This window comes from Zonotrichia leucophrys, chromosome Z, assembly GCF_028769735.1.
Source record: "Zonotrichia leucophrys gambelii isolate GWCS_2022_RI chromosome Z, RI_Zleu_2.0, whole genome shotgun sequence".
Taxonomy (NCBI): domain Eukaryota; kingdom Metazoa; phylum Chordata; class Aves; order Passeriformes; family Passerellidae; genus Zonotrichia; species Zonotrichia leucophrys.
Genome location: NC_088200.1, coordinates 54,852,563 through 55,429,278, shown reverse-complemented (window position 1 = coordinate 55,429,278; position 576,716 = coordinate 54,852,563). Strand labels below are relative to the sequence as shown.

General features: G+C 41.5%; 6 protein-coding genes and 1 long non-coding RNA gene across 22 annotated transcripts in view; 3 read left to right on the top strand and 4 right to left on the bottom strand.

Moving 5' to 3' along the window:
- The window catches only part of LOC135460020 (uncharacterized), a 5,705-nt gene extending 1,122 nt beyond the window's left edge, over positions 1-4,583 (bottom strand). Inside the window, exon 1 of the long non-coding RNA XR_010443138.1 lies at positions 4,458-4,583. This is a non-coding gene — a long non-coding RNA (uncharacterized LOC135460020). The remainder of the gene's footprint in view (positions 1-4,457) is intronic.
- A 46,497-nt stretch (positions 4,584-51,080) lies between these two features.
- On the bottom strand, positions 51,081-66,817 carry LPL (lipoprotein lipase). The gene is made up of 10 exons (XM_064736398.1): positions 66,607-66,817; positions 59,741-59,907; positions 59,441-59,620; positions 58,713-58,824; positions 56,648-56,881; positions 56,164-56,406; positions 54,979-55,099; positions 54,080-54,262; positions 52,791-52,895; positions 51,081-51,895 (listed from the first exon to the last, which is right to left on the bottom strand). Exons 1-10 carry the CDS (start codon positions 66,668-66,670, stop codon positions 51,850-51,852), a joined length of 1,455 nt encoding a protein of 484 aa, XP_064592468.1. The 5' UTR covers positions 66,671-66,817; the 3' UTR covers positions 51,081-51,849.
- Positions 66,818-100,066: 33,249 nt separating this feature from the next.
- Positions 100,067-238,481, bottom strand: PSD3 (pleckstrin and Sec7 domain containing 3). 10 transcript variants are annotated; one of them, XM_064735400.1, is made up of 17 exons: positions 238,451-238,481; positions 220,028-220,095; positions 203,824-203,932; positions 189,989-191,057; positions 188,141-188,521; positions 174,997-175,203; positions 174,810-174,890; positions 165,606-165,718; positions 162,815-162,873; positions 159,124-159,213; positions 136,531-136,574; positions 128,549-128,742; positions 126,071-126,141; positions 120,059-120,216; positions 119,079-119,223; positions 115,816-115,959; positions 100,067-109,470 (listed from the first exon to the last, which is right to left on the bottom strand). In XM_064735400.1, the coding sequence occupies exons 2-17, from the start codon at positions 220,028-220,030 to the stop codon at positions 109,258-109,260; spliced, it is 3,081 nt and encodes a 1,026-aa protein (XP_064591470.1). In that variant the 5' UTR covers positions 220,031-220,095; positions 238,451-238,481; the 3' UTR covers positions 100,067-109,257. The 10 variants fall into 10 exon arrangements, with proteins under 10 accessions (XP_064591470.1, XP_064591468.1, XP_064591469.1 ...); XM_064735398.1 differs by lacking the exons at positions 220,028-220,095; positions 238,451-238,481 and adding an exon at positions 216,052-216,239; XM_064735399.1 differs by lacking the exons at positions 220,028-220,095; positions 238,451-238,481 and adding an exon at positions 216,052-216,239 and having other exon boundaries at positions 174,997-175,200.
- NIPSNAP3A (nipsnap homolog 3A) lies at positions 194,213-247,326 on the top strand. Of its 2 annotated transcripts, none has more exons than XM_064735409.1 (6): positions 194,213-194,356; positions 240,689-240,890; positions 243,879-244,040; positions 245,591-245,740; positions 246,139-246,225; positions 246,336-247,311. In XM_064735409.1, exons 1-6 carry the CDS (start codon positions 194,237-194,239, stop codon positions 246,410-246,412), a joined length of 798 nt encoding a protein of 265 aa, XP_064591479.1. In that variant the 5' UTR covers positions 194,213-194,236; the 3' UTR covers positions 246,413-247,311. The 2 variants fall into 2 exon arrangements, with proteins under 2 accessions (XP_064591479.1, XP_064591480.1); XM_064735410.1 differs by lacking the exon at positions 194,213-194,356 and adding an exon at positions 238,618-238,743 and having other exon boundaries at positions 246,336-247,326.
- A 2,649-nt stretch (positions 247,327-249,975) lies between these two features.
- ABCA1 (ATP binding cassette subfamily A member 1) lies at positions 249,976-340,089 on the bottom strand. 2 transcript variants are annotated; one of them, XM_064735163.1, is made up of 50 exons: positions 339,996-340,089; positions 323,763-323,906; positions 318,302-318,395; positions 314,842-314,983; positions 313,853-313,974; positions 295,510-295,631; positions 291,357-291,548; positions 286,002-286,088; positions 281,348-281,588; positions 280,648-280,787; positions 280,293-280,409; positions 277,898-278,086; positions 276,882-277,087; positions 276,613-276,789; positions 275,794-276,016; positions 275,218-275,439; positions 274,420-274,624; positions 273,800-273,913; positions 273,164-273,335; positions 272,508-272,639; positions 271,850-271,989; positions 270,707-270,844; positions 269,940-270,160; positions 269,439-269,511; positions 268,718-268,920; positions 267,693-267,741; positions 266,902-267,015; positions 266,410-266,561; positions 265,844-265,968; positions 265,377-265,475; positions 264,033-264,222; positions 263,784-263,878; positions 263,383-263,415; positions 262,719-262,824; positions 261,935-262,009; positions 261,375-261,544; positions 260,262-260,439; positions 259,607-259,722; positions 259,375-259,519; positions 257,956-258,079; positions 257,275-257,404; positions 257,017-257,137; positions 256,780-256,842; positions 256,217-256,323; positions 255,670-255,811; positions 254,337-254,471; positions 254,002-254,105; positions 253,782-253,874; positions 253,359-253,602; positions 249,976-253,154 (listed from the first exon to the last, which is right to left on the bottom strand). In XM_064735163.1, the coding sequence occupies exons 2-50, from the start codon at positions 323,826-323,828 to the stop codon at positions 253,014-253,016; spliced, it is 6,789 nt and encodes a 2,262-aa protein (XP_064591233.1). In that variant the 5' UTR covers positions 323,829-323,906; positions 339,996-340,089; the 3' UTR covers positions 249,976-253,013. The 2 variants fall into 2 exon arrangements, with proteins under 2 accessions (XP_064591233.1, XP_064591234.1); XM_064735164.1 differs by having other exon boundaries at positions 266,410-266,558.
- An 84,771-nt stretch (positions 340,090-424,860) lies between these two features.
- SLC44A1 (solute carrier family 44 member 1) lies at positions 424,861-497,704 on the top strand. Of its 4 annotated transcripts, none has more exons than XM_064736871.1 (16): positions 424,861-425,107; positions 441,624-441,713; positions 443,797-443,939; positions 451,393-451,529; positions 465,930-466,023; positions 470,825-470,994; positions 472,794-472,883; positions 475,011-475,138; positions 476,166-476,352; positions 478,285-478,450; positions 482,667-482,823; positions 483,271-483,354; positions 484,456-484,593; positions 486,301-486,537; positions 488,082-488,162; positions 497,574-497,704. In XM_064736871.1, the coding sequence occupies exons 1-16, from the start codon at positions 425,081-425,083 to the stop codon at positions 497,607-497,609; spliced, it is 1,965 nt and encodes a 654-aa protein (XP_064592941.1). In that variant the 5' UTR covers positions 424,861-425,080; the 3' UTR covers positions 497,610-497,704. The 4 variants fall into 4 exon arrangements, with proteins under 4 accessions (XP_064592941.1, XP_064592940.1, XP_064592942.1 ...); XM_064736870.1 differs by lacking the exon at positions 497,574-497,704 and adding an exon at positions 494,381-497,018; XM_064736872.1 differs by lacking the exon at positions 497,574-497,704 and adding an exon at positions 490,347-491,482.
- SLC27A6 (solute carrier family 27 member 6) lies at positions 497,651-573,961 on the top strand. 2 transcript variants are annotated; one of them, XM_064736874.1, is made up of 11 exons: positions 497,651-497,757; positions 497,947-498,165; positions 541,498-541,704; positions 543,784-543,942; positions 544,992-545,116; positions 555,298-555,492; positions 562,533-562,623; positions 564,420-564,618; positions 565,184-565,281; positions 567,322-567,452; positions 573,004-573,961. In XM_064736874.1, the coding sequence occupies exons 2-11, from the start codon at positions 498,012-498,014 to the stop codon at positions 573,178-573,180; spliced, it is 1,536 nt and encodes a 511-aa protein (XP_064592944.1). In that variant the 5' UTR covers positions 497,651-497,757; positions 497,947-498,011; the 3' UTR covers positions 573,181-573,961. The 2 variants fall into 2 exon arrangements, with proteins under 2 accessions (XP_064592944.1, XP_064592943.1); XM_064736873.1 differs by lacking the exons at positions 497,651-497,757; positions 497,947-498,165 and adding an exon at positions 532,625-533,652.
- The last annotated feature ends 2,755 nt before the right edge of the window (positions 573,962-576,716 follow it).

Sequence of the window (576,716 nt, the reverse complement as noted above, 5' to 3'; positions counted from 1 at the left end):
TTTGCTTCTTGTGTCAGAAACTCTGCCAACCAAATATCATAGAATCATAGAACCATAAAATTATTTGAGTTGGAAGAGATCTTAAAGATCACCTAGTTTCAACTCCACTGCCACAAGCAGGAACATCTTCTACTACACAAGGTTTCTCAATATTCCTGGCCTTGAACACTGGCAGAGATGGGGCATCCACAGATTCCTGAAGCAATCTGTTACAGTACCTCACTTCCCCCACAGTAAAGGATTTTTGTCCTAATATCTACTCTTAAACTACACTCTTTCTGTTTAAAGCCGCTCACCGTTGTGAAAGGTCCTTCTATTTTCCTGCTGGCCCGCTTCACATACTGGAAGGCGGCTCTAAAGTGTCCCTGGACCCTTCTGTTCACAGGCTGAACAACCCCAACCCTCTCAGCCTGTCTTTGTAGGAGAGAATATGTGCTCCAGCCTTCTGATTGTCTTCAAGGCCTCCTCTGGACTCACTCCAGCAGTTCCATGTCCTCCCTGTGCTGGGAGCCCAGAGCTGGATGCAGGTTCCAGGTGGGCTCTCCCCAGAGCAGAGCAGAGGGGCAGAATCCCCTCCCTGCCCTGCTGCCCACACTGCTCTGGATGCAGCCCAGGGCACGTTTGGCTCTCTGGGCTGGGAGTGCCCATGGCTGGCTCATGTCCAGCCTCTCACCAACCAGCACCCCCAAGTTGTCACAGGGCTGCTCTCCCTCTGCTCATCCCTAAGCCTGGAATATAAAAATGTGAAACAGGGATCATCTCCTTTTACAAATGAAACTGATGAGACAGTAAGTGTCCTGGTCGAGTTGTCAGAGAAAGCTTGAGGTCAAGTAGGAGCTCCAGCCATCTAAATCTTTATCCAGCCAACTAAATCTAAATAGTTCTTAAGTCCTTAAAACATGGATACATTTCTATCAAAGTGTTTGCTTTCTTAAGGTCTGCGATGTAGAAGAGTGAACTGTTTGGGGTTTTTTTTTGTTTTTTTCTGAGTACCTAAAGACATTATGTACATGAGTCTGTCAAGAGATGTTATTTTACATTGTGGCCTGTTTTCAGTAATGTCTACTGTCAACTACAGCAGCAACTGAGTATCATTACCTATTACATCTACAGAAGAAAGTTTTATTTTTCTAATCTGTGTGCTATTTTAATTCATGTGCTATTGCAAACACATAAGAAAATAGACTCCGACTTTTTTTTATAAATATGCATGTATGACAAGTAATAGGTTACTTGGAAATAGAGGAATAACTACTTGCAGAAGCATGTTTGTATTCTGTCATCCACAATATCTCATCTTTTGAGAAACAAACAAAATTATCATAATTGTTCATTCCTTTCATACCTTACCCTTTTCCATTACCATCACTGTCACTATTCACCTAATGTTAACGCTCTCTTCTGGTTTTGGCTCATTGCAAGCCTCCTCTGGCTGAAAAACAAAATCTACTCTTCAGAATGTTTCAAATACTTCTGCCTGAAATGTCATTTTCTGCTGCTCAACATCATGCAAATTATATTGGAGATCTTCTCATATAGTGGATAATGCAGGCTTGTCACATTGCAAGAGTCTCAGTGAGAGGGAAGGTTTGCCTTAAGAACAAGGAGAAAATATTTATCTTGATAGAAGCTGACAAAAGGACGGTTTGTTTGAGAAAAGCTTTGTTGGAAAGATTTCTTAATGAAGCTAGTTTTGTGCAAATGAAGGCAGAATAAAAATAAAGTATAACAGTTTGGAATAAAAATAAAATAATAATAAAGTAAAAAAGATATCCTTTTCACCATCCTTGATTAATATTATCACAGCTTTCATTTGGGCAATTCATGAATCATGGTCTAAGTGAATATCCTTGCATGTTATTCATCATGTTTTCCTTCTGAATAAAACCAGTTTAAAATATCCTGGGACTTCTTCAACAGCATGACACGTTCTCTTAAGAATGTGACATTAGAGTCAGCCAGAGTGCATCTTTTTGTTTATTTTGCTTTTACTGGTAATCAGGAGTTCCATTCTTGCATGTTTGCTATTTTAAGAGGTCTGGCGGGCCCTGCTGAGCTGCCTTTGAAGCAAGGGGGAATGCTACAAGAACCTTGCATTCCTTGAGGAATATACCATGGTATCTCTACAGAACAGAGGCTGCCAGTAACGGAAGCTGGAGCTGATACTGATACAAAAACTGCAACCATATGTCCCAGAGAACATGTCCAGGTTACAGAGAAAAGGGGTTGGGGCTTTTCAGGCCCTTTAATTTCATACCACCTTAATCATTGGTGGGGACAGAATTTCATCAGAAAGAACCAAGTGCCAGAAATTCACCTTCTTGCCTGACTCTCTCCAGAGAGAAGGCGTTGGGATCAGCTGGTGGCCCCAGCCTCCCCTCTGCCCCCAGGCCTCCCTCCCCTTCAAGCCCAGCAGAGTGTGTGCCCCCAGCACTGAGTCACGCTGGGTGAGCACTGCTGAGCTCACCCAAGCACACTGGTCCAGAGAAACAGCAGGCAGCCCGACACAGGTGATCTAGCTACTAAGGGGGTCGTTTTGTCCCAGTTCATTGTAGTTTGTTTTGGGGTTTTTTCAGACTTGGTGTCCAGAAAGGACTTTAAGCCATGAGAGCTCTTTCAATGTATTGCCTTTGTCTGGAAACCACGTGAGCAGCACTGCTTTTGGAAGCCTCTTTTTCTGTTCCCAATGGTGAATAACTTTTTGTGGGCACCTCTCTCTTTTATAAACTTTTTGCCATTAATACTGCACCACCTATCACAAATTTAGTAAATTGTTATTCCAATTTATATTTTCTCCTCATTGTTCCTCCAATATTGGAATGGGTGGGGCAAAAGGGTGGGGCTTGTTTGAAATTTACTTCCCTGCTAGTTGTTAAAACCGGCACACCATAGCAAGTGCTGCAAGGAAATTAAAGGCAAATCCAGCACCTCACTTTACACAAATACCATCTGCTAAGACTGGGACATCTTCAAAACAGCATTATTGTCAACCTCTCTGAACATACCATGGCTATCAATAACAACTTGCAATTTAACTGATCTGGTGTGGATGTTAAGATGGCAACATGGAACTGCCTTAAGAATGTCATTCTGGCTTGCCTTATTAAAAAGTTTAAATATCAAGTTTGATCCTGGTGACATTTTTTCCTTCTTATCCCCTTACATGTCGCAAGTTGGTTTAATGAATTGGATGAAGGTTGATGTCACTATGATACGTTGTTAATATCACCTTGTTGAAATACACAGACCACAGAAAGGCTTGGCAGGCAAGAAATAATTCTATTTTCTTGAGTTACAGGCATTTCCTAAAAGATCACCAAGTAATCAGTCAGAAGCAAGTGAGCTGCTCTAACATGAGGGACTACTAGGGGATAGACACAATGCAAAAAGATCAAAAGACAGAAACTAAACTTCCAAGAGAACTGCAAGTTTAACCACAAAATTTCAAATAACACTTTAATGCATAAATTCTTTCTTCCAAATGAGTCTCATTTCAAGTTATTACACAGTCTATTGAGGGGAAAGTGTTGACCTGCTGTTCTCAGCTCATTTTCCTAACAGTCAAAGAAGTTGAGAAATGTTTGCACTGAGTCATCAAGATTCTGACCACCCCTGTTTCTGAGGCTTTGCTCTGCATTTTAAGGACTACATCATACTGAACCATGATACACAAGAGGTGAGAAATCACAGCAGGGAAGATATTATCTGCTACAATACTTCAATATAACATTAAGAACAGTGACTTGACTTCTGTGCTTTACATTTCCCTGACAAGACACATTTAGTGAAAGGAGATCTGCTGCTTTTATGGTACAAATTATTCCTGGTGTACAGATTGTTAGAGCTGGTCAATCTCTCTTGATAGCATCAGCTTTGAGTGGACACCACAGTTAGGTCTGTACCTAAGTGTGATATGGAAGTCACTTCCATTAGCCAATGTGTGGGAAATCAAGTCTGTGATTTAAAAGAAATTAATATTTTTGCTTCATTCCCTAACTCAGCTGGCAGATGATCACCTGGTTTGACAGATAAAGGCGCTGAGGTGCAGCTTGATTATTAGCACCTCTTCCAGCAGGGGCACATTGTTAGGTGAGCTTGGCTGAAGTACAAAGCCATGCTTTCCAGCTGTAGGTAAAGCCTTTTGCCTCATTGTCCTGCTTTTGGCCAGGAGACAGAGTTTACTCTATACCACCTCAGGTCATTGCAGTGGCAGAGAGAAGGGATTCTTTGGACTTCTGTGTGGGTTTTGGTCAAACAAACTTGGCGGGTTGAGGGAAGACATCTGCCAGTTTCATTGTCTTGGGATCTCCAGTGAGCATTTTTGCCTGTGAAATCACCCTCTCTTTTGTATACTTTTAAAATTTATTTTATTTCAGTTACTTTTTGCTTTCTTATCTCATTGCTGTTTCCAGTAAATTGTTCTTACCTCAACCTGTGATCTTCACCTTTTTACTTACAATTCTCATCTCCATTCTGCTGGAGCAGGAAATGGGAGGAGAAGCAAGTGATAAGTGTGTGAATCCTTCTTGAAGATGCCATAGTTCAGAAGGGAAGTTCTGCCCATCTGTTGAGGTTTCCATGCTGGAGCTACGATTTCCAGGGGTAAGGAGAGAGGACACAACAGGAGGATGAAAACAGAATGAGTCTAAACAAATACAAAATTATTTTTGTAAAGGATTCTCCTCTTTCAAAATATTGCAACTGTTCAGCAATTAAATCACAGAATCATAGAATATGTTGACTTGGAAGGGGCCATCAATGATCATCAACTCCAGCCCTGCAGAGCACCATCCCCAAGAATCACATTGTGTGCCCAGGAGTATTGTTCAAATGCTTCTTGAACTCTGTCAGACAAACAGAACAGACAAACAGAACTTGAAGTCTGTCAGGTACCCCTGTCATGGTCTGACACTGGCGCAATGCCAGTGCCCCCATGAAAATATATGCTCCCTGGTGTCTGCTGTGAGATGTGACCAGCAATAAGCAAAACAGGCCTCCACTTAGAAATAAAGAAAACTTTATTAACTAAACTACAACTCTAAGTAACAAGAAACACACATGGAAATGAAAACTTTCCAGAAACATTTCCTCCTCCCGCCACCAAATTTCCAATACCTCCATCCCCTAAATCACCAACTCTTGGTTCATCACCACCCTTTAGATAATCAATTCTCAGTTCATCAAGGAGTGAGGAGTCCCTCTTGTGCCATAAGCTTCCCCTGGAAACACAGTTGAGACTCTTAGGTTTCCATGTCACTCGTGGCACTGCTCGGAGAACATCTGCCATTGTGACATCTTCCTTCCATGTCCAGTGCTCTCATCACTGCACATGGACCAGAGCTGCTTCTAGGGTTGTCCTTTTAAGGATGCTTTGTCCTGATCCAAAGGGCACAGTCTCTCCTTTGGGATACCTGTCCCCACTAAATTTCACCCCATGGGGCCGAGGAGCACCAACACTGAACCCTCTTGGCTCTGAGGCTTTGCCTCCCCTTGGATGCAGTCTCTGTGTCACAGGAAACATGGTTCTGTCCATGGCTATAACAAGAAGAGTCCAGCTAAGGCCACTCCATCCTCTCTTCCCACCTAAGATTCTTCTCTACTCTCCCGACGTCTTTCACTTGCCCAGACCTTCACACTTGCACATTTCCTTCTTCCATTTCATCTCTATCTCTCTTCTAGGAAAGGCTAATGTTCTGCAAAGTTTACATTGTCCAAAAAAAAGGGTTAAAAGCTCGGGCTCTGCCCGCCCAAACCTCCCACAGGCGGCCGGACACCTTCTCGCTGCACCCCCCCCTTCGCCGGCCGGGCTGTGCTGCCAGCACATTATATCAAATTTCAAGGCGGCACAGGCTCTCTCTCTCTCTGTCTCCTGGCGGGGAGGGCTGCCCTCTTCCACTCTTCCACCCTTCCACCCTCGGGCCAGGCCCACCTCACCCGGGGCCAGGCCCACCTCACCCGGCCGCATGGCTGCCCCTCCCCCGCCCAGCCAGCAGCTGGGCAGGGGGGTCTGACCTGTTTCCCTCGCCCAAACCCAAGTGATCTTCCCCCGGTGTTGTGTTGTGTAAGTTGGACCGTTCCGTTCCCCCCTGTTCTGTAATGGTTCTGCTCTGTTTCTCCCTCCCCTTCCTGCTGTTGTCAGTTACCTCAACTCCTCCCCTGTTTCCCTGGAAATCAATGTATCTTTTTCTAAACCCCTCCCCAGTGCCCTGCCAGTTGCTCTCTGCCACCACCTTTTTCTCTGGAAACTTTTGTCTAGGGCACAGAGTGATTGGTTCAGGGGCCGGGGCCCCTCCTTAAAGTTGTTTTCATTGGTCTTTACTTTATGTCACTCCTCTGTATCCCACGCCTCTCTGGATTCCCATTCGCCCAAGGACGGGCTCCTCCTTTGTACCCCTCTCTCTTTGTAAGTGCATGCCGTCCCCCCCCCATCCGCCTCGCATGCTTCCGTTGCAGGCTTACCTGCGGTCTGCATTAAACCTGGACTTGCCCCGACTGGGGAGCACTCTATTTATTTCCTGCTAGCTGAAGTCTTAACGCGGCCACGTCTTTCTGCAAGGAAGCATCGCTGCTATAACGCAGGGTGCTTTCCTTAGGCGCTGTCCCAAACACCGAGAGTTGGACAGTGCCCCCCAGGCTGCAAGCGGTGCTGGCCAGCTTGGCGGGACGTCTCGAGAAGGTCGACCCTTCTCCTCTCTCGGCGTGCCACTTCACCCCGGGAGTGCTCTGCTTTTTAACCCGTGTTCTCAGAGGCGTATCCAATGTCCCCAGTAGCCACACCAGGTGCCAATATTAAAATTTGAACACCTGTTGATGACCACAGCATATCCCAGAAAACTTACTTCCTCTGAAACCACAACAGCCCCCCGGACCAACTTCCCTGGCGGGCCCATTACAGTACCCAACCACTCCCTGGGCGAAAAACCTTTAAACCTTTTTCTAATATCCAGCCTACACTTGCCCTGTTGCCTCAGGTCCTGTCACTGGTCACCACAGAGAAGAAATCAGTGCCTGCTCCTCCTCTTCCCTTCACGAGGAAGTTGTAACTACAACGAGGTCTCCTCTCAGTCTCCTTTTCTCCAGCCTGAATAGCCAAGTGACCTCAACTATTCCTCATACTGCTTCTCCTTAAGTCCCTACTCCATCTTGGTTGCCCTCCTTTGGATGCTCTCTAATAGCTTAATGTCTTTGTCATAAAACTGCCCCCAGCACTCCAGGTGAGGCTGCCCCAGTGCAGAGCAGAGTGGGACAATTCCCTCCCTTGCCTGGCTGTGATGCTGAGCCTGATGCACCCCAGGACAGAGTTGGCCGTCCTGGCTGCCAGGGCACTGCTCACTCATGTTCAAACTTGCCCTTGACCAGGACCCCAGGTCTCTTTCCATGGCACTGCTCTCCATTTTATCATTCCCAGATGGTCCATACACCCAGGGTTGTCCCATCTGAGATGCAGAATCCAGCACTTTCCCTTGTTGAACTTCATACAGGTGGCGATTGCTGTTCTGGGTTGACTATATGATGCTTTTATCCCCAGTCATCTCATTCTGTTAATGCTGAATAATAAGTTTTGCACCTTTAAGATGTGTTCCAGAGAGTGAAGGGGGGAGAGAAGAAGCAGCAGTTTGTTTTCAGACACTGCCCTCACTCATCTACATTCCTGCTCCTGACTGTTGCCTGCGGAGGGACAGACAGTGGGACAGAGCTCTCCTTTGTTTTAGTTAGTTTTAACTAGCTGAGGCAAAGAAGTTCCCTGGACTGTGAGGCTTTTTCCCTCTTTCTTGGACCTGTTTAAGCCTGCTCTGGCCTGAACACCCAGGGGAGCACCGGCAGCTGCACCTGTGGCCCACCGGCCGGGCCTGGGCCGTGGCATTTCCAGCACCTGAAGGACTGATCAGAGACTGAGTGAGCTCAGCTGCAACCTGGGGAGGGACTTTCTGAGTTTGTCATCTCTTTTGGAGCGGCAAGGGGTTTTATTGCTTAATATTGTTTAGGTTTTATTGTTTAATAAACAGGTTTTTCCAATGTTCTCCGAGGAGGTATTTCCTCCCAGACTGGTTGGGGGGAGGGGCCGACTGAATCTCTTTTCCTACAGGAACCCCACTGGGGATCCGCTCCCAAATAGACTCTGAACCAGGACAATTGCCCAGTCCCATAATTTGTCAAGGTTTCTCTGTAGGGCCTAGTTCTGTATCATCTGCAAACTTGCTTAGTAACCCCTCCAGTCCTGTGCCCAAGTAATTTATGAAGATGTTGAAAAGCACAGGGCTAAGGATGAAGCCCTGTGGAACCCCACCAGTGACAGGTCACACCAGTCTGATGTCACCCCATTCACTGCAGCCCTTTGTGCCTGACCATGAGCCAGCTGCTCACCCACCACATGATGTGCTTATCCAGCTGTGGGCTAGACATTTTCTGCAGGAGGATCCTGTGACAGAGAATACCAAAAGCTTTCCTAAAATTCAAAAAGATCACATCGAATTCCTGGTTTCCCTTGGTCAGCTGAGTGGATCATTCTTCCTAAAGGGAAATCATTTTGCTAAGAGGAACTTTCTACTCATGAAGCCATGCTGGTTGTGGCCAATGACTGTGTTGTCTTTCAGGTGTTTTTCACTATCTACCAGAATAATCTCTGTAATTTTACCAGGCCCTGAAGTGATGGTACTGAACTACTGGCAGGCCTGTAGTTTCTGGGCTCCTCTTTACTGCCCTTCTTGAAAATTGTGACAACATTCATCAGCTTCCAGTCAGCTAAGATTTTCCAGATTGCCAAGATCTTTCAAAAATCAACGAGAGAGGTTTTGTGGTGACGTCAACCAGCTCTTTGAGGATTTTGGGATGGATCCCCTCAGGCACTCTAGATTGGTAGGGATCCAGCCGGAGCAGCAGATCCTGCACAATGTCAGGGTCAGCTGAGTTGATCATTCTCACAGTAACGGTCTCCCAGCTGAGACCCTCTTGGATATTGAGGACAGACACGAAAACCACATTAAACACCTCTGCTTTGTCTATGTCCCTGTTTGTGAGATGACCATCCTCCTCCTGTAAGAGGACAATGTTCTTTTCATACTGCCTTTTGTTATTAATATATTTGAAAAAACTCTTTTTATTGTCCCCCACAGTTCTGGCTACCTTCAACACCAGCTGAGTCTTGGCCACACAAATTTTTGCCCTACAATGATGAGCAGCATCTCTGTATTCTTCCCATGTCACCTGACCTTGCTTCCACTGGGCATGCACCTTTCTTTTTGCCTTATCCAAGACAGCAGATCACTTTTCATTATGAAGAAAATAATTTAGAGCTCTGAATCTTAGTCTCAGGAACATCAGCTTCTCCTGTTGGTGTTTTACACAAACTTCCTCATTATGCAATGAAGACCAAAAGATTTTTTTTTTCATTCAAGGCAGCATCTAATTCTGTTTACAGTTTTTGATACTGTCTTTAACACATCCAAGAAAACTGTTCTATTTACTGACAGTAAGAGAGACTTTTATCCAAGCAACATTTCTGTAATTAATACAAAAGGTGCGCCCAAACTTTTAGTCCAGTATCATTAAAAAGCAGCTTGCAAATGTGATAGCTGCCATTTAAAGATGCTTAACTGGATATTGGTATTATTTTTCTCTGTGCTGTTCTTATGTTTGTCTCCTTTGGGCTCAGTGTGTGTATGTAAGCGTTTGTCTTTCCAAAAGAAAGAATTCAAAAATATAAACAACAGGGCCTAAGGATATTTATGTTTAGAATAAATGGGTTCGTGGCACAGTTTATTCTTATGTAACTCAGCAGCTGGCAGGAGTTCAGCAACAAGATTATTTTCCAGTTTTCTTGAAATCACTTGATTTTTCAGGCAATTGGACCTAAATCAAATAACCACACCATATGATTTTGCCATAAAGATCTATCAATGTTTAATAATATGCGGCAAGGTGTATCTGGCCTTAGAGGTCAGTGTCTGGCTAGCTGAGGAAGGCCGACACCCAGCTGCAATCCTGCCAGCACCCCTCGGCATCTAATGGCCTCGGGCTGTGCTGGCTGCGGACGGGTCTCGCTTTTGCCAAGACGAGTAAAAGAGCTAGACACTCTCTGGGGGTAAAGTTGGGTTTATTGGAGGTCCCAAGAAGCCAACCAGGGAGTAACCAACCAGGGAGTGACCCAGAGAGGGGGGAGAAGCAAGGTTTTAAAGAGGGGAGGCATCTCAGAGAGGGGTTTACAGAAGACCAATAGGGAAGGGAAAGGGAGTGGACTTAACATAATGGACATTAGGGAAAAACCACTAGATACAAAGTAAGGGAGGGGCCCCAGGACCACAGCCAATCATCACCCCGGGTGAGTAGAAGCTTCTGGAAAATAGGGAGGAGTGGGGGTGATTGACTGGGCCCAGGGAGGAAAAGCCAGGATACATACATGGGAATAAGGGGAGGAGGAATTACATAACATCGGGGAATGACAGAACCAATGGCGGGAGTAACTATGGCAACAACATGAGTGGCAGGGCTATGGCGGGAAAACCGGGGAGGGCAGAACCATTTACATAAAAATAGGGGGAAAAATACAGCAAATGGGGGAACAATAAAATGAACTTAACAAACACACCGCAACAATAATAAAACACATAAAGATTACATTGTTTTACCCAGGATCTCATTAATCTGATTGGGAGCTTTGTATTTAAATATCTTTGAACCTCTGAATCTAGAACATCAGCCTCAGTCATAATATGTTGTTACAAGTGTTGAGTCACAGCGAGATGGCTGCATTTCGGTAAATCATGTTCTCCAGGGCATGTTAAAATCAATTACAGTTCCTCTGACGAACTTCAGGTTCCATTCAATACCTCTAAAGCAAACAAAAGCTATGTGAAGCATGTGACTGGTTAGGCATCATTTTTACACTATAGGGAAAACAAACTGCCACCTTCAAGGACTGTATAGGAGAAAGATCTAACTACAGCAATTTTCTGGCAAGAGCGTAGCACCATCAGCCCACCTCCTAAGCATCTCACCAAACTATAGGACATACATAGCCATCAGTCCTTTGGATGAGGTAAATATGGTGATATAGGGACTTTCCTTATTCTGTCCAGGAGATTGGACAACCATTTCTTAAAATGAGAAAGTATTGACCTCTCTCAGAAGGAGCACAGTGTCTGTTTGAGCTCCATTATGTGGGGACCCAAGTTCTTGTTTCCCACCTGGAAAAGAAGCTGATGGTGCATGATTACCATTTGAATACAGATGCCTGAAAAGGGGAGGTTAAGCAAAAATACAGTGAACAGCCAGGACTGCTCCTCTGACAGCTTCAGTGACTCTGTTCTTGTTCTGCCAACTTTTCTGGAGGCTGGCAGGAAGGACTGGACCTCGTTCCCCAGCAGTGCCATCAGGGTTTGGTAGCTGGCCTGCTGGTGGCATGCTTTCCTCATGATCCAGGAGAGGTCCCACCTGGCTGTGCAGGAATGACATGCCTTAAATCCAGGTATAACAAGTCCAGCAAGGATCTCTGAAGCTTTTTAATGGAAACAGAGACATAGTTGATAAATAGAGGTCCTGGAATTCTAACAAAGCTGTAGTGTTGCAGTTCAACAAATTATGTTACCTGAACTGTTGAACTGGAACTGTCTGCACTTCTGGTGGCACAAAAGGCGGTTAAAATAAGCTAAATGATATCAAGTGTGCAGAGGGCATGCTTACCCCTTCACTAAGCATGGCCTAGTGCTTCTTGCACCATTGTCATTTACAGTTGCATCACTGTAGACTTTAGCACTTAGGAACACAGCTGTCTTCAGAAGGATTGTCTGTGAGATTTTAGGAAGAGCTCCTGACTCTTCTTCTGGGTGCACAGTACTTTCCCAGGTGCAGGATAGCAGCGGATAACTTGGGAGAAGCAGGGATGCTTCTGGAATCTGTGCCACCATCAGTTTGAAATATATGTGTAAGAGAGCATCTGGGCTTAGAAGCAACCAGAAAGACGAAAACAAGCCAGCAAACCACACATGGAAAAGCTCTTGCACAGAATGAAAGGGATGAAAACCACTGGATTGAAGACCAAAATAAATATTACAGATTTCAGTGGTTGTAGTTCATTAATATAATACAACAGCAAACCTGCCATGAAATGAAGTCGTATTTTGGCAGTGAACCAGCCTCTCACACACTGTATCATATGCTGTGAGTACAGAAATAAGTACTCTGAGTCAAAGGGCTAATTGCAGGCAAAACCTGACAAGAGAAAGGACAGGGTAGCAGTGAGCAGTAGATTTCAGGCTGCAAGAAGACAAGTTATGATATCCTCTTCTTCACCCTTTTTCAACAGAAAGGAACTGGAATGCCTTGAAGAGAAAAGAAAGGCAGCTGGTCTAAAAATGATGGGAAAGAGCTGTCTCCCCATACTGCACTTCATCAGCCTGTGGAATTAGCTGCTGAAACATCTATCTCAGGCTGACCAGAAAGACAGAATAAATATAATTAAAAATCTGAAATATTTCTACATCTAAATAAAAAAAATTAAAGAAAAACCCACATATAAATACATGAGAGAGGACAAAAATTATTTATGAAAATAATAAAAGCACTTCTGCCTTGGCATATAAACTGACATTCTAAGTAGGATACAAAAATTTCTTTTTATGTTTGGTCATTGAGAAACTATGAGGTTTCCCGCACCTTTAGCTGAACCAACATCTCTAGTCACAGTCAGACATTAAATTTTGAGCTAAAAATAATATTAATACCAGCAATTCCATCTGATCTTCATCTGTTTCACTGAATTTATCCTCCAGCATAAAAATTCTAAAAAAAGTAAAAATACTACTCACAATTTCCTTGGGATGAAATATTGCTTCCTAAGAGAACAAACAAGCATAGTCAGCTCAAGTCAGCATTGGGGCAGTAGGTGCTTTTTTAATTTATAGTCACATTAAATTTGCTAGAAGAAGGGAAGAGAATGGTACTTTATAGTTTCCTTAAAAGACATACGTAGTCCTAAAATAAAGATCTTAGGCTCAGTGTCTGTATGAAAAGTTGAAGTCATTTAACTCAGTAAGTTTGAGCTTGCTATATCTGTACCAGTTCTTATTGTGCTTGAAAAGGCCTTCAATCAGCTGAACTGTCTAAATAAACAAGAAAAATTAATATGATTACAAACCTAACACTAAATTACTTTTGGTTACCTATTGATATTAACAACTGCAGAGTGGTATCTTCTCAGCTGAGATGTTGTTGAACTGGGTCAGCCAACTTATAAGTTCTTCACCTTTTGAACTTTGAAGTAGCACGTCAGTTTATGACTGAATGTTTATTTCAATCATAAAGTGAGAAGCACATGGCTCAGCCAAAATACAATTTCTGGGCTTCAGGTTTCTGAACTGCTAATTCTTTCAATTAAATGCTAATTTTTCAGATATCTCCGTCTAACAGGGAAATAACATTTTCCTGTGATACATTGATAAACACCTATAGCATAAGATGGAGATGAATGTTTTCTTCCTTAGGATGAGAAAATTGTGGAAAAGTTGCATGCCTTAATCTGCTAGCTATTCTCTTTCAAGGCAGCCTCAGCACACAGCCTCCTTGTTGCAAGGGCACACAGGAGGCTCATGTCCAGCTCACTGTTCACCTGCACCTGCTTGTGCTAAGTCTGCTTGGTAAGCATGAGTGTATTATTCTAAACTGTTAGTGCTAAACATTCTTACCCATAGTCCCATTCAGGCAACTAAAATGGCAATCATCTGTGTCACTAAAAAAAAAGAGAAATTGAGGACAGTAGGAAAAATGAAAAGGTGATACACTGAAATAGCTGGCAAATTCAGTCAGTAATTCTACAACATGGAGTTGGAGTTGGAGTTTGGACAGACCGATGACAGTTTAGACATCTGCTATGCACGTTCTTATCCTTGGACAAATTGTAGAGATTTCCTTCTTATTCTGGAAAGCAGAGTGGATATGTGGGAGGATGTATTTCATTTCAGCCCAATTGCAAGAGAACTACCACAAGATGTGAAAGCACCACAGGAAATACAGTACAATCTCCTGCTAGCCTGGAATGTCATGTTGCAGAACAGCTAAATTGGTCAGAGGAATTGTGTCCTGTTTCTATTCAGAAAGGAAGTCTAGACAAATAGATTGAGGCAGAGTTTTTGTTCTTCCTGACTTGTTTTTCTTGGGATACTTTGAACACAACTAGGTGAGGTGGAACTGCTGGCCCAGTCCAACTGGAAGCATCTCAAAAGCTGCCCTGAGATTTTCTGGTACCCTTTATAAAGGTCTGAAATATTTCCTCTTCCTTCTTCTTCTCCAGCACACCTGAAGATGCTTCAGCAGTTGTATATTCAGCTCACTCCCTGCTGTTGGCAGGACTGCTATCCCTGTCCCTTTTCCTGCAGTATCCCTGAGCTGTGGAAAGGGAGACAAAATAATATTTAACATTTAGAAACAAATTTGAATGAGCATAAATGACTGCATACTACATTTGGGCCACCTTCTATGTGGCAGTAAACTTCCATATGGGAAAAACAACAGGTTTGTACTATCCATTGGGTCACTGCTGTGGATGAAAAAGCAAAGCCTGCTCTTCTTCCCAGTCCAGATTCCAGTGGTTCACTGCTTAAAAGATAACAAGATACCTGTCACAACATAGTCTTAATTCCCTTCATGCTAGTCATACCCATGAACACATCTAATTTATCTAATTTTTCTTTTATCTTATGTAGATTTCATGTGTGATTTTTGATTGCACTGCAAAATCTTTATAGTCTAGACATTACATTAGATTTTACCAGTTTTCCTTACAGCATTCCAGATGTGCTTCACCAGGGCTGAGTAAAGGATCAGTATCATCTCCCTCAACCTGCTGGCAATGCTCTCCCTAACGCACCCCAGGATCCCACTAGCCTTCTTGGCCCCCAGGACACACTGCTGGCTCATGGACAGCTTGTTGTCCACCATGAACATGAAGGACCCCCAGGTGCTTCTGCACAGAGCTGCCTCCCAGCAGGTCACCCCCAGCCTGTGCTGGTTGTTCCTTCCCAGGTGCAGGACCCTACGCTTGCCTCTGTTGAATTTCAGATGTTCCTTCTCTCTCTGCCCAGCTCTCCAGCCTGTCCAGCTCTCACTGAATGGCAGCCCAGCCCTCTGGGGTGTTGGTCACTCCTCCTGGCTCTGTGCTGTCAGGGAACTCGCTGAGGGTACGCTCTGTCCCTGCCTCCAGGTCACTGATGAATAAGTTGAACAAGACTGGACCCAGAACTGACCCCTGAGGAGCCCCACCAGCTACAGGCCTCCAGCCACCTCCTGTGGCACTGGTCACAAGCTCTCTGAGCCCAGTCATTCAGCCAGGTCCCAATCCACCCCGCTGTTCTCTCAGCTAGCCAACACTTCCTGAGCTACCATGAGCATGTTGGGGAAACAGTGTCAAAAGCCTTGCTGAAGTCAAGATGTCCCCACAATTCACTTCTCCCCGTCCATGCAAACCATATGTGTGGCTTTGACAAAGCTTTCATTCAGAGACTTCTTCCTGAGTTGAAACCAAATTAGAAAAAAACTCAGGAGAAGGATTTGGAATTGTTTGATAGCTGGTTTTGTATTGCACATTTCTATTCCTGTCCAGCTCTGTTGTGCTCCAAAGAATTTCTCATGCCTTGATCTGTGCAGATATTCAGGTCACAAGCTATGTCCTCCTTTTGCCATTCACTGTTGTGAAATACTTCTCTTTCCTGGAGAAAATGATATTCGATGGTGCCACAGTGCCTATTTTAGTGGAATTAATGTATCAATTTGTTGTTGTTGTTATTGTTATGACTAATGATTTATAATTCTTACAATTATAATTAATAACAATAACTAATTGCTACTAACAGCTGCTTACCAAGTTGCTTCACTTTGGATTTGCATGGAAGGGAGATCTTAACCCACACCTTGTCCCCAATTACAGATTTGCACTCCAGTAACTGTAGCATGATAAGCCACCATTTGGAAGGTGGAAATTTCTTGGCTAGCAAGTGAAAAACTGCGCTAGAAGGATGTGTACACTTTTGAGAGGAATACACAGGCTGCTCACATAAAAGCAACCAAAACCTCATGAGTTCAAAATGAATTAGTGCATGGAGAGTTGTTGATTTCTGCCCCCAGACTACAGCTTACCTAGGGTTTCCACAATCCCAAATTGCATCCCAGAGTAAAAAAACCTGCACATGGTGCCTATGTCTGGGGGGCAGTGTTAGGCAGAGTGCTATATGTCTGCAGCACTTACACAATCTGAAATGTGAAAGCAGGAATTTGCAAACCCACTGGTTTTTCTATTCTTCATAAGAGGAAAAGAAAAAATACATGATCATTTCAAACAGCTTAATATTTTTAGACAATCAAGTTGTTCTTTCAAGGTTCACTTGGAATTCTACTCCTATACATTATAGCAGCTTTTTCCTGACACTTCTGTTAAAATCCAAAGACAGCTCCTATCCAAGAATAATTTCAGTTTCTGAGTTACAGACATTTTCTCTACACAGTAGAGCAATGAATCAAAGTATTTAAATTCAGACTGCTGTAATATTTCACAGTCCTGCCGGAGACAGAAGCACAGTAGCCAAACTGTAAACAGCTCTGTCTCCATGCAGTCCCGTTAAACATCACACAAGCACTTACATCTCTCTAACATTGGAGCCCATAGAACAAACAACAGATGTAAACCTAAGTTGTGCATAAGCATTTTCAGGACTGAAATTTGGTGATTTAACTTTAGAAGTGTATGTATTTTAGGTGAGTTCTTGAGCATCATGGGGAAGCAATTCTTTGAATGTATTTTTCCTTCAAAGGAAAATAAAGGTTTACTTTATTTTTCCTTTTTACTCCCCTTTCTTAAGTTACCAAGCAAAGAAGGTATAGCAACACCAGACTATTTGGAAATCTAGGCCAGGAAAATCTACTGGACAGCTTAGCTGCTTTCTGAATTCTACTTCTTCCTATTATTATTATTATTACTATTACTATTTACTCTGGGCAAGTAGCCAAATAGGGATCTTCAAAAGTTAAATTTCAACAGATAGCTCATGGAATATTTTTGTCCTGGAAATGAAAACTCTTACTGATCAATTTTACTTCACTGTAGCATAATTTACTAAAAAAATATGACACAAAACTTTGCCTGACAAATTTAATTATAGTCTTTTTTCTGAGAAGATATTTTTTATATCACCTACCTGAAGTTTTGCTACTGCACATAGGAAGGACCACCCCAGTGTGCCTTACCCATGGATAGAAACAAATCTCTGTGTAACAGAATATGGCTTGATTGAACTCTATTTACCTGCAGCTAAGTAGTGTATGTATTCCTACAAGTCATCTTCAATCTCTGGGTTAATATCTGCATGGAAAAAACCCAGCATTATTCTTCCTCTCATCTGTGCCTTCAAAGACCGTAGCCTCTTACTACTTTCAGCACTGTTCATCTCTGCAACAAGTAACTTCCCTATTCCAGTCTCAGGTTTTGTCTGAATCACACATTTACTTACCTCCAGATGTTTGCAGTGTCATGAGCACCATGTCAAATTTGAGTTCTGCACTACAGACCAGCCAGAAATTATTTAGGTTTTGCCCACTCTTCAATGTTTAATCAGTTGCATTATCAGTCACACCCACGTCATTATGACTCAAAAGTGTCTCCCACTCAGAACCAAAACTCCTTTAGAAGGAACCCAGGAAAACAAACATGATCCAAACAAATCTGAACAAGTATCTCTCTGCATGTATTAGGGAAATCCATGAAGAAAAGGTATGTCACACTTCCATGTGAAAGCTGAGCAAAACATCTTCTAGCAAAACCTCCAGCATGGAGCCACAGCATATGTTAGGAAGCCTTTTCATCTCAACAAAACAGGCTGATTTTGCAGGTAATGTTTTCAGCTGACATTTTTCCCACTCAAGATGTAAAAAAAGCTACATTATTTTGCTACAGTAGCTGTCAACATCAGAACATTTTCTCATTTTTGCTTTGATTTCTCCTGAAATTTTGACTGTTTTTAACTAGATAAAGTACAGATCCTTTTAAAACTATATGCTGGTACTTCTCATTCTCTAAATAGACCTTATCATGGAATTTTGCAGTACTATAGTGAAAATGACATAAGAGCTTGACAGGTCAGTATAATTAGTTTATGTGGATCAGCTTAAATTGGATTTCCACATTGCCATTGTTGGTCCAGTAACACTCATGGGAGAAGATACTTTGAACTAGACTCAATTCAGGCTAACCAGCATCCTGAGCACTGTGGCTGCATTCAAACATCTTAAAGAAAGGCGTTAACATTAAATTAAGAGTGAAGTCTCTGTAGCTACTTCCAAAGTGGCATGATTAGAGGGCCACCTTTCTTTTGTGGTTTTTCTCAAATCCCTTAAAGCCCCATGAATGGAACACAGTACAAAAGCACCCCAGGCAGATATCTACCCATGCCTGTTTCATCATGGTCCCATGCTCACATGGCCCTGCTGTTTGGAGAGCTTTAGGGCTATGAATTAGTGCGTCTGCTCTGTTTATCCCCTTTGAGGAGCTGACATGATGGAAGAGCACAGCCCTGGTGCGCTCTGGAGGTATGTCTCTGCCAAGGGACCACCCCTCATGTCAAGAAGCATGGAACAGATTAAGTGACCACATTTTCACCCTCAAATACTCTTTGTAGGAGCTGGGATCATAGAATCACAAAATTATATGGATTGGAAGGGTCCTTAAAGATCATATAGTTCCACACCCCTGCCAGGGCCAGGGCCAGCTTCCATCCAGTGGCAAAATGGTTTGACCAAAGCTCAGACTAACCTGTCATGAAGAGCAGATTGCTAGCATCAGGTCTATGTGGAAACAGGTGGAAAGGAGTGCATTTTTTGGAGAGCATAAAAGGAAATTATTAAACAACACAGCTCTTGAATGTAATAGGAGATGCAGGAAAGAAAAGTTCATTGGCATAATGAAGGAGAACGCTTTTGTCCTCAAGAGCTCTACAAATGAAGGAAACAGCTTGGACCTAGATTCATCATGAGCAGGACAGCAGACATAATAATTTTATTGCTTAATAGCTTTAAAAGTTCAATTTAATCTTGTTTTCACATGATTTTCTGCTCATGATCCTACTATCAGTTAGGTACACCTCTGACTCAGTAAAATGATGTTGCCATTGCAGACAAATTTAAGAAACATCATTCTTTCCCTTCAGTCTTGGACTGATTGTTAAAATTGCCTCTAAGCAAAATGTAAATGTACAGTCTGCAGTCTTCGCCAGGAGATTTGGTCTGTTTAGTAAAATACAGATTCTTATCACGCTGTTTAAGAGTGGATAAGCTGCATTCTCTCTGCAAAAATCCCAGTTCCTGCTAGGAGCTAGGATTTGTTCCCCTCCCTGTGGACAGTGACGGACACTGCACCTATTATTTTTGCAGGGCAGAAATGTGCCTTTTGGTGAATAACAAACCCAAAAAGAATCCCATCTGTTCATTTTTTTTTGAATCCATCACTCTATTAATAGCGCTAAAGGAAACATTTTCCTGGTGGTTACGAAAAGAGGTTTTAAGCTTTACAGGGAACACAAAATAGCTCCATTTCATTTTCCAGTGAACAGAAAGCATTTCAAATTCTAAGTTCACTGGGATTGTCAGTCATGTCTTCTCTTCTCTTCTCTTCTCTTTGAGTCTGCATGCATTAACATGGACAGCAGTATCTTCCTGTTATTCCCCTCTTCCTTGTCTCCCTGTGTGCCAAGGGTTGACAGGAGCCAGAAAACAGGGCTCAAGAATGAAACCTGGTCCTTTGATGCCAGCAAGGCTCTGAAAATACAAAAGACCCTGATACAAGTGTCTTAATCTGTGTAGCATGTGTATTGCCAAGGAAACAGTCAAGTCTCGTGGGAATAACTATGAACAAGAACAGAGTCTGGCCTAATTTATGTCAATCTGTGCATGAATGCTTTGCTCCAAGAATAACAAGAGCAAAACAGCAGCAAATCTTTCAAGCAGTTACATCGATTCCTGCAATAATCTGAAGATCTGAATGCTGTGGTTACGACATAAGAGCCCAACAGCAAACTGCTAGACCCACCCCCCGTTAAGAAACAGGCTGTCTTGACAACTACACATCTCTCTGGGGCAAGGTAAAGAGAGGCAGCACCTTTCATTCGCTGGTCAGCTACCCCCTTGGAAACATTGGAACACACTAGTGTCACAGATAGAAGACTCATCCTGCAAATGCAGGATGAAGACATTGGTGCTCTCTGCTGCTGCAATGTGTGAATGTACGAGCTCAGTTCCAAGAAAATCCTTATCACCATGAAAATCCTCAGCCACATCTCTTGCTGCAGCCCACTGCAATTCAGCAGATTTTCTTTGTGCTAGGTGAAGGACATACGCTGATTTACAATAACTCAAGCCTGACAGGTTTTAAGTATGTTTTTTAAGGATGCCTTTCAGCTGATATGTTCTTAGGCCTGGCTGACTGTTTCATTGCATAAATGTTTATATGAGCAGAAGATTGGGAACTGGAATACTAGGGTGGGAGTTTCCCTTTGAGCACCAATATGAGCATACACCATTTTAAAGTGACAGAAAACCACTGTGGTGTTTTTTTGTTTTTTTTAGGGAAAGCAACACATAGAAAAGAAGACATCCTCGTACTATATATAACTTTGAAAATCAGATCATGTCCCTGAGGTTCCTCAATGAAAACTAAGTTCTTCAGAAAACCACTTCCCTTTTCTTTTCCATTCTCTTCCCTTTAGTAAGCATAACAACAAAACAAAGTAAGATCAAAGCTGAGTCATTGGCAGTTGGGCAATATTACAACAGAACACAAAACTAAGTAATACAAGTTCCAGCCTTGTTGCCTCTGTGACTGCGATCCTTGTTTGTGGCTTAAGAATCTGGATGCCAGATTTCTGAGAGTTTTAAAGATAAACAATGAAGAGCAGCAAGGAAGTAAACATGCAATAAGGAAAAGCTGTTATGAGTGAAACCTTACTGGATGAATTAGTATAACTAAGAAAATTTCTCTCTACCCCTCCTGAAAATACATTTATATAGATATACAATTATTCTCTGTTGCTGCCTGTCAAAAAATGTCAGGATTGAATGTCAAAAAATGACAGGAAATGCCTCTCAAAAAAGGCAGCTGGGATGTGGCTTCCTAAGGGAAAGAAATTTTAATGTAAATCTTTCTTTCTTCTTTGGGTGATTGCAGAGTATGTTTTTTCCTGTAAGATGCTAATATGACTTTGCAAGCTCATTCCCCCAAATCCTTAAGCAAAAATTTGAGTTTATGATTCCAAGATTCCTTACTCAACAGTGCCTGTGAGCAGTTGTTGCTGGCAATGAGGCCTGTGTGGGGAAAAAAACCCTTTCAATAAAAAGTTCATTAAGTGCTTTTTGGATAGAGATGGATTGATGGACTGAGACTCCAAAGGTGAGTACAGATAAAACAGATCCTACATTTAGCAAGTCTTATAAATAAATTCTCACAATTTTCCCTTTGGGTGCCATCCATCTTTTAGGTGCAGGAGAAAGTGATTACATGTACTTGTTGAGATTCTCATTCTTCAAGTCCCCCAGACCTCAGCTTTGCTCTTTGCTGGAGTACCAATCTAGTTCAGCCTTTCCAGAAAGCTTCATCCGCCCATGAATCTCAGTGCAGACCTCTGCCGTTCCTGACCCATCAGAATCAAACCGCTCCCAATCCACTTACCAATATATTGTTACCTTTTGTTTCTTGATAGAAGTGTTTGATACAGTCAGAAAATACTAAAAAGTGGCAAAAACTCTATCTTCTGGAATATAGAGAAAAATGAGTTTATCTGTAAATGCATCTGTGAACTATTCTTCCCTTTCCATTGCTCGCACACATTTTGTATAAAACCTACAGGTCTATGCTTTGTCACATGGATACAAGCACACTGGGCTTTTCAGGTTTTGTGGGGGTTATTTTTTGGACTCCACAGTGTGACTATTGTGTTTAATGCACAGCCTCTGGATTCTTCATAGCAAGTGGAAAATACCAGCTTTCCATCCACCTTAAAATATTTACAAACCCTGAGAGAAGAGAGCTTGAGATCATCAGATAGTAACATCCTTGTATGAAGGCTTGACCATCCCAACTGCTGATGACAGAAATCTGCAAATCAGAGACAGCCTTAGACATCATTACATATATTTTCTTTCTCCCTTTTTCTTTTTCTTTACTAAGTCCAGAGGGCTTTTTGAACCAGTCTGAAAACTGACTCGACTCAGGGGAAGCTTCCTGTTATTTTCAAGAGATTTTTTTCCCCCATGATGAAACAGACATGTCCAAAGATGCTCTTCCCATTTCCAGTATTTTTGTATCTGTTCAGTTGAGTTATCCTGAGCTGCCCTTCTGTCCTTCTGTACACATTTGGGGAAATAATTACATTTTCAGCACCTTCAGTTGTCAAAATTTGTTTAGGTTTTCTTTAATTCTGCTATGAGAAGCTGACTTTGTTTGAATGCCACCAGACTTATTTTGAGATCAACAACCACTTGTATATGGATTTCCTCTCCAGTCATTTCTTTTTCTTGAACAAAACAATTCTAAGACTGGAATATAAAGCACATAAGAAGAGTCAAACTGGATCGCAACAAAGACCCATGTCTTGTCCTGATTTCCACCCATGTGCAAAGCCACATACTTCAGAGTCTGTGCAAGGTCAGAACAGACCTACAATTAAACTGCTCCAGAATATTATCACAGTTGTTTTGTTGCTCTGGGAACATCATAAGCCACAAGCATTTCTCTGTGAATTAACCACCCTCCAGGTGGAACAGGATGAATTGTTTTCCATTAATTTGTCCTGTCTCCTTCTGAATCCAGGAAAATTAAGCCTGCAAAGTTTTTGGAGGAAGGAGGCCCACAGCTCATCCCTACATATTATGTGAAGAGCCATGTCTTTTCCTTTGTTATGAACGTGTTACGCCTTGGTCTAATTTGGGTTTCCTTAATTCTTGTAGCGTGAGAAACATTAATTTCCTTTTTTACTTTCTCTGTTCCTCTCAGGATAGACCTCAGTTTTATTCCTTTCAGTAACCTCTCTACTTAAACAATCCTGCTTTGTTCCACAGCATCAAAATCCCAGTGTTAATGCATGTACAAATAACCACAGGGCCCTAATACCTGTTGGAGATTCTAAAAGCTGCAATAGCACAAATATTACAGATGGAAAAACTGACAAAAATCAAAAGGAAATCTGACTAAATAAAATCAAACGCTGTTCAAAAATAACATTACAAATAACTGAAGGAAGCAAAAATCATGGAGAGCATGCCTTTCTACAACCTTCCCTTCAATGCAAGGCAAAGATCACTCAGTTTCCATTTGCATTTCAAAGATCTATAATCAGAAGAAAATGTGTGGGGATGGCTACAGATCAGAGAAGACATTGATGTTTTTCTACTTTACCAAAATGTCTGGTCATTGTGACAAAAAATCACCTATGTACAGCTAAGCTTCAGTAGAAAAGGTGACACTGTTCTAGGCTGAATGCATCAGCCTTAAGTGTCCCACTTTTCTCACATAGTGCACTATGTGGGATTTGAAGCACCTTGGAAACAGCAAAAAGTGAATCTCATTAATCATAAAATCCTCTTATGACTGGACTGACAGCTACTGTGAGAAATGTCAGCTTCACGCGACACAGACACAGAGAAGAAGCTTGTAATGGAAAATCTGCCTCATCTGTAGCTAGAACATCGTGAATTAGAGGCAGTAATTGGCCTTACAAGCAGAGAATAATGCCATCATTATTCTTAGTACTTGTCACTTTAAATCATGGTATTAGATGATGGCTCTAAGATGTTCACAGCTAAAAATTTCTGGCTTCAGTCCATGTGAAAAAGTTATCCCCTGTCTATTTGAAGAGGAAACTGCAAACAGCCACCTCTATATAGGATCTCTATCTGGAGTGCAATTTCACGTGAGAAACTGGCATGCTCTAACTTTGGCTAAGCATACTATGAAATCAACATGAAACCCTGTGCACTATGAGTTTTTGATCTTTTACAGGATGATAACCTGAATTTTCCAGTTGGATTTTTACACACTGAGAATAGGCCCTATTGCCTGGAAGAACAGAAAATCTGTTATCCAATCGTAGAAAGTTTTCTTTGTACAAGACCAAGACTTCAAATAATTCAAATTCTTAACCTGACAAAAGGAAAAGTGAAGTGCTTAAATTAAACTTTGTTAGCATCTCCAGTATTTCTACTGTATGAAGCCTTCTACGTCTGTGGCACCTGAGCTGCTCCAAACTCTGTAAACTGTAAAAGCTCGTGTTATATTTTTTTATTTCATTAGAACATACACTAGTGATACAGAAACTGTTGAGTGAACTCACAAGGCCTGTTTACAGCAGCATTCATATTAAATGAGCATACATTTCTTCTTGCATAGGAATCTACTCTCTGATTTGGTGCAGCAAAGACTTCTGCATAGATACAAAAAAACAGAAAATGTCTACTTTAGGCAGATGTATGCAGCAAATGGCAGGACCTCTAGAGTAAACATAACTCACTTCTGCCAAAAGTGGCTTAAACTCCTGATATTAACTAAGAATTTAGCTACAGAAATCAATCTAATGTTGGCCTCTTGTACAATACTGGACATCGAGCTGATATTATCCTCGCTTTAAAGCTAACTTCTAAACTCTCTGGGCATGCATCTCAAATTAGTGTATTTTTTTCCTTGTTTTTCTCTGATGCTCCTCATTAAGCTGGGTCTGGACAAACTAAACAAATACAATTGTTCATCCTGAAAAGAGTCCAGATCCACACAGATACAGCCAGGATGCATTTAAATTTGCCTGAAAAAAAATTAGTGGCAATTAAAAATATAATTGGACCAGGATAGTGGAAAGCTAATTTAAAATAAATTTAGGTGGTCAGGACTAGGGTATCACTTACCAAAAGTTTCCTGTGATGCTTGGATAAATCTTATTTGTCCAGTGGGTGCAAACTTTTTTATCTCTATTCTCCTTACCATCTTTTGTTTGGCCTGGCGCAAAGCACTTCAGTTCTGGGTTGCTGGTGGTTTTTTTCTTTAACCATTTCCTGCCCTGTTAGTTTTCAAGTACTTTGGAAATAGATGTCATCTCTTATTAAGAGGACTGCGTATGCCATCTTCCTTAGAATCTAAAGCCAGTGAACTGAATCATCATGGTTTTCCTGGAATTGCCAGGTACAGAAGATATAGATAATTCCTTGAACTACCTGCAGGAAACTTGCTGTGTAAATTTTCAAACCAAGATGATGAGAAACATATTACTACTCTCTAGTCTCATCCGACTAGCCATAATAAATTAAGATAATATAGAAAACTATCTTCCACTACTATCTTCTGATAGCATCATTTTTTTTTTTCTGATAGGAAATAATACCTATTTATTACCAAATGGACTATTACCTGACAATCTTTGCTCATTTAGTTCAGATGAAGTTTTCCTATGTCCTGAACAAGGCCAAACAGCTTTTCAAATTAAGTGATCTTCTTTCAGTAGTGAAGTAGCTGAAATCCATGCAAATCTGTACATAAAGAACTGAGAATATAACATAAAAGTGGATGAGAGGATTTAATAACAGTCAGCATCACAGTTACCAAATAATGAGTTCCTTTAAAATCTAATTATGTTCCATGAATAATAGGGAATCAAAAATGGGTTTGTGTAACTTCCTTGCTTTTGTACTTTAATGGTTTTCCTCGCTGAAATAAAAGGACTCCCCATTTGATGAAATGTAATTAACTACAAGGAAAATACGGTTTTTTTGAAATTCCAGAGAGTTGCCACTTAAGAGAAAATGAAGAAGACTTCTGGCTACCTTCATTCTTATAATGAATTTCATTAAAATCAAAGCAAGATAGAGCTGCGCTGCACTGTGCTAGAGACCTCATCTCCAAGGCGGGCCCTGGCCTAGCCAACAAGAAATACAATTAAGAGGTTTTTGCTGGAATAAAGAGAAAATGTCACTGGCCAGGCAGGCTTGTTAAAGCAATGTAAGAGGAAACAGTGGCAGGACAGGCAGCACTGTGGTGCTTTCAGTCTGCTCAGCTCTGTGACTTCTCTTAAGCACTTACAAAACAGCGACTTAAATGTACGGCACATCTTCCCATAGAGATGATTGGTGTGTACTCCAGAAAAGAGACAAAAAGGTATTAATGAAGTCATTTTTTTATTGCATTTCCTTTTATCTGAACAATGTCTACAGTGGGTCACTATCTAAATTAGGCCTGCAAACATACAATATTTCTTTCACTTTGGGAGAATTTGTGGTATGATAAGAAGGTGAGAGTTGGAGCACCCAGTTACTGTAGGCTCCTTTGGAAGCCAAGATTGCCAAACCTGAATTCCTGAGATAGCATTACTATCTATATAGTTGAAAGAAGAGTAATTTGTCACATTTCTGAAAGTCTTGCCTTTTGAGATTGCATAGCTGCAAACTGGAAAAATAAATCTATTTCCCAGATGACAAGGCATTCTCCAAATTCCTTACTGAATGCATTTCCAGCAATGAAAGTGTATTTTACAGCTGAAGTATAAACATTGTTTCAAATAGAGGAGACAAAGTTGGAAGGTTAGGTCCCTGTAGTGTAAGGAACCAAGGAAATGCCAAAACCCAGTCCACCTCAGCATCTTAAGGAAACAGTCCACCTGGAAAAAAATTACTCTTCAGGATCTAGAGTGAGAGGTGAGGAAGCTGAAATACAGACTCACAGCATGAGTTAAATGTAGCCATGGACAGAGGCATAGTTCCAGTTCAACATCAGAGAATTTTCCTTCTATGAGCTTTTGCGTGTTTTTCTCACCTGAAAATGTTCCAACTAAGGGGACAGGTAACATAAGTAAAAGAGATGCCTTTTATAATGGCTGCCTTCACGTTATGCTGCTTTGCTGGTGATTTTGTAAAAGGCTGAGGATATTCTGCTATAATGCCCTTGTCAGAAAAACTATGGGAAATCCCATCATGGACAGAACAGGGGTTTGTGGAAAAAAGAGCTCTTTGCTAGCATTCTTGAAAGAACATGCCCATTACTGTCACTGAAAATAGTTTACCCTTCTTTTCATCTTCCTCTGTGGGCTCCCATCTCTTTGTAAAGCTAAATATAAACTGCCTAGCTGTGCTCTTGCACTCTTCTCAAAGCCTGCTCATGTCCTACTATTTACCTCATGAAGTACCTTGGGAGCTGTGGAAGCACCTTGGGAGCTGTGGCAGCTTCTCAGAACCCTTCAAAATTTCATTGTAGGAGGATTTCTAAGGATTGTTGAGACTGAGACTAGTCAGATGAGGACATTCATCCCATCTGCAATTATTAACATCTACATAAATACCACACTGTTCTCAGATCTCCCTTTTGCTGCAGTTCTTCCCAAGTCAAGCTGCTGGGATAACACAGCAATACTTGCCACACTAATGAAGTTGTCCCCTTCTTTTATGTCATCTTCTGACTTGTCTGTCTGTCCCTTGTGCTTAACACTCAAACTGGATGCCCTCTGGAGCATGATGCTTTATTTTGGTCTGTCCATAGACAGCTATGCAGCAGCAACATAGACAAGTTTCTTAACCACAACATCCAGCAACTTTTTAATAGCAGGTCTGAATTTCAGTCATGGTTGGTGGTTGATCTGATTCTCTTTAATCTTGAGATCGAATGGGTTGTGGAAATGTGTTAAAGGGGTCTTGAAAAAGCACATGTGTGTGTGCACACACACACATACACACACACATACACACACAAACAAATATATCTATATATTGATGATATGCTAAAGGTAGATAGCTAATAACCCTATATAGGCAGTAGGTGTTTCCTGTCTCACTTTTCCATAACCCAGCACATATACCCCTGTGAGACTCTGGGTAAATATTTCTAATCCAACACTCCCCTTCTGTGACGGTGTTCACAGGGGTCTTATGTTGAGGAAAGAGGCTAGGATCTGACTCCATGTTTCAGAAGGCTTGATTTATTATTTTATTATATATATTACATTAAAACTATACTAAAAGAATAGAAGAAAAGGTTGCATCAGAAGGCTAGCTAAGAATAGAAAGGATTGATAACAAAGGTTTGTGGCTCAGGCTCTGTGTCCAGGCCAGCTGGGCTGTGATTGGCCATTAATTACAAACAACCACATGAGACCAATTACAGATCCTCCTGTTGCATTCCACAGCAGCAGATAATCATTGTTTATGTTTTGTTCCTGAGGCCTCTCAGCTTCTCAGGAGGAAAAATCCTAAGGAAAGGATTTTTCATGAAAAGATGTCTGCAACACCCTTCCCTTATCCTTTTCTCTGAGCTTGGCTAGCGGTCTGAACCACTATGCCCAGGTGCTGCCAGAGCACAAGTTTGCCTGCAGCTGGAGAGCGGTGAGCAGGCACAGCTGGCTTGGGGCAGCACACCCTGCTTTCTCCTCCCTTGCCTAACAGCAGGGATGCATCCTGCTGTTTGCAAGGAGAGACATGGCAGCAGGTAGGGAATTGTCCATTTCTGTGCCCCACAAACAGGGTAGGGAGGATATACTGCAGGCTATGGGCTTCCATTGGTTTTGCAGTTCTGTTTGTGATCAGTGTGGAGACAGCCACAGGCAGGGATTGATGGTGAGGCAAAAGGACCATTTTGCTCTGGGTGCACTAGCTCTGAGAACCAAAGTAATAGCCACAAGGGGAGACACCATCCCTTAAGTCAGCTGCAACTTCTGAAGTAGCTGGAGCATGGTCAGCAGGTCAGAGAGGGCTGTAGGAAATTCTTACAAATCCCCAAGACCTATGGAAAGTTCATATGACCAGGAATAAGGACGCCAGATCTATGGATTGCAAGTGTTTTGTAACATGAATGAGGGAGAGAAGACCTCGATGGTGGCCAAGCCTCCCCGCTGTTAGAAGTCAGGCAAGGCAGGCTTGACCCAGGCTTTCAGCCCCAGCCACACTGGATTTTTTAGTGTTGTTTTAAGTGTCCTTTCTACTCTGGAGACAAAAGGGCAAGGAAGAATCAGATGTATATGATGCACTTGGATGATTTAAAAACCCTTGAGAAGAACTGAAGAACAAAAATTAAATTTTTCTAATTTGGACAAAACATTCAGCAATCTAACATTGTCTCTTAGCAGTCTGTGGAAGTCAATCAAGATCTTCACAGTTCTCATAAAAGTTGAAGCCACTTAATATGGGCTCAGAATTGTTTTGGTTTGTGGGTTGACTTGCAGTTATTTGCCTTTTTTCTGGTTTTCTATGTGTATGGTGTGCTCAGCCTACTCTGCTGAGCCAGACATAGTCTTACATCTGTGGCAAAGATCTTTTCACTAGAAAAGGTTCTAGTTAACCTTTCTCATGGTATGAGGCTAAACTCTGTAGGCTCCATTGTGTTCTGAAAAGCTACTTCAAATTACTGTGGCTATTTTCCAATTTCTGGCTTTTCTCCAGAAGCATGATTGAGTTTTGATTTTTAAGACTTCTGAATTCCTCTCAAAGGCATGCTCTGATATTAAAAAAAAAAGTATAAAAACTGTAATAATTGCCAGTGATGAAGGGAAGTGCTTGAATTAGCACAGAAAGTCAAACTGGTGTTTTTAACATATAAGTCATTCTGCAGTCAAGAGCAGACTTCCTGCTTTGTCTTTGTTAATTTTGATAGAGGTTATACCTGAGGGTGTAATTAATAGAGTTCCACAAGTGCAATCAGAATTCCTGCTGTAGTTAGAGAACACTTGGGTTTTCATTAGCTATAATACAAATGCAGAACAAAAAAGAGAGAGATTCTGCTATAGAAAATATTGATGACTATGCAAAGTCTGCATTTAAAAGATTAAAGATACAAATTTATTAATAATTTGGGGGATTTATTTTCGTGCAACTGTTCCTTGAATTAGAGATAAATTATAAGCAGTCTGCATTTTTCCTGATTTGCCTTACTAAACAAGCAGCAGTTATTTTCTGGACTCATAGATATTGCTTATTTAATAATGCATAGTTAAACAGACATTTCTTAACACTGTCAAGACAGTGCTGCAGTAAGAGAAAGTTTATTAGTAATATATTTGTGTTGTAAATACAGAGTATGTTTTCTTTACCAGAGTAAATTCCTTCGGGTGTACAGCAGCATATGATGAGTTCAGCATCAGAAAAATTTGTAGGAAAAATATTCTGGGGCCTTTACCATCCTTCACAAAGCTGGTTATGATTCTACATTACGTTTGCCTAGTATCTTTGCTTACAGAGCAACAGAGCTGGTGGAGTGGTTAGACCAATACCAGAGGCCCATGGTTTGGCTTTCTGCATGTTGCTAGGTAGTTGTTAGGGATGTAACACTGCCTAGATACAGTGCAGATGCCATTTCAAGTGGAATCTGTGCATTCGTGAAAGAGGAAGTTAAGCAATGAAAGAATGAAGAACAGAAAGATGGTATGTGAGCTCAAAATTTGGAGATGCAAAGCAAGCAGAATGCATTGGACTTCTGCATGGTAATATTAGGGCGTATCACTATGCCCTAAACATAGTAAGAATGACTACAGGCTAGCTGGAAACTTACCCAGTAGCCTATGCCACCTAGTAGAAGCAAAATGGCAAAGCTAACAAAAAAAGCTTACAGACTTAGGACACATGAAATAATTTTGTTGAATGGTAGCTCTCATTTAAGAAACAAAACAGTGAAGCTATGGATAACAAAAACCTGAACTTTAGCTGGTGTAACAAATTGTTTCTTATTTCCAAGTCTTAAAGAAACATCTTTAAACACCAATAATTTTATATTGGATTAGAATTTTCTAGGATGTAACAAAAACCCTGTTCATAGAGAAAAACATAACATAATCAAGCAGTTCCAACTTAAAAGTTTAAAACAAAGGGAAACCCTGTAAAGTGCTACTTGACATAAGCAGTAAAAAGTTGAAAGATTTGTGAGTTTAAAAGGAGAGAAATAGGAGCACTTTATTGCTGTAGTCCAGCATGCAAAGACCTGCGTGTTGTTGCAGAGAATGTTTTTTGTGATGGAAGTAACTTCCCAAAGTGTATCATTAGACAAGTGAGGTTTTGGAGCTAGCCTGTAGAGCTGGCACTGCTGGAGTGGTTAGACCATTATCAGAATATTTGCTCCATGGCTCACTACATTCATCATTGAGCGCTATGTAGGAGAGGTCCATGGGCCAAGAAAATGCCAACACCTGGAAGATGTCCTCCTGTTCCACCTCCACCCAAGAGGGAGGAAGGTGACTGCTTTGGGGGCCTCTGCCTACGGAGGACCTGCAGGGACAGCTGGGACCAAACTCTCATGGCCAGAGACACCACATTCAGCTCCTCTTGCTTGCTGAGAGCTCCGCTCCTTCCTGTCCACAGGAAAGGTGAGGCACAGGCAACTGCTTTTACCTGATTTGAAGTGTTCTTTGCAGCGTTAGCTACTGTTTCACAGAGGCAGTAAACACACAATCTGTTCTTCCAGTAATGGAGTAGTAATGACATTGTGCACTTTATCCATCCTATCCATGACACTGCATTTGAAACGTCTTATACAGGAGCAGCACCTCACCACAGATAAAACTCTGCTACTGCATAGAACTACATCAAGTGTAGGACACTGCTCAATGTTATCATTTACAATGCACTTCCCATAAAATTTATAATTTCTGGACTTTTTTTCTTGGGTGGTTTTTTCAGGTTGGTTTTTTGGGTTTTTTACATTTTGGATTTACATGGCCTCAGCTCAATCTGAGAAGCATGCAGAACAGTCAAGTGAGGTGAATATTTACAACCTTATCTTTTAGCTCTAGTTTTGAAGGCCAAAGTTGTTCAAGTGATTTATCCAGGGTCACAGAGACAGTCTATGAAACTGACGCTGAATCTCCCGAAACATTGGGCTGATTCCTAGGTTGCCTCTGAATCTTCTTTTTTTCACTTGCTTCATGTTCCATCTTCTTGCAAAGAAATGTTTCATGAAGCTATCACATAAACAAAACAGTCTAGTTGGGGCAGGATCTGTCACTGCTCTAACATCTTAACTTGCAGATTATTCATCTCAACTCAACTTTCAAAGCCAAAACAAATGTCAGACATTAAACCTACACTGACCTTTTGGACCTTTGTGTTTAACAGAGCAACTAGCATGCAGACTGTTGTGGCTCTCATATGTATTATTGTTTCTGTTGCCTTGAAAAGATATGTGCATGTTCTTTCACAAATATCTGGAAAGGTCATTTAGACAATGCAGACCTCTGCATCTTCTGTTCATAAGCTGTCCTTAACTTCCTCAGACCACTTTCCTCTACAAATAATTGCATATTTAATAATATGGGACGGTAATTTAAATATATCTCTAGGTATTTTTATATGCATGTCTGACAGATATACCAAAATCTAGTATTGTCTCTCCATCCTCATGTGTAAAATGACATCAACAATCTTCATGTACATTTTTGAAGGAATCCCATTCCCTTGGAATGAAAAATACAAGCAAACACAAAGTGGCATTATGGTTAAACCCATCTATGGAGAAGGCTAAAGCGCAACATGCTTTAATTGCAGCAGGAAGCAAGTGGAAGCTGCATGCCTATCACCTCTGGTCTCTTTTGAAGAGCCCAGCCTAAAAGGTTCTATCTGAACCAGTCTGCTGTAATGCAAAACCCTTCCAAGAATATTTCTTCTTTTCCCAGCTAGGCATTTATTTTCTTCTTTCCCTGTGCAAGTTTACTGATCGTTTCTCCCTTCACATGTGTTTGATTTGGAAATCAGACAACTTAATTCCTTGGCTTTTCCCATCAAGATTACTGGACAGATATTGCTGAGACAAGAAACCTTAATTCTTCACAGCTGGTCCTCCCAGTGCTCCTGCTGTGGAGTCCCAGACAAAAAGTAGCAAATGAAGTTACATCTCACATATAAATTGTACAGCCTTTCCACAATGCTGAATACTTCTTAAGAAAGAAAGCATCCTGCAATATTCAGAGAATAAGAAATAAAATATTTCCCAAAATGCAGTTCCTCAAAATCAATAGTAATGAAAAAATAGTGAGTAATGAGACCTGGAGACAAAATTACTTCATACAAATAAATTCTGTTCAGGTGACTGTTCTTCTGTTTGACTTTGACCACAACTTAATGGCTTTTCTCTGTCTTGATTTCCTTTTCTCTCTCATGTTTAGCTGCTGAGCCCTGCAGTGGAGGGGTGCACAGTATTTAAGCACAATGGGGTCAGGATCACTCTCTGACATTCTCACAGTTTTTGCAATAATAGTGTTATCTGCTTTTCTAGTGGCAGACTTGTGTAAACTGTGGCTTTATTAAACTTGAAGCTTTAGGGTTTTGCTGCCTGTTGCCATTGATAATCCTCAGAAGGACCTGCTGGCTTTTTTCTGTGTAGCTGACACTGTTTCATTTTTATTGCATATAGAATTCATAATTGGATTTATCCCACTGTCAGCCTGTATCTGTAAAGAAAATGGAGCCTGGACTCTAGCAGAAGATACATGTGTACATTATTGCTTCACTCCTCTAGAGGGAACTCTTACTTTAAATCTCTTCATGCATTTCTCTGTAAATGCAGTGGGCTGACCAAGATGAGGGAAGACCTACAACCTCTTTTGCCGGAATGAAACTTGGCAGAAACCAGCAGTGGTTGTCTTCAGGTACAATGATATTCAGTTTTGACAGAGCTCCTTTCTTAGCATGGCCTGGCACTTCCATCTCCAAGAAACATGCAGGACAGTCTTAAGGATGTCCCAGAGAGCTGAGTTTGGATCTTTTCCAGTCCTGACACTGCATGTGCTACATCAGTTCTTCAGGCTGACAGGAGAAACTTGAATTCTGGCTTCAGACAACAGAAAACTTTGTCCTGAGGGTTTAATGTAAGAGATTGCCTGGGGGAGTGGGGAGAGGACTGGAGAGAAGTGCAGTGTACAGCAACTCTTCTGCAAACACTTCTAACCCACACCATCCATTTGTGAAGCTGCCCTGTTAGCTGCAAAGGCTGAGGCCCATTTTCAGACCTGAGTAGGTTTCAAGATCCATGGCTGGCAAATAAAAAGAAGAGGATTTCTCTGTGGGAGGAATGACTTCTGCATTCAGAGGAGTGTGGAGAGTAGTCTTGTGGATATCATGAGGTCTCTGTTTTGGGCTGAGCTGCTCACATTGGATGAGTGCAGTCCTGTCACAGGATCTCAGAAGAGCGACTGGATAACAGGCCAGGCTTCCTCCCACTACCTGCTCCAATTCTGCGCCTTCCCCAAAGACCAGTGTCAATCTGCCAGCTTCTCTGATTACCCTTATATGGAAAAGTAATAAATCACCACTTCTGTTCACATTGCCTTGGTGCAGTGCCAGCCTTCCTACACTCCCCAGATGTCTTTATAGGGAATAAGCCGTGACAGAGTGCAGATGCAAACCCATCAGTGCAACATTGACTAGCTTACTTCTAGGAAAAGGGACAGCCATGGATATAGAACTACGTTCTGACTCAGCATCCTCAACAGCTGGATATTATAAGAAACAAGATGGAGAAAAGTGAATAGCTAAGTCTGTTGGCACTTAATACATTGTCTGCATTTTGCAGAATTCTCCAGTCCACTAACTTAGCTTTCTGGTGTGAACTGCTTCCAAAGTTCTCTAGGAAATAAAGTACAAGCCTGCTCATAAGTTCAGTTATGAGCAGTTTGCAGCACTCCTCACCCCCACTGGATAGATCAGTTGTGCTGAACCCAGAAAGGAGAATAACAGTAAAACCACAGCATTTTGTTCTTTTCAAATATTTAGGTTAAAAAAGTTTTGCTATAGATAGGAATTTCTAGTTTACCAGCATTGGTTCATTAGGGAATGGCATCAAAACAAGTTAGCCAGGCAAGAAAAATATGACAGATCAGAGAAAAATTGCCCATGTTCCCTGTTGTTAGCTAGCCGTGAGGACTGTGATTCATGCCAATACTGCCAAGGGGTCTAGATATGTGATAAATTCAATTGTAACAACAAAAGTAATCTGGAACAGGAACTAATCTGATTCTATGAACCCTTCAGCTGAATAAAGTGAATGATCAAGGAGTGGGTAGGGTAAGAGTTATTCTAAGCCTTATATATAAACCATATAAACCATGCCTAACAGCTCATATTTTCTTCCTTCTGATTCCCAGCTTCTGTCTCATTTGTTTCTTCTATATGGGTCTCCTGAAGATCTTGTGCATGTACCAGAGGGTGCTCAGTTCTCTCTTAGTGCTGAAACCACCATTCTTCTACTCTGCTTCATTGCTCTGAGATAATTCATGACAGATAAATAAATGCCAGAGGAGTATGCTCTTTTCAGGGAGCAAAAATGGATTAACAGAACAAAGGTGTACCAGAAAATTGACAGTCCAGGGGAAAAGTTGCTTTGTCTACTTCCCTTCTTCTGCTTTAAACTGGTTCTGTTCATACTGCCTTTACAAACAAGGATAAGATATGAACCCCAAACCAGTCCCTAGCTGGTGTAGATTCAGTATTTTCTGCATGGAATAGTTTCATTCACAACATATATTGAGACCTTATCCTCAGGGCTTCTCAAGCAATTGTTTCATTATTTCTACTGTATTTGCTCTGGGACAGCCATTCCTTTTTATGTGCCAAGAAGGCCCTTTTTGCAGATCATCGTGACAATGCCATACTGTCAGGTAAGTACACTTGTGGGGGAGCAAGAGGCATTTGGGCATGCAAGTCTGCTGAGACAAAGCTGAACGACCCTCGGGTATGTGCAGTACAGTGCAGTGCAGTATACACAATTTAGAACAGACTGTGATCTCAATAGCTTATTTTGAGAGAGAAGTGCAGAAGCTCCATCAAATGTATGGCATGTTCAGTGAGGGCTTGAGCCCAGAAGTGAAATGGGAGAGAGCAGAGCAGTCGAGTATATGCAAGCTGCTAAACCGGCACTAGCATACATTTGCTTCTCCATGTCAGAGGGCAGCTGGCTTGTCTTTTTGCAATTGCAGTTTCTCTGGAAAGCCTTGCATAAGCAGGTGACACAGTGAAGTACATGTTTTGCAGCAGCATACACAGCAGCCATACATGCCACTTGTGGTTTGGTGCAATTAACTAGTCCTGGCCGTGCTTGCATGGATGTGCTTTCCTGAAGTTTGCAGCCTACCTCTAGCCATGGTCCTTTAATGAGGACTTCTGATGGTAAACATGGCTGGCTGCTGTCCTTGCCTAATTGGGAGAGAAACGGAGGGGGGAAAGTCCTGTCATTTTTCTGTTTGGACAACCCCATTTGGACAAATGCAATTGCAGATTGGAAGAAATTCATGTTCTTCAGGACTTTTGTTCTTCTGACACAACGTCTTATCCATCATCAGAGCACCTTCCTTCTCTAGCACAGGGGCAAAAGAAACCGGAAAAACAGAATAATCTGCGAAACCTAAGGAAATAGAAATATGCTGGATTACGAATCCCAGGTTATCATGTGGCCTGCTTCTAGGCTGCTGTACAGGATATTATCCCTACACCTTTGCGGGGCCCAGCAGCTCTGCCTGCTGGAATTAGAGGGGAAGAGGGGATCTCTCCCATGGTAGCACCTGTTACTTGGCACTAAGGAGAAGTCTAAATGTACAGCCTTTGGGATGTAATGACTCCAGAAAAACAGTGCCATTACCTCAGGAGAAATATTCTTTCAGCATGGAACAAATGAGAAAATTTTTCATGGGCTGAGAAACCATTAAGCCAAAACCCACCAAGTGTGAAGACTGAACAGCCAATTAGCCTCTGTCAGTCTCATCACTGTCTTGAAATCTGAGATCCTTGAAATCCTTGTTTACCCAGAAAGATCCTTGGGCTGTGTCTACACTGTAAGACAGAGTGGCTCTCACAGGGAATCTCGGTACACTGAATTGCACTGTAGGGCCAAGAGAGAGAAAACCAGTTAAGATTCATTAAAAAGCCTTAGCTTAAAATCTAACTCGCTCAACATGTTAACAAATGAACATTCAAGGACTGTGTACCTTGGCCTTCAGTATAAACAGTTTAGCAATAGATGGTATCATTTAACATACTTTGTACCTGCATACAGTTGATGTATACCCTTAGATACAAAAAATTTACTTCACAGTTTATCCAGAACTCTTCAATTTTTCAAACTGAAATCTTCACTGTCATTACTGAAAATTTTTAATTTCTATTTAAGCAAAAAGTATTTAACTTGTTAGAACAGAAAAATCAAAGTTGTTGTGTATCTACCCTCTAGCAAATCTCAGGTTTTCAACAAAGAAAAGAAAAAAGTATCAAAGGGCTCACCTACCGCCCTCTTCTAAGCCCAATGAGCAGAGAAAATTTACACACTTACAATTGATTTTAACCAACTCCTTAGGGTAAACCTGAGGACCAAGACATTAAATAAACCTTGTTTATGTGTACTGGAATTGCTCTAATTTGAAAGGTGAATAATATGTAAATAGGACTATTGGCTAGAATATGTGAGAATGTCTAGACCAGGCTAGAATTTTACCAGCTGGTAATCCTTCTCTGACAGTGATTAGATTAAGCACCTGCAGAAGAAAGCAAATGTAGCAGGGATTCTAGAAGATGATTTCCCAGCCCCCAGTCATATGATGCTCAGTTATTTCCAGTACTACAGGCAGTGTTGCTGTGCATGACAGGCCTAGACAGGCTTTTCTTCAGAAGTGATATCTGATCATTTCTGAGCCACATAATCTTGTGTCAAGGTTTCCCGCCTTTAAACTATATTTTTTTGTGAAATACATCCCTTATTTTGTCTTCAGATTTTGGTTATATCACAGATACATTGCTGTCACCATCTGGACTGTAGCTGTAAGGAGGGAAAGTTTCCACAGCTATCTTCAGCACACCAGGCTACATTCCAGACTGCTCCTTGGTGAACCTGCTACGTTTGTTGGCCACATGGCATGGATATTGTGTATTATAGAGAGTAGGATCAGAAAAATATGTCCATTTTTCCTGAGAGTGTGCTGAAACGTTTTCCAGGCAGGAGCTGCTCACATAGTAGCAGCATGCCTGGGAATGACATTGTGAAAAGGCACATATAAGGAACTTGCAGATCCTTTTCTTTACCCCCTAGGACTGCAGTCCTGTGACAGTCTTGAGATCCAAGGTCTCGCTGCAGAGCTGTTGACCTGAAACAGTGGAGCAAGGACCAGGAAGAAATAGGAAGACCCCCTGTCTAACAGTGAGATTACCAAAGAACCTGCTCAAGTGTTAAGCCTAAATTTCATTCAGAAATTACCTCAGGCTCTGTAGATGTGCTATTCTGCTCTCCTCAACACTGCAGGGTTCAGACTTTCAGACCCTGGTTGATGGCTTTAGGAAATTATGGAGTCACACGGAGTGAGAAAAATGGGAAAGACAGATCTGTCAAACAAGAGTGTTCCCTGCTCTGTCCCCTTCTCTTCTCTTTCCTAGGACTTGCTCTTGAAAATAAGAGCATTGTACCTTCCTACAGTGATCCCTGGTTTTGACACACTTGGATCTGAGGTGACTGCAAAATTCTTTTCTCCTCTTAATTACATTTGAAGAGTGAGACAAGAGAGAGGCTAATGAATTAAAGTTTATGAACACCAAGAAAGCTGCTTACAATTTCTGAACTGTCCATGGTCTGTGTAGGTGAGTTATTTAATCTACCCCACTATCTCTGTTCTGCATTTCTTAAATGTACCTATTGAGAATAAAACTTATTAATGATTGTTGGACATGAAAGATTCAGGAGGGTGTGAGCCCACAAGAACCTAGATAACAAAGTGGAGGGGAAAAAAATGGAAATAATATACCAGTCAAAACTCATCTTAACTAGCAGTATCTTAGAAAAAAAGGTAGTTTTTAAGCTCTGTCAAAAGTTTTTCTCTCAGCCTGCCTGTGTCCATGGCCAAGAAAATCCTTTCAGAAATGTTACTCCTGAAGTCAAGTGCTCAAAACAGCCTAGCATCTTCCTTCAGCATCAAACCTTGTGTTCCCTCCTGCACAAGGAGCTGTCACACGCAAATAGCCATCCTGGCCCTGCAGCAGGAGTTTGTCCAAAACTCACCTTTCTCCATTGTTTAATTCCCTTCTCATGTTAGTCTCATGGTGGGCTGCTTTACAGTGGCCGTCAGGCAGCAGCTGTAACAAGGGAAAAGCTAAGCAGGAAAAGAAGTTTAGACAAGTTATTATGCAAATATATATAAATATGTATATGTACATTCTTATGGATTACATGTATATGTTGAGGTTTTAAATGGGGTAGTACTGCAGGCTGCTGATCTCAGAGACTTGAAGCCTTGCTTTCCCCTGGAAGCAAAGAAAGGTTTTATTTCCATGTGGGAAGAGATTGTCATAGGTGCTTTGACAGGTATTTGTACATCTTACTCTTTACTCCTCTCTGTTTTTCCCCATGTGCCTCATCCTGGGAAAGCTTCTGCAGAAAAGAAACAGATAGCCTGAAGATGAAAGTGGGTTGGATTGAGATCAAAAAGGAGAGAGAGGTCAGGAAGGCACTGGAAAGACCTAAGCATTTATTTGTATGCTAGGCACAGGGGACAAGATATATTTGGGAAGGTGGGTAACATGACAGGGATACAGTGAGTAACTCCTCTCCACCCACACATTCCATTTGCATACCATTTTTGCCTAGCCTATATTGATTTCAAGTTGCTGTCTCTTCCAAAGCCATAGGTTGCCCAGTCTGCCTGCTGATGCTTGCTGCTCCATGCCTATCCACACCAGAAGGGGAAGGGAATATCTGCAGAGGCTGTGGTTTCCCCAGGGTTGGCAGGTACCACTGCCACTGTTAAAAAGAGCAACTGGCATTTTAGCTGCTTTTACACCTCTCAGACAGCTCTAGATCCGTTCTTTGAGAATTTCCCCTCCTTCTAGCTCTCACCAGCTTATCTTCTCACCGTGGGGCCTCTGAAAGAGACAAACAAGTCTCCCAGGAACTGATAATGTGTAAGGGCCATTTTCAACATATGGTCAGAGGGAGACATGAAGCCTACCCACAGCTTTGTAGAAATACCCCAGGCTCAGAGCCTCTTTTCTTCCTGTGGGAAATGTACAAAGGAGGTCTTCTAGGGAGCTGTAATCAAGGATTCATCTCTCCAGGAGAAGTAAAGACTTCAAAACCTGTCCACCTTATTCTGCCACTTACCAAGAGAGCAGAAATTACTCAAAATATCTGAAGCAACCCACTAGCAGTTCTGTACAGCTTGAAGAGCTGTACAAAGCTGTCAGGAAATGGATGTACATGTGTGTGTACATTACCATATATGCATTGTATAGTAGTATAGTAATTGAGCAGAGATGTGATGAGAAGTCCAGCAAAGAAGACTGGCAATCCATTCTTCTCATGTCAGCAGGACCTTACACATTCATAGGGATGTTACAATGCCAGGCTACTGGCCCACCTCCAAGGCTGTCTATGCATATCCCTGGAAGCATTCTTGGTGATGCTGTAGAAGGACATTTTCACCCCCAGTTTTATTCTGAGGCATTTTTCAGTCAAAGATAAATGCCCTCTGATCCTAGAAACACTGCCTGTCAATTGAAATTCGTGAAAAATGAAAACAAGAAAAGGATCAGGTTCCTGAGTTTACTGTTACGTTGTTCATGCTTTTAAAGAAAATTAGGTTTTCCCCATGCTTCCTGAGGGGGAAGAGGAAGATCTGGGGTTAGCAGCAGTCCAATACAATATGTCTGGTAAGGGATTTGGTAAGAAGTTGAGGAACTCTGACGTAGCTGTTCTGTGACTGAGTAAGAAGGACGCTGCCTCTGCTTCGCAAGGCTGGGAGGGTGAGTATGCATGGTATCCCTGTACTGCACAGCAGTGACTTGCTTATCTTCAGCATTCAGTCTTCAGGGTACTGACTTACTAGGAAAGCTTTCTTGGCCACCCCCCGCCCCTCTTCCTCTCTCTTTCCCTCACTGTTTTTCAACAAATGTGAAAGGTGCTGATAAATACTGCAAGTGAATGATACAGTATTTACTTGTTTACGCTCCCCTTCATTCGTGAATTTGTCTCATCATTGTTAAAGAGCAAGGATCATTCTTTTTCACACAACCATGCCTGAAGCCCTAATATTGATCAGGATCATCTTCTCCTCTCCGTTAATTCTTGTTGCTTCAGCTGCTCAGAGTTTTACACTGGACTTTCATTTGTTTATGGAAGATTTATTCTGAGATTTGTACTCTGTGGTTAATTCAGCGGAGGTAGCAGGGACACAGCCATGTCTCTAGTCAGCGTCCATATACTAAAGAGCTATCTGCCTGGCTACTCTGCTTCACTATGCTTCACACCTCTCTACCTGGTGACAGTAGTATTGGCAGGTTTTCTTCTACAGGAGGAGATGGCATGGAATTGAAGTTACAAAATCAATGAAAATGCTTAGGTAAAGACAACAGAAATATTGTTAACAGGAATTTCCTTGTGATGTGTTTCACTGTGTCAATCCTTAACAGAAATATGTGGTTACACTTGGTCCTGGATCCAAGCTATTCCCTTCTAAGTTTTGCATCCACTAAATGTTTTCTGAGATAGCTACTGTCAGTTTGCAGTCACCTTTCCTTGAGGCAGAGAGCTGTACAATGTTTTCCCCAAAGCAGCCCCTGAAATCCCTGTGTTGAGTGCTATATCTGTGATTTAGGTGCTCCCAGATGTCAAGATCACTTGCTTTTGACTGGCTGAAGATGTGAAGGTTGGGTACAGCCTTGGCTTCAGTGACATGGTGGAATTTAGGATCCTGCATGGAAGAAGCAAAGCAGCAATCAGGACTAAATTTCTGGAGAGCTTAACTTTGGCCTCTTCAAGAACCTGTTTGGAGGGATCACATCAGCTACAGATCTAGAGGAGAATGGGGCCAAGAGAACTGGGCGATGTTCAAGCATCACTTCCTCCAAGCTCATGGTGAATCCCCATGAACAAGAAATCAAGCAAAGGAGGCAGGAGACCTGCATGGATGAGCAGGGAGCTCCCAGCAAATTTCAAATGGAAGAAAGAAATTTATAGGATGTGGAGAAAGGGACAGGCCATGTGGAAGGACTGTAGGTACATCTTCAGAGTACACAGGGATGTGACAAGGAAGGCCAAGGCCTGCTTGGAATTGAGTCAGGCAAGGAATATCAAGGACAACAGGAAGGGTTTCTTAAGTATATCAACTGCAAAAGGAAGGATAGAGAAAATGTGGGTGCTGCTGCTGTATCATATGGGTGTCCAGGTGTTGGAAGACGCAGAGAAGGCCGAATTATTGAATGCCTTCTTTGCTTCAGTGTTCACTGCTGAGAACAACCCTCAGGAATCCCAGACCTCAGAGGTAAGAGGAAAAGGTTGGAGAATGGAAGACTTGTTTGTAGAGGGTTGGGTTAGAGATCAGCTAGATAGATTAAACACCCATAAATCTACAGACCTGATGGGATGCACCCATGTCTGCTGTGGGAGCTAGCAGATATTGCTAAGCCAGTCTCCATTATCTTTGAAAAATCATGGACTGGGAAAGATGCCTAATAACTGGAGGAAAGCCAGTGCTACTCCCATCTTCAAAAGGGCAAAAGGGCAAGAGGAAGGACCTGGGAAGCTACCAGTCAGTCAGGCTCACCTCTCTCCCTGGAAAGGTGATGGAGCAGATCATTCTGGAGGTCATCACCAAGCATGTAAAAGAAATTTAGTTCATCCTTACTCAGCTTGTTTATCAACACCTTGAATGAAGGGATAGAATGAACCCTAAGCCAGTTTGCAGATGATACAGAACTGGGGGGAGTGGCTGGCACACCTGAAGGCTTTGCTGCCCCTCAGAGGGACATTCATGGGCTGGGGAGCTGGGCACAGAGACACCTAATGGGGCTCAACAGGGGCAAGTTTAGAGTCCTGCACTGGGGAGGAACAGCCCCAGGCACCAGCACAGGCTGGGGGTGACCTGCTGGAGGGCAGCTCTGTGCAGAAGGAGCTGGGGGTCCTGGTGGACAACAAGCTGTCCATGAGCCAGCAGTGCCCTGGTAGCCAGGAGGGCCAGTGGGATCCTGGGGACATCAGGAAGAGTGTGGCCAGCAGGTCAGGGGAGGTGATTGTGCCCCTCTTCTCCACTCTAGTGAGGCACATCTGGAGTGCTGTGTCCAGTTCTGGGCTCCTCAGTGCAATAAAGACAAGGAGCTACTGGAGAGGGTCCTGTGGAGAGCTGCCAAGAGGATTTGGGGCCTGGAGCATCTCTCTTATCAGGAAAGACTGAAAGAGCTGGGCCTGTTAAGTCTAGAGAAGACAGAGAGGGGATCTCAGCAGTACATGTAAATATCTCCAAGGTGGTTGCCCAGAGGATGGGGCTAGACTTCTTTCAGTGGTGCCTTGGCCGGGGGCTTGGACTCAATAATCTCCAGAGGTCCTTTCCAACCCTAACTATTCTTTGATTCAGTGATATATATTAACCATGAGATTGGAGTAAGGGATCTTAACTCTCTCTGCTTTCATGTGATGGCCCCTCGCTGCTTGCTTTTATTGATTCTTTCAAAGTCAAAATGCATAGAAAGTCTCAACAGGACTTGCATCATATAAAAAAAAGTGTTCAGGAAAAGTATTGTTGGAGTTGTACTCAGCTCAAATGCATCACTCTCCGAGCTTGACCTGTAGGGAGCTCACAGGTAATACTCTTCTCCTACAGCCAAACAGGTTTTAATATAGTTCTGTGGATTTATTAATAAAATTCCCATTCCATATCTTCAAGCATTTCTTCTACAAACAGTTAAGTTTATTTCCACTCACCATTAATTTATGTAATGTAAGAAAGTCTAGTCTGGTGAAATGGTAGGAAACTTGAATTCAATACAATGTTTATTCTGTGGACTGTCCTTCCTGCCATCCAATACAGAGTATGCTACTTAATTGAATGAGAAAAGTGTTATTCTTCAAGGATTTAATGTTCTTTGTGCCATCTCTGGAAAAATAAAATACAGAATTCAAATACATCTATGTAAAATATATTTTTTGGGATTTTTTTTTTCTGACTAGCAGTAGGCAAGCTTGTAGAACTGAATCCTCCCAGCAAAACTTTGTAGAGAGAATTGTGTTAGTGCTTAACAGCACTGTGTGTACATCAGCACTGTGTGTACATCAGCAACGAATACTATAGAAAACAGGATGTGGAATAAAGATGATTATTTTTACAGGATGCAGATCCAAATCCTCAAGATGTTATCGTGGTACAGAGGAAAGTCCAAACAGGATATTTCTACTATTTCTTTAAATGGACATACACTGCAGTTGAGAAGACAATTCCACAGCTAGGTCCATGTATGCTGATCAACTTACGGAGCAGTTTTGTTATCCTGATACAGTACCTTTTTCTCCCCATCTGTGGGGGCTATTAGACCACATAGTGGGGTTAAATGAAACCCAATAGAATAGGCAAAAAAAAAAAAAAGTTGTAGGATCCTTAGAGAAGCAGCTGATGCAGGCTGGTCTCTATCTGGGTGGAGGCAGGGCAGCGTTGCAGAGCAGCACAGATTCACCCGAGTCCTCTGCAGTCATGGGACAGGGAGTACAGGGGTGTTGGTAGGAGGAAGGATGCCGAGTTCTGCAAACTTTGCCAAAAGAGAAATGAAAGGAGAAATGGAAAACAGGATTCAGCAGCAAGCTAGGATAAGTTTGGAGAGAAGGTCATAGAGACTTAGTCATACCTACACAAAGATGTCCAAGCATCTGGTCTAAGCTTGGTAAGAAAATACAAGTTTTCCTCCCTGGTTATGTAAAAGATACTTGTCAGAGCTCTTTGCCAACTTAGCTACACTTTGTCTGGAAGAAAATGCTCCCATGTAACTGCACTTATCCCTACCCCTAAGATGCCCAAGGAATCCCTGAAGGCAATAGGAGTATTACCTTGACAGGAAAAGGGGTGCCTTCATAGGGATCCTGTCAGAAAATTACTAAAAATGGAATGATGGTCAGGGACTAGTCAATCAGAGGAGGCACCACGGAATAACTAAAATGTCTCACAGAGGGTTGTTATAACACTGACAAGAAGACCCAAATAAACTAATATAGAAGTTCTGCCCTATTTCCCTCCCTGATGCCTCCCATGCAAATTCAAAATTATGTTCTCAAATTCAGGGGTGAAAGAGGGACATGATACCCAATTTTGAACATGACTGAGTGCTTCAGCCTTTCATGAAAAAATATCCAGCCACGAAAATGCAACTTTTTTTAGTTTTACACAAAGTATGCAAGTAAAATTACGGTCAAAAGAATGTTCCCCAGCATTTCCCTGATTTCTCCCCAGGGTCCTTAAATTCGCTGATGTTAAAAGAAAAACAAAGAACTACCAAAAGGCACACCTAGCTCTATAAATAAAAAAAGGAGGGAAGAATGAAAGCATTTTTTTGTATTTTGAACCAGCCATTGTGTAGGCATTTGCTTACTCCATCACTGCTCTATGCTCAGGACATTAAGAGAAGACTGATAGTAGAAGGAGTCTTTTTACTGCATTGAGTCTGACCTGAATTTCCTTTCTAAGGCCTGGGAAATAAAATCAGAGAGATTAAGATCTACTTTTTACCCTTGTACTGGAAAACTTCACTAGCAAAGGGCAAATTTTTTTCCAAGATAAACAAAAAATTTGGCTTAATTTTGTGTCTGGGTTATAAATACATTAGAAAGGGGGAAAATTAGTCATATGAGCATATAAATAATAGCTCAATTACATTCAAGAATATGTGGGTGGGTGTCCTGGGTGGAATAATTTGCTAAAGCAGAGTTCTTCTTCCTTGCTTTTCCTCTTCCTCTTAATTTATTCCTCTTTCTGAATATGTGCTTCTTCTTTTTAACCTTTATTTATATCTTGCTTTTTGTTCTTTAATCTTGGTGATCTTTCTATAATGGATCTATACACATTTTTCTTTAGGATTGGTATTTTCAATGGATACCAACACTGTGTAAAGCGCTGAAGTGTGTGCCTAGTCTCTGGTACACATTTCTATTTTCCTGATGTCGAGAAAATATATGTGTATAAATAAATGTGTATTTAAAATCAAAGGAATGCTTAACAGTTCTGCTGTACAAGTCTGGGTATGGCTGTTTTCACCATATTAAAGTGCAGTACTGTACAACCTGCTGCAACATCAAAGACCCCTCCTTCCTTCTTGCTTTTTCTTAGACATTCCTGCTCTTGCTTTTCGCTGCTTGTTTTGATTTTGGTCTGATTTCACTCGAAACTGATGCTGACACGTAATAAAATTCTCCAACATTTAGATTTTTGTCAAGCCTCCTGGCTGATCAAGGCTGTCAAGCTGATCTGCCTATTGATTCAGATCCAGGAACCAACCACTCCAGCTACGCTGTTTCTTTTTGTGCAGCTTGGCAGCAGTGAGGAATCTAAGCATCAGTGTAACCATGCCTGGCTTCAGAGCAAGGCTCAGCAAGGATCTGGAAGGACCAAACCACCTGAGACATGTGGTTACTGCACCAAACAGACCAGTGAGCTGGAGGTGTGTGAGAGCATTCCCGAGGTGTTCCCACTGCCCATGCTTGCCTGCAAGGGAAACACTGGAGTTTGCTCAGGATTGTGCTGGTCTCATACCTCCATAGGTGATAAATGAGGTACTGTGTGCTGTGCATGCCTTTCTCTCAATTCGTTTTTTCTGTTAGTTGATTTGTGTTAATTTTTATTGGGTGCTAATTACATCACTGCACTCATGCGGTTTGTTCTGGTCTCCCATAAATAACAAATATTTTTACTGCCAAGAGATGCTGGCAATATCTGTGAGAAGACATCCAGAGCCAATATTTAACTGAGTGCCTGAGTGGATCATGACCTGACATTTATATGCACTCAGTCTGAAAACACTGAGTAACAGTATCAAAAACAAGAAAGTTGTAGCTGTGCTTTCGTTTTAAATCTGGGATCTTGTGCTAGGTGTTAGGAAAACATTCAAAATTTTCCAAAATGTCAACAAAAAGATTTTTCCCAGCCTCAGTGGAGTTTTGATTGTGTCTCTCACTGAAGGCAGGGTTGGCCCTTTCACCAGAAGCGCAGGACTGGCAGCCCTCTCCTTACACACACAGTTATGCATGGAGAGGTTTCTAATCCAGAAGATTAGAAGTGACTCCAAAGGTAGTTTTGCACAGCAGCAATTACTCAGGCCCTGGGAGCAAGCCTCAAAAGCTCCTGAATTAAGCCTGTCAGAGGAAAAAAAGCAGGGGCTGACCAAAGCCTGAGGACCTAGCAAGCAAAACTTCAGAAGTCTTTTTTTTTTCAAAGTTTCTTTTGAAAAAGTGTGAATATTCTTAGCATCTTTTCAACCTGTTCTGACATAGGAATCTGTTCCTACTGCTTCTAATTTCCATATTTTGTGTCCTTTCACTATTTAGAACATTCCAGGTTCACAGCTAATTGTGGGTTAAAAAATCCTTTGGTAGATGGAAAAGCATGAGATACGCTCTCACTTCCTGGCTCTTTTGAGGACAGTGACCCATGGCCAGGCAGGCTGTCTCACTTCTCACTGAATGGTTCTACATGGTGGGGTGATGCAGAGCAGCAAATCCTCTCCAGTGTCATTGGCAAAAAGTGGGACTGATGATATTGGGTCACTTCCCACAGGAAGGGCCTACAATTAAGGACATGGTGTTTATCTGACATGAATGGCTGGGAGATGATGTCATTGAAAATGCACTGCACCACCACACTAACACCTGCTATATCCAAGGTGGTCCCCATTTGGCATCTGCATTTCTGATGTGGATGCATTGTTCTATCTGAGTTAACTTGAGCTGTTTTAGGAAAGCATTCTGAGTGTTGCTGAGCAGAGATAGCACCACACACGGATATAAAAGCATTGTTAAGACAAGCTTTATATGGGATGTTCTGCCAAATGGTTCCCTTCCCTTCCTCTTCTCATTTCCTTGTTCTCCTTTAGCCGCTGCAGAATGGTAATCCCTTTATTCACTTATGCGTAAACTGGTGACTTTCCAGACCTGCCACAAAAGACATTTGACTAGATGACTTCTCTGGAAAGATGCAGCAGTAGGAGATGGAAATATCTTCCCTGAGGATTTTAATACAGCTCTGTTTGCACTGACAGTCAGAATACGGAGAACTTTGCACTGACACCTGTAAATAAAAAGGAAAATACTACAGCTGGTTTCATTCTTCCCTCTAACATAAACTTTTTTTTCAATATCTGTTTTTGACCTTTAGAAACAACACATGCACAATGTCTTGCTCATCCCAAGCAGCAAGCTTTGACATTTTGTTCTTAACACACAAAAGAGCAGGCACACAACTTTATCTAAATGGAGAAAGCGTGGAGACACTTATGGAGAGCAAAGTCACTGCTGGTTCCAAAAATTTCAGAGAGTTAAATATGAAAATTAAAATCTAAGCATTAGAAACCTGAGTCATTATTTCCTCATCTTGCAGATACACTGGCTAAAATCCTTTTTCTTCAGTCTTTCCTTCCAGCCAAGAATATCTCTGTCTGTCTGTCTGGTTGACTGCTGGACAGCCTATCCCTGCAGCCCATTCCAGAGACTGTTGGCAGGGTGAGCAGGGATCATCACCTTTTCTGATGTGGCTAGGCATTGCAGAGCAACATGCAAGAGTAAAGGAGCCCAGGGGTAGCTCTAAAGATGGCTCTAAATACTCACAGGAGACACCTGGATTCTTGTCCCTCCACCACAAACTATTTCTCTGCTTTACCTAAGAACACAATTAGTATATTGAGGCTGCTGTGATGTTAAAAGAATAGTTGTACCATGGTGTTTTTAGGAGATGTGACCCCAAGCCCTGTCTTGTACAAGGCAAGTAGGAGTCCTTCTAGTTCCCTAACCCGGACACTGACACAGGGGATGAGCAGTGGCCCTAGAACACCCAGTTTCAAAGCATTCCAGTCTGCAGATCTGGTTCTTCCCTCTTCCAGTGGAAGGATTCCCTTCCCTTCCCCTCCCTTCCCTCTCCAGTTCTTCTTTCATCCCTCCCTCCACTCAGGCTCTCCAACCATCCATTTTCCACAGCATAGCTTCCCTCTGCTTTCTCAAGGAATGAAGCTCTGCTCTTGCCAAAGCGCAGTCATCTTTCACCAAGGAAGGCTGTTGGAAGCAGAGTTCCCCGGGTCACCTGGAAGCTGCTCTAATTACCCCTAATGTGATCCCCCAGGTGCATGTCACTACAATTCTCCTCCTTTCCAGCAACCCCTCTCCATTGCCTGGGTGGAGCCTTGCTGTACATGACAAACTGTTCTGGTGACAACCACTCTTGAGCTCAGCTGCACTCATAACAGATGGCTGAAAGTGATTTTTCAGTTACTTCCTTAAGCAATAGTGGTGGCAAGAGTCTGGTGCTTTCCTCCTGCACCCACAGGGTCAGAACATCTCCATTTTGGTAAAATGTGAAGCAGAAGCATAGTTCTGACACCTGCCAGAAAAAAAAAGAAAAAAAAAAAACTTGGACTGTTCTTAAAAGGGCCTGAAACTCGAAAACCACAAACTGCAGGTGAAAAGCTACTTCTTTTATGATGTGGGATACTTTGTTCCACACAGTGATTCCTTGGGGTCTTAATACATGACTTTTGCATTTCCCAAAATTATGTGGGGGAGAGTGGTGCAGAAATCACACATTCCTTTTTTTTTTTCCAGTGTCTCATTCCATCTTTTCAGCCCAGAATTCAAGGATAGGCTCTGGCCTTCACATAAAAGGTATACAGCAGATGGTTTCATCAAAAGGAAAGTAGTGACTTCATATTCAGTTTGAGAATTTTATTAAAACCATAGGTTTCTGTTCTATACAAAACTGAGGAGATTTCAAAAAAAAAAAAAAAAGTATTAACGACATTGGAAACAGTGCAATGTAAGTGGCTTGTTGATAAAAAGCTCTGAAAGCTATATACAGGATTAATACTACACAACTGTATTAATGTAGAGACTGTCAGCAACTTTAGCAATATATACAAACTACCTTTACACTCATAAATATCTTATTTACAGCTAATAAATAACATTCAAAGCTAAATCATGTTTCCTTATGAAAAGAACCTTCACTATTTTGTATCCAAATTTTAAATGTGTTTGTATTTGATCCTGTATTAAGAGCTGTCCAGATATTTTGCTTCTGAAGAATTTGACTTTCAAGAGAAAATTGCAACAAAATGTGGAATCTATAGGGAATAAATCACTGTATTTATTTTTAGAGGTCTCAAATGCAGTGGCTCAATACTCAACCCCACCCTCAGTGACTCATCACATCTCTGCTGCAGTTTAATCAAATGTGAAATCAAATGTGAGCAAATTCAGAGCTATTAATATTCCAACATATTGCACTGTTTAAGACTTTTATCCCCAAATATGCTAGCAGCTACAGTTGGAAATAAGAAACAAATTGTGCACATAAACACATACATATTTTTTCTTTGCTTTTGAGATGGGATGATATTGAAGAAGTCACCATCTCCATGCTGTCTTGCACATGCAGGAAAAGACTACAACACCCAGCATCAACAGCTAACATTACCTTAAAGCCCTTGTGCCTCCCCAGCATTTTGCTTACTCTTTAGAAAGTCAAAAGAGGGCTACTGCACCTTTCAGCACGCTAGAAAAACTACGTATTACTTAAAAATGAGGAAGCAGACTGCCTCCAATATACCTATTTTTTTAAACTTGCAGCACAGCTAATTTGAGAGTTTTTCAAAGCACTCCTTCTTGTGGAGCACAACCAGGCTGCTTTTAATTGGCTCAGCTCCTGCTTCCTGCTGAATTCCATCTCATGGCAGAAAACTGTGCAGCTCCTAGCACTGCGCCACAGCCAAGAAACAAACTGAGGTGGATCACTGGCAGTCACAATTCCAGTACAGGGAAGTATGAGCATCCTTGTCAGCTGTCAAGGGGATTCACTTGCACTGAAAAGTGCACACAGCAGCCACGCAGCTGCATGACTGACACTTGGTGCCAAAGAGCAGAGAAACTGTGACAGCTTCGGCAAACGTGACGCAAGCAAGCAGGGAGAGGGTGGAGGGTGGGGGGAAATATCTGTTTCCTGCATTTTCTGGTAGCTCAGTTCCTCTGCAGTTCCATTTTCACAGTGTTGAAGGCTAGACAGTTTCATTTGCAATAACTGAAAGCATAGATAAAATATTAAATGTCTAGATAAGACACTGGCATTGCTGCCTTCTTCTAGAGCTGTTATTTATTCCAGAGTAAGTGGCATAGAAGTATACAGCTTAACAGATCATACCTATTGCTAAGCAGCACTGGCATCTACCCCCAATTAAATACATTCATAACCACAAACTAAAAAATTCATCCCCATATTAAGTCAGTCCCTGACATCTTCTAGTATTACACACAGCAAAGGTGATTTTTTTCACATGTGAAACCTACTTATTTGCTAAACACACACTTGAAAAACAATGAACTCTCTCCACTGAACTGCCTGAAAATTCAATTTGCCAAGATACAAAAAAAATAGTTTCAAATGACTCATGAAAAGAACAAAAAAACCCACTAATCAAAAGAACAAAAACAAAAAAAAAACCCAAAACAAACAAAATAAAAACAGCACGATAAAATAAAACCAAGTACAGGGCTTTGTTTCTTTTCAATAAATATTAAAAATTTGCTATATAGGATCTGATGTCAAGAAACCTTGTCACAAGGCACCATGATTAAGCAAAATTACCTATATCTTTTCAGCACTTCAAACTTTGGCAAGTAGTTTTGCAGGTTTCTTTTGTTTTTAACTATTTGGATAATGTATCTTTATGGTTAGTAACTTCATATGCTGAGACTTTTTTTACAAAAAGTCTCTAAAATAGCTAGGAATAGCAGGCAAAAATCCAGCAGCAGATAAATATTTCTATATATTTGGTTCTGAACATCCAGTCCACAGGGATGAACAGACTCTTCTCCTCCCCAGTGTGAAAAATCCTTGTCACTTAAGCAGATTCATGAGCAGAATTTTCTTTCGAAGCTCTCTTGGTACTGTGGAGAAAAAAATAAAATATAAAGGTGATGAGGAAGATACTTGTTCCCTCTTGTCTTATTTTTGAGAATTAAGGTTTTAAAACCCCCTATTTAACAGGAAGACAAATAACATGCTTAGGCTTCTCCTGGCTTCTGCTTGATTTTATGTCAGATACACACACAGAGCTCTCAAGGCCTGTGCAGGTCATTGCCCCAGCCTAATGCCCGGCACATGTGCATTTTTATGCAGAGCTGGATCTCAGTCCAGAAGCGTCCCATGAGACCATTCACACACAGTAATTGAACTAAAATAAATATAACCACTTCTCTATCTCAAACTTTAGTGGGTAAAGTCCAAAGACTGTCTCCACATCTAATCTGGGTCAGGAAAATTATTGATAGAAATATTAAAGTGCACCAAAGGGCTATTAAACAAAGGCAGAATCTCTGACCCATAGAGATGAAACTCTCAGGAATTCACCCACCTGATGGCTGCCATCAGAAAGCAGTGTGCTAAGAAGAGCACCTCCACACACATGCCTGCTCCATTCCTGAACCAGCCCCATGTTCTGCAGCCAAGGGAAGTGCTGAGACAGAGACACGCTTTCTCTGTGTGCTAGTGCCTCGTCTGTAACCCTCCACAACATTCCCTCACACCTGGCCGAGTGACCGTGGGAGGCAGTGACCAGAGCTTGCTCCTCAGACATGCCAACAGCCACGCAAGGATGGCTACCAGAGGAGCAAGCCAAGAGCTTTCAAGCTGCCAAAGTGGCCATAAGCAAACTCTCATTAGTCTGAGCTGTGATGCTTTTGAAGCCCTGAGAAGACTAGTGCAAAAGTCAATTAAAGAACAAGTTTAATTACCACTCAAGTGGTAATAAAGCAGTCTAAAACCAATAGTGATTACTCGTACCCTCCTCTCTTCCTGCTGACGGGCTGCTGGGAGCATTTCACAAATATTGCTGCCTCTTCTCCCTTACTGAGATGTGAGGTGCCATCTCGAGAACAGAACACCACTCTGTGGAATAAATATTGGAAAAGTCACAAGACTGAGCCAAACATCCCTTTTTAATCTTAGAAAGAAGACTGGTGCTTGGAAACAGTCTTTATACTTTGTCACGTGGGGCACTGCTACTTTGCAGGCCTGTGAGAAAGTTATTTTTAAAAGAGAATTCTGTAACAAAAGAAACACTGTGCAAGAACTGGTAAATGAATTATACATGGGCATCAAAGCATAGCCATAACTTTCACTGATCCTTTGCAAAAAAAACCTTCTTGTGGCTAAGATAGCAGAAGTTCTATCCCAAAGTCTCTTGGATCTTTATTTACACCAGTCTTTACGTGAGATTTTGTCAGGTGAATGAACTTGGAAGAAAGCCATACTCCCTCACATGTGCAAACAAAGTAGGTTGCAATTTCCAGAAAACATGAGCACTCACTTTTCTATTTATCAGTACTTTCCCCACCCCTATATTTGTTCAGCTCTGATAACTGTTCTTTGATCAAGTGACTGACCTGTTTATTCAAAGGAGGAACTTATTATTATTTACTATACTATACATAGGACACACATACTCTGTTCTGGGCCCATGTTCTGCAAACAGATCTCATGTTTAGTGAATATGAGTATTTCAAAAGATTAATGTCGAAGCACTTCTGTTCAGGCCTTGACGTTTCAACATTCACGCATTAGCAATGTCCTGCAACAGTCACGTGTTTCAGTTTTCAACCACCATTCAGGTATTCAACCCCCAAGGAAATCCAACTTGACTAAGCAATAAATTCTTCTGCAAACACACTTTTGGAAGGATCTCTAAAAATCTCCATCTAAGCACGCTCTTTGTGACAAAAGCTATGCAAGAACCCAGCATGAAAAAGAAGGACAGAAATTACGAACACAATCACTGATGCTGGTTCATGGAGATACTCTCCTGCATATTATAACTAACCTTAAGTAGGTACAACAGTTGGATACAAATTAATTACATGGGAGGAAGACTACAAACTGCAGATCCCAGTGGAAGTAAATGGCTGAACCTGGCTGATAGAAATGGTGGTTTGATACCACTGGAGCCCTGATTATCATTAATACTGTACCCACTTGTAACTGCTTAACATGTTTGTCCCAGTCTGAGATACCAGAAATCAGGGAGCACTGTCAATTAGAATTAATACAGCTTATAACAAATCAAAACAAGTTACTTTTTCTGAGTTTCCCCTGACTTCATTCTGATTCTCTGGATGTCAAATGAAAAGGGAGTCCACCAATCAGACCAGCTAAAGAAGGTGTCTTTTTCCCACTGCAGCTTCACCATAAACAGGTCTCCAATATCCACTTCTGTGTAAATCAGGAAGGAGAAGGTCTTGTTTGAGGAGATTTCAGGCCTGTGGGGAGGAGAATAAGAAAAAGAAAAAACAAACAAAAAAACCACCTTAAATTCTTGGACAGACAAAGAAAATTGAGAAATAGAACCTGGAATTTTGGTACTCCAGAGAAGGAAGCAAAAACACTTCTACCTTTTGTAGAGGCAAAAGGAAACATCCTTCTCTACCAAGGCTGTTAAAATTCTGGGACAGTCTGCCAGGCAAGGGCTGTCCTCACCTGTGCTCTCAGAAAACCCAGACACCACCACCCATAACCAGTTTACATTTGTCAGAGCAGGAAACAACTCCATTCCCTGGCAGCCTGTGTCTAGGGACGTACACACAAATTTCTGCTTATTTGCAGAGCTGTGAAAGCAAATCCCAAGTGTCCCTCAGCTTCTGCACTGAGACCTTCAGATGCATAAGTCCACTTTTAAGAAGATTTAACATGGTATAAAGATACTGAGAAAAAAATAAGAAAGCACTGGAAACACTCTTATTAAGCTGTGTCACAGGTCAGACTTCATGTTTCCATATTTCAGATGTCTTATCAAGAAGAGCTCCTGTAGGATTTGGTTCATTAATTTCCAAAGCAAACGCAACTCCTTGATCAAGGACAAGAGCAGATTCTGGGACCCTGTAAGATTAGTGCAGCTGAAGCCAGAACAAGTTTTTCAGTTGAGACTTTAACAAACTAGGCAAAACAGTACTTTGCAGTTGTTTTTGTAGCTACTCACAGTGTGAAAGCAATGTTCTCACTCTTGTCTAGAGTGCCATAGAGAGAGATCAGGAATGGCTGGTTTGTCTTGGTCATGTTAGTCTTTGCAAAGAAATGAATCTTGACCTGATAATGAAAGACTGAAAGAATACAACAGAAAATGCCATTAGGAAAACTCAATCTCCTAAGAGACAGCTGGTGACAAAACCACCCTGCCTCACCTCTGAAAATTCCAGGCTGGAATTTCCCAGCTTCACTAAAATTAATATATTTCCCTGTAGGTGTCCAGGGTACTATTTTTTTGCAAGAATGTAAATATTAGCAAGCAAGGCAATTGCCATTAAAGAACACCTTTGCAGCTCTTGCAGCTAAACTTTGCAGCAAAGCTGCCACTATAATACTCCCAGAGTGTGCAGTATCATCTTCAAACCTGCTATTGAACATATAAGGCTTGCTATACTTGACTTGAAACAAGTGAGCTGTGCCCTTCTCTTACAGGAGGCTTGGTAAATGGAAAAAAACCCTAAAAAACAAAAAACAAAAACAACCCACTGACACTGCAGGTCAGGAATGAGCCTTTTTGATTGCTGGTCCATCACACAATGCACACTATAAGAATACCATGGAGTACAGGCAAAGCTAAGGAGGAAAATAAAGTAGTAAAATCCAACATTATTTTCCTAGCGGTAAGGAAAATATTCTCCTCCCAGTTTTCTTGGGCTTTGTCATTCTCAGACCTCCCACAGCAGCAATTAGAATCAAGAAGTGCTGTGATGCTTTAATGAGGGCTGGTCCTCCTCTAGCAAGTGCACTACCAAAGGCATAAATCTGATGCTTCCATATCTTTAATTAAGATGCTCAGCAGACTGAGTTCTGTGGATTATTTCCCCAGCAGAAAGAAGTAATCATTCAGATGAAAAACACTGAAAAAGTTCCCAGTTTTGGATTGGGCAGCAGAAGTTGTCTAACTTTTGCTACTGAGAAACTTGTTACAAAATACCTTTCTTTTTGCACTCTACCCTACACCTCGAGTAGGACAACACTCTTCTCTGAGACTTGGATTCAATGGCAAACCACAGGCCAGCTTCACCCCTGCTCACCACAGGCACCAAAGCAGCAATAGTCTCACCAGCAGCACATGCCCATCATGACACAGCTGGGCACTAGTACCAGTCTTGCTCACCAGTAAGCAAGGAGCACCTACCTTTATAGGGCATCTGAGCACGGGTTTTCAGATACATTTTAGTGTTTCTCTTTGTTCTCACTCTGTTGACCTTGTAACCCAAGTTGTTGCAGCGGTTCTTGCGGCAGCTCAGGCAGAGGCCCTTCTCAAAGGCCTCCTTTGTGTTGCAGCGGTAGGCCATGCTTGGCTTTTCTTCATTGAGGAGAGAGTCGATGAAGAGGTGGATGGATCGTTCATGGGAGCATTTCACCAGCTGATCCACATCTTGAAAGAATGAAAATGTGTAACATGTATACACATGTGCATATAATGATATTAATCCCTAAGCAATGCTGTCAACAGGCATGATCCACTATGGCAGAACTGAGCTTTACAGCATGACTTTTAAAAGCATTTGAAAGAATAGATTCCTGCGCCTCTCAGAGCTCTTTCCTTGCAAGACACCTTGCAGGGCTATTCAGGTTTCCCTCAGAATGTTATACTGTTTGTTTCAGAGCAACCTCACCTCCGAGCCCTTTCTCAGCAATCAGACGCAGTGCTTCTCCCAAATTGCAGCCCGGCTGGAAACCTCCACCGTTGGGATAAATATCAATGTGTCCAACAGGCTTCTGGATCCCAATGCTGCGGTCTGGAGAGCCTCGGGTGTAGGTGTGTAGGACATCCACAAACTCAGCATCATCCGGGGAGAGGCGAGTGAGTTCATCAGCATACTCAAAGGTAGGACCGGCAGGATCCAGCCCTTTGTGGGGCGAACCACAAAGAAAAATTGATATTATTATCTGCCAAAGATACTGACATTGATAACAAATGCCAAACTCAGCTGCCACATTGGTCTAAAATACTGAGTTTTTCTGCAGACATTAGAGATGGATCACCACTTAAATATCATGAATGTATACCGGAGAATCAAATGCACTACCTTGAAAATTGTCACTGTTTAAAAAAATAAAAGTGTATGCAAACACATGGAAGGAAGCCCAGCTAACTTCCTCAGAGCTTTAGCATTTCCAGTGGATGGGAGAAACAAGCTCTTAAGTATTTTCTCTATGTCTTTCTTTCTTGTCAAGAACTGTACAAGTTGTATCTGAAGTGTCTGAAGTATGGAAAAGTCTTGCTGACAACTCCATGCCAGAGGAAAAGTGGGAAACATAAGTGAGGGCTTCACTGTCTACACACCTAAGGGGAAGGGGATTACTAGGGTAAACTGTCAAGCTGCAGCAACACTAACATCAAAAAAGCCCAGAGCTACTCTCCCAGTGAACAAGTACCATCTGCTGTTCAGAGAGCCCCTGAGAGCTGGCTGAGGGGACACATCCTTTCTGCAGCCCTCAGCTGGGGACAGGCACCTGTGCTGCTCACCCACTGTTAGCTCCACACAGTCTGAGCTGCCTCCCTCTCAGCTGTGAGGGCTTCAGGGGCCACATTACATTGTTCCCTGTGCTTTTTCCAGGGAACAGTTCATCCTCAGCACCAAGAGCAACCATGGAGGAATAACAGAGGGCTACTGACATGTCAGTGATTTGGCAGACTCAGTGAAAGCAGCAAAGCTGCAGCTTAGAGAAAGGAAGGGCAGGAGGGACTAGCACGTTGGCCTCCTGACTTTAATCTGCCACCTCTCAGGACTTGACCTTTCCAGATGTGGCTGCTGCCTGGCCCACCTCCCAGCATGCCTGTGGATCTGGGATCACAGCCAGGCTCAGGTGAAAGTGCCAGGAGCTAGGCTCCCTTCTGAATGGTGCTCCCAAGCTCTCTCAGCAGCAGAGACACCACAGATGAGCAATTTTCTTGGCTTCATTTGCTCATGAAGGCAATTCCTTTGTCAATGAGATCAGTGCTAGTGGCTCAGCTCCAAGGTGCTGGGTTGTAAACCAGCCTCAGAGTGGCCACGCACTCTGCCTTGCCTAGCAGATTTCTCAGGCTCCAAAATTCACCTTAAGCAGACATAGCAACAGGGAAAATACATGTCTTCCCCAAATTCTCACAGTATTATTTCCAGACTAGAATATTTCTTGAGACTGTTATGATAAACTTTGTAATAATCCACATTGGATCTCTTCTGGTTATCTGTCCAGTCTCCCTTTGAGCCCATATAAACTTCTTTCATCTACATCACCCCATGGCAAAGAGTTCTGCAGGTACTAAACTTGCTGCAGCAGAATTTACTTCCTGTTCTGTCTCAAGGGCTCCCATCAGCTGCAAGGAATGACTGCCTAGATAAAGACAATCCACTGAATTTCTTATGCTGCAAGAGATACTGTGACCTTTGCCAAGCCATGGTTTGGTCAGTCCCCACCACAAGCCCCCAGACCGCTTCTTTATCAGGGCCTACTCACTCATTTCTTGTAAAAAAGCAAATAAAGGCTTTTCACTCACCACCTTTGTTGTTATTTTCTGAATATTTTTCCAGTTCTACCCCAGAAATATTGGGCCCTGCTGTTTCATTAAATAATGAATACATAACCAAAGTACTGCCAGCAAGCAACAATTATTCTGGTGATTTTTCAGTAGAACATAATATTTCAGTATGGAAGAGATGCAACTCTCCACTCTACAGTCACAGGTGTTCTTACCAGTAATTCTGTTCACCTTCTTTTTGGTCAGATTCCCAGCAATCCCAGCAGCATGGGCACCTAGACTATACCCCAGCAAGTGGAGATTGGTGAGAGGATAATTAAATTGCTCCTGCAGAAGAGAACAATTTGTTCAAAGTTCAAAACCAAACACAAAAAAAACATAAGAAGACACAAAATAAAATGTTTTGTTAACACTGGAATTTTTGTTGGAGGCATGAATAACAGAAGAGACACTAAACAGTTATCATAATTTTGTGCCATTGTAAATTTCTTGATCTAATCTATTTATGGCCAAAATCAAAACTGAGAGGAATGCAAAATAAAGAACAGAACACAGGGCTGTTTATTTCATAAAGGTTTTTAGCCACCCTCTCCCCACCAGTTTCTGAATCTCCTAAGGCAGGGCACATTTGCAATTCCCAAGGACTGGCTTCTGTATATAGGAACCTGTCTTTCATAGCTACCTTTCACAGAGTCCTCAGAAATACTCCAGGCACACAGGACCCCACAGACCACAAGGTAAAGTCTCAGGAATGCAGTGCAAAAGGCCTCTGAGTAGGAGACAGCCAGTACACCAAAGCTGGGCTTTTACCAGTCCAGCAAAACTTCTCTCTGCAACAGTTTAACTCCATCTACCCAACACGAGATGATTAACATAGCTGCATCATTGCTGTTTTGTCTCCTGTGACATCACATAGAATATGAGATGCGTCTCCATGTCTTACCTCCATCCAGTCAATAAACATAGCAACATCCTTTCCCACCAGCCTGGTGTAGGCAGCCGACACCGGGTAGTGCTGCTGAGCTCGGTCTAGCCAGTCCACCACAATGACGTTTGAGTCAGGCTCCCTCTTGTACAGAGCATCCACCAGCTTTGGGACCCAACTTTCATACATCCCTGTCACCTGTTTGGTTTTGGTGATTTTAATTAAAAACGGAGATATATATTAATATTTCTGTGAGACGCTTCTGCTCAGTTTATCTTAAGTGTGGATAAAAGGGAGATTCCTCCCACTTTGTCTTACCGTCCACCCGTGGATCACCACAAAGGTTTTACTGGTATGATTGAAGTTGCACTGTGCCAGGCTGTTCACCTGCCCAGGAACCAGGTAGCAGACATCCTCATCGGGCTCTGCAGGCGTCCGTAAGGAAAACTTGCTCTCGATTCCCTCAAAATTGTTTTCGCCTTCCTCTATAAGAGCACAAAAAACATAGCAGTGTTTTAGGGGTACTAGGACAAAGTCAGAAGGCACAGGTGCAATATTGGAGAGATATGTGGAACAGTCAGGAGATATCTGGGACGGGTGTTTTTCATTTCCTACAGCACTCAGTGGACACACAGCAGCTGTGTAAAGAGGAAATCAAAGGATGAAAACTGCTCCCCTTCCAAGGTCCTGATAAACCAGTAAGAATCTGCTGAGCTGTCAGAGAGGTATGAACACATTTTGAGAGACAGTATTTTTCCCATTACATTAAGCAGGAAACCTCTTAAGTATCACAAGAGTACAGAAAAGGGCGCACGACAGTCACAGACAGTCATCCAGGAGAGCAGAGAGTTACTACCGTACTATTACATATTTTGGTGGTGTATCTTCCACATCACGTCACCAATAATCACTGCTTAACAAGGCCTTTTATAACTCTGTGTAGTTGCAGTGCATTAAAACCTGTGAAGTCACCACTGTTTTACAAAATACTAGTTTTAAGTTTTGACCAACAAGCAGCAGGTGAGGAGATCAGACACCCATCAGAGAAACTGAGCTAGCAAACCAGAAGTCTATTTTGGAGTACATTTTCAGGTCATCTGATAACCTACAGAAAAATAAGCTGCCAAAAAATATCTTCCTCTGCCTGAAGCAGAGGGAAGGAGGATGGGGAAGGAGATGCCAATCTTGTACTGGAGGTAACAATGTCGTGGTCTGCAAAGACCACTCCCACCAACTTCCAGCTTCAAAATTGAAGTACTCCTTTTCCTGCCAAGTGACTTTAGACTTCATATTCACCATTTCTTTTGGGAAGAAATTTAAATGTCTCCTCTTTTTATGTCTGATTCAACTCCTAAATGCCTCTATGTACAGCACACCCTGTAATTAGCTTTTCAAAACCCAGCCCCCAGTTTGGCAACTTGAGTAAGGCAAATATTGATTGCCTGTTTTTCAAGTGCAGCTGAAGTTAGGCCAGCTCTGTCCTGCTCCATTAATGAATGGCTCCATACCACCATAGGGAACACAAATGGACAAGATAAGGACCTTATGCTAGGCATGCAAAACAGATTTCCACTCCCTTTTCCCACTGCAGAAGAGGTTTTCTATAATTGGCAGATTTGCATTTCCTGCCTGAAGTCGTGCTGCATTGCTCAGGTGATAAATAACTAACAATTCATTTTTTTCCAAAAGTTTTTCTGGTCTTCTCACTCAAGCTTCCATACATAACAGAGCACTGACTAACTAACCTCAGGGAGCTCTAAAAATCCTGGAAAGTTCTTGCTGTGCTTGGAGGATCACAAGAAATCAGGGTCTAACCTCCCTCATCACGTCTAAAACCAGCACAGAGCCTTGCAACAAATGCTTACACAGCAGTCTCAGAGAAACTTGTCAGCCATAATCAATGGCTTAAAATTGCCCAAGTTCAGCAGGATTTCTCACCTGTCAAAGCACATGCAGGAAAGCAAGAACCATTCACTGAATAGAGGCAGTACTCAGCTTTAGGTTTCAACCTTGACTGTGCTAGGCTGGCTAGCTAATCCAGGATAATTACCCTGAGGGCCCCCTTCCTGCCTCCTTCCTCCTAAAGAAAGGTGTTTTTCATGGACCTTACCCGCCCTTCTACCAGTACAAGCATCCACATAATGGTAAATATAACATTTTACCCACAAATGAAAGCTAAATTTACCAAACTAACCAAATGTCTGCACTTTTTCTCTATTTCTGCATATTCAAAACTTTGTCACCAACTGACAGTATAAAACATTTTTTTGGAAAAAATCCTTAGACCTGCATTATTTACTTTTTAGCCAGAGAAAGAAAAGTCCCAAAGGCAGGTTGGTTAAATATCAGCTATAACTTTTCACTTGGCTATGAATCACTAAAACCTTGAAAGGAACAAGAACAGCTTTCAATTGTAAGGCACACAATGCCAGGACTTTCAATTATGTATATTCCCTCCTAGTACAGGAAGGCGAAAAAGAATTGTCCACCTGCTCACTAGTTAATAGTGCTTCCTTTCATACCTAGATATCATTTCCCTTCTGGATTAAACTTATCTGATAATCATCCAAAATCTAAATTACATTGATATCCTGTCTTGTAGTGTGTTTTCAATTACAAACACATGCTAGAATTTGCATGTAAGTTCAGACCACAGCTCTTTTGAAAAGAAGCTCATAGGAAATTTGCAATTCAAAGTGTACCATACTTAAGGGTACACTTGGAAAAGTGCACAAAGCTTAGAAAGATTGCAGTACAGTGGCACCTGCCACTGAAGATGTGTTAAGTGCTTCACACGTATTTGCGTGTTTCAATCTAATAATCTTTGATGGGGATTTGAGAACAGAAAATCACTGAGATACAGTCAGCACCAAGAAAGAAGCAGCTGCAAAGCAACAGCCCATGAGTTAGGGAAATGGCAGGCAGCCACTTTTCTCATTTAACTACGTTGTATGAGGATTAGAAAGTCAGAAGAAATTACTGTTATCATCTTATACCCACAAAAAGCGTCATGTTATCTTATGTCCACATATGGTCAGTTCCCAGCAGGAAGATACCCTTTGTATGAGGGTAGTGTGTGTGTAGTGGAGTTTATTACAGACTTCTTCACGGTGGGCTCATCAAGAAGATTTCCTCAATTTGCCTGAGTTTGGCTTTGCAAATTCTATACAGCTCTGAGCACACACTCACCATAGTTTAGTTAATAAGATGTTTTAATTTAATTAAACCATGGAAACCCCCAGCTCTGAGCAGAAGATATCTTGTCTACACCTAACGTTGTGCTGCACACAAGCTGCAGTACCACCTCACATCCCAGCCCCTGCAGAACACAGGAACACAGTCTGTACACACTCACCACAGAGATCAACACCTACATGTACCATGGCCTTAAACCTGAAGCAGAGAAGTTCAGCAGATCACTTCAGAAAACAAGCATTTCCTACTTCTCCTTTCATACCTCATTGTATTTCTTGGCTTATTAAACAAATTATTCAGAACCAAACTTTGTCATTCATAGATTTTTGCCACAGACCTTTTCCTCAGAGATTTAAAGGGAGAAGTCTCCTTGAATCATGTCCTGAGCCAGTGAACCATAGGGCCTCATTCCTACAGTCTTACACAAAAAAGTGCAAAGACAGCCAATGTAAACACTCACCATAGTTTAGTTAATAATATGTTTTAACTCAAGTTATTTAAACCATGGAAAACCCCAATATAGGTAGTTCTCAGCATGTTTCTGAAAGGTGGACAGAAATTTATCTGAATTAAGATTGCATTTTTCATAATGTAAATACAGAAATTAGATATCAAGAAATATACATACGGATATTGAGATACTGAAGTAGGTTTTCATGACAAGAATGCAAGTCCCATTTCTAAACAAGGCTTTTGAATAAAACAGACTGGAAGTAAAAAAAAAAAGAAATCCACACTTTTACTGAAAACTACTTTCCCAGCTATAGTTCAGCAAAGGTACAAAGGCATGTGTTGAGTATTGCCAAAGCTTCCAGGCACATAGTTACAAACACAACCACCTGTTGCAAAATAAAGTTTTCTGTCTATGCTATGTGCTCACAGTTAGCATGACCTAGAAAGGGATTATTTAGGGAACTGAAGCAGAATTAAATTACCAATTCCAGATGGAGCTGGCGTTTCAGGCTGCATCGCCAAAACTTCACCGTTTTATCATGCTATACAAAGTTTTCTGATGCTTTTCTTACACCCCTACTTGCACAATATGAATTTCCATTTTTAAAAAGAAATAAAAAGCTGTCATGTGAAGCAAGGTATAAAACCTCACAGAACTCAAAGAAAGTGAGGGTGGGGGGGAAGCTTACAAACTGGAAGTCAGTAGTTTTGTTTTTCTTGTCCAAAGTTTGTGACACTTTGGACTTGCAACTTGTGAAATTCCGTTCAGTTAGGGACTCCTGTCAATTATCAATTTTGAAAGCATCCCACTGACTTTAGGCATTCTGACAGACCAATCAAGAAGATTCAGTCTCAAGTTTCTTTCACAGGAAGCCCAGGACAACTTGCCTTGACTGTGAAACTGTTTACCACTGGTCAGCTGGGTGGAGAATGTGAGTCTTGAGGAAGTAACAACATCTGGAATATTAATCAAAAGTTAAACTGCCCACATCACACAGATTGCCAAAATATGATAACAATGCATTTGCCAGAATGAGTGCACCTAAGCTGTGGTTTTAAAAATGGAATCTTTGATAAACAACAATTTCCTAGCATTATGCACTCAGAAATGGAAATAGCATTAGCTAGGTGCAAAGATCCTTAGAAAGTATACTGCTAGACTGTGTCTTCTACGGCCCACAGAGACACGCATGCACACACATGCACAACAGCAAACATCTGCACATATCAAACATTTACCAGGTGTAGTTAACTGGGCTAAATCTTCCATCAGCCAACACTCAGCATTAGGAACACCCATCAATCAGTCATACTGAATTCCTAAGAGTTCTGAAGCAAACTCACAGCCAGCTGTAGCAAAAGGCCTATATCACAGAAATGGTTATCATTTAATTTGATCTACACTATAAACTGAAAGCATACTACTGTGTGCTGCAATCCCAGGAAACCTACCTCACGAGTCAAGTTATTGTTTAACCTTGCTGCAAAAATATTACAACTTCATGTTTATTTATGTATTCCTCAATGGCAGAGCCCTGAGAGTACATTCTGCTTCACTTCGCAGGTAGGGCCAGTGGAAAAAGCAATACCTTTGGAAAGCTACTGGGCACAAGTTCAGAAGCTAAGCAAGAACCTCCCAGCTCAAGTTTTGCAACTGGCAAACTGCTGTTCTCTCACTGTACACAGGGATGCCCACCCTTCTCCGTGGTACTCCCTCACAAATCTTTACTCAGCTGCAGCTGGGACACTTGCAATTCATAGATATCTAGCCACCCATCAGTCCCTCTGGAATTGCTGCAATTAGCTGAAGAAGAAAATGCAACCACTGTCAGACTTTGCAGTAATACAGAGGTAAGGATGCATGAGAAACTCCTACCATGCAAGTACTTCTGCACAGAGGAGATTCCAGCAAACTTTTAGGAGCGCTAGTGATCATGCCAATCTCCAGCACAACTTGAGGCCTGAGAGCCTCACCTCTGTGCCCTGTCAGAAATGCATTGTTTCTCAAAAGGCCATGCCACAGCTGCCCTGGTATGTCTATCCCAAACACAAACCATAGAAAAAGCCAGCAGCTCACATCACACAACAGGGTAAATATGCTGACTCTGGATTTACACTGGTAAATAAGGATCTGAATGTATTTCTAGCAATGCTTTTATCTTTTTCAGGACCAGCATCTTTTTCACCTAGAAAGTCCTTTTCTATGTTGTTTTTTAAATACTCTGGATTCTTGGAGGGCTGGATCACATATTTGCTGTGGTTTCAAAAAACTTTTTACTGTGTTGTGCATGGAAAAGTGTGGAACTAAAGGCTTGAATTGCTTTAGGATGAGCACACAACCTGCTTTCATACAACCTTTTTCTAAGAAGAAATAATGAAATTATTGGTAAGTCTGTGTCAAATCAGTTCCTGCAGGGATGAAAGCTTTCTCTGAGAAGACAGTTATTTTACTGTATAGAACTTGGATACTGTGATGAAAATTGGTTTTGATTGTCTCTGATGGCACAAGATTGGATTCAAAGCTAGAATACATTCCTTTCACTGTACCCTAGCACCCCATCCTCTTACTTTTGAATAGTTCCCTTCAACTTCCCTGTACACAAAGAAGTAACAAAGGGACGCACAGCAGAAAAAACCAGAAGTTTATATATTCCAGTTTAGGATCACAGAGCAGCTCTAGGAGCTACAGCCACCCTTTCTTCTAGGGCCAGAAACTTTTAAAGACAGATACTATGTGTGGGAGATCAGTGTAAAAAAGTAAGCCTGAGACAGGGCACTGCTAACAATATTTTAAAGCTTTTTTTGAGTAGTAGTGGTCTCCTAAAGCTAGTCAATTTGTTCATAACAGCTTCAGTTACGTTGTGATTAATTGAGATTAGTAAAAATCTAGCACCATTTGCACATCTTCCACTTCCCATAGCTTGGGCAGGATGTCTATGCACGAGTGCAGGTACAACAGGCAGAGTGCGGACACAGCCGTAAGCGAACGGGAGTAAATCACTCAGTTCACTTTTCCCCTAGTGGATCCTGCTCATTACAGGCTTAACTACATCTCGAACACATTACCACGATAGCGATGAAACTCAGCCTTGCCTTGTCTGGGATCAAGAACTGTACGAAGCTGGGATGCTGGGATAGATGAGCCCCACAGAAGAGGAAGCCAAGGGACCTTACCGTGGTGTTACTGCTGTGCAAATCCCTTGCTGGGGCAAGGAACTCTCGGAAGCCACCTTGTCTCTGGGAAAAAAACACATCCCAAACCTCAACAGGTCGCGCCACCAGCCCAGCAGGTTTGCCTGAGTTTCGGCTGGAGAACAGGCTCCAGGTCTCTCCTAACAGGATGGAGGTTCCCCCCGGTGTCGCTCTCCAGCGCCTTCCAAGCCCACTCCGCGACACCCGGGTCCCGCAGCACCCCAAGCTCCCCGGGATAGCTTCACAAAGGAAAGACTGCAAACTCCCCTTTCCCGCCACGCTTCCCCCAAGCCCCGTTTCCCAGGAGCAACAGGCGGGCCAGCAGCCCGCTGTCCCGGACTCACCGCCGAGAGCAGCGCCCCAGCGCAGGCAGAGGCACACGGCGGCCAGCAACGCCTTCCTCCACATCTCGCCTCCTCCGCGGGCACGAAAGTTTCGGCGCGAAAAGAAAAAAAAAATTTAAAAGTAAGTAAGTTAGTTTTTTTTTTCTCTGAAAACTTACGATAATTAAAACAGAAGCGCGGCGCCAGCCCGCGGAGCGCCGAGCACCACCAACGCCGCGCCCGCCCGCCCTTATGTCCCGGGCAATATGCAAATATGTAAATAAATATGCAAACATGCAAACGACCCTGCGCGCCCATTGGGCGAGTGCCGAGGGACGGGGCGGGGCCGGCGGGGCGTGTTCGGGCCCCACCGGGCGCGGGATGGAGCGGCGCGGGCCCGGCTGGGCACGGTGCGCTCCCTTGGCTCCGAGCCCTCCCTGGGCCTGGCTCCCACCGCCTTCCCAGAGCCCTCTGGCCAGCCCTGTCCCCGCAGCCAGGACGCGGCCCCCGTTTCACCCCCGAGGTCCTTCCTGCCTGTGGCGACCTAGCTCTGCTATGCCTCTGGAGGGGTCTTCCTTCCCATTCCTGCTTTTGCACCAGTAAGCGGCAGCTAACTGCATTTTCTGTGCAGTGCTTGCAAGGGGCCTTCTGCTGTTGCCTTGAAAAATCTTTGCCAAGACCTTGTTTTGCCAGCACTCGAGGGGATACAAGTTTGGAGAAAAAAATTAATTCGCTGGAGATTGCATCTGTGCTCCTGAGAAATAAAAAATTGCTTCCTTGAGCTCTTCACCTCTCTCTGCGCTCCTCTCAGAAATGTGGTTTGCGCTGAGATCTGTGTTGGCAGCCACTGGGTGAAAGATCAGTTATGTAAGGACATTAATTTAATAACAGTACCGGTTTTCATTTCATTGTGCAGTTTGTTGCCAAAGGCGCAGCTTCATAAAGAAGCTTATTACACAGGGAATGAGGACTCCCTGGGTTTTGCAATGTGAAGTAAATGGGATTCACTTTAAGGGTAACAGATCTTTCTCATACCAGACACTTTAGGAGACTAAAACATGTCTGGTTATATTAGTGAGATTGTTCAATAAGAGATTGCTGAAGTGTAGAAGTAGTACTGGGTCACCTTTCCAACTTTAGGTTCCACTAAAAGACCAGTAAGATCTATAAGTGAGAGTACATTTTCCCTCAAGACACTAGAGTTTCCTCCATCAGCAATCCCTATTTATAGCCAGAAGGCATCAGAAGAATTTAGCGAAGGTACAAACTGTTCATGCTGAGACTTTTTGAGACAACTGAGTGGCAGGAAGAGGAGGGGGCTAACACAGTGGTGAGGCAGGGAGACAGGCTGGGAGTCCAAACAGGTGATTGGAGATGAAGAGGCAGGAGAGACCAGCCTTCCTCCCCAGAGGATGGTGGTGATGTGAGAAGGGAAAAATGTGATTTGTGCTGCAGCTTGCTGTGTACTGAGCATATCCTCTGACAGTGTTTGAGACCCTCTTGTCAAAACAATAGCAAGAACTTTTTCATGTCTTTCTTTTCCCCAAGTGTGGACTAAACAATGCATTTCTCTTGATCTAATTTGGTTGAAACTGTATAGGACAATTTCCTCCAGAAATTACCCTGACTCTATCTCAGGTCAGACATCCTTCCTAGAAAATTTCATTCCCTGATGGCAGCATAAGGCAAACTAAAAGAACAAACACTTTGAGGCAGGCTGCTGTTAGGAAGACTGTCAGGTCATCGTAATCACAGGTGATGCTACCTACCCATCAGAGCAAAACCATGTATGAAGTCTTCTGATTTGTACAACTACATTCATGCCTACTGCAGGGGGAAAAAATAAAGAAAAGAAAAAAAAAGCTTACAATATTATTTATTACATTAATTTTGTGGGAAAATAAGTAGTGTCATTTTAACTGCTTATAGGACCAGGTAGAAAGGAGCAGTGGCAATGCTTGACACACGCCCTGGACAAATTGCTGAGTTGCTGGCTCTGTCTGTAAATCCACGGGCTGTAATCAGACTCAGACTAACAGTTAATTCCCCATATAGTTTGTGAAACCCATCAATAGCAAGGGCAGGCAGATTTACACAGAATGAAATCTAATTTGTTACACTGAAAAGGCTTGTTTGCATAATTTTTTCTTCATGGCCGTGCCTCACTTTAAGACATAGGTACATATTTAAGAAAGGGCTATGCAAAGTGTCCAACAAATAAAAAAAAAAAAAAGGAAATATTAAAAACAAAATGCTAGAAAAGCCCTTTCAAGTGATGAAAGATGGGGAAGAGGACAATTCTAGTTTCTTGGATCTTGAACAAAATTGCCTATGTCTGTTGTAAATGCAGATGTAAAATAATCTGAAATAGATGGGACACAGCACATTTTCCAACATTTAATAACCTTTTCCCTTGCAGATAATTGTGATTAGATGGAAAAGAAGCTTCATGGCATCAACTCAAGGTGCTTCAGTGCAATCATTAACTGAACTCGAGTTCCTCTTCCTCTGTGAAATACATAATCCCAGATGGGAAAGCAAGGCTCTGTAACACAGAGCCTGATTTATAGTGTTCATGGACTCCGAAGTGGGTAGAAGGTACTATAGTGAGAGCTGAAATACATTGCTTCTAATAAGGACTGGGGAAAGCCTGGACAGTGAAGAGAGAAGTTGCATAATGAGATTGGTGCTTGCACCCACAGACCATGTAGAAGGCTAAGGCAGAGACAAGCCCAGAAGTGTCTCCAACACAACGTGGGCGGCATTGCGGTGCAGCTGTGCCAAAGCCCCAGCAAATCCACTGGCCTCACACAGCAAGGAGAGAACAACCAGAAAATTTCATTTCCACAACAATGCTCCAAAGACAGCTTGAAGCACAAGGAGAAGGGAAGGGGGCTGACACAATGTGACACTTTGAATGTTTTTGTACTGCTTTAACATAAAAGATTTTATAACTGAGGGTGAGAAGTCTTCCAACAAAAGTATCTGCTTAGAAACAAGCAGAAAACATTCTGGTCTCCTTCTGACTAGGAAATACGAGTAAGAAGACTTCTCTTTTTTTTCTTTCTGTAAATATTTGAATTTTTTCTTTCCCCACCCAGAAGAAAAATAGTGAAAATAAAGCCAAAACCTCAGCATAAACTTCCAGATTATTTCTGTGCTAATAAATTCAAAGAAACAAACAAAAAATGATCCTTTTATCCTACTTCTATTTTGTTCAAAGATATCAGTGAAATGCGTTTTTTCAAATGTGTTTTTTCTGAAAATCAGCCATTTTCTCTCCAGTTTGAGAATAAAAAATTCCTCTTCCCTTCTTGTTTCAATAACCACTAACTGGGCTACAGTTACTTTACGTGCAGCAAGTCCTCTTATCCTAAGCCTCTTTGCTTCAAGTGAGGAGCAGCACTACATCAGGACACCCAGGTGCCTGAGGGTGACTATTGAGCCTGTCCCACCTGCGCTCATCAGCAGGCCCTTTGTGCGGCTCACTATCGGCCCGCTTTTCCGCACTGGCAGTGAGCGAGGACCACTGGTACCTTTCAGAAGGGGAGGGACAGCCCAGTGACAGGCAGGAGCCAGGCAGGTGAGAGCTACAGCTGCACCAAAGCCTGTGTGTGGTGGTTATCCTGAATCTCCCTAAATGGGCAGATGGGAAAGGTGGCAGCAGGAACAACCTGGGTGTCTGCTTAGGAACATAATATGTGTGCCTTCACTAGCACCTGTCAGTACGTGGAAGAGCCCAGCTGAAGGCATGGAAATACAGGGAGCTATGCAGCAGCTGCAGCTCTGACTGCAGTAGACAGGGCACCTCTTCCTCCTGATAACTTTTCTGTTCTGCAGAGAGGTTCTTCCAGTCTTTGGTGTCATAGGAAACAAGAGGAGGCTTGTGTAAAACAGTCTTTAGCTGTTATGTCTTGCCATATTTTTCCATTCTATTGCTGTGATATCACTTGCTGTTCTGTTCCCAGATTGTCTTATCTTACAGACAAGGTCCTCTTACTGATTAGCACAAGGATTCATTCCTCTTCATCCCACTCCAGTGCACTATGAAAGCTACTAATTCCTTTTAAAAAAATAGAGATATGGAAGCATGCCTTGCTCTGATAGTGAGTTGTGGATCTGGTTGTGATGCAACCTCGTGCTGTGATTTTCTCAACTGCTCTTTAATTAATTATAACACTAATTGCAGTGCCTGCCAAAGTCAGCTAGCTGTCTTGCCAGACACATCTTTCAAAATGCAATGCCAAGGGAGAGGCATTCCAGCACCCTGTTTGGGGTGGTGTGTAGGGGAGTGTAGTCCAAGTCCCCCATTCATTGGCCGTGGGGCTGGTGTTCTGACCAGCTGTGGTCTCTCCTCGCTGTTCCTCACGTGGCTCCCAAGTCCTGCCTGCAGTAGGTTAAAGATGACGTGGTCTGAAACTTTTGTGAGGTTACGAAAATGTGCAAGGGCATGGGGGAGAAGGAGAGAGAGAAGAGATTTTGCCTGGCTAAAAATGCTCAGTACTAGCAGTGCTCAGGTGTCTGTAAGGGCAAGTTCCTGCATTTTGCTAGCAGTTTGCGTAGTGGAGAGACTTCAGCATCCCCTCTTCTCTCATGTTCTTCTCCTGCAATTTGCTACATCTATATCTCTAACCCTGGGAAGAGAGCCTTCTCACTCAGGTCCCAGCCTGGCAGTCTGTGCTCCTGCTTGCCAAGGGGACCGTGAGTAGGATTAGAGAGCAATGCACAGCAACACCACCACAGGAAAATGAATCCGTCATTTCCATCGCAAGGAATGTATCAGGGAAGAGAATCCACTTCTCTAGCCTCTGGGCTATCCAACGAGGGAGAGAATAATTGCAGGCTCTCTGCTCTTCCTTTATTTTACTCTACAAGGGTGACAGATGGTGTGTGGTGCAGCCAAGGCTGGATTCCAACTTGTATCTCCTTTAGTAGCTTGCAACTTTCTGAGAACAGATTCATCCTTGGGCTGACATTTCCATCTCATCCCAAAGGGGATTTGTTTTAATTTTCATTTAAAGTTTCAGCTGACTTAGCATTGCTTCTCTGGAATTTTGCAAGTGGTAAGTAAAAACGCCCCCTTGGCCCAACACTCCTGCTGTGGACATCCAAGCCCAGTGCTCATGGAGTGAGGGGTGCTCCCCAAAGGACAGCTCAGCCTGCTTGCAGTCAAAGCACACTCTCTCAGTGCCTCCAGGAACTGCAGAGAAATCCTGCAATGATTTTGTGTCTTTGCCTTTATAAGTATCGATTTTGCTTCTCATGGAGGTTTAAAAGATTCCAAGCAGAGCCTGAACTCAGTTAGCAATCTGCTTTCAAACTATGACCAGAAAACAGGCTGAGTTTACATACACACAGTAAAATGTCCCTGTCTGATCTATTCTATTTGCCATAAGTAAGCAAACGAGAAATAGTATTTATTTCCACCTACTTCTTTCATTGCATTATTTCACTATCTTGACAAGTAGGCTAACATTTTCAGGAACACATATAGCTGTGGTCACTGCCCCAGAGATACTCCTGCCAGAACTAAGACATGGCAACAAAAAGGAGACACAAAGAAGAGGAGAAGGGGAGAGGAAGGACAAGGGCCACAGCAATAAGATCTCACTATTCATCCATCAAGTCCAAACACAATGCAAACTATGGGAGAAACTTGCAAAATGGCAAACCTGAGTCCCTGGTCATGGAAGTCTTCAGATCCCACAGACAGGATTCTCCAGACTGGAAAACCACATTTTTCCTAGGGACCTTTTTTTCAAGACAGTTTGTGAGGGAAGTGGGAAGTACATCAACTTGGCCTTCAGGGCTCCAAATGATGCCATGATTGTCATCTACAGCCACAAACCTGGCAAAGCTTTTTTCAGTTTTTAAAATTGCAAAGTGCTCAGTTTGTCACATTTACTGCACAAGTCACGTGCCTGTCATTGAAGGCATTGCTACATAACACACCACAGAAAAGGCACGTTTCCAGCTCCTGCTGGAGTCCAGGGGCACCAGCTCTGTGTACCAAGGGCAGCCTTGGAAGCAGGAAGTACAGCCAGTCCACTTCAGGGTCCTCTCCACCAGCCAGAGCAGACACAGAGCAGATGGAAACTTGGCTGATCTGATGGTCTCTGACACCACCTTCCTCCTGACTCACTGTGGCTGTGCCTCAGCACTCCCGTGGGATGCTAGCAGGCAGCAGAGGGGATTCAGATGAGAGTAAGCCACCCTCTGCAGCCCCTAAGGCCATTTACAGGAGAGTGAGAAGCTGAGGCACCAAAGACTGAAAAGGCTTGTGCCAAGGCTGTGTACAAAGTGAGATGTGTAAAGAAACCCAAAGCACAGGCTGCCCTCAGCAGGGCAAGCCCTCCACTTATGTCCTTCCTAAGGGATATAAAACCAGGAAAAGAAAACAACAGAAAAGAAGGAAAAGTATTTTCTGCCTCCATCTCCTCTGGAAGTCACAGATATCAGACTCCACCACTACCTTCATCTCCTCCACACTCCCATCACCCAGAGAGTCTTGGGTAATTTTTGTTTTCACATATAGTGGTGAAAAAGTAGTCATCTGTGTTTATGCACAAGTCTGCAGTTGTGCAGATGGTGGGACATCAAACAAAAATGGTTATTCTTATACACCTTCCTGTTTTCCTGCTATGGCAGCCACCTGACAAAATGTCCCTGTGTTTAAAGTTATAAAGAGGCCATTCAAGGGATCACTAAAAGGCCTAGAAATCTCCAAGGATCAGACTCCCGGCATGAATTAGGTAATGGTCACATTAGCAGAGCTGTTTTTCCAAGGCAGCTGATAACATTGTAACTACCAAACTGTGACATAAATTTGCCCCAGGAAACAAGCAAAATAGCTCTGTGGGTTGTTTCAAATTACTTATCCTGCGGGAATTTTAAGAATTCCTGTTAAATAATAAGGGACATGTGAACTTGATTTTTGATCTGTCTGATGCCATGAGAACTCTGAGAGTGCAGCTCTTTTACTTTATTGGTTCCTTTGTTATTGTTATTATTTCTTCCTCAGATTTTACAGCGTTAGGATTTAAAGTTGTTCACATCCTTAGGTATTATTTTATATTGGTGTAAGAACTGAGGCTTCCAGTCCATTGCACGCAGGAACATGAAATGCATTTTTCAACCTAAGGCAAACAAAAAGAATTTTTTTTACCTAAAACTCATGGGTAAATAAAATCACATGAAGTGCCCATTGAATACAGTGAGGGGACTCAGACAACTGAGGTGGGTTTTCCCAACAAAGCAGTGAAAACTCACTTTGGCTCAGTAGGAAGGTTCCAGGAATGTGTCTGCTTTGCTGTTGGAAGTGGACCCTCGCACGAGCCACTCACCAGTCCTCTCAGACCAAAGCTGAGCTTTGGCAGGGCACACCCAACAGAGGCTGGGTGCTGCCCCAGCCAGCACAGCCATGGTGCACCCAGGCCTGTGTGCAGGAGCTAGGCTTTTCCTCTCCAGTGAAAAAAATTATTAACTCTCCACTGCTGATTTATATATTCCTCCAAGCACTTCCCTGAGGCTTTCCTGAAGCCACTTTGATGCAAACCTGACAAAATTTTCTTTTGGACAAAATTTCCCATATAGTGCCAAACAGCCTCAGCCTTCTTGGTGCTCAGTCTTACTGCTCAGCTCCTGTTGGATGCCTTAACTTGCCTCCAGTCCAGGACCAAACAAGCACTTTCCCATCCAGGAGCTGTAACACAGACTCTTATGCAAAACGCACTTTCTATCTCTTCCACATGCTCACATTGCTCCTAACAGAGATGGCTTTTTCCAAGGAAATCTGCATTTACCAGTCACTCTGGAGATGCTTGGCTGCTTGATGCTTGAAGGCCGAAATGAGGACTCTCTTCAGTAGCAGTCTTGACCTAGATGTGACCCTGAGTTCAGCTCTTGGAAATGTCACTAAACCTACACTAAGTGCTGCTGCAGAAAACGTGATGAGAGGCTGGGAATGGGATGACACCGCTCCTTCCCACTGGAGAGGCTGGCTGTGCAGGGACCCAGCCCATGCATGCCTTGTGGTGATCCACCCCGAAGAGAAGCAGAGGGGCATGCAACTGTAGGCACATCCTGTGGTTTTCTAGAAGTCCTATGGTTGAAGTATGGGGTTGAACTGACAGGCCGGAGGAGAAACTGCAGAAACTACAAATAGCAGAAACAATGAATACTACTGAGTCTAGCTTAAAAACTGCTAGGCTTTCTTTGTTTTGTTTCAAAAGGACAAATGCTAGGGCATTTTTTATTTGCCTTCCGGTCTTTAAGGTTTAACATTCTCAGCATCAAACCCTCCTTTGTGGCCATGAAGGCTAAATATTTACTCATCTGTAATGCAAGCTCTGAGTTGTAAGCAATTGCGGGACTGAAAGGAGGGTCTTACATAAACTACTTGCTTCTATAAAATATGTCCTCATTCCTGAAAGATTCGACTCCTTTTAGGACTAGTGAACAGTTCATTAGCTGCCACTGATTTTCTCTTGTTTGCTAATCTCCGTCTTTTATCATTTATTTATGTTGATGAACAAATTAGTGGAAAGCCACTCTCGAACTCCTTCAGTAGTTCATATCTGAGTATTGTGGCTTGTCATCTCAGCCAAGCATGGTTGGATTTTGTAAAATTGTTGCATTTATGCCTGTATTTCTTTTCCTTAACTGTCTTGAGAGAAAAGAATAAAAAGAAAAAAAGAAGAAAAAAAAAAGTCTGAAAGGAGCTTCCATTAGTGAACATGATAAAACCAGTTCCTGTATAAAGTTTATAAAGTTTTCCTTTCACAAGGGAGATCTTAAAAAATTCTTTCCTTGTGTTTTAGGGGCATTACAGGACTTTGATTAGAGGGAAAAACTACCCTGTGAGTTGCTTTGCAAGCAATTGAAGAGGACAGTCCTCCACTGTTTGGTTCTGGGCTGTCACCTTTATTCCTTCCCAAGATAAAGAAGAGACAGACAACAGAGCAAACAAAGCTAATGGATTAAGGCAAATTTGGGGCTGATTAGGCATGGTAAAGGAAGGACTCAGTGCTCCATGGATAATTCCCAATGAAACAGCTGCAGGCTTCTCTTTTGAGGCAGAAGTAGAGCTCAGCAAAGTATTTTCAGCCTAAATAGTTCTTGGCTTTGAAAAGTTAGGCTATGACTCAATCACAGTATTTTGCACTTTTGGGCTGAATTAACTAAATTGCTCAAGATTAAAAAGTAATTCCATCCAACCTTTTCGTTTTGACACTTTTAAAGCAAAACAGACCTTTTTAAAATTTTCTGATTTATAATCTTCTTTTAAAATTGTTTTTAAAGAGTAAAAATGGAAATGATCACCCAACCCTTGAAATTAAATTTGAATAGAGAATTCTTTTTACTTAATTGGATTTTATTCTATTTTGGTTTATTTTATTTTATAATTTTATTTATCACTGGTGGTTTTAAGAAGTATTTGTACTTGGTATAAGGCAGGAATATAAATTTTTTTCCTTTCCAATTGTCATTTTTCTGAAGGAAAATAAAATGGTAGCATTTTAAAATATTTTATCAAAATTGAAACATATATACCCAAAAAGTAATTTCTACAGTTTTATAATATCAGCATAAATTTCAAAGTTTTGGAAACCAAATCTGAAAATGCCAATACATGAAAAATATAAATGATAACTTATAAATTGGCATCTGTGTAATTGTTTCATTTACTCTCTGTGAAAAAGTATTTTCTTCTGGAATAAAACACTAAATACCATTTAAGTCAGCTCTAATTAGCTACTAGTAACTTTGCAATATGTGGCAAAGAAGGTTTCCTTACAGTGAAACAAGACCTTTTGCTATATGGCTTTTTTCCTGGCCAGATTGCCCTCCTTCTACAATTACAGCTTTACATGTGTGTCTTTACTAAGTCTGGTGTCTCCTTGAAGAGGAATTACTGATTATCCCAATAGAGTTTGCGAGGGAGCAGGCTCACTCCTCCCAGCCCAGCCTGTGGATAGTTTTGGTACTGTTGAAGCACAGGGCTGGAAGCATGGATGGACTTGAGCAGGGAACAGTATTCGTTTCCTACTGGGGGCCTGCTGAAATATGTCAGTGTGTGTATCTGTGCCTGGTGACTCTTTCTGCTGCTCTTGCTGATGCTCAGTGGGAAATGCCTTTCCCCAGTTTTTTTTTATCATGGCTGGATGCAGGCATAGAGAACAAGAGACTTACAGCAATGATATATTTCCTCACTACCTGCATCCACAGCGTGCATTGTGGAAGCTAAGTTTCTAGAACCTCTGCAGGCTAGGTTGCCCCAGGAACAGGAAAAAGGAAACAGTCTGGAGGAAGAGACTCTTGCATCCTGGAACTGCAAGTGAAGTTTATAAGGACAATTCCCTTGGAGATTACAGCCTCCAGGATCACATGAAGTGTGTAAGAAGCTGATTAATCCCGTGTGTCTAGAGGCATGTATTCCCTTGTGTCAGCCAGCTAACTAGTGTTAGTCAAGTAGAGGGATGTATCTGCCAGACTCCCCCATTGCACCTGTTCTGGACGCAAAATTTTGGACTGTACGGAGGGCGGTATAGCCTGGTCCATCCCTCAGCCCTGCTGTTTACAGCACTCCTGTAACATCCAACCCAAAATTCAAAGTCCTGAGATGCATATGCCAACCCTTGTGAAATGTGCCATGAAAAAGAGATTCCAAAGTTCCAGTAACTCTAATCCCTCAAAAGATTCATGACATGGTTGCCACTTGCTATGACAAATAATCCTTACAACATCTGTGTACCACAAAAGCAATTCACTAGTTTTGTATGTAATGGCTGCACAAGGTGGAAAGATGTCTCATCTTTTAAAACACTCCAGATACGTGGTCAAACCAGGGGACATGAAAAAAGATTTGTTTCTTGCTAATTTTAAAATCCTGCTGAGAATAAAAATATATACATTGTAAATTCAGTTTTTGAGTTCTTCCTCATGTGACAGCCTTTTTTAATCTGTTCTCATAGAGGTCTGTATTGCAGGAATACACCCCTTTTTTTAATCTTTTCTTGTGCTGATCACTTTTTTCCTGCCTCACTCTCACTTAAGAACATCCTTCTCTTTCAACGCAGTAAAGCCAAACTTGTGCTTAAGGGTCTTTGCACTTGGGTAAACCATCTCAGTACATAACTGCATAACAACCCAAGAGGAGAATCAGGCCTTTTCCCCTCTAGCCTTGAACTTACTTAAACCCCAGCCTGATGTTTTGTTCCAAGACCTTACACCATCCTTTCTCTATCTACACCCACATTCATTGGAAAATCAACCTCTTCCCCAAGGATAGAGAAGGGCTATCTTAGTCCCTTGGGAGTCCAGTCATGAGCTTTTTAAAAGTTAGAGGCCTTTCCTGCATGACACAATACCCTGGAGAGAGTACACAGTTGGAATTGCAAGAACTGTGCTTGCACTGCAGCCAGCCTTGCCAAGTGATTGCTAAATGTAACTCAACATCCACCGCAGATGATTATCTACATCCTGCAAACACCATCTCTCCATGGTGAATCTGGGAACTGGTGCGGCTTTGGAGACAAGTATCTGAGGCAAGGCTGATGAAGATGCACAGACTGAAAACACTCCATTGTAAAACTGCTCCTTGAATACAGCTGCAGCATGTCCTCACCACCTTCTGAGACTTCTCATTAATTTCTTGGGTCAGGGCATTTTGATTATCACAAGTGTTTGTATCTGTTTCCACATAGGCTTATGGGGACAACTCACTTGGTTATCAGATACCTTACCTGTGAAAGAAACCTCATCATGTGTTTCAAGGAGGGCCTTCACAGTGCTTCATGCCCTTACTTCATGCCCTGATCCAGCACAGACTTACTACAGCAAAGCATTTCTGTGTATCCTGACTGGAAACACATCAACCTTGTAAGACTTTGGTTGACTAAAGACCACCCAGTGAAGTCTGCTGAGACTTAAGAAGAAAAACTGTCTGAGTATCCTGTCTTGCATGTTTTTATCCCTCTTTCCCCACAGAGGGCCAGTACTGACCACTTTAAGCCCCTCCAAGCCCCAAAATGTCATGGCAAGCAACCAGCACTGCAGCCCTTCCCACTCACATGGTCAGCCCTGCAAATCCCGAGAGAGTCAACTGGAACAACACTCTGGGAGAAAGATGACTCTGCTGCTATCCCTCCACCTACTCAAGCCCCTACCACCAACTTTTGGCAGTTGCCTTCTAAATTTTTCCCTTGCTTCTTGTCCCCCAGGAATAAAACTCAACCCCCAGAAAGTCAAACACAAGCTCTAATTCAGCGAGAGGAAAGTTCCAGTTGTTTTTCTTAGATTACGGACAGGATTTGATTAATTGGAAAACAAAGCAATTTTAGGGCCTCATCCAAATCAGAGAGTTCTCCCACTGTACTCTTCTGTGTGAAATTGGATGTCAAGACACAGATGTCATACTGAGAGACGAGAGGTTTCACAGTTTCTTAGGGAAGCCCTTGACATATATTTATTTCTAAGCTGGGCACCTAAATCCATCAGCTATTATGGATGAACTCCACATCACTAGACAATATCAAAAGCAAACAGGCCATTAAGGAAGGAACTGTCTGCAGAAAAAGCACAGAAGCTCCTGTATATTCCAGTCTGGGTGTTCCAACATGAGTGTTTAAAGGACATACAGCTCTGGAAAATCTGTTACTGACTTTCCATACCCTCGACAAGGAGCTCAAGAGCATTTCTGTTATACCAGGTGAGAGCAGTGGCAATACAGAGAAATTTAAAAATAGTGTGCAGCCCCAATACATCATTAGCTACAAAAGATAAAGGAGGAACCTTCTTGGCAGCTACTGACAAGACAGCACGTTAAAGGCAAAGGGGTGCAGGCATTCCCATAAGTCTGTGTCATAAGAAGTGAAATGTGAAATGTGAAAGAAGAAACAAAAATCTTCAGACAGAAGACCATCATTGTGCTACAGAAGTATCTAGACTGTTGTGAAAATTCAGGAAAGAACAGCATGAATTGGTTAATTTTGCAATAGGACATAAACTCCTACCATTCATCCCTAGTGTACAGTTAGGAAAACGACATTATTACACAAATTACGAAACATATTGCTAGTCCTGATCTTTTTTAAATTTTCTTAAGTATTACTTAGATTAAGTGCAAGCTAAGAAGTTCAGAAATATTTCTTAATATGTTTTTGCCTCAGGAAGGTCATCTGCTGCAGGAGAATGTATTCCAATGGGGTTGATCGGTACCTGACACACATAGTATTAGAACAATTTACCATTTTACATCCTGTAGTTCTCTTTCAGCCATCAGGTTCTCACTATAACCAAATTGAGCCTAGATAACCTACTATATGTGGATAGAACAAAGGTTAAATTTTAAAGCTACTTGAAGAAAGAAATCCCTATCCAGAGCAAGCAATCCCAAATCCTACCTTCAGTTCAGGTATCATGTTCAATATTGAACATGATATTAAACATGAATTAAAACATGAATTAAAATTCTCTGGAGTTACTCAATCTCATATCTTTTCTCAGAGGCATCCCCTGTAGGCCTTGGTTATGGGCATTTCAGGCCTGCAGGAAGAACAGATGTGGCTTTTCAGTGAATACTGGGTATTATTTTTGTGGTGATCTGTTGAGGAATTTGTGGCCCTCAGGAACCAAAATACATTTGTACAGTCCTAAAGAGGTGCTGAAAGACTATATGACATGACCGTGGAAGGAGAAAGGTTAGCATAGGGCAAATCTTAATTTCAAACTTAATATGAAAGACCTTGCTAAAACTGCTGACATGACACACGTGCTGAGACATAATGTTCCTTATAGACAAAAGATCTTGTACCACTTTCTCCCACTCTGGGGCCACAAACAACACCAAAGGAGGTTAAATACTTCACTATGCCTCAGTTTCCTCCCTTGGGTCTTTCATCTGCCAAACTCTGTGGGAGTCACATTGAGATCCACAGCACTACACAGCTGAGGTTCTTGGCCAACTGGAATCTCTAGGAGAAGAGTAATCACAGGCATATTCAATGTGCATCATTGCATTGCTCTGAAAACACACAGTTCCTTGCCAAACACAGCCATGGCAACCTCTTACCAATAGCTAACATGGCCTTAGAAGGACTTCCTCCTGAACTGGAGGAGAAAACCCTTGAAAACCAGTTCAAAGAAACTCCATTGCTCATGTCATGATTTGATAAGTGGTTGGGTCTCTGGTTTTGTGGTCAAGAAAACTAGACCTCATGGACATTGAAAAGCTGTTCCACTATGTGTCTAACATGTGAAAATAGTAGAAAGAGGACTCTGGTCTCAGATAGCGCCTCCAAGTTCCTGCATGGCATAACCAGCAGCATCTGACACAACTCAGGTCAATGCCAGTGTGTGGTAACAGGCTATAAATGGAAGAAAAGGTTTCTGGAATTCATTGACTAGAGGTACAAAAAAACCCAAAGGCCCTTCCCTGTGGTATATCCTGACCAGTGTCTTCTTTCTTCTAATGAAGAAATACCCATTGGCTGCACATGCAATAGTCACACATTCTTTCAGAGACACACAAAATGTTAGAACAATTTGTCATTTCATATCCTTTTCTGCTGCTGGGTGGGTTTTTTTTTTACCTTTCAGGACTCAAGAGAGGTCCTGAGGAGCTGTGTATCCTGGACACATCAAGCAGCAGAACAGGCTCCCAGCCAAGTCTGAGGAGGAAATCTCATGTGTTTTGTGCTGCTGCTGCCTCAGAAGGACTCTCTTAAGCAAAGGAATAGGCCTGTCCACAGCAGACTGACCAGTGAGATTTGCAGCCTAGACCATTATGGCCACAGATGGAGGAGCTGGATTCCCTAACTGCAGACAAAAAAAAATGGGCATGACATAGAATATGGAAATGATGAGCCATGGGGGCTAATTTCCTTATAAGTCCTCCAATGTCAGAGGGAAATATGCAAGAAAATATATATATATATATATTAAATGTCTAGCTACCAAAGCTGTATCCTGCAGTCAAAAGTCTGTGAATACTGCGGACTCACAGGTGCCACACCAGATCTACCTATTTTGGGAGGAGAGTTTGGACATCCTAGGAACATCTAAAATGTTGCTGGGTACATGTGTTTAGGAATCTGAATCACTCTCAAATTTTCTTTGAGAGTCTGCAACCAAAAATGGAAAAGTAACTACGTAAGAAGACAGTCTGAATCCACTCAGGAGAACATCCCACAGCTTGTCATACATCACTTTCTGAGAAGAATAGACTCCAGTGCTTTGCCACAATTTAAAAATAATCATGAAAATGTAATGTAAGTAGGCTCCTTAGAAATTATATACAATGGATTCAAAAATCTTTTTAATTCACAGTGAACATCACCTGATGCTAATGATATTCGTCACTCAGGAATCTTCATTCTGGAACAAAGGAATATTTGATAGGGTATTAAATAATGGTCATCTGATACGGAAAGGTATTCTGCATGCTTTGCTCTTGCTGCACAGCTGATGTTCAGAGGCCAAAATCATCACCTCTAGTCAGCAATTTGAGGCAAGAGGTAGAACATATAACCTTTCAGGTATGTGTGAAGAGAAAAAGGTCCTAAAGTCACTGTATGTGTCCTCAGGAGCTCCTGATGGGGTGCTTCCCACACAGCTTAGGTTCCAATGCCAGATAAGCCACACTCCTCCTCTATCAAGACCAAGAGTGGAGTTCTCACTGGGATAGATCAAGGATCCCAGTGTCACAGGAGAGACGACACAAGGCCTGGTCCATTAGAGCTATTTGAACTCCTGAAAGAGCATTCATGCACCCCAACAAGCCATTCCCAATCAGAAAATAGGGACAGCATGTAGTAGGAGAAGATCACTGTAGAGCCAGGAATGGCCTGTTTGCCTTTGCCATGGGCAGATTGCATGATATGCAATCAATATTCCATATTTTCCCAACATTCCATATTTGTGTCAGATTCCATGCATAGTTCAGAAAATAGTGGTCTACCTGCTGTGCAAACAAAGGCAGAGTCATCCTGGGTACTAGAGCTAGAGCACTGGCATATGGTGCTGTGCAGTGCTCCAGAGCCAAGCTGCTCAACATTTCTGTCACTGTCCTCTGGCAGCAGGTGAACCACACAGCCTCCCCTCAGTGTGCTCAGAGCATAACACATGAGCAGGTGCAATGTGCACATCCCAATCTGCCATGTGATGACACAGAAATGGTTGGATAAAGGTTGTTCCTAGACCTCCACTTCCCTGAGCCAGCATGAACAGCAAGATGATTAGTCCCTTGCTTGAGACACGTGTCTAGGGTGATCTTGGGCATGTCACATGTACTATCCATTTCAGCAGTCTTCTCATGAACAGAACAAGAATATGTCTTCTGCTCATAAATCTAATCTGGTGGTGCTGAGCATGCTGAGTCCTCAAGGAGATTCCTTGCCCACAAAGAGATAAGAGATGCTGAAGTTTACCCTGGAGTCATGTATGTGTCTGTGTAATTTTTTTCTGGATGCAAGACAACATTGAAAGCAGTTTGTATTTAGACTTCCAATTGCCTTTGTGCTGCTTGCCCTTCTCCTCATACACCACCCCTCTCCCAGGAGGCTGTAGGGAGTCATCTTCTGTGATGACACCACAGCCATTCCCAGCCTACCAAGCTGTCTTTCCTGGAGTGCTAGTTCTCAGCAAACCTGCATTTGTAGTGCCAGGAATTTTCAACATCCACTTGGGAAAATCTCTCCAGACTTATTATGACAAAGAGATGATGTCCCATGTGATATATTTTCAAGACAGGAAATGGTTATCCATTGGGAGAAAGATGGCAAGGCCACATCTTTGTCAATCTGTGCCACAGAGTGACACAACATGATTGCAATCAGGGTTACAACCCAGCACAAGATGGAGCTGTAATTGCCAGTGGCATGGCTCCATTGAGCAGACTGCATCAGCGCACCACTGTAGAAGTGCCAAGATCATGGACTAATGTTCTATCATTCCATAGGTAATCTTACCATGCTACCTTAAATTTAACATGGTGTGGCATAAAACTATCTAGTTCTTCTGCTCCTGTAATTTCACCAGGGAAGCACTAACACAACTTCATTCCTCTTGGGGCTACAAACCAGACTGATTTCCAGCTAAAATTTAGATGCTGGATTTGGAAGCTGTTGCACTGTTGGGAAAGGCCATGACTTTCCAACTAGGTGCTACTTCTAAAGGCTTGGCCAAATGTTTTGCTTAACTTTTGGGCATTTAAGAGAGTAAGCAATGCCACCTACTGGCATCAAAAAGGAAAACTTAACTACTCCAGTGGGTTGGTGCAATGGGAAGATCATAAAGGAGAAGGCTGTCAGTGTTCTTCAGACAGTCTTTTGCTGCTGAAAGTGAGGCAGAGAACAACAGGAGCTTTTCTCCTCACCAGTGTTACTTGGTTAAGCTCAGTAGGAAACATTTGAGTTGAGTCACTTGCTTTCACCATTTCAGAATGAATAACAAGCAAAGTAGCAACTAGACCTAGTGTTGATGTGGAGCCTGCATGCCAAGGCAGTTCCTGAACTTCCCCAGAAGGTGAACATGCAACGATTAGGTGAAATTACACACTTGCCTAGCAATATTTGTGGATGAGTGCAAACTCAATATTTGTGGATGAGTGCAAACTGGGTGTAAGCAAGCCTCTGAGGAAGGCAAGAATCTCATACAGTTTCAGGGACTGAAGGATCAGGACTTCATTTCAGAAGGGGAAGTCATAAATGGAAATTTTAGGCTATGTCTCAAACACTTAATGGCTTAGTGGATGGGCAGGTGAGTAATTCCACTCTCATAATAGCATGGGTGCAAAGAGATTTGCAAATAATAGGCTTAGAACACATGAAGAGAAATAACAAAGCCTGTAACTAAACTACAGGATATCCTTGAGGCAACCACCACTGTTTGTGTGGGTTCCCCCATCCTGTATCCAGCTGTAAGGTGTACTGAGGTAAGCACTTACACAAGAGTTAATGCGTCAGTGGAGAACACTTCCAAGGTGTTGATCATTTCCCAGTCCTGCTCGCTTTGTCATCCAAGGAGCAGAGGATGCAAAAACCCAAGAGACTACTGGCAGGAGCCAAGCCAGAGAAGGTCAGCTGGGTCCTCTGGCAAGGCAAAGGAGAGCGCCACAACTGAAGAAGCCTTGGGAGGGCAGACTCGCTACTTTTCCCTCAGCAGTGGCCATCTTGCTTTTACCGGACTGTGTTAAAGGTAGCTCTGATCATTTTGTCAACTCCTGCTCTTGCAAGCACAAGTTGTGCCACAGACCCAATGGCACCACTGGCACCCGAGCCAGTCCTATGCCCCTGACTGCACCCAAGAAGAACTTTTCCCCTGGTTTGCCAAAATTTCCTTTCCCCATCCTCCTTTATGCCCATGGCATGGATAGTCAACTTATAGCAGGCATATACACAAAGCCAGTATGTGAGCACAGGACAAGAATGGCTTCTGCATTCCTACCTCTGACTCACTGGCTGAGTGAAAGCACACAAATATTTGTCCAGTTTCTGATGAAAAAAAATTAGTGTCAGGTCTAGAAAAGGGTGTTCTTCTTTGCCTATCTCCCATCTTCCAGGAGATGTTGCTCTCTGTCTCCTTAGTACATTATCATAAAACAGGGCTTTTGGTGGGTGTATTAAAACAAAGGATGCTGGTGCTGCACAACCATCCCCTCTCACTATGCTCCATGCTCAAACAGAGACAGGCAGTACCATGCAGTTTGCAAAGATCAGAACAACTGGAGTCACACGGGGAAAGGGGCTGCAGTGACTGCAGGGCTATGACCAGACTGCTGCAGAGGTGACACACAGAGCACAGCAGTGCCTGGACTCAGTGATCCTAGAACTCAGTGATTGTAGAGGCCATTTCCAATCCTAATGATCTTTTGATTCTATGACTGCTTCGAAAAAGATGTACCTGCTTTTGTCCCTCTCAGCCACAGGCTAGAGAGCACTGGCCACAGCATGCCAGAATTCCTTACTCCCCAGAAGTCCTGGGTGGCCACCATTCTTCAAGCGCCTTCAGGTCCCCCTGCATTCTGTTACTGTCACCAGACGGATGACATTGTCAGAGCTACCTAGAACATCTGGACTAAAGCAGCAGCCAACAATGATGTACTACCACCAAGAGGTAAATGGTTTCCTTATGGTGAGCACTGGGAGTTCACAGCCTGAACAGCACTGCTTATGAAATCTATGATCATGAACCTGTAATCCATCCTCTGTGTTGGCTCCTCGGCCCCATACTCTCCTTGTCCACTTCGCTGGCCTGGCCAATTGTACAGCTAGAACAATCAGTAAAAGTGCTGCTAGGTCTATGGAAAATCCTTCTTGCTGCATTTTAGACATACAGAAGATCAAGGCTTACAGCATCTTGCTAATGGTTGCTGGCATTCAACATGCAACAGGAGAAAGCCCTGAGCTGTTGCAAGTAGCAAACTCAGAAGCACATAGAGCAAAATAAAGTACTCAGCTGTGACAATGAGGTGGTGCCATGGAAGCAAAGCAGAGCAGCATGTGGTGCATGAGACCCTACTAGCTGTTGTCAGTCCCTCCAGCCGGTGTATCTTTAGCTGCGGCTCTGTCCTGAAAAAATAATGATAGAATTAAAACACCAATACTTCATAAGTACAGGTTTTCTTCTCCAGTACCCTGGCTGGATCCTGTCCTATGCTTTTTCATAATTTTTCTGCCTGTCCTTAATAGGAGAAATGATAACATGAGCACTGAAGTAAAACTGGCCCCAAGGAAAAACAGAGAAACACTGAGAGATCCCAGTGACTAAAAAGACAGAGTAACACATATGACGTTACATCATTTTACACAGTGCAGTGTCTACCACAACTATAATTTAATAAACTGAACTCGCAGTTGAGTGCATACAGATGGTTTGTTGTTGCTGAATTCCCTTTTCAGCTCTTGTTAATATTTTGTGATACTAGATCCTACACAAGTTAATAATAAATTAGAAGAGACTACAATTAATTGCTGTTTAAATGGCTGAGATTGAAGACATCTCTATAGAAGCATTCACCTTCTTCCCTGCCACCTGTTCCTGAAATAATTAGCTGCAATGAGAAAAAAATTAACAAGCAAACAAAAAATACAAAATCTGAAAGAATACAAGTCACAGCTTTGTTAAGACTGCTTTATTTTCATGCCAGCTTCAGTTCAAATTCATTTAAGCACAGGCTAAAATTACAAGCAAAAGGAGTTGAAGTCATTCAGAATCAGCAGCCAGAATCATTGTAATAAAATAATTTATCCATGACATGAAGTGGATATAAGCAGTGGTTTAGAAGAGATGGATTAATTTTCCTTCTCTGCCATACTATTTCCTGCATGGGCTAATATTCCTGGATATATTAGGATGTATATATAACAGTCTAGTTGTTTCAATGCTACATCAAGTCATTGGTGGTGCAAGATGAACTGTGCCTAAATGTACTGCTTCATTTCCAGTACAGTAACACCTTCCCAGGAGGTGGACTGGGCATCTGACTACAGTAATGTCATAAGTCACCTAAACCTAAACTAAGACAATATCATACAGAGAGTGCAGGTTAACAAGTGTTTGCATACTGCCAGGACAAGAAATAAAGTAGTACAGTAGTAGAGAAAACCCAGACTAAGACCCTCGTGAGCAATGGAGACAGCATGCCATCAGAGAAAGCACAAAAAGCTCTCCCTGGATGCAGGGGGAAGAGGAGCAGAAAGATCCCCCTTTTTCTTGCCCACAAGACAACCTGGCAGACCTGTGGCTCACTGGAGCTGCAGCAGAGCCCTCCACTCAGCATCGCCATCCAGGCTGTGGATGATGCACCTGACACACACCAGTCTTCAGTGAAGGCACTGACTCTCAACTGTATTCAGGCACAGGCTCCACACATTTAAACAACTGTCTCTTTCATGATAGCATGTCATGGGATAACCCAAAATGTTGTTGGATTCCATACCTATCTGTGCCCAAAATTTTTAGTCTCTCTAAGACATTGTAGCCAGGAAATGGAACAGGCAGAATGGTTGGAACTGAGTGGGGAGAGGGGGCTGGTATTGCAGGCACTTTAAAAGTCTGCTCAGGCAGGCAGTTCAGCTTCTTGTGCCACATTATTTTTGCTTTTTCACTTATATTTACTCATATTTGCTTCTATTGGTGAAAGGGATTGGCTGAACCTATAAACGGAGGCAGCTCATTTGAGAGCGTTCTCCTTTAAGTTGCCTAAAACCAAGACATAGCATTATGGGCATGAAAGCCCAGGCTATTCCTCCAGTATTACCTCTGCCCAGCTGTTGTGCTCAACAGTCCACCAGTTCACCTGTGAGGCTTGCCAGTGTACTGCCTTGTCGGACTCATGTTTATGGATGCACTGAGCTGCTGACAGACTGAGCACAGCACCTACTGCACTTCAGGAACTCACTTATGATCTGGCAACACCTAATTAATTCCAGGAGATGGGAGATGGCATCAGCTGCAAGCTATCAAGTATACATTGCCAATGTAGAGACTGAAAATCATGCATATATGACACCAAAAATCGTGCATGCAGAGATGTCTCCAGACCAAACTGACAGGCCATCCAGCCTTTACAAACAGCCAAGCATGCATTTATGCTGATTGTTTCACCACCACATATTTTTCCTGAATTTGGGAAAATAGTTATGACGCAAGAACAAGATCTGCATACCTCAGTTCTTTGGAAAAAAACAAGGGATAATTAATTCAACACAGTGCCAGCAGAAATAATATCACCCACTATTTTCATTGCTGAGGGCAAGAAGAATCTCAGGGTCATCCCTCTGGAGCAAATTCACCCAAAGGCCACCATAGAGCCCAGAAAAAAAAATGCAATGTTCTGTTCTGGCTATCAGCACCAACTATTAAGAGCAGGTTTTTTTGCCTCTGCAAAGCTCTGCAGAGAGGCAAGGAGCATGATAAGAATTGTGCTTCTGGACCCCATGTGAAGGAAACCAAAGATGCAATAACTGTGTCTGAGAACACTGTCCTTTAATGCCCATGAGTAGGAACATCAAGAAAACTAGAATAGGCATTTGAGGCTAAAATCAGAGCAGATGCCTGGTACTGAGAAAGGGTGAGAGCTCAATCTGTTTAGCTCTTCAAGAAACTAAATAGGCCATGACTGCACTGCAAAAGCACCTCTGCAGGACAGAAAATTCTGGATCCTGACAGGCTGTTTATTCAAGCAGAGAAAGTTACAATAGAAACCAATGGCTGGAAACTGAAGTCCAATATTTACAATGGGTTTAAAAATATTCATAAAATTAAGGTGAAACTAACCATTTGTGGGAGGCAACAAGAGCAGCACATTTAGACCCCTTCTTGGGAGTGCAAAGCTTGCTTGGCTTACCCATTGTGCTGACATGCACACTATTGAGGCAATGCAGGCAATTGTAGTGCAAGTCTAAAAGGTATCACAGTACCTCCATTGCACCTTCTCCACCTTTGATTTCCTTCACATTAGGCACCACAGGAAGTGAGTGAGGCTGGACTGTTCAGTAGCACCATTACCAGCAAGCTTCCCTTTAGCCATTACAGCCCACTGTCGCAGTTTTCAGTTATAGCATGGTATCTTCCTTATGGGAATTTCTTGATTTCTCTTCTTGCCTCCTTTTTAAAAAGGATAGAATACCTCCTGGAGCCCTGGAATCTTACCCATGTGTTTTTTCCTCATGGCTCTTGCTACGCTTTCCACACTTCTGCTCTTAGGAGAGCAAACCTTCATTCCCAGTTCAGCCCTAACAAGTGAGAGAAGGACACCTTCAGCTAATTTACATCTAAGTGAGCATTTGTCAGAGTAAAGAATAAAGGTCTTACTGTGCAAAATGGTTCCTGTGGCAGCACTAATCAATAGTTGCTTGATGGATTGCCTGCCAGGAGTCTTTCAGGCACATCATCTCAGCTGCTAGACTTTCTGCTTGCTCACTGCTTAACAAAATAAATAGACATGAATCATGGTATTTAACATAAAGCTCCAGCTCAGAATCAAAGCTGTTTAAAATGCACAGTGGTTTGCCCCACTCCATCCCTCCATTCCTTTGCTCACAAACAATGTTAAGTCCCAGTTTTTCTGGAACAGGCAGGAAGCTTGAATGATAATCTCTTCACCAAGGACTGCCTTTTCTTCTGCAATCAGTGGCTGCATTCCCTAAACAGCATTCCATTCCTCATTGCCTCCTGAAACAGGAGCCATTTGGAGAGAAAAGAATGGAGATGTATGTCTGTGTGGCTGATGGGAGGCTGATATTTCCCATATGGCTTTCTTAGCTGCTGTGATGCAATGGCACAAACTGTTCCCTCTGCTCCTGCACCCATTGTGCTGCAAATCTGAAAGCTCCCACCACTGAACTGTCCCCACGTGCAACTGCATCAGATTTCAAAATATAAGAAGCAGCAAGGAGTCCAATTTTTCAGAAGCAAATAGCTTCTCAGTAATAATGAATAAGTGTTTGGCTCTCTAGAAGTTCTTATTTCTATTCAGAAACATAGTTTGTTTCAGATTTTTCTTAATCTGACTTTTAAATGGATAATGCTTTTCTTGAAACCCTGTACGCCTACAGACTACTAATAGCCTCAGAAAGGGTGAATAATCATAGCATCAACTTTTTTTTGGCCAAAGAGCAACATCCAGCTCCATCTAGCAAGTTCTGCCCCCTCTTCTATCTTGCCAACCCCATCAACACCCTCTGGCACAGCTTGATCAGGTGGGAAGCTTGAAGTGATGTAGGATGCATATTCAGGCTCTGAGTAATGACTCATGTCTTGCTGGCACCAACACCAACAAAAGACTTCCAGGCCAAGGCTTGAGGCAATGGATGGAGATGCCACCGTTCCTCCCATCTACCTCCTGCTTGACCTTGCCCCTGCAGTCCTTGTAAACCTCCCCTCCCGCTCCCTTGTCCTCTGACAGCCAAAAAAACTTGTCACATTCCTCTGACCCAGATTTCTTCACAGCACTGAGTTTTGATTCTTGCCCACTGCTCAGTCTTTCAGCCCATTCTGCCTTTCAAGCCCTCTAATGGCAGATTTCCCTTGCCACTCTCTCACAGCACCACCATCCCTTGGACTGTGACCAGGGTTTTTGTATTCTGTCAGGACATTTTGAGCTGTGCTCTGGCCCATTTAAGGGGCTCCTGCCTTTTCCCCTCCCTCCCCATGGGCATCCATGGCTGTAGTCACTAATTCCTCAAGCCAAACAGAACCATGCAGCCACTCAGATGAGAGGTCAGCGCTTCATCTACCTCTGGAGAGTATTGCTCACAACTGCTCTGATCCTTGTGACTCTTCCAGCAGCATTAGCAGAGCAGCACAGGCAAGTGCCAGGCAGGGTACTTATTCTGTGAATGGTACAGATCATACAGTCCTCTCCCTGGCAGCTGAGCATGGGGGAGATTTCCCAGTTCTATGCAACTCAGGGCACCCAGGAGGGTGCCACTAGTGGGAGAGCTAGGACGGAGAAATTTTGGGTGCTGAATGCTGGAGCGTCAACAAGGATAAATCCCAATAATCTGGGCTCAGATGAGACCAGATGTCTAAGCGAGGCAGCATTGCAGCTGTGTACCCACAGAGAGAGTCCAGGTAGCTGGGAAATCCACAGGAGAATGATGAAGAGTGAGTTTGATAGAAAAGAGGTGCTGCACCCTGTTGCAGCTCAGTATTTTGGAGCACAGCACTACATGCTGGCATGCTGTGAGGCAGCAGAAGCACAAAAAACCTGGACGTTCCTGGGACCATGCATGCTTAGTGCCATGGGCAATGTCACTTTGGAAAGTCAGAAGGGAAATCTGACTTGGAAAAGTTGTTGAGTTACAGACATAGTTCAATTCCATGAAGAAGCAAGAGGGACTTTCAGCTTGAAAGCTCTTCCTCTGCAACCCCACTTCACCATCCTCCACTTACAAGGGAGGAAGTCTGGGAAAGCACATGGAAAGCCAGTAAGAGCATAGCACTGGGAGATACTGGAACTATGCACTGTCATCCGGCTGGACGTAGTTCTTGTCTTACTTTAGACAATGGTACACATACCTTGAGGCTACACAGCGCATGAAGAGCACAGCATGGCACCTCTTTTTCAGGTGAAAAGCAGTTTAACTAGGCACAAGATGGGTCCCTTGAGAAATTTCCATTGGGGCTTTCCAAGATCAAATGTGTAGGAACTACAGGGTGATGCTTTCAGGAGCAGCCTTTGCAAAAGCTGTGACTGCACTAAAGCACACAGTGCAGTCAGTCAACTAATCTGTTGTCATCATGCGATGACAGATAAGTGCCAGTAATAATAACCCCATCGAGTGCCTTGCAGACTGAGGAGTGCTGGCTCTATCACATTATCAACAAGGTCATTCCTAGCCATAGTATTAGGAATTATTTCTTATTTGCATCACCCAAGGAAAAATCTTGCATTCAAAACATTTTGTTATGGTTTTGGAAAATCCTTCAATTTCCAGTATCCATGTCCCTCTTCTTCAGCTTAGTTGTCATCTAATGTATTCAAGTTTAATAATTTCTGTGTTAAAATCTTTAAATTATACATAAGAATTCAAAAACAAACAGAGAAGAACTTGAATATTTCATGTTAAAACTAAATGCTTTACGATTGCTTATAGAGTGAAATTAATAAGGAAACTGTGCCAATGCTGTATAATTTACACTGTGCTTAAGCAGAAAAACAGGAAGGCTCTAGGGCTTAGCTCTCTTTGAAGTTGTGCTTTCATTTTCTTACCTGGTAGGATGGAAGTGCTTGGACAGCACTGCTAGGGCAGAGCTAACCTCTACCCTCAATCAAAAGAGCTCCTATTTTTGTTTATTGTGAGTAAAGTCAGCTTTAAGAACAGTTAACAGTAACAATCATCTGATCAGAGGCAAATAGTCACAGTGTTTCTTCGTCTTTGTTTTTCTCTCTTTCCTAACTATTTTGTCTGCTAATCTTCATGCTCTGCAGCCAGTGCACCCTGACCTTACTAAAATTTAATGGCAAAAAGTCCAATAAACCTCCACCCCTGAATTCAGTTTGGGCATAAATCTTTGGAACAAATCCACAGTCTGGAAGTATGGGAGGCCTACACATTGCTTAGCATAGCAGAACTCTGAACTCAGATGATGACTGCAGCACAGGTGACCACAAATACATCTATTGAGTTCTACTGCTTGCTCCAAAAATGGGGTTCTGCACTGAGCTAAGATAGCTGCACATATAATAGAGGTGTTAGTCAGAATTGCAGAGATTCAGCCAGTGGCTGAAGTCTTCCCTGATGACAACTCATAACTAAACAAGCTGAGAGCAATAATGAAGGATAAGACTAAGGATGATCTTCATAAAGGAGGTAAAGCTGTCAAAGTACTGGAGGCAGCCAGAAAAGGAGTGTGACACAAAGTAATTCACCGCTTTTTCTGGAAAAGGGGAATTCACCATCCAGATGTGTTCATAAATTCCTGTGTGACCCAGTTACTTAGGCTTTATGTGCTTTGTTTTCCCTGTAGAGGACATAGAGACAACAGCTCACCGAGAAGATACAACTTCATGTGGTCAATTAGAACAACAATAAAAGCACTAAGGGGCACAGATAAGCAAAGAATTACATATTCCAGTGACACCAGTAATACTAGCAGGCAGAACAGTAACAGCAAGAACCACAGTAGCATTACACCATTCAAGATGAGACAGTGCAAGCACTACAGAAATTTATCAGGCCTCAAGGCATACATGCTGAGGAAATATGGAATAAAAGTTGTACTTCAAGAGGAGGTACCTGAACAGAAAAGAAGGGGGCATGGGCGGTTTTTGTCCCTTCTCATTTTAGCGCCCTGTGGCAAAATCAGGGTTCCCTGGAGCTGAATGAGAAACCATGAAAATCCCACTACTTGGTGCAGGAATTGGTTTCCTTCATTCATTTCTGTCTTTTTAAAGCCATTTAGATGAGAGACAGATTGGAGCAAATTAAAAGGGGAAGTTTTTGGGGTTTGGCACCCCAATGAATCAAGTTTTTTTCCCAAAATGCTCAATTTTCAGTTGATGGAAGCTAGTACATATTCTCTCTCCTTAGCACCCAAGTGATTTTTCCTTGAATTTCTGGAAGCTGGGGTCAGTTGCTCCAATTGTGATTCCAGCAGCTAGAATTTTTAAGTCAAACTCCTTAAATGCTTGAATCAAGTGGATATTTATACGCCTCAAATTCAAGGAATCAGCCTTGGTGAGTCACAGGGAAAAGACTGCTCCTGTGATTGATCACATTAGTGACTCAAAGCCCAAGTACATTTGAAGAAAACTAAACTGTCCCCAGGGCTCATAAAACACTGTGCCAGGTATTTTGCATTAAAGTCATACCAATCTCTGAAAGCCAAGCTGTTTGCAAAATATTAGGATTAATGTTTATTGGTATTGAATACACATAGCCAAAGCCCCTGCCCTGAAGAGTTTGCAGTTTAAATAGTATAGGCAGAACTGGCAGAACACATGCAGCTCTGGCCCTGGTCTGCTCCTGGGGAGGCTGAGGGAGCTGGGGAGCCTCTCAGGCTCTTGGGCACAGAGGCAGATCACAGTGCAGCTGTGCTGGAGCTGATAGCCCACACCAGGAGCACCGGGCTCTCCTCTGTAATCATGAGAGGTTAGGCCCCAGACTGCACCATCAGCACATAGGAACCCCTGCAGGACTTTTGCAGCTCCTAGCATTTGGCAAAAGAGGCCCTGTCAGTCATGCTGCACACTGAACTAAGCATCAAGATATGTTTGATGATTCACAAGTGCAGCAAGAACTCAGAGGGCTGCAATTTTGCAGCCTCCAGAGACTTGTTTGTGCCAAATTTCTTAAGAAGTTTGAATTAGCTAAAGATGTGAATCGAATTGCTGTGGAATTTGAAAATGAGATTGAGCTTCTATGTCTATATTTTGAAAAGGGAATAATCTTGTCTTGCCCTGGCAGCTACATGGAGGCCACCCTGCCTCTGAACTGGGAGGTCCACACCAGTCATCAGTGCAGTGCATTTCATCCACTTTAAAAGCAGAATTACCTCACTTGAGAAGCAACTATTCAGTACAACCCTTTGTGGTGACATCAGACATGGGAGTGGGGTAACCTTGACTCACAGTGGAGCTCAGCCATTATGTTCATGAAAATTGTCTCCACTGAATGCCATTGTGGGTTCAAAGGTTGGACAACTCATCATACCTTCCTGACTGAGTTTAGTCGAGCCCTAATAGAAACAAGGAGAAACCAAAAAAAAAGTGAGCAAGGAGGTCAGTGTAAACCAAAGGTGCCCACCATGACAGACAGATACACATATCCTAGGAACACTGCAACAGTCCCCAGTGTTCACACACATGGCAGTGTAAATGCTACAGCTGTGAGATCTAAGCACCACATTCATTAGAAATGTGATGTCTCAAAATCCCCAGTTCCAATGCTTGTCAGGTGGATGGAGCCCACTGCCCCAGGACGGAGAAAGGGCAGAGCAGCACACTGAAGTAAAGCCATACTGTCATAGATGAAGTTCCCAGAAAGGCTGAAGCTGGACCAGAAGCATGTCTTACTGACTGACTGGATCCTTCAGAAGAGGTATCCCATCTCCATGCAAAAATTCCCTTTATATTGCTGAAACCCAACATTTTGGTCTCTCAACCCCTTCACTCAGAGGGCTATGTGCTCACGTGCAAGGGAACAAGCAGCTAGGGATTCTGTACCTTGAGCAGCTACCTCTGTGGCTTCATGCCTCTTTTCAGTTCCCCAAGCTGGATGTTCAGACCCCAAAAAGGATCTAGCGAAGGACAGCCAAAAAACTAGCCTGAAAGGAGTTTGGAGAGAGAAATAAAGCAGAGAAAAGGAAAACACAGCTCTGTAAGGTTTCAATGTACCAAGTCCCCATCATCTGCCTACATTTTGCCCACACACCATTTAATCAGAGTGCCAGGGAGCCTGGCTCCCTGCCAGCGGGAATGCAGATTCTGACAATTTGTCCAAAGTGCAGTCAGAAATTGCAGCTAAAACGAAAGAGCACTTCATTTTTTAATTCTGCGTGTGTATGTATATGGGATTTTTTCCCCCATGAAACAATTACAACCTCTGACTGCCGCCCACACTGCAGTTGCCTGAGAAACGCAGTGTGGGTATGGCTGTGGTAACAGGACTTGGGTTTTACACCATTCTTGCTATCACTGGCTGGCTGCAAGGCACCCACCAAACTGTGCCAGTAGCTAGACATGGAAAGTATTCCTGTCCCAGGCACAGACCACTGCAAATTTCTGCCAAGGTGAGCATCTCTATTGTCTTTATTACTTAGGTAATTATGCTGCTAATGGCATTGGCTCCATCCACCCCCGTCTCAGTACTTGTACTTGCAGAGTGCTTAGGACAGTTCAGCCCAAGATGGGATGGAACAGGAAGCAGAGAACACCAAGACCTACGCACCCACTCTCACAGCAGCATCCCCACCACCACCTCAATCAAAATAATTTCTTCTCAAAGGACAGGGCATATGTCTGTGCTGAAGACTGCACTCACAGTAAGTGTTCAGTGATGCACGTCTTGGTTTACAAGTCCTGACTGGAATTACCCTGAAAAGAAGAAGTGTACTTATTTTACACTGGACATTTGGGCAGAGGAGAGGATTACCCGAGCTGACTAAAAATATTCACCTTCCAAAGAGTTGATGGGGCATATCTACACTTCCCTTTTGAGGTAGAGCAGAAAGATGATTTCTGGCTGAAAAAAAGGATTTTTTTGGAGAGGAAGAAAGCAAAACATACCCACCCCCCTAAACCACTTATTTTGAAAAATCTTAGTATAGTAACAGTGGAAAACAGGCTTCAGATGTGTTTTAGGTTTTCTTTCTGTCCCTTCTGCAAAGACACGCCACATCCAGCAGACAGTGTGCAGGACCAGGCATGCTGCTGTCTTTCAAGCTATCAGGTGCAGGAAGGAATATCTACCTTGGCTAATTCTGAGAATTTCACCCCTGAAAGCCAGTGCACAGCATGCTTTCCTGACCCTGTGGCAAGCCCTGGCAGCATTCAAAATGTCTCTCTCTGCAAACAGTGGGGGAATAAGAACTTTTCACCAAAGAGCATGCTGGTGAAGGGAGTGGTTAGGGAGCCTTCACAAGAGGCTGGTCTTTTTTTATTAATGGATTGTCTTTTACAAGTGGTAAATTAATCTGCCTACTGTTCAGTTGCCTCCCATGCTTTTTCTTTATAGTCTTGTTCAGTTTTTGTCTTACCTCTGGTTTTCAAACAAATGCTCTCCCTCTGGGCAAACCCTCCTTGAAATCTTCTTGTCCACAGAGTTTCCAGTCTTTGATGCTATACTCTGCTCTCTTCCACAAATTTTTAGCCATCTGTCCATTTCCCCTACATTTTAAGACTGCATTATCATAAAGGCCCTTCAGTACCTTTACACATGCAGACAAGCAGTATTAGCTGAGAAAACAGTGCTTGTACACTATGAAAGTCTTTCCCTGAGATTTTAACTCACAGACCTCACTTTCCCAATATGTCATTTCTACGCTGTTTGCATTCTTGAGATTTGTGGCCTGGGTCAGTGGCGTAATTCAAATATTTACAAACATTCCTGCAAGCGTCCTTGCAATGGTCAATGTGTTGTGGCTGAAGCAAGTTAAGACTAGGTAGGAAATGTTCTTTCCCTCAATATAACTGCTACTTCAGGAAGAACCTCCTCCATTTAGATTGCAAGGTCAAGATGTAAGTGTTATAACAAAATTACAGGCTTTAGTGATTAGGCAACACGCTACTAAGGAACTGGTCAATCTATCAAGTAATCAATATACTGATTATCAAACAAACACACCACTACTGCTAATATGCAATTATACTATTTTCCGCCCTATTACACACAATTACAAAAAGTGCTTATTTCACACTCTTAAATCTTATGAATCACATACATCAACTTACACTTCAACACAATGTTCACTTACAAATCCATCAGTTTACCTCTTTATATGACATATCACCACAGTGGAAATCTGTCTCTCTGAAGCCCACCCTCTCAAAGCAAGTTTTTCAGATACAGTCCTCCAGAAAAAAAGGACTTCCTGGCAGATCAGGCTGCATATCAGCAACATATCTGTAGGTGCCTGCACTCCTCCTTTCAAAAGGTTGCCTCATCTTTTGTTCTTTATCTGATTTTTTTGCTTTATTCATTGCTGTTTCTATTTCCTGGAACAACTTTTTTGCCACTCTTCTGCCTCCCCTTCTTTGCCCAGGTTCCTCCCTAAGACACACCCGTTGTTAGTTTATCCTCACAAGCCAAATTCAACAAACAAGCCCCAAAGTCTGAACTTCCCAATGTTGTTTTTGGGGCAAACTCAGCCCTTCATTACACCCCTACTGGGAGGAGGGGACAAAACCATACCCACAAACTTCCAGTTCATAATAGCAACACATTACCTCCCCATTCTTCAAGGCAAGTAAGTCTACTTAGTCTTGATTCCTTCACCTGATCCCAGTTTAGCTCTTTGTCTTTGCATCTTATTGTGAGGACCAAGCCATCAAAACAAAAAACCTGCATCATTTATGTATTGATCTATCCAAAAGCTAGCTGTGGAATGGGACCAGAAAAAAATGTCCTAAAATGAATGTGACCATGACACAGAAAACCTGGCAAGGTGAATAGCTGTTTTGCAGTAACTCATGTTTTCTAGGATGACCCTTTTTCTGGGAGAAATAGTTAGCATAGTGGCTGACATAATTTGAGAACCACCGATTTAGTAGCAAACATGGAAACAAACAGATGCGATGTGCAATGACCTGAAAAATGAAAACCTGGGTTATCATCACGTGATTTCTCTTCCAGCTCTACCTTAAAAGCCACTGGGTATTTCTGCCCTTACCTTGTAGATTAGGAGGCCACTGCAGTACATCAGTGCTCTGATGGGTAAGAACTTTCTTCTTATTTCCAATCTAGAGATAATCACGACAATTTCAGACCAAACTGTGCATTACTTTGGGCTAAGTCTCTTTCTCATGCCACATTATTTATGAATACCCAAAGAAATGCGTAGCTGCTGTAGACTGTGGAGGTTTCTCCTGCATACACAAACTAGCCTTTTTAGTCTTACTTGATAATTATATTCTGTACTTGGAAATTTGAACTGAAAACGGACAATGAAGAGAATATAAATGCATTTGTCTTTCAGTTTGCACTTGTTCTGTCATTTTGTTCTAGCTCACTGCATTGTGAGCAACGTGATGTGACTAATGATTCCAGGTAGAAAAACCATCAGAAAATGCTCAGCGTTGACTCTGTCAGCTAGGAAGAAACAGTAAGAAAAGATGTGGTGAGCAGTATTGACATTAACATTCAGACACAGTTCAAACATTCATTTGGGCTTAGAGGAGGCTTTTAATACATCTTTGTAAAATGCTCCCACCCATCCTTACCACCACTTTGTTTAGTCTTTTCATTAAAAACATATTAATCCAGAAGTCTGCATTGGAATAAAAAATCCCCAAGTCCTTTGAAGAAATGCAGGATGGTGGAACAATGAAAAAATCTGATACTCCAAGGCATAGTGTGAAAAAACAAACAAGCAAACAAACAAACACACACACACACAGAGAGTTAACTCAAGTGTGAAAGTCTTACCATTCATCTAAAAGCAACATGCTGAGGAAAAATATAAAGAAACAGTCACCTCAAGATAGTCAAACAGTCACAGAAATCTTGGTAAGAAAAAACATGTCTTCCTTTCTATTGTTCCAAGTACAAGCTGCTAGCCCTGTTGTAAATCTTGGGCATGCCCCATCTGTGTTGGACACATCCTCTCCATCTGCCCTGTGACCCACCCTCCACAAAGCATACTAACTTCCCATGTTGAGCTATGTCCAGCCCAAGAACTGCAAGCACAGTGCTGTTTGCTGTGTGTTGTACAGAGTGTTTCTCTTTACTTTGGATAGGCACAGTTTCTTAACCACACCCACCTCTGCCTTTTTATACTCCATCTTTTTCTTTAGGGTCAGACTCTTCTGCCTGACATGGCTCCTTTCTTCCCATACACCACGTCAACAGCAATTCCCAACCTCAACAGTGACCTCCTCATGTAAATGTTGAGATCAACTCCCATTCATTTCTGAGCAGCTGTTTGCTGCAGCTTTGCTCCTTTAATCCACGTGCTGGTAAACCCATTTTAAATCAGTTAATGCTCTTTTTGCTGTCTCTTCACAGCAAGCAGTGGTAGCTCTGCAGGCTATACACTCTGACGAAACTGGAATGGGTGCCACCTCTTGTACAGGTGCAGAAGGAAGAGAGATGTGCTCCAGCTGCCCTCACATAGGACTGGTGTGCACAAATTGCCACTGGCTCCATTGGTTGCGCCAACTGCGGGTAAGATCCAGACTGTAAGGCAGACAGTACACATGTGCTTCAGCTCAGGAAACCCTGAAACTACTGACTGCCAAGAGTCATTCACTGTAAAGCCACTTTCATGTTCTTAATTGTAGGAGCAACTGTTAGGGTTCCAATAAAAAACATTCAGCTGCAGAACGCGAAATACATTTGGTTTATTTCTTTCTAAAGTTTGTACATATACATATATCATTATACATATGTGAGATCCTTCAATAGGGTTGCTTGAGTTCAATGACAAAAATTATTGGGAAGCTTGCAGGCTCTTTGTTGCCCGTAAGCAACATTTATTCCAACTTATAAAAACACAGAGGAACAGAGTTATAGTCAGGAACATGGACACAAGAGAGAAGTCTACTTTTTATCTCACAGTTTCAATACATCAAAGGCAAATTATTTGTCTGTATACTGTAGGCTTACTTTATCAGCAATGATAAAATAGAGGAAAATATTTATATACAGTCACCTCAAGTGAAAAATAAAGCAATGTAAACTTAAATTCCAAAATATTATTTTAAATGATATAACAATATCCCCAAAAGTCCTTCTTCCAAGGGGAAGAGGACTGATTAAGTGCCTTCATTTATCAGGAAATGATCATTCTAGTACCAGATACATGAAGCAGAATAAGGGAGGGCATCCTGTGATACCTGTAGAAAAGAGTGACAACTCTGCTTCAGGAAAGCATCTCTGTGTAAGCAAGTATATGTTTGAGTCCTTATGGATATCAGCAGCACATGGAAAAATCTTCCCTGAACCAGGGCTTGATTTAAGTCTGCACAGCTCTGACTCTAACCACCAAGTACGCCTTTCTGGCCATGCCTATTCCCAGGGACAAAACAGGGTATCCTGGTGGTAGGATAGTGTCAAACCTGAGATAATGACCTCCCCAGAGTCAGAACAGCAAGTTCCATGCTGCTGGAAAAGATTTAATGGCTACCTCAACATTGTTGCTTCACAGCAGACCAAGAAGTTACCACAAAGCAGTGAGAATGGGACTGTCTCTAGTGTATTACATGAAAAACACTCCAGCAATTCAGTGATGACAGTAAACTGAATTCAAGGTTACCAGAAAGAAGGTTCCTACACATCACAGAAGCGATTGGAGACCACCCAGACGAAAGGTCTTGCAAGGACTGTTGTCAAGTCCTGTAAGGTTAGTTCTGCACACAAGAGATGTATAAGGTGTATGTACATGCATGTGCAAAATGTTTTTCTGCATCACCACTGCTGAGATGCTTCCCATTGGCTATCAAGCAACATTGACTGAAAATTCAGTCCACTTTCTCAGCCTAAGGGAAAACAACATAGCAACAGCTCAGGTGGAGGGTAAATGACACTTAACTGTGACTCTGAAACTGACAGTGCTCACCCACATCTTCCCACCACCATGGAGGGCAGGAAACCCAAGGGAGAAGCCCAGTACCTGAAAAAAGATTAGGACTGCAGCTTGCCCAAAGCAAGGTGACACGGTGGTCTTCTTAATTTCATTCTGAGCTCCAGTTCGCTCATGTCTCAGTTCTGCAAGGTGCAATCACTCTGGCTGTGGTCCAGTGAAGTGCAAAGGTATAGTTTCACTATTGAAGTTGCTCAAGTGCTTCAACCTGATTGCATGCTAAAGAGTTTTATGACTCCATGTAATAATCACACCCTCAGCTTTTGCTCTCTCTTTGCAAGAATAATGCAGATCGTGCTACTGTTTCCCTTACTAGAATGCAATAGGAAAACTCACTGGGTTTCCCTATGTCTTTTGCCTCAGACCAGCAACTTGTTAAAAGGTTGTTCAATGCTCTCAAAACAAACCTCTGGGAGGCATAAGAGATGCCCAAGATAGATATCTCAGCCCTGCTGCTCTTCTCTTCCCTGCTGATGAGCCACTCTTCTGGAAATTTGAACAGCTGTAGAAAAATAAACCCCTCACTACTGCCGTACTGCTATATCTGCAGGAGACATCACAGGCACCTGTCCTTCTTGGACACTTTGGACATGATGTCCCTTTGCTGAATTTTCACAGAACAAGGTCAACATTTTCAGAAGTAAAGCTGTGTATTAGATCCCCAGAGCATGATTTTCAGAAGAAGTCAGCATGGATGCTCCTTGTACAGGCATCGGTTGATATAAACTGGGAGAAAGTCAGCCCAGTGTTAAGCAAGCAGAAAATTCCACCCACTAGCTCTTGCTTAGACTCTCAAATATATGCCTTGCTTTCAACATGCAAAACAACAGGCAGCCCCTGGTGGACAACGCATGAAGATCAAAGCAGCTCAAAGTATACCTTAAATCTGCAAAAACTCTGATAACTGTTTAACCTCACTTGAGAACAATTAGAACAACAAGCATCCTAACAATGTTTGCAGCTGCTGAATGCTTTGACCAAACAAGCCCCAGAAAAGAACAGCAGGCTCTGCAGTGCTGAGCCATAGAAGCCATACTATACTTAGGAAATACACACATTTATAGGCATCAATTAAACATGTTCACCAAGTAATGTAAGTCTCAGAGTGTACCTCACAGAGAGGAGTGATTTAAAAGTTTTTCAACAGCCAAAAAAACTCTGTCCTTTTAGCCAAATTATAATTCTAGACTCAAGTAAGAGGACACAGTTGTCATGAATATGTACAAATTTAAAAAAAACCCCAACCACAACCCACCCCTGTTCTCATCCTACAGTCTTTCAGAATCTGACAGCTCTGAGTATGAGAATTTCGTAAGTGTGTGAGTTAAGACTTATATTACCAGTAGAGTTTGCATTGCGTGGTGACACAGACTTGATACCATTTATCTCCCTCTTCCACCAAGAGGCTAAGGGGAGTTGGAGGATTTTGTGTTAAACAGGTCTTCATGGCAGCTTAGCTAGCTGCTCTGTCACTACACCATGGTATCAATTGGCCCAAGCTGAAACTTTGCCTGTGTAAACAAAAATTGTCTTCTTGTGCTAGTCTCATCTGTGAGGTACAGACAGGATGACTGCCAGAGTGGCTACGAATTACAGTGGTTTCTGTCAGAGAAAAATCCTGCCCTTGTAGCTTGTTGCACTTTCAATGCTTGCATTGCTAAGTGATGTACCTTTGTTGGTGCAGATAAACCTCTGGCCTGCACTCCAGCTGGTTTCTGGCTCGTTTTAAAAGCATATGCCGTGGGAGGTCCCTCATTGATTAAACATCTATAATTTTTATAGAATAATTAAGCACTCAAAGGCAGGCAAGAAAGAACACATTGGACTAGTCTAAATTTGCTCCTTCAGACCACAAGGGCAAAGTCAGGTCAATGGTCTAACCTTTGTGAAAGTTCTTGCTTGCATTTGGTAAGGGATGGGCTCGAATAAATAACTAAAACACAACCTTAATTCAGCTAACAAAATATTTGAGCAAGGGACATTCTCTCAGGCAAGGCCAGGCCTTTCAACGTTCAACTCTATGCTGCCATCAGCAGAGCAGATACTCCCAGATGGCATTCAGACTTTTTCCAAAGACCTCTCCTCCTTGCTCTCATGTTAACCAATCTTCTCACAAAGGAACTGTGGTATCCCTGGATAGGGGTGCTCCTGTCACAAGGGAGAAAAGCAGCGGGTGGTAAAGACAGTTCCTCAAGCAGCACAGACTAGAAAAAAAAGGAAGCCAGCATTTCTCATTACCTCCAACACTGAGGGCAATGTTAGAGCTCACAGTCTCCAGCAGGTGACCAGCCATGGAGGGTGGCACTGGCTTCTTCACACAGCATCACTGTGCTGTGCACTGACGCTCAGCTGGTAGCATTTCTCTGAAGGCTGACAAAGCCTCTTCTTCCTGGAGCCCAGGTCTCCACAGAGAAGCTCCAAGTGAAGCAACCCACTATGCTATACCTATGCTGCTGGGAGAGCTCTGGGAGGACAGGAGAGGCCAGACGTACTGCTTCTATATGCACTAAAAATATCCTGTAAAAAGCACAAGCTGCAGACTAGCTTTTTCTGAGACAGCTTCTATGGTTCATCCCTCTAGGAAGCCTAGATACCAGATGCTGAGAACACATGCTGAGGAGCAATGATTGTGCTCTGACAAGAAATGTGGACTTCTTAACTGCCCCCTCAGAGCAGATGTGATGTCCCAGAGCCTGGGGAGAGCAATACTGGAGAAAATTTAAACAAGCAGCAAGCTGCAAGATTTCTCGGCATAATACGAGTATACTGCCTTAGACCCCGCAGAAGCAGCCAGTGTTTCCAACAGCCTGGATACTAGAAGAGTAAGAATGTTGCAAGTGTCTGGTCTAAGTGTGGGAAGGGCGACTTTGCATCCCTGCAGCATAGAACTAGAGGATCACAGCAGTCTAAAACTCGGTCTCGCACCTCCCAGCTATAACTGTGGCTAGAAACACAGGCTACCAACAAGCAGAGTGAAAAAGCTGTTCACAGGGTTATCCACTCAATGCAGCACTGCTTCAGAGCAGGTTTTCTCAATGCAAGATGGGAGAGTCAAATTTTCTGGATTTCTGCAAGCAGGGAAGGAAACAGACCTGTTATACAGAAGCAGCTGAGGTGCTAAGATGACAGACAAGAGCAGCTTGTCAGAAAAGGAGGAGGAGCTGTCAGACTAACTGTAATAAGACCAAAATTAATTTTAAAATGGAGAATGCAGACACAGTAAGCAGTAAGCCATCTGCAGAGAAGAGCATTTCTCGCTTTCAAGGAGAACAATGCCATACAATGCTTCCAGGAAGCCTGATGATAATCATCTCTGACTTCTTCCACTGCCATAGCCACATCTTCACTGAATGGCCTACTCCAGTCAAGCAATAACCTTATTTCCTCACTGGAGAAAGGCAAAAGTTTTGGCTTTTTCAAGCCAGAAAAGCAACCAATCTTGTTATCCAAAGGCAGAGCTGTGAAAAGTCACTGAACAGTCCCTGTAGGTCTGTTGGGCCAAATTCCTCCACAAAGCAGGGCTGTGCAGGGCACAGCTGTCCATGAGAGCCCCTTAACACGGACAGACTGCAACCTGGGAGCAGGCAGGATCAGAGGGGAAGTATTTTAGTGAGGAGCTGTTACTAATCATTAGAAAGTTTCTGGTAACCATTTACAAGTGACTGGCTACAGATGAAAAACTGAGCTGGCAACACAGCTGAACAGCATTCCCGCACAACTCTGCTGCATTAATCACTCTGCTGGCTGACTTACCTCCCTACATCAACTGAAGACACAACATAAATACTGGATTTAGAAGCTGTAGTCATGTTCACTGGTTCATGCGTAATTTATCTGCAAGATGCAGACAAACACACAACTAGTCCAGGGAGTCCCTTTAGCAGCCGCTGATGAAAAAAAAAAAACATTTCAAACAGTCCCCTGCATCCTGCTGAATCATAGAGGAGAGTATGGTTTTGGTTTCAGGAGAGTATTTCACCCACTTTGGTTGCTGGGTGGGGAGACGGGAAGGCAGTTTTCCCCTTCTCCATCAGCCCTCTGCTGTCAGGTGCAGACTAGTGGGGCCCTTTCCTGTCTCTCCTCCCTTAGTAGGGGATAGCAGACGGTTCAGCCCCTGGAGCCAGCAACGCTTCAGAGCCAGGTGAGTCCCCCCAGAACCAGTATCTGCACCATAAGGGGAAGTAAGGAGGGTTAGCCTTAGCCTGCTCCCTCTCTTTGTATCCCCACTCTCTACATGCAGGCAGAGGCCTCGCCTGAGCAATGGTAGCACACTGGAGCAGGAAGGGTGACCAGGAAGGATGGCACCTCCCTGCGTCACCAATGCAAAGGCTCTCCCACATGCACACATGCTCATGGCAGCCAGCCAGTAGCTCCTTACACTGAGTACACCCAGGAAACTGCAGGCTGCTCCAGTGATTTGTAGCTCATGTCCCAGAGGCAGGCTGGAAACCAGCAGAATATTCTTACATACTGCAACCAGAGCTCCTGAGTCGCTGCAGTCAAGCACTGATCTTCCCTAGAGGGAAACATCTTTCCGCAAAGAAAGGCAGGGTGCAGGGTACCATGCAAACCTCCCTGGTCAGATTCTTAATGGTGCTACTCAAGGAGATGCACCACTTAGACCACCTGAGAATCTGCCCTATCCTATATAGTGTGATCAGGAGGGAAAAAACTAATTACAATACTGATTGGTAGATGAACCTATTCCCAAGGAAGGGCAGGAGTCTTAGACTTTTGCAACAGGATCACATTTTTTTCTTGTTCTCCAAAGTGTGCATTTCTACACAGGTGCCTGGCATGCTTATACATTGTAAAGCAACAAAGGAAAACGGCATTATGTAAAACTGGAGCAGAAACTATAAATTCTGGGTAAACTGATCTGCACGCCTCAACAGCCTCAGCAAGACTGCTCTAAGCTCAACAAATGTTTAATGACTAAAAAATGCAAAAATTAAAATCTGCATTTGATACATTCAGATGAGACCTAAAAAAAATACCCTATCTGTTTACAAGTACACACAGAATTAGATAATAAATAATGAAAAAAACATCCTTTTTGCAGTTCACTTTTTGATTTTTCCTATTGCTTCAAATCATCTTTTCTGCAATGACTTTGAAGAGGAATTACCCAGTTTCTGTGTCAAAGCTGGAAAATGCATTTAACAGGAGTAATTTCTTCTTGAGCTCAGCAATTTAACTGGAATTTTCAGCAACGGAAATATGTTTAAAGCCAGGGAAGAAGAAAGTAAAATGTCACCTCTTTGCCTTTGGAGCACTGCACTCCATAAATACAAGAGGTTTGCCAAGCATGTTCTAGCCTGCCTTCAAAAAGACCATCTACTCAACCCAACCCTGACAGCCAAGCAGGGCCATTTATAGATCTGCACCTTTTTTTGGGTTTTGCTTCTGCTGCATGTATCCTATGGTAATATAAAATAATTCACAGAATGATGTACTGGTTCTGGCCAGGACAGGGTTAATTTATGCAGTAGCCCGGCAGGATCATGGCTTGGACTTGAAAGTTATTCTATACCACTTCATGTCATTTTCCAGGAACAGGAGAAGATGTCCCTCCTGGGTCGGAGTATTGGGAAGCAAACGGTTGGGTATAGTTGGGTTCTGCGTGGTGAGTATTCTTGAGCACTGTGTTATTAATACTGCTGTTGTTTACCATTCATTTTCTTATCTCATTGCCATTTCCAGTAAATTTTGTTATCTCAACCTGTGGTCTTTGCCCTTTATCCTTCCAATTCTCCTCTCCAGCCCACTGCAAGGATGGGAGGAGGAGGGAGTGAGCAAGGGCCATGTAGTTTGGACAGTCTCAGTGGGAACACTAAATACCACTCCTTAATCATAAAAGGGAGGTCAAGTTTTCTTCCCAGAGGTGTATTCCACATTTCTCAACTGTGGCAGATGCCAGATGGATGCACATCTCAACATCACTCATGAGAATAGTCTCATCTGGCTTCGCTACCAGGCTGCAGCTGCAAGGATCAATTTGCCCCAAAACCTCACATCTGAGAATGCAACATCACTGTTACAGCCAACAGACAGCACAACACTACAAAAGCTGTTGCATGGTGGTACTCAGTAGGGAAGGCAAGTCATGCAGTGGCTGTTAAGGGCGTTTTCTCTTTGATCACTCTTAGTTCTGTCCACTGGACTGGGAGCTCAGTAAAACTAGATGAATTGACTTGGACCCTTGGGAAGCCTGACAGAACACACATCCACTCAGATAGCAATTTTTTTGATGTACAGCTCTTTGACTACTTGGGCTGAAAACACCAGTGCATTTCTAAACAGTCCTTGCATTGATCTTGACATTTCTATATGCACCAAGAATTGCAATCAACAAGAAGGCTGTCCTGTGCCAGGCACAACAGAACAAACAGCAAGGAGCAGTTTTCAACTGGCCCTCAACATTATCTCCCAAGGCGCTCTGTGGGAAAGGCCAGTTTGGTAGTACTACTTCATATAGGGAAAGGGTGAGAGACCTGTCAAAATGGGAGAGACCTGTCCAAGCTCACCCTGTAGGCCAGTATAAAAACTGAGATTAAAACTCAGGCAACAAGTTGGGTAACAGGAGAGCCAGCACTCTCTGCAGATCCATGACACTGCCCACACAAGAGGGGCTGGGAAGTAGGAAAATTATTTCTATGGCATCTTTCTGCTCTCTGTGCCTGAAAAACTGCTGGCCACCCCAAGGGTCTATGGCACAAACAGGGTGTAGAGTGTACCTTTCAGGTATGGAAAGACCTACCCATGGTGGTCTCTCCCAGATCTGTGCTCCCTTGGAAAGTCTGGCACAGGGTATGCAGGAACTGTGAGGAGGCACCAGCCTCTTCCACCTATATTTGAGCTAAAGAAGGAAAATGGAGAACTGAGGAGAATCCCGTTCTGAAGAAAAAAGGCAAAGTGCTTTGTCACTATGAGAGGAATTGAAAGCAGCTCTCTTTGCACACCAACAAGGAAACCCCCGGAAGGGGAAGCGACAGGACACAATATATCATAAGGCTCTATATAGCAGCTAAGTGAGAGCGTATAGTTAAAAACTACACAGAGGCCCTTTGTCTTTAATATATATAATTAATATATAATGCTAATGGCTGACATCTACAGCAGCCTTCTCTGCAAATAAATGTGAAGCCCAGATAGCCATTCCAACTGGGTAATCCCTAATCTTCCTGACTGCAGAGACAGCATGGGTTTGGATGCCTTCCAGACTGCAAACTCAGGAGAAGGCTCCCTGCTTGGGAGGAAGCAAACAAATTATTCCAATGCCATCATCTCAGCATTGCCAGAGGTTTCCAGGTTCATTCCTTCACACAGGCAAAGTGTCCAGGGTCAATGCAGTAACAATAAGCAACAGTGACTATTTACTGTACCACCTGCTGCTCAGTACCAGTACCAACATGCCTTACATTGTCAGGAAACTAGTGCTTCCAGCACCCTACCCTATAGTCAGCCTCCTGCAGCTGCATGTTTGCACAGCTTTTCTCACAGCTACAGCTCACATTCACAGCACTGCAGCACTTGTCCAGTTATTTTTCCCACCCACCACGTAAATAAAGTGACAAGTGACTTGAGAGATGAAAGCCACATGCCGATGGGAGGAGATAAATGGGGAGGAGATAGAATAAACGTCACAGCTCTCTACCCCTTCCCCAGCTCCTTCAGAAACAGAATAACACAAAAAAGTCCCGATGCTTCAATTGCTAAATGATAAATTAACAAAGCAAAGCAAAGCAGGAGCAAAGACATCTCCCACAATCTGCACAGAAACAGCAAAATATACAATAGAAAATGTCACTAACACCCCATTCAGGCAGATGCACTTATTTTTTGTGAATGACAGCTTATTAAATGAAAAAATTTTGACCACCAATACTTTGCTGCATGGCTGTTCCCCTAGTTGTCATTTGCACCCTAAGTGACCTTCTGCTTAATGCTGGGTGTTTCTGGCCTGTAGTCCTTCCTCTCTGACACATTGCGTTTCACCTTGGCACTAACTGGAGACTCCTGATTCAAAGAAGGACTTGAGTGGGATTTCTTCAGTCCTGGCGCATCGTTCTCTCCTCCACTCAGCAGCTCCTTCACCCCTTCTTTCAGTAGGCCAACGTAAATCTCATAGCGATTTTTCTGGGAAATGAAAAGAAAGGCCCAAATTAGTCTCAAAGAAATTCTGCAGGGGCACATGAGAGACCACCTCAGTAACTTAATGCTTTCTGCTGGCCTTGAAAACCAGGAGCTCAGCATGTATGCGAACAATGGTGCCTAATGTGGATATGGACAACAGTGGCTAATGTAAATTAAACAAAGAGGATTTCAGGCAGACTGAGGCCTGTGTAATTAGAGGCACTCAGTTCTGTAGCACACAAATCCTGATGCTCCAATGAGTGTTGGCTCCCATTCCAAGTAACACCATCAAATGAAAGCTTGCTACTTTAGTCATGCTGAGACCAAAGCTGTGCTCACACATTCTGAGATCCTATGTGCTCAGGCACGCATGGAGATAAAGTGCACTAAACTAAGGACAACAAAAATCCTGCTCTGCTGCAATCCTCCACTCCCACCAGCAGGTCCTGCTTTTCTTATCCACAGGGGAGAAACTAAAGCAGGTTCTAAGTTCAGACTGCACCATCACGGCCACCACTAGGCATGTGGGAAAATCTTCTAAAAGGCCAGACCTTAACAAAAAGGAGCAGATGAGAAGGCTATGACAGCAGCAAGGCATGTTTCCCTGCTATGTCACTCACAGGGAATGATGAAGGTTGCTATCTGTCCAGACATTTCTTTTTCAACTGGAAAAAGTTCACTTTACTGTGCCCCATGCCCATTTGTTCTATCCCTCATCTGGACCAGAGTTTTCCCTCTCCAACAGGAAGGTTTCATTCTGTTTGCTCCGATTGCATCATTTTCCACAAAACAATTCGGCAAGGAAGAAAATGAGGGTATGGTAACAGAAGACCCCTGAAAGGTCTCAGAAACAGATGTTGGGGCAGGAGGTCCTGAGAACATTCACAGAATTTATTTAGTAGCTTGCCCCTGATATATCCACTTAAAGACATGGTGCAGGCATTGTGATTACAGCGATCTCAGTGTGCTGGGAGTCAGGGAAGGTGGATGTAAATATCTGTACTGATTGTTAACTTGTATTTGAAAGTGGCAAAACAGCAGCCAAGCTATTATGTTCCTGACAGAGGAAAAAAGTATTTAAGAAAATATTTTACATTTTCTAACAAAATAATAAAGTTCTGGTAAAAACATTTATTTAAGGGCAGGAAGTCAAAAAGCTTTGAAGTATGGAATATAAAGGGGGAAATAAAGAAGAGAATGTGACTGGCTTTTGAGAATCCTTTGAATAAACAAACCCTCACAGAGGAGAATCATAACAGAATCCTCCTACAAATTAAATAAATAAGCATTCCTATGACTTCCATATCTGGAGATGGAGCTCCACAACGTGAGAGACAAACACATGAAGCAGGTAAGATGTGTCATTTAATAAAAATGGAAATGGAGAAACAGCAAGAACTCTGACGATGATGCACTGAGCTGATGGATGATTCACCACAAAATGAACCAGACGCTTCTGCAAAAGGCCAGCCAGTGCTCTTAGCTGGGAACAGCATAATATCATGAAATTGAGAGGGGGGCTTTACTTGTATGGATTTATGCTTTTACAGGTCCAGTAAACACCACCAAAGTCTCAAGACTCAGCAATCAGAATGGAAATCCAGGACCTGCATGTGTGCAAAAGGCCATTTTCCCCTGAACTTTGTGGGCCCTTGATTTCTATTACAATTAATCAACACACTTCTACTTTGATTTCAACCACAACAAAGTTGGTCTTTCAGTGACCTGACATTTGAAGTTAGATAAATGCTACTGGAAATTTTGCTTTAAAAGAAATCAATTTGGCAATTTCTGTCAAGAAATAAAACCACAGAAGTCAAAACCATTCAAAAGCTTCTGCAACATTATCTCTGAAGAATGAATGCACATAATAATGAAGTATGAAGTAGCCGCACATCGGTATTCTGGCTTCACCTCTCATCTGACAGCACTCAAAAGGTACTTCTCTAACTATAAATTTTCTGCAAGAAGCAACTAATTTTTTTCAATCTTATGCAGTACTTCCTCAGAGAAAAGGCAATGAAAGCCGTTCCTTCCATGCTGGGTGTAAGTAAAGACACCATCAAAAACAAATGCGACTGGCTGCATACCTGAACAAGGACCAGTTACCTCATGCTTCACCTCCCCTCCATCTCACATGTCTTTTGCTAGGAACAAGAATGAAGGCATCACCAGTGCATGAACAAAAAGAAATTGTAAGGACCTACAGAAAAGGAAACTGGCATCTTCCTTCCAAACGGTACTATGCTGCTACCTTAGGGACTCACAGGACCTTTTGGTGTGTTTCCCAAGATGTATTAGCATAGCCACCTGTACACAGACACTAGATTTAGCCTGCTGTCTCAGCCTGAAAGAGACAGTTACAAAATCCTACCTCTCCTGCCCCTTGCCCTTTGCATTTAATCTCATACAGTAAGCTCTTTCACCACTCCTGCCAACCCTGACAGGACATTGTTCTAAAGGGAAGCTTTCCATTCACAAAGTTTCCATTCACAATTTTCATACAGCTCAACATTTAGGTTTGGTTTGGGATTTTTACTGCCTCACAGAATAATAGAATTAACTGAGTTGGAAGGGGTCCACAGGGATAATCTAGTCCAATTCCTAGCCCTGCTCAGGACCATCCACAAGAATCACACCATGTACCTGAGAGCATTGTCCAAATGATTCTTGAACTCTGTCAGGCTGGTGCTGTGATCATTGCCCTGGGGAGCCAGTTCCAGTGCCCAACCAGCCTCTGGGTGAAGAAGAACTTCTCTCCAATGTCCAGCCTAAACCTTCCCTAACATAGCTGCAGGCCATTCCCACACATTGTCACAGATATATCAGTGCCTGTCCCTCCTCTTCCCCTCACAAGAAAGTTGTTGACTGCAATGAAGTCTCCCCTCAGCTCCTCCCTCTCCTCCAGGCTGAACAAACCGAGAGACCTCAGCTACTCATCATGATTTCCCCTTAAGGCTTTCATAATCTTCACTGCCCTCCTTTGGCAGCTTTGAGGCTTCATATCTTTCTTATACTGAGGACCCAAAACTGGCCCCAGCACTCAAGGTGAGGCTGCTCCAGTGCAGAGCAGAGTGCCTCTCTTGCCTGGCTGCTGATGCTGAGCCTGATGCACCCCAGGACAGAGTTGGCCCTCCTGGCTGCCGGGGCACTGCTCACTCATGTTCAACTTGCCCTTGACCAGGACCCCAGGTCTCTTTCCAAGGCACTGCTCTCCATTTTCTCATTCCCAGGTGCTCCATACACCCAGGGTTGTCCCATCTGAGATGCAGAATCCAGCACTTTCCCTTGTTGAACTTCATACAGGTGGTGATTGCCCAGTCCCATAATTGGTCAAGGTGTCTCTGTAGGGCCTCCTAGCCTTCAAGGGAGTCAGCACCTTCTCCCAGTTCTGTATCATCAGCAAACTTGCTTAGTATGCCCTCCAGTCCCATGTCCAAGTAATTTATGAAGACGTTGAAAAGCACTGGGCTAAGGATGAAGCCCTGTGGAACCCCACCAGTGACAGGTCACACCAGTCTGATGTCACACCAGTCTGATGTCACCCCATTCACTGCAGCCCTTTGTGCCTGACCCCTGAGCCAGCTGCTCACCCACCACATGATGTGTTTATCCAGCTGTGGGCTGGACATTTTCTGCAGGAGGGTCCTCAGAGAGACAGTATCAAAAGCTTTATGAAATAAAAAAAAAGATTGCATTAACTGGCTTCTGTTGATCAAGTAAGTGGGTTATCCTGTCATAAAAGAAAACCAGGTTGGACAAGCCTGACTTTCCTCTCATGAAGCTGTGCTGGCTGTAATGATGGTTCTAGTGTCCTCCAGATGTTTTCCAGTACTTCCCAGAACCATTTTCTCTGTAAATTTACCAGACACTGAAATGAGATTGACAGACCTGTGGTTTCTGGTTTCCCAGTGTCATCCTTTTTGCCCTTCTTGAAAACTGGGACAGTTTCCAGCCAACTGGGATCTCTCCAGACTGTTCAAATATCATCGAGACAAGTTTTGTGACGACATCAGAAAACTGTTGGAGGTATCCTGGATGAATTTCATTAGGCCCCATATATTTGCAGGGATCCAGCTTAAAAAGCTGATCCTACACAACTTCAAGTTTAAAGGGGAGCAGTCTCAAAGTCATGGTCCTCCATCTCAGGGCACTGAGATCCCCGTGGTCTGCCATCCATATTGAAGACAGAGGCAAAGACTGCATTAAACACTCTGCCTTGTCCATGTCCCCGTTTGTGAGATGACCATCCTGATCCTGTAAGACGTTGATGTTATTTCTACACTGCCTTTTGCCATTAATATATTTTAAAACACTGTTTTTATTGATACTCTTTTTATTCCCCATAGTTCTGGCCAGATGCAACTCCAATTGAGATTTGGCCACGTGAATTTTCTTGTTACAATGGTGAGCAGCATCTCTCACTGAATTGTTCCCATGCCACATGACCTTGCTTCCACTCAGCATAAACCTTACTTTTTTGACTTAGCTCCAGAAGAAGATCCCAAGTTAGCCTTCTGCCTCATTTGTTTGATTTCCAACATTTTGGAATTGCCTGCTCTCATGACCCTTGGAATGGTGTCTTGATAGTTCAACATGGCCAGTGAAATCTGTGCTTAGTGTGAAGGTAACTTAGCACAGCAAATCAGCGCCTTGAATTACCATTTCTCCCACACAACTGAAGCTGTTGCCACAACTTGCCTGCTTAGATGAGCACTTGTGCAGAGCTGAACTTCACAGCTCAAATGCTGTTTGAGACTCTCACTAGTGAAGAGGACATTTTTGTTTCCTGGGCTATAGTGGTTCTGATTTGTACTGAGGTACCTGAGGAATATCCTCAAAAGATAAAGGATATAAATTTTATCCCTGATAAAATTCACAGGAAACAGAGAAAAACCCCACAACAATCTACTCCCTCATCAATCTTTCTATAAACGTTTAACACTCCAGCCCACATTTCATCCTAACTCACCAAGCTTCTATAAGTGACAGAAAATAAACTTTGTGTCAAGAATGCAAAGCTAAGAAAATGCTTTATCTTCCAAGTTTTACAAGATGCCCTCCAGAGAGAAAGTGTGAGGCTTACTCTGTACATCTGAGTGCTCTCTTCAAAACTAACTGACACTGTGCCATGGATCACAACTCTTTGATCTCGTTTGTTCACTGTCAACTTCGTAATCCACTTCATCAGCTTGACTACAAGGTTGTTAGAGGTGACAGTGTTAGAATTCTTGTCAAAGTGAAGAACAAACAATATCCACTGCTCTCCCCTTGTCCATCACACCAAACATCACATCAAAAAAGACTATCATGTTGGTCAAGTTACGATTCCTCCTTCATAAAGCCATGCTGATGGACATTACTACAGCAAAGTGAAACTCAACACAGTGGCTACACAGTGGTTAACCTTCTGCAAAAGCAAAAGCATGCAATGATTTAAGTTCGGGAGTAAAAAGAGTCCCTCTAACAGAAACTGATCGCACAGGGCAGAAGGCTTACTTCAGTTCTAGAGGCTTGTGCTGTGCTGCCTCCAGCATCAGCTCTAGTGGTCTTATCTGTCTTATCTGCTCTTCCTCTTTGTCAGACTATACATTTTCCTTGCCAAGCACTGCCTGTTTAGAGTAGGATCCTTTCAGACCCAAGGCAACATTGACTCGTAGTCCTGGGGGAAAAAGCTCAAAGGTGTAGTATAACAAATGTCAGACATCCGCTGGGTTGCCGATTCATTCCCACATAGTCCTAAAATGTGGCAGACACCATTACAGATAAAAGCTGATTTCAGATACTCAAAACAATCTTCTTATGCATCTGCCTAAGTTGCATCATTCAATCTGTGATCTTTAAGTCTACCATTTTCCTTCTCATCCTGATATCCATATAAGTGGTATACAACACAATGGCTCTGAGGAGGGAGGCAAGCCTATGACAGTAACTTCAGCATATCAGTTCCTTCAGAACCTACCAATGGAAGACAATTACCATGATCTGCATTCCTGCAGAACGCAGTCATTCTTTAGAGACTGAGGTTCCAATACACTAGGCAACACAGTTTTACAACACAAGACACTTAATGCATTAAGATCTTAAAATTTCTTCAAACAGGTACATGAGGAAGGACAGGAGTCTTGTTTCTATCCTCCATGTTACAGGCTGGGAGCTAAATCACTAAGGACATTTTCACCAGAAAGAAGAGCCACATCCCAGCATCTGCAATTGCAGCTGACTTTTCTGCCTAGCAAGAACACACTTCCTAGGGAAATAAAGTGAAAAATGAAGAACTTCAGGACTGTACTCCAAATATAAGACCATCCACACCCAAGAAGTAAAAGTAATGTTTTCCATATATACCTCAAACTCCAGATAGTGGTCCTTCAGTTTGTAATCATCTACTTCCTTGCCTTTGAGCTTCTTGTCAGGAGGATAGGAGCGATGTTCAGCAAGCTCAGTGGAGATCTGCTTCAGCTTAGCTTCATGGGACTTCAGCTGTTCATCCTTCAGAAACATATTAGGCACTTAAGTGACAGAATCCAAAATATCCAATAAGCAAAGAAAAATAGAGAGGTTCCTGTACAATAATACCTCATAGTTTCTTTTTCTTAGATTGATAAAGTCTGTCATCCCAAAGCGCTGCCACCAACAGCTCTCTCAAAGGCACCCAAAGTGGCCAAGCTTGCAGAAAAACTCAGCAGCTAGCAGATGCCACTGGGAAAGAGAGCAAACCTGTCATCCATTGCCTTGCTGTGAGCAATGGAAGCAGCTTGCTGCCGAGCAATACTGACAACATGACACTTTTGCTCTAACACATTTTTTTGCAAATTAATTAAGACTGTTGTGTATGCAGACAAACCAAGGGCAAAATGAGACAGGTGAAGACTCTGCCTCAGGTTATTGATTGTTAATGGTGTTCCTTCCAGGATAGAAAAGACACAGAGTCAGGGCCCCTCCTTCTGTTTCTGCACTGCCAAAAGCTCTCTAGTGTGTGGTTTCTATTTGTTTAGAACAATACAATGCATTCAGAAGAGGAAGGGCTGTCCAGTCCCCAAAAAGTATCTCATTTTGCTAAGCTGCTACCGGTTTTTATCCCACTGTGCAGTTGGAGAAAGTGAGGAGCTGCTACTCCCACTTTCTAGGCAATTTCCTTTATCATAAACCCAGGCCCACTCACTTCCTCCAGTCCATCTGTCAGCTAACCTTCCCTCATCTCAGAAGGTTTTCATCTCCTGCAGGATGGCCTTCTGTCCATTTCTAGGCTTGGATCTGAAATTATGTTTGAATTAGGTAAGTCCAAAATAGACACATGATCATGCAGATATTGGTGAATTAGCCAAGAGGTAGTACCCAGGTCAGCTCCTATGTAGGCACCTCACCTCAGAGGAGGCAACAGCTGCAGCTGCCAGTGTTGTCCCTCTGTGGTATGTATGGTTCTGAGCACAGCCCACAGCTCAGATGAAGCCCATAGCTTCAAATCTAGCTCAGATATGCCTGCACTGCACTGAATCACACTGTGGACTGAGCCTCTTGGCTCGCTGGAGCTGTGGAAAACAGCAGAAAGGGGAAAACTTCTATAGATGATGATAGCTAAGACCCAGCTAATCTTGTGTTTCAATTCTTTTGGAGAAGAACTGAAGAGAGAAATATGTGGGATAATTTGCCTCTGCCTAAACATGGTAGGGCTGAAACCACTTGCTACTAATTGCCAAAAAATTCTTGTTGCTGTTAGTTACTACTCTAAACGTGCATGCTCTCTCATTAGTGCCCAATCACTCTTTACATTGTGCTGATTCCCTGGTCCCAGGGACATCCTATGGTAGTGAGTTCTACAGCCTGATGACAGGAGGTCTTTGAGCAGCTATTAACACAGCACCTGTCATTTCCAGGGCACCATCTCTGAAGCTTTTGTGTGTGCTGTGCATTCTCAGAAAAAAAGAAAAAGCCTAACACCCTAGTAGGTCTTTTCTAGATTGGTTGTTCCTTTATATATAGTTTTGTCACACACCTCCTTGGTTGGACTAACCAAGATCATACACTGTTCTGCTTTTGAAGGAAAATCTGGTACAATCATCTTGCACAACCTGTTATCATGTCCAGCCTCTCTTCCTTATCCATGCTAAGCCCTCACTGCACCTTGACTTCTGGCTGACCAGGAACAGACCCTTTGAAGAAGTAGTGTCCATCATGACTCATTCAATAAAATCCCAAACATCCACCACAGGGATCTGACAATTTGTGGGGGTTTTTTTTCATGAGAAACAGCCTGCTGGCAGCTTTTCCACACTGACAGATGAAAGCAGACATGTTTCAGCTTGCCTTTGAATTTATCTATTTTGAACACTTAACATTCTTCTCCTTATCTAAAACAGCTTATCTTATTCCACTTTTCATGTCTCTCCTTCTTCAGGATACAAACCACAGGGTCGTGATCTATCTTTTCCCTTTCCAGATTAAATGGAAACAATGAGACTAGGAAACAACATGCTAAATGGAACAATCATACAGAATGAGTAAAAAAGCTTCCCTTGGTGACTGGGGGTAAATTATGGAAGCACCATACTGTATTTTTAAAAGGTATGCATCACCAAAAACTAAAACCAAAAGGATGAGACCAGTTTATAATTTTTTTACATAACATGATTTAAACTTTAACCCAGAACAAAAAACGGTAAGTCAGTCACCACAATGTAAGAAGAAAGGCTGCTGTCATGGAGAGAGAAAAAAGCACAGGCAACATAAAAACCCCATATCCTTACAGAAACACAGGTTTTGAGACAGTGGTTTCTAAGGACAGTTGCTAAGCTATGAAGACAATAAAAAAAACCCCCAACAAATGCATTTAAGAAACAATCCAGCATGGGCACATCACTTCAAAAGCTATAGGAAGATGTCATGAAGTATAACCTCTGTCACTCTGTCAATCTGATCATATCATGTTCTTGCCAATGCAGGATGAATTCCAGGCAGGCATTGCATCTCCCAAAAAGTTATGGGCACAAGCATCTGACACAGGCAGCCTGAGACAAGCAGAAATACGTGTAATTGTGCAAGAACCAGTAGAGCTGTGAAACTCCTTGCCACGGGATGCTAAGCTTGTGTGATCACAAGGGAGACTGAAGAGATTCATTTAAGACACAGTTTATAAATATATATTATACAGGAAATCCCTGAGCTAATAAATGGAGTCTGGAAAATCTAGTGGGAGAAATATAATTGATGCTTGTCTGATGCATCAGCTTTCACCTTTTATCAATTCAAAAAGCCAAAGACCAGGAGTATGTCCACCTCTTCTGAAATAAGTGGCTTTCATAAACACTCAAACCCAAAATAACTCCACCAATCAGTATCTGAAATGTACTCTGCAGGGTCATAAGCACAAGAAGAAAATTCTTTATCTGGTACTATTTTCTTCAAAACCATAAATCAATTGTATTTGAGTCTGTTCCTTTTCTCCCCCCACTTCAAATCTTGCACGAGGAAATGAGCAGAGATTTACTATGCAAGCCTTCTCCTCCTAGGACTGCTAGCAGCAACAGCTAAACGGTGACAAAGACGACCATCCAGTGTCTGGACAGAAAGAGAAATCATTACCACCTACCCACTATATAAAAACGTCTCACCTGAGATAGCTTTGTTGTGGTGGCTGGCAGGAGTGGGCGACTGAACTTCTTCTGAGAACCAATGGCCGCTGGAAATGGTGGTGCAGAGAAGACAGCAGCCACACAGTTAATCTTGTTGATCCAGGTCTGCATTTCTTCTTGGCTCCTGAGGAAGCAACACATATTAAGCACTTGCTGACTCAGCATTGTCTACCTCTTTCCATCCCTTCTATGGTATTTTAAAAGTCCGAATAGCCAAAACTGGACAAGTCTTAAGAGTCTGCTCTGTCTTCCTGCCTATGTCTGCAAGCAGCTAGTGCTAAGTAACTCAGTCACAGGCTGGCTTGTGCTTAGGTCCATACCTCACCCTAGCACACATCTTTCCCTAATCCAATCCCAGTAATACAGCTGACAGAGCCAACTAATGCCCTGATTCAGACATATGTCCTAAGGTCTTGGTTGTGCTGGTAACCACAGATCTCTAGGAGGTTTAATATGGATCTCAGTAGAAAAGGGCTCAGAAGCAAAAGGCAGGTCATCTGTTATGTCTGGATATCACATCATGAAAAACTTTATCAAATCATCCTTGTATTAACTAGTAACTTTGTCTCTAACCACAGCATATCTTCTAGAAAGACATCTGGCTAGGACTTGATGACATCAGGAGACAGACAATCCAAGACTGCCTTTGGTCATTTGCTTCAATGATTAATCACCCTGACTGTTATCTTGCTTCCAAATTGGATTTCCTGGAGCTTCAGCTTCTAGCTCCTGCATCTTGTTATGCCTCTCTCAGCTAGATTAAAAAGCCTCTTAAAACCTGATGTTTCTTTCTCATGCACTATTTGTGCACTCTAATCACATCACTACTTAATCTTATTTCTGATCAAATAAACAGATTGAACCTCTTAAGCCTCTGTTTTAACCTGTCCAGGCAAAAATTTATTCCTCCTTCAGCACTGCTTTCTTTCCTCAATGAGTGGCATGAGGAGAGCACTTACTGGGCTTGGAAAAGCAGGACTCTCCAATCTGCTGTTTTAAGCTTGAGGACATTGGGTTTCTTCTCATAGTCTGTTGCCTTGGATGCCAGCGCATGGTGCACACTAACCGCATTCTTCAGATCTTCCTCCGACAAAGCCTTTTCTGGCTTATATTCATCCTGCAGAAGATAGCAGGGGGGAAATTTATGGCATTTAATTTCTGCATGTACTAATCCTTCTTCCTTAGCCTAAGGAAAAAACCTTATTCCAGAGTTGAGAAATAGTAACAGAGTATATGAACTAAGTGCAACCTGACTTGTGGTTTCCACTACCTTTAACATGTTTTCCTTTCTCTCTCTTTTTTCTTTTTTTCTCTGTTTTGATGTCTTTCCAAAGGAGAGAAGTAGTTCTACTGTCTGCTTGACAGGAAGAGATGTAAGCAGGAAGTATTTGACTATGACAACAGCTGTGGATTATTTGTCTTCAATTCAACAATCCCTCATAATCAGCTCCCCAACTCCACTGCTCAGCTATTTAGGTTCTCAGTCTCTACTGCCTGCTTTTAATTTTTCTCAACCAATTTCCTTTGTAGGTGCTCCTAGGCAAGTCCTCACACACTACAGAAGCCTCCTCACAAAGTCCACAAAGAAAATTACAGCAAACTCCCTTACCTCTCTCTGATGAGGGTCTACAAATGGCAAGCACAACTCTATCTGGGTTTCTGACACAGAAACGGTACCATTCCTAACACCAGATGACAAAACCAGGGACTCTTGTTTTGCAAGCAGCAGCCTGGAAGCAGTCTTTGATCTTCTGAGTGACGGAAGCTGGACAAGGACATAATGTAGCCATAGGTTCCATCCAAAGCCCACAAGACTATAAATGGCTTGGGAAAGCCAGGAGCTTTTTGAAAGAGAAGTGATTTTTCAGCAAGGCTGCATCACTTTGTTTCTGCAGAGCAGGCCAAAGCAGTCTGTAATTGACTCCATTTCTCCCTCTTAGTGTATCACAGAAATCAGTTTCACCTGGAATATGCACCAAGTGTGACAGCTGCAAAGCAGTGAAATAACTCCCTGCAGGCATGGTAACTATTGATGCTGCACTTGAACACAATTTATGAGATAAGGTTTAGCAGGAAACACAGTGCAGGATGCAGAGTATGTGCAGGGATAGCACTAGCTTCCACAGCCAGGGAGACACCCGCCTGAGAGAAGAGCTGGTTAATGTGCATGAATTCATTTACAGAACTTCTCTGGCAGCACACCAAACAGGACTGCAGCCAGAGGAATCTATGCCACTGCCAAAGGCATCTGAGCTTTCAGCCAGGCTGGGCTGGGGCTCTCCAGGTTGAGGCTCTCCAGGATAGGAAGTCACCAGCTGTGGTGACCACCTCTTAGAAGGTGGGAGAAAACATCTTGCTCCTCTGTCATTTCTCATCCCTTCTGATGGGCTGGTGCAGGCCCACAACTTCCCACACTGCTGCTCAGACACTTAACCTGAGAAGAGCAGCTATCCAGCAGTCCTGCCACACCACCACCTCTGTCTGGAGCTAGGCAAGGGCACCACCATAAGTCTGGCAGGCCCAGCAGAAAGGCAGAGCATTACTACACAGGTGACCAAAGGGCAGACGCAAACCTAAACATCTGTGATATAAGGGGTTTACAAGGGCTGGCAGTGAGCAAAGTCAAATGTCCTCCATCTCTCATAATTTGAGACTCAGCAAGATTTGAAGACATCTGTCAGTCTTGAAGGATTTTGCCTATGCCCACTTAGGGCATTTCTTTAAACCTTTTTCAAGGAAGTCTGGCAAACCCTGCCTTGAAGATGGAGGAGGCAAGACCTCAGGTCAAGCCCCCTCCTGTAAGGGCTCACAAGCTGATTTATTTGGTGGTAGTTTTGGGGGAAATGACTGGCTCTGTTGTCCAGGAAGACTGGGAAAACCTCAGAGCCAGGAAATGAACTTACAGAGGCCTCAGACATATGATATTCTATCTTACCTTGTACTACTGCCTAGAGACAGTGTCAGCTATCACTTAGCTTGTTGCCTTCTAGCTTCCTCTGTGAGCTGCATCCAATGTCTACAACTTGCTCTGGTGACTAAATCCATTTCAGAAGAAGTCCACATTTGGGCAGCCCCAGAAGCAGCCCTGGTTGATAAACCCTCCTTTCCAACAGAAAGTATTTGTGGTAATCCCTGCTAATCCCACCAGATCAGTTGGCTGCAATCCACCTTGACAGCTGGGGCTCTGCCAGCTTCTCCAAAGGCACTGATCAGCATACCGGAAATGTCTCCACATAGTTTGCCAGCCTCAGAGAAAGCTGTAAGGACATGAATGTGCTGCCAAAATTCCTTCTCCAAGGCCTTCAACTCTTTTTGACTGGTAGGGAATGCTAGGGGAGTAGGAACATCCATTTTTGCCTAAGCCGTCAAGGACAGCATGTGCTATGTTGTGCTGGTGTCAGCGTTCAGGTTGAGCTGAAATGGAAGGCAGCTCTCTAAAGTTAGACCTCGATAGTGGCAAGAAATACATATGGAGCCAGAAAGAAACTATGATCTGTCTGTCAGCTGAAGGCTGATGTGAGTGCTGCGTACAATGCAATGGCATGCTGAATTCATCTTTCTCAAACTCCTGGAGAATGACTTTCCCACATCTTGATGACCCAGAGTCAGCATATTTTTAAATACATTTTTGGTAAACCCGAGAATGACATTTGTCTTTTCTTATCAGTCACTGCACCATGGATGGATATCTCCATGCAGCTGCAAGATTCTCTTTCAGAAAGTCTCACCACCAAACACTTTACCTGAGTCTGGCCTTTCTCAATTTTTTTTTTTAATTTTTAACAGAGGAAATTTGAGAAAATTTATATAAAAAGACCCGAAGCCTGCAAAATTATAAAGTGCCACATCAAACAGCAAAGATATTGCGAACCTTACAGAAGAGTTCTGGGCACTTTTTGCCCAGAAGCAATTTCTAGCAAGGAAGCGAGGTCAGCCTTATGTCCTCTCCTTATAAGCTTCTCTTGCACATGCACATCACATCCCATGTCAGTCTAGTGAACAGACATTCTGTCAAGCTGCTACTTTGCAACTTCCTCTTGTTATGAACAGAGGGCAGGAAATTAACCTTGGCCTGAGGATGCCCAGAGACATAGCCAATGTCCCAAACATGTCAAATTTCTTATTTTATATAATACTGCACAGGCATGTTTAGTTGGCTAATTGTGAACATTTCCACTGAGCACCTCCAGTGCTCTCTGTGCTCACTAATTCAGAAACTGTTTCTCCTAAATCACTTATTTAAGAACAAAACAATATGCACCACAGGAATTAGCACTGGTATAATTCCAAAGGGGGAAAAAAGGTGGGCAGGGAGACAAGGCTGTCCAGAAGAATCCTCAGTAAATCTCAAGTGATCACCATTTACAAAACACTCTCATACATTGCCTTTGACAGCAAAACAAGGAGAACAGCAGTGCAAACAGAGAGACGGCAGAATTGGGATCACACTGCCCACTTGGGGACTCACAGCTGCTATGAAAAATTAATATTTATATTACAACAGTGTCTTGAGGGAACAGCTGAGTTACAGATGAACACAGAATGCAATACTGCAGAGTTTTGTACATGTGTTTGTGTGTACACAGCACTTGTACAGTGAGATTTCTCTCTATCCTGCTTGAATAGTGCAATGAAACCACCATCACAGATGTCATCTCCACAGGTATATGGGGAATGAGAAAAAGAGGACATGCTTGTGAATGCACTCCGCCGTACTGCACCACATCAGCTTCACCTTCTCTATAATCAGGAGAGAACTGAGGTGAACTGAGGCAAGGCAATCCTTTGACCCAGACTATTGCCAGCACTATTTCCAGAACTATGAACTTCTGCAAAGAAATCAAACTTTTCTAAAATGCTTCAGTACTCCCTAAAATTAGAATAATTTCAGTCCCTACAGAGGGAAACAGCAGCTCAGCAATCTTTACTATAACTACTTGGTCTAGCTGTGTATTTTTTAACTCTGGCACCTTCACCTTCTATAATACTACATCTCTAACAGAGTAAAGTTTATTTGAGTGCTGAAGGAAAGCCCTGGTGGTGAAATCACAGGCTTTTTCACAGCTGCAGCATGTGGCTGAGCAGGGGCCAGAGGCACTGTGGAGAGGCTCACAGCTGCCCCATCACTCTTGGAATGAGTTACCTCCCATCATAACCTTCTGTCAACCTTTCACAGCACAAAGGCAAAAGCCTTACTTGGCAGTGTGCTACAGTAAGATGCCTTCAACACAACGGATGGCTCCCATGCAAATAGGAGAATGCAGCTCTGCAGAGTAGTGCCCAGTAACTACTGAATTCAAGTGCTCTGAGAAGAGCAAAATACACAACTAACAAACAAATAAGAAAAAGAATTCCAACAATGCATTTCATTCTGATGAAATGCAGTCATATGTGAAATTACTCCCTGCTCCTGAAAACATGGAGGGTAACAGGGGGAAGGGCAGCATTCTGTAGAAAACTTGCATGCTACATCAGCATCTCTGCATTATATTAAACAGAAAGCATTTTAAACTAATATGCCAGCAATGGCCATGAAATATGTAATTAAGGTGCTAAAATAGACAGTATACTCAGTTCTTTCCCTTGAATATCAAATAAGGAATTAAATAGTGTATTTCAAAAAAGAAGTCTTCTTATTTCTCACAGAACCATGCAGTTTTTTCAGGTGAACATTAGAGATTATTTATTTCAGGAACTGAAGCAGATGAATCCATTTTGTTCAGAAAAGGGCAAGTACAAGCCTGCCATGAAGGCATTTTAGTAATACCTGAATGTGTTCCCAGCAAAAGGACTTTGGATTCAGCTGACTTAGTTTTAGTCTCTTGCACTGGCTCTGAGCATATCACACCCAACTTACAGCCTAAATCTTCTATCCTGACTGCAGATTGTTTTGTCTGTTTCAGGATTTCAGCCCCCTCCAAAAGGTACTGCACCCCAAGCATTCACCTTGTAAACCTCATGCTATAATAATCTGATTCAAATCACTGTTTCTTCTCAAGAGACTATTCAGGTTGGCTCCAGTGAAACCAACAACTTCAGAAAGCCACAGTGGGGGAGGAGGAAACAGCAGTATGTACTCACACTCCTGATAGTTGCAAAACTATCTGTTTTTGAGTGAAAATGTAAAACAGCTTTCAAAGAAGCATACTTCTGCAATATAGGGCAGTCTGGACAAGCAGTATCTATTCCATGAATATTTCATCTGAATTGGAGGGCAAAAAGCCTTAACAACCTACTTAGCTGCTGCCATTTATTTGATTTTGACAGTTCTCACTCATATGTTGCATTTTATGTTCTAACAGTGTAGTTAAAAATGTACTATAATACATTTAAGCTTGCAACAAAAAGCTAGAAGGGTTTCATCTGACTATCTTTTTAGACACCTTGCTGTCAGGAAGCACATTTTGTTAGAAACCAGCCCTTTCTTGCTTTGTGGAAAAAAAGTATCCTTTTATCCTTCAATTTCACAAAGGAACAGAAGCTGCAGATTCCTACCAAAGCCAAGCTGTTGTTCAATTGTTTTGCAGCTGGTCTTGCAGGCACTGCAGAAAAGTGTGCCATGAAAAGGTGGGAAAGGAGGACAACCTTACAGAAGGGGAAGTCATACGTATGAAATGCAAAGTTAAAAGCAGCTTAGAGGACGCATGCATGACGCTGAGAGATGGCACTGTCTTTGCTGGTGAAGCTAGCTGTTTTTACAGATGTGTGAGGCAGCAGTGGCATACATTGGAACTTACAGGGTGCACATGTGGATGCAGGCAGTGGAACTGAACTTGAAATAGTGAAAAGGGAGAGGGTGTCAACAAGAGGATTCATGCCTGAATGTGTGTGTTAATAGGTGGGGATAGGGAGATCAGCCATGCTGTGCATCCGAGGAAAAGGAGCCTGGAGGTACACTGAGAGAGTAGAGGAGATTGCGTGCTGCTTTATCCCTCTTTAATTAGTTTTCAAAAGACAGTGGTTTCCCCTACCTTCTGCAAGTACAGGACCGTTCCCTTCAGCACAGCATAAAAGGTTTTCCAGCCTCGCTTTCCCCGGGGAGCTGGAAAGAAAACAAACGAAAACCCATTTAAATCAGATCAATTTTTACACTTTGTACACACTACAGGAGAGCTACATTAGTCCTGTGTTAAACCTCCTTCAAACTATCTTTTTCAAAGGACAATGCAACTTAGCACAGTGCCTGCATGTACCTGCTCTGAGAGAAAGCAATACAACAACGCTGATGATAGCCCTGGACTGGATCAGAAAGAACAGCAGCAATGCAGAAAGCAGGCCATAAAAAGCCACAGAGATCCAGTCTTTGTGCTCTTGAAGACAGGCAGACATTGCCCCTACACAACTACGTCTGAGCTTTGCATCATAGCAGTTTTCAGAAAGAAACAGTCTTTCTACATGCCACAGCAGGCTGGCAGGAACTGCTCAGAACTAGTGGGATACTACACAGAAAGCAGTGTCTCCCCAGAGCCTCGTTCCCTTTTACTGCTGCTGCACACCCAAGTTGGCATTGAGAAAGGAGAAAGATGCCAAGCAACATCATATGTAAAATAGCCAACTCCACAAGAAAGCCAAAGTCAGTTAGAGGTTGAAGAACATAACAGAAATATATCTAGCCCATAAATTCCTACAGACAAGCAGTGGTGGGGCAGGGGGAAGTAAATTCAGCACGAAGGCTGAAGGATCCAGTCTGAAATTCAGGTGCAACAGAGGGAGAGAATTAGGCACGGCTGTACAGTCACAGCATCAGAGACCAGAAGCCTGCATCTAAGCTCACTCCCCACCAAGAACACATCACTGACCAGCATCCATATAGTGTATCACTGACACTATAACAAAATTAATACACACACAACTGAAGAATGACACTCAAAAAGGCATCCCATTCTGATCTGAAGACAGAAAGTAAAGATGAAGAGGTTATAAGTCCCTGGTACCAGAAGTTAATCATTCTTATCTTGCAAAACAGGCCTTACTTCTAAGTGGCATTTGTTCAGTTCAGTTTCCAGTCACTGGACCCTGTTACATCCTTCTCCTCCAAGTGCTAAGTGCTTTAGCCCTCAGAACTAGGTTCCTGAGAAAATAGAGATGAGCATTCTAGCATATCACTTCATTAGAAATCCCATACAAGCTAATCTCTGCCCTACAAGGACTCCGTTAGAAAATGAAATATTAAAAGGTCTAACAAGCAAACAAATAAAAAAAGTCTTATTCGCACCTGAAAAGCCAGAATGCAACTTTTTTCAGAAAGACAGACCTTTAAATTGTACAGGAACTTCTGAAAACATGGCCCTAATTACATTACTCATAAGAGAGTTATCTCCAGAATGCCAATGTGGTAAATAAAATGCAATTCTGGTATGTATAATTAAATAAATAATTTAATAAAGGCAACTAGATACAATTACTTATTAAGGCTGAATAAGATGATGTTTAATAAAGACGAGCCTATTTAGAGTATCCAGTCACCACAAAGAATTAGGTCAGCTTGATTTTGACACCTCTGTCTGAATCCAGTTGTCCCGCTGTTACCTTCCATCTTGAAAATATGACCTCTAATCGTACCTTCTAAAATAGATGAGCAAAACATGTGAACACCAAAGAGCTTAGCCTAGGAGAAACTAGCTGTTACTGGAAACCCATCATGAAGCCAGACTTTGTCTTTGGGATTTAGCCCACCAATGTGAATCATGAATAGGCAATCATCAACAGTTATGGGGAAAACACAGATGCTCTGACTAACCTCAGCTTTTTCCAAGATCTATAGACAAGAAATGAAGATATCCAAACAACAAAACACACACAGGTGCATCAGAGGCCCTTGATAAATAGTACATCGCAAACAGAAGCAGGACAAGAAGGGAAGAAGATAATTAAAGTAAGTAAGAGACATAGCAGGATTAGTACAAGAAAGGGGCAGGGAGGAACTGCATAGTAAAAAGCTGGCTGGTGCCAAAAGCTGCCACCCTTCATTGGATATGTAACCCAAGGCTGGGAAAGTATGGAAGGGAACACTACCTTCTAAACAGAGGTAAAGAACAGTCTTTCTTTAAAGACAGACCCAGAGAGGAGGGGAGATCCAAAACAATCTGGTGTCACATAAGGAAAAGGAGAATTCTCAAATTACTGCAGAACAGCTACTGTAATTCACTTGAAATTATTTTCTATCTGTAAACCATTATATTTATCTTCTTTCAGACCAAAAATTCACAAGGCTTTGCTGTATCACCTTACTTCTTATGCATTAGAGCTGCTGCAAATGGCACTGAGCATTGTAAATTCTGGCCTAACAGCGAGAGTGTGATAATCCAGTTGTTGTGTTGCCTGTTAGGGCTGCTATTTCCCCTAATGAAGCAGCAGTATTCACCTTGAGAAGTACATGGGCTCACTGGCAAGTGGCATTGTGAAAACATAACAAGAAAATAACACATTAGGATTGAAAAATTACTCACTTTTCTTTCCATCCATATCTGCATGGATTTTCCGAGCCAGAAATCCAGTTTTATACACGGCAGCATTGGGGTCATGAGGGATGTCCAGGAATGGGTTATTTGAATTGCCAATTCGACTGACAGCCTTTGTCTGGTTCCCATTATCCTTTTCATCTGTACCATCCGAGTGAGATTTTTTTTTCTCTTCTTCATCCCTTAAAAAGCAGTGAAAATCATGCATGAAGGATGGACTCACCAGCAAAGTTTCATTTCAGCAATTTTTGAACACTCCTTGTCAAAATATACCTCTCTCTTTTATAGGGTGCCATACTTAGGGAGAAATCTAGAAATATATCAAAATATAGACATATTATAGCAGTTTCAGTTCACCTACTTCACCAGCACAGGACACAGATTTTCAAAAAGGCCAAGTTTTCATTATTGTCTCAGAAGATTAGACTTCAAAAGTGTTCTGTGTCCTCCAGTTTTGGCTATTTTTAATTCCATGTATTTGAGTGTTAAAATGGGAAACATTTGCCTGCTGGGTTCAGCTGAAAAATCCCCAATTTCTTCATGAGCTCACATGTAGATGAAGAGAATTAGAATACTACACATAACTGTGGCTTACCCCTTAACTTAGCTTCTGAAACACAGACTCTACCTATTTTTCTTTATTTTCCTCTGCTGACTAGCATAAAATCAGTAATTTAAAAATAAAAACCAAACTAGGTGAATTATGTCATCTTTACTTTGGAAATAAAATGTTTGCTGCTGAAAATGTTACTTATTAGGGCAATGTATTCCACAGAGCTCTTGGGGACAACAATGCAAGTCATAAACATTACCTGACTAATAAATACCTTTTTGCTTGTTACAGGCAAAGGCTAAAAAGGACTAGGCAACCTAGAAGTAAACGGTGTCCATCACAACAGCAGGACAACAGTTTTCAGCGAACAGGCCAGATTACACAGTAGCCCTTCATCCTTTGAAATCCGCATACATTCCCCTCAAGGTGACTAAGAAAGGTGTGTCAGGGAGTATGAAGGCTGTCATTGGAAGGTCATGGTAGCAACACCTGCTGAGACTAGCATCTGATTTTAAAAAAAAATCTTTTGAGCATAATGATGGCTAATATTGCTAACCCACTGGGGGTGGACCTCAACTTGATGCATCTCACTGGACCCAGATGACTGACAGAGAGAGAGCAAGCTCAAGCAGATCTTCCAAACACATCCATACATTCAAAAGTATGTCTTATGTGGCAATTAGCAAGGCACATATCAATCCAGAAGCTCCTTTAGGAACACACTGCTACCATGGCTGCTTGTGGGAATGCCCATTCAAAAAAATGTCTTCCAAGAACTGCAGGCTACAGCAACAAATCTATCTTATCCTCAGCTCTGCTGTGAAGGAGGCTCATTATCACCTTCTACAACTGCCTGAAAGGAGGTTGTAGCCAGGTGGGGGTAGGCGTTTTTTCCCAGGCAACCAGTGAATGATGAGAGGACTAGCCGGTTGAACATCAGGAGAAATTTCATCACTGAAAGGTGGCTGAGCATTGGAACAAACTTCCCAAGGAGATGGTGGAGTCACCATCCCTGCAAGCATTCAAGAAACAAATTGATGTGGCACTTGGTGCAATGACCTAGTTGAAAGGGTGATGTTCAGTCATAGATGATCATTTAATGATCTTGGAAATCTTTTCCAAACTAGATGATGATTCTATGATTCTATGATTCTATGAAATGGTCTTTGGGGAATAACTTAGTTTAAGGAGAAAAAAGGCTAAGAGACTGGTTTGACAACAAGGAAAACAAACCCAGAAACACGAGGGTTGTGTTAGTGAACTCTGTAGTAGCAGGGAATATTCCCAAGCATTTGACTTTGGTCACATCATATAAATTATAGAAATATAGTCAGGAGGTGCACCATACCTTCATGATGTTGTCTTGCAAGGTCTCCTAATTAAGAAGAACAAAACTTTTACTTCAAGACCTGATTCCTGCAAGGAAGAGCAGTCCTTGCATCTTTAGCCTACTGATGTGTGCTTTCCCACTCCAGCACAGAAAGTTGTACAAAACTTTTTTATTAGTCAAAGCAAATATGCTTAAGTTGAATCACTCTCCCAATTGAAAAGGTGTAGGCATTTCTGACAATTTCACTTGTCCCTACCCTACACTGGTGTACTTGCTAGCTGCTGGTAAGTCGGAACCACTGTGTGTTATGTGTTTCTTAGATATATGTCCATTCCAGAAGCAAATTCTCTCAACATGAGTCTGAGGCACTTAATCCAGACAAAAATCTCTCAAAGGGCATAAGCACACAGGCTGATTTGTCACACAGAAGTGCCTTGTGAATTCTGGGATTTCAGCCAAGGACACAGCAGATTTCTCCTTGTCAGCAGAGACCAACTGCAGTAAAAGGCTTAACACTTTCCTGGAATAAGCTATCTCCTTTGGAGTTATGGGAATGAATTACTGTATACTGATCAATTGTCCTGTGGGAATATACTAGTACCCTTAATCAAGCAGCCTCAGTGGTGGATGAGCAATCCTGTGGGGGATCCTGGACACCACTAAGAGCTGGGGGCAGTGCTCTTAAACTCAGTACTTCTAGTTACAGCAATTCTGTTAAAACTGGAATTCCTCAAAAGACATGGTGGAAAGGACAAAATAGCATCAGCTGTCACAGCTGCTGGCAGCACTGAACAAACCTTGAACTGGTCTTTTGTTCTACCATGAAAATGGGACTTCTTTGAGACTCAGAAGCTTCAGGCATTTCTGAGAGCTGAGCGCTCTGATAAGATGCATGAGGGCAAGATGCACAAATCAGTCTGCAAGAGGCAATGACGGGAGACAAAGAGGCAGGAAGGACTCATTACAAGCAATAAGTGGATGAAAACCAGAGGATCTGAGACTCATTTGCCCAAATACTCCATGTTACTTCAGTGGTCAAACATAAGAAGAAAGCAAGATGATTCGGAGGAATGTCAAAGTAGCAAAAAAAGTTCAGGTATTAATTTTCCCTCAGGTATCTTCCAAAGCTGGCTGAATAGATAGGTTCCCAAATACTGTTTATCAGGGATTTAAAAATCTGAGCTTACTTCTAACAAGCCTTTAGGGTACTTCTGTAAGAAAGAATTGCAGAAAATTCAGGGAAGCCTCTGGATACATAAACCTGAAAACTGATCTTTGTTTGAAACCCTAAACTGTGGGGAGTGTGACTACCTGCCCATCCTCAGATGGCTCTCACAGATCATCCAGGTGCTGCAACGTCCCCAGCATGAAGGCCTCCAGTGATGTGGGTAAGAGTCAGTGGCGATCTCTGTGCAGGTATGTTCAGAGTCATGGATGTGGCGTCACACAGGCATTAGCTCAGATCCTTTTGGAGGGCAGGACCATTGCCTCTGGTTTAGATTTCATACAGGAAGTAACACAACCCTTGTGCATTTAGGGGGAAAAAACCCACAATGGTTCCAAAACACCTTTCAGTAGGCAAAACATCATCATGAAGGCTGAATTAGGCTTGCAGAAGTCTTATGAGATTTTTCTGCCCCTGATCAGCAGAGGAAAATCATTCCCTACTTGGGTCTGAAAGCAATTCCTCTGGTGACTCCTCCTTGATGACTGAAAAGGGTTGATGGCTACAAAACTTCTCTTAAGTCCCACTTTCCATTCATAGGAAATGCGACCTACAGTGTCTCTTCTCTGCAGGGTACTGGTGACAGGAAAAGATTACCATCTGTAGAGTTTCTCTAAGATTCTGCTTATGGCACATGATGTTTGCAAGGCTTCCCAAAACAAGAAGCTTCAGTTCACTTCTGTAAGCCTGTCTCTTTGGAAAAGGAGCTAAAGAAAGAGCAGTAACCACCCTCTGGCTGCCCATGAGAACCAGCACACCAAACCCAGAACCTGCTTGTGCTATCAACTTGCAGTCACAGCATTGAAATAGCAATGTTTTCCTTCCCAAATATATGATAACGGACAACTAGAAAGAGTTTGCCCCTTATTCTTAAACACATAAATGTGAAAAAAATAAAAATCCAGATGTTGCCATTTTGGTGAAGAAAAGCATTTCTTCCTCTCCCAAGAAGACCCTATACAGGAAAGCCCCATTTCTGTCTTCTGGGAGAAAAGCATCATCTGATTCTCTCAGTAATAAAATTATTTCTTTACAATCTATGGTCCAATTTGAGGCTCTGCCTTGGAAAATTCTGAAATCACTGATCTGGAACCATGTAGTCAAGCCCTTCATTTTTAAAACTCTGCTTCATCTCTTCTGCATTTGTTCAAATAGCAACCTTATATGACACAGCAGAAAGTTGAGTTCATCTATTTAAACATTGCAATTGAAAAAAAAAAATTCAGGTTTGTAATATGCATCCATGAAACTAGCAGCACCTGTATTAGGAAATTGACTTGAGAGAAGTTTAGGCATCTTTCCCAGTGGGAGGGAAGGAAGAGAACCAGGTTGAATACCATGTGACCCCCACACTAAAACCAATCAAGAAGTTGCAAACCAGAAGCATCCTAGAACTTGGGAGACAAAAGTTAATTATAACAGGGAGAGATTTCTCAGTTTGACCTAGAAAAAGGTGAGCTTCAGCACAGATGTCTTTATAACTACCCTGATCTCAGCATCACAGTTTGATTTGGCAGCACCTCTTTCCCACCATCACTAACTGAATGACCTGTTTTGGTTTGGCTGAAAGGAGATAATTTATCAGTGTAGTTCGGATGAACAAAAAAAAGAATATACCATGTCCCTGTAAACACCTCTGGTTAGAGAAGTATATCATTGGCTAGTTAAAAACCAAATGATTCTCCTGAAAAAAAACTACACTGTTCTGCTGAGAGAAGGCTTTTGGGACACAACTGACTCAAATGCAGCCATTTGGCTTTAGCAATTTTGTAAGCAGTGCTTTGGGAGTTCATAAATTAATTCTAGATCACCTGTTTTAAGATGATGATTTTTTTCCTCCAATTACTTTCAACAGTAAACAGACACAGTATTGCAAACAAAGGAAAACAGTAATGGCCACCATGACATTTCCATGCAGACATCAGGCAAATAAAACATATTTAGCTCTGGCAACTTTGTAATCAAATGGATTTTTCTTTTTCAGCTTAAAGTTGACAGTGATCAGTGTGAAAGTAAAAGAATGAGAAACACCTAAAAACCTTGGGAGGATATAGTATTATAGACAACGAAGGGATGTTAGGAGGCCAGGCAATCTATCTCTTTGCCTCTGTGGCTGGATCTTCCTAACCCATTACGGACAAAACAACCAGTTCACAAAAACCTCCACTGAAAGCACTTCTGTACTTTATCCAGGCAAACCTATGCGTTGGTTTAAATCCATAAAAAACCTTTTTAAAGGTTGATTTCAAATTTTCAATGTTTCAAATTTAAGGCCATCCACAACAGACATGAAGAACAGTTCACACCTTTGAGGCTTGCAGTGAGGAGCAGAAGTGTGCTCTCAGGATCCCACATTCACCAGTTCAGTATAAATTCCAGGTCAGATCTCTTTATTTTACAGATTATTCACTTTTAACTTTGTGGAGAACTTGAACCAGGCACTACTGCAGAACAAGAACTATAACGCAATTCTCTTTTCAGAGCTGTACCCATGCTTTCCTGTTCAAAAAGGATAAATGAACACTCCTACTGAAAGTCTCTGGTGAATATCTGCTGATTAAGGTGTCACTTCTCATGATTACAAAATTGAAGTCAATAGTAGCCCTTTCTTTGTGTGGGCTTTGGATCAGACTGTAATTCTACTGGAAATGTATTCTTTAAGATGTGCAAACTCTTTAAGATAATAACACACCTAGCTCACAACTAGTAAGATAAGGATTGGATAGCAGCCCTTCCCCATCTTATGTTTCACCATTACCCTTTCCTGTCTATGGACTTACTGATAGCCATTAACCCACTAAATAATGTACTTCCAGAGCAGCTCTTAAACCTTTGGTTAGTTGATGAGCGCCTTAGATCCTCAAAGGATTTCTGGCTGGTGGAAAGGCATTCCTTCAAAATGCCAGCATTGCAGGAGAGCTTATACAGAGGTTTGGAGTCCTATCTTCACCTTTGCCTTACCTCCCTCTTCTTATGCTGCCAACTGCATCAGGGAAGCAAAAGAATCATCTCTGGAAGGGAGACAGGATTTTCTTTGGTCCCACCAGAACAAAACCGACCATGCTTCCTTCCCATTCAGCTTTCTCTGCAGATCACAACAGCAGAGCAAGAGATATATATGTGCCTCCTCCCTCGAGCTCAGGCAGCCCCAGGGCTTCTTGGGGTTATTACTTTACACCAACCACACATCTCTATAAAAATGAAGAGAAACATCTTCACACTTCCTTTTCCAGCCAGTACTCTCAGCTCTAAAGGTACTGACTATGCCCAGAATGAGCTTTGTTTTTCATCACAGAAATTAATTGTAACATCAGTCCTAGCTATGTGTCAGTCTCAGATTGGAGCCAACAACCGGCACTTTTGAGCATTCTCCTGCAAAAAAGTAGCTTTACATCCACCCAAAGCCTTATTTAAGAAAGAGTCTGAATTATGACTTTTCCAGCCTGTTTAGAATTTTCCCCCAAACCAAGGGCATGGACTAGACTATGTAAATGCCAAAGCAGTTACCACCTATACAGCAGCAAGATCTCATAAATCACCTTGACTGAGGTTCACAGGAGCAGAGCCAGTCATGAGCCAGTTGCCACCTGGAGGCTGCCCAAGTGTATTAGGCACGGTATAGTTTCTTGGCGAGAACTGGAGGAAAATTCTGACATTGAGAAAGTCACATAATGGATTCTGCTGGTTCTAAAGTACCTGTGACAGTGTCTGGCAAACAGCTTTGGTGTGACATATAAGATTCACACAGGGTGTTCCAGGTCCAAGACACAGGCTGTGAAAATGTCTCCCACCATGACTTTTAATGCTCATCAGAGATGGTACTTCTTGCTGATTCCCATTAAAAGCACACCTTTACTACTACTACCTAGCACATTTCTGAACTGGGACAGCAATCCCACTTGGAACCAGTTGCTCTTGTGAGGCTGCACATCCTAACAAGAAATTGGTTTGCAGATCATGAACTTAAAACAATGAAGATCAAAAAAGCCACTGGGCCTGCAAGACCTATAGCACTTGCTAGAAATTCTAGCATAAGAGGTGCAGGAGCATGCATTCCAGACATACCTTGCTCCCAAGAAGGTGAAGTTTCACATATGTAAATATGCACAGGGAAATACCCTTGTCTAGCCAAAATATATGTAAGAAATCATTTTCCTATTTTATAGGAACAAAATCCACTGTTCTGCAAGTGGCAAAATCAAAAGTAGACACTTCTGCCCTTTCCTGTCATAATTAGACTACACAAAGCCTAAGCACAGGGAAATGTCATTTTAATCAGAAATCTGAAACTGAAGTTTTTTCTCATCTGCGGCATTTACATAGTTAAGTGTTATCCTGTCAAAATCAACTAAGGATTTGGAGGGAGTGATATCAGACTTTGTCCATTTATCATCTTTCACATTAGGTTGTTGTCAAGTTATCCATACTTAATCAGGAGACAAACCAAGACAATAAACCAACAGCAGGAAACTCAATCCAAGAAGTGTGTTTCTATTCAGTGGCTCTGACACAATGAACAGAAAGATAAAGGGAGACGTCAACTTCTGTTTTATTTATGCAGACATAGAACAACAGAGGATTTAATTTCTCTCTTTTCAGGCTGAAGTTTCCTACTAAATGAAATGTCCTCTTTCCTTACAAATGGAGTTGGCTCCTATCATTAACAATTCCCCTTGCTGGAGAAACAGATGAGGCTGTATATTGCCAGGTCATTCATTAGCAAAAAAGCAAACTCATTATGTACACTGGCTATCTTCTGCAGGTTTTGGAGCCCACACAGATGGTGACATAGGATGTATAAACAGATTACTACGCAGGTACTACTGTTAAACTTCTAATTTCTACAACAGAAGCATACTTACACTGCCCATTCCAACTTTTCATTCTTGATTGAATTGTAGAGGGCCTGCAAAGGGAGAGAAATAAGATGGAATTATTGTCTGACCCCTCCTACACATACATTAATATCCTGAGTAAAGACACCCAGCTACTATCAGCAAGCAAGCAGTCTCTGATCAAGAAAGTCCTGTATCTGCTAATGATAATGTGAGAATCTTCAGCAGAAATTCCACCTAAGAAAAAAATACTGAATGTGTATTTTAAGATTACAGTCATTTTCTCAAGCAATTTTTGTAGTTTTTGTGCCTTTTTAAGAACACAGAATCATGAAATAGCCATGGAAGGGACCTAAAGTTCCACCCATGGCAACTCCTTCAATGGGCAGAAACACCTTTCACTAGGCCAGGTTGCTCAGAGCCCCATCCAGCCTGTCCTTGAACGCTTCCAGGGACAGGTATCTACAGCTTCTGTGGGCAACCTGTTCCAGTGCTCCTCACAGTAAAGAATTTCTTCCTAACATATAGTCTAAAGCTATTCTCTTTCAGTTTGAAACCACTGACAATTGTCCTTTCCTTATATGCACTTGTAAAAACAACTTGTAGGCTGCCTTCAGGGACTGGAAGGCCATAATTAGGTCACCTTTACACCTTCTCTTTTCCAGGCTGGAAAAACCCAGTTCTCTCAACCAGTCTTCATAGGAAATGTGGTCCATCCACATAATCACTTTGGTGTCCCTATTATAGACTCACTCCAGCAGTTCCACGTCCTCCCTGTGCTGGGAGCCCAGAGCTGGATGCAGGTTCCAGGTGGGCTCTCCCCAGAGCAGAGCAGAGGGGCAGAATCCCCTCCCTGCCCTGCTGCCCACGCTGCTCTGGATGCAGCCCAGGACACGTTTGGCTCTCTGGGCTGGGAGTGCCCATGGCTGGCTCATGTCCAGCCTCTCACCCACCAGCACCCCCAAGTCCTTCTCACAGGGCTGCTCTCCATCTGCTCATCCCCAGCCTGTGCTGATACATGGGTTGCTCTGACCCAGGTGCAGCACCCTGAACCTGGTCTTGTTACACTTGGTCTTGAGGTGTCCAGGTCGCTCTGGATGCCATCTCATCCTTCAGCTGGGTGTCACCTGCAGATTTCCTGAGAGTGCCTTCATCCATGTCATTAATGGAGACATTAAATAGTACTGATCCCTGAGGGACACCACTAGTCACTGATGTCTATCAGGACACTGTGCCATTGACCACTACCTTCTGGATGTGACCATCCAACCACTTTCTTTCCATCTAACAGTCCATGCATAAAATTCATCTCTCTGCAATTAAGAGACAGGCATGTTGTGAGGAACTCTGTCTGAGGCTTTACAGAAGTTCAGATAAATGACATTTATAGCCCTTCCCTTGTCCACTAACACGGTCATTCCATCATTCAGGGCCATTTGGTTGGTCAGGAAGGACTTGCCCTTGGTGAAGCTGCACAGGCTGTCTCAAATCATCTCTCTGTTCTCCATGTGCCAGAGCACAGCTTCTAGGAGGATCTGCTCCATGATATTCCCAGGCAGGTGATGAGGTTGGGAAGTCCCTGGTTGCCAGGGTTTTCCTTTCCACCCTTTTAAAAGATGGGTACAATGTTTTCCCTTTTCCAGTCACTGGGACTTCACCAATACAATGGTGAAATCATGATTACAGTGACTTTACAAATACCACAGAGAGTGGCTTGACAATTCCCTCAGGACTCTGGGATACATCTCACTGGTTCCAATAGACTTAGGTACATTCTAGCTCCTCGGGTGGTAAAAAACCTGAACTTTACTTCCAGTTAGCAAAAGCCACAAGACTTTGAAATTCGAGGTTCAGTCTAATTCCTGACACTCAATGAAAACTTTTGGTCAATGACTTTAATGGGGACTTTAAGATTTCATCATATAGGCCAATCTGTGAAAATTTGCCAGAATAGCTACCCAAAGTCCCTGAGCCTCACAGACACCTGAATGCTTTCCCAGTCACACACCTAAACATAAACATGTTCAATTTCTAAGTGCAAAACATCAAATTAATGTTAAGCAACTTTTCTGCTTCAAGATCACTGTCTTGGACTGCTGTCCACTAACACCATTCCTCTTTCAATTCATAGGAAAGGTGCCCAGTAGGTTTGACATCAAAGGTAACATTTCTGGTTTTGATACAAGCCTGCAGAGAAAAGGGTCTGAAACCTGACTTAAGATTGGGTGAGTATCAGACAGCTGGGATGGATTTTTTTTTTTGAGAGAAAGTACATATATCAGTTGGATAAGAATGTCTTATTTCAGCCCCCCATGAGCTGATGCATACAATGGATAAACCTCTGGTATTACCAAGCTAATGGAGTTCTTCAAAAAGGTCACTTAACTCAAGTGAAGTATTTTGGTATGGAATGTCCCTGATTCTCACACGTATAATCTGCATTTGTAATTCACCTTATATACATAGCTAGATTTACTCCCTCTGGCACATAACTCCTACACAGCCTCAAAATATGTTAACGTGTAGAAGAACTGTTGATGCACATGATTAGCAAAAAGTAGCACATCAAGTATGAACAAGCCTGAAAATCACATACTATAATAGGTATGACATGATGCTCAACAAAAACAGTAACATTTAGATAGCCTTAATGCTGACCCAAACCAAAAATAATTTGGAAACTGAAGAGTTGAAATTAGTCTTGTGCATATGCCACAGCTGAATTCGCATGAGCAATACCATGAGCATATCCCACTCTTCATTCTGTCATCCACCGTCTCTTTTTCGAATCTGGAAGTCTTATTTGAAGATCCTTAATATTCAGCTCTCTGGAAATCTGACTTTACCAAACAATACACAAGCAGGTCAAACATTATGGTACAATTCACTTCATGTTGATGCTACACAGGTAGCTACCCTAGGTCACAATGTTCCAAGAAAGTAAGTTTCTCAGAGCAATACAACAGATATGAACACAAACAATAGTCATGCCTCATCCTACTGACACTGAGCTGGCAAAGAGAGGTCCTCACCACTAACTTGAGCTTCACTGTGCCATTCAGAGAGATATGATTAAGTATTTCCAAGTTTGGAGTTTTCACTATTTCTAAAAACATATCTTCTCTGAAGTGTATAGGCGCTCTGAACCAAAGGCAGACAGCCAAAGGTGAACAGATGGGCATTTCTGGCAATTTGGAGGCACTTGCTAATTTTTAGGTGAGAGTTATCAAGAGATTTCAAGACCACTCTGCAGAAAGAAAGCAAAAGAAAGAGTGAATATTTCTCCTCCCTGTTCAGCAGAATTAGACACAACTCCACTTTTGTACACAAACGAATGCTGATACTGGTTCCTGCAGTCACCAAGCACTTCTTATATGATTTGGGCAAAGCCCCTGTCTTATTCTTTGACTTGTTCTTTTCTTCCTGCTATGAATAAAATATTCTCTTACATTTTGAGCCAGAAAATGACTCCAAATACAATGCGAAGAGGCTGCATACTTCCTGCAGCCGCCTCCCCAGTTTTTCAGAAGTAATATTTTTTTCCTCATCTAGCTCAATGTGTTTCAGAAACAGCAAAAACCTGGCTTGAGGAAACACATTTGTTGCTCCCTGGCCCAAATGCCAACAAGATTGGGTCAAAACCTCTGAAAATTAACACCTGCCCTGTGCAGGTTTTTATGAGATTTCACTGCTAAGCACATCTCTAGGGATCATTGCAGCCAAAGAGCAGAACACACAAAAGCAGCAGTCCAGATTGGGGCAGGGATAACAAATGCCCCAGGCTTTTGCCTTGTGAAAAGAGAGCTATGTTTGTCCTAACCTTTACTAATGAGCCAGACATCATCTTCCTTCTTTAGGGAGTAACAGACACCAACCCAGTCATACAGCATACATCTGACCAAGGACATGCTGCCCCACACAGACCCTCAAACATAGCCTGTCAAAAGTATTTCTGGTATTTACAAAACAGGAAGAAAACTGTAGAGAGTATGCACAGCCTAGGCAGCTGTGTTCTGTGAACCTGTGTATGTTCTATGTGTCTACCAGGCATGTTCACTGACACCTCAGCAAGCAGACCTCTGCAAATACATGAGTTCTCATGCCTGCCCCAACTCACCTCTCTGGCAGATACTGCTGGCAAGGCTGCTGCTGGATTCACCAGCCTTTCAGAGCTGCTTTATGTCACTTCTCCAAAACAACTTCTACTTTAACATTTTCCTGATATCTTCCTGGGCTCTCATATGTTCCAGAGAAGCAAAATTTCCTCCTGCCATGTTTTGCAACCGTAACCATACGTGCACAGCACAGCACCCTGATTTACCTCATGGCTATTTCCCAAGGCCCTGATATACAGAGTAGCTTCTTTCAATAGGCATTTCTCCAGAGTATGACTAAATCAAACGAACTTGCAGACAAGCACTTAAATGCTTCGTTAAATTGCAACAAAAGTCATCAGAGATTACAGCATGGTCATGGCTCTCACTGTACTTAGCTAGCTGCAAGGACAGGTTTTTTTAACTCATGTTTTCTCTCTGGGAAATGAAAAAAGAAAAAAAGCTCTCATTTACAGCACTCTTACAGATTGACAATAATCACTACTTCCTACCTGCTGGCCGGGGAAGCATTTGGCAAATTTGCTATGTAAGCCAGAAAATAGGAGGTTGAACTAGAGCAGTGAATGATAGAATGAATATTGCATAGGTGTCATCTTCCAAGCTGGACTGATACCAGTCAGAAAGTGGAAAGACTTTCTATCTCTTTTGTCACCCAAGGCTACTCTGAATAGGATCCAAACCCCCAGATACCAACTACTCAGCAGTGTCTGACTTCAATCCTTTGACTTTTTATCCCTATTATCCAGAACACAAAGACCTACTTCTTATAGCTTACAGCTTTCCCCTTTCTGATTAGTGTTCATCTCTAGGTACATCACACCTCAGGCTCTGCATGGCTATAAACTCCTTGAAGAAACAGGTGCAATTTTGAAGGCAGAATAAAAGAAATTGACTGCTGCATGAAGGAGAACAGTAGGCAAAATCATAGGCACTTCCTCGTTTTAACTGCAATGCAACAGCTCCTACAGCTCCAATTTGACCCTTAGAAGACTGAAGTGTAAAAAAAAAGAGATTCATTATGTGTTTGTGGGATTTGTTTGTATTTGTTCATAAACTAGGCAAGAAACACTTTCCCTTTTAAGTGGAAGGCTGTAGCTCTAAAAAACTGCTGAATTCCACCCCCATTTCCCTTTTGTAAGCAAGTAGGTCCACAAAAACCCCAGATTTCCACAAGCTCTCACTACTACTAAAATTGGTACTTTTATTTCAATTGGAAAGAAAAGCAAAACTATGGAGAGAATGCTCCTGAAAACTCCAGTTTATTTTACAAAGCTACCAAAGGAAAAAAGGTCACTCACCACCCTCACCTTCCTCAAAATCCTGTCACATGCATGAACCACTGGACCCATTTGAATAGGCTGCTCTTGTCACCTGCTAGCTGCCAGTGATGCTGTGAATCAGCCTCTGCATGCAGAAGCAGTGCACAAAAGAAAGGCACAACCAGGTGTGTACACAGGGACAAAGACACAGCAAATTATGCAGATACTGAGAGAGGTAAATCATCTAAGTTATGAGTAGACGCAGGGCCCCCAAAACCTGGCCAGCAGGGTACAAGATGCTTGAAGAGATCCCAGAGCACTGTACAATTCCTCCCCTCAAAAAGCAACATAGAAGAAAGCTACTAACTTTCTGTTTGCACTAGCTCATGCAGCAAAGCCTAGGAAGAGGGAAAGAAATATACTACACATTTTTTACACCTACTCCATGCACAGAAGAGGAGCTGGAAACACCTGCTGTGAGCCAGTAAATAGGCAAAACTAAAACTAAGTTAATAGAAACACCAGGGATGACCCAGACCGTCTTTTCTAGTTCGCATCTCTCACAGTCTTTTCTTGCATCCAGCTCCTCCCTGATTTCTGGAGTCATTGTTGGAGGAATGATCATCTGATCATTGCAGAGGATAGCCTGGCTGGCTTTTGATGTCCCCAGAACAGGAATGCATGTGTGTTCTGAGCCAGGCCCTTGTCATACTTCCCCGCTGCCACTTCCAGAGGCAGCCCTGCCTGAATACATTTCTTCTTCACCTCCAGCTGATAATGGCATAGCTGACTTCAAGCAGCAAGGAAGCCCCATAAACACCTGAGGGCAAAGACATGCTCAGTCTTTGCAGTCACAGCACCTCCCCAGTCACTCAGCACCTGTCCAGCGGCTTTGCCCTTTGGAGCTGAGCAGTCAGACAGGCATCAGCTCCAGCTCCTGCCATATGTGCTTTACTGGAGGAAGAAAAAACAACCAAAGCAGCAGAACTCTACAAAAATAAAACAGGTTACAGAGGCAACAGATACTAGACATCACAATGTCCACACGGAGTCCTAATAGCTGTTAATGTGCTCATCCTTTGGACCAGGGCATAGCTCTGTATCATTGCCTTCTGCCAAGTCTGGATGTGGAGCTATGTTGCTCGCTATATACCACTCGTCACTTGCTGTTTAGATCACTATCTGAAGGCTGGCCCTCACTTGGAACACAGATCTATACTACTCCACCACCTGCTATTTGCCACCCTCCCTTAAAACCCAGATCTTGACATTTTCTCCTGTCCTCATGCACGGATCTGTAACACCTGGCAAACGGAGGATAAGGATTCTGATCATTGAGTGCCTGTAGCTCGTTGCCAGATTCAAAGCCCACACACCCTCTATTTCTCATGCATTTTCCCCCCTTCAGATGGGGATGCAGCAAGGGTGCCAAAATAGTACCCCAAGAAGCCTGTGCATTAGTGCATGGCATCACGTCTGCTGATATTGCTCTCAATTTTAAATTCCACTGGTTTGTACAACAAACGTTCTTCTAACAAGCCAACATACATTATTCATAAAACAGCACAGAGCTGTTCAGCAGCATATGGAACTGATGAATACTGTTTTGGTGTAGGAGGAGATAGGGTTGATAGGAATGTTTTAGAAGGAAGGAAAGGAGATCATTTCACCCAGGGAATTTCAAGTGCGTCACCAACTGGAGAACATTTCGAAGAGAAACTCCTCTGTTAAAAATCTGGTTTGTATATGGAGAAGGAAGGGGAGGGGGAGAAAAAAAAGGAAAGAAAGATCGTGCCAGATATACCATCATAAAACAGAAAAGGATGGTTAGCTGTGGCTCCTGAGACACAGGAAATTAATGCCACAGAAGAAATACATCCTCTGTATTAATACACATGGCTTGTTTGAAAAGATTTTTTTTCTGTACTTGCTGAAGTGCTTCATCAGTGTTATTGTAAAGGCAGCATACTGAATTATTACAGAAAAATAGAGAAAAGGCTAGAGAAGTACTTCTTGATAGTGGAGCACCTCCACAGCCTATTCCTACACAGCCTATTTCAAACTGTTTTATTGGCCCTGTGCATTTGCAGTCAGGACAGGCACAAGTACTTAGCAATTCAGTCCCTGGCTGCAGAAAAAAAGTCTGTCAGAAAAAGAGACTACTGAGCATGCTGGGTCACACAGATGATCCTAAGATACATAGACTCTCATTGCATGGAGTCTGGACTTGAGCCTGCCTTCCACAGAACAATGGTACAAAATTCACAGCACCATTTCACAGGTTCTTCTGCCGGCCTAAAGCTGTGGTACCTCCTATAATACACACTTGGGATGCATCCCCCTAGTGAAGCCTGTCCACACAGAGGCAAGACCTGATGTGTGTCAAGGAGATAAAAGATACTTGGGCTACCTAGCTTCTCCGACACTGACATCAGGGAGACCTTTTCTGCAGGCACCATGCTGGCGCTTTTTTCATACTACTAAAGCATGAAGATACATAATACACTCTAGCTTACCAAAATAGGCTGAGTCATATAAGTGAAAAGTAAAAGAGGAGAATGTTTCTGAGGCACAAATGGTTTAAATCTATCTCCTTCCCAAAGTCAGCTGCAGCAGTCACAGAAACAGGTCTTGAGCATTGTACTCACTTTATATAGGGAGCAGATAAAATACAAGGCAGTCCAGACACAAAGAGGGAGACACACCCACAGAAATATGAAGTCCACAAACCAAACCTTACTTAAGACTGAGGAGATCTATATGGCATTGGTGTCCAGAAAAGCTCAGCCTAGAACCGAAGACATTTCCTGAGAAGTGATGCACAAACATATACACACAGTTACACTAATAAAAAGAGCTCCTTTGCCACACTACAGATTAACCTCCAGGTTCTTCCACCAACACAACAGTATCAAAGAGCCAAAGCTCAATTATAAATCGGTTCTCTAAACCAACGACGTCAGCAAAAAAATGGGCAGGCAAAGATCAGAAAGGGGAACAGAGAGATGGAAAGGACTGTCCAAAATCACAACACCAATCACTTGCAGAGCCATTTGTCATCTTATCAACCAGGCAAGCACCACTGAAGAGAATACACGGATCTTCTCAGCCCTCCATAACACAGCTTTTATGCATCTCAGATGCCCTACAGATACAAAAATCTTTGTTTGAAATAAGGAAACAGTACAAAAAACTGAAACAAAGCTGCAGTGTTCTTTCCAGCATATTGAGGTAGGCAGGAAAAGAAGTGGATATCTCTCAAATAACAACCTACAGCACTTAGAAGGAAGAAAAGTGAATTCCATGGAGGAATGAACACAGAGCTTTCATTATTGCAGTAGTTAACAAATCATGTCAGACACCATCCCTGGGAGAAAGCCCTGCCCTGAGAACGCTACACCATGTACACACAGTGGACACAAAACCTGGGAGAGGAAGATATATACATTAAGTAATTCATCCAGTGTCAAAAGACTTGAGTTTTTACCATATGCAAGAGAGTTTTCATGCATAAATCCTCCCACCAAATACCGTGCAATTACTCCCATGCTTAGGGTGAAAGTGATCATGAGAGCAGGGTCCCAGAGCACCTGCAAGATGCAGCCTTTACTTTGATATTTGTTGGAAAAGCACATACTGCATCAGCAACAGCCTGAAAATGATGGATATGCTATTTCTCTACCCTAACTCAGCAATACACTATTTCTTAGTTATGGTTTATAAGGTCCTGAAAACAGAGGCTTATTTAATTGAATTGAAAAAAATACTTAACATTTATTTCTGGTTGCAGTACCCTGTGATTTAAGTTACACAGCTCAGGCTGAAATGCTACACAACCTGTGAGCTAGCAGAGAGTGTTTTGCTAGGAACTACTGTGCAGTGCTGGGGTCTTTTCACCACTGGCAGAGGAGGTTTCTCACAGAACAGACAGGAGATTTAGGGAAGGGACAGCACAGGAAGATCCATGCATGGTGCCTGCTTTGCATGCACATGGACCCCAAGACATAGTTAAATGCTTAGCTGATGCGCCCCTTTGCAAGAGGTCGTATCTTTTAATCCCAAGGTCAGAATCAGCTGGCAATAATAATGAAATTAGAGGCATATTTTTGTCACTGCATAAAATTCATCTAACCCTTGGAGATATGGAGCACCTTTGAGAGGCAGACAGCTCTTAAAGCACTTGCCAGGAGTTCCTGGGTGCCTCTCCATTATTATGTGGGAGAGAGGGATGAGGAAAAAAAGAGATGTTGCATTGTGTGGGGGTTGTTTGCTTAGGAACTGAATAACTGGGCTGGGCTGGGTGAGGAGATGCTGCACACAGTCACTGTAGCAGCTGGGAATAGCCTGTGCTACCAACCATTACAGTACTCTAATGTATTCCTATAAATGCACAAGCAATGCCTTCCTAATAAATACTTGGCAGCAGTATTTAATCATGCATGCAACTGAGAAAATATTTTCACCTAGCATTCATACCTACTAAACCACAGAGCTGTAGGTAAGGACTAAAAATTATTTTTATATAGAAAACAATTCTGATTAAACAAATAATCTGAAGGACATCACCTGCCAACTCTGGCACATTTCCTAAGAGTAGAGCTCCAACCAGCACTGTCACTAGCAAGTTTTTCCTGTTTACTACTATACCAAGATCTGTGACAGGGCATTCCCTGTCTAAGACCTGATCATTATAACACCAGACCAGAGCTCTTTCACCTTCAGGTCTCTCCTCAAATGCAGAGATTTTTTTTCATGACCTGACAGCAATTCTGTGATCACTGCAGATCATTCAGAGCTCTTAACTCCTGCAAAGCATAACCTTTTCCCAACACCAATCCCGAGCCTAACCAAGCAAAACAATACTAATATTTAGTCATTTACCTTGCTTTCTTTAGTAGAAAACTCAGAAGAGTTGGAGATTTTCATAGATTTTGACCGATGGGACTGCCGCCAGAGAGATTCTTCTCGGGAGTATTTCACCGAACCTGTGGCTCTCACCCGGACTTTGCTGGTGCTCTGAACACTGTTAACTCCAATCATTTCCGAAAGGGAGTGGATGGGATGGGAAAGAAGAAAGCTAATGAAACTTCCCAATCCCCTGCAGAGGAACTGGAAAAGGTTACAGCTGGAGAGCCCAGGCTCAAGCAATCAGTGTTTGCTTAAAGCACACTAGGCTGTTTTCTCCAGCATCTTCAGGCACAGTGTTTGGAGCCAGCCTGATTGTTCCAGGCATTGCTCACGTCACTGGATGGGAGAAAAAAAAAGAAAAAGAAAAGGAAGACGCTGATAGAAACTCCTCCCCTGCTCTGCTCCTCTCTCCAGCATCAACTCCCCCTTCACACACACACCAACAGCAAGAGGAAGAGAGGTGGAGAGAAAGATGCTGGAACAAATGCCAGCAGATCAAGCAAGATATCATTTTCAGTTCACGCAGCCACACTTCCCTGCCTGCAACAGCCTGCCATGCTCATTACTGCCTGCAATAACAAAGAACACTGCAAAAAGAGTCTTCAATCAACTGCCAGAAGCTACAGGCTTCTGGATGTGAGAAATACTGATGGATTCCCAGAACACTGGAGAAATTAGTGAAAACCTACAGCACCATTACAAAGTACTGGCAAGCCCCAGAGAGACAAATCGGCAAATTTCCACAACTCCAAGTATTTGCACTCACTAGCCTGAGTCCTTGGGGTGCCTTCCAAAAGTGCAAGAGAGAGCAAGAGGGGCTTAGAGGGGCCTAGGGGAAAAGAGATGATTTTCCCAAGGTAATCAGTGCAAACCAGTGGCAGAGTCGTGAACAAGCACCTAGGGACTCATCTCCCCACTCAGCAGCCAGGAGAGCTGTAGCCACACCCCCACACAAGCAAACTGCATGCTCCAGTGGCTGACCCCACCAATGATGCAGCTGCCGAGCAGCACCCCTCATGGCAAACCCATACATAGCAAACCCATGCAGCCTAGTACCACTGCCAGAGGTACCACTCAAACCCACACAAGCCTCGCTCCAGAGGCTAGGCATGTTCTCTGTGCCTAGAGCTACCTGCCCTCATGCAGGGGACAAGGAGAGGCCAACGCCAAAAGGAGCTGGTACTCTTACCGAGGGGTGGATGTGCTAAATACAGGAAAAGAGGGATGTTTACCTCAGTGTTGCAAAAGCACCATCATTTCTGGCTCCTGGAGACCCAGAGTGCAGCAGACTGTGCATTGCCATGGCAACGTGCTCCAGTGTGAGAGAAGAGATTGCTCTGCTCTACTCTGCTCAGCACAGGACCGTGACAGCTGCCAACACACACTGGACAGGTGAAGCAGCTTGTGTGAGCAGCAAGGGAAAAGTGGACAATGGGGACATTGTGACAAACGCAGAAAAGGCAAACAGTTTGTGCAGAGGGTGCATGAGGAGCTGGCAGACTCTGCAGCAAGGCTAATATCAGGTTCAGCAACCTGCCCCATACCATCATATCAAAGGCAGGGCAAGGACAGGAGCAGTGATGTTGGCTTGTGGAAGGACATGAGGGCTCTCATCCCACTCACACAGGCAGCAAGTCTGCATGCAGACAGCAATGAGGGAGTGCTGTCTGGCATGCTGAGGTGAATGTCCCACGCTGAGATGCTTCAGGCAGCCAAAAGCTGGATGAAGAGCCTCCGGTCTCTATTCACATCTGAACCCTGTTCCATGTCTGCCAAGCCATGTGAAAGCAAAGTGAGAGTTTGCTTACCTCATGTCACATGCCCAACAGCACCCAGGGGTAAATAAGATGCATATGAATTGAGTGGACTTTTCCCCTGGATACATCTTCTCAGTCTCTTGCAATCAGGAATTCACTTCCTTACAGGGCAAATGGCTAGACAGCCACATGATGGTCCTATGTGCATTTTTGCTCATAAAAGATGCTGCTGTCTCCCTAGTATGCAACAGCATTTCTGATAGCATTAACCCTTTGCTACTGTTGTCCCCAATGATGCTACAAGGTGCATATCCTTCCCACAGACTCTAACTGGTGTGGACCCTGCTGAAGGACAACAAGCAGTGGAACAGGAAACAGCTTACCTAAGTATCAAAATAAAAACTGCCCCTGGAGTAGGGAACTTCTGATTGCTCACAGATTCTGCCTCCATCCTGCTTGAGGCACTGATATCTTCCCTTCTGGCCAACAAGAAAAATACATTTTCATTTCCACCACAGTCAGATGTAGCAAGCCCATCCCTGCCTCACACATTAAGATCAAATCCCAAATGTGCCCCTTGTCATTGACAGAGGACAGAGACTGAAAGGAACCTTTTTCCCTGGCAATAATCATGCTCTGAGTTACTTCTGCCACTTCACTAAAAAGGTTTTATGTTACTTAACCCATGTGAAATTACCCACTGCTTGTGCAAAAGCTTTTCAAAGAAAATCTGTTCTTAGAGGAAATTTGCACTGCAGTCAAACCGCTCCAGATGAGCTAAGCAGCAGGTCCTGACAGGTGCTACGTAAATGGCCACAAATCACTCTCTATCCTAGCAGCCCCCTGCCTGGCAGATTATTCTTGCTCTCAGATTTATAGGGCCAACTCCCCAAGCACTCTCAACATATCTGAAATAATTATACTGCCTAAATATCACACACAGACCTAGGCCAGTGTCAATTACACAGAGCAATTTTATTATTAAACACAAGCTAGACTGAATCAAAACAATATTTCTCTTCTGCTGCCCACAGCATCATCACTGCTGCCTAATTGCAGCAGTTCATCTAGTATTCTCTGAGCTGAAGTTAGCAGATCCTCAGGTTGGACAGGAACCTTATTTCAGAAAGGAACAAGTCTGTTTCTGCAGCAGTCCAAAACTCCAAGGATTTTCTTTCTTCTTCTTTCTTCAGTGTCTTCTGAGAAAACACTTCTCAGCTCACACTCTCCCAAAGAGAGCCTCCTGAGAGAACACATTTGAAGCCTTAAACATCTTCAGATTGGGGATTCAGTTTAGATTTCATCAGCGTCCCTGATTTTCATCTGCAAGTGATAATACAATCTTGTATTTCTGAGTCATTATTCTGTGTACATATTCACAGTTATTCTGGGGAAAGGCCATGCTTTGACATTAGAGAAGACCCACCATTTTACAAATTATTATGCACACAGGATTGATTTATGTCTGTAACTGAGCAACAGGAATTTCTGAGGGAAAAGTGTTTTGTTAGCATAAATAGAGGGATAAAAATGACATTTTTAAAGAGGGGCTGAAATAGCTGTGAAGTATCAGAAAAATCAGAGCTGACCACATCCAGCGGACACCCCAAGTGTTTCAAGAATTCAGAATCTTCCTCTTGTTCAGAGGTCAAGCAAAGAGGTTATCGGAAAGGGGCAGAATGTTTAGGCAGTGACACCACTGGGGTGACCAAAAGGACTGTGACCCTATAGAGACCTTCCCAATCAGTTCCTCTAAGGAACAAGCCATAAACCAGCAGGAAAACTTAAAACTTTGGGTCAAAACAGATGCAGGAACAGAAAACCAGAGTTTCTATTATTCCTCACACCCCATCCTTTTAAAATCATACAAAAGCTTTTGTCTTGTAACAAGGAACTATGTCAGACCCCATCACCCATAGAGGAAATGGGCAGCTGTTCCAACTTACCCTGAAATAAGCTCCTTCCCATCTGTTCCTCCCACCAGTCAAGTTTCCCTGGGAGGCAAAATGTACCCAGTCCTTGCTTGGTCTTCCTAATGTCATTCAGCAAATCAACAACGCAAGAAGAAAAAATGCAGAATTCAAAGTAAAATTCAATATTGGCTTTTGAAGTACAAACCTAACGACCACATTACTGCATCTAAAGAACTCCAATGTCCTCAAACAAAGTCACAAGAATCCTCTAGAATCATTTAAGCCTGATGTCAACTACAAATACAAACAACACAAACTGACAAAATATATAAACACATGCATATCAATTACTTAAAACATAGCCTCAAAAGCCAGTAACATATTTGTGTAGCACAGAAAGGGAGAACTACTTAATGCTGCCACTAAATGCTGTTTGTTAAATAAACTACATTAAATCTTTCCGTCATCCTTCATCTTTCCTTCTTTCATGTTTTTTTTCCTTCTCCCCAAAATAGGAAGGGGAAAGTCAATTCTGACAGATAAGCTACTCTTAACACAATGGCTACAGAACTAGAGCTTAAAACTGATCAACAGTAAAATTCCTGTAATATTAAGATAACAATTTCTGAGGTCTGCTGACTAGGGGGAGCTGACAATCAAGATTAAATGGCTCCTGCGAACAGCAGAAATATTAGAGCAGCCACTTAATTTCTACATGCACATGCAACCAGTTCAACAGGAATGCTAGCAGGGTAACAGCTGGAATGATGGGAGAACAAGGTATGACTGCATGAGGACAACTGAACTATCTCTGGTTTAAGTTACATGAGAAGAAGGCTAAAAGAGCATCTACGGCCAGCAGCTCACAGTCAAAGCACAAGTCTTACCAACTGACTTTTTACATCAATAAGCACCTAGAAGTGAGCAGAATCAGAAAACCACAACAAGTGGTGGAAGATCAAATTAATCCTGGTATCACTGTGTCTCTGGGAACCACAGTGCATCTTGTGCTAAAAGAAACCACTCCCCTATGGTAAATGCCCTGCTGAGAATGATAGGAGATCACGGCTTTAATGAAAATAAGCCATTGGATAATAACAGGGACGCAAAGAAATCATGCACCCTGCTATCTTGATCAGCACTGAAAGTAAAGATATGTCTTCAGCCATCTTTATGCTCCTCACAGCAGATCTGAAAACAGCTGTTTCGCAGACTAGCTGTTGTACTGCCTGGCAAAGCACTTTAGTATTCAAGGGGGAAAAATTCCTCTTCTTGAATTTCTCCTTTTAGGAATTATCATCTGCTGTCAACAGAGCTCACAGAAATTAAGTGAGCCATACAGTATGCAGACTAACACAGACCACCAAGTTCCTTAATTTACAGCTGACAAATGGAGCTACAGAAAACAGCAGCACTTCGAAAAAATCCATAAAAGCATCAAAACCCTAAAATTCTCCATAGCTGTGACAGAAACCCACAGGAAAGTGATTGAAGAAGTGATGTAAAGTCTACAAACTATCTCAGATCAGCGGCAAACAACCTCTGCCTCTGTCCCTGCAAGTGAGCATGCTCTGAATCAAGACCACTGAAATAAACCTCTCAGCCTAGAGATCTGCATTTAAAAAAAAAAAAAAAGAAAAAAAAAGGAAAAACAATCTCCCTCCCAGGCTTCTCTCTGACTCAAATAGCAAACACAACATCAACAAAAAGGGAAAGAGGAAAAAGAAGGGGAAGGGGAGAGGAGTGGGAGAAAGAAGGAAGGCGGCAAAAGGATGGGGGCAAAAAGAAAGAGAGGGGGCACAATAGGGACAAGTGGGAGGAGAGACAGGGAGGAAGGAAATTGAGGCCACTCTAAGATCCACACAGGTTACAAACTGGTGTCACCTGTGGCTGTAGGCATTGCACTGTGGAAGGGGGAATAGGCATAGCCTTTGACTTACCTTTTCTCCACAATTCCATCTACCTATGGAGTCATGTCCAGCTACCTTGTCCCAAAAACAGATTAAATCCTTCCTACCTCTCTTGACACCTTCCAGAACCCATTTGTCAACAGGACAGAAAACTGGTGCCTTGGATTTGCCCCGTATTTGTACAAGGATCCTGTGAATACTTAATCATCCAAGAAAGCATGACTTTGGAAGGAAACTAAATATTCCATTTAACATCACAGGAAAGGAGAAAAAAAATCTGAATTTAGGGAGCAGCCTAATACTCTTGCTTGAAAGAAAACAGTGTAACTGGGTCAGAGAGAGAATAGTCCAATGCTACTTGAAAAGTGTGGCAGCAAACAGAAGGGAGGAATACCGAAGATTTATACAGCAGTAATTCTAAAGCTGGTGGAAGGAATGTTCTCTCTTCTTCTTCCTTTTTTTTTTCCAATATGGTATAAATGATATTCGTACTCTTCCTTCCCTTGAGATGCAGCACTGAACTTAAATTTCAAGCAGATCAGTGGGTGGAAGATCAAAGAATGTTTTTCAGAATTTGTTTTCTACCTACATAGAGGTGGGAGTAATAAGTCATAGGGACCAAAATGTATGTGTGACATTGTATTAGAGAATTCCCAGACTGAAAAGAGCCCAGAATTCCTCTTTTAAAGTGGCAGAATGCATCATTCCTGGAGACTACCAGTCTGTATCCTCCACACTTGACAGATGACATTCATCCTTGGGACCTGCTATGCATTTCAGTTACAGTAGGAGACAAGCTGATGGCCTTGGCTATCTAACAGGCTGGAGAAGTCAGACATCAAACAATTCCCTTGTCTCATCAACCTGGACAAGACACCACAGACAGGTTGCCTCCACAGATGAAAATTAACCCCCTATATGTTCATTATGAGGCTGGTATTGAGCCACATAATTGCAGCCAGTAGCAATGGAAATTCTTACCTGACTCTGCTTGGGTTTCACTCCTTGCTGACACAAAAGCCTGGCAGGCTACGTGAGATCTTTTGAATAACAATTGGAAAGTAAAGAGGTGAAAGGTTGAAGGAGCAAAAAATAATTCAGAGAAATGCAGATTGTCAAAGTAGAACAGATCCATCCTGAAATCCAGTCTGCTTCCTAGTAAGATAAGCAATCCCTCATTCCACCCCTAGACTATGCAGAGCAATCCTAATTCTTGGATCATCTTCAAAACATTTTATGTTTTAAGCCTTGTTTAAAGATCTGCTTTCCCTGCTCAGAGACAGCTGGTATTAGGCTTTTGATATTATAAGGCTTTCTTCAACTCAATATCTGGGTTTGATTTGAGAAAAAATATATAGATTATAGATTTTTATTTTTATATGCACTGAGGTAACCTCCTGAAATGCAAAAAGAAAGTATATTTGCATTTCAACAGGGCTGGAACATGTCAGAAACCTCTGTAATTCAAGAGACACAAAGCAATACACACACCATCATAACCTGGTCCAATTTTCAGTTCTGCATAGGCATGCTTTAAATGGCTATTGCTCTTGAATAGGACAAATGGCAACACTGAAAAAACTCCAAGTTGAAGGAAACAAACGTTATGCTGGCAGGAAGGTTCTCTGCAAGGATAGAGAACAGTGCAGACAAGCCAGGTGTTCCCTACAGTCACCTACAGTTCCCTATGGATCTGTGGCTCCTCTGAAAGTATGCTTCATAAACAACTGTTTAAGACAAGGATTAGCAATTTAATCCTGCATTACCTGACTTTTATACTGCCAGATTAGACTCTGTTGTCTCCTAGCAGCTGAAAGGGGCCCTCTGTAACGGGACCTTCTAATTCATACAGATAAGAAATGGCCCAAAAATACTATTGCCATCAGAAGTATTTTGAAGAGAAAAAACTTTATTTTGGGGAAGACATCAGGAGCTACATCTTGTTTCTTATTCCATGAAGCAAAGGCATCTGGTCCTTATCTCTTTATCTCCTTATCTTCTAGTCTTATTCCATGAAGCAAAGGCATCTGGTCCTCTCTCTCCTCTGCCCACTGCTGTAGGGTGTTACAGCAGTCAATGCGGACCTCCTGGGGTCATCCTGGCTTGCTGTCACACACTCTCATCTCCCCAACTTCATCAGGTTTCCCTGGAAGGTGCGAATTTCTTTCATCCATGAAATGGATGAAGTACAAGGACTGCTGATGAGAGCAATTAGGGGGCACACAGCAGTCCAATTAGTGTGAGTTCCTCTCCATAAAGGGGGGCTGAGGCTGTGCAGGGAGATGTTAGCCACCTGATGTTCATTCTCTCTGCTAAATACCTGAAATTATTGGAATGGATGAGGTAAGACGCCATGAAGTAAGATAAATTTAATTCTCTTTGAATTGAATATTTGCTTTGGAGGGCTTTCAAAGGGAATTAAAAAAAAAAAAAAGAGAGGGAGAGCCAGAGAAAGCAGAAAGACAGTGGTAAAAACACCCCGTAATTGAAGTGGAGGGAACTGACAGCAACATGAGATAAACCCTACTTTGCAGCTTCTATAGGAAATTGCATATCCCAGAAATCCTAATCAAGAATTCAGATCATTTAGGAAATTAAGGATGGGTTCTTCAGAAGAGTTCAGCACCAGCAACTCCAAGTAATTTGGTCACTTCATTACAGTGCTTCTGCAGGAGATAAGGCCTACCCAAAAAAAAACCTTTGAGAAAAAGCAGACTTTTTATGCAGGATTGGCATCTAATCTCCATCAGCAGTCCCTGAAAGGATGAGTCTAGCCAAGTGCATCCCAGGTACTTCAGCATGATAGACATTCCCAGACAGGATAACAGGTCAGAGAAGAGCTACCACCTCCTACCAAAAGACACACAGCCAGGTATGACTTCCCCACTTCATGTCATGGGGCAGCACCACTACCATGGGTCAGCCCATGTCAGAGGTTGGGCGACGCCTGTGATTTCATGAATGAGGTGTGCTGTAAATGCAGAGGACATTTACTTACACAGGACAGGTGGTACTTTGCATGCAGTCTAACAACAGAGTACCCCTACCAGAACACTGCCTAACAAAAACAGGGATCCGTGTCCTCATGCCTTCTTGCAGGCTCTCTGTGGACCACACAAGACACATTCTCTCCTTACATATGAAAGGCCTTGTTAATGCCACCTTCCTGGAGTGGACCTTCACACACCTTGTCTCAAAATTGTAGGAGCAACAGGGGGTAAGACAGTCGGGATGGATGGAGACGAGAGATCTCCGACGCCAGGTCATGGAACTTGTGGTTTATCGCCAAGGGCCTGCGTGCTGCGGCCCTGCTTGGAGCTGCCAGACGCAGTCCAGAGCAGGCCGGAGAAAAGAGAGGGGCAGAGAGGATGAGAGGGTAAGAGCGTAAAAGGGTAAGAGAGCAAAAGTATAAGAGAGTAAAAGGGGTAAGAGAGCGAAGTTCTCGTTACAATACAATAAATCCTCTTTTGTGTTGAATAGAATCACTATATTACCATATTGGGTTACATTTTAAACATTAAAAACTACTCTTTAGACCCCTTCTGCCAAGCTAGTAGGGTCTGCTCTGACTTTTGGACTTGTGTGCAAGCAGAAGGTTTTGCTTCATCAAAAAGAGATTACCTTCAATCGGCCACACCATTGTTTTCCCATTGTTCAGTAACTAAGGTATCATAAAGCTTTCTTTCATTTCAATCTCACTTATAGTTTCTATATTCTCAAAATCTTTTGCCAAACAATCATATTTATAAGGCTTTCCTGTTTCATCATCCTCAACAAAAATGCCAAGAGGAAAACATTGTGGCCAGCACCATACCAGCACTTTATTTGTGGGGACCACACTGCCCTTAGCAATTGAAGCAAGAATGTAAGGCCAAAATTAGGCTCTTTCCAAGCGAATCTCCTCTTCATTCCAGAAAATCTTGTGAAGCCCAGCTCTGAAGAAGGCTACGATCACACAGTACAATTCCCTAGCATATAATTGTGAAGATGATATCATTACAGAAGATTAAAGCTGGTGTGAGCATGTGAGAAAGAAACCACTCCTACATTGTAATCATGAGGTTCTTAACACTGCCAAAATGTCAGACTGATTTTGTTTTCTTTCCAAAGAGGGTGATCCTAGCCATGGCTTCTCTTTCTATATATATATGTGTGTGTGATGAATACATGAATACTACAAGCAGACCGCATGAGGACAAGTGCACTTTTAATCACAGTTTGGCGTATTTGTCTTTATGAGTCCCAACTGCAAAAGCAACCTTGGATGTGACTAAACGAGTGAGGAAAAAGGCAATGAATCTTTGTGCATACAGGTGTACAAAAGCAAAACCTTTTTCAATGTTAAATGGACAGCAAGACACAAGGTGAGCAAGATCACGTTAGCATTTCTCATTTCTACTTTCAAACCAGAGTGAAATAATCTGTTCTTAAAGCACAACTAGTGACATACAGAGAATCAGGTCATGAAGGCCTTGTGGTTTGTACCAAAAGTATTCTTATTATTGGAAAAAAACTGTAATAAAACACACAGATAGCTCCCCCAGGAAGGTGAAAGAAAGGAGTAACTTGATCCAACATCCCAAGTTTTCTGAGGCTGATCACACAAAAGGGTGTCCCTCCTCACATGCTGATGTCCGTCCCTTGTTGTGCTATTTTCCTATCCTGACGAAACATTCAGGGACGCACTCCAAAGAGTGAAGTGATTGACTGAAGGCAACATCTGACTGATGCCTGTCAACCAGCTGTCCTGGATAGCACAAGCATTTGCATTTGCACCCCTGACTCTGAGAAGTGGATCCACAATAAATGCTGCACAGAGCTTCACAAGCCCTGGATGAACAGCCTTCCTTCCCCTCCACTACTGCTCAGCTTTGCTCTGGGGCTCAGCAGAGCTTCATACAAGGGTGCAACAGGGCCACAAGGAGAACACAGAGAGACTGCAGAGGCAGAAAATCCCACTTGCTTCACCACAGGCCTGCATTAGTCACCAGTGGGTGCCCAGGACCTCGCTCCCACGGGGACACACTGCCACCCTGTGGAAACCACTCTTCCTCTCCCAGGCAGCTGGGCAAGGATGCAGGGAGAATGCTTGCAGCCTCACCCATGCTCAGCGGCTACACAGCTAATGCAGCAGCAAACCACACACACTTTGGTGCTGTGCTGAAGAAGGGTGCTGTGAATTTAATTTATTGAGACCAATGCAAAAATTAATTTCCACTAATTCTTAGTAATCGCAATTTTAGTGGCAGCATGGCTGCTGTGAACACAGTAGCACAATTACTTATACTCACTCCACTCCCTTCCACTAATATATTAAAAAACAAGGGTCAGTTTATCAAATCTTCAGACAAGCCAGATGAAAAAAGAAAGCTGGGTGCCACCTCTGTCCCCAAGACAGCACACAGAAAAGGGCAGAAAGCCTTAAAGCAACATGAGACACCAACACCAAACTTCTTCCATTTGTCTACATCCAAAAAATCCTGAGCCCTGGTATTTGCTTTGGGTGAAGAGTCAGACATCCCCAGCATTAGTAGGTGAGCTAAACATGAAGGTACAGCCCCAACTGCAAAATTCTGTCAGGAGGAAAACAAACAGCAGGTGAGAACCATTGGAAGTCTCTTGTCAGTACACTCAGGTTATTTACACACAATCTGGAAATTTATTTATTCAGTAAGGGCTGTAATTAGCCTGCAAATTAATCTCAACACATCCCTCTATGGCAAATGGAGAAATTAGATTCCTTTGGGGGAAAAAGTAATTTACTTGTGGCTGCTGACAGATATACAGACTCAAAAATTAAAGACATTAAATCTAAAATTTAATATTCCCCATTGCTTAGTAAGAACTGAAGCAGGAGGGTCCAACAAAAATCTCCCTGAAGAAGATTAAGAAAATGAAGAAATTACCAATACTAGAAGACAAACTCTGCTGCTTTCAACTATGCAGGTAAATCTGTATTTCACAATGATTCTGACACAAAACTCACACAAGAGATGGCAACTCATTTGGTTGGTTTCAATAGGCACTGGATCAGCTCTCAGATGTGGCAGCCTCTTATTTTTATTTCCATTACGAAAAAATAAATAAATTATGAACTCCAGTGTATGCACACCTGTCTTCATTTAAACAAAGTGCTGTTTCGTGCTAGCAAAACAAAAAAGAAGCAAAACATTCTCATTATTACTGACAATAAAACAAGGTTTGTCCTGCTCAGCCTCTTCCCTCATTCTTCAGATTTAACTCCTAGCACAAACTTAATGAACAAAAGCTGAAGCAACACAGCCTGTGCCAGACAGCACATTATAATCTGAAATTACATCTCCAGCTCTAATATGAATATCCCAAAGCACCTTTGATGAAAAAAACCACATGCCTTCCAGATTGTACACAGAGATCAGGCTTAGCCTTTAATGTATTCACATTCAGAGCCAACTGGCTGCTTCTGTCCGCTGCAATGAGGAGACAGCACTCTGGGTTGGCATGACCACAGGAGTTTACAAAGCACACAGCTCTGGGGCAAGACCTGCCGCAGCTCAGTTTCACCTCTGTGCTGCAGAGAGTCACCTTCGCTATCAAGTAAAGGCAAGAGGGAAAACAAGAGAATAAACATTTTATATATTATATATGTTCTGGGAGGAGAAATGGCCCCATCACTTGTCATGTTTGACAATTAAGATTCAGAAAATGCAAGATGGGTGTTTTGTTTTGAACCATCTTTCAACAGAAATGAAACCCACGTTCTGCAGTTAATTCCTTACCTTCAAGAGCCCTCTCGGAAAGTCTTTGCCATCATTCATCCCCTGGAGGTTAGCAACAAACTCTTGGCAGGTCATCTTTTTCCCAATGTTCTGAAAGGAGTGTCAGAGAAACACAACATCATATTCCTGTTGCTTTCCATAACAACAGGAACAAGCAACATCCGATTAAATTCATCTTCCTGCTTTCCTTTAAGCCCAAGCCAGGCAGCACTAAGAACACATTCAGGAGATTACTCATAGATGAGCATCCTTGTATGCATAAGCTAGAAAAGGGAACCCTTTTGCACCCAAAGGCCTACATACACCCCCAAAAAAACCCCAGCTTAATACTGGGGGTAATGAAGAGGACAATGATGAAGATCTTTCATATTTGCATGGTGCCTTATATCCCCATGTCTCCAGAAGCTCTACCAGTCTCTGATGGAAAAGCTCTACTTAAATCTGCTGTGGGGCACCAGGAAACAGGTGACTGAGGCCCTTTCGAGATCCTTCCCTTACAATTTCAAATGCCCCCTTCCAGTGGCAACTGCTGTGAGTTGGAGTGTGATGCCCAGGCATGGCCACTACCTTTTCTGATTCACAGGCTGAAGCTGCTTTGACATTTCCATAGGCTCGCTCTCTTTTCTCTCCTCCTGTCCAAGTCTCTGACTGAAAGTTGACCAAATAAGCCACAAACAGAAAGGAACAGTTTGGCTGTCCCTACATGTCTGTGTAGGAGCCAAACTACATCCAGAAGTTTGAGGCTTATTGAATCCCTGCCTTCATCACCCCTCAGAGAAAGTGTCTGTACACAGTCCCCTAGGTGTTAGAAGGGTCCTGCTTAGTATGCGGGGAGCCTGGTGAGCAGGCAACAATTACAATACCGCATTGATGAAAAAGGACACCAAAGATATCTGAGAAAAGGAAAGCAGCCTGAGATGAGCTGTGAAACACGGTATAGACAGAGGGGAAAATAGAGCTCTGTGACAGGTATCTTTGATGATAGCACCACTGTCAGTCAAGAGATAGAAGTGAAGACTTTTCCACTGTCAGGGCATGTTTTGTCTGTAGAAATACAGCAGAAGAGTTCTGTGTGAACTCTGTCTTCGGCTAGGACCAGGAGGCCAAATTAACACAGGACTGGTGCCCTTAGTTGGTAATACAGGCCATTCGATGTTATGAATTACACGACAGCTTAAAGTGCATATCCTCTATTTCCCTTCCATAATGTTTGATCAGGAAAACCACCAAATCTTGGCCATCAGCCTCACCTTGCCAATAAGGAACATCCCATAGCCTGCAGCCAGCACAAACCTACAGAAAGAAGGCAAGCAGTAACCCTGGAACAATTCATGGCTTCCCACAAAAGGATGGCTCCTGACAACACAGATGGGCTGTAACCCTGGCTCTATGGTAGCAAAGCTTATAGAACATATCTTTATAACTTCAGTCTTCAGGTGCAGGCTGGAGCTGGTCTAGTGCTTTTCTTTCTCCCTGCAACTTCAGCCTACTTCTATTTGTTTCCTCCAGGCAGCAGTTGGCAGCTTCCCCATGCTGACCAAAGCCAACAATGCAGACAATTTGCTGTTTTGCTGCAGGATCAAAGCTGACATCTTCATACAGTGCCACAGAGGTTCCAGAGGATGTGCCTAGTGGTCTAGAGATACCTCAAAACTCTCTAGTACCAATGCGGGTGATGATCTTTGTGCAGAGAAGCCAAGCATGCATTTCCAAAACACATCTAGCAAAAATGTTTAGTTACAAACAGAAGTGTGGCAAGACAGGGAACATAAAGGGGATTAAGTAAAAGTTTGTCTACAAGAGTTAAAGGCAAGTGTGAACTGAAGGCAGAGCAGCTGCATTACAGCCCTACAAGCAGTGGAGCTGATTGTGAAATAGAAATGTCTGTGCTTATGATCAGTATGTCAGTAACAAATAGAGCACAGTGTATAGACAAGCCCTGTGACTCATTTGCTTCCTGCTCCAGCAGAATCCTGGTAAGGATGGGGCAAAGCATTATCTTTGTTAAGAAACAGGCAATTAGGCATATCTGCAAGGGCTGCATTCCAAATCAAAAACACCAAACTTACCACCTATGTGGAAAAATGCAAAGCAGTAAGAGGAAGTCCAAAATCAGAGGAAATCAGAGGGATTTGAGGGAACATGATGGCACACCCATGGACACAATACAAGTAGGAGTCTGGGAAATACTACAGCTGCATGTACATAACAACACAGTGTCAAGTGCCAGTGGGGTAACTCTCCAAAGTTACACACTGCAACAACCAGAGTCAGCAGCAGCAATGATGGGTCAGAGCTAAATTGTCTTTTCCAGTACCTACTGAAGACAGTACTAAAGCACTAAAGCATCGCAGGGAGCACTAAAGCATCACAGGGAGCAATGGGAATTGCTGTCAGGCTAATGCATGACCATTATTTGGTCTCCCTCCCTGGACTGTGAGGCCAGGCAGCCTGTAAAGCAGGAGGCTCCAGGCTGCTCACCACTCTGGGGAGTGGGATACCTCTGCAGAAAGACTCAGGTGTCCTCAAGAGAAGCCATGTGTGCTAAGAGACAAACTGCAGCACATTTCTGTACGCCTCGCATCCAGTCATTCAGTAGGGAAGGCTAAGCCATCTGAGAAAAAAATTCTTCACAACTCCCTACCCCCTCCTGCTTCCACAACCTGCAGACAAAGGCATTCCATTAATAGGAGGTGGGTCTCAGAACTCCTTGTGAATACTCAAGTCTTGGTTTTACTACCTGCACCACCACAGGGGCCTAGTAGCCCGTTTAGACAGACCCAGGATCCCTCTATGTCCTGCTGCCCAATCCAACACTCTTGGTGCGTAAGAGTTCCCAACAGAAACCCTCCTGGGAGAGCCCTTGCAAGTGCAGTGGAGGGACAGAGAGAAGCCCCAGAGCTACCCGGCTAAAGCCACTGCTTTTGTATACTACAGTGCCATGCTCCCTGTGTTTTTACACACTCCATCCTAACTCCAGGGCAGAGGAGGCCTCTCATCAGCATGGGAATACCTTGCATAGCTGGTGTATTGCACCATGGGTGCTGAAATATCCATCCTAAGGCTGCTGGCACCCTGTAGCAGTGTGACTAAGAGAACTCAAACCAGAATACTATTTCACCCAGGCAGGCAATGGGGCGAGGTGTGCAGTACAGGAACACAGGGCTCCCACTCAGCATGCTCACATCCCCCCTCCATTCTCTTGGTTTTGAGTATACCCATCCTTTGTCTGTGCAAAACTCTGCTTCCACCAGATCTGCCCCCTGCAACTGAATGCCTGCAAACATCACCCTCCCTTTGTGACTTTCCCAAAAGGTCTTCTTCACTCCCATCTCTACTCTGCCTTTCCACATGTTTTTACATACTGCAAAGGGGAAGCCAATCCCACGCACAGCTTCCTGGTCAGAACCTGCTGCAGGAAGGATAGTAAACACACCAGAAAGATGGCCCTAAGGTCAGGGAGTATGCTTAGACATTATCGCAACGCCAGGCACAATGCCAGCTTACACATGATTGATCAAGGCATGCTGGAAAGGCCTGCCCAGGACAACAGCCTGGGAGTGCAGCCTTCTCACTGTTTGCTGTCTGCAAGGGCTTCAGAAGAAGGCCACCAGCACCGGGACCGTCACAAGCTACCTAGTCCCAGCATGGTGTGGATAGGAGCAGTCTACACAAAGCTGTGCATACTCACATGGCCATGGAGGTCTGTGTTCAGCAGCATCATGGCACACGTGAGACAGTGAACTCCATCTGCAGAAAGAGAAATAACCAGAGTCACATGCAAAACCACATCTGGACCTTCAAGAATCTGAAACTGAGACTCATAGATTAACTAAGTCTGTTCCCTTCATAAGAATCTGTTTTATCAAGAAATACACATAATTAAATAAATGAACAATGAGGTCATCATACAGCTGGCAAACCAGAACAGTCTTTCTTTCATCTTTTAGTAACTCTCAAAACTGTCTTGCAGCACCCATGGATGAGGCAAGCAAGACAGGAAATCATGCTATCACTCTTAGCTTGCTAATACCAACACTACAGTCTGAATCAACACCTCCTTCTTCATTTACTTCAGTGCAGAAAGGGAAAAGTAAAATACATTTTTTCTTGTGTAAGGAGTGGGTGCAGCAGGGTATCCTGTTTTTCTTCCCCTCTGGCTTAGTCCTCATTCACAGCTCAATTAGACCTAATTTTGGAGAAGTACAGTCAGTTACTTGTGCTGCCTTGGCTGCATGTTGGGTAGAGAGCACTCCAGGGGCTTCTAAGCTGGTCCTGTGGCCAAGGCCCTCAGCAATAAGTCAGATTCATAGAACCACAGAATAGAGTCGGAGGACTGAGAGACTGAAGAAAATGATTACTGGCTCAAAATAACAGAAATGTCTGTGTAGGGAGAGCAGCTCTGCAGAAAATAGGATGGTGCACTGCTCCACACCCCACTCTCTGGAGCCTCTAGTTCAGAACTGCCACTAATCACTGGCACACTGAAAGCAATGCCTCACACTCTGCCCTGGAGCCCCAGGGTGGCCAGATGACTGGAAGTAGCCCCAGGGGTTGCTTGCCATAGGAAGCCAGAGCAGACCCCAGGACATGTGGTTGTGTTCCTATTGTCTTTGGATAGCTGAAACCACACTAGGATCCAGGGCAGTAGCTGTATCTTGGTTTTTTGCTCTTTATTTTTGTATATTTTTCCTCTTCTCTACTCCTAATTTCCATTTTCTGACACATGGGTAATTAAGATTGGATGAGTAAAGTTTACTAAGTCAGTGGTCTGTGAAATGCTTTATTTTGATTGAATGTTTGTTTTAAATTCCTGATTTTCTAAGGTTTGCTAGGAAAGTTTGGTTGTGAACATTCTGGGAACTTTTGTCAAGTTTTTCTTTGTGCCCAACTCAGGAAAAAGTAGTAGTACCTTAGACCCTTTTTGAATAACCTTTCCAAGCAAGTTTAGAAGGCATCCTATAAGGATCATGGAGTTCAACTCCTGGCTCTGCACAGGACATCCCTATGAATCACACCATGTGCTTGAGAGAATTGTCCAAACACTTCTTGAGCTTTGCCAGGCTGGCGCTGTGATCACTTCCCTGGAGAGCCTGTTACAGCGCCCAACTACCCATTGGGAGAAGAACCTCTTTCTGATGTCTCCCTAAACCTCTGCGGACACAACTCTTAAGGCTCTGCTCAGAGCCTCAGCTCCTAATTCCCTCAGCTCCTGTCACTGTCACCACAGAGAAAAGATCAGTGCCTGCCCCTCACCCTCCCTTCATGAAGGAGCTGTAGACTGCAAGGAGGTCTCCCCTCAGTCTCCTCTTTTCCAGACTCTGCAAATTCTGTGATCTCACTGCTCCTCATTTGGCTTCCCCTCTAGACCTTTCTCCATCTTCATATCCTTTTTCAGAATACTCTCTGATAGGTTTGTATCTTTCTTATATTGTGGTGCCCAAACAGCACACAGTACTAAGACCCTGTGTTAAGTGTGCAGGATTTAAATGCTTACTCGGGGTCCAAAGTCACAATACCCCTCTTGCAGTCTTGACTAGAGTAAGGCAGCCATATCATCAGGCAAGTCATTGTTTCACTCTGGACATGACGCACTTGTTCTGACTGCCTACAGTGTCTTGAAATAAGAAAGGCAATAGGCACATTACAGAGATAGCACAGGAGCAGATCCTGTCTTACTCCCAACTTTCTCCCTCCCCTGCATGACAGCCAGTAAAGCTGAAGAGGTGCGATGTGCCCAAACATTATCTCACTGAAACAGGGGTAGGTCACAAAGCAAGGGGTAAGGAGGCACAGTGTAGCAGCTCTTTCTCACACATTAAACTTAAAGTACAGTTAAACCGATGATTGCCTTCTTTTTCAGTGTGTGATCAGCATGTGCTGCAATCACAGGGCCACAAGGCTCTGCCAGCATGTCTGGCTGAACATAGCAGTTACGCCAACAGACAGTTTGTCCTCTTCTGCAATCCCAGTTTTCTCAGGATTGATCTATGTGCTTGTTTGTTTCCATCATTTATTTCCAAACTGACTGAAAACATTGGCAAGGAGAAGCACTCTGACTGATGTTAGCTAGTCGAGATGAAACCATGCCAGGGTCTGGATACAGCACTCAAAATTCATCACCACAACTGGCAAGAACTGGCATGCCTGATGCCAGTGCATGCAGATACAAGTGCTGAATGGAGCACGGAAAGTGAACAACCTCTCTTTCACGTGTCAGAGGACCTATTCTTGTCCACATGAGTGTAGCTGGAGTACAAGCACCCACACACCAAAGCCAGCAAGAAAAGAAACCACAAGTGAGGACAAATCTGGAGGTGCCACAACTGAGGATTTGTATTGAGGACCAATTTATATTGAATACCTTTCATGCTGAGGGTTTCAGAGACAGTCTCTAAAGTGTGGCACAGTGACCACACAGCTTCATTTTCCAGGCATACACCATATGTGTGGAAAGACCTCAATATCAGGAACAAAGTTACCTTGAGAAGAAATGGCATTTGGGTTGCACTGGTAGTATCTGCTGGAGAAGTGGATTAAAACTCTCTCTCGTTCCTGAGTTTCTCCAATAAGTGAAAAGGCTTTAAAGAAACTCCTAAAAGAGCAGAGGGAAAAAAAGTAAAATTAAGGTAATAAATCTCTTTTTGCTTCACACAGTGCACAGAGCAAAGCACACATCACAGTAAGAAGTACATAAGCACACATTCAGTTCCAAGAAGCCTTTCTAGGAAATTGGGCTATCATTCTGCATGCAATTAACTCCAATATTTTAGTAAATGAAAGAAGATTTAAATTACTATCGGTCTCAGCCACTGAATATGCAAAATAATAAGTAATTCCACTATTTGAAATAGCTGTTCTTACTTTTATTTTTTTTCCTATGGGCAAGGAATTGAAACATGTATTCTTTATGGATGATAAGATATCCAGGATGTTCCCTATTCTCTTCTAATGGCCCACCATCCCTGCACCTTTTAACTCTACTTCATTAGTACTGCTTTCCAAATCAGAAAAGCTACTCCAGGTGGTGAAGTAGTGCACAGCACTCACAGCTAACACCGAATGTGTGGTCACTTATCAGAATGGCCAGGACCATAACAGATGGAGAGGAGTGTGACTACTTGGACCTGCAGAAAATATCTGAGCAAAAGGGCAGAAGACTTGCAACATCTTCCACTGAGCTTCAACAACAGGAGGAGTAACTTGGCCCTCCTGAGGTTCTTGCTTATGAGAGCCCAGGGCACAGAGCTGGTGCACATCTGGGCACTCACTGGATACAGCCAGCAAGCCTGTGCAGAGAGAGGTGGGGACGACACACATCTTTCACTTCTATTCTCCTGCTTGACCACACCTCCTCTTAACCACATTGCTGTTCTCCCTGCATAGAAAAATGTATCTCACAGCCAAAGATGACCTTCTACATTCATTTATCAAGATGCTTCTAGAAAATACTGAAAACACAAAACTTTTGTATCTGAAGTAAGAAGACAAACAGAATGACAGTCTTACAGACAATTTTTAAACATTCCATTAGACGGAAACTAACACCAGATCTGAGAGTAATGGAATATATTGCTGGGACATTCACATTATCTAGTCTGGATGCACAAACTTTAATTTTTTTCTCTGTGATGTAAGGTCAGAGACAAGCTGTACTTGCAACAATCTCACACCCACACAGAGTGTGATCTGCATGGTAATAACTTAATTTAACATGTAATATATTGCCAATAATCCAGTTCACAAGTAGATATAAGTGAATCTTGACAGGGTTTCTCTGTCCTTCCTACTTTGTCCTCCTGTCCTGGTTCTGGCCAGGACAGTTAATTTTTAATATAAGGGCTGATGTTACTTCTGATCCTCTTGAAGGGACCTCCAGCTCATATTTACAAGAAGTGAACAACATGTACTATTACTAGAACTACAGAGGCCCCAGCCAGGCAGAAGAAAGGGCCAATCAGATGTACTGGACTGTGTGGATCCAGTGCTCTGGCACATCAGACACCCAAGAGTGTAAGGCTTTAGCTCACGCCGGCACATGATGTACTCGGATGCCACCAAGATACGTGGGGACAGAATCCATCTCTCTCTGGGGTGCCAAGGGGATCCCAACAGCTGCCTGCACTGGAAGGTGGAGAGAGCATGACTGGAAATGAATGGCAAAAACATCCCACTGGGACTGGCCCAGAGGCCCTGTGCATCTTTAGCATAGGTTACCCCAAAAGAGGGTATTTCAAGGACCCAAAAAGGCATTGTTAGGATCTATGAGATGGATAGCTGCTCTGGAGACAGAGGAAATGAGACAGCTGAATACCTTGCCTGGTCTCTCAGAGGACCTCTCTGTTTAGGGACTGCTGAGGGCTGAAGAACAGCAGATACAATCACTACACATAGCTATGGCACCACCTGGGACTCTGTGACCCCCATCCATGAGATGATCTGTGAACTGGAGAGCCAGCCAGGGAGTGGTCAGCAAGCCTTCTTAACCCTTTAACAGTCCTATATGGTCAGTGTGTAAGCCCAGGGACCAATAGATTATCATGGCCTGAATGAAGTCACACCAGCACTGAGTGCCACTGTGCCCAACATGCTGGGACTTCAGTATGAGCTGGAGTCCAAAGCAGTGAGGTGGTGCCACCAACAACACTGCTATCATGCTCTTCTCCATTCCTTTAGCAGCAGGAATTTTTAGCAGCTCAGTTTTTTACCTGGAGGGGTGTGACATACACCCGAAACTGACTTCCCCAAGGGTGGAAACAGAACCCCATTAATTATCCTGGACTAATCCAGACTGCACTGGAAAAGGATGTGAGGAAAAAATATACTGACAGCAAAAAAAATATACTGACAACATGATCATGCAGGGCAACACAGCAAGAATTTTCGAGAAAAGGGAGAAGACAACGCAAATTCTCCTGAAGGCCGGTTTTGCCACACAGCAAAGTAAGATCAAGGGACCTGCACAGAAAACTCAGTTTTTAGGAGTAAAATGGCAATATGGACGCCATCAGATTCCAATGGACATGGTCATTGGAACAGCAGCTATGTCCCCACAACCATCAAGAATGAAACACAGGTTTCTGTGTTTCCTGTCAGGCACTGTGGGTTTTTGAAGGATGCATATTTCAGATTACAGACAGATTTTAAAACCTCTTTGTCAAGTGATACCAAAGAAGAATGATTTCAAGCAGGGTCCTGTACAATAATAAGATTTTGAACAAATTAAACAGGAGATTGCTCATGCAGTAGCCAGTCAGGACACTACAAGATGTAAAAAATATGCTCCACAGTACAGCTGGGAAGAGTGGTCCTTCCGGGAATCGCTGGCAAAAGGGTACATGTGGAGATTCGACAACGACCCCTGGTGTTCTGGAGTTAGGAATTCAAACATTCCAACATACAAAGGATCTGAGACCAGCTACAGCCCCACTGAAGCAGAGACACTGGTGACTTATGAAGGGGTCAGAGCTGCCTCAGAAGTGACTGACACCAAAGCACAGCCCCTCCTGGTGCCCCAGCTGCCAGCGCTGAGCTAGATATTCAAAGAGAAAGTCCCTGCAACACATCATGCCACTGTGGAGTAACTGGATTACTCTGACCACACAGCAAGCTTGAACAGGAAATTCCAATCACCCAGGGATCTTGGAAGTCATCAGTGATTGGACTGAAGCTGAAAATTTCAGACTACCATCATCATCATCAGAGAAGATGACACATGCTGTGGAGGCCCCACCATACAATCAGCCACCTACAAATGAAAAGGAATATGATCTCTTTATTGACTGTTCCTTTTGTATCACAGGGACAAATCAAAAACAGAAAGCAGCCGTAGACAGCCCTATATGACGAGTCACAGAAACTACTGAAGGATAAGGTGGATCAAATCAGATTGCAGAGCTGAAAGCCATCCATTTGGCTTTAGGTACCACTGAAGAGAGAAAGAGCCAGCAATCTACCTCTACACTGACTCGAGGATGGTGGCAAATGCTGTGCTGGAGTGGCAGGACTGACAGAAAAAGGCCAATTGGCAGTGCAGAGGGAAACCCACCTGGGCTGATGAATCCTGGCAAGAAATCGCTGCCCTGTTAGAGAAGCTGGCTGTAGAAGAACACCATGAGATGCACATGTGCCCAGGAGTCAGGCTGCTGAAGAGCATCGCAGCAATGCAGAGATGGATCAGGCCACCAAGATTAAAGCAGCTTGGGTTAATCTGCACTGGCAATGTAAGAGCCAATTGTTCTGGCTCAGTGGGCTCAAGATGCCTCAGGTTATCAGAGAAGAAACACAACATCCATGTGGGCTTGTGACCAAGGGGCAGCCCTGGCCATGGACCATGCCTCTCAGTTACCATAACTGTGAAACATGCGCTGTGACGGAGCAGGCCGGGCGGGTAAGGCCTCTCTGGTACGGTGGGTACAGGTGGCTGGAACACAGATATGGGGCAACCCGGGAAACTGGTTCCATCACACTGCTGCAAACCCACCAAGGCAAGTGACACAAGTGCTTACAATGGTGGAAACAACCACTGGGTGTCTGGAAATGAACCGTGTGCCTCACACCAAGGCCCAAAACACCATCCTGGGCCTTGAGATGCAACTTCTGCAGAACATGGCACGCCAGAAAGAGCTGAGTTGGACTAATCAGACTCATTGCAAAAGGAGCCCCACAGACACAAGGGCCAGAGAGCACAGGATTGAGTGGGTATAATATATTGCCCATTATGCACCAACCTCTGAGAAAACTGAACACCACAATGGACTGTTAAAAATTACATTGAAAGCAATGGGTGGCACCTTCTAACATGGGGATCTGCATTTAGCAAAGGCCACCTTGTTAGTCAATACAAGAGGCTCTACCAATCAAGCTGGTCCTGCCCAATCAAAACTACTATGCACTGTAGCAGGGGATAAAGACCCTGTGGTATGAAGGAGAAATGTGTTAGGGAACATGGTCGGGATTGGTCCCACCCTTCTGCAAAAGCAAATCCATGCATGGGATTGGTTTTGCTCAAGCACCTGATGGCTCTTGATGGGTAATGTAGACGGACAGGGAAGCATGAGGTGTACCCCAAGGGGATTCACTTTTGGAGTGAGAACGGTCTGTAATGTTCCACTGTACAATATTGTTTGCTGAATGGCACTGCCTCTGTATGCCGTAACTACTGTGGAGAATGAATATGGGCTGTTCCAGATATACCAGTCATGAGCTCCTGATGCAGACTGCAACCAGGTGAAAGCAGGCAGCCCTTCTGCCTTGGAAGACATCTAGAACAGACAGAACTCACAGTCGTGGACTAAATGAACTCAAAAGACGTCTTGAAAGGACAGCCACTGACTATGGAAATGATACTCACGCTTGCATTTACACACACACACATACACACACACACACACACACATAGCTGGGAGGTGTAGGACCTGGACATGATATAGATGGTATAGCATAAAGGATGGAAAACATACTGATTCTGGCCAGGAGAGTCAATTTTTGCAGTAGCCAGAAGGAGCATGCCTAGGAGCCTGATGTTTTTCTGTACAACCTCAGGTACAGGTTGTAGCGGTGAGGCGTCCCTTCTGGTCAGGTAAGGGGTTGGAGCAGTCAGGATATTGCTGGTTTCCACATGGTGGGGGCCTGCATGTGAATCATTCAGCTCTCTTGTACACTCTGTTATTAATATTGTTGCTGTTATCCTTCATCTTCTTGTTTAATTTACTGTTTCCAGTAAATTGTTGTTATCTCAATCCTTGATCTTTGTCTTTTGTGCCGCCAGCTCTCCTCCCCATAGAGAGGAGATGCCCCATAGAGGAGGGAAGGGAGCAAGTGGTGCATGTTTTGGAGTGTTTCAGCAGGAACATTAAATTGGGGAATACTGTTCCTAAATTCACAACAGCTCCTAAGGCAAATTTTGAGAATTAGCCGTCTTTCTGTCTCCTACCTCACTCTGGGCTCTTTCCAGCAACACTCCCTGCCCATGCCAGGTACCAATGACCTACATCTTCTCCTCCTCTGCAGCACATTTACCCCCTTGGAAGATAACTTGGAGAGGAAACTGATGAAAGAATATTTGCCAATAAACAAGGCAGTTTCCTCACTCTCAGAGCACAATGCAATACCAAGGGCCACAGGGATGAGTTTCTGCCCTCCAGAGAACACAGAATATACTGAGCTAGAAGGCACCCAACAAGGATCATTAAGTCCAACTCCTGGCTCTGCACAGAACACCCCTAAGAATCACACCATGTGCTTCAGAGTGTTGTCCAACCACTTCCTACACTCTGTCAGGCTTGGTGCTGTGACCACTTCCTTGGGGAGCCCGTTCCAGAGCCCAATTACCTGCTGTGCAAAGAACCTCTCTCTAATGTCCAGCCTAAGCATCCCCTGACACAACTTTAAGCCATTCCCTTGCATCCTGTCACAGGTCACCACAGAGAGGAGATCAGTGCAAGCCCCACCTCTTCAACTTGTGAGAAAGTTGTAGACTGCAATAAAGTCTCCCTTCGGTCTCCTCCAGGCTGAACAAACCAAGGAACCTCAGCCACTTCTTTGGCATTCCCTCCAGGCCCTTCACCATCTTTGTAGCCCTTTTCTGGATACCTTCTGGTAGCTTCGTATCTTTCTTATATTGAAAGGACCAGAACTGGCCCCAGCACTCCAGGTGAGGCTGCCTCAGTGCAGATCAGAGCAGGAAAATCTCCTCTCTTGCCTGGCTGCTGATGCTGTGCCTGATGCACCCCAGGCAGAGCTGGCCCTCCTGGTTGCCAGGGCACTGCTCATTCATATTCAACTTGCCCTCCATAAGGACTCCCTAGTCCTTTTCCACTGTGCTGCTCTCCAGCACCTCATTTCCCAGTCTATCCCAGGTGCAGAATCCAGCACTTGCCCTTGTTAAATTTCACACAGTTCGTAGTTCCCCAGACCCATTGTTCATCAAAGTCTCCCTGCAGGATCTCACTTCCTCTGAGGGAGTCAGTGGCTCCTCCCAGTTTAGTATCATCAATCTTACCTATTATATGCTCAAGTCCTGTGCCCAAGTAATTTATGAACATGTTGAAAAGCACAGGGCTAAGGATGAAGCCCTGTGGAACCCCACCAGTGACAGGTCACACCAGTCTGATGTCACCCCATTCACTGCAGCCCTTTGTGCCTGACCCCTGAGCCAGCTGCTCACCCATCACATGATGTGTTTATCCAGCTGTGGGCTGGACATTTTCTGCAGGAGGGTCCTCAGAGAGACAGTATCAAAAGCTTTACAGAAATCCAAAAAGATCACATCAACTGGCTTCCCTTGATCATCTAAAGGGGTCACCTTGTCTCAGAAGGAAATTTGGTTGGATAAGCAGGACTTTTTCCTCATGAAGCTGTGGTGGTTGTCACCAATCACTGCATTGTCTTTCAAGTATTTTTCAATACTTCCTAGAATAATTTTCTGCATTATTTTACCAGGCACTGAACTGAGACTGACAGGCCTATAGTTTCCAGGGTCAACCTTCTTGCCCTTAGACAAGTTAGACGGTTAGACAGTTTCCACTCAACTGGGATCTCTTCAGATGCCCAAAACCATTCCAAAATCATTAAGAGAGATGTCACAATGACATCAACCAGTTCTTTGAGTATTTCTGGATAAATCCCATGTGGCCCCATAGACCCATGAGGATCCAGATGGAGCAACAGATCCCACACAAGTTCAGGATCAGGTGGGAATTTATCATTCTCACAGCCATGGTCCCTCAATACATTGAGCCATTCTGCATTGCCTTTCTCTACTGACTTATTTTAAAAAAATCTTTTTGTTGTCCCACACAAGTACTGGCAATGTTAAACTCCATCTGAACTTTGTTAGCTGGAATTTTCTCTCTACAGTGGTGAGCAGCAAATTTGTATTCTTCCCACGTCACCTGACCCTTCTCCCGTTGGATGAACACCTTCATTTTGTTAGGTCCAGAAGATTCCTCGTCATTCAAGTTAGCCTTCTGCCTTGTCTCAATTTGCCTGCCCCTGTGCCCTTAGGAGGTAGTGACCAGTACTGATCCCAGCACCTTCAGAAGCATTTTCCCACTGAACCTTACTAACTAGTTTCCTGAGCAGCCTTAAGTCTGCTCTCCCCATGTCCAGGGCTGGACTCCAGAATGCAGACTGAGAGGAGCCAGAGCAGCACCACATTCCCTCCTGTCATCCTGCAGAGGCTGCAAGAGATGTACTCAGGAGGTGCATGGGCAACATGAATCCAGGGAGTGGACAGTGAAGGAGCAACCTTTCCCAGGTCTCAGACCTGTCACTGATGCTGCAAAACGCCCTCCCATAGCTGGGAGGTAGCACAGATCACAGCAGCTGCCCCCGAAATGCTCAATAAACCACAGCTTATCAATGAGCCAGCAACAACAGCACTGTTTCCCCTCTCACTCTGCCAAGCATGAGGTAGCACGCCTCAGTTTCCTAAGGCTTTGGAACGATTCTTTGTCCCCAGCTGCTGCAGCATGCTTACAGCATGTAGGTGGCAATTACTGTAGCTGCTCTTGAAACCTCAACAACCCCTTGACTTGTTTAAGTCCCACATGAGCCCGGGCACATTTCAGAGAAAGTCCTAACTACTAATATTAACAGGAGATCTACAGGGAGCAGAGGCTTCCTAAATATGTGCCACAAAGCAATTATGTGTTGGATTTCACAATTTAAAAGAAGGGTATATTTAGCATCACGCTTCAGGGGTGCTGAAACCTGGAACCGAGAAACAGACCTCCCACTGCCCAGCAGCTCCCACCCCACGCTGAGTGGGTGCTCCAGCTTGGCTCCACTCCCCCTGCCTCAGGACCAGGTGGTTCATGTTTGTGCAGGCATGTTCCATTTCCACCTCCTTCAGCAGGCAGGACTTGGTGGGTGCCTTTGATCTGCTATGGTCTCATGGCATCAGATCCTCAGAAATCCATTTGCTAAGGGGGTCAGCACATCTTCCAGATTTTCATTAGAAAAAAAATCCCCCTTAAGTAACCTCAGTCAAATGAGTTAAACTCATTTAAATCCCCTTAAACACGAGAACACCAGCAACTGGGCTAACAGGCTACATAAACTTGGTGGTTTGACTTCTGAAAAAAAAATCACTGAAAATAAAAATTGTTGAGGTCTGATTCAAGCGTAAAAAGCAAAGAAAATGGAAGGGCTGAGTCTTCAAACACCCATGCCAACAGTTACCAAACTCACTACAGCTTTTTCCATGTAGAAGCTTTTACTGTTCTGCACATTCTTGGATTCCTCAGGGAGACACAGAGAGGGGAGCTGCCAAACCACACCAAACCCTGCTCTTAGTGCACTGCAACAAAGTGGGGTAAGCTTCAAAGGCATCAGCCAAAGAGTCTGTGCAGATCAGCTGCGAGCAACACCGTAATTTCTCATAAGCATCTGGCAGACTACAAGTCCCCTGTTTTGCCAGTGACTGGAAACTTTTCTCCAGCATCTCAGGGACCATCCCTAGACAGGCAAGTATTTCCCCCTCCATATGACCACCACTCCAGTACCACTAGAGTAGGGTAGCACACAAAGCCAAACAGAAGAGAGAGCTCTACCCCCAAAATACATCACAGTCCTCTCTTCATCTTCTTACATACGAAAAGGACAACCATGTAAATCAGGACAACACTGCAAACAGCACTGTTACTAAAATAAGAATATGAAGTCCATAAATGGAATTGTACCTGAGTGAACAGTCCAGCGTCATGCCTGTGAAGTCAAAAAATTTAAGATATTCTTCGGCCACAAGCTTGCTGAATTCATTGCTAAAGAAAAGCGAAGAAATACGTAAAGGTCATCATACAAGAGTGAACCCCTCCAGAACCACATCAATAAGAATGTGGCCAAGCATGTATTCATATCAGCACATACTTTTTACCCAAATGTTTTGCCACATCAGAGCGTTTGAATCTGTCCAGATGGTAGAGGCGCTTAGCCAGGCGCCTGGCTGCTTCCAAATTGCTGCGGCTGCCATTGCTGAGGTCGTGGACAAGGGCTCCAGTGGCATCTTTCTCCTGAAGTTCACTGCTCCCCATCGCTGCACTGGAGTCTAACACCACATTCTGTAGGTCAAGACTGCTGTGAGATTAAAAGAATATGGAAAGAAGAAAAATAAGATAACATTAGAGTTTCCTTTTAGAACAGCAGGCAATTAATTGTACAGAGGCAAGATGACACAATGTAACAAAATCCACTTAATTGAAGAAGCAGTGTCGAACAGGGACATTTACTTAGCAGTCAGCAAAAGTCAAGGGTTTTAAACAAACAGCCAAACAGCCCAAACAACATGGACTTTCCTTCTGACTGTGCTAAGTATCCTCAACTTGGGCTCACTTCAGAGAGAGCTCTTTGCTATTATCAGCCTACAACTGCAACTGCACCAATGCTTCTTGCATTAGTATTTTTTAACACAACTGCCTGCTTGGCTTGAAGAGGCCTCTTTAAAAGCAGGAAATTAACCATTTTCCAGGAGAAATGTAGTGATTGAGCTAGGATGATCAGTTACTCCAAGCTGAGTCAGAACAAGTCCCTTCCTCATTCTTCCCCAGTTGTCCTGGAAACAACCCAATTCCTTAAATCTACAATAATATCACCAGAACTCTCAGCGGCTTCAGTGTCACCCATGAGCAGCGGACATCCCATGGGAAGGCACTGCTAGAAAAAGCAGGACACAGAGCAAGGAAACCAGTTTGGATTATGAGACACAAACAACCCATGCCAGCCTGGTGAACTCCTTGCTTCCCTCCTGCTCCCTCATGGTGGCAATTATTTCCCTCACCAGCTGCTCAAAGTCAAAATGTTTAGCATGGCAATCCCAGGGCACTTCAGATAAATCATGCACTTACAGATTCCTCCCACCTCTAGTACAATAGGAGAGCTCTGGCTGAGCTGTGTGCCTGCTTTGCTTCTCCCACGAAAGAGGCAAGAGCCCGCCGCATCAAAAAGCACGCCCCCACATACACACCCCTGCACAAAGGCAGACTTTGAACTTCAGAAGAGCTTTTCTCTGATACTGGTATGAAAATTTTTGCAAAATCTCAGCTCTGTGTATGTGTGTGTGTGTGTGTGTGCGCATTTGACAGCATTTCTATTTTTATTCCTAGATTTTTTTAGTATATAGAAATTCTTTTCACTAAAATGCCATTTACACAGAGATAATGAATAATCAGCAAGGGTCATGCACAGGACAGATACAACTGGAATGAGTTAAAGATGACTTTGTACACACAGCACTTTAAACAACATACCACAGCTTCACATACCACTGTAATTTTCAGACTTGACAAGCCATGGTTAAAACAACTGATCTCTGTGTTCCAGTAACAATTGTCTAGCCACTTACTCAAATGTCTGCTAGCCACTCATTAATCCCTCAAAGACGAGATTTCATATAAGGTGAGTTTAAAAGAAAAAAATTAGGTATTCTGCATGCCACAAATCGTCACCTACTTCCTCATCTCACTTCTCATGCATGGTTTAAGAGAAGGACATGTACAGAACAGAGATTTGCCCACTTTACCTCTGTTTCCATCCTTTCAGTACTTCTACAACATCAGAAATATCACATATTCACCCTGTGGGTACAACTCCTTTATCAAGTATCTGGGGAAAACAGAAATCTAACCAGTTCCTGCAAGAACTGGGGATTTGCAATTATTTCAGTGTAAATAAAATGGTGCTATAACAAAAGGGAGTCAGTCTCAACGCTTAGTAGGAAATAAATACTGTGAATACAATTCCAACAACATTGGCCATCAGTTATCCTAGGAAAGAAAAAAAGCCCCTCCTGATATCATTTTTGTGGAAAATGCCTCCTCGGCCCTATCCAAAGACACTAGCAAATGTCTGAAATTCTCTGAATTTGGCCTATACCAAACTTGTGAACAAAGCAAATGACAGAGTACCCTGACACAAGCCCAGAGCAACACTTAGTCCATTCAAATCAGGCATGACTCATTCCAACCTCCCATCTCTAACAATTGTCAAGAGCAAGGCATACCTAGGTGAGGTAACAAATCTGCAGTGTCTTTAATGTAAAAACGCTGCTTCAAAAGCCATGCCAATTCACAGAGCTTCACCTCACTATATATCAGAGTCCTCTTTCACCACTGCTCTTTATTAAAGGTAGTATTTATAGCACTGAAAGATGGCCAAAGCTGACAAGAAACATCTGTACCCTGCTAGCAACTAGTGCACTACAAGATTCAACATTACCACAAACCACCAAAAGTTTAGAAAGAAAGGAAGCACCAGCATCTGCCACTTAGTGAAATTAACAGCACAGCAGCTCCCAACTTCTGCTTTGCCTCTCAGAATCATGGCTGGGATGTGAAGGAGGAACACCCAGCAAGAGGGAGGGTGTGCTCTTTCCCCTGTTTGCCAAAACTGGTCAACCAGGCTGCATAAGAAAAACTATTTTCCAACTTCTCCATTCTAAAGCTCCACACTGACTGAGGGTGCCCATACACGCATTGAAGAATAAGGGATACTTCCTTCTGCAATTCTAGTAGTCAATTCTGACAGTTGATTAACTTAGTACAAGGTAAATACTTTTTGTAGTGCAAGAAGTAAGTACTAAGCAAGTACTTTTTGTACTCACAAAGTACAAGTACAAAAAGGCTGTCAAATACAGGTTGTCTGTAACATAAGCCTTTTGTCAGGGGAAATGACAGATTCTTAGCAGTAAAGTGAGACTTCAGTTCTCAAGTGGCTTTAGGTAGTTTCAAGACTCAGCGCTCATGTCACTGAGGACTTAGGAAATGCAGATGATCTGTGCATGACTAGTGTGCAAGATGCCTTCAGAGCAGGACATTTTAGCAGGGTACAAGTGGTATATACTCAGAAAAAGGCTGACGTCTCTTCTTACTTTCAGCGCTTTCCATGTCCATCATTTTCCCTTCGTACCTCAGTTTACTAATCTGCTGAACTCAATAATGCTTGCCTCCCTCTGTAAAGTGCTTATAACGAATTCTAATCAAGAGCTAAGAGCAACGAAGGCTGAAAATAGGTCTCTCTTCTGCAGTCTACAGTTTCTATACATAACAATCCACAGCAGCATTACCATCAAAACAGTGCCAAGAAACAGCTCTGTGATGCGAAGCAAGACTGGACATGGATTTCTCATGCAGCTTTATTCTTTATCACATAAAAATAAGAAACTTCTACTGAAAAACACAGGCTGAAAAATGCAATAGATTGTATTCCCCCTAATCCTAGATTCAAAGCTAAAAGGGATTGTAATGATGTTGCTGGTAATTGCCTGTCCAGCAATAGCTGCTGATTTTTAGCTAGAGACACTTACATTAATCTCTTCTATCAGAAAACACAGAAAACAGAAGCTACAAAAGAACTCCAGACCTCTCCAGTATCACAGCACATGAGCTTTGGCCAGCAACCAGGTTTATAGACCATGGTATTTCTGTCCCCAGCAATGCACTCCTAATGCATCCTTACTCCTTCTGTCAAGGCATCCCCACACCCACACGGAATGCACAGAGGCTGTGACCACCATATCCAGCAGAAATTACAGGAATTCGATAAGCAGCTGTAGTAAGTGCAATACTTTCTAACAGCTCTCCAACCTCACAGTTAAAAGATGTACGCTGTAGACTCTAAGCTCTGCCAGGCCTTCCAGCTTTCCTGTAATACACTGTAATTGCTAGGCATTTTATACTGTTTTCTTCACTTATTCCATTATACACCAGTTCTACAGTGATTTAGCTCCCAATGCCAAACTATCTCAATCCTGCCATACTCAGAACTCAGCACACTTGATCTGTTGGTGAATATGCTAGATTCACTTACTGCCCGCCTCTCCCATTCCAGGTCCCACCAAAACTGAAACTATACACAGTAATGTTTGAGTGAAGAATGGCTGCAACGTGCAGAAAAAACACAGCAAGACCAGTAACGCAATGATAATGATACAGGCACCTCATATCTCAGTGGTCCACCCTCCCAGACAGCTAAGGAGGAAACCTCAGTCTGAGTGTGAGTTTATGATGCCTTAAACCTTGGTATGCTCTTCATTTTGTAGCAAATCCATGGAGAAACAAATCTTTGCTTCATCCCAAACAAAAAACACCTATTAGCATTTTTCTTTACGGAGTAAAGGCACTGAGCAATTGGCCCAGCTGCTAACAAAGAAGTGATGTTCAGAGTTGACATTGAGTGGCAGGGTGTGACAATTCACCTTAAGTGCTGTCCTCATTACAGCCACTCCAGTGATCCCAGCTTGCCACTGCCTTTCACTTTTACCAGACTGAGGCACACCATATGCTCTGTGGCACATGGACTCCCCTGGATGCATACGTTTCTTCTTCAAGGAACACTAATTCATCTGGAATACATCTGGAGGGAGTGCACTGGTTGCATCAATTGCAGGGGAGCTTGCATTAAGACAGGGCTGGAGCTTTCACAGACTTTTTGGAAACAGAGCAGGAGGGAACAGGAGGAAAACCAACTCTTTCTCTCAAATAAATGTACATACCTTTAACATCAGCTTTACTCCAAGGCAAGCTGCGTCAGGGATTTGCCAGTAAAACACATCAGAGCAAAACGCAGCAATGATTAAAAGTAAGGAAGGGTGGAGAGACATTCTGGCATACTAAAGCTAGGGCCACAACCAATGTTATTTTCAGGGGGTACAGTGTCCACTGGGGAGCCCCACTGAAGCTGATAATCACCCACTGCAGGACAGTGTTTGCCCTCTTGTTTTAAATAGTTTCACTCCAAGCCTTCTCCTCCCGGTTCTGAAACAGGACAGCATTCCATCCATAAGCATCAACTGTGTCCATGAAAAGCATGCTCTAATACTAGTTCAACAGCCTCTCAGAAGGGACAAATCAGAAACAGTCAGATGCCTTCCCCCACTCCTCTGCTCCACCCTCTATGTCCTGCCCTGAGGAAACAAATCCCTGGTCTGCAACCCTTCAGAGAGATGTGGCTGTTCAGTGAATGATATCCTTTCACATTTCAGAGCAGACCAGATATAAACAGTGGCACAGTCTGCACTTGTTTAAAAGGACCTGAAAAGCTGTGCTTGAACAGCCCAGCTCTGAAAGGAGCAGCCCCACTGAAGAAAGTGAAGAAATCCCGGTAGCAGTGGGATGTGATGACTCAGTTCCTGCTACAAATGACCCGACCACACAAACGGGTTGGGAACTGCAGTGCTGCAGTTTTGCTGCAGCTCCAAACCAGCTTCTTCAGGGCCAAGAGAGAGTGAGCACAAAAGCACTTCAAGCAATGATTTATCTTGCCAGTTACCTTCAGCTCCAGGGCTCGTCCAAGATAGGTCATAGGAAGGAGAGAAAAATAATAAAAAAACAAAAATAATGGCCTTTCCTAGCAGATGACTCAGTGTGCTATATTACTCCAAATGGTTTAATCAGCTTTGAAGTCCTACGTATGGATTCTCTTCAAAGACATACTTTGATGTAGATCCTCCTTTGAGGACTGACACAGCTGCACTTTGCTGCAACTCAATTCAGTGGATGTCTCACAAGCACAGCATCAGCCAGGACATACAAAGCAAGGACGATGTCCATAAACCAGAGTAACCACCAAGCATCTACTAAAAAGTACCTCAACCTTGTCACATCACAGGGAGAGGAGCAAAGTTAAAAGTAACAATCCCTGTAATCCCCTATTGGTTATCGATAAAATACATATGCAAAGTCAATTTCACAGGCTGAAATGCATGCTGCTGCTCAAAAATAACCTCTTCTTTCCTGTAATAATTTGTCTGTTTCTTTCATTAAAATAATTCCTACTGATTGTAAAAAAGGGAGTTAGCGGCTAAAGCATTCAGAAAACACCATTTCTGTAGGCTTGGGTACAGCAAATGCAATTGTTATTACAAGATCACAGCATTAGAACAAGAAGTCCACCACATGCAGAGACAGGATTGCAGCCCTTCCAAGAGACAGCACGTACTTTATTACACAGACATGCTGGCCCACTGCCACCTGAAGTACAAATGTCTTGCTAAAAATACTTCAGGTTTGATTCCATTTTCACCTTAGGCTTCATACATCGCTATGGCAAGGGTCAGTGCTTGCAAAGGGACACTTGCCACATTAATGTCACCATGTCTAGAAAGTGAAAAACTGGTCCTCATCACAGGGGGTATCCAAAGGCTCCTCCCTGCAATGGATACTTCTGACATGGATAGACACATAGACTGGTCTCTTGAAAGCATTAGGATTGTCCCATACGCAGAATCTGATCCACCTGCCCCAACAAAAATACAAACAGACCCAACAAATGCACTGCATACCTATGACCTTGCTGAGAAAACACTCAGCCCCTACACGTTTCAGGAACCCTCAGGCTCTCCCGTCAGAGCCCACCCGATCCAGGTATCAAGAGCCACCATCCCTGTGTTCAGCACCCACAAGACCCCCCTTCCCTATAATGCTCCTGCTGGGTCCTCCAGGATAGGACCAAAACTGGGAAGACATCAGAGGACTTTCCCCCCCACCCCCATGCTTGGGCTTGGTTTAACTGTTGGGAGACTGGCTCAGGAAAAGTGTATTAACCAGGGAGCTGGTCCAGCTGGTCCTCCCTGGCAGGGAGCAAAACAGACGCATAAAAATACATGTGTTTACACCTTCCAGTTCAGACTTCCCTGCAAATGCGCAGATGAAGCACCTGAGCACTGGCACTAGTATCACACAGGAGCTTTATACTGAAACCGTGCAGCAAAATGAAACACCTGTCCTCAAAAAGAACAGTGAATAAAGAAAAAGACAACAAAGAAAAAACAACCACTAACCAACCCACAGCTCACCCAGCTGTGTTAGCAGGGAGTCTGCATGCTCTGTGCGCCCTGCTCTTCTCCACCACTGCTCCAGCATCACATCCAAAGACACGCATGCCGCTCTACACCGTCCTACCAGCTGCCAGCCTCTGTCTCTCCCTGTCCCAGCACACACACACAGAAAGAGGAGACTTAACTGGCAATAATGTGGAGAGGGTCTTGACTACCAGCCAGTTGTGGCTAATAGATGAGATGGCAAGGCTGCACTTCGGGACCAGATCAGGCAGAGACACCTCGGTTTTGGTGAATCAAGCCTTCCTGACCTAAATGGCTTTGACTTTAATGGAGATGTGCCAACAGATGCCAGCTTAAAGGCTGAGCTGCTGACAGCTCTATACTGAGGCGCTTTGTATAGCAAACTGATCAGCTGCTCCACTTTGTTTTTTTTCTTTTTTTCTTCTGTCTCTGTCAGCTCCTGGATTTTTGTTGTGTTTGTTTTATTTTCAGAGGAGGCTGGGAACTGAAGAGGCGAAAAGTCAGCAGCCCTTTTTTTCCATAAAACAACAGTTTATTTAGGAACTAGAAGCAGCTTTACAAATGCTCACTAAACTGCTGCTCCAAGGACCTCATTAGCCAGAGTAAAGGCAAACTCTGTAAAGCGTATCTCCAGAGCCTTGATAAAGTGATGACACCTTCCTGGAGGGAATATCAAGGTGAACAGTGTAGCACAACATTTTAGAAGTTACTAGGCTGTGAAATAACAATGCAAATCCTCAGCTGTAAAAATGCCAGTGGTGTCAGAAATTTACCCTATGAACTGTGCCACTTCATCTTTACCTGGATTCAATGTACACTTGTGCCAGCATAGTGTGGTTAGCAGTGGCCCAACAACTGACAGGGGTATTAGCCCATGTGGCTAATGTAGAGCCCACCAAATGAACTCCAGTGCTTGCTTGCTTGCTCACCAGCTGCAGATGCATTTGATGCTGCAGATGCATTTCTAGGACAATAACCAACACCATCCCTCTGAATAACTTTCCTTATGTCGGGCATATGGTTGGCAGCAAATATGAAGTACCATGTTCTCACTGACCTATGTCTCCGAGATTCCAGAGTCTGCCATGAGCTGAGGCATGTCTGAAGGTGAAAAAACATCCACTCGGAAAAACAGGGATCACAGCAGATTTCACACTTAATGAAAAAATTCAACCGGGTCTCAAAGTGAATCCTCAAAGTGAAAAAAATTCTACTACACCTCCATCAGAAAGACTAATAAAATGTATGTATAAAGGTTACATATTAATTCTCAAGTACTGAGTCTTGTGACCACACTGAAAAATCAAATACAAGCTACTTTGGACAAAAATAGCAGCGTACAATCTGAAAACCAAAATTTTAACTGGCATGCAGGTATTCATAAACTGGGAAGAGACTTAGAGAATTGACTCAGAGAGAGGAATCAAAACTGAATTTAATTGTCAACAAAGTTTATTGTCTTGAAGGAATAAGCAGAGAGCCAAGTAAGAAACTGCTGGAAATTACCTATACACAGAAGAAAAATATCCACCATGGGAACTACTACAAGAGGCCCCAACAATTGAAAGTAACCTGGTACCCATGGGAATTTCAGGCTACATTCTTGTGAATTTATTTTGAGAATTGCCAGATTGCTTTAGGGAGTTTGTTTTCTTCCCCTCTTGAATACATACGCAACTAAATCTGTGTTTGCATCTCTAGGAAAAAAAAAAAAAATAACAGGACTTGCAGAATTTGCTGAGCACCAGCAGTTCTTTGAAGATGATGGCAGGTGGCAAATATTTAGCATTTTTGAGGATTAGGAGTTGCAATACAGATTTTTTATTTTCTCTCTGGATTTACAAAAAATCTTGGGCAATGTCCTGCCAACAGAAACAATACTTCCCAAGACAACAGGAAAAGGCACTTATGGCAGGAAAAAAAATGCCCTAAGTTTTTTGTTGTTGTTTTGTGAGCTTTTAAAAATTTATTCTGCCTCTAGCCTACAAAGGGAGATGGAATGGAAAACTGCTGTTAAGTGTGCAGTATAAGAAAACACTAAAAAGAAGTCTAGTCCATAAAGTCTGGAAGTATAGAGATCATCACAGAGATAATTTTACACTTCGCATTTAGTCACACAGATGCTTTGTCTCTGATACGCATAGAAAAAATAACTCCTTTTCCCCTCAGGTATATCCTACTGCTTTGGAAAGTAAGATATACTTATTTTACCCACCCTTTATCCAAGTCACCCCACTCTGACTTGGATCACCAGTTTCAATCAATTTGCAAATGATTACACCTAGTCCAGGCAACGCAAACTCAGGCTCAGTGACTTAGTAGCAGCTTGCAAACAGTTTTCCTTACTGCCTCTAAAAGACTTAACTCCCAGATAGGAAGGCTGAGCCTTGATGGCCTTAACACAGCCCACTGGCATGGGAAGGGAGGAATACAGCACCTGGAGCATGGGTGTGGCAGTGACGACTGCATGCCTCTGTAAGGATAACAGAGAGACAAGGGCACCAAACACGCTCCAAATGCAACATCCCTTTTGAGATTACAAAGCTTCACTACACTGGCAGCCTGCGGCTCAGCCTATTTCATGAGGATCCCATGGTGCTCACACACACAGCAAGGCTGTCCTCAGCTCTGAAACCTCACACACTACCCCTTCTCCCTGTGTTCTCCGAACCCCCTCCTGTGGAAATTCAAGGCTACTTCAGCTGCAGAAATTTTTTTCTCCCTCAGAGGGCTAATCACTACAAAAAGACAGAATATTCTGAGTTGGAAGGGACACAAAAGGATCATCGACTCCAACTGTTAAGTGAACAGCTCACACAAAGATCAAACCCGCAACTTTGGCATTATTAGCACCACGTTCTAACCAACTGAGCTTATCTCAGAGAACTGAAAGAGAATAAACTCCACCCCAAAGACACAAAGAGTCCCAAAAGAAGGCAAGCTGCACACCCTTCTCCCTCAACCATCGCTCCTCCGCTGGCAAGGCACAAAGGGCATCTAAGCTATGCCAGGAAAGAGCTACTTGCAAAAGTAAGCCTGCCTGCTCTGCAGGAAGACCCAGGGGCTGCTGACATCCCCCTACCCTAAGAAAGTACAGCAGGTGGCTGTCAAAGCAGGCAGGTCCATCATACAGCTCTTGCCAAGACTTACTGTTTTTAACCACGGCCAGCAGCTGACAGGGAGGACAACAGGAATGAAATCTTCAGAGACCTAGGAGCTCATAGGATCTTGTAGCCTGCAAGCCTCTAATAATTTTTTTCCTCTTTTTTTTTTCAGTCTGAAGGCATGTGACCGGCCCTCACATACCAGAGTTGACCCCTCCCAAAGCCAGCAATTTCCTAAGAGCAGAGAAGGATGTTACCCTCCCGCTTATTCATTACAAGGCCAGGTCATTCTTTATCCTCACTCCCTGTGTGAGGTACGCTCTGGATCCTTCCGGACAGGTGCCGAAGGGGCTGTGGTGCTCAGCTGCTTAACAGCAGGGCATGACCACGGGAGCCCCAGCTCCTCTTTTCCCAGTTGGCACACGGCTTTCAGTTTCCAGGTGAAAAACTACCAGCTCTTCGCTCTCAAGTCGGCCATCCCCTTGTGCTCTGGGCCAGGAAGAACTGCTCGTGTTTCACACTGCTCCCCCAGTTAACTAGTGCTGGTACTTGGAAGCATGCTCCCTCCCAGCCACTTTTTATATTGCCGAAATACCACAGCACAAGGCACGGCTGAGATTTTGGTTTCGGTTTTTTGCTCCCTCGGGTTGGCAGTACCGTTTCCGGAAAAGGTGAGGGGTCTCATACTCCTTGCTGTCCCGCACTGCCACACTACCCTGCTCCCAAATCCCCAGCACCCGAAATGCCCCCGCTTCCCTTTTCACTTGCCAGTATCCACATGCCGAGGCCCCACATCAACCCCCCCCCTCTGGGAGGGGCTTCTCCTGCCGCTCTCCTCCAGGCGAGGGGCGGCGGGAGCGGGGAGCCCCGGCCGGGCAAAGCGCCGGGAGCGCCGCGGCAGCAACGCGCGGGGCCGGGCACGGCGGGCCGAGGGCTTGCCTCCCCCTACCCTCCTCCTCAGGCAGGGCTGGACCACTGCGGAGGGTGTCCCCGCTCCTCTGCAGCGCCAGGCAGGCACTACGCGTGAGGAACTGCAGCCCCAAGCACAACCTGCGGCACTGTAGGAAACGAGAGCTTCAGTAGCAGGCACAGGCAGATTTAGGTAAACCTAAATCTCGGATTGCTTCAGGCAACACAACCAACCGCGCGTTCAAACTCCCTGAGCCGCCAGGGCTTAGAAGAGGAGGCTATTTCTGGTTCACCTGAGCATCACCATGACACACCGCCTTGACCCCTCTGCGATAAACCTCCCGCTGCCCCCAGCACGCACACACTGCTTCTCACCCATGAGCTCTTAACACCGTGATTCCCCACTGGCTACAACAAAGTAGTACTCACGACCTGTCAGTCGCCTGTCAGTCACCACACAACATACACGCCTGGTGCAATACAACATGATATTGGAATACCAAAGGAGAAATGGTGGTGTTAGCTGTGAGATTATCGTTGGGAGGATTACTCTGTTGGGCATACTCGTGGCTAGCTATCTTGCCGTGGTGGCATTCTCTACTGGCATCTACCTTAGGTGAGCCCTTGAGACTGATTCCTAAACAAACTAAGAACACTTTTTTTTTTCTTCTCTGTTTGTTTTTTTTTTTTTAATTGAGGAAAAAAGTATTTTAAACATCTATTGCTAGTTTATCCGTATGGCTGCAAATCTAAACTAAAATTAATTCCAAGTGAAATCCACACTAGGCAGGCACCTGATGTGACTCATCTAAGCACACCTTGTCTTTGCCATAATTTCTGCCCTGATGAGCCAATGTAGGCCTTACTTGACAGTATCTTTTAAATATTAGATTCTGCAACTATAGGGTAACAGAATCAGGATCTGAATGTGTGCTTGTTCTCCCCTGTCCAGTTTTGTCAGCCTTTGGTTTTGCTGTAAGTAAGGAGCTGCAAGTCTCAGGACTGACCTCAGTTTCTGGTTCCATACAGGTTATTGCAGATTAGCAGTCAGTTATTGCCTATTGGCAGGCACTATGCATGCACAAGATTTAAATACCTGTCTTACTGTCTGATGGAGGGAAAAATATTTTAAACTCGTAACATCCTTCTGCCTGCTGTTTTAAGAGCAAACTGTACCTTAATCCATAAAGCTAGCAAAACTACTTCTGCTCAAAAGACTTCTTTCATTTTAGCACAAAAGAAATAAAACAGATAAAAGATCTCCCACCTTTACTCCCAGGAAAGCTCTAACTAGACTAGTCGAATCTAAGGGAATAGTCCTAGAGCTCTTAGATAACATCCTGTCTCTGGAGGATGAAGACCAGAGGCATTTTTGTCACTCACAAGGTCCTTCACCACTTTGCAGGTGTGTTCATCCTCACCACTCATAATTCAACCTCCTACTTTGTCTGTGTCTGCTTTTCACTGTCCCCACTCTCTTTGACAGCACACTATAAGAGAAGTTTGCACATAGAGTGATTTTCTACAAGTGTACAGTATTTTCTGACCACTCAGCCTAGTTTTTACTTCTCACATGACTCTTTTAATAGGCTTTCTCACCTCTCCTTTTGCCTAAACAAAATTACTAACATTTTTGCAATGCTCACTCCTCTTTCAGAAAGTGCAGAGACAAAAGAAGCAGCTAACCTGTGAATGTGGGAGCAAAATCTCATCCCAGCAGAAGTAATGTTCTAAACTCCCACTGGCCTCAAGAGAGGAAACACTGTGACAAAAGATACATCTTTAACATCCAGATCACAAACTGCATTTGGACAACTCATTTGTGCACATAAATTGTTACCGCTCCTAAAGTTGCTGCCAATAAATTCAGGTAGGAACTGTAGCTGAACAAGGTTCATTTGTAACGATAACTAACTCCTCCAGAAACAGGTCCCAGAGACGTGATAATACCAGACAGACTTTTATCAACACATCAGCATTGCCTAATAAACCTTCAAAATATATATTTGTTGTATAATGTATATTTGTCACCCTTCTTATGAATGGCAGCTTTGGATGGCTCATTTCTCTCCTGCAGTCACCCTGGAAATTACTCTCTGTAGAAAAGTAGAAGTGTTAAAAGAGGCACTCTGTGACAGTACACTGAAGCAAAGAGAGGCTGGGGAAAAATCAGCAGTCACACAGAAAGCTCACCCACTACTTTTACCTTTCCAGATGAGGGACTTCTGTGACATCTCCTTTGAAGAGTGTTTCGCCTACATCCCTTAAGCCATTGGCGATGCCTTCACCACATCCCTTCACCTCCCTGTCAGGGACATCTGTCTGCCCCACGGCTGATGTCCTATCTAAGAACTGTCCACCCTCCTTCATGCGCTGCTGGATCATGGGAGTGAGTGGCATCTCAAAGCTGAAGTAGCTATCGGGCTCCGAGTACAATGTCTCCAGAGATTCTGCACTGTAGTACAAAGATGCATTGTCTAGGATGTTTTCAAACTGTGAGCTGTACAGATCAGTGGAGACGTCAGAGTGCCTCTGCCCAAGGAAATCTTCATATCCTCCTGTGGTGGCTTCCCGCTCCTCCACCATCCTGAAAATTAACCAGAAACAGCTCATTTCAGTTTGGGGGCAAGGTTTAGACTTTGGGCAACTGTTCTCACTTTCCGCCTTTCTGAGCAGAAAGGTCAATGCAGCTTTATGCAAGAGAGGGCACTGCAGGTAAAATGCTGGTTTCTCCTTGCACTACCTCTCTTTATGACTGGCATCATCTCCCTCTCCAGGAACATAGAAAGAAACAATTTTCTGAGTAAAAGAAGAGGGCTGGGAGACATCCTAGTACTGTCTAACAGATCAGCTGCCTACGTGCAAAAGAGAAAAGCACACACAATGTAAGATCTATCCTAGCACCAGTGCCAAGCCAGAGGCTGCACATGTTGGAGATGTGTATCCCAATGGAGTCTCTGCCCCTGAAGGATAATTTGCTATCCCTGCAGTCCTAGGACTGGGGTCTTCAGCAAAAAGCTGAAGGAAATCACTCCAAAATGCAAAGGGAAGCACATGCAATTAAAAATATGGAGTCTGGGGAACTAGATTTGAAGGGGGAAGACTCAGCCTGCTTTCTGATGCAAGGAAAGGTATACCATCCCCCTGAACAGTTTTCTTCTCTGATGCACCAAATACTGTGGGGCTCCTCAACATGCCAGAGGTTAGAGTAGCCAGCCCAAGTAATCCCCTGCACTGGCAAAACTCCACACATACAGAGGTGCAGAGGCAAGAAAGCCTCCCTTGTAGAGATGTTGTCTCATCAGCACACAACTCTCCAGGTGAAAGTGGGCATGGTTTGCTCAGAGCGCACCAGTGGAACCCTTTGTTTTGTCAGAGATGTGCATCAGGAAAGAAAAACAAACAAATCAGGATGCAAAGCAGCCCGCCATTCTTGCAATATGTACTGCTAAAATGATATAAACACAGATAGATAGATAGATAGATAGATAGATAGATAGATAGATAGATAGATAGATAGATAGATACTATCTGTCTCTCGGACAGATAATATAGAAAGCACATATTGTAACATTTATCCTCCTATTATCTACATGTCCCTGGATAAAATGTCTTTATTATCCAACCATTCAGAGGTTGTCACACTGTTTTTGCACAAACTCTGAATGAAACAAGAAAATCTGTTCAAGTACCTGTGGCCAGGCTTGCATGCCAACTGTATTTAATCACATGGCATGTCCAGATCTCCATTATACCTGCTACAGATGCTTCATCACACAGACATCACTGCGCAAACAGAAAGACTTCTTATCTTTACATTTCAAAACCTGAGATGGACTGCAAACTTCAGTAAGATGGTATGAAGTGGCTTCAGTACCAACTTCAGGCACTAGCCAACCATCAACCATGTAAACCAGTACGGTAAACACCACACCACAGACAGCAGACAAATATTTGCTGCTTCTTATTAGCTCCTAAGCAGGTAGGCACAAGCCACATGCCTAGACAAGAGAACCCCTGCCTGACCCCTGCTCCCCTCTTAGCACCAGCTCACCTGCCCTGGCCTCTTGCAAGCATAGCCATCTCCTCCTCATCACAGTTCTTCCTGTCCTTCACAGAAACTTCATCCTTCCTGCCTTCTTCGAGCAGTGGTAGAGGAGTGGCTCCAGAAGCAGCAGGTTCCAGCCTTGTGTCTTCACAGACCTCACTCCATGCACTGTCTGGCAAGGAAAGCAAGGCTGGGGAGATCATTGGTGACACAGGGTGACTGGGTGTTTTGGAGAATGCCTTCCTCTCCACAGACACAGAGTCCAGCACTGAGTGCTTCTTTCTTCTCTGCTCCTCAGCTTTTTGCAGCCATAAGATCTCCACACCTTGAAATTCTACATGTTTACTCACAACTGCCTCTTTAGCAAGCCTTCTCTCAGTACCTGTTTGCATTTTGCCTTGACTGTACTCTGAAAACTCCTCAGAACGTGCCCCCCTCTCCACTCTGCTGATTGCTTCCAGGTTTGTCACAGATGGCTTGTGACAGCTTGGTTCCTGAGCTGTGTGGACCTCCTCTGCTTTATTACTTATGGCTTGTGAGGATTCAGACTGCTTTTCTCCAGCCCGTACTGAAGCCAGATCTTTCTCTATGATCAAATACTTTTTTCCCTCAGCTGTTCCTTCAGATGGAAGAAGCATGTCTGAGAGTTTTTCTTGGCCTGCTGGAACTGGCTCTCTGGCTGCCGGCACATTTTGGCTGCCAGTAACATTCTTTTTTTCCATTTGCGTCTCTGAATCGAGAGAAGTATTTGCTCTTTCTTGCACCTTTGTTGCTTCTAGCTGTCGAGAGATTTTCATGATCTCTGGCAGATTACCCGTGGGTTGCAAACCTTTTTCTGGGGTGTGAAGCTGCACTGCCCCTGCATCAGGCCTCAAATTACCAGCAGGAGCTGCACACTGAGGAGTAGGCCTGACACGTTGGGGACTGTCCCGTCTTTCTGGACTGCATGTCACAGGCTCAGCCTGGCACGTCGATGGAGCCGATGGTGCTTGTCTGCTCGACTCTGCAGTGCCATACTCTGGAAATTCATTGATGATGGTATGAGGAGGCAAACTGCTGCTTCCACGGCCACTACCTGCAAATAAAAAGGAGAGAGATCCTGGATTTATCTACCACACGCACAAAGCAAAGAGTCTGATCTTCCCTCCCCGGCCTGCTCCTAACAGAATAACAACGCTCTCCCCTGCAGGGCAAATACTTCCGTTTAATTCACTTCTGCTCTCACACTGCAGTTATCCAAAGCTGGTCCTTTTACACAGGAGTTTTTGGGCGGCCCTACTTTGGGAGTCTGCACTACAGAGGAAGGAATGCTAGAAATGTCTGCTACACTTCACAAAAGGTCCCAATGGCACGTGAACAGTCTGAGGCCTCAGGCCAGGCCACAGGCCAGGCCACAGGCCCAAGAAAGCAGAGATTCAGATGTCTGACATTCATCCACAGCATGCACCACCCATGATGGTTTTACTTAAAAAAGACACTACACATGATGGTTTGATGCTTTCAGGTAATTTGCACTTGTAAAGGTGAAACACTGGGAAGATAATCAGCCACACCTCTTATGTTGTACAGCCTTAGCAAAACTAATTTGCTAAATTACAAAGTAATTAATGACAATTAAACTTTCTGCCAGCACTACCCTCTTCCTTTAACAACTCAGGTAGCTGAAGGTCATGTTGCAGTGATGAATACCCAGCAATGCACATTTCCTACTGCAACAAGTACACTGCTGCAGAAAAACCTTGCTACCCCTCCCTTCCTTGTGCTTTTCCAACTGATGTAAACCAAGCAGAAGCAAAAATGGGTGGTCCCATTTTCCAAGCGCCAAGCACTCAGTAGCTCCCATTGTTTCGAGGTAACAGAGAACCATCTGTCCAAAGGGACCTCAGGGATCACATAATGACAGATAATTGCCTACCTTATATCACAGCTCAAGGCGGAACTAAGCTCTTGGGGGAAAAAAAAACCCAAAACAACAATTAAAAAGCCAACCATCAACAGCTGCATTTGTCCCACTCCTGCAGGGTAAAAAAAACAAAAACAAAAACAAAACAGAAACAAAAACAGAAACAAAAAAATAAAACAAAAAAAAAGAAAACCCACAAAAAAAAAACCCACCGCCACCAATGAAAAAAACCAAACTGGCCTGGAGTATAAAAGTGTTTTAAATCAAACTGAAGGGTGGCCAGACCCAAACATCTACTTTGAAAAGCATCAAAGGTGACAGCTCTGAAACCGGACACCAACTTGAATTGGTCCCAAGGTGCACCTCTACGTGCTGCACAGCAAACTAATCCCATCTCTGCTCCAAGTAGGCTGGCCAAGGTCTGTTTCTGAGGCAGAAGCCATGTAGCTGTGGTTAATGACAGGCTGAGTTCAAAGTGAAAGAGAGGATAATCCAACACAAATTCAGAACCGCATTAATATGGCTATCTATGTGCCAGTGGCTTGTTAAGGTAAGCAGAAGCTCACACCTGCCAGTATATCCCAGTATATCTAGCCACAGGGAAAATACCACACACTGGGCGTGGTGCACAATCAAAATGACAGTCTTGGACTCTGCCAAGCCTCAGAATCTTCCCCAGTGGGTTCTCCAAATGTCTCCATGCCATTTACTTAATCACTATATGATAAAAATTCAGCTTCATCCAGACGACTTGGTTGCTGTCCAGGACAGTGACTGGATAAAGCAGGGACCTTTTCTTTGCTGCAAGGTCCCAGGGAGCCATAAGGAGCAAGGATGCCCTGTCCACAATTGCATCACCAGCCCATGTTCATGGCAAGGTTTCCAAAACACAGGTGTGGGGGCACCCACAGCACTTTTCCTTAGTGTCTGAAGCAGCAGACAGTCTCCTTTGCACACAACTCAACCACACAGTGCTTGTGTGCATCTCAAGCCATACCTTCCATGGCACAGGCACTAAGCTGACACTGTGGGGCACTTTCACCAGGACAGACTCACATATGACAGTGATGCGCTGTGGTTACAATGTCCTTACACCTGCACCAGAAAAACTCCAGGCAAGGAGCCCCAAGCGGCTTTCTCACCCCACAATCCTTCTCTAATGCAGAAGCTTTAGTGCTTGCTGCTCTCTCAGCACAGTCTAGAGGAGAGATTTCTTAGGAGAGGACTAATAGGGAGCATGTCATTATAGATGCTAACATAAACTCTTCTTGGTGGACATATCCACCCACAAGCAATGCTTAGTGTGTGCCCTCAGCATTGTGGGACAGCACTTGGCCAGGCCACTGCCCAGGCCACACACTCTGACTGTACTGCATGAAGAAAGGGAATACATAGCGCTCCAAGAGCTGGGACCCCCCATGCCTCACTCCAATCCACACATCCCGCCTTGTTGGAAAGAAGCCTGGAGCGTCAGCCCTGGCCTCCTGTGGGGCTGGGAGGTAGCCAATGTGCTCTGGAGGCCAAGCCCTAACAAGGCTCCGCACACAGATCCTGCCAAGGGGCCAGGCTTGTCTCTGCTAATTGCTATCTTAGCTTCTGAACCAACACGAGGGAAACAGAGGGGGCCTTATTTCTTGTGGTGAATGCTAAATGCTCTGCTGCGCGTCCCCATCTGCCACCGACAGCCACTGCCGACGGTGGAAAGAAATCTTGAGCAAGTTTCTGATTTACTTCTCCTCCTGAACTTCACAGTCTGGCAAGCCCATCAGACTCCAGAAGAAGTACACATACAGAGCACATACCTGTACACGCAGGCACAGAGAGGTTCCAAACGGAGAGAGAGTACTTAGATGTACTCCCCTCTGCCACACCTGCAAGCTGTGCTCCATCTGAGCAAGAGAGTAATGCTATCACAGTAGAAATGTAATGCCTTTTCCGAAATGACATGTCAGCAGCTGTCCCCTGGACAGACTGCTGCTGCTGCTGTCGCTGCTGTATGCAAGTACAAGTCAGTGGGATTCTTGCCTTCATGCAGGAATATTGCCTAATTCTCTGTATGATTGAAAAAACTTCCTGTATGACATCAAAGCAGGGTTCTGTCACCGTTATGTTAGGTACCACCATGCACATGACTGCCAAGGTCTCTATTTCATGAAGTAAACCATGACCAATCCGCCACTCTCTCCCAAAATTGCAAAGCCTTCCCCTTTCCTTAGAGAGCTATTTCAGGTACAAGAGCTTAGGGGAGCTTGAGCTCTTTAAGGGAAACTCCTCCCTTATTCCCATCCACCACCACAGCATCATGTCTTGCTGCAGCTACTGGCATATCCTGTCTAACCCCATCCCCCAATATGACTGCATTACAAACAAGGATAGAAAGAAAACAACAAAATTTAAGGACTGCACTGAAGATGCGCAGGGAAAAAAAATACCCATCATCAAACAAACAAAGAAAGGACACACACTTTCAGGTAACACAAATTTCTACTTTGCATTGAAGGTGGCTTCTTTCAACAAATGAAAAAAAGAAAAAAAAAAGGAAAAAAAAAAAGAAAAAAGAAATAAATGGATAGGGGAAAAGCTAAAATAGAAAGGGGGTGAGTGACTAGAAAACTGAGACCGGGCAAATATAACCTAATAGCATTTGGCAGCCTTTCTGATGACTAGACGTTGAAAGAATTAATGACTTAAATCAGGCATAGATATGATATTTCATAGGTAAATAACCATTCCATGTCAAGCAAACTTGTCTACAGCATAATAAAAGGAAATTCTAGGAAGCAAAACACAAGTTAAAAGCATAGACAGACATTTTGTTTACAGGTACATTTTAAAAAAGAATGGTGTGAGTGTCTCTCTCTATACAGTATATATATATATATTATATAGCTCGAGAAATTAGATATATTTGCTTGAACAGTCTCCTTACTCACAGAGGTTACTGTAGCTCCAGCAGTTACCCATTGGTCAAAGAAATAAAATGCAAAGATCATCAGTTTATCTATAGCGATACCAGCTAATTCAATTGCTGCTGTTCTAGTCAACTGGAATCAAAATAGTTTCAAATTTCCTGGCAGCTGCTGCCCTGCACTGCACACAATGATGTAAATGGATGCTTTCTGAGTATTATGAAACTGATGGGGGAACTGCAGTCTCATTCAGTCTATCGCAGGAGCTAAGGAGTCCACCTTGGCAGCTTGCAGGGGGAAAAAAAATCTTCCTCCAGCAAGGCTGCCTGACAGCATGCCAGGGATACGTCTGTGCTTAGCTGCCGTTTTTGTAACTGCGTCCATAAGGGGAGAATCGGGCAGAATGGCGATGCTGAGAGTCATGTGCTGGTTTCGGAAGGCAGGATGCTTTATGGCATTTCAGCATTAGTGAGCTGGAAGCATTCACTAAGCAGCCCAGTCATCCTGCATTTTATGTCTCTGCAGCTCCTTGCGCAGATCACAAGTAGCACGTGGGTGAGCTTGCATGCAGCATCATATCAGTTACGCTTTCCTGGTATTCCTGCCACCATTTGTAAAAGGCAAATTAGGGAAGTAAAAAACAATGTATGCATTAAGATGAGGCAGATCTCTAGGTCACAGAGCTTAATGAACAAATCACAGGATTTATGGTATTGTATCGTGTTACATCTTCTACAGTCACTAAAACTATTCCAATTGATAAAGCAGCCTTCTCCTGCTGAGATGGAGCAGCCATCCCCTATAAAAGGGGAGGGATGCTGCATAGCTTCTGGCAGCCTCATGCAGCAGCCCTTTTTCCAAATGATGTCATTCTCCATGCTGCAATAGGTCCTGCCTGCCCAGAGTAGCCAAAGCCAGGGGATTAACATAATGCAAACACGGGGCTTTTGTAACTGGACTGCAAACATCCACACTGGACTGGGCACAGGATTTTCTGCAGCTTGCAGACACTCCAGGCTTTTCAGCAGTTTGCTTACTCCAAAAAGGAGAAGCAGAGCCAGGTCTTCATCCCGTCGAAAGTTACAGCAGCATTATGTAAAAACAACAAGTTGGTGGAAATGGGGAAGCTGAGTAAAAGTGAGAGGCAGAGGGAAGAGGTTGGGGAGAGTTGCCTAGAAATAAATCCTGGTGAAATGCCTCTATGCCTTAGCAAACATGCAGGGAAGGTAAAGGGGAATAGAGGTATGGCAGAGCTCTTGCAGGAAAATTGACCATCTTGGCTGAGATCCCTCACCCCACAAAGAGACAACCAGAGGGACTCCTTGCTGTGGTCACTGGGAAGTTTGGCATAGAGCCCAACAGCACGCACAGGCTGTGTGTTCTTTGCAGTCCGTGCTTGAACAGCCACACAGTGTGTGAAAGCCAGTGGCTCAGGGTTACCCAGAAATTAAACTAATTTGTTCATGGAAAAAATAATCCCCTGCATGCATAGAGGGGCAGTATGTTCCTCAAGAAATTGTACACAGCTTCCTGCATACTGGAAGAGATTCATAAAAAGATACTGCCCACCACTGCTCTTGTGTAGTTCCCTAAATTCTGGAGGTTTTGGGCTACCAGAGACAGTACTAGATGAAATTTCAGTCTGACATAGGACAACCATGCCCATGCTAGGCAAATCTGTGATGAATCTCTGCTAGCCAGTGCTGGAGTCTGGTAGGATATGATGATGCTAAGTTGTCACTGGTTTGGAAAAGAGTGAGAAAAGCCACTAGGATAAGAACATAAATCCTGTGCATTTAGAAAGCAATGACCATTTAGAAAGCATGTAAAATACATGGGACACTTGGTGCCTCTTTGAGAGTTTGTGTGTATTTTTTTTTACAACTGCACAAGGCCTAGCCCTATTCCTGATGGAAAGCTTTATGAAAGCAATACTGTGACTTGGCTGCATATTTTTCCCCACAGATTTTAACTAATTCCCAGTGGTAAACAGGGTTTGGGACCCCTTGAATAACCCCAACTGCACTGAATTAACTGTCCTCCAAAGAGCCCTGTACCTTTCCCCTGGTTGCAAGAAGGATGGCACCTTGCTGCAGTCACTCACAGGCCTACAGCGAGCTCAAAACAGGACAAAGTCCAAAACTAACATGCAGCACGTGCTGAGAGGATTTAGTGTGAGGGATTATCCACTACAAATTGCTGTATGGGCCACAGATGGTCAGTGAGATAGCTCAGTCCCAAGAGTCATTACCCTGGAAAGCAAAATGGTAGAGTGGAACAGCTGCTAGCATGAGTAGGAACAGGAGGGAAAATACAAAGGGAATATCTGGACTCCTTATCCTGACATAAAAGTGCAAGTGGGTCTTAGAATATTTAATGCCCTTTTCTTCTTTGAAGTTCCACATTCTGGAATTATATGGCTGTGAGAATCTCAAGTTTTCATTTCATTTTAATATGTTTGGAGAAGTCTGAAACCCAATATGTAAACAACAGATCCAAAAAGAATCTGAATTTTCTATTTTTCTGCTGCTGTGATTTAGAAAGGAAGTAGCTAACAGATTTTCTAAGTGTAGATATACACAGTAATTAGCAAGAATTACTTTAAAAGCTCTCTAAGAGCCTTCACCTGAAGAAAAAGCTTCTGAAGCAGTGACAACTCACAGCTGTTTTGACACTTTCAGCATCTACAATGACTTTACAGCCTCTCTAAATTCACTTATAATTAATGTTATATATTTTAAATACTGTATTTTTCAATAATCCTCTCAAAACCCTTGGAAAGTTGCTTTGAGTGAGCAAAAACGGCTTTAAAAATCCATCACTTGTAAGCACAGATCTCAGAAACACAGGATTTCTGTAGATCCAGAAACCAGGCCCACCTGCAGAAAAGGATGTCCTTTACTACTTTTCAGAGTTTGGGACCAATTAACCAATCTGAGAGTAGTCTTGCTAGGCAGTTCTTAAAGCACCCTAGGAGATGGATCTCAAGTTATGTGCCCAGCTAGAACAAAAATAGGGCACAGAGGGATGTGTGTTATCTCCCAGGCTCCAAGTGTTTGTTGCTTAAGGGGCTGTTGGACATTACATAGTAACTTTTCAGCAGGCTCTCACAGCGAATGAGACTCCCTTCCCCCAGATGCTGGGCAGAGTTAAATAAACAACACAGGGATCTACGGCAGAAGGTACCTGTTAAAGCAGTGAACTGTGAACAGGAAAAATACAGGCTGTACTCTGTGTTACACTCTTTCAGTCCAATACCAGACCAGAGCTGCACCTACCCATATAATTTTATTTAAACGTCTTCTCTGTGTGCATATCAACAGCAAGTTAACATGCATCATTTCCTTCAGAAATGAAGCAAGGCTACAGCACAGTAGAGGGTTTGTGTGGGTGTGCTGCAGATCTCACCAGATGATGGGGCTGAGGCCAAGGAGAGGAGGCAATGGTGGTGACAGGTAAAAATGCATCTGTGTCCCACTGCATCTGCCTATAACAAGCTAAATCAGCTGGCTGAGCCTCTCCTGTTGTGCCCACTGATCTGGATGCCCCATTTTCTGTCTGCCTGATGGAAGGGCATGACCTGACTGTCTCCAGGAAGGTGTTGCTGAGTCCTGCCAGCTTCAGCTGAATTCAGCCTGTGCCAGGTGTACTCAGAGCATCTGATGTGGCCAGATGCTGACAGATTGCCAGCGCCACCAGATCCACAATATTTGTGTGCTCCCATCAGCATGGCTCTCAGCTTCAGCCAAAAGAACACAGACAGGGAGACATCTACTGCCTTAACTCTGGCATTTCCTAACTTCTGAGTGCTTAATTCTGCACCTTTAAAAAACAATAAACAAACAGTACATGTTTTAATGATTATTTGTACTAAACTCTTGGCCTTCAAACAACTCTGTTGTTTAGAAAGTTGAGGATGTGGTAATCTCCTCCCTACAGCTGTAGGTTATGATAACTTGATCTATACAGCTTTCAAGTGCAGGTCACCAGACATTCAATTTCCTCCTGTGGAGCAAGGGACTTAGGATAATGCCTTGTGCTCCCTTTAGTTTTCCTGCCCCTTGGACTGGAAACCCATGCATTCATCACACCACACCTGACAGCTCCAGAGCATGCCTCAGTTTCTCCCAGTCCCAGGAGGCGGGACTAAGAAATTCAGGGGAGATAGCAAGACAGTTCCACCACTCCACCTCTGCAGCCAAGATGCAGACCACAATGGAACCCGTCCTTCTGCACCAGCATTTATTTTTCCATGTGCTCTTCAGAGCATCCAAAATGAGCTGCTTTACTCCATGCTGGAGTGAAAGAGGAGCACTCTGCGTGGCCAGCGAACATGCTGGTGCCAAAGAGGTAATTACTTCCTACAGTGCACAAACTCAAGTGGAAAAGTACCTTCCAATACAGTACCTCTGGAAACTTAAATTTAAAAAGTTAACTTTCTTTTTGCATCATTGCCAATCAGCAATGCCAAACATTGGGGATATTTATGAGAAAATTACTGATTACACATTACGGTTTTAAAACTCCTGCAGGATTTCTGTATGTCAGAAAATGCAGTGGGACACTGGAAACAACAACAAGCTGATAAAGTCAAATATGCACAACAGGATGATGGACCTTTAATTATGAGAGGGGTACCACAGCTCTGAGCTTTCTGTATTCCAGCCTTGTGTGTGCTCCTGGTGAACACTGCAGGACATCTGATGTGCCAATCCTTCACCATAATTAAGCAAAATTAATGTGAAAATCAGGCAGTCCTCCAACCCTCAAAAAATGCAGTTTTGCACTTCTTAAGCAAAACATAGCTGCAGAGGAAGATACCAGACCAGGGAGCCTAGACTTTCAGGATTGCCTGGAGATGGAAAGAGCACGAGATGAAAATATAGCAAAGGGTGGTGCCTCAAAATGGAAAACAACAGGGTTGGAGCACTGGGCAAGACTACAGTCAGCAGTCTGGGCTATCATGAGAACAATGTAATAATGAGTGCCGGTGGTCTAAGGGCAGTTCCTGCAGGGAGGATGAGGAAGGTGCCATTCCCATGCAATGTGAGGGGGATGCAGCAGAGCTGGACATGTGTGCCTTGAAGTAACAGAGCAAACAAGTGAGATAGAATGTATGTCAGTGATGCTCACTTTAAACAAAGATACTGGGATCACTTTCTTAAAGATGTTTAAATCAGAAACGTAAGAACCCTGAAAAGGCTTTATTTTTACAAAATAGCAGCCATTGTGTCCTTCCTTTGCTCTTGAAAAACAGCTCTAGACATTCTAAAGCAAAAGCAATCATTTCTTCGATTGCAGTTCAGGAACAGATATGTTGCATGGGTCAAAGTATGTGTTTGATTTTCTTTCACGTGTCAGATCTGGCATTGTTTGACCCCTTGCAATGGTGATTCAGCACACATTGCCAGAAGAAAATAAGCCCTTTTTTTAGAATTGTTCTTTTGGCATTATTTTGGGGGGGTCTGTTACAGTTTTTGCTGGCTTGAGCTTGCTAAGTACACAGATGAGCACAAGAACTAGCATGAGACAATTGGTGGCAGTGTGTGTCTGGGACCATCTCTTGGCAGAAGCAAGATGTTAAATGAGCTCAGTTGCCTCATGACACCTCACTGAACACAAAACAGCAAGTGACAGGCTTTCCAAAAAGCTATTTGTTTCACCAGGAATTCAAAACCAAGCTTCTTCCAGCAGCTGTTGGGAAAGACCAGATTTGCATAGCAACACAGGCAGTATTTGTACAGAGCCTTTTTGTGAAGGATGAGATTAAACCTCTGGTACACAGGAGGGATGAAAGCTTTCTCCTTTCAGAAGCATCAGAGAAAAGACTGTTTATTAATCTTAAGAAGCTATTTTCTTCCTAACAACAGTCTTGGATTTATTTTCTCATATAACAGGAATTATGGGGTATTTGGCCCTCATGTTTATTTAAAGAATTATCTTGTAGTATCCCCCATTTTTTTCCCCCAAGGAAGCACTTTTAAGACTAAAAAAAAAAAAAAAAAAAGTTATGTGGCCATAACTTTTTTTTTCTTTTTGGTATTTAAATATATTAACAGCAAAGTCATAAAAATCAGACCTGTAGCACAGCCAAGCCTGAAGAAAGTCTGCTCAAGAGAGATCACTGTTTCCACGGCAGTTTCCAGAGAAGGAATGTATGTTTCCACATACAACAAGTGGCCTTTTATGTCAGTGAGTCTGAGAAGACGTCTTGTCCAACCCAGCTAAATTCAGTTTCTAAAAAATATTTTCTTTTGCTGGAAGGCAGAAGGCTGGGGTTTCGCCAAGGAAGGTGGCCAGGCTGTGCAGGGCCACGTGGACAAGTGTGGTGCATCCTCCCTGCTCTCCCAGCGGGAGGGGTCTGCAGGGAAATGCATGGTCTTGAACCCTTCCACAACAGGAGGGTCCCGGGGCACTTGGACCTGCTTCTGCTTCGAGTAATGCATGCAGGGCAGGAAGATGGGCAATGGACAAGAGAGGAGAGGACCCAGACAACAGGCATCATGCATTAAAGTCAAGAGAACATTAGGGCATCAGTGATCACAAATATCCCAGATAAAATCAGACTGAAGACAGCAAAGGAAAATGTTTTATATGTGACAGCTTTATTAGCATTTGAATATCGTTGATGATACACCTCTTCAAAAGCCATCTAACTTTTTCTTTTCCCCCCCTCTCATTTTCTCATCTGAAAATGACCAGCAGCTTCAACCTGGAAGGTAAAAATCAGCACAGAGCTTATTAACAAAAGCTGCCATCTCCCACCTGGGTAAACAGAAGTGTTTGCCACAGTTTGCCCCCACTTATTGCTCTTTCTTTGTGAATTGGCTTGTCTGATGCAAGTGTTTTAGTACTTAGTCAAGACATGTATATCCTCAGCAGCGTCAGCAGGACTACAGTAACCTGGCTGTGGCCGAAAGGGAAAGTATAAAACAGAAGGCAGAAGTAATTAAGATATTCAGCAGCTTACATGCTACGTTCTGTTTCTGAGGCCAGCCATGGCATGGGTAAACTGCTTTAGGTTAGATAAACTAAAGTTCAGCGTAACTGCCCACAGTGACAAGTTGTTCTCTTGATCAAGTTTAAACACCAACATTTCTCCTGGCCCTGCCTCTGTCACTCATTTGCTTGAAATATTTCATACTTTGACCCCTAAAAAGCATGTCTTCTTTCCTTTAAAGGAAACTTCAGTAAGTAGCATGTTTATTTGGATTTTTGGTGGTGTTTTCTCCCTTCCCATCTAATAGGGAGAAGAACAGAAAGACTTTCAAGCATAGCTGCTTCCCCCAAAAGCATATGTATGACATATTTGATATATATCAAATAAAAAGAAAAAACATTATTTGATGTACAAAAGCCCTGAGTTTGTACTACTGTCCCCTCAGTCACCCTGTCCTCATTCACCTCCAGTAAATAAGCAGTTAAAAGCTGAAGAAAAAACTAGAAGGGGCAGAACCACTATCATTTATCCATGGCAGTCAAACAACTCGTAAGAGGAGGAGGAGGATGCATTTGTCTGTGGCAGCATGAGGCCAGTCTGGGTAAGCACGATGTCACCCAGTTTTTGGGTGCAATTCACAAATGTTGTATGTTAACCACTGTTAAATATTCACAAACCCTCTTGTCAGGATCCCTTGAATTAACTCCCATTTTGCTAATTGTTAGCTCTTACTGGTAGTTTCTCATTAATAAAGGAACAGGAGGAGATCCAGAAACAAGGCAAGAAGGAGATCCAGTAACAAAGCAAGAAGCACAGGAAAAATACAGCGAATTAGGCATATAAGTCAATATATCTGGCTTACTCTTTGCTACCCTTTATTTTAGAGCTCAGTACTTAGCTTGGAATACCCATCATATTTGATAATTGTTTGGCTGGTAATAACAATAGATTCACTTGGATTTATTAGACACAGCATACTTTATTTAATACCAATCTCTGGATTTGTACCAATGCCTGCTGACAGTGCTCTCACACTGTGTCTTTCCAAGCAAGAAATGAGGTCATCATGATTCATGTAATAAACTGATACACATTTTGTGGCAATTTGAAAGAGTTTTTAAAATTCCTAAATGAGGTCCTTTTGGTTTGGGTTTTTTTGAGGATTTTTTTCTCTTTTTGGAAATTTGGATTTTTTTCCACTATGCAATTAGGATTTCCCAGGTGGATGACCAAACTTTATAAAAGCCAGGAAGAAACTCACGTTCTGCTTTATTATTAATTTTTTTCCTTACTAAAGTGGAGGAACATACACAGTTTGTTTCTGAGCAAAGTGCTGCCCTTTTCTAGCAAGAAGGGAGTCTTCCTTAATTAAGTGACATTCCAGAAAGTTTGCAATTAGAAAGGATCAAGGTACACAGAGAACAGCCTGCAGAAATGCTTTTTCAAAGAGGGCAGGGCTTGTTGATAATTTTGACAAGGCAAGAGGAATAGCTACAATAACTACATTTCTTTTCTTCTAAGCTTGGGCTTTAAAAGGTAGAAAATGCCCTATATTTACAAGAAGACAACAGGAATAAGACAGATCTTTAGATATAACATTAGATATTACGGAAGCATCTGGACTTCTAGAATCACTGACTACAGAGGGCAGAGCAGTCCGGGCACCAGTCAAGTATCTGAATTAAAATCTTACCTACCTCTACTTGTAGAAAGACCACAAAGTGCATTTCTGGAAGATATCCAGGCAGAAATGGCCATGCTTCAGCATGTGCAATTGCAGAACTCATGGCTGAACAACTCCACTGCAGAGAAGTGCAGGGACTCCCTCCACCAATGTGCCTTTAGCACATGAGTCCCTGCTGTCACATCATGGTGGCCCACACGAGCCAGAAAGAAAGGCAGGGGTATAAGAAAGGGAACCACTGTCATTTTCTGCGGCCAAATCAGCAGGATCCGGTACTTGCAAAGGACAGCATAGCATAGTGAGTGAGCCTCACGGGGTCATTAAAGGAGAAGCTTCTGCAAAACTTTCCTGAGTGGCTTAAGAGGTTTTTTTTTTTTGCACAAAGTAGAAATAAATAGAACTTACCCATTCCCGAAGGCTTCTCTTCTTCCAAGCCAAATAAAAATTCATATTTGGCCTTGGCAACATTCTGGGCATGAGCTGATATGTCACTATCCCGCACAAGTGCTTCTGCCTAGAGTAAAAATAAACAAAGCTTATATACCTTTTAGTGAAAAAACAGCAGATGGAACATGAAATCCCTTCAGGCAGCATTTTTAAAGTATTCATTTCACTCTGTCACCACCAAGACCATCCAGAGTAGATATGGGCCAACTCAGAGAACTTTTGAAGAGCTCACCCCTCCTTCACTCAACCCAAGAATTTCAGTATTAAGAACAAAAACCTAACAGAGATGTGAGAGCACCCAACCACTCTTTACACACTCTTCAGCCAGCTTACCCACCGAAAGGCCAGCAGCATTGGCCAACTATCTCAATAATATTGGTTAGATTGGTTGGAGTTTAAAATATCAAGAGAGTAGTATCAGAAAAAGCAAATTTGAGCATGTAGGTCATAAAACTGGAACCCATGAGAAAACCATACATGGGGAAGGTTGTCTCTTTGAAAAGATAGTGGGGTAGAGAAAGTGAGGAGCAAGGACTACAACAAGGATGATTAAAAAGGGGGAGAAGGATAAGGTATGCAAACATGTACTTAGGCAGGAGTACTGCCTAAGGGGCCCTGTTGGGCAGCCCATGCATGACCACCACTGTATAGGTCAGGACTAGAGTCCAACTTGGTTTTACAACCACACCGCACAAGTCAAACCTGCCTATCCGGCCAGGAGGCAGGGAGGGGACACAGGGTGGTGAGCCCAGTGAGCAGGGGAACACCTGGAAGGGTGAATGGACAGACTGAGCAACCTGTTTGGTTCCCCCAGCACCTTCCCCACTGCTCCTTTCTTGTAAGAAACAGAGTAAAGGACCTTGACACAGTAAAGGTCCAGTTTCTCAAAAGAGAGAAAGGTTACAGGACTAAGATCAAAATACTTTTCTGAACAGGTAGGGACAAAAAAAATCCCTAAGATAAAGCACACACCAGCAATAAACTGCAGTGCAAAATCTATCCAGAGTTAGCATTAAGTTTCTTCCCAGCTGGACAAGACAGAGCCCGTAATTCTTCTGTTTGAAGTGACAGATAAAATAAATCACTAACTCTAAAAATTCTTCAGTAAACTTTATATTCATATGAGGCAGTCAATTGCTGTGGCATAGCAAGCCATGGCATGGTTTACATTGGTGAAAGCATTAGCTTATGAAAACACTCTTTAAAAAACAAATTGAACATTCAGCCCCCTAGGACAACAACAACTTTTATGCATTTCTATCAAGTACCTCAGGATAAGCATCAGATACAAGCAGAAATTCAAAGTACAAGGGACACACAGGATTCACAGGAACACATAGTCACAGCTCTTAATCAGAGATGGATGGAATCACAGATTCATATATTTCTCCTAGGTCATCTGTCCAACAATTGTATTTTCTCCCAAGAGCACAATGACAAATAGTTATCTTGCCCTATGCCCTAGAATGGTTTTGCTCCAGGTTCCACTGGCCTTTTACACCCATTTCTTCTCCTACCTTTCTGCACTGTGCCAGTACTGCAAGATTTAGTACAAACACCACTCTGCCCTAACTCGACAGCAGATGTTACAGAGTGGTCTTGGACTAATTTATTTACCATTCAGTAGACATTCACTAGTCCAACTACTCAGTACTAGGGCTTCCAGTATGTTGATACATGTGCTAACTCCAGTCTACCCAATCCTTTGGTAAAGATGTGATGGAATAGATAAAGGGCTTACTATCACAAAGATGACTATCACAAGCATGACAAAATGAGCTTGGAAGAAATCATCATGTCTGTCCTGGCTTTACAGACCTGCATTCATTCACTGGCAGGGAGGCAGGAAGGGCTAGAAAAGGAATAGCAGGAGCCAGAGCACACAGGAGAAGGCTCTTTGTCTGCATCAGCTTAGACAGGAGTAGCTTACAGAGCCAGACAAAAATTCAGCCTACTCAGATGGATGTGAAGGGATGGGATTGCTTGTAACTAGCTGGTGCCAAATCCCAGTGACAGATAAATGAAATGGAAAATAAAATGAACAGAACAGCCCAGTTCTTGAGCAGTAAGGAATTTCTGATCTATACTCCTCGGGAACACAGCTTCTCCATCCCTCAGCCTTGCTTATTGAGATTTCACAGACATCTGCTACACTGAGCATCCCTGCCAGCAAACATGTGTTCCAAGACTCTCTATTTTCCTGTACCTTATTGTAAAGCAAAGTAGATAACTCCAGCTCACAGCACCCTCTGCATCATCCAGTAACAGTCACAAGTAAATTATAAAATTAATGGGGTTTCAGTGTATAGGCCACCATTTATCAGAGTTAAGTGCCTAAAGTGAGGCTGCATGATCTTAGTCTTTGCATCTGAAAGAGGTAACTTGATTGTCAGAAGTCTCAACGCTGCTGATGAAAATTACAGATACTGGCTTGAGTATGGGAACAGCTGTATTTAACATCTATTTAGGTTGTCAGAGCACTAAAAGGATGTATAAAGAAAGTCCATATCCAGGCTTAAGGATAAGTTTATCATATTTCATCCAAAGAAGACATGTTAAAAAAGAATGCAACAGCAGGAAAGAATGAGGATGCTCTGAGGTCAGAGCTAGTTTTTAAGACTATTGCTTTACCAATGTCCAAGTCAAGAGACTACATGTGTTCTCCTTTCCTTCTTTCAATCTACCACTCACCCAAGCTTTGCAGGAGTCAAAATGCCTGAAATGGGGAGCCCAGAAATGGGCTGGACAAACATTCATGGTGCTTTCAAGCTGCATTAGCAAAGATTAAATACGAGCAAGATTGAAAGGGATATAAAACTCCTGCTTAAGCCTTCTCTTTCAGCTGAAGGGCAAAGAAATCTGCATCCAGGTCAGCCATTTCATAATTGCTTCCCTCAGAGGGCTTTAACCACCACCTTTGAAGCATCTCATCTTTGTCACTGCTGATGTGGGTGACGCTTAGGAGCACCAATCCCCTTAAATCAGCCCAGCTGTACATACATTTCTCATGAGCCATATACATATTATTTTTCACTCCAGTGATGCTCTGGGCAGAGAGGCAGCAAGTTCCTACCCATTGGTGCATCACTCTTGCAGTGCTTTCTGCCTGCCTGAACATGTTTGATCAAGCCTACTTCTCTAGGTAATAGCTCTTGGTCAGGAGTTAGGAAGGCTGCATTTTCCTCTCAGTGAACTTCAGATAACATTGTGAGGCTGCATTAGTTCACACTTGGCAGTCCTTGCCCCTCAGACCTCCTGCCAACACACTGGACCAGTTTCTATTGACCTCACACAAGGCACTGGCATGGGTCATCAGAGGTCCCACCTTGCTGACTTTCTGTTTCATGATTAGGGAGCAGAGAGATTCTTCAGGACAAGGCTGTGGTGCTTGTGGTGGTTTCAAGCCAGCACAGGAATGAAGCTGCTGAATCTGTGTCTCAGCACTGAATTGAACAGCAGCAGGATGCTAAGACCACAGGGTTCCGGCTTCTCCAGCAGGAGCTGCTGATAAGGACAGATAAGTCAGCCCAGCAAGAAGCACATACACTGCCTCTGTTCTGCTGTCTGCATGTGCGAATGGAGCAGCAGGTCAGTATCTGCAAGGAGAAACTATTCCCACAATTCACCCTTGAGAGGTGTCTTTAACTCCCGGTGAGAGCTGGTTGCTGCCTTTCCTGAAGCTCAGTTTCACTCTCTGGATGAATTTCATTTCAACTCACAAGCTCCCCTCAAACTGCCCTCCAAAAATCCCAGTGGTTTTTAGATAGGTGTAGTGAGTCATAAAAAGCTGAAGAAAATGCTTCTCCTTTCTGCACAGAAGAAAAGCACCAAAGCATCCTCTTTTGACTTTCATGAGGTTCTTGTTGGGACCTTGTTTTTGGGACCAACTGGTTTTGTCTTGGGTGAACGTTTCCTCCTAACTTGTCTCAAACCAAGACACATACCTACATGTCAGAGAGCTTTAACTGAGGAATATCAAACTCTTGCTATCTCACCACCATTTTCAGCTGAGCTGACAGGACAGCTGGGCTTTTTCTCAGAGGAAGGGGATAACACTGTCCACAGCTGCTCTGACAAGCAATGGGTCAGTGTGCACACAAAGAACCAGTGTGAACCCATGCCTCCTGAAGCATTCACACTTAAGGTCATATATTTTCTTTGAAAATGCCTAATAAGGGGAATATTCCAAGAAGCAGATAATTAAATGGCAACTTCTAGTCTGGAATTTATCAGACTCCCTGAGAGGACAGATGCTGTTAAGACAGACTCACTCCTTGTAGAAGACCTGGGAAAAAAGTGCATGAGAAAAAGCAGAACAGGATGGGTGCTCAAGCAAGAGTCTTCAGGGAGCAAGAGTCAGCCAAAATTCTGGACAGCAAGAGACCACTCATCCTAAGGGAAACATCAGTAGGAAGGGACCTAAGGACTATTCATGAAGAACTGTTAGCTGGGACAGAGAGGTGAAAGAGTCCTCAGGCAGGTCTTCACAGCTAAGCCATATCAAGAGGAAGCCTTAGTTTTACATGCTTTCACATGTACACAGCTCTGTTTCCCAGACCTTCCCTCTCAACCATACCACCACTGGATGTCAGCTCCCTGTCAGCAGGCAATAGCCCCTCCACTGGAGCAACTTTTGGAGGTTTCATTGAGGCTGCTGGGGAAATACTGCAGTATTGCAAGAAAGCAGAAAAATGCCTTGAAGAATGCCTGTACATCAGAGTCTACTATGGAGAACTTCACAGCCACACCTGGACCATTTCTAATCCCAGGCTATGCTTGGTCCATTCTCATTGCTTCATCAACATCTCTAGCAGCAAAAAACTCAATTGCCTGCCAGCAGTCTAACAAATACCCCGATACAGTGAGTTTATACTCTCAGCAGGAATGATGGACAGAAGGTTCCCACAGATTTTAAAATCTTCTCCAGCAAGCTGCAATGTCATGGGCGAGTCTTTACAGAATCCTGCATTGAGAGCTCTGCCTCTGCTGTCAAATCATCCCTGAATGGCCAAGAGCTCAGCAAGCGTCACTGTTTTTGACAGGTCATATCAGTTGTTCTGAAAAGACTATGCCTGTTGAGTTTGTCTTGAATCACTTTCCTAAGTAACAGGATTAAATGGAGAAAGCTGGCATTAAAATAAACTTGCTAACTGGTAAAACCTAGTGCAACAACATCACAGGAAGAATGTGGGTGCTCACAGTAAGACCACTGGGTAGGCAAGGGTTGTAGCGTTTAATTCCATGTGACCTCATAAACTATAGCTGTGTTTTCCTTATACCCCCCCACACTAATACACGTTCACAATTCTTGAATTAAAGCATTAGTAAAATAATTAAAATTCAAAAGAATAGGAGCTTTGCATGGCTTAATCTCAGCTGGAGCTGCTAAAACTTAATGCTAGCCAAGGTTTTGAATGAGAAGAAATCTAAGCCTGGCTTTTAAACTAATTTCTAACTATCAGGAGTAGCAGGGAGATGTATAGAAAGCCAGAAGGTGGGGATGAAAGAATGGGCTTGTGTAAGAGCACTGAAAATAGCTGTTCTCCAGCAGAGAAGTCAGCCTTGTAAGACTTTTCAGCTACAAGGCAATTGTAGAGATATGGCAGAGGAGCTTGCAGTGACAAGGGGTCTGAAAAAAGCAAAGAAAAATCGGTAATTCAGCACCTTTTTTTTTTAATGTAACAGCCAGAAGACAACAGAAGAAGGTAATGGGAGTCAGCACCACACCAAAAAGGACATGGTTCCTGGTAAAGTTTGTATTCAAAACCACAAACCACCTTGCAAAGCAATCTCACAGAAACCAAAATACTGAGGTACCTGACGAGGAGAGTGAACAAGCTCAAGGGATAAAAATCCCTAACAATACAGAAATCACATCCTTCTCATGAATCTCTAAGCTGACCTCTTCCTGGGCATCTGCTGACCTCCATAGATGCTCCTGGGCTAAAGCGGCCTTGAATCCAAACCAGTGCAGAGAGTCACTATTACCTGCTCACAAGGCTCTGGCATGGCCATGGACAGGAGAGACCTCACACTTGGTACCATCCAGCCAGCTCCTCTTGAGTGCTCACCACAACACACTCCACAGCTTACCCCAGGGATTCACCAAAAGGCACCAGGGCACTGCAGGCTTCCCATGCCATTATTCCCAGCACTGCAGGGTTTGTTTACTATGAGCAGCCTCACAGGAAGCAGCCAGGCTGGAGAGAGCAAAACTGAAAGGGTGCAGATACTATCAAAGCTGCTCTCCCTGCACAAAGGCAAACTTCACAGAAGTTCAGTGTCTAAAGAGAAGCTCAGTTCAGAAATGAAGCCAAATACTTTCTGTTTAGAAAAAGACCTGAGAACAGTCACGAAAAAAGATTTCAAATTAATGCCTTAGCAGTAGTATCAAGCAGGTAAAATTTGTTTCCAGTCTGGTCACCTTGTTTTAGACCTGCACTTGAGTTTTTCTCCCCTTAAAGAAATGTTTGCTTTGTTGTTTGGTTGAAGTTGTTAGGAAGCAGTCAGGTGTTATACAGAATTAAATAGTTTCTATTATGCAAAGGCTGACGCTGTCTGAGCTGTAACTGCATAGCTGTGAACAGCATATTAATTCAAAGTCTGTATGATTACACTTTACCATTAAAGGTCACTCAGCATTTTCTATTTGTCAAGTCAGTGATTTTTGATGCATTCTGGATGGACCTTTGGATATCTATGGATTATTTCTAAGGTATGTGCAAGAATCAAAACAAGTCCTGAAAAGAAGACTTTAGCTCACTGCTTGAACCACTGTGTTCTTATACATAACACACAAACATGAAGAAAAACACCCAAAAATTTTATAAAGCCACAGTGCAAGTATATTCCTGAGCTATGTCAAAGAGCATTAGGGTCAGGTATGATTTAAGAAAAACTGTGCAAAGACAGCATCTTATATCCAGAGAATTCTGTGATGCATGCAGTAGACATCTTGCATTTACTGTTTTTGTTCAATCTGTTCCAGTATTTAGCAAACTGACAGACTGCTTCACTTCAGCAGGCAGTGGGCTTCCATCACCTTCAAGCACCTCAGATGGCAGGACAATGTTTAGACAGGCTACAGGTCTGCTGTACATGGATTTCTCCTCCATGGAAGCTAAAATTTGAATATATCTAAATGCCTCATGAGCATCTCAGAAGTTAGTTCTGTTTCTCTTCAGGCCACAAAATTCTTTGCAAAACCCTAGCCAACATCTGCTGTCCCTTGAAACTTTACAGACAGCATCCTTTGCCATGTACTGTACATTCTTTATGTCCAGCTAAATATACACTGCTTTTATGAGTGGAGGGACAGGGTATTGGGAGAGCTCATCTTCATTTTTCAAATCAATGTTATAAACATAGTTCAAGGTAGTATCCCCAAGTGATTAAAATATTTCATTTCAATGAATGGCTAAAAAAACCAAAAAACAAACCAACAAATAAAAAAAAAACACCCCACACCCAGTCATTAGACATCTCCAGACTGGAAGATTAACATTTGAGAAAGTGTAAAAACCTGCATTTTCTCTGTGGCAAGCGCAAACTGTAGAACTACAACACAGCAATAGAGTATGCAAAAAAGGGGTATGCATTCTTAGACAAACCTTTTCATATCACATATTTAAATTAATTCTACAGCTTTCCCCTCAGCAGTTTTTTCTGAGCCTTACCTAGATTTAAGAGAAGTTTTTTGAATAGAAATTTGACTGAAGTTTGATCTGAGCCATCTTATCTCTGGCACAATTAAGGCAGAAGTGAGAAAACACATCAACAAATTCCTTCTGAGGTGCGGACACTGGGGGACTGAAAATACTGTTGCAAGACCAAATGCTTGCTAAGAAAGTGCACCTTAAGGACTGCCAACATTGTCGGGCAGCTGTGGCTCCGCAAGTGGTCAGGAGCCAACAGGCAGTTCCAGCTGTGGCAAGAAGGCAAAAGACATCAGAGATGTTACATCCCCCACAAGCAGCACAACACAGGCCAGCTGGCACTCCTGTCCCACTGGTGAGGAAGTTAATACCTCTTCTTTTTTCCTCATTAAGTCACAGCAAGTCCACAGACAAGACAGCTGACAACAATCAGAACTTGCTGGTACTAGAATTTGTTTCCTCTTGACAACAGGGCTTTCCTGGGAAGCATTCTTCTATTAGCACTGTTATCCCAGGCCAAAGTGCATCTTGCCATCACACTTGGCATTCATTCAGCCTGGGAGATGCAGTTATTACTCAAATGACGCTTCCCATTAGAAAACTGTTGTAAAAAAATAATGAGTGCACTTTAAGTCACCTCTTTCACTGTGTCATTTCACTCCAAAAAGAGAAAGCAAGCCCCATTCATGGCTTCTGCAAAAAGAGAAGCTTGTGTTATGTAATCCGTGCCATTAAGTTGTTTTCTTACTGCTTCCGAACTACTGCATCACAGTTTCAAGACAAGAGCCTCCTTTCAGTCATAGAATCATAAAATACTGAGTTGGAAGGGACCCATAACAATCATCAAGTCCAACTCCTGGTCCTGTGCAAGAACATCCTTTCACCAGGCAGCAGAAAGTTGCTGTGGCTATGACACGATGTTCTCAGCAAGCATGGCAGTGACCACTGTGTTTCTGCCCTGGCAGGCCATCCTCAGAAGCCAGCTCCAGCCTAGTTTCCTTTGCCTTAGCCCAGAAATTGCAACACTGAAAATCTTCTGTGCAGTTAGCAAAGGGAGTCACACACTTCCCACAGCCATCACTGGTGGCTGAGGTATTCAGCAGAGGTAGAAATGCAGGGCTCACACTCTGATGGACAGCTTGATCCCCGATGGACAGCCTGATCCAGTGCCCAAACAGGTTTTTTTACTTACAGCACCCAGGAAGTACAGTCAATTCAGAAGCCATTCAAGCTGCAAGGGCTAGATAATACCGGAACTCCTCTGACTCTTATTCAACCCTGTAGCAACCAAGCCCGCACCCAGAGGGCTTGCTCTCACCCCACCCCTGCTTTTAAGCACCATCCACAACCTGCCTTGCTCATCTCTGTAATGAAGAGAATAAATGTTTGGATGCATTAGCATCACAGGAGTCTGTGGTCTCGAACAGAAGCTGGCAAAACAGCAAGAAACATCTCAGAGCAAGGAGGAGCTGAATTCAGAGAAAGTATCTGCATACTGTAAACATATCCTTCTGTATGCAAACATACTGCAAAAGGATACTTCAAATAGTGCCATTCCTGAGAGGAATGGAACACTTACATCCACTTTGAGCTGGTATCAAACAGCTTTTTCATCTAATAGAAGAAAATTACTTCTAACACACACTCCCCCTCACCCCCCAATTTTGCATCAAACAGGAAAATAAGGACTTGAAATAGTCTTTGTGATCATGGGGTTTGACAGACATCAATCCATTTAGGAAAATATTCAAAAGCTTAGGACAGAAATTGCACAAGACCTAAATTTGTTTATCTGCAGACACACTTTGCTGTATGGTGACTGCCCAGAGAAGCACCCTAGCACACATCCCCCTTCTCAGCCAAACTTCCAGAGGGAAGGAGCCACATGCAATTTTACAACCCAGGATGCAATGAACCACCCAGGTCAGAGAGCAGGTCTTGGTGGCAGATCGAGAAATCAGATCGAGAAGCGGCAGATCAAGAAATCCCTGCTCCACCAGAAGCCAGCTCTCCATCAGGGACCATTTGTAAGGAAATGCCCTTTCAAGGGCGGTGGGTGGCATGTGTCCCTGCTGAGCCCAGGAACATTACTCCCACCTTGGCTGGGTGAGCTCAGCAAGACTCTCACCAAACAACTCTAACAGCTGCTGCACCCTGGGGATCCTCAGCACTCACAATGCAGAGCTGATCTGGAGCAGGATCCTCTGACAGTCCCAATCTTTGAGCTCTGGCAGCAGTTCACAGGTTTGTCCAGCCCCAGCTGAAGAACAGCAGCTTGGCAGACGGCTCCCCAGTACCATGGGGATATACCCACCTAATACCATGGAGACACTACCCCCTCCCTCCCTCCCTTTCTTGGGCTCCCTTCACTAGGCCACTACATTGTGCTACCTCTAAAAGACATTTAAATCAGCATCCAACAGTACCCCAGCCTCTTGCTCTCTCTTCAAGACTCTTGCAAGTAAACAGAGGTTCTCAAAGGAGAAACACAAGCCTCAGAGAAACACATGTCTGAGAAAAACCGCTCCAGCCCTCAGGTCTGCTAGCCTGTCTCTCCATGAAGCAGGGATGGTTTCAAGCAATCAGCTACTATGCAAGCACAAAGGCAGTTTATCAGCCATGGCCCAAGCACCCTTACTTAGCGCTTGTGTGGTGGCCTTGTGTGGTGTACATCATGTGCTGTCTAAATGCTAAATCTTCCAGCACTTGTCTCAGAACACACACATGGAGACAAGTGCCTGCAGAGATGCTCCATGGCACTCTTGCAGAGAGCCTACCTCTCAGCCCACAAGAATCAAACCCCAAACCATGTCTTATATCAAAGCTGCAAAATCAATTGCCAGAGTTTCCTGCTATGATGGGCAAGAATAGAAAGGACTGTGTTGGTGTGGAGGCAGGGAGGGGAAGTACTCTAAACAACATCTATGTCCTTCAGCTATGCACCTTGACAACAGTAAAGAAGGATTTGCTGGGAAAAAAAAAGCCACTAGCACACTCTGTTAAGATCCTCACTGCTCTTTTCCTTCTCACTTTGATGGCACAGAGATCAAACTGAAAATTGAAAATTGGAAATGGTAAATCAAACAACCCACTTAAGCATGAATACCTCACGAGAAACACTTTCACACAGGTCAGTTATGCAAAAATTTTCTGTGTGGATTAAGAAGTCCTAATTTCTTTGTTTCAAAACTTGTTTCAAGTTTTGAAAACAGCAGCATGTAAGTTTCCTGGATTTTTTTTATCATTACCACTACCACAAAGGATGTTCTCACACTCTCCAATGAACCAAGGCTCTAATTGAATGCGATCATTTGAACGGGGTCTCCTACATGGTTAACTTCACCTCTCTCCCACTACGCCCCAAAACTAACTCTCTGTCTGTGTAAATCAACAGAGCTGGGACAGATTCACTGAGCATTAAACTGGTAACATCTGCTGAAACACATCAACTAAGGACATGACTGATGAAAAAGCATTTGGAGTAGAAAAGGGTTTCTTTCTACTAGCTAAACCAGAAAGGCTTGGATGACTCTCAGCAGTCTATTACAATTGCTTCAAACACTGGGTGTGCAACCTTCAGTTTCATTACAAATACTGCATTTAACATTCTGTGTTAATGGCCCTATGCACAGACAGAATTAAAGTGTGACTGAAGCTACAAAACTAAGAGTACTTGCAGTTGCCTATTACACACCCAAAACACTTCAATAACATATACATGTAGCTTTGCCTGACTATATACTAACTGGACCCTGTGGCAGACAGATAATTGATGTTTATAGCACGGAAATACTCACCTATATGGGAGTTAGCAACTTCAGTGGGTTTGTGTGAAGTTCAAACTCATTTCAAATATAAGTTTATGTTCCCAATGAGAAGTATAGCCCCAGTTCCCGGGAGCAAGGATGAAGATAACACCTCAACTGCACAGGAGCATGCCCGGGTAGTTTATTATTCTACAGTTTTACACTTTTGGTGAAATCATTTCAACCCCACTCTTGCCCTGAAAGTGCAATGCTACTACTACTCAGCCAAACGCTTTTCTGACAATGTCTTGTTTAATTCAAGAATTTGGCTAGATTAAGAGAGCTTGCCAGTGCAGCAACAGTGCTGATGTGTTAAGACAGACAAGTTACTTGGAGACACAAGCAAAACGAACTGCACGACGTGCAGGCTCGGGGTCCCAGCCCTGAGTGCAGCTTCCCTGATGCAGCTGGTGTCTCTCGGGATCTAGCAGTTAAGAGCACAGAAGAGGGCTCCGACATTTTTTCTCTTAGGGCACTGTGAAAAGGACTTGAAAAAAAAGAAAAAAAAAAGGAACAGAAAATAAGAGGGGAAAAGGAAAACAATAAAAGGAAAGAGGAAAAGGGATAAGGGAAGAAGGAAGAAAGAAAAGAGAAAGAGTAACAAAAAGAAAAGAGAAAGAAGAAAAGAAAGGTAGGGGGAAAGGAAAAATGCAAAAGTAAATGGGAAAAAGTGCCTCCGGCTGAGCACAAGCCCCGCACCCGCACGGGCATACGCCGCCCCTTACCGCACCGCCGGCTCCCTCCATCTCCCATCGCCGGCCGCGGCGGATTGCAGCCGCCCTCCCGCCGGGCCGCGCTGAGCCCGGCCGCGCCGAGCCGGGCTGTGCCGTGCCGGGCTGTGCCGTGCCGGGCTGTGCCGTGCCGTGCCGTGCCGTGCCGCGGCGCCCCCGGCCCGCAGCGGAGCGGCGGCCCCGGCGCGGTGGGCGCGGAGCGGCGCGGGCCGGTCGGCGGGGCCGGGCCGGGCCCGGCGGGGCGGGGCGGCGGCCCGGCAGGGGAGGGCAGGGGAGACGGGGGCGGGGGTGGGCGCGATGGAGGGGAGGGGAGCCGAGTGCACCACGTGCTCCTTGAAAAGACTTTAAATAAATAAATAAATAAAAGGGAATTATTTCAGGATTAGCAAAGCAATAGAGTGAAAAGCACAACCCAGACCGCGTGCCCGCAGCAGCGGCGCTGGGCAGGAACACGAGCAAAGCCCGCGGGGGCTGGGACATGCCGTACTCTGCTCTTAAATCCCCTCAGCGCGGCTCGCAGTTGTTGAGAGATGAAAAAAAAAGGAAAAAAGAAGGAAAAAAAAAGGGAAAAAAAAAAAGCAGAAGCCGTTTTTTTCCAGCCCTGGGGCTTCCCCTCGCAGTTCACATTTAAAAAGCAGAAGAGCGCAGATGTCTTTGGACTAACCCCATCTGAACACCCTAAACTGATTTTCCACTTTTTTTTCACAGTTTGCTGGAAGCTCTCTTGCATTGTCAGGTTTTAGAGCACTCAGCCACATCATTAGAATTTTCTAACTAGGACCTCTGAGCTTTGCTCTTTTAAGTAAAAATGGGGGTTTCCCTATCAAAAGCTGTGCTTTAGAAAATACTCCCAAATCTCATTAGCCCAGTTAGAGGAGTTAACTGCACAAGTAGCTGCCAGACTACATAAAGAAGGATGTCAGTTTCTGCAAGTTCAGTATATCTGTGTTTTGTTTAGCAGCAGCTGAAAACTTCTTTGGTTTTAACCGATCAAGCTTGAGGATAGGCTTTCTGGAACAATCCTTGAGGACCAGGAATCACTGAACACATTGTATGTTTGCTTCATGATGAGCATGGGTAAAAAAGAACATGTGTTAGGTGGTAGGCAATGTTGTTCTCTAATGCTGTGCTCTTCTGAAAGGTTTTGGACAGTGCTGGTGGTACAAGTGCATTACCATGAAGTCACTGACATAAGTGTACCACACCCAGACAGAGCAGCACCTCTGTGGCTGAGGAGACAGCCTAGCCCTACCTTCTTCCCCACTGGCCTCACAGCTCAGTGCCAGAGCCACCCTTGCTGCCAACACTGGGCAATCTCAGCCTTTCTTCACGCCCATAGGGAAAAAAAATCCATTTCCAACAGGATTAAAGTACGTCCAGGCATAATGCTTGAAGCACTCTTGCCTAAAGCTTTCCCTGTTTGGCAATAAGACAGGGGTAGCAGCACCATCTCTGGGCTCTTCCAACTTGTTGAGGGGCTCCATCCAGCAGCACCTCCCTATGCTCTTTCAATAGGGTTGTGGCATGCAGAGTTCACACTGCTTTTCCATTACTGAACCCACTATTTCTCACCACTTCCAGCTCCACGTTTAACCAAACAGTACTGCCCCTGCTTTACACCCATGTCACCTGGCAGCAAACTGCACTGCCTCTGTCATCTGGATGCCAGTGGTGTACACTGTATTTCAGAAGGTATTCTGCTCTTTCCCTACAACGTCCCCTCTCCCCATCTTAAGCCTCTCACCTGCTCCCCAGCACCACAGGTTGCCTTTAACCATCCATCCCAGGAGCAGCACAAGACCTTGCCCCTGCCCTGCTCAGCAGCACTCCAGTCCATTCGTTTCTGTCCTCTGGGAACAGATAGGTGACAACCTGTCTTTCCATCCCCTGAAACAGCTGGCAAGGGTCCCGAAGAGGTCTCTGTGATGCAGCTCCTCCATGCCCATCCTCTGTGGCTGAATTGTGCCTGCATGACTCGGGGATGTGCTGAAGGGCTTTACCCCTCTTCCCCAGGCACAGCTGTGATGACAAACATGTTTTGGCCCTGCCAGGGCTTTGTCCCATCTGTCAGACACCCTGGGGGCCCTGGGAGCCGGTGTGGGGGCACAGGCTGCAGATTCCCCATCTGTGCCACATCTGAGATGGCTAATGCAGCGGAAAAAGAAATCACCCAGCGCCTGGGTCTCTGAGGAGTTGATGCACTCTGCCTGCCTCTTCCCTGACAGGCTGAGGTCATGCAACTGCAGGCCAGGAGGCAGCTGGGAGCAAAGGCAGGGCTGGAGTCAGGGGCTGGTGATGTCCCTTGCAAGGCACATCCCCTGCCCTGGACACCTAGGTGGCTGATGCAGCCACGGCACTCCAGTTTGGAGCTTTTCCACACCCTATTTGTGTTGAGAAAATTTGACCTTTTCTCTGTTATCCAGGCATCTGGCCTGAGTCACACAGACATTTAGGCTGCCCTGAATATGCTCTGTGCTAAAGGACTGGAAAAGGAGAGCATTTGCCGGCCTGGGGCAGGAGGGTCGTGCAAGACTCTGCTATGTGGGCATCTACCTCTTGGTTAGCTTCACTGCAATGGAGGGTGATGGAGTCCTGAAATTGGCACAAACTGGTGTTTCTTACACCACTGATCATTGTTTTCTGCAGAAGGGCCATATTAAATCCTAAAACATTTCTGTGAATGGGCCATCAGCAGAGAAATGTGCTGGGGTTAGTACATTTGTGAAGGAAATCTGTATTTTTTGTCCAAACACTTGATATAAATTTCCAGGTAGTTATATTAAGAAAATAAAAGTCACAAAAGGCTGACACAAAACCTAGCAGCTTTCTAAGCAGTTATGAAATACATATCACAGTTAGAGAGCACTCTTAATTGTTAAAAAATTTAGTCATGAGCATATAGCATGTATCTTTAAACAACCCAAACAGAAATAAAAAAAAACCCAAACAAAAACTCAGAAGATGGCAATCAAGTCCAGTCTGTGCAGTGGCTAAGCTGCTCTGAATTCCCCAGCCATGGTCACTGATGGGGAGCAGGGAGCCAACACTGGGCAGGTGGTGTGCATGGGTGCTGGGCTGAGGCTGAGCAGGGCATGGGAAATGGGAGACAATCTCAGAAGCTGGTGGTTGTGGCAGACAGAAGTGTGAAAGCAGCACGAGAGACAGCTGGATAAGAGGGATTTGTGTGAGAAGTAGCCAAAGTGCAAAGGCAGTTGCTGGGCGTATTTAGGGGAGTGGAGCCTTGCAAAGCCAACAGTGCCCTAGTAATGCTGTCAGCTGAGATTGCCCAGGTCACAGTATTGAAAATATCAAGTTTGGGTATGCCAGATAGCAAAACTGGTACGCTGGGCAAAAAAGTAGTTATGGCAGACTGCTTGTTTGCAAAGAGTCTTGATAGAAAACAGGAGGTCAAAAAACTAGGAAAATGGGTACAACAGGCAGTGTCAAGGGCTGCCAAGATGTGCTTGTCAGGCAAGCCCACACTTGACCTCCAGAGTGGCAGCAGGGCAGCAAACCAAACCTGGTTTTCTGGTTTTTCTGTAACACATGGGTCAAACCTGCTTCTGGTCACAACACAGGGTCATAGGATGCTTTCTCTCATCAGCAGGGAAGCACTTAAGTGGATACATGGATTGAGCATTGCTGTGTCAGTGCTTGTTCCAGCCAGATGGCACCAGTCTCTTCCCTTCTACTTTCCAAGACAAACTTACCTGGGTCAAAAATTCACAGCTGAAAATAACCTACCTCACTATACCACCCCATAATGAAGAAAAATAAATAAGAAGGAAAAATAAAAAAAGGAGTGTATTAAATTCAGTGTGCTGCAAACAGTAACCAATGCATAAACTCTGTCATTTTTTGCCAATAAAGTTGCCGTCACAGGAAAGTAGTACAGGAAACTCACTTCCAAATAATCTTTCCTTATTCAAAAGGCAGAAAACCACAAGTAAGTAATCATCCAGGTACTCACCATAAAATTTCTCACAACATTGCATTTCAAATCAAAGAGACTCTCTTTTGTCTTGAGGGAGAAGAAGGCTAGGGATATAAAAAAATAATATCATTTTAAAAGCCTAACCAGAAACACCACTTTCTACAGATGGAAAGACAAAGTTAATCATTTACTGGATTTTCCTCATGTGTCTGGATTTTCTGGAAACAGCTGGGAAAACATCTTTTTTTTCTGTTTTACTCAGAAAAACATAGTTGCCATTGCAACCAATTTTTTTCTGAATTAAAGGTGGAAAAGAAGCTGCAACAACAAGAGGAACAGCAAACTTGGAGGTGATGTGCAAAGTAAGAAAACCAGCATGTGTAAAGATGGTAACCTTCCTATTATTTTTTTAAAAAGACCCAGGTATAAATTATTATAGTAAACCTGAGGGTGACAGCTACAGAATGGAATGAGCTAGTGGACACACTGGCTAGCTAGCCAGCTTCACTGTGAGGTGCATGCTGCAAAGCCATGACAGTATCACCATTCTTCACTTGGCTTTTTCCTCACAGGTTGCCAGGTTTGTTTGGCCACTTACCCAGAGCTCCTGGAAGCTTCCATTTCATGGGTTAACTGACTCTTGTCCTGCTCCTTCACTCATGGACAATTCTCTAGAGTCTTACTCTTGCCAGGAAACAATTCAGAGATTTCACTTCACTCCATCCCCCATCTGATATGTTCATTGGGAGGAAAGGAAATGACCAACATTCTCTGCCCAGGGAGCCCTGTAACTAGCCAGAATTTGACCATTTGATGGGAAATCTCGAATTTGTTATTCTATCCATCAGAGTTTGGGGATCTCAAATTTTATATCTACTTCGAAAACCACAGACTTCACAGTACCTCCCCTGCTGAGTGAGTCTTTAGAAATCTCCTTATTAGCTCAAGTCAAACTGAAGAACACAGAAAATCCTGCTGAATATCCCTGCTTTGGAAGGTTCTTGGTTACCTCATGGGTCTCTACTGTCACATCTTCTCTTAATCTTAACCCTTACTCTTCCCCATGTCTAGCACCATGTTCTTCCCAAGCATCTCCAAAAGTGACAGAGAAATAGCTGGTTGTTCTGGGGCTACCAAGCCCTAGCAAGTCCTGCTCCTGCTGCTTCCCAGCACTAAGGGTACAACCTAGCCTTCTCTCTGGATGGAGGAAAGTCCTCCATCCTGTTCCTGACAGGCAAGCAAGAGACCAGGTCTAGGAAGTCAGGATACTCCAGCAAAGGGAATGCCAACGGCAGAGGCAGGGGAAAGGAAATTTCAACCAGTTGCCAGGAGCTCGGTGTTGTTTCTCTGTCTGGATCTTTGCCATACTAGATCATTAGATGGAGTTTTCTAGGGATCAAATCACCAAGATTCTTTCCCTTCCCCCAAGTTGCCACATGGAGGCTAAAGAACAGAATCACATTTTGGTTTCTTTGCAATGTTATCCATATGGCAAAGACAGATTGGCATTGGGAGAATATAAGGGAAGGGTTCTTTCACTGTGTCATGGTTTAAGCCCAGATGGAAATTAAGTATCATGCTGCTGCTCACTCATCCTTCTCCCTTCTTCTCCCTCACACCTGTGGAATGGGGAGGAGAATCATATAATGTGTGTTAAGATAAGAACACTTTAATAGCAAAAATAAAGGAAAATAAAATAATAATGGTAAATAATAGCGTTAATAAAAAATAATCAAGTAATGTACAATGCAATTGCTCACCACCCACTGACTGAGCCAGAGCTCCTGTTCCTGAAACCAGATCATCCACCCTTCCAGGTAACTCCCCCCATTTCAAATACTCAGCATGACATTCTGTGTGTGGAACATCTCTTCGGGTCACCTGTCTTGGCCATGCTCCCTCCCACTTCCATTTGCGTGCCACCTCCCTAGCAGAGCAGAAGACAAGGGAAAAATAGTCTTTGACTTAGGATAACCACAACTTGGCAAAGAACAAACCATCAGTGTGTTATCAACAGCATTCTCACACTGAATCAAAAACAAGCCCTGTAACAGCTACTGAGAAGAAATTAATTCTGCCCTAGCTTAACAAGGACACACTGCCTTGTACTGCAGAGCATGCATCACATCAGAATCTTCAGCCCCACAAGTCAATCTGGCAGGCGCATCTCCAGCTTTTTCCGAGTAGAAAAGCAAAGGAATCATTTGAGGAAAGCCTAGTAGAAAAAGCAAAGGAATCATTTGAGGAAAGAGACACCTTTTTTATTCAGGCTGAAGCACTGAACCTTATGTTCATCTGTCGAATCTGATTATCAAAGGCCATCTCAAAATAAGTGAAATACCTCTGCCTAAGCATGGCTACTCTTAGGAATCTTCCACTCAGAGCCCCATCTGCCCTAGACTCACTGATTCATTCTGCCATCTCTACTTTGTGCCTGCATTTGGTAACCTGTTGGATTCATTAGTAAAGTAGCATATCTAGTCTATCAGCCACAAGAAAAATGAATGTTTTGCATAAATATCAGCAGTGATGTTCAGAAGTGCATTAAAACATACAGGTGAGGAGATACTGTATTTGAGCAGCAGAGAAATGGTCTTTTACCCTCCTGAACAATATATGTGATACTACACAGCATTATTCTTTCTATAGAAGCCTTAGCCAGTCTCAAAGAAATCTTTCTGGTCTTGACCTCCAAAAAGAGAAAAAGAGATGCCAAATACTGTAACTGTATGGTATGCTATCATCAAGGGAAGCATACATTTCAAGCCAAGATATGGTGGCTTTGTGGTTTTGGCTTCCTTAGACCCTGGCATATTCCTGTTGAGTCTCCTGTACAATTTTCCATTTTTTATGAGTGTCCTCTTTATCCTGCTACAGATGGTTCAGAGGACTGAAACTGCACATCAGATACAAAGTCAGTGAGACATGAGGGGAAAAGGATATTTATTCAATAGCCTTTTTTTTGGTAGGGTAGACAGCAGCTTTTTACAGGATTATCAGCATCTGGAAACCTGAGTCAGAGAAGGACTGCTGCAGCCACAACTGTGTGTGACACTGACATGCAACAAGCAGCCTTCAGAGCTGGGAAAACATAAAGCATAACACCCCACTCTCCTCCCCAAAATGAGATAATTATGGCCTGTAACTCTGGCATGTTCATACAGCTGCCTCTGGCTGAAATGCTCCAGTCAGAAACACAAACAACATTGCTCTCAAGAAAAGTACTAAGATCACTTCCTCTGCTTGAACAAATCTGCAATGGGTGTTGACAGCAGAGAGCTAGAAATGGATGGGCACATCCACATCCATCCCCAGCTCTGCAGTGTGCTCACTCCAGGCAGTGAGCAAACATCAGGCACAAATGACAGGTGGAAAGTTAAATGTGGACAAGCCCATTTCACTGGGGCAGTGTGACCCTAGCCAGTGTGAACAGATCATTATTGGCTTTGGTCAGAACTGGAAGGCCTCAGTGTTGGTGAGGATGGAACAGGAAAGCCTTATAAATATGATTGCCTGGCAAAAGATTTTGAGAATATAGAAACTATGAGTGAGATTGAAATGGAAGCAAGTTTTGAGATCCCTTAGTTACTCAACAACTGGAAAACAATGGTGTGGTCAGCCGAAGGTAATCTCCTCTTGATGAAACAATACCCTCTGCAAGCAGGCAGGTCCAAGGGCCAGAGCAGACCCTGCAGCTTGGCAGATAGGGCCCAAAGAGTAAGATTCAGGGTTTAAAATGTAACACAGTATGGTAATGTAGTGATTCTTATAGGTTGCATGGAAATGTTATAGGATATGCATGCTGTAGTAGATTGGTTGATGAGAATCTGAATATTCAACACTGAAGATGATTTATTGTATTGTAACGGGAACTTCGCTCTCTTTCTCTTCTTTCCTCGCTCTTCCACTGCTCTTCCTCCACTCTTCCTCTTCTCTTTTCGCGCTCACCTCTGCACTTCTTCACCCCCTCCTTTCTGCATGCTCTCCACTCTTAAACCTTTGTCTTTAACTCTCTTACACTTTAAGCCTCTCTTCTCTCGGCCCTGCTCCGAGCTGCGGCTGGCAGCTCCCAACAGGGCCCTGCACCCACGCCCTTTGCAATAAACCGATAGTTTCACGACTTGGCTGCAGAGATCTCTCGTCTCCGTCCGTCCCAGCCGTGCGTGACCCCCGTCACACACAGACGCTCCTACAGAGATCAGCTTGGCAGATCTCTCAGCAGATTTTCTAAACAAAGGGAAACACCATTCATTCCCACGGCAGAGGACAGGAGCCAAAACTGGAAAAGACTCGAGACAGAAGTATCATGTGTCAGCCAGAGTGTGACACCAGAGACACCCACTCTTGTGATGCAGCACCATGGTAACAGCCACTGTCTGCTGTGCGATGGGCTATCACCAAGCATGGGGGAGTATGGTGTTTTCTTCTTCTGAGGCTGGTTTCTTGGGGCAGCCTGCCACACAAAGCTGTGGCATAGCCTACTGGGCTAATATCAGCCTGGAAGGGATGGAAATATGAAGGGATGGAAAGGCTTAAAAAAGTAACAGCCCTGAGGTGCCTGGGAGGACAGAGCAAGAAGGGAGGTATAGCTTTGCATCAAGAGACAGGAAGACTATGCCTGGCATCACAAACTGAATATGTGGATGGAAAATGGGCTACTGGGGAAGACTCACATCCTCTCTTCTCATGTAAATCTACAATTTCTTGCTTTTCTCCAAAATGGATTCAATTTCCACCAGACCTTCTTTCAAACTTCTCATCTCTGTCTCTACCCTCTCCAAACATCAATGTCAGCATGCATCTTCTAAATGTCCACTGTCTCCTGTACCACCTAATTTCCTCATAACCAAACTCCACCTCTTGCTCCTTATAGCCCTGGCTGCTACAGCACTCAAACCCATACCCCAACACTGGAGCTCTCAGTCCCACTGGTCTCCTGCTCTGTAGCACTGCTGCCCTATTGGTAAAGAGTCTCAGCCCCATTGCCATATATCCCAAAACTCACACTCCCTATCTCCTTAGCAATCATTTATCTTATTAGTATTGCTCTTTCCCCAGGTAATTGTTAATTACCTCCCTGATGATGGCCTAGAGCCAACACTTCATCAATGAGACAAGGGCACAAACTTAACATTTCATATTACTTGAAGCAGCGGGAAAGATGTACGAAGTTCCTACCCGCTCCACTCTCATTTGTTCCTACCATTTTGCAGTTATGCCAAATGCCACATGTAACCAGGCATATCCTTTGCTGACAGAATGCTCTAGCCAAGAAGCATCATTTTGCATTTCAACTTTTTTTTCCTACTTTTTTTTCCCCTCAAATTAGTTGCTCTTGTCACCTTTGCTCCCCCTACTCTTTGCTTCAGCCTTACTCTTCCACCACTGAGTAAAGCAGCTTTTACCTGCTCCTGTGCTATGGCCTGCAGCATTAGTTTTCACTATTGCATGTATCTTCCTCTGCACCCTAGATGCTTGCACTGAAATTCAGAGTAGCTGCTATACAGCATCTATCTCTCCCTTCCCCTTATTTCCAGAAAATCCTCACCAGAAATGTAGAAGGCATGAAATGGACAATGCAATACTCTAGCATGGAGATTCAATTTCCTCCAAAGCAAGTTTTATGTGAACAACCAAGGGTGTTGGTGGGCCTTGCCTATCATTTATTGGTCCTTATCACCCACCACAACCATTTGGATGCAGCACCTATAGGTGGAACAATGTGCTGCTCCTGACTTCCTCAAATTCAAAAATCCTTATTTATTTTGTTTGCAAAATCTTGATTATTTTCATCCACTGCCATATTGACTTCTTACAATTCCATCAAGCCAGACTTACTACTCCCTAATTATCTCAATATCAATCAAATCCCCTTTTTTCCAAGGGAAAAAAAAAAAATCTGCTCAGTTCCACGAGTATGTGTTCCAATCTTTCACATTTTTCCCCATTTATATATATTCTAATTAGAATGCAAGATTTGATAGCTAGGTACAGAAGCAACATGCTCTTTTCTTCCCTTTTCTTGACATCAGAAATAGTCTCTTCTGGCTTGAAGAACTTCCTGGATTCCTGTTTTCAGAGAGAAGCAGAAGATGAAGTAGTATGTTTGGTGAGGAATGATAACTACTGAGCCAGTTGTGGGAGATACAGACTTCATTCAAAGCCTGCTGGAATCAGTGGAAAGCTATCCCTGCTTGCCTCAGCCGTTGGAGTCTCTCTTGGTTCTTCCTAAACTTTGGATTTTCAATGGCTGTCTTAAAAGTAAATTTTTAGTCTGATTCCAATCCTACTGAGCACATTCAGCCTTTACTGCCTTACATACTAGTAGCAAACAGTCAGCTGTGCTCAGGATAAGGCTGTGTGCAAGTGTGTTCAAGTACAGGACAAGCAATCTTCATTAAAGTTTTTCAAGCTTGTCTGAAGTCCAGAGTGCACACTCATGAGTTAATCCTCCAGCACCACGTGTCAAAAATGCAAGTCCTAGCAATCTGACTTCTCAGATGAAACAACCAAAGTAGTGAAGTTAAATGACCTGATCAAACCACAGATGCATGGGAGTGTTACACTCCATATGAAAAGGCTGCTCTTTGCATGGCAATAAACCAAATGTCTCTCAGCCAGGTGCCTCTCAGTCCCCACTAAATAAACAGTTCAGTCCCACTGCAGGTAGTCACATACATTAAACTAGACAGACACACCACTACTTTATAAATCCAGGACCCAAAGATCTTAGATCCACATTCACATTTTTAGCTGGTCAAGAACTGTGTTAAATGCATCTACATTTGTAGTGGCCACAAAATAGCCAGCCACCCCAGCTGCTTCAGGAGTGAGCTGTGTGGAATGAAATGTCAGGGAGGGCCTGAATTTCCCTAGGTTGCCTAGGCTTGTTGGAACTGCATGGAAAAAGAAGAGAATTATATTCCTGAGGCACTCAGGTTTGTCCCTTCATCCCCCTTCTTGAATGGGGAAAACCTTTCAAACAGTGAGCTGAGATTTTATTAAATCTCACATCTTGGATTTGAATTTGAGAGGATTTTCTGAACTGGATGGAAGATTTTTGTCTCTCTTTGCAAGTCAGTATTTGTAAATATGTTAGTGTCTCCCTTGATACCAAGAGAAGATCACTGTTTTTTCTGTAGGTAAAATACAAAGGCTCAGCTTTTCCAAAGAACTCATCCAGCAGTTCTTTAGATACACCTATAAAAAGTAAACAGTTTTGCAATGGATGTTAGCAAAAGCCAAGAGTACAATGGAAATTCCTTCTACTTCCCATTATGGGAATGTGATTATTGCTGAAGTAACTTACTTAAATAATGGCTTTGATCTCTAAAGAAAACAAACACTGCAGGCTTATGATGACACACAACTACCAAATCATCTGGTGGCATGACAGGAATTGTTTTTGCATTTCCTGCATTCTCCCTGCATTTCCTGCAGGGAATGCATTTTTTGAATGGAACATGTACATCACAAAGGTAATATTTGTATTGAGGCTGTGGACCTCAAGCCATACAGCTGCACTTGATGCAGCCTGAGGACTTGCAAGTATCTCAACAAGGGTTACTTCTGACATGAAACATTCAAATACATGGAAAGACTCATTGTGCTATGTGCACTGAGGTAACCTGGCAAAAAATATTGTCAAAGGACTTTTATACTCTTTAGGAAGCCATGTTTGAAATCAATGAAGTCAGAAGATCTCTGGGATCCAAGCACTACTTTACAAGACTCCAGCGTTTTAATCTGGCTTAAGTATGTGGCTGCAGATCCAGCAGAGGAAGGTAATAGAAGTGAACAGAGGGATACAATCTGCCATAACAGCCACCACAGTCATGGGTTTTCCTATAGATCAGAGCCCATAAAAGACCTGGCAGATTGTAGTATACACACCACACAACTCTACCTACAACTAATGGATCTCAAGCCACCAAGATATTCTTTAAGACAAGACAAATCACCAGTCAAAAACTCCATTTATGGAGTGGAGTCATCTTTAGGATATGGCACTATGTATTTCAAATGGGATAGCAGTGGTAGACTGGACAACTATGGGGAAAACTCTTATGATTAGAGTGCAGTGGAGGATGAAAGCCATCCTGAAAAGAAACACAGTGCAATGCTTTTGAAGACTAGAGCATGTTGCAGTAAATAAGGTACAGTACAGACCACCCAAAACTATTAATATAAGTACTGTGTACCCCATGAGAGAGAACAAAATGCTTGCTAGCATTGTTCTTTACCCAAAAACTTCACAGTTCAATCTAAGTGATACTTTTTAGAAGTTGATGTTCAAGTTCTAAAATGTTAATGACAAGGAAGCCAATAAAGGTGCCCTGGAAGGAAATACTTGGTACTGAGGTTCCGTGGTTGCTCTCCCACCATAGCCTGATACCCACAGCCCTAGCTTCTCCCGCTAATCCCAAAAGAAGGCATCATCACAGATGGGACCAATCCCAGTCCTCTGCACTCAATCCTGCCCTTCAGCCACAAGGGTGTCCTCATCTCCTTTGCCCACAGTCTCCTGAAGCTGTACTGAGGGCACTGCTGAACACTGAACCGCAATTCAGCCTGGACAAGAAATTCATATTTACCAAAGACACAAAAAAACCTCAACCAAAACCTATAAATATTAAAATATAAGCATATTCATATAGTGTGTGTTCCCCCAAGGAGTCTGCTGGATTCACGGTTCTTGAGGCACAGGCTTTCTCTTGAGTGCCTAACTTGACCCACACACAGACAGCAACAATTTGATTTAACAGTTCTTGTTTTAGCTGAGTTTTCTGAGAAAACAAAAGCTTATGGGGTTATGCAACCTGTTATCTGTTTGTTCATCTGTCTGCTTCCCATAGCATTTTTGAACTGGTTAGCTAATTTCAAACAAATGTAGGACAGAGGTCTCAGGGAAAATTATTTTAATGGAAATCAGCACTTTATTTATACTTGTTCCAAGGCAAAGACAGGGAGAAGTACATATCTTTGGGCAGCAATCAGTATTGACCAGAGATTTACTCATCTATGTATCTTTTTCCCTGCCAAAGGGATCCAGCACAACACAAATAGGAGATGGGAAATACTGACACAAGTGCAAAAGATATGCCCAAAAGAGTGAATCTGTAGGAAGACAGACTTCACAAAATGTTACCATTGCCAGAAGTTCCTTGTGATACATGTGCCCTGTCAGCAAGCAAACAAGGCCATAATTTAGTGTTTCAACACTAGCACCACAATTGGTCCCTTTCAAATCCTGCCTGCTCTAAGTAGAGGATTCCTTCATTCTCTTAGCTAGTACAGGGAAGAGCTCCTGGTTACTAAAGGGCAGCTGCTTGTTGAACACCTGAGTTGCTGCCCCAACATCACAGATAAAAAATAATGAAAAGGTCAGCAGAGCTGAGTTATGGCACAGCATTCAGCTTTTTTCACCCTTTCCCAAGTCTGCATCCATCCCAGCAAGAAATTCTTCATGGCATATAGAGGGCAGAGATGCATTGCAATGTTTAATCTTGAAACATCCTTTTGGTAGTCACTCAAAATGTAGAAGGCTCAGAGAAAAAGGACTGGTTCTTGGCAGCAGCTGCCTGTTATCAAACCACTGTAAAAATCTTTAGCTATAAACACAAGTTACTTTCTCACAGAAGTCAACATTATCTTAGACAAGATGTATGGGGGAAACCTGGAAAGTCAAGTAGTTCAAAAATGTCACAACTTTCTTTAGTTGGAAAAGAAAAGGCTACAAACCATTAAACATTACAGGATCTGAGGGTGATTAACAAGGATGGCAACACATGGGTAAACTACTCAGCATTTCGTCAAAGTGTTGACCAAGGTTTTACAAACTGGTATTTTTGGTCCCAAAATGTCAAATAATGCCTCAGAGTAGGGGGCAGAGGTAGGCGGCTAGGTGCAGACTGAGGGGTATCTTTAGATTGTTTTCCCATTGCCCTTGCAAGCTGCATGGGCCATGTACATCTCATGGACTGTTACTCTGTAGTCCATATTTCACAGGATAAAGATGCTAATCTAGCCCATAACAGCTGTGTGAATGCATGAACACCAATTTAACCATCCCTGTTATTTTTGGGCCTGGATATCTTTCTTTCTCCCATGTAATCTTTTCAAATGTGTCACTATCTTAACAAGTGGAAAACATCTAATCTAAATTTCCCTTCCTGTAATTTCAGCCAGCTGCATTTATCTTATCCAGGAGAGAGAACAGATTATACCTTTCTCTCCTGAAGCACTCCTGTAATTACATGAACAAGGATCGTATGACCCCCAAGTTACCTCTTCTCTAAATTAAAACAACCCTGGCTTTTGTTCAGCATTCCTTGTAAGTCCTGCTGCCTGTGTAACTTGTTTGCATTGAGACAGGCCTAGCAGCCAGATAAAGCAAAAATGCAACAGTTGACTTCTCATTAGGCCTGAGCAGTGATTACTGGAGCTACCAAGTGTGAAGAAAATGTTCTGGGCTTGTAGACTATAAATTTTTGGGGACATGGAGCTAGAAATACCTAGATTCAAACTCAGGTTCTGCTGTTGCCAGTCTGTCTGTCAAATTGAATCCCAGTTCACAGCTCCTTCACTTGACAGACAGCTCAAGAAATAACAACTTGCTTTACTGAGCAAAGGATGGCCAAAGTAATTTAAAGCTAGAGATTGTGCAGATGTTGTAAATTCTGGTAGAAGACCTCACTGTTACGAAACACTTCCAGGTGGACAGGTGTCCTCTTTTAGAAGTTATTTCAATTTTTTTGTAAAATACTCCAGGTGTTTTTAAAATGATCAAAGTTCTTCAAGATGACTACATCAAACCATTGGGATGTCAGTAGCTTCCAAGTAAACAAGGGGAAGTTCAGGACTTCAGAATACCAGGAACCCCCTGGGTAAGTATTGATATTTGAAGCTCTCCAAGTGAATGATTAAACCAATTTGCCTAACATTGCAGTGACCCATGAGTTTCCCAATATCAAGCCGTCCAAGCCTGCTGGGAGGATTCTCTCCATAATAGGTGTATTCCTTCCTACAAGCTGATTACAATTAACAGAATCCTTTCTAGTGTAGGTGGTTGTTTTTATTCTTGTTTCACTGTAGGAGAGATCTACATGGAATCACTAAAAACACTTACTGATGAGACTTTTTTCTCCAGACTGGAACTTTCCATAAAATCACTTTCCCTTAGTCATGCTAGCTGAGAGACTCTGTATCAAAGCTTCATACACATTTCCAAACCTAAAAGATGAAGGATTTGATTTGTTCTAGGTTTAACACATTAAATTCTAAGAGACAGGTCTCTTCAGTAGCATTCACAGAGAACACCATTTCAGAGCATTTTCTGAAATAGTGTGGGCGTATTAAAAGACACTAACTTCATTCAACTTTTTATTGAAAGAATATATCCCACGTAAGTAGATGTAAGCAAGAAAAATGTAGCCTGTGTTTTTTTAAAGGGAGTGGGCACTGATGTAAATTAACAATCTCCAGGTGAGTTAAGCCCACTTGCAAACATTATTCACATTGCACGTCCACTCATTGCACTACAGCCACTCCTGTGTGGTAGCAGGAGTGCTGAGGTTTAATCTCAGCTCCTCTGCTTAGTACTACTCTAGGGACTGCTTTGAGGAGCATGGTGGCAGAACTTGTCTGTTCTGCTCCCAGTCTCCATCCTCTGACCCCATCAGGTTATTTAACTGAGCTATACCCAGCTCAGCATGTTTAACCTGTGTTAACCATAGCTCACTCACAGGTAGATGAAGTAGATGAAGTAGTTCAGCCTTCAGCTCTGCCCATTGCACAAGCATGCAGATCACAAGGACAGAGACAGGGCTGGCACCATGCTGGATAGATGCTGAGGTAGTTGACAAGTACTGCTGCAGATTTGTCCTGTATGATTAGCACCAACCTGCAGCTCATTACCCTAAAGATCAGTAGTGCCTCCTGAATTTTGGCAAGAGATGTACAGCAGGGAACCTCCCATCTTGCAACACCAAGAAAAGCAAGTTTTTTAAGCCTTGAGGGGAAAGGAACCAAGGCAGAAACAGACTCCTATTATCAGTGTTCATTTCAATGCAACTTCAGGCAAAGGAAGCCTTGAAAGAGGTTATTTACAGAGAGTGGAAAAAGGAATAACTTTTCCAGGCAAGTGGGACAAGGACTGCTTTTCTACAAGAAAGAAATGTAGGTCTAAGCAATACATCATTAATTAGAAGAGGTGAGCTTCTGGAGTTATTAAACCTTGCTTAGAAATCTCACTATTTTTGGTTTTTCATTTTAAAAAAATCTTCTAGGAGAAGACTGGCCTCTAGGAGGCCAAGTGCAGCCATCAGGGAGTTCCTTCATTAACACAGGCATTGGGACTTTCACTGCAGGCTGCATGGGTCAGTCTCATAAGTAGCATTACTGGTATTACAGTGGGTCACAGAAAAAGAAATAAAGAACAAAATCTCTAAAAATGACATGCTTTTTATGTGCCAGCACTGGTGGATCTCCACCCAGCTTGATGAGTCTCACAGTAAATGAGCAGTGCTGTCCTTAGACTTGGGGCAGCGCAAGGGTCAGTCACACCTTTCCCGCACACACTTGTTATGCCGGCAAAGGACTGTGTCTCTCCTCCACCTACGGGCTGGGCCTGGCATGACACAGCAAGGTAAGAAGGTGCCTTGTTCTGTCATCTGCCTTACACTGGACTCTCTCTTCCTTTATAAAAATCTGAGGCAAGGGGCATTTTTGCTTGATTCCTCTATGACATAAGGCCTCAGAAAGATTCGGAGGTGAGGAGACACAATATTGTTTCTCAGCTGAAACCACTCCAGCTTTCTCCCAAGTCAAATATGGCCAGGTCTCTTGTGTAGGAGACAGAAGAACATGGAACCAAGGAATGGTAGAGTGGCCCTGAAATAATGATCTGTGGTACCTGGCCTTACCTGTTTTCATACAAGAGATGTTAGAGCCTGTCATAAAACAATATTTAGCTGCCATCTTCGTTTTTTTCAAGAGAATATGGGTTCAGAATGATGTCCAGGAGTAGAAAGACAAATTACTTGTTGGTACAACTGCCTTGTTAAGGTTTAAAGCTTAACATGCTTCAGTAATTTCAGAGCTAGTGGGAGGTTAACAAAGCTTGGGGAGAAGGATAGTTGATAGTGGACAAAAACAAAGCAGAATTTATGTGCCACAGGGACTTTTGGCTTGACTCCTAAGATAAGGAAGAAACTAATAAAGGAAACACAGCAACTGTGCTGAGACCAGCTCCAACTAGTAAAAAGTAATTCTGGCAGAGGGAGATCTGGACCACCGACTGACAGCCCATGAGCTAAACAAACCTGCGGACTCAAAAGAAAATAAATCTGTGCATGTGAACTAATTATTATGACAAGAGAGATAATAATTTAACCAGTAGAAGGCATAATACTAATTCATAAGAGAACTGTGTAACTTGTAGCCAATGAACTGTGATTTCTTTGTTTGCTAAATTGTACAATTGTGAAAAATTTTGATGACTGGGGAGCCAGCCTTTTGGGGGTCACCACCTAGCTCACACTTTGCACAAACTAGAATAAAGAAACAGAAATACCTTGTCTCAGTGTGTATGTTGGTGCTGCATATGAGACAAGAAGAATACAAGTGCAACTTTGACTAAATCCTAGAGTCTTCTGCTTCCAGAAGAAATCTTGTCATACACATAAAGGAGAAGCAAGTAAGAGAAGCCTGTCGAGAGTTTTAACTAAGGAGAGAGGATCTAGGTAATTTATCAGCATAATTAGGATCTTAATTTTATTGGGGAAAAATGTTAATTGATCTAGTAAGTACCTGTGAAGTAAAAAGTCAACCAGCTAGGTCTTCCTCATGTTAAGCCTTTGTCTCATGTTGAATCCTTTCAATGCTCTTTGTGGCAAAGGCCTCCAAGTATTCAGCTGCATCGTGCTTTAAATATCTATAGTGTGAGAAGCTACCTTATGTCATCCCATCTGTGAAGACATGCAAGCAGAGCATTCATTTTTTCCCAATTAACTAAAAATGGATTTACTGAAAGGAATATTTCACCCTCAGCTTTTAAAAATATCATTTGCAAAGGCCAAGTAGATATTCTGAGAGGAGAAACTGCCATTAGAATGATCAAACAATAAGCATAAACAATTAATACTATTTTTTAAAATTGTAATATTTTTGGCCTGTTGACAGGGAAGAGTTTTTTAATATGTATAATTCAGAAGTTTTGGATAAAACCATTTGTACAAAAACAAATAGAGGATTTCTCTGTGTGTGTTGTCTTTAACTGGAATCATGTCCTTCTTCTGGAATCATTAAATTTTTACAGATTTCCCAGGAAATAAAAAGAAAGGAAAAATCCATTAATAAAGTGTGTAAGAAACATGCCTTCTAAAAAAAGAACAGGGAACATATGAATGTTTTCTTTTGAGCATAATTCAAATGGACATAGTGGCCTGCTACCAGGTTTGCACTACAGCTACTCGAAAGATGAGCAGAGAGCATTTTGATAGAGTAGAATTTATCTCCTCCAAGATTTGATACAAGCATTGACACAAAGTGTTGTGATGACAAACATCAGACTTAAGTGTTCAAAAAAAAACCAGGTTGTATGAAGCAGCTTGTTAATTCCCTTCCACATAGCCATGAGCACCTGTTCTGCCTTTTTCTTTCAGCTGTGCAGCTCTGGAAGACAGTCTCTCAGCCAGGCCAAGAGAGCTGATGGGCTCCATGCCAGGGAACGTCAGACTCCATGTCACGCTCCTGAGCGTGGTCAGGGAATGTGTTAAATCTCAGCATATAGGGTGTGGAGTGGATAATTCCAGAGGGAGCAACACAGACAGGCTTCTCAGAGAGACAAAGGGGTACATGGTTGTCCTGCTGCCTTCTCCAGTAAAGCAAAAATGTTGGAACCCATTTTTTCTGTGCTCATTCACGGCCTGGTAGGGCACCTGCATATGACTCTGGTTCACCCATGTCCCCAGGCCCTAGGTACAAAGAACGCTGACGTGACTCTTACCCCTGCTAAACACGAAGATGACATTTGTTCTTTCAGGCATTCTAATCAGTTCTACACAATAAATATTTATACACAATACAGATTGTTTTAATGAGAGGAGGAATGCATACTGGCTAGGAAAGCCAGGGAAGAAAATAGCAAATTTGCTAAGTTGTTATGCACATTTTCATATGGAACAGCTGAGCGAATGGAAACCAGAGGATATTTACATGTTCTGGCCTACTGGGAACATACCAAGAGGGTGCATTACATTCAGGAATGTTGCCTTGTGTGCATAGCAGGAAACCACTTGTTGCTTGCTCACAAAGCAGGAGATTGAGAGAGAGGAAGGGAAGCACTCAGTATGAGAGATTTGTGAAAACCTAACAGCAAAAAGCCTGTGTCTAACAACCTAAACAAGCTTGCTGGACTCCTTTGTCAAGCCTACGAGCAGCACAGCACTACATAATGGAAACCCTACTGCTACTGAAAGAAAAGGCATGGTGCATTATACCCTTTTATATATACACCATGTGTGTATACATATATATATATATATATACACCCCCTTTTATTTATACCATGTACTTTTGAAAACTGCCTTTCTGAGAAAGGAACTCAAGCTGAAAGATTTATGGAGAAATAGAAGGAAACGTCCTTGTTTTATCATTCATGCAATAGCAAACTGGAAGTTATGATTTGCTGGAAGCAAATGGGAACATCCCCCTAGCTAAGGAACAGGTATTGTTCTTCCTCCTTTTCCAAAACTCTGAGTTACTTTGCATTTAAGCAAATATCACAAAGGAAGTTTAAGATGCTTTTGAATGCATTGAACCTTTTGGTACCTTTTTTCCATTACCCCCATCTCATATGGAATCTAACCCCTTCCTACACCTTGCCTACATTCATAAGACATATACAGATGAGATTAAGAGTGTTTCCTGTTCCCTGGGAAAAAGAGAATGGATGAAAATGTTTCATGCAGGGATTACAACGTGCACAAATCACCTTCTTACATTTTATCTCCATGGAGCCTTGGCTTCCAATAGAAAGAAAAATTTTAAATAAACCTCTTGTGCTTGGGCAGCTCTGTCAGTCACAGCTACATAAATTGAACATAGCACATGAATTCACAACCAAACTAAAAACATTCATCAAAACCAGGATACTATTCAGTAGGAGTTCTTCCACAAGATTAACACTGGCATTCCCAGATGTTCAGTGCCATCTGTGAGCTGTGTGTGAAGCACAGTTCCCATTCACCGTTCTGTGTATTGGTAGACAGCCTTTTGAGTGGCTGACAGGAGTTGGAGCTACAATCATCTCTCTTCATCCACATAGAAAGATAGAGATACCCACAGACTTCTAGAAGAATATGAATGAGAAAATACCAGGAAGTATAGCAAACTCAAATTCCAGGCAAAATCGCAGAGCTGAAAGAACTCTTCTCAACAAATTTTTTCTTAGTCACTTCCTTGACTGCAGTTTTCTCAAACTTGCTTGCTGTGTAAAATCATTCACTGACTTGTTTCATGGAATCATTTCAGACCTTCATTGAATTCCAGTGCAGTTTTGTACATTTTAACTCTGCACTGTTTTGAACTGTTATGCTCAGTTACGAAAATCATGATCACATTTCTATTCCCCAACTACACAAAAATAAATATAAAACTGAAGCTTCTCCTTGAGTATTCAAGTTAGCAAGAACAAAACCTGCTTTTTATCACTACTCACTTCAAATCCTGGCTTGTGTGAACTTAACTGATGAGAAAGCAAACACAGAAAATGTTCAAACAATAAAAATAAAATCTCTTAAAAATGTGAAGGAATATTCAACCACAACATGGTTATGAAGAGCATCACTTCAACCACACAATGAGAAAACAATGGAGAAGTTTAAATATTTTGGAATTTGCCATCTCATTCTTTGTCTTTAGCTGAAACACAATTTTCCTAAATGAAAAAGAAACCTTCCCTGTTAAACCAATTTTAAAGTGGCAATAACTGTGTCAGTAATCACACTTCATGTCATTCTGTGATTATGTGATTCTGCTGTAGAAACTCTGAGACATTTCATGCCATATTGCAAAAAATTGTAACAAATGCAACCACTTGCAAAACAACACATAACATATACACAATGTAGATGCTTCATTCTTTCCACAATACTCTTTTAATATGTTAAAACAACTTTTTCAATCATATTTTAATTTAGACAATCTTTCTTCCTGAATTTGTCTGTAACAAAATGAAAATTTGTTCATTGTGAGAAAAAGCATGAAAGCTCCATAGGCATGAATTTGTAATTGTTCTTATCACATTTAATTCCATGCAGACACCTTCAAAATCAATTATGTGGTGTAGAAGAAGGAAAGTACTGCCCCTATTAATAGGAATCATAAAAGATGACTTGTAAATTTAGGTAGTCTTCCATAAGGTATCCTTTGCTAGAAGCTGATTTGTCTCCCAAGGTAGAACTTTAGAGGGCACTGATAACAGAAGAAATTTTATTTATGTTCATCTTAGTCAATATTTGGCCCTGCAAAGATACAGGCTCGGCAACAAATCTCATCCCTTGGTAACTGTAAGGTTGGAAGAAGTATGCAACTGGGCCCAGAGCTGTAACCAGGGGGGAGTTCCTGTTGCTGTCACTACTGGCACCTCTGGTTTCATCCTAAAGAATGCCACAGAAGACTGCCATGCGACTTTCTTACAGAGACTACTGCTGATGAGGATTTGTATCTGCACCATTTTAAGTTTGATTCTACAAAGGAGGATCAGTGTGATCAGTTTGAAGTTTGGTCAAACTGGGGTGTGGGTGATTTTACTGAGTGATTTGCCCCAGGGCAGCCTGTGAGGAACAGGTCTCCTCAAGCAGCCAGGATACTTTTTATTGTATTCAGGTGCACGGGCAGAGGCACAGATAACACATTTCAGGCACCCGTGCAGGATAATTTAAACGAGCAATTCTCAGCTGTTGCCCCTAGTTACAGCTAAGGTAGAGTTAATTTTTCCTCAGTAGCTATTACAGGGCTGTGTTTTGGATTTGGAATAAGAGTGCTGTTGATAACATACTGATGGTTTGGTATTTTGCCAAGTCGTGTTTATCCTACGTCAAGGATATTTTTTTCCCCCCCTCTCTGATGCTCCGCCAAGGAGGAGGCATGCAGATGGCAGTGGGAGGGAGCATGGCCGGGGCAGGTGACCCGAACTGACCAAAGGGATGTCCCACACACAGAACGTCATGCCGGCTATTCGAGCTGGGGGCAGTAACCTGCGAGGGCGGATCATCTGCTTTCGGACAGGGGGTCTGGCTGAGGCAGTGGGGGTGAGCAACTGCACTGGTACGCTTGATGTTGTTGTTATTTCAATTATTAACCTCTTCTTATGTCAACACACAAGTTTTAATTCGATTCTTCTCCGCATTCCACCGATGTGGGAAAGGGAGGGGCAGAGGGAAGCTAAGCACCGACCTGCTTCATCTCCTGCTGAGCTGAAAACCACCACAGCTATGCCTTCCGCACGTCGCTCCGCCCGCCCCCAGCCCGCCCACCGGCGCCGCGGCGCGCAGGCGGCGGGCCGGGCGGCAGGGCGGTGCCAGCGGCTGTGCCGCCCCCCGTGCCGCCCCCAAGGCAGGCGGTGTCTGTGCCTGTGCCTGTGTCTGTGTGTCCGTGTCCCGGCCGTGCCCGCCATGCTGCCGCCGGCGCTGCTCCGCCGCCCGCTCGCCGCCGCCGTCCGCCAGGCCCTGCCGCGCGCCGGCCCTCAGGTAGCGGCGGGGGCGGGCGGGGCCGTTCCCCGCGCGGGGCCTGTCGCTGTCGCGTGGGGGCCTTTGGGATCCACCCCCGGGTGACGGGATCGATTCGGTGGGAAAAGGCTGCTGGGATCAGTGAGTCCAGCCCACAGTGCTGTGCTCCAGCAGCACCGCCCTGTGAACCAGACCGTGGCACCAAGCGTCACGTCCAGCCTTTCCTTAAACACCTCGGGGGACGGCGACTCCACCACGTCCCTTTGGCAACCCATTCCGATGTCCCATCACCCCGTCTGTAAAGAATTTCTTCTTGATGCCCAATCTGAACCTTTCCCGCTGTCTCTTGAGACTATGCCCTCTTACCTTGTCACTGTCGTCAGCTTGCAAGAAGATGCCGACCCCCAGCTGGTTACAGCCTCCTGTCAGGGAGTTGTAGAGAGTGATAAGGTCGCCCCTGAGCCTCTTTTCACCAGGCTAAACAGCCCCAGCTCCCTCAGCCATTCCTCACAGGACTTGTACTCCAGACCCTTCACCAGCTCCATTGCCCTTCTCTGGTACAAAAGTGGTCCTGTAGTATCCCAATGCCTGTCTAAGCAGGAGAAACCTTCAGGACCTCTCATTTCCCACAGAAATCCAGTGTGGAATGGGTCTCTCCTGCAGGCTCCATACTCAATCAGAATCCTGCGAAGGTTTATGACAGCCCCAAGGAGCTGTGACTCATGGAAGCCAATACTGGATGTGTCATAGTGCAAAGGGCCATTGAGAAACAAAGCCTTTGTTTTTTACCTTCTGTATTCAGCGACCGGAAGGTGCAGGCAGCTGAGGGGGTCAGGCTCTTCTCCCAGGTAACAAGTGACAGAATTAGAGGAAGCAGCCTCAAATTGCCTAAACCAGGAGAGGTGTAGATTGGATATTAGGAGAAATTTATTCACTGAAAGGGTTGTAAAGCACTGAAACAGAGGAGTGGTGGAGTCACCACCCCTGGAAGTGTTTGCAAACAGGTAGATTTGTTGCTTGAGGATATGGTTGAGTAGTGGATGTGGCACATCTGGATTCACTGTGGATAGGATGATCTTAAAGTAATTTTTAAACATAAACAATTCTGTTCTGTGGCTTGAGTTGCATGGTGCTCATGTCTGCAGATTCACGTGAAATAGGGCATGTCCAAAATCCATCCTGTAGCTGCCTCTGTGCAAACATGGGCTAAGGCCAAAGCTGTGTTTTGGCCCTAATTTTTCAGGTTTTATTTGAGGGGTGAGTAGCATCTTCCGGGTTATTGAGGCAACTGCAATAGTAACTTAGTCTGGGACTCCCAAAGAGTTTTGTCTAATATGAACAGAAAAACTGTTCTTGATCAGCCTTTGGGAAGCAGCCAATAAAAGGCTAGGATGTGAACTTAAGCAATCTTTTGTTGGAAGGAGTCACTCTTTCTTAAGTGTTGGTATCTTCTTCTTTCATTTGCCAATAATATGTAATTTGCCAGTACTGGTATGTGGTTGTCAGTGGAAAAACATGATGCAGTAGCGTGAGTTGGTTGGGTAAGTGCACCACAGACAGATATTGGTGTTGCTTCCTCTTTGGTGGCATCTCAGCAGCCTTGCTTTTGAATAATGTTTTTTGCCAAATACATCTTGCTCCTGACTTGCTGAAGAAGAGGTTGAGAAAAGGAGAATTCTGCTTTGTTATGAGCTAATAATTAAACAGTTGAGTGTATCAAAAGAAAGACACATTACAGCCATTGTCAAAAGGAGTGGCAGCAAACAATGCACATTGGAGCTACTTCCAAAGCAAAGTCTGAAAAGGTACTTCTTTTGTAGCGGATGTTGTGAAGTAAAATACCCCTCTCCCAACCTGCAGTAACAGATGCTTCTGTAGTATTGCACTAATTAAAAAAAATTAGACAGAATACAACTTTCTGGCTTGAGAATGATTTTTACTATTTTTTCTTACTATTTTCTTTCAGGTACGCCTTGCTACAGGGCCCAGACAGAATAATGGCATTTTCTACGAAATTCGCACATATGATATTAAGCCAGCGAAGATGAAGGAATTTTTGGAAATGGTCAGCAAGTACTTTCACTTTCGCACTGCCCACTCGGAGCTGGTGGGGTTCTGGTACTCGGAGCTGGGAGCCATGAACAAGGTGCTGCACATTTGGAAGTACGGTACGGTCAGCATCCCTTCGCACCGCTCTGCTCCCTCTGTGTCCCCTGTCTCCTCGGCAAGAAGGTGAGGGGAATGCTTACCTGCCTTTTCCTGGTTGCTCTCATTGTAAGGAGGTGCCCCCAAAACATTGCTCCTGTACTCACTAGTGACGGGAACACATCAGAACTTGTCAGGACAACTTTGACATATTGGGATGAGAAAGTTACAGATGTTGTTGAGCAGCACTCTCTGTTCAAAACAGGTCTGATAGAGGAACTGTGGCAGAGTGTTTCATTCATGGTAAATATTTTTAACTTAGGGTCAGTTCCACCAATGTCTTGAAACTTTTGAAGCTAATGGAGAATAGGAAATACACACACGTATGTAGTCTGTGTGTGTTTATATGCATGTATAATAGTTCTTGTATTTTAGCTCAGAGTACCAGTCACTCCCAGAAAAAAGTGAGCATGCACTTTGCATGCTTAACCTCCTTGTGCAATGGGCCTGTTCTGAGGTAGGAAGCCAGGTCTGGCTTCTCCACCAGGTCTGACTTCTCAGGCATGCAGAGTGTTTTTGTTGCAACTTTAATCTTGCTAGCAATACGATTTTTACAGTATGATGAACTTTTTTTCTTGTTGGAGTTGGTGCTGACATGGAAGGTACAGGTAAGCCAAAAAAACTACTATTATGCTATAAACTAGGCGTGCTGGCCGTGTATTTTGTGGAGCCCAAGCGAAGGGATACTTGTGTTAATTCCCCAAATACACAAGTGATACTTGTGTATAATTCCCCTTGAGCGCCTGCTGCAGTCCAGTTGTATCTACACATTGATACAATGTGCTCGTTGAAGTCCAGTGTAGCCGCAGTACCTGTTTAGATTAAAGGATCACCCCTTTTGTTTTGGAGGGCTGAATCCTGGAATCGAAGAATTGTTTGGTTCCTCTCAGCCATGTTGCTCAGGGCCACCTCCAGCCTGACCTCTAACACTTCCAGGGATAGGGCATCCACAGCTTCTCTGAGCAATCTGCTCCAGTGCCTCAGCATTCTCACAGTAAAGAGTTTATGCATTATATCTTATCTAAACATTTCTCCATGCCAGAAGGTATTTAAGGCTGGGCTGGATGGAGCTCTGTGTGGCTGGTGTCCCCGCACGTTGCCAGGGGCTTGAAACTAGGTGATGTTTAGAGGTTCCTTCCAATTCAAACCATCCTGTGATTCTAAGTCTACCCTTTGTCAGTTTAAAGCCATTCCCTCTTGTCCTGTCACTACATGCCCTCATAAAAAGTGCCTCTCCAGCTCTCTTATAGGCTCCCTTTAAGTGCTGGAATGCTGCTGTAAGGTCTTCCTGGAGCCTTCTCTTCTTCAAGCTGAATAGCCCAAACTCTTCCAGCCTTTCTTCACAGGAGAGGTGCTTGAGTGCTTGGATCATCTTTGTCAGCTCCTCTGATTTCATCCTTCCTTCATCCACCAAAGCTGTAACTCCATTGCAGAAGGCCAAAATGAGTCAGGTACAATTGGCCCTTAGTGAAGCCATGTTGGCTGTCACCAATCACCTCATGGCCTTCCATGAGCCTTGGCATAGTTTCCATAAGGATCTGCGCCTTGATCTTGCCAGGCACAGAGGTGAGACTGACCAAGCTGTAGTTCTGCAGCTCTTCTTATGTTCGTTTTTAAAACTGGGCTGCCACAGCTTGTCAAATACAATGAATTGTGGCTTAGCCACTTCCTCTGACAGTTTCCTGGGGACCCATGAATGTATCCCATTAAGTTCCGTTGATTTGTGCACTTTCACGTTCCTGGGATAGTCTCAGACTTGGATTTTTCCTACAGCAGGTGGTTCTTCATTCTCACAGCCCCTGCCTTTGCCTTCTGTGACTTGCATGGTCTGGCTGGAGCACTTGCCAGTGCAGACCAAGGCAAAAAAATACATTGAGTACCTTCACATTTTTCATGGCCTGGGCAGCCATATCTTTCTTTTCCTTCAAGAGAGGACCATTCATTTGTCAATATTTTGAGTTCACTTGCATTTATAAATTCTCCTGCTTCTCAGAACATTTTATTCTTGGCTAATGTGACTATCTTTAAATTTAAAAAAAAATCTATGGGAAACCTTTAAAATGCAAAACTAAGAGAAAACCTATATCTTTTGTTTCCTAACAGTGTTTTACAGTCTAATTGTGGTGGCTCCTCCCCCCACCCCGAGACCACACTATGATCTGAGAAATGAACGAAGTTTACAACATCCTTCCTCCTTGATTCATCAGATCCCTGCTTACATAATTTCTATATTTACTTCTTAGTCCCAAGATACTGATATTTCTCAAAGTTCTTCCCATCCTCATATGCTAGATTTTTCTTTTGTAATATTGGGGGCTGTTTGCATAAATATATTGCTTAAGATGCCACTGCAGCCTAAGCACTTGAAATTCACACTCTTAATTAAGTGGATTTGTTTTCCATTAAGAAAAAGGAAAAAAAAAGAAATGGTTTAGCTTTTGGGCATTTAACATCTTTTTATGTAACTGAACACACAAACATTATTTCTACACTTTTAATGTCACTTTATATAAGCCAAAGCACATTTATTAATTTTTTTCTTGATAGACTCTTACTTCTGATTTTTTTTCCACTTCATTTCCATATCCACTGTGCTTTCTCCAAATCTTATCCTTGGTAACTGTTGCCACATCTAGTAGTCCCTGCAGTTGCTATGTGTAAATCTTTTTAAACAGTAAACTTGCTTAACTTACTTTAACTCTTTTGTAAACCTTCTTGGAAAATTCCATTTGGCTTGAATCCATTTTAATCTGAGAGCTAAAGCAGATTTTAAAGGAAGTTTTGCAGAATTTAAAGGAAACTTACCACTTCTGCTTGAGCTAATATGATGTCTAAAAATATCAGTTTCAAAATTAGTTAAGTGTAGTTTGCCTTCTTGCAATTATACATTTTGATTGAGTCTGATGTGATATCATGTGCATTTTTTCATGATATTTTTTCCTTCCTTACAGATAATTTTGCCCACAGAACAGCAGTCCGGCATGCACTAGCAAATGACAAAGACTGGCAGGGAAAGTTCATCTCTGCAGCTCTCCCCTTGGTGGAGAAGCAGCACAATGAGGTTGCTTATCTGGTGCCCTGGTGTCAGCTTGGGAAGCCTCCAAAGGAAGGGGGTGAGCTTATCTTTTCTTTTACTGATTAAAGCTACCAACACTAACAGAAAATGGCTTAAAGTTTAAACCAGGTATTGCACAGTTTTATGACCCTTTACATAACAAATGCATGTATGTGCACCCATGTGGAAAAGGTGACATAACACAACGGGGGATAGTTTTTTGGAAGGATTTTACACTAACATACATCAATAACTGACTGATCATCAAGGTTCTTAATGATCAGGATGGTGACTTGCTAAATGAATATGCAAAATGGCAGTGCCATAGCAGTGGTCAGAGCGGCCATCCCAGACTTCCTTTGTCTGTCCATCAGTGAGAAGGCATTTCCTGGGTAACTGCTGTTCTCTTTCACAGAGATTTTCCTCTTATCAATTTGCTTTGATACTGCTTCTTTCACATAAAGTTTAAAAAATTTCCTACTTCTTTAAAGATACGTGAAAGTCAAACAAGGATCTGCTCCTTGATGTTGCCAGGTACAGAGGTGAGACTGACTGAGCTGTGGTTCTGCAGTTCTTCCTTATGCCCCTTTTTGTAACAATCACAGGTTAGGTGTAGAAGTCATGTCTCTTTGTACTTTAATTCTCTCTGTAGCAAATTTGATGTTAGTACTATTGCCTGTTCCCCAGTTCATGGGATACTGGCAGGCTTTCTTGCATGAAGTGACAGGGAGCAGACTTGCTTCAGCCCTGAGCACATGTATAACTACAGTAATCTTTGTTCTTTATTTCCTTTATTCAGGATTTGGAATTTTATGCTGTTGCTGTTGAATTTGAAACAGTTTTCTCTAAAATCTGGAGAGACAACTTGAAACACTGTTACAGTTTATCTCCAGCCTGTTGCTGGAGAGTGACACCAGACGCTGCCAACTAGCAAGTGTCTGGCTTTCTATTACTGTGTCAACAACTGTGATCTGAAGTAACTTCCTGAACAGAAAGAAGACAAGTAACTTTTAGCAGGACTGGAGGTTTTTTGGTGAATTACAACATTTCTCTACAAATAAAGGAGATGCTTGGCACAGCAGAGGTGCTAAACTAGTCCTGCTCTTTTGGTTATGCTGTCAGATCTTACTGTGATAACTGCCACAAGTCATAATGTCATAATGTAATGTCATAAACCACTTCAATGGCAGAAAACATCTCCAGTCTTAGAAAAGACACCCAGCATTGCTCAAGCAGACACCCAAATCCCTCTAACGAGTATGAGCATTTGTGGTATCTGCAAAGTAGTCCCAATATCCCAAAATCTCCATGCAGCATTGAAAATTGCAAAGTTGGGCTTTGTGGGAAGCCTTCTGTTCTTCAGGGCCCTGGTACTTAGACCGACACTTGAACTAACTGCTGTTAGTGAGCTTGAGCTCTTGTGAGCCTCTGGAAGGTGTGAGTTCTTGTGCTTGTTGGGAGGAAGGGGCAGTTTCCTGATGTCCCCAAATGACAGTGAAACGTTATACAGTCTCACAGCAAATACACCGTGGCCATGAGACATGGTTCAAGATCTGCTGTATTAATTTGTATTTCCTTCCTTGTGGTAGTGTTTGCCTTTTCTTCTAGGTGTGTATGAATGGGTTACTTTCCAGATGAAGCCTGGTGGGCCAGCATTGTGGGGTGAAGCATTTCGTGCTGCAATCAATGCTCACATCAACACAGGATATACCAAGCTGATCGGTGTTTTCCACACAGAATATGGATTACTTAACAGAGGTACGCATCAATTTCTGATACAAACTTTGGCATAGGAGGGGGCAGAGGAGAGGAGCAAGCCACCATCCTGGATCAGGATTGGCCAGCTTGCTGAAAATGTTGGTGTGGATCACTGAAGCCCTGTAAACTGTCCTTGAACCCAGCGTTGTGTATTGGGTTATAGACTTGAGCCAGTTGCCCCAATCTTAAAATACTCTCAGATATTATAAAGACTCTCTGATAATAAAGTCAAACCATGCAACGGCTCAGTGAAAGATCATCCCACCACTGGCATGCCTGGAGAATTGTTTCTGATAGCTGCACTGCCTGTAACAGATGAAGGCAGATTGCGGGGACTTAGAGTACGTGTTGTATTGCAGCATAGTAGTGCTCAGCTGAGTTTATTTGTACTTTCTCAGTCCATGTACTATGGTGGAACGAGAGCCCAGATCAGCGGGCAGCAGGAAGACACAGTGCCCATGAAGATGCCAGAGTTGTGGCAGCTGGTAAGACATGATGAATCTAGAGAACTCACTTGTGTTACCTGCATGCATGCTGAGAAAAGTATTACCTTTCATTGGAATATTGTCCTAATTAAACATGGATTTAATTTTAGTGCGCGACAGTGTCAGATTCTTGGAGTCCCAGCAAAATGTGCTTCTGATTCCTGTGCAATGCTCACCACTGAAGTAACCTTCTTCTAAAGGATGTAACTGACGGCAGAAGAGACAAGATGGAAGCGCTGTCAGCAAGTGACATGGACCCCCATACCCTTATGAGATGAGCTGTTCTTCAGATGACAAAAAATGGATGCAAAATGCTGATCCACTGGCAGTGTAAATCAGCACTCTGACACCAATTGTTAAACAGAAGTTTATGGTGATGTTCCTACCTCTCCAGGACAAACAACTTGAGCCATATCATGATGTAAACCATGCATTACCAACCTTCTATTTTAATCCTTAAGTTCTTCATGATTTTTTGCATAGCTAAATCACTTGCCAAACTGAGAAAGTTAAGTGCTCCTGTCCAGCATTCCAGCCAGGGATGGTATAATTTTTATAACATACTTTGATGCCTCTTATAATTTCACATCTTAGTTATTCCATACAGTTTTAAGAAGGAAAGCTCCCACATGTATCTTAACAAATTATGTTTAATCAGACTTCTCACTTTATATTAATTCTGAGCAATGTACAATATCAGTGTTGCTGGAATTGCACTTAAATGTAACAGTGGGGCTGATTAGGTAGTGTATCCTAATGAGTTCTGCCATGAAACTTTTTACATAATAACTTGTTATGGCTCATTTCAGTCTTTTCTTTTTCTGTTCATCAAACACTGCCTCAAAACTGTGAGTTATCCACACAAGCTTTGGCTTGGATATTTTATTATTTGTTTAAGGTGCTATAGGTGATTAGCCCTTCTTGTTCAATTGTGTCATCAGACTCAACTGATTTACATGTACTGTCATTCTTTGAAATACTTTTTGTCAGACTGTTGAAAGCTAAATAAATGAGCATAAAGCATTAATTCTTAGTGTTTATGGCTCAAGCTCTTACTAATTTTAACTATGAAATGATTAAATTCCATTTTCCAAGTACAGTATTCACTTTGCAGGTCTTCATTTTCAGTCAACAACAAATTGCTTTAGAACCAGTAAGCTGGTAAGAGTGAATGGCAGTAGGGCAGAGGGCACATGGGCTAAGAAGTCAAACTTCTATTTGTATACAGTGGTACAGAGCACCCTCTTCTGCAATTTATAGGTATTGACTATAAATTGCAGAGCACTTGGGAGGATTTTCTACATGTTAATCATGGATCTGCAGTGAGCAATTGAGAACTGAAGTGTCTTAGTGCAGGTTGCCTAATGATTATTGCTGCTTTAAAGTTCATTAAGATCTCACAGAAAGCACTAAAGCAAGCTCTGGGCCATTATGCTTGCGTCCCACGTGGGAACATGGGATGTGGCTGCTGTAGTTAAGGGAGTGTAACAGGTCCCAGCTGCCATATCCATGTCCTCATACACTGCTCCCTCCAACAAAGCCATGTTTAGCATTCTCAGGGCGGAACAAACACTACTTCAGAGACCCCCGTCTTACATTTCACAAATCAACCTTGAAGGTACCAAGAGCTGATGAACCCTATTTTGTTCAGAACATTGCCTTACAACAGTTCTTTCAAAGGAAGATTTTTTTTGTTTCAACTAAAAAATATGGGCTGAAAAATGGGGAGAGAGAGTTAAAAAGACACTTTTTAAAAAAATTTTTGAATGCAAGAATTATTTTACTGGGGTTTTTTGTTTGGTTCATTGTTTTTCTATTTTTTTAATTAAAACTAATTTCTGTAACACCAGCACTGGGAGTAGACAACATTCAAGATGTTAGAGGTGTCCTTTATCATGAGGTGCCAGCTGGACACTAGGTCAAAACAGAAAACCCTGGAAATTAAGAGGCCTAGGCAATCATCAACCACAAGAAGTTCAAAGTGCCAGATTCTGCACCTGGGGCAGGGCAACTCTGGCTGTACAGACAGGCTGGAGGAAAAGATGTTAGAAAGCAGCAGGAGTGGGCCCTGGGAGTCCTGGTCTGTGGCAAGTTGAACGTGAGTCAGCAGTGCCCTGGCAGCCAGGAGGGCCAGCTCTGTCCTGTCCTGGGGTGCATCAGGCTCAGCATCACAGCTGGGCAAGGGAGGGGATTGCCCTGCTCTGCTCTGCACTGGGGCAGCCTCACCTTCAGTGCTGGGGGCAGGTTTGGGTGCCACTGGTGTCTTTTGGGACCACCTAAAAACAGAGGCCAGACAAAATTAAGGAGAACAAAAAGCAGTTATGTTTATCGAAGGGCCTTCAAGATACATTTCAGGCAGATGGAGCTGCCCCCCGCTGCCCCCAGGGGCTACACCCAGAAATGGACAATGGGTCATGGGCTTTCATACTTTTTTAAGTTTGGTCCATTTGCAGACTGGGGCTTAATCTTCCAATTACAGCTCTAGGTAATGAAGTAATTTACCCCAAGTTTGCTCCCCGCAACTCACTTTTGTTTACATTTCTTAGGACCTGAGAAAGTAAGGTGTCCTTGATTCCTGGGCCTGAAGAGGAATTGCTTTGTCTGACCAAAATGGGAAAACAGTAGCTAATACTCTATGTGGAGTTCATACACTAAAGAATTGCAGGATTACAGATATAGGATTTTAGCTTTTTTATTTTTCATAAGGCGTCATTACAATGTAAAAAAAAAAAAAAAATGAAGCCATTAGAGAGGGGCAACACAGATGGTGAAGGACCCTGAGGGAAAGCTGAATGAGGAGCAGTTGAGGTCCCTGTGTTGGTTCAGCCTGGAGGAGACTGAGGAGAGACCCCATGAAAGTTACAACTTCCTCCTGAGGGGAAGCGGAGGGGCAGGCACTGATTTTGTCTCTCTGTCACCCAGTGACAGGACCTCAGAGAATGGTCTGAAATTGTGTCAGGGGAGGTTCAGGCTGGATATTAGAAAAGGATTCTTCACCCAGAGGGTGGCTGGGTACTCTAACAGGCTCTCCACAGAAAAGATCACAGCACCCAACCTGACAGAGATCAGGAAGCATTTGGACAATGCTCTTAAGCATATGGTGTGATTCTTGTGGATGATGTTGTGCAGGGACAGGAATGGGACCAGGTGATCCTTTAGGGTCTCTTCTAAATCAGCATATTCTGTGATTCTGTGAAATTCTAATTAACTTCTTATATTCAGGAAGAATTTTCCTGATGAGTGTAACTTCAGGAATTGGTTAGATACTGGAACTTGGTTGATGGTGATACTATAGGCAGTAGCAGACAACATTTTAGTATCAGTTTATCCTTGAGCAATCACACCATTATTCTGCTTTCATTTGTAAACTGCTGTTCAAAATCAAATGAGTGTATAGGGTGTTTTTAGCAAGGAGGAACCATCATCAACTTGCATATGTGTAATAAAAATTCAGAGGCAGGTACTTGAGTTGGGATTTAAACATAAAGAGAAGTTTGTTATGCTTTGTACAGTTAACCAATCACTTGCTAGAGACCTCTTCATTTACTAACTTTAAGTTTAATGTAGCACTTACCTTAATATCTTGCATCTCCTCATTTACCTGAAAATAGTATATCAACTCCATACTTGTTTCTAGAGCTACTGAAATCTTATGCATCAAAGTTAAGAACAAAAAAACAGTCAAAACTAAAAGCTCCTAGCAGTGCTCCTAGAAATAGCAAATGCAAAAATTACACTTGTGAAAACCAGTGGTGCTATAACAGCTTTATTTTTTACTTAATACAAGGCAATTAGAGTGCCTTTTAATACTTCACATAACAGATATTAGCAAATACAAATATATATACTTTTTTTTTTGCTTTTAATGAAAATGTCCATTTAAGGATTTAACTTAGAAATTTCAGTTGTGAAATCTCTCTAGATTTTTGCAAAGTTAACAGATATTCCAGTGCAAAAATAGATCCCATTACAGATAGCATAAAGTGCTTGGAACAAAGGACCAACTATAATTCAGGAGGGAAAGATAAGCACAACAGTGGTTGTTTAACCATGGGGAAAATACAACTCCTTACTGAAATACAAATGTACTACAAAGAGGGATGCAACATGTCAATAGTATTGAAGTTTAAAATAAGTTAACACCTCAGAGTAGTTTCATTATCAGAAGTGGTTCACGTAATGTGTATGACTCCAGAGTGATTTTTCCCCAACACATACTTAAGTGAAAATTAGTGGCTGTCTGAACATATTCCATGACCTATCTTCATGCCAGTGTTGCATTATGCTGTCTGTTCAGTACAAACAATGCAGATCAGAGCCGTGAAGTAGTTTAATATCCACATTTACTGCAATATTTTGTCACAGATAGCAGACCCTCTAAGCACGACAGTCATGGGGCAATACAAATCAAGAATCTTTTTGGTGGGCTAAGGAAAGTGTATTACCATGTAACTGTTGTTTCCTGATACATGAATAATTTAAATAAGCAGCTACCAAGAGCAAACCACAGCCCTTCCAGGACCAAATCTGAATCCTCCTAGAACTCGTTCCAGCTCTACATGCACTGGTTTGGTGCAGTGCAGAAGGTTAGCCCTTGACTTCAGTGATGTAATGCTGATTTGCAATAGCGACTTTTAGCAGTGGCAAGCCTCCAGGACATGCAACATATTTGCAGCCTGTTCTGGAGTAGTCATGGCTGTAGCTCTGCTGTTTCTGCACCTGGAAGTCTGGTGTATTCATCACCCTGTAACTCATCCCCATAGAGTGACGATCTCATAAAAGTAATAACAAAGTATGTTTTCAGTGAGGTATACCAATCCCCTTTACACTCCTTTTCTCAATCCCCTTAGCAATGAATTATACAGATTAAAAAAAAGTATGAAAAGGCACTTCAGTAGAGCCTGTACTAAGCTCTTACTTTACCTCAAGGCAGGACACAAAGGGACAAGGAACTTAGTTTAAAAATGTTGAGTTGGTCAGTGTTACCAAGTATATTTGGAAATATGTAATTAATCTTCTTCAGGCTCATGCCAGCCTTTTCAGTATTTGCTGGGCTGCTATGATCATTCACAGAAGAAAATGGTCCATGACTGATTCATGGAGTAGCATCAAAACTAGTGCAGAACCTCTGTGGGTTTTTAAGGCAGAGGTATGGGATACAGGAACAGCTCAGGAACTGCACTTGTGCTCAAACCACATTACTGAACCAATTTTCAAATGTAAAAGCAACACAGAGGGGCCTAAAAAGCATACTCTCCCATGACTGTTGTACAATGTGAACAAGAATTGGTTGTTCTTACTATATAATTTCCCCTCTTATATTACTCTGGCTTTGTAAAACTTGAAAAACTTGACTGATGAACTGCAGCACTATTACCTTGGACTCTCTTGTTTTTCAGGGGGATTTTTTACTGAAACAGTTTTTTGTCACATGTATAATAAGAATGTATAATACTCCAGTTAGGGATCACCTAATGACTGAAACTACACTGCACAATAGAAGCAGAAACTTACACAATTATGTTATACCAGTTTCCAAACAGGAAAGTTTTAGGTGAACAACTTGCAGTTGTTTGCAGATAGCAGCTGATTGCTAGAATCTGGTCAGATCATGAATGCAGCTATCCACCACATGGACAGAAAGAGAGCATAGCATTACAGGCATAATGTAAAGAAATACCGTGGCTACAAAGATCAACTGAAAGCATTTCCAATCCCTAATTATGCTACCTACCTATTTAAAGTCATAAATAATACTGTTTAAAAAAAAATCTACATCTCATTTCTAGTCTTACTGGCAAAGCCAGAAACAGCAACATGCTTGTGCTAAGCAGTAATTCCAGATGTTGGGTACCTTTCTGGTGCAAAGCAGGGGTTAAAGAGCAGATATTACAAATCTGAGTGACAGCTCATGATTTAGAATTTGCTCTTGGCATTAGCAGCTTGTACAACTACTGAGTCTGCTGCTGTGGTCCAAACCCTATGTCTGCTTCTCACCCACTTTTTTCTACTAGATGTTCACGCAGCTGCCACAGTACCTCAGAGGAGCAGGAAAGTACTTAACTGCACAAACACCTAGTCAGAGTATGTTGTTGATTGTGATGCTGGTGGGACAATCATGCATTTGGAGGGTTCACAGTTCTGCGTATCACCACTTGCTGATGAAGATGTGTGGTTATGATGGCCTGTCTCTTGCCACCCCACCTGCACAGTACTGCTTTGTGGCCTCAGCTTTGTCACCACTGATCTACACCAGCCTAGAGAAAGCCGGCTTGTAAGTTTTTACAACCTAGAGCTACAACATTGGTGGTGACTTTTCTTGCCATGGACTGTTTTGGTGCATTCATTGCCAGCAATGGATATAGCACCAGCACATTCCCACTCCTGACATGAATGTTCCAAATACTAAAACATGCATGTCCTAAATATCTGTAAATAACCACTGGCCATGATTTCTCGATGAATTATTTTAGCAACCCTAATAAAAACATACTGTACAGAACAAGATACAGTATACTTGAAAGCCCACAGCATCTCATGGGTGCTTTACCACAGCTTCAGAGTTATACTGTAATGAGCTAGTTCAAGTCTTTCACTGGAGAACAGTACAAGACGACTCCATGAGGCACTGCCCCTGTAAAGGAATTGTTTTCATTGCATTGAATTGCATTGCATTGAATGGTTATCAGTAGAGTGTCCAGTTGCTTTTCCTCTAGCTTCTTTGGGAGTATCCTATCCCAGGAAAAGGAAGTTTGCATTCTGCTCATCATCTCTTTGACGAAATTGGCTCACACACAACTTTCTTTTACCTTCTCATCTTGCAGGAAGGAGTTAAGGATTGCAATGTCTACCACAGTCTGGTTTTTGTGCAATGACAGGTCCTTAGTATGGTCGTCATCACTTTGGTCCTTAGCAAAATTTACAAAAACCTACAAGAAAAAAAGGCCATGTCAAACACCACCATAGTATTTCATGAATTCATGGCATTTTAAGTACTGGATATCCTCAAATAGTCCTGAGATTCAGTACTCTACTTCATTTAAATGCCCTTATAAGATAGGTCAGTTAAACTGAAAGATGCACTCCTACCTCTGCAAAAGAAGATTTTGGCATCCAGGCTACTAAAAACTTACTTGGTCAAGTGTGGTCTGAGAAACGGAGTAGTCTTCTATGTGGAGTCTCTTCTTGTTCTGGGAGAGAATACTGAATATTTTGGCCAGGGAGGATGGTGAAGAGGGAAGTTGGTACTGCAGCATATTCCGATGTTTTTCCTTCAGGACACTTCCAGGGAAGGCATGCCCAAAGAACTCCTCAACAGGCTTCAGGTCTGGGTTTGCCCCAGCAATTCTCACCACTATGGTGTAACCATCTCCAAATCTGCAAACAAAAATGTCAGTACAAGAGTTTAGGGCTTCTGAATTACAAGTGTCCTAAAAATCCAGCAGCATTTCCTACAGTCAGAATAGCAATGGAAATGCTGCATGAGGAACTAAGCCTAACTGTATCTCCCTAAAAATGCAAACTCTGTGGTGTAAGCAAAAAACCACCTCACCTACCTGTTTTTTAGGTGCTGGACACTGCCCAGACACCTGAATCGCCCATTGACCATTATTGCCATTCGAGTGCACAGGGCTTCACATTCTTCCATGCTGCAAGCAGAAATTACTTCATTAGTGCTGCAAACAGCATTGAAGGGCAGAGCAGAAAGGCTGAGCTTAGCATCCAGCCCTGGCAGATGTAAAAGCCAAGGTATGACACAAGTGGGCTGCTACTTACCTGTGAGACGTGAGCACCACTGATCTCCCCTCCTTGATTACACTCAGAGCACAGTTCCACAAGAAGCGACGTGCTTTGGGATCCATCCCTGTTGTTGGCTCATCCTGCAAAAGGTATACAAAAACCAGATTGGGCTGCTACATTCTGATGAAAAATACCTCATCTTGGAAATGACCTGTCCATTCCTGACTATGAAAACATTGAAAATAAGCAAGTTTGATTTATTTCCTAAAATGACAAAGTAATTTATGTACTGGATTTTTAATTAGTTTTCATTTCAACATGCTTTTCTATTTTTCAAGAAAAATATTGATGAGCAAAGGTTGTGGACTCACCAGGAACACCACAGGTGGCCCTCCAATGAGAGCAATGGCTGTGGAAAGCTTGCGTCTGTTCCCTCCACTGTAATTCCCAGCGTATTTTTCTCCGTATTTCACAAGGCCCAGTTTCCGAATTGCCCACTCGCCAACCTATGACACACAGCATACCACCTTCAATCAAGCATTGCACAAAGAGAGTTTTCATACAAACTTTTGCTTCAAAAGCAGCTTTCAGAAGGGCCATTCATCTGAGGATCTAATGTGGCATGGAAATGGATTTGGAAACACCCTGTGCACCTCTGGATCAGGCTATACGTAACTCTGTCCCCAGGAGGCCTGAAAAATCAAATTGCTGCAGCTTATCAGTTGGTGGGCACAAGTTCAGCATCAGCTGAGCCACATTAACCAACAGTCTAGTGCTTTTAGCAGCATCAGCTTCAGTGAGCTTTCCTATTACTGTGGGCATACAGCAGGGACATGGACACTACTGACCCACAGCTGTCACACCACAGTGCATCTTAGCCCTTTGGATAGATGGAATATGGTTTGTTTCCACCTTAATAGTGCCAACAGGCAGGCATTGCTGCCCTGCAGTGTGTTATGGGGAAGAGATTCAGCTACTACTTGAATCACACCCAGAACTGGGTCCCTTTTTATAGGGAGCTGGTAAGAACACCACATGGAAGAACTTGGCAGTAATCTTAGAAGGAGACTGCAGTTTCCACCCATCCCATCTACCCTCACAGAAGGATTCAAGTTACTTGGACATTAACCAAGATATCATCTACCTAGAGCACTCAGGTCTTCTACAGTAAAAACTGTTAATTCCAGGAAACAGAACTGAGAAGGGTGCTGCATGGTACTGGCAGCAGTCATCAACTGCCTAAAGACTGTTACTGTAACCTCATCTCTGAATGTTGAAATAGCAACACTTTAATGATGCACTATGATCAAATGGAAAGCTTTTAAAACTCAGCACAAGGCTTCTACTAAGCTACAGTGTGTTTGTTTCCAGGGACTTGAAAGAATTAAGTCTTTCAAGTGAGGAGCTGCAGGTCACAGCCCTTAAATTCTTAAAGGAAGAAAGTTGTTCAGTGGAAAAGAGCATTTGCTATGAGAACATAGGACCCAAATTATCTGCCCTTCTATTTTGTCCAGTTTTCCAGGCAACACTGAAAAAACCAGGGGAATTCTTGGGTTTCCCTGAAGGAAAGAGGGGGGGCAGATTTCACCATACAGTATCTTCAACAGCTTCACATCATGGCATTACATGAGTTGCAGGAAGTATGCATGCAAGCAAGAATTTGCAAGTTGGTCAGTGGGGTGGGTCCTGTGGTGTTTCACTTACCTTGCAGACTTCTTTCTCTGGAACACCTCTCAGGAGTGCAAAGAACTCCAAGTGCTCTCGCCCTGTCAGCAGTTCATTAACAGCATCAAACTGTGGGCAGTAGCCCATGTTCTGATGGACTTCTTGGATGTTGGACAAGATACTGTAAAAGAAAAATACCTTTGTTAGGATTTCATGAGCATATGCTGCTAATTTAGATGTTAAAACAGCATGAAACAGTGTTCCTGGAATTACTGAACTAACAAAAATACAGAATCATAGAAGTCCATTTTGATCAAGTCACTTTTTATCTCTCTCTCTTTTGTCCTCCTTTTTAAAAAAAAAATAAAAATTTAAACTTGGAAGAGCTGTTACATAGCAATGACTACCAGACTAAATCAACTTTCCTAAGCCACTGACATACTTTACCAGACTCAAACAAGGGCTGAAACAGATGCCAGGAGTTGTAAACCGGAAAAGTAGAAGAGAATTTTCATGTTTTCAGAGTTTTGAAAAAAAGCTGTTAAAACTAGAGGAGAAAGCAGAGAAAATATACATTGTCTTTCACCTGTTTCCTTTGAGGAAAGCTTCTCCTCCCGTGACATCTGTATCACCAGTTAGCATCTTAAAAGTGGATGACTTGCCAGCACCATTTACTCCCAGGAGTCCAAAGCACTGGGGATATAAATGAGCACAATGTATTTGAGAACAGGATCCAACTGCATCATTTTCAGCACTGACAAGATGGGATAAAGCAAACTCGACCCTCAGTACAGCTAGAGGGACTCTGAAGTCCATTTTCAGAAAAAAAAAGACTTCTGCATTTTTATTTTAAGTATAAACCTTTAGGCTAGGAATATGAACAAACTGATGTCACCTTGATACCCTGTCACTGCAGCTGATCTGTGCCAAATCTTGCATACTGGAGTTTGGCTTCTGGTCCCAGACACTGAGCGTTTATATCTTCTTCAAAGGTAGAGACACACAGAACCAGAAACTGCTTCAGCTTCTACTTTCCTTTGGAGCAATTTGAACATTCATCTGGTTTTGATCTTACTCTACCCTGTGCTGTCTTGTGGCTGCTAAATACTGCAGGAATAGCAAAACAATCCATTTAATGAATAAGCTTACCTCTCCAGGAGGGATTCCAACACAGATCCTGTCAACTGCTGGCTTTCTCTTCATTCTGTAAATCTAAAACCATAAGAAAAAAGAATGAGAAGGACATTGTCAAAGAATTCTAATCAGAGCTGTACATCTGCAGTACTCCCAGCTCAATCTAGTTTCGATCCCACTAAATTCCTCTGATAAGGCACAGGGAACAGCATAGTTTTGTGTTAATGAGTACGAATTCAGAAGTTCTGTCACCTTGGTTAGCTCCTTGATTTCCAAAATGTCACTCTGTCCTCCTCCACTAATTATCCTCTGCCTCTCTCTGGTTACGTCCTCGTCTTCATCATTCACAGGAGGCAGCTTGGCATAGACAGGCCTGAAGAAAGCAACATGATAAAGTCTTAGCAGAAAATGACAGGGACTTCCTTCATAGGTAGTATTCTCCCCATTTCATAGGTGACACCAATGAAAACTTCACCTGCCTGTAGCAGCACAGTAGAGAGGACAACCTACCTGGGTTTGATGAAGAACCTGTACTGGATGAGCACTGTGATGAGAAAAAACACCACGCCTTCTACTGCCATGGCAAAGAGGTTCCTTCCCACCAGGTCCCATGACAGAGGAGACACAAACCGATTCTCTCCTGCCAAAACATGATTAAAAGCACAATCACTTTTCCAGAGCAAGGGGAACAGGCTAGCATTTCTTCCAGCAGAGCTCACCGAGTTGGACACTGGGACAACTGATGATCAGCCAGTTACAGGAGGGAAAGTTAGACCACACAAGGGGCCTGCCATGGCTGCAAGCCATTTTTTACTGTAGCAAAGTTGGGACTCAGGCCCAGAGAATTCAGTCTGCCAAAGAGCTAGCCCACCTGTCCAAAAGGTTAATGAAGCACAGAAAGACTATGACTCAGACCTGACATCTGCATGCCAGAAAAAAATCCATCCAGCTCTCCAGAACCTCAGCCATTCCTTACACTATGCCTAATGACATCCATACAATTGTCTTTATGCATTTTTATTTAATGCTCTTAACTCAAAAATCTTTAGATCTACCTACCAGTTTCTCTTAACAAGTTAAGTAAGAGGGGACAGCTATGATGACTTGTCATGTTTGACAAGATCTGTGCTGCAAGCTGAGCACTTTCAGCTCCTGAAAAGTTATAGGAGCTTGTCTGAAGCAGACACTTACCAAACCTCTCCAGAGCATCAGCCATAGCCTGGTTTTTCACCATGTCTATGAGTCCCCGGCCCAGGCAGAAGTGAGGGAAGATGAGGAAGACAGACTTCAGGATGTCATTGATGTCCTTCAGCTTCTGTTAAGAGAAAATTCAACTGCCAGTGAGCCAGCTGAGCAAAAAGCAGCCACCACCTCCCAAGAGTGACCCATGTTGTCACTGACCCCTCCTTCCCTTTCCCAACACTGCAAGCCCACAAAAATCCAAGGATCAGACATGTGCTCCCAAGAGCCAGGGCCACGGCTTCTCTGGACAGTCAGTCTTGTTTGTGTTGCTCACAATGCTATTAACACAAGCAAACTGCAATAAAATGTTTTTCCACACACTCACAGTCTAAAAGGCAGTGTCTGCAAACATTGATATGCAAAAGGCTACTGGCTGAGGACACACAGAAGTTTAACTTGAACAGACTGGTTATGCCAGTGGCTGCAGGGAGCTCCTCCCTGTCCCCTATTGGAAGCACTAATACTTTTCCATTGCTGTCTCACAGCTGGCTTAGTCCATGGATTGAACTGATAGCACCCTGAGTTCCTGTTCTGCCAGGTACTCATCTCTGAGCATGTACTCATTGTTAGTAAGCTAGAATAGGCTTTGTAACAAAAGGAACCATCAAGAACTGCACCCTTATGCCCACAGGAAGAGGTACAATCAACAAGTAACTCCCACAGAGTCTCCTGAGCCTCCTCCCACAAGGAACACTTCACACCACTGTGGGTCAAACAGTGCTTGCTAAGACATCTTGTGCTGTCTACAAGCATGAGAGGAACTTGGTACCTTCCCCAGGAGGCATTTGTGTTGAAAAACTGAAGTGCGTAAGCTCCCATGGGTAGAGAGGTGTCTGTGACAGGAGGCAAAATTTAGGGCAGCTAAATAGTTGGTGATTAGATGGCCTTGGTAGATAGAAAATGCCCTTCATTAAGAATATACAAGAAATTCCATTTGAACATAAGAAAATTCAGATTTTTTTTTTCACATCAAAAATGACTGAAAAGTGGAAAAAGTTGTCCAGAGAGACTGTGGAGTCTCTCCCTGGACATTTTAAAGTCCAATGGCTCTGAGCAACCTGCTCTTAGCAGTTTGACCTTGCCTCCCGTTATGAAAAACCAGGCCATCCAAACCCAATACACTGCTGTAGCTGAATCCTGCTCAGAGGCTGGACTAGACCATCTCAGGAGCTCCTTCCCCACCTCTTAACTACTCTGTGAGCTTTTCTGAAGGGGCCTTTAACCCATTTCCACCAGAACCTATGTTTAAACTGCTGCTGAAGCTAATGCATACAGGGCCTAGTTTTTCTGGAGACCTGGCTGCTAAAGGCACCATGGAACTAGAGTGTTGCAGCACAAGACAGTTGAGGAGCTTCTGAAAAAACGTACATCGTTGGTGAAGAGCTCCAGGACAAAGGTGGCCACGCTCCCATTGATGCCGATGAAGAGATTGACACTGGTCAGCACAACATATGCTGTGCTAGGGATCTTGAACACAAAGGAGGCAGGATACATGAGAGGGGTGATGGACCACCTGGCAAGAGAAAAGGCAGCAACATCACGTAAGAACCTTCCAAGTCTAAGAGCCCTCCCAGTCATCCTCTGATAAAAAATCCCTTACCCATAGAGAAACAGGAGGAGAGCCAGAACAGGCAAGTTAGAGGAGGATACATAGGACTTCTGTTGGAAGCAGATGAAGATGATGACAACTAGTGTGGCTGGAACAATGTAGTTGCACTAGAAGGTGAAAAACATGACTTTAGATTTCTTTCCAGGTGGCATAAAAAAAAGGAGAGGTTTTTTTCAGCTCTAATTCAATAGTTTTCAAAACTCTTTAGTGTTCCCAAAACTGTTTTCAATGGGAGACTCTTAAAAGTATCGCATGTGTGAACCATAATACAGTACATATGAATTTACACTTCTTGGTCCCCCTAGAAGTAGTCAGTAGACTCTCAGAGGTTTCAGGCACCACAGGTTGAGGAAACCTGCTTTGGACAGAACAGAACAAGGGGCTACAAAAACGAACATTTTTGGGCAAGTATTTTAGAGTGACATAAAAAATGCTAATGACTGAGCTTATGGTTGTCCTTCCATCCTCTGTGGTACTCCTTGACCCAGTGAGATGCACTGCCCCATGAGAGAAAACACAAAAGCCATAGTGTCAGTTGTTATTCACTGAAATAACGCAGTGCCCACTGGAACAAACTGCACTGTGCACTTCAAGACACCCTGGAAAAACAGAACGGAGGATAGTTTAGCCCAGCCTAAGTCCTTACCATATCCCACACAAAGTTGGCCAGCCAGTAGATAACAGGCTTCACACCACTGATGAACTGCAAGTGTTTAGCCTTGCTGACACGCTCCTGAATAAGGAAAACCACAAAGCTGGCAGGAACAAAGGACATGGCAAAGATCACACAGATGGACACAAGGACATCCACAGAGGTGGTCATCCTGGATAAAAAAAGGAAGAAAGCAAATTGTTTGTATGCTGGTACTGGCTCCTTTGAGATGAAATGAGGCAGCTCATGCAGAGCAAGGCAGAAACTATTTCTTCTTCTGCTATCAATAGTCTGTCCTTATACTCAGAATCCTGAGTAATGAATTACCATGCAAGATTCTCTTAACTGCACAGTTCTTCTCCAGCCATATAACAGAGGGAACATACACAGTCTGTTGGCATCTCAAGCACAGCATCACAACCTGCAGACTGGTTAATAACTTCAGCATAATAGACTGCTTTCTGCTTTCCTTATTACCACCACTTTGTTTCCCACATAATCCATTTCCTGGGGTTGTTGAGGTTTGTCATTTTTTGGTGGTGTTTCAAAGTTGACAAGTATCTGCCCATTATCTGCCACTGTTTTATGGATTGAAGGATATATATGCACACAGATTATGAGTTTTGATGATGATTATAGCGAGAGTGGACTAGTCAATGCCTCCATGAAATTAACCCTGTGCATAACTGTGTGCCCCCTAGCTTGAGACAGTGGGCAAGACTCAACAGGACCTATTGGAGGTTCCTAGTCAAATGGTGAGGATGAAAGAATGACCATATTTATGGTGAGACACATTTCTGAGGGTGGCTGAGAGGGATTTCCTAGAGCTGCAGAAGGTCTGATTCCTGAAAAGGACTGGTTCTTAAAAACTGCAGCTTCCAGGGGCTCAAGGACAGAGAAAGTTTGTACATAAGTGCTGTTCAACAGCAAGTTCTCAGCAGCACAGGTTACCACCTCCCCAGACCAGAGAAAATAAGGCCTGTGTGTTAACAGCCTAAATGGCAGAGGCCACTGACTGTCCACCTGTAGGTCCAAAACCTCCCATGTTGCCTGTTTTCAGTCATCAGCAATGAGCCCAAACCCATCCATAGTCATGTCACAACTTACAGAGCTACTTCAGACAGCTGCTGCTTGGTGAGGTTGAGTGGGTGATTGAAGGCAGTGATCCCATAAGCACTGGGATTTTCACCCTGCTGGAGGTTGGCCCGAAGGATTGCATTGTTGATCACATTCAGGAAGGACGCAATGGCATGCCAGCCCTTGTTGTTAAACCACACCTACAAGACACCACATCAGCATCAAAGGCACCAGGCACATCAGCTACCTAAAAGCTTCCTAAGCCCTTCAGAACATCCCTTCCTCTGCTGAGGGCATATTTATTTCCATATCACTCCAGCTAGCTTGCTCAGGGGCAGAACACACAGTTTAATCAAAAATCACAAGAGGCTCCTGGAAGCTATCACTGATCCAGCACTGAACTCTTTTGGCATTCAGGCCTAGACTCCAAAGAAGAAACAGATTTTGAGAAGTCCACATAAAACTACAGGCTACGTTTACTCCACTAGCAAATACAGAGAACTCTGGTCTACAAAGTTTTCCAAGACAAACTCCTATGACTCCAAGTTACTAGAGCTTCAAATAGCAGAAACGAGGATTGGCTGATTTACCTTCACATTGTTCTTTGTATCCAGGCCTTTCATGAAACTTGATAAACTGTTGAGAAATCGATCCCCAGAACTCCCCTGCAAACAGCAAAGAGACAGTTACTTCCCCTCTAAGAATGTCTCTATTCATGCCCTGGTGTCTAGCAGAGACTACACAATGTTTTTCACAGCTCTGACAGCTTTCTGCCTATTCAACAGCATCTACCCACCAAACTGGAGGTGGTAAGAAGGCTGAGTAACTGTGGTTTCCCTTCGTCCTTTCCCTTCTGTAGTCTCACTGCTAAGATGGGTCATCTTATGCCTGTTTTTTCCCAGCAAACTTATTAACCAAAGTTGCATGCAACCTTCAGAACATTGCAGGATGCAGGCTGGCAGACTCAGAGGAAAACAGTGGCCCAAATTTGTTCTGAGCCAGGGCAGACTCAGCACAGGAAGGTTCAGCTGAGGTTTTGAAGATGGCAACAACCACTTCTTAATTCCATAAGACTGCCCACCCTGTCCTGCCACAAAACATTCAGATGTCTGCAATCCCCACTGGCCTGCAACTGGTGCTGGGCAGAAGCCACATCAGCAACATGGGCTGGGCAAGCTTTAGCTGAGTGTGTCTCCAAGACTTCTGCTACTCCCAGACAACAGCCTGGGAGATCTCAGCTCAGAGGTAGTGGGGAGAAGTCAGTGCACACAGCTAACATACACATGCTCCTCATTTTATGGCTTCCAAGTCATCTCCCAAGTAACAAGACTCAGTATTTAGTGCATCCTGGGCTTATGGGGGACAACAGCTCACCTGTGCCAGCTCCAAAATTTTCTTGACCTGTTTAATGGCATCAGTGACTTCATGACCTGGAGGAAGCACGAGGGAACTGCTGGCTCCCAAGGAAAAGCCACCATACCTGAAAGTTCAGATAGAAAGTGATGCTATGACATGACATGATGCTGACAGACCTCCACAAAATGCTACTCCTTATTCCTCTCCACATCCCTGTCTCCTCTTCCTGCAGTACAATGAAAACTACCATCTCCACTCTTCCATGAAGGGATGACTTTTATTCTCCTACATGGCTGCTTAGCCATGAAGTCTTCTAGTCTTTGTTTCTGAGGTTAAACACTCATATCACGAGTGCTCAGCGTGCTGCCCAAAGGCAGCTATTCTCTGCCGCAGGCAAAGCAGGATGTCTCCCTACTGCTCCTGCTTGGAAGAATAGCACCTCACAGAATAGAGTACCAGCGCACTGGTCATGCAAATCTTTTCAAAACTGCTCGCTCCATAAGACAGACATGCTATCCAGTGCTCTGGGGTTGTCCCAGTTTATCCTTAAACATTTTCCTCCAATATCTGGCAGTTAAGAGTCCTACAACACAAACTGAAAAGCACAGTGGATGTGTCCTGCTAAATACTATGTTCAAGGTTTAGTGGACATATACAAGCTAAGGAAAATGCAGTAACTCACCTGAACTCATTCACCCAGATTTTATTCTTTAAGCTGCAGAGAGAAAAGAGTTGATATATAATACATGGAACCAGAGGAGAGACAGACCTAAAAAAGCTGCAAGCACATGCCCGTGAAAAGAGTGTGTGTGCAATAGCCTCTGACATCTGCTATAGCTCCCATCATTCCTCTTCTGGGCTTCCCCCATAATCTGCCTATGAGGGTCAGCACACAAAACCACCCACAAAGCCACAAAGCAGAAACCTCACTTGAGCTGAGGATCAGGGCTATCTGAGGACCTGAGGGGATTTGGCTCACTACTGAAGAATTTGGGCTGCCCAGGCTTATTTGCCTGATCTGTGCATCACCCGCAGAGCAAGCAGTGCTTGTCAGGGAGGGAAGGGGGAGTGTTCAATAGCTACCTTTTCCCAATGATCTGTGCATAGGTCTTCACTAGGTAGTCTGATATATTGCGACCTGTCAGATTCTGGAGGATGTCAGCTGTGTCTTGCTCACGCTGGTGTCACCAGTGAAAACACAGATAAATGCTCATCAGAAAACACAGGTGCTCAGTAAAATAAATCTCATACAATGCTGCATGCAAGAATCACACCTAGCCCCTCTTCTCCTCACGAGCATTCCTCCCTGCAGTACCACTGAGTCCCTCCTACCTGTGGGGGTGGCAGGCCACCTGCACCAGGGGGACACACAGGCAGCATCTTCTTGATCTTCTCGCTGCTACACTCGCAAGATGGGGAAGGATTCGCCATGCTCCAGTTGCCTTTCAGGAAGATATCCAGCACTGACTCTGGGACTGAAGCAGTGGTCCATTCCTTCTGCCCCACAGTGCAAGGAGTGTCCCTGTGTTTGGAAAAAGGCAAGAAAAAAGCAGTTTTTTAAGATAAATATGATGGCCTTTGCTTACAAGAGATTTAAAGATCAAACTCCACAGTCCCCAGCAGAGTCAGTGTATTTCTCAAATGAGCTTGATCTCACAGAGACAAACAGCTCAGAGCAACAGATCAGACTCTGCAGCTTTTAACAGATCCCACTGCCAAAGAAACTGGGGCAGGCCAACACTGTAGGGCCAGACACTCCCCTCTTTGCATTATAACTAAATGCTTTGTTTCAGTGAGTCCTGGCAGGCACACTGTCCAGAGTTCAGGGAGCATCTGGAGAATGTGCTTAGTCACATGATTTAGTTAAAAGTAGTCCTCCAAGAAACAGATAGTTGGACTCTATTCTCATGGGTCTCTTCCAACTTGAGATACCCTGTGATTTTAAGATCACAGCAGACAATCTTCTTGGATGACTCCTTGGATATATTTCTGCCTTTGGGCATCAAAACACTGCTCTTTCTCAAAGTAGCAGTGGGCAGCTTTTTCCCCATGGCCCATTGGTGGAATAGCTCAGCTTTCCTGCCTGTTATGAAGGATGCAGCTTGCTTTCCACCACTGACCATTATATCAGACACCTTGTCTCCCTCCCCATCATCCTGTGAGCATGAGCTGCAGATCTTCTGGACACACCATCTTGGACTCAGAGTGTGAACATCTTTTACGTTCACAAACTAGATCTTCAGCGACTTGCTCAAGTCGTGCACCAAGTCAGGTTAGGAAACAACAAATGCCTGTCTGGCTCCCCACTCCTTCTGCTGGTGTTTGTGGGGAGCTAACTCAGGTTTACAATGCAGCTGGAAACAAAGGATTGTGTGGTGGGAATAGCTACAGTCAACAATATAAATAGGTCCTTTACCATGTTCAGGACCAAACAGTAACTTGAGTCATTTGCTCTCCCCTTTCCATCTCTATCAGCAAGGACTTGCACTCAAACCTCAACTTCCTCACCAAACTGAGGGCTGGCAACTGTTAAAAAAGTTCTGAGCAGACAAGCTGAATGTAATTACAACTCTTTTGGCTTAAATCCTGCTCTGGCCACGCATTACCACAATTTCTAAAAGTCAGCTAGAGTTACCAGAGATGCGTGTCGTGTTCCTAGACCAGAGTTCTACTTACGGGATGGAATGTCCCTGCATACAGCGTGTCCCAAACCCTGGCTTATCAAGAAGGGCATCCAAAAGCTTGTGAGTGCCTGCATCTTCTGGAGCATCGTTGCTATGGGAACAGCAGAAAAACACTATCAGTCGGAGTGGTAACCAGCACACAGCAAAAGAAGCAACAGCGAGGCCAAGAGCAGAGTGAAAGAATGTGGGCAGGGATTTGCCCTTGAAGAATGCTTGGCCTAAGAGCACACACACATTCCAAGTCTTTGTACACAGTATTATTAGGAGAGTCATAGCACCATTCAGAAATGGATATAGCCTTGCCTGTTAGAGCTGGCATTTAAAGGTCGAAGAAAAAAATACTAAAACTCTCTTTTAAAACGTGCTTCTGAGATAAGCACAAAACCCAAAAGGACGTGTTAAAGAACTCAGTAACTCAAGTTTGTGAAGAATATAATTTATAGGCCACACAAAACATACCTAATAAAAGTGTACTGCTCATCATACATCCAGGGTTGTAATTCCAGGCTGGGGTACTTCCCAAAAGGAGGAACAATCAGGCTGAACATGAGAGCAATACACACAAAGACAGCTGGCAGCACAATCTGAAATTGTAAGGAAAAAACACGTCCTTTTAATAAGCAACTGTTTCCAGAGGCATCAGGAAGTACATATGGCTCACTTATTGGATCAAAACATTTTCAAAGTTTCCCAGGAATATCTTTGCTATGTACACCACAACAGTGCTAGAAACCAATGCAAGATCTATCTTGGTGTTCAATCAGGGAATTCACTTCAGCTGCAAATGTTGTTCCCAAGGGCAAAATTACACTTGCTGTGCAAGAATACTGTAATCACATTGGTTTATCATGCAACACCTTTCACTTGCACTGGCAAGTGCTACACTTCTGCCCCCACGTGCAGCAAAGGCTAATTTTGGTTATCTGCATTCCCTTGAGGTTTTTAGCCTACCATCAACTCAGACTACAACACACAGGCCAGAGCTGTCCCCGATGAGGGACTTTGCTCATGTTGGAGACTCTCACCTGGGCAAAAAAGCCCTTCCGGCTTCTCTTGGCAATGAGCATCCTCTTCCACAACAGAGCCATGAACTGCTGCTGGGTCAGCTTCCAGCCCTTCATTTGGTAGGAGCCTTTCCCATCCATGCCACTGAGAAGGTCTGTCTCCCTGGATTCTGCTAGCAAGAAGAAATTACCCTCATTCAAAAGTTCAGAGATGCTGTCAGTGCTGAAGACACAAGGTGATGGCTGGAGCAGCCACTCGCACCCGCCAAAAAAAAAGGTGCAGATGTGCAGAATCAGGACAAATAACACATTCATGTAAATTTATGTAGTTTTCTCCCTTCTCTCTGAGCTTTGAATGGGAGAATTGAGCAGGCTGTGCGTCCTGCACTGTCCACTATTTCTAAAGGCAAATACATCACCACTCCTTTGGCAGACTCAAGCCTTAAGATCCACAGTACCTATAATATGAAAGAGCATCCAGAGAAAGAAAACAGGCTTGAACTCTAGCAATACCTGGATCTATGTCTGAGTCATTAGGATCAAATGCATCATCTTCTGTAAAGGGACGAAGGCAGCTCTGTCTGTCTCCAAACACACGTCTGTTCCTTCTGGCTGGCAATGTGCCATCTGAAAATGATGCAGTTATGGTTACCTGAAGTGCTTCAGTTTATCTCCAGCTAGCCCCAGAAAAAACAAAGCAATATAATTTTCATTTTGCATGTCTTCCATTTGCAAACTGAAGAGTTGATCTGGAGTGACTTCAGTACAGGTAAAAACAAAACCAAGACTCATTCTGCAATGGGTCATGTTTTATGCACCATACTTTCTGTGATGTCCCAGAAACAACTTCTGGTGCACTTGGCACCTTTTTAGTTTTTCTCCCAGGAGAGCAGGCTGCTCTCATCATAAGAAACTCTCACTTTCCACATGAAAGCCATACATAGTCATGTCACTACAAGTGCAATGTGCTGTTATAAGCACTCAGCGCAGTGATCTGCTCTCAGAAAGGGAAAGTAATTTGGACGTTACTCTGGTCTGATGCGTCAGGAGTTCTTCAGAGCAGACAACAGTGTCAGTCAAGTAATTTGCAATATACTCAAACAACAGAAACTCTTCACTATCACAAAATAAATATACTACCAACTGAGTCAATTGACCTTTACAGCACATAAAGGCATGCATTAAATACACTAAACCCAGCTACTTCAGGTCATTAAAAATACTAGGACAGAAGACCTTCAGTCTCAATCAGGCTCTGTCACACCTTGGTACGCGTCCCTTCTGTAGGGGACAACTACACCTACCTGAGGTTTCTGCATCCACACCGCTATCATCAGCCACTTTCAGGAAGATCTGAAAAGGAATGATAACTGTCAATGAAAATCAAAGGAGGAGAGATATTGTGGGTACTGCTTCAGAAGATGCCATGTGAGACTGGCAGGTGCAACGAGAGAACTGAGGATACTGAGTTTATCCTCTGCATGATAATGACATTGACTTCATGGCTTCTGTCCAGTTTCAGACTGTCAGACTGCTACAAGCTGTGCCCCCTTTCCAATACGAGTTCATAGGCCATCTCAAACATGAGCTCTTTTCTGTGTCTCAGAAACAGACCTAGTAACTAAACTTGGTGAATCTCATATTTCCCCATGTCTAACAGCTCTTGCTTGAATAGGCACCTTCATGGAGTTTGACCCATGGACTCTCCTAAACCAGAAATAACTCTTTTTTCAAATTGCAGATAACAACCAAGGTCTTCACAGCTGTGAAGCACCTAGGGGGCAACATCAGTAAGTCTTTCATCTTCCCTTATCATTCTTTTAAAATAAACAAATAAAGATTCTACCCAGAGATAATGTGCATGATACTTCTGTGATAAAAAAGAGAGACTTGGCAGCTGGATCAGTCACATAGAACAAACCATGAAACCATAAAAAAAACCCTGACAAGGGCATATGTCTAAATTGTTTATATAATGTATGTATACAGTACTGAAATGTATATTTTCAGTTAAATGCAACACAAAGCATGCCTAAAAATAACACAGATATTAGAAGCCAAATCAGGGGCCAACCTACACATGATATCTCAGCAAAGTGCAGATAAGCACACAGGACCTGTCCTTGCCTGTTTGTACCACATTTCAGTTTTTAATGCACACCTCTGTGAGCACACTCTTACACAAGGCAGAAGACAATCCATTTTGGAGAGGAACGCAAAGCTGTTCTGTCAATTTTTACAGGAAGCAATAAGGCTTAATCTCATTCTTAATTATGTCATGATTCCTTCTGCCTAGTTTAAGACAAACAGGAATCAGCAGCTCACTAACCTCCTCCAGAGTAGTTTCCGAGATGCCATAGCTGGAAATGCCAAGATCAGAAAGACGGTCATCAATTTCATGGAACAGCTCCACAAAAGCTCCCTCTTTAGCAGCTTTGTATGGCAAGACATAGGTTAATTCATGACCTATGTCCTCCACCAGTCTTGCCTCAGGAACATGTTTTGTAATGAGATTTGAAATTGCAGACACATCTAGAAAAAACAAATGTAAAAGATAGTTCTGTTCTGGTTACATTGATAATGTGGAAAAAAGAGCTCAGCCTTAAAAATCGTGCCAGAAAAGGAGGACAAATAGGACATCTCTGGAAAGAAACTAATTTCCATGAAGTGTCATTTCTTTTTAACACAAGACTGGATAAAAGCCTGGACCAAAGCTTGGCTATACTTCTTATGTGCAGAACTTGGGAGAGCTTGTACATGGGACTGGAAGACCTGCAAATAAATCACTGATGTACAGCTCACCAACATTATATACTGCCAACAGGCCATACAACTACATAATATTTGCTTATTATATCTCAGGACAGCTTGAATTCAAAATGGCTCACTCAAGAAATGCATTCCAATATTTAAAATACCATCACTGTGAATTTAATAATTTTCCCAAGACTGTAGCTACCTTGGAGCAACAATGTTAAGTCAGCTGTCCAAGGCGAGCCACAGAGCAACGTCAACTGGAATTCAATCTTAAATTTTTTTCCAAGCCTCACCTATTGTCAATGTGTCACTTTCATGGTCACTGCCAAGGCCAGCATCAGAGCTGCTCTGGGAGACACTGTCATCCTGGTCACAAAAGAGAAGACAAACATTATTTCTGTCTGTTCATTCAAAATGGGGCCTACCAGATGCTACATACTAATAAGTCCAACCAGATGCTGCAGATGGTGACACAGCACTGCAAAGGCTAAAACAGAAGTAAGATGATGGGTACAGAAGTGAGTGTTACAAAAGTATACTTCACTTATTTTGTGTATCTCTGATCAGCTTGAGACCACTGTCACTGAAAGAAACCATAATGGGGATGTATGTCCCACACAACAGTTTAATTAGATATGGTCTGGCACAGTATCCCCCGGACAAGTAACACTTCTTTCAAAGAACAAGGGATTTTCCTTTGAGACATTGAGACATAGAAAATCTTAGCTGCTGCTTCCAAAAAGCCTATGATTTCATGAAGAAAGAATAAACATGAGCATAAAGGCCAGCTCTACCTTTTTCAGATAGGAAACTGTGCTGCTGCTGTTTCGGCAGGAGCTCAGAGAGGAATCCACATCCTTTTTGACCAGGGTCAAATAATAGCCTGTTCCCAGCTGGTTCTTCAGGAAGAGAGAAGAGCCAACACAGCAGAGCTTGCCATGAGAAATTATAGCAATCCGGTCCCCCAGAATGTCGGCCTCATCCATGTGGTGCGTGGAGAGAATGATAGTGCGACCTGAAAGAGAGCAAGGAAGATGTGGCTGCCAAGTCAAACAAACCTGTTTGTTTGCTGCCACACCAAAGCCACAATCACCTGCACCTTGCCATGAAGTTGGATGGGAGGTTGATGCCACAATTTTGGGCCCTTTGAACAAGGCCAAGAGTATGGAGAAGATTCACAACTTCTGTCATGGGTTTATTCTCCTCATTCTCTGCTGGCTCTAGTCATGCTCAGTAAAGGCAGGTTTAATTTCATGTCTGCAAGGCTGGTTGCATGGAGCAGAACAGGACATTGCTGAACAGCAAGGTTAATTTTCTGACTCTAGCTGCCCTCAGTCATAATCCAGTAAAAAAGTTTGTTCATGAACTCTGACATGAATAGGAGGAGAAAGATATATAAATGAGAGATCTGAGCATCCTTGTCCTGCATGGTCTCTGTTCATTCCTTGCCGCAGGCAACAATAAATTTGCAAAGACATATTGCTATTTTGAGAACAGTCCAGAACAGATTGATTTTCTTTTGCCTCCCACAATACATTTATTAAGAGTAAAGATGACATACCTTGCCGATACTTCAGAAGCAGTTCCCATATTCCTCTGCGAGAATAAGGATCCACCCCAGCTGTAGGCTCATCCAGAATGACAACTTTGGAGCCACCGACAAAAGCTAAGGCAACAGAGAGCTTCCTCTGCATGCCACCTGTCAGGCACAAGAAGAAAGAAGCGTTCAGGCTGATGCAGAGATGAGGTGAACAGCAATACTTGCAGTATGAAGGATAATGAGCTCTCAAAGAAAGCAGACTGAGGAGAACAAGTACTGCTGCTGTTTCAGGCATTCAGGGTCCTACCACTTTCTGGACAGTGGATAATTCATCTGGATAGTCACTCCTCAGTGGAGTCTAACTCTCCTACTGCAGGGAACCACACCTTGCATGCCCACAGTGAACTATACTGTCTCAGCACCAGGGGTAGCAAATTGCCAGCTTGGAAGCCTAAGCATATTTGGGGATCTGGAACACAGGTCTCCAGAGCCTGAGCTGCAGAAATAAGTCCCCATGAGACTCCCCTTCCATGAAAGTGTTCCAGAGGCAAAAACAAGGAATTATATTGCATTCCTCAATACTAAAGTCAACCATGGTCATCTGCTCTCCCTCCCCGAAGTCAAATGTGCAGTCTGTACTGATACTTGAGTAAGACAGAGGCATGTCAGTCCCTCTAGTATCTGGTACAGACTGACACAGGAATTCTGCCCCTTCTGAACAAAGGAGAAGGGCACTCCAGGTCACCAACTGAAGGGGCAGAAGTCAGTATAAGGAATGCATGTATGATCCGCAAACAGCAAGAGACTTTGTAGACTATGGTCCAAGCCACCCTCACGTAAACTCATAAACCCCAAATATATGAGTAAGCTTTGGACAACACAAAGCAAATGTAGCTGAACTGTGTCACGATGGAAAAAAATACACAATACTCAGAGAAAGTGAGAGACTTGTTATGGCCATTGGATAGCTTGAGACTGTGCGAGATTGTGATGTTTAATAAGACAGACTAATTAGGTACTTAATAAATAAGTCACTTTCTTAAATGCTTAATTTTATAGTAGTCTATATATAATTGCAGGATTCCATCAGGGTCCGTAACACAGCCTCTGCAAAAGCCAGTGGAGTGTTTCTGAGGCTGAGAAATGTAGAAGATCTGAACCTACCAGAGAGCTTGCTTGTCCTAGCTTTCAGTTTGTGAGGCAAACCAACATCTGTTGCCATCTGATCCATCTCCTCTTTCACCTTCTTTTCTGGCAGCCCTTTGAGCCGAGCATAGAACCAGATGTGCTCCTCCACAGTCAGCCTAGAGAACAAATGCAGCCTCAGGGCAGAGTTGAAAGCATCATACTGGGATTCGTCCCTTTTATTAGCATTACTGCAGGCACTTCTGTTTCCTCAGGAAAACATCTTTTAAGGCTGAGGTTTCAGGAAGGAGCCACAGACTGGGTGCACTCAGTTTGAGCCTGACTTCAGGGTGCAGCTCTATTCAGCACCCATGTAAATACTCTTTTTTAAAGGGTGCTTGACAGTACCACAACAACCTAAATCAGTAGGCACCAGGGATACACTTGGCCTAGCTGAGTGGAGTACATTACTAACAGACATGAAAGATGAAAGTGTAAGCTCTTGCTGGTCATTCCCAGGCACTTGGGAATGTGCTAATAAACAGAATGTTCCTGTACCAATCCCACACACTCCACTGTCTCACACCATGCGCACACAGAAAAAGGACTGTCAAAGCCAAAAGTACACTGCTGTATCCTAGAGAACCCAAACATCTGTTAGATACCATCAGTCCTACATATCCGAGATGATACTCACAAGTCAAACAGCACATTGTGTTGTGGACATACACCCAGGTTCTGCCTGATGGTGCTAAGCTCAGAGCGGATATCTTTGCCTAGGATGAAGGCTGTACCCGAAGTTGGGGGAAACAAGCCAGTCAAAATGGACCTGAAAGAAAAATAGAATAGATCAGCAGGTTCTGCCACTAGGAAACAGTGGAAGGCTGAATTAAGAGTAGGTGGAAACCCTGGGGAATCCCATATCTAGAAAGTAGCCTGAAAAACATCTCACTAATGGATTTTAAATAAACCAAACCACAAATCAGCTCCAGTGGTGATCAAAGAACACCCACATAGCTGCTTGAAGGAAAGATATTTTCTTCCTCTAAAAGCTTCTTGTTCTTTCAGTACCAACTTGCTTTCTTTCACTGGTAAGTCAGAATCACAAATGGCATTACCATGAAATGCCACCTATAGATACATTTGACCCAGCCTCAACCTGAACCTCCTGTGGTTCCAGTCCCCTGTATCTGTAAGGCAGCAGCACAACTGCTAAATCAGACTAAATCAGTAGAGGCATTCTAGTCTGCATCAGCTTGCACGCTCCAGTTCTATGGCTACCTCTACTATATGGATAGGAGTTGCAGTATTCATTCACTTTCCTACTGTCTGAAACCATTATTTTGTTCTTACATGGTAGTGGTTTTCCCTGCTCCATTATGTCCCAGAAAGGAGGTGATTTGTCCTTCATAGAAGTTGAGTGTGAGACCATCTACAGCAACTTTCTTGCCATCACGGTAAACTTTGACCAGGTTCTGGATGGAAACACCAAGACTCAGATGCACTGGCTCTTCTTCCTTGCAGACTGAAAGAAAACACAAAGTAGAGAGATCTGATAGGTTTTAACAGAAATTGCATAGGAATTTTAATAGACATCATATTGCCCTAAGCCTGTGAAGGAATGAGCTACATGAAGACTGGCCACTTTATTCCTCAGAGAGAGGAATCTTTGGCAAAGTTGTCATTTAGCTATTGTCTCTCTCCTGGGCTAATTTGGGAGCTGGAGACCTCCAGTTTTATCAAGGTCACCAAAAATACAAGGCCTTCTCAATTCCATGAGCCTGGAGTACCCAGCTGCAGTCAGGTAGGCAAAGTACCTTGAGTTTATCCAGATGCATCCACTTGATCAGCATAGCCAAAGAGTGATAACAAAAGGGTGACCAATTTCACCTATCCATGCCAGTACAGCTCCTGCTGTCCTTGGACTATCATTTCAGAAAAAGGCAGACTTTAATACTTCACTTTCAAAAGGCTGTGTCCAGCACTTACCTTCTGAAGACCCCTTCTGGTCAGGATGGGCGTGCTGCCTGTCCTGTGGTTCCTCCCCAAACCAATACGACTTTGTGAAAGGAAAGTACCAGGGTCTGGGTATCCCATACTGGCCTAAAAACAAAAGCATTACATGAGACTGAGTGCATCTGTCACTTTTCTTTAATTAGCTTTCAGGACAAGAAGGGAAGTACTACACCTACATGAGGTGAGGCACGAAGGAGAAATTTTTCTGTATGAAGACACTGACAGACTCTGGGTAAGAGACATCTAACTTCACTTTAGGATTAAAAACCCTATGCAGAAAGGTACTTAGTGGCACATGTGGTACTGATACTCCTCTCTTGCCTCACAGTCTGTGAACTTTGGAGGAGGGAACAAGTCAAGTACAGCAAAGCTTCTGGGGCTAGATCAGCCATGGCCACAATGGGGTCATGCTTCTGTGCTGGGCAACACTCACTGCTACCAGCACCAGCCTTGCTCTGATGCTGGTTTTCCTTCATGACCTTTGAATAGCTCTGCTTAAAAATGGGCCAAATTTGCACCTTGGCAGGTCAAAAGGGTGAAAGGATTTATTTAAAAGCCTTAAGACATGATTATCTCACAAAAGTAGACCTCACCTGGGAAGACAGATTCAATGTACCAGGTCATGACTCCGTAGAGGAAGGTATCAAACAGCATCATGACAGCTGATATGGTGATGCTAAAGCCATCTTCTTCCAGTGGGCTCTCAAAGAAGTTGTCCCACTGAACACCAACTCCCTGCTCCTCAAAGAGCGCAAAGTACTCACAACCGAAACCAAAGGCTACTGGAGACAGCAGGCTCTGAAAATGGGAGGCATGAACATGCACTGAATTTTTTTACATCTACTCTCCAATTAGTCATCTCAGTTGTAGCACAAGAATGAGGGACATTGTCCATATGAAAAGTCCAAATTCCATGGACCATCACTGTATTTGCAGATATGGAGTGGCATATTTGGTCTAGGTTCCAAGAGGCCTGAAATCTCTACTGGACCTCCACCCAGAATTGTTTGTTTCCCTATCTTTCCCTTACTCTTTGGATTTTCCTGCAAGGGAACAGGTTGCTAACAGTCACCCTCTCCAGACAGGTAAGAAATGCTGAGCAGAGGAAAAGCAGGTGGTTCCTTCAGGCTGCTTGTCTGGCTATACAGCATGACAGCATACAGAGACCAAGGCAGCTTAGTCCAGCTGCATTACTTCTACTACCAAAGCCAACAAAACCCTCCCAGCAGCTTCTACCAGGTTCAGTAAACCTCTTTATCAAGCCCAACCCTGAAGACTTTTACACTGAAAATTAACCTCCCACTGCCACCTCCCCCCTTGTAAGAGTGTCCAGCTGCTGAGTGCCATACTGGTGGCACCCCAGTGCCCAGGAAAGTTTCATCAAGACTCACCGCAAAAATCTTGAGTGAGAAGCTGATGTGGTCCTGCCAGGCAACACAGAGCACATAAGGCAGGTACAGTGTGAAGTAGACAATGCCCCCACAGGCAGCTGCCAGGTTGGCCCTGGAGAACACGGTGCTGATGAGGAAGCACTGGAGGATGGTCACAACGCCGAAGATGGAGAGGAAAATGAACACCACACTAGGATCACTGTAAGGCAGCAGATTCCCCATCTGGCAGGAGAACAATAAGTGCATGAGGTTTTGAAAGGGCTCTCCAAGGTACCTCTGTTATAGGCAGCTCTGCAGAGCTGCTGCTCAGCGGAGGCAGGGTTTCCTGCAATTTGCACAACAGCCTTCCCAGAAGTGAGGCAGTACCAGATGCATCTTTTCAACAGAACTGAATCTACAACATTCCCTCCTGCTGTTTTCAGCCACATAGTCCTGTTGTTCCTAAATTCTATTCCCAAAAAGTGACTGGTCAACGCATACCCACAAACTCCTCCCCAGTGTGCCAGTGCAGACCACTGCTTGGCAGGCTCTAAAGGCTCTAGAATTTGCTGTCACAGGCCAAACCAGGCAACTCACCTTCAGGATCAGCACCAAGAGTCCTGCACTCATCAGGAGAGGGACAAGGCTGCTAATGAACCAGCTTAACCAAAGGATGCCATTGTCAAGTCCCATAATCCTCATTGTTTCTTTCAGCCGGGCTTCCTTCTCATACACAATGCCCTTAATTATCACAGCCACTGAGTAAATCCAAGCTAGTGTCATGAAGAGAGGCATGGAGCGGCTCATGACACGCAGAAATCTGAGAAAATGAAAGAAAGGGGCCAGGAGATCTGAGTGAGAAACATTACTGCAACTTCAGATACCACTTCAAGGGCTATCAGAGGATGGTGACAGCTAAGGCTTCCCTGCACAAAGCAGCTGATATGCAAAGCCTGACACAGGATCCTTGTCTCACCATGAGGTGAGGTGGGTGGGTTTACAGCATATTACCAGTTAGGAGTGGGAGGTGGAGCTGCAATTGTCACTCAGTGAAAGAGTGGGTGCAAGAGCGGCCTTGTCTGGGAACTGCTCTCAATTGCCCTCTTTCCCCTCTCCTGTGCCTATCTATCTGTCTGCTTTTTTCCCCATGCTATTTTCATTTGCATCAGGTGATATGGTCACAGCTCAGGAAGGTACTGTGTGTGCTCAACTCCAGGACTTTCTTGGGCAGGACTCTGCAAGTCATTACACATTCTAAATCTTCCATGTGGGTGCCCTAATTCTAGGGATTAGGAACACAATGGAGATTGCCTCCTCACTGAAAATAGGGACAAAAACCATGCCTGAGGATTGACAAAAGCCCATGCCTCCCAAGCTCCTCCTCCTGGGAGCTTCTGAAGCGACCTGTATACATACATGTCATCCACGTAACATGGGTAGGGCATCTGCTGCACATAAACTCCTGTCTTCTTCTCTGTGCCTGTTTGAACCCTGATGATGGCCTGTTCTACCACATCCTGCAGGTAGACAAAGCCTCCCCAGACATAGCGCATGTCCTCAAAGGGATCAGCACGGGGACCAGGATCCCAGTACCTGCACCAAGGGAACAAGACCTTTCCATTAGAAATCCTCCTCACTCCATCCTTTGTAAGAAATTGATCATAAGGCAGGATGTCAGGGCTCACCCATCCTTGATCTTGTTGGTCCTTTCCACATTATCAATGTCCATGCGTATCTTGTATTTCACGTGTTGAGGAAGGTCTGTGCTGTCAGGAGCTATTTCAGTGAATACTATGCCAGCCCAGAACCTCCTTTCATCCAGAAGTTCCAAGGACTTGTTAATGAGCCGGACTTCTGTGGGCACAGGCTCCAGTTTGTCCAGGTTGACACACTAAACAGGGACAGAATTGGAAGCATTTATGGGATACACTGCCAAATAATAAGGTACTTTGTTTAGTTGTGGGGTGGAGGGAAAGAAGAGAACACTCCAATGGTAATGTCATGCCCAAGAAAAAAGATAACAGCGTCAGACTATTTTGCAATGGTTTACTCAGTTGTAGCCCAGCAAGTTACAAGAGTTGTCACTGCTTCCTGCTTGGCAGTCACCTACCAGTCCAACATATATCACTGAGAAATACCCCAGCAAAGGTATTTTCTGTACAAGAGGTTAGCTAGCACTGCAGTATTACCTACAGGATTTCATCCAAGTATCAACTTCCATAAATGGTCTTATTTCATCTGTTACCAATAAATCAAATCTGATTCAAAGCCTCTAAACATCAGTGGAGAGACCTGAAGGTTTTGGATCAAGCCCTTAACAGGCCATGGCCTGTTTCTGCTTGCACTCATCTCCCAAGCTGATGAGACAAAAAGTAGAACTAATTTTGTTCCCTCCATTTGAAGCAGCTGCTAGCTTTACCACAGCCCTCAGCTAAACCCCACCGTGAACTGAAGTATGAACTGCTACACTGCTGAAGACAGCAGCAGCTTTCAGTCACTAACAGAAGGGCGGGAAACCACATGCAGCGATGGAAGCTAAAACTTCAAGAACAAGGCCTACAGTAAGATTCCTACATCCTGGTTGTATCCATAAAATGGATGGAGGAATACCTACCTTACCTTTTCAGAACACCCAACTGTATAAGTGGAGACCAAGCTGCTGCCCTCCCCCAGCACCTTGCCCACACTAACAATATCTCACCTCCATGAAGCGGGAGATGGTCTGGATAGCCCGGTCTGTCTCATTGAAAGCATCCACCCAGGTGTACACAGAGCCATTTTCTGTCCCAAAGTCCTCTGGACTGTTTGACAGGAAACGGGCAACATCCTCTACTGTCCAGTTGGAAGCTGGCAAGTGCAGGTCCCAGAGGGCTTTGCCTTTCAGCAACGTCTGCAAGAGTTTTGTTTACAAAGAGGAAATGGTTGTGAGAAATAATATTAGATTCCTCTCTCATAATGAAGTCAAGCACTACAAGAAAAACAGCTGCTAAGAAGGTGCAGGTAGAGGCCCTCTATCATACTGAGGGGATCCGTACAGTGGTGTCCTTCCCCTTACCTTTGCTTTAAGAGGGATATGCCTCCCTCGGTACAGCTACACCATATCAGTGTGCTTTGCAGGCTGGCTGCCTGCCTCCATGTCCTGCCAACCCCTCTCCCAAGGAGAGGGCAGCAGAGAGCCATGCACAGCTCTGCACCTCACACAAGCAAACCCGGGAAAAGGGAGATGCTAGCGCCGCAGAAATGCATTTGCCCAATACTTGGTGCCTAGCTCTGCTCACTTCTTCCAGAAAACTCTCACCTCCTGGCTCAGATGGAGAGCAATTGAGGCACAGCTGAAGGCTCAATAGTCACTGTGCTGAGCAGAAATACCAGCACCAGAGGCCAGGCAATTTTTGTATTTTGTTTTTGTGCCACCAGGGCTGGCTGAAGCTCCCCTGTAGAGCCATGATGTCCTGCCTTAATCCTTTTGTCTAGGACAGTGCTTTCTTCACCTGGATTAACTGCTAGCTTTCTGAGGACAGGCTACTGTATGCACAATGCCTACCACAAATGCACTGAAGCAGAAACCAGTCCACTGGGCAGACAATTTAAGGCCAGGCAGGAAGGGAACAGTAATTGTAAATTACACAGTTGAACTGATGTCAGGGAGATAAAAAGAAAAACCTGCACAAGAGAGAAAACTGCAAAAATCCTCATGATTAAGAACAGGAAGTGGATTTTTTGCCACAAAAAAAATGAAAGAGAGGTAAAGAGCTTCCCCATACTCTGCTGTGACCAGCAAACCAGAAAGTAGTGGGTCACACAGTTACAAAAACAACTTTGCAAACTGTAAAAACAGAACAGACCAAGCTACCAAAGGAAAACATACAAAAAGGAAATCCAAGCACACAGGAATCAGATGTGCTGTGCTCCCTTTTCATTTGGTCTCCATGGTTAACTTCTGCTACCATGCGTGCAGGGAAATGGCTCAACCTCATCTTGTTTAAGTCCAACATTAAAGCTCCTTAACCCTAGGGGCACTTGTTGCCCTTCCTGAAGTTCACAGGCACATTAGCATCAAGCTAGAAGTGGCATGGATGGGAAAACAAAGCACTTTCCTCTCCCTCAGCAGGAAGAAATACAAACAGATTGTACAACCCAGAAAGTCGAGAGGTGATGGTCAGTCAATCCAGAAACACGACAACTGAAGGAGATGCTTGGTGGGAGCTGCCAAGGCACTGACAACGAAGTACTCCTGCTTGTGTGAATGCCAACAGCTGACAACAAAGAGATCGTTTTACTATACTGGTACAGAAAAGACCAGATTGCTGGGAAGATCAATAATTAACCACCAGAGGCAACAGTGTTAACAAGCAACATAAAATATAAAGCCATAAAAGCCCAGGGCTCAGTTTAAAAAAAAATAAAATAGAAGCAACATTCACTTTTCAGAGGACGTCACTGCAAATAAATGTTTTGGACCTCAGCTTTCTGCCTGAGCTCTGTAACAATCTGTTCAACTGTCTCTGGTGCCCTAGTATGTCATGTTGATGGAGAAGTACAACATGCCAGGTCACATGATTATTCAGCACAGCATTAAACTGGGGTGAAAAAGGAATTAATTTCAGGGTTTATACAACGTGGGGAGGTCCTCTGTACACAAGATGGTGCATGGTGATAACCAACCAACTGTGTTGCAGAGACAGCTGGAAAAACTACTCTACAGCAGTCCCTCTGTTTCTTTATGTTAACTTTACATCACTGTACTTCCTAAGATATTGGCGCAGGGTGCAAAGATCCACCCCTCATAGCTGCACCCGAGGAACCATGGTGACATGCTCATGACACATTAGGGCAACACTGCAGACAAAACAGTACATTTTCCAACAGGGGCAGATTAGAATTGGGTGTTAAATGTGCTGTTTGCAGGAGACTGTTAGGTGAAGGAAGGAATGCCAATCATAATGCAAGATCAGTACTCAAGATCTCTTTCAAGAAGAGGACCATCCACAGTATTTATCTGCCCAATTCAGCACTGAAGCACCTTTTAAAATAAATATTTCATCACTTATTGCAAAAAACAACAGCAGTGGTTCCGGCAAGGACAGCATACTGACCCGAATGAGATCCATTTCCTGACTACTTTCCATAAATGTCCAAATCTTTGGGCTTATCTCCTCCCACATTCCCCCGAGGTCACGAAACACACCCAGCTCCTGGAATGTCCTGTTCACCTGTCACAAAGCAGAGAGGAAGGTTATTTCCAAAAGCTGGCAGAAACCATCATGAGCTGAGAGGGTGTACTGAGCCTTCGATAGCAAGTACATGGGAGGTGAGAGATTAGGGAGGCTGTGCTTTTGTAGGCAATCCTTCCTAGGCTTGTGTTTGGGTCCAATTTAACTAGAGAGGATCAGCTGCACAGCCAGAGGACACAGCTAATGCTACATTATTAGATGACAGGGCTAGAGTTACCTCAGACATGACCTTCCTTACAGCTGGTGTATCTGGAGTGTACAAGATCTTCCCAATCAGCAAGGGCTTCAAAGCCCTCCAGATAATCCTGGAAAGCGGGCTGGATTCCAGGTTCTTCATTAGCTCATTGCAGTAGGGTGCTGAAGAAGAGCACAAAGATGAGTGGCTGAACAGCACAGTAACAACTGCAGAAGGCATAGAACTTCAAGAACAATCAAAGCATTTTTCAGACGCAAACCCCCTCCTTTACTGCAAAGCTTCACAAAAAGCCCCTTTTAGCCCAAGCCTGCACAGTCTGCCCAGAGAACAAGGAGCAACCAGGTAGCCTCCAACACTAAGAGCCACAGTACTAGTTCTGTAACACTCCCACAACCCCAATGCATGGCACAAACAAAATTTATCTGGAAAAGGTCAGATTTCCAGAGGCTTCAAGTGTCTGCGCTCCCTCTCCCACTAATGCAGCCCCACTGCACAGCTTCCTGTGTACGCTACATAGGTGGTAGGTAGCAGGTCCTTGGGAGACTCTGCAAGCTGATAACTTCTTCGCCTTAAGGGCATATGCAGGACAATATGCCTTTGTGAAATAGCAGTGAATATGTCCCTCAGGACCACCTACCTTCATCTGTGGAAGTTTGGAAAACGCCAGCAGTGACAATCATGAAGTAGATAGGACCTCAGACTATGCCATTGTTACACTTACTTGTGGAGTTATCGTAGAAGTTAATCACATCATCTTCAGTGCTGTTGCCTCCAAACAGTGCTTTGTAATTGTTATCCTCATACCAGTTGAGGGATTTAATTTTGAGCCCTCCACCTTCAGGATGGCCGCATACAATCCGTGACACAGCCTGATAGATCTGTGTAGAGGAGTTTGAGGCATTCACATTGTTCAGGAACATCACCTCTTGTCTCATGTCACTCCAGCTCTTCATGCTCAGCAGCTGGAGGGGAAGGATGGAGAAAAGAATGGAAGCAAGTATTGAACAGGATTAGTAAAAGGAGAAGGTCTCTCTGTGCACCTTCAAACCACAGAACAGATTTTTCAACAGATGAGAATCCTCTTGAACACCACAACAAGGGGAAGAACAGGGAAAACAATTCCCCACCACCACAATGGAAATCTCTTCTGAGCAAGCACTTGGGATATATCCTTGCCAAGTTCTTTACTACTGAGTTTTCTACTCCAGTGCTGTGGGTGGTTCCTGGCCTCCCTGCCCTCTAACATGGAAGCTGCTTGCTCTCCTGGTTGCACAATGACTTACATTCCAGTGGAGTACCCTCACAAGGACAGGTGGGGTGGGGTACATAGAGTCAGAATAGGAATTAAAGGAACGACACCAAGTGACTTGTGGGTCACAAACTGGATGAGCCACAGGCCACACCAGTGTCACCTGGCACAACTCCACCCAACCTCCACTGATTTACACCAGGCAGCCAGTCTGATCTCTCAGATTGTCATCACTTATTCCTGCCCCAGAAACTCCTTGCCCCATTGTCAACAGCATTCCCAGAATATCCTTGAAAACAAGCCCTGTTGCAGCCAGGACCCTGAATAAGCCTTGCACATAGCCAGTCACTGCAAGGAGCCTTCTGCTGGCCAGCTGACCTCACACCAGGCCTGAGGTGACAACATTCAACCAGCCAGAACAATTAGTACCTCCAGACTCATTTGAGAGGCATAAGCCAGACAATATGCCTGTAATATGCCATGAACAAAAACACCCTGCCCTCAGCCTGAAATATTCACTGCATTAATGTTGCCATACTCAGGCTTATGGCCAAGCTCACCACAACACAAAAAGTAACCCACCCACACAAGCACTTGTTTCATGCTACACTGGAGTGTTGCTTTCAGACACCCTATCCTGAGGTGTCAGGACATCTTCAGTGGTGACAATGAGTGGATGCTAAGAAGAAATAAGACAAAGGCAAGAATCCAGGATACTTCCTTTAAGTAAGCTTCCAGCTCCATTTATTTGCAGCTCAGGGAACTTCTATTTTCTAACCCTCAATGACTTTCTTCCATGGTGAACTCCTAGAATTTAGAACAACCACAAGGATTTAACATCCAATATCACTTGAAAGAACCTCTTCTCTCTCCTTATCTGGCTGTGCTCAGCTCCCTTTGGTGTCATGTGGTTTTGTTTTTTGTTATTACTGAAAGAGATGGTGAGCATTCAATCCCTATCTCTATTCCATGTGCCACTGAACCCTACAGGTATTTGTCATATCCTCAACTCATCTCTCTTGCAAGCTGAACAGTCTCAACCTACTCCCTTGTTCCTTTGGTGAAAGCCATTATACTCCTAAATGTCCTAACTGGCCTTCTCTGAACTTTATTCCAGTTATGCTATCCCTGTCAGAGAACAAGAATCTAGATTTGTCTTCCTTATCAAAGGGTTTTGTATAGCATCGTGGTAAAATCCTACAGCTGGTTCTCTATCCCTGTTTAAGTGTTTTCTAGAATTTTATCTGATTTCTTGACTCCTGCTGAAACATCAGGTGACATTAACTTGGATGTTCTCACTGTGCTGTCCAGAACAGGCACATGCACTTAACAGGGTTAGCAGAGCTGATGAGACACCTATTTGTAACTGCTTGTCAACTGCATCTCAGAAACAACTTCAAATGCTGTGTCCAACTGCCGTTTTTTCAGAAACAATAAGAGAGTCAAAGACCATCTGCCACTTTTGCTCACAGTGCATTTATTATCTGCATTTATTTAAACAAAGGTGGTAGACCAAAGTCTAAGACAGCTGGGAAAGCCAGCCAGCAACAATGCTGAAAGCAGCAGTGTGCTGGAACAACCAATCCAAGTTCACCCAAGGAAAGCACACTTGAGACTCCTTGGCCTTACAGTGGGAGGCAAACCCGACCCTTTGCAAGGCCCATCTGTCCATGTTTTAGATGTGTCAACATCTGGAGGAAAATTCTTGATGCTAAACAACAGCTACTACGTGTCACCTGCACAAGGAGCCACTATTTTCAGATGGCTAAGAGCACATGACACACTGATATAATGCAAGACAGCTGTAAGAACAGCAGAAATCTGAGTACAAATATCCAGATTGACTGATTCCAGTGTACTTTCATTTCCTTGCTACTCACTGGTACCTTTGCCTGCAGCCTGGGCACCACTCAACCTGGCTCTAGGTTCAGGGTAACCTACAGGACATCAGCATCGTGGAACATGAATGAAAACTGTCGCACAACCGGTTGTGTTTGTTACATATGGTCATGCAGATGTTTGGATTTGATGATTCCTCACCCAAAAGGCCAAGGCTGCATTTCAGGTGTGACAATTTGAGTGTGCAATTCAAAGGGATGCTTCAGGGAGTTTTTGGTATCTTAGCTAAAAGAGCTCATTTTTGCCCAGCAACAAGGCAGCTGTTTCAGCTAAAGCACCATAAACTCCCTAACATGATAAGCAAAGGTACTTAAATAGGAAGTGCAGATGATTCCTGTGAACATATTTAGTACTAACCATCTTAAAGGGGGATTGCATTTGCAAACACATTTCTACAAATTATTTTGAAACAGCTTGAGCAAGGAACTTTGTTTCATCTTTGGCACCAGCCTCCTTGCAATTTATATGCAGAACTGATCTTCTTACACCTCTGAAAGCAAATATGTCAAATGTGAAGGGTTACTATGCAATTTCTTATTCCAGACATCAGACCTGGCTCCCTAAGTGTATCTAAATAGTTGTCCTTGCTCTTGGTGTTTAATCTGCCCTCCAAAAAGTTGATTCAAAGAGTCCAAGGACACAGATCCAATCAATCCCCATACTCCAAGACAAATATTTTGTTCAGACCATTTTCTAATTAAAATTCCCTGCTAGAAAGGCTCCTAGACATGGCACAAACAATAGTTCTCTCCACCCCCTCAAGCTGCTGCCCTTTGAAACAAGGGAGCAAGTCCCTCCTTTTCACACAGAAATCCGCCTGACAGACAATAAGAAGTAACTTTCGGTCAAGCCATCTGGAGCAGCTCATGCTGTACACAGAGCAAAATGCTGCCTTTGTTTGCACAGCAGGGCAGAATAAAAGTAGTCGTGCCCAAAACAGCTGCCAAGCAAAAGGCACGTTACCCTGGGACGTTTTCAGCCACATCAGCAAACCGAGTATCACGTGGTTTCAATTATTTTTATCCCAGACAAGAAGAAAAGCCAAGCTTAAATGACGTAACAGGAAACAGCTGTAGTCAAACTCTGAAGGGCAGCCTCCCTGCTAGCAGCAAAAGCTCTTCCATGGTCCTAACTGAAGCTGATCCTGGAATCATATTAATTTCAATGTGAAGGGAACTGCGCATCAGGTTGAAGGGCTCGGGGAGGGGTGCGTGCCAGGAATTGTTGGCTGGCACGGCGCAGGCTCCCGGCAGCTGCCCCTCCGTGGGAGTGAGGCGCAGGCTAACCTGGAGTGACCCGCTCTTGTGCATGCTCCCAGAGGTTACTGCCGTTCACGGCGCAGAGCTCTCTCGCTCTGATGCAAAGGCGGAAGACTAGCAAAGGGAGGAGGAGGCGGCGGCATTGTTTAGCTTACATGGAGGCGGTAGCACTGTTTAGCTTAGATGTTGTGATTTCTGCTCCAGGGAGAGAATGTTTTTGACTAACAGCAGCACTTCAAAGTCAAAGCCAGACAAAAAAAACTAGGATAGGTTTCTGGCTCAACACCCACCCCCTACCTCCCCCAGATTAGGACTTCTGATTCAAACTTAGGTATGTAGAGCTTTTTTTCTTAATCCATCATTTCACCTGCAAAAACAAATATTTACAGTCTCTAGAATATCAATTTGACTGTGCAAATCACTGGGTTTTTAGTGTTGTGATGTCATTGTGCTGAGTGCCCCACAAGACTGGAAAACAATCTCTGGCCCAAAAAGTAAGATAGATAAAGAGGAAACAGTAGCTTACCACTACTAATTTAAACTATAATAGCCACAGCACCTTTTCCACATGCCATACCCTCACTGCACATGAAATCCAGTAGATACAATCAATTAATAACCCTGATGTGGATTGGCAACTAAATGGGAAAAAATAAAAAGGAAAGCCTCAACATGTAGTTTGCAAGGCACTACCTGGCAGAAGACGTACTGCAAGCCCAACTGTTGTGCCACTGCTGAGAAGACAAAACACTACAGAAAATGTCCTAATTCCTATTATGGTATTTATAACTTGAAGTGCCAAGAGGTTGCGATGTGCATGCTGCCTGCACACAGGGAAAATGGCTGTACGATGGGGAAAAGTTTCAAAACAAGCCAGGGATTTGACTATAAGTTGCTCCTTGTACTTGATCACAGGGTAAGATAGCGACCACAGTGATGTGTTTTCCTTACACAAAGGCTCTTCTTACCTCTTTAACAAGCCTCCCAATGCTCTCTCTCAAAGTTTCCACAGTTTCTGACAGATCCCACAAGGAGGAATTGAAAGAAAGTTGTCTCTGTGGGAAGAGAGAAAAAGAAACTAGAAGTTACTGCAAAGCACAAATGAAGAGATTAAACTTTTGTAAACATTCTTGTATGGAGCAGTTAGGACTGTTTACATTGGTGGGGAAGATGGAGCTGGCTTTCTGTGTAATGTTGAACTTAAAATACCATGGGCTTCTGCACCCTGCAATGTGATAGGATCACCCCTTTCTCTTCTACATAGATGCCATAATCAGAACCATACCAACGAAATGTTAAATGCATGCACATACACTTACAATGCAAAGAATGACTTGCATTCCAGGTCACAAAACAAGTACAGTCTACAGGACAGCACGTGAAATCCCACAAGCCAGTGCAAAGAAGGGGATTGCAAAATCAGTACAGCGGGGAAAAAGACAATTTGGTGGGTACAAGTTTTCAGTGAGACTACACAGATACAAAGATACTCAGATACAAAGGACTCCCTACTGCAGTGTACATTATTACTGAAGTCCTCCTATCAGGTCTTAATATTCTTTATCCAAGCCAAGGGTGTATTTTAAAACAAACAGCTTCCAGGAAATAGCTGGCATGTACTGTCACCAAAGAACAAGACTGATAGGCTTCCAGAAGTGGAAGGTATAGCTTTCAGGAAACAATTTTCTCTAGCAGGAAGTTACATTGAAGACAACTTCTTGTTTCCAACTCCTCTACATTGAGTAACTGGTGGCCTGGAGTTCAGTTTGTGGTGTTCTTTTTCCCTTTTATTCACATATCTGGATTATCTTTCATGGAAAACATTTGGGCACAATCCTTGTTTCAAAGGAATGAAGATTAAAACAAACGTCTAAGAGTTCCTATTAGTAGCTTGTTGCAGCATTTGAAAGCATGCAGTTATAAAAAGCATAGTATAAAAGCATATGCATAGAAAGCATAAAGTTATATCACTGCAACACACAGATGAACAGCCAAGGCCCTTGATTTTAGCACATATCTTTCGAGCTGAATCTCTTCCCTTTCACATCTTTCTTGGGGCAATTTCTGGAAACAAAGCCTGGAAGTTTTAATTTGTTCTGCTTGATCTGCTGGAGATGGATAAGACCTGGTCAGTGCCAGCTATTGTAAATGGGCACTGTTCTGCTGATCTGCTGGGATGTTTAAAACTCTTCTGAATGCACAGTTAGTTTTTGCTCCAAAGCCAGTTGCAAATTCAGGGAGGATTCTCTAACCTCTGTGGATGTCTACTAAATGCAGTCCTTACGGTTTGGATAAATAAAACATATCATGTAGGAGAAAAGCAATTAAATATCCCACAGGCTCCGACTTTCAAGATATATTTAAAGAAATTTAGCCAGCAAATATCAAAGCTATTTATCTGCTCTACCACTATAACTTTAGCAGTAAGATGAGGAAGATGAGGTAGAAAGTTCCAGGTTCATGCATAACAAGAGATACGTTTGTTCAGCTCCATATATATATATATATTCATCAATCTCTACATAGATTTGTGTTCACTGCATTCAGAGGTGATTCAGGGACAGAGTGGATGAAGAAAAGTTTTCTGAAGATACTAATTGGTTCAGAACAGTGAAAAGTCAACATCCAATTGCAAAGGATTACTGAACATCCTCCTACTGACACACTGTTACAAAGTGCCAGACAAAATTCAGCACTGCAAAGTAAAGTACATTGGGAAAAGACAGTTCTACCTTAAGATACCCCTTGTACGGTTCTGAATTAGCTAATTCCACTCCCCACAGTTTTGGGTTCTCCATCTCTGAAGGAGCTCAGGTACAGACAAAGGCCATGATTCAAGGTAAGAATGGTTTTTGAAGGAAGAACAATAGACCCCAGTTCTTCCAATGAGATGTGTAAGGACAAACAGAGGTTATGACAAAGGTCTGTAGACTTACAAGTGGGATGGGGAATGGTAGTGGGATGACTGCCTTCTGTGCCTCGTCATACAGAGCTAGAAAACTTCCAGTGAAATGATCAGTTTAAAACAAAACTAAAGGAGCTTCTGCATATGCAACTTAGTCAAAACAGAAAAAAAATCAGTAGACTCTACACAACGCTGAAAGCATTCTGAGTTTGAGAAAGACTCAAAAGAACTAATTGAACATCACAATCTTACCAAATGCTATTAAACAACAAGATCCCAGCAGCACATGAGAGTCTGTGTTGCAAGCTACTGAAGAACAGGACATTACACTGAAGACATGTTAAGTGCTTGCCCAGTGGCTGCATCCTTTCACATGCCTCCATTCAGGGCCACTGCTGGATTATCAGTCAAGGACACTGAGCCTAACAGGACTTTTGCCTGACCTTGTACATCTTAGGTGATTCAAGGAGCTTGCAAACCTTACTCTGAAATGTGAGGAGTATCCATCTATCCTTTCACACCACCACAGCACCCTGACTTTTCCTCCCTAACAAATCCATATAATTTCAAGATAATTTCTCACCAGAACTTGCAACAGTACCATTTATATGGAGGAAGTTTTACTCTCTCTACCACTTCTTCAACCTCAAAGCCAACTCAGGAAGCCTCTCATAAGTCATAATGCTAAATGCATGCAATACAAAAGATCAGCAACAGAACTAGAATCCTAGTATAAAATTTTATTTAGAAGCTCTTGTTTTAACTGTATCACTGCCCTTTGGGCAACACTCAAGGTGTTCTGGATAATACAACTGAGGAGCAGGTATGTAAAATGTTTATTCCTTGCCCTTCTTTTTATAAAAACAGTGCTGTGACATTTAGAGCTCATACATTTTATCATGCATGCACTTTATTTTTTTAAAACCTTGATCTGTCCATAATTTGCTAGTAATTACTGCATTTTTGAGAGCTACTACTTAGAACATTTAGCATTTCCCTGAAGCTGCAAATGCACACACATTTTAAGCCAGCAGAACTGAGTGTTATCATCAGGGTCTCAGCCCACACACTCACTCACTGATCATAGGGCTCTAAATCTTGCACTCTCCCCTTCATGTTTTAGCATAAATATTTGTGTCAACATACAATCAGGTCAGCCATTTTTAATCCGGATCAATTCCATGATGAAATTTACTGCATCATCTTGCAGAGGGAATAACAAACAGGAATGAAGAGGGAAAAAAAACAAGCAGGTGGATGTCAGGCTAAGTCATATGTATTAAGACATTTCAAGAAACTGTAGCCACTTAACTGCCCAGATATCAGAGAAGCACAAACTTCCAGTTTACAATTCAAGCCCTTGGTGTTGAATTTACAGAGTTCTTGCACACAGTTGCAAGCCCTTGTATTAACCTTCTTGTACTAATATGCTGCCTCCCTGTAAATCACAAAATAGTGCAATCAGTGAAGCCCGTGTTTAGTTACATAAGCTCAAAACCTGTCTGCAAATTGCTCTTGCACCTGCATCTGACTTGGCCCTTACTTTGCTTACTGAAATGCCTGGCTGTGAAGTACATCAAAGGGATTCAGACAAAAAAAAAATAATAATAAATCTTGACAAAGTGCTGGCATTGGTTTACAGACTCTGTAGTAGATACAGAGCATGCTATCTTCAGTGTGCATGTCCAAGATTTGACACACGATGCCTCCAATAAGCTGTGTCAAAAGCCTCCTTTGTTCCCGAGCAGAAAGTTCCCTCTTTGTTCAAGGATGTTACTGCAGGTCAGGGCACTTTTTAGCCTCTAAAGACACTAAGTTTCAAATGTGTTGGTTGTGATCCTACAGTTAATTTATCCATTTTGTCTGGCCACATTGAAACCAGTTAGTTTTTTGTTTCATTCACTGATGCTTTACTGCAGCTTAACTACCAGATACACTGTGACACATTTCTGAGGAAAACCGTGGACCTTTCCCAAACAACAGCAGGCTTAGACCTGCTGGTTTCTGGACTCCTTTTTCCCCGTAAAGACAAGATCATGAGCTAGCTTCTCAGAAGCCCCCCAAAACTGCACATAATGTCTTAAATCTATACTGTTGTTGCCAAGAGGACAAAGTGGCTTATGAGTGTTTCCTTCCACCCACAAACAATATAGACCTAAGAACACAGACACTCAATATCTGCTTCTATAAGCTAAGCCGCAGAAGCTTCCATAAATAAGAAAAGCAAGACAGTCTCCATAGGGCCCAGAAAACCAATTCTGAGTGGTACAATAGCTGTCTAGTTTCAGCCCCTTCAGACCCCAGAATTCTAGCACCTTTGAATGGTTTAATGTAAATTATGTATATATGTGCATATACATATACAACTGATGACAAGAAAGAAGTTATAGTGAGTCCTCTCCAAACAGCCCATCTCTGTTACAATTTTAGTGCTGCCACCCCATCTCTTATTGCTTATGGGTTGTCTTGCTCTTCCAGCAGCAAAGACAAAGTACAGATGGAAGACACGCGGAAAACAGAAGATGAGCTGTGGAAAGAAAAAGTCACTGACTGCGACACAGTGTGCAGGAGAGAAATATGATTCCAGTGCTTGATAATGACCCTCTTTGACTGGGGACAAAGCCAAGCAAGTAGTACATGACTTTGAGTACTGAAAGGCTCATCAAATCTGAAATCTCACACAGTAGACAAAAGAATATTTGTTTTAGTGGGTAACAGAGTTGGTTCTGTGGCCCCTTCTTCACTCTACTGTCATTTCTAGCACTGAATTCCTCAAACTTCCATATTTTAACAGATATTGCAGATCCGTAGCAAAACATTATTGGATTTTCCTAGATCCAAGTCTACTCTAGTCTCCAGTTACCCAGTAAATAATATATTTTCTTGAAGTTCAGTGAATTCTCCCCCCAACACCCATTCCATTGGTTGATTTTTGAAAACAGGATTTTAAAACTTGACTCTGCTTCATATGATTTAAACTTGCTTAAAGGTTATGGCCCATCAGTGGCTAGAAACTTCTGTACTCAGTAGCCCCATGCTAAGGGCAGAGAGCAGTGGTTTTAGCACTCAGCAAAGCCAGGCTTAATGTTGGACTCATCCAGCCAAGATACAACATTTGACTAGAACACAGGGACAACCAAGAGGCTGTTACTGCGCAGCATAAAGGCTTTCCTCTTGACAAACTGAACTGCAGACCACATACACTTAAGCTCTGCAAGTAGCAGACTGAACAGGAAGGATAAGAATGACAGGAAGAAGCATATTGTTCATGCTCCCATGACGAAGAGTAACCATCCTTCTCATTTCTAATTTCCTCTAAGCAGCTCTGGAGATGGAAGGATGAGTTCCTAGACTGAAAAGACATGGAAAATGTCACTGTGTCAATAATAGACTCTCACTGGTGCACCAGTGAACTCACCTGAAGAGGCTTCAAAGGATTCAGGTTAGCACGGAAGGCTTGCTCAGCTGCATGGAGTTTTTCCTTTGACAAGGTGCAAATGAAGGCTTCAGAGTCCATGGCTGCCGTCTGATTTTGGATCGTTAGAAATTCAGATGATGTTGAGCTATTGCAGAGATCTCTCAGTCGCATTCGATAACCAGATACAATGACCTATGAAAGTGGGAAAAGCATGCCTTCATCTAAGACTTCAACAAAAAAATTGGTTATTGCTCAGACAAAGCAAACCATTCGTAACATTTCCAGATAGAGGTGAGGGGGCATTCTTCTCTACAGGTTGAGTAGCCCTTATTCATATGCAACTCAGTTCCAAGAAAAACCCTGCCGAGAACATGGGAGAGAAGCCCTGGGGGAGGCAGGTCCCTCTTCACTCTCCCGCAAATATGCACGAAGCAGCTGTGATCCTGTCCTCCACAGCAGCCATTTCCTCCAACGGAGGGTACATGCATTGCCTAACATTCAGTTTTCTGAGAAGTGAGCCACAGAGAAAAAAAACAAGGCTTGTGACCAGACACAAGTCTGGCAAATCTATGTGAAGGGCAAAAGACCTATGCCCCAAACTACTTAGACATATCTGCCAGCCACATTTTCTATGCAGTAATGAGTCAGAATCATCTCCCTTAACTCTGAAGTATCTACTCACTAACTGCTGAGACAACTGTTTTACAGTGTTTTTGAGCAGATAATGTATCAGCAAAAAAAAAAGTTATCTTACTAGCTGCAACAAATGAGATAAGATCCTAGAGTCTTCCTTCACAGGCATATTTTTCTTAAGGTAATGGTTTCCTTGTCAATAATGTTTCCTAATCCACATGCAATCACCTTATTAACGAAATTGATAAAATCCCTCTGAGTTATCACCAGACTGTTTCAGACCTGATAAACAAATTCTTTTAATAAGGTCAGTTACCAGCTTCATGTTTGCTGAACAACAAAGTCCATGCCAAAAAGCTGCATACTTCTCAAAGGTGATAAACAAGAAAAAATCCAGAGTCTACTATTGGAAAGAAACTTTTGTTTGCCTTGGGGCTAGACAGATGGAACCATTTTATTGTAAATGCACAGGTAACAACAGCTGTATACTTAATTTCTTCTTTCTGTTGTTTCCTAAGTGCATTGCCCAACTTACAACAACTAAAGAGGATTGATCTACATTCCAAAGGAGTTAGCAGCTCCTGAAGCAGGCTGGTAAGTCTGAAATTTTTCGTCTGTCAAAACCAAAGGGGTATGCACAATCAGGGGGAAAAACTGCATTATGTTCAGGAAACAAGCAAATTGAACTGACAGGAGAGAGAAGGGATTTTTAATGCAATACTCATACAAACCTTTAACTTTCATCCGTATCCATATGCCAAAAATCAGATGTTTCAATGCCACACAGCTCTGACATCAAAAGATTTGCCTTTTGAAAATCTGGGGTGCTTTTTTTCTTGCCAGCAGAGAAACTACTATCAGTGTTATAATCATGCTGAAAAGGAGATATTTATGGGGCACTGAAATAACATTCCCAGAACAAGCTTTCCTGGGTGAACACATATTAAAAACAGTGTCCCCCAGTGCCTCAGTGTTCACTCACAAAAAGCGAAGATGATCAACCTTCCACCATTCCGAAAATGTCCACCTTTTTCACACAGAGTTTAGGCTCTTTTGGTGAGAAGCTGCCTTTTTCAAGCACTGAGGTCCAGAGCATGAGACCTTAGAAAAAACATCCTACCTATCCATCCTGAAGTACCTAGTCTCTCCAAGTCAGCAAGTTCTCTAATCAGTTGCAGTCATCTGAATCCGTGGTGTCTTCAGCAGGCAAAAATACATCTTAAATGACAGGTTTAGTCCCCTAAGGACTCCCAAAATGCCAGGCTCATGCCTGAAAGCAGTCATAGGTAATTGTTCTGTCCTTATGTCATACAATTCTCTCCTTGGGACTTTTTCTGCTTCATGAAACAGAGATTTGTTCCAAGCAGAATATGCACTGGCCATTACTATTTACTCTTCACTGATAGTCAATGCTGCAGCACTGGCCCAGGACCTCACTGTTCCTTCAGCTTTTCAGAGGGACGAGACCTATTCCCACCTCCCACACAAGAGCTGTCTGGCCACACCTGGACAACAGCAGCATACCAGGCTTGATTATACAGCTGCCTGCCCACTGCTGATCCAGGCACCTTCCAAATTCCACACCCTTCTGAGCACACCTACCAGGACTGGAAAAACACAAGGCTGAGACACTCAGCCCCAGGAAGCAACATGCCCATCAAGACAAGGCTTTGGTTGCTTTGATCTCTTTGCACTAATTTCAGTATGCTAGATACACAATCCTGCTGGACATACTGGAGTGCTGTCACTACAGTAACACCAGAGAACAGTCCCATCTCCTTGGAGACTTCACTTGATTGTGTAGTATAACTTCTGGCCTCACTGAACAACCCCAGGACACCAACAGACAGTAGAAGCAGGCTGTATTTGCTGTGAAAGGTTGGCATACTCTGGACAGGCCCTTTTACCAGATGACTTCTGAATGAAGCTGTGACCCACTCAGAGACCTAACAAATACTGCCTATTAATACTGAAGTCACTAAGCAGCTCAGCAGTGAGGTCAGATCTCCAAACCAGATCTCCAGCAAAATCAAAGATGTCCATTTTGTGAGTCAGATAAAGTCCTTCTGCAGGAAGGGAGAGGTCTGCATCTCTAGTTACCATCCGTATTAGAAAATTGCTCACAGAAAATTTCATGGGCCACTGCTCTGCTCCACAGATTAACATCCTGGTGCTCAGATTAGCTCTTTTTGCCATCCCTAAGAAGAGAATGCTGTTATGCATTAGTAGCATCACTCCCAGTGCTTTAGCAGAATCAGCTCAAGAATTACACAAGAGCACAGCCTGAAGCATTCAAGAAGAATAAGGTGACTGACCAGTCTTTCACCACCCTTCAGACACATTATGTAGAAAAAAGCTAAGCTTTTTCCTCCTTCCATTTCCATATACAACCAATACAGAATGGCAGTCACACAATGTACAGTGAGGTTTTTTGCAGTTTTGCCTGTTTGAAAAATCTTTCTGCCTGTCCACTAACTTAGGGAGAATGATAAGAATGCTCTTGCTGCAGTCTTCCAGTTACCCTCCCAGAACCATCTGTAGCGTGATTCTGTCTTAATCTAATTATTTTCAAGTAAAACGAAGCTTGCAACCTAAAATGGATAAGAATTTTTTCTATACTCTACATTTTTTAGTAGAATGTATCCTTAACTTGTAGGATAACTTATCAAACTGCACTAAAACAGATGGCTTGAAAGAATTCACTGAAGAACAAGACAATATGTGCAAAGAGGGACAGCAGCTGTAACTATGGGAAAACAAAGACTAAAAGGACAATTAATCCATTCCACTTCAATGAAGAGATCTGATACGGAATTGATGATCAAAACAGATTTCCTCCTCCTTTTGCATACCCTCTTTTGCATTCTTTCAAGAGAACCCTGGGTCTTCCTTTGAAGTCTATTCTGACTTCTGCACTAGAAAGGATACTGGTGGACTAATTCATCAAGCCTAGCAAAAAATGTGTTACAAGCTTGACAATGACAGCCATCGCATGAAGGGCCTCTTGCCCACTGTCACCACTCACTATGTTTATGACTGCAATCATGGAGCACTCAGGATAGCAGGACTCTTGTACTAATATATCTGTCTTAAAGCATTGGCCACAAACCTAAACGTAGAGCTCCTTCTGCTGCACAGGAATGTAAGGCAGAGCAAGACCTAGAAACCCTGCTCCAGTCCAGGCTGAGTGGCTGAAAACAGTCAGGACATGGCTAGCAGCTCAATTAATGTTTTACTTCCATTTTTTTAAAAAAAAGAGGAAAGAAAAAATTCAGTTTAGCCTGAGGGTACTATTCTCTTATGCAGGTCAAAACATTTGCTTACAGTCCCAGTGTCCTTTTACAGCTTAAAAACAAATAAGACAGTAAATTGAGGGCAAGATGGAAGACACAAGCAGGGAATACATTTTCCTCTGTATTTCTACAGCACCTAGCAGAGGGGTCCAGCACTGTGGATCTTGGCACTACAGCTAAACAAACAATCGATAAGCATTACATTAGGAGTTGAAAGTACTCTTTACCTGCTGGAGGTTGACCCTTGCATCCAGTAACTCCTCTACGGCAGATGATGGCATGGACACATTATGATGAAGGAAGTCAGAGAATGTCTCATTGTCAATCAGGAAATCCCGAAGTTTCAAGTCTGGAAAATGACAAGCAAAAATTCTCATCACAGCAAAGCCAAAAGGAAACTCATGTGAGAGCACTGAAAAGGAAAAGTCAAGCTGATAAATAGGGGAGAGGGAATTACACAAACCATAGCGCAAAAGAAAGAGCAGTTGCTGGTAAAGGACTCTGAAACTTGGCAGGCTTCAGAAATGTCAATCTGTGATGTCTTGGTCTCAAATAAAACCCCAAATCAACAACAAAAAAAGCAATCAACCTTCAAAACCAACTCCCATTAACATCATTACTTCAGGTCAATTTGCTCATACATACAGAGAAGCAAGGCATACCAAGTTGCTCCCTTGATCTGAAACCTACTACAGCATTAGCACTTAATCCCTGTGTTGTTACTGAACATAGGACTGGGCTGGTGCATGGACCACTAAGGGATTTACTAGACTTAGTTAATTATTTTAACAGCTGATGTACTCTATCATTAATTTCAAAGTCTGACATATGCAGACACACAAGTATGATACTGAAGCACAGATCTAGGAAACAATCTTAGCTACTTGGAATTAAAAAATATATTTGCAGCATTATTTCCATTTTCTTTCCCAATTGCTTCACCTTCTCAAGCAATCAGTGTTTCAGCTCTTGACTTTGAAACAAATTTGTACCTACCTCACAGCAAAGGGGAACCATCTGGAAATAATAATCCAAGCATGCTACTAAAGTCGACAAAACTGGATATTCCGAAGCTGATGCTCAGAGGTGACGCTGTTTTGGGTTGTTTCCTTGGGTTTTGTGTGTAGGTTTGGGTTTTTTTGTGGGTTTTTTTTGGTAGTTGTTTTGTTTTTTTGTTTTTGGTTTCTTTGTTTTGTGGTTTGGTTGGGTTTTTTTTTTTTTTTGGTGGAGGGGTGGGGGACAGGGAGCAGTGTTTAGTAGATTTGGTTTGGCTTTTGTTGTTGCTGTTTTCTTTAAGAGAGAGAGAGAGGACAATGCTACAATTCTATCTCCATAATGCTTAAGAAAGAAGTGATGAGCAAAGCATCTATGCCAGGAGGAGGTGAGAGACAAATCCTATAGGATTTACAAGAGTGAAGATTTCCAGACTGAGGTACAACTAGCTAGGTGTCATGCTGCGTTTTCTACTTAAGGAAGACAGGATGCTGCAACCCAGAGCAAATAGTGGAAAACAATGACCCCTAAAGAGAAAGCAATGATATGGAGGAATCAGGGGCTTGTACCTTTACCCTCCTATAAGGGACAGCTGTAACAACCTTTTTCCCCACCTCCTGTACAGGAGGGGTTTTATGATTTGGTTAGGTTTTTTTGTGTTTTGGTTGCAGTTTTGTTTGGTTGGTTTTGGGGCTGGTTTTGGGAATTTTTTCCTGTCTTTGTTTGTTGGGGTTTTTTTGGTTTTTTTCTTTTTTTTTTTTGCTTTTTTTGGGTTTTTTTGTTGGTTGGCTTTGGTTTAGCTTGGGCAGGTGATACTGTCACTAATGGGCCCCATCAGGAAGAAGTAGGGTGTGCACTCAGGGTGCCACGGGAGGTGACAGGGAGACCCGGCGGTTCGGTGCCACTTCTGCCTCCCAGGCTGATCCTGCCGGAGGAGCCGGCAAGGGGAGGAACCACGCGCTCTGCTCCTGCGGCACGAAGTACATGGGGTTACTGACGGTCATTGCTCCTTCATCTACATATCCAGTTACAAATTCCCCGTTGCCTTTTTGTTCCACACGAAAAAGTAAATCACCCGCCTCAGCTGAGGCAAGGCGGAGGTTACTCTGGGGCAAAAGTGTCTCCCTTGCCTTCCTCTCTCCCACACAGCAGGACCACTCGTGAATATGCTGGTTTTGAGCATGCTGTGCAAACACCCCACTTGAACCCCACCAGCAAAATCTACCATCACCTCCACTCCCTGCCCGGGAAAAGGCTGGGAAAATATCTGGCTCTTGCAATAACGTAAAACTGTCCTTCTCTTTCCAGCAGAAGCTAAAGCACCCTGCTTCACCGCAAGTGGAAGAAAAACTTCCCCCACCCCGATTCCTTGGTTACTTCCTACATGTGCCAAAATCCCTGAACACTTCTGCAGCTTGTTTATTTTTTGGTGAGATCATCAACTGTTCAGAAAGTCAGAGGGACAAAGTGGGGGGGGGGCGGTGACTGAAGGCATAATGGCATGCAGAGATCAGATGTTTGCAAGATTTTTCATTGAATCTGCCCCTACTTAAGATATTTTTCAAGCTTTTCTTAAAGGGCCACATGCCTTATGGGGAAAAAAAAATAGTAGCCAAGCAATAATTCTTCCGCTTTTCTGTTTCCTCAGTGATGTGTTGCTTTTTCGTTTGGCTAGTCTGTTTTATCTGAGTTTGGTTTGAGGTTTTTTCCCACATGGAGATATGATTTTCTTGGTCAGGGGCATATTCTATATGCAATTGCAGGAGTACAATCTGAACTACACTGAGATTCCTGCTGACCTGCCTGTAATCATGAGGGGGAGTAACAAAGAGTCACCATCTTTCACAGCTGTAATTAACCAGCCCAGCATTAGCAGAGCATTCATCCCCTGCCTTTTTTGTCACGCCCAGCATTTTCAGACTCACTTAGCACTAGAATTTGCTGAAAATCAATGCTGCCTTCCAAGGAACTCCTACAAACACCTTAACGAGTTTCCGTCATCATTTGGAGTAAACTATGAAGGAAACAGAATAAGGTTACCAGAACTGTGGGGCAGTGTTTGGCTTCCAGAGAGCTGATCATGAAGCCATGATCACTACCCAGGACCACACGTGAAAGCTCTGCGAGACCAAGGGACCAAATCCCAACACCACAGTCCTGGCTGCAGTGTCCTAAACACACAGCCAGCCTTTTGTACCATGCATTTTCTCCTCCACCCCATCTGGTCCTACTTTCAGGCCTTGTGGGTCAGTGTCTTATGCAACTCCTCTCAGTTATGGAGGCATGCATAACAGCTTGCACATGAAACAACAGAGAGCACCAAACACTGCCATGCATCTATATTCTCCCTCTGGAAACCTTAAAAAGTTGCGGTTTTGCACAGGTTTCCTCTTGAAAACAGCTACTCCCATTCAAGATGACTGCTTGCCCACTAGGGCCTAAGGAAACAAAAGTGCATTACTTAGGAAAAAAGCCCTCCAAAACAGAAAGCAAAAGAAACCGTACATCTTCTGAAGGCTACTATGAAGATTATTTAATAATCCAAACACCTGGAGTGGATGGAAGAACACATTTTACTACCATGGGCCTACTACTGCAATATTATTCTGCCATAAAAATTTAGACACACTATCAAGTTACTCAAATATACAAGACAAAATGTCAGCTCAAACATGATATAACTTGCGTGTCTCCTCTCTTGCTTGAGAGTGGCCAAGAGCATCATTACAGTCACACACTGCAAGCTCGTGGGCACAGAACAATGCACTGGAGACCAATCTCTCCACATACTTTGACATGGACATGCAGCCTTTCCTTGCCCCTCACCTTTATCTTCAACAGAAAACCAAGGGAGCTGCACTCCTGCAGGCTCCTTCACCCCCAGCACAGGGTTCATCTTCCTGACTAAAACCATAAGCCCAAGCAAGCAAGCTAAGCCCTAGGCACAAATGGGGAGATAAACTTGAGGCCACACTGAGCAAACACACTCAAAAGACTGTCAAAAACTGCTGACTCAGTGGTGGTATAGTCAGGAGAAATAATACTGCGACAGCGTTTCCCCATGGCAAACAGCTTTTACGATTTCAGTCCTCACATCAAGGGAGCAATAGCAGAGAACAGAGACTTTTGCTTATAAACCATGCAAATAACTCCCAAAACCAACAAGTCTGGCAGGGCTGAAATGCCTTTGTTGTAATTAGCTCCAGTTTGGACATAATATGGCGATGCAACAGGAGACCATCCCCATGCACATGAAACAAGCAGAAGAGATGTCCATATCCCATGTGGGACAGAGAGAAAGATCCTTCATATGGTCACATAAGGAAGCTTCCAGCACAATTCAGAACTCCCAGGCCTGGAGGTCTTATGCCTTAACAACAAAATGTCCCTTGCTCTCTGAAGTCACCAGTCAGGATTCGACAATCACACATGGCAGCATTTCATGAATATTGTTTTCACAAAAGGCACAGCTGACCTTCATTTCCACACAGTTCAAACAAACCTTGGGGGCTGCCTTCTAGGCATCAAAACCAGAAACTGATGGATTTTCATACTGCAGAGCATCTCCTACTGTAACACTTCATTACATCCTAGGATTTACATTTTACTGACAACCTTTTCCAGAACCTTTATGCCTGGCCACAGTGGTAGGCCAGTCAGCCCTTGCTTAAGAATCAAATCTTTGTGACAAAAGAAAAAACAAACCCAAAATGTATTCAAAGAGCTCAAGACAACCACATGAATTAGTGAAGAATCTCTATGCTTGCTATATTACTTATTAAAATGAACATCAAAATAAAAATATGCATTATTTTAAAAATAGCAAATCAGCTCTCCGGTTCCATATAGACCAGAGCTGAACACTGATTGTGCAGTGAAGGAAGTGTCTGTGGTCCAATAGCCACAGGGTTTTATTTTCCTCATTCCAGTAACACATCCCCAGTTACTTTCTTTCCCAAGCTCAAAAGGTGGGTCAAAGCGCAAGAAAAGCCATGGCTGGGTATCAGTTTTAATTTGCTGATTCTACTACAAGTATGATCATAACAGGTCCCATAGTAAGCAGTAAATTTCCAACAGCACTGGAAAGATCCACAGACAAGTGAAAACAAGAAACGCATTTAGGGGCAGGTTACAGGACAAGATTCATCTGTCAAACTTCTCTCCCATTCTTTCTTCTTTCTGTGAAAGAAGATACTTCCTCCAGAAACTTAATGGTGCAGTGTCCTTTAAAATCAAACAGCAGGGTGGGAAAACAGAACCCTACAGAAATTGTGGCAATGTTTTTCATATCCTGAACACTGTGTTCTAAAAATAGAAGGCATGCAAATGGAATTCAATGTTATCTCAATCCACTGCAGAGTGCAAAGCTCACCAGGTCTCATGTTAATTTGTGGAGTTTCTGCCCATCATCTAAAATATACCAGGTTTTCAGCCACTTTAAAGTTAACAAGGTCAATGAATATACGGTGAAAGCCAGATCTACTTCCCAGTTTCACATACCTTAACTCTATAAAAAAAGTAATGAAGGGAAGGGGAGAAGCAGCTTCATGCCTTAAGTTAATTCGGCAGCTATGAGGAAAGCAGGGCAATATGTCTGATCTGTAGACATGGCTTCTTGTCATAAGGAGACTCCTCTCTACTGATTAAACATGCAAGACTGAAAACAATTATGTTACTTCATTTATATCTATTGCAGTTGGGGAGACTTGCTAGCCTTTGGCTAAGGCTGTATTCATCATAGCCAAATATCAATGCAACAGAAGATGGTATGAAATTCTGACCCTTATTTCTTGCCAGAGACTGTTCATAGGGCAACCCAATCATTTTTGTAACAGCAACTAAGGTGTCACAGCAAGATCAAACAGTAAGGCAAGATGAGGCATGAGACACTTTAGCTTCATTCTTTAGAATCAGCAAGGTTTCACAAGTGCCCAATGGAGACGAAAAAAGAGAATTGGGTTCCCAGCTCAGCATCTGTCTCCACCAATTAATAGAAGGAGCAAAGCAAGGAAGAATGCCAAGCAAGCAAAGAATGTACTTTCTTGTCCCTGTTCAAAGACTCCAGATTCAAAGCTCCCCATTCAGGTAAAACTGCACTTCTACAGGAAGGGAAGGCCCAGTCAGACTGCAAAGCTGGCTCTCATGTCTGTGCAAAACTGTGCCGAGGTGTGACTGGAGAACAAGGTCACAAGGCACCCTAGTCAAACAGGTCCACTTCACCCAGGGCACTGCTTCTTCACTGATTATACTTCCAGCAACAGGAGATTTGGAAAACACAAGCCCATGGAGATAGCAAAGCTGAAACAACAAGCAGAACCTCCAGCTCCAGCAGTGAGAGCATTTACTGGTAGCACACATGACCACTACAAAAATTCTAGCTAGACACGTGTCTTTCAGGAAACCCTCACATGGTGAGATGACCAGGGCAGGCAAACCAAAATGCTGCCACAGAATGACCTTGTACGCTGGAGGTCTGTATTAATTTTTCATTATCTGGGAAGTATTCTTCTTGAATAGGTGAGAGGTGCACTTGAACACCTGGACTGATTTTCATACTCCTTACCTACCACTGTGATTTATTGACAAAAGATGTTTGAAGCTACTTTCCACAGAAATAAAAATGGGCTCTCAAATAATTTCAAACAGCAGAACCAAAGACTGCATGACTTGTAATTATATGACCACCCAGAGTAAACTGACAACCATCCAGAGGAAACAGCAATCTCCTAATGGTGAACCATGCTACTTCACTGTACCCTACCAGGCCAATAACCCTGACTGACAATGTGAAAAGCAAAACTTCTTGCAGTGCTAGGCAAGCAACAAATTTTCACCTGCCTTCATAATACTCCTAACCTTGGACAACACATCCAAAAAACATGATAAAGGAATATTTTTTAAGGTTCTTGGCTTTTTTAGCACTCACTATGTTTTAATTATTCTTTTACTCTGGGGCAGCTTTCACCCTGTGAGGTGAGAATAGCTCTCAGAGCTACCTGTGTACCTATTAATGCTGGCAAGAGCTAAACTGTCTTCTGAAAAAGTTGGACAGCCATACTCTGATTTGCTTACGAGAAATCAAGCAGCTCAGCAGGCCTGTTGTGCAGGATCAACTAGTGTGAAAATACAAGCCTAATCTGCCCGCAAAGTGCTGTTCCTACTGCAGCCATGGCCTGACCTGTTTTACAGCAGGCTACAGCTCTCTGCCCTGAAAGCCATTACACATCAAACAGGGCTGCCTCTGCAGACACTAGATAATACTTAAGTGAACACCCCATTAACCAGGGTCCATCATCTTCGTATCTCTGCCATGCCAAATAGTGATGTGAGTAAAGAGAAGGCAGCCTGCCATCCATCTCCACCAGCTAGCATCTTTCCTCAGAGAAAGGGAAATGCTGTGCAACAGGCCCAGGTCTTCCCTCTCATCTTGTGACATCAGGACCACCTCCATTCCTCTCTAAGTCATGACTTTTGCTTGGAAGAGCTTTAAATATATTCTAGAACAATTACTGTGGCAGAAAGCACAGCTCTCAGCATGTGCCAACGCACATACACAAACCAGCTAGCCTTCACTGGGGGTACACTGACCTCAGGCATGCAGAGCCCATTAAGCCAAGATCCCACCTCTACCCTTGCGAAGCCAGTATCAACCACAAGGCTAATACATCCCTTCATGCAGTTGTTTTGCACAAAGGCCATCAGGCCCTCTTCCTGTATGACACACATGACAAGAGAAAGACTCTGCATCAGAAAGCCAAGACACAAGGCACAGAGGAAAAATCCTCAGGCTGGCCGCCACAGCCCTGCCAGCAAACACAGCCTGCAGAGCTCCTGCCTAACGAGGGGCACACCCAGCCACCTCCCTAAGCCCCACACTGTGCCTCAGAACAGATATTCTCAAGACTTTCCCTGTTGTAAGGCAAATTCTGTTATCTGCACAGACAACCATGAAATAGAGTTTTTCAACAAAAAAAGCAGAAAGAAATTATGCAGACTTCCAACAGTGCAAAAAAAATAAGTAGGCTTAAAGGAAACACGTTAAGAATAGTCATTGTATTGCTTTAAGAAGTAAATTCTGAACAGAACTTCAAATTGCATGGCATTATAACTGGTTGAAAATTCTCCTGCTAATGTTCACAAAATAAGGACAAATTTCTAAGGCTCTGAACTGGCTTTTTAGTAACAGAGATGATGGAGCACAGATGTGACGATATAAAATACTTCATTAATACAACAATATTATTTTTAGGAGTGGTAAACCAAATAAATTCAGGGATGGTATAAACTACAGAGAAGGCCCTCCAAAGGTCAAACCCAGCACAGGGCAAGATGGGTTCTTCTACAGAGTCAGGAAGTAATTCTTTGATGTTAAGACTGGATTTTCACAGCACTGGGAATATTATGCCCTGGAAATATACAGGTTTTAGATGCTTCAAAACATCAACTCAAAGTAAAATCTATTTTAAAACCCCACGCAGTAGAGAGAGAAAACCAAATGCCTAGATCACATCCAGTCACATACCACGTGCCACCACAATTCTAATAGCAAACATAAGCGCACAAGGAATCGCACTGGCACTATGCTATTAAAAATGTATGGAACTAAGCAGAAGTTGAAAAAGTAAGCTGGGACCAAGGAGGACCCTGTCTAGAATTCCTTCTACTTGAGAAAGTGACAGTAAATTTAGTAGAAATTCAAATCACTGGAAAAGGCAGGGCTGGACATCAAATGACCATTACTAATAGCAGAAGTCATTTTATAAACCGGCTATGTAAGCACGTATCAGTGAGACTGTTAATTCAAATGCAACCAGAAGATACTTATATGAGAATCATTCTCTCCCCAAAACAAGCAGGCAGAATGTATCCAGCAGTATTTTCCTACTTGAAAATTCTCACAGCACCACCTATCCAGTTTGAAGAGCTTCTCCCATTAAACTGGCACGGTTAATGATGAACCTTAAGCAAAACAGCAGGCAGAGCTTTCCAGGATCAAAGCACCTTGACTGTCCTGCACTTGTATTTGTTCCTCCTTACATAGAAAGGCTGATGAGAAGAGAAAAAACTACCCTCCCTTGCGTGCGAAGGCTCATCCTGCCAGTTATCTGTTCCTCTTACTTGTCACAAATTCGGGGAACCTGACTGACATCTGACTGATTCTAAAGTTCAGCAAGATACCAAGCCTGCAGTCAGCAGATCACAGTAGCTCTTACTTTTCCTATGTTAAGGAAGATCTGACTCTTCCGAATTTAGTGCCAAGTCCTAATGCTCCTTATTCCAGCACACTGCAGCATAAGCCACCTTCAGAACAAAGAGTAAAACAAATCAAAAAAAGCTGAAGATTAACCACAATAAGCCAATCATTACACTCCACTTAGTTTAACCAGAAACACTGTCTGCTTCCACTGAAAATACATCTACATCCAAATTATTTCAATCTCCCATGATTGCTACCAATATTTCAATTTAGTTGGTCACTGCAAAGTTACCCTTACGGACAGTTGTTTGGGCTTGCTTTTGAGTCTCAAGTCCAACAGAAGGGAATAAAACCCTCAAACTTCAGCACCAAAGAAAAGATTATGTTTTCTGTACCTAGTGAAACACAGATGCTTAGTAAATAATGACTGCCCAAACTCACACAAAGTTTTAGCTGGAAATCATGTCTCTCACATTCTAAGTGTGACATTATACTACATTACATCAGGATGGTCCCAAACAGAACCTGCCTTTGCAGTTTCAGGAGCTCATCCTTCCAGCTGGTTTCCTATTGACCTGTCAATATACTAACCAGTCCTTCCCTTAGGTACTGACATAACTTGCTGTGTGAAAATACACCCTGGAGCATTTGGACCACTCTGCTTTACACAGAGGACTGGATTACTTCTAGGTGCAGAGAAGAGCGGTGCCTCCTGGTACTTTAGGAACCTGATTCTGTGTACCAGAGTCAGAAAGCAGTGCAATTATTTGAAAAAAATGGAGTATGTACTGCCAGAGAGGTCTTACACCTCATTTCTACGGATACACTAGTGAAATTCCTTGCACTTTAAGGTAGCAGTAGAGATTACATGAAAAAGAAGGGAAAAGATGAGGTTGGTGAAGACACTTGTGGTCTTAAAGGGCTACTTTGTTGTCTTTGTGTTCTCTGGCTTTACAGCACACTGTTCGTCACCTGCTTAGCACAACCATGTGACAACATGGTCAGCAGCCATTGCCTATGGTTTTACCCTACTCTAAGGGTAGGGTAAAACCATAGGCAATGGCTGCTGACCATGTTGTCACATGGTTGTGCCTTTGCTACAATGAAAATTGCTGGGATCATGGACTTCCATATCCACACTAGGTCTCAAGTGTCAAATCCACTTTTTATTTTTCTCCCTCCTGTTCTGAAGCAGCTTTTTGTTGGGTAGGCAGCAGTGCTGCTTTCCTAAGGAGGTGGCTGGCACAATCCGGAACAGGCATTCAGACTGCAGATATTGCTATCTTTGCAGTAAGCTGTCTATGCCCCATCAGCAAATCTCCTTCTGGCCATATCTATGCTCAATCAGCTTCAGATATGGTCCAATATGTTTCAGCTGCACTTGTCAGAATAGACAGAGAACTATAACGAAAAGACCCCCAAAGATATAATAGTTTATGCTTATTAAGTTCTGACTGTCTGTGGTTAAGTAAACCTTCTGACAATGTCAAGAAAAACATACCTAAATACTACCTCAGGTGTATGTTCCTCTAAAAATACATTTAGAAGAACAGAAGGAGGAAAAAAACACCACAAAACACCAAAACTCACAGGAAAGGGTCTTATTTTAAATCCTTTTAAAGGGCCTTTTATTGCACCATTCTTAAAACTAAAGCTAAATTAGAAAGGGAAGGAAACTGGCTGTTTACAGAGGATGTGTGTCACAGAACAGCATGAATCTCCCCCACTATAGCACACAGAGTGCTGCCAGGTCAGCATAAAAAAAAGCTTGGGCAAGTTCTCCAGCTAATAGATGAGTGACATTCCACTGAATTTTCAAAGGTACACTAATTTTTTATCAGCTGAGAATTCTTGATACACAGGCCTAAGCAATACCAGGTTTTAAAAAACTCTATTACTTATTGACACTCAGTAAATACATAAGCATATGCCTATTTTTTTAATTCTGCAGCTGTTGCATTTAATTAAATGGATTTTTCCAAAATTTTGAAAACAAAACATATGAAAGTATAAACATAAAACTCATTAAATGAATTTAAAATGTATTTCAATGAATTCACAACTACTACTCAATAAAACACAGCAAAAGCAAAAATCACTAGGGTTGAAAGTGGAGAGCGCCACATTTTAATAAAGCTGCAAAGAAATTCAGTCACAGGTGGCAGAATATTTTGCTTCATTTTAGTCAGGATCCTGCTACTAAAAATCACTTATTTTATGACCAAAAGTATTAAATAGAACATGAAAGATTGGCCAAAAATTGAACTGTCATGGATTTTCAAAAAAATTAGGCATGCAGGTCCCTGTCCTCTTGCCTGTGTAAAAAAGAACTTGATTTACCACCAACATTTTTTAAAAGCCATCAGTTTTTACTGCATCCTGACTGCACTGAAAACTGCCACATCCTACTGTGTTTGAGAATGAGGGCAGCTGTTTATTTATTTAGCTCACAGGAATGCTGTAAAAATTAGGTAATAAGTGTTTGTAATATATGCTGAAGATAAAATGTATTATCACAAGAGACTGCTCCAAAGCTGAATATTAACTTGAGAGATATGGGAGGTCAGACCTAAATTAGGCACTCTGGCCTTAGTACCAACCAAACACAGAAGTGTACAGGACTTTTTCCAAACGGGGCAATTTCATAATCACCACTCTCATGAGAGCTCAGGCCCACAGAAATCCCCTGAGAAAGCTGAACTTTTCATCAAATAACAGTGTTACATATTTCCTAGGGGAGTACTAACACTAAGCTCAATGTGGAAAGTCTCTACCCTGCTGTCTCAACCAACCTCAGAATGCAGCTTAAACAAACCCAATGCAATCTTCCACAAATCAGGCATTTCTTAAGATTCTGAGATTAGAAGTCAGTGAAAAGAAATGCAGAATTTGCCAGAGTGGAAAGCAGAAAATAAATGCAAATTAAGGCTAAAACAGCATAAGTTTGGTCAACATAATCCTGACATTAACAAGCTGTACTGACAAGTTCCACACAAAGTGGGAGATAATAGCAAAGTGTGAGAAGCCTAACTGCTCACCTAACGCTTTCCACTTTATTTGCTGGTTTAAAATAAAAGTCAGCATTGACAGACAAGACTAAAGAGAACACCCAGAACTTTTAAAGATGGCACTACCTCTGCAGCACATACTAATACTAATTACTGATAAGTACAGTATGCAATTCTTCCTTTCTTTATCATTGTATCTTTATCTAGACAAGATAAAGGGGAAAGAAATTAAGAAATTGAAATTTAGTATCTACTGGATACTCAACCACACTCTGTTGCTAATTGTAGTTATGGGTGCTGTTGACTCCTCTCCTTGCAGTGCCATTAACTGGCACCAGGTTAGCTGGGTCTAAAGTAACTACACTGCCAGTGCAGCCTTAGTCAACAAGCTTGCAGTTTCCTTATTTTTTTAACAGGTTTCACACTATCTTCTGCAACAGGATTCTCAGAAACATTTTTCTCAAGCTCCTGTCACGTAGTATAGTTCAGACACAACAGCAAGGCCAGATTTAAAGTAACACTGCATATGTTTTTTCAATTCCCCATTCAAAGAGATTTCAGTCTTGCTCTATCACATCCATACATATCTACCTAGAATCCAAGCTGGCATAATTCTGAACTTCTATCTTCAGAAGTATTTCTGTATGAAGGAAGTTCAGACCAAAAAACAGCATTAAAGCCCAATTCTACAGAACGAGAATACAGCACGTTATGCTGAGATGTGTTTACCAACCTCAACCTCTAAGCAAAGTCACATAGTAACAACTGTTCATAAAAAGTCCCATGGAAAACAAGTATGATTCTCCAGGAAACAGATACTAAAGTACAGCAGACCTTTGTACTTTGACCTCTATCAAGATAATTTTATTAGTTTAATCACTATTTGGAATCCTTGGCTTCCAAATAATAAGGAAAGCGGGCTCTATTGAAAATGATGATTCCATATCATTATATTGTAGTTACAGGACACTATTTTCTGAATTATGCAAATATCATGTCACCTAACTAATTAAAGCTATACACCTTATTGCCCAATAAAAAACCTGGGACCAATGCTGCCCTAAGAAGTCTTTTCCACCTCTGCCTATCTCTTGACTGTCAGCCTCCCAGTTTCAGCTGAGGACAGAAAAAATAACACACCAATTGGATTCACAGAGAGACTTTGCCCACAGCCTGTAATAAGGGACCTAAAGTGCCCTTCCAATAATGTTTTGGAAATGTTTTTCCAGAAGATCTGCAGTTGCCTAAACAACTTCCGTTTACTTAAAAAAATAAACTCTAAGAACGTTCATTTATATGCCTGTTTAGTAGCACAGAGATTTGAAGAAAAAATTAATTAAGCAAATAAAAAAATAATAATTAAGCAAATGTGGGAAAACTGCCATGTGTACCTGAATCTCCTACCCAATCAACAACTACAATCTTTGTGCAACCCAGGCACCCAGTACCGGCCACTTCTTCCACTTGCTCATTGTGACAGGCTGCATCTGACCCAGCAGAAATCACACCGGTTCCCACACAGTCCCAGACTCCCCTTCCTGGAGGAATGCTTTGGACTGGGAGGCAGTAGCAGCCAGGAATGCCCTAGAGAGTTCTGCTGAGGGCTAGTGCAAGGTAACTGCCACTGAATACACAAAGGTAAAGTAGCCTTCCTACCTACCTCAATAAATCAAGACCTCTCTACTGATACCACAGGGCAGCATTTTTGGCAACACTTTTCCCCTGGCCTAAAGGAAAGGCAAGGACCTGAATGTCTCTGTGGAGCACATTATCAGAGAACCCAGGTGCATATTTATGTGCAGCAACAAGAATGCCACCCTGCCACAGTTAGTGTTTGGAGGTGTTTCCGGGCATGAAGGCCACCTGGACATATGGTTTGCTAGTCTTCATTCTAGCCTAGCTGGTTTTTGCTAGGATTCTTCCCAAAGGAAGTCAGGGAAGAAACCAGTCTAATTAGGCAGGCATAGGCAGGTATAAGAACCAATCTGAATGTTTAGCTTGAGGGTGTGGGCTCAGTTTTGTTAGGGACAAGACACTGAGGAGGGAGTTAGCCACCACCTTAATGTTACCTAGCAGATAATGTATGACATCCTGTTTCCCTGAGCACCCTGTAATCATACAGTAATACACAAGCCACCAGAAAGCCTCTCCAAAGGCTCTTCTTTAGCCCAAGCCCTCTACCATCCTTCACCTGTTAAATAAACAAAGCACTAATAGCATTGACCAGAGGACAGGCTGCAAACTCCTTCAGTGTCATCATCTCTGTGTGCAGCAGAGTGCAACATCAGCAAAGAATGCCACCCAGCTGATGTTTGTCTCTTCTGCCACAAGCAATACTAATCCAGCAAACAACTGGGACAGGCAGGGTACATGTGGAATAATAGCCCGAGATCTGATGCAATTTCTTAGGCGATGTTTGTTTCTCTCTGCCTATTTCATTGCTCCATTTTCATTTAGTTGGGTTGGCTTCAAGAAAAATAGAAACATGCCCTTTGGGATCACTGAAAACTAAAAGCAATGCAGTAAATACTAGCCAGGCTAGCTTATATCTGCAACTTCTAGCAGCAAACAAAGAAGATGGCTTTAATTATACCTGTTAATTTATTATCCTGTGGCACTGCAGAACAAAGTATTTTAGAGTCATGTAGACAGAAGGAAGAAACAAGGGAAGTGTGCCTCAGAGTCAATAGCAAGCTGTTTCTCCATCTTTCAAAACAGAAGAAGCTTATTTCTTGCTAACAGTCAGCCTGATAAAATGGCACTGAGGCCAGCTGCAAATTCAGTGCTTGCAGCTGGTGATCCCAGCAGCCTTTTCATGCTCTTGAAAGTGCCGTCACCAAGGTCTTTGACTCTCTGTACTGATTTGCACTCTGCCTTATCATGAGTGTTAAAGACCTTGGTGACATTGCTGGACAGACATGTAACAAGTGGAACAGAGAGGGCACCTGGCATCTGCCTGCAAAATTGATTATGTTATGGTATGTGTGTACCTGCACGTAGATTTCACTGCTCGGGGTTTGCTGGAAGCAGCCGCACAACAGCAGTGGCCATAGAGCATGACAGGTGCATGTGCTGAACTCCCTCACACCACCACTTAGCACTTTATCCTGGCATCCTGGCCAAAAAACGTGCTACATGAAGCCACACTGAACTGTTCCCTACTAATAACACCTTCTTCTCCAACAGAGAGATCTTCTCTGTTGTCCCTCCTCCAACTCCTGCACAAACTGCCCTGTTATGAGGAATTATCTCCCACCTTATCAAGAAATGCCTAAGATACAAAGCCGGTTGAAATGAGTGGATAGCATGTCCTGAACAAAACCTTCATGTCCTACCTTGTGTTTAACAAAGACACTGACATGCTCATACCTGTACAAGCAACATGAGCCATCTTAAGTAGGTCTCTCATTCCCAAGGTTCAGCTCATGCCTAACTTCAGATCAGATGACTAAGAATCACACCTTCAACTTTAGTTTGTGAGGGTTGTTTTAAAGAAGGTTCCAGTGAAAGGACTCTGGCAAATGCCCTCTGAACAGATTCAGACATCAGAAACCAGATATAGACATGAATGCTCTGCATGACCAGCATTAGCTCCAATTTGCACGCTAGCAATGAGAGATAACTCCCAGAAGCCTGTTTCAAAATCATCTGGCAGTAGTGGGAAGAGCGTGTGAGGGGAGAAAGGAGCTGCAGAAACTCCAACAGAGTCCATGTCACACTAAGGAGCACATCCCACTGGGGAAGTTGTGAAGTTCCACCTGTCTGCACCACCAATTCACATGGCTTCAGGTCCAGGCGAGAGTTTAAACATACAGGATATTACATTTTCAATTATTAGCTTATTGATAATGAGCTCTCCTGCTACTGGGGGAAACACACATATAGAGACAGTGCTTTCAGGCTGGGTGGTGCACTTATATCTGACACCCACTCCTACTGTCTCCTTAGGTTCCCAGAGTCACTGGAAGAAATGCTCCAGAGGGAAGAGGATTTGCATCTCTCACACCTCATCATCAACAGCAACTGAGAGTTGACCTCCCTGGAACAGGAATCTAAGCACTGCTAAGTATAAATAAATGAATGCTTCTAAGATTAGAGGATGCTGTATCATGCATGCTGTCAAAGAATGAATCACACAACCAATGAGTGGACAGCAGGATCCACCAAGCTGGATGGCTTTGTAAATTAGCATGAGAAAGAAAAACAGGCTTTGTTCTCCAAAGGCCTTACCAACAATGGACATTCTGTCATTCTAATGACACAAAGGCTTGATTTTTTGATTACACATTTGAAATATTTTATTATAGAAATATAGTCTGTGTGACTGGGTCTGAGGATTGTTTTTACAGTCAGTCCACTAGTCTTTACAGTAGAGAGAAACATGAGCTTCTGACTTTCAAGTTGTAAAGTACTCCATAGGCAAAAAAAAACTCTTCTTGGAATCACTCCTCCCCCTAAGACCTTCCCAGCAGCAAGAGCTTCAGTTTATGGCTTTAATAATGTTCTTGTAAATGTCCATGTCTGACATTCACTGCACGTCTCAATTCAAAACACCACACCAGGATCTACTCTCTTTGGAAGAGTTAACTTGTCAATGCAAGTGTAAAAGAAATAACACTAAAGAGTAAAATACTACTACTAGAAGTGTAAAACCAGTGACAATAATTGTCTGTCATTCTGATGGGGAGAGCTTGTTCCCAGCAAACAAACCAAACAATTGAAGATATCCATGAAAACAACATCAAACTTCTCCTTGGGAAACAGTCATTTTAACTCATTTTGGCTGTGTTCATTATGTGTCCATTTCTGCACAAAGGATTCACTCTGTATCCTCTCCCTTCTGAAGCTGCTCCAGATTTAGGTAAAAGTGTGAGGATGTCACCAGTTCTGTGAGTAAAAAGAGAGAAGACCTGGTGGTATGGAAACTGAGTTCCTTAGCAAGAAGGCGTGTCCTTTATACACAACTATGAACTAATGGTCAGAGTCAGTAGACTACAGTATTATATGCAGCTGTGATCACATCAGAATTCTGCGCAACTCTGAAGAGGAGAGGAGAGAGGGGGGTTAAATACCCAACACAAATACCTTGCACAGTCCATGTCTGTACATACCTTCAGCACATACTGCCAACCTGCCACTAACAGTACAGATTATTCCAAGGTGACCTGCAATGTACTGAGCAAGACAGAAAAGAATGTAAAAACACCATCTCTGCTTTAGGTATGCTCAGTACACATCAGACTGTGTGACACTATTCACATCATATCAGGTCAGATATTTTTCTCCCTGCAGCCTGCCTGAGCCTCAAATGATGAGAGCTAAGAAGAAATGTGAAACCAAGGGCAATTTTCACAAAACACCAAAATACTACCTATATCCAAAGAGCTCTACATGCTGCATAAAGGTTATGGGTGAAGACCCTCAATGGCCATGCTCCCTTTTCTATTTCCCTGCTGTATGTCTTTCTAAAAGGTTACTTTCCATCACTTCCACTAGCCACATGCCACACTAACACAGCAGCCAAGACAGACAATCTTTCAGAGAACAATATGCCAAAAAACTTTTAGGCGCCACATGAGAGAGGCCTGGCAGTAGCAAGGATCTGCCACATTATTTCCTGAGACTGGACAGAGCTCTGCTGCAAGCTTCCCATGTGATCTCACACTAGTCACTCATTTATCTGCACAGGGCAGGAAAGCACACCATCTCCTCACACAAGCTAAAAATGGGAGGATTCTAATTTTCGCAGGAAATAGGGCAGTGAAACTAGACAGTTTTCTTTTGTACCCTGCCATTCAAAATCCTGCCAGATAATATCAGAGAGTATACAACAGCAAAGTCAAAACCAAAACAAAATGCAAGAAGGCAAATGCATATTTCATTGTCAGATAACCAGTTTTGTGTTTGTAAATTGGGAGGCCAACATCAGTATTTCTCCATCTGTGTTCTTCCAGCACACTTCCCTCTGGAGCTCAGAGGGTAGAACACTAAATTGCAGCTACATTGTGTTCACTGCTTCACAAAATATCAAAATAACTAGTACTTTTCCAAAAAGACACACTACTTCAGCTCCTTTGAGAAAACAAACACTTTAACTAACTTCAGTGTGCTCAGGATTATAGTTTCACATCCAAAACAGCTGCTGTTCTTGGCATTACACACCATGCCTTTCTTCTTCCACCAAATAAACTAAAGAGCACACAAAGCTCTGACACAGGAGAGGTTTAAGGTACTTCTGGAGGATTGGAAAAGGTTCCATAAGCTGCAAGTTATAATAGTGCACATTCACATGCACATTCCTGAAATTTACCCGCACACAGAATTAACCAGGCCAGAAATATCAGATATTGACTCTTTCTATCAGGCTATTACCTAAGCCAGAGGAATTTCCCAACTTGCGTAGTTTTCCCAGGACCTTCTGGACATCCTTTATACTTGTGTCCTGTTGGCTGTACAACAGTAACCTCCTGGCATCCGAGAACAGGCGGGAAATACTGTAGGAAAATAGAAAAACAACCAGCAGTCATCAGCTCCATGAGCCACCATCCACAGATACAGTTTTACATACCAATTCCAAACTTTAATCCCCTCTAATTATGTCAGGCCAGCACAAAAACTTTCCTCAATGACTACCCAGCGACAATCCAAGGAGGTTAATAAAAGATGTCTGCTAATGCAAGATCAATCAATAAGTTACACTGAACATCATGCATTTGAAAGCAGTTTTATGACAGAGATGGAGAGGGGTTCCTGCTGCCTGTAAACTGCTGCTTCTTGGAAGCACAATAATTTAACAATATCCTTGCTCCTTTCAAATGCTTCTCCAGATGCATTATGCTCTACATTAAGTCTGTCTTTCCTGAGACCATGAATGTAGCAAGTAAGGCGAAGTATAAGAAAGCTGGCCATAAATTGTGCTTCCTGCATCATATCAGCCAGCAATAAGCAATAAACATCAGGGAGTATTCCCTAAATATGTTCAACTGCCTCTCACTCTACATTGTTCAGAGGTTCATTAACCAGGAAAAAAGATGCTCTGAAAAAAGGAGCATCTTAAAAAGCCTTACTTTTTTGAGGTCAAATTCTGAGCCCAGGTAAAAGAATGGGCTCAGTCCTTATCCATGCAAAGCTTTTCATTCACCAAGAGCTTCAGGTAACTGAACTTGGGAATTCTGCATGCCTACCAGCTGCCTGCTTGCCCCTGTGAACTTGGTAACTGAAGAATCTGGTACTACAGAGGCAGTAGAAACTGCAAAACCCTCACACAGTGTAAGATTTCACAACTGATAGGGGACTTCCAAATACCCCTTTCCCCCATGTTTCCCTAAGAACAGAGATGAGGCATAAGCAGACAGACTCACATGGAGGCATTGAAGTTTCCAACAATACCAGGGGATTCCCCAGGAGTTGGGTAGCGGAAACATGGGTTGTTGGCATTGCAGATGATCCCCTGTATCCATGGCAAGGTTCCTGCTGAAGGCATAGCTTTATTTGGAAAGTGACCTAGAATAGAAAGACAGGAGTTAGAAGACAAACACTTGATACAGTCCTCTACTACACAGCACTGTATTTGAAGAGCAGCGCTAACCCTGCACTGACTATGGCCCCCAAGTGCCTACTTGGGGAAAGAGCAGACCAGCCAACACTCAGTCCTATGAAGAATTGAGCCTGTATTAGACTCTCCATGCTGCTCTTTCAAATCTTCTTGCTGAGGTCTAAACCTTTCCACAAAAGAACTAGTGAAGTCATAGACCAGAGTTTACATCCTGTATAAGAACAAAGCAGTAAAAAACTAGTCATGGCAGATCTCCACCAGTATGCCACTTGTATACTTGTGAATCCCATATCCCCCCACAATGACTGGGGAAGAAAGGCCTCCCTTGTATAATCCTGGACCTTACATAAACTGTCAGGCTTCTTTTTGCAACAAGCTTGCTTCCTCACCTTCACACTAGGGACAGGATCTTGGAGGAAGATTATGTCCCTTTCTCAGGATCTCAAAGCTCAAGACTCTGAGGATCAGATGCCCACCCCCTCCCCTCTGGTGCCCACCTCATCCTCCCAGCATGCCTGCCATCATTCAGGGGGTTGGCTCCCTACCTCCACAACTCCAACAGAAGTATCAAAGCCCAAGAAAGAAGGTATCAAATCTGTTAAATTACAGCAAGGCCAATTAATGTGGATGGCTGAAGGAAGATGGAAACCATATCAGCCCTCCCTGGAGAAAGGCAAGAACTCTGTGCAAGAGAAGCATTAAGGAAACAAAGCTTAGTGTTTCCAGGGAACTCTTGCTCCTAGTTCTCTGTTTAAAATAGAAGAGCTATTTACCTGACCTGACTTTTGTTTCATTTTACCTTTTTGTTCTTGGCTGAGGGGCTTGCAGTGAAGGAGGGAGAAAGAGGAAAAATGCTAAGACTTTCAGATTCATCTTGTAAAACTTCCCAGAAAATCATCATCTCTGTCCTCCATGCCCTTCATTTTACACTGTTAGTAACTCCAAGAAAATGTTCAGAGCAATGTCAAAAGAGGAACCACACAAGAGTTTATAGTAACCATTTAGACACAGTGATCCATGTAACACCAGTTTCTCCAAGAGTATAGCAGGAATCTGTTGGTTTTAAATCAGATAAGATACACAGAAAACAGTGCAACATAATTTTCAATTACAGTGCTGCACATAATTTTCAATTACAGTACTGCAAACATCTAGCTTTTCAGAAGAGATTAGTCACGTCTTGTCAGCTTCTCTCCCTCCCACTGCCAAAAAAGTGCATTTTGAATACTTTGAAGGGTCACAGGAACAGAAAAGAAGGTTCTACATGACACAAGACAGCACTAGCACTCTGGCCCAATAGCAATCTGTCTTCTCTCACTGGTCTGGTGAAAGCCACATAGCTATCACTTCAAAGTTAATTGTTACTTCCCATTTTAAGAGAAAACTTCCTCACACCAAGCCAGGCTGCTAGAAACAAGAAATCCTGACAGCAGTCCAATCCTTGGTTCCTCTCATTCAGGGAAAGAAAACTGAAAATTTTACTGTTTTGTTGAAAAAGACTACCATTAAAATGCTGGTGTTATGTGGAGGCTACAAAGCACTTGCACACGGCTCTGTTACTGCTATCACCAGGCATTACTGCTATCACCTACAAGTGATTTCATAACAGCATACAACACTGCCACTACAGATAACAATCCTACTTCCCTTAAGGCATCCACAGGGTTGCCAAAGAGTTCGCCATCAACCCAAAAGCCTTCTTTCTATGTCTGCTCACAGGCCAGCAAAAGCTGCTTCACTTCACAACACATCCACATTTGTCAGCATAAGCGAACGTATCCAGAAAACACAATTTAGAAACCTATTCAAAGGAGGTCTTCAAAAAATGAAGAAAAATTAGCCATAGAAGTGAATTAAAAGTTATCAGATGCCCTTTACTCTGTAACTGCTCAGAACAATGCAAGAAGGCAGACAAAGCAATAATAGTCACGTAATTGGGAAGGGAAAAGGATTGCAGGTAAAAGACTCAAAACTATGCTCATGACACCATGGTGCCAGAGCAAATGTTTTACATGAAGGCTACTGACTAGCAAGACCAAGCCAAGTAGTTCTACAAAATCACAGCTCTTGCTAGGTTTCAGTTTATATACAGCCCTGCCATAGCTGAAATTAATTACCACTAAGGTTGCTAGTTATTTTTAAAAGCTGAGTAGAGCGCTAATTGCTTCTCTTCAGCTTCATGTCTATAACTCTCCTAATGTCACTAACATTCAGCCAGAAGAGGCAGTTCAAATTCCATGTAAAATATGAGATTTAACTTAGGCAAGTTTTAACTATGCTGTTGAGTGCTGAACAAAGCGAGTTAGGCAGTACATGGGATCAGCAGAGTCAAACTGTAATGGGAAACTGCAAACACTAACACCTCAGATTTAAAAAGATACCAACTTGAACATACAGCAAACAGCACAAAATGCCCCAGACACTGCAAAGACAAGATAAGTGCTGTAAAAAGGGAGTTCTTTCCTTATTTCAAGAAAGAAACACTTCAGAGGGCCCTTCAGAAATATATTTTGCTGACCCTTAAACCTTACCTTGAAGTAATCAGGCTAAGGAAAGATAAACAAAAAGCTATTCCACAATCACTTAATTGCAGTATGAAGCTGTCACCAAACACAGTAAAACAACACCATGTTCCTAATAAACAAGTCATGCTTCCTAAATCAAATGGCAACCAAAGAGGCCTATAGATAGTCATTTAGAAAAAACAAGCTTCCTTTGAAAGAAAAGCAGTAATCTGCCCATTTAGGGCACAAAAAGAAAAGTAGAATTGTTTTTTTGCCAGCAACGTATGACTGCTGAATCTACTAAATGCAGAGCTGACACTGTAATAGTTCGAAGGAATGGAATCACTCTTGTGCCCTTTAATGTGATACATTAATGCACTTTACTACCTGGAAACAAGATTGCCTTCTTAGAGATCAGAACACTGCATTCTTTTATGCTAAGTCACACACAGATCAAAAAAGAGAAATAAGACTGGCGTTGTGTGCAGGTTTTACAGATATTGCAGAGCTGTACAGCAAATTCTCGGTTAATATAAATACAAAATGAGAAACAGCAAGAAAGAGCAGCAACCTACAGTCCTTAGAGTAACATCATCAGTTAACTGCAGTTTCCAAGGTGGAAGCAAAGGAGTTATTAAGCCCTCTTGCATATTTCTGACTGAAGTGGGGAACCACTGCTCTTTCCATCTTGCCAGCTGCATTATCGCATTCTAACCATGAAACAAAAGCATTCTGGGTGCAGCTGCTGTGTTTGCTACTTACATTCATGCTGCTCATACGGCGGATATGAAAGTCTTACAGAGATCAGGATGAAGAAGATAAACAGAGGCCAGGCAACTTCGATCAGCAGCTGGAACTGGAAACAATAAAGGCAAAGTATTAAGACATCATACTCAAAATAAAGGTCAGAACAGAAGTTCTAGGACAATCCACTTTTAAGCCAAAACAGTTTTGTAAGCACTGTCTCACTCTGCTCTGCCTACACATACCAGGATCGAGAAGTTTGTTCCTCCAGCTTCAGAGGATAATGTGCAAAGAATTAAAAGGTTTTTTTCATTGACATGTGCCAGTTATTCAACTAAAATGGATGTACTTAAGGGCTATATTTGGCTTATTTTTATATTTTTCTGTCCCCTAACTGAAAAAACCTCCCAATAATCTTTTTAGAAATGAGCTGAATTTTTTTATCCCATATTTTGAGGCAGTGGGGTACTTATATCCCATTCTCACAGCAGACCATTAAGCTTCTACCCTAACACATGAGGCATGGAAACTGTCCTGATGCATGCTACACCCACTCTTTCAGTACTGCAGACATGTATTGCTATCTAGAAAGCAGAGCTACTAAGATTAGGCTCATATCTAGTCTGTTTTGTTCTAATTTATGTTTTTTTCATGAAGGTAGGCAGCACCCACTGGTGCAGGTAATCTACAGAAAGGCAGTGAATATCTGGTAAAGAAATAAAGAACTCAGTTATTTAGAGGGACAAGACAAGAAGAAGAAAAAGCCTGCTGTATATTAAATATACAACATTTCTTAAAGTATTGAAGTGCAGAAAAATTCACTGAGATGTGTCACATGCCTCAGAAGCATGTGGACAAAAGCAAGCCTCCAGCCTGGAGCTTCTGAGACAGAAGCTGAAGTTCCCCAGACCTGAGCTTCAGAAGCCACATTCCTACTTTTCCGCTCCAGAAAGACTGCATAAACATGTATTTTCAGTAAGCTACAAGACAAAATCTGAAAGCTTTTTATGCTGATATTCTGTATGCTTCTCATCTATTACTAGCAGCAGAACAGAGTGTTTTCTTGGTCAAATGAAGAAAAATCTTTTCCACTTTTTTCCTGAAAAACTCAGTCCTTTCTAATAAGTAGTCTACATCATCCTCCTTAAAAGCCAGAGTGTAAGACCTGCAACCTAGTGGGAGACAGTATCCCCACCCACAAACATGTTTTTCCATGTTCCATCATTAACAGCTAAAACTGGACTCTTAACACTCAGCACAAGACACTCCATGCAAACTTTGAGGTGACAAACTGCTAGGTAACTACTGTACCTCAAAATAAGCACACACTGTAAAAACAGGGCTTTAAAACAAAGGCCACTTGATCCAGCAGACGAAATTATGTAGGACAGCCTTTCACAGATACCCGTCATAGCTGACATCAAACAGCAAATAGCACCCCTACCTAAAAGGTATAAAAATTGAGCATCAGTCTTCCAGGCCTTCCTGGTAACAGGGCCAGTCTCTGCAAGATAATTCTGGGATATTGTTACCATTGGATCCTGATATTAGCTCAGCTGGTTAGAGCGTGGTGCTTATAACATCAAGGCTGCCGACATAATCCCCACACGGCCCATTCACTTAGGAGCTGGCCTTGATGATGCTTGTGGATGCCTTCCAACTCAGAATATTCTGTCATCTGTTATTGTCATGCACACTGTATGACTACTGGGTAAGAAATCCCACTGAGATCACACTAACAGAGGTACCAGGAAGATGCCTCAGTATCTGTAGTCTCTTATTACAATAAATGATGCAGTGGCAGCACACAACTCAGCCATTAACATTGACAGCCTGCTTCCATCTGCGTTAAACAGTGCTCTGGCTCCCAGAGATCAATGTTTAGACCTAGGACACTGACAACTTGTCTACTCCTGTTTTCAAGATACTCTTATAGCGGCTGCCAGGATGGCATAGCAGGACTTTTCCTCCACTTGACAGTGAAGTGGCTATGAAACCAGGACAACTCCATTCTGTCTTCCAGCATCAATGGTCATGCTTTTGCACATGTCACAGCCCTCAGCCACCCTGGCTATAGGCAAGCAGATATATCCCAAGCAACTACTGCTACACTGTTTGGGGAAGAACAGTGTCAGCTGGGCTTGTGGAAGCCTCCTGCAGTGACCAGTGTGGACAGGTAGCCTCTCACAGCCCTGCAAGTGCTACAGAACCAATGAGAAATGCTGCCCTTGAGCACAAGCCCTGGCTTGGTCAGAGAATATCAGCCCCAGTCACACCACACTGGGGTGGAGAGCAGTGCCCAAGAAGAAGCCCTGTTGCTGCAGGGGAAACAGGCCACCCGCACACATAGCTCCTCTCCTGCACACCTGGTACACAGTCACAAAGGTAACCATGTGTGGGTTGCATGCACAACACACCTCACTCGGCACATCAACAGAGAAATAGAGAAAGGAGCAGCTCGAACCACGCTGCACCTTTACAGCTGAAGGAAGGTATCATAGCAGCTACCAAAATGCTACATTGTGAGAAGCAGCCGGCAACTTCTGCACCAGAGATTTGCACAGGGACAAGATCAGAGTGTCAGTAGCACGTCAGTAGGGACTCCTCAGCAAGTCTCTTGGGCTGCTCAACAAAAAACTGACTTATCTTTCCTTGCTCTTAAAGGTCAGTAGGTTCCCTCCCCTACTGCTTCCTGACCCTGCTGTGACAGCACTTTTCATCCACTCTGGCATTTCCAGACAAGGACACCAAGATACCAAAAGGGAACATGTCTTACTGAGATTCATTCTAAGTAGGTACTGAAAAATCAAGTCTCCTCTGCCACTCTTGTGCTGCAACGACCAGCCAGGTAAATAATGAAATGAATCTTCAAGAACCCAACACCTCACCTATCCCAGCTCCATTGGGAGTTGAAGAAGGAACATCCCTCTTGCACACAGCAACTGAATTCAGCTAGGAACAAATTTGTCCTAATTTTACCAAGGTTAATCCCTAAGCATGCCAAATTTATACCAGTTGCCTGATTCAGGATTCCATTAAACGCTGAGCTCTACATTGTGTCAACAGGAAATCTGTTGAGCAAGAACTAAATACACTATCACCCCATCCCACTGTCAACTCCCCTTCCCACCTTTATGGTCCAGTTTCAATGCAGGGAGCTACCAGAAGCTGACCAGTCTCTCCATGCAAGTTTGAGGTGTCTCCTCATTTGCAAGAAAGCAGGGAGAAGAAGGTTTTTACCCAGTGACCCCTGAACATGATTTTTTTCCCTCTCTATGTGAACTCATTCCCCTCACTTCAGTGTTGTTGGAAGCCATCCAGTACAAAGTAACACTTGAACTGCACACATTAGGGTGAGCTTTGAACCCAGGTTTCGCAATGCAGCCCAAACTCACAGCAGCCAAAGGGGGGGTTCAGTGGGAAGCCAAGGCTAGCCCACATTTTTCATGAGAAGGGTAAGGATCAAACTATTTCTAAGCTACACCTTCAGTAAGTACAAATGGGACAGAGTCTTCATCAACACAACTCAAGGACAACGGTCTCCTAACAGGAAAGCAAAGAGAAAGAACTGTGCAGCTGTGATAACAGCATGGTAAGAAGAGATGTTCTGCCCCTTCTCTGCCATTTCCTATTAAGCAGGCTGTTCCTCAGACAAAGGCTGGATTTGATGATCTTGGAGGTCTTTTCCAAACTTAATGTCCCTATGATTCTATTACTTTCAGAAGATTCTGGTAAAAATATACCAAGCCTTCATTCCCACTGTAAAATTCAGGTCCTCTGAAATAGCCTCCTAGTTTACCTAGTTTAAACATCACTCCAGAAAATCCCACAACATTCTAGAATTCCTCTACTTTCTAAAGGCAGTCTGGTAACCAGCAAAATTTAGACCTCCAGTAGCAAGATAGGAAGAGTATTTTTAGCTCTTAGGGCCTAGGTTACATGGGCAATTGCTGAGAAGATCCAACCTTAAGGAGCCACAGCCAGTTTTGAGACTACTCCCCCAGCTTCATTGGCAACATTTTTCTAAACTATGAGACTGTTCACAAGAGCAGGATGTGACCCACATTCAGAGAGCTGACAGGCTCACTCCTTGCAGTTGACACAGTCCATGACCTCTCTGGTGGGCAGTCCTATCCTGCGAGATCAGGCTCCATGAAAGGCAAAACCACGCAAAACAAAAACTTTATCATCACTGGCAGCTCTGTTTATATACAAGAAAAGATATAGAGGCAGTGAGCCCCTTTTGTCTGTTTTATTTAACAATGGACTAATTCCAGCTCTGAATTCACTGAACTCAAGTCCTGTAAAAACAAGCCTCAGACACCTGAGTGAAGACTTCAGGGACTGTGACCATTGCCAGTGGTAAATATGATAGCCTTTCCTCCCTTGTGACACTGAGTTTCTAAAACAACCCAACTCAACCAGCTGGCAAGCATCCTGACATTTGAAGGGTTCAGAAAGCTTATCAGAGACCACTTTCCACTCAACACTTCAGTAACTTATGTTCCTTTCACATTCCCTACTGACACCTCCTCAAGGTCAGATCTAACAGGCCAGATCCTCTGAACAAACCTGTTGGCACAAATCATGTCCTTGTCCAACACAGGTATTTCCTAAACCCCCATGCTTTCTCAGACTTTTAACTGCTTGCAAGAGGTATAGCATCCTATGAGGTCTCAACCTTAAGGCAAAAGAATTCTAAGAACACCATACTGGATCCACACTCCTGTGCCCTTTTTATCACAAGGAGAAATTCTTCTTATATATTGTCTATTCTTAACAGGTAAATTTCTACACTGTTAACAGATGGTGAGGACAGCATTTCAGCCACTCAGAACACATCTTGGCAGAAGAATATCCATTACCTGGGTTTATCCTCGTGCCGCTACAAGAACATGCTTCATGCCATCCACCTAATCTATATCTTCTGTTGTAAAGTCACATAGCAGGTTTGGGATACCCTCAATGATTAAAGTGACCGAAGATATCTGCTATTGCCTCTGCCACCTCTGCCATTAGGAAGTGGCAGGATTTTGTTGCCATTGCTGCAGCTTGCAGCATTCAAAAGGTTTTAGACTCACAGGCACATCACTGCAGCCTGGCAATGTCTCACCCACAGAGCGGAGCAGGTCTCAGCACAGGTTCTCATTTCACATCTATTTTGCTGCACACAGCAGTCAAGCACCCTCTTTGCCTGACCTGACACCAGTGTTTCAGTACTCCAACACTCTCTCACACTGGAATTCAGGACAGAAGTCTTGAGCACCTTCAAGCCCTCTGGTGTCGGTCCACCCACCACACTCTCCTGTTTGAACAGGGTCCTTCCAAAGCCAGACCTGTTGTTCAGCCAGGGATCACTAAAGGATGAACATTAAGTAAGACACAGGATGTTTCCCTGTTTTTCTTGAAAAGCTGTATAGTCATGCAAGCTGCAAGACTGTAACTTAAGATCTCAAACCACCCTTGGGCTAGTACTTACAGTCTGTCTTCTTCTGTAGGTAAAGTTCTTCCATAGCAGCAATCCCAGCTGTGTCCAGAAAGCCATCTTCCTTCAGCAAAGCCTAGAAGCTCCCTTTATGTAGCAGCAGCAGTACACAGTACAGATGTTGTGGCCAGGCATTAACTGGTGAAAGAAAAGAAAAACAGGAAAAAAGTTGGAAGGCAAAAGTTTTGTCATTCAAAACAGAAAAGGCAACAAGATCGGGAAAGACAAGAGGCTGCACTCTGTGACCTTGCAACCTCTTCAGGTAACACCCCATACACCACATGCTCTCCAGCCAAGTCTCATGGGTCTCAGTAAGCTCAAACCTAGACTCACCGTTTCTTATCTCAGAGCTCCAAAGCACAAAAAGAGGTTTGCAATACAATTCTCTCATTTTCTGCCCCAGAAATTGCAAGAGCAAGGACAGCCCAGAATGAGAATAAGTAAGAGGCTTTGAAAAATTATTCAAAGATTCCTCCAAATAACACTGAACCATACAATTCAACACTTTTCCTTAAAGCCTCTTTCCATGTACACTTTTATTATGGTGAAAAGCTGCCTGCCAAATTAGGAAAATCCTCATTTTGAATTCCAGTCAACACTGCTTGTAGGCAAAACTGTTGTGCATTTAACAGGCAAGGGAGAAATGCTTGTTCCCTTGAAGGTAAGTGATTAAGAATGATGCTAGGGTTGTTAAAATTTAGATGAAGTAAATGGAAAATTTTTGTGCATTAAGTGTCTGTCTTGCTACAGTACAAGAGCACATGGGATTTAAAAATTATTTTTAAAAATTATTCTCTTTCGTGGCAATTAATAAAAGCATAGTATAGAGCTTGGTATACATACCTTTCCAGCAAGGCTCAATCTTAAAGCGCTAAGGTGAGCTTTCACTATATTAGTTAGTCATTACACCTTTTTTCCAGAATTAATTCAGCATATCTTAATTTACTTCTGAATTTTAAGGCCACTTCAAATTAAGAGCAGTTGAATCCTGAGCAAGTGTCTGCACAGGAACTTAGTTAATCCACATTAAATTAATTCTGATTTATGTACCTGAATACACTCAGTTGATAGAATTAGCATTAAGAGGACAACTAGCAATTTATTCAAACACACACCAAGAGAACAACTCTTTCCAACGCCTGTTAAATTGGGAACACACATACTTTTGATTCTAGTGTCCCATGTATCCTAGCCGTAAGATTCAGAGTTGCATGTCTGATTGCAAACAGCACTGAAAAGATTACCAAAAATACGTAAATGTGTTAGGAACATAAGACCGCCTCAGGAAATTCTCTGGCCAGACCTACACTGGAGTAAGATTAGACGAAAAATTAAGGATGTGAGCTTTGAGATGATGAACAATTGTCATCTTTAAGTCTTACCCAAAAGTAAATTCCATTACTACAATGACTTGCAGACTAAAAACTTGTCTCTTAATAATGTAGGTCTGTGTTACAAAAAAATTCCCTAACATGACTAACAAATACAAGCCTGTTACACTGAGTTTCGTAGATGATTACACTGTAGAATCACAACAGGTCAACAGTATTTCTTCACACCAGTACAGAGAACCACAGAGTAATAACAGATGCCTACAAAACCTTACAAACTGAACCTCATACCAGCACATCAGCAGTGGAGCATACAGTCAGCATGGGCCCCTTAACCTCTGCCAGGTGCTGCTCTAACTCACTGATAGGACCTCCACAGACACACTTTCACAGAGGGATGCCCAACTCATCAGGCAGGACAGCCATCCTTCCGTACCCAGTGCATCCTGCTGGCCGGATCACCCTGACACTAACACATTGCAGATGCATGCACATCTGGCTGATAGACCATGAATTCCCAGGCATACTTAGGGAAAGGCACTTGTCAGGCTACTGGCATATCCACAGCAGGGAAAAAGCCTGCCCTTTGAGGAGAATCTCAGAGGACAAATCCTGGCTGATGACTGCACCCATACTCATGGACCTAAAGCACCCCTCTGCTCACAGCCTTGGATATGGGAGGGGAGGTCTTTGAAGCACCTCCTCTTGATGTCAATATTACATACCTAAAGCTGCAATCAACCTAGCAACACAGCTAAGTAGGGAATATTGTTACCTATCCTTTGTACTACCTCCACCCCTTAAGTTTCTGAATAGTATTTGGGGGATTCGGCAACACTTTTACTCACTCTAAAGAGAAACCTAGATTACTTCTCACACAGTACACAGGCCCTTCCTGATGTGGTACCAAAATATTTCTAAGAACACTAAGACAATTGCTCTTTTCATGCGTTTTTCCACAAGGATACCGGTGCTGGTCTGTGGGTCAAAGACCTCCATTTGATTTTTTTGTGCTCTCCACCAAGCCACTAAACAATCTTTGCTGCCTGAGCCTAATCCTGCAGCCACTGCACAAGTTTGGCATACAGAAGTATGGAAGGGACTGCACAGCCTTCTAACAGTTACAGGTAGTTGTGCAACAGCTTTTATTTATCTTCCGAAGGGTGTTCAGAGTACCCACTCCATACTTCATTCTCAGGCCCCCAATACTATTAAATCTCCGAAAAAAACCCTAATTTCCAATGTTTTCCAGAAATTAAAGCTAAACACCAAAACCCATAAGAATAAAGTGCCGCAGGAAGAGTACAAATGATATCCCATGAAAAGTCAAAGGGACTTTTAGTGTTCTCATCAATGGAATTAGACTCTACTCCTGCACCTTAACACCCCTCACAGAGACAAAACAGAAGTTCAACCAGTCTGTGGAATGGGTACCCAAATCAAAGGGTAGCTGGTTTAATGCACATCAGTGAAAATTCAGATACTGATCCCTTGCAACGGCAGTCAGTCCACAGGATCCAGAACATGGAAATACTCCTTTATAGAGGCTGTAACATTCACCTCCACATTAGCAAACTAGTGAGCTACGGGCACTAATTATCATTTAACTCATCTCAGCTGACCAGCCAGAAGCATGCACAGCCAGGAAGACTCAGCTGTGCAACCTGCTTGAACTTCAGTTCTCTGGAGTTAAGCAGAACAAAGCAAATGATCTGGCCTGTTCTGCCTGGACAAAAGTTTTAAACCACATAAAAATACTGACTTTTAAGGACTGTCCAGATGTAGGCATACCAGCTAAATCCCTGCCTTAAAGTAGAGCATAGAGCCTAACAGTGGATTAATCACCAAGAGCACAACACCTGAGCCTGAAGCACATCCAGTTCTTCCAGCCATGCCAGGTGACAACTGCAATGACACTGTAGGCCCCAGTCAGTATCTGTTACACACCAAGGAACAGGTTCGTTAGTAGTCACCTCTGATTTTCATCCAGAGGCTGATATACTTGGCACACTGCTGACAAAAGGTTCACTTGAATAACTAACCGATCAGAAAGCACTCAGCAAACTAATACTAATACCAGAGGAAAATGGCCGAGCGTCCTTTCAGATGTTCTTCCAGCTCACAATAGGCAAGAACTGTGTAAGCCAGAGATGCAGAGAACTAATCAACCCAGTACTTCCAACTTGGTTAAAAGTGAAGTCCTACTTTATCTCCACATCAGACCAGTCTGATAAGTTGAACACATCTGGGAAATACAACTTGCCATTTAGTGCTGCAGTGCCAAAACTCTGTTAGTTTCCAATGATTGCTTTTATGTCTCATGTGTGTAAAATTTTGAGCCAACAGCAGCTATCAGTGATCACTCCTGACACTCACCCAGAACTCTGAAGCAGAAATACTGCTTTCTGTCTAGAGTATGAAAAGCTGCAGGAATCCATCCCCATAGCATTAGTTTTCCTGTGATATGAAGTACCACAGCTCAATACCCAGCCACACAATTAAAAGCACAGATTACATGCACTTGTTCCATGGTCTGCCTTTGCAGAAGACTCTCTCCACATGACATTTCGCCCTGGTGCAGAAACCCTGAACAGCCTCCAGACCTACACAGCTGCAATTTCATCTCATTTTCTGCAATTCAGAAAATTACTCAAGAGAAAGTTAGGCTACAGGGCAACCTCTGAAAATGATGGCAATGAAATACATCCTTTGGCCAGCCCTCTCTTTCTAGAAAGGCTGCTAGCCACTATTTCAAAGTAGAATGGCTGTTGAAAAGTCCATTAGCTGGTGTATCAACAGTCTCCAAACCTAACCCCTTTACAGCTGCAGATTTAGAAAGTAAAAAGCTCAAGTGGCAGAAAATCAGTTCTCCACCCCCTTGCCTGGTGTCTGTACTAAGTAAACATAAAATAGCCTTCAAAAGCGGCTTTCTGCAAACAATGCAGCTGTTTGCTTTCTTTGGGGAGGCAAAAAAACCTTTCCCCTAGAGAAAAAAAAATTAAATCACTATTTCAAGAGGGAACAAAGTGAACTTACAAAACCTTACAAGACTGGAACATTTCAGGGCTCTGGCAAGACACTACAGACAATTTAAACTATTTAAACTAAGTCCTTGTCAGCAGGTCTAAAAAGGTTTCACCAGTTGATGGAAGGTTCAGTGGCCTTCATGAAATAAGCTAGCAGCTCTCATCCTTTAAGTCACATTTTCACAGAAGCTACCACCACAGGCAATTTTCCACAGATCAAGTGGCCATGGAGAGTACAAATCTAACAGCTACACATGATGCCCTTGTGAGCTACAGGAGCCAGCACCTTCTCACAAGCATACATGATCTAGCACTTCTGCTTCCTGCCCCAGACAAAAAATCTGTACATGTGCTTAACTCCAATAGATCTCGTCTCTACAAGTATCAAGTCAAATGAGACTCATTTTGGAGGAAAAGAAGCAACTAAAACATAGACATTGGATTTCTGCAGAAATACAGTCCTCTTTCTGAGTGCTGATAAATCTCTTGACATTTAATTTGTTTTAGGTAGTGTCGAGTTGTATTTTGTGAAGGAAACAATATCACGAGCCACGTGAATTCGGCAAATCCCAGATCTAGAGTCCCTCAGTGATCTGTATGCCGTCAGTGGAGAGCAGATCCCTCTCAGGACCGTGGATATGAAGGCAGGTCGGAAGGGCCTCACTCATGAACTGACATTCTGATTGTGCTGGTTTTGCATTAATCGATATTAGGGGAGGCGGGAAGAAGCCAGTCACGGGAGTGATTTTCTCAGAGAAGCTGCTAACTGTTTCCTCTGCGCCCGACAAAACCAATCAGTACCTAGTTCTGACTACTGACACTTTGTTAAACCACTAGAAAGCTGAACAGCCTCTGCGAGCACACACACTAGAGACGAACAAAGCCCGGGAAAAAGCTTTCTTCCGGCTTCTGGAGAGGATCTTCCCCCCTCGCAGCCCGCTGGCCGGGCAGGGGAGGGCAGGCCGTGGGGCCGGCCAGGGCAGGGCCATGCCACGCTGTTGACATCCTGTCCCCGCAGTGCGGACACCATGTGCCTGAGGCCAGAGGCGGCCCTGCAGCTGGAACTGAGAGCAGCAGGGGCCAGACACCAGCCATGCGGCTGACACAGCTCCAGCGCGGCCTGAAAATCCATCACCACGACTGCTTCATCCACGGCCCCGCAGGGATCATGTGACCATCAGCAGGCCCTGAGCGAGATGCTAACTCTATCAATGCATAAATGAGACTTACAGACCTTCAATCCTCCCCCGAGTGAAAGAAAAGGACAGAGTCAAGACACGTAGAGGAAGGACCAACATGAAGACACCAAGATCAATGAAGAAAGACTCAAGTCCCAGATGGAAGGAGAATGAAGAGATGTCTTAAGTTCAGGCTGAAATCCTCTTGTAAGGTTATGGAGAAGAATATAATTGACACATCAGACTCTTTTTCCCTCTAACTCATTGAAAAGTATGGGGAGATGAAGTGTTTGAAGGTATGAGCAAAGGCATCTATGCTAAAGCAAGCAGATGTTAAAGTAGCTGTGATCCCATGAGAAGTTTGAACAGAGAGAAGAGTGATGAAGACCCTCTGCTCCCAGGGAAAAAGAAGACCTCTGTTCCCAGAGATGATGATGATCTCAGAGATAAAGAGAACCTTTGCTCTTGAACAGCTCATCTTTAAAATAGTACCCCATAAATTGGCCCATAAATGCAGCTGTGGGAAAGCTGTGAAACATGGGAGGGATTTCATGATTGCAGATTCCCGGGCAGCTGCTATTTGTGGAAATTAAAAGCTACAAGAGAACTGTTCTTGTAGAGAAGTTTCCAAGGCATGGCAAGAGAAACCCCTCTCCCTAAGTGAACTGAAAAAAGACTATTCTAGAAGTAGTTCTAGAACAGAATTGACTTAGAAGTCCCAAGTCTTGTCTCTTTACATTTTAAGTGACAAAGAAGATGGGATGTATGGAGGGGGGGAGAAGTGTTCTAAAGGTTTTATTCTGATTCTTATTATTCTTTCTTCTAGTTACTGTTGATAAAGTTTTCTTTATACCCTTTTAAAGTTTTGAGCCTGTTTTGCCTTCCTCCTAATCCTATTTCACAGCAAGAAATGATTAAGTATATTCAAGTGAGCGCACTAACATTTGGCCAGCACTGAACCCACAACATTAACTGGTGCATTGGCCAGGAAATCTTAAATTGGTGAACCAAAACCACTACACTGATCTACACAAGACAAACCACCAGAGGACTAGTGGCCTGGATGGGCACTAGTACAGCAGAGGTACAATTAAGTCTAGAGTCCAGAACTAAATCCCCAAGTCAAGGTCTAGCGCCTTGGCCGCTTCTCTGCCAAACACCAGGATTTCCCTTCTTCCAGCACAGTAGCTGTAACTAGGAGAAAAACAGTATTGAGCCCGACTATGTTAAGATTAGGCTAGATAAAGAGCAGCTGTGGACAAGTGCAAGCCATTTTTGTCCTGCAGCTAGAGATCTAATTGGACATAAAATCCCCAGCAGGCAGTGGAAACAGTGAATAAAGAACCAAAAGTAATGTCCATTTTGTGATCTAAAGTCACACTAAGCTTGCAAAACACAAAGGAACAAAGCTGGCATTCCCATCACGAAAACTTCCAAGCAGTCAAAAAACTTATGACATCTATTGGAGCTCTAGGAAAGGGGTGAAACTGCCACCTGAACAATGATAATTTTATACAAATAACAGTGCCAGTCTTTTAAAGTAATCTTTTAACCCAAAGAGCCTGAAATAGGTTGCAAAAAGATGCCATAAAAAGCATTAGCAGCAGAGTTCAGTCAACTCACCTAAGGCCACAAGCAAGCAAAAGCAGAGATTAGAATGAAACCATCAGATCCCACACATCCGTCTCCTGGCTTAAGCACTTTTGGAGTCTGTAGCAGATGCAACAAGTGCAGGATCAGCAGTGGAGGTGTGAGCTTTGGACCTATGGGCTCTTGCCTGGGACGCAGGATCGTTATCACTGGAGGCACACAGACACTAAAAGCTGGTCTTTCATAATCTCCCCGCAAGGGACATTTCTTTCCCTTTTGCCAAATGCATAAGAGACACAAAGTTTTCTATTCCATCTAAAGAGCTCTTCAGTGAGGAGTGCTTTCCTCTTCAAAATCACCCAGGTCATGTCACAAACCAACTCCTTGTTCCTGGCAATGTGATTGGAGAGCTTCTGGGTCAGCAGAAAAGAATTTGATTAGGGTGACGAACAACAGCATTTTAGTGGTGGTTCTTGGCAAGATCCTCTACTGGTTTACTTCCCTCACTGACTACCTGGCCTTGAGTTCGGTAGTAAACAGTCTTGTTCTCCAGTGCTTACTAATACTGAAGGCAACTGGTAAATGACTTTCAACATGGCCATCCAGTTGAATTTGTTTTCCCTCCTTGAGGAGCATGTAAAATTTGGTAAAACCAATTTTTAAAGGCTAACGCCAAAATATCAAAAAGCTGATGAAGCAGGCTCATGGATTACCTGTAGCAACCTGCCACCTCTGGTTTGATGGCACATGCACACCGCCACATAACACCAAATAAATCATTTCACATTCTTATTTAAGGGGACTCCAACCTCACAGAATATTGACGACAATCAATGGAAAAGGACTTCTTTCAGCATAGGTCAGCAATAAAATACTTATTCAGAACCTACCTGAACTGCTGCTTTGAAAACAACTAGTGACAAACCCAAGCCCAGTATTGGGTACTACTTGCAGCACTAAGTACTACACAGAGAAGCAAGCCTGGATCCTGCTCTGAAATGACTCGAGGTCAACATAAGGTCAAGTCAGGAGCAGAAATCTGACTTCTCAACTCTTCAGGCAAAATGGCAAGGGGCTTCTAAAGTTATTTAGCCCTGGCATGAGACCTGAGCAAATAGGTATTTCATAAGTCAGTATATGATGTGCTGAGTTCTGAATGCTCCACTATGAACAGATGAGCAGATGATAATTTTGAAAGACCTGGCCCAAAATTAATACAATGAACACTGACATTTGTGGTCCTAAACTGTTCAGAGTATCTAACTTGCCTCTCCTGTCAAACCCAAACTCCTAGGATATACACAGACACTGGTGGGCTTATCCTTATCAATCAGAAAAAAAAAACATGGGACACTTCATCACAGAGGAAAACACTAGCTTATAAACTGCTCCATAATAAAGACTGGACTACATTTTTCAGAGTCCTCAGTGCCTCCTTAAACTATTTACGCACATGCACATTTTCAAAAATGACTGCTGCTTTACAACCTTCCCTTGTGACACAACATGCCAAGTAATTTTGAAAAACCTGTCACAGGTCAGCAATAGCTGCCTACCAGAATGATCACAACAACTGGTTCTCATTACTTCTAGGATGCTTATGGAGGGCTCATTGATGAAAACAAGCACAACTCCAATGCAATGGAAGATGTCAAGTTTGCATGCACCATAGCTCAATTTACCCTAAGGAATGCGCATGCAAAAATGTGCATTGCACATTTGTGGTATGCACTTAGGCAAGAGGATTGCTTAAGGGTCAAGTACAATACGCAAGATGAAATGCAGTCATCTATTTTACAAAAAAACAAAAAAAAAAAAAAAACAGCTTCCACTAGAAGGTTGTGAAATACGTGAAGCATTTCAACTTCCAACATTACACTGAGTGTCCCCTGCTTTGCCCATGGAAGAAAAAAAAAGGCAAGAATCTAGTCCATTCTTTGGCAAAAACAAACACAAAATGTGATTTGCTTTATCACGGCCAATGTCCAAAACTCCATAGTCCATATTAGCAGATGGGTTTGGTTTTTTTTGGCTCTCATAGAATGGCTCTTTTCTAGTGGAATGTAGAAATAATAGAACATCCTGCTAAAATAATAATTGCAACATTTGAGCTCAATTCATGTCATTAAGCTTTGATCTCTGAGTGAGTATAGTATAATCAGCACACAGTTTGCAAAAAGCTGTGCTACACATCTCCAGTCAGTTTTTCCAGCTTTTGACATATCCTGTTGAAGGACAATATAACTGCAACTGGGAAAAAGGGGTAAAGAATTTCACATTGCAAAAGGTACCTTTCTGCTTGGCAGCAATCACAAAGGGGAGAAGGAAGACACAACCTCCCCAGGAAAGCAGCTTTTCCCAAAAGAAATCCACATGCTCAAACAATATTTGGAAATGCTTTCAACCACCACCCCTCCCATAGAACATTCTGGTCACTGAATCACTTACACTAATCAGACAGATACCTGGTTTTAAAAAGTACAATCCTGACCAGCACTCCATGATCCTACTGCAGTGCCACTGAAGCATATGGCATATTTCTATCTTCTGCTAAGCAAAGGTATGAAACTTTGTGGCTTTTATCATCACATTCATAAGGACTTTTTCAGAAAGGAGTGATTTCTCCTACATTTTGCTGTCTATCTTGGGACAAGACAAGGACACCAACAGTGTTCAGCACAAGATTAAACTGCAGTTTGAGTGTATGCCTACCCTGTAACATCAAAAGAAACTAGTGTTATTTTCCTCTCCATCTTTGCCATTTGGGAACATCATGCCATAAACCAGCGCATGTTTTCAGTAACAGAGCAGAACACAACATGGCTTATAGCGTAGAGAACATCACAGTGGTGCCTCTGAGATTCAGAGGCAAAAAGAATAAGATGCCAGTTAAACTTGATTTCTACACAACTGCAGTGATATCTGTGGCACAGCTATAAGTAACAGCAAACAAAACAAAAATATCCCTGAAATATGCAGAAAAACATCAGCCAAGAAAAAGCCTCTAGCACAATGAAAGGAAATGACATTGACGAAAGAAAGCAATAAACTGGCAAAGTAAGTATTTAGCAGCCATTGTCAGCTTGAGCAGAGCTGGAGTATGTAAAGCCTACAATAAGACCTCAGCTCCCACATAGCTACCATCTAGCTGTGCTGATATGGGACATGGTAATCCACCAAAGTGATAAAGAGATGCCTAAGTACTTTTGAAATCAGCGAGTGTCAGAAGAATCTATGAAGAGCAATGAATTTATGATGAACCTAGGCAACCCGTATAGACTTCAATAACCACTTATCTCTAAAGTTATTCATAGAAGAATATGAAAATAGCTGGCACACATGATAAGGCAGCCCACATACCTGCTGAGTCAGGTGTGGCACAGGGCAGCTAGCTCAGAGCACTGCCAGAAAGCATGTGACAATCTTCCCGTTTTGCCTGATCCACACAGCAAGCAGTTGTTACGCTTTCTACTCTTCAGCTCCAGCTGCTCCCCCTGCCACTGAAGCTTCAATCCTTAGCGTGAGCATGGCAGTAAAAGCCATGGAAAGCAAATACACCTGATTCAACATCATGCCAGACATATCCAGGAAGGAGGACAGCATAATTTGTGCAAGTCCTAAGCTCCACCTCACAATTCAGAAATATTTTCCGGATGGAGCTCCATTAGTTTGCTCCTAAAGCTTCAAGGGACTAAACACAGCTGAAGAGCTGTGGTCAACTAAATTTCAACCACATGACTCCAAACAGCAGGCAAATGCAGAAGTAGAACAAAATGGAAAAAGCAATAAGCTTACAAGAGAGCAAGGTGAGCAAAAATAAATTTTGCAAGATTGTTATGGATATAGGATTCAAAACATACATTTTTTTACATTAAGTTTAGAATATCTTTAATAGTGTTGAGCAAGTTCCACTGGAGCCAAGGCACACCGCAACAGACAACCCCATTTTGCAATTATATCTGGTTTTATATATATGAACATAATTGGGAGGATAGATGTAGAGACAAATATTAAGAGTATGTCACAAGAATGTGGAATGCAGGTCTGGAAGACATGGCTGACAATCAGAAGAATGACAAAAGTTATCTGGGAAAAATAAAATCTGTGAAGAAATATGAAAACTGACAGGTGATTATATTAGTTTGCTAAAAGAGAAAACTGAGTCCAGATCTCTCCAAACACAGCAGAAAACCTCTTATTGCTTATTTTAGCACGAATATTTAAATGTAGGTTTGAGAGATGGGAAGCAAAGCAGTAAGAATTGCTACTCTGATTTAATAGGGTAAAGAATAATTAAAATATCTAAATTACCTTAAAACAAATGAACTTAAAAAGCATTTTTCCCATTGGCAGAATAAAAATACAAATGCAGGATCTATTCAATTAAGTTTATTAAATAAGAACATCACATTCAGAGGAAGAGTAGATTTTGAACTTTGGCTCCTGTACTAGCACCACAAATAAATATCCATGGATATGCATTCAGAAAACCTCAGTGCTGCTTTATTGTTTGGGTGAGGAGAGTCTGGGGTTTTTAAAACCATTTAAGTTTGGTTCTAACTCTTTTTATTGGTAGTCATAGCCAAACTCCTGTTGCAGGAACATAATTAAAATAACAGGAAGAGAAAAAAAAAAACACCAATAGATCCCCAGAATATCAAATAATCCTCATTAATACAGCTCTCGAAGAACATTGATGATAACTTGCTTGTTTCTTTTTTAGGCACAAAAATTCAGCTATCAAAACAGGCATATCTCTAAAAACACTGGACTTAAACCCAGCTTGCTGGCACTGGCAACAGAGCCTGACATCTTCAAAAAAAGATGTGTTACCTCTGAATATGAGAAAAAACACTCTGACTTCTACCATAAAGAGTATAAACTTTGGTAATGCTCTTACTAGAACATAAGTGAAAGTAGATAAGAGGAAACAGTCAAGTCATCACAAGAAGGGCAGAGGTGCTGGGATCCAAGTTTTCCTGGTCCTTAACCTTGCTCTTGTCACTCCCATCACCAAAACTGCTGCTCCAAGACCTTCCGTGTGGCTTAATTCTGAGCTTTATCAATTTAACAAGTACTAGGCTAATGAATTCGCTGCATGGCTTGCTTGCTCCCAAGAACAACCACCCATTTGGAAACAGACCAGTAAATGGCAAGTTATTTCAGAGTCAAGTGAGTAGAGTGCTAACAGGTTTTGGCCACCTCCACACAACCCTGCCTGCTATTTGCTAAAAAGGAAACCAGATCCCCAGAATGATCCCTGAACTGCATGGTAAAAGGCTCAAACTTTGCTCTTTCACAGAGAACAGCCTTGCTATCTAGCCCAAGCCAGAACAATCTTAGAAAGGCTCTTTGCTCTCCCTTTTCTCCAACTCCAATTGTTCTCTAACAAAGTCGGCACCACGCAAACCAATCCCATTGCATTAGGCAGAGCTCTGCTAAGCAACACTCCTCCAGAAAAATAGCAGAGGAAAAAGGTCAGCTTGTATGTGGATACTAATGGCATTCAAACTGACATGCATTTTTATTACCTATGATCAAGCTTTTTTGCTAATAACCCACAAATAAAGATCTGAATGCTCCCATTTTTCCTACAGTGTTAGACTGTTGCGTCAGAAAAGCTGCATCAACAGTTTTCCATCCTACTCTGTCTCCCTCTTGGTCATTGAAGCAAGCAAAAATACTTTCTCCCAATCAAAAATGCTAAAGAGACAGGACTAGCTTTGCTGCCCAGTATTTTAAAGAAAGGGAACAGGGTACTTTTGGTACTCCATTCAGTAGTTTTAGTCATACTATTTCTTCTGAATTATCAGTATTACTTTTGTGTAATCAACATAAGCAAGACATGCAGCTACCGAATGAGACATTTTAACTTTTGGGTTTTTCTGTAGTGATCATCTTTTAAACACTAGAAGCAGAGTCTTACCAAGGTATTTTTTATCTATACTCTTAGTATCAGCAACTGCAGATGTGCATGCTCATCCACTACACTAAAAAAGTTTCTAGCATTCAGAATTCAAACCCTTAGCTGGCATAAATATGAAACAATCTTAGAGAGAGTGAATTTCTTCTATGCCAGACCTGAAGAAAACAGGCAGAGTCCCTAGCAGTCCCAGATAATCAAGGAAAATCGATCTTATACATAAAATGTGTTTTACTAAACATAGTAAACCCTGACTCTAGCTCCTCTCACAGGAGTCATCGTGAATTACTAACAAAAGAAAAGCATGATGAAGTTTGGTCAGCCATGGCCTCTGGACTTATTTCAGGATTTGGTGTGTTCCCCAGCCTAGAAGACCTACATAAACGCTGAGGGTGCCTGCTTCAAGGTTACTCAAACAAAGTGGTAGTTTGGGTCCCCCTCTGCTCCCTTCTGTCATCATCTTTGTGCTGGCACCAGTGCTCACAAAGCCATGAGAAGACTCTGAACACAGGATGCTGGGGTGAAAAAACAAACAAAGAAACAAAAAAACCATCATGCAAAAAGAAGAGTTTTTTTCCAATTACTCACCCTGGGCTGGTGAACTCCAGTGTCTGAACAAAGGATGAAACAGACAGAGAGAGAAAAGAATAGGTAGACCAGGGGAAATGAAGCAGGTCCATTACTAGCTCACTAGCAATCTTCAATTACTCTGGATTAAAGTTCCGGAGAAACCACACCCTAAGAAATACTGCGCCTGCATGGTGCAATGCACGTAATAAACACTAGCAGAGCTGATCGTATTTGGCTACAGATGGATGAGTTCGGTACCAATCCTCCTGCTCTGTCTTTGTGAGTCTAACTCTGCCAGATTAACTCAATGGTGAGAGAACAGCCTTGCAGAAATATAGGCAAGGGAAGAAGTCCTTCCAGAAACGTGTGTTTTACACTTGATAACAGGTGAGAATGCTTCAGCACAGAATCTGCATAGAACATCCCCTGTTACTTTGTTTAAGTCACTAAGGCTTATTCCTGAACAATATATACCAAATCTGGTACCATATCAAGTCTCTGATCACACCAATACCACCACACCATCACTGAGTGATGTCTTGAGTTTGAAAAAAATTTAGCATTACAAAAAACGTTGGCTAGCAGCTGCCTATGGCACACTGATTTGTAAATGTGAATCAGCCTCTATGCGTGAAGAGACCATTACAAAACTTTCAACATACTTGCTTGCACTGCTAGTCGGCTCTATTCAGAGGAAATTTGGAACTAATAGCCAAAAGATTACCATGACTCCTAGAAACACTAAAATCTTACATATAGCTGCACCCAAGGTGTTTATGCCATGTAACTATCATATGGCAACATGTCCTTCAGCAACAATTTACTGGGGGAAAGTTACTGTAAATAGTTTTGGGCTAGCTGCTGGATTATTACATTCTAATGACAAATTATAGCAAATTGTGATTTCTTGTAGCCCAGAGACCAGCTAGTAACCCCTTCAGAATACCTACAATGAACTAAAAAACATGATATTTTATTATTTAATGCTAAATATTCTCAACAGGTTCGACTTAAATTCTGCTATGCAACACTAATGTTCTGTGCTGCTGAACTTACAGCCCCATATTTTTGTTAAGGGTTGACTTCTAATTTTTACCATAGTTAGCCCTACTAAACTACAACTATGAGAAACAATGTGCTTCGTATATCATGAATAAAGGCATCAAGTTCCTGCCCATACCAGATATATAGACTGTGTCACACTACTCACTCTTAAATAAATTAAAATTCAAATGTGCACAATGAAAACCCACCAACATAATTTTTATCTGTTATATCAGTAAAATACTGCAGAGTCCCAGGTACTACCCATTTAGCTTCATATCCTACTGTGTCATCACGGAATCGCGCACTGATTTGAGTGACAGGAAAGTTGTCAGCATATGTTGCCATTCTCACTTGTAAGGGAGTCAAGCTGTGCCACAAGCACCAAGGACAAAAAGCATTTGCACTGAATGCTTACTACCATGACCCCCTTTCAAAACTGAGCAAGACTGCTCCATTACAATAGCCCTTCGACAGCAGGCTTGACCATCTGTTGTTAATGGAACATCCCCAAGACATAGCTCTTCTCTGCAATACAAGGACCAACTCATTTTCAAAGGTGAAAATAAATCTTAATGCATTAATCCATAGCAGTAATTTTCAAAAACGTTCAACTCATTTTAGGCTTTAATCTAGAATAGGTTTACACCCCTCTGGTTTCTCCGAGGTCTATTCCAACACACTTGAAATCAACTTTGATCCCTTAAGTATGTTTTTGTACAGCCTTTAAAATCTCCCAGGCCAACAGCCTGGGGGGAAGGGGACACTTCTGGTTAAAACTAGGAAAAAGTAGGGTTTAATAAGGACTTGTAATTTAGAATCCAAGTATGTTTCCAGACACATTTTAAGCATCTGGGCTGCTGTGCAGCTCGTCTTTTGTAACAACAGCCTGATGATAGGTTGCAGTGTAGCACTCCAGACTTCACAACAGTCTGGCAGGCAGCAGCACGATTTGTTGCATACAACTGAGCCTCCCGCCCATCACAAAGGCAGCCACATCGATTTTTTTATTTTTACACTCCCCTCCATCTCAAGGCCCTCCCCTTATCCCACCCCCGCGACTTTACAGGATTCACGTAGGAGTAAAGAGGATGAAAACCCTCCCGTTATCTTCTAGCACCCACCGGGGCCAGGAGAGGCAGCGGTAAGGTGAGCCACCCTCCGTGAGCGCTGCCAAGTCAGAGTCGCCGCGCTCAGGATAAGCTAAAATAAAATAACTGTTTTTTAAAACATAAGCACACACAACCACGCCCCTCACACACACACACACACATAAACACTATCAGCCCCTCTCCGAGGCACCGCTACGCCGTAAACCATCCTCCGAACCGCGCTGCCGACAGGCTCGGCACATTGAGTGGCACCACGTCGGAAGACAAAGACTCCAAAGCAGTAAGGAAAATCAACAGACGACCCCCCAAAACAATAACAAAGCACACACACCCCTCACCCCCACTCATTTGCGTTTTCTCTCTAGCTTTGTGCCGCCCGTTCCAGGCGGAGCGGGTACAAGTGGGAAGCCTCCCCGACAGCTGTCCGGGACGCGTCCCCCCGCCCCTGCCTACCTCCCCGGCCGGCAGCCGCCGTCGGTCCCGAGGGGAGCCGCCGCCTGCTCCGCGCCGCGATCCCCTCCGGCTCCGATCCCGGCCCCGACGCCGGCCCCGCTGCCGCTACCGGGCGCCCCCGCCCCGCAGGGCCTTATATAGGGCGGCGCGGAGCTGCCCCCGGCGGGCTAGCCCGCCCCTTCCACGGCCGGGGCCGCCCAGCACACTGCTTTTCCCCTCCCTCCGAGGTCTTCTAGCGTCGCCTTTTCTCTTTTCTGTTTGCTCTTTCCTTTCCTCTTTTTCTTCTCTCCTGTCCTCCGCGCCCCCCTCGTTTTTTTTTTTCTTTTCCTTCGGCAGCGGCTGCTGTTGGGAGGGTGGGGGAGTGCGCGGCGATTTGCATGTGGGCGTGCACAGTGCAGCCAAAAACAAACTGCGAGCATGGGTATGTCCGCCCCGGCGCCGTGCAGCGGGACGGCGCTCCGTGCGCTACCCGCACTCGCTGCTTTTTGTGAAACTCCGCTCACCAAGGTGCGTCGAGAAGCATCCCAGCCCCTCGCCTTGCCTCCCGCGCCGGCCCCCGGGCGTCTCTTCCCGGGATCTGTGGGAAGAAAAAGCAGAAACCCGGGCACGGTGTTACCTGTGAAGTGAGTGTGCTCCAGCCGCCCACGTCTCCAGGCCTGCACCGCTTCCCGCATCTCCTGAGCTAAGCCAGTACAAACTGGGCACAGATTCGTCCTCAGCTGTACAGCTGTGGAGGTGCTCAGTGTACCGAGAGTGTTGGCCTGAAAGGAATCAATCAAAGATAAACAGCTTCAACAGGACCAGACGCCCTGTACTCCTCGTGACTTATGGCAATAAAAAGTCAAGAAACTGTGAAAGGTAACACTTGGATAGATAGGCACAAATGAGGATGAATCCTGTTGTGACAGTTTATGGAGAAATTTACAAATATTCACAAACTTTATAAAAACAGGTCTCAAATTATTTTTAACAGTTCACAGTGAGAAAGCTCAACCTGCTCCAATTACAAAATCCATGAATAGTGATAGTGTGTTTTGTTTACCAGAATAGTGTCCTGGTCTTAGCAATATGTCTGGTTGCTGAAGGTGTCCTCCGACATTAAGTGCTCCCATAAAAACCACCCATCATGCAAGCCCTTCCAAGTGTTACATATCAGGAGCCTTGTAAAATCTCCTGATATGTATGTGCATTTGTGAAAGTATAGCAGTGCATTTTCAAGGCATAAAATGCTCTGTGAATGAAAACAAGTAATGCACAAAAGGCAGGCCAACTCTAAATTATGATTCCCTCTACAGACATAATGCACTGCCATTTCTTTTCTGCAGTGAAGTGGTTGATGTTTTCGTTCATGCTGTTAATGCTTTGCCTTATTGTGAGCAATCTGGATGACACATGGTTACTGAGGGAACCGTATCTTCAGGTTTCCTGGCTTTTATTTCCATGCTCAGACTACCGGCATGGTATTTTTTTCAAGTGGCACAGAAATACAAATACCTGAAAGTAAATTCCAGAGAGCTCAGGCAGATTGTAATCTCACATAATGCACTAGAGTATCATAGATAGCAGTGAATATTCAAATTAATAATGCAAACCCTTCTACACTGAATAAAAATGACACATTCATTTTCACTGTGACCCTAGCTCCTTCCCTCAGTACCTATCTGTCGACATCTCACAATTGGGTTAAAGGCAGGACAAAATAAAAAATTTCCTGATTCTGACCATGGTTTCCCCAGTGTAACTGCTACATAATGTCACTGACTTCAACAGATTCATTCTGTTTGCACCTTCATCATCTGGTGATAAAACTGAAATAAAAACAAGGACTTTATTTAGTGTATAAATGAAGCTGTGTGTTTTTCACCATATGCTAGAGCTTTGCATTTTACACATTTCCAAACACTGCTGGATTGTAATTTTAAATTCTAAAACAAAGAATTTCTGCATGGTTAGTCAGAACACAGGGAGAAAGAGCATATTTAGTTTACAATCAACAAAGCATTATGCCTCATCCCACATAAAAAGGAGTTTAAAAGAGAGGTTATATTGGATGGAATTTTTTTAAGAATTAGTGATTTAACTTCAGTGGAAACAGGTCTGTCAATACTGATGAGCTGACAATTGCTCTGCTAGTGGTGTCTATTTAAACCTAGATCCCTCTAAGGAAAGTGTGAATTCCCAAAATTCTGGGAGTTGGTGCCATCACTTAAAACATTTCAACAACATTTTCAATAAGATAGATAATATACAGCTGTTTATGGGAAGTGAACTTTATAAAGCTCTTTATAAAGTTCACTTTATGAGAAGTGAACAGAGCATTTAATTTATTTTGTTCTGTTAAAATACTTGTAGGATGACGGAAAATCCTTGTGCACCATTGGATATAATTTTCCCAGTTCTGCTCTCCTTATGGTATGGCAGTGATGTGAGGACAGTGGGGGACAAATGGTAAAGAAGGATGACAGGGGAAGGGCCAGTATTAGATCCAATGAGTAGGCTGTACAAAGTCAATAGCCACACTGCAAATAGTTTCTAAGAATAACTATTCTTACGTTTGAGTAGTTTGAGATCTCAGGGCAGATGAGCACATGTGACTCCTATAGATTTATTGAAGACATTTGTACCTCCCAACTCTTTCATGGACAGCAAATATTCTGGCTTCTGTCTCCTGTGGAAGGTATGATAGGCCTTTGCAGATAAAGCAGTCTTATGTGGGACTTCCTGCTTAATTTAATTTATTGATGGCTGACACAAAATTTCAACTACTGATTCGGATACAGAGAGGAAAAAGGCAGACATAAATAAGCACTTAGGGAAAGACCTTTCTCCTTCCTTCCCAAGCCCAAGTTAAGCACCTCTCCTGGACCTTTCTGGTCTTGACATCCCTTGCTTTCAATAGGTGTTACAATCAATCCCTTTGCCCCAATTCTTTCTGTGAGGCAGTGGGCAAGCTGGGCAGTTGGGGTCAGTGTGTAATGGTTCTTTTTGCTGTTGCTTGCTCCTTACTAACTTTCCTCCACTGCTTCTTGCCTTACTATTCCACTGTTTCACAGTATGCCACAGTTCCCCACAGGGTGTCCCTTCTTTGGCATGGTGCGACTCTGTCCAAGACTGTGTCTCTTCCTTCCATGTGTCTCTTCCACTTTGTCCATCTCACAGTTATAACATTTTCTCCAGTCTCTCCTGTCATAGGGGCTGCTCTTTTTTTAAAATATGTTTAAACAGAAGTACCACATGCTGCTTTCACCTAGCTGAGGTTTTGGCTTGCTGTGGGTTGTTTTCATCCCTTTCAAAATGACTGACAGCCGCTTTTACTGGCACAGAGGAGTTAATGGCCTCTTCCCTTGCAGCTTGCAATACTAAAGGCCTGCCAGTTATGCCCAATATGCAGTTCACATGACATGCGCTCTCAGATAAGACCTGATCCTTTGTCTTTTTCCAAAAGCTATTTCTCTCCTTCAACCCATTCTCTCATTACATTGGCTTTGAACAAGCAGCCCCCAGTAGGGTCCAAGGCTGGGTGGAAGGGAGGACTGCAAACTGGCAGAGTTAGCTGCACCAGTTACTGAGAGGTCAGAGGACATGAAAATTGCTGTTCATGGAAAAGACATTATATAGTGGAATGAAGGGGTGGAACTGAAAATAGGAAAACACGCTGTGTTCTCACAGGAGGAAGTGGGGAGGAAGTTGTTTCTTTGTACTTGTAACTTCTACAAGGCAAAACACAACATTGTTAACTCTGAAAGATTGATGTTTCCTAATGTCAGGATACTACAGAAGACTGTGGGCTTAGACAAGCACACCAAGAAATGTCTTGGTGTAAACCAAAGTTTTCTATGATATGTTTCAGCAATAAAGAAAGCCATAGTTTAATAGTTGTCAGCTCATAAGATATTTCATCTAGAAAACCAAGTTCTTTTTAGCCCTGGACGATCTAGTTTGGACTTAATTAAAGAAGCAGAAAAGACAGCAGATCAGCAATACTTCTATTTTAAAAAATTACTTTTCAAGAACTTTGATTACCTCTTTTTTAACTTGGCATTCTTGTTGCAGAAACATAACTTCAAGATTCCCCACTCTTGTCTTGGGACACACACTGAAGATTATTCTGTATTTTAAGCATCTGTTCTGTCTTGCTTTACTTGCCCTTGATTTGAAATATCTGAGTCACAGGATGGTGATAGCTTTTCTAAGGTCTTCTTGAAAAGAACCTTCTAACTTTTAGAAAGAAGTAATAACATTGTTATTATTTTATAGCAACCTAGGCTGTGCCTGAACATCCTAGCTTCAATTTAGTGTTGGTTGCTCCAGCCTGGTTTACAGCCCAGTGAGTACAAGTGGCTACAGCATGCTGTTTAGTGCAACCTTCCACGTACACTTTTCTTCCCCTCCTAGTTACAGAAGAAAGTAGGTAAGAGACTTGCTGTTTAGTTATTGCACCTGCAAAGAAAGAGAAGGTTTAAGTACATCCTTTGCTGTTCCTGCAGTGGGGAAGCTTTGAAGTGCTTATCTGTGCCATGCGAAGAAGTGAATCTGGGAAGTTCCTGCCTCCCAATCAAAGAATAGTGCAGGCCTGTCCCAGTGCCTGACAGGGACAAAAGAGCTTGTGCTCATCCTCTCCATCTTTCAAGATAAACATAGGCTTCAAACTGACAGCACTCATTAATAAGATGGTTCTAAGCCCTTTAAATAAAATATAAATATATTGTAGCTCAGATATGAGCAAGCCACAGTTTAAGCAGTTACTAGAAACATTTCTTAATGTTATCTTGTGTTTAAGAAAGGTGATTTAAAAGCAATTTCTCATGTGGGTTAGTTTCCAGATGACTGATGTTGCTTTAAGAGAGACCATCATTACAAGTATTGCTTTGTAATTTGTCACAAACACTTAACATTAATAGGAGTAAAATTACATCTGCAGTTAGCTATATAAATAGGGTGCTGTGAAGCTCACTGTTAACAAAATTACTGCTTTTTAGATGTAAAATAGACATACAGCTAAGTACTTAGGTGGTAAAAATTCCTTGACTTTGACAGAAATAAACTGATTTTCCCACCCATGGACCTAACCTATGATTTGAGGAGCAAGGAAAATATGTAGAGTGGCCAATTAAAATACTGGAAGTTTATATTACGTAGCAATTTTAATTCAATATGAAGTTTCTGGTCTTCTGAGATTCTACAGATGTATACCTCATAACAGCATGCAAGCATGAAAGTATTTTTAATGTTTCACCCTTCCTCTATGCAATTGTCTATCTTCTAAAACTTAGCCCAAAGTAGCACTCCTGTGGAAATATTTCAGTGTGCATTACATATGCATTGCCAGACAGGGATATGGGGATGTGCTGGCCTGTGTGAGCCAGGGTTTCTATGCCAGCCATGGGACTGAATGGATAGCTATGCAGAATGTTAAAATTCAGTGTGAAATGCTTCAAAAATTCTGCACTTTATCTCCCATTATAAATTTATATGCTAATAAAATCACCACTGCATGGAACAAGGAAGAAAAAATTAATCACAAAACAAAAATGAAGCCTAGTAGATATAGAACATGATCAAATGCAAAGAAATCCAAATAAAAGGATGCAATATGTTTTCATCCAACCTCAGTTTAGGTACTGATGGGTGAATCTTCATGGATCATCCAGGATATAAACTTCATCAAATTAAGCCCCTAAGATGTAAGTTAAAATGATCAATTACCAAAACTTCCTTGAGGTCAGCCAAATGTAATGCCACATCAGCTGCATTACTTGAGTTTCTTAAACCTAAACCATTTATAAAAAAATCTCAAAAATTGCCTGTTTAATATCCTTCATCAGTTGTTATGGAACTCAATGCAACTTTTTCCTGATAATGACTCCCACACTGAGTTTGTTACTACAAAAGTTTCAGCCTATTATATAAACAGCATAGATTTGAGTAGCCCAATTAAGTCAGTGGAGATATGCACCTGGGATTTTGATTACAGGTGCTGATTGTAGACTTAAATGGAGATAAAATTAGTCCCTAATTAATAAAACTACTTTTACCCACAGCTTTTGAGCTGCAGGCAACAACATTCAGTGCAAATCTTAGTAGCAAGGGGATAAGTTTTAGGAAGTGATGTTTCTCCTTCACTAGATAATGACTTTCCAGAAGGGAAGAAAATGCACCATCATGTGTTCAAAACTAGCCTGTGAACCAGAAGGAAAGACAGGATGGAACTAGTTTGTAAGCGTACTGCTTGCTTCAGCACCAGCATGACCAGAGGCCATAAGCAAAAGTGTGCTGTCCCTCACCTCTGGTCTTAAAAGTTACACTCAGAGCAAGCCGGCCTCAGGCCCTGGAAGGTTTTTACCTAGTCTTGCTGCAATACACAGGCCAGTGAGCCTCATGGCCTCTACAAAAGGAAAGCTGTGCTTTTAGGCTCTCCAGCAGCTTCCCCAGCTTACACTGTATCCCTCTTGGGGCTGGAAGAGTGCCTCAGCGCTCTTCTGGGATTCTGACAGCATCTCACACAATTGCAGAGTGAGTCGGGTTGGAAGGCCCCACTGGATGTCATCTAGTCTTACCTCCCTCCCTTGCCCCAGCAGGGTCCCCTGGAGCCTGTCACTCAGAAATGTCTGCAGATGACTTCTGAATACCTCGACTAAAGGACTCTGCACCTTCTCTGTACAACCTGTGCCCGTGTTTAAAAGAAGGGAGGATAAAGGCCTCTTGTCTAGCATAGACTACAGTACCTTCAAAGAAGGAGTTACCCTTTCTTGCTCTTGGCAAAACCATATCCTCCTCTCATCTCCTTGCCTCTACTGAGCTCATGAGTACTCTGCATTACTGAGCTTTCCTGAGTCCATTCTTCCCATGCTTTCCAGGAGGCAAGAAACACCCCCTTTATACTTCCTTTTAACAGAGAAAGGACTGATGTTTTGCCTCTGTTCTCTTTATACACCTGGAGAAACATGGTCAGAAAGTGAGCCTTAGGAGTGTTACTTCAAATCTTGAGTTTCCTCAAACATCAAGAAAAACCCATAATGCAGAATGAAGGATCTCTATTCAAACCCAAATCTTTCCAGAGCTACTTAGAACTGCCAGTCAAATTCCACAGTTACAGGCCTTCAGTCTGCTCTGTAGTGCCTAATTTCTTTTCCTCTTGATTGCCTTTCCAACTTGATTGCCCAGATTGGGGTTTGCTTGGCACTCTTGTCCTACATAAAAAATCAGGCAGCTTTTGAGTTCTGCCAGCTGTTACATTTTGGCCCATTGAAATATCTGCACTTTCTGAATATTTCCAGCACTTTTATTAAGGCAGTCAGTTTTATCTCTACATTTTTTAGTTGCTTGCAGGCATCTGGTGCTGGATCTTCGGTGTAGATAACTTGCTCTGGAGACACAGTCCTGTTCTTAGCTTCAGAATGAGCCAGTTTCTACTTCTGCTCATTTTGTCATTATATGAAGAACAGGTATCTCTCTCTCTGTCTGTTAACTATCACTCTAGCATCTTCAGCAAAAGGACAAAGGCGAATTTAGTATTCCCTAATGCACCCTCACCCCTCCCATGCATTACTGTGGCATCTCATGAGGTAATTGGAAAGACTAAGGCTCTTGCTGCCTTTAATCGGCCCCCAGTGTTGTTGCCAGAGTCTATGCTGCTACTATCAACAAGTTATCAACAAACTTCCAGAGGATTCAATGAACTCACCATCTATCATGGCTTTCCACAGAGGTTCCAGTTCCTAAGCTATATCCTTTACATTCTTGGTCAATTTCCCTCTTTATACCATGATGTGCCCAAGTTAAATACTGCCTTGTGATTGTCCAGCATCCCTGCTCACTGACTTAAATATCCAGATTCTGCCCCTTCTTTGGAAGAAAGACGTTCTTTCTGTTTCTCTCCATCTTAGAAGACCTCCTTCTCACTTTGGTGCTTCTGCTTCAGCATATTCTCACCTGCCCCTGTTTGGAGAAGGACAAAGCAATCAACCTCTATTTCTGTGTCCTTATGTCGTTATGCAGTCATTCTCTCCTGCTGCACATGCTCCTGGGCATGCTAGATGGACCTTCCACAAAGAGTAATAGTTCTGGGGTTTCTTATTTCTCCTGTCAGCTGTTTCCTCTATTCCTTAAGCATCAGAGAATCATTCATAATTGTACAAGATTTAGCTATCTTTATTGACTCTACTACCTTAAAAGGAAAAAAAAAAAATCTGATCTTTTTTTCCCCAACTCAGGATCTACTAGATTAGAGCTCTCCCAGGCAGCCATTAAAATATTTTCTTTTTCTTGAGAAAAGCAATGTCTTCAGCATTATCCTTATCAGAATTACAGAGCAATGAGATACTTGTCTGTTTTTCCTGATAGCTGTAAAAACTTGTTCGCTTTCTTATTGCGCATTCAGGGAAGAATTTTATTACAATTGCTGTATTCTGTGATGTCTGTCCAGGCTGCTTCCTGAGCTGCTCAGCAGTATTGACATTTATGTCTTTCTAAAAGTGTTTATGATCAGGGACAACTTTTTTGACTAAGATTTCCAGGACTTCTCTTTAGTGGTGGGTAATCTACTGAATCAGTGTAGCTTGCCAGGAAGATATCTGCAGTGAAAATTATTCCTAGCAATCAGCCCAAACCTATTAGTATTCAAAAGAGATATATAAAGGAATGGAAGGAATGAGACAACTGGGTATGTGATGTTAAATGCAGGGGATGCACACTGTACAGAAAGATGCAGTACAGGTTTTATTTGTATGGTAAATTATAAAGCTCTCCCAAGATTAGTTATAGGATAAACATGCATTCTAGGTTTTGGCATATTTTACTTTCTTTATTAAAATCAATTAAATATTACCAGGACAAATTTTTGGAATCCAAGTGCCACTAACACTGCTACCTCATAAGAAGCTATGATCAAGGAATATATATAGGTTTCATATATAGTTATATATGAAACCTATACAACCTAATTTCTGTAAAAACATATTTTTATATTAGTGCTCTTAAAAGTTTGCCATATGTTGTGCTAATCTTAGAGAGATAAGGAGTTAATATAGCTCTGTAAAGCTTTAAATATAACCTAAATATTAACCATATTTAAGACATAGTTGCAATCACTTTTAGAAATTCATTAGTTTGACTTAATGCCTTTTCCATTCCTGCAGGATTCTTTTCCCTGCAGAGTGTATATACTCTTCTGATTAAATGGGTGCTACTTCAGCAGTTTAACTTCAGATACAGATGTTTTTCACAGAGTATCTTTCATGTTGAATCAGGCCCAAGTGGTTATTATTAATTGTCTTTTCCCCATTCCATTACCACTTTTTTGGTCATAAAAAGACAAGAAGCTATATGGATTTCTGTTAAAATACAGAAGGGTTCTCATTTGCAATAAGTGTTTACCATCGACAAATTTCTTCTACAGCAGTTTAGACTCTTCTTCAGATTCAACCTGCTACTCATTGGGCTAAATGTGTTTCTCTCAGGACAGAAAGATTCTATGCCATTCACCTGCATGTTTTGCAGTCCCTTTACCACATAAAGGTAAAGCAGTTCACTAACTCTGAAAAAATAAACTAAGGCTGGATTTTAAATGCTGCCAAGTGATTTTAGTCCTCAATTAAGTACTTGTCCAAATTTGTGCCACTTCAAAAAATCCATTCAGAGTTACAGGGTCAGAATTTCACTCTTGATCTCCAAGACCGCTTTGGAAATGTTTGAGTATGGACATGCAGGTTTCATTTCCCTATGTTGTTTTCAGTTCCAGTTAAAGAATTTATGAGCCTCTCACAGATGAGTACCTTTGAAGCTACCAACAATCACTAGAATTTCTTTGGGACACTCTAGAGTTACAGCTCTGGAGCCACAATGTCTCACCTTTTTTTGTCTTCTACACACTGTACTCAATTATTAGGGTTCTGTTCAAAGGTAACATTAATGATCCATATTAATAAACACATATTTATATGTGTTCCAGTATATATTATGAATAACTCTTTGATAGCAGAAAGCTTATGCAATATTCTTCCCTGTGCAATTACAGTTTAGACATAAAAGTTCGTAACGCTGCATAATAATACTGTGCCCTGAATAGATTCCTGTATATAAGATCAGATATTATTACGTTATATACAATGTGATTTGTAGAGTATTACAGCTGGGAAATTTCAGGCTGCATGGATTGCAGAAATAACTGAGGGCAGGTTTTGCTACCCCCCAAGCTAGCATCTAAAGATAGAAGATGGGGGTTCCAGCAAAGTAAGAGTGAGAAAAAATGAATAATCAAAATCTGCTGTCTACAGAATCATAAAAAAAAAGTTCTTACCCTAAACTTAGGTATAAAAGGACTCCATCTTCTCCACCTTCTTTGTTCTTTCCTTCCACTGCCCTTGCTGTCATGGTTTCAATGGAATTTAAAACAAACAAGAAAATCTAGGAAGAGCTAGAAAAAACATGAGACAGCAAATGGGAAGCACATTAAGAAGCAAAACTCTTCATTTTTTATCAGCTGCAGATCAGAGCTTTCAGAGAATAATTGCCGATGTTTTTTATCAGTTCTGTCTAATTAGCTTGTTCTTCATTAGCTTGTTGCATGTGGACACACAGAAACAGTAGTGATTGGTGGATGCAGTGTGACCCTGCCTACCCAAGAAAAAACTCCTTCTAGAGGAAAAAAAAAAGATTTTTTTTCCCCAAGGATTTCTTTGGGTCTTTTTTCAAAGAGAACTGAGCATCCTCTATGCATTCAGCAGTTTAGCTACTTTGGCCCTAGAACAGGTGTGTCCCTGAAGGTTACCGCTGAATTATAGACCTTCTTATAGACTGCCACTGTGAGAAATGGACTGCAACCTACCACAGAATGACAGTAAGATGCAGAAATCCATCTTGACTTACACTATTACCTTTATTTTGGTGTAGTTTTAATTCCTTCAGTCAACCCATGGCAATTATTCACCATTGTGCTCTGAGTAAATTTGGCTATCTATTCTATTAAGAAAAGTTTTGTTTTGTTGATCCTACTTTGTAAAAAAAAGGTGGAAAAAATTACTTCTTAAAGGATCTTCCCACCCTGTCTTTCCATGTTACAATTCCTGCAAAAGAAGAGAGCATAACTATAAAGTGCACCTGCACACTGCTATATCACAATCACGCTCAGCTGCATACACTGCCACAAGGAAGCTGGAGGAGGTGTCAAACCAAGTGTGGCACCATGGTTGGATGCCCTGTTCTCACAAGAAAATATACAGTAAAAAAATCCAACTATGCTGTAACTGCTTGGAGGGGGACCAGCAGTCAGGAGTTTTGTGTCATCTCCTCCTTCTGCACAGTATCTACAACCTTGGGAATATCAGAGTAAATCTACTGCTTACTATCACTGTTATCAAAGCTTTATGCAAGCCACTGTGTTTCAGGTTAAAATTTTCCAGCAGTACAGGATTTACTGGCTCCTCCACCAAGCAGAACTGATTCTGGAGACTTGAATGATCCGGTGCTGTACATAGATGCTCTCCCTGTTTTGACAGTTGACTTGCCATGCACAAGAAAACAATTTGATGTATGGAATTAATCTATTTGGTATTAGCAAGTAATAGAAGTTAAACATACTCTTTGTCAATTCAATTCCACAGTTCTTGGCCACTTACAATTCTAGAGAATATTCTCACTGACCAGTTTGCTGGCATGTGTCTAAGATTTGAGAACGTGTGATCTTGGATGCTTAAACTGTTCACTGAGGAAAGCTGGTGAAAAAAAAGTAAGGCTGCTTTTATGAAAAAAGCAACTGACCCTAAGATGAGTTCAATTTTTTAGAGCATGGTGCAGTGGTAATAACAAAAAGATTTGTGGGTCCAATCCCTATATGGGGATTTACTTAGAAGACTTGGACTTGATGATCCTTGTAGGCCCCTTCCCTTCCAGCTCAGAATCTTCTGTGAATCAAACTCTAGTTTTTAATCTGTGCCTTCAAATATCAATAGTAATATACATTGCACTAAGGTACATATTCCCTTACACATTCTGAGTTATCACAATTGCATGAAAATCCTGCATACACTTATTTTACCTATGCTTTACTGAGAATCTCAAAACCCTGGTTATTCCAGCTTTTTGTTCCTAGGACTGATTTGCAGACATCCAGTTGTGTTTGCATCTTTTCACTTAGAGTCCCTGGCACCTCCTAAGTGGATGGAAGCTGCCAGCAGTTAAGCTCGATGACTTGCTGTTTGTATTCTGTGGAGTTTTGGCAGCAGTGGTACAGAGCAGAGGGCAGGCTTTTCTCCTTTCTCTAAGATGCGCTGACCGCCTTGGACCTGTGGATGGCCATGAAACAGAGGCTGAGAGCAACCAGTATAGGAGAGGGGGACTGCAAAGAAACAAAAAAGTGACCCAACTTCTGACACTTCACAAATCACTGTCACTCACCTCTGAGTCAAGTTCCTCCCTGCTGCTCTGGATAAGAGAAGTGATTCTGTGATTTCAGTGGAGACTAGTTATAGATAAAGTCAACATTTGCTCAGCTCTGTATAAACGCAAACAAATGACAGAACAAAAATCAGCCTTTGTCTTTCCTACAAAATGAAATTCAAGTTCGTTTGCTAAACCACTGGTAAACTTTGTATAAGCCTTTCATATATTCATGCATCAAAATGACAGTATTTTCTTCTAATAGGAAGTAACAGTTTAATCAGCTCCAACACTACTATACGGGTCTGCATTAAAGAAACTGGGCCTCACATACATGTATTAAAGGGAAAACCTTTTCAAACTTTTCTGTCAAACCAATCTAAGTGAAAAGATCCTTCTGCCACATAAAAATGGCATCCAAGTCCTGCATGCTATGGCTGCAGGACAATATTAGCTAGGATTAGAAATTAGTCTCTCACAGTAAAGTTTGTGCTTCTAAAATTTTCACAAGCTTAATTAATTATTCCCGTGTTTAATGAACCTTAAATGGATGACTCCTCATCTTTGGTTGGTGATATTGCAACTAGTCAAGTTACCTGGAGCACCCTGTTTTATCTCTTCTTTCTTTGACAAGACTGGTTTCTAAACCATCAAATCAGTATTTATCTTGAGGAAAAATGTAGTACCAAAGGAAATATCAACAATCTTCTATGTGAACAGAGAGAGAATAACTAATGAGAATCATTGTTTAAGCCAGCTCAGCCCTCACCTTCCCTTACACACTTCTCTCCTACTTTTTTCCCTACAAAATAAACTTAATTTCTGCCTATGCCCTGTAGAAACATCCCTCACCAGTTAATAGCAGTACACAAAGGTGGAGTCTGCAAAAGGACAAACCAGGATGCTCTTAGCTACATCACATCATTCCAGACCAGTGTGAAAGTCTGGCTTATGTACTTGGGGAGTTTGCTTTTTGAAGTCAACAAATCACTGAGTTGCTGGGACAGGCTGCAAATATGTCTTAATTACTGCAAGACATTCCTCCATTTCCATAGACCGTTAAACTGCTGGTTTAAACACAAACTGACTTAGAGCTTGTCAACACAAGGAAGCTACTTCTTCGTGTAATGTGTAATGTAAAGTAATTCATGCTTAAGAAAAAAATTCATAAAATAAAAATTGTAAAATAAATTAAACATCCAACGAGCCTCTGACCACGGGCAACCTAGAGACAAATTACCACACTGAAGTTGCGAAACTCTTGGTGGCAGTAAGAAAGAATGCCTCGTTAACTAATAAAAGACGTGGCTGGTGCGGAGATGGGCTTCCCCTAGAACCATCCAGGAGCACCCAAGGACGATCAGCACTTAATAAGTATCATCAATCAAGACAGCCGAAGCCGTTAAAAACATTCATCTGAATACACACATCTCCTGACATGATCAGCGCCTGCCACTACCCAGGAAACAGCGATTGTCCAACCCTACACAGAAAAAAGAAACTTCATACACATGCAGGGTAACAAAAGAAATGGGGGCAGCTCTGCCTCAGGCAGAAAAAAACTGTATAAAACAGCCCTGCTGGAAACGGCATTTGTGAACAGAGGGAGATCCGATGTGGTAGAGATCGGATCCAGGTTCACCCAGCGCCGATCCCAGGATCGACGCTGTCTCTTTGGCTATAGCTTCCACGGACCGTATTTTTGGTCGCAAAAATTAAATCTTTCTCATTTATTAATCTGGCTTTTTTGTTGGTCATTTAGAACATTAATAAGGAAGAAAGTTAATTTACTGCTGAGTACTATTCTTCTGTGTACACATGCAGTGTGCATGGAACAAACTACTATTCATTCAAGCTTGAAATGAATATTTGCTCAGGGTTCAACCCCCGAAGACTATTCAGTTCAATGTAGATCAGACTTGCAAGAGATCTAGTGAAGACTAATCAGCTGAACACTGAAATACCCAGTTTTTCAAAAATGATGGAAAAAGCTAGAAGAAAACCATAGGATTCCTTCAAAGTTATGTTTATAGTAGTTCATAGTAATCCGTAGTAATCCATAGTAATTTGCAGTTTGCCGAACAACTGGCAGGTTAGCTGCTTGGAAGTTAACTTCTAAGCAGCCTAGGCAAAGGCTCTTCCTATATCAAAGATACACAGGCACACAGGAAGTGCATTCTGCTGATAGTCAGGCAGCTGTTAACAGAACCATTACATTTTCAAAAGGAAAATGAAGCCTTCCTGGTGCTTAATTTCCTTTTCCATGCTGTGCTGCAAAATCTGTTGGCCTTCTATCATTCCTTTCCTAATATTAGGATTTCTTTGTCAGCTAAACTCTTCTGACTGGTCTGGCTCTTCTATTTTCAGCTTAACTGTTCTACCCATGAGCTCTTCTCTTTTCTATCCAATTTGATGTCCCATCCTTTCTGACTTAACGCTGACTAAGGCAGGCACGTAAACCTTCCTGAAACATTACAGAATGAGATGTATACTCAGTGGGAAGTGGATAATTTCAAGACATGGCAGCATGGTCTGAAAATATCTCTCTTCCAGTTGTATCAGTTACAGGTTTGGAATCATGAGGACAATGGTCTGACAGCTTCAAAGTATGTAGACTCAGATTTCATAAACTCTTTGCACATGGGGCTGCCTTTCTGACTTATCTGTAAATAATAAAAGATAAAGCTTGAGCTCTCTTGCCAACACTAAACTGTGGCTAGTAACAATTCTTGGAGAGACCCACGCTGAGCCCCTGTGATTCTGGGATTTACATAAACATTTAGATGCAAAAAGACAGAAGAAACTGTCTGATTCAAATTACAAGTAACATAATCTGATTTCTTCTGCCAGGAAAGCCATGGTACAGGGGAGCCCTAGCCATAGTGCAGATGCTCTTAGAGTGTGTTAAAGAAGAAGGTTTGGATCTATTCTTTACAAAGACCCTCAGTCCCGTACAGCCGTCGTCCTGACAAGAAACCAACAAACAAACAACAAAAAAACCCGAAAACCACTGCTTTGCCCAGGCTAAAAAAGGGAAATTTGAAAATAATGTGAAGAGAAAGTTCCAAATAACTTAGAGGAAGAAAGGAAAGGATGTTTGTCCCTCCTGCACATGCACTTGGGCAAGGCTGTTTTTGAAGGCAGAGGTGGTGCAGGTGGAGTATGGAACTGTAGGTCTTTCTTCCCTCTCACAGAATTTATGTACTGATGCACTACAGAACTCAGAGGGCAACAAAGGCTCCACTGCAGCAGACAAAGCTGAAAATGCTGCTGATCTTGGGTGGGGCTTTTTGATTATTTTTAACAGCTTTTTTTGTTGTTATTCTCACAGTGACTGAGCAGAAGCCTGTGGAATGCTTTCTAGAATGGGTGAAGACACAAAGCAAAGCAAATTAATTTTTTCTGTTTGGTGTATGTACAGAACAAAAAATGTTATGCTGGTAAATGCAAAACATTACTTTCACCAAAGGTTTGGGCATCACTTAATTCAACATGGCCTTATGACCTAGAACTAGACAGAACTTTACAAAGCGTATGGCTAGACTGAAACAAAAACATTGCCCTCTGTCAGTGAAGACTCATCCTGACAGACAACCTTTTTAATCAATATTACTAAAATTCCCATCCAGAAGTCAATATCCTTTACTATATGCAGGAATTAGAGAAAAAAGCTTCACAGAATAACAGAATAAGTAGAGTTGGAAGAGACCCTCAAGGATCATTGCAATTTCTGGCCCTGCACAGGCCATCCCCAAGAGTCACACCCTGTGCCTGAGAGCATTGTCTTAACATTGCTGGAACTCTGTCAGGCTTGGTGCTGTGATCACTTCCGTGGAGAGCCTGTTCTAGTGCCCAACCACCCGCAGGGTGAAGAACCATTTCCCAATATCCAGTTTAAACCTCCCCTGATTCAGCTTCAGGCCATTCTCCAGGTCCTGTCGCTGGACACCAGAGACACAAGATCAGTGTCTGCCCCTCCTCTTCACCTCAGAAGGAAGTCTTACCAGTTTCTTCCTTCAGACATGTTCAGGCGAAGCAAGTAATAGGCACATCTCTGCAAAACCCTTCTATTCTCTTCTTTTCAGGAAGAGGATTTTCCCTTACATTCCACAAAGTTCCAGGTGACCCCAAGGGGGACACAGCTGTAAAGGCTGATTGTGCACTTTACTGTAAGTAACTCTTCTTAGCATGTTAAAGGCCAATTCAGAGAACTACTTTGGTAGCAAGTGAAGAATATCAAAAATCACTTATGAATAGAGAACCTCTACATTGTTTATTAACTAGGATCACAGTATGCAACTCAGCAGCAAAACCCAGACTTCTTGCATCTATTTGCATTCATATATTTGGTAATAATATTAGGTCTATAAAAATGTATATACTTCACCTGTCTTTTAATGGCACTAACATCAGCACATAGGACAATTCTAGCCAAGACCCATGTCCTGCATCTGAACTACATCAAGCACCACATTTAAGATTCATATAATGAGATAATGTAAAAGCAGGAATAATGTGTTTACTCCCTGAATGGCAACTGAATAGAAAAAAGAAAGCATACATTAAACCTACATGGTGTTTCTGTGACATGGCCACCTTAATTTCATAGATGCAATATTTCCTTTAGGAATAGCTGAAGTAATACAATTCCTGGTAAAGTGTGATGAGCTGTGATGATTTCATACCAAAATGATGTGAATTATTTCAGATGAAATTAGGGGAACAAAGAGAAGGCTTGAGACTGTTTGATAAGGTCTGTATTGCATTGTAGGAAGTAGGGATAAATTAAAAGAGCAGAGGTTCAACCACATGATTAAGAATTTTATTCAGGTCAACACTAAAATGTCCAATTTGTATTTTTAATGGCAATCAGAAGAAAGAAAATTACCCACACATTTCCAACTCCTAGATAGATGTATTTATTGTCTGTTTACTACCCAGAATTCTCAGCTAGCTGTGTTGTAAGGCTAGGTCTCAAACCCAGGCAGCAGCTTTCAGTTACTGCTAACTGGTAGCCATACAAAAAAATGAGAGAACAGAATTTCTTACACAGAAAGATTTGTTATTTACATGGTGCCCAGAGCATGCTACAGGCTCCAAAGGGAAAGTTAAATAATGAACATATGATGTAAAGCAATAATACTTCTCTTACTGTAATAAAAATGAATGTGTTTGCTTCCCTAGGTACAGGGCTGGTCTCCACGTTCATTTTGCTACTGAAGTAAGCCATGTGTTTTTAAATTGCAATGCTGGAGAGGTTTGTTTTGTTTTATTTTCTTTCCGCATTAAACCTCTCAATTCCTCAGCCACAGAGCAGGAAGATATTACTGAGTTCAGCACAGTTCTTGAAGTCAGAAAGTGTTACTTCTCCAATAGGAGGGCTTTTGTTCAGACGACAGGGCTGTTTAGACAGTGTAGATCTGTAAGCTGTAAGGAACAGTTAATGCCAGAGAAATTAGCTTGTTCTTTGTGCTCATCAGTGTATGAAAAAAGAAAAGCTGCATAGTATTAATAGAAGAATTATTTAAGAGGTAAGACACATCCATAGCCAAGCTTCTGCAGTTCCCTGTTATTTCAGACAGGGCCAATGATTGTGCCAACAAACTCCAAACTGTAGCTGGGCATGACCAAAAGACATTCTTTGAATGCTCTTCTCTTGAAATCAAATGCAAGTGCACACCCGGGTGCTTGCAGGCTCTCAATCTGTAGCATATGTGTGCACACTGCAGGACAGTCCAAGCATTTAAATGGAGCTCAGTTGAGAAAAGTACCCAGATTACTTGCATGTACAGAGAAATGTTCACCATTTAGTTTAATCACATGTTGGACATCCATTTGAAAACAAAGAAACAAGACAACTCCATTTTTCTGAGAGAGGAAACTTATGTTACAACAATTAACTTCTACTTATGTTCTTTTTGACTTCACATTCTTCATGCCATTTTGTTTTATTATTTACCTCCATACCAATGCAAAAGCATTTATTATTATAATTTCATTTATTACATGTGATAATTGCCACAACACATTTTAATGTTTGTACCCTAGTAATGCATGAGACTTCCAGTTAGTAGTCATCTTCTGTGTAAGCACCAAATATAAAGACAGTTATTGCAGCATATAAGAATTTTTCACAAACCTGAAGCAAACACATCTATGTTTGCAGACTGTGAACTTTTATAAAAAATTAAATCACTTTAGCTCCATACCCAGCCTCATATATTTCACTAAATCATTTTAGAAATCTATTTATAAGATCCCACTTACATGACTGAAGTCTTAATTTCAGCCTGGAGAGGCTAATGGGAATATTCCTGCTAATGGGGAAAAAAATCTGACCAAAAAATCCCAACCTTGAGATAAGAATGTGTCATTCTAGTTCCTAATGCTTAACTCCTAATTCTCAAAGGGAAGCTGAAAATGAACGCTTAAAGATCCTAACTGCTGTGTTTACTGCACAGGACATCTACATGAGGTATAATTGGAGTTCTTGCCTTTGTAAGTCAGATAATGAATATTCCATTAAACAGGGCTCCAATTACGCTTGCAAGGAAACTGAATTGGAAATCTGTGCTATTTTTAAAGACAATGCCGTTTACAATAAAATTCCAGCTCAACTGGGTTAGTTTCCAGGCTGTTGAGACATGTCCAGTCTTGTCAGAAACATCATAGGGGCACGAGCTTTCTACCACCCAGTATAAGATATCCTTCTCAAGAATAGCCCTCTTACATTTTAAGCTGTCCAAATTCGAAATGTAAAACCATCTCAAAATACAGTAGGAGAGGAATGATGTTTGAAAATGCTCTGTGTCTACCCGATTTTCAGCACAACACTGTGAGACAGATTAGGAGATGCACTTGCCTGAAGCCCAACATCTTCCACTGCTGCAGTCTGGGATTTCTAGCTACAAGTCTGAGTCACCATTGAAGTGACACAAGGAGGGACAAAGACCTGGAGGGACAAGGAGTAAGGGCAAATGAAAAGGTAGCACAAAATTACAAACACTCATAAACACAGACCCAGAAGAAAATACATGACAGGCAGGGTATTTTGAAAGAGACTGCAATACTATCTCTGGTATACTCCTCTTCAAAAGATTGTTTTATCTACAGCAATTTTAGCTTGTAATTCTGTCCTCCCAAGCATGCTGACACTTCTTTTAAAGTATGAAAACTGTTTCTTCACTGGTATGCATGCAAGTCCACAGCTACTACAAAATTCAGGAGACAATAAAATAATATTAATAATTGTAAAGCAGATATTCTCATTATCCCGCTAAAGACACAAAAATTACAGCTTTGGTAAACTTTTTATTCATGAGGAAGTCAGAAGATTCACTTTTATGTTTAATGGCCCCCAGACGGTTCAGTACTTAGTAAACAACAATTGTGCAGTTTCCCTTAAATATCCCTGAAGTGAAAGAAAACAAATGCAGGTGGGAAATCTACATAAACAGCTGTGGGCAAGGCAAGGGAAGGGGGAGGGGAAAAAAAAATCAAAGACTGTAAAGCTAATATAATGGTTACATTCCTACCACCTCCCTTCATTTCCTATGGCAAATCAAAATATTTCTCCTCATTGTATTTGTGCCTTTTTGCAGCATAGGGATGACCAATAAACATCATCCTGATAACAACAGAGTACTGAGAAAAAGAGAAAGGCAGAGAGAAACCATTCGGTGCTTTAGAAGTGGAGAGAAGAAAGTCTGTAAGGGGACAAAGGGTGGGATTCCAGTGAAAAACACAAAAACACACCAAGAAAAAAACAAAAAACAAAAAACCACAAGAGTCAGGGAAAGCTTCATAAGCATTTATAGCAAATCACAAAGCTGCTTCTAAGACTGAGGAGACATTCTTCCTTTTTAATGCTTCATTTTACATTGCTGTCCGAATATCATGGTTTCTGAAAGTGTATGCACTTAAGCTTAAATAGCTAAATAGGAGCATCTCTACCTTATGAAAGAATAAAAATGTGTCTTCATTTATTTTGTAAGTGTTTAATGACAGACTGTACTTACATTTCCTTTATGGAGTGGTACACAAAAACCATGACTGTGAATTATGTTAAAAATGTTTGCATTAAATTTCCTTCAATTTCATCTCTTCTAGACCAAAGGAGGATTGTTGAGTTGTGCTTTGAGACCTTATCCTTCTGTTGAGACAATTAAAAAGTAAAAAAGTAATTACAGTGTCAGAAATATCTACAACCACTCCTGAAATTGAGCTAGAACTCCCCGTGGATAATTTGTATCTTCAATCCACAGGCCACTTAGGATCATCTTTACCATTCTTTATAGCATTGAAATATATAGATGGTGTGTTGTAACTATGTACAATACAAAAGAACAAAACTCCTCACCTGATTTTCCTGGCTAATGACTACAGGGTAAATTCATGGAAATAATACAAAAAGTCAAATTGAGACTAGGTAAGTTTTACCTAGAGGAAGCATATATTTAAACCTCCTCAAGCACAGAATTCAACCCCGCTGCAGGATTCATGTATGGTCTCAGTAAACACATTACAGTGTACCTATTTTAGTTCTTTTAAAAATTTTTGTGCATGCCTCATCACTGTGGTTTTAACACTATAGATATCCAGCTCTTACCGAGCAAGCAAACATTCAGTTTGCACCAAGAAAAGACCTCAGAAAAGTATTCTTTTTACTGTTTTCTCCATCTTATACTGTAAGCTCAGAAAAGAATGGTTTGGTGTCGGTCTGGAGGTTTTGTAAGTCTCTTTTGAACACTTTTGGTTGATCCAAGATCAAAATTCTCAGTAGAAGTAATCCTTTCATGCTAAAATCCATCCCGTATTGCTGCAAGCTTTGTGCCCAACAGAAGACACATTCAGGCAGCGTTACCACTGGGACTACTGAAAATTACTTTGCAAGGTAATTGTGGTGCCCACAAGGACGGGCTTGGTTACGATTTTGCTTGCAGCGTTTAAAGGAAATGCAGAAGTATGGTTTGCAAGATCGGAGGCGCTCTGCAGGAGTGGAAAGCGAGCAGCGCAGGCGGCGCACGCCCTGCGGCAGTGACCGGCAGTAACCCGGCTCTCAGCCACCCTCGGCGAGCAGCGAAAACACTCGCTCCCCTTGCCAGCGTTTGGGATGAGCAAGCTCCGGAGTATCCACACTGCGAGTCGTGCGAACACATAACCTCTCGGCTGCAAAATAGGTGGTGATCGCGGGAGCCGAGCTGACGAATGTAACATGGCACCGGCTTCTGCTGCACGGGGGAGTCCGCGCCCCTACTGAAGTGACACTGCCACCCGCGTGGCTTCCCGGGGGAAAGGCTGCGGGCCTGGGGGCGCTGGGGCAGCAGATGGGCTCGGGGTGTGTGGCCGGAGGAGCAGGCTGCGGGAGTGCCTCGGACTCGGGCAGCCTGACCGGCAGTAACCCCGCCGCCAGCGCCGCCAAGTAGGTGAAAAGTAACTCGGAGTCATCGCCCGCGGGAAGCGCTTCCCCCGCCCGCCTGGCCCGCGGGGACCGGGCGGGGGGGCTGCCCGGGGTCGGGGCAGGAAATGCGGGGAGGCAGAACAGAGCGAGAGACGGGGGATGGGGCGACTACGGAACAGGGATTGCTGGTATCGGAGCACAAAGGAGCCAGCGCCCCCGACTTGTGCTGGTCCTTCTCCCAAAACGCCTCGCCCATAGGAAAAAAAGTGGTTTGTGCGTGCCTTAGCCGGGGAGAAGGAGATGGGCGGGCCGAAGCCCCGTGCCTGTCCTTTCCCGCCCCCAGCCGTCTCCTAGCTGCTGGCTGGGGGCGAGGAGTGCAAACGGAGCCCCCCGGACAAAAGGAAGCACGGCTCTGCTTCCACCGACCTCCCACCAGCTCCCCCCTCTCGGGAGACCTGCCGCTAGTCCGGGCTGTAGAGGTGTCGGGTGCTGCCACGTCCCTGTGGGACACGAGTCGTGCTTCGGTCACATGTGCTGCTGCCGCTCAAAGCCAAAGCCAGCCCTAGCCTCCGGGCGGCCCCGCGCTGCGCCGAGCCTGGCACCAGCTGCGGCTGCCTTTCCTTTATGAGCCATCTGTGCAGACCTTTATTACTAACAGTAAGACTGTATTTACTAACTTTAGTAAATTATTGGTATTTGACCAGATTTTCATCTCTGAGGTGACAGAGACAAGAAAAACGGCGTCTCTTTAGACTTACTTTTTAGTTGTTTATGATGTCCCTTAAGGAGCTTTGGGTAATTCATGTTGCTGCTAATCCAAACAGACTCTGACCTCCATGTTAGTTTCCATCATGTGAAAAAGAATCATAAGCTTTCATATACATATAATATTGTGCATATGTCTAATTATGTGTATAATCAGCATTTTAAGTGCTAGACTCCTTGGTCCTAAACATCTTCCCTGTGGATTGTGGTTAGGGACCAAAAACTATTCTGGGGAGAGGGGTGCCCTGGGCCAGCTGCTGTGCTGTGGCAGGGCCAGCCAGCAGAGGTGTGACTGGAGCGATGTAGCATTCTGCCCGGGGCAGGACCGGAGCGCTCCAGCTGGGCAGCTGCCTGTTCTGTAAACAGCCACACAAGGAACTTAAAATCCCACAGGGACGCCAATAAATCTCCAGCTTTTTTTGCTCTCTTTCTTCACACAGTGCTATAGGGGGCATTTGTTTTGTAAAATATTAGAAGGAGAGTGGCTACTGTCAATAGTGGCACAGCACAGGTGCTGTAATAGAGACAGGCTTGCAGCATCGCACCGTCTGTCTTCATCTCCTCTCCCTCCTCTGGAATTTAATTCCTACTAAGTGTGAATAACTTACTGAGCTATTTCAAGCTTCAAATGGTACTACAGTTTACAGACCACAAAGGGAACTGGTGTTTAATATTTTTTGAGCTTTGGATTTATCAAGAGACGGGAGATAGTCATTATTACACCCAAACAAAAATACACTGCTAGGAATTCTGCAGGTGCTTTACAGCTGCACATAAAGCTATATGAGTGAAAATCTTGGTGGATTCATCCTACATCACCACTTCTGCCCTTTGTAAACACAACATGTAAGATATTTCAGGGCAGATTTCATCTCAAAACATGCATTTGACTGCATATTAGGCCTTTACTTGATTTAACTATCTGTCTTAAATTAAGTAGGTGTGGTGACAGTAACAATATGTAAAAAACATCATGCCATTACTCAATAGAGTAGGTTTCTAAACCTGTGTATCAATTACATCTATGTGAATTCCTTCCATCTGCTTTCAGTGTAGAGAGATCATCTACTTGTTTCAAAGGCTGACATGACTGTGTTTCTTCTATAATGAAAATTCTGTGCGTACTTAGCTTTTTTAATTCCTGGGTGTAATAGTCTTCTTTGCAGATGCCTCAGAAACAATTGTTCCAGGTACTATACCAGTCCTAAGGAAAATAAATGTGTTTAACCTCACAGAACAAAGTGCTCTCCTGCAACCTGAACATGCTGAAACAAAACATTGCTGCTGCAGAGGACAGCATAGGGGGCTGAAAGTATATTTCAGTAGAGGAGGAAAAATAAAGGTGGTATGAACCTTCAAATTGCTCAGGAAAGAATATTATTTCAAAACCCTTCATGTTTGTGTAGGCATTTGGACAATGGCATTCCTAAAAGCATACCATTTCTGTCTTACAGCACCCTCAGAAGTGCTAGATACCTCACAGAACAATTTGAAAGTAAGTTCTGGCTTGAAGTGTTTACAATCCATTTTCCCTAAACTTGAGCAGGTGATGTAAAATTCAGTTCACAAAGTGATTTTAGCAGACATTTTAGCATTTCATTTCAGAATGCTGGTTCAGAATTCAGTTTACAGAAAACTTCTCCAAGTGTTCACCTTGCTTTGCTCTCCGAATATGTCATTAAATTTTTACCAAAACCAGTAAGAGAGGAGTAGATCTTGCTCAATTTACTCCTGAAAATCTCAGTTATTAGGAAGCTGGTTACCAGTAAAGTTGCAATCTAATTTTACTGTTAGGACCTGTTATCCCTGTTACACAGCAAAAGCTTGGCCTGACCTCTCCCATTAAAATTAGACCCTCCATTAAGTATGTTTAGTTAAAGCACAGCTTTGTTTTCATGATGGATCATGCCTCACTGCAGCTACTTAAGTGACATGCTGCTGGTTTTGCCTTCTGTCAAACTTTCCTGCTGTGGCTTTTCCCACTGTTTTGACTTCTGGAAGGCCATGGGAACATAACGACGATCGACTCTCATACTTGTCCTTTACATTGATAACTGAGTCAGGCAGTCACAGAAGAATATTTGGAAAAGCATGAGAAAGGAAGGTAAGCATGAAGAATCACAGAATGGAAATGAAGTACAGGCCTCACTTCACATCTGGAAACTTAAAAGTGATTTTAGGCCTAGATCCTCATGCCCTGTTGAGCTCTGCTCACTGCATTATGGGAAGAGAGGGTGCAACTCTTTCCATATCCCTCCAACCATGCAGACACCTAGTGCTCAGTGGGGACTGAGCTGCATGGGAAAACTGGCAATTTCATTTCTCTGGAGCTTTTTAGCTGAGTTGTTAAAAAAAATCTGTCCTACATAATGTAAATGTATTCAGCAACACAGCACATTATTCTTGATGAAGTCATATGGATACTAGGCTAAAATTTGCCTCTAATTTTCTCTGAGTATACTGCCTGCTTTCAAACATAAGGTGAATGACTTATTGTAACCCCAGATTGGTTTCAACACCAAGTGATTAAGCCGTGACATGGAGACAAAGTAAATTAAGGAAGTGGTTTCATAGAACAGGCTGACACATGACAGGCACAGAACTAATTCTGTAGCAAAAGAGGGGTGAGTCATGCATCTGCTACATGTGCTTTGGTTAAATTCTTGCAGATCTGTATCTCTTGTACATATAAAAACAGGAGAAAAGGGGCTAAGCTTTCACATCAGGCTTGTGTATAACAGTACTAGTGTAATAATACAAGTGTAGCAAAACCTTCAAACATTTCTCCCCATTGAACTAGCTGATGAAATTGAACATCCATCTTACCTTATGGGAGCTATAACTTTCCCATCTACTGCTGCTTTCTCACCCTAGCTCCCTTTTGCTTAGAGAGCTGGATCTCCAAAATCATTACAAGTTTGCAGTAGCTCAGCAGGCCAACACTTTTCTTTAATTGTCATCTGTCATATCCCAGAACTTACATGGATTCCTTATCTTTTATAATTTCAAAAAAGGAGAACCAGATTCCAAAACTTCACCCTGATCAGCTCAGGGGAGCAGATTCACCATTATTAGGTGACAGATTTAACCCATATCCCTAGTGAACTGCTGATGAAGGAAGATAGGTAGAGGTAGTTCCATTCTGGAGAGATGTAAAACTGTCATCTTGTTGTTTGTTATGAATAGATAAAGTCTGACTGATACAAATAGGTGGAGTCTGGTGAGCACATGCACTTCATATTCCTCAGTCTATCCCCAGTCTGTGCTTGCTGAGACATCATTTCATCTCAAGTCAGTTCAGTGTAGAAGGGGATTATGATACCCACTGACTAAATACCTCTTGGAGGCATCTGCTTTTTCTTTTATTATTTTTTTTTTAAATGTACTGTATTCCTAGTACTGCAGCTACATGGGCGTATACCATGATGCTTTAGATAGGGAAGAGACTGGAATGCAAGTGACCAAACTAAAGGAGATGACAGTGTTAAATAAAATGCCTCTATTGCCTTGGCTTTGCTTCTTCCAGATGCCTGCTCACTTTAGCATTACTCAGGAAACAAGTCAAGGAAGCATGTCTCTACCTTTTCCCTGAAGTATTTGTACCATAATTGCAGCTGCTCTGTTAGATTATCTTCAGTTTATACCAGAAGGTCCTGTCAGACAGTCACAAAATGTGTTCTATAAAGGATCACTGCACTCTGAGAATTCTGCTGTTCCCTGACCTTCACATACCTGCTGCACTAGAAGCAGCTGTACTTCTCATTGATCTAGCATGCAGGTATCTACTCTGCTGCAACCACTCCTCACATTTCACATGTCTGATCTTTCCAAATTCTTCCCCAAAAACTGAAATCCCATTTGCACTCAGAGCACTTGCTTTTACTGAATGGACTTAGCCTTTCGTCACCCTTCCTTAGCAAAACCCCCAGGTACTAGCTGCTTTTAAATAGATTGACATTGAACTTCTACTGGTTCTAGCAATAGCCACTGTTGGCAGGCTGTTGTTGCACAAGGCACACACAGCTCTCATGCACACTTAGGATATTTCTCTTTCTTAATTCAGCTGTTCTTCTGTTCTTACATATCTTCTGCTGCTCTGTTGTTAAAGAACTTCCTCAATTTCAGCCTAGAAATGGCTTCATTCTGCTGGGTGATAAAGCAATGAGCTGCATTTGTGTAATATCTCTGAACTGAAGTAACCCCTATGGAGAAGTCTTTCATTATTGTGAGTGCTGGAAGAGACCACACAGCAGAACCAGATCTTCCCACCCTGAGTCCCCCCCCAAAAAAAGGGAAATACAAAATCCTGTTTTCAGCATTAAACAGCCAAAAAAAGGATTCAATTTGCAAGGTAATACATGTTAGAGGGGGCAAGGGACAGCTGGGTTCTGAAACACACTGGATTCATTTTGGAACTAATGATCTAGTTATTAGATGCAAATGTAAGGAATTTTCCAGGATGGAAGAGCCAAATTTTAAAAGCTATTTCAGTGTTATGGAAAATCTCCCAAAGAGCTTATCAGCCTCTTCAGACTCCTAAGCACTCTGTTCTTCCCCTCAGAGGCACATATGTTTCTTCAGCCTGGATATGGAGATACTCTGGCAAATGTGTTCCTGTAGTTCTCCCTAGTGTACTAGCTGTATCATGTCATGATGCTCATCTTAAGAGTGCTTTCAGCAAATTTTGAGTTTTGCAGTGAGTGAGGACCAACAGGACTTTACTGACACAATAGCTTGTAGGTTTTCATTTCCTGTAAAGGCTGTGGGTATCTTAAAGGCTCTCCTCTGTAATGAAACCCCAAACTGGTTTAGTAGCCCAAGGCTTTTGAACTGCCTCCTTTGCAATAGCAACAAACCAGGTAGGAACAGAAGGGCTTTTAAATATGAATATTCACATTATGTCACCTCAGGCAGAATTTTAGCCCTAAATTTACTGACTGCATTTTCTAATAGCAATCCCGATGAAGGCAGAGACCTACCAAATCAAAGAAACAGCTGTTTCCTTTGGAGTTTTTTTCTCACTGTGTGATTTTGCAAACAAACTAGAAGGACAGCCTTTTGAAAACTAAACAGGATTTGTGGAGAAGACTGTTTAGAGAAAGCTCAGTTGCTTTGCTGGGCAGAGTGATTCCACAGACTGAAGGCACTCTGCAGCCAGCTGCATGATTCTTGTTTAGGAATGAGAAGCTGTTTTCTTCAAGAAGTTCAAGAGTGCAACAGTCACAGGCATTGTCTTAATTATTTTGAGATTGAGGCTAAACTTTAGTTCAAAGACTCTGAAGTCACAGTGCAAGGAGAAGTGGAATTCAAACAACCATGGCACACTGTCTCCAGAAGAGGATGAGACTGGTTTTACCTGCTAGATTTATATGTGCCAGCCCACAGTCATTTGACCTATATCCTCACCTCAGCCACTCTCCTTCAAGTTCCAAACCCACTTGCTTTAAATGGTGCAAGGACAATATATAGTAGTCCAAACATCTGAGCACTCCCCTGAGTGCCTATATGCACTGGTGAATGGTGCAAAGAGCAAGAAGCTTTGCCTGTCAACCAAGGGTTGAAACTTGGCTATAAAGGACTCCACTGTACCCTTCAGCCTGAGCTGCATGGGTATATCTGGCCATTGCTGCTGGGTTTTATAATTAAATAAGCATTTGAATCACTGGTAGAGAATCAGAAGATTGGAACAGGGAGAACAGTGCAATCATCTCTTACACTGTCCCAGCTGAAGATGAGTTGTCTCTTTATTCCAACAAGGCCAATTTATTCAAAACCAAAGTAACTGCTAGCAAAGATAAGGGAAGTTTGGCCCTTGCTACAGTCCCTTGATACTCTTCTATTTCATGTATATGCATTATGGGATTACAGCATGCACTGAAACCTTCCTTTCTCCAACACAACCCTTCACAGCTGCCAGCATAGAAACATGCCAAAACAGGGCCAGGACCTCCAGCTATATATCAAGGTAGGCAGAAAAAGAGCCACTTAACCATAAACTCCAGAGCTGCCTTGAGCAACAAATTCCCATGGATTTGTGCTTTTTCTTTTTTCTGTCCCACCATATGCTTGGCATATTTCACGAGTCCCAGGCATATAAATAGGTTTGCCCAACACACAGATATAATTCTTTGAATGTCCATGAATACTAAATAAAAAGAATAGATTATAATAATTTCCTTCTCCTGAATACATAAGTCAGTCCCCTAAAGTAAATTCCTATCACTATTCATGTCTGGTTGCATTTATCTAAATATAATATCTACAGCACTTACCATGTGCACATCATTATTCAGGGAGTTTTGTCAAAAAAAGTTCCATCTATTAGTGTCAGCCTCATTGACCTGATGTATATCTATCATGGCTCGTTAATCATACATTAAAGACATGTGGGTGTGGTCAAGTTTAGTCCTGGCGCAGGTTCTACTTCAGCAGGTTTGAATGTCACCTCCCATTAGGATCATTTATTTCCAGAGGAAGGTAACACCTTAGGCTTTTCAGGAAGTTTCATTGTCTTTCACATTTTGCCCTTCACTTCATCTAAGTTTCAGTCATCTCTTCCTGTTACAAATGTGCTTTCCCTAAAGTCACGTTTCATAGCATCAGCCAGAGGGAGCACTAGAGAACAACTCGTGATGTTTTTGGCAGTCCAACAGTGAAAAGTAATAGGCTAGTGAGCTCACTTTCTGCACATTTTCCATCCTTAACCCTCAGAGGTAATTGTCATCTTTCAAAGTTTTATTCAGAGTCTCCACAATACTTGGGGGCGGTGTTGAGGGGTGTGAGGGAGCAGGTGGCATGAATGCCACAGACTAGTTTTACAAATAATTTATAGTTGCATATTTGTTGGAGTCACACGTTCTATTGGAGAACTTCTGCATGCATGTCTCAGATCTTAACTTGAAAACCTGATTTTTGGCTAGCACAGATTTTTGCTCATTATAACAGATATTACAACAGATTCCTGATTTTATACACATATAGGGCATTAAAGTAAGTTCATCCGTGTCTATCAGGAGTAAGCAGGCCTACTAATATTCTGTGAGAACAGTTTAGACTACTTGCATCATCCAGCTTTTAATTTTCTATTGTGAGAAATAAATATTAGATTTTGCAAGTACTTACACTTTGAAAATCTAAATGTGAGACTGTTTCTGGGAAGTATTGAAAAAAAAATATGTGAATGGGTCAAAAATTAGGACCATGAAGGTACATTTCTGCAATTCTCCTTATTCATTCACTTCTGGTGTTTCAGGAGAAAAGATTTTTTCTTTTAGGAATGTGGGGGCTCTCTCAGGTAAGTCAAAATATAGAGCACAAAACCACATGTCTCAAGAACCCAGAGGCTCTGTGGATATCACTTCAGTGCCTTACCTTTCTTCACACGTGTTTGCTATCCGAACCATCTTGTCTAACAGGACTGGCCCTGTCTTATTATTCTATACAGCAGCTAGCATCATGAGGGTTTTATTTAATGGGCTTCTCTCTACAGGCCATCTTTAGTGGGCCTATATGCAGAGAATATATGTAATAGTACTGACATTTATTTACAAATTCTGTGGGAATAATTTTATTATTGTTTTTGATCAGTGTCAGACAGAAAATACTAGAGAGATTAACTTCATCTAGATGTTCCACAGAAACAGATGCCATTAAGATAAATAAGAATTAAAAGCCTCTCTGTATTACTAGTAACCCTAAATAATAAAAGAAACAGTGGTACTCAGTCTTTTTCTAGTTGTTTATAACATCTTATGAAAAATTAATAGATGGAATGTTTAGGACGAAGACATTTTCATTTTTGGAGCTAATTCTCATTTAGTGTTTTAGCCACAAAACTGATTAATGAAAATCAAAGTACTAAATCTCTGCAGAGTTTCAAAAATGCATGCACAAGCATAGAACCTGGAAAAGAGAATTCAGAATTTACTGCAACTAAATGGAGAACTGAGAAAACTCTGAGAGATAAAGCCAGTATATATAGATATAGATATAGATATAGATATAGATATAGATATAGATATAGATATAGATATAGATATAGATATAGATATAGATATAGATATAGATATAGATACTTTACCAATTTCTACAACTTTCTGAAAGGTGGCTGTAGTCAGGTGGGGGTTGGTCTTTTTCTCCAGACAGCAACTGACATAAAGAGAGGACACAGTCTCAAGATGCACCCAGGGAAATTTAGGTTGGATGTTGGGAAAAAGCTTTTTACTGAAAGAGTGATAAAGGACTGTAATGGTCTACCCAGGTAGGTGGTGGAGTCACCATCCCTGGGTGTGTTTAAAAAAAGACTGGATGTGGCACTTGGTGCCATGGTTTAGTTGTGGTGTTAGGGCATGGGTGGGACTTAATGATCTTAAAGATCTCTTCCAATCTAGTGATTCTGTGATTCTGTGATTTGTACCTTATGTGTTCCAAGAAGCCTTCCTTCATAATGCTTTATAGGAAGAAAAGCTATAGTGGAAATCAGGAAAAGTCATGTAAGAGGTTATTGCGATAATATTGAGCATATGTAAAATTACCTCTTTGTTGTCAAAGCAAGCAATTTAAAGTTGCATATGTCAGCCAACAAGAGATTAAAGATCTTCTTCCTGTATCTAAGGAGTTTATTCTGGAGTCCCAGTAGTGCACAGGGAGTCTCAACATAGCTATTCCTTGCCACAAAGTTGAGGTTATCAAGAGGTAACTGCAGACACAGTATGTGAAATTCTGTTAAGGAGCCATGCCTAAACCATGTCACACTCAAAATCTTACATGAAAAAAGTAAATACGACTTAGACATAAAGATAAGGATTTATCAACAGTATTAATGAAATCTTAATAGGCTAATTAAAAATTATTATCAATCCATGTCTAATTATTGCCATGAAAAAGAAAAATAAAAATACAATAATGAGAAAATTCTGCATAATAATGCAGTTTAAAATATTGAACATAATTTTCTTACTTTCTATTCTTTTCCCTGGTGTTACACTTGCTCTCTGTTGCTCCTTTGGGTCCCAAAGTAGAGGGTTTCCACTTAGCTGGAGGAAAATAGAGGGAATAAATCATCAGCATTCAAATTCCTTTGCCATGGTGATTTTGATTTCTCTTTCCTAATCTCTTTCGTTCCCCCCACCCCCCATATACATGTTTATACAGTACTTTCACACCTTATTCTTTGCTCACTGGTCATCAACTTCATATTAAATTGGAATTTGCTATGCTATACTTGTTTTATGTGCATTAAATACTTGTAATTTTTTCACTTTTCTAGTCATACAAAGAGCTTTGCCCACCTCCAGGTCTCTGTTTCTTTAATTGATCATTGGTGGGCTGGGACCTTCAGAACGAGCCTATGCCTCAGCTCTTATCATTCCATGCCCATACCCCTCCAGTGCATCCTGTGTACCTCCTTGTCAAAGCCTTTTCTGGTATATCAGGCCAGCCTGTTACTGCTCTTAGGGCATCACTGTGGGGAAAGTTATCTCTTGCTTTGCCCGGAACAACTATCTCATATTGCTACTGATAATGAAACCCAGAAAAGTAAACTTCAGCGTAATAATGATGAACCATGACAACAAGATTACTAGAAATCCATACTGACACCATAAATATCAAGAAATTCTACAGTAATTTTAGTGCAGGATTCCATGCAGATGAAGAGGGATTGGCATATAAATTCACAGACTCTGCTGTGTTGACCTACAACACAGGAGATGGATTTATATGCCAATCCTTGTAGGTCACCTTGTAGGAGGTGACCAGCAAGGATCATGGAGTCCAACTCCTGGTCCTGCACAGGACACCCCAGAGGTGACACCATGTGTCTGACAGCATTGTCCAAATGTTTCTTGAACTCTGTTGGGCTTGGAGCTGTGACCATTTCCCTGAGGAGCCTGTTCCAGTGCCCAAGCACCTCTGGGTAAAGAACATTTTCCCAATATGCAACCTAAAGCCCTCCTGACACAATTTTATGCTATGCTCAACCACAAACTTTAACTGTATGAACACCCAGCACATGAGAACTTTGTCCTACTGTTGCGCAGGATTTCTGAAGGAACAGTATAGGTTGATGAGATTTTTACAGCTTCTTTAGGAAAAAGAGAAAATAAAAAATATCACAACCATCACAAAATTCAGCATCTTCCATAAAGGTAATTTGTTTTCAATATTCCTACATGACTTATTATGCATGGCATGGCACATTATGTGAAGTTCTAAATGGGAGGCCGTTCTTTTGAATCAAAAAATGAAATCATATGAGGAAAATATGTTACAATTTTTTCCTTTTAAGCTTTGTTGTTTACCTGTTAGGCATTATTATTCCTATAATGACTTTTATTCTTTAATTTACAGTCTAAGGAGATTTTGGGCTGTCTCTGAAAAGCAAACATTAGTCTGAACATATGCCGAAATTTTAGCACCTGTCTTCTGTTTGACATAGATCAACGCAAACACTGCCTTACCTTTTGCATTAAATACTGCCTATCAACTATTCCACTTCTTCAGTTTTAGAAGTACTGCATATTCAAACTGTTTTTATAACTCTGAACTGAAAATTAGTATTGAATAAAATTGTAAAATATAATAAACTCACAGTTTATAAAAATATTATGAGGAGAGAATAAAGAATTTATCCACAAAAAAAAAAAAAAAAAAAAAAAAAAAAAAAAAAAAAGAAAAAAAAGCCCTGGGGATATTTAATAACAAAATACAGTACAGAAGCTGATATACTGGGAGAATTTTTTTGATTCTATATTTTCACCATTACATTGTTTGACCAGCTCTATTAAAATACAATTATATAATAACAGAAAAAAACCAATTATTTTTAATCACCTTATTTATTCATTTGACTGAGAATAGTAAGATCAGATGAATATTCACTTTATATCTACATGTCAAAGATAAATCATTCTGCAAGTCATCCATGAGATAATGGCTGTTACTGAATAAAAAATTTAAATAATAATCTTCCCTCCAATGATATACTATCATTGGCTCTTCTTATTTTTTACAATTAAATCCAAGTTTTTACCTTGCCTCAAACTATTCTCAGGGATGAGTCTGTCTTCATAGTGTCATTTTGGTAAAGCCTGTACCTTTAATCATTTCCATACATGCCATTTTAAAAGGTGAGTTGATTCTACTGTGATTACTCGATTAGAAGTAAAGAACTTGGGCCCCCTCTACCCACAAAGTCTTTAAGCAAGGGGTGGCCTGCCTTAGTCCTTGAACAGACTGTGCATTCTAAGTGCAGTTCTTGCAAAACAGTAATATATTGCACAGGTGGAGACTGCTGTGTATCCAGGTCCACACACAATGCATGAAATGAGCCAAGAAGTGTTTCAGTGAGTTTTGAATAGCCTTAAGGTCCATAGGCTAACCCATACGAACTCCACCTATAATGGCCTAATCAGCTGCTGGAGATCAGTATTATCATCTGCCTGTGAACAGCCCTGGAAAACTCTGCCTCCTTGATCCTCCATGGTTGGTCCTGTATTCCTTCTGTTTCTCCACCACATGGAAGCTGTTAGGTGTCTTGTGTAGCCAGGAGGCTGGGTATCCCCTGCTTTCAGCTTATGTTAATGTGAATAATTGCAATATTTTTGTATTTATAAATAATCCCCTGTAAAAGTCTATTCATCCTGTAACTGTTCTCTTATTTCCTCTTTCCAGAAAGATATGTTGGATGACTCTCTGCTGGTACTGATCTAGGCTGAATTGCTCAACTCCCGAGCCAGTTTCTTTTTCTGATTCCTTGATGTCTCTATTAAATAAATGTTAATTTATGTTATCCTTTGTGGTTTAGACTTGTTTTGTTGTGGTCTTATGCAGAGTTTTTTCATTTGATTGGTTGTTTTGTTGTTGGGTTTTTATTTCTGGGGTTTTTTTCCCCCATGATAGAAAACTAATTCCCTCTAATATAAGACATAAGTGTAATTTTGCAGGTAGCTCATTCTGTTCAAAAGCCAGTCTGGATAAGACAGCATCAGGTCTGCCATATGTACTCTTTTTGTCATGGTCAAGAAGGTTTTGCATGTTCAAAACAGCTGTACATGCACTTATGCTGCCTAAGGCATGCAACATACCAAGTTAGCGGCAGTAAGAAGGTACTAGGCTGCCAGGCTGGACAAACACTGATCGGATATAACACTGGATATAACCCCATGGTCTAGATCCCTCAACAACTGTGAGCATAACTCCATCCACATCGCTTGAACTGAAGGTCAGGAACTGGATGCAGCTAGCAAGGAGGCACAGCCAGTAACTCTTCCCATTATCAACTGACTCGACACTTCATCAAGCTTATCTTAGTACTGAACTTTACCAGCAACCTCAAATGCTTTTGTAATAAAGTCAGTGGAACACTCAGCTATGTGTTGTGCAGTAGAATCTGTTTGAAGAGGAAATGAAGCCTCAAAGCTTGGACTGTATCCTGGATAAAACAGTATCAGGCTTTACCCCAATCCTATGCAGGAAAAAAGGGAACTTGTCTCTCATTTTACTCTGGGGCTTGCTTGCTGAAGCAAAGTGGAAGCAGTAAACTTAAAGCACATCTCTTAATAGTAGTTTTCTTTTGATACTGTATTTCTGCACTTATTGTGGTGGTACATACCGAGATGAAACTGCAGTTGCTACTATTGAGGTTTTGATGCCTGTCTCCAGGTTCTGGTAGCTTTAGCTTTGGTATGGAATGACCTAGTGTATTGGTCTGGTCAGAATATGGCTTATTTCAGTGACAAGTAAATAAAATGTAACTCTTAAGTTTGCCACTGTGCCAGTCAGTTCACATCAGAACTTTGAAGACCTCCAAGTCTGTGTGTTAACAGCAGCACATAAAGATGATTGCACCAGTAAGATCAGAGGTCCATCTCACTCAGTGTCTGGAGGGCAGTAGCAAGCCCAAGGCTAAATGTAAAATGAGGGCAAGCATACAGCGGTACTTCCCTGAGATAATTTCTCAGAATCCAGTGACCTAAAACTCAGAGATGTCAGGTCTACATAAGATTATGGAGGAAAAAAAAAAGAGAGAAGAAGGTTTTAAGGTAATGCTCTAAAACCAGAAGAATCTCACTGGCTTGATGGCTAAATTTGAAATCTACTTAGGCCTGTACTACTGACAGCACAAACTGCAGTAATAACTCCAACCAACATATGGCTACTCCGAAAGACAGCGGGATTTTTGTGGGGATTTGTGGACCACACCTGTAACATTAAGGAGAATAAGCTGGCCCTGGAGTTATAGAAAATGTTTTAAAAAAGCATATTTATATGAAGATTAAAGAAGATGTCAGGTCTGGTTTGAAATAAAGACCTGAACTGTATTAAAAAGTCTTTATTAGCTCTCTGATAACTTATTTGCAGAGTGTGAAGAAGGTTTATTTATGGCAGCCTTCCAGGACTCGAGTTCATGTGTTGTCCTGCAGTAAGGTATGTGAATTAGGTCTGAATGAAATAGTCAGTCTAGAGAGACAGACACTGCTCTGAGGTACAGGATCATTCCCTGGGAAATGGAGAACACATCATTCAGTCTACATCAGATCATCTTCTACCAAGCATCAAAGAAAAAAAAATTGCAACCTCTCTGTGATTTAATTTTTTCTAAAGGAAGATTAATGAATTAGTGATTAACAATACCAGCAGAGATATACCCAGCAAGACTGTAGCTAATGATGTGCAGTTTACCAGTGGTTTTGGTTTCTATGATTTTCTATTCTATTTGGTTCATGGGTCTCTAAAGCTTTCTCTATCAAAAGAGCTGTAAATATCTTCAGAAAAAAGTATGAGTAAAAACTGGCTAACACTCACAGGAATCCTATTCTCCCTTTGATGACTGCATGTAATCTAGATTTCCTACAGTGTTCTTCATCCATGTCTCAAAGTGTTTTATAAAAGAGTCTGTAAACATTGCCCTTGTTTCATAAGAAGAGGCTTGACCATGGAAGGAAGTGTTCAAGGTCACACTGAAAGTACTGGTAGAGACAGAAACTAGATTTCTCTCTTCTAAGTCAGAGAAAGCAAGTAGTAAACTTTTTATTTAATGATCACACCAAAAACTGAGGAAATAATCACACTGGTTCAATCTAAACCAAAAGAAATGTTGCTAAGTTGCCAAATTCATGTTGAAATGCAAAGTATAAGTTGCAACATTTGCTGTTGTTTTCCTAGCCAAAGCATTTCCACAAACTAAACCCAGATTCAGAACTCTTTTCTACTTTCTATTTGATCACCACAACTAATTTTGCCAGTACTAGGTGAGGGCTCCAGTTCAGAGTGTTACCTAGCCACAAATATCCCCAACACAGTACAAATATAGCATCACAGAGACAAATGCTAAAAGAGAAACCTGAACTTCTCCCTCTTTCAAAGGACAATCAGTAAAAATTACTAGACATTGTAGTACTTTATACTTTACTCGACATTATAATACAAAGGGAAAACAGACTAGATTTTCCCTATGAGAAAGTTTTCTGGAATGAACAGAAATACAAGAAATGTGCCAGAAGAGCACAAAGCATTTAAAGTTGTCTACAGAAACCATAATGAAAACTGTACTACTACAAAAGATGTGAGATATCAACAACAATGCAACTGCATCATATACTAACTTCTAGATATAGCTACAAATATGAGATATATCAGACTATGTGCATTAATTCAATATTTTGTCTCAGACTAGCCTAAAACATGAGTTTAGCAAAAAAACCTACAAAACCAGGGAATTTGTAGAATTTTTTGTGTATATAATACTGTCTTTTAGTAGTTTGAGGTTTAATAATAACCTGTATCCTCACATTTGTGCTTAATAGTCCACAACGGATCTCCATTAATTCATCTAATGACATTTAAACAAATTGCTGTCAGCACTTAGGGGTGATGCAGCGTGACCATTATGTGACGTGCACACACTGCACTGCCAAATCTTCACACTGTTGTCCCACATATGGGTTCTTTCACATGGTGCACTAGAAGCTGATTCACACACAGAGTCAAAATATTTATTTCATTTCTGCAGAGAGGAATTCTGGATGGTAAATCCACAAAGCTGGCACACCTTCTCTTTTATATGCTTTGAACAGTGAAACATTGGTATTTCCCATATCCATAACAACCTGAAACCATAGTCACTGACCTTTCATTCTCTTGTTCCTGCTGAAAGGTACACTGCACACTTATTTTACTGCATGTGGTCTGAAAGGAAGAGGCTTAGATGAGTAAGAGGCAATCATATGGTGGGTATTATGTTATTTAGTGACTAAGACTAACACAAAATTCCCATTGGCTTTGGCTTTGCAGTTTGATTTCCAGTGTTTTCTTGTTCTTACTTCTCAAGTCATGGCTCTTGGTTCCTGAAGGTTTGGTTATTCCCTCATTTTTCATAAGCTTTTTTATTTACCCTGTACTGTGCTTCAGTGAAATTTTAAGCTTTTCATGACACCTTAGTTCAACAAAAGAGAGAAGGGGTACAATGCTATAATCTCATGTAAAACTGGACCTGGTGCTAGACACATCTTTACAAATAAAGGTATCATCCATTTTGCTGATAATGTTTTAAAGCTTGGCATTGCCAGGTTGCTCTCGTTTTCAAAACTCACAACACAATGCTACCTTGTGACCTATGTTTTGAGTAACATATGAAAGAAACTGAAAGAGTATTGTCCTGTGGGTTGTTGGAAAGTACTGATCTGTGTCTACAGCTCTTTGCTGTGAACACTTTCTCTCTCCCAGCCTTGCTCCAACATAAGGCAGCTGTCATCTTCCCAGCTAAACTGGAGGAAATTATCACTACACTTTGATATGAACACTGCCTTGATCCTCTCTGGTGTTTAATCCATTTCCTTACAATGAAGCTTCTAAAAAAAGGCCAAAACACTTAAAGAGACAAATACTTATCAGATCAGTAATTCAGTTTCAAACTTTCAACAGTTGGTCTTTTGACAGGGGAAACACTATCCACAATGGCAGGGACACTCACCTGTCCTTGGGCTATGCAAATGTTGGAAGAAAAGATAGGTTTATCTCCTGCACTCCCAGTTTAATCCAGGATGTGGCTGATACCACTCACATTAAATTTACAAAATGCAGAAGCAAAGGGTGAGCAAACCCAGCTGCCATGCTTTTGACGTCTTTCTTGTACATCAGTTAAGAGATGACTGACCAAATTTTCAAACCTTTTAAATGTCTTTGAATGCTTGGGTCTAAAGTTTTTTTTAAACTATTATTATAATTTTTAAGTGTAAGACATTTTAACCAGCAAACATGTTTCTAATTTGGCAAATTTGGACAGCGCTTTATTGGCAGAGAGGAGCTAGTGGCCTAAAAACTGTATTTAAAGACACTGAAGGTTGCATAAACATATCTGATTTGTGTGTTTAATTATCAAGGCATAAACACACTGAAAAGATAAAATCCTTTTTTAAGACTCTGTATGTAGGACAGGTTTCCAGAGCTGATGATTACAGCTGTCACTGTCACTAGCTTCCTTTGGAAACATACATACTCACATCTGGAAATCAGGCTACTTTTGTTAATTTTTTCAGCTTCAGGTCTTAGGCACTAGAGTTTTACTCATTGTTCTATATATATCATGAATACAGAGTGCCAAAGCTAAGAAAGGGGGAAAAAATCAAATTGTTAAGCTATCACTGCAGGGCTCTTTTAAAACTAATTTTAAAATTAAAATTATTTCTAATTTGTCATAGAGTCTATTTTCTCTTCTTAGCTTTGGTAAAGTTGTAAACTCTTAATTCTCCAGGAAAACACAAAAAGTTAGGCGCCTACTATTCTCAGGAAGGGGAGAGAACTGAGATTTTGAACAACATATTTATTACAATGAAGGAGCTTGTGATCCTGAAAAAAGGCATCTCTTTTGTTTGTTAATTATTTTGCTGTGAACAATATGACTTGGGGCATGAGCCATAACAGAAGCAGACAGTGCTGCGTTCCTGTTGGCTACTGGGTCAATCTTTCAGTGCCTAGGAAAGGATGGAGCTTTCATTGGTGAGAGTTGCTGGTTTTACTGATGTTTTATTTGCAGAATGACAGCACTGTCTGTAACTGATTATTGTTAATACTACAAGCCATAAACACATAATAGACTGCAGTCCTGAACCAGTTTGGACCCACAAACCAACAGGGAAACCCAGGCTCTTTCAAAGCAAATGAGAAGGTTGGAGGCCATTGGCACTTCAAGTACTCATGCACAGCTTAAGTGTGTGTTATAAGTTGGTAGATCTCAGCCAGGTATTTTGTGAAGTAATTCATATCTCCAGATGTGACTCTTGAAGAAAATTCCCCACATCACTCCTCTCTCACCTTGCACCAACAAAAGATGTCTTCACAGAAGGTTTCTTCTGAGAACCATCCCATTTCTTCTTAACACCAGTGGTAATGTATAGGTTACCTTTACTGTTGCATGTGGTCACTTTCCTTCTAGCCTTAGTCAGAGCTTGTCTGCTCCATCTTTATTTGGGATTTACTGCTGGAGTAGTCTTCTCTCTTTATAATGAGCCAAGTCAGTTCATAAAGCCTGTGTCACTGCTTGTGTCAGCGCAAGAGAAAATTGCAGGAGTAAGTAGTCAACAGTCGGAAGGGGAAGCAATATCATATATATCATCTCATATCCTTGCTCTACTAGAACTTTCCTAGTCTCCCCTAGTACTAGTTACCTTTAATTTGTGTTTTCAGCAGGTTTTGCTGCTTGAATGAGAAAGTGACTTTTATTTTCTAACTAGTAACCAATGTCAAATCTTTCTCAAGACTTCCTCTGCCTGTGGATTTCAGACTTACTTAATAGCTTCTAACAAGGCCCTTAAAAATCTAGAAATATTTAGAAAACTTTACTTCTTTATCATGAATTGTTTATTTCATCCCCTAGCCAATGCAGCTTAGCCTCACACCACAGAAGTCAGGGGACTGCTCTTTTATACTGGTTGGGAACCTAGCAGCCAAGAATCTGCTCCACTAGTTTACCTAAGAATTTAATTTCAGTAGTAGGATTTAAAAAGACAGGACTATTTCAATCCCTATTATATGTTCACATCACAATGTTATGTAATTCTACCTTTAATGATTTGCTTCAGAGTATTTCCTTCGCACAGTTTTTCTCAGAAAACAATATATCATGGGTGACTCTCCAGCCAAGCAGATCTTCTGAACCATAAAGAGCATAATTTTTGTTACCAGTATAGATATTTTATTCCTTGGTTCTGTAAGAACTCCCAGGTAAACTTCATCCAGTCCTGGCAAACATTCACCAATTCCTACAGTTTTTGTATCACAATTTTTAATGCCTCTCCCTGTGACAATGCCCCATCATCAGACAAAAATAAGCTTATCCTTTCCTTTGTTGTGAGAACTACAGCAAAATACTCATTTTGCTGCTGCCTTTTGATGTTCTCTTTTGATAGAAAAAGTGTACTTGTTCTGGCTTATAATTCTTTTTCCTTAGAGGGTAAAATAAGGAAATACAAACACAATGTCCAGAGAAAGATTCCTCCTCCCTATTCCCATACTATGAGAAAAATGCCAGTGAGATGGGTAACTACAGCCCTGGCTATGGATACAACAAATGCCAATAGTTCACATTATCATTTACTGTCATTTATAATCAGGCTGTCCCTATTGATTTCCACTCAGAATCAGAGCCTTATGCTCTGATGAATACCTCTGTGGAAGGTACTGCCAAACAATTAAGAAGAGAAGCAGATACTTACATGGAGTTATTAGTATCTAGAGAGCTTATGTAACTTCTGGCATTTCCTGTTTCCAAGTGGACTATAAACAATGTTAAACATTTACATCTTCAAAATTTTAATTGCTCTCCATAGGAATTCCAATAAGATGTGGGCTGTATGCATTATTATCCATGTTTATTAGGAGCAGGAGACAGGAATGGTGAGTTGTACAAATAGTGATGAGGAGTTCCTGGCAACTACCTGTAAAAGAGGCCGGTAGCTCTTCTCTCAACACAGACTTTCTCCCAGCTACGTCATCTATTTCACCTGAACTAAGAAACTAATGAAGGATATAATAATTTTGAGGGTGTAAATGTTCATTCACATGTGGGCTATAAAGATATAATCCACTTAAAATATATCTGGAATCTCATTACAACCAAATACTGTCAAGATGCCCTTCCCTGCCCTTGTATTCTTGCTCAATATCTCTGACAGCACACCTGCTGTGTAAGCACAATGACAACTTCATGAGGAGGCTGCCTGCAGACTGAGTCAGGTGCACCTGTTCTGCTTCAAGTTATTTTATATACCTACAGATACCAAAAAATCACAAGAATTTTCGTTCTTGGAAGCAGGAGCAGAGTTCTGACCAAAGAGACTGCAGGTAGATGTGCAAAGTGGCAGACACAGGACAGGTGGTTTTTAACAGCACTCAGGTCCAGAGCACACTGCTGAATTTACAAGGACAGATCTCAGTAAAGACATGGAGCCCTGGTAAGACAGTGAAATCCTGGGCTGAAGCTGGAAGTGTGCCCAAATGCCAAGTATTTATCACCTTACAGTAGAAACCCCTTTTTCCCATATATGCCTGTCTATGTGTCCTGGTGGTGTCCTGTGGGAAGCAGAGTTTTAACAGTCTTCTACTGCAGAAGTGTGTGTTTTCTTTAAAAACTTCTGAACCCATAGTGCAATTACAGTCAAATTTGACAGAGAATGAAATCAAGAAGATTTGCTTCATGTTTTAGGAAAACAAGAGAGAGGCTGGCAAAGTGATTCTCAGACATCAGCATTCTCTCTAAGGAAAAAGGCTTCACAAAACACCAGCAAAAAATGCACACAGGATGGAGATTCTGCTGCTTGCCTATCCACAGGAGAGCTCTAGACAGTGAGCTTACTTACTACTAACTAATACTTAAATAACCAGAAAAACACTCTGTAGTCTGTTTACTGGTGTCTAGTAAGCAGTGAGTTGACAAAATAGCTTTGATATAACAAAAAAGCCAAGCAACTATCCACAAGATGTAAAGCTCAAGAAATTAGGATTTATGAATTGTGCTACTTCTGGAACTAATTTTTTTGATTCAAGAAATAGGATCTAAAGGGGTCAGCATCATATTTTACATATATTTGGAAAATCAGCTCAATTCAACATAAACAAGCATAAGGAGATAACCCATCTTTGGTCAACTTTTAGTCACAAGAACTAAAATAATTAGCTCTGGATTTCAGCACTTTTGAATACTTTGCTTCCTAAGTACACCTACAAGCATTTTTTAGTGTTCAAAACTTAGATGAACATAACAAAGTCTCCAACATGTGCCCCTTGCATGGAGTCTTAGAAAGGAAAGATCCAAGATAAAATGCTATCTGAAAAATATAACATGACTCCCGAGTCACTGATGAATTGTCAAAAAGTAGTTTAGGAGACAATAATATTCACCCTTGCTAGTTCCATTTCCATTTCCTTCTCCATCTAACAGAATTTCTCATAGTACCACTGATCTGTAGTTTCCTGCCAGAACTGTGCAGAATGTGAATTATTTCCAGAAGTTTTCAAAAATATCTAGATCATGATCTGGAATGTGTTTTTTCCATCCAGGTAATCAACATGCACTCTTGCTATGGATTCTCTGATTTACCTTACAAAACCAAAGCCCAACAATATCTTTCACCTTCCACATTATTATTACTTGAATTTCATTTCCATTTTAGAGGTACAGTCAGGAGATGTCTGTTCTGGTTTTGATTTTAATTTCCCTATTTGAAACCCAAGATGGAGAGAAAGAGCATCTCTGAAAAGATGTTTACATGTTTAGTGCATGAGAGTTTTAAAACAAATCTCTTCCTAATGCATTATTGTAAATATATAAATGGACATTAAAACAAATCTAGAAAATATTTTTAAACCCTCTGTGTTCCAAAAGAAGCCCAATTCCTATAGACTACCATGTCAGAATTGTTCATCCTTTGCATGGGCTTTTCACTGATATTGTACTCCCTATGTCCATGCAGATCATTAGAGGCAGCCGGGAAAGAGGAACACTGCTTGCCTGCATCTCTACAATGGTCCAAAGATATGATACAATGCAGAGAAGATGAAAGTACCATCAGCTCCATCTTTTTTAGGATATTCTCCCTGTGAGTCAAATATTTCTCCCTGACTAGAGTGCTGTGGGTAAATAGAAATAGTCAGTTTTCTGATTATATGGGACAATTAAAGAGAAAAAGTAGTTGGGATTTTTGATTTAACAAACATTTGTTTTATTTCTATCTATTTCACCTATTTCTCTGATGTTTGTGCCATCATACAGCTCCACAGAATGATATGAGGTAAAAAAATGTGCAGTGTAATGAAACTGTTACTTAAACTTTGCATAGTTTAAGTCTAATTTCCTAACAAAGTCCAGCTGATACTGAAGCACAGGCTACCCATCTGCTTATTTTTACTGGGATGGATCTCTGTAGATGAGCTGACTCATTTGTGGTCTAAGTCACTACATATAGAGTCTGCAGAGTAGTCTAGATGGCAAGCAGAATAGTACAATCTGCCTGTATGCTCACACTGCTTTCTCAAAAAAGCAGACTGGCTTAGTATTTATACATATACAGTAAGGAAGGGGAGAAGGATACAGATATTTTGTTGTGCAGATGCTGACTCCGCTAAGTTGAAAATGGCTTGTGATAAGCCAGCCTGCTACACTGGAGGTCTGGAGCACTACTGAAGGTTATGGGACAGGTATATAAGGTAGAGGTGTTGAAGATCAAGGATAAGGGCTTGAGTGGTGTTTCCAGACCTTCAGAATTACTGCCTCAGAAACTGGAAACTGCAGTATCAACAAACAAATGTGCCTGTCTCTTGTTAGACCTGAAGAAAATGAATAGGGTTGCAGACCACAAGTAATATTGAGCAAATTCCTGACTCCTTTAAGTGTAGATTCAGCTCCTTTTCTGTAAGAGAATTGTGCCTTTATTTATACTGCTTTTGCATCTTGAAACTTAAATGCCAAGTAGATGGACCTTTGCTGTCTCCTACTTTTGCCAGTTTTTTGCATGAGATTTCTCCAAGCCAGTAACATGTCAGGCAGGATATAATCACAGGAAGCTGGATGAAAGGGAGAGAGCTTTGTCAGAAAGTATTTCTGTATTCAGACTGAGCAGGGATCAATCTGTTTGAGGATTCTGTGCAGAGGTGGCGACACTGACAAACTGAAAACACCTCATGATAACTGGAGCCAAACTGCTGCCATGGAGGATTATGAGCACAACCTCTTCACAATCTCTTTTGGTTTTCAAATTTCCACTGGAGATATAAGATATATAAAAATAGAACTTGTCCTATGCATATCTAAGTAGTATAAAAAAATCCATAAAGTGGAGAAACTCTATAGTCCTAAACTGCTTCATACAGGTACTCAATACACCATGTTCTCTGTTCTCTGAAAAAGTGAAAACCATTGAGCTGTAAACTGCCATCTAAGAGATGCCAAACTTCATTTGTCATCAGTGATGGCCTGAACTACAGAAAAAACTAGGGAGGAAACTTGTAGGAGACCATACAACTTACCAGGATAAGTTAGGCTTACTGTAATGCAGCAGTTCAGCATAATTTATATTGGTTTCCTTATTTGACCATTTAATTTAACTGCTTTTGGTAAAATACTGTAGCCAGTATTTTGGAGTCACCAGATTCTTCCTTGAAATCCTTCCTGGGATTTATATGCTGTGTTCATGGAGTAGCTTGATGTTGGAGAAAGCTTTTATTCCTAGCTAGTGCTGGTGATAACTTGTTGACAAGAGTTTGGTTTGGTACTTGCATTACCTTAATCTAAAACAAGTTTTGCCAGAAGGAAAACAGCTTTGAGAAAAGGGTTTTCTTGACTTTTTGGCTAGTCATTTGCATTAAATTGATCCTAGGTTTCGCTTTCTGGCAGAAACAATGAGTTTAAGGCATTTGTAGAGGAATAGTGATCTCATGTAAAAGCCTCACCAACACTCTTGATTAGACTTGGGATCTTGCCCTTTTAAAAATGTCAGTTGTGTCCTTATTGCCCATAATTAAGGAGGAATATAACTCCAAATAAATGATTTAGCACCTAAAAATAACAACTAGCTGTGTAATGAGAAAAAATGTGCTTCAGCTCCCTGTGGTTACACAGAGAAATATTCTCCCTTGGCAAATGCACAGTTTCAAAAGCAGTAAGAGCCTGTCAATCTTCTAAGCTCAAGTGATATCGCAATTGGAACTGTCACGAACCCCTAAACACTTCCACAAGAAATGGTTTTCCACACTAGACACAATATCATTGAAAACACAGAATACTTCACATTAAAAAAATAACAACCAACGCATTACATGCATTACACTATTATTCAGGACAAAGCACTCTGATTTCCATGCTTGCCATCACACTGTTTTACTTATGTTAATTACTATATACCACTACACAGTGGAAGCATAAAAGGAAGATTAGCTGTGGAAATGTGATGAGCTCTTTCACTGACACCACTTAATCACAGAATAAGAGAATAATTCAGGTTAGAAGGGACCTCTGAAGTTCTTGAGTCAAATGTCCTGTTCATAGCACAGTCAACCAAAAAACACTAAAATAAATGAGTAGGAAAAGTGGCCCAAGTCACTCTAGAGTTAATCTGACTTTTAAGTCAACAGCAGTATAAATGTTATGCTGGAGTAATAGGTACTTATGCAGAGGGCTTTCTTTATCTGTAACAAGAGTATGAAGCAGGAGTTTTACCAGTCTTTTCACAATGGGTTACACGTAGGAAGCATTAGGAAGTGGAAATGGCTGAATAAGGAAGTATTCTCCTTTGCTCAATGGAAAGCAACAGAGCTTGCTGGGTTGCAGGATGTGACCTATGGAAGGATATGTGCCGACCCAGTAAAAGAGGAAGTGGTAAAGTCTTCTGAGTTTTGGTTACTGAAGTGCTAAATTACAGAAAAGTGGCAAAAGTTTGTGTCTTTCCTGCTTCAGACTAAGTCAATAAGAAGCATTCACTGAACACAGTCAAGACTGCCAGGAGTTAGCTAAAACCTCATCTGTGAGATTTTTTATTCAACTGGGAATTTAAACTCAAGAGAACATTTAGATTCTAATTTTCTCCCAGCATCTTCTCAAAGAAAGTTTAAAAAAAAACAGCTATAGGATAGGGCAATATGGAGAATAAATGTAAGGGCTGAGGAAATATGTTTAAAGCAACAAATATTTATAATAACTAGAGATAAAGACATGCAGGTGAGTTGTGTTGATGCTTTTGTGGGTGCCATAGTTTCATCATTATCTTCTCTGCTACCATTGATCATGCTTCACTCCCACAAAAATTAGTAATGAAAACATGCAGGACAAAACAAGCTATTCAAATACACAGTAACTGAGTATCTGAGCCAAAAGTCAAATATTTGTCATCAACTTTGGTAAACTGTTACTTCCCATCAGGTTCAATTTAGTGTTGTTTATTCCCAGGAACACCCATCATGTATTGTTTGTATTAGGATAGGGTCAAGAATAGGAGAAAAACCATGTCAGAATCTCAATCTGTGATTATTCTAGCCATTGATATCAAGAAAATTTCAGAGTAGAGAAGAACAGAAATTTGGTGTACAACCTTGCAAATTTGATTTGGTTAGAATCAAAAATCTTAAATTTCTTCTAAACAGCTCCTATGCCTGTGAACCCAAATGCCATGTGACCTAAATGAATAGATGTTTTGAGTAAGACCTCTGCCTTCTTCTATAAAACCATAGAAATGGTGTCTGAGACTTTATGGAACCATCCTGGGCCCCTATGTTGACAGCCCATGTTTTATAACAACAGGAGGACGGCTGTTTCACATGACAGGATGAACAGCCAGATAATCCTGTATGGCAGAGCACCTTCCATCTCACTTGGAAGGCATTCCTTAAATGCAGATAACAGCTATTTATTCTACAATGTGCTCCTGTTCATTTGGCAGACAAAGCTCTGTGAGAATTGAGTAATCCATGCCTTCTGCAGGCCTTTGGTGAACTCTGGTAACCCTTCTGCCTGCCACTGCTCACTTGTCATGGACTATACAGGCAGGTTCAAAAATTCTCTTGTGGGCTGGCACTGCCTAGAGCTACAATTTTGCAAACAGTTGTTTATCTGTGTGCCTTCCATTGCACTAGAATAACCCTGTGACTGGGACAAAAACACCCATTGATAAATGCCCTCTCAGAGAAGCCACATACACAATAATAGCATATGTTCTGCATTTAATTGTGATTTTGCAAACATTACATTGGTTGTAAACACATCAGCTAAGCAGTAATTGTAGATGCATGCACAAGCAATATAGGAGTCTTTGTTAAAGGAAGAACGTCTACTGAAAATTTTACCTACTAACCTAGTGCTTGCTTGCAGCTAATTACTGTAACTTCCAGGGGGTGTTAGGACATGTCAAATCAATGGTTTCCATTTGTGTTTTAAAAATTTTTTTAATTAGTCAAATAAAATTTACATTAAATATTTTTTTTTTTTTGTCAAATATGCAAACTAGGCACTATAAGAGGCAAGAGGCAGCAACAGTGTAACTCATATTCAGCTGCAATGCCTCCAGCGGTTAGGCAATATAACATTATTAAAATTAAAATAAGAAGTGGTTCAGCAAGATCTACTGTTGAGGCCAGAGCAGCCAACACACCAAAGAGCTAAAAGGTCTGTACTAGTGTGCTCTTGTTAACAGAAATTAATAAAATACGTGTATATACTTAGCTGTCTATATATCTGTTTACTTAACTGTGTTTTTGAACACAGAAATATCATCAAAATGTTAAAATCAGCATGAAAAGAAACCCAATGAGGGTCATGGAAAGAGGGGATAATTTGGATTAGAAGGGTCCACAGATCATCTCTAGTCTAACCTTCTTCTCACACAGGGTCTACATGGGATCAGAACAGGGTGCTCAGTGTGTTGTTCCAGTTACACTCTGAAATTCTCAAAGATGGGGATGACAGCTTCTCTGAGCAGCTTTCTCCACTGGCTGGCTGTGCTCATGGTGGTACACTTTCTCATTACACCAATCTGAACCTCTGCTGTGTTGGATTATGCTTGTTTCCCATGTTCCTGCCATCTCATCCAAGTTGCAAACATCAATCACTAGGACTCTGGCATTAAACACTTATCAGTTTGCAGTCTCTCTATTTTTCCACTGAAAGTACAGATCCCTCTACAGGAAATTTAAACTTTCTGAACAGGTAGTGATTTTCTATAGTTCCCTGACAAGTTGTTGAGGACCACCACCTGGAAAACACTGTCAAAATATATTTCCAGTTAAAGGCTTGTCAAATTTCAACACAGAAGACTGGGGAGCAGAATGGTAGAGCACCACTCTAACTGGAAAGATGATCCTTAGGAGCAGATGGCTAGCAGTGAAGAAATCTCAATACTGCCAATGAAATAAAGATATCAAGGTGGAGAGAAAAAGGTACAATAGAGAGAATAATCTCTGTTCACTAATGAGAAAGAGCTGGCACCCAAACTGCTGTAAATCAGCTGAGCTCCAGTTCTTTCAGTGGAGATATATGCCTCTTACACCACCTCAGGATTAGGCTTGAAGTATCCTGTCCCCTAAGGAGCTATTCCTTGTCTCATTCTATGTATCATCTTCCATGTACCACACATTATACACCAGCTTGTTATGTCGATACAGTGCTGCACTGCACGGTAATTCATTGCTCACTGACATGTCCGAAATTTTTTTAATGATGTGCTTCTGCTACTCCAAAATAGGGTGAACCCTGAATATTAAGTTTTATTTACATTAGGTATTCATTTAGATACTGTGGCAAATCCAACATCCTCACAGCATAGCTCAAATTCCTTTTGACGCATTCCTTCTCTTTGAACAAATAATCTTTAATAATTTTTCCTTCGTATGCACAAGTCAAAGGTGTAGCATTACAAGGATGAACAGATCTGTCAAGAAATCTGTAGCATGCTAGAAGGTGCACAGGCAGTTTATTTGTGGCACTTCAGTGAGATTGAATGAGTGCTACATTAAACAGCTCTTATTTATCTATAGAATGGAAGGTAGAAGTGGAAGGATCACATTCACGTTTAAAATAAGAGCTCTCCTAGGGATGTGGCAGTGCATAATTGCATTGCAAGTCTGGCTGAATTTGCAATCTGATGCAATTCTAGTATCAGTCAGGAAGTCAGAAATCATTGCATGATATCGTTCTAGATCTTTAATTACAATCCCTGTCTAAGCAGGTTTTTAAGTTCAAGTTAAACTCTCACTTCCACAAGATCACTCACATGCTTCCAAGTTAAAACACATGCTTGACTGAGTGTCTAGCATAATCATGGCAAAGCTTGATTAATTCCTAAATCAAATTAAGTAAAGATTTTCACAGATAAAAGGAATTCACACTGGCCCCTCAAATTAGGTGCAATACCCCATGCCACGGCAGGTAAGGCACAAGGGCTAAAGAGATGCATGACACAAGATGATTCACACGTTAAATTATTGATCTTTAACGAGGCTGTCAGGTAGATTATTCACTGATGTAACTCTGACAAAATGCCTGGCAAAGCTGACAAAACAACGCTGATAAGCAAGTGCTTAGATTTACTGGCAGAACAATAGGACAGCAAAGTGTGGAGTGCAGGTGCTCACTGCCCCTGCTTTATCTCTGCCACTTCATGCCAAAGAGATACAATTGAAAGCCAGTCTTCAACACAATAATACCTATTCACACATTCTCTGCATAGCAAATGAAAAAAGGGAGGACTGCATTTACTGTTGTGCTACTGCCACTGGTGCAGCTTTTCCTCATTCATTTGTTCAACATCCAATTCATCAGCTGTACACCAAATGAGACACAGGATTCTTAGCAATATCTCAGCTAATACACACACAGTCAAGGTATGCAACGTAATTCTGCACGATTTGGTTAAACCAAACTGGATTTTCTTTCCATTGGGTCTAATGGATTATATCCATTGCAGGTTTCAGGTTTCTGGCTCCTCCTCTTGGGATGCTTTAGTACACGCATTAAAAAAATACACCTTTGTTTATAAATATTGTAATAGATGATATGTATAAATTCGTGCTGAGGCTACAGTAATCTCACCTGATGAAAATCCTAGCATACCAAAGGAGAGTTTCAGGAAATTCCCTCTGATGAGATTACAGCGATATGTGCCTAAATTCTTGAATATTCGTCTCCAGAAATGTTGATTACAGAGGATTATTCATCTGACGAAACCCCGGCAATACGCATTTGATATGCATCATCGATAAGATAAATATGTATCTCCCAGAATGCATATTGCAGGAGATTTTCCTCTAACAGTTTCGGGAAAACTCTCAGCAAGAGCACAGCAAGGAAGGAGAAACTAAATGAATATGCTAAAAGATTAGATCAACATAAGAAAGCAAGAAACCCTTCCCAGCAATCCTCAGAGCTTGGAAATGTATAAAAAAGACACTGTGAGAGCTGTCTCTCCGTGATGCACAGAGGAGAAGGAGCCATAGTGGCCCCCTCTGTCTCACCGGACGCTGTTAGCCTGGTTCAGTGCCAACCTGATCTTCGCTTGTGGCCTTTTCACAATTGTATTTTAATTATGGAATAAATTCTTCTAATTAATCAAATTGACTAATTCATTTATAACAATATGAAATCTAGAAAGAAAGTAATTCAATTGCATCAAGCTGTTTCTGCTGAAACTTCCCAAAATAATTTCTTTTCAAGCAGAATCCAGGTTCAGAAAAACTTCAGCTCTGTAAAAAAAAGGAAGCCGTCTTTTTTTGTTAGCTTTGCTTCTAACTCACTTTAGATTTCAGCTGTAACATTCATAATATTATAATATTTAGGAGCATTACAGTTCTGATTTCATCTGAAGTATTCCAGTTCTATTGTGATTAGATTTGGGATGTTGGGGGTCTTTCTGTAGAAACCAGTATTGAAAGAAAATAAAAATATTTAGAGAAAAGTATTAGAGTGTCACTGTAAGTGACAAACCTGTGCCATGTCTTATAAACTCTGCCTCTCCAAAACTAAAAAATATAAAACAGTTATAGGGCCTCAAGATATACGTGAAACTAATCTGGTGAGAAATGCAAGAAATGTACCAGTATTATTATATTATATAATTATATAAAGAATAAAAGGCAAAAGCCAAGTTGATGCTAAACCTAATGAAGCCATGACAGATAATATACTTTAGCCACCCTGCTCTTTTCTCAGTTGTCATAAACAGTAGTCACTACTGACTGTACAGAATATAAAGGAACAAAAAAACCCCACATTTTTAGTGCTTATAAACACTTATGAAGCATTTATGACAACAAGGGCTTAACAAGATCTCTCTCTTAACATACTTCAACAAACCAGCACAGACTTACACATATTTCAAATTAAAAACTATAACCAACTGAAGTTAGGCTCTAAAATAGGAGGCTAAGCTCCCGTTAATTCTTCTGTGAGTGGACCACTACACGCATTTTCACTGCTGACCATTAAAAAGAGGAATTGACCAGGAGAGATATAGAAGACTCCATGACACCATTTTAACCTTTCTTTTTCTTAATCCTCTTGCTATTATGTGGCAAATAGAAATCTTAATTGTAGGAAATGGTTACTTTTATGAAAACATAAACACATGCTTAAACACAATAAGAAAAAGAAATGTCCCTTACCACCAACAAAGGGGAAAACAATTAGACCAGTTTTCTCCACTTCTCCATACCCCACCCCACCCCTGATGCAGTAATTTTCACAGATTTAACAGAGTCTACTTTGAAGATTCAGGTCAGGCAGAAGCAGTTTACAGGTATAGGAGGGAACACAGAATAACACAGTTCAGCCTTCTATCTACATGAACTCTGACTTACAAGTACTAAGGCTTGTATAGATTTAGCACACCTCTGAATTCCACCATGAAGGGGTCTGATAGGCAAAGAAGCATCTACACAAAAGGAACTTTGTTCCTGCAGATGTACCTATGTGGGCCTGATAACTAAAAACCGCATCCAGGCAACCTTGACATACCTCTTTTCCTCTGGTCTGCATTTGGCCTGTGAGATTATTGTGCCCTTGACCAACTTTCAGGTCTAGCAAGGCTTCCACACAATTTATTATCTGAAAAAATAACAATGTTTCAGGTCACAAAATATGCTTATTTTGCTCCTCCTGATGCTAGATTTTTTTATCAAGTCTTACCTACAATTCAAGTTTTTCCATCTTGTTTTCCTAGCATGAGGTATCCAAAGAAGCAAAGAATTGATAGCTTTGGATGTTATTGGTGGAATAAAATAGAGCCGTGCCAATTTTTCTTTACTAAATCCTACTTTACTTGTCTTCACTGGTTCTATCTATATGCAAGCTGTACCCCATCTAATCTGCTTCAGGGATCACTCACCCTACTGCCTATGAAGCAATTATGTGAATGGAGCTTGCAGACTTACCCAGTACAGTTCTCTTCCCATTTGGCCATCATTTCTGGCATCAGTAATCTCTCTTTCTAAAGTGTTTTTGTTAAATAACTTGATAAACTAGAACAATTTTTTAAAAAGCACATTATCCACCAGCATAATAGCCTACCTACTTATGTAATTACATGCAGATTTGATATCTGCAAAAAATACTTTCTCTGAAAGTAGATGAAAACATATTTAAAACTTTCTGCAGGGAGGCACTTTCTGAATGGTTGTTAATTCAAGACTTGTGGCATTTTTAAAATACTTTTTGACAGAGTTTTAGGAGCATTAAGAAAATTTGTAGTACCTATGACCCAGAGCCACAATTTGCTTTTGTACTTTCCTGCACAATTAAGCAAAAGCTAAAAAGCTCCCAGGCCTAACTCAGAGCTGGTATTCTTCCTCCAGCCAGAAAGGATGGTTTGTTTCAGAACAGAACCAAGAAAAAAAAGGTTGTCAGCATTTCAAATAATCTCTTTGGCATTACTCTACAGATTTCCCTCTCTCTCTGAGCCATATGAACTGTGTGTATCCTCCACACCTAACTGTTGTCATACAACTTTGTGTGTTGGGCTCTTGAGCAGAGCTCATTAGACACCCCCTTATACACCTTGGCTCTAGATGAACACAAGAGAGCTCACTGAAGAGCTGGGAGGTGGAGTAGTGCATGGAAGACTTTCTTCGCTTGGCTACAAATCGCAGCAGCAAGTTTCAAACAAGACCTGCCAAGGGGTGAGGGAAAGAGGGACGTGGGCAGAGTTAATGCCAAGTGCCATCAAGCAAAGCCTGCAGAAGAGCAAGGCAGCTGCTGGGAGTAAAGTTAAGGACTTAGTTGAGTGAGCATCCACTAAATCTGAGCTTGAAGGCAATCTAAAGTTCAGACCACAAGTAAAATTGCACCGGACCTGAAACGTGCCAATATCATTGGGAGAAGAGTGGTATCATTTCAGTACTTGTTGTCATGTATGGATGATTTGACCTTCTAAGAGTATTCCAGTGTGAAATGTCTTTTCAAGAGTCTCAGAACTACATGTCCCAGGCTCAAGCAGCACGCCTTCAGACACCCAATTTTAATTTTCAATAACCAAGACATGCTTCTTGACTGAGACCACAGCAACAACCCACAGAGCAACAGCTATAAATCTCTACTAGTACAACGCTGATTTACCTGCAGGGTGACAAGAGGAAGAATTTAAACATTTCTGCCTTTTCTGTCTTATTGTGTGTGAAGACCATGAGCACATCGGGAAGCTGCAGCTTCCAGCAAAGGAGATGCCTAGCAAGCTTCCAGATAACAGCTGGAGCTGCAAAGAGAGGAGCTGCAACTTAGCAAAAGAACAGACTGTCTTCAGCCACTTTTGGAGTTTACGACATCTTGCTGTATCTACAAATACAGGAGGAAAATCTTCAACAGCTGTAAATCTGTATGGCAACAATAACTACAAAGGACTGCTGCAAGTTTCTATAAAAGGGACAGTAATTTCAGTTTTGACAGACACCCAGAAAGGTCTTACAGCAGTAAAGATCACCTTGTCCTCTCTTTGCATGAATCTAACCACAGTGGTACTGGGACCCGCATATGCCCCCTATGCTGCTAGGAAAACCACAAATTACAGTAGTAACTAAGAGTTCTCAGAAAACTTCTAGCTTTACCACTCCATCTGCACTGTAAGACCTACCCCATGTCTTACAGAGCAAGGAGTACTGGCAAAACTATTAACACTTAGCCACAAGGTGCTATCTTTGTATAGTTATTTAGATTTTATTTGCTATTAGATTTCTTCTGCTTTACATGAAAAGATGACTATGGCTTAGATGGCCTCAATCAAGATTTATGCTCTCTGGAAACCTGAGACAATTTACAAAATGAAGAAAGATAAACCAGAGTGTATTTTACATGTTTATAATATAGCATGTGTTCATGATCTCTTGTATATGTGATTTTCATACCTTTTTTCCTCAACTATTACCCAGTCCAGATCTCTGATCTATGTAAGATCAGGGAGAGGAGAGAAAATACCAAAATCGGTATCTCCCCAGAGGAGGGGAAAGAATCATACCACACAGAAGTCAAAATGTTTTGGGCTTTTTTTCTGGCACTGATCTAGGATATCTGTGATATCCTAAGCCTAAATCTCAGCACACAAGACTCTACACCATTAAAGGCACTCAAAATGCAGAAATGCTGTGCCATGTACGGCAACTTCTGATTTTTAGAACTTTTTTCTTCCTAAATAGCAAAAGTATAAGTTGTTTTCTTTTTTTTTAAAAAAATCCCTTCTAGAATTACATGTATCTGACTAGTTTGAAGTGATCTGTTTTATCTCTGTTGTCTGGCATTAGATGTTGCAGCATGGCATGGCATAACACATCAAACAGTATTTAGAGTCATAGAACCATAGACTCATAAAATGGATTGCATTGAAAAGGACCTTACAAATCACCCACTTCTAACCCCCCTGCCATGGGGACACCTTCCATTAGACCAGGTTGCTCTGTGCCCCATCCAACCTGGCCCTGAACACTTCCAGGGATGAGGCATCTCTGGGCAGCTTCTCTGGGCACCTGTTCCAATGCTTCACCACCTTCACAGTAGGGGATTACTTCCTCATATCCATTTCAAACGTACCATCTTGCAGTTTAAATCCATTCCTCCTTATCTTACATGGCCTTGTAAAAAGTGCCTCTCCAGCTGTCATGTAGACCAATTTAGGTATGAAAGGCTGCTCTAAAGTCTCCCTGGAGTCTTCTCCAGGCTAAACAGCCCAAACTCCCTCAGCCTGCCTTCATAGGAGAGGTACTTCAGCCCTCTAACCGTCTTAGTAGCCTCCTCTGTCATGCTGTTGGCTGTCATGCTGTAGAGCTGGATGCAGTAGTCAAGCAGAGTACAAGGAGAGAATCACTTCCTTAACCTTTTGGCCATGCCGCTCTAGGTGCAGCACCATTGCCAGCTCATGTTGACCTTCTTCTACAATATTCATAAGTCCTTCCCTCCAGGGCTGCTCTCAATCTCTGCCAATCTGTATTGGGGTTTGGGATTACCCTGACCCAGGTGCAGGACCTTGCACTTGGCCTTGTTGAACTTCATGAGGTTTAAACAGGCCCATCTCTCAAGACTGTCCAGGTCCCTCAGGAAGTCATCCCTTCCTTTCAGCTTGACTGCCCTACACAGCCTGCTGGCACTAGTGAACTTGGTGAGGGTGCCCTCAATCCCACTGTCCATGTCAGCAACAAAGATATTCTAGAGTATCAGCCCCAATATTGACTCCTAAGGGATACCACTAATCACTGGTCTCCATTGGCTCTTTGACTGCTGACCACAGATTGTTGGGTGTGACTATTTAGCCAATTCCTTATACATTGAGTGGTCCATCTGTCAAATCTGCATCTCTTCAGTTTAAAGAGTAGGGGTGTTGTGTAGGACAGTGTCAAATACTTAACACAGTTTCAAGAAGAATAATGTCAGCCATCCACCACCTCTGTAATGCCATCATAGAAGGCCACCAAATTTGTCAGGCACAATTTGCCCTTAGTGAAGCCAAGCTGGTTGTCACAAATCAGTTCTGTTTTCCATGCGCCTCACCATAGTTTCTTGCAGAATCTGCTCCATAATCTTGCAAGGCATAGATGTGAGACTGTTTACCCTGTAGTTCCCTGGGTGGTCCCTGTAGTTACCCTTTTTCCCCTTTTTAAAAATGGGAATCATGTTTCTCCTCTTCCAGCCAGTGGAACCTTCACTAGGCTGTCACAACTTCTCAAGTGAGATCTTCATCCTCCCAGTCTCTTAGTACTCATTACTGCAACTCATCAGGTTCCCTGGACTTATGCACCCTTCCTGACATGGTCTCAAACCTGACTTTTTTCCTACAGCAGGTGGTTCTTCATTCTTACAGTCCCTACCTTTGCCTTCCATGACTTGGGTGGTCTGGCTGGAGCACTTGCCAGTGAAGACCAAGGCAAAAAAAGTTGTTGAATATTTCAGCCTTTTCCACATCCCAGGTCTCTTGTCTCTTTCCAGAGAAGGCCCACATTTTTCATAGTTTTCCTTTTATCACCAACATACCTATAGAATATTTTCTTCCAGCCCTCTGACATCCCTTGCCAGATTTGGTTCTGTAAGGATTTAGATCTCCTAACCTGATCTTTGGCTGCTTAGATGGCAATTCCTCACAGTTTTCCTGTCTTTGTTTCCATCCTCTGTAAGTCATAAAATTAAACGAAAGGTTCTTCCATCACCTAACCCCCCAAACACTTCATGTCTTTCTCCCAGCAGCATTGGTTAAATGCTTCTGGGTTTGTTGAATTGAAACAAAATTGCCACAAAAAGTTCTGCTAAGAAATTTTTATTCTGCTTTGCCTTCTACTTTTGCTAGCAATTCTCAAATGCATAAAGAAATGACAAGTAGGTTTGATATGCTCTCAAACTGGAATGGAAGCCTTTTATGGCCTGTTCACCCAGGTGTGAAGGACAATACAAGGTACAAGCAGAAGGACTAGTGAGCCAGGCCTTCAGAGAGCTAATATGCTTGCAAGGAACCAGGATGCAGCACAGTCCTGCTGCTAGAGTTGCTACTAGTCGGCTGAAAGCTGAAATGGCACAGTGCTAGGAAATGCAAATTAGAAACATACTCAGTTCTTGGGTTTTGACTGTCTGATTGTAAGTCTGATTTAGTAAATGTTGAATGGTTTTATTATATCTGGTTAGGTTGACCATATGTTGTTAAGATAGGTGTAGGAAATTATGATACTCTGATTCTTTCTGGCTCATTTTTTAGCAAGTATTAATACTTGTTAGCTTTTGGTATCCAATGGCAGATTTGGGCCTAGTTCTCTTAGAAGTATTGTCAGTATTGTGGACTGGACCCATGAAAAGAAGTGAGTTCATTTTGTCATAGATTAAGCTTGCAGTATCACAGAAGACAAACTGCTTAAGCAGCAGGCTTGACCTGGGATTCCTTGTGTGCATCCTGCTTTCCAAAACAAATGGGCAGTCCAGCCTACAGAACTAATGTTCAGCTGTAATTGCATAGTGTTATAGCTTTTGCCTTATCATACACAAACATCCTCACATATTTTAGCCTTGAATTAGTTCAAGGTTTTCTCATCTGTTGATAATTCAAAGGCTTTGTTACTATAGTCACTTTCATTCTCTTTCTCTTTCATCACCTGTCACTTCTACTCTCACTCTGTCAGTCTTTGCCCTATCTCCTTACTGCAGGAATAAAAGCCAACAACCTTCCCCATACTAGGGAAAAACCCATTTTGATTGACCTACATAGTTCCAACTTATCTTGCAATATCTGTTTCTAAGGGGACTGTAATGAATACACATACAAATCAAGCAACCTCATTTTTTTCAACCCCATTTTTTCACTTTACTTTCCTGTTTTCTGGATGTGATGAATTTTAATGTCTACACATCCAAGAACCCCACAATCACGTCAGCACACAGCACAGGATCAATAGAGATGAACACTACCTCAGCTGTTTTACTTATTGCAGTCCCTGTGTATCACAGGCTGAGCCTCAGAGAATGGGAGCAGTGCTCTTTGGTATTCAGTGTCTGACAAGGATTTGGGTGTTCCCACATACTTAAAGGTTTCAGTCCCAAACTTTTACACTAGTTTCCTCTGTTTTTATCGGAAATCACCAAATCTGTTTATGACATTGTAATGGTAAATACCAATTCTTGCCTGTCCATTGCAGGATCTTTGTGATGGCAATCAGTTTTTATTACTAGTCTCTACAATGCCAAACAGAACAGAACACTTATAAAGATCTGCAGGAATTACTGTATTACAAACACTGTGAAAAATTTGGAATAGCCAGTAATACTGTTTTGTGTCATGGCTTATCTCAAGTAGTTTCTGTTTTTTGTTACAATTAAGAATCAGGTCGGGGTTAGATATCCAAAGCTGCAAACATAGAGAGAAAGTAGCTTCACCTCAATTCCCAGTGAGGCCTTTCTTTTCTGAAAACATTAAGGAGAAACAAGAGACCTGGGATATGCTAGAGAATGAGTTTATGGTTCTTCCTATGCTCTGCTGTGTTGGCATGCAGAAGACATATCTATACAATGGAAATGAAACCAGACAAGACTGGGACTCTTGAGTTACCAGATTAGTAGTTCTACGGAGGCCAGCTGTGTAAAAAACTTAAGATACTACTCAGCTACCCTTATTGAGTAAGCACGTGAGACTTAAACAGTCATGTAGTGTGGACACTGGCTATGTAGTTACAAACTGTTGAGAGAGAGAGGAAATTCCTTATTTAATCTCCTGGAGAAGCCGTCACTTCATTAACCAGCAGCTATTTACATATTTTAGCAGCTGCCTTTCATTAGAAGCGACTAAACCACTCAATAAATTTTCACCAACAGTAGCTGCTAGAAATAGAGTCCTTAAAAAACAAATTTAAAAAAAAACACAAAGAAAGTGGTCTAAAAGACAAAAGTATATATTTAGTACATTGCAGTTACAGTAGCAGATTATGAAACTGTTGGTCACATTCATAAACTGATAGTGGCCTCCTTCCACCAATGCTGCATCCCGTGCAGCTAAATCTCTGAAAGTCCAGCAGACTTGAAAGAGCAGATGACTCATCTTGAGGAAGTCTAAGGCAGACTGCATAAGGAAGCACTTTGAATAATTCACCATCTTCCTTCTAGGCCTGTATTACACAGGCACCACGCAGTTTGCCTCTTCCAGTGAAGCAGTGGCCTAAAACTGAGCTCAGTTTATCTATCAAATATCCAGAAACAAATGATTTGACAATCACACAATGAAGCTGATACTAAACTAATTGAATCCTTCCTCTTCCTAACTATAGTGGGGTGCTCCTACGAGATGCTCTTCCCTTTTGAAAGGCTGACAGTTTTTCTTGTTTCAGAAAGCTATACAGGTTTTCTTGTTTCCTTACTCAAAGGATGATGATTAGCAAGAAGCCACCCTATGCTGCCAGACCTAGACTGAGCTAGACTGACCTGGCACCCTGACTGCCAAGTCTAAATATCATCAACTGTTATGCCTCAGTACAGAACAGATGTCCCTTAAAACAGTCACAGCTGGTTTTATACACAACAGACTGTCTGTTCATGCAACACAGATGGCTAAGAACAGAGCAACTCAGGGCTTTGCTCTTTTCTCTGGCTTCAGTCAAAATAAAATGAGGGGTTTGATCTTCATATTATCAGAGACATTCTGGACTTATCACACATGCTATCCTTACGGATGTTGCTTTATTCCTCCATGAAAAAAAATGAGTGGAACGTAAAACAGGCAAAGACAGCAAAATCAAAATTATAAATCAAAACCAGTGCTACTGAAGCCCAAAACTGCTTACTCTTTTGCCATGGAGTTTGACTAGATTTGCCCCATATAATCAAGGTCAGGATCCAGATAAACAGGAGAATGGCTAGGAAAGGAATCAGCACCAGCACAATGAGAAGAAAAGAAAAATCATACCTGTGAATTGTAACCCAACTCTCAAGTAACACTATATAGTTGTTTTCTGTTCATAGATGAAGTACAAAACACTCTTCTGTGAAATTCTCTGATCTAATGGAATTGTAATTGTAACAGTATGTTGAGAACATGGAGAAGAGTAAATGAGATCTTCAGCTGCTTTGATCTTTGCTTTGGGCCTTCAACTGCGCCTTTAAGGCAAGAACTTCTAGAACTATGATGTCATACTGAACCAGCCAGCATTACACACATGAATTTTGTCAGGTAAATCTTGTCCAGTATAAGAAATACCCAAACAGATAAACTGCTGGCTTTCAATAGCATTCTTCACTGTAGTCTAAGAATTTATTTTATGGAGAATTCCCATAATCAGGAATTGCTCTTTCTTAAAAATAAAATTGAAAGTAGGTCTACGATGCTTTGTTTTACAAATATGGTCTGAAAAGACTTCCCTTTGCTGTCATGTTGAGTTAACATAAATTGTTTTGACTTTGGGAAATGAGTAGAGACCCTTAACATGGAACTATTAGGAAATATTATGGTCCTATGAGAAAAAGAGAAGAATGGGACGAGACTGTCAACTGAATCTCCAACTTGAGACTAAACTTGACTTGTTCTATCTCAGACTAATGACCTAAACAAAAGCAGTGAGATGTAATGACCCAATGCCTTTCTATTCTTCAAAGAAGAGACAGTTCCCACTGCTCATTCTCTGCTAGACCAACCTATATGTTTGCTATAGCAAGAGATGACAGCTGTTCCATCTGTTATGATCTTACTGTCTTAATTGGGTACTCTAGTCCTGAACATAGAGTTAATTTCTACTCTTGTGAGTGTGTTTCTCAAAGGCTAATTCTTCCACAATTTCAGAGTTCTTAATGTACCGCATTATTTGCTGCAGCTGAATCTTTAATGAAATTCCAAGGCTTTGAATAGTAAGAAAAGTTCCCATTCATTTCTAATAAGGCAGGGAAAGAGAAAAACACTAATACATATCATGCACAAAGTAACATTTGACTGATTTGACTGGCAAGTCAGCTTGGCAGAAACCCACAGACATGAACCTGGGAGGGAGGATGCAAGATTCAGGTCAGCACTCACACTGCTGTGACTGGGATTGGCAAAAAATACTGGACAAACTGTAAGGCATTCAGTGGCAGACACATTTTTGCATAATAAACTGGCAACCCTCACTAAAAAGATACATTGCCTAGTTAATTTGCATAGGAACCTTCTGAGAATGACCTTCTGCTTTGCCTGCTTTCCAGTCTGTAGCTGGAAAGCCAAACCTTTTTTCCCCAAATACTGCTACCATAAGTGGGATTCAGAGCAGCCAACAATTCAGCTATGAATCCCACCTCAAAATACTGCAAAAGAGAAGCTATTTCCTGCAGGAGCATGTTGACTCAGAGGGCAGGTGGACAAAATTGCCGCTGGCAGAAGCTTGCAAGTGTTCATCAGAGGTAGTTATGAAGCAGAGTTTTATGTCTACAGCCAGGACTGGGCATAAATTAATGTGTAATTGTCATTTTCAGGTTCTTGAAGAGGTTAAAGTGTAGTGCTCTTACATGAAAATGTATGTGTTTGGGCATCATAAGTTAAAATTATATTCATTCTTTTTCAGGTTTAATGTTTTTAATATCCTTTTCTATATCCATTATTTTATTCATGGATATTCATACTGAATTCATAATGACATACTTGGTACTTTCAAAGACTGTAGTAGAAACAGGTAGAAACAAATATGAATAGATGGAAAACAGAAACATGGACACAGCCATCCCAGGGATGAACATGTCCTCTTGTGTCATTCAGCCAGTAACTATCTCCATCAAGTAATTGGTCAGACAAGCATATGTCACTTTGGGAAAGCAACTGGAGGTGGACGATTTTAAAAATGAAATGCCTAGATGGATGCTCTAATCCATTCTAAACTACTAAGGCACTAGTAGCTGCATTCTAGATACCCATTATCTAATCTAAAACTTACTCTGGTTTCTCCACTTGCAGGAAGGCACTGGGTAGAACACAGATCTTCAGCTATTTTATGCAACATTAATCTATGAAGAGATTTATGAACAAGAAGAGTAAAACAGTCAGTCATGACCCCAAGAAAAATCACTTTTCTTTTTGTTGTTCTTCTCTTTCTGCTGTCTGAATTTACAAAGCTGATCAAGAGCTCTGAAGCAATTCACATTTTCTTTACTGTGTGCATCTGCGATTAGCCAATCAAACCTAGCTTGTTCCCCATATTCCATCCCTTGACTTAAGTATAATAAGGGGCATAAGCAATTCATTCGCTACCTCCTCGTTGCAGATGAAAAGCCAGAATTATACACCCAAAAGCAAGCCTGACTTTAGTTTTATACTGCAATCCGAAGACAAGGCAAATATCTCTTTCACCTCTCTGTGAATAGTTCACAGCTCTTCTTTTGCAGTGCAGTTCCTTCTCTATATATTCTCCTGCTCATTTCCTTCTTCAGCTCTCCACTGCCAATTTAATTTCAGATTTTCCAGTCCAAGGCTATGAATGCTTTACTGGCCTTCCTCTCTCATTGTTTTTGAAACTGTGGAGTGAACAGGACATGCTTCACTTACTATTAAGTGAATGTTCAATCTTTGTCTAAATGACAGCAAAGTGAACAAGGGAAGAAAGAGAACAATAAGCCAAAACACCCAGAGACAATAAAGTTAAAAGTAGGCTGTCACATTCAGGTCTTTGTTGCATTCTCCTCTTCATCAAGACCTTTGACTCGGGCATCTACGGCATAGTTAGATTGAGTTTACCATTATTTTCATAGCACTGATGAATGAACTCATTCTAGGGGAAAGTAAATATTATGATGCTTGGCACTGGATCCCTACAGCTTTGATATTATTTGAAGTTTCCTGCTGCTTCCAAGCAGAAAGAGTGGTGACTTGTGCTATTGAGATTACAAAGGCCTGCCAGCAAGGTTGCAGCTCATGTACTGGTCTGCTAAGGTCCTGAGTGGCACTGTCATCTGGCATCCAATGCTTCATTCTTCCTCATGGTTACACAAATAAAAGCACTGTTGACACTTTTGGGATCTTGCTCATCCAGAGCCTGCAAAGCATTCTGCCAAAGAAAAAGGCATTCAATGTAAACAATAATCTCACTAAATCTTCATCAGTTTCACTGTTGTGGGTAATAGATCATTTTACATTGCTATTATATGCTGACAGCTAGCTATGATGGACTAGCTCTAAAAATACCGTCTTCCAAGAAATTACAGAGTTGGTCACAGAATAGCTGTCATGAAAATTAGCAGACATTGCTATCATGACATTGCTATTTTGTTCTCACTCTATGGAGCTTCCCCTTGCCTATTGTGAAACGGTTTCTCCTCAGTATTTTGTTAGCTTCTTTGTTTATCAGAGAACAATGAAAACAGTTTATCAAGCCACTATTAAAGAAGCCCTTGATTTGAAATGCATTTATCCAGCTAAAGACATTGTTTGGTACTGAGCAAACCTTTCTGGACTGACACAGATTTAATTTTAGGTGAATATTATGCAAGCAGTATTTCAGTAACAGGTAGGAGAGCTGTTAAGATCTTTGTCCACACTGTAGAGATGAGTTTGGACACATGTAGCTGTGAAAACAGAGGAAAAAAAGCTGGACTATTTGATTACAATGATGATGATGATGATGATGACAGCAACATTAACATTAATAACAATGCCAAAAACAGTGCTTCTCCATCCGAATCAAACATTTTGATGAAATGAATGAAACAAATGAAACAAATCAAACATCAAAACATTTCAATCAAGCATCAAAAATATTGAGCAAAGCTCTCAATGAAGATTGTTTAGAGAAAGAGAAAACATTTACCATTAACTGAAATAACACACATGTAATTGGAAGGAAAACAGTTAAATGCCAAAATCTTTCCTAACTCTACACAGTCACCTTTTGAATGAGTCAAACTGATTGATGACTCTTTGAAATCAGTGTAATAACAACAAAGTTGAATTTGACCTAAAGAGTTTAATCTTAGCTCTCAACTTTAATCAGTGGAGACAAGAGATTCATGTATGCAAAAAAAATCTCAATGTCAGAACCACTGACATATATATCTTACTGCTATAACTGTCTCTGGAGACCTTGTCTAACACCTTCAGTGCCAAGCATTATGTAAAAGCATTTTCTTTGATGTAGAGTTAACAGTCAAAATGGAGGAATAAATAATGAAGAGAGAAAAAAACATTTCTCAAGTCCCAGTCTTCTTCACAGCCACTCTGTGGTATTGTCTTCTTTGTGGATTGTTTGTGGTTAGAATCAGATTTGTTGGGAGATAAAAAATCTGGTAACAGATCATCTTCAGTCTGAACAGCAGTACATGAAAAGCCAGAATGTTGGCTGAAAGAAGAATCATATACCCAGTCCTCAACTTCCACTGATGATATAATCTTTGACACAGCTTGCCAGAAATAACTGCATCTAATAAACTGAGAGAAAGCACAATTGAATTTATTACAATTGGGTCATCTTAGGAAATTTCAGTTGTATCATTCTATGCAAATGATCCCTGCGTTCTGATCCACAAAACAAATCCCCCAAATAAGAAACTAAATGCAGTGTTGTGCTGGATAAATTCCTTAGCAATGAGAAAGACCTATCACATGCTGACAGGTTGTAGGTAGGCCTCTGAGAAGCTGCAAGACTCTACAGTTTGCAGCCCGTATTTAATCAAGAAGATGAGGAATCCTTTCTCTCTTTTGGAATCCTTCCAACACTACTTCAGAGCTGAGAGCTATCACCAAGTGCTCTCTGGCATAGGGGCTGTATCAGCTGAATACACCAGGAAAGGCCTGCACTATTGGTGGACAAGTGAAAAGAGGCAGGAGAGGAATTCCCCCAAGCCTCTGTCTCAGTGACCTCAGTGACCTGTGGCCATAGTCTAACAGGAACACCACAAGTGGGCATTTCTACTCTGCATAGAAGCTGTGACACTCTGAGAGGAGCACTCCACTCACAGCATCTCCTGCAGAAGGAAATAACAAAAAGTCAAGGTATCTTGGGCTTCCCCTTTTTCAGTCTGTCCTCAATACCTCTGACCATTTCTGGAACAGGTAAATATTACATGTATTGTGAAACAGTAGAATTTGGTCTAAAAATATCTGCAAGTTCTCTACACAAGTATGTCCTGACATCAGTGGAGATAGCTTATTTCCAGAGTGGCTTTGTCCCCAGTTCAAAAGCAAAACCAAGGAGAGTTTGTTGTGAATTAAGAATGTATTTCTTTATCACTCTGTTGTCTGTTGGTAATAATTTAGCCAATTTTTATGGGTAGGATCTCATCTGTTATGATAAAATAATTTAAGAGTATGTGTGTATAAATGGAAGAATTTAGCAAACTTATCCTTGAAAGATTGATTTGCCTTTGAAATATGACCTTTCTTTTACATTTCACCAGCTCTTCTTGCCTGAATATTATTCAGGCTTTTTGAATGTGTAAACATTCGCTTTCAAATGGAACAACTTCCACACCAAATTATGCTTTGAGATAGAAAGACAGAGCTTACTAAAGGAAATGGGTTGCAAGTTTCAAAGCAAAGAGGTTACTCTTTCTCTATTATATTAAAAGAAACTTCTTTTACATCATTTATCATATAATGGGAAGCCTTCACAAATACTCAGTATTTCCAATTTCAAATAGTGAAAAATTAATTTGCTTAAAATATTATGACACTTTAAAAATGTTGACTCTACTTGTCTGCCTTGTAGTTTTAAGTTTTTAGGTGTTTTATTTTTCCCCAATTGGCGTCAGTACTTCTATTTTCAAAACAAAGGTATTTGCTCCAGAAAGTCCTTTCTCAGCACCTACAGGGACCACATACCAGTTTGAAGGAATGTGTGTGTGTGTGTGTGTGTGTGTGTGTGTTCAGTCCCAAGAGCAGTAGTCTCCTGTCTTTCCTACAACTATCTGATAGTCATAATTTCATCATTTTCATCCTCTCTGGGAGGATGAAACAAAAAACGGCAAGCTGACTCTGTTGAACAACAGAAATAACTTAGGCCATGGAGAAAACACAGAATGGTTAAAGACCTGTAGGAGAAAAATCCCAATGGCCACATCAAGTTCTCATACTAGAATCTGGGGAAGTATTTAGAGATGCTATTATATCCTTGTCTGTTTCTAAACTTCTCCCTAAACACTGTGTTTTGGCTTATGTTGAAAACCTAAACCTAGGGTCTGACCAAATATGTCCCTTCTTCTGCTCTTACAGAATAGGGCAGGGAGGAGAGAAATGCTGTGGTCCATCTTTGGAAAAGGGCAGATCTGTCATGGGTTTAAAACACCCACTTCTTGACCCACTTGCACACTTTAGTGTATTCATACAGCGGTATGGAGTGCTGCTTTCTCCTGCTGCAATGCCTTGCATGCATGTCTCCTTTCTTTAGCACCCTGTGCAAAGCAGTTTACATGCTTTGTCCTGTAGCTCAGCAATGCCACCACTGCAGATAAGAAGAGTGCTTGGACAGGAGAAGATTCTCTTCATTATGAACCTCATGCAAGCTTGCCCATCAAGCATTGCTCACCTAACACATGCAAAGGCTTTCTATGTGCTGACTTGCAAAAGCATTGCAAAACACAGGAAAGAAAGGAAAGGCAATGCCATTTTGCTGACTGGACAGAAGACAGAGCCATCAGTCCCATGTCTGAGAGCTACACCAATATGCATTGCTACTGAATATTTGCAGAGCAGTAAAACCACACGTACCAAACTGCTCTGCAAGTGCTGTCATTATTTTCAGATAAAATAATGGCAACTAGCAGGAAGCAGCAGTTCTGACAAAGAGTTCTGTGGTACTGCAATAGGGAACTCTCAAAGACAAATTCCCTCCTCAGAGAAGACAGGCTTGAGTCATCTTTTTCATTAATATTCAAAATGTCCCAAAAGATGTCAACACTACTTATGTATTCTGAGATTATCTATTTGGTAGGATGTTCCAAAAAACAACCACTGGGCTCAGAAGCCTGAAGAGAGACCTTGGGCCTTTTGGCTGTTCCTTGAAACACCAGGTTTACAGTGCACCAAGCAGAGAGTTAACATTTCACATGTGCTTGAGGTTTATCATCATTCAGCCATGCATTCAAGCACATGGCTGAAATTAACTACCTGTGTAAAGTGCTTTGCTAGATCACAGCCTTCCATCCATCAAGGTCTGAGACTGAGTTATTCTACTAAGACAGGTCAGCAGTAATGTATCGTGGGAAGACCTTCTCCTATAGTTATTTAATTGCTTACTGAAAGTGAAGATAAAATCACAACTTGTAGAGAGGAAAAAACTCAAAAAGTTGTGGGCAGTGATTTTGGACAACAACCACCTCTGAGAAGTCATCAAAAGTTCTGAAACATGGTCTTCAAAACCCACCAATCAAACAAAGTTGTGTATCACTCTATTCTAAGCTGAAAAACCTCCTGTTCTGCAAGAACAGACATAATATTGGGACATTAAAACTTCGCCATGAAAGCTATTTTTAATAAAGTCATTAGCAACATTTCTGCTGACATCCAAATGCTGGATACTAAAAATACTTTCTGTCTATTTCAGAGCAGAATTTTGTATGCATAAAGAAATAGCTGCTGTCTTCTTCAAACACAGAACAGGTCTGACTTCTAAGGCTAAACAGTGAAAAAAAGCGAAGTTCCAGGGCTGTGAGCTAACTCTTTTATACTAAATTAGATACATTGTTACTGCAGTCAAGAGGCAAATCAGGTCTTTGAATATACAAAATGGCAAGACGGCCATGCTACTGCAAATTCCCAATGAGAGTAAATAATATTTTTACAACCTGTGCATATACATTGATCACAATGCTGTAAGGTACCTTTCCATCTTAATGAGAAAAAAAATCATAAAGTTTGAATACTGAAAGGAGACTCAAAGTATTTTCTCATATTGAGCAACAATGTTTATAAAAACCACTTATTCCCCTAGCCAGCAGAAACTGAACAACTGACCTCCTACAGTATTCCAGTCAAATTCTCTCCAGCAGCTTCCATATGTGTCACAGCCTAAAATAAACCGTGCCCCCATTTCAGATGTAAAGGAAGATAGTGTTCCTGATTCCTAATATCAGGAACAATCACAATATGACTTTCCTTCCTTCCTTCCTTCCTTCCTTCCTTCCTTCCTTCCTTCCTTCCTTCCTCCTTCCTTCCTTCCTTCCTTCCTTCCTTCCTTCCCTCCTTCCTTCCTTCCTTCCTTCCTTCCTTCCGCCACTTCCTTCCGCCACTTCCTTCCGCCACTTCCTTCCGCCACTTCCTTCCTTCCGCCACTTCCTTCCGCCACTTCCTTCCTTCCGCCACTTCCTTCCTTCCTTCCTTCCTTCCTTCCTTCCTTCCTTCCTTCCTTCCTTCCTTCCTTCCTTCCTTCCGCCACTTCCTTCCTTCCGCCACTTCCTTCCTTCCTTCCTTCCGCCACTTCCTTCCTTCCGCCACTTCCTTCCTTCCTTCCTTCCGCCACTTCCTTCTCCTTCCTTCCTTCCTTTCCTTCCTTCCTTCCTTCCTTCCTTCCTTCCTTCCTTCCTTCCTTCCTTCCTTCCTTCCTTCCTTCCTTCCTTCCTTCCTTCCTTCCTTCCTTCCTTCCTTCCTTCCTTCCTTCCTTCCTTCCTTTTCCTTCCTTCCTTTTCCTTCCTTCCTTCCATCCTTCCTTCCTTTCCTTCCTTCCTTCCTTCCCCACTTCCTTCCTTCCTTCCTTCCTTCCTTCCTTCCTTCCTTCCTTCCTTCCTTCCTCCCTTCCTTCCTTCCTTCCTTCCTTCCCTTCCTTCCTTCCTTCCCTCCGCCACTTCCTTCCGCCACTTCCTTCCGCCACTTCCTTCCGCCACTTCCTCCCGCCACTTCCTTCCTTCCGCCACTTCCTTCTTCTTCCGCCACTTCCTTCCTTCCGCCACTTCCTTCCTTCCTTCCTTCCTCTTCCTTCCTTCCTTCCGCCCCTTCCTTCCTTCCTTCCTTCCTTCCTTCCTTCCTTCCTTCCTTCCTTCCTTCCTTCCTTCCTTCCTTCCTTCCTTCCTTCCTTCCTTCCTTCCTTCCTTCCTCTTCCTTCCTTCCTTCCTTCCTTCCTTCCTCCTTCCTTCCTTCCTTCCTTCCTTCCTTCCTTCCTTCCTTCCTTCCTTCCCCTTTCCTTCCTTCCGCCACTTCCTTCCTTTCCGCCACTTCCTTCCTTCCGCCACTTTCCTTCCTTCCTCTTCCGCCACTTCCTTCCTTCCGCCATTCCTTCCTTCCGCCACTTCTTCCTTCCTTCCTTCCTTCCCTTCCTTCCTTCCTTCCTTCCTTCCTTCCTTTCCTTCCTTCCTTCCTTCCTTCCTTCCTTCCTTCCTTCCTTCCTTCCTTCCTTCCTTCCCTTCCTTCCTTCCTTCCTTCCTTCCTTCCTTCCTTCCTTTCCTTCCTTCCTTCCTTCCTTCCGCCACTTCCTTCCTTCCGCCACTTCCTTCCGCCACTTCCTTCCGCCACTTCCTTCCGCCACTTCCTTCCTTCCGCCACTTCCTTCCTTCCGCCACTTCCTTCCTTCCGCCACTTCCTTCCGCCACTTCCTTCCTTCCGCCACTTCCTTCCGCCACTTCCTTCCTTCCTTCCTTCCGCCACTTCCTTCCGCCACTTCCTTCCGCCACTTCCTTCCGCCACTTCCTTCCGCCACTTCCTTCCTTCCTTCCGCCACTTCCTTCCGCCACTTCCTTCCACCACTTCCTTCCTTCCTTCCGCCACTTCCTTCCGCCCCTTCCTTCCGCCACTTCCTTCCTTCCGCCACTTCCTTCCGCCACTTCCTTCCTTCCTTCCTTCCTCTTCCGCCACTTCCTTCCTTCCGCCACTTCCTTCCTTCCGCCACTTCCTTCCGCCACTTCCTTCCTTCCGCCACTTCCTTCCGCCACTTCCTTCCGCCACTTCCTTCCTTCCGCCACTTCCTTCCTTCCGCCACTTCCGCCACTTCCTTCCGCCACTTCCTTCCTTCCTTCCGCCACTTCCTTCCGCCACTTCCTTCTCCCCTCCCCTCCCCTCCCCTCCCCTCCTCTCCCCTCCCCTCCCCTCCAAATATATTTGAAATGTATTTTTTAATATCTCTGGGATGAAGACACAACTACTTCCTGGGCAGTCTGTTCAAATGTTTCACAACAATTTCTGTGAACAAAATTTTCCTAATACCAGATCTAAACATTCCGTGATGCAACTTGATGTGATCTCCTCTCATCATATTCCTTGTCACCTGTGACTGGCTCCCAACTGGACTTACCTCCATTCACCACCATCCAGGCCAGAAAACAGCGCACCTGTCCAAGCCATGAGCAGACAGCTTCTCCAGGAGTATTCAGACAGTGTCAAAGGCTTTGCTAACACCAAGTAAAAAACATCCACACTCCCTTCTCCACAAAATCAGTCACCATGTTGCAGAAGATGATCAGGTGGGTCAAGCAGGACCTGACTTTCTTAAACCTCTGCTGGCTGGGCCTCATCACCTGCTTGTTCTGCACATGTCACATGATGGCACAGAAGTTGATTGCCACCTTTAGATGAGCGCGGTCACTGCTCAATAATCATCCCTGGCACTGAGGTCAGGTTTACAGGCCAGAAGTTCCCTGGATAGTCCTTCCTGCCCTTCTTGTAGATGAGCATGACACTGGGTAGCCTCCAGTCACCTTGGGACCTCCCAGGTTTGCCATAACTGCTGTTAAATTATTGAAAGTGACTCAATGAGCACTCTCCCAAGAACAAGTGATCTTACTATTAAAGACAGCAGCAATGAAGGCATTAAATATTCAGTAATATACTTTCACACACAAGAAATGCCCTTTCTTCTTGCTATGACAAATTAGAAAAACTCAGAAAAGAATGGTACAATACACGTGAATACAAAGACCCAAAGGAAGCAGGAAGAAAATACAAAATCACTTGAATCACTACAGCCAATCATTTTCCTTTGGGCCCTTCAATATTCTTAGCTAGGGGGAATACAGTTGATGAAGGTTAAGAGCATTGAGTTGTGCATGCAGAATTATTTTCTGTGTGTTCAAGACACCAAGTTAGAATCAAGTGTCAAGTTTGAAGACACTGAGATCTGGGAACATGGAGCAGAAAATTATGAAGACTGTGTAATAAAAATTAAAAATGGTGCTAGGTAATACCGTAACTTTTTGTTGCAGTTGATTTCCCTTCCAGAATCCAAAGAATTTGTTTCAAAGTCTTGAAATCTCACTCACCTTTGTGAACACTTGAAAAGAGTTTTTATACCAGCAAGCTCAAATGCTGCTACTAATGTGATGTCTGCATATTTGGAAAAAAAATTGCAAAGGGTAAACAGACATTCCTTCATAGATCCATATACCGGAATACTATATAGATCCATGTATTGGAATGTTACACTTCCTTGTGGACAAGCAGAAACTTCAGTGAATGGGTGAATCATGCTCCTTCCTGTTTCATTCTGATTGGAGAATTATGCAAGACTCTGTCTCCAAAGTATGTAGGACAACAAAATATGCCAATTACAGGATTAAAGAAAGTGGCAGGAGTGTGTTTCTCTCTATGCTGCACAAAAGCACAAAGAAGTTATTTACCCTCTTCTTCAGACATTTCAGTATTTCCAGATCTACCAAGACAAGAAACAGCAGTCTTATTACAGAGATCTTGTTCTCACCAATTGCTCCTTCTTCTGACCAACCTGTGCTATGATCAAGCTCAGAAGATACAGCAACTTGAACATTAATTTATCGGATTAGAAACTGATTTGATCTGGAGCTGCTTCAAATTCTGCAGTTTTCAAAGTTTAAATTTTCTCCATAAAATCACAGTCTTGTTAACATATTCCCAGGACATTCTTAATTTATCAGAAGAGTGCTTGGAATAAGAAACATTATTCAAATATTCTCTCTCTTTGTAACCTAAAGATTCAAACCAATCTAAAGCACACTGACAGAAAGAGGCCACAGTTTTAAAAGTTCACCAAACCTGAATTTTCCAAATGTTTTGGCTTAGCTCAAAAAATATGATCCCTTGTGATGTAGTCTGAGCTTTGATTTCACTAACGTTAACGAAAACCCCTAAATGGCATGTCTCAGAGGCAGATTCCTCTAAAAAGAGTAAATATTACCCAGCAAATACAAAACCCCCCTGGAATCACGCTTGAACCTTCTTTGAGACTGGCAAATCAAAGTCCTGAAAGAGTGCATTAACAGGAGAATGTGTTAAATTTGCTCATGTCTTGAATCCTGCATAAGTGCAAGTGATCCACCAGCTGCAGGGCATCATATCCCTGACAGAGTGTCCCGTTTGTTCTTTCACACAGCTCCCTCTGTCAGGACTTAGATACTGATTTACAGGAACAAAGCTTAAAAAGTTTGCAAGCATTAAACAAAAAAAAAAAAAAAAAAAAAAAAAAACAAAAAAAAAAAACACCAAAAAACCCCAACCAAACCGGAAAACAACACACCCGCATGGTTTGACAACGCAAATTCTGCCACCTACTGACGATGAAACCTGCAGTTTGCAGGCTGAGAAAGGCCTGGCTCACGCAGCTGCTGGTGGGTGGACACTGCCTTAAATCCACTGGCACTCGTCGTTCACGCAGGCACTCTGTCTGCATGCTCAGAGCATAAAAGAGGATAGTGCAGCAGTGCATGAGAAGGATGACCAAGCCAGTATGTACAAGCCCAGTTCATTCATCACGCTGGAACTGCTGCTGCCTCTGGATTTTATCTTCAGAGAGCTCAATGAGCATATTTACCTATTGGTTGCACAGAAACATGGTATGAGAAGACGGAAAGGCAGCAGACACTGATGTTCTTTCACAGTCCTTTGGCTCACTGGAGAACAATTAGCACTCTCCATCTTTAAAGTGTGTAAGCCACATAGTGATTTAATGAGATTTTGCAATTTCCTAAAATGTCAGATGGCTCTGAACTGAGCCATACACAAAAAGGACATCATCTGAATGAGTGAAAATCATCATCCAGGGAAAATGTATGTACATGTCTCTATCCAAAATCTTCTCACCTTATTTTCACTGTCCTGTGTCTTGTGCACAGGTTCTAGGAAGAGACAAAGCATTTAGGGTGAAGGTTGCCTGCTGTTACAAAGGGAAACAGCAAATTGTGTGGCATTTAGAAACGTGATTTCAGAGCAAAATCATATGGGTTAAAATATTAGCTTCTACATATCTGCCCTGGAAGCATTCCTAAGCTACATAGGTATAAATTCCTGCAACAGTGTTAGCTACCACATTTCTTGGTGCTTACCTACAGTGAAATTGCTCTTCAAGCTTTTGTAAAGGGGGTGGTAAATGCATAGAAAACCACAGTTGAACTAACAAACAAGAAAAATCTATGCTGCTTTTATGCATTACTAAGTAATAAAATCTGCAATTAATCATTAAAATCTTAGCAAGGACAGACCGCACCAGAATCCAGGCTTGCCATCTTCATCCTCCTTGTTCTAATGGCTTGAAAACCCTTTGTCCCTGACACAGACAATTAACGTAACAATTTGATGGTTTAACACATCAGTACCACAGTTAAAACATTTGTTGTCCCTCAAATGGTCTGAGTCACTAGGCCACAACTCAGGACTAGGTACAACTTTTCCACTCCAGAGGAGGCACACTAGAACAGACAGATACAGACATGGTAACAATAAAAAACAACCATAATCCTAATGAAATAGTTAAGTAATGATGGATATCCTTGCCCATCTAGAAACTGACAGGGAGGAATAAACGCTGCAAGAGATATTTGGTGAGATAAAAGAAAGGAAAACACAAAAACAGCAGAAGCCAGTATCTTCTCTACTTACAGTGAGAGCAGGTCATCTGCCTCATCTTTACTGATGTGTTACACACTTTTTGCAACTTGCTTAATGACTTCCATGATGACTTATAGATCAAACCCTCCTCACAACAGAATGGATCTGCACTATAAACAAAGCATGGGTCCTTTTGCAAGCTCACTAGCTGAGATGGAGATTATCTATTTCTCCAAGAAATTTCACAGGAAAATCCAGTACCACAGAAGACTTGCTCTAAAGAAGGATGAAATGCAGTCAGCTCTCCTAATTCTTTCATAAGTTAGCCTACCCCCTGATAAAGGTAGATACACTCATTAGAGAGATTGAATAATTCCCCTCTTCCCTGTACCCTGCCACCACTTCTAAGCAGCAGAATATGTCCTTTGGAGATTTTGTGGAATTGTCTCTGATGAAAGCAAACTTCTGTGGAATTGTCACTGATGTCTCTGATGAAATAAAACTTTACAGTAGGAAGACATTTATTTCAGGAAAGTCTCTGAGGTTGAGTTGTTTGGTAAACATGATGGGATAACCCCTGAAAAAAAGACAGGTCTCTCAATCCTACCTGAAGCTATTAGTTTACCATCACTTTTACTGCAGTTCAGTTCTCTTGATGTCTCAAGAAATATTTTGACTACGCAGTTCCTCACTGAAAAATGCAAGTTATTTGAAACTGAAACTTTTTAGCAATGCAGAAATCTTTCCCTAAATCTGTCTGAAATTAATTTTGATATCTGAAGGATATCAAAATTAATATCTGATCTATACCAGAGTCTGTCCTTGGTCAGAGACTGGGTCCAAGCAGAACTAACTGTTCCAAGAGTGAGGCATTAATTTGAAAAGCAAGTGAACAGCTGTGCAATACTTCCAACAGAATTTGCATTATCTCAGTAATTAAATTATTAACTAAAAAAAGCATGGGGGTTTATCTTATTAGAAGAAAAATACGAAATATATTCTTTTCATACTGCAGAACAAACAGCTACTGAAATCTGTCTTTATGGCATGGCACTGTTTATTACTGCTGAGGTTTTGTTAAGCAAAGTAAAATTTCTAATGTAAATTTTCTGAGAACCTGTGTTTTCTCTATCTTTTCATAAATCTTTCTGCCTTTCACTGTTTCCTTCATTTGCTGAAGGAAACAGTGTTTCTGTTTTGCAAGCACAGACTGACCATACCCTCCAGCCGTCTCAAACGCACAGCACATTAGGAAGCAGTAAGGGATTTGGGCTTGTAGCCAGGAGCCTTATTATGGCTCCTGTGAGTGAGACTTCACCAACATGGAGCTGAGACGCAGAAAGGCAAGTCTTAGTCAGGATCAGGGACAGAAACAGTGATCAGGTTGGACAGAGCATCTCCCAAGGGAGACAAGGGGCAGGGCCCTCACCTCTGGCCTTCTCTACAACAGTGCTTACTAGGGAAGTAGCTGACCTTGGGCTCAGACAGCTAAACTTAACTCACACAATCAAACTTCCAGAATGTGTATGTGTGCTGGACCCTACCTACCAAGGATCTGATTCAAGAAGGGAGAGGTTTCCCCATCTACCTCTAAAATAAGAGGGTTTCTGGTAATGAGCTATTGCAAGCACCCATGTCAACAGACTTGGCTGGACTCTAAAATGTACAGTGTTCCCATAGCACTGTCAAAAAACAGTTTTCCACATTTAAAAAGCATTTTCAGCTTGAAAACTGTCTCATGAAATCTTCTGAATTTCAAAGTGATACGCTTCTCTCTCTTCCGCAATCCCTTCTACCAGAAATAGCTACAAAAGTGTTGATACCAGACACTGCATCCTGCCCCACAATTTTTCCAGTGCCATGAAAATTGATAAAACTGCTCTTTTGTACCCCAGGATCTGTCAGGGATTCTGTGGTCTATGCCCAGCTAGCTGACCTGGTCAGGTTTCTGGAACCTGGTCAGTGAGATAACAGGGACAGTGACAGGAAAATAACAAAATCCTTTCCAGTCAGTTATTTGCACTCTTTCCACACTCCTCCACCTCCTAAGCCTGTCGCCTGTGTCCCTTCACGCAACGTCTCAGTTCTGTGTCATTAATCACATGCTCATTAGTCCCGCAGCAGAAGTTAAACACTTGTGCTTGTCTGCCACGACTGAGAAGAAGCCACAGCAAAAGAGCTATTTCTCAGTGTCACCTGCTCAAGAGTGATATATCTGCAAGTGAAACAACAACATGTTTGGCTTGTCAGACTAATACCTACAAGCAGACTGTTGCTGCTTTTATTTTGGAAGTATTGTCCCACTCAGGAACTTACACTGTCAACAAAAGAATTAATAACAGGAAAAACAGGTGCAGGTGACAAGAGGCCGGAGTTAGAATCATGTCACATAGAAGCAAAGAGCAACAAGAACATTCTGGAATACTGTTGAATAAAAATTTTTGGGAAAGGCCGGGAAATAGAATTCCTGCAGACAAATCCTACACATTACAAAACAACTTATTACAGTATTTAGAGGGATATTTTGTCAAAGAAAAGAGATATAGCCAAAATGAAATGAAATAAACGTAAAAATATTGGCTGATTGTGTTCCTATAAAATACTTTCTGAGTTTGAATGAACAATCAGAAGCAACTGTACCTCTCCAGGTGAGCTATAACCTCTAGATAATCAAAGACCTGCTAATCAAAGATAAAGTGCTGACCAGAAAAAATGCTCAAAGTTATCAGAACTTGCTCTTCTCAAGAATATTGTCAGCCAATGTTCTTTTTTTGGTGTTTATACAACAGTGGTTATTGCAGATGGGGAAGGATTTTTTTCTCCCATCCAATTTTTTTGTGGCCTTAGACCCCAGAGCTAGTGGTATGAGACTACATCAACTAACGCATGCCTGGCTCAAAGGACATGGGCAGCCTGACAGCTGATACCGCCCAGCAGATGGAACCTTTATTCACTGGAGAAAATACATCATTCACAGTACCATACTGGTCTCCAGGACCTACAAGGATGGAAACCCTCCAACTAGGCCCACAAGGTCACATAAGCTCTATCACCTGCAGTTATTTTCTCAAACAAAAAATGCACCTTTTTTTTTTTTCCAGAAGAAACTCAATATTAACAGGACCTGATGAATATGCAGAACTTCTGAAAGTCCCCATATTTTCTGTAAGCCAGAAAAATTAACATAATACCATTTTCCAAACATTCTTTTCATCACTTACAGGCTTTCACTAAGCAAAGTACTTGTTATGAAGTTAAAGATAAGCATGTCTATATAGGGAGGAAACATGCAAGCTAAGATTCTCAATTTCAAATAAATCTCGATTCTTGTTTATACACATATGCTTACTTCTTTTTGTAACTGAAGTGGTGGGGCCATTGTATTAAAAGAAACTGCTTTTCAAATTTTTATTACTCTAACTTTAAAGGTAAATATGAGTGACTGAAGAACAACCAAGCATTGAGGCTGGGGCCTTTACAAGCCACCTCAGAAGGAAAAAACCCAGTGAAATTCAACAGGAAGGCCTCATTATCTTCTTTTGTTAGCTGTCACTGCCAGCTGTATTGGCTGTATATATACTGTAAGCTGCAGTATGGAGCTGAATTATGCAGTCCCCTGACAGTCCCATATCTCTATCCACCTTTCTGGTTTAACTGAGCCTGAAAATCTCAAAAGACTACTTTCAAGAACTCACACACAGGACACAGAACAGTATTTTGAGCTCTATCAGTGTGTACTCAACTACACTGAGTATATGAATGAGTGTTTGTGTCTACAGTAAAGCACTCCTCAGTCTTCAGCCTGCACCCGAGCTGAATGCAACTTCTGAGCCTACTGCAAATATTCAGCACAACCAATAGTCCAGACCTGTGCCAATCTAGCAATCATTAGCCTGGAAATTACTATAACTAAGATAAAAAATTCAGCCTCAGGAGAGGGATTTCTACTCCACCTCATATAAAATACTATGCAGACAGACAAAGTATTACACTTTGAATACAGCCATGTCTCCTTTCTTCTCTTGCTCACAGACACAGTTGAACCTTCCTTGATGAGTGATTCCTAGCACAACAGTAAAGAGTGTGTGGTGGTTTGACCAGGAAGGAGTGGGAATTCTGGGAAGCTGTGGTCAAACCAATGAAGGTTTTGAGTTTGAGACTGGCACCTGGTGTAGCCAGTGGGGTTTGGACACACCTCCGAGAATACACAGGGGTTAAAAGCAGGGTTTTGACCCTGGGAGGCTCTCTTGGGACGTCGCGGCGAAGAGGTCAGATCACCCTCCCCTGTCCAGACCGCTGCTGCTGGGCGGGGGAGGGGCAGCCACGTGGTAGGCCCTGGGCCTGGACAGAGATGGGAGGTGAGGAGGCTTCGAGGATGGAAGGGTGGAAGATCCCAGGGAGTCAGCCCTCGGGCAGCCATTCCCCCCCCCCCCCCCCCAGGAGGGAGAGAGAGAGAGCCGGCGACACCGAATGTGATAGCAGCCGGCCCAGGAGGAGAAGGGGGGGGGAAGAGTGCCCGGCCGGAGCGGCAGCGTGTGTGGGAGTGCCGCTCCGGGACAGACAGAGACTGAAAGTTTTAACCCCTTTCTTTCATGACTGGGGCCTTGCAAAAAATGCTAATCCTCCTCGAAGCTGAATAAGAAGGGAGATGAGAGATGAGATGAGACAAGGACCTGGCCCGAAGAACGTGGAGATGATTGAATGAGGAGAGAGGATTTGGAGTGGCCTTCTGGCTGGACTTTTCTTGTGGCCATGGACTCAGTTGTTCCTGTGACACAGAGACTGCATTTAGGGGGAAGCAGTGGCTCAGAACCAGGAGGGTTCATCGTGAGGACCCCTCGGCCCCAGGGGGTTGGAAAAATATGGGGGGGACAGATGTCCCAAAGCAGAGACTGTGCCTTTTTGGAGTGAGACAAGGCATCCTTGAAAGACAACCCTAAAAGCAGCTCTGGTCCATGCGTCAGTGGTGAGAGCACTGGGCATGGAAGGAAGATGTCACAAGCGGCAAAAGGACTTTTTTCCGGGCGGTGCCGAAGTGACAGGGAAGCACACGAGGTTTCAGTGTGTTTCCAGGGGAAGCCTATGGAACAATAAGGACTCCTTTCCTCTTCATGAACTGAAGTTTGAGTATACTAAAGTGTCGTGCCAGGCTGGGCAGTTGGTGTTTTGGGAGAACGTATCGGATTGGGAAAGTCAGGTAGTGGGGAGGAGGAAAGTGGTTTTTGTAAGGTTTTCAATTTTTTTTTCTTTTCCTTATAGCTTTTCCCTATTTTCCTGTAGTTTAGGTAATAAAGTGTTCTTTATGTTCAAGCTAAAGCCTGTTTTGCTTATTCCTGGTCACATCTCACAGCAGACACCAGGGTGAGGGCATTTTCATGGGGGGCACTGGCTCTGTGCCAGGCTCAAACCATGACAGAGTGTAGAATGGAACAGTACCTTTTTCTGTAGCCCCTCTTCCCATCTTCCCTAAGAAAACAAATGGCAAGTCCCTTTAGCATAGTTTTTTCTAGGCATTGACTCTTCTCCAAGAGATTTACAGCAGTAGCCTTGTAAGAGATTTGTTGCAGGCAGTCCTCCATCTCTAGTCTTACATCCTCACTATGGGAGCCATAACTCTTCTGGAGTGAAATGACAGGAGACTGTAATAGCTCATCATGTATTATGATGGTACAGTCTCTACAGGAAGGATTGTACTTGGCTTTGTATGTCTCTCTTGGGTAACACAAAACTTTATCAATAGGTTGAAATAAATTTTACAATTTTGATTGCTATCATGCCATCATTGCACACCTGATGCACACACTCCACACACACACAACAGCACCATCACAGGTATTTTAAAGAACATTTTTTGAGAATTTTTGGATTCGGATTTTTGGATATTTTGGGGGCTTGGATACTGGATATGGAACATTTCAGCTGCAAATTGCTAGAATGATTCTGGCTCAGGCTGATAATGATGTAAATGTGTGACAGGTGTCTTGCTTGCGTGAAATGGTCTATTCACACTGTTCTTCATGCACAGGTGATCTGACATCAGAATGAAGTCCAACAGGTATTAAATAGGGCAAAACCTCCATGCTGTAATATAAAAAGAATATCCAGTTTACTTTCATTACAGCATGAATGTACTATCACAGATACAAAGCAGGACTTAAACTAAATGTTTAAAAAGCCATTTTCCTAACACACAATAATTATAATCTTCTAATGAGTCCTGAATATTTTTGATAGCCTCCTATGGACAGGATCTCCACTATACACCTCCATCCTCTCACCAGAAAGTTATATCTCTAAGAGTATAATGGACCAAAATTTTGTTTCAGGAGTGGAGAAAGAAAATTTCACCTTCCTGATTTGTTCAAAAAGCCCTATGCTCTTTCTCTCTCCTTGGAGTCTCTAGTTTTAAATTGAAACAGACCTGATATGACTCATTTATGGGGCTCCAGTAAAAAGTAGAATCACAATAGGTTTTCTGATTTTTTCAGAGAGTTTACTGAATTGACCTCTTCTTCTGTGGTCAGATATGCAGCAAGAAGAAAATCTTAGCCTTAACTGGTAAGAAGTCAGTCTTACTAAGCATTGTTCATCTTTTCTTAGTCAGTGATCAAAAAGACTGCAAGAAACCAACTATTCTAATTCAAAGAAGAATGCATTGAATGTTTTTATTTTGACTGACAAAAATTCACAACTCACAGGATTTTCAGTATAGAAGCTGGAGTTTATAACATACAGCTCCAGTTCTCTGTTTTGTTACTGGTGTCCTGTGTGATTTGACAGAAGCCTCAATGCTGTAGTTCCACAGCACTTAAAAATGTGCAATGGCGTGGTTTAACATTTCAGAAAGATGATCAGTTTCACATGAGTTCTGAGACATGAAGGACCACAGGGGTCTGAATAAGTCAGTGGGCTTTATCCCCTGCTCATAGACAGGCTGACAGCCTACTTGCCATGTGTTTGTTGCAATTCCTTCTCATGATGCGCTTCCATTAGTATTCTGGTGAAATCAGCAGAATCACCCCTAATCCTGCATCAACACATGTGTATGACAGCAAAGCACATTCACTGGGCATATTATGGAGAGAATACATGTGGTTCTGTATTTAAATACATTTTAAAAACCATAAAACCAAACAACCAAAAAGGCCAAAAGCAAATAAAAACAACCTCAGGAATAGGGAGGCTAAGCACACTGAAGGGGATTATTAAAAATTCATAGTGGTTGCCAAGCACATATAGATGCAGGTTTATTGGTAGGTGGAAGAAGTCAGCAGAATGATAATAAGTACAGTTTGCCAATTAGAAGAACGATGCAAACACACAGACTGCAACAACACATTGCTGGTGCAATATTCAGATTTTAGTCTGAACAATGCATTGCTCCCTATTTCATTAATGGCAAGGCCAAGTTTTGCCTACGTCTTGATTGAGCATTTTGAGAACTGAGCCTGTTCAAAAATTCCTTCTCAAAATTCACACTTAAGAACATATCAATGTGGACAGAATTTTATCTAATACAATTTTAAAGGTATTTCTCTAATAAATATGGAACCAAAGATATAGATTATATTGTACTTTGTAAAATCCTTAGGTTTTTAAATATGGCTGAGTAAGGTCAAGATTCTGCACCTGCTGAGAAATGAAAAGGTAAATATTACCATAAAATTAATGCTTCCTTCTCAGAATAGAAGCAGTTGGGACATAACCTACAATTTTCTCAAATACTAATGGCATTTCTGTCATTCTAGGGCCTTCTTTCTGTCATTGTCTCTCTCAATATTAGATGGTGCTTAAAAAACTCTTACCTATCATTTTGAGTCTAGCAATGAAATGAAAATACAGGTAAAGCTCTTGGCGAGAGCAGAAGGGGGACTCAAATCTGTTATGGAAAAACAGGTAGATTCCTATTAACAGTAAATTGGGGCAGTCAGATTTGCTCTTTAGCAGCTTGTGACGTAACCATGCCTTAGAGCCTATTACATTCAGATTCAGTAAAGTATCCAAAAAGCCCAATTAAAAAAATGCACTTAGACATACGCTTGAAGTTCAACTTCTGTATTACTGAACTAAGATTCAGCAAGCCTGAGTTCAGTTCCTTCATGAAATGCTAATCCAAATAAATATAAAAGCTCATAAAATTATGAATAAACCAGAATCTTTTAACTTTTCCTCTCCTTTGTGTGACTGACCAGACAAAGTACAGTAAAACTAGTGACAGTCAGGCAACTATTGCTGCTGCTATTACTGCATCCCTACCAAAAACATAATTAATCTCCTTAGTCCAGAGGCAGAGATTCTGAGATTATTTCTAACACTCATATCTGTTCAAATAATTTCTACAGTTGTCATATATCTGCACTAAATCCCAGTTACCTATGCTACAGCTGGTATGTTTACAAGCTTTTTCATGAAAAAGAATGAAACTATTGAAGCAAACGTCCTAAATGAGTAGACTATTTAAAAAAAATTAATTTGGCCTGCTTAAGAGACTGGCTAAATAACATCTACAGCACAGACATAATTCTTCTGACACCCAAACAAACAGAAAAGAGAAACACTGAGACAAAAGTCAATTTTATAAAAATCAAAATGGAGGAACACATTCTGATGGCTCCAAAATTACACAAGAATTGGCTACAAATTTTTGTTATCAGTTACTGTGTCAGTCACAAAATAATCACTCCTGCTAGAGAGTGTTCCTGCAAAACATTTCTTTCATGGCCACATCTTTGAACACCAGATAAATATCTGGATAGAATGAGGTGGAACAATGAAAATAATAGCAATATACATGCAAAAAGGTAAGACACTATTTTAACCAGATATTACAAAATCAGAAAATTGTGATGTTACTGATGAGTCACCAACCTTGGAGGTATTTAAAGGATATGAAGATGTGGCATTAAGGGACATGGTTTAGCAGTGGACTTGGCAGTGCCAGGTTGTGGTTGGACTCAGTGATCTTAGAGGTCTTTTCCAACAAAAATGATTCCATGATTCTACTTGCCATTAAACTGACAAGAGCTAAAAAAACCCCAGTGTGATTCACAACTCACTCACATGTCAGTTTCTCAGTTTTCTTGGAAGCCTAACAAAACTCCTTTTCCAGTCACAAGGTCTCTTTTGCCTCATTCTGCCTGTAAAAGGATCGTTTTATATTTAAATCATTGCAACACTATTTCTAATCATGGATATTCTACTATACTGATAGAATAGTAGATAATTCTGCTACTGAGTTAAGATTCAGCAAAAAACCCCAAACTTTATACAGAGTATTGCTTCCTATGTTTAGGTTGTACTCAAACACAACTGCTGGACCAGTAAACATACCTTAAAAGGGACTGAGGTTAGCCAATGTGACACTCAATTACAAGAAAGACAGGATGGAGGATCTGGGAAACTACAGGTCATGTCAGCATGACCTCAGTGCCCAGGAAGATTGTGGAACAGACCATGAGTTCTGGACATTTTTGATCACAGAATGTGCAGGACATCAGGCAGTCAGGCCCAGCCAGCATGGGGTTAGGAAAGTTAGATCCTCATTGAGCAATATGATCTCCTTCTTCATTGACAAAGTGATGTCCTTAGTGCACACAGGAAAGGCTGTGGGTGTTGTCTATCTGGACCAAAGCAAAGCCTTTGACTCTCTCTCCCATAGTATTCTCCTAGGGAACCTGGCTGCTCATGGCTTGGATGTGTGTGTTGTATGCTGGATAAAAAATTGTCTGGAAGGCTGAGCCCAAAGAGCGGTGGTGAATGATGCCACATTCAGTTGGCAACAGGTCACTGGCCTCCCTGGGCTCAGTACTGGGGCCTATGTAATATATTATATATCAACATACATGGATGAGGGGATCAAGTGCCCCTTTAGTCACTCTGCAGATGATACCAAATTGTGTGGGAATACTGACACGCTGAGGGTAGGCTGGTTCTGCAGAAGGATCTGGACATGCTGGATTGGTGGTCCAAGGCCAATGGTAAGAGCTTCAACAAGGTGCCAGGTCCTGCCCTTGGATCACAATAATCCCAGGCAGTGCCACTGGCTGGGGTAAAAGTGGCTAAAAGCTGCATGGTGGAAGAGGGCCGAGAAATGCTGAACATGAACAGGGCCTGAACATGATACAGCAGCATACCCAGGTGGACGTGAAGGCCAATGGCATCCTGGCCTGTATCAGCAATGGTGTGGCCAGCAGGATCCTCGTACTTGGCACTGGCGAGGACACTAGGACACTGACACTGAGGTGCTGGAATGTGTCCAGAGAAGGGCACTGGAGAATCACTATCCTTCGAAGCGTTAAAAGAAGTGCAGAAATGGTGCTTAATTCTACTACAGATTCTTGCCTGCAAATGCGTTATGTACTACCGGCCCATACGATCAGGTCTTTTTTTCCTCTCAGCGGGCGGGCTCTCAGAGTCTTGGGCAGCCCCGCTGATCAGAGCTTGGTTTTCACACGCAGCTGTCCCCACCGCGGCGCGCACCTTGCCGCGGGGCGAGTGGTGAGCGAAGGACGAGCCCTGAGCTCGGCCAGGCCCTCAGGAGCAGCACCCCGCCGCCATCACCACACCGGAAGCGGCGACGGCGCGGGGGCGGGGCCGCCGGCGGGGCAGGGACCCCCCGCGCCGCAGTGCTCTGGCCCCGCCCCCACCAGGCCCCGCCCCCACCAGGCCCCGCCCTCCCCGCGCGTCTGCTGGGGGGAGGAGGATGAGGGGGCGCCGCGGCGGCGTTTGTGGTGCAGCCGCGCTCGTCTGACCGGGCCCCGCGGTCCCCGCCGCTTCCTCGGTGCCGCCCTCTGTCCCCCCCGCGTCGCGCCGCGCCGCGCCGCGCCGCGCCGCCGCCCGGGGCGGGGGAGTCGCAGAGAGTGGATGCCTAGCAGGCACCCACGGGGCAGAGACCAGCGGACGCCATGGGCTGCTGCAGCTCTGCCGCGCAGGTGAGTGGCCCGTGTCCCCCTCCCTTCTCCGACCCCACCGCCCTCCGCTGCGGGACCCTGGCACACCTGCCCCTGGCCGCGCTGCCCGCCCCGCGGCTGTGCCTCCCCCTGGCCCCGGGTCTGCCCACGTCGCTGTCCTGTGGCTGCGCAGCCGCTTGTCCCCTCCGCAGCCGCGCTCTCTGGCGGCCGTGCATCCCCTTGTGCCCCTCTCAGCCCCGCTTGCCTCATGCCAAGCACCCCTTAGCAGCCTCCCACCACGGAGCCCCGCTTTCCCGTGGCAGTGCATCCCCTTCGCTACACCTGTAGCGCCGTTCTCCCGTGGCTGCGCACTCTCTTGCGTCCCAGTCTGTAACCACACTGTCGTGGCTGGGAACCCATTGCTTTCCCTCCCCACTTCACACTCCTCCACCAACAGCTCTGTCCTCTCGTGACTGCGACCACCTTGCTTTCGCCTCTCGTAGCCTTGCTGTTTCGTGGCTGGGTACCTCCCCCATACATCCACTCGCCCAAAGCCTTCATGCACATGAACTGTGCACCTTTTTGCTCCCTCTGTAACTGTGCTTTTCCCGCTCATGGCTGTTCACCCCCCACCATAGCCTTGCTCCTTACCATGCTACGCACTTCCACCCTCTGCGTACTGTTCTGTGTGCTCCTTCTCCTGTGGGTAATTTTCACCTTGCCCCTTCTTCCCCAGCCTTTCTTTGGCCTTGCAGTCTGTGGCATTCCCTGCCATGGCTGCAGCTGCAGACCTCCCAGTTCTCACCTGCCATCCTTGTAGTGCCTTGCACCACTTTCCTGTGATCCCCGCCCCAGCTCTCCCCGACCTCAGTACCTCTCCCTAGATAGCCCTGCACGCCCTGCCCTTCCCTGCAGCATGTTCTTTGAGGTCCCTACTACTTCACCCGACAGAAAGAAGCTATTTCGTGGGAGAAAAGTCATCAGGCCCAGGGCAGCCCTCAAGTCCACTGCCTCTGGAAAGGGAGGCAGTCCTAATTCCAGCCTCCTTCCTCACTCTATGGCCAAGGTTTCAGGTGCCTCCCTACATCCATTTCCCTGTGTTTGATTGGTCCCGTGCACATCTCTTGTTTCCGAGGTCGGTTTTTCTTTCTTCCCCCTCCCCCTTCGCTCTGTTTTGCCCGTACTGACTCCTTTTTTCCCCCCAGAGTGGTGCTGCCAGGCAAGGCATAATCGGGAGCTCCACCCAATGCTCCAGTTTGCGGCTCTGCTTCCCATTTTAACTTTGCCTTTGAACAACACAGCCAAAGCTATGCTGGTTTTTTGCGTGGCTCTTTTCTGAAGGCTGTAGTACAAACGATCACGATTGATGCCTTGGCTGTGCTTTGCTCGCTTGTAAATGTTAGTTTCCTTTGGCTGTATCACTTGCAGTGGCTGAATCGTGCTTCCAGTAGACTGCTTATGTGAGAAAGTCCGTTTCTGCTGTCCCAGATGACTCATCACAGAGATGAGTTTTTGTAGCTTATCCGTTCAGGCATACAGGCATAAAAATTTTATTTTTATATAAGAGCTCTGTCCTTCCAATGCAGAACACTGCGGAGAGCTGTCCAGTTGCAATAGGAAACATCCTTTCTGTATAGCAAGTATGCTGCAAAGAGGAGGGCAATCAGCCTTATGGTGCATGAACAAATGGTTTGAATTAAGAGACTAACATATATGCTAAATGTTAGGGGCAGATTTTGAAATTGTTCAGTCACTGCAGTAGACTGCCAGAGGATATTGTGAAGTCTGTATTGCTTGAGGTTTGCTAAAAAAAAACCCAAAGCATGTTAGATAAACATCCGTCAGGAGTGGCATAAGGAAAGCTGATACAGACTTGGAGCACTGAGAGTGAAGTTGATGTTTTGAAGTAATGTTTTCAAGTCTTTTCCAACCTTATTTTCTGTGATTTCTATGCAAGTGGCTTTTTTTGGAGTGTTTTCTAGGCCCTTTCTAGCTCTTCTGTATGAATTTGAATTGCAGTTCAGCATTCTTTTCTTAAAGGAAAATGCAGCCTTATTTGTAGGTAATGTTAGAGGTGAATTGGTCTGCATATCTAGCCTGTTTATGGGTTTCAGCTGACTGGTTTTAGGTTTTAGTTAAATTTGTGTTCTGCTGCTAGGTTGTATGATGTTCAGAGTAAACTTTTCATTTGCCTTCCTTATGTATGGCAAGTTACAGTACAACAATTGAGCTTTGTACCCCATATACATATGAGGGAAGTATAAAGAATGACAGTTTATTTAATTTCCTAACTGTAAGCAAAGATGTGTCTCCTCAGGAAATCCAAATCAAAGACTAGTGCTGAATATTTTATCAGCAGTTTTGTCTGGTATATGGATTACAGAAACCTTGCTGTATATCATACAGCACTACATAAGGTCCTAATGTCTGTCCTATCATCCCTTTTATCATGAAAAAAAAGCTGTGCTCCTCATCTACCATGGTCTTTGCATTTCCTCCTCTTACATTTTTCTTGGGCAGGGGTCCATCAGACATTCCTTCACATTTCCTCACCTACTTTTTACTTCTCCCTTTGTGGTTTCATATTGGTCTTTGACATAATCTCTCCTCTTATCATGAACACCTTCATTCCTTATGACTTTGTTTTTCAAGTAGATTTCTCATGAAGTTTATTTTTCAGCGCTCTAGCTTTTTTGGTTTTCATCTGCCAATCCCTGTTTCTGACAGAAATTATCACTTCTGTTTTGATTCTGCCTACCATCTTATCTGATTACTGCATCTCCAAGTCCCTTTCTCAAGACTACCACCTTCTCCTCTCATTTCTGATAATTCATTTACCTGTGACTGAGTGTTGAACTGGATAGAATTCTTTGTTGTTTTATTCATAGCTTTTATTTCATAATCAGTTAGCCATTTTCTCCCCTATATATGTTTCCCAGTTCCTTTGCTTTGCCAGCTCTCTATCTTAGGTCTTTTTTTATGCCTCTTCCCCAGCAGAATCTAAAGGTTTCCAGAGAAAAACTGATTAGAATTGACATGTTTACCTTTATTCAGCACTATTGATTGCTACTTACAGAGATGTAGTCTCATGTTTGTTTTCTGCTTTTTCTGCCTTTTTAACTACCCAAAGCCCCATTCATTCAGTTTTTCTGTTTTAATTTCAGGTTTTTACGTCCTGCTGCCATCTTCTTCCCTTCCTAATTTTATTCTGAGTTGCTATTCTCCATCCTTAAAAATAACAGCACTCCAGTCTATCTCCCTTCTTTTCCAAATTCCTGAACACAGCAATATATGTTTGTTGTCACACACTCTTTCCCCTTCACATTAAATCAGTTCCAGTCCAGATTCTGTATTATGCTGAAATTGTCTTCAGTTTATATCTCTGCAGGCTTCTTGTGCGCAAGGTGCAAGGATTCCATGTCTTTCTCAACCTGTTGGTCTCTGTTGCTTTCAATAGCATATGTAATCCTCTAGCACATGATGTCTTATTCTCCCTGGATGTCTGCAGTGCCACAGAATTTTCTGAGTTGGAAGGAACCCACAAGTATCATTGAATCCAGCTCCTAAGTGAACGATCCCTACAGGGATAGCACTGCCTTCTACTCTCTGATTATTGTTTATTTGCCACTACTTCTGTCTGTGGTTATCCCTCCAGCCTTTCTCCCCTTTTTCTTCTTATTTTACCAAATTTATCAGCTGTATCTGTTGAGTCATGTTAAATTAAACTTGACGCAACCATACTAGACTTTATTCCAGTTGAGCTAATGTTTCTGTTGCCCCACTGCTGTTTTGCCTGCTGAGGCAATTAGAACTGGAGTACTTCTTGTCAATTTCTTTCTTATTTTCACTTTGGTATTCCGTTGTTGCACAAAGTTCTTTCACTTCCCCTGGTGTAGCATCTTCTATGATCTCCGCTATTTCTTTATCTTCCCAACTAGAATTCTTGTTTACTTTTTGTTCCATTTCAATGTTACCGGTTGTTTCTCCTTGGTGTTACCAGGATGTTGTCATCTTTTTTTCTTTAGGGGCTCGTGCAATCCTGTACTTATTTAGGATCACTAAGCTGTCATTTATTTGAGCTTGCTGTCTCTTTACTACCACCATCTTGAACCTTGAGCTTATAGAGGAAAGCTTGTGCAATGTGGGCTACGTCTTAGTTGTCTTAAAGCACTCTTGTTTACCTGTTGTCAGTTATCATGAACAGATCTTCCTAAGATTTCTCTGAATTGTTTAGCCAAAGTGTACTATCCTATATAAGATTAAAACCTGTAAAGGAAGGGATGAATACTGAGGTGGGATTTCTGTCTCCTGTCTGGTATTGCTGTTACTTGTCAGTACCTTCGTGTTGTTTCAGCCCTTTTTTGGCCATATCTTTATGGCCATCACGAGGTGGGTGTTTTCACAAGAAGGGTGCCTCTGTCTGGATGCATCTCTTTTGTCATGGATCTGCTGTGCAACAAAGCTTTAGTTTCTTCTTAACTTCTGATGGAGGTAACTCTAGTTTGAGTTTGTGGGGGGGTTTTTTTGTATGTTTGTGCTCTTTTGGAAATTATCTTCTCTGCCTAAATGTAGGGATTCTTTTTAGCAAATAGTGCAGAAGTTCTGAGTTGTTAAAATAATTGCATTTCTTTCAAATCTTTAGTTTTACTGAGGAAGAAAAATGGAATTGAGTGCTGGTATTCTCTTCCCTGGCTTTTCATTCTTCTCCTTTTGCAATGATATTTTATGTCACAGCATCAATCCATTTTAAAACTGGATTTTAAGGAAGCAGCTGTTGGAGTTCATCACTCTTCTGTTGCCACAACTGTTAGGCTGTGGTGTAAATCTGAACTAATCCATACAGGGTTTTTTTGTTTGTTTTTAAGCAAGAAAACTTATTTTACAGTATAACTCAAATTGCTCCACTTATGTAATTTATAGCACAGTTCTGTAAAATTTGCCTTGCTTTATCTGAGAGGACAGAAATTCATAGATGGTGAAAGGGAATGAGGTGTGGGGAGAGACAGACCTTAAACTGCCATCTCATGGAAAAGTTGTAAGACAAAAAACAACTTCTCTTCTCCCTTCCTGCTGTTCTGCAATGTTAGTAGCTGATAGTAGTTATAAGGTGTTTGCTGTGGCAGCATGTTGTAGGAAACAAGGCAATTTATTGGAGTCTTAGTATTTGTGTTACTATTAGAAAATACTGTGTGTGTTTAAAATAAACTTACAGCTTTTTATGTTAGTGACTTTATCTACTATATGTGTGAGAGAAGCTTGAAATATTGCTGGAAACTGGAGGCATGACTGGGAAAAACAAAGCACATTGGTGGTTTTAGTGGTGACCTTGGTTTTTGAAAGACTGTAAGAACTTCCCATTATAAGAGGAGATGAAGACAGATTATCCCTTAACTTTCCCTTGAGCATTTGCTATCAAAACAACATTTAATAAATCTGGAGTTCCTAATTTTTTGCAAAATTGAGCAGTTCTGATGGAATACCTCTTTCGACTATTATGGCCAATACAGATTACTAATTGTACATCAGCTACATGTCTTTAGTTGTCAGAGGTTCTCACAGTCAAATGAGTTTGAGGGGCATCAAAACATGCCTGTTTCATTCTGGGCCATGGGTATTGGCATGGAAGAAGACCAGACAAATAATTGTGTTGATGAAGGGAAGCAGAATGAATTATGACTTCTTCCAGGATAGAAAGCTTGATTTCCCTTTCAATATATTGACAGTAAATGAGTCTTCTCTTCTAGTATCTGGTAAGCAGATATGGTAAGTGGGATGAAGTGTACAAGCAGGATCCAAGAACATGCTAATGATAAGGCATCTCATGGAATTTCTTCTTTATTTCTCATCTGTAAGCTCTGTTACTTTCCTGTGAAGCATGAGATGTCCTTTTATAAATGCTGTCACAAGCAACTGCACAACCTGTGCAAGTAATTCCTTTTGATCTTAACACAGAACTATTTCACCTACATAGATACTTGTGAGTACTCTATAAAATTCATTGAGTTTTTCCTACTGAGTAGTACCCTTCAATTGTATCACCTCTTAAAATTTGTAGGCAGTGAGTTGTTTCCTTTACTTTGTCTCTCCCAGGGTGACTCGGAGGAGGAATGCGCAGCTTTGCCAACTAGGGGCAGAGCTGAGGGTCCCGCCCTCATGAGAGCAGAGGGCATAACCCCGTCTTTCGCAGCTTTCGAGTGGCTCCAGCCAGGGTCTTGGCCTTAGCTGAAGTCTTCTTGCTTAGGGTGAAGGGCAGCAAAGGTTTTCAGCATCTCTGCAGGCTCGGTACTCTGTTCCTCAAGTCCAGACATCACTCTAATCTCTTAATTCTGCATTGGCTCGTTGTTTTTGGGGTCTTTTCAGTAAGTTTGGAGGAGCAGCCTCCCATGGCATGCTGGTCCTGATGTTAATTTTGCATTCTCTCTGATGCCCCCCATTATGTCATTTCCCCTCACTGTCCTTACTCTGAAGGCAAGCTTTGGCGGTAACTGCATGTCTTTTCTGTATTTCGGCTGACTAGAATTTTCTGCATGTGAACTTAGCTCTGTGATTTCTTCTGTGAAAAGTAGAACTTACAAACCCGTTTAACAGAAACTGTGTCTTTGATATTTTGTATCTTTCCCCCTCTGAAGCAGCCTTTAGAAAATTGTGTAAGTTCTACGCTTATCTTCTAAAAATGGTTATGCAGTGTTGTTAGGCTAATTCTACCTGTTGACTAAACTGATTACTAATTTTTAGCTTTGTTTTATGAAACTGTACTGAGAACTTGGTTATAATTTTTAGAGAAAGAGTTTGTGTTGATGGTTAAGGTTCCAATAAGGTTCTTTTAGGTCATTCTACCACTTTGACATTTCCCAGACTTATGCAGTAAATAAATGTCATTGTATTCATTGGCCTGTTTTTGCTAGGTCCCTTCTTTTTTTTCTATGTTTTTTGGTTTCTTGTTTGTTTGTTTGTTTTGTGTTTTTTTGTTCTGCTCTTTTAAATCTTCTAGGTAAGCAATTTTCTAATGTGCAACAGAAGTGTATAATTGTATGTCAAGAGCATCTGTATGTATATGTAAGAAGAGAGAAGCGTCCACTTAATTTTGAAGTTCAGCTTTACAATCCAAAAGTTTAGTTTTCTCTGCTTTAATATTTCAACACCCAGTATGCAATGCATTATAAGAATAGAAGATGATTGCTGATATATTGGAAAGCTGGTGCCATACTGCATTTTTATATGCTAGTTTCTAGCAGCTGCTGTTTTTATCAGTAGTGTTGCTAGACTATGGTGGAGAGCATGATTAGCAGAACATGTTGACTTGTATCTGATAACATATATTGTGCCTGCTCTTAATGTAGTTAAAGCAGCTGTCTACAGCAGAAATGAACACTGGCCTTTTTGGTTTGATTTTGTTTTAAATTGAAACCACTCCTGCTGCTCTCCAGATATATTATTTGACTGAGGAAGAGACCTCTGAATGTTGTATGCAGATCTACAGAAACAAAACAGGAAAACCATTTAAGTACTTTGTTCAAGGTCATGGTAACTATGTCCTGCAAATGCTTTGTCAGACTTCCCATAGTTTGTAGTGGAAAACTGGAAAACTATTGCCTAGTTATAAGGAAGTATGCTTATGCAATAAGGTAAGGGCATGACATATTATTTCCTTTTCCATTCTCCTCCCACTTTTTCTTACATAAATCAGATAGAGCTTTCTTAGTATTAGTTCCTGTTAATCTAATATACTTTAAGTGTCCTCAAGCGCTGCCCTCTTATTATGTAATCCTGAGTGTTTTTCTTTCTTGTTATGCCAGAATTTTGAACCTGTAATTCAGGAGTTTGTGTTGAAGCAGCTTTGAATTTCACTTGGCAAATACATTTGAATATAGGATGCATTTTGAGGGAATGTGTATAAAACTGCTATGAATGTCCCTGTAAGTGGCAACACTGTTAGTTCTCACAGCAGTGTCGTGCGTGATTTACATGAAGACAGTCCAAAAAACAGGGGCAGTGTTTTTCATGGAATGTCCTCCACATCTCATGTGGAGACCAGTAACTGGAGAGTTCTGCCCTGGGATTCCTGGTGGATTTTTTGGATGCATCTCGATGTCCTGCGATAAAGCTAACATTTGAAAGTAAAGTATGTTTTTAATTGCATGTTTTACTAGTCATAAGTTAGAAAATATTTTGTAATTTACGATTTGTAGTCTGTAGAAGTCAAAAAATTTGAAATTCTGTGAAACAGGTTGATAACCAGGTAGAAAATTCAAATGTAGTACAGTAACTTGGTATGTGCAAAATGTCTTCAGAAGTGAAGAAATGTTTTGGTTTTGTGGTTTTGGGAGGGTGGGGTTGTAGGGATTTTTGGGGTGGTTTTGTGGTTTGTTTTGGTTTTGTTGCTTTAGGTTTTTATTATTGTTACTGGTTTGATTTTGTTTGCATAACTGATTTTTTTATTAATGATTAAGAACTGTGGAAGTACCAAAATTGCATTGAAATGGATATTTTAAGCCCCTGAAAAATATTACTGTGATATTTGTAAAATATCCTTATTTATTGCTTATTCGAAATGTATACTTAATGTATAATGAAGAAACCACAGCTAAATACTTTTGAGGCTTAAAAACAAGGCTTTTGTCTGCAGATGGCCTGATCTCTAAACTTCAAAACTGCAGCAGGTGTGCTGATCATGTCAGCTTTGTTTAATCAGCTGTGTTATGTTTCAAGATAAATATTTAAGTTGTTGATTGAGGTGGAGGTATGTAATCAAGGAATTTTGAAGCCATGTTTAGTATGAATTGACTAAAGATGAATGGAAGATGATCTACACCACAACATATGCTACATTAAAGATTGAAGTCCCCATGTATGAGTTTTCAGGATAAACATCCTTATATTACACCATTAGTAATACTGTGATACCTTATGAGCTCTCAAATTTGTTTACCTTATGTTAAAAACTTACAAATACTATTGGTGCTATTAGCAAAATAGAAGATATAGAAGACATACTGAATTAATGGTATTCTTAATATCTGATAAGAAGCAAAGGATAAATTCATTACCTTTTGGTGGATAAAGCAGTAGTACACCATCAGAAAACTTCTCCTAGTATTATTTTTGTGTTTCATACTTAAAACGGGCAGGTGCATCTTTTCAGTGGACAGGGCATTGGAGAACAGATGGTGGATTGTGAAGTTGTTAGGAAAATAAGAATGTGGGTGCCTAGATGTAAAACACAGTAAAATAAAATATGGCTCTAGGTCCAAAGTGTGACTAGAGTCTGCTTTGCAGTAAATTGAAGAATACACTGGTTTGTTGCTGCAGTGCTGGATTTGTTCAGCCTGACCAGCTCCTGACACCAACAGCGAGAGTGGGCCGCCCCCAGAAAGCTGTCGAATCCGGGGTGCTGCTCCAGGGCACAGCTGCTCTAGGGCACAGGTGGACTGCGCTGGGGATAGGACTGCACCGAGGGCAGGGACAAGGAACGGGGAGAGGTCTTCTGTATGTTTTCCACACCAGATTACGCCCTGCAGGGTCTGGGACAGAATGACACTGACTTAAGGGCATTCATCAACTTATAAGTGAGGGGAGGTCCCAGGGGAGGATACAATCTTTAACCAACCGGGGGAAACTAGGGGTGGAACATAAGGCGGGGAACACAGTGTTTAAACCAATAGAGGACTACAGAGGAGGAGAACTTAAACAAACCAATGGGGTTTCGAATGATGTAAAATTGATAGGGAAGTTTCTATAGAAAGCCGCAGGCTTGGGGAGGGATTGACATTCAATGGGAGGAGGATCAGGGTACAAAAGGGCAGGTCATTGGGGAGATGGACAACTAGGGCAAAAACCAACAACACATGGGGAAAGGGAACAATCCATTAGTAATAAAATATGCTATAACAGTACTAAATGAGAAGGATTCTAAAACTGACCGCTAGAACTGCATTACAATCAAAACCACACACTGCAACAGTTTGTAGTGAGATTGAAGCAGAAATTCCACAAAAATGGAACTTCGGACTTCACTGTGAGTTGCATGTCCTATTATGCAGTCCCTTTTGGAATTACCCCAGGGTGTTTTGGCTTCTTTTTAGAGATGACTGGGACATGCTGCAGTAGTGTTACAGTGACAAGCTCTTTTGTTCTTTAAGCAGGAGACATTGCTTCAGTTGTCGAAGTCTCTGGCAACTCAAGAGAATGCAACCCATGAGAATGCAACCATTAGCAAGCTCTTTGACGTTGGTATAGTAGTCCTCTTTTCCAGAGGTAGATCCGGGTCAAGTCTATTAATAGTTATTTTAGTGTGTTTATGCAGGTACTCTAATTGATACAGTGTAGTTCATTCTTCCAGGGAGCTGGTATAGTTTAGTAGTGTAAAAGTTTGCACTTGCTGGTGTGTATTCCTGTTCTAGTAGTAGTGGAGGTATACCATTAATATGCTGTACAATAAACAAGTTTTATTGTGAACCTGAGAGATTGTCTGAACTCATGACAGAGTGCTGTAAGGTGCTGTTTAGTGCTTTGTCTGAACACCTTATAGGTCAGCTACAGGAAGTCTTTAGGGAATGGTGGACATTTTAACTGAGTCAGCTGTGTAAGTGTTCTTAGACTTCCTGAAGGAGTAAGCTAAGGGTTTTCTGTAAAAATATAACATGGTTGGTAATGTCATGAACTGAAAATAGGCTTCATTCTTCAAGACTTTGTTCTGCACACTTAAATAGTAGACTCACCACATGAAAGTTTTATGCTAGTTTAATTTTTATTTTTTTCGGAAGTGTACTTTGTGTGGATTTCAGTGTGTGCTTGGGGTCAGGACTCCTGGTTTCTTTCTCTTCACGCTCTAGGATTGAGGTCTGTTCAGAAGTGGAAGAAGTTTCATTAGGATAATATGCAGCTGCTGCTAATTCTTTTAGAAGTTGCATAATGTGGAGAAGTCTGCCATGTCTTGGACAGAAAAATGCCATATCTGTTAGACCTCTTGCATTGGAAACAGTTTGGTAAACTAGTAAATTATGGCTCATCTTATTTGTAGGCAGAATGCTTCACAGTAAAGGTCAACATGTGATTAGTACTGTTCTTTAGCTTGTAAAGACATAAAATGGGTAAAATACCATCTCCTTAAATATCTGTTAGGAAACAATGATAAATGTTTCAAGAGATCTTTTTCTTCTGTGTGGGTATGTTTCAAAAGCATTTGAAGGTGCAGGGTTAAACTTGGCTTGCAGGACAGCTTCTGCACTGGATGACTTCTTGGTCATCACCTTTTTAATCTGGCTTGTCCATTTCCCAGGAGCCATGCCCTTAAATGTCATTTGGTGGTATGCAGCAGTATTGCAAACAGACCCTCCAGTTTTGAAGAGTTGAACTTGCATCATAGGTGTAAAAACATATGTATTCTATACTCAAAATGCTACCAGAACAAACCAAATGCTAATTATATGATCAGTTGAATCACTGGTACTTCACCAGAAACCAGTCTGCCTTCTAGGAGAGGTGCATGTTGCAGGACTTTGGCAGTTTGCACAAAATGTGCCCATTGAGAATCTCTTGATGAGAATCCTTTTCTGCCTCTAAACGCCATTTATTAATGCTGTTTGCACACTGTGGCTGTTTGTCTTCTGTGAAGACAGTTAGCTGCACAATAATTTCTGAACTCTAATTTAAATAAACAAGGAGCAGTTATGTCTATTTACTCTTCTGTATTGAATTACTGTTGTATGTATTCTGAGTCAGGATGTTACATCAAGGTGATGAAACAACAGAGAATTTAAAGGAGATGTAGTTAGATTAATATGGTTCTTGGGATAGGGTTTTGTAACAAATTATTTCAACATCAGTGGAACTATTAAATGAAGTTGTGACTTTATTCTTACAACCTTTGTGTTTATATACAAGTTGGAATAGCCCTATACTCTCCAGCTGCTAACTTACACTCACTAGCTAAAGTGGAGCCTAGGGTCTGACCTGCAACTCCTTTTCATCCAGTGGTTGTAACTCATTCCAGTTATTCACTAGGTTGTCCTTAATTTAGCCCACCTCCCTTACTAGCACCTGAATTTTCTTCTTCTTGAAACACGTCATCTGAACCACCACAAGACTTTTTCTTTCTCTTCCTGTACCATCATGATGTTGCAGCATGATCAGTTGATAGCAGATTCCATCTTTATCTTATTCACATCTTTGCTACTTACCCACAGCTTGATTATCTCTATATGTAGTGCTGCAGATGTTCCCTAATAGGCCTCTCACTTCAGTCTCATCACTCCCAAATTTTACATTGCATGAGACATGTTGTGTTCAAAATAAATTCTCTGCAGCTCCCTGCATCTGTAGTCTCTTGTTAAAAGGCAGTGTTTTTTCATCTTTTTATGCTCTTATATGGGTTTCACTCTGGTTATGGCATATGAGTACTTGTATGACAGCGTCCAGTACTGCTATTACAGTTAACAGTGAAAGTGGTTTTGACTATGCTGGTTCTGGCAATTCCTGTACAGAAGTATTTTGCAGTGTGCGGAGGAGACATACTCTTTGGTGCTGGAAAGGTATATTTTGTGTCAGCAAGAAAGAAATCTGGAAGAGGAGTTTCTGGTTTTGTTTTGGAGTGATTGGATGCAGTGAATAACAAGAAAATAGCCTCTTTTTATTTTGTATTTGCTTGCAAGTACTTTTAGTCCTGAGAATGTGTAGCTCTGAATTCAGTTAGAAAAAACCAGTAGTTAATGTCCTGCCATTCTTCCCACTTCCTCTTCTGCAAGAGAAGTCTTAATTGTAGACATCCAATTTTAAAGCTATGTAGTACTAAAACACAATTGTAAGATTGCGGCACCTGAGGGTTTTGATTTGGTTTTGAGTTTGCGAAGTCTTGTGCAAAATGGACAGATGTAAACTGCTGAACACAATTATTTGTGTTCTTGAGTAAGTAATTCATAAAATCAGCGCAGAAAAGCTGTTGTGAGCAGGAAATGTTCCCAGCCTGGAAGCTTGTGTTGGACAGAAAGACTGATTTGCCATCCTTCCACTTCTGACTGATAGCGCTCCAGATTCTCTGTGCTTTCGTGACACTACATGCTTTGTTAATGGCGAGAATGTCCTTAGAGAGCATAGTGTAAATTATGAAGGCTCTGTTTTAAGGGAAAACTTGAAATGAATCAAGGAATTTCCATTTTTTCTTTCTCTAGCTTTCTTGCATAAGCAAATGTTGCAGGCTCCTAATCTGGAAGAAAAGCTAAGAGTATAAGTGCTGATTTAGGATTTCAGGCAAAGCATGTCTACTGAAATGTTATGGCGTTTCAGTCACAATGGATACAAAGCATAGTTTACAGATTGCAGAACAAACAACATTTGTTAGACCTTATATTGACCATAGATTTACAATTTATGTTGCCAAAGCATGAAAATCAGTCTCAGTAAATGCCTAAGGGTGTAGAGTAGACAGGGAGCAGTCATTGGAGAGACACAGACACTAACATCAAAGACAAGGATAAAGGACTATGAAGCTATGGAAGAGGATTCATTGGGAATCCAGAATACAAGGAAGCAAGTGGGAGGAAAACAGTACACAGATAATGGTGGCTAGCTTGGATTTTAGTGAGATCTGAGGACAAGAAAGATTGCACGGGCTGCAGAAGAGAGGTGTTGTTTTGCACATATAAAATTTCATACCTTGTTACCACGCTAGGTAGTTAAATTTTAAGCTAGTGAGTATCTAGTACCTGTTGAGTTTCCTCCTGGGATACTTTTTGTTTAGAATACCTTCTGTTTTTTAATTTTTTTTGGTAGGCTTTTTTTTTTGGGTGATTTTTTTGTTTGTTTGTTTTTTGGGTTTTTTTAATTTTTTTTTTGTTAATGCTTTCTTTAAGTTGTTTTTGGTTTTTTTTCAGCAGAGTAAAAACCATAGGCAGAGAATTCATTTATCTGTATAACTTTCTGACTATGTTGTACGTTACAACATTTCAAGTTTCTTTTTGACATATAAATTGCAGTCCACTTAGTAAGTAAAATGGATTACTTAGGGTAACTGTGACTAGTCAGACAACCGAAATCCTTGCCAGAGCTGTTCTAGAGGCTTTTAAAAATCCTATTAAAAGATTTTGTATGCAGATGGTAGAGAGAGGATAAAAAAACCCCAAACCAACAAAACAATCAAAGCACACTCTGCAGTGCATTTTGCTGCTCCCCTTTTTGCCAACGGCAGTTTGCTCTTAAGACAGCAGCTGTAGCTGAAATTTACCTCTGCTGTTTGTAAATAAATTTCAAAAGAATCTAGAGTTCTTGGAGTGAATTACAAACAGGAAGCACGAAGCCTTGCATATTTTATGCAACTATGATTATGCTAATTATAGCAACATATAAATGTCACAATCTTGTTGTAAATGTTAAGTTCTAAGACTGTGTTAGTTAGTGTGAACTGCCAGGATAAGAAGATTTAGTTTTGCTGAATGTGGTTTGTAGAGTGCACAATGTGACCTTTTAGCACCTCTAGTGTCTTGTTATTAAGTAAAATCTAAAGAAGTTTTACTGATCAGGACCAACAGTGAATTTGCAGTTTGAATTAAAATAGTATTTATCACATCTGTAAAACTATATTCATCACATCTGTAAGTGTAACTTCCTTAATAAAAGATCGCAAAATTAGCTTGGAAGTCTCTAATGTAAAGTTGGACTACTTATAAAACTCCATTTTTTTGAAGTGTGATGCATGCAGGATTTAATTTGTTTACCCAGTTTTTGGGTTTCTAATGGTAGTATATGAAAAGGCTGCTTTGTGCTTGTGAATTCAAAAAAGCCAAAGTCATGAATAGCAAAAAAATCACCTTGCTAATATCATGTAAGTTTCATGCTTTTCTTTTTTTAAATTAAAAATATGCAGAATACATAGTGGAGGCAAAAATTGTTGACATTTCATTCAGCTGTTCTGTTTTAATTCAGTACTGACATTTGCTACCTTGTCGGCAAAATCTCGAAGATTATTCCATGTTGCGGTCCTTGGTGGTGGTGGATGCAACCTTCCCCAAGAGTGTCTTGTGCCAGCGGGTAGGAGACGCAGGAGCACCAGCACAGACAGACACACGCACAGAGCAACTCAACAGTGGGGACACGGGAGGGTCCAGGCATGGCATTCCAATGTGCTTTATTTCAGGCCATGCTGAAAGCATCCAGGGGCCAAAGACAGGGAACAAAGGAGGGTCCAGGATATAAACACAGGGGAAGAGGGGCAGAGGAGAGCATCAGGGATCTGAGTGCTCAGGAGTTGTACACCAAGGAAGGGACCAATAGGAAATGCCAGGGTGGATAGGCAGAGACATAAACCGAAGGGAAGTCAGGGAAGGGAGAACTAGCTAGAACATAAACATAAAAAGGTAAAAGCGGTAGGGAAAGCCAATGGGCCAATGGGGAGAACACAATTGGGACAAATTAACATAGTGCTGCAGAGCACCATGGCCAAACTTCTTTCCTCACCGTGAGCTGTGAAGAGTGCCCAGAGCCTAAGGTGCATCTCCAGGGAATTGCTGTTGCATTCTCTGAAGTCAGCTCACAGGCCTCCAGGCTTCAGAGTCTTCAGAGAAAAAAGTAAATTCATAGTTTCAACAGTTAATGCCCTTTGCTCTATCTCTGCAGAGGACAGTTGTGTATGTAGTCTCATATCAATTTCCTTTTCTGCCTCAAGGGTTAAAACAGTGTCTGGAGTTCTTGGGTCTCAGTCAATATATCTGAATATTCAGTGTTTGGGAGCCTGTTGAGAAAGCTTGTCTGTGTAACTCTGTATTTTTAAAAGTAGCTGTAATCAGTATTTTTGTTATAACAAATTAAGATTTGCTGGTTAGTTTTGTATTCCAGCTAGTGCTTATTTTCCTGAAACCTTTTTGCCTAAATGACTGTTTATAAGACTCTTAATTATCTTAGCAATGTATATATACTTGAGAATTTTTACCTCATGAGCAGCAAACTATCTGAATTGCTTACAACTGCTTCCATATTGACTATTCCAACCTTTAATTATACAACTTTCCTTTCTGGCACCATAGCAATACAGATGAAAGATTTCTTCACTGAAGTGTTAAGCTCAGCTGCCTTATGGCAGGTAGAAAACTGTTCCTTAAACAGCAATTTATTGCCTCCTTTCTACATGCATAGTTCTTGTTCGACCTGCCAATAGTATTTGAAAAGTTTAATCCTTCCTGGAAATCAGATTACTGAAAGGTAGCTGTGGAAGACTGCAATAGGAGATATTTTCCATTTCATGCCATTGATTTCTGTTTTCTGTTAATAAAAAGATAGATGAAAATAACCTGTTTTGTGGATAAACATTTGTAAATTTCTGGATAAATTAACTATTTTCTGGGTAAATAACTATTTGGTGATCCAGCTCCTGTGGAGGCCCTTCTTTTGGAATCTTACATGAGCTTTACTCTTCAAGTCTTTTCAATTTCTTCTTTCAAGCTTCTTCAACTAGCTTGGCATTTAAAGATGGCTCCTATTGTAGGTAAATTACCTGTAGAATAATTTTCTGCCTTTTTCTTTTATGAGCGGACGAAATGTTGTTAACTTCGTCTCTCTCTTCTCACACAAGAGTTCCAAGCGAGAGTGGAAGCCTTTGGAAGACCACAGCTGTACAGATGTACCATGGCTGCTCTTATTCATCCTCTTCTGCATAGGAATGGTGAGTAAAACTCAGAGGATTTTGTAAATGTTATATAGCTAAAGAGTTTGCGTTCATAAGAAAGGAATTTTAAAACCTGTCAGTAACTGAATCATTGGCAAAGATCAGGATATGTTTGCATGGGAATCATCAACTGTAGAACAAAAATGGGTAGTATGTACATATCAAAGGCCATTGGTAGGGATCCATAATTTATTGTTGGTGCCAATTCTTGCTCCAGCTTCTTTTCCCCTGAAACTGCAGTCTCAGTGGTAAGTAATTTTTCAGCAAGATGAATTATCACTTGACTCATGTTCCTTATGCATGTCCCAGAAATGATAGCTAGGTGTCTGGTAAGCAATTCTGTGAATCACAGTGAGCTTTTTTGTGAGAAACAGAAATTCTGACTGTCAAAGAGTGAGCTGAGATTTTGTTTATTTGTTATTTATTTTTATTGTATACTTAGTAGAAGCAGCTATTGTTAAAAACCATATTACCAATGATAAGATCTTTCTTTCAAAGTTTTAACAGTTCTGTGTTCTGTGAAGAAGCCATCTACTTCTTCAAGCCAGCCTCACGAAACACTCACTTTTTATTAAAAGACTAAACCTCCAAAACATAAAGATTAATGTAGAAGTACACTTCTTTCCATCTTGTTTTGTTTCATGGACCTATGTTTGCTACTCTTCTTAAATAGAGAATATCCGTTGCTGTCTTGTACTACTGTGTTGCAAACAGGTGTCCTTAGGGGGGTTTGGGACTTCATGTACTCTCAGCTTTCTTCTCTGCTCTTCCTCGGTCTCTGGTGTTAGGAATAATACCACTGAAAAAATTTTTCTACTTTCCTCAGGGTGTTTTTCAATGGTTGGGCTTCAAATGTAAAAATTATAATGATTATTTAAAATAATATCAATTATGTTGTCACTGTAATGTGAATATCTTAAAATTGCAAAAAGCACAGTGCTTCCTGAAACATGTAGCTCTCTTTTTGCATTTGGTTTTTTTTTCTGGATTTGTTCATGTTCCCTGATTATTCAGGGAACTGAGCATGAACTGTTCCTCCAGCTATACATTAGTTTTCTGTGCACGAGTGTCCCAAATTTTCCTTTCTAAGTAATGTAGTATACAGAGCAATCATCCGACTGGGTCACATAGTTACCATTCTAGGAGACTTGCAGGGTGAACCACCCACGGTTTCACTGTTGCATGCCAACGTCATTACCTGTTGTTGTCATTTCATCTGATCCTGCCACTGCCATCTGTTGCCCTATGCTCTTATCTCAGCTGTTTATCCACTTCTCAAATCTTAGCCTGTCTCACATGTAAAATAAATTCCTTGGTGGTAGTGGAGTGAGCTGATGGTTCATTTCTCCCTGTCAGTGGTTTGCTAATGAAGCTTTTGGGCTAGTCTCTTGTTTGCACAATCCTTGCCTTAATCTTGGTTTTGCTTGTGAAATATCTCTGAAAATTCACAGCAAGACTTGCCTACATAGGATATTTTCCACACTACTTGGGTGGTCTGAACCATCTTGCTTTGCATCTGTTTCTTTCCTGCATTTCAAACCAGTGTCTGGAACCATCGTGGCCTTGACCTGCTCACTTGCTTTAAGAGGATTTCCCTAAAAGAAACTTGTGTTACATAGGCCTCATCGTTCTAGCTCATCTTTGAAAGTACTTAATTTAAAGGAAAGAAAAAAAATCTGAAAGCAAGAAAATCTGGATTGTATGGAATTGTCCAAGATGCTTAGCAATCTGTCACAACTCCATCTCTGCTTGTAGCTCTCCTTCACTGCTGGCCCTTGTGCACTTGCTGACTTCTCCCTTCTGCTTCATGCCCCTTGCTGACAGTATGGCTTTCAAATAAACAACATACAGGAGTCTTAACTCTGCTTGTATAATATCCTGTATTAGATGTCTGAATCCCGTTTTAACTTGCATTCAGTTTTATTATTGCACAAAAGTTCTCTCTAATAGTTGTTGTCTTTCCCTTTCCAGTCTGAAAGAATTTTTAGACAACCTCTGCTTAGAAATAAATGAATAAAACTGACTTTTCCCATCTTTCAAACAGAGTATTGCTAACTGTGGGGTTTTTGTGTTCTTCCAGGGTTTTATCTGTGGCTTTTCAATAGCTACAGGAGCAGCTGCAAGACTGCTTTCAGGATATGACAGTTACGGAAATATTTGTGGACAGAAAAATGTCAAGGTAGAGGGAATAGTCAACAGTGGTCTGGACCTCACACACAAGAAGTAAGTATGTGATAGGTTTTGCCTTGCCTGGTTTAGAGAATGAAAATTTGTTTCTTTCTTTGAAAGTGATTTTAAATAAGGTGGGAAAAGGGATATGTTAACTCATTTCTACTTGTCCTTTGACACTTTTCTCACTTAGAGGACAGCAATCTTTTTTAACAACTAGCAACGTTAGACTGTATGTTGGTATGCAATATGAATACAGCTAAGACATTGAGAAATTACTTTTTCTCAGTATCCATTTCATGTAGGATATTGTACTAGGCTGATGAAAAGTCTTGTTTGTTAGGGTTTTAAGTATGACACGTAGTCTCAGATTTGGGAGCAGGCTTTGATATCAATGTTTACTTTTGATGTTGTATGCTTGATTTCTGCCATGACATGTAAGGGGAGATGAGATAATCTGGCACATTAGAATAAGACTTTAAAATTTGACCTGTAGGCAAAATGTATATATGTGACTTGTGGAGAAAATGCACAAAACTTGAGAGGTGTGCACAGCTTTGATTAAGCACTGTCCTGATAAAACTCATACTCAAAGTTCAGGTACTTCCTATCTGTTGTCCAGGAAGACATCACACTGCAGTAGTAGTACTGGAGCAGTGGCAAGAATTCTTCACTGACAGGTTGAATACCTGTGAATGTCTGTTGAGGTCTGTGTTGTTAGATAAGCTCGGAGCCCTTCTGTACAACTTAGGAAACTTAAGGAAGCAAACTTTAGCTTAGTACAGTGATATTCACTTACAAAGAAAAAAGTGTTTTTTCCATCACCAGTTACTTCAAGGAGCTAAAAAGTTACTGATTTTTGAGTATGATAGCCTTTTACTGCATACTTTCAGACTAACAGAATTTTGATAATTTTCCTAAGTTGTTTGGGAAGCATGCTTTCCTGAGATGATCTTATTTTGAACTACTATTCTAAAGATTTCTAAGTATCTCATTTAAGATTTAATGTAGATAGATAATAGGTGGTTATCAGAAAGATTTGAGATAAATAAAATGTCTGGAACTTTTTACTGATATCTTTTGTCAGAAAAATAATTTCTTACTCTAATCTGATCTTTCAAGAAGGTTGAAAGGCTTAAAGTTTATGCAGCGAAATTTTCCTGTTTTTTACAGAAACATTTTAGCCTTTTCTAAACTCATGTGTATACAGTATAAAATTGTGATTCTAGTGTTCTGAGAAAAAATCCAAATTTAAAAGAATAATTTTATGTTTACCCTTAGAAGGAAATGGTATCTGAGTTCATGCGAAGGTAGAGAATTTCAGACACCTTATTGAAATGTAATAATTAATATTGTGATGGTCTTCTACATGTGACATAGGTCAGACCATCATGTGGGGAAACATCTACCACTAAGTAAATTCCTCTTGTAAATGCAAGCTCAAAAGACAGTAGATAAAAAGAGAGACTGTTTTAAACACAGCTGATTGACAGAGCCTGTTGTTTGTCAAGAAATCTTAATGAGGTTCAAAAGAATTATGCTTTTCTAACAAGGATGTTGTGGCTTGAGGCATGAACTAAACAAATTAATAGATACACACATATAAGTCATAGTCCTCTCTATCTGGTTAAGAGAAAACCCTCAAAGGCAGATTACTCTTTAACTGTTCACATGAAGTGCCTAGTATAGTCCAAGGCATCCAGTTTTGGAAGTGATTGGTTCTTATATAAGTGAGTGATCCTTCCTTCTCTCACACCTCATGGTTTATTCTGAAAAATTGCCAAGCAAATTAGAAAAGCTATCTGCTTTGCATCTGTCTCTAGCAGATGGAGTTCCTACAGTGTCTGAGGTGGAGTTCATGGGAGTATTTAATGTTATTTTTATAGGAGCACTTTGCAGACAGACGGTAAAAATAAACTCTTCTTCTTGCCTATACATTTCAGTTTGTGTAGAGAAAGAAAAGACTTTAAGCTCCACAAATGGGGCTCTGGAAACGTGAAGTTACTCTCATTTAATTTTGCTTGCAGGGTAATTCCATTTCCATTTCCTAGTCCAAGGGCTGAAAAGCTAAATCATCTGTAAAAGTAATATTTTCTTCCTTATGTATGACAGCAACCCATAGGCACTGTCATGGAAGTGAAATTGAGGTGGTCTGTGTGGATATGGAAATCTGGGTGGTAAGGGTAAAGAGCACAGTTCCCACAGGGATGTGATTTGGTCTGTGTACATCAGATATGCTGAAACCAGTGAGAGGAAGGAAGTATTGGGAAGGAGGATTTTATAGCCTGGTCTTGTGAACAAAGAGTGGATCAGGCATCCTTTTATTTTTATAAAGTAACCACAACACACTTTAGTAGTCTGTCTTCCACAGTCAGACATAAGACAATATTCCAGAACTGGCAGTGAATTCTAATTAAACCTATTTGCTTCAAGTAAGCTCCTTGTTTTACAAGTTCTGGTAGTTATAAAGGGTTAAAAAAATGACCTTTTATTTGCAAATAAATGATAATCACAGCAACCAAATGCAAGTCTCTGAAATGTTAGTTCAGTCTGGTTTTTGATCACCGGTGTGTTGTTATTTAGACAGAATTCAGTTTGTGCTGTCTACTCAAGTACTAGGAGATGTGCATATGATGCTATGAAGAATAGCTAGGGTGGCATTCTGCCTGAGCACATGCATTTGATCCCAGGAAATGCCTGAACTTTAGGTAATGGGAAAACGCAGGTTTTCAGGATGGTTTGCAGCATGTACACAGAAAATTTGATTGACTGAAACTGTGCATGCCCTACTGCTGAGAAATTTTTGACACTCGACTCTTATCTCCATTGGATGACACAGATCAATTATGATACCTGGTAGCTCAGTCTATGTGCCTTGAAAAAAGAGAGCCTGAACAAAGAAATACCTGGGGAATTATTAATATGAGCACTCTTAGGGCCTGGAGTGGTCTTGCTTTTCATTGGTTTGCTGTTGTGTTACTAAGTGGTTTCCATGTAGTCATCTTCATATCCTCTTACACTGTTTTTCTGGGGGATTTTCCTTGGTTCTGAGCTCCATGTTGCAGTATGTTCATTACAGCTCCTATAACATGCTCCAGGCTGTACACTCTAGTTGTTAATTTTTAGGTAGTATTTAAGATGCTAGCTTTGTCTAAGTGTTACTAATGCTCAGATTACTAGCTCTCAGTTTCACCTTATTGCTCTACAGCTACCTGAAAGGATGGAGGGATCAATCTCCCTCCTAGGTAACAAGTGACAGGATGAGAGGAAATAGTCTCACACTGTGCAAGGGGAGGTTTAGATTAGACATTATGACAATTTTTTTTTGCTAGAAAGGTTATCAAGCCTGAGTACATGGTTAAGTCACCATTCCTGAGGTATTTAGAACATGTGTAGATTTAGCACTTAGGGGCATCATTTAGTGGTGGACTTGGCAGTGCATTTACTGTTAGAGTAGAGGATGTGAAGGGTCTTCTTCAATAAAAATTATTCTGTCATTCTAATTCTACCTTGTTTTACTTTAAAGCCACTCCCCCTTGTCCTTTCACTATTTGCTTGTGTGCAAAGTCAATTTGTCTTTTACAGAAGCCCCCTATAAGTACTGGAAAGCTGCCAAAAGTTGTCTCCACATCATCTCTTTTCCCAGATGAACAGCCTCAACTCTCTTAGCACACCTTTGTATGCTCCAGCCCTCTCATCATTTTCATGGGTCTCCTCTGCACTGTTCATGTCTTTCCTGTACTTTCTTCTGGGCAACCCAGAGCTGGGTGCAGCTGGGGGCCCCCCTGAGGGCAGAGTAAAACTTCCCTTGCCAGTCATTCTTCTTTTTATGAAGCCCTGGATACAGCTGGCTTTCTGGGTTGCAGGTGTACATTGCCAGGTCATGTCCAATTTTTCATGCACTGCTACTTCCAAGTCCTTCTCTACAGGGCTGGTACTTCATAAAGATGCATAAATGTACCTTTGTTGTAAGTCTACTATATAGATTTTCAAATAGCAAGCATATTTTCATTTGCAGTATTGAAGCATCTCTAACAATATGATTACTTTGTTTACGTCTGCCTTTCTATTGCTGATGTGCTATTTCCTTATTAGAAAACTAGTCTATTGCTGATTGTAAATAACTGAAATTGCAGCACAACGCATGTAATGACATTCTTCTAGAGGGAAACAAAATCTGTCCTGTGGTTTCATGGTATGAAATTTTCTACAGTAAAATCACTTATCTTCTACATATAAGCTTTATAAACAAAAAAAAATTAACTTTTCTTCTGTAATGCTGGTTCTTCAAATTTTGGTTCTTGTTTTAGCTGTGCTGAAGTAAAACTAATCTTACTTATCTTACTTGTGTTTTCCGAGACCACAGATTTGATAGCCTGGAGTTTTCTGTGAGGCTCTTTTCTGTGCACCATACAATGTAGTGTTTGAATTTCATGTGCTGTTTAAGGCTGTGCCCACATTTCTGTCAAAACTGTATAGGATGCTGTAATTGCATTGTATTTCTAAACTTCCAAGTTTGAGTTAGAATTGTAGCATTTATTTTACAAAATATTCTGGCGATTAAAATGATAGCTTGACCCTTGAATTGAAATAATGGTAGAAGTGGGATGAGTTCTAGCTTGCTAATAGTGACATTCCTGATTTGGTTTCCATGGGGAAATTCAGAGGACCCTCTTGTCTAGGAATTGGAGTCCAGTTCTGCAGCTCCCAGAGCCCATGGTCTCTGCTGAGATCGGAGGCTGAGGGATGTGGATGGAAAGTAACATGGGACATTGACATAGCTGGTTACACAAACTGGCAGTGACAAGGTGCTGCCTTCAACAGTGGTGCTCATAAGCAGAGCCAGTCATGTCCCCTCCTCCTCCTAGTGATGAAAGAAGGAAGGCTGACAGTGGCAGAATGTCACTAGTGCAGAAGGTCACTAGGCACCCGCATGGCACTTTCCAGGTTCACAAGCTCAGATATGTTGCAGATTCTCCAAGTACTAGCAGAGCGCCTTATCCATGTTATGGGTTCCCCCTTCTCAGCAGCTGATCCATTTTGGTGCTAAGTACCTAACATTCGTGCACTCATTCCACAAGCACCCCAGACCCACAGTTTCCCCCAAATAACACCACAGACCCTCTGCCCACCCAACACTTCTCACCTAGAGCTCCCTACTCGGAGCTAGACTCAGTGATCCTTCAGGGTCCCTTCCAACTCAGGATTTTCTATGCTTCTATAATTTGAATAAATCGTTCTGGAGAAGGTACAGATGCTCAGCCCCATCAATAGCCAGCACCACAAGGGCAGTGACCACCTATGCTGAGTCTGTGACCTCTGTAGCTGCTTTTTTTGTAGGCACACATTGTTCTCACCCCAGCAGCTCATTGCCAAGACCCCTCCCTGAGACTGGCACCGAGACCCCACTCACTTTGGTCGCTAAAACCACATTGCTGTGGCACCCTAGCACCTGGTTTGATTCCTGCTGCTGGCACCAAATCCCTCACACCCATGTCAGTCCCCCCAGTAGCTGTCGCTTAATCTCTGCAGCACTTGCAGCATCCATGCACATTGTATAGGGACTGGAATTATGCAGAGAGGGAGTTAAAAGCTTTAGTAATAGGGCAAGATAGAGTGCAGTGATCAGGTGCTGAGGTTAGATAACATACTGACAACATCAACTTGCATGTAACTGTTCCCTTTTACACCCCTGTGTCTGCTGGCCTGTGCTGTGCATGTTCCCTTTGCTGCTAGCAGGGTCCCACTAACCCTTCCTACATTTTGTACTTATGAATTTGCATCCCTATCGATCGCAAAGTCCCTGTCTGCAGTTTCTTGATAGCCCATCAGTTGCTGTCATTGTCAGGGTTTCTTTCTGATTATTGTTATTACTAACATTAAGTGGATAAGTTTTCTGTCTGATTGTCTCCCTTCTTTTCCTTTTCTCAATTTGGCAAAGTCCTTAGCCAGATAAGACTATCTGAAAAATCACCAAATCATCATCAAATTTTCATAATCCACATGTCTTTACCACTTAGTGAGACTGACCAGATTTGTTCCCATCCTAGCCTCCCTTGCCATATCAATCAAGTTTAACTCTGTGGGTTCTGCTTTGTAGCTCCTTTGACCAGATACCCTCAAAGAAGTAGACACTCTCCTGCCGCATACCCTTATTGTATGGGATAACAACTGGAGGAACTTCAATTAAAACAGCTATTTCATGTCCTGGTATCAACTCAAGAGTATTTTCCTTGAAGTTAAGGGAAAACTGTGGCTTATTGCTTGCATGCAGTTACTTTTACTGTTTTTGCATGATAGAATTTTCATTTTTACACTTGTTTCTCAGACTTCTTGACTTATGTCAAGATATTGACAAAAAATTACTTTCATGTTTTAAGAATGCAAGTAATCTATTACTATGTTACAGTTGATTTAGACAACATGAGTTTTGATGGACTTCTAAGGAAGATTGTACTACGTAGTAATCATTCTTATACACTGACACTGGGTAATAGAACAGTAGACAGCAATTAGCATATAGACTGAAGGTGTTCAGGGAGGACCTAAATGCTTTCTAGGAGCAAAAGGGATTTTTACTGGCTGCAGAATGAATTCCCATCATGAGTACTACAAAAATAGAAATGGCATTTTATGTGGCAGATTTCAGGTGTTTTCATATGATATTAGGTAATATGAAGAAAATATTTCAATGCATAGTCCATCACCAGAATTGTAGGGATTTAAGAATTGTTCAGCTTTCAAAGAGAAAAGCATCTCTACTATATCATCACTGGAAATTCTGTAGGGTTAATGTTTGTCATAAAACATATACATAGCCAGGAGATGTTAGTTAAGAATCTATAATTTGTACTTCATGCATTGGATTTTTAAATTACATTCATTGTGAAAAGTTAGCAAGTAAAATATCTTTAAAATACTGCACGTAAGCATTAGATAATTCTACCTAAAATATCTGAAGACAGTTTATTTCTAAGTAAATACCAAAGTAATTAATTCAGTCATGACATGGAAAAATCAATCTATACTAAAAAGCTATTCTTAATTACTGGTATTATGTATATTCATTAATATAGCCATGGACCTTTTCTTTTTGCAGAATAAGAGTGACTTTATTTGGTTTGTTGGGTCTTTGGAAAAAATTTTGAATTCTCTAAGTCAAGTTTAAGGTTTGAGTAAAGGGTTATGAATGTTTGGACTCATATGTGTGAAGAAGCATGGTAGGACTACTACTGTTTTTGTGAGTAGCACCATTTGAATGGACTTGAATCAGGTAGAGTTAAACATCCTTTTTGTGTGATTCAGAGGTACATAAATACCGATACATTTGTTATGCATATGTTGAGTACATAAATTCTTTTGATCCACACAGTTACAATAATATCAAATTTCCTATATTTCTGGGTGGACTGAATCACTCAGTCTTGACTGAATCCCATAGTTTGAAATTTTGTTCAGTGTAATTGTTAATTAAAGTAGAAGTAATTTATCTTTTTTCCTTCCATAGGTATGTATTCTTCTTGGATCCATGCAACATTGATCTAGTACATCAGAAGATTAAGTCTATTGCCTTGTGTGTATCAGCTTGCCCAAGGAAAGAATTGAAAACTCTGGCTGATATACAGAAGTTTGCAGAAACTAATGGTATGAAAAAAATAGGTTTGTCTTTGTTCATGTTTTGCAGGATCTGAAAAAAGACTCATGCGTTAGCTGAGCTAAAAATGAAATATGTATTAAGAAATATGAATGGAAATAATGTGCTCTTTTCATTAAGCTAAAACATTACTGTATCTTTTAGTATGATAGTGTCTTGGGCAGTTTGGAAAGCTTGTTTTTAAAATAGAAGTGCAAAATGTAACAAACATTTGAGGCAATGTCTGACTATATATATGTTTTCAGCTTCTAAGGAAATATTCTGACATTGCTGCTTAACAGTAGTGCTGTTTAAGTGTTCTCATGTACAGGGGGTTAGTGAGAGCTGTGCTGCTGTTTAATGGCACTTGTGGCACAGAGTATGGCAGTATGTGTGAAAATATTCTTGCTTTTATTCAAAGCTACTGTGCTCTTCTTTTTTGGGGTTTTTTTTTGTTTCATTTTCTTACGCTTTTCTTTAAAAAGGAAGTATAAAGGAAACAAATTGCATTTACAAAGGAAATATTATACCTTGTCTTCCTTAAGAGCTGTACTTTTTTCCATGGTAGTAATACTGACATTACTAGCTCAGTTCCCATTTAGCAGTCAGTGGGATAAAATGCGTGAGAAATAATCAACCTTTGGACATACAAAATAAAGATATAAAATTAATTTGAGGAAATTTTAGCAGTTTTTAGCTACTCAAGTGGGAACATTTTCCTAGTGTGTGGGATGAGTCCTAAAGTTATCTTTTAAAATGATGCAGTAATAGTTCTGTGCAAGGTACTTGACTAAAAATGAGACAGTCTGGATGACCTAGTTCAAAGCAGTGGAACTGATTATTTTTCATAAAAGAAATGGAAATGTTTATTTCTGTAATAGCACGGGTTATGTGTGTTGTCTTTATATTGCAAGAGTTCTATTATCAGTACATTGCAAAGGTTCCATATTGCTGGAGTTTCATACCTCCTTGGTGTTTCTTGTAGGCATCTCCTCTAGGCACTGACTCTTCCTTATCCTCACAGCAGCCACCTGACTCCAGCTGCCCTCAACCAACCAATCCACTCTTTTATAACACTCTTCTGATTGGCTACAGGTGTGGCCTGTTAAAATCAGGCCGGCTCCTATTCCTTAATTACTGGCACAGCTTCAGCTCTTTAGGAGATACGATTACATTCTATACCATCTTCATTTACCCATACTGCATCCCCCTACATATGTGAGTACTCTTGTTTGAAAGCAGAGTGAGTTGGAATGGCCCTGGGGCCACTGTTAGTGCCCTTGGTCTCCCACTGCACTGTACCTGCATGCCTGGGTTCTGACAGCTGAATCAGGAACCTGAACTACTGTAAGGCATCACAGCTTTTGCAGAGCTGCACAAACAGCTTCCTCCTGTGATTGGTGCACGTTGTCAATTACAAGTGAAAATAGTAATATATCTACACTTTCATTCTTTACTCCTTCTCTGAGCATGCTGTGGTTTTTTTTACTAATACAGGCCAGTTCTTTGTTAGTATGTAGTGAAGGTCATTTGTGGTGGAGTATCTCTTGAAGGAATGGAATTCAGACATGTCTTTCTTTATGACCAACATGGTTTCTGTAAGTTAAATCTCTTATTAATTGTGCCTGACATATGTTCAGTATAACTATCTTTTAAAGTACAACAAAGACCGCTCCTCCCAAATCATGATATGCTGTGTCTTGTCCTCATGAGTCTTTGTTCTAATTCTATTTTTCTTAGGGCTTTAGATTTTAAAACCTAAAGATAATTTTAAAAAAATTAACGTGACAGGCAATTTTTTCAGTTTCCAGGAGCTTGGTCAAAAGTATGAAAACTGGTGCTGGAGCAGAACATAATCACTAATGAGTTCAATTCCCAATTTTCATTATATATATGACTTGTCAAAGACAGGTATTTTACCAAAATGAGCTTTCCTTTTATAGAGGAAGTCTGTGCATGACTGAAATTGCACCATTCAGAGAAATATTGTTATCCTCATGTTATATTTCTGCTTAAATTTTCACCAATCTATGGAAATTACAAAAAATGATGTTTTGCAGCAAATGAACAGCTTAATTGTTGATTATTGTAACAGTTGCATTTATATAGTAATAAAGTTCAAGTGTGATTCAGCCTTTTAGCAGAGCAAGAACAGTGAATTAATACCAAAACTGTAATATTCAGTAAGCAGAATAATTTTTCTGAGATCTATTTTGTAGCTATGATAGTGGATTTCAATTAATTAATGCTAGGATTAGGTTTGGCAGTCCATTTTAAGTGACCATTAACTCCACTGTAAAAATAGTAATAATGAAATCTGAGGACCTTGAACATGACTGCAAAGAGCTTAATTTCAATTTCTGTGTTTGTGATGATGTATAGTTAGAAAATAGAGTTCCGCTGTCAAGTTCTGAAGAAGGAGGACAAATCTGTTTGGTTTTGTGATAATTGGTACTGAATTGTCTCATGCTCATAGCTTCTAACATTCCAAAAAAAAAACCAAACCGCCTTGTAATGTTTTAAATGTATAGGTAAAGAATGCAGTCAGCTCTTAATTTTGCTCTGTTGAGCCTTTCTGAAAGCTTTAACCCTTTCTCCATCCTGAAAATAGCAATTATCTGGTGACAGAGTGTGTAGGTTGTGGCATGTGCTTTTGTAGAGTTGGCCGTTTTCACCTGGCTCAAATGCCATCCCTGAAATCACCTTACTTGTCTGTGCATCTTGAAATTCATAAAGGAATTATGGCTTAAGAACCCTTCCTCAGCCCAAAGAAATCACCTATTGTGCCTCAGTTGCACACCAAGCAGTGGTGTGGTAAGTTCAAATAAATGTGTTTTTTAATCTAAACATCTTTATGAAGAGCTGTAACATGTAAAGTGTCACAGACATCTTTTCGTAAAAATCCTTTCTTTAGGATTTTTCGCCTTTCTGAGAAGCTGTGGCCTCAGCAACAAATGTAAACAATGGTTACCTGCTGCTGTGGAATGCAACAGTTGCGTCCGTGATTGGTCTTCTGTGGATGTTTGGATTTACTGACCACTCACGGCGGTGCTGTTCTCGCTTTCTGCTGAGACACAGACCATTGTTATTCATTCCTTTTCTATTCTTAGCTTAGCCAGTTGCTGAGAACTTTTCTCTCTATTCCTATTAGCATAGTAATAATGTAGTATGTAGCATAAAATAATAAATCAAGCCTTCTGAACATGAAGTCAACATTCTCACCTCTCTCTTCACCCTGAAAAACCCTTGCAAGCCCTGTAACAGTAAAGCATATTAAAACATCTTTGTATTGACTAGTGATTTTATCAATACCACATATGAATTTGCAGCTAGCTTAGCATTTATAGTATTTTTACTAAAGTGAGGCATGCACTTGATTGCCTCAACACAAAAGGACAGAACTACCAATCCCAAAGATTCAGAACACATATGGCAGAGCTCATACGTTTGGTGTGCAGTTCTGCAAGTGAGATTATAAATAAACATTTAGGGCAGGGAAAATGCTTGCTTGAGGCAAGAAGACCATTTCATGATAAAGCAGCCTTTTAGCTTTCTGAATCAGTAATGATGCCCTTGTTCTTCTGCTGTAATTTGGGAAAAGGAGCTGATTTTTGTGAATAACCCAGCACCATTTCAGGGCAATAACTTCACTCCCACCCCTACCTCACTTGGCCTCTCACAGTCAGGTCCTCCATTTGCAGTACCTTCCCATCAAGAAAGAGTAGAAGCCCATCCCTTGCAAAGCCAAGCTGATTTTGAGAACACAAGAAAGCACATACCTTTAATGTCTTCACAATAATTCACACCCAGAAAACTGGAACCAGCTGGGACCTTTTACAAGAGGAGGAAAAAGGGAAAAAGAAAGCTGGGCACTTGTCCACTCAGATCTTGACTTGTACAGAGATGCAAGCTGTAAAATACAGAAGTATTCTGGAGCAACTCCTGAAAGTGGCGCAGGAAGATGCAGTGTTACCTGAGAAATGTTGCAATGCTGTTCTCAAACAGCCATGCTAGTACTTGATTTTGTAGAGCTAACGGTTGGACACAACTGAGAATGTTATATGTTGTGAACTGACTGCTGTTGCTCTCCCCAGGATTTTCTCACCCAATAGAACAGCTCAGGCACAGAGTATTTGTGGTTCAATGTTCTTGTTGGTTTTTGCCCTTAAAAAATTATGTATTTTGAGTAGTGTGACTGAAAGCTGTCTTTCCCAGAAACCAAATTGATGCTTCAAAACTTCATGTCCATGAAATACTGCATTGATGTTTTCAAGGACTTGCTAAAGCATTTTGAAATATCCTTGAAGATATAATTAATGTATGCCTGTGCCAAATGAATAATGAAGTGTCATTATTAAAGAGAAACACTAGACAAGTGGCTATAATTTCCATTGTGTTTAATTCAGTGATAACTATAGTGCCTACTCAGTGTGGGAACTACTATTCCTATTTGTTGTTTAAATAACAAATGCATATTTAAGAACCTAAAATGAAATTTTTATTCTGCAGCATTGTTGCAGGCATTTCATTCAGTCAGAATTCTGTAGCTAGACCAGGCTAGTGGCCTGTGTCCGCACAGAGCCAGAGGAATGCTTCATTAAATTTGCTATAGAGACTGACCTGAAATAGATCAATAAAGGAAATCAGCCTGCTAAATCTGAGCAGATGATATCTCTGAGCTATTAGAAGGAACCACAGGCGAAACAGAAAGGATTTTTCTTTTGTTTGAAGATAATGACATATTCATGTGTTCCTGTTGGCACTTGGCTTAGAAATAGCTGTTACGTGGGTCACTGTGAGCTTCTGACATTTTTCATCTGCTCTTTTTCTCCTTGCCTTTGTTTTCAGTGAGAGTATGCTGCTTAAAACTTAATCCTTTTCTTGTGATTTTCCTGAAGTACAATGTACTGTGTTAGTTACAGATACCTTATGCTTAAAGCAATTCTGCACCCACAGGTCTTTGGAAACCTGGGTATGTTAATTTAGAGTGTCATTTTTTTATTGACTAGAGTAAAAGTACATTATGAGCAGTTTTGAGATTCAGAGTCATCTACTAGTACTCTGTCTTGTTGCCTGAACTGTCTATCAGGTGTGTGTTGTACTGCAAATGTATCCTCTAGTTAGTATTAAATTGTTTCCTCAAGAGAAAGTGACGACATGTGGAGTCCTCCAATAATGCTGTGTTGTGTTATTGATTGCATTAATAAACCATTTGGAAAGGGGAAGAAACAATGAGGTTATAAATCTTGTTGTGACTACTGAATGTGGTCATGTCTGTTGTACCACTGAAATTTAGAATTATATGGAAAAACTCGCTGCTATCAATTGCATGGAATAAAATGTCAAATCAAAAGGAATGTCCCCAGAATGAAGGGGTGGGAACCTATTGTTATGCAAGTGGTGTTTTAATTTAAAGTGGTTATTGTTACTTCGGGAAAAGATTGTGAAACTACTGAGGATCACAAGAGGATTAAGTTGGAGGCTCAGCATTGTCTGAAAGCGTAATGTTTATGAATTGTGAAGAGGGACTGCATTTTTTGTAAACTCCTGCTATGTTGGCATCATAAAGGCTATGTTTTATATATATATTTTTTAATATTTTTTATAATCTTTTTTATAATTTTTAAAAAAATTTGTACACAAACATAAATATGTATATTCTCAGCATCTATTCACCTACTGTACACACACACATATATATATATATATATATATATATATATATATATATATATATATACACACGCATACATACTGACAAGGGAATCAAGGATTATCATTATAAAAGGACCAGTGATTTCCTCTGTCTGTAGAAGAGAAAACTATCAGGAAGAGTAAAGTCATTAAAAGCAGGAATATCTTTGAGAAGGTTGAAAAATTATTGTTCCTTCATCTCATAACCTGAGTAATGTGAAACTAGAGATCAAAATGAAATCACTAAGCATCAAAGAGACAGATTTTTTGCACACAAGTTAGCGTTAATTGCCATGAGGATATTTCAAAAACAAAAAAAGATGAACTCTTATAATAATTCTCTTAGAATAGAAAATACAAACTCTCTTTAGGTGTTTAGTTAGCACTAAAGAATATCCTTAAGTTTTAAGTTGTGCAGAGCTAAAGATATGTACGAGAAACATTTGCTACTTGACTAGATGTATTCTTAATTTGATTCCAGAGTAGCTGGTTTTATTTAGCACTGGAAGAAATACGAGTGGAGGAATAGGTAAATTAATATTTTTCAACTCTGTACTGTTAAGAATAGGAGAAAGTGAAGAGTATTGTCTTATTTTTTTAATTACAACTCAAAATACATATATATAGGTACATGAATTCTGAATCAAGATTTTCTTTTTTCATACTCTTATTTGTAACAGCATGTTTTGAGATCTATCACAGTAGCTCTCTTTGTGGTCTTCAATTCTAGAGACTTCTGAAGACCTAACTAATGAGGTTTTGTGATGGATCTTTCTTGGAATATTCTTGTGGGCATTGGAGAATGCTTACTTTCACTTCAGTCCCATATTTATTTATAATTTATAAAAGCATCTGTAATTTCTCCTGCCCTTTGATGCTCATCGTTTTAAAGAAGTGGTGATACGTCTCTCTGCAACAACTAGAGCTAAAGATTCATATAAACCTTACTTTTCTTCCTTGAAAACACCTACTGTGCTTCTGGAAGGCAGCAGTGGGTAGAAGAGAATGAAGCTTTTCTTTTCTGAGAACAATTCTGTCATATTAATCTGACAAGTCCTGACTGCAAAGTAGTCTGTCTTTGCATTTTTACTTATCTCAAGGCATCACTATTTTGCTAGGGCCCAGAAATCAGATTTAGTTGTCAAGGTTCAGTTCTGTCCTTATTGGTCTTCTATCTCTATTCCTGCTCAATTTGCAAAAGGCATAGCAGCAATGTTTAGGTATGTTTGTGCAATCCTCTGGTGCTTCCAGTTCATCTGATACTTTAGACCCCATTGAAATCTCTGGCTAAGAAGTGGAGTTTGTGTTTTCTTAGTCATTATGTGTCTGCTCTTGGAATATTTTTGTTCTAAAATAGGTAAATAGGAAATTTATGCAGTCTTAAACTTCTGTGCTTAGTGCTTGTGTTCTGAGTAGAATTACTTCCTATAGTTGTAGATTGGCTAAAATTACTATTGTCAGGCCTAGCAGTCAAAGAATAGAGTCTGGTCACCATGATGTGGTTTGTTTCATGGTGATCTGAACCCTTTTCCATTTGACAGGAGCCCATGAAGAGAGTATCATATAATTACTTGCCATAAGCATGCTTTTTCTGGGGTCGTGCAGCATTGTTTTCTTACTGACAGAACTCAGCAAAGAATAGTAAATACCACCTTCTGTGGAAGTAGTATTTGGCATCCTACCAGTTCTGTGGTTTTTGGCTCTGGAATTTGCAGCAGCTATATACATGAGACAGTATTTTAAGCTGCCACTTTTCTATGCTGCGTTTCTAGTCCATAATATGCTAAGGTAATATCCAATTATTTGTAGCATACCAAGTTGTCTCATTGCATGAAGCTTTGAATGGTTAGTATGTTTCAGATTAACAATTCAGATTTGATAGAGTTTGACATATGGATTTCAGGCAAGTTCTGGGGTGAGAAATATAGAAAAGTGTTAAGAATTTTGTCCTTGTGAGAGTCTGGGAGCTTTGTCCTTCCTGAACTGCACCTCTATCAGTATCAATATCATACTCTAGCCTTTATTGCATGGGCTGGTTGGTCAAGCATAGTCATCTGTGAGTCATGTATTCACAATGTTAACTAAGTTTTAATTGGTGAACTTAGTCATAAAACACCCAGAACTCAAGAGTAGAGCTGGGCTGAAAGTCCGGAGGTGAGTTGTGATTTTAACAATCTCATTGCTGCTAACATTTCGGCACTGTGTCTATGAGTTTTATTCCTGTGTCAGAGAACTTAATGAACTAATAGGGTGTTACTTGTAAAGGAGGCAATGAAATAAAATAGTAAGTTTTTGAACTATAAGCTCTGCTTCATCATATGACTTTTTAGAAGGCAGTTATCAATCACTATAGAATGTGCTGAGTTGGGGAGATCCACAAGGGACCACGAAGTCCACCTTCTGGCCCTGCACAGGATACCCCAAGAATCATGCCTATGTACATGACATTATTGTCTGAACACTGCTTGAACTCTGTCAGCCTGGTGCTGTGACCACTTCCCTGGGGAGCCTGTTCCAGTTCCCAACCACCCTCTGGGTGAACCTGACCTAAACCTCCCCTGACACAATTTCAGGCCATTCCCTCAGGTCTTTTCACTGGTCACTGCAGAGAAGAGATCAGTCCCTGCTCCTCCTTTTCCCTTCACAAGGATGTTACAAACTGTGATAAAGTCTCCTCCAGGCTGAACCAATCAAGTGACCTCAGCCACTTCTCACACAGCTTCTCCTCATGTCTCTTCATCATCTCAGTTGCCCTCCTTTGGCCACTCTTCAGAGTACACTAAGTATCTTTTTTATACTGTGGCATCCAAAACTGCCCCCAGCCTTTAAGATGAGGCTGCCCCCAGTGCAGAGTAGAGCAGGACAATCCCCTGTCTTGCCCAGCTGTGATGCTGTGCCTGATGCACTCCAGGACAGAGCTGGCCCTCCTGGCTGCCAGGGCTCTGCTCACTTATGTCCAACTTGCCCTTGACAGTGACCTCCAGGTCCCTGTCTGCAGCACTGTTCTCCAGGGTCTTATTCCTCAGTCTGTTCATACATCCAGGTTTTTCCTCTCCTAGGTGCAGAATCCAGTATTTGTCTTTCTTAAACTTCATACAGTTGGTAATTTCACAGCCCTGTTGTTTTTTGACTCCTCTCTACAAGGCCTCTGCTTTTAAGGGAGTGAATGTCTCCTCCCAGTTTTGTATCACCAGCAGACTTACTTTGGGCCTTTAAGTCTTGTGTCCAAGTTGTTTATTAAGATGTTCAAGAGCAGAGGATGAGATGAAGATAAGACCTAAGGATGGAGCCCTGTGGAACCCCACCAGTGACAGGTCACAGCAGTCTGATGTCACCCCATTCACTGCAGCCCTTTGTGCCTGACCCCTGAGCCAGCTGCTCACCCACCACATGATGTGTTTATCCAGCTGTGGGCTGGACATTTTCTGCAGAAAGGTCCTCTGAGAGACAGTATCAAAAACTTTACTGTAATCCAAAATGATCACATCATCTGGCTTCCCATGATCAACCAGCCTGTCCTAGAAAGTAGTCATGTTGGACATGCAGGACTTTGCTCTCATGAAGCTGTGCTGGCTCTGACAATGGTTGTGGTGTCATTCAGGTGTTTTTCAGAACTCCCAGAATAATCTTCTCCATCATTGTACCAGGCAGTGAAGTGAGACCGATAGGCCTGTCGTTTCCAGGGTCATCCTTCTTGCCCTTTTTGAACATTGAGACAGTCTTAGCCAGCTTCCAGTCAGCTGGGAGCTCCCCAGATACCCAAGACTGTTCAAAAATAATTGAGAGAGCAATGACATCAAACAGCTCTTTGAGTATTCTTGGATGAATGCCATCATAAAGCCAGATAGATACATGAGGATCCAGCTGGAGCAGCAGATCCCACACGAATTTGGGGTCAACTGGAAGTTTATCATTCTCCCTGCCATGGTCCTCCAGCTCTGGGCACTGGGGCCTTCTGGGCTCATCACCAGTGTGAAAGACACAGGCAAAGAAATCATTAAACATGTCACATGTGTCATGCCATGTAAGTGCACAATACATGCACGATATCAGACTCGGAATGGAAGTTAATATAAATTACTCTATCAAAACAGTGGTTTGTAGTCTTTCGAACTGTGCTTTGCCACATGTATGTGAGAGGGATATGTAGAGCTGCTTGGAGTTCTTTGTAATTTAAAAGAACATATTCCTAAACTCCTGAGGTGACTGTGCTTCTCCTGGTACTGAAGCTATCCCTGTTGTCTCTGCATAGTTTTGTATTTTTCTGCTCAAGTCCTTGACTTTGAATATGAGTCCATGTTTCTAGATATTGAAGTCTTTGTTTTAGTTGCTGTTAATAAGTGTCAATGGATGGGCAGACGCTGCTGAACTCCCAGAATGGAATCCAAAACCCCTTGAATGCTTTCCACTACTATAAGTCAGGGAATATGAATGTCATTGGTGTCCTCTGTGGACTGCTCCTCTTTTTGGATGACTTAGAAATCTTGCCATTTCTCAAGCTGTAAACTCTTGAATAGTAATGCTGCTCTAGCAGGGGTTTGTTTGTTGGTTCACAGCAAAGCAAATGCAGGAAGGAAAGCTGTATTGGAGCTCTGGTCTCTAAAAGTATTTTTACCTAACCACCTTTGGTTAGTTTGGACCTTCCTGTTTACTGTATTGCTGTGGAAAGCAGAGTGTTCTATCTTCTGTGCACTGTGTCTTCTGAGAACACAAGACCTTCAAAAATTTGCCTCCTCATTTAGAAAGAATCTTTGAAGTAAAAGTCCTGGCTTTCTACAGCATCTTTATATATAAGATTGGGGTAAATATAGCTGTTTTCTTTGAGTGCCAGAGATAATGGCTGTTTAGCTCCTTACTAATCCAAACCTCAGCAAAACAGAAAGGAGGCTTCAAAAAGAAGTTTCTATTCTACAGCTAGGTTGGAAGTTTGTCTTTTGAGGTACTTTGCTCCAGTTATGGTTCCAGTATATTCTAGTGGCTGGAGCAATTCTATTCATTGAAAAGAAACCATGGAACAGAAATGTTTGTATGTCTCCATGATATCACTTTGTGTGTGAAACCACCAAATAACAGGATTGTGGGGCCAAAGTGTGCACACAGGTGGGGCACACTACTCTGTGCTCACCAGTAGCCCAAATACTGATGCTCTGCGTAGTTTAGAGGTATTTTTCTTAATGTTACAACATGTTGGGATCTGAAATCTAATCCTTGTAGGACAGTTTGATGTCATTTGCCTAAGGGTTTCTCCAAAAGAAATATGTGCATTGCTGTAGGAAGCAAAGGATGTATTATATCAGTGATCTTTTAGTTTGTTCTCTGTATCCTGCTCATACTGGTTTTGAAATATTTGAATGATACTAATTTAGGAATGAAAGTAGTATCTTTGGTAAACTAATTATCTCAGCAAGATGACGCAAATGTTTCCTTCAACTTTTTCTGGCCTTACCAACTTAAACAGCAACAAAAAGATTGGCTATGTTGGTCTCTGCTAACCCAGAGTAACTAATATAGAGTGGAAGGTTTGACAAGGCTATTCATTCTTCTCTCTCACCCTAGAAAATGTAAATTTCTATTCAGTGATGCACACAGGCTCTTTTGTGAAGAAATCAGTTTTAAGTATAAAGTGACATACTTCAAGCACACATTTGAGTTCTAAAGCTCTCTTACACAGTATTAGAGAAGTATATCAGAGTATAAATAAATAACTATTTACTGGAATAGTTAGAGTTTCTAATAATTTGGGACAAAAGGACAAATAATCTCATGGGCATTATTTCAGCTGTGGGACTGGTAGTTTCTTTAAAGGCACGGTAGTTAAGATCTTTTGTTTGACAAGCTACCTGAAAATATTTTTCTGCTTGACTGTGACTAAAGAAGTGTGCTGTGAGTTAGGCATCTAAAGGGAAAAGATCCAGAGTAGCCCAAAAGCAGTTCCCAGGCAAGACATGGTAGTGGCAGCCTGAGTTGTCAGGTATGGCAGGAGGGAATATACTGTTGGCTTCCAGAGGGACCTACCAAGGTGTTTCCGTTTTGCTCTACAGCCAGGAGTGTGTTGGGTTACCCTACAGGTCCTACTTGAATGGCTTGTGACTTGTATGCACATCAGGGTGTCTGGCATTTGATTTTGCTTCGTTTACGCTTGTGATCCAAACAGGTCTTCAGATGCACATTTGGACAAAGAGTTGCCTTTCCTCCCCATAGTAAATCCTGCCCTTTTTCTCTCATGCATGAACTATTAGAAGTCAAAGGGAGCATGGGCAGCCACAGACCAGCCCTGACCCTTAGGCTTGTTTAGATCTGGGGACCTTTTCATAAGACACATTAAAACTGTAGTTCACATTGGGCATTTGGCAGAATGGCCAAGCTGGCCCCAAACACTGTGTTATGAATCTATGTACACTTGTCCACATAACTCATATCCTTCTTCTTCCTACAGAGCTCTTTATTCTCGCCTTAGAATCATAACCAGAGAATCATAAGGCTGGAAAACACCCTTAACATCATCAAGTCCACGACTAAACTACTTACCTAAGCTCCATTTCTCCACATCTTTTAAGTACCTCCACGGATGGGGGCTCAACTGCTTCCCTGGGCAGCCTGTTCCAATGCTTGACAAACATTTTGGTGAAAAAATTACTCTTAATACCCAGTCTAAACTATCCCTGGCACAACTTGATGCCATTTCCTCTTGCCCTGTGTTTTGTTACTTGGGAAAAGAGGCCAATCCCCACCTGGCTACAGCCTCCTGTCAGAGAGTTGTAGAGAGTGATAAGGTCACCCCTGAGCCTCTTTTTTCTCCAGGCTAAACACCCCCAGATTCCTCAGTCACTCCTCATGGAACTTGTGCTCCAGACCCTTCACCTACTCCATTGCCCTTCTCTGGACACACTCCAGCACCTCAGTGTCTTTCTTGCAGGGAGGCATCCAGACCTGGACACAGGATAGGATGGGTGCCCTCACCAGTTCCAAGTACAGAGGGGACAATCCCTGCCCTGGTCCTGCTGGCCACACTATTGCTGATACAGGCCAGGATGCCATCCACCTTCTTGGCTGCCTGGGCACAGCTGGCTCAGCTGGCTGTCAACCACATTTATAACTTACCTTTTGACCTATATTCAGAGCAAAATAAAAGTAAATTTTCTTTCTGTTTTTAAGAAGAACCTGTAGATGTAGATGCATTTTAGATACTTCATTTACAACTAAGAACTAAGGAATGTTTTTTGTGATATCTGTTTATGTTTATATCATGCCGTGTTTTCCACATAAGCAAGCAGAGGCATAAGGATTCATATTGAAAGTATAATTGAAAATGCATTTCAGATGTTTCACCTCCTATCTTCTCTTTGTAGGAGATCTATCTCTCTTCAATAGTGCATTTGGTGGTTTGGACTGGCTTCCAAAGAACTACTTTGTAGAAGTGGTACTTAAATTGTGACTGCCTTAGATAGAGAGCAGCTGAAGCTGCTAAATAGGCTCTCTGCTTTTTCAGTCTGTGAATAGAAGAGGTCTCTTCATAGAGGTACAAATGTAGCAATGATAGATAAAATTTCTGCAAATAATATTCTACAAATTGTACAAATAATAGTTTTGTTCAGTGTAATGCAGGCCAAGATAAAGCTGTTTGTCAAAATTCTTGGTGTATTTTGGGTAATAGTGTATATGTATTATCCAGATCCAGCTTGCACGACTCTATTATACAAACTATTCCTGAAGAGGAGACTTTAATAATGGAAAGAATTGAATATTTATATTGATGATTAAGATTCAGATAAGTCCTTATTAAGATAAGTCCTTAGTGTACTGCATAGGGGAAAAGGACACTAAAAGCTATGTATTAAAAGCCCTTGCACTTGGAAGTAAGCAATCTATTAGGAAAGCAGCTTGGAAGGAAATTAATCTTTTGATAGGCAGCTTATATCATTGGAGGCTTCCTTACCTCTGAATTGCTGATATACCAGGGCTCCAATCTGATTTGGAAGTTTCTGATTTCCTAGAAGCATTGGGTCAGATGTTCAGTGTTTTCATTATAGATAAATTGAAAGAAATCTCTCCTAGGTAAGGCACTTCCATTAAGCAAGTGTCAGGTACAAAGGAAAACTTAATTTATGTTTGAATTTTGTTATAGGCAACTTGATCTTTACTGTGCCATACCAATTTGTTTATGGAGAGAGTTCAGCTTTTAAGAAGTTTTGGAAATGTAATGCAGAGCTGTTATTTCTCAGCCAACTTTCCAACTTTTTCAGTTTGGTTTTTTTTTGTTTCTGTCCCTGAAATCTATAGACAAGTTGTATTTTGAATACACATGCACAAAAAACTCCTGCAAACACAGGAATATTTTCTTTCTATAATAAATGTTATGTTATGCAATATTCACACATTAAAAATGATCAAGAAAAGCATGGTGGAATAATAGGGGGAGGGGGGCTTCATAGTATTTTGTGTCCTCTTTTACACCACATTGTGAGTTAGTGTTCTCCATTCAAATACTTAGACTTTGGAAAACCCAAAGCTAGATGGAGAGCGTCATTGTATTTTACTGACAGCTGTGTTGGGCTTGATTTACCACATTACAGGAGGAACTATAGCAAAGCCTTGTGGTGATGGCATGAGGAGGTGCAGAATTAGCACCTGTATCAGTTTTAATGCTGTTTGCAAAGAATATTAGTGGTTTTTTAAATTTGTTTTCTGTACCAATATTTTTTTTTACTTTTCAACAGGATCCACTCTGTGTAGCTATGAACTACAGCCATCAGAATATACAACAGACCCAAGGGCTGCCAAGTTATGTCCTAAATATCCTGTTCCAGAGAGGTAATATGATCAAGTTGTATGATTTGGGGGGAGGGAGCAGAGATTTGTTTTGATCATGAACTTTAGAAAATACCAACACATGTTCACTCTTACCAGATAGGTGTTTTAGTGTATTATTGTATATATTTCTAAAATTCAGTTTTTAAAAGGTAGTGAAAATAATAGTCAAAGAAAAACCCAAATTATCTGTGTATGTGTTACTGAAACTATTTAATTGTTATCTCCAAATTCTCGTCTCATATGACAAACACTGTTCTAAGTATCAGGTGTTTTACTGCCTTTCACCCTATCTATAGCCAGCTGCCTATCAGCAATGCAGATCTGAGACAATCATGGAACATTTTTAATCTTTGGGAGAAAAAAATATGTAGGGATGCACAGCTCTCTGCAGCATTCACTTCTTATACCTTACGTCAGCCAGTCAGATAGATGCAAATTGCTTCATTTTTTACTCTTTCAGTCTGCAAATAACTAATATAGGGATAGTTCAATACCAAAAGGAGGGCTGTATTTTATTAACAGATCATTTTGAGGTTTATTTTTTTAAGTGTTACATTAGACTGCTGTTTGTTAAATAGGATTGGAAAGTTCATGGCTTCATGAACTCTTGTAGCTGTGCTGCCTGGACCTCCAGAGATGAGCATTGCTGAGAAAAGAAGTGATGTGTTAGTGTTGTTCGCAGCCTTCTGTCAGTAGTTGCACTAACTCAAGAAGAACCATGTTGTGTTTTCTCAAAATTTAGCTTCTCAAATATACTCAGTAGTGAGTGGTAACTGCAGAGTCTTTTCTTATGCATAGTTTTCTGTTACGTTTTTTGTAAATATTTGTTCTAACGAACTTGTTCTACAAACTCTGATTTTAAGTCTTTCTTGTACATGTGGTAGCCTCTCCACTGAACCTTTTTCTCTAATATTATAGTGACAATTAGTGGCAGCTGGCATATTAGCTTTTTAAAAAATTTCCCAATATAGATTGATATTCCAGCTAGCCAGCTGTTACTGCCATAATACAAAAACAAATAAAAACTTCAGTGCCAGCTTGCATACTGAAAAGACTTGTTAGTTCTAATTTTTGCCAGAATTATATTGACTTCTCATAGTGTGTTCTAACGTCATTTAATCTCAATAAATACAGCTTAGTAAGAAAACAGAAGGATAGAATAATGTATCAGAGCTCTAATGATGTTATGTAAATTCCTCATAAAAACAACCTTATGTTATTTTAAATAAACTATTGTGTAGGTGTAGTATTTTCACTTTTTGATATAGTATCACTAAAATATATGATTCATTTGAGCATTTTTGAGATTGAAAAGTTTGAACTTAATGCCCTAAGGCAAAAAAGGCCAACATTGTATCTGTAAACAACTGGTTTTCAGGTTTTTATAGTTAAATTATTTGAGTAAGTGTAATTTGAAGGACAAATGTAATCCTGTTGAGACAACCAAATGAAAACCCAACATCTTGTAGACTGAGGCATTCAGGAAGAACTTACCTAACAGTCACATTTGATCTGTGTCATGGTTTAATGCCATCCAACAACCCAGACACCCACAGCCAATTGCTTGTTTCCCCATGAGCAGGCCTGGCGAGAGAACTGGAAGGGTAAAAGGTAAAAAGCTTGTTGGTTGATATAAAGGTGGTTTAATAAGGGAAGGAAAGCTGCACACATAAGCAAAGCAAAACAAGGAATTAATTAATTAATCACTTCCCAGGGACAGGCAGATGTTCAGCCATTCCAGGAGAGCAGGGCCCCATCACATGCAACAGTTATTTGGGAAGACAAACACCATCACTTCAAACGTGCCCTCCTTCCTCTTCTTTCCCCATGTTTATATCCTGCACATGATGCCATGTTTGGATGTTTGGAATATCACTTTGGTCACTTTGGGTCACCTGTCCTGGCTGTATCTCCTCCCAGCCTCCCATACACTCAAAATGTCCTTGCTAGCATGTCGGTAAAAAAGAACTAAAGGCCTTGGCTCTGTGCAAGCCCTACTCAGCAATAACAAAAACATCTCTCTATTATTAACCCTGTGTTCAACACAAATCCAAAACCACCTCCATACCAGCCACTTCCTACGCCAGCTGAAATCAGTGCAATCTGTCGAGACTTATGAACCCTCTGATTCTCATTAGTTCCATGGGATGGAGGTAGCATATGGAGTGAAGATTATCCCTTGATGTTTTCTGTTTGATGACCAGGCTTCTTCACAGCCTTCAGCTGAGGCTGTCAATGGACTCTTACCATCCATCTTCAAGGTATTATGTCCAACTTTGACAGAGTAGTGCAGTCTAGTAGTGCAGTCAGCAGTATGTATTTCTTCTACACCCCACCTAGATCAGCTTCTGTAGACATGACTGCATGTTTAGAGGGCCTTGGAGGAAAACCTGTCCAGTTCCCTGCAGCATTTATCTGTAAATCAGCTGTGCCGAACTGTGCTAAGGGACTGCCCTGTGGAGGTTATAAAGAGCAGCTAGCAGTGTTATTCTAATTGGAATCCTCCTCACTCACACAGGTTGCTGTACTACCCGTGTACATACACAGGGGTAGTAGCAAGAGGAAAAAATTCTTTGCAATCTAGTACTTGAGTAATCAGATGGATCTCTTAACTTCATTTGAATGATGCTTTAAAAGTACAGCTGCTGAGACCATCATCTACTGGCTTCAACTTCATTAGTTCTTGTTTATGATTAAGAATCATGTTGCTATTCTTAGAAATTTTTCCCTGTCAGTAGGTAATATACCAAGATATAATGAAGAGTTCATATAAAATAGTGCAGGTCATAGAGAATAGATCTGTTATTGTGTTTTTTATTGGGACACTTTACCTCACCTACTCATTCAGTCAGAACCACTGGAGCAGAAGCAGATCTCAAAAGTGGATTCTCAGGAGTCCCATTTACTCAAGAAAGCTTGTAGGAACTACTAACCTATTTTTTTTTATTAATTAAAACAAACTTAACAATTAATTACTGTACATGAAAATAGTTAACTTAAAATAGGTAGTGAAATTGCTTTAGGTTAAGAGATATTAGATGACTAATATAAACTCTGATGCAAAAAGCATGTTTTCTTTCATTGGGATATATTTTGGAAGAGTTCCCTTTTCAAAGCGAATATTTTTGTATTGGGATGCAGGAATAACATTATTTTGCCTACTCCCACCTCAAAATTTGGGCTTTCTTGCTGGTAGCAACAACTTACAAGTGCTCTAAGTTTTCTGAAAAGTTGTAGCAGTTAACAATTAAATAAACCTCTCAAATGTCAGTCTTTTTCAGTAATATGCCATATAATAAGCAGCCATATTCCAAAATAGGTTATGTTTTAAGAAGCTAAGAGGATACCTGGGCTGCCTTTTAAGTAGGGCAGACATCATTATGGGTTTGTTTTTTACTAACTGTGACTAATGCATAATTACTTTGCTGTACTTAACTGCTGTGTTCATTCCTACCCAAATGCAGACCATCAATATGAGCATCTTCAAATGCGTTTACCTACTCAACACAGTAATCCTATAGAATTTGCGATCATCAGTGAGTTTAAACAAAAACCTAGGATTAACTAATTAATTACCTAGAAATGGCAGGTGATCATAATTTCTCCCAATTTCCTTACAGAATAGTTACACTTTAATTGTTTTCCGTATGTCATCCTTTTTCCCCAGAAAAGCAATGGATGGGGAAATATGTGCCTAAGGCAGCTGGTTTATTCACTATGTGTTTAAAATTGTGGCTAGAATTTTAGAAAGACATGTCTTTAAAAGTAGTTCTTGAGGACAGAAAATGGTTGGTTTATAGGTCATTGCTGAAATGGGGAAACTGCAGAAGATTATATTCATTGCTGGTATAGTCCACCAAAATTTTTCAAGTAAGGAAGACTGGGCAGGTAAAACAAGAGAAAAGACTTTTTTTTCATTGGATCCAGTTACAGGAAGGAATATGTAATTCATGTCTGAAATGTAATTGGGAATTGATCAAATGATGTAATAGGCCACTTTGAAATCTGACATAGTTTATGACCATGGCAGATGGCTACTAAATGGGAGACATTTAGAAAACAAAATCACCCACTTTTAAAGGAAAGTTGTTGCTCTTTTGTGTCTTTCTCTTGATAGCAGGTTTTTCATAGCATTCTACAAAGTTTAGTGCATAGTCTCAATAGTTTTTTGTGAGGGCCTTTCCAAAACACTTCAAAACAATAAAGGCATCCTGGCATGTTTTGCATAGTTCTAAGAAAGTTAATGAATATAAACACTGTGATTGTAATATTCAGTACAAGAACTAGCTTAGTATGGGGAAAGACTAGGAATAAATGCATTCATTTTGCTTGGCAGCAGTTTTGAATGCTGATGTCCTTTAGTGCAAAATAGATACTCTGAAGAAGAGTATTGTTATTCTGCAATTTCTTTTGCTGCAAATATGGACCAGTATTCCATTTTAAAATGAGTGAAAGGCATTGTTTCAGCTGCTGGTTCACACCTGACACTTGAAAGAAAGACATTTAAGTGGAAATAGGAACATATACTTTCTGTGCCTTGTCATTTAAGGGTGGGAGGGTAATAATATCCTATTGGAGTGTGCATTCCAGCCTCATAGGGTTGTTTGTAAGAACTGCATCACTTTTCATTATGATCATCCTCATTTCAGCAGCACTTGTTCATTCAACACATGGTTTCTGGTTATGATGTTATAAGGGTAGAATGATTGCATCTATTCACCTTTCATTTATGTGTTGATGTGGCATTTATATTAAGTAGGAGTAATTTTTTTTTCTGATTTTTTTTTTCTTGTGTCACCAGTGCACCTATTCCATTCTTCCATCGCTGTGCTCCTGTGAACATTTCCTGCTATGCCAAGTTTGCAGAGGCCCTGATCACCTTTGTCAGTGACAGTAGTGTCTTACACAGGCTGATTAGTGGAGTTATGACCAGCAAAGAGATTATAATGGGACTTTGCTTGTTATCACTAGGTAATTGTTTTTCTCATTACTAGCTATTTCTTAGTGTACTCCATTAGGAGGTTGCTAACACACTCTAACCACATTATGAGCAAAAAACCTGTATAATAGCAAAAATCCCTTAGAAAATTATTCAGAATGCTTTTTAAAAATTTTATTTGGGAGCTGGGTAACTTATTCATAAGTAATATACTGGTTTTGTTTCTCTTGTTTCTATGAGATAGAGGATGCATGGCTGTTAATTAGCCAACATTAATTTTGATATAGTTAAGAGAACATCCACCTTTTCTTAATTTTTTATAGTATTCCCCTTTCCCATTTGTAGTAGTCATCTTCTACCAACTCAAGTCCGAATAAACCCTTTCCAAATATAAAAGACAGGTTGAGAAATGCAAAGTAGCACATTCTGATTGGATGTAGGGCATTTAATTTGTTTCATTTAACATACTTGCACAAAGATATGAGAACTTGAAGAGTGAAAACTAGAAAATCAGGTGCCCATTTGTTGCACTGTATGTTACCTCCTTCTTCCCCTTCCTTCAAAATTAAAAGCTTCTGGTCTTTGAAAATCTCAGCCTTTTCTGAAGAGCTGGAAATTCCCAACAATACAGAGTTGCTGAATTTTTTCTGTAGCTGTGAGATGCCTCTAGCCTATCAAGTGACACTTAGTGCTGCACTGAAGAGCTGCTTTAACAAAGTCATCTTGTTTGAGGTGGGATGTTGCCCACTGACATAAATTGCTTTCCTAGTGAGTCCATTTTACTCATGCAAAGTATAAAATCTGAAATCCTAAAATGGGAGTATCATGATATTAGCTATTCATATGAGAGTGTATTATGTAGAAAGAAACACTGCAAAGCTGTATCAGATATAGGGATCTTTTGTTTTCAGTTTCCTTTTGTGGTTAAAGAAAAGGGTAGGGGAGAAGGAAGGGAAAAGGAAAGAAAAAGAGGAGGATGCTAGATACCATTAACCCCTTCTACATACACACAAAAGACCATTGTGTATTTTTTTCAACTGTAGCTTGAAAGCTGTTTATTTTTACATCTTGACAGCTTCAGTATTTGGTAATAATGGTAGAAAACTGTTTGAAATCTGAAAGCTAGTGGCTGATTCACAGTTCTACTGTTCAGTTAGAGTCAGAAGTTAGTACAGAATTTACATATAGTTAATTTAAAAAATAGTTTTTGTAATTTCATAGTTAAACAGAAATTATTTGTTTTAAAACAGGGGGTTAGACTGTGCTTCAAAAAGCCAGGTTCCAGTGGCTTGCATGTGACTGCTGAACACAAACGTGTATGTGTTAAAATACAAATACGTACTTGTACACACCACTCACTTAGCCTTAGCTGCTGTAAAGTTTTTTACTTGTAACTGGCATGACATTTCAGAATACACAGGTATCATATTAACTGCACTGGTTTGATATGTGTATTTGAGTACAGACTCTGCCCTGGTCCTCAGGAGGTGTGCTCATGTTACCAGACTCAAAGTACTGTCATGCCTCCTTGCTGTCTGTTTGGTCATTGTCTAAGTACATCTCTGTCTGTATGCATGCATTATGTCTTGTGTTGATGTATCGTGTAAATGTATTTATGCTCTCTTTGTTTTAATCAACATTATCAAAGCAGAAGTTGTAGAGATGCCTAATTTTCTTAACTATCTATTCAGTGAGTTTGTAAGCCTCAAAAAAGAAACCTGTCTGTAAAAATTCTGTTGGAAGGCAGTTCCCTTAGTACAGTGGGAAAATTAGGAAGGCTGTATCTACTTGAAGTAATTAGTCTGCTTATTTTATTTGTCTTCTTTTGCAGTGTTGTCCATGATTTTGATGGTTATAATAAGGTACATTTCAAGAGTACTTGTCTGGATTTTAACAATTCTTGTCATTCTGGGATCACTTGGTAAGTCTTGTTTGTTTCCCACTTGGAGTGCCCAGTTCTAATCCTTGTGCTCCATTTCCTCAGCCCAGCTACAATTCTCACACACTTGGATCATGCATTTCCCTTCAGCCTTTTTTTTTTGAGTCCCTTTCCAGATGCACATCCAAAATGCCACCTTAGTAATTGCAGATCTCTCTCAGAGAGTACATTGCTCCTTGGATATTTGCACACCCTGCTTGGCATCAGTCATCATGTCAGCCTAGCTCACTAGAGCCCACAGGTGACAGTGCAGGAGATTCCTCACAGCACTTGTAGCACAACCCTAAATGCTGCCTACTTCTTTACCTGCCTTCCAAACAGGTCAGCCAGGCAGCTAAGCCTGGGTGTGTCTGGTGGTACTCCCATGCCTCAGCTGGTGCATGAAGAAATCAAAGGGCAACTCTTGCTCATGCAGCTGAATATATTTACAACTCTGACATGTTCGTTAGCCCTTCAGTTCTTTGAATAGCTCTTTGAGACCCATTCTTGAAGAGAGGAAGTAAAGGTGCTTCTCCAACAATTCTAATTAAATTATTGTATTTCTGTATGACTCAGGAACACCTGCATGACCTAGATCATATGTGAAATGCCACCAGGCAAGCTATCTTGGAAATGACCACAGGTTGTCTCCTCCAAAATTATGTAGCTTGTGTGAAAATAGTCTTATTTTGTCACATTAGCTTTTAAACTCATAAAACGAAAGTTTTCTACACTTATTACTGAGTAGCTAAGCCAAAATGTCTGGGCAGATGACTGCACAGAAAGAAAAAAAAATAGAATAATCACATTAGGAAGCACTAGTGATTTAATTCTCGCAATTCAAGACTGCAATGGATGGAGAAAATCAGCAGACCACCTGTATTTTTTCAGGATCACTTTGGTTTTCTAATTAATGGCCTCACAATCTGTGATCAGGGAAAAGGAAAAATATGCATTTTCTTTTCCATTTATATTCCCTTTAGAAGCTGAGCAGCCATGTTGAGTCAAACAGTTGAATAACTTATCTTACTGGCATCTGTTACTATGTTCTAGAAGGTTACATCCATTAAAATAATAGATTGAATAAAACCTCATCTTTTATGACATATACTGCTTGTTCTGTCTTGACTGTTTGTTTAGGAGGTGTCAAAAGAGCATTCTTCATTTTAGACCTGAACAAAGTATGTTCAGCAAAAACATGGCAATCACAGAATCACAGAATGAGTGAGGTTGGAAGGGACCACAGAGGCTCATCTGGTCCAACCTCCCTACTCAGCTTATGCATTTGATTCAGAAATACCAGCAGAACAGAGAAGGACAATTAAAAGAGAAAAGAAATGTACCAGAGAGGAGAGCTTATCTCCCTGAGGGGCTGGAGATCTGTGTTCAAGAAAAGTTATAGCTGCTTGGAAAAGCAGCTAGAATAGGAGAATGTTTTTCTGGCCATAAGGCTAGGATTAACATAATAGGGGTGAGAAGACAGTACCTCACATTGTATTTTCCTCCTGTGCCTTTTACTGATGTTTTTTCTGGTGTCCAAGACATTGTGTGAGGCATGTTTAGCTACATATCATTAAGGTGCTGTTTCCAGCGTCAAGCTGATGCTTGTTGTTTGTAGTCTTCCCAGGAACAGTAGACTCCTTGCTTTGTTGTTATTTCACATCCTAATCCAAAGGTCTGTCTCTATTTTCCCTCCTAAATTCTTACTCCCTGCACACACCTATACATTCATACATACAGCCTACCACAGAACTATTTATTCTTCCTTTTGTTCTTTTATTACCTGTGTAGTGGGAGCTGTGCTATTTGCTGTTAGGGCTTTCCATGAAGTAGTTTTTCAATGCAGTTTACCCTAAAACACAGAGTCAAGGTTCTGCAAGTCTCTTAAGTGGTCATAGTATGGTGAGACTGTGAAAAGAATATATTCACTTGAGAAGAAGGCAACAGAGGAGAACTAGGTACTTCTCCCTCCTCTCAAGGTCCTGTTGGGTTGAGCATCAGTGCTTTGGAGTATTCACTACCAGACTAGACTTAAAAGGAAAGAACTGTTTTATTTCTCTGGGACTAGGTGGTATATATCACACAGAGGATTAATTTATTTATCCTTCTTCTTTTCTCACTAAAACATAGGTGGTACTGGAGTCCTGTGGTGGCTCTATGCTAAACAACGAATGTCCGCTGGTGCTCTTGAGACCCAAATAGCCAAAGACAATCTTCAGGCTCTCTTGATCTATGCCATTGCAGCTACAGTCTTCACGGTATGCTTTGCTAATGATGGTATTATTTTCTGCTCTTGTCTTCCTGTTAATCTCTATTTTTTGTCCAGGTGAAAGCATTGTATTGCACACATTTTGGAACAGTTTATTTCTGCCACAATTTCTGTTGAAGTGATTTTCTTTCATTGTGCTATTTTTTTAACTTTTAGGAATTGTTCTCTAACACCTGATTATGAGTCAGGGGAGACTTTCTAGGAGCTGTTCTGTTATCTGATTTTAAGTCAGGAGAGACTTTCTAAGCCTGCAGCTACTTTCATCTACTGTAAAATATCCACAGGGACTTCTAAGAATAGGTATGATACTGGACTGCCAATCCAAAGAGATTTTTCTTAGGTTCTCAGTTCAGAGGTACTTAGTAATTTCAGTGTATTAATAGTCCTTAGCCTACTTCTGAAAGAAGTTGTTCGTAAATCATTATGAATTGAAATACTAACACCATTTTAACCAATTTGTCTTCTTTGGGCCTTGCTGTTAATTTCAGAGTCATTGAATTTACTATTGGAGACTGACAATGTTTGACTAACTTCACAGGAATTGTAGACTTCCTCTTCTGTTCTTTTTGCTTCACATCCTAATCCAAAATTTCCTCTCTGTTCCCTTTCCTAGATTCTTACTCCCTATATTATACACATATATACATACATCCTATAAGACTACCATGCCATGGTCAGATATAAATTTTAAATTACCTTTCTTAAAGGTAATTAAAGGTTAAAACTGGCTGATTTCACTGCTTTGTAAAAGAAATTGAGGATAGAACCTGGTCTTGTCTCATCAGCTTAAAGCTGTGATGATTCCAAATACGTACTTATGAGAATGGAATTCACCAAAAGTATCATTTGGAAAATAATTTATTACCAGAAGAAGCTGATAGAGGTTTTACATTTTGATCTTGTGATTTTATAGATAATGTGTTAATTTAGTGTATTTGAATATCCTAACTGTGTGAAAGAGTATCTTGATTCCGTTTCAGTACTCTAAAATGCGATTTGGAAACTTCTCCCTCCAGGTTGTCTTGTTCTTGATCATGTTAATTATGCGCAAAAGAGTAGCTCTCACCATTGCCTTGTTCCACGTAGCTGGCAAGGTCTTCATTCACCTGCCACTGTTAGTCTTCCAGCCATTTTGGACATTCTTTGTGCTTATCCTCTTCTGGACATACTGGATCACTGTCCTGCTTTTTCTTGGTACTACAGGTAAGCAGTGACTTACTTTAAATAATTTTCATTTCATTGTTGTATGATTTGTAGCAGAGTTGACGAAAAACCCTGTGGGAGTCTCAAAGAAAAAGGCCCACTTGTTGTGCTTCTATTCCTGTCTGCTGCTTCACTGCCTTCAGGTTATTGTGCACTTGAGTCTTAATTCCCAGCATGGTACTCTGTGTGTTAGGATGGCTTTTTGATTTGATGCAAGTTGGCTTGCTGCAAACTATGAGACACTAATAATAAAACTGCTGTAGCAATTTTTCAAATAATTCCCTCTAATTTTTCACACACAAGTTAAAGACAGCATAAACTTGGAGTCACCAAGTACTGTACTCACACAGATGAGTACACAGTAAGGGAAGGACCATTGCGCACAATACTGTCTCCCACAATGTAAATATTGTGATTTTAGTTTTCAGTTGTTTGTAACTTAAGTGTCCAGTATTATTCCAGAATCAATAGGGATATTTTTCTGCTGCTTGTGCATTGCATTCTGAGAGCAGCCAATGTACTGCTAATTCCTGCCTGCTCTTCAGTATGTAGAAGGTGAAATCTTTGTTTGTTTTCAGGGTCTGACAAGAGCTTCTAGAATTAATCAACCCCATAGGTCCAAATCTTAGTTACTTCAGTAAAAAAAACCACCACAGCAGATGCTTTTTAAACAGTCTGTTATTTGCAGTACATTGTAGGTAACAGAGACTGTCATTCATTATTAAATGTCTTAAAATTTTGAAACATGTTGTTTGCTACTGACCCAAAAGTAGCAGTGTTTCAAGTCACAAGGCTATTTCACAGTAATACAAAATAAATATTTTTCATATCATGAGTTCTAGCAAAGGTTGGAGGCAATAGAATTCATATGTTCCTGTTCTCATTACTGATGGAATTTTTAGGTTTCATTGCATGCTGTGCTATGTGCAGAAAATGGTCACCACTGAAAGTCTCAGCCCTGTCCTTCATTTTCTGAGTCAGACCACTGCACAGGCACTTAGTTTGTAGGAGAATGTAGTCTGATATTAAAGTTAACTGACAGAACCCTTCAAACTGCCTTGATTTTGCAAAAACTATCTTATCTTTTTAGCTTATATATACTCAGTATCATCACTGTTATCAGTTAAACAAACTTTCTGCAAATAAGGCCAAATTCTTGTTCACCAAAATCAGAATTATTTCAATAGTAAACATATTGACAAGAAAACATTCATTTTATATGTAAGTATAAAAACATAACTAAGAATGTGGGTAAGGTGCTGTCAGTGCTAAGTCAAAACAATGCTTTTCAAGGTAAGCACTTTATACACACTTCCTTGCAGTGTTTTTCTGAATCTCATCAGCTGTTCATGTAAATGTTGTATAAGGTGAAACATCTCACTGTGCATTAACACATTGAAATAGAGCTTATCTTAGCTCTGACATGCTGTCAGTCTCTGTACATTATATTGATATTCATATTAGACAAAGAGTTGATGCATTTTTGAATATATGAAATGACATATTTAGAATTTCTAAGGCTGCTCCATATGTCTGCTACTAGCTTTAAAGCTACAAGAGCTTACCATAGGGAAAACAAAAGTCATTGTTAATGTTGACATCTACGTGTAAGGAGCTGATACTGATTCCTGCTGTATGAAAAATACTGATAAGGCAGCAAACTCAGATTTGAAATTACTGAAGTAGACTTCCATTATGTTTAACTATGTGAATTTTTGCTATGAGATGGTGGTTAGTTGTGGAATTTTTTTAGTGTATTTTTTTCAAATACCATTATACTTATTGTTAATGTGGTAATTGTAAATTTAAAACTATGAGTAGAAACTAGAGAGGTTTCTGCTGTAACTGGCTATGAGCTGCTAATACCATATGCTTCCTTCATTATGAGTTCATGTAAGCATCATTTTGCTTTTTACCCTCATTCATTTCTAGGTAGTCCTGTCCCAAATGAAGAAGGATTTGTTGAATTTCGGATGGCAGGTCCTTTGAAATACATGTGGTGGTACCACGTAGTGGGACTCATCTGGATCAGCGAGTTTATCCTAGCCTGTCAGCAGATGACAGTAGCAGGGGCTGTTGTAACATACTATTTTACAAGGTAACGTTAACCTAGGAAGCTCTATCATGAGTAGCCTACACATTGACTTAGCAGAAATAATGAGCAGCAAGTTTTCTGGGGAGAATATTTGTGTCCATTGGGAAAGCGGGGGAACATTTAAATTGCCTTGACTCTTTTTAAATAATGTAAAGTCTGTTTTGCCATTTATAGATGGTATTCTTGACATATAAGACTTGAAGTATTATTTGCCTTGTAACCTGTGCACATTCTACAGGTATGGGTGGTTGTTTACAAAGTAGGATGAGTCTGGAAGGTCATCTGTTTTGCTAAATAATTAATGCTGATAAGATCTATAGCAGAGGTTAAAAATAATGAAAGCAATTGATTATTATTTTAATTGCAAAACAGTGCCCTTAAAATTATTTACAGTGCTTCACTAATCTTCAATAACCTTTCCTTCACAGGATTCCTGAAGATCTTATTAGATTAATAATTTATATATAGATCCTGACAAGATCATATAGAAATTAATGTAAAATTTTAAAGCTCCATATTTTATTGCTGTACTTGTGAACTAAATTGTGTATCAGTTTTTTGAATAATGTATGCAGGTATTTTTCAAGTGCATGATTCAGATCACAAATGTTTAATTGCTTTGTCTTTTTCATTGAGGCCGTTACCTGAACTACATTTGTCTTCTTTTCTGCCCTACTCTTTAAAATAATTCCAAAAGCAAGGAATCAATTTATTGTGCTGTCAGAAGTTTTGTTATTTTATTAATGATTAAGTTCTCCACTATACCAATCAAATAAATCTATGAGGTTATTACAAGATGTTACAGGGCTGTAATCTTGTGAATAATTAAACTAGATTGAGTATGGAATGAGGAAAATACAGAGGAAGGAGAATAACTCTGCACTGAAATAGATTGCTTAGCAATGTGTATGCTTCATCTGTAAGTTTATGTATTTCCTGTGGCCTGAGGGTGAATAATTGTTATTTCATCCGTACCCTGTAATTCCATGACAGCAATTTTATTTTAAGTTAGTAAATACTCATTTTTCTCTGTTATCTTCTTTTTGCATTGTAAGGTACAACCGTAATTTGAAATGTGACTTGTAAAAACAAAAAAGGCATTAATTTGCCCTTACCCATTATTTTGCACATGAACAGCTTTCCAAATCAAATGAGATGAGGTTGTCCATGGAGAAATGTTTTATACGTGTTCGCTGCTCATTCACTTAACCCGGATGGATTCCTTTCAACTCAGGCAATAACAGGCCTCAAAGTGTTTTGCATTACAGACTTTGCCCTGAAAATGAGGAAGTGTTTGGTTTGCCTGGGCATGAGACTCAAGCAATTTATGTGATTGTGCCTAACAAGGAGTAAAATTTGTCTTCCCCTAAAAGCTAATTGGAATAAAATACAGGGTAAACCTACTTTACTCATTAACATCTGAGGATTATGCAGATATTAGTTTCATGGAATGAAGAATCTACTTCTGTTTTCTTTTCTGAGTGAAATTCTCATCTCTTCCAAGCTGGGGAGATCCTTTATTTTTGAATGTTATCACATGTTTCTTAATATGCTTATTATCATGCTTTTATTTCCAATAAAGAAGAAGAGCCGTTCTTTAAATGTTTAATTAGTGCTATCCTTTGAGAGAGATGTATAAATGAGTTTCTTGGTAGAAAAGAATAATGGCATGAAACTGTGAACATGAGTATTTATCTGATAAATTAAAAATATTATAACTAGAGTGCATAAAATAACTTATTTTAAGGCTCAACCCTTGGTACCTTGAGGATATAACAGCTAAATCAGAAATTTAAAAAATCTGAGCAAAGAGTTTACCTGATCAATTAGTAGTATCCACTCCAAAGTCCATACAAAGATCTCCAAAAGAACAAGAGAGGAGAAGGCAAGTTAATCAGTATTCTTACTAAAAAAGTATTAGCACAGTTTCCTGTGTTTTGGAAGGTTTTGAATTGCATACCATCTGGTGCAACTTTAAGGGAATTGCCAGTTCTTAATAGTGGTAATGCAGCCAACTGCTAGTAAGACTACCTGGAAACAATGAGTGTTTCCAGCTGCTTGGAGAATCAGTGGCCAAGGTATTGGCAAAAACTGGTTAATATAGAAGTTAAAGTGTCACAGAGTTCATTGACAAGAATCACTCTACTACTTAGTAGATGATTAAAGCACACTTTAAAAAGGAAAAGTAGGACTAAAATCAGTTAATCTAAGACTAAACCTAAAATTATGTGGAAGCTAGGGATAATAAAAGCTAAGGATGAGAAAGCATAAGGATAAAAAGAAATGAGGGAGACCCTCTCATCAAATCACAAGGTTAACAGTAGGCTTTCTTGCCACTCTTAGCCCCAGGCTTCACCAACAGTGTAGGCCTAAAGAGTTAAACAGCACTTAAACTTAGCATCACTTAATCAATAGGGTAATTTAATGAATTTAGTGAAAGAGTGTATAGAATTTACTATGAGCACAACAGTGACTCAGTTACTTAGACCTGATTTACTTACCCCTGTAACATTCACAGTACATTTGCTGTAGCACATTCACACTCGTGTAGGTACAAGGTCCTCTCAAGTTTAGTGAAGTGCTCAGGTCAGATGCCTCTACATCTTCTCAAAAGGTGAAGGGTTGAGGTTTGAGAAGTGGGTTGTCAGCCTAGGCTCTGTCAGCAACATTTGATGTTGGTCCTCTGAGTATCACAAATTTAAGTGTTCAGTGGCTCAGAGAGGTCCCACTCAGAAGGAGGTGCTGGTCATAGCCCACTGTGGTCCAGGAGTTTAGAGGGTTGCAAGAGAATTGGCTTTAGTCATGGTAATTTTCCATCCTGTCCACAATTCAGGTCTGTTACTTTCTTTGAAAGTTCAATAACAGAAATGGTTGTTCTACCTAGGTTGATATTTGGGCACAAAAAATACGTTTACAAGGCTGTTCCTTTAAAAACAGGAGCCTGATAGACAGGACAAGTTCCTGGGAGCATACTGTGTTTCTGATAATTTTGAGGAGGTGAGCCCAGGTGCTGTTTGTCAAGACAGGGGTCTAACAAGCATTTCTGAGATTGTAATGCAGCCCAAGATGGGAAGGGACAAAGGGGATGCATCACCACATTACTCTTATGTGTTACAATTCAATTTAAACAGAAGAGCAAAGAAAACTAAGTCTTTGTGAATAAAATGGATTGAACACAGAAAGGTTCAAAATACACTCCAAAACTTGATTAAAGCCAAAGGAGGTTAGATGTTAGTGCCAACAAAACCAAAAAAAGTTTGTATATTTTATTTAATAGTAAAAGAGGCAAGGGGAAAGAAAGAGAAAAGAAAGGAATATGTAGAAAAAGAGCAGGGAGGGGAACAGGAAGAGGGACAGGGGTTAGGTAGAACCATACCATCCTTCAAGGGTTCCCCGCACCCCAGAAAGTATAGAATCCAGTGGATTCATATATATTTGGGCCAGGTAGGAATGCCTTGAGGGCAGGTTTGACACTGTCCCTTGCAACACTGTGGATCTGGTACATCATGTTGCTGTGCTCCAGTGCAAGATCTGGGGGCCCCTTGTGGGGATAACTTTTGCTGGGCCATGACAATCCGTCTGCTGTCATTCACGTGGATGTCCTGTAGATGTGGCTTTCTCAGGTGAAGAGGTGACTACACCTGGGCAGGTCTGCCCTACAGAGTATTGGCATTCACTGCCTCTTACCAGTGGCTTTTTCACCACACACCCAAGACCTGTCCTTCCCACCCCCACCCTTTAGTGCGAGGGCCTGTGCAAGTCTGGCAGCTGATAGTCCTGGGGCTGTGGTCTCTACCCCAAAGGTGTGAGGCTTAACCCTCCTGTGAGTGTTTTTATTTTTTTTCCAGCCCAGAATTCAGTCACTTTCTCTGATCTCCATCAACTTGAAATCCAGAGCCTCAGTCAGGAGGCTCATTCAGGGTGTGGTGGTCTTCCATGCAGCTTTTGTTATAAAGTTTTGCTTAATAGGCAAAAGTCCTTCATAAAAATGCTTAAGCCATAAATGATAACATTGCAGTCTCCAACAGTATGACATACTAATTCCTAATCCTCATCCTGCATTAGAGACAAATCTGTACAGTTACACAGATTGTCAGGGTGGAGTGAGCAATATATCCTGAAAGCTAGTATGAGCATAATGTATTCCTTTTGTACATTATTTTATTGAGAATTTGTAGCACTTCTTAAATACTTAGTGTTTTTTTTCTCTTTTCAACAGGGAGAAAAGAAATCTGCCATTTACTCCTATTCTGGCATCTGTTAATCGCCTTGTTTGTTACCACCTAGGAACAGTAGCAAAAGGGTCTTTCATTATCACACTAGTGAAGATACCACGAATGATTCTTATGTATATTCATACACAACTCAAAGGAAAGGTAAGAGAAATAGATTCAATTTTCCTACAAAAACTCAAGGCCTGATATGTTTACCTGTTTATTTAGTCAGTGTGGGAGGGTGGAAGTCTTGTTTTGGAATAGATTAGGGTAACAAGAAATTCTTCACTGTGAGGGTGGTGGCGAGGCACTGGAACAGGTTACCCAGAGAAGCTGTGGATATCCCATCCCTGGAAGTGTTCTGAGTCATGCTGGATCAGGTTTTGAGCAACTTGGTCTAGTGGAAGGTGCCCTTGCCTGTGGTGTTGGGAGTATCTTCCAACCCAAGCCATTCCTATTGTTCTCTGAATATTTAGACTTTACAGGACCATGGGACTGATACAGATTGCTTAAGTTAGCAGGCTGAATATCAGTTACTGAAGCACAAGGGAATATTAGTTTCCATAAAAAACTCTTTATCTATGTTTTCCCACATTCTGTGCTTTCTAGGAAAATGCTTGTGCTCGCTGTATGCTTAAAGCGTGCATTTGCTGCCTTTGGTGTCTAGAGAAGTGCCTGACATATTTAAATCAGGTAAGATTTTCCATATTTACGTTTTATGTAAGGGCCAATATTAGTATATATATATATATATATATATATATATATATATATATATTCCCAGAGTGCAATCTGATGCCGACATATAGTGTATTGTACTTTGGAGCTGAACTTGAATGACAGAACTTCAGTCTTGTCTCCATTACTGAAATTACACTGCAAATCATTACATCTTTGGAATATAAATAAAAACTAAAAAATAGCCCATATTCATCTTTGTGAACATGGTTTCTCAACTTTATAACAATTTAGTGGTTTAATGGAGGCATTTCCTCTTAGATCTACTCAGTCAAACTACATCTGAGTTTCAAAATATTTTTGCTATGAAAAGAGAATTAAGCTTTTCTATGCGTAACATTTAAGATTCTCACAGTGTAAAAACTATACAAAACATCAAATTGTCATCATCATCTACAAAGGACAAAAAGAGTTGCAAAGTGCAACACACTGGCTGGTCCTTGTAAAAGACCCATTGTAAAAGTGGGTTTATGGGCCATAAATATCACATAAATAATTATCAGATACATAAATATCTTGTACATAATATCTCTTTCACTGTTCTTAATTTTTTTTTACTGACCGAAATGTAGAGAATAAAATTGTAAGAAAGCATTTTAAACGCCCCAGTGTAATCCTTGAAAACTGTCCTTATTAACCTTGAATGCAGTGTAGTTAAGTATTTAGAAATTATCTTGGTTGACTTGTATGGCACTCAGATTCTTTTATATTTCCAGATTGGTTTTTTTGGAACTATTTAATTTCTGTAGCTATGCTACTGTTCACCTCCTCCTGCAGAGGAATTGCAAATTCTGTTTAATGAGTTTTTTTGAACAAACTTGTTAATGCATAAATTATGAGCAAGAGAGGAGAAGAATAGTAATTCTTTACCTCATATAATCTTCTGTCAGCTGGTTCATATTGCTTGATTCAACAACTCTCAAGGGAATTTTTGTTCATTAAAATCATATGATGAATGTGTCTTACTCAAAGCTGTATCTTCCCCTTCACCTTCCCCACCCTCCATCTGAAATGCCTGATCATTCTATGAATAAATCTTCAATCTCCTTTTCTCAGAATGCGTATACAGCCACAGCTATCAACAGCACCAATTTCTGCACCTCAGCAAAGGATGCCTTTGTTATCCTAGTGGAAAATGCTTTGCGAGTGGCTGCCATAAACACAGTTGGGGATTTTATGCTGTTTCTAGGAAAGGTATGTCTGCTGCATACAGCTGTTGCAGATCTATGTAGGAGCAATCTCTCTTTAGCAATGGCTTGAACCCTAATTCAAAATACCTTGAAAGGCCTATTTCTTGGTGTGCACTTCATCACATCTAGCTGCATCATGTTAGGAAGGGACTGTCCACTATAGGGAGCATAAACAGATGATCCACTTAAATTTAGTAGAAGTGACTAGAGAGGAATAGCTGAAGTTTATGATGCTTTTTGCATTTTTTAGGGAGTCAAGAGAAAAGTGATTAAAAAGTCTAAGGTTTTGATTTTGTAATTAAGACAAAGAATTGTAAGGAAAGGAAGTTGTTCTTTTAAATTCTGTGTAGTATGGAGTTTCTAGGTTTATGTTGAAAATTTGACACGTTAGTGATCACCTTTTATGACAAAATCAGACTGGAAGAGTACAGAAGCCTGCTATGAGGAACTGCAAGTTTAAGCTACGAAGTTAGTTCTACTCTGAGAATTAAAAGAAGACCAGAATAATTTCTGTGATCAGTCAGCCTTTTGGATTTCCAGCTAATGGAGATTCACTTTAATCCAGTGAATTATTTCTATCCTTTGAAGTGCCATAATTTACTGAAACAATTAATACCAGATTATTTATCTGGACACTGCTTGGACTGATCTGTATTCTTTATTGCATTCCTCTACTGTTAAATCAGAAGTTCAGCAGGCTGGACCTTGTATCCTGTAATTAAGTGAGTAAGCTGTGAGAAGAAATAAATGCATAGGGGAGCTATAGGTGCTTTGGAGAACCTGAAATTACATCACAAAGTTTTGCTGGGGAATCTGAAAAGTGTTAGGAAACACCTCCTGAAAAGGCATCTCAGATTATTAGAAAAATGTTCAGGTGACAGATATGTTCAAATGAACAGTGCACATAAAAATCAGTATCAGCTCAAATAATGCTACACTATCAGCATCTCCTCTAGCAGTTCAATGTGATGTTTTTGTAAAAGCTGACCTATTTTATGATTATTGCAACTATTTATGAAAAGCAACTATTGTTTAGTTGTTTTTCATAATAATACACTCAGAAATATTGAAAAAATTACTTGGCACCACCAATTTAGTCTTTTTGGTTTTGTCAAAACCAGACTGATACCCAGTGGAATGTCTGTTACAGGCTCATACATAGTGTAGTTCTGTAGAGACTGTTACATGAAGTGCCTCATGTGAACTCTGATCTGCTTTCTCCTGGATGGAGAAGAAATAGATATTAAAGAAGCTTGGAAATTGTTTCCACTAGCAAAATGAAAAATATACCATTCTCCTAATACCTAACTTCTGCCTCCATCCCAAATAAAAAATAAAACTGCATGTTAGTTGATGCATGGCATTTGATTGTGGGGTTTATATAATTGACAGGACAAAGTTCTTTTTTACAGGAATATTGTATAACACTAGAATGATGACAGCAGAATATAAATGTAATTTTCTCTGAAAAATACTCTTTGTGATGAAGAATGTGTAACAATTGACTTGAACCTGCTGAAAAAAGAATTAAATGTCTTTTATCCTCAGGGACATGGGGAATCCAGGAGGTAAAGCTCTTGTTACCTACTGTCTGTTACCTCTAGTTCTAACCTTGGCAGACCAAGAAGCATACTGCCTTAACACAAACAAACCAAACAAAAAATTTCAAAAGGCTTCTGCCATTAGAGTTGTCTACCATTTTCTTCTTCAGGTCCTGATTGTCTGCAGCACAGGTTTGGCTGGCATTATGTTGCTGAATTACCAACGAGATTACACCATCTGGGTGCTGCCACTCATCATTGTCTGCCTCTTTGCATTCCTGGTTGCTCACTGCTTCCTTTCCATTTATGAAATGGTTGTTGATGTCCTATTCTTATGTTTTGCCGTCGATACAAAATACAATGATGGGAGCCCTGGCAGGGAATTCTACATGGATAAAGTTCTCATGGTAAGTTTTCCCTTACTCTCAAAGTGTAAGGATCCGGTTCCATAAAATAGGTATTTTGACAATGGAATGAATGCAGTAGCTGAGTTCAATATGGGGGTTTTTGGTTGTTTTTTTTTGCCTTGCCATCTTGTTCATGGCTTGATCAAGAAACAGTGTCATGGGATAAGCATCAAGTAAGTAATGATGCTTCCTTCCCATGATATTGGCTTCTGTTTGCTAGCTATTGGATGAGCAGTGATCTCACAGATTCATACTCTTGGATATCATGGCTTGTCAATTACACAGTGCAGAATAGAAAGAAACAAAACAAAGGAAGAAAGCTTGGGTTTTTTTTACTTTCCCAAGAAGGACTTGTCTTTGGATATGAGAGAGGAAAAATATCAGAGTATTTTACCTCGTGCATAGATAGTGATCACAGTGGAGTTTTTATACAGGCATTGACCAGAATTGGCTCAGTCACACCTAGAAATACCAGACTTTATGTCCTGTCCTGGAGCCTACTTTGTCAAGACCTTTTGCAAGTCCAATTCATTTTGTCTATTTTTGTCCATGTCATTCTCTGTTCACTATAACTAGAAACCAAGATATAAAAAATCTGCTTGTCAAACCTCTCACTTTTTTGTTGCATAGGAAATTTCTTGTCAGTGTTTTTAAGTGGCAGGTGTAGAATATGTCTCTGTAAAATGTACCCTTGTGTAGGCTAGAGGAAGATTCTCATGACTTCTTAGCAATTGTTTTTTTTGCTGGGAAAATCATGCCAAGAGTTTAGTGCTAAATTTTTTGTAAACCTCTATGGAATGTAGAGTATATAATAAATAAATCAGCTGCTGTTAAGTTGCTTTTTAAGAGAGTAAGAGTAAAATGTAGCAAGTTCTCTCAAAAGAAAGCACTGATAGATTGTAAAAGCATTGTGGGTTTCTTTAGTCAACAGTCAATATCACAAAACCTCAGCAGCTAAAGTTTACTGACATGTTCTGCAGAATTCTTGCCTTGAAGAGAAAAATATTGCTTAACATTTTATAGCACATTTTCTAATCTGCATGAAAAGGAGATTGTCATTTTGTGAAAAATGTAAGAGGTTGAATTAAGGACAGTTAGGGAAATCAGCCAAATCTTGCAAGTAATTATCTTTAACTCCCTTTGTGTAATGTAGTTCTAACATTTGGCACAGAATAAATGAGATTCTGATTTGTTTGGGGTATTTGTTGTGGATTTTTTTTGTTTGGTTTTGACTTTTTTTTTTTTTTTTGAAAATCAGCCTTTTACTTTCTTTCCCCATAAAGGAGAGCATTGCAGGGTAAATATGAAAGTTGTAAGAGCACACAAGGCAGACATCTGTCTGGCTTCCAGAATTAAGTGAGGCAGACCTTTGTGGTTATTTGGAAGGCTTTTTTGATACCTTGTGGTCCAGTCTAAGCAAGAGAAGTGGGAGATGTAAATTAGCTAGATATTTTGAGTAGTTACATCTTGAAGTTTCTGTCTTGAGATTTAATGTTTGGAGTCTGCTCTGTGAAAGCACTCGTGTTTTCATTACTGTTTTTCAGGAGTTTGTGGAGAACAGTAAGAAATCTATGAAAGAAGCTGGCCGGGGAGGTGGAGCTGAGGGCAGAGAGCTAAAACCAATGGTAGGTGCAGATGAGGAGGTGGCGATCCTCCAAGAGTTTCACTTTTACTTCTTCTCCCTCTTTGTCTTTACTGACTGCACTTCTTCAGGAGAAGTTTTTGTTCTCTGTATCACTCAAGATGTTCTGCTTTTTCTGTTTGTGAGCTTGCCTATCACCTGGATGGCAGAGTTTTTGTCACAGCTGAGACCATCTCCTGTAAAAGTAAGATGAAAGGAACTGTCTCATATGAAACAAATGCAATGTCATTTCATTAGGATTACTGGTGCATGCCATGTGGTATATGCAGACAGCCCCAGATGCTGAACAGTCTAAAAATAAGATGGTTCTGAGATTCTATGGGCTCTTCTCAGCCCTGAGATGAACAATTTTTGCTCATCTTATATTCACTGCAAAAGCCTGAAATGAAGAACACTTACTGCGTGCATCAGTTGTTGCAAAGTAAGACCAGGTATTCAAAGCCCTCACCAAATTATCTTACACAGTGCCAAGGAATTGGATACAGTGATTCCTTTCAACCTGCTCAAATGACATTTCTCCCAGTTGTTTGTTTTATTGCCAACTACTTATGTTGCTTGTCTCTTGTGTGCTCTTTCCATCTCACACTGTCAGATGCACAGACAGTGAACAATGCATCATTTATGCTTCTGCAGCCTGTTTTACTTATGGTGTGCCTGTTAGGAAGGCATTGCATGTCTGAGTAGCCTGGAATAAGAACACTATACATGGTACAGATAACAGATAGGAGGATAAGTTTGGAAGGTGGAGAACAGAGGGCGTATAACAGAGAGCCAGGCTGGGCAAGGTATGATTTGTCATCGTACATTATGACTTTGTGAAACAAAATATTTTTCCATTATCACTTTCTCAGAGTGTTTGGGGTCTTATTCATTTCCGTACCATGGGGATCATTTTTTAACCAAATGGAATCTAAATAAGTGTATGCTAACAGAATAATTTATTTTTCCAACAATGTATGTGAAGCCATGTTGCATGAGCATTTTTTGACTAAGCTGGAATGGGTTCCTGCTATAGACTGGATAGATGTGTAGCTTTGCGTGTTTTGCTATTTCATTATGGCATACCAGTTTCTAGATTTGCTTATGCCTAAATGCTGCTGTGTTTATACATATAAAAAACTAATTCTATGCTCATCTACTGTTTTCTTCTGGGAGTAATTCTAGCTGGTCAAGCAGACACTAACGTTGGGATTTTCAGAGCGAGCTAATTGCTGTAAATGCAAATGTGCCATGAAAATAATTGAGAATTGGGTGTGCAAACTCTCTAGTAATATGCACAAAAAATTCAGTTCAAAATTTTATGTTAAACGCTGTTTCAAAGAATTGGTTTACCGTAAGTGGTTTTCCACTTACACTGTTGTCAGAGCTGACACCGACTGCTACTTACAGTTTTGTACTTGACTGCCTGAATCTTGGATGTTAAAAAACTTTATTCAGCCTCACCCCTTGTAGAATTGCAAACCAAGGGTGGTTTTATTCTTTGAGGAAAATTTTATGGACTCTTAGCCTGGTACTGGCTGAAAGTCCTCTTAGGATGGCTTGGAGATGCTGAGCACTTGAGGCTCAGAGTGGAAGTCTCCTGCTGAATTACTCCCAGTTCTGCTGCTCATGTGATTGTCTTTGTTTGGAACTGTTTGGGCCTTGTGGTTTTCCATTTTTGGGCATTCAGCTCCAGTTGATTTGATTATGAAATACTAGGATCTCGCTTCCTGATCACAATGGGGCACAGCAGTTAAATTTCTGAGACCTTTCCCCAAAGTAGAGGGCCTCAGTTATAGCTAGAATAGGATCGTTATAAGTCTACTGTGTAACAGTAGTGCCCATAGTCCCAAAATTGCATGTCTGAAAAATAGATCAACACTACTTTTCTCTCTTTTTTTACAGAGTCTTTACTGCTTTGCTTCACTTTCCTTGAAAAGCAGATATTTATTAGATATGACAATTATTTCTTCAAGTGAAATGCCCCAAGTGCAGCTGTATTTAAAATAGATATTAGTAGCAGAGATGAGAAAACACTTCAGGAAGTTCTGTTCTTGTATCAGGGCACAACAAAAAACCCCACCTTTTCATGCTTTTTTCTTTATGGCTTCCAGTGACCCCTTTGACTCAATTTCTCCTTGTCCTTTGGCATCTGTCTAAGACTGTACTGTATGACTTTGTTTTCTAGGCCTCTGGAGCAAGTTCATCTTGAAACTAGCCAGCCATATTGGAACCCATTGACATTCCAAAACAGTATATATATACATATATACATACATACATATATATATATATATATATATATAAATAAACAGCCAAAATCAGAGAAAAGGAACAGGGATTTAAAACTTTTTTTAACAATTATTTTTGTGAAACATGTACTCTTTTCATACGGGTGGCTTTTACAAGCAGCTTTATCATTGTTCCATTTCTTAAGTTATTTGTTGTGGTCATGGAAATGTTGATTCTTATCTGCTTGATATTTTAAAATCTGGAGGAAGTATCATTGTAAAGATAATCTGAAATCATGACTGGGTTTAGAGACAGATTTCCCATGACACTGCTAATCTGCTGAGAGTTTTACTTGTTTAATTTCTTTAAAATTTTCATTAAATTCAGGACAGTGACATGTACAGAAAACCTTACATCAAGAAAAATTTCGAATTTATTTTTTCAAGAGGTTGTTTCAGCAAAAATTTGTTCAGTTGAAATGTGTTTGTAAGCAGTTATTTTACTTTACAGCCCTGGCAGGGCACAGTTCTGTTTACCAGTATCAGATATCACAATAACCAACTCCTCAGGTATTTAGGTGTGTGGGAGCCCTTGCATCTCCTATTAAACAGAACCTACAAAATGGGGACAGATAATTTTTATATGCAATTAACTTCCTGCTTACCCTACTTTTACCCCTCATACCCATTGCCCTCTATCCTCCCCCTGAGTTCAGTAGCCTCCTTCACACTTCAGCAGTGTTCCTTTGAAGGGTATGGATTCTCCATACAGGCAAGTGAAATAACAGATTGTTAAAGCTCAGTCTTAGCCATACTCATGATTAATTCATGACTAGATACAAAGATGCTGAGGATGGGAAGAGAAATGAATTGTACTGCTCTACATAAAAAAGTACTGTATGCTTCATTTCATCTAATGAGAGAGCTCTGGGAGGTAGAAAGGATCATTCCTTGCCTGTTGCTTGATCCATATTTGTACATACTGTAGTGAGTGGCTAAAGCCAGAAAGGGCAGAGAAACATTCCTTTGGAAGTGTACCTCCCAGGATAGTTGTCTGAAATTATTAAAGAGAACATGCTTTATTATTATTATTATTATTATTATATACATAATATACATAAATATCTCTTCAGTCTGGAAGTTCACCAGATATGAATGCTAATATTCAATTATTCAGCATAGTGAATTGGTAAATGCATAACTGTATTTGCTAAGAATTTATGATCTGTCTATGCTATATATTCCTTTTGTTAACATTTTTTTAAGAAAACTATTTTTGTTATTGTAAAATTAATATTTCAGAGCAGAATTTTTAAACTTATTGCACTAAATACAAGCTGTCTACAAATAATGATGCCTCAATGGTTCAATCACTCCATTCCAGAAAATCTTTTGAAAGAGTAAGAGCCTTTCTACAGAAGCTTTATGATGGAGTAGAGAGGTATGTCTAGGAAAAGACATGCACAACTTGTGTAATCAAGGTTTAGTAAGTAAGCAGTTAACTGTGCTTCCTTTCAGACTATACCAGACTTCTAAATTGCTGCTGAAGGTTTAAATAATTATTTAGTGTCATTTAGCTAACTAGTGCTCTTATCTTTTTGGCAATAGTAAAATGTTTCACTTTTGCTTCCAGAAGTCATTTGATAACTTAAATTTGTTACTTTTTTTCCCTGTAAGCCAGTTAAAACAATTTACACTTTTCATATCACAGAACCCAAACTATTTGAATGATACAAAAATAAAGATACATTCAGAAAGGATAGCTGTTGGGGAGGCAAAGAGACTTCTCCAGTCCTGGAAGCACTTACTCATTTAAGTGAACCATATCTGTAACTACTAGCATCAGGAGGGCTCTCTAAGTATGGAAATTGCAACATACACATCTGTGTAAGTGCTGACTGGATTAGAGCTTCAGCCTAGGGATCCAAACTGGAGCACAGATGAGGCCTCTCTGTGCAAGTTAGAGGTCAGACTTGCCCTGAAGAAGCATTGGAGCAGCCTTACTTTTGTGGAGAGGAGACATTCCTGCAGTACCAGTGTCTGAGACAGCAGTGGTACTCAGCACCAGATCAGAGGGATTTAGCAACACAAATTTAAAAACTAGCTTAGATGAATTCTAGAAACTGGTTTCCAAGACTAAAAGACTTACCAAGTACCCAGTTGTTTCCAGAGAATCTAGTTTTAATCTTGTTTGGAGGTTATTGGAAGTGCTTAATCAAAGAAGCCTTGTATTCTGCTCATTTTGATAAGAAAATTCTGCCATGACTGGTTCCACAAGTTTGTGTTCTCCACTCACTGGATGTTCTGAGTGGGAACTGTACTCTGTAATTGCAACTAGGACTGCAATTGGTAACAAATTTTGTATTTTTGTATGACTTGACTGTGCACCATTTTTATAGCAGTTTATCCTGTCTTAAAAATAAATTTGTTTATTTACATGGTGTTTAAAAGATACAGGCAACACTTTTCTATGGGTAGTTGTAATGTTTAAGTGAGAAACCTATATCATTACAAAGTTCTTAATAAAAACATGTGCACCATTCTTGAGTGTATATCCGGCATGCAGAGCTTTTCAGTCTTGACAAAAAGGCATTCCATCCACACACATGCTTTCCAGTGGCCCCTTGAAGCTTTTGAACACCCGTTGAAGTTCATTTGCAACCAAACTCTTCCAGCTCTGTCTTGTGCACAGAGATAAGCAGAAGTCAGAATTCTGAAAAGATAACTTTTCAGGACAAATTTAGACTGCTTTCCTTTCCTAGTGGGGATAGTGGAGTGGGAGGACATTTTGGCATGTAAATCCCATACATAAATTTTGGCAGTAGGGGTGCTGGGGTCTGCCAGCTGTGAGGGATTAAATACTTCTTTTGACTGTTGATTATTAAAGCCAGTGTATGGTCTGCTTTGTGGGAAGCAGTCTAGACTAAGTAGAGAGTGATGCTGCGCTGAGAATAACAATGCAGGAGGAGCAGATGAGACAGCTAAAACAGAGAAATCATCTCCTCAGAAAGTCCATTGAATTGAGTAGTGCTAAAAGACTGGAGATTTAGGCTGGACAATTTGGGTTTAGAAACAATCATTGAGATTACTGCTTCCCAGCATTTGGCTTCTGCATCATGGCCTCTGACCAGTTAAGTTTCAAATAGAAAAAACATACCAATCCTTAAATTGTTAATTTTTTTCCCACGTTATGTTTTCTGTTTGGAAGTTGAACAGTACCATGTCATCTTTACTGCTTCTTCCAGCCTTAGAGAATGTTTTTTATTGTTGTTCTTTTGGGTCTCATTTCTATATTGCTCTCTGAGTAAAAGAGTGGCAAGTGGCAGAGTGTCAGCTCCCCTTTGTCCCTTGATCTTACCACATTCCCTTTTACCTTCTTGAGGCAGTGATTCAGGATATTACCTGTAGTGAATGAGAGGGAGAGTATGTGCTAAGCTAAAGTTCTGAGGTAGAACTTTTTTCTTTTTTTGTCTGGTATTACTCCATCACTGTGGTTAGAAGTGCAGCCAATCACTTCTTGAGTTTCACTGCTGCTCCAGATATAGACTTAACACATAGAATGGCCAGCTTAGATTTGCATCTTCAGCTTTCCATGAGCTCCCAGTGCCAGAACCAGGATGGGCTTCTAAATGTGGCCTTACATTGGCATAGTAAATGAATGACTTTTTGCATTTGGAAAGTGTTTTCTGTAAGGGAGACCTAACAGTGGAAAATGCAGTTAAATGTTGTGGTGGGTTGACCATGGCTGTCATATACACTGCTACTCTGTTGCTTGCTCAGGATGGGAGAGAGCAGTGAAAGGACAAAAATACTGATCTAAGTGCAGCTATAAGCAAATAAGGAAAAAAACCAAAACAAAACAAAAACAAAGGCAATCATTTACCAGCAGATCAATGCCCAGCCAATCTCCAAGCATCAGCTGCTTGTGAACTACACCCACCCCAGTCTGATTGCTGAGTGTTACATTACATGGTGTGGAATATTTCTTCAGTCTGTTCAGGTCAGCTGTCCTGGCTGTGTGTCCTCTCATCCTTTTGCCTAACCCCAGACGACTGCGGGGGTCATAGAGTGGAAAATAGAGAAGGCCTTGACCCTGTGCAAGCGCTGCTCAGTAGCAGGTAAAGCTTTGTGTTAGCAGCACTGTTGCAGATCTAAAACATAGCATCTTGCAGGTTGCTGACCGTCCAGTCTAACCCAGTACACAGGCCCACCTACCCAGCAATTAATCCAAGACTTGCTCCCTGCATTTCTGTACAGCATCTTCTCAGGGTGGTTACTTCTTTTCTAAAAGGGCTTTTTTTGCAGCAGGCAATTAGCCTGCTCCACAGTGCTCCCTTTCATGGAGGGAGCAGGGGATGTTAGCTCTTACTCTTTCAGCACATAATGGGGATATAAAGCAAAAATGAGCCCTTTCTGTATCAGTGTTCTGGCAATTGAGCAGCCAGTGTTGGAAACAATATACTTAATGTGCCCTCAGGGCATGCACTTTAGTGGTTTGCTCTTGAGTGGTTATGATGTATTCTATGAATGTATGTTATGGAGTCAGAATAAAATGCATGTAGCAGACATATACTCATCACCATCTAGTGAGCATTTAGTTCAGAATGCATATTACATGCTATATTGAATATGGCACAGTCGTTTTAAGAAACAGTTTTAAGATTTATAAGTAGATACCTTACAGCATTCCCGTTTTTAAAATCATGGCTTGGCCTGTGCAGATACCATTTACTAAATCTAACTATCACTAGCCCATTGTTTCCTGAACAGCTTGTGTCACATTATCAACACAGAAATTCTATTTCATCTTTGTGAAAAAACCAAAAAGACGACAAAACAACTCTCGTGTTTCCCAATACAAAACCCAGCAGGCTTATCTGAAGCATTTCTTACCCTCAGCTTCTTTGTTGGGATGATGAAAGTTTACTTTAAATATTTCATTTTCAAATGCTCTTCCAACTATTTAGTCTCTGCTGTTATTTCCACCATGTAACAAAATTATGGAGACTAGTAAATCTGTATTTCTTGTGTTCTGTAGCAAATACTGTTTTCAAGGTATTTTTTTCTTTTATATTTAAAGACATGAGAGAAAAGATGAAACTCATCTCCTGTGATGAGGGTTATGTATAAAAGGCAAAATTTCTGGTCTGGGATGGAGCTGTGATGAGTCTTGCAATCTGATACAATCAAGCCAAAGCTCCTCAGAGACCAGGATTATGAAAATATTTCTAAAGAGAACTGGTAGCATGAATTGATCTGAAAATACCCATTTGAGGGTTAAATTATCTGGCATTCATTGGAAAGACATCTGTTAAAATGAAACTAGCAGAAAACCAGCAAATGCCTATCAGATTCTACTCCCCTGTCTTACTGAGTTCAAGTCATCATATTTATATGATGACCAGAATTGGTGTTATAAGCATTTGGTACTTCTCTACAGAAACTCCCTTTAGAACCAAGGTTCCGAGAATTCAGAGTAAAAGTACCAGCTGACTTTAACAGAACTAGCCTAATTTCAGTTATGTTAAAGACAGCTATGGCCTCTCTAAGTATGTGATTTATAAGCAGATACCTAACAGCATTCCTGTTTTATGCTGGCAGCATAGGTGGATACCATTCCTTAAGTGTACCACCTCTCCTCTTTGGGTTAGTGGGAATTAGGGGCAGGTTATTTCAAAAAGTTATGGTGAAATTAGGAAACTGACTAGTTTTGAAACCCAGCAGAAGTTGTGCATTGACTGGAGTTCCTGCTATAAACATGTTTTTTAACTCAAATACCATGTGTCCTCCATGCTAGTATTAGTTGGGTCCCTCCCTGCTGCTCAGACTGAAACAGGAGAGTATCTCTCATTTGAAAAACAGCAGCACCAACAATCTTATAATGTCTCCCAGGGGAGTGAGGGAAGAAAAAACAGAAAGGTGGTTTTATTTCTAATGTAGGACAGAAAAGCTGCCAGAAGTTAGGTGGAGCCGTGAAGAGCAGATAAAAAATATTCCACAGGATCTTCACAGTAGTTAAGAAAATTCACATTCCAATTCAGACATTTCACAGCAACATCTCCCGTGTCCCACTTTAATTTTACTCTGGAGCTCTTCAGAGCAAAATGAAAGTGGAATACTATCCCTATAGAAAATAATTATTTCTATATAATGAATTGTGTTGCTGATTACAGAAACTACTGTAAGGAAAAAGGAAAATCTTCTGAACAGATTTTAAAGGCTTGACAGTACTTGCATTGTCATAGTCCGTCAAAGCTTCATCTGGAAACGAATTTTTCATCCTCCTTTACTCATACTTCTAACAGGGCAATCAAACCCCTGGACTGGCTTAGTGATTTACATTGAATCAAGATCAACTAACAAGTGCTCCTTTTTCCAGTGGAATGCCACCTCCTTTGAGAATGGGAAAAGTAAATGTGACACTGTTCATTGTTGTCTTGAGAACTTAAACTATTTTATACTGCAAGCTGTGAATGCAGGAAGAGAAAAGAAATTAACAGTGCTGATCTAATCTTAGATTTTCTGTGTAAACTGACATTGTGCCAGGATACTGATGCAAAACTGTATTTTAGTCTAAGAAATGTATAGATTTTTTAATGTATCAAAATAAAGTTTTCCTTTTAAGTAAGAAAGAAATTTCTGTATCATCCATGTGGTGTGTGTAAGCCATGCTCTCTTACTCCATACAATACAATCTCATGTTCCTGAGAAGCAAGTCAAATTTTTGCTGAAGTTTTACTTTGTTCTGTGCCTGCTCTTTAGCTGAGTAGCTGTAGTTATACTGGACATACTGTCCTGGTGCCAAGAAAAGCATTCTGATGGTAATGTTTTCTGAGATGAGCGTATTAATGGCGTTTGGTAGAGGAAAGGCAGGATATTTTTGCTGTCTTTCTTCTCATTGATCCTCTCACATCTCTGCTTCTCAGCTTCCCTCCAGAGTCTTGGAAACTGCCCCTTTAGGCTAATGGTTACACCCATCACCACAGTCCTCAGCCTCTCTGGTAGGCTACAGGGTGTGCTGAAGTCTGTCACATACAGAAGCAGTTGGAAAGTTTTTCACTGTGAAAGGGGAGGTTGGGGTCACACATGCAGAAGAGTCCTTGCTCGTACCCAGGAAGCAGGACTCTCAGGGCTCATAAGGCTATCTGGAGCATGCTGGTTCATAAGATGCTTTGCCTTACCAGGACCACTGTTGGGCAGTGAACAGTAGGGAGGCATGAAGGAGATCTTGCTATGCATTATGAGCCATGCAAGCTGCATATCCCAGCACAGCACCTCTTGTGGCACCATCACCTTGTTCCTCAAGGACCTGTACATATCCCCACTCTGCACAGCTGTTCTAACAGCTTGGATGTCTAAAGATAGATGGTGAGTAGACTCAATAACAGAGGCACATACAGTCACAAAGATTTCTTCCCCTCTCCTCGCTGTCCCATAGCACAGCATATTTCTGCTTCTTGCTGACAGGTTTTTTTTAAAACTAATACTCTAACGCACTAGTAGCGAAGCCAAACCATGTCTTCTGCTTCTGTTTTTCTTTACTGCAAACCACTTCAGCACTGTATTTGCCTGAGATAGTTTACTTTATCTGGAAACTCCTGCTGCTTCTGAAATGGAGATTGATGCTGTTGTGCCCATCAGTCATCATCATCATCAGTCCATCAGGAGGAAAAGGATCAGACAGCCCATCAAGCAGGACCTCTGCACACAGGGAGGGTCCATGCTGTGGACCCAGAGTGTTCTGCTGCATGTCAGTGTTCTGCAGTTCCACTGAAGGTACGTGCCCTTGGCTCAGAGTGTCTATTTCACGGTTTATTAACAGTGAAGGTGCAAGGCTAGATGGGATTAGCTGCACAGAGAAAAAGAGGCTCCAGAGATATCCGTCATCAGCAGAGGTGTTAGGGGCAGGAGGCATGAGACATAAAGGTTGTATAAACCCTGTCTGGTTTCCACTGTATTTTGCCTATGTCAGAGCTGCAGAACAGGAGCTCTTTAGCTTTATTTATACTCTTTAGCAGTGAGGGATTGAAGCACTGTCTGCAGAGATCAGTGCTCTGAAACAAGAGTTTCATGATGTCTAGGAGAAAAAAACCAGGCACCTAAAGGTGGGCTGCAGAAGGCTAGTGAGAGAACCATATGCAGGGAGAACAGAATGGGATATGGGACTTGCAAGGTAAATTTCAGGGTACTGTGGTGCATTGTGGAAGAAAACCCTGCTCTCCTGCTGTTAGCAGGGATCTGGAGACAGAGGACTGGAGCTGTAGAAGCAGGATTTTTCCTTCAACCACACAGCAGTTCACACTGGCAAGACATTCCTCATGTGGTGGGCATGTATCTCTGACCACTTACCCTTGGGTCTCAGCCCCGACATTGGCAATTGCAGAACAGCACAGGCAGCTGCCTTCTCACATCCCCACTCCCTGAAAAGCCTTGCTGTCCCACTGGAGATGAAGGACTAGTCTTCTTGCTAGCAACACAGCACATGTCCTTGGCTGCTGAAGGAGCTCTCCTGCCATGTGTAGAGGATGTGACCCTCTGTATGCAGCATTTGGTGTGCAGCAAATGGACTTATTCTCCAAGGCAGGGAGCTCAGATCCTGTGCTGCTGGGGTCTGGAATCACTCCTTCCTTCCACTCTGGGCCACTGACCCAGTTTTAGTCACTGGTATTTAGATGTTAGTTTAATGAAGATTATCTAGTGCCCAGGTAGTGATTATTTAGAATTTCTAATTACTGTTAAATTATGAATGTGTGAAATGGATGGAGCTTGCACTCCCACACACAGAAAACCTAAAAAGGCTGGTTTTCTGACAACTACTGCCATCATCTTCATCTAGTGCTTATTCTTGTTTACCTTAAATATGCTAAAAATAAAGTGAAAGAAAATCCAACACCAGAGCAGATTTTGTGAGACCCTTACCAGGGCAGTCAAAGCAAGAAATAAAGCCTATGAGAGAAGCTATTGAATTTCTGTATCTCACTACCTCACCTGACAGTAATCAAGTGGGAAACCAATGAATGAGCAGGTATTTCACACTGGAGTCCTCTGAAGAAGAAATTACAGACTTGAACCCTGTGCCCTAGGAAAAAAAAAGTCTGCCACCATCCCAGAAATAGTGATGTCTTCTGTTTTTAATTGCTTTTCTGTTAGCTCTTGTATTCTAGTTTTAAATATTAAGTCCTGAATACAAACCTTGGACAAAAAATATTTGCTAGGCATTGGCAATGCCAGATGAGGCACGGTGGTCTGGCCACTTCTCCATGTCCCCCCATCTCTGCTTAGAGAGGAGAGGTTTGACTCAAATATTTGGACACCTGCCTGTGGCCAACACACTGCTTATCCACCAAAGACCTCCCCCTCTGTCACCTGGGACATCTCACTTTCTGTCTCTGTGCCTCCCTTTCCTCAAAGATGGGGATGCAATGAAGGCTGAGTACATTAAAGATCAGTCAGTACTCAGATATGGCAGGAGGACAGATGAATGAAATAGGAACAGGTAAATAGGAACTGTGTGTGAAACTGGGATCTAAAAATGCCTCTGCAGCTGCAAGAGGCAATTAATTGGGTGGAATTTGTATCCTATGCAAGGGAAATGATACAGACATGAACAGACTCATTGCTCAGACTCATTGCTCTTCTGATAGTTAAAATATCTGAACACTTAATCCTTCATTAGAAAATCCCCTCCAGTCTTTTAGTGGGTCTTGATACTTCACTCTGCCTGCTTTTTGCCAGAAGAAAAATCCACATGTTGGAAGGCGTGCTGAGTGTCTTTCAAATCTCTTAAAATTGCACTGCCCCTAGTAACAACAACAAACCTAACTTTAGTACCTAATGTTGAACATTGCTGAATGAAGTAAAGGGATTTCAAAGCATGAGTTTGCTGCCTGTTCTGAAAGGTTGGGTAGGAGGTCTGCAGAGTTCTTCCTTCTTATGGGCACAGAAGCCCTACTGCTTCAGGCAAGGAGCATGATGGCTTGCTTTTGAAAGCTGTGGTGTTGTATCTGTGCATTATGGGACAACACAAGGACAAGAAAACCTCAGAATGGTCTGTATTTCCTTGCAGCAGGAGACCAGCCTGCCAGAAGAGCATGGGAGGTTCATGCTGTTTATGATGAAGATGAAGCTTGACAGCTTTATAAAAATGTAATTTGCTCCCCAAAAAAACCAGCATAAGCACTTGCAGGTCTGAATTTCCCAGAAGATGAACAGCTTGAAAAGCTGTTAAGCTTCTTAAAGAAATAATAAGGAATCAAAGCTTGAATGAAGAGTGTAGGAGAACTAGACACAAGCCTGAATTTCTGTTCACTTTATTGTGTTCATGCGGCAGGGCCCCCTACCTTTCCATAATCACCATCTGAATTTACTTTAAGAACAGCACATAACAAGGCAATTAAGGTTTTGAGCCATAAGGGGAAACTCTTGTTTGAATTAAGCTAAACGTTTATATACATGGCCACAAGCTGGGGTTGGGCTCCAGAAGGGCTGCAGCCATGACACGGTGAAGGAAGTGGGAGGAAGGAGGGAATGAACTGATGACCTGCCAAGCCAGAGCATGACATCAATTGGGGTAAGTCCCAGCAATGGCAAAGCCTCGCTTGTTGTCTGGGCTGCTGTGGAGCAGCTTTGTATTTCAACCTTGTAGCTCTACCCACCCCCACTGTGGCCCCTGCAGATGTTTTCCAGCTAACCTTTCTGGAGGGATGAGGCTAGAACAGCCGTAAGTAGAGAAAAGGCAGTGGAAAAAGCAAATATGAAAAGAGCAATTAGTAGTAAATGAGGTGCCAGATCTCAGAGACCCTTCTCAGAGGTGGGCCTCTGGAAAGCTCAGAGGGAATCCAAGAGCATTATCTGTGCCATGTTTACTGGAGTGGGGGACAGTGGAGTGTTTCTTTGCAGGGTATTTGTGCTTGCCTTTACCAATTACAACTGCTGGACATTAAAAAAATTTAAAAGTTTCTTTGGCTAGAATTAAGCATTTACATGGGGGTGTTTTGAAAAATCATATGAAGACAAATGAGCCCTTGCCATCTGAGCATCATTGCATTTGCAGCAGGAGAAGCTTTTGGAGAGACCATGTCTTGAGTGTCTTACTTTTTTGCAAGGGGGAGAAACTGTCCTTTCTGCTTGTTCTGGTATTTAAAACGTTAAGAAGGTCTGGTAAGAAATGATGCAGTGCTGCAGGCCAGGACACAGAGCACCTTGGTGTGATCATAGTAACACATCAAGCATGGGGTACTGAGTATGCCACATATGTCCAGATATGCCTATGATGTGCTCGTGCAGGTGAAAGCTATTAAAGATGATTAGCACTTCATACTGAAGTAGTCTACTCTTTGGAAGAGAAAGAGGAGCTACTCCTGAGTCAAAGGGTTAATTTTTTTTTGTATCACAAAACGTAGACAAATATAAAATCTTTGTTTTCACTCATCCAGATGAATCCTGCCAACTCGTTCAGCCTAAGGGCACAGCTCAGTACAAGGCATAGGCAGCATTATAAGCCTAAAGAGCAACAGCTTCATCTGCTATTCTGTTCCTTCCTTTGCAGTCAAAATAATGAAATCCAGGGGGAATTAAAAGTATCCTGGCTGCAGAGCCCATCAGCCAACCATTGTAATGTGGTTGTGAAATACAGAGCCACAGACTAGCAAGCACAATTAGCTAATAAGATCAGCGCTCCATCATACCCCATTTTAAACAGGCTGCTGATAGAGTAATTTTGACACCAAAATAGCATCACAGGAAATACAGATTCACTGCAACTCATTGTGCCTTTTATTAAGCAACAGTACACCACTACAAAAAAGCCAGATTTTCACTGGAGGCTGTCAGCAGGAGCAATTTCTCTGCTCAGGCCTGTGCTGATGAGAAAATTTTCCATGTCCCCTTCCCCCAAGTAGAGCCAGCATGGTTACACCTGCCAGCTGTGAAGGTTTTAGGCTGCCCATAGCTTCCCTCACAGACCTCAGCAGGAAGAAACACCCTGGCTGTTCAGCAGAACACTGGCTCTGCCATATCCTCCATGTGTAACTCAGCTCAGCTCAGCTCAGTGTGTGTTGAGCCATATTTATTCCTGTGAGGCACTGGGCCTGTTCTTACCCCTATCCATGAAGATCAGGAGACCAAATGAGCCATGCTAGACTGAGTAAGCTCCTAGAAAATTAAGGTAGCTTGGGCTGCTGGGTCTCACCAGCAGCTCATAGCTCATTAGGGAATGTAATTCAATGCCCTTTAATGCCCTGACAATGTACTACCGCTTCCCACAGCATGCATGGATGGATGTACAGCACTCTCTGGGTTTGGAAGCTTCCCAGCAATGGTGCTCTCTCTCATGGTCCCAACTGGAGACTGAGTGCAGCTCTCTGAAACGAAAAGGCAGCATTTTTTCTCCTCTAGTTTTTCTTATAAGAACAAACTGTTCTCTTTTCTATCTAGTTGAGGTTTTTAACAAACCAGCAAAGGGTGGTTCATCTCCTTAGAGCCCATAACTTGAAATCTTTCACCACAAAAATAATCCCATTGCAGTGAAGTCTCCAGTCTTCAAAGGCACCTCTTGGGCCAGCTCCAGTTCTGGAAAGCCTTGTTCTGAGATGAGATGTGGTGCTGCAGCTGGGTGGTGTGGTTTCCAGTGACCTGTTCTTTCAGTGGCCCCTCTGCCCCTCTGAGCCTGTCCTGAGGTGGGCTCCCAATGAGCCAGCATTGCTGTGAGCTTTACCAGCCTCCTGCCTTAGAGGACTATTGCCAGCTTGATAACCTTCTGACAGATGTCAACCCTTTGTGCCCTTCCTCCCTCCTCTTCCAAGGCAGGGCTTACTTGTGTCAGCATGTGTCCTCCCCACAGCCCGTGGTGCACATGCCTCACATGATTTCTGTACTGGACACAGCCAGCCTATGAGTGCAGCCAGAAGCATGAACAGATGAGAAGCTCACCTCCTGACTGGCCCAGCCCGGAGTCAGGAGATGGTGCACAAAGCATTGGCATTGACAGTACCTGACCTCCCCCAGCTCTTGTCCTTGCCTCCTCCTGCTGGCTTATCAGACTGCAACCCAAGGTGATGCACCAGAGGTTATTGCTCTCCAGGAGGTAGCAGAAAATAGGTGTCTGGGGCAAAGGTGATCTGCTGCCTCTGAGTTTCACTTACCGTAAGAGTAGGACAGGATTAGAACACCCTTTTATGCTCCTCCGCTTCTTGTGCTTAAGGAGAGTTAAGACTCATCAAGCCCAAAAAGTGCTGTGGGGGTTTTTTGTGGTTTTTTTTTTTTCCTGCTGTGAACCTTCTTTTGCTGTGCAGCCAGAATTCACTGTAAGATCTGAGAAGTTAAAGGGTCAGATCTTCATCCCTCACTGCTCCCTAAAATAGTCACACAAATATATGCAACATTGCCTTCACAGAAGTGCAGAAATGTGGCTTTCAACCCTTTTATAAATCTCTTTTTTTCTTGAGGATTACATCCCTGAACCACCTTTTTTACCTCACCTCAATCACTGCAGTCCTAGTTTTTTCTATTCTTTGAAAAGACAGTTGATCTTCATGCCACACAAAAAACTCACCCTGTGCTTCTGCTGTCCACATGTTCAGCCACTTCCCTTCTATCTGTTTACCTCAAACCCCTTCTCTTCACTCACCCAAACATTTCCCGGTCATGCTTCCATTCAGTTCTCTGCTGTTCTCTGTGATTTTCCAAAACCAAGCCCTTGCCCCCAGCCTCAAGTTCCTTGCATAATCTACATCTCTCCCCCATCCACACCTTGCCTACATGATACTTCTCTTCCAGCTCTCCTGGGCCTTGAGGTGTCCCACAGTCAGGCCTGTGCTCTGACTCTTGCTTCTGCCTGGGACAAAGTTACCCATCTTTCCCCCTCTCTGTGTTTTTTTTCAAGCTAGACATCAAATTTCAGTGTCTCACAGTTTAAACATCCTCAAGGATGGAAAATAGAAGCTGTGTGCATTCTGCAGCTCTGGCTTGCCCCAGTAACTTCAGTGAAGGTAGAGAAGTGGACAACAGCTTCCAATCTCGGTCTTGCCTTTTATAGGATCAATCAATGGCAATGTAGTTCTGCTGCTGTTTTAAACTATGATCCCCTTGCTTTGTCCCTAATGTTGGCAACAAGACACAGATGTGTTGCTACCTGCTTGCATCTGCATCCTACAGTTCCTCCGTCTGTGTATGTGTAGTGCTTGGTAAAGCTGGGGGTTGACTCCCGTACAAAATGTTATGGTGGAATTTCAACTGTGCAACTGCACCCCCACTTATTTGCACTTCAAGCAGAGTGGAGAGGAGATATGCACAATCAAGTATTTTTGACCATGTCACCCTAAAATGAGTTGAACAAGGACCAAAGGACTTATGCATGATGCATTTTAGTTGATTCTTCAAGAAGCATTTAAATGGAATTGCTAGTTGCAGGGTCCCTCATCGGCTCAAGCAACAAACCCATAAATGCAATCTGTCTACATTGCAAACAGAGATAGGATAGATAGATAGATTCAGATCTAAAAAACTAAAGCTTTGCTTTAGAATATGTTTTATCTTGCATCCACTTATAATTGAAATACTGTGATTTATTTGACGTTCTTACTTTGAGAAGACATGAGGAGTTAGGCACTCCACACTGGCTCCAGTAACACGGAGAGACTGACATTGGTTTCTGCAGGATTTCATTGCACTGTTCAAGGGAAAACCAAGAGCACCCTAAAGTGACTACTGCTTTCAGCACATGGCATTTTTAAATTAAAATTTCCTTCAGTTAGTGACATCAGCAGAGCATAGTGCCATGTGTTGTTACTCACTGGTCCTCCAAGAGGCAGCTGGCACAGCCTCGCGACCCTGGGCACGCAGACCAGCACACATGCAGGCTCCTCCAATGGCGGGTGTGCCCCTGCAGCCATCTCATGGTGCCCTCTTCTGCACGGACCCTCAGCATCCGCAGGTAGGTGAGGGCTGTGGAGCTCAGGGCCAGAGAGGTGCCTGCAGGGGCAGGTACTGAGGGACACTGGGGCATGGTGGGGACAGGAAATGCAGGAAATGCACTGGTACCCAGGTCTGAAGGTATTTGTGGGGATATGGCAGACCTGAGACAAACAGGTCACAGCAAAACCAGCAAAAATGCTTGTAAATTTGCCTCCTTCATCACTCTGCCTTCTCTCTGCTCCTTGAATCTTTTACAAATTATTTCTAATGTCCCCAACGACTTTAGTAAAATTCTACTTGCCTGAGCAAAACTGCAACTACTTCAAAAGAAGGCATGCCCACAGGAGGGTTCAGTAAAACATGCTATTAATTATAAATGTTTCTCAGTGATCAGAAAGCCACCCATTTGACCAGCTGGCCAGAAAAAGGCAGGCTTTTCAAACTAGGCATGTCCAAACCACAGTAGTTGCAGTCACCAGTTCCTGTGAAGGAAGGTGTACACAGTGCATAGATGCTTTCTTGAGCACTGTGACAGTCTGATTTGCATGGTAGGTCTCTGGTAACAGCTACACTTTTTAGAGGAGCACACTGTAGACCTTCTTCTCTGATCAGGGTGGCCACCACGGCTGTGGGAAAGTGCCAGCTATGTGCAACATGGTTCATTCTGCCCCAGAAAGCAGGCAAATGCTATGGAGAAGTGGATCAGGAATGGCTGCATCTCCTTTCTGAGAATATGCTGATGGTGTTCTGCTGTAGTCACAGCTGGGTGTCTTAGAGAGGAGAGTGTGGGACTGCTCCTCAGGCTTTCATACCACCCACATCTCCCAAAAGGAGAGCCAGGATTGCTATAGAAAGGAATAAGATGAATGTGTCTTTACACACATTACAGGGCCAGGGATTTTTAGATAAGGAAGTAACAGGAGAAACTATCAGTTTCAGAAAATTGACTAGTAGACATGGACTGCTCTTCAGCCAATGTCAAGCTAAATTCCTAAACTCAGAGAAGAAGATGACTTAATATAATATGAATATCATTTAATGTACAAAAAGGGGTTGCCTGCACATTAAGGGAGACATATAGTAGGCAAATCTGGAAGTCTGTACCTTGCATGTACCTCAGCCAATGGGAAAAGGAAGAGGGTAATGCAGCCAGGAAATTAGGAAAAAAAGGAGGCTGCATCCTCCAACAATTTGAGAGACCCCATGGGGAAATACCCTGTTAGGATTTTAGCTGACTAGAGACTGGAAAAGTACAAGGCCGTGGCTAATTCCAAGTCCTGCACCTGCAAGATAGTGTGTCCTTGTGCCTAGCTGGGTATGATAACAAGTAGACAGAGAGATGTGGGAAATAGAGAATGTAGGCCCAAAAGAATGAGGAAGAGTTCATGGTATAGTTTAACCAATAGATCACTTAGCTTAAAGAATATTCATAAGCTTATTACTTGCTGTATAAGTGTCTGATGCTTTCTTCAATAAACGGAACTTGCTGTTGACTCAAATTGAACCCCGAGTTTTCCCTGCACCCGACAAATGGCTCATCCCCAACAAACGGACCATTCTGCAACAATGTCCCATGAATAAAGTTACAGGACTCTTCTGTTCCCTTTCTGGACATAAACCTCTGGTGACTTGAATTTTTCCGTACACTGCCTATGCCACAGCCTCCAGCTCGGCTGTGCCCAGGCCCTCTGCATGCACAAGAGCGTCCTTTTCTGCCAAGTCTTCAGATGCCAGCACCCCTGTTCACTGTTAACTAGAGGGTAAAACGGCACATCATGGACTATGTTTGTCGCTACAGCAATCCTTTTAGTCACTGACCACAGGCAGGTAACCCTCCTCTTCCCCTAGACAGGCAGACTGATGAAGACACAGTGCCATCAGCTGGGCATTTGCAGCCTCCTGCCCAGAGTCCAGGCCACAAGGCATGGGTTTCACAAAACCACACCTTCTGGTGTCTGCAAGCTCTTTGTGGCAGACAGCAGCGCATGCAGGGTGTATGCTTGTCATAGGTGAGGACAGCAAGCCAGTCTGCAGTGCAAAAGCAGGATTAGAAGGTGTTGAGTCCATTAAGAGGGCAGCAGCTAATTCTTTCTCAGAAGCCTTTTGTCCTCCATTCTGCACCTTGGAATCCAACAGCACTTGCTACCTAAAGGCAGAGGCATGGCAGTAGCAGTGCCCCTGGCACCAGCAGTGTGCCATGGGGACAATAGATTTTGCCTGAAATTTGATTTGGGAACCTTTTATAATGAAGGGAGGCAAAGGCAGCAAGCTGGATGAACAATATTCCTTACGCTTTAACAGCTGGGGGACTGCAACTGGCTGTACAGCCCAGTAAAGTGCATACAGCCCTGGAAACCTCCATTAATTATGCTCCTTCTCTTCCACACTGTAACTGGTCTTTCCAGTGGAGTATGCCAGCACATCTCTCCCTAGAGGTGAGAGCTCATATTTCCTCCTTCCCACTTAACTCCTGCCCCTGACTGCCCACTAAAAAAATACAGGCAGCAGCAGAGCCTTTTCACAGGTGTGTTTGCTTTCATGCCATGTGAAAAACCTCCCCTTTTCTTCTCTTTCTGTTGCTGCTGCCTCTCAGTTTATCTCCTCACTCTGCCTGTCTTGTTTCTGGTCCTGGCTGGCTGAAGGGCTTCTCAAAATCTGGTTTAAAATATGAAGTGACTTTTGGACTGTGGCTCTGGGCCACATAGCTTTCAAAGGCAGTGGCTGAGAAAATGTATTTATTCACTGCTTTTTGACATGGTCAAAGGTTATTCCAGTAGACACTTTGGCATGAAAGGAGCAACTTCAGAAAATGACAAAATTATGTGGTTCGAAGAACTGAGCCTTCATCTTCATAGGCAGATGACTCCTGAGCAATATACTTTTCCCCCCCACATAATAGATCTTCAATTTCTTTCCAACAGCTCTCATGAACTCCCTTGATTGTTTTATTTGAGTGGTGTATAGGGGTTTATCCTACCTGTACTGATACATCCTGGGCACTGAAGAATTACCTCTGTCAGAGACAGGGAAGGAGCAGGAGTTGCATTAATGAGGCAGAGAATTAAATTCACAATAGTTAAGTGAAATTAAAGGCCAAATTCTAATCAGCTAGGTCCATTTGAAACTTACCCAACAGAAACAGAACAAAATTCACAGTAGGGTAGTGTCCCAAAGATGGCACAAGTGTGGTGATGCATTTTAATACCAGCACTGTGCTCAAAGTTGCTGTAACACCATAGATCTGCACTCCAGCCCAGTGGCTGTTCTGTGCCCGTGGCTGTGTCAAACGCCATCATTATGAAATTACAGTTTGCTTTCAACACTGCAGTGCTGGAAATTTTTTTTTAAAGTTTTCATACTTTATTTTTAGAACTTGGATTAGTGAACTCTGTGATTAAGCAAAGTAAACACGTATGCACAAGACTTAGAGACAGAATGCCTGGGGTTAGAAGGGGCCTCAAAGAACCCACGGCAGGGCAGTCGAGCCTCACATGTGGCTGCTGCTGCTGCTGCTGCGATCCCACGTGGCAGCGGGGCCATGGGCACAGGCTCCGCGCTGCGGGACACCCCCAGCTCCAAGAGCGGCCCAGGAGCAGTATCCCAGCATCCCGGCCCGCTCCGGCTGCGCGCTCCCAGCGGGCATCCCAGCGGGCGAGGGGGGGCTGGAGCCAGCCTGCAGCCCCGCGCCGGGGCAGACCTGCCTCCTGTCCATGCACAGCCTGGAATGGGTCAGGACTGCCTGAAGGCAGGATGTGCGCTGGTGTAAGATCTTGGGACACTTTCAAGGCTAATCAGCAAGGAAGGAGACCTGATCAGTGGAACTGGGAGCGGCTAGCATCGCCTAGTTCAGGACATCCGGGAACTGAACGTGACGAGATTTAAGGACGTAGTGAATCAGGATGTTGATGTGTGTGTGTTGTATACATTGATATAGGTCAAGGTCTATCTGTCCTATAGCTTAACTATGTGCATTATAATGCTTAAATTCACGCCTTTGTGTAGAGCAAAAAAGGCCGAACCAGGTGAGGACCCTCCTCTTGAGCACGCTTAGAAGTTATCTGGGATATGTAGCGTATGGAAATTTCCGAACGAACCGTGCTAGCGGGGCTGTACTTGGGAAGTCACTGACTCCGAGCTTGTGCGTGTAAATAATGCAGGGGAAAGTCCGGCAGGGCGCGCTCCGTCTCTGGAATACCACCAGGCTTGCGCAGCTCTGGAATAAACATCCAGTACCTCTCTGGAGTGTGTAATTATTGTTTTAATTACAATAAATTGAGGAGAGGAGAGGAACCCGATTCTGTGGAAATCGCTCTCGCGGTTGGGAAGTGAGAAGGGGAAGAGCGTTCTCAGATTTTAGAAGCAAGCGTAGGGAAAACCACAAACCTTCCTATCCACTCCAGGATTGTTGTGTTTCCCCAGGCTGCCATGAAAAGCACAGTTATTGAAAGCTCCTGGCATTTACTTTTTTTCCTGTTAAAATGGTAGGAAGATAGAGAAATGTATTCATAACAACTGGCTTGTTTTGCTTCTGCTCTGAGCAGGTGTCTGTGTTAAACCGTGACCATGTGAATTTTGCCGGCCACCCTGCCTGTCCCTTCACGCCTCCCTCCAGCACAGCAGGCATCTAAGAAGCATGTTTTTTTTCCAGGGCTCGATTCAGATTGGTGGATTGCACTCTCTTGAAACCATGACTTAAACAAGGAACTTATCAATGCCAGCCACAAGGTTCATCTGGTTCTTGGCTTTGTAGGCAAATTATGGAAAACCCAGGCATAGTGGTGAGAGGACAACCCATGCTGGATGTGCTAACCACTGCAAGGCTTTCCTCCCCAAATTTACTGCTGAAAATTTCCCCACAAAGAAGAAATCTGGCTGCTTGTAATCATCTCCTCCAAAATGCCCCTGATCCCAATATCACACCTCATAGCCTTCTGCTTAGAAAGGAGATGTTCTGCTGGCCCTGTCAATGCCACCACTGGGTACAGTGTGCTTGCGACCCCAGGGACATGATCAGTATCTTATCTTGACCCATGAGATTTACTGGATTATTCCCTTCTCATTTTCCTTGCTCTGCCACCAGGGTGGTGGGAGGTTGGAGTGAGTGAGCAGCTGTGTGGTGCTCAGCTGCTGGCTGTGGTTGAACTACCATGCCTTGTTATTTTGTGTTCTTGGTATGCAGGCCTGTATCCTTGTAAACATGCAGATGAAACAACCATTGACAAAGCAAAACTGCAAAGAGAACTCCCTCTGAGTTCAATGTTCTCCTACTGCTGGACAAGACCAAGGGGACACTTTACTGGGCCCTGCAAATGCAAAATGTCCTTGTGTCCATCTTGCCAGTCTAGTGTGGCTGTAGAGAGGAAAAACCCTGGTTTTAAAAACAAACAGGCAAAACGTTGGTGCAGAGACTGGCCTGAAATGACTGGATGCATATAGATTTTACTAGTGAGGTAAACAAGAAGCATTGTGAATGGCAAATGAGGCTGTCACCTCACAAAATTTTAAAGGGCAGACCATTGTGCCAAAGGGCACCTGCCACCATCTTGCAGTCAGACTTTAAACTAACAAATAATACAGTTCAAAAATAAAAGATAAATGTTTGAAATAATGTCTCTAAATGGTTCTGAAATCCAGAGGCAAGAACAGTGATGGGACAGCCCATCATACACAGACATGGATCCTGGGATTCCAAGGGTAATGAAAAGGTTGTCGTGAACCACCTGGTTGATGAAGGGAAGCCGGTTGATGTGATCTTTTTGAATTTTAGCAAAGCTTTTGGTATTCTCTGTCACAGGATCCTCCTGCAGAAAATGTCCAGCCAACAGCTGGATAAACACATCATGTGATGGGTGAGCAGCTGGCTCATGGTCAGGCACAAAGGGGTGCAGTGAATGGGGTGACATCAGACTGCTGTGACCTGTCACTGGTGGGGTTCCACAGGGCTTCATCCTTAGCCCAGTGCTTTTCAACATCTTCATAAATGACCTGGACTTCTGAAGAGATACTAAAAGGAAAGGAGCCATTGACTCCCTGGAAGGCAGAGAGGTCCTGCAGGGAGACCTCGACAAATCAGAGGTCTGGGTAATCACCAACTGTGTGAAGTTAAACAAGGGAAAGTGCTGGATTTTGCACCTGGGATGGGGCAACCCTGGGTATGTTTATAGACTGGGAAATGAGGTGCTGGAGAGCAGTGGAAAGGGACCGGAGAGTCCTTGTTGAAGGCAAGTTGAATATGAGTGAGCAGAGCCCTGGCAGCCAGGAGGGCCAGCTCTGCCTGGGGTGCATCAGGCACAGCATCAGCAGCCAGGCAAGGGAGGGATTGTCCTGTTCTGCTCTGCACTGGGGCAGCCTCGCCTCAAGCGCTGGGGGCAGTTTTGGGTTACACAATGTGAAAAAAGATACAAAGCTGTTGAAGAGTGCCCAAAGGAGACCGATGAAGATGAAGAAGGGTCTAGAGGGGAAGAGCTTCAGAGCAGCTGAGGTTACTTGCTTGCATCAGCCAAGAGAAGGAGACACAACTTCCTCATGAGAAGAGGGGGAGCAGGGACTGATCTCTTCTCTGTCATGTCCAGGGACAGGACCAAGGGAATGGCCTGAAGTTGAGTCAGGGGAGGTTTAGGTTGCATACCAGGAAAAGGTTCTTCACCCACAGGGTGGCTGGGCACTGGAACTGGCTCCCCAGGGCAGTGATCACGGCACCAGCCTGACAGAACTCAAGAAGCATTTGGGCAATGCTCTCAAGGCACAGGGTGTGATTCTTGGGGTGTCTTGTGCAGGGCCAGGAGCTGGACTGGATCACTGTGGTCCCCTTCCAACTCAGGATACCCTAGGATTCTTTTAGAACTTTAAGAGTTGTAAAAGTCCCGTATGTCTAATCTAACCTTGCCTTCTGTCAGTGTGAAGCTATTCCCTGTGTTCTGTCCCTACAGGCCCATCTAAAAATTTCCTCTCCACCTTTCTTGTAGGAAAAGGTACCCTTTAGGTACTGGAAAGCTGCTCTAAGGTCTCCCTGGAGCCTTCTCTTCTCCATGCTGAAGAACCTCAGTTCTTTCATTCTTTCTTCATAAGAGAGCTATTTCATCCCTCTCACCAGTTTTGTGGCATTCCTCTGGACTTGTTGTGGAAGAAGTCTGGGTCAATGAGTGTGATGCTTACTGCTGGCACTGTGTTTGTGGGGTTTTTGTTCAGATGATGGAAAGGTACCTGGTAACTGCAGAAATAGCCTGGTTAGCCAATGTGGCTTCTGTTGAGGATGGATTCAGACCCCTGGTTCTCTGAAAGGTCAGCTGAGGGACCAGGGAGGGACTGTTCTACAATATGGAATTTTGACTTTAGGTTGGAAAGAAACTTTCAAACCCAGAAATGTGTCTCATTCAAAGTAGTTGCAAAGCATCTTCAAAAGTGATGTACTTGGCAGTGGAGGTTATCTGTGGCAAGACTTTTCACTGCCTTTAAAAAAATCTGAACAAGCCTGTCTCCTTCCAAGACCCAAGGGCAGCACATATTCCGAGAATTGATGGCATCGCTGCTCTTTATTTCTCACTTCCAATTACTTGTTTCCCAGCAGTCCAATGGCATCTCTCCTGGGCAGTGCAGCTGGGCAGACATCCCTCCTGATGGAGTAATATAACAAAAGCCTCAGTCAGGGTATGACTGTGTATTTTGGAGACAGAGAATGGTATCAATCAACAGCTCTGCATGTTCAATTAATGCAAAAGATAAATCAAAGACTTCTGTAGGTTAAGTGTTTTTAATGGATGTATATAAATATATGCATACTTTTTTCATACAAAAGGATTCACCAAGATTTTTTCCTTTTAAAATTTTTGTTATTTTTGGTTCTAGAGTTTTACATCCAACTTCGCATTGCATTGTGTAGGCAGGTAAGACAGGCAGTGATGGCACAAGGACTGTAGCTGTTGCAGTGAATCTGTAAGTGTAGATTCTGGTTAACATACAAACTGGTCCAGCAGCCTCACATGGTTATTTCTTGGCTTTAGCCTAGGTTTGTGGTCATGATCCTAAAGCTTTCTTTTGGGAGTATCTTGCTCTACTTACTTTTTACTGAAATCTAAATCTCTTCAAAACAGACAGTAAAAAAAAATCACAACATAAAAAAAATTCTATCCTGTGGGAAGAGTAAAATGACATGTCATCTTATGACTGGGTCATCACAAACACCATCCACTGCTCACATAATAAAGAATTACATAAATAAATATAGTTTATATTTATCTGTAAATACATGTAGTAGATAAAGTGTGTAAGCAGACATAGCAAACAACATCAATCCTTGCAATAAAAACCCAAGAAACATATGCACACAAGCACGCTGAAGCCGGTTGTGCCCACACTTGTTTGTGCAGACCACAGGGCTGTTTTCTTCTCCTGACTAATTTCAGCTGCTTTCAGTAAAGAATCCCTCATATATCTTCAAGCAAAGGCAATTCACATAGTTTTAAGAGTAATGGTGGAAGAAGGTAGCTCTTCACAGGAGGACAGGTGGAGACTTCAGGGCAGCCTTTGTTGGCCCTTTATACTTGACTAATTCATATTTACACTGCTTTGCTTCATTTAAATGGGGCTTGTGATTTATTTCTCACATATTTTCAGAAATGTAGCCCTGGCCTGCCCACACGGACAGGAATTACACAGGCTGTGGTTCCCTTACAAGTCTTTGTTTACTATTGTTTGTAGTAAACAGCTGGTTACATTATGATGCTTAACAAATGCCCTTTTTGCCCTGTGTGTGCTCGTATGAATGCAGAGCTTCCCTGCTGGGAGTTCCGACAAACACCCTCGGTGCAGGTAGCTCGGTGTGTAAGCTGCTAGCCGCAGGCTGTGGCCTGGAAAGTAGGAATCCAGCTGGGAATACGGCAGGACTCTAGTCTAAGGAAGACGTAGGGATGAAGGGGAAATCATCCTGAGACTCTGCAGAAGCCAGTGCCCGCACAAAGAGGCCCCAGACTACTCAACAGCATTGGAATTTGTGCAGCAGCTCGAGCCGCCCTCGTGTCGCTGCAGCACGATTCAAAACGCTCCAAAGGACGAGAGGTCTGGGAATGAGCTGTGGAAAACCCGCGGCCGAGCCGGGGAGAGCCACTGGTCTGGCCGGGGACGTGTGAGGTGTGCAGGGAGCCGAGCGGGACGGACACCCTCCGTGCCACCGCAGCTGCCGCGGGCCCGGCTCCACCCGGGGCCTTCGAACCAGGGAGGAGCCAAAGCGCGCGTGTGGAAATTTCCTGAGTAGATCCAGTATCAGGCCTAAAGGTGGATCCCAGCCCCTCCGTTGGGGCAGCATTTGTTCAGATTTAGTGGCGTTCCTGCGGAGCAGTGTGTGTGGGCGTGTGTGTGTTTGTGTGTGTATGTGTTAGTGTGTGTGTGGCTCTTGTCTGTGTGTCTGTGTGTGAGTGTATGTATTAGTGTGTGTCTGTGTGTGAGTGTGTGTATTAGTCTGTCTGTGTCTGTGTGTCTGTGAGTGTATGTATTAGAGTGTGTCTGTGTATGTGAGTGTGTGTATGTATTAGTGTGTATCTGTGTCTGTGAGTGTATGTATTAGTGTGTGTCTGTGCCTGTGTGTCTGTGAGTGTATTAGTGTGTGTCTGTGTGTGAATGTATGTCTTAGTCTGTGTCTGTGTGTGTGTGTATTAGTGTGTGTCTGTGTGTGTGAGTGTGTGTATTAGTGTGTCTGTGTGTCTGTGTGTGGTCGAAGCCCCTCGGCCGGGCAGGTGGAAGCGGGCAGTGTTTCCGTGCCGTGCCTCAGCGTTATGCCGAGGGCCGCTCGCCCCGGGGCCTGGCGGAGCGATGCCGCCGCGGGAGCCGCCGGCCGCACCGATTCCCCTTCCTGCGGCACTGAGCGCCGGGCCATTCCCGTCTCCTAGGGTTTATCGATGCGCCCCAAACACAGCGCCAGGACACAGCTGAAGGGAGCTTACTACCATTCATCCTGTTAGTACTAATCAATGAATATCTGCACGTGTGTAAATTCCTTTTAAAGGAGGTAAAATCAATTTTAAAAAATCAAAATAAAACTTCAAAAAAACCTAAAACTTAAAAAAAAAGTTCCTTTTTGGGGTGGGGGGTGGTTGGTGGAAAGATGTCACAAGAAAAAATTCATCCTAATCAAAAGACACAAGCAAACATAAGAAATTCCCATGCAACAGTGCATGTAAGATAAAATTGGTCTTTAAGGTTTCCAGCAGATCTTATGTAGGCTCTCTATAATATGACTTCCAGCCGTGGTTAATTTGGTTTGTGAAAAACAGGTGCACTGAAAGTCATTCTTCTTAACCTCTGACTTGACTCTAGAAGAAATGCAGAGGCCCAGTGACAATGACACAAAGAACTGGCCTTCCCTGTGGCTCCAAGACAGTATTTTTCACTTGATTTGGCCTAACTTAATTTCTTGTTTGCAGAAGGACATTAGGAAGAAGTTCCTAAGTGTATGCAGGGAGTTATTTAATTTTTGCTTACTTACATTTTGTTATGTTGAGGAGTTCTTGTATTTGGTTTGGGTATTTTGGTTTGGTTTGGTTTGGTTTGGTTTGGTTTGGTTTGGTTTGGTTTGGTTTTCCCCCAGACTTGTATTTCTGCATAGAAAAGCCTGACTTTATTAAATACCATCAAGGAATCATTTAAATGGAAAATCTTGGGGGCCTGTATTCATAATACATTTAAAATAACTTATAGCTTTTCACTAAACTTTTAATATTATTATTGCACGTTTTTAGGTAGTTACCAAGACAAATTCGTGCTAGCTGTTCAATTGGAAACAGTCTTGCTTGGTAGTGGTGGAACGCTATTGCCACCTGGCAGCTGCTCAGTGTCTGTGTGAAATGACTGGGTCGTCCAAGTGTGCTTTGTATCACAAGTGCTGCCAAATGAGAGTATGAACTGGCAAACTTAATAGCAGACTGACTGAGCTCGGGAGCCAAAACCTAAATGATCTGGGAATTGGGGAAATGGGAGTAGCAGTGTGAAGCTAAACCATGGCTAGTTTCAGTTTGAGAATAAAATACAGTGTTTACTATGCTGAAAACTTTGTAAAAGTGGTAACAATGCCTGAGAACATTCTGTTTTGAACTTTTCCCTTAAGGTAAGCCACATTTTAAATGAGATTGTTTTATATCCACTTCTGCTCCTGGCCACTGACTATTGAGTGCAGACCAACTTGCTCATGAACTGGCACTTGAAAACCTGCTTTGCAGCAATTGCTTGCACAGCATTATTTTAATTTATCACTGATAGGAATTACTTTTGTCTAGGCCACCAATATCGTAAGTTAGTTGAATATTTTGCTCCTTTAGCTCATAAGACTGATTCTGCTTTTAAAGTGCATAAATTATTAGATTAATAATGTCCTAAGCATTAATAAAATACAAAACATGCAGTTGGAAACATAACCAAAATACTGCACAAGCACTGCATATAGACTACAGTTCAATGTTTGTTAATATGATGTAATATTTAATTACAATATTTTATGTAATGCTCAGTATCAGATTTTTTGTGGAAAATAAGCATTCAATGTCAAAATACAGTTGAATACATTTAGTAGTCATTCTTTTCCACAACTTACACCAGAATTAACACAGATAAAACTGTTTGCAAAAACTTATCAATTCTGGCACAAAATTTCTTCCTTTGCTTCTCAGTTGCAATATTGCTGAAATAGAGTTTTTATGATAACTGGCCTGAAATGACTGTAGGTTCCAGCTTTTTCTGGAATTGGACACGTACGGCCTGTTAAAGGTGCTATGACATCTTGCAAGAAGAAGCCAACCAGAAAATATAACATTAGCACACCTGCTGCATGTGCTTTCCTTCATTGCACATTTTTGCATTTAAAAATTAAAAACTCCACACTTACATGAGGGAAAGCCAGTCTGCTGCATATTTTGCTGTGTATTTCCCTGAATTTGCATGATCTTTTGTCCAAATGGATAAAATAGGTATTGTATTAACCTAGGTCTTGCCCCATTTGGAGCCCATTTTGCAGAGGTAGATTGACATCTCCCATGGGATATGAGGTTTCTGAATTTGGAGTGAGGTTATAAAAGAGCTATACTTGTTACATATTCCATATAAATTTACTAATCTTCAGAATCATTGGGTCCAACTCCCTGTTCCTTGCAGGTCTATCTAAACCATATGAATAAGAGGATAATGTTAAACTAAAACAACCCAATCTACTGAAAGAAATTACTTTGATAGTATGGAGTAACAACAAAAGCACTTTGAAATCTTGTTTCAGAAGGTGTGTGGACACCACGTGTACTCAGGGACCCTGCAGGTAAGGAGATGAGTATCAGAGCGCTGTCAGTGTGTTCAGCCGTTCCAGCACCACAAGGTGGTAGCATTTCTGAACATTACTCATACTGGCTGACTTCTCTAGTACTTCCACACACAGATTTCTATAAAATACCAGTAGCCTGATTTCTAATCACAGAAGGGTTGAGGTTGGAAGGCTCTGGATGTCTTCTGGTCCAGTCACTCAAGTCCAGAAGAAATACCTAGAGCCAGCTACCCAGATGTGTTTTGAATCTCCTCTCCAAAGAGGAAGATTCAACACCACTCTGAGCAACTTGCACAAGTGTTTGGTCACCATCAGGTAAAAAACTCAAACATTTTCCTGATGTTGTTATTGTTAATATTAACATCTTAGCGTTCAGAGGAACCTCCTGAGATTCAGTATGTGCTCATTGCCTCTTGTTCTGTCACTGCTGATAATATCACGGCTCCACCTTCTGTATACACTGCATTCAGGTGTTTGTGCTCAGTGAGGTGAATCCCCTTGAGCTTTTTCTTCTCCAGGCTAAACAGCCCCAGCTTGTTCAGTTTTTCCTCGCAGGAAATAAAGATCCATAAAGATCTTCATGCTGGCCTGAATTCTCCTCAGTAACCAAAATACTCCCCATGTGCTCACAACTAGACACAGCATTACAGGTGTGGCATTCACAATGCTGAGAGGAAAGGGGAAGGAGAACCTCCCTTGGCCTGCTGGCAAGACTTCCCCTAATGCAGCCCAGGACACAATTATTTTCTAATAAAAAGGATAATATTAGAAACCTGAGGAAGCTCAGAGAAAAGTCTGGTCACTGATCTGGCTTTATTCTCACTATGAACATATATTACAGTACTCTGTCTGCCCATTACTGCCGCCATTCTTTCTCACCCTTTTCCTCCATATTCAAATCTTTACCAACATTTAATCTTCAGAAAACGTTGAAGAAGAGCACAAGACAACAACTCTGCTCCTGACTTCACGATTAAAAGACAGTGGTTTATTCATCTGCATATGTGAAGAACAAATTATCTCCCACTTCTCTCCACCTGGAAGTGTTTATCCTTAATGTTTTCAAAATGCCTTAGAACATCTCTTTTGTTTACAGTTCAGTTCAAAATTGTATTCTAATTTCTGGTTTAAGGAACAAAAGATATGCTAATAAATTCCTCTCTATCAGTGATGGAGCTACCCACTATGTTTTTTAAGGCACCAGTACTTTTTTTGCTCCTAGTACAAATGTCTTGATAAACTGGGGAAGCAGTAAGATGCAAAACATGTAAGGAACTAAATGCAATAAGGAAAGAATTGTATCTACACAAGAGGAGAATAATTAATCAGCAACTTTGTGACTAGAAAGCTGCACTGGGTAGAGTGATAATGACTTCCAAAGTCAGCACATACAAACCAAGGCTGTTTATTCTCCAGCAGGCTGCATAAAGCAAGCTCCCACTGAGGTTACCCTGGATCTGAAGCACAATGGCCAAGATGATTTGACCTTGTACAAAACCTGGTTCTTTCTGCAAGTCTAAGAGCTTCTAGAATAGTGTAGAGCACAGAGAGGGATTCTGTTTGCATCTATGGCTATGTTTGCATCTTTCCATGAACAACCAAAAATGCTGACAGGTTATTTTAATTACCTCTCACAGCAACAGTGCATTCCACCCACATAATTAAGCATGGCAGCTGGCTCTGGAAGTGCCAGTCTCTTCCTACTAATGATAAAGCATTCAAACCTGAATGCTTTGAGTTGCATCTTTATAAGTTGTACAGACAACAGTGAAGTAAGGGTCCCCAAAAAGGACTTCATTTGCATGTGGGACTCCCTTCACTGTCCCCTGGGCCTGCAAAGGCAGAGAATGAACTTTTGTGAGCAACAGAGCCTGCTTCAGCATAGAAATATCTCTAGGTGAAGAGCTCCCAAAGCCCAAACAGTGAAACAAACTATACTTTCAAGGTCAGGGGAGCTGGGCATTGTGAAACATTTTCATATGCTAATAGGAACTCTTAGACTGCTGAGGAGACTGTGAAATAAATGTTGTTCAAAGTTGTTTCAAAAAAATTTATCTCAGATATGCCCTAAGCTTCTAGCCACTGTATGTTAGTATGGAGTTACTTGAGAACGTTTTACTGTGCTTCAAAGGAAGCAGTCATCCAGCCATGGTCAGAATTCACAGGAAACCACATTTCACACAGCACAGGGATCAGTTGCCTATGTTGTTCTCACAAGCTGTATGTGCTGGTGAAATAAATATCAGGTATATACTTTATTAACTGTTGAATTTCTTTTAAAGTGAAGATATTCCACATGACTTCTTTTGGCCTGCTTTGTATTTTTTGTTCAAAAACAGGAGGAATTTTATCTCAGGACTAAAAGTAATCTCCTCTGTATGCATCAATAAGGTCTAGGTGACCTGCCAAAACACAAGATATGTAAGGTTATTGTGGTAAGAATAGAAATGGATTGCAGAGTTGGGTATTTTCCCCTACACTTTCATTTGTTTCACAGTTCAAAGCCTTCAGTCACCTCACAGTGTTGATCTTTCTTTCATGTTTTTTCTTTCTCCTTCAGTACTTTCCATAATGGTATCTGACTTCAGCATCTTGTCTGGTTTTTTTTTGCATTATTTCTTTCTTGTACCAGCTCAAAAGAGTATCAGTAACATCTCTTCATTTGTTATTTCAAATTTGATGACTTTGCTTTTGTTTTGGTGCAAGACATGCATTCAATTTTGAAAATCATATTACTTAAACTTATTTTCATAAAGGAATTTTGTCATGGACTGTACAAAAGCCGTAAACAAATTATAATAGTTAAAACTTAGTGTTTAAACTGGAGTCAAATCACCATTATAGAAATTACTGCCAAATATTATAAGAATTTTTAGTACTGAAAAGCTTTTAAATATATAAATTAGTACCCTTTCTCATAGATGGATGTGAAACAACAGTAACCTATCAAACGAGAAGACCTTGAAGAAATTGAGGGACTGAATATTTCACATGTAGACCACAATATTTCTCGCAATAGGAAAAAAGAATCCTATAAAAGACAAAAAAATCCTTTGTACATTATCAATTTCAACAATAAATAGGGAGGCCACTAATTTCTCTATTCAAAGCCTGGACACCTTTTACATGCGAGGACTTTATTCTGCTAATAATGCTGAGTCTTTTTTTGAGATCCGAAGAAGGAGGGTCATATTTACATGCTTTCACCATGCCAGGAGCACAAAAAAAAATCACCTCTGGAAAGAAGTTTGGAAATAATTTTGTTAATATCTGAATATATGAACTACAGGCAGTATTTACATAAATGTCTGTACATACCACAAATGATTCAGTCTATCAGCCTGATGCTGCCTTGTGTTAAGCTTATGCACCAGAAGGACAGAATGAGATAGCCACAATTTGAATGTAAGCAAACTATTTGGCAAAGACACATTTTGCCATTTTTCTCAAGAAACTTCTAAAATTTAAACGTCTAAGGTTTAGAGCTTGTCACTTTAACCTACCTCTGTGACACCTCAGTGCAGGTCAGGTTCTGTGGTCTGTCCCGCTCAGCAGCTGAATACATTTCCTACCCTCAGTATTTGGGCTGATGTGCAGTACCACAAATTAATTATCCTACTTTCCCTGTACATGATTTAACTTGCATGGGAACCATCACTGCCTGTGAATAAATTTGTTCTTTTTTGAGTTGAAAAGCAAATGAAATATTGAAAGTGTTTTCTGGGAGATAAACTCAAAGAAAGAATATTACATAAGGGAGGGAATGCATTAAAAGGAAAACCAGCCCTCCCACTTATTCCTCTAGAAGGTACTGAAGTAGAAGTTTCTTAATATCCAGCCACAAATATCTGGAGTATTGACAGCTAAGCAGCCCAGGCACCAGAAAACCTTGCATACCCAGAAACCTGAGATGTTTTTAACTTGTGGAGATATTAGGCATTGCAGAAGCTCCAAGCCTCAAGCAGGTAAACAAGCTGCCAGCAAACAGGCCAATGTTAAAAAAGCCTGTTTCAGGCTGTTTTTGTTCCAGGGCAACTGGAGGGTTGTATGGCATTCTAATCCCCATTCTACCAGCTGATTTCAAAACATTCTAATGATTTTATGTGGCACTGCTAATATTATCTGGCATTGCCATTGTTCCCTCAGGCCTAAAAGCAATTGTTATTCTGTTTTCTTTGTTTAGACTAGATTAACTATAAAATTTTTACACATGTTAAAAAAGTTTGACTTCTTCCAAAGCTTTCTGCAAGTAAGGTTTTAATTAAAAGAACAGTTACAGAAATCAAATGGGAATTCCATTACTGTTGGCATATTTCACAGAATGTGCTATTTTAAATTAAAATAAACACAAATACAGGTGGTTTTAAAAGCTTTAAAGAAAAGCTGTATCTTAGAAGCAGCAAAATATATTTGTATTGAGAAGAAAAAACCTAAAAGGTTCCTTTGCATCCTGTTAAAAAAATTATATGCTGTTTTGAAGAGTACCAATAAGACCCATTTTGCCACGTGCATCATGATTAAACTTTGTGAGTCAAAGGAAGCTGCTGGGAATACATTCATGTCCATCACACAGCAGAGAGGAATAGGAGTGCACAGATTCCAGTGCAAGTATTCTGACCTGTTGGCACTTAAATATACTGAAATAGTACAAGTAAAAGATTTAAAAGTTTTAAGATGAGGGATTTTCCCTTAATTGCAGATGTTCTAATCCCAAACAGACATAAAGAAAAATTTTTAAAATTTTTTGATATTTCTTTACTTTACTGAAGCCTCTATTCAAAAAGCGTATTTATACTATCCTTACAAGCCCTATAGATACATAAAAGTTTTGAAACTCCTCAAGTCAAAGGGAAAGGTTAATGTGAATTTTAAACTGATGCATGTTTCTTAGTATGCAGACTTATCACTTCAAAAATTTAAAAATTATGGGGATATTTAAAATACTGGAATGTGTTTAATGCTGGATTATGCTTACTTCAGTGTTTGTTTCAACAACTTTTTTGTTGTTTTTCTTGAGTTTCAATTTTGCTTGGAGTATTTATTTGAATTTCATTAAATTCAATATAATTCACCAAAGAATTTTTTCAAAAGGCTTGAAAAATATATTAAAATTAAACCACATTGCCATTCTGTATTGTAAATAACTACATAACAACATATACAATTATTTTTAAATTACATCACCCTGAAATGTGGAGTAATGAGTAAAGCAAAGTGTTTATAAAATCATTCATAGCCTTCTAAATACCAAAAATCTGATAGCAACATGGTGTCTATTATGTTTTTACTACATTTTTGGTATATTGCCAGATTAATTTATCCTCCATGTAGAAATTAGAAAATTTCCACGAAACACTTTCTGATAGCAACACTGTCATCAAGTTTAGAAAGTCTTCCAAAAGAACTAATTTTTTTCTTTTTTTTTCTTGACCATTATAAAAATAACAATTGCCATATGAAGTTTTGGGCTCATTTCATAACAGATACTGATTTTGTCTTCAATATTGTCTGCATCTTAGAGCTCACACATTTCTGCATAGGGTGACAGTTGTAGCTCTTGAAATAAAAGTGCTGAAGAAATGTAGATGATGTTCTAAAACAGTCTCCAGCATAGGCTGCTTCTTCCTTTAAGCCTACAGTCCTGACTAACTTATAAACAGAATTGCAAGGACTAGCAGTACAAAGCTTCCCACACTGGCAAAAACTACTTTTATTTACTTGTACAAAACAGATTATATAAAACTCTTGCTCTGTATAGAAGCTTATTTGCTATATACTTTTTACTTCCTGTTAGTTGGACAGCTGCATTGCCACATGGATATGAGCAATACATATGCATTTTATGTTGATTACACTAAAGGGAATCCTGATCAAAAGACTTCAGTGCTTGTACTTCTGGACATAAAGAAAAAGAAAGCCAAAACTGTAAACAGTAAAGCCAAACAGTAAATTAACATTAGCAATCTGCCTGTTGGGAGGAGAAAAGGAAAACAATTTTATTTAGCAGTAAGTCTGTATTATCTTCTGCCAGACCTGTCAAATGGCTCTTCTACACCTTCAGCAGTATTTAGCAATTTCAACTGACAATGCCTTAAAAATATGCTCCTTGTAGAAAAATTGTTTAAAAATAACTGAACAGTTCATTGTGGAACCCTTAAAAGAGAAGCATATTAAATGGCTGATCCTTTACCTAGATTATATTTATACATACCTCACACATAATTTTTCTCATTTTGGACCCTCAAGGAGATGATTCTGGAATTTTTACTAAAAAATACTATGGAAACCTTCTTCAAAATACTTCACTAACCACTAGTTTATGAATATGGTATTACAAAGCACACAAATGAAATAATTTTGTTATTAAATAAATACAAACAAAGATGGAGTAACCAAATTGTGAGCATACTCAAAACACCTTTAGAAAACGATTTTTAGCATCTTCCAGACACAGCCTTTTTCACATTGCAAGGCAAAAGTAATAATAAGGCACTAAAACTTTTCAGGAAAACTGATGCAAAGAAATACTTTATTCCTGAAGTATATAGGTATAGTAAAGACTTCTGAACTTTAATTTCAGGCAAGCAAATAGTCAGTATGAAAGTTGGAATAATTCTCAAGCCTTATGGTGTAACTATGGCATCTTGCTTCTTTCCCTACGACCACTGCACTTCCTTGAGTTCTCACAATGCAAAGAGCCTATACCCAATGCCTGGAAAGCAATGTAATGCTGAGGGACAGGGCACAGGAAAGGGGGCAGGATGTGCAGCACACCACTGGTCTCTCTGGCCTTCCTGCTGCACCTTTCCCCTTGTTTATCTTTGTTCTTTCTTGCCCCCATTGTTGGAAGATGTCTGAAAAAGAAAAAAAAAAAAAAAAAAAGAAAAAAAGAAAAAAAAAAAAAGAAAAGGAAAAAAGAAAAAAAGAAAAGAAAAAGAAAAAAGGAAAAAAGAAAAAGGGAAAAAAATTGTTAACCCCCCCATCTCCAGCTCTTGCTCTTTTATCAGGTGAGAGGTCTTCACTGAGCTACTTACAGAAAAGAATGCATGACAGAAAAGATTTATTGCCACTCCTGAGCCTGTGCTGTCTAGGCAGAATGCTGCAGTCACTGCCATCACAAAAGTGAAACCCTTCTGCAGTTTGTGGTTTTTTCTTGCTCCAGCCTGGCAATTGTCTGCTTTGATTATCACACAAGCTAGTCAGGCAAAAACTTTCCTGCCTTGGCACAATGTTGCAACTGCAAAAGCAACTTGTAAGGTGATTTCCCCAGGCTGTTTTCAGTTATCGCGGTTTGCAGGCAATGGAAATGTAGGAAAACATATCAACAACAAATTATTCCAGTGAGACCATTTTGGCTGGTCATTTTTGAGCATCGTTCCACAATCAGCGGACCTTGAGAAATATTGCAGAATTTCTTTTTCTTTCAGTGGAAAGTAGAGATCACTATCTTATGTTAAAGCCATTTCCAAAGCTATTAGCACAGTGGTACCTAGGCAAACAGTATTCTAGTGGAGAGAAGACAAAATGGGATTATCTTGACATTTACTAGTATCTCACTGACCACTAACACTCATGGAGCAAGTGGTCTGTTAAAACACCATTGAGACAAGACCATGAGGGTGCGCATAGCCAATAGGCCAATTGTTGTTAGGCAGTTAAGGGACTGATGTACAACACAGGCTTGCTAATGTAGATTTCAATAAGTCATTTATGAAAAAAAGGCCCCTGAACACAGACATATCCTTAAAAATTTCTTTTTCAACATGATTTCTTTCTCTTGGCATGAAATAATTTTGCAACAAGATCATTCATATAGATGTAAGAAGTTACTCAACTCCATCCAGATGAAGTTTTTGGCAAGAAAGTCCCTTCCAGAAATAAAAGCATAGCTATTTACTCAGATAATGCTGACTATAAAAGTGCCTATACTTGCCTTGTGGTTACCATGTTCTTTTTTCTTTTATTACTAGTCTAGTATTTGAAGTTACCTACATACTGACCTCCTCATTTTTAAGATAACCGCTTAATAACACAGACACACTCCAGGTAGTTGGAAACTAAGAAAATGGCCAATTTGTCTGAAATATTCATGGCTTAAATATTACAAATGCCATAAAATGACACATACAAAAGATATTTTCTTTGCATGTAGTAGAGACTGTATCACATAAATAAAAAGTAAAGTTAATGACAGTAAGGTATGTGATTGAGTCACTTTATTTGTTCCTCATTAACTTTCTTCCTACATTTGTTCCCCATTAGTCTCATGAGGTTTATCAGTCAAGGTGATTGAATATGACAGATTTCATCTGCACTTCATATGACAAGTTACATGAATGAATATAAAAGGGTTTTTTTTGTCAGAAACACTTCTCAGAAAACTGCTGAAGAAACGAGGCTCCACCAGCTTCTTAGAACCTGCAAGAATCAAGTAACAAGTAGTGACATAAATTTGCCCTAATGGCCCTGAGCAGCAATCACTTGGGGTGCTCTCGCCTCCACCCAAAGGCTCCAAAGGGTCTAAGTTCAGGGCTGGCAGCCACACTTACCTGAGCTGAGCTGTCCTGCCCTGTGGATGGACATTGTCACATTCTTGTCTCTAGTCCTACCTCTGGCCTCTTCTCCTACCCTGGACCTGATCCATTACCATGTCTGGGACTGCTGGCAGCTCCTATATGGAAGCACCCCAGCATTCAGGCGCAGCCAGACTGCCCTCTGGTCAGGGAGGGTGCTTTTCTCTGTGTTAGGGGCATCCTCAGCACCTGTTTTGCTCCTCAGGTTGTTGAGTAGCTCTGCTGTTGCTGCTTGGTGACTCTGATTATGCATAATGGAGCCATAGGAATAGGAAAAGGGGGTTTCTCTCCATCATCTCTCAAAGTAAACTGCCTTGTGAAGGAAAAAAGGGAAGCATAAAAGCATGTCAAACATAGCTTCCAACAAGCAAAATTAATATGCGTCAGAAAGAGTTATTAGCTGTGTTATTAGCACAACAATGCACCAACTCAATCCAGCAAAATTAATAAAAGATCATTTTGATTTAAAATCACATTGAACAGGAACTACGTAAGAAGATGCTTGAGGAATGAGTCTCCTGCACCACAAAATGACTGTGGTTTCAGCATTCAGTAATGGTGAAACGTGCAGAGAAGTACAAGTACCTGTAACTCTTAAGTACTTTAAATTCTTTTCTCCCTCTTCTGTTGTAAGTTGCTTCTTGGGCTTTCAAGAGAGTTATTTTCCCTCTCATTTCCACACCACAGAAGACGAACATGTGAGAAGAAAGAAAATTAGTGGGAATTTTTGCTACTGAATTTTAAAAAGTCAGTATTTTAGCATATAGCCTAGTTATACCAGATGGCAAAGTATTTCTGAAAATGTTGTTCCATATAGAAGACCTAAGTTCTTAGAACATAGAGACAATATCAGAAATGGTAGTACAAGTACAGGGAAGTGCTTCTAGCAAGAAGAGGTGACAGGAACGAACTATTATACCAGCTAACATTGATAATACTATGGTCACGGTCATCAGATAAAATTTCAAATGCAATCAAAACACAAAACAATGAAAGCACAAATAAGGGGCAGATGTTCTTTGGCATACTGTTTAACTGTGTTGCAAACATGAAAGCTCAGAAAGCAGAGGCAAGTTGAAAACTATCTTATGTGTGCCTGAAGGCACAGAAAGCAGACACCCTGTTCTAATCCTTTGAAAGATGAGTACAGCAGCCCTTTCACCTAGAAATTCAGCATGATAATGAAAACACTGAATGCTTCCAACTGCTACTTTCTGAAAACACCCTGATCTCAAAGATGCTTTTTTTAAAAAAAATTCTTTTAAATTAAAATTTGTCTCCCTAGACATACCCACAAACCAGAAGCAAACAATGGATATGGTAGGCATCTAGGTCATACATGATTTCTTAGAGACAGTTACATAGTTTTGAAGTTTTGCTCATGACTTGCATGCCTCATCTGCTCCATTCTGTTTTGACACAGACCAACATGCCAGAAAATTTTTCTGACAATCACTGAAAGATTTCTTCTAGACTCTTATGTCATCCTATTCCAAGCCAGCTAAGATTGTATAAAAGAATGTTTTGTCATTTGACACAAAAAGGAATTGGGATACTATGCTCTGCAGTGGTAGTCTATAAAAAAATTTAAGAATAACAAAAAAAATTAAGGTGTAGAACTTTCAAAAAATGCTAAGGTATTTTCAAATCATCCATAACATGAGTCAAGTTAAACTAGTGGTCAAAAAATTATCTATTTAAAGAATGTGAAAATGATAGCACTTCATACTGAGGAGAAGTCTGTTTCCTTCTCTATCCTGTCTGGTGTTTCCCCATGTTTTCAAATCTTGTTTACCTTACACCTGAGATGACACCAGAATATATAAAGGATTTATACTCAGATTCTACTTTTCATGTGGCTCTTATTTCATCTTTCTGTATAAACAATAACCTGTTCTTTAGAGCCACATAAAGTATGCATCCCTTTGACAGGTCAGTGCCATGTCTTATACTTGATGGGAAGGAGCTGTGGAATGAGTAAAATCAAAACCACTGGTTTGAGACTACCAGACTACAATGTGAAATCCTTCTATGTAATTATTTCGTATCAAGTGTGTAAGCTCATAGCTTGCTCAATTGACATCACTTCTGGATGGCAGTGGGACTGAACCCCAACTCTGTCTTTTCAGGACCAAAAGACTCCCTGTTGTGAATTCATTCCATCAGCAGTCCATGAGGTCGTTCTAGGAGCAAGAAAATGTGAATATTTCAGTATGTTTCTTTGGAAGCTTGCGGCTAAGTTTTACTGGGGCGCTAGTTTATATAGCTCCTAGTAACAACACATTTTCATGAATTCAGGCAAAACTACAAATTTACCTGTAGAACCTATTCAAAGCTAAATAAAAATAAAAATAAAATGTGGTTTTAAAATCATCTATTAAATTAATAGTAAAGCCTTCTGTTAATAAAATTTCATCTACCAGAGAAAATATTTTGCTACATCTTTGAAAGGTTGCCACAAGTCTGTAGTGTTGACATGCTGTAGTGAATGACTTGAGACAAGGCACTTTATGTTATGTAAGTATTTCAAATGAATGTCCTCACACAACTACAGAATAAACAAGCATTCAAAAATATTATAAAAATTAATTTTAATTTCCTATGGATTTGAAGAACCCTAAATACTTTCCTATAACGAAAAACATCCATAATGTCTGGTCTGTGCCATGACAACAACTTTAGACTTTACCTCCTAAGGTCTCTGTAATAACTGTAGTATGACTACACCATTCATTCCACAGATTTCTGTGGGACATTATTAATCAAGAGCTATTTTTTGTGTAGCTGTTTCAGCATTATGACTTGCTTATTGGCCACTCAGACATCAAATTCTGGTTTGCTTATTACTTCTTTAATTTTAGATTTAAGATTTTAGACTTTGCTAGACATCTGTTTCACAGCTAACCTGTGGAAATTAATAGACACAATTACTTGGATATTATTGTTTTACTTTAACGGTGGTGCAATTGAAGAGTGAGATGTGAAAATCTGAAAATTGCATTTTCAAGGTATTTTTATTTTTTACTTAATATTCTGGATTATGTTTTAAAATTGAATATATATTTAAAATACAATATATATTTTGAAATATAAAAAAGGAAGCATTCAATAGTGGTGGACAATCTGCAAGACAATATTCAGAATATGATGCTATTTTCTTCCTCTCCCATATTACAGCATTCTGACAATCTGAAAAGCCAGGAATGTGTCTTTGAGTCATCAAGACTTTTTATCTTGAAGGAATTTCTATTTAATCTCTTTCTGTTGTAGGTTTTAGATCTTCTATTTCAGATGAAAAAAAGTCACTACTTTAAAATTTAGTAAAAAACTAGAAAATAGCTGACACTTCAGAATTTATGCTATTATTTCCCCCGAGAGGATGCAAAAACTTCATACATAAAAAAAAAACTTATTTAAAATAGCTTCTCCCCCACCCCCTAAATTGATACTTATGTCACTAAAATAGCCCAAGCAAATTCCTATGGGGCATTAGCTGGGTTCAGAGTTAATAAAATGTATGTACAGCACCATATTGTGTTATCTGGATATTAGAAGGCACAAGGTGTCAAAATGGTAACATCAAAACTACAGGTTTTTTATGCTACAGAAGCATTTCTGTATTTTCTTGCAGCACTGAGATTTTGGTACAGGGAAATGCTTTATCTAACCACATTTAAAAAATACTTCCACATTTGAATTCCACCAGTAGAAAATTACACTCCTTTATGTTTCACTATTGGGTTGTAGCATACTCTCAGGCATCAAAATGTTGTCTGTTGAAGCAAAATTGAGCAGAATAATTACAGTGTACTAAATAATTCAGGGCTCAGTGGTTTGTCTCTGGCACGAGTTTACGTGTCCTACATAATGTCAATAGTAAATTAGATTCCAGCTCATGACATTTAACAAGAACCTGATGAACAGGTAATTTCTTGCTGTATCTTTTGGGGTTTTATTTACGAAAAAAAAAAAATCACTACACTTAAAATATGAGAACTTTCTAGGGGTTTTTTTTGAGTTAACCTTTGGAATAGTTTTTCACAATATGGACATACCTTTACAAGTTCGTGCTGTGTTAGTAATTTTATTCTCATAATAAGATGCTTTTTTCCCCAGACAACTATTTTTTTCCAATAACTTATTCAATGCATATGGCAACTCATGTTCTCTTAACAGTTCACATGTTACATTCAACAACACATGCATGCAGATAATTGCATCCAGATAAAAAACTACTTCACTGCTGATTTGAAGAAAAAAAATTAATTTGAGCCACTAAAATTCTATGCTGTTTACTTAAAAAAAAACAAACCACCAAACAAATATGCATGTATTTCCATTGGATTAAGAACCAAAACTATAGCAAACAAAAATATTGAAGGTGAATTTAACTAATTCCTAACCCACCTGGTTCTGGACCAGCTACCATTGCACTTAACATGGAATAGAAACTGCAGATCCTTGAGTCTTAATCTGTAGTTGCTTGTGTAACCCTCAAATCAAGGGACTAAGAGGGCCTTAAGATGTAAGTTTAGGCATGTGGCTTGACTAAATAACCCAGTCTGGGGACATTGTAAGAGATTAATCCAATATCCCAAAGGAATTCTGGGCACAGGCAGGGTTTGAATCCAATTCCAGCATGGCTTCGCCTGAGTTATGTGACATTTTCATTGCCAATTTATATTTTTTGGCATGTCTTACCCATTTTTATAACCCCCCAGAAAATTAATGGAAAATTTATGCATTTGAGAATTTTCCTGTCTCCCTCCAGGAGGGTATAAGAAGGAAGTTATTGTTCATATTTACAAGAAACTTGGATACTGAATAAAGAGGATTGATATAATTTCTATGTAGAATTAACAGAAAAAGGGACAATTCAGAGAAGACAAACCTACAATTTTGCTTTGAAACTGTGTATTTCAGAATACTAGAGTCTTTGTGTTAAAGTCTTGTGCGATAGTGGTCACAAGGGTTCTTGGATGAGGGGAGAGACGAGAATGTTAACACTATGTTCAGAAGGCTTGATTTATAATTTTATGATATATATATATATTACATTATAACTACACTAAAAAGAATAGAAGGAAAGGTTTCCTCAGAAGGCTAGCTAAGGATAGAATAGAAAAGAATGAATAACAAAGGCAGCTGGCTCAGGCAGAGTGCGAGACCCAGCTCTGCCGTGACTGGTCACTAAATTCAAACATCCACAGGAGACCAATCACAGATCCACCTGTTGCATTCCACAGCAGCAGGTAACCATTGTTTACATTTTGCTTCTGAGGTCTCAGCTCCTCAGAAGGGAAAAAATCCTAAGAAAGGATTTTTAGACAGTCTTGATAATCATTTCAGTTCTTGGGGATTAGCAGCACTGATAACATCTAAGATAAAAAATTCTTCCTCTCTGTTCATGTGACATGTGGTGAGATACTAATCATTAGTCACTTTAGTAAATACAATGTTGCCTGGCTGATTTTTAGCTCTCAGCACAGTATATTTAAAATACATCTCTCTTTCCACAGCCCATTCTGTATTTATTTTATTTTTGTGCCCTATCAATTACCTATTGCTTTTCCTTTCATTCTCATCCATACACCAAGAGCTTTTCATTGACCTGAACTGCTGTGCCTCCTGCTTTCTTTCTGCCATCTTCAAACCAATCTTTGCAAACAAGAGTATCTGTCAACCTCTATCTTCCTTCAAATCAGTATGTAAGTACGCATCTTCCTTATGAGTCACGGTTTCCCTTTATTCATTATTTGTGCACATTTCTGTAGCAGTTAACAACAGCCCAACTCCAGTCAGTCAAGTAACTACTGTAAGTTTTTGAATGTTAAGCACAAGTTAATGCAGCATTTAATCTGCCTATTAGTTACTTTGAAGGAATTTTAAATACTGGCCCTTTAAGTTATCTCCGCCTAAGAAAATTAGGCTTGAACTCTGTATTCTCACAGAATGTCCTTCTGTAAGAAGTGATTCTGAAATCAGCTGAAAACCTAAATATTTCTTTCTTCCTGTACATAAACACCTAGCTGGGACAGAACATACACATCCACTGCACTTTGCAAGTAAGGAGCACTACAATATCAATAAAAACCTCTCAGGCTGCTGACAGTATCGCCGTTAAAGAGGCGTGAAATCTACTCATAATCTAGTTTTGCACTATTTAATTTTCTTGGATTTGTTTTCAATGCATGTCCAGTCAGCGTTCATATAACAGACCTATGCCTGTACATTCTTAATCTAATCACACCTCGATCTTAGTGATGAAAGAGAAAAAAACAGAGAGAGTTAGGAACATCGCTCAACTCTTGAGGTGCCTGCGGCCCTCCGCTCCGGGGGGTCAGGCCTGAGGGCGGGCCGCGCTCGGGGGACCGGCGGGTCCGCGCTCCGTGGGGCGGGGCGGGAGCGGCCGGCGGGAGCCACCTGCCCCCAGCGCCGCCCTCCGCCCTCCCCGGGACCGGGACCGCGCCCGCAGCTCGCTCAGCCGCCGCCTCGGCCCGGGGCGAGGCTTCCTGCGCCGCCGCCTTCCCCGGGAGCCAGCCCCGGGCTGCGGCCGCCGGCGGGCGTGAGCGGGAGATCGCGCCTTATGCAACCGGCTCAGGGAGCGGCCGCCGCCGCCTCGCCGGCAGCAGCAGCAGTGGCAGCAGCAGCAGCCCGGTGCTGTGCGTGAGTCCCGGGGCCGAGGGGGGAGAAGGTGTCCGGCCTCAGCCGTGCGCGGGCAGCGCAGGCACTCCCGCCTCGCTCCTGCCGGGCCGTCCCGCACGTGCGGCGAGGCTGAGGCGGGCGGGGGCTCCGGCCGTGCCGTGCCGTGCCGTGCCGTCGGAGCTCCCTGTCTCCCTTGCTCCTGAGCGGTGTTGGCCCGGGCGTCCCGCTGTGGAGGAGGTGAGGGCGGGAAGAGCCTCAGCCCGTGCCGGCCTTCGCCTCCGCGCCCTGCCCGGCTGTGTGCCCGGCGGCCCGGCTGCGGAGAGATGCGTGGCTGGGACGACCTTTACCCGCTCCCAGTGCCGCCCTACTGGGTACCGGGGGCTGCTGTCGGGATTCTTTCCTTGCACTTCATCCAGAAACTCCTCTTCCCCTACTTCTGGGCAGACCTGAGATACCTGCTCAAAGTGGTGACCTATGGGGCGAGAATGGAGATGTACCGGCTGCAAGGGAGGGTTGTCACTGTCCTGGACAAGTTTGTGAAGCTGGCGGAGAAGCAGCCCCACAAACCGTTCCTCATCTACGAAGGGACCGTTCACACCTACAGAGATGTGGACCGGAGGAGTAACAGGATAGCACAGGTCTTCCTGCAGCACGAGGCTCTGAAGGAGGGGGACACGGTGGCCTTGCTGATGGGGAACGAGCCAGACTTCATCCACGTGTGGTTTGGACTGGCCAAGCTGGGCTGCGTGGTGGCGTTCCTCAACTTCAATGTCCGCTTCAGATCTCTCCTGCACTGTGTCAGTAGCTGTGAGCCCAAGATACTGGTTGTGGGAGCAGGTAGGGTATACTCCTCATTCCTGCATCCAAAGCTTTTAATGTCACGTCTCCCACATACCTGGCCCTCCAGATTGTTTGGTGGAAACCTGATTTAGAAATGTTCACAGAATAAAAGAAATACGGAGCTGGAGAAGGCTTCAAAATGTTATAAAGCTTCAGCCTCTCTGGCAGAATCAATTATATCTCTGCTTTGTGAACATCCATTTAACTTTTTATTAAATAATGTGTATGACAGGAGAGTTTTCCACATCTGAGTACAGCCTGTTCTGAGTGTTTAGTTGTGTCAGTAAAAGTGTCTCTGAAAGCATTAAAATTACCCATTAAGAATAATTTTCCATTACTTCTCAAACAGTCAAATTTAATCTTGCTTAAGTAATGTACTTTATTCTCTTGTACTACCTGCCCATCTTTCTACTGATCAAACACACTGCAAAACTGGAAGGTCTAAACTTGGACTGTACAGCCTCTGCTGTTCAATTGTTTGCAGAGGTATGACAGTTTTACAAGAATAAAATTTTGGAAATAGAGTACATAGGAGGTTGATTCATAATAACAAACTTACTGTTGGTGTTGGATTGTAGAAAAAATTGCTGTGTTTGAATAGGTAGTGTGTGTGGTGCAACTTTCTGGAGTATTACATTTTTATTAAATACTTCAAAAGAATTTAAAATCTTGTTGTAGGCATCCTGTTCATTGTATGTTCAAATTGGGGTTAATTGTATAAACTGAAGACAGATCCAAAACATTAACTTGCCAAAACTCAGTTGTGATGAAGTGAAAGTGAACCTGCAGGGCTCAAAGACCCCACAGAAGCTTGACACTTGATTGGAAGGAAATATAACTAAATATTGCATATTATCTGTCTCATATTGTGCCTTCTCTTTAAAAAAGTGTTGTTTCAAGTTCCTTTGCCTTTTTTGTGTTGCACACCTTCTTGCTTTAATACTGTTACACAAGTTGTGGGGTTTTACACCCATGACACCTAAATGATAGAATTTTCTTCCATCTGATATCTACTGCTATAAAGCTGTGTTTTCAAAAATTTTTCTGTTGCATATTCTTATATTATAAATCTTCTCATTCTGATTCTATATGGTTTCCTAGTTTAAGATATTTGGTAATTAGAACAAGCCAATTAAAACAAAACCAATTTAAATATAATCCACATACCTGATAACAAGAGTTCTGAACTGATAGCTTTTCATTTTGCTTTCTTAATTAAAAAAAATCTTGTTTAGTTTCTTCTTATGAGTATATACTTTTGAGTGTATGGATTGAGGAGGGGAATTAATGTTCAGGAACTTTCTGCTGCTCATTGACTGTGGAAAGGGAGAAACTTTGTATCAGAGCTTGCATCTGAGAGAGGTTTTTATTTAAGTTAGAGGTAACTAATGGATGAAAAATGCATTTGCAGAGCAGCGCTGTGAACTGTGTTTCTCTGCTCTTAATTTGCTACCAGCAGCTGATAGTGAGAGCGACTGTGTTGAACTATGTTCTTCTGAGATTCTGCCTCTGCTCACAAGGGAAGAGCTGTGTGCAGGCAGCTGATACAACACAAATACCAACAAATTAGTCTCTCAGCTGGTATTTTATATTTTGGACTTCTTACTTTATTAATGGCTTTTAGTTTCTGCTGTAAGTCTGCTGGTCCCATGAGCCTTCAGGACTTAGAGGCTCTTTTTTGTTTTTCTCTGTGAAAGAAGTTAAAAGTTGCTATGTCCTCAGCTGTTGACCATATAATAGAGGAGCGTCTCCAAAGGAGTCCAGGTTTGGCAATTGAAAGTGTATACACAGACCAGTGGCTGTGAGGCCTAACTCATACCACTCTTGAAAGAAGCATATTGAACCTAATTGTTATAGATAATAATTTCCCCCTGATGTTCATAAAAATTTCAGAGCAATGTTTAACAGTGGGATTACACAGTCAGCTACATAATTCTTAGAGATCTATTAAACGTCTTTTTGTTCAGTGTTATTGTGACTATCAAGGGATTCTTCCTCATCAATAAACAAGAGTTGTTCCTTTTCCCCTTGTGGCACCATTTTCACAGAACTGTGGATTGTTTAAGGTGGTATATATTTTTTTATGAAGCGTTTACACTACACCCAATCCACTTGTGGTCTAATATTTGTCATTGCCTAGACAGGCATCATGTCTGGCAATTGAGACTGTTTTTTTAAAATCAGAGAATAGTATGCAATGGCAGTATTTCTGGATAGTGAAATTCTTTTAAAATTATGTAGGTTTTTCACCCTCCACAAAGAAATGCAGGTTAACTTAGCAATTCTATTTCTTGCAATGGTTAGAAACTATATCTTCAATGTTTTGGATGACATTTGGTCTTATTCATGGACTGCAGCATGGGAGAAATTATCCCCTTAACAATTTGACTCCCCGTGTTCAGCAAGACCAAATTTGCTCTTGAAATTCTTGTCTGTAATAGCATATTAAAAAAGGAGCCTATGTACAGGTTCTACTGTTATATCTTACTGTATATCTAGTTAATATTAAGGTTTCATTTATGCTGAAGGGAACCTTCAGCTGCTGCCTGAAACAATTCTCACTGATGATGGTTTATGGCAAAATCTTCCCTGCTCAGACTGTTGATGTAGCCTCCTTTTGTGTGCGATGATTGCATCTTGAAGATTTTTTGTACCTCATTTTCAAAAATGCTTTTATTTCTTACCAATGTGATACCTCCATACAATTAGGTTTGATATTATTTATGGTTGCATTGTCTTCCATACCTTGTTCCATTTTTCATGTTGCCTCTTGTAAGAGCACTCTCATATGCCTTTTTTTACTCCTAACTTTTGTTGTGTGCCTGCATATATGTCAGGCATTGTGGTTTGGTAAGCCCATCCAATTAGTATTGTCTTTGCTTCAGCACTTGAAATCAGACTTTCTTCTGATCTGACAATTCTCTCGTACTTGGATTGCTTTTTCTAACTTTAGTTCAGAGTGTTTCAGTAGTATTTAAGTTTTGTGGATTTCATTTTGTCTTAATGTATTCTATGAACTCAGCAACTGAATGTTTTATTCAGATATGTTATAAAAAGTCCCAGATATGTTATAAAAACTATAGGGTTTCTTTCTCTTGTTGGTTTCCTATATGAAATGGCTATCTCTAAAGTGTGGGGTTTTTTCCTATGACACTGATGGTCTTTTAATTAATTTAGTGCAATCAAGTTAATTTTTTGTCTTCTTGTCCAGGCTCTGGCTAAAAGGCAAATATGGATTCTATTATTTGCCAATATTTAGTCTTTCTATTCCTTCCATTTGCCTTTCTGTCAGAGAGACAGGGTTTTTTTACTTTAACTTCTCTCATTTGTCTTTGTTCCCAGAATATTTAGCTCTTGCTTTAATTTGTTGCTTAACTTTTTCACACTTCCATTCCCAGAAACATTTTCTCCCACCACTCCCATTTTGGGGAATGTTTCTTGAAAGAGGTTCAAAAGCTAGAGTTTCAAACTGCATTTTTAATAAAACAGTAGTTAACTAACTTTTATGTCAATGAGGAACTTGTAAAAGAGAAAGAAAGAAACTATGTTCTTCTCTCTCTAAAGCTGTTCATTCTTACTACAGGTTACCAGACTATGCCACCCTTAGTTGTTTAAATAAGCTTCCGGTTAAACAGAGGAGGCACTGCTTAAAATGAAGACATCTTTTAAGGTGTTATGTCCTTTTTGGTGCATATTTCTATTGATCGAAGACTTGCTTGAAGAAGGGATTACTTTGCATCTGTTCTATCATTGTATCTATAGCAGTATCTACATCAGCAATACTACTGAACAACACATACAGTTTAGTGAACCACGAGAAATGCACAAATGGAATTTATTTGCCAGGGCATCTCTAGTCTGTTCCTACTGGGAGGAATTCAGCCCAGAGTAGGACATCCCAGATTGCCATCATGATTTCTGATGCAAGGATTCAGCTGTTAAAGGATTGCTTTCTAAACTCCATGAGATTGATTTACATCAGTCCTGATAACAGAGGCTATTAAAGGAGTGTACATGCTGCATGGACACGTGTGGGCAGTGTGCTCTATGTGGCTCTGCTTGAGCAGGGAGATCGGACCGAGGTGACCTCCAGAGGCCCCTTCTATTCACAGCCATCTTGTGATTTTGCAGTTCTGTACAGAGGTTTGTCTCTCAGCTGTATTGCATTTTTCTGGCCAGAAGTTTTTACTCTTGAGGCACTAGCAGTGCTTTCTGCTGCTGCTGCTGGGTGTATTCTGGGCTTGACAGAAGCAAGTCTAAATCCTGGAGAAAGACAGTAAGCAAAGTATTTTTTGAATTTGTAAATTAAAGTCAGTTGATGTTACATACAAGTAGAAATCTCATCTGTCATGTTAGTCACTGAATGAAAAAAAAAAGAATGAGTTGTATGGAAACAACCTTTTCTTTTCCATTTGGAATAAAAAGCTATTTAGACCTAAACATTTAAAAGAGGACTGTGGAAGACACCTGCTCTGTAAGACGCCATATCTCTATGATGGCTTGCTCTTACTCTAGTCTGTGTCTTGTCCCAGATGGTCTTTGGGGGTAAAAAGGAGCTGACTGTGATTTGCAAGGTGGTTTCTATTTTGTTATTCTTACTGCCTTCACTGGCACTTCAAGACACCAGCACTGATCCTGTGCTACATCTGACTTTTCTGCTATTATTACTTTGTGCGAAGCCATGCTGAGTCAGTGGCTTGGGGGATCAAGTACAAGTAACAATTACTTTCTGAGGCCAGACAGTGTGGGGAAGAGTCCGGACTTGATATAATTTCCTGAACATATCCGCCAGGGTACACATCAAAGTTATGTAAGAACCATTTCTTGGAGTTTTCTTTCTGAGTAACTTTCTGTTCAGTACAAACTGATCTCATAATCTAATGTATTCCTTTCATCAGCGTGGGACTGTGTCCTTGCCAACAGCCTGCATGATCTCTCTGCTAAAAAATAACATAAAAAACCTTTGTGCAACTGGAAGCCTGGGACAGTAGTTCAAAACGTATTTTCCTTGCTTTCTCAAAAGATGTAACTGAATGATGTATTCATGTGAATATAAAGTAACAGTTTCACAAACTTTTACTGAATAATGCTTTAAAAGTAAGACGAGAAAAAAGCAAACAAAAGCAGAAAAACATAACCATCCTGATCAATTCCAGATATTTTTTCTCAGTAGGAGCCAAATAATTAGCAAATGGCAAACATATGTATACAAACAATGTAAACAGCACAGATGGAACTTGCCAAATTTTGTATGAGGAGATATTTCTCCCAAAACAAGTAACCCAAAATCTGAATATACTCTTGTAGTGTAAAGAGTAAATAAGTATTATTTGAGTAAAACTCCAAGTTTAAATAGCAGAATTGCTTTACTGTAATTGCTTTTCTATATGAGGTGTACATACAAGGTGCCTCTAGAAATATACAAATTATAGCTCTTCCAACAGGGCTGTGTCTTCCTGACAGGTGGCAAAGATGATATGTAAAGACTAGACAGCCCTGCATAATGTCTGGCACAGTTTTCAGTTTGGGGAACAAAATGTTAATTTACGATCATTAGAACTATTGTTTGGAAATATGTTAGTACAACTGAGAATCATCTCCAAACACCCCATCTCATGTGTGTTCCAGAAGTAACTTTCAGTTTCTGGCACTTTAAATACAGCTGTTTTACCTTACCTTTTTTTATTCAAGAAATAATTTATTGTTTATTCTGCTCTGTGCTATCTACTGAGAAGTTTGTTTCATGATAAGTTTTAATTACAAGCTGTTCATGTATTGTTCCAAATACTAGATTCCTGATCACAGAAGAAAAATTATGCTGTGTAATCATTTAATTGTTCAATAGCAGTAAAAAGCTCCAGAGTCACAGGTTTTAAGAGTGAGTGTTTGGAGAAAAAATTACAAGTGTGTATGTTTAATATGATCTTAACTATTTTGGGTAGATATGTTTCAGTCTACCAAAAGGGAACTGTGTCCTCATGTCATTTTTGAATCTTAAATGAGTGTGTCTGCAAGGTTGAAATTAATAGTTCCTATCTTTCTTCCTTTGCTGCACAAAAAGGGGGAAAAAAGAAAAAGAAGAGGGAAATCCTCTTCTTTTTGACAGATTTGCCTTGTAGGTGAAGCTAGTGCATTAATAAAGAATGGTGGAGAATCTATATTCTCTACTTTTGAAAACAGAAATAGAACTCCAGCTACTTCCAACACCTCTGTTTCTTTTGCTAGGTTCTGCACCAGCTCTCCTTAGTATATTTGTGAGGCATATATGCATAATAGGAAGACAAAGTCAGTATGAGATGGTAATATGTACATAGTTATTCCATCACACTTCATTAATTAATATGTGTTAGAAGTAGTACAGTTGTATTTTTCTATTTATTGCTCAAAAATATGCCATAATTCCATAATACCACAGCTAGACAGAATTAATATGCCAATGAACCTTGACATTCATGGCATCAGGTTTCCTGCAGTTAATACTACTGTTCTTGACATTATTTTTTGTTCAAATTTTTTCACTCTGTTGCTGTCTATAGTGGGACTGTACTCCAGTGATTCAAACAGCATCTTTCCAATTTAAAATAATTTGGGTGATTTCTTCCTGAAATCATTCTGCAGTACTAGGAAGTTAGAAAACAAAATTTTTTGTGTTACACTATGTCAGATCTATTTGCTAAATGTTCATAAAATATATAAAACTTGTACTCTGTAGACTTTAGGTTTGTAAAACATGTTTAGTTGATGATAGTAGGCAGCATATCTGTAATAGCAATTGTGTGTTATTAATTAAAATAACTACATCAGTCTATCATTATTGAAGCAGCTTTCTAAAAGATTAAAAATCTTTAGTTGTTTTGGCATAAAGTTTATGCATATGGTATCCATATTTAATATTTGTGAAGTGAGTTTGGAGTTGACATCAGGATTTCAAATGCTGGCTCTGGCAATGCCTCATTGTCAGGTTCTGGGTGAGTCATATCAACTTTGTTTATTCAAAGTTTATTCAACTTTATTTATTATAAGAACTGAGATAATAAAATAAATTTATATCCATAGGTTTATTTCTAAGATTAATTACTTAGACTGAGATGTATCAAAGCCCTAAGGTATAAATGAGTTCTACTGGAAACAGTATTGTTCCTGTTCTTGGTATGTTTCCTGGATTAGTACTTTAATGACTGTGCAGTTTTCTGAGAAAGTGACATTGTAAAAATGCTTCAAAATATAAATACCAAATAGGTTATTTAAGGATTATATCTTCTATATATTTTCTTTTTTATTTACTCTGGGAAGTGCTCTCATTGTTTCTTTCCTGATAAGCCAGCAGAATAGAACTTAGTTAAACTGCTGTTTCTTTTTAAATTAGTCCCTTCTGTGCCTTTGAAAAAAAAATTAGTTCTCAAAAGGAGATTGCTGTTGAGGGCATCCAAGGAAACCTGTTCTGTAGTTATCAGTTATGCATATATCTGCCTCAATGGATTTCTTCAAGATTTATTTGAAGTTGGAACTTAACCACATTTCATTCTAGTCTTAACAATGACTAAGTGTTACCTAAAATCATGTGGACAGTAGGAGCAAATAATCAAGGCTCACAAGTTTGCCTTGAGAGCTAGTTGACCATGCTACTATGGGATGGGATCAGTGGTATTTTTAGCATATTATATCTTGTTTTCAGTGGATTTTCATTCTAGTTCATTGTTATTTTATTGAATCTGTATCCATGGAGGTGACTTGCATTTCTTTTTCTATTATAAAAAGTAAAACTTTAAGAGAAAAAATACTTTATTATCTAGGTTTATGAAGGCATAATGGAATTAACATAATTTCATGTGAATTTTTAAGATTTGCTTGGGACGTTGGAAGAAATTCTTCCTAAACTTCAAAAAGATGTTAGTGTTTGGATAATGGCCAAGGATTCCTCATTTCCAAATGTGCATACTCTTTTGGACAAAATAGAAGCTGCATCTGAAGACCCTGTTCCAGTTAATCGATGCTCTGCCAACACTCTCAAGTCAGCTGTGTTATATATATTTACTTCGGGAACAACAGGTACAGATCTTCTAAAGAGTCCATGATTTTTCTGAAACTCTGGTATCTCAATAGCAAAATGTCATGTTTCTCATCTAGAAGCATTACTATAGAAAACTGCTCATATTGTGTTTCTCTTCAGTGGTTTATGGGTTTCTCTTCTTTATTTTTTCCTGCCACATTGTACACATACAATGAAAGGCTTTACCTCTTATTACTTCACAGCTCAAGTGTTTATAAAACATTGCTTTTTTGGTCGGTTTACAATCATAATAGATAGTATTTTGTGACCACATAACACTCCCTAGCTAAAGTTATTAAGATTTTTACCTAGAACTTTAAAAAATAATCTTGAAACACACAAATAGACTTTTGTTTTTCTTACAGTAAGTCATGTTTTATGCAGGTCACTGTAGAGACAGAAAATAGGATTAAGTTACTAGCCTTTTAGTTTAGAAACAGATGTCTGAATTGTGCTCCAGCGGCTAAGAAGCTAATACTTAAAAAAAACCTGATCACTGACATGAAAGGCAGCATTGTTTTTAAGCTGAGTGGATTGGCATTCTCATTCAATTGAACGCAACCGTTTTAGCCACATGAAGATTGAAAATACTTATGTGGTTTGAGGCTTTGTTCCTTCATACAAATAATAATTTAATTTATTTGCTTCAGGTTCTCAGGAAAAATTAGGAGATAAGAACATCAGTCTCCAATAAGTTAGGAAGTTATAAATATTGTCAAGAGACGAGGTTTTATTTGAAATTCTACTAATAGAAATATGCTTAAGCTTGCTTGTTAAGAGTTGGGAGTTAAATTAGCTTAAAAAAATTACATAATTATCCAGATGGGATGATTTTGTTCTTACAATTAGAATCAGAGTATCTGTGTGAAGTCTCAAGTTTCAGTTATGTAGAATTTGAAATATTTTTGAAACTTTATATGAAAGACAAGAATTTAGAATTGAATTTCTATTATGTACTATGTAACTAATATCATAAGGTTTGTGTAGTCTGAAGAGTATGGAATAACTAATTCTGAGTTACTGAACATTTTCACATGTTTTGACTGATAATCTTAGTTAAAAGAAAGGAGTGTTTTGCACAGTCTGTAGTAATCTCTCTGTAAAGGCAGAGGTAAAAACACAAGACTGTAGAAAACTTCTTACTATAAGCAATTTATTGGCAACCTAGGCATATTCCCTTTTCACTTAAGTGTAGAAAAGTGGAATAAGCCTGGAGGGTAGCTCAGCTCTCCACAGATTATACTTCCAGCTCTAGCTAAGTCTTCAAATGAACCATAGCTTTGCAAGAATAGGTGAGAAAACTTTGTGAATCATTGTATTTTTTAAAGTATTGAACGGTTCTCACCGTTCATCATCAGCCTGACTCAGCCTGAAATTTGTGTGTGTGTTTGAGAACACATGTATCATGCAAGATCACATCCCCTACTCACATTAATAGGTGAAGGGTAGTAGCACAGGAAGCCCTTGCCTGAGAGTCTGCATGTTGCTGAAGACAAGTGCTGTGCTGAACTTGAACAAACTCTTTCGGAAGAACTTAACTGATGTGGTCTTCTCACAAATTTTTTCTTTTTTGTTAATTCGTCATAGACTTTGTAGAGTTCTAAAACAAATAGGAAGATGTATGATTCTTAGATAAGCGCCCATTGTGTGACCTATTCCATGAAGATCCCATACCTTTCTTGTTTGCCTTACTATCACTATGACTCTTGCATGAACAAGATCTGGTGTGATGCCTCTTTATGTTAAAAGAGGTCCATATCTACAGTACATTTTTTGTCCCTTCTTGCTTTATATAATTTGCTAGCAGCAAACCAGTGAGTTTCGTCATGTTTCCATTTATTTGAATGACTGTGACATCAAACTAAATAGCAAAGAGATGAGGTTACAAACTGGCTAATCTTTATGTGTATATAAACATGCAATATTGTATTAAACAGTCAGTCATCTATTTAGGTCATCTAAAAAGATGGCTGACAATTTGATTACAGAAGTAAAAAATGACTCTTTTGTGATTTTAGAGACTTCATACAGATTCCCTTTAAGAAATGCTTTAGTGCATTATTTTGATTTTATTACAGGTCTTCCAAAGGCAGCAGTCATTAGTCATTTACAGGTTCTTAAAGGAGCTGCTGGACTGTGGGCTTTTGGTGCTACTTCAGAAGACATCATTTATATTACCCTGCCCCTTTATCACAGTGCAGCTTCTCTTCTTGGCATTGGTGGATGCATTCAGCTGGGTAAGGCTTGTTTGCTTTTGTTGTTAATAGAGAATGAATTATTATAAAAATGTCTAAAACATGCTTAGGTTCACTAGCCCTAGGGAAGCTAATGCTTTACTGAAATTCAGTGAGTAGTCTTTTTTGGAATAACTGTGTATTTTGGGGAGAGGGGATGTTTTGTACTAACAAGTGATCTCTACAAGCTCTCTTTGTGGTGAAGAATTAGTTGTCATAATTTGCATCACAAATGTTTTGACTTCTTCATATTTAGGTCAAAAGGAGGCTAAGGACATACACAGTGTTTTGGCAGTGTGTATGGTGCATTAGCGTTTGTACGACTAAGTATTGTACAGTAGAATAGAATTAAAATGTATTTGGTGAACTTAAAATATTGACAAATACATTGTCTACTACTGACTGTGCAAGCTTTTTCGTGTATTTTTAAATCCCTTAACTTTTTATCCATTTGATTTGTGTACTATTACTTTTGTGTTTTAACACTGGCAGAAATCAGATGTATTACTGAGACAATGTAGATGTCCTCAATGGCTCTTTTCTAAAAGATTTATTTGGAACTCCATGGCAAATACTTTGTTTCCTTATGGGTCAAGTTCAAGTCAGAGCAAAGGAAAAATCATTTTATTGTGGGTTAATAATACAGTTATGAATCTGCATTAATGAATACTTTCTTGAGAAATAAGGCTTCAGTGATACTCACTTGATTTACTAATCAGCCTGAATCTTCTGGATTTTTCAGCTTGAAACGCTTGAACACAAGAGTTCATGTTAAACTCTTAAAATATGTTACAACACCAACAGTGTTGTAAGAGGAGAAGCTGACTTGTTTTTAAGCTCTGATCTTATTACATTGCTGTCTCAGCCAGGAGGCTGATTTCCTCTGCCTTCTTTGCCTACCAGGTTTGAACACATATCTTCAAATAAAACAGCTTAAATACTGCATAGTTCTCTGAGCAAGGCTGTTTTAGTTTCTCAGATGATCTGTCTTATAGCTAAGCTTCCACATGGAGCAATTGCCTAATTTCATTTTCCCTACTGTTTCCATAAAGGTGCAACCTGTGTGTTAAAAAAGAAGTTCTCAGCTAGTCAGTTTTGGAATGACTGCAGAAAGTACAACGTGACTGTCATCCAGTACATTGGAGAACTCTGCCGTTACCTTTGCAATCAGCCAGTGGTAAGTGGAATCAAAGTGATGCCTATTTGTCTGTCAGTACATTTATTTTTCTTCAAGTGGATATGGTAAAAGGGAAATTAAACTGTATTAGGCATGTACTTCTGCCCTTCCTTTTATGTGAGGTTCTGCAGATATGTGGTGATATGTAGATGCTTAATAAAAATAATGGCTTGAATCATGAAGATATACTCAAAGTATTATAAGAAACAATTTTGACAATAAAAACTGATTCAGTATCATCTGTGATAAAGTACTGTTTCATGGAAGTTTGCAAGGTAAGTTCAAACAACTTACCTTACCTTACAGGAGTACTTTCCAATGCCTTTTCTAAATTTTCAGAATTCTTTTCTTGGCACCTGTGTGTGTCAGAGGTCTCACATTTTGTACACTATGTTTTAGCACTGTTTTGTTTGGCAAAATGTGCATATTCTGAGACCATCTAAATAATATTTTTAAACTTAGCAGGGGCTTGGTCTAGGTTAGTAGCTTTTTGTTCAAAGTGAACAATTTGAGTTTTTTTCCAATTACAGAACTATTCTAGACAACAAATATTTAGTAGAACAGAAAGAATTTTGTGAAAATATACATAAGTTGGATGCGGTGCAGCTGTTATTGCTTTGAAAAGCCTCCCCTTGCCACTATCATAATTTCATCTTGTTATTTCACAAAAATAATCAGTGATTTCTTTCCTTTTCAGTGAATGTTATTAAAATGACTCATCTCTTAGGAAAAGGTACCAGAAACTCAAAGTATTTAATTTGAAAATTATTAACATCATCCTTAAGCAGTATTCTAAAATGAGGGAATGCAAATCAGTCTTGTTTTCCAACAGAATAATAATTTGCATTAATATCGGAATTGCAGACCAAAGAATGGAAAAGGTCATTGGATTGCTTTTCCCTGAGGAAAAGTTTCAAAAGTATACTTAAGCAATGTAGTTGTGGGTCATGGATCCAACTGCTCTATCCATGTGTACCCCAGTAAAGTAGAAGTTCATGAATTAAAGGGAGCATGGATGATGGCCTGGTGAAGACCTCTGGTGCTGATGAGAAACCAGAATAGTGATACCTTCTCTGATTGTTTTTTGTGGTTTTTTTTTTGTTGTTGTGGGTTTTTTTTGTGGGGGGGGTATGTCTTGGGATTTTGTTTGGTTTTAATTTTTATTTGTTTGGGGGATTTTAACTTTCTAGTAAAATAAACAAAAACTTAGTAGATAACAAAAAATCAAGTTATAAATCATAAGAAAAAGTCAAGGCATTGTGGAGGCATAGTTTTTATAAATTGTGGGGTTTTTTCCTCCATTGTAGGCTAACTTGATTGCCATAACATCATTTCCCTTCTCACCAAAACTTCATAACTTCTGCTGTGTTTGCAGTCTTATATTAATAATTAATTATAAGATATTAATTATTCCCTTTTTCTATTCTCTTACTGTACAGGAAGAACATGACTTCTTTTCACACTCCTTTTTTATGTTAAAGCACAAATTATAGATTAATATACTTAATTTGTGAAACAAACTCTTCTAATTTTCAATCTTTACTGTGAAGTAAAAGCAATTTTAAATTGTGCAAATAAAGTCATATTTACCATCCTTAACTATTTATATACTGCATACAGTGGTTATACAATCATTAACTATTCATTAACCATATAACTATTCTATTTGTTAATTTATGTGCATATTTTCTAGGAGCTGGCTTATCTAAACTCTTTCTTCTGTGAGGCTACAGGGTTTTGTTTTGTTTTTACTTGCTTGCTAAGCCTCCTCAAGAAAAATTCAAATTATAAAACAAATCAGTTTGACAGCTAGGTACTTGAAGAAAAATACTAAGTGTCTGTCATGTTAAAACTGGAAGAGAAACATGTTCGCACAAATAAGTGGAAGGTTTCAAAATATCTTATGCAATTTACTCTTAGTTTTCAGGTAAGTTGCCTAAGTTGGATTCCCTATTTAAGTTTCATTAATGTCAAAGTACAATGTATGCTAGCAGCATGAGAAAGATATGTTGCATTTTAAAGTTCTGTCAGGATATTATATGGGCACTGTTCATGAGATTAGAGTGCTACAAAACCCTTCTCATCAACCCAGATTAAATCCATGGCAATTACCATATTTTCTTAATTTAATTTAGTGTTTCTTTAACACTAAACTTGAAATAAATGGTATATTGTTTACAGTTGGAGTCCATGCTGTGGCCTCAAAGTTCATAAATTCTGAATTGAACTTTGGGCAAGTCTTTGTGGTAGCATGTAGGCTCTTGGCTGAGCTTTCCCTATTGGTTTTGTCTTGTTTGATCATTCTGCCGCCCACTCACATCTGCAAAAGTTCTTGAAGACTCTTGCAGCAAATTTTTCTGAGGTTATTCTGTATCCAGTTTGGTTTAGTAATCTGTTGTCTGTTGTCTGGAAAGAACATTTGTTAGAAAAGGAAGTTATCTTTTTTCCTTAGGTACAAGTACAAAAAGATCTGGCTTTGTGTGACATTTATAGATTTTGCTGGGTTTCCAAGTGTGTAATCCTCAAGCCTGCCCTCTTCCAAGCACTTCTTCTGCATCATTTTGATTGTAGGAAAGTACAGTGACCAGCATTGATGGCTACTAGCCATCAGTAGCTACAAAATGGATCCATCTGTAAGATACGAGCATGACTACTCCAGTGAAGAAGAATATTTAGAAAATTAATAAACTGGTCTTGCTGGCTGACATTGCTCAAAGTCTCTATTAACAGTGATCTGAAAAACTACAAGAGTATGGCATAGCAGAGCTCCCTGTATTGCCTCTTAGCAAATGCCTTGGAATACTGCTCTTCTAATCCGTGGATATATTTTCCTTAGACACTTGCAGCTAATTTAAATTTTAGCATCTGACTGTAAATGAAACCTTCCAAAGGCAGTTGCAGATTTATTTCAAATTTGACGTAATGATCTATTTAATAATGCATTGTATCCTGAAGCTTTTGGAAAGAAGGGAGTGGTAATGCAGCATCTCTATCCTGCTTTTCTGTAAAGAAGACTTGCATCCTGAAAAGTGTTACAAACAGAGGTTAGAAATCAGTGTCCTTAACCATTATGTACATGTTTTCTACTTTTGTAAGCTGTGGTGCAGTGTGACAGTATTTGTATGATTTATGATACCTTGCATGAAATAGGTAAGCTCTCTATTAAAACCAGAGCTCACTTCTGCTTCTATTCAAAGTCTGTGTCACAAATAATTGTATCATTGCTTACAATTTCCCATTTAATATGTGTCCTGTTTTATGTCCACTTGGTATTGAGACAGTGTTATCCTCCAGCACAGGTAATATTTCTTATTTCCTTGGGGTTATCTAAGTGTATAAGACCATGCTTATCAGCTTTCAGACTTTGTTTTGTTAAGCTGAGGCAAGACAGTCTCTCTAATAGATACACTTTGGCCACGGGTTCTTTGGATAGGATTAAGCTCTCTGAAATTACTACAGAGAAGATGCTTAGGATTTATTGTGTTAAAAGTCTTCTGTGTTAGAACAATAGTAGTGAAGAAGGTGAAAACAAGGAATTCAGTGCTACTGGGATAAGAAAACAGAATGAATATTTATTTCCCTGCAGTTGACTAAAGTGTTGTGAAAAGTGATGTAAGGATGGGGTTTATGTAGTTAGATAGCACTGTCTCTCACCAAGAAGCAGTTTTCCTTAAAGGAAGGGAATTTAATGGTCACATAAGCAAGGAGAAATTAGTCACTAGGACTCTAAAATGCAGGTTTTACTTTTAATCACATTTTATTTCCCATTAAAGTTTAGTTCAATTTAGGCTTGGTACTGGAAATTGTTCTTTCTGATGTCCTTAAAATGTAGAGTGGAAATGTGTTAAGCCCCTTGCAGGTTTTTGACATAAATATTTTATTGAATACCCTAAACCAGTAATGTGACACAGTTGCAAACAGCCACATCTATACCTTCCTTGGGAAAGCTTTTAAGAATCTCTACATGTCATTAAAATTTAATTTCTAGGGGTGAATTTTGCAATTTGTTTATTCTTGTAGTGACCTAACTTTAAAAAAAAAAAACCTGAAGCCATCTGCACATGTCATAAGATATCATTCTTAATCCAAGTATTTCTTACTTCAGTATCAGCAGTGCCTAAAATAAAATTGAGCATTGTTTGTACATACTGTTAGAGAAAATATAACTTTTAGACTAAGAACATACCAAGCACATCTTAAATTAAAACTTAGAAAAGGCCATGAAATTTGGAAGCTTGTATTTTTTTCCTCTCTAGACTGTGTCATTTGACCTTGTAAAGAACAGACTGTATGTCATGGCAAACATCTTGTTTTCAACTGCTATAACTACAACAACAGTATTATTTTTGAAAAATGGCTTTAAAACAGATTATAAAACCACCGATTTTTCCTACTGTCTTTGATACTTACAGATACTGGCCTATCTCTCTTGGTATCCACAAATGATCCTGTGTCTGTTTTCTCATCCTCCCCAGTAATAATGGTAAAAGGTTTTGAGGTGTTCTTCATGGAAAATTGTTTCTGTGATATCTTAGGAAGCATTAGTTTTTTATATACAAACAGCACTGAAGGCTAATTAGAACATCAACTACTGATTCTAGCCTGGTGGATCATGACCTAAGAGGTCGTATAACTTGACCAATTTCTCTCCTTCCAGTTTTTCCTAGACTTGTCTTTTGGGTTAAACAAGTGGAGTCATGCTTGGAAATCACAGCCATGTTTTCACAAAGGGAAGCTTCATATTGCTCACAGAATAGTGTGTGTAACATGCACCACAAGAAGCAATCTGTATGTGTATGTATATTTAATTCTCTGAACTGACCTTTGAAAAGTTTTGTGTGATTTGTTTTGACTGGTGTGCTACTGGGACAAGCACCAAAAATACAATTATCTGCTTCATATTACTGGGTGGAACACAGACAAAAGTGACTTTTTTTTGTTTCTGAGGAGATGGGAATACAATTAAACAAAATATTTCCTCTTTGAAGAGCTGATTGAAGAAATCTTCTTCTAGAATATAATTCTAATAGATTATCAGGAGATTGATTATTAAAAATGGGGTGAGAATGAGCTATATTAAATAGCAAGCTACCAGTTTCTGAACTAGAAAGATGTGTCCTTTTCCTAATTTTATTGTCCTTTCTTATAGTGCATCTCTTCACACACTTCCTGTTCTTTTTATTTGTATTTTTAAATTTGAGTATGTGTTTTGCTCAAAAAATCTAGTTGCAGTTTGTAAGTAGGCATTACTAAATAATGAACATGGATGTGCATCTTGAAAAATATATCTGTAATAGTAGAGTATCTCCCATCTTACAGTATGATTAACTACCTGATGCCCCTTTTTCAGGGCTAATGTATCAAGAGAGGAATTGGTGAATGTGTTGTTACATACACACCATGTAAATACTTAAATGCAAATCCTGTGTCATCTGTCTTATCATATTTTATATTTAACAGATGTTTGCATTCTCAGGCCCTGAGATTGCTTTCAGTTTCATCAAGGGCATGATACAGAGAACAATTCATGCCTCCTTTCCTTGAATTATCTTTGCTTCTCCCCATTTGGATATTCCTTATGCAGAAATAATAAAAGAAGGGCAATGAACTTGTTTTCTTGTGTTTGTTTTAAGCAGCTGCTTTAAATGCAGCACATTTTTATGTAGCTGCAATCATGAATACTTCCTGCATCAGTTAGTGTACTGCTGATAACACTCTAAGAGGCATTTACCAACAGCTTAATCACGTAGATATTCCAAGTTGTTTATTGAGAGCACTTAAGGGGAAAAGACTGTTGGATGAAAAATTCCAGGAATCTGGTGTTTAATGTAGTAAGGCAGATCTTGACTTGTCAGTTGGTTAATATATGTAAGAAACAAGCATGCGAGACAGACACATATTGTGTCAAACTGATTTATGATGTGTCCAGATATTTGGTACACAGTTCAAAGACCTGGCAGAATGAATGAAAAAAAATTCCAGGTGTATGGTAAGAACGATTCTTGCATATTAATGCATTGATGTCAATGAAAAAGATATTGAAAAAATTCTTCACCTTTATTGTTAGAAATAAGTGTATGTAAACGGAATCCCCATTTTATTTAAGAATCATTCTGAATTAAGAAAATAAAATCAAAGTGAAGGAAAATAAATAGACATTTTTGGAAACATTGGGAAGATGTTACAACATTCTGTTGGTCTAAACTCTCTTGTCCTAACTATCTGTGGAGAGCTATTAGTAAATTCAGAAACACAAATCATAATTGAATTGTCAGAGGGCATGCAATTTGAACTTATTTGTGGTAGGTGACCAGGGTAAGGCACTGAGTCCTTTGTAAAGGAGATTTTGTGAGGAAATACAGCTTTTAGCGTAGGAGGTGTTAATTTGGTACAGTGTTTATGCAGTGGGCTAAGAACACGCATGCACACAATTACTGCATACCAACTGCTGCAGGGCAGCTGGCTGACATGCCACAGCTTGATCAGGTGTCACGAATGGCCCAGGCCTAACAGAGCTTTTCTGCTGGAGCAGAGAGAGATGTGTTAGGTGACTGCTCGGAATTCCTTCTACCCCTTTAACTTTATTTATTGTGCCAAAGGTAAATTAAATGCCATCTGAAAATGGTAGAAGCTCAAAGCCTATTTGATCTAGTCAGTTTAAAGCATGAATTTCTGCATATTTATTTTATTTCTTTTTTCATTAGGACACTCTAAGTATTTGTCATTCAACCACGTTTTTGTAATTTGGTTGAATTATCATCTCTTTTCCTTCCCTTCTCCTGCTTGCAGCATTTGATTTAGTCTGTAACTATTCAGCCACCATGCCCATGGATACCAACATGCCTGTCCTGAAAGCTGGACTTCGGCAGTGATCTGGACAATAATATATATGACGATGTTTGATGTTAAAAACAGATGACAGATCTTAGAATGGCTAACTCTGTTTTATTTACTGTGGGTCACTTTACACTGGAAGATAGTTACACATAAAGCTAATATGAACTAGTGTCATATATTAGTTATAAAAAAGATAAAAATAGATAGAGTATTTCTATATTAACTCACATGTAAAACTAATGTGAGTAGAACTCTCTGCTTGAATTTTCCCAAATTTTAATGATTTTCACCATAGTTATTAAACCTGCCAGGAGATGAAATGACATATAATTTTCATTCTTACAGTTGAAAGACTGCTAAATTCATGACAGTGTTTATGTCCAGAAAGCCCTGCTCTTCATGGAATCTTGCATTGACAGACAGGTACAGCTATGGTGGGGCTGACTAAATCACAAATACAGCAGTTGCAGCAAAGCAATCTGACAGTGGATCTACCTTAGTTGTGAAGAAGTGAATTACTCCTCTACCTTTTAAGAAATCTGCTTTCTGTGACCAGTTTTTGATAACATCATACACCTTCTTTGTATTTTTGCAAAAAGCCTGACTGCTATGGCAGCATCCCTTCCTGAAGTGGTTTTACATTGTATTGTTGATGTTGATGATAGGTGTTAACATTGCAAGCAAAGTGGGATGATGTAGTCTTCTCAGGACTACTCTGTATCTTTTCAACTAGAGAAACAACTTTCTGCAGTATTAATATAAACCAGCCAAAGTAGTGTGAGAAACTGAAATTACTGCACTTTTAAATGATATGATATTTGTTCTTTTGGGAAAAAATCCCAAGCACTATAGTCCATGTAAGCCACTGTCTTCTGGTTCATCCTAGAAGATGAACTAGACTGGGAGAAAACCTATCTTTTCAGCAAACAGCTATCAGTGCTTTTATTTTTCTGAAAGAAAAACAGTAGAAGGAAAGGTTTTTTTTATTAACTTGGTCTCTAGAGGTTTTGAATGTTCTTAGCCTGATGAAAGACTCAATTACTGTGTGTATATATATGCATATGTTTGTCTTTTCTGTTCATTGTGGAACAAAGAATTTCCTTGAAAGTGTCTTTTGAGCTACTTTTTGTAGAGTACTTTTTGTACTTTCTGCAGAGGCAGAAGATTTGAATAATTCAGTGGCATCAGCAAGAGATAACTGCAGTTTGGCTTTGGACACATTTAAATTTCACATTTCATTTCAGTTTAGCATTGAAATTGCAAGGAAAATAGCCCACTTTGAATTTTATGTTGAGCTGACAGAAATATCCTAAAATTGGTGAACAATTTTGTGGAGGAAGAAAAAAACATTAAAAACTTTCCTGATTAAGTTCAAAGTAACACTGAAACATTTTAGCGTAAAAAATATTATTGTTGTTCATTGACAATATAATGAATTTTAATATATAATACAATAGATGTTATTATTTCAAGTATGTAAAAACCGACACTGTTGCATTGTGATACTGTGTCTGAAGTTGAAAAAACAAACCATTGTAAAAAAAACATCTGTGGGCAATTTTTGGATACTTTGTTCCAGGCTACATCCATGTCAGATTTTAGTGTTGTGTAATGCAGCAGTTGTTAATAATGATTTAGCATTAAGTCAGTGAAGTATGTCCTTATGTGTTTAGAAATTATTTTCACATATAAAGATAGAAGGGAAAAAGCAGGAATTGGGTTCTGGTAGAAACAGAGTTGTTAGAGACCGGGGAGGCTGGTAAGTGATGTAGTTTTGAGGTAAAATTGTAGGATTATGCCTCAGATTGTAATCTGCCGACATCTACCTGCATCTAGTGAAAGGGGTACTTTGCTTGCTGAATCATTTTAGCAAGAGAACCTACTTTGCAGAAGGAAGACTCTAAAGATGAATGAATACTGGTTACGAAGGAGGAAGAAAACATTGTGGTCTTTGTGATTTAGAGGAGCTTAAAATTCCATTGTGTTTGCAATTTTTTGTTACAGTAGGAAGAATTCACATCCTCATGAAAAATCTAATTTGTCCAAGACATAAGCCTTGGAGAAACACTGCTGTCTATGCACTCAGTTGATGTTTTACTGGTTTTGATATCCAAATTGTTCAAAAGATTCCTGTTTCACTCAGCTGACCAAATCTCTTCTCAAAAATAATTTGCTATGATTTTATGTGAGACTAAAGGTGTTCAGATGGATTTTTACTGTAAAGCTATAACTAATTAATACTGGTTTGGTGGGGGGTGGAGAGAGGCATAATAGAAAAGTAGAAAATAGAAACTCTCTGTTTTCTATAGTACATGTATGCAAATGTGTACATATATGAATGTTTGAAAAGAATGTGAACATGTGCAGACGTGTGCATTTGTTTATGGAGAGGTGTTTGCATACGTATGTGTATAGGAGTGTAGGTAGATGGAGGTGTATAGACACAGTTGCAGTGGCAGAGTGCCATGCATTTCTGAAAGTATGTGGTAACAAACTGTACCTATGTATATTTTGAACTTTCTCACTTCTAGAGCATTCTGTATTGCAACTTGAAGTGATTGAAAAGGGAGTCGTAGTTTAAACTAGGTGAAATTAAAAGAAAATAAACCCAAACAAATCCAAACAGTGTAGATGTTTTGCCTTCTGGTACTTCAGCTTAAATATGATTGTGTTCTAAAGGTGGTCCATGCAATCTCAATGTTTGGGAATGTATAAATAAAATTAGAACTTCTTACTGAATTTTATACATACTATGCTGTTTGTTATGGTAAACATGGGACCTGGCAGCAGTAAAGACTCAAGATTACTAAGAAATAATGTATTCCAGCAACATTGAACAAAACCTTGAGAGTCTTAATGTTGAAAAAAGTACGGAACATGACTCATACGCAATATGTGGGAAGAAACATATTTTACAAGTGTGTGAAATCTGATTGTTTCCTCATAATCAGTCTGAAGACAGAAGAAAGTAACTATTCATCTCTTCTGACTTTAATCCCATGACAGAAATAATTCCCGTCTTTCTCTGTCCTTCCCAATTTTTTAATTCCTCTGGGGAGAAATAGAGACAATACAACTTTTAAAATGCGGACATGTTTATATAAATCATTTTAGTAATTTTTTCAGGAAATAATTTGTTTGTTCAACAAGCTAATAAGTTTTAGATTGCAGCTTACTGCTTTGCAGTTGTCCACCAGCTATGCCAGGTTTCTTTAACTTCTTGAGTGTTATGTTTTCTCCTCTTTTTTTTACTGAAGAAATTAGGTTTTTCCTGACATGTATGCACCAATCAAATGCAGTTATCAGTATACTATATTTTAATTTTCTTCCCTTTTTTTTAACAGAAGGAAGGAGAAAAAAATCACAAAGTCCGACTAGCAGTTGGAAATGGAGTAAGAAATGATGTATGGAGGGAATTTTTGGACAGATTTGGTGCTATTAAGATCTGTGAGTTCTATGGTGCTACTGAAGGAAACATTTGTTTCATGAACCACACAGGAAAAATTGGATCTGTTGGGCGCACCAATTTCCTCTACAAGGTGACTATTTTTTTACATTCTACTTAGTAGGAGTGCTGAAAAATTGTGTTTCTTAGTTGTAGTGCAGTCCTAAGTCCAAGACAAATTTTCTGGCTTGGTTTTTGCAAGTTAGTTGATCCTCTGTAAAATCTTGGCACCCAACACAGCTGTACACTCAGCAGAAACACTGAGATTTTTTATGGAGTTCACAGGAGTCAAAAAGGCTTTGGCTCTCTTCTGAAAGTTTTGAGTAATCTGACAGTTGCCAAGTATAGTTTCAGGTCTCTACTACATTAGAGGACAAAAGAAAAAGTTGGATTTATTTTAATACCTAAGAACTCCTCACTGCTGAAATAAGACTACAAATTTCCTATTCTGATTTAATGTTCTACAAATTATAGTTAGAGATGTGTTTATATAGTATGTTTATATTGCATTCTGCTATGTAAATATTTGGCATAAATGGGAATTAATAATAATTAATATATTGTAATAATTACATACAGTAGCATATAGACAGATACAAATTTAATAGATATTTTATACCTGGAGGCAAACTACATCTAGCCGGTATCAGCATTTAGAAATGTTAAAGATAACACAATACATATATAATCACTGTTGAGGTATTGCGACAGAGAATAGTAGGCAAGATGATTAATTTTAAAATGCTATACCCTGTGAGATTTTAGCACTTCAGGACTGAGGTGCCGAGTCACTGAGACTACCCTTGGGGGGCTCGAGAGTCTTAGAATGTTGCTAGAAGTGTCTGGTAGCTAGACTTTGATCTTACACAGGAGATGACACTTGTATGAAGATAAGAAGATTTCACCGGAGTGAATAGTGAAGAGATTAGTTAATTAGAGGGTGAGACACAGAGCTTAGGATTTCTGTACAGAGAGGTTTAGAGAAGTAAGATAGAAGAATTGGGGCGTGTCCTGTCCTTCTTCTTCTTCTTCTTCTCCTCCATCTTCTGTGGTGATGGTGGCACTTTGAGATTAGTCATTACTGAAAGTACACCAGACAATAAGAATAAAAAGTATTGGGGAAAAATGATAAATATTGTACACGTAACTATAAGTATAAAGATACGTGACTGTCCAGAGAGCAAGAAAGTGTGCTCATAGCTGGCTGCTGAGCAGACCTCTGTCGGGCCGAAAGAAAATCTTTTAGATAAACAATTAATAAACATAGAGACCGAAAGAAGAACTGAAGCCTCTTCTCGTCCTTTGATACGCGGGCTGCCTCAAAGCCACTCCGGGCCCTTCCAGGCCCTCCAAACAGCCGAAAACCAGACAATACCCATTTATCTACAGTCTACAGTAGGTGTTTGCTGTCTTCTAGGCTGCTGAAACTAGAGAAAAACCCTGTTCTGTATTTCATCAGCTTTGAAAATGGCAGTCATATATTTTGGGGAGGAAGATTACATGTTATTTATATCACACATTATGACTTTCCTCCATCCTTCTGAGTAAATTAAGAATTTATTTATGCTTGAAATTCACAAGGGGACTTTTTGATCCTGTAAGGACAGTCGTTTAAAAGCAATTTGAAAGTCCCAAACAAAGTAACACGTGTCCCAACCTTTAGCTAATAATATGAAACATGTCTAGTCTTTTTGAAAGGAGATTGCATACTTATCATTATGTTGCTATTTATGCCAGTTTTTACTCTTCTTGAAATAAATAGTACCTCATGCATTGCCTGGAATTTTAAATTGAGTGATACCTATCTATATACAAGTCTATATACAAGTCTTGTTGACTTAAATGACATTTGTGCTCCTTAGGAGAACTGATAGCAAAATGTCCCGACAAAACTTTTTAAAGCAATAATGTAAAACCATTGTTTGGAAATACAGCAGAGGTGTCATCTGATGCCATGTAAATAGGTTTCTAGGCAGCATATGTTCCAGGGTCCTCAGCTTCAATACTCCATCACCACAGTACAGTCACTCCACAGACTGCTTTACACACTGGGACCAGAGGAATTCTTCATTTCTTGTACAGAAACTCAGACTACAGTGAGGATTCTGGAACCACTCAGAAAACACCACAAGAGCTAGTGTGTTGCTCAGAAACCACAGAGACCTCAGGAATTTTAGCAGCTGATTCCACTGATTCTCTGTCCTACATGTCTGATGCTCCATTCAGTGACCATCAATGCTGTTGGCTATTTCCAGAAAGGTCCAGAACTGCTGCCAGAAATCAGAGATCTGGAATTTAGAGAGTAGTAAGTGAACCAGGAGCCTTATAGCTGATGTTCATTTTTGCTTCGCACTTTTCTAAGACTGATGCCTTATAATATTACAAGATTTTGCATGTGTTCCAAACTTGAGTAAATTTGTTTTCAGTATTACAGAACTTTGGGCAGATTTTTGTCATGTCATTAACCTTTTGGAAATACTTTGTGAAGTCTACAGCAGATAAAGGTTAAAATTGAAACTACCTGCATATTTATTTAATCATCTGTATTTTTAATTAAATAGTGTGGTAATTTTGCAAGTGACACTAAATGCATATTTTAATGCCATACATAAGTTCATTTTTGCTTCTTTCAGGCATTTGTTCTGGGAGGTTTTTTAATACATTTTGCAACTTGCAGGTTACTAAACAATGCCTTCTGAAGTGTAGCTGTTGTTTGTTTTACTTCAGTCTAAGTGACATCCACTAGACAACTAGTGATATGTAAAGGAGAGCAGCATAATTTCTGATTTCTTGACTTGTGAAAAACCTTTGCTGAGCTTGGAAAGAAAATCTGTCTCCTGCTGTAAAGCAGACAGTGGCACAGAGAAGGCCCAGCCACCTAATCACTAACATTCGTTGTTTCTTCAAATAAATGCTACAACATCTTTTGGAACATTCTCTTGACATGCAGGACAACATGAGATAATCTTTAACTTGCTTTCTAGGGATTTCCTGAACATCTATTTCTAGAATAGAAAGAAACAGAACTGAGAAAGTGGGAAAAATAGGTTTATGTGTTCATATATGTGATATACTGAAAGAGAAGGAAGAAACTTGCTCTCTTCCTACAGCATAATTGCACAGCTTGCAACAAAGTAAATGCAGTACAAAGCTCTATGGATACAGGTGTTGGGAGTGTAGAGGGAATAATAGCAGAAAGTTTCAAAGTATAACAGTTTTAGGGGGGGAGGGTAGGGGAAAGGAAAAAATATTTTTTGCATTCTATTGTAGTGACAATGGCACAGTTTGTAAAGGTGCAATACAAAAATTACAGCTTTGAGTGGCAACCTGAGTTCTGAGTGAGGAAACTAACTTTTCTACCAGTAACTGCTAAGGGCTGGGGATAGATGCTTGTGATAAATATTAAGGTTTCTACAGAACACATTTATTTTTATAAAAATATTGGATGACATAAGGTAATAGAAAGAAACAGATGACTGTTACAGCAGTTGGTAGAAGTCACTGTATTTAAGATGTTAACTAAAAACAGTGCTCTTGTTTGCACTTCTTTCTTTTCACACTGTGTTCTTTATAAAGGAGGGATTGGTTCATGTGCTTGAAAGCCTCCCTGTAGAATATGAATAAATCTTTCAATAAAGATGTTTACATAGAGTCAATGAACAGAAAAGTAGAAGCCTCTGAATAGCTTTTCAGCTGGTGAAACTTAAAATGTTTTACAAAAAATACAATATCTTTATTAACACAGTAATATAATAAACTACTGTTTAATTTTTACATCTGACATACATTTGTGTCTGTAGGTAATGTTAATAATCAATTATTTTATATATTAAATATATAAATATATGAATATATATGAATAGTTCATATATAAATATAGGAAATACATTATGTCTGTATGTATATAGATGTGATATGGGAAAAATCTTGAAGACCCTCAATTTTGTCTATCAATATATAAATCTCTTTCTTATACTGAAATAAATTCTGAGTGATGACAGACAACAAGGGAGCTTGGGATTAATGAGATCCAAGGAAGCTTATAGGAAGGGCTAAAAATAACCCAGGCCACGCTCACCTGAAAAGCATTATGTAAACAAACAACAAAAACAAACAAACAAAACCAACCAACCAAACAAAAAACCAAACAAAAAAAACCCCACCCAAACCTTATTTGTAAATGTAATTTCTCATTATTTTAAGCAAAGATACTCAAAATATCACACGAATCCAAATCTCTTACACAAAATTGTATAGATAAAAATCAGCTTTGAGCTGAGGAACATTTAGATCTTATAACAAATCTTAAATAATTTCAACATATGAAATGGCTTTCACACAGCCATTCAGAATTAGTATTATGCACTTCTTCATGCAGTCACAGAACTTGTGGCAGAAGACAAGTTATTTTTTTTAAAAATAAACAAAGTTAGTTTTAAGCAAATTTTATAATCCTGGAAAACAGTTCAAAGGAAGAATACTGATGTGTAAATCCAAGAAATGGATGCTCCTAAGTTCATTGGCCAATGAAAATTAATGTTGTTTCTTCTTCTTTTCCTAATTTTGAACAAAAATAATCTAAAGTACTACAAGTGTTTTCTAAAGTAGTATGTTCTTACATGTTATGATTTGTTAATATCAAACATATTAAAATATTTGTTTCCTGGTTTTGTTTACTTTGGCTCACAAAGTTGTGTGGAGTACCTATGTGTCTGTTCTTTACAGCGTAAAGAAGGGATTTCAAGTATACTTTCAAAACTGTCTCTAAGGTGTGATGACACTATGTTCTAACTTTTTTTCCTTACATTTCGGTTTTTAAAGATGCTTGAAACTAAATCTAGTACATGTAATGCTTTGTTTTCAAAACTGATATTCTCCAAGAGAATTCAAAAATACTTCATCTTTAAAATAAGTAATAAAAAGCTTGTGATCTCTATTTCTGGTAAAAGTTCTCTGGACATTCTCTGCAAGTTGAAATGCTAGGAATGTCAAAACTACTTTCAAAACAATATTTAAATTCACATATTTCCAATCAATTAAAAAATAAAACAGGTGAGGGAAGCTGGTATTAGATAACATCTGGGCAGCATAGTAGTAGACAATGTTGCACATTAATGCACTTTCATTTTCAGCTTGCTAAATGATGCTTTTTGTTTGCTACGTTATCTTGTGCTTCAGAGAGTAAGATGTAGATTAAAATGATGAATGTTGCATTACTCTGAGAAAATAATATGGTAATGCTTCAACAGCTCAGGTCCTTGTCCCATTAGAATTTAAATAATGAGGCAAACCAAATGTTAGTCTGTGCCCAGACTAAATACTTTGCTGTAGGACTTTAATTTTCTAGTATTTAATATGAAAAGCAAGCTGCTTAGAATCACAGAATGATTTAGCTTGGAAAAGACTTTTGTGCAGGCACAGCTGTTTGCACTGGCTATGCGTAGTTTCATTATGCATATTTAATACAAGATGTGGTTCTTTCATTATGTGTTTTCATGATGATTATTTCAGAAACCTAATTGGAATACACTTTGTTAATATTCTGGGGTTGTAGGCAAAAGAAGTTGTATACAACGTAGTATAGTTATGTATAGTAATAGTCTCTCAGATACTGAATTACAGTTTCTGAGTGTTTTTAACAATTTGAAATACTTCTTCATTCTTTCAGAACTCAAAAACTGTATCGTGTCAAAATACTACTCTGTATGATGCATTACTTTAAGCTATTCTAATCAGACACAAAACCAGTAGCAATTAATTTTATACCATTTCATTCTTATTCTTTATATTACTCATTGCATTTGGTCATATTAAACCTATTGAAGTAATAAATATCAATGTAAAAAGAAAGAAAGTGAAAAAGAGTGGCATTTAAGGCAGACCAAAAAAAAAAAGGCCCTCTTCCACTCTGTTCCTCAAGAATAATCAATTATTTTCTAATTGAGGTAAACTTTCTGACCCTCAGATTCTTGACTTTGTTAAATTATTTAATCTGAGGTTAATAAAAATAATTACCCTTCACTTAATTAAAATAGTGTTCCATTCTTGAATCATTATTTTATTTTGCAGGTTATGACCTTTTTCCTTTGATCAACTGTTAAAAATATCTTTTTGTTTCAGACTTAGTGTAGAAGAAAAACACAGTGCTGAACATTGAAAGGACTCAATGAACCTGTTTTGTCCATATGAGGCTGAAATTGTGGGATTCATGTTGCTCTTTATTAAGATTTCTTTGATAAAAAATTATTTATTTACAATAACATTTCAAATTAGGATAAAGTGCAACTCTTTGTCTGACTTAGTGGCAGAAAAGGAAAGAGGTTTATGTTTTAACATCCTACCCTTTACTTCAGTCACTTCCATATAACCCTCCTTAAGTTATATTGCATTTCTTTATTGTGAAGAGGACAGGTTTATTATTAATGTTTTATAAAATTGTTCCCTGATTGCCAAGAATTCTCAGGAGAAGATAATTACCTTGGTTTCACCAGTTGTTAAAGATTGCTGATACATTTCCTTTTGGGAAGGCAACATGGAATCCCAAGCAGGGCAAATTGTCTCTTTAGAATAATAAAGAGACAATTTGGATCACTGCAAACACAGCATCAGGGAATAGTGTCAGGAAGTGTCTCTTAAAGGTCCGGTTTGTATTCATATCACAGCAGAAAAATAAAGCAAAATAATAGTCACAGAGGTTAGTGAAGCAACAGTAAAGCCCAAGAGGAAGCAGATTTTCCTTTGTGAGGCCTTTCCCTCGCCAGCTGTTTTCAGTGCCAGAAGACCCCAAGAACACATCAAAGCAGCCACCACCATTAAATGTTCCTTAAATACTAGAGATAATGTTTCTATTATGCTGACTCACACTGTTCTTTCACTGATGATGTAGATCTCATAACTTACTTGTAGGAAAATTTAACATACGGACAGTTCTGTGTCTTCATTTACAAAACTGTTTTGATGCTACTTAGCTTCAGGAAGTGGCATAAATTTACATACAGAGTATTTTCAGTTTAAAATGAAAGTGCATTCTCCTTTTTGATGAGCAAGACTGGAGTACAGGTTTCCTTATATGTATTTGCTGCCACCAGATGTCACTGTGTAGATGAGTAACTGATGACTTCTTCCCTTTTTTAGCTTTTTTTCCCATTTGATTTAATCAAGTATGATTTCCAAAAAGATGAACCAATTAGAAATAAGCATGGTTGGTGTGAAAAAGTTAAGAAAGGTAAGTATATATTTTAATAGGCTATTACAGCCTATTGAATTTAATACAAATACTTAAGAGAGTTGTTTTAAGAAGCCTTGCTATTGTGTTACTGCAGTTTACCAAATTAACTGTTACTCTTTGCTCTGAAAAAAAGCAGTATGATTTTTCATCTCAGATAAAACAGTATTAAACATACAGTACTGATATCAGAAGCACTCAGGAGATCCTTGGATGTATTGACAGAAGAGTAGTGGTCAAAAAATTATCTATGTATAAATTATCTTTGAATTTATACATAGTGACATCTGTGTTTTTTAAAGGAGGTTAACATAAGGAAATGGTTGCCTAAGAGATCTACAGGAAGGACTGGTGGATTAGAGCAAATGCTTTTTGATGAGAGATTAAGTGTTTCTGACTAGGTGATGTGATTTAGCTTAATAATTAAAAAAAAACAACCCAAAAAAGGAAATAAACCCCAAAACTGCTTGATTATAGCTGTCCTAAAACTATTTACCAAAAATCGTGATTACACAATTTTTCAAAGCATTACCCACATACTAGAACATGCATTGAATTGTAGGAAAGTAACAGCTGAAACTGGAGGAAGAAAAACTCATATTAAAGGTCAGGCAGACAGCTTTAATGGGGAGCTGAAACAGATTTTTCAAAGGAGATATGAGATTCTCTAACAGTCGGTGATAAAACAAGGGCACTTTGAGATTATATGTCACCAAAAGCTGAAATTTTATAGGAATTTATCTCTATGGATGCCAGACTGACCTGTGAAGGGAACACATGCTTTAATTAGACATGTGGTCTAATTTTTTTCCAACTACACCACCCAGTCTAATGAAAAGTATTATCCCTGTCTATAATCTTTGTCTTACCCACATCTTATTTCTTCAGAGCATTATGGCTGCAATGATACTACCAGTGAACTAAATACTTCTACTTTAAACACTACCAGTTTATGGGGAAAAAAGCAGCTTTTTTTAAGGAGGCAGTCTTAAATTAAAAATAGTGCCTACTTTTGGAAGCATTTTGATATATTTTTATATATATAATTCTTGTCTCCGTTACAAAGTAATGGAACTCTTAAGCTATATTTTTCAGAACCTGCTCCCAAAAAGGTTATTTCATACAATTATTCCATAGTCTGCAAACTAACACCCTGGTACTCTACAAGCATAAGAGGATAATCCTTGCCCCTACTCCCCCGACTTTTTGAGGAAAGAAATTGTGTTAAACTTTTGAATTTTACACCAAAAAGTAAACTGATGATGCTGTATCACTTTAATGAATATTCTTAAGAAGTCTCAGAATCACAGAATATTCTGAGTTGGAAGGGACGCACAAGGACCATATCAAACTCTTTAAGTGAGTGGTCCCACATGGATTAAACCCACAAGCTTGGTGTTATTAACACCAGGCTCCAACCAAGTGAGGTAATTTCAGTGTTCTCAGAACTTCTGAAAAGAGATTAAATAGGAACACAGTGCCTGGGCTGAGCACCTACTTCTGATTAACACTAGTTTTTAATTAGGAAGCAGATAAAGCTGACACTCATCATGACAATTCAGTAACCTGTGGGGAGTCAATTCAATATGAACTTGAATGGTGCACTTTCAGAGGATTATAAACTACTAGGAAATTACAATAGATAGATGACCCTTCTGGGAGAAAACTGGTGAGCCACGAGAAGAAATACAAGTGACTGTGAATTTGCGTGGACAATACTGTAAGTAATATTAATGTCAGGTACAGAAATGTCCAGTGATATTTTGGGTTTATATTCTTTCAACTTCTCTGTATAGGTGAGGCTGGTCTTCTGATCTCCAGAGTCAATGCGAAGAACCCCTTCTTTGGTTATGCTGGCAATAAAAGACACACAGAAAAGAAATTACTCTGTGAGGTATTTAAGAAGGGAGATCTTTATTTTAATACTGGAGATCTAATGGTTCAAGACCATGACAATTTTCTGTATTTTTGGGACAGGATTGGAGATACCTTCAGGTACAGTTACTGTTTCTTTTCAAATTTCTTAATTAAAGGTACATAGAATGGAATAATGTGGTTGGATTTGTTTTCAGCTGGGACTGTTCAATTTATTGCTATTGTGATGTAGTTTATAATGACTCTGAAGTGGATGATGAAGGCTTAATTTTGTCACAGGTGTTCTGTGAGTAATATTCCTGTGGAATTGAATGATTCATTTTCAGAACAGTTCGTAGGAATTCCAGCTCTTTGATCATGCTTTTCAATAACCATATAACTAGTGATGGATTTGCTATGAGCAAGGAAGTTGGATACTGATGTGGACAAAAATGTATCAAATAGCAGAGATTGGCCACTTCTGATACATTTATATACCTGTAAAAAACTTGGAAACAATTGTATTCAGTCACCCTTACAGTGTTTTGATGCCCAGTAAGGGCAATTGTCTTCTGGTGATCAAATTCTAATGTCACAAGTGTGAAAAAATGTGAGGTAGTGTCAGTCTGAAATGAATGGAGCTTCTACTAAAGGTTTTTAAAAGGACAATTGTCATAGGATGAAATTATTTTTTCACACATTTTAGATGGAAAGGGGAAAACGTTGCCACTACAGAAGTTTCTGATGTCATTGCAATGTTGGACTTCATACAAGAAGCAAATGTGTATGGTGTGTCTGTGCCAGGTAAAAGTTTGTTATACATTTTGCTTCTCCTAGGTTCATTGTTAACCCTCATAACTCTTTCTTTTTTGTGTTTTAAACTTATGAATCATATTTGATTGAGTCATCTCTAATATCCAGCTAAAATGCAGATGCAGGTAATGAAAATACCACCCAATTATGAACGAGCCTGTGAATTATGCATTATTTATCTGTATGCAGTGAGGAGTTTTTTTGAAAATTGACCAGGCATACATTTGTGATAGCTACATAACCTAAATTAGAATATAAAGATTCAGTAAATTCACATCTGCGTAAAATCCAGACATATGTGCCAAAATAAAATGTAAACTAGGTAATTCTAAAGTAACTCTAAAGGAAAATATATGGAGACATTTTGCTGTCTTATTTCACTTTGCCTTATAAAGTAACTGTAAACAGTTAAGTGATAAAACCAAGAAGAAAAGAAGAATATAAAGAGAAAAATAATTTTGTAAGGAAGAAAATATACTAATTTCTTTTAATAGGGTTTTTTGTTATTTTTCATGAGATTAGATGGACTTTATTGTCATTCATGCTAAATCTTTTTTTAAAATACATGTTTGGGCTTACTGGGATAAAAATATGTTTCTATATAGGAGACTCTTTGATGCTCTGCTTTGCACCAGACTAAAACAATGGCTAAAACAGTGTTGGTAACTTAAAAGTGCTTGGCTGCCACTGACCAGAGCTTGCACAGTACAATGCTTTCTCTGTGTATAAGAATGCTGGGGACAGCAAGAGCTTGGGAGCGGATGGAGATGGTACAGTGGCCCCAAACTGCCAAAGCAATATTCTGCATCATATGATACAGAATAACTTTGCCATGCTTAGTTATTAAAGCTGGAGGAAAAGAAGTGGATGAGAGGTTTGTGGGTGTGGTGCTTGTCTCCCTGAAAAAGCGCTGCATGCTCCAAGTGAGGCCTGGCTCTGCAGGAAGTAGCTGGACATCTCTGATGATGGGGAATATTAAATGATGTCCTGGCTGTGCTTTGCTTGTTCATGTATCTTTTTGTTTCCCTATGAAGCTGCAATTACCTTAACTATTGAGCCTTGCTTCCCGTCCCATGGCAGAAGGGATTGAGCACAAAGCTGGCTGGATGTTTGGTTGCTGGCAAGGATAAACCCAACACAAAATGATAAAGGAGGAGTTTAAAGTGTAGAAAGTGTCACTTTCTCTCGTGTGAAGCATGAACACTCACTTGAACAGTATTTTAAAGCCATAGAACATGAAACATCATAGAAGACTGTCTAAAAATCAGATCCAAAAGTATGAGAGATGCTCATTTCCTGTGCAATACTTACCTGTTTACCTACTCAGTTTATCTGACTGTCTTGATAATTGCACTTAAGGTTAAAAAAAATCAAATTCCTTACAGATTTTATAGCATAGCAAAAAATTAAAACAAACCGAAACAACGATAAGGCTGGCAGAACATCTCTGCTATTACTACTAGCCTAAAGTGTTTAGTTACTTACTAGGTTGAAGTGTTTAGTTAATTTTAATAGCTGAAGTTCATTGCTCTTACCTTTTACCCATTTTGTTCTTTACCAAAGACTCACAGTGTTCTCATTTTCCAGACTAAAGAGTAAGAATTTTAAGTGCTCTCTCTATTAATTCAGATCCACAGTTTTGAGAAAACATACTGGCAAGAGAAAGAGACTGAAACAGAAATGAAGATATAATTGGCTACTCCAGGAAAGACACACTTCACTCTTGTTTTCGAGAGAGGAATTTGTTGATGTTCATCCACATTTATTGATTATATCAAGCATAGGACTCCATTTAGTCTTACCCGCCACGCTAATTTACAGCATTATTGCTTAATTGAACACTTGAGTGATCTCCATGTACATGTAATACCATATAAAATATGAATGAGATCTTGCAGCTTTACTGAAACTCAGAATATGATATATGACTGTTGGTTTGTTAATGCACTATGGGTTTTTTTGTGTGGTTTATCATTACAATGTCAACTTTATTCATGTTACAAAATTGTCATCTAACTTCCTTTTGTACAGATCATGAAGGAAAAGCAGGAATGGCTTCTCTTATTTTAAAGCACAATGCATCATTAGACTTGGAGCAAATGTATAAGCAAGTAGTGACCTATCTACCAAGTTATGCTTGTCCCCTCTTCTTAAGAGTCCAGGTAAGGTGCCTTATTGCACTGTGTATACAGACATCTACATAATTTAAACACAGAGATAGCTAAGTGAATAACAAAAAGTGCTTGTTCATGTATCACTAGATTAGTTTTAGACTGGGTCCTATTTGCTGTCTTCATTAATAGGATCCTGGAAAGTGGTTACACAAAGAGTCAATGAATTTGCAGATTATGTATAAATGAGAGAAACTGTACAAATGAGCAAGGACAGAGATCATACAAATGGATTTGGGGAGATTAGAAGCATAATCATGGTAAAAGAAAAAGGTTCAGATTTAAAAACATGAACAATTGCATCTGGAGAAAAGAATCTAAAATCCATTTTATTCAGTGAAAATGAGAGAGAAATGGAGCTAAAACAGAAGACAGTGGGCTGTACACAATAAAATGAATGTTATTTTCTGTGTAACAATGACAAATATTAAAGCGTTTGGGAAGATACTAGGTAAATTGAAAAGGTGAATAAAAAAGTATGTTATTGTTGCCACCACAGTAATCATCAGAATCATCCTTATTTGTGCACTACTTTATTCTAATAACTGTCCAGTTTGGGGTAAAAGAGTTCCTCCCACAGAGTGTAAAAATGTAAATATCATAGAGTGGACTAGATAGAGCTAGGAAAAAATATGAGAGTATCAAAAGCACACAATATTGATAATCATGATACATGAATTCTGATGAGCACTTTCATTTCTCTTAAGTGTTTTGCAAACTTCCTGATAAAGACAAACAGAAAAATGTTTCGGAAGGTGTTTATGGGGGAGTCCCCTACATTCGAGGAGCAGATGAAAAAAATCATCATTGTATAAAGAGAAAAGTTATGGAAGTTGGTTTCTTAGATTACCCAGAGATTGAATATTGGTTCAGAATAAAGAGAGGAAACAAAACACCTGTGAAAGACCTTGGAAGTGAAATATGTGTGTATGTATGTATCTATCTATCTATCTCATAAGTCCAGGAAGATATCTTGCAGCAGCTTTCTGATGTGAGAAAGCAAGATTAGACTTGAGAATGTTGCAGTAGTCAGTTTATGAATTATGAGAACCTAGTCTAGATTCACTCCTGTATAGTTGTACAGAAAAACCTTCACACTGGATGGAAGGAATCTGAATCTTGAGTATTGCTTTGATATCAAGTATCTGGAATTTGAATTTAAATTAAGATTTAAATGCCTCCATTACAGATGCATTGCTGTTGATACAGCTGTCATTAACCAAGAAAGAAATAAGGTAGAGGGAAAACAATCATATTAAGCTATAGAATAGGTATGAGGCCCTTCATCTAGAGAGCCGGCCAGATGATTTAGAAGAAAATTGTCTGCCCAGTGAACCCCCCAATTATGATTCATCTGTAAGATGGATCACTACCTCTAACATCAAGAAGAAAAGAAGGGTAATCATAGTGGGTGATTCCCTTCTGAAGGGAACTGAGGGCCCCATTTGTTGATGGGACCCATCCCACAAGGTGGTCTGCTGCCTCCCTGGGGCCCAGGTATGAAATATCACTGAGATGATATTCCTGGGCTGATTCAGCCCCCTGATTATTACCCACTGCTGATACTCAGTCTGGCAGTGATGAGATTGAAAAGAGGAGTGTCAAGGTGATTAGAAGGGACTTTAGGGCACTGGGTTAAGTGGTCAATAGGACAGGGGCACAGGTAGTGTTCTGCTCAGTGTTCTGCTCTCCCTTTGGTGGGAGAGAAAAATAATGAAAGAAATAGGAGAACTCACATCATTAACAAGTGGCTCAAGGGTTGGTATCATTGGCAAAATTTAGGATTCTTTGATCTTGGGGCAATTTTTACAGCACCTGCTTTACTGGAACCAGATGGGAATAATCTCTCTGTTAAGGGCAGAGGGTTTTTAGCTTATGAACTGGCAGACCTTGGTGAGAGGGCTTTAAACTAGGTCTGAAGGAGGAAGGGGATGCATCTGGGCTGTCTGGAAGCAGGTCCCAGGGTGGTAAGACTGTGTTAGGAGAGAAATGAGCAGCCCAGCTGAGGTGCGTGTATGCCAATGCACGCAGCATGGGCAACAAACAGGAAGAGCTGGAGGCCAGGGTGCAACAGCAGAGCTATGATGTAGTTGCCATCACAGAAATGTGGTGGGATGACTCACATAGCTGGAGCACTGCACTGGATGGATACAAGTTCTTCAGGAGGGGCAAGAAAGAGAGAAGAGGTGGAAGGATGACCCTTTATATTAGGGAGGCTTTTGACACTATAGGTATTGAAACTTATGAAGATGGAGTTGAATGGCTATGGGTAAGAATTAAGGGGAAGGCCAACAAGGCTGATATCCTACTGGGAGTCTGTTATTGTCCATCCAACCAGGAAGAAGAGGTGGAGAACTTCTTCTATTAGCAGCTAGATACTGTTTCAGGATCACCAGCCCTTGTTCTTGTAGGTGACTTCAACCTACCAGACATCTGCTGGAAACTTCATACAGCAGAAAAGAGGCAGTCCAGGAAATTTTTGGAGTGTATGGAGGACAACTTTTTGTCGCAGCTGGTCAGGGAACCCACCAGGGGAGGGACTATGTTAGACCCGCTGTTTGCAAATAGAGATGGGCTGGTGGGAGATGTGGTGGTTGGAGGCCGCTTGGGGCAGAGTGATCATGAAATTAGAGAGTTCTCGATATTTGGTGAAATGAGGAGGAACACCAATAAGACTCTTACACTGGACTTCCAGAAGGCAGACTTTGGCCTACTTAGGAGATTTATTCAGAGAATTCCTTGGGAAGCAGCTATTAAAAACAAAGGAGTTCAGGAAAGGTGGGTGTGCTTCAGAGATCCTGAGGGCACAGGAGCAGACTGTCCCTGTGTGCTGAAAGGTAAGCCGACAAGGTAAACGTCCAGCTTAGATGAGCAAGGAGGTTTGGAAGGAACTTAGGAATAAAAGGAGGATGGATCATCTTTGGAAGGAAGGTCAGGTGTCTCAGGAAGTATTTTAGGGGGTTACTAGAGCATGTAGGAAAAAAATTAGGGAGGACAAAGCTCAGTTTGAACTTAAAATGGCAACTTCTGTAATGGATAATAAAAAGTGTTTTTACAAACATATTAATGATAAAAGGAAGGGTAAGAGCAACCTTTGTTCTTTACTGGATGAGGGAGGGAACTTAGTAACTGCAGATGAGGAGAAGGTGGAAGTGCTTAACACCCTCTTTGCCTCAATCTTTAGTGGGAAGATGGCTTGTCCTCAGGACAACTGTCCCCCTGGGTTGGCAGATGGTGCTAGGGAGCAGAACGGTCCCCCCATTATCCAAGAGGAGGCAGTCAGAGAACTTCTGAGATGCTTGGATGTTCATAAATCCATGGGCCCAGATGGGCCATCCCAGGGTGAGGAGGGAGCTGGCAGATGAGCTTGCAAAGCCTCTCCATCATTTATTAACAGTCCTGGCTCACTGGGGAGGTTCCAGATGGCTGGAAGCTGGCCAGTGTGACGCCCATTCACAAAAAGGGTGGGAAGGAGGGTCCTGGTAATTATAGGCCAGTTAGCCTGACCTCAGTACCTGGCAAGGTAATGGAACCGTTTATACTGAGTGTTATCACACAGCCCTTACAGGATGGCCAGGGTATCAGACCCAGCCACATGGAGGGGTCACGTTTGACCAACCTGGTCTCCTTTTATGACCGGGTGACCCGCCTGCTGGATGCAGGGAAGGCTGTGGATGTTGTCTGTTTGAACTTCAGCAAGGCCTTTGACACTGTGTCCCACAGCACACTCCTGGGAAAGCTGGCAGCCCAGGGCTTGGATGGGAGCACTCCTTGCTGGGTTAGGAACTGGCTGGATGGCCAGGCCCAGAGAGTGCTGGTGAATGGTGCTGCATCCTGCTGGGGCCAGTTCTGTTTTGATATTTTTACTGACTACATGCATGAGGCTATTGAGTCTTTCATTAGCAAATTTGCAGATGACACTGAGTTTGGAGCGTGTGTTGATCTGTTAGAGGGACGGAGGGCTCTGCAGAGAGACCTGGAAAAGTTGGATGGATGGGCAGAGTCCAATAAGATGAAGTTCAATAACTCCAAGTGCCAAGTCCTGCATTTTGGCCATAATCACCCCCTGCAGCATTATAGGCTGGGGGTGGTGTGGCTGGACAGGGCCCAGGCAGAAAGGGACCTGGGGGTGCTGGTCCACAGCCAGCTGGACATGAGCCAGCAGTGTGTCCTGGTGCCAAGAAGGCCAAGGGCACCCTGGCCTGTGTCAGGAATAGTGTGGCCAGCAGGAGCAGGGAGGTCATTCTGCCCCTGTACTGGCACTGGTGAGGCCTCACCTCGAGTGCTGTGTCCAGTTCTGGGCCCTCAGTTTGGGAAGGACCTTGAGACACTTGAGCGTGTCCAGAGGAGGCAACGAGGCTGGTGAGGGGCTGGGAACACAAGGCCTGTGAGGAATGGCTGAGGGGGCTGGGGCTGTTTAGCCTGGAGAAAAGGAGACTCGGGGTGACCTTATCACTCTCTACAACTCCCTGAAAGGTGGCTGTGGTCAGGTGGGGGTTGGTCTCTTTCTCCAGACAGCAGCTGACAGAACAAGAGAACAGTCTCAAGCTACACCAAGGTAAAAATAGGTTGGCTATTAGGAAGAAGTTTTTCATGGAAAGAGTGATAAATTACTGGAATGGTCTGCCCAGGGAGGTGGTGGAGTCATCATCCCTGGATGTGTTTAAAAAAAGATTGGATGTGGCACTTGGTGCCGTGGTTTAGTTGAGGTGTCAGAGAATGGCTTGGACTCATCGATCTTGAAGGTCTCTTCCAACCTTCTGTGAAGTTTGATCTGACATATAATCATACTTTAGAAGATGTCAGAACATGTCCTAGACCAACCAGAGCAGGTAGATAAAATCTGTAGGTATGCCTGGAGTAGATAAAAGGGCTCTTTGACGTTTTTTTTTTTTTAATACCTAATTATTTTTTCTTCAGAGATTGTTTGCATACATTAAAAAAATATAAAGACAGAAGAGAAGATGATGGAGAGAGATCATAAAGTTGGGCTGAGTAGAGGTAGTTAGAATAGACTTATTACAGATGCCTCACGCCACTTTTCCAAGGGATACCAAAGCACTGGAGCTCTCTGAAAACAAAATGCATGGTCAAGATCCATCTTCCTTTGGACCTGAATATGAATATGGCTGAATTAGTACAAGATTCTTTCAAGCCCTTTTGTGAGGTGACAATAGTCATAGATACAGCAAATTTCTTGAGTTTTATTATAAAGGAGTTCTTGGTGATAACAAGTTTTACTCTCAGAAGTTTCATGGTGTGTAGTTTCCTTTTATGATGTGCCCAGTAAAGAAGATCGATTGTCTTGGGCAGACAGCACATGTGACACTAATGAGACATGCACAGGGATGCACAAAGAAAAGGGCTCTAGCTTTTGTCAGCTGGGTGTCTGGTGCGGGTCTGCAGCAGCACACAAACTCCAGTTTTTCAGCACAATGAGAATAAATGGACTTACATCAAGTAAGACTTTGAAAAACAAATGTGAATGTGAGAAAAAGAAAAGTAGCTTGTTTTGAATAATGTATCTTTCTCTCTACTGCAGGAAAAAATGGAAATGACAGGAACATTCAAACAACAAAAATTTCAACTTGTGGATGAAGGTTTTAATCCATCTACAATTACTGATCCCCTTTATTTTTTAGACAATTCTAAGAAAGCATATGTCTTGTTAACCAAAGAATTACATGAGATGATCTTATCTGGGAAAATGAAGCTTTAATTAATTGACCATTTAATGGGCTATTAAGGGACAGTCTGTACAAGCTATTGTATGAGAAAACAATGTAATTAATTACCAGTACTTTTACATAGTTATCCAGAATAATGTTTTTTATATTTGAAATTTACATTCAGATGTCTTTACTTACTTGATCATTATTTTTTACTAATCACTTTTTATCTCTTGAGACAAATTTCTAAGCAAATAACCTGTAAAACCTAATTGAAATCTATTTTATATTACTTTGGAATATAAATGCTGAATCTGATACTTTTTCTTAGTACTAAATGAACATAAACCATACATGGTATGACACATGGTAGAAAAAGAATCAACATATATTGTGTCACATGTTGAGTCTAAAGGGAAAATATATGCCACTAACAATTTTTTTTCCTGTAGTTTACATACTTCTGAATATGTATTGTAAGAAATAAAAGCTTGACACTGGTTGGAGGAAAAAATATTTTCTGCAGAGGACTTTTCTGATAAAGCTGAAGCAGAAGAAAGTCCTCCAAACAAACCCAAATACTAACATCACTGTTGAATTTTTTTTTCTGTCATAATCTGTGCTCTTTCATTTGTTTAACTGGCTGTTTGGAGATTCAAATTCTGAAGACAGAGCAAACTGTTGTGAAATGTGTAGCAGCAGATCAACAATAGGCAGAGAAAATCTGCATGCTTAATGGGGAAAATCATTTATATAGCATAAAAAGAATTATTGCAGCACTTTATGTCATTATATTGAGTACTTAATAGCTTCCATACTCTTAGTAATGACTGCTAGAGATCATTATTTTATGAATATAGAATATAGCTGAATTTTTAAAACACTAGATTTTATGTTCTAATAATTGGTTTTTATAAGTTTTAAAATAAAGTATAAGATTATTTAAACCAAATACCATTCTGTCTCAGTTTGATTTAAGTCTGATTGCACAAAGTCTGTTTTCCAGCTTCTTTTGATACTTTGTTTGCACAATGCCTTCTTCTAACGCAGCATGATGCCCACTTTGTTCAGCCAGAAGCAGTATCAGAGAATACTGCAAGGGTGACTCTCTCCAACACTGGCCATCATAAGTCTCTCTTCCATCATAACAGTGGTATGAAACTAGGTTCTCATGAAAGAGTAGGATGTAACACACTTTAAAAATAACCTTCTTGTGTCTTTCTACCTTTTCCATCTAACAAGGCATTAGAACTGGTGTCAATTTTTGAACTTTGATTATTACTTTAATTGATTTTCTTTAAAACCCAAACCAAGGATGCAGTGAAAAATATATAAGGATCATAACTTATTTTTTGAACACAATATTCCTTATGGGACTGCCAGTATAAATAAGGAAGTTTACAATTTTGGAATTTACAAACCAGTGAGAGCTAACAAATACATACACCAACATCATGCCTAATGGTAGATGTTAATGTAAAGTACACACTGGGGAATGAAGAGCACTTCCCTAAAGATGGAAGGGGGTCACTGTGAACTAGCATTTCCTGAGCACTCCCATTTTTTCTGTTTCTTTAAGCAGTGCCCAAATTGCTGTCTGTAGCTGAAAGCTGCGGTAGGGGATGTTTGACACTTACTGACACAGATGGATGTGCCTTTACCTAGTCAAGAACTGGAAATTTAATAATGAGGTATTTTATTATAAAGTTAAACTCAACTTTGCATGTTAGGCTGAAATTTTGAGCAAAGGAGTGGTTGCTGAAATCAAAACTACTTTAACTCTTACACTGAATTACTCCTGAATATACTTCAGGACCCCTTTTATTACAACAATTTCTCCTTTCTATGGAAAATAATTATTTTCTGTTTTTTTTTTTTTAATATGGCACCCTGACATCCAAGTATCATGTTTAATCTTGTAGAATACTAAAGAATTTAGTGAGATCAATTGCTTAGCTTTGGTAACATATTTAGCATTTCTAAAATTTATTTAGCGTTATAATATATGATCCTATATATGACTAATGAAAAGGTTCAACCACTTAAATGCAACAAATGCAAGAAATGAGAGGGGAAAAAAGAAATGAAAAAAGAAGAAAACAATTTTCCATTAAAAATATAAAAGGAGAAGCCAAACTAAAGGTTTATTCATGAGTGTCAGCACTTGGTCGCTTCTTTTGTAGTGTATCTAAGATGAAGCACATTGTTTCTGTGAACAGCAGTTGGGTCAGAGAAAACATCAGAGGAAGAACAGTGTCTGTGTGCCAACTTTCATGCTCCATCCACTACAGGATCAGCCAACTGGTGTTTCCAAACTCTTGGGTACATTTTCAGGAGCAGTGGGACTCTTCTAAGACAGCTGCCTTGGCAGCCTAAAGTGCTTGTTTCCCAGCTGTGAGCACTAGTGAAATACAGATTTCTGTATTTTCCATAGTGTAACTAAGATAGCCTGGGCAATCTGCCTGTTTTCAAAGGTGAGTAAAATAGTACTGTCCCATGCACTACCCCAAGAAACAGGATGTCATGACATCAAGAAAATAATACATAGGCCCTGTGTTTCCTAAGGGGAAAGCAGTCTATTACTCTCAGTCCAGTAGTTTTCCTTTTAGCCAGTACGTTGGGTGCCAGGAGATGCACTGAAGCATGTTCCAGCAAAATGTCACATTCCTCATGAATACCTAAGTTCTTGAACCAGCATGCAATTAGGCTGAATAATGATGATGCTCATGTCAGACACCACAAACGGTCTTCCTTTCAGAATGAGAAAATATAGTGACTAACCTGTTAATTTCCTACCTTTACCCAAATCAACATTTGGACTGGCTGAGGTATGAGTGTTGCTGCAAAATGATGTCTCAGTATTTGTCTGGGAAAATTAATTTAATGTATTGGGTGTTAAAGGAGCAGATGAGGGGTGGCTGGGGTATAGATCGGGAGTTGCACTACTAACCTCATATATTAAAAATAGATTAGGGGATTTCCAAGCAGGTGTTTCAATCAAGGACTGGCCCAGATGGTGAGTGGCAGGGAACATCCAAGAAAAAGGGGCAGGGCTGCCTTGATAGAGAGGGAAGGAGGGGCAGAATTGCCTTGATAGGCAAGGAAAGGACTAGAACAAAGGGAGGGGTATAGCCTGAGGGACAGCTTTGAGGGAGTTGTCAGCTTTTCCCTGACAACTTGGGGGAAAATGTGGGGGGGATAACAGAATGAACCATTTAACAGTAAGTTAATGAAATAAACACAAACTGCCACACATAATTTGGAAATTAATTGCAAATAAACACGAACTGCCACACATAATGTGGCCATAAAGGTTACATTAGAAGATTATCTGATTGTGTCCTGATACTCAGGAATTAATACCTTACACATTATACCCTCTGACAAAGATATTATATGATTGCTGCTGTGCTAATTTTAAATAAACTGGATCATTAGCAGAGTGAAAAAGTCCAGAAGTCTGAAAATCTTTTACCAAAGTAGACTTCAATGAGTTTCTCCAAAGACTGCAATAAGCTCAGACCAAATCAAATGGTGAGGAAATCATTTTGCAATACAACAAAACAGTCCTTGTTGCTGCCTTGAT

Bases quoted from the DNA above. Each gene is read 5' to 3' on its own strand.
- SLC44A1 (XM_064736869.1), top strand. From the start codon at position 425,081: ATGGGCTGCTGCAGCTCTGCCGCGCAG. The intron at 470,995-472,793 runs GTAATTGTTTTT...CTTCTTTTGCAG, and splicing joins ACTTTGCTTGTTATCACTAG to TGTTGTCCATGATTTTGATG. The intron at 478,451-482,666 runs GTAACGTTAACC...TCTTTTCAACAG, and splicing joins GTAACATACTATTTTACAAG to GGAGAAAAGAAATCTGCCAT.
- SLC27A6 (XM_064736873.1), top strand. From the start codon at position 533,139: ATGCGTGGCTGGGACGACCTTTACCCGCTCCCAGTGCCGCCCTACTGG. The intron at 562,624-564,419 runs GTAAGTATATAT...TTCTCTGTATAG, and splicing joins GTGTGAAAAAGTTAAGAAAG to GTGAGGCTGGTCTTCTGATC. The intron at 567,453-573,003 runs GTAAGGTGCCTT...TCTCTACTGCAG, and splicing joins CCCTCTTCTTAAGAGTCCAG to GAAAAAATGGAAATGACAGG.
- LPL (XM_064736398.1), bottom strand. From the start codon at position 66,670: ATGTGGAGGAAGGCGTTGCTGGCCGCCGTGTGCCTCTGCCTGCGCTGG. The intron at 59,621-59,740 runs GTAAGACAAAGT...AAAACCAAACAG, and splicing joins TGGTGATCCACGGGTGGACG to GTGACAGGGATGTATGAAAG. The intron at 51,896-52,790 runs GTACGAGTAATC...TTTTCTCCACAG, and splicing joins GTCAGCAGGAAGAGAGGAGG to TACCAAGAGAGCTTCGAAAG.
- ABCA1 (XM_064735163.1), bottom strand. From the start codon at position 323,828: ATGGCTTTCTGGACACAGCTGGGATTGCTGCTATGGAAGAACTTTACC. The intron at 278,087-280,292 runs GTCAGTATGCTG...AAACTCTTGCAG, and splicing joins AGGAAATGGATCTCATTCGG to ACGTTGCTGAAAGGCAAAGC. The intron at 253,603-253,781 runs GTAGGTGAGGTG...TTTTGTTTGCAG, and splicing joins GTCCAGCACCTAAAAAACAG to ATTTGGAGATGGTTACACCA.
- PSD3 (XM_064735398.1), bottom strand. From the start codon at position 216,072: ATGGAGGGAGCCGGCGGTGCG. The intron at 203,933-216,051 runs GTAAGGGGCGGC...TTTTTACTCTAG, and splicing joins TGGAGGGAGCCGGCGGTGCG to GCAGAAGCACTTGTGCGGGA. The intron at 119,224-120,058 runs GTAAGTGCTCTC...TTGCTTCCTCAG, and splicing joins GTCCTGCTTTTCCAAGCCCA to GAGCCAAGAAGAAATGCAGA.
- NIPSNAP3A (XM_064735409.1), top strand. From the start codon at position 194,237: ATGACTGCATTACAAACAAGGATAGAAAGAAAACAACAAAATTTAAGG. The intron at 194,357-240,688 runs GTAACACAAATT...ATTTTCTTTCAG, and splicing joins GAAAGGACACACACTTTCAG to GTACGCCTTGCTACAGGGCC. The intron at 246,226-246,335 runs GTAAGACATGAT...ATTTAATTTTAG, and splicing joins TGCCAGAGTTGTGGCAGCTG to TGCGCGACAGTGTCAGATTC.